General features: G+C 41.6%; 4 protein-coding genes, 2 long non-coding RNA genes, 2 other non-coding genes and 1 pseudogene across 10 annotated transcripts; 6 read left to right on the top strand and 3 right to left on the bottom strand.

Annotated features, from left to right (window-relative positions):
* Nucleotides 1-100007: 100007 nt before the first annotated feature.
* BOC (BOC cell adhesion associated, oncogene regulated) lies at nucleotides 100008-168867 on the top strand. The gene is given in 21 exon segments (XM_032479214.1): nucleotides 100008-100474; nucleotides 104872-104964; nucleotides 136711-136889; nucleotides 137700-137978; nucleotides 151119-151265; nucleotides 153020-153163; nucleotides 154668-154961; nucleotides 155301-155573; nucleotides 156583-156890; nucleotides 160138-160194; nucleotides 160196-160298; nucleotides 160659-160769; nucleotides 161269-161475; nucleotides 161809-161990; nucleotides 162430-162535; nucleotides 162870-162992; nucleotides 165098-165319; nucleotides 166024-166259; nucleotides 166441-166517; nucleotides 166957-167150; nucleotides 168175-168867. Coding segments are annotated over 19 exon segments (3348 nt in total). The 5' UTR covers nucleotides 100008-100474; nucleotides 104872-104964; nucleotides 136711-136792; the 3' UTR covers nucleotides 168363-168867.
* A 3469-nt stretch (nucleotides 168868-172336) lies between these two features.
* Nucleotides 172337-271623, bottom strand: CFAP44 (cilia and flagella associated protein 44). Its single transcript, XM_032479202.1, is given in 37 exon segments — nucleotides 172337-172593; nucleotides 172718-172885; nucleotides 175794-175928; nucleotides 177094-177254; nucleotides 181109-181310; nucleotides 182335-182451; nucleotides 183480-183610; nucleotides 185577-185687; nucleotides 190112-190307; nucleotides 191314-191517; nucleotides 196901-197401; nucleotides 200049-200226; nucleotides 209062-209236; nucleotides 211643-211839; nucleotides 215346-215476; nucleotides 216928-217090; nucleotides 217245-217300; nucleotides 220052-220322; nucleotides 220927-221072; nucleotides 224413-224643; nucleotides 225659-225820; nucleotides 236287-236397; nucleotides 237006-237215; nucleotides 240522-240616; nucleotides 241347-241446; nucleotides 242008-242055; nucleotides 242471-242626; nucleotides 244753-244917; nucleotides 247941-248055; nucleotides 249751-249967; nucleotides 253341-253398; nucleotides 253400-253444; nucleotides 258047-258209; nucleotides 261483-261642; nucleotides 262171-262326; nucleotides 264360-264461; nucleotides 269751-271623. Coding segments are annotated over 36 exon segments (5538 nt in total). The 5' UTR covers nucleotides 264457-264461; nucleotides 269751-271623; the 3' UTR covers nucleotides 172337-172587.
* LOC116663567 lies at nucleotides 179327-205042 on the top strand. The gene is made up of 3 exons (XR_004319758.1): nucleotides 179327-179338; nucleotides 192061-192067; nucleotides 204730-205042. It is a non-coding gene; the product is annotated as an uncharacterized LOC116663567 (long non-coding RNA).
* On the top strand, nucleotides 255235-255306 carry TRNAT-UGU. The gene has a single exon. It is a non-coding gene; the product is annotated as a tRNA-Thr (tRNA).
* Nucleotides 271624-274594: 2971 nt separating the features above from the next.
* Nucleotides 274595-324442, bottom strand: SPICE1 (spindle and centriole associated protein 1). 3 transcript variants are annotated; one of them, XM_006174471.2, is made up of 18 exons: nucleotides 324327-324442; nucleotides 317978-318076; nucleotides 315320-315367; nucleotides 311695-311838; nucleotides 307195-307297; nucleotides 306263-306369; nucleotides 303778-303893; nucleotides 296475-296617; nucleotides 296130-296267; nucleotides 295519-295772; nucleotides 293826-293957; nucleotides 290252-290396; nucleotides 288957-289181; nucleotides 282292-282779; nucleotides 279922-280105; nucleotides 277615-277717; nucleotides 276784-276871; nucleotides 274595-275565 (listed from the first exon to the last, which is right to left on the bottom strand). In XM_006174471.2, the coding sequence occupies exons 2-18, from the start codon at nucleotides 318074-318076 to the stop codon at nucleotides 275512-275514; spliced, it is 2571 nt and encodes an 856-aa protein (XP_006174533.2). In that variant the 5' UTR covers nucleotides 324327-324442; the 3' UTR covers nucleotides 274595-275511. The 3 variants fall into 3 exon arrangements, with proteins under 3 accessions (XP_006174533.2, XP_032335114.1, XP_014421719.2); XM_032479223.1 differs by having other exon boundaries at nucleotides 324323-324398; XM_014566233.2 differs by lacking the exon at nucleotides 324327-324442 and adding an exon at nucleotides 323980-324293.
* A 2610-nt stretch (nucleotides 324443-327052) lies between these two features.
* On the top strand, nucleotides 327053-327810 carry LOC102503945 (annotated as a pseudogene).
* A 10733-nt stretch (nucleotides 327811-338543) lies between these two features.
* SIDT1 (SID1 transmembrane family member 1) lies at nucleotides 338544-425667 on the top strand. The gene is given in 27 exon segments (XM_032479313.1): nucleotides 338544-338699; nucleotides 338701-338754; nucleotides 367377-367498; nucleotides 368502-368672; nucleotides 378401-378446; nucleotides 381609-381710; nucleotides 382329-382412; nucleotides 384238-384325; nucleotides 385567-385638; nucleotides 386052-386145; nucleotides 392884-392927; nucleotides 401780-401851; nucleotides 403203-403348; nucleotides 404173-404246; nucleotides 405237-405303; nucleotides 406878-406951; nucleotides 407918-408041; nucleotides 408244-408361; nucleotides 410578-410714; nucleotides 411432-411540; nucleotides 414333-414347; nucleotides 415384-415460; nucleotides 418045-418091; nucleotides 420840-420945; nucleotides 421030-421140; nucleotides 422284-422397; nucleotides 423747-425667. Coding segments are annotated over 27 exon segments (2487 nt in total). The 3' UTR covers nucleotides 423810-425667.
* Nucleotides 373528-384980, bottom strand: LOC116663573. The gene is made up of 3 exons (XR_004319766.1): nucleotides 384780-384980; nucleotides 373690-373695; nucleotides 373528-373540 (listed from the first exon to the last, which is right to left on the bottom strand). It is a non-coding gene; the product is annotated as an uncharacterized LOC116663573 (long non-coding RNA).
* TRNAV-AAC lies at nucleotides 415973-416043 on the top strand. The gene has a single exon. It is a non-coding gene; the product is annotated as a tRNA-Val (tRNA).
* Nucleotides 425668-435985: the final 10318 nt, after the last annotated feature.

Here is a 435985-nt window from a genome sequence, read left to right on the forward strand (position 1 = left end):
TAGTAGTTTCTGGTGCATAAGCCAACTCCAGTCTCCCCTCCCTTCCATGAGGTAAGGGTAAAGGAATCTGACAAACATAGATTTAATTTCCTGTGAAATGCACAGGGGTTTAGAAACTAAGAGAGGGGCAGGATTTGGACAAATACAGTTTGGGTTTTATCACATAAGACTCATAAAACCCTTTTGTTGTGTTTATCAGGCCCGAGGCCCCCGGGGTTTCACCCATCCTTGACTTGCACGTACATCCTCTGTCAGAACTCAGCTCTTCAGCTCCCCTCCCTTTGGACTGCCTCTCCTTGGGAAAGAAAAGTAAAGGCACCTCTGTTGGTGTGATGGCTAAGACTTAGGTCACATGCTTCCCAGGACATCTGTCCCAGTGGTCACTTTCCCAGCTCACTGTCCTTCTCTCACGCTTTCGCTAAATGTGAGCCAATCTGGGGCAAAAAGGAGCCTCTGAAAGGGGCCCCTTTGTTACTCTTCATACGTCAGCCCCCAGGTGCTCATGGAATCTGTTTTCTTGCTCCCTGAGGGAAAAAATGAGCTTTCCTTCCCTCTCAGGCCTCTGCTGATATTTCTTTCCCAGGTCAGTTCCAAACAGCCAAATGAATTTTTCAGAAAAACTACAGCTGGAGTGTCAGGGTCCAGGTGACATATTAAAAAATCGAGAGAGGAAAATCTCAGAATCCCTTGGGTGTCATTTCCACAGAGTTTTCTTCTGAGCATCCTTACAAGGCCAGGGTTATTCCTTGCTTCTGCTCTGTTGTCCTCCTTGGCCGTTTTCCTCTGCCACTTCTTTTTGCTCTAGATTGCTCACCAAAGCATAAACCATGTGTCTGTGATCATGAACAAAGTTGATACCAAAAGCTTTTTGGTTTTTTTTTTAAGAATGTTCTTTAGACAAAACACAACCCTGGCTGCAGCTGAAGGCTGCTGGGATTTCTCTGCTTTGTTTTAATGCCTGGCCCCTTTCATGAAACCCGGGGGAGTTCCTGGGGGTGGGTTGGAGGGAAAGGAGGGGGAGGGGGAAGAGAGGCGTGAACCTTTACTCCCAGAGTGGGACTTCAGAAGAATTTACAGCCGTCTTTTCTGGAGACTGTTAAGGTTTTATTGCCCTAGAACCAGCAGTTACAATGCTTCGTGGAGCTCTGAGCTGAGCCCGTGCCAAGGATCCGCTAGCTGGCTGCAGCTGGCAAGAGGCCAGCTCTAATGCACGTTCACTTCAGAAGGAGAGAGGAAGCTAGCTTAGGTGGGAGGTGAATCAGAAGAAAGAGAGAAACTGAGAAAGTAAGGCGTTGTAAACTCACAACTTCAGCTCCGCTGTCAAATAGAGCTGACTTTGGGTGACTTTCCACCATTTACAAGTGATTTAACCACTCCAAGGCCAGGGTTTCCAATCTGTAAACCAGAGATCGTAAGAGAACCTACTTCATTGGATTATTGGGAGGTTTAAATAAGATAAATCCTGTAAAGAGTTTAGTACAGTGTCTGGTCACAGTAAGAGCCTAATTATATTATTTTATACTGATATATTATAATTAATGGCATTGCAGGGAAGAGTACCAAGTTCACACTTTCTCTGAAGGTGAGTGTATCCAGGGAGGAGACATGCTTGCTTTCTTAGCTCTCAGCAGTCCCTTCTGTGGCCACTCTCCCACCCAAGCCTGCTGGGTACCTCGGGTGGGTGGGGAAAGACCAGTTAAAAAGAATAAAAGTGAAAGAAAGAAGAAGAGATGGTGAAGGCAAAGGAGATTTACAGGGAGAAATAATTGGAAAAAAGACATGCAAAAAAACTAGGTGAAAGAAAATAAAATGGAAATTGTCAGAGATGGAAGGAAGCTTTGCAGCTGGACATAGACTAAGCAGGAAATGTGGACGAGAGACGGAGGAGTGTGGAAAGGGACAGGGTTGGGTTTGCTGGCCAGTACATCCTTGCAGGGAGGTAATGACTCCTAAAAGCCATGAGCCTGTGGGTATTTCAAAGGAACCTAAGCCGCAGAGCAAACCTTCCGGCAGAACATATAAGCCCTCTGTATACTTTCCATCAATCACGATTCCTTCTTCACAGCCCTCCCTGAGCCACTGATGAATGACTCACCTCTAGCTGCCACAGTCTCACACCTGCAGACTTTACTGGAAGCCTAAAAGAGACTTGGCTTCTGAGGTAATAGTCCACTTTGTGCTGTGGGTGCCTCTGCTGCAAGGGTAGGTTTAAAGCATCCGATACCTGGAGCTTTCTAAGTGCTCCATAAGTGCTTGTTGAATGAGTGAGTGAGTGAATGAATGAGTAATGTTGAGGCAGGTCTACATGCCTGCCAAAGGTTATAGGGTTTCTTCCTGGTGGGGGTGGGGTTCTGGAATTAGATAATAGTGATGGTTGTACAACCTTGTGAAGGTACTAAAATTGCCAAACTGTACACTTTACAATGGTGAATGTTATGGTATGTGAATATTATCTCAATAATATAAATTAAAAAGCATAAACTATAGCCTTAGAGAAAGAGCCCAGACTAGCACTTGTCTTCCAATATACTCTCAACACTGGATCCTCTTCTCATCCCTTTGCTCCTCAGAACATAGGGACAAAATAATTACCTTAAAAAGTCTTTCTCAAGTTTGCCTTGGATTTTCAAGTTCCCATGAAACCAAAGTGAGACCAAGGATGGTTCGATCTTATAGAATTGAGGGGGTTTAATAGGAGGGGCTCAGCCTCCTCTTGAACATTTCTCTAGGACCTTGTAAGCTTTTCATGCTTGAACATCCTGAAAACAAAGATTCATTCTCTTAGCAAACTTCCTCATGTTGTCCCAGCCTCCCAGGCTCAGCCGCTAAGAAATTTGAGGAAATCAATGGCGATATTACCTAATCTCCGTGTGGGTTAGCCTTCAGTGCGTTAATGAAAGACCTTATCTTCCCTGACAGTCAAGGGCACTCGAGTGAGCAGAAACGATTTTACAGACGGGATGAGGAAGAACAAAGTCAGACTCGCCTGCCCTTTCAGCCTCGCCACACATAGGACCTATATACGCAGAGACGACTTCCTAGCATCGTAAGTTACTGTTCTCTACGGACACTTCAGTTTTGTGAGATTGTGTGGTTAACTTCTTCACAGTGCACTGCTTGCAGGATTTTGTGTGGACCTTATTTCAGTTGCTTGTTTAATACTGGCAAAGGAAACTCCTAAATCTTAAGCGCCATTTAATACATCAATAGCAGACTGCTTAGACAAACAGGATTTCAGGTTTAGGGACTGGAGTCTGTTCTATTCCTATAAATTAAAGAGAGAATGAGTCCATATATGTCTGTGCTCTACTGTAAGGTTTGGGCCAAGTACTGGGTCTCCAAGAAAAATTGAGAAAAGCAGGCTGTCTTCTGTTTCAAGTTCCTTCTCTAGCATCCAATTATGAACAGAAGAAAAATGTAAAAAAAAAAAAAAGGTGAAATGCTACTTATTCAAACCTGATCCTGAACTCAACAAACAAACATCAACATCTTCATTCATTCAGGGGTTTTACGTGAACTGAGTGGCCCTAGGAGCTTCTGGAAAGCCCACCCAGTCATTATACGTAATTTGTCATACCTCACTGAGAATCTCGGTTACCAACCCTACAAAGTGAGATTTGATCTTGATCTTGGGTTCCCAGTGTTGTCACTACCAAGGCCCCTGTTCCTTTATTTTTGCAATGATGTCATAAGCCAGCCAGAGCCTCAAAGCCCCATGAGTGCTCAGTGCTAACAGCTGAATTGCCTGGCATCATCATTTGGGGAGTTTGTTGAAAGTATGATTCCTTTGAAACTTAAAAGTTACCGAGGAAAGGTTTTTAAAGCTACTTTTTTGGTCTTTGAGGATCCCCCCACCTTTCAAGAACCCCAGATTGGAGCTTCTGACCAAATAATCTCCCTGGCTTCAGAATTCTCCAAGTCTAGAAATCTGAGGGTGAATGAGTAAGTCACAAGTGACCTGGATTTGCCCCTCCTTTCAGACTATCCTAAAGATTCTCCCTGAAAAGTAGACTTGTCCACTGGCTGGACTGCACACTCAGAACCAGCTGTTACTGTCCTCATAGTTAGGGGAAAACAATGCAAACCCAAGGAAATGGTCGTTATTTGGATTTAAATCCTGTTGGTTTGTTTCCTCCAAATCTCTGGTCTAGAAATTTAAGAGAAACGGCTCTTCCTTAGTCTTTTACAGCAAGACTTTGCGAATATAAGCAATGAGAAAGATTCTTATCCATTGTGCCCCAGGTGGTAAGTCATAAAACTCTTGAGCTCAGTGGGACCCTAGAGAATCTTTGCACAGAGGGAACCAGCCATTCAGCTGAAATTTAAGAGAAAGGCAAAGGAAGGGAAAGAAAGACATCCAGGAACCCAGAGATGCTATACCTTTTTTCCCCAGTGCCTGTCCTCTCTCTTTTTTCCCCAGTGCCTGTCTCTCCTCTCTCCTCTCTCCTCTCTCCTCTCTCCTTTCTCCTCCTACCTTCCTACCTACCTACCTACCTACCTACCTACCTACGTAGGAATCGAACCTACTACCTTCTGCTTCCAGGGGATACGTTCCAAGAACCCCTTGTGGGTACCTGAAACCACAGATAGTACTGAACCCTATATATACTGTTTTTTGTGTACATGCATACCTGTAAGATAAAGTTTAATTTACAAACTAGGCACAGTAAGAGATTAACAACAATAACTAATAATAAAACAGAACAATTACAACCATATACAGCAATAAGAGTTATGTGACCATGGTCTCGCTTGCTCTCTCTCAAAATATCTTACTGTAGTGTACTCAGCCTTCTTTTGATGATGGGAGATTTCAAAATGTCTCTGTGATGAGATGAAGTGAGGTGAATGACGTAGGCATTGTGACATAGTGTTAAGCTGCTGTCGACCTTCTGACGGTAGGTCAGGAGGACCCTCTGCTGTGGGGGAGCCTGGGTGATCACACCGTGATGACGCTGATGTCGGATGTCAGGAGCAGACAATGTTGATGGTCAGGAATCCCAGTAGGACGGCACAGATTTCATCATGCTTCCCAGAACAGCATGCAATTTAAAATATTAATTGTCTATTTCTGAAATTTCCCATTTGATATTTTCGGACCACGTTGATCATGGATAACTGAAACTGTGGAAAGTGAAACCACAGATAAGGGGGACTCATGCACTTTTCATTGTGTCTCGCTGGTCCTCACTCTTCCTTCCAGAGCACCTCAGGCGTTGTTGTTCCCTTTCCTTAACACTTCTTCAAGAAAATACTTCATGTTTTCAGGTTGAACATGTTATTAATTCAAGAATGTATGAGCTTCTTCCTAGGAAGTTAACCCATTTCCCAGCAGCCCCCAGTAGCATCTTTGTTTGTATATTATTTGTGTATTAGGTTGATTTTGTGTTGCTCCTCCAGAGACATTGGAAAATCATCCAAAGAACTTCAGGAAATTAAGCATTCCTGAAATACTGGTTTTTATTCAATATCATTGTCATCATCATCTTTATCGCCATGCTTTTAAATCTTTCTGTAAACAAATAATCAAATGAACTTCTGGTGCCAGAAAGCAGGAGATTGCTTGCTGTTTCCACATGTATTGATAGTGTATTGGAGCCTGAATGTGAAGCAAACTCAAGTTTACTGGTATTTTAAGGAGGTAAATGCCACTCAGGACACTGAACCTTTTTCTTCCACTCCTGTCCTGGGTAGCATCTTCAAATCCAAAGATGGTGGGAGAGTAGAAACAACTTGAGAATCCTTCATGCTGTGGACCGTGTCTGGGTTATTTCAGTAATTCTCACCACAAGCACATGAAGCTGATGTTACACCTCCTCACTTTTTATCCACAGCTGCTGAGAGTTAATCGCTTTGTCATCCCGGGTTTGTGCAAAGCTCTCACGTTTGTTTGTTACTCCGTCTATCCACACAGCTGCTCCCATTTCACCAACACACCCCATATGCAACATGCTTAATGTGTCTCTCAGGGTGCTCTTGCCATATGTATTACCCTGTATGTATTTTTATTTACATAAATGGATTCCAAAACCTTTTTTTCACAGTTTAATCTCTGATATCAGGATGCACCTTGCAATCAATGGTATGTCAGTTTTCTTGGCAGAATTTTTACTTTCTTAGTCAAAGCATAAAATAGTGGTGTATAATACAGTAAATGGTATTTAGATTCAATGAGATTTGTATATCACATGCTACTTCTTACTTTTTCCGGTTGGAGTACCAGTACCAGACCATGAATGTTGCCTTGTCCTCGTCTCTTGTGTTGCTTCTAACTGCTGCCCCATCCTCCAGGATGGGCCTCTTTTGTACATTGTCTATCCACTCCCAGAGGCTGCCGGGCTGGCTCCAACTCCCTGACACCACAGACAGTACTAGAGTAAGCATCCTTGTGTGTATCCCCTATGGCGTATTGTAAGCATTTCACTGGATAGTATGTCTAGCAGTAAAATTGCTGGGTCATTAGGTTTGTAAATATTTACTTGACTAAGTAGAACCAAATTGCTTTCCAGAATAGTTCCACCATCCATGTTTCATCAGCAGTTTCTGAGGGTCCTCTGAGCCCACATTTCTGCCAACAGTTGGCATTATCCAGCTTCCTCATTTTATATTTGAGAAAAGGAAGCTTGGCATGAATGGATTCTCTTCCCTTTTATCAGGAAGAAGCAGTTGTAGCTAGTGGTACCAGAGCCTAGACTATGCCAAGATGCTTCTGTGGCCACATCAAGGAACCATGCGGTTTCTTAATCAGCATTTCTTCAGTCATTTCAGAATGTCCTTTACCCTCTCTGGGCATCAGTGTTCTCATCTCTTAATTAAAGAAATAGTACTTGATGAGGGCTCTTTTCCAAATCTAAAATTCTCCAACTATGAATACTCTTCTGTCCATCATTAGCAATTACCTCTGATGGCATCCAAGCGAGTGTCTCTAGGGCTTCAAGATGTTCGAAATGATAAACTGTTCTTTGTACCTTTTTATCTAAGTGACAAAAGCACCTAAGAAATAAACAAGCACCCACACGCAATGCTACCCTCTTTCATTTGAACCTCCTCTCCCAATCTCCCTGCACCCTTGACTGAGACAACGCCCAAAAATAAAAGACAAGGTACACAGTGTACTTTTGCAAAGTCCAAGAGTATGTTAGGTTAGGCTTTGTTCCAGTCTGAAAAGTATCATTTCCCCTCTTACGGTGAGGAATGGATCACATTATTTCTAAGGCAAAGTCCAAATACAGAAATGACATCACCCAGACAGGGAGAAGCCAAAGGTCTTTCTTCAGCCGCTTCGTGAATAAGAATGGAGAACTGATATGAAGTTGGGGGTCATTCAGAGCGCTTTTATGGCTAAATGCTCACTCCCACTTATTTTTCTCTATACTGGATGAAGTTCTGCAGACTCTCCTGGCTTCCAGCCATTGCCTAAAAGGACCATTTAGTGCACATCTGTGTAGACCAACCTCACCAGGATTCACCTCTGACAGCTCCCTAAGAAAGACCAGCCCTTCTTGGGCCTCACAGATGATCGTTGGGCAGTCAGTTTCCACCAGCCATCTCCACCCCTTCCCATGTCACACTCCTATCAAGTTTCCAAGTCTCTAAGACCCAGAGAGGCTGCATCTTTGGCTGAATTTCAGCACCATCTTGTCAGGAAAAATGAGATGATGAACACCACTCGCCACCAAGGGAAACTCCAGGGTGAGAGGTATCAAGTCTGAGGCTCCCATCCTCTGAGCTGGTATCTCCTCTGTCTCTCCCTTTCTCTGGGCCCACTGAGTTCCATTTTGAATGCCCAGTACACCTCTGTCTACCCCAGGGTTGTAAAAGGCAGGGTAGGAATGGTTCCTGAGGGCAACTCAACTAGGTGCTCATGTATGTGCTGTCTCGTGTCATTCAAACATCTCCTTATCCTAAACAAAGGACACTCGGCTGTTGCTCTTCTCTGGTCCCAAGGGGCCCCTTTGTCAGCAGCAGGAGTCAATCTTCTCCCTTTGATCGCCAAGTTGGGAGATTTATTTTACTTTCCTGTGGCTCAAGATCTGCTTATTGGGAAGAGCTGCTTAGCCAGCTTGCCGCAGCTCTGCTGGGACCTGGATGGGAAATTCAGTATCAACCCACATGGAATATTGTTTTGGCTTAGCTGCAGGATTATGGTTCTGAGTTCCAACACGCTAGTCTTTGCTTACTCTACAGGGTCATTGCTAGGACACACGGGGCCCTGCACCACTTGGACTGGTGGGGGAGTACTGCTTCTTTTAAACTTTAAGTAAGAGCATGTGATAGCAGAGAAAGCACTGACCAGGGGAATCCAGACTGTATTCAACACACTAACTGACATAAGTGAACATTATAACCAGCCTCATCAGTTCATGCCAGGTTTTCGACCAGAGGAGTTTTGAGGGGAAAAAAAAGTCTTGTGATTTCTTTAGAGCTCTTTTGTGGAAACTGCAGGTAAAAGATTGTGGACCTAATTAATGGAAAAAGCATTCTAAGCTTTGGGCTCTGGAAAGATGGAGATTTAAATCCCTTGAGGCTGATTCTGGAGAAGTTACTTAACTGCTCTGAGGTTCAGTTTCCTGTATGTATGTAAAAATGAAGATTATCATAACTATCTTGTAGGATTGTCTGGAAGCTTAAATGAGACATGGAATGTGCAGAACCCGGCTGGCATAGGATAAGTAAAACAAAAACAAGAAAAAGATAACTATTGATTTTAGGACATGTGGAGGGATGCAGGGATGAACTAGAACAATGACAGGTTGGAAGGAAAAAGAAACTTGGATTTGAGGAGGGCAGTGAACCATATGGAAAACCTTCATTTAAGAGGGGGAAGGAACAAGGGTAAGAAGTCTGGAGAATGGAAACTTGACAGTGGGCGAGGTGGGTTCTGGGAAGGCTGGAGCATCTAGTGTAAGTGTCTTGAGCTGTATACAGCCAGAACCTGGCACATTGGAGCTAAGGGATGGTCATAAGGTTCAGTTGGAAAAGTTGAGACCCAGTGTGGGGACTTGATCTATAAAGAACTAGTCAACATGTCTCTCAGCCTCAAGCAAGTTTTTCCACTAGGAACGCCTGACTCTTACTCATCTGGATGCATGTCTACCCCATGATTTCATTGCACTTGGAGCCAGGTGGCTAGATTCATATTGCACAAAAGCCCCCAAACAGAGATAAGGAGTAAATTATAACAGCTGTCATGTAGCGCATGCTCACCCAAAATGCCAGAATCTGGGCTAAGGCATTTTACATCCATCACCTCCCAAAATTCTCACAACAGCATGAGGAATGTATGATTTTCCACATAGATTTTCCACTATGGATGAGGGAACTGAGGTTCAGAGAGGTTAAATGATTGCCCAAGGTCACAGAGCTAGTAAGTGGCAGAGCTGGAATTCACCTCCAAGTCTGATTGAACGGCAAGAACCACTACAGTGTGCTTACCTACTGCTGGTTAGCAAGAAACGTCATAGATTCTATATGAGAAACCCCTAGGCTCTCAGACATTGGAAATAGAAGGCCACGGTGGTGGGGCTTTTGTGGGAAGGACCTTGGCCGCCTTCACCACAGCCCTTCCTCTCAGGTCCTGGCTCCAGGCTAACACACACGAGCTACAGCAGGCACAGGGAGCCCACAATCCTTTAAGAAACCCACAATCCATTTAAGGACCCGCAAAAATGGTTTAATCTGTCATAAAATCAGAGGAGAATATAATGAATGTAATTTATTACATGCAAAGAAGTTATAAGGGATAATTTTTAATACTTTTATATGGAGGAAGGGGCACACGAGGTCAAAAGTACCTTGGGCCCATGAGTACCATCATGCACCCTGCCTGCTTTCTTAAATATTCTAGAAAGTGTTTGGTGTTTAATTGTAGTCCTGGCATAGCATCACCTCCTCTTTCATTCATTTGGGGAGTTATATCATTCTAGACATCCTTAAGTAGGAAACATGCCTTTTCTTGGCTTGTTCTTTTCGGCTAACATAAAAGTGGTACAAATTTATCCAAATAATCAGATATAGAAATGTGAACAGATAGGTAAAGCTTAATATTCACAAGCTATACCTAAGAATTGTGTACCTCAGCTTGTCCATGGACATAAATTCACAAGCACCACAGGGCAGCTGTAAACATAAGATCACCAACACACACACACACACACACACACACACAGACACACACAGACACACACACACACACTCTTCTCCAACAATAAAACAAATAGACAAGAGCCAAGAAGATCAAATTACTATCCCATGAACAAGTTATAAAGAGAAAAATCCCAGATTTGGAGTCCCGTCTGCGGTAGGTAAATAAAGGAGCAAGAGTGGGTGGGAAAAAGGATCAGACTGTAAATCGAGCCAATGCATTTATTTTTTTTTTTTTAAGGTCCAAGACCAAAGCACTTATTAATGATGGCCCTCAGTGTTTCCCCAGTAAGGCATCCCCCTCTTGTTAAGGGATTCCAGACCTCAACAAGCCTGCAATCACATCAGATTTGAGGATTGAGTTGGGGTCAAGACGAGGGGAGGAGAGGAGGAGGGTAAAAGCTTTGTGAGGGGTTCCATGCTTAAAAACAAGTTCAGACTCAGCTGAAAAGCCAGAGAAGAAGCTATCTCATTAACTGGACCCCTTTCACCTCTTTCCTTTCCCATTCCACCCACAGTTCTCCCTCCATAGAATGTACCCAGGCAAAACAGTTGAAAGGGATTATCTGCCCTGTTCTTCAAAGCCAAGTTATTTTTGGTTAATTAGGGGTGAAAATGGGAGTCAACCTCTGGGCAGAGATACCCTCAAGTCTGGCCTGTTTGAAATCAACAAATCCCAAACAAATAAGAAAATGTGTACCCATAGGGGGCTTCTAGCCTCAATATGATTCCTGTAATATTCATTTATCTAGAATGTTGGGAGATTTAGATGTTGGGTTCACGAATTCATTCCACAAAGATATAATGCCACCTATTGAAATAATAATAATAATAATAATAATAATAATAATAATAATAATAATAATAATAATAATAATAATAATAATAAGTGATAGCTGGGCCTGGCACTGTGCTGAGTGCTTTATCTGCAGGGATCTCAATCCTTGCAGCTCCAGGAATTAGACACTTTTATCACAAGAAGAAACTTTACAGACAAAAAAACTGAAGCTTGGAGACGTTGAATAATTTACCAAAGTTCTCCCAGCCAGTAAATAATAGTTCAGGTGCACTGATCCACTATAACTCAGATCTCTCGCTATGTGGTTTACATTGTGTTTTTTTCCTCATTGCTCCTCAGCATTTAGGGTTCTTTCCCAATCTTAACTACTAAAAATACTATGGCAATGTACTCTTTGTACATAAAGCTTTTCTCTTATTCTTGATGATTTTTTTAGAATAAATTCGCAAGAGTCAGGTATCTGGATCAAATGGTTTAAGTATTTGTTGGCTCACGTATGGCCAAATTACATTTTAAAAGGTTTTGCTCATTTACACCTGAAACATCATCATACTTTTAAAATTTGAGAATATCTGTTCTTCTCAAATCCTTTCCAGCACTTTCTGTTTGCTTATGAGATTTGACTGCTCTCTGGCCACCGTTCCTCATTCAATGGCAAAGGCTCTCAGAAATTCCATTTCAGTGACCAGCAGCATCCCAAGGTTGTGAATCTGCTGGATTTTAATAGGCTCCATGAAGGCCCGTTACCTCTTGCCCCATCTCCCACTTGTTGGCCAGTACCTGTAATTCTACCACCAGGGCCTCATCCTTTTGGCTTAGGGTTTAGAGCTTTTCTAAAATGCCTCCTGGAAGGTGTTACTTTTAAATGGCTATCAATTATTTATATTCTGTCGTGAAGGTAAAGAACCAGATGATTTTGAGAAGGAAAGGAGGCCAGGGGACAGTGATTGAAGTTCTAGGCGGTGGAGGGGTTCGAGGGGAGGCCCGAGGAAGGAGGGCTGGGGAGGGAATGAGCACCAAGAAGGAAGAAGGTGCAAGTTTTTCCCCTCCCCCCCTAGCCAGAGGTACGGTCTGTTTTTCCTCTCCAGCGCTGGGCGTACGAAGGTGGTTTTCATTTATTCCTTCCTTCAGGCCACAAAAATTGTTTTTGAGTACTCACTATGACGTAAACAGTATTCCGGGTGCCACGGAAATATCCGTGAACCAATGTCCTTGTCCTAAGGAGGCTTACATTTTAGTGACAGGAGACAGTCAAGCAAATAAACACATAATATGTCAGGAGTAATAAATATTGTAAAGTGTTGTCTTTAAAGAGGAAAACTGTCAGAATACAAAGTCTCTGACAAAGACACTGCGGGTAGTTAATCTGCAGACTCCAGGTTTGGGCATGTGTGTGAGACTCGGGATGTGGCAGGAAAATAAAATCACAGACAGATCACTAGCAAACATGGCAGCTTTCTGACCCTTCTTAGACAGTGCTCTCGACCCTCTTCACTTCTCCCAGTGAAGATCCATGATTTTAGTCACTGGGTCCCTCACTTGGCTGTGAGAATGTGAAAGATGTACGTGGCTAGGCTGTTCTTGTTCTGGGTCTACATCTGGTGTGTTGATCTATAGCCAGAGCAGCAGAGCTCTTGCAGGCAGCCCTCTGAGAAGCACCTGCAATGGGAAGGGTAGAAAACCTTGCGAGTCCAGGCTCTCACTAAGCCGCTACTGCAGGACCCGGGCCAGGCCCAGCTGCTCTGCCCTGGGCCTCAGTCAAGCCCAGTTAAGTAACATGAGGAGTTTGGACTCTAGAAAGAAGGCCTTCCTGGCCCCTTCCAACCCTCATCCTCTTCTTCTACCTCTGCTTGCATTTCTGCCTTGAGCCTTCCAAGTAAACAGCAGGATTAATCCATCAGCTCGGCCGGCCTGGGAGCGGAAGGGAGGCAGGCGGAGGAAGTTTCAATGGTATTGCACTCCAGTGAGCACTGAAGAGGCTCCATTCATGGACCAACAAAACCTGGGAGAAGCCTCTGACTTAATCAGCCCAGGAGGCTCCAGCAGTAGGAACAATGGAAATCACAGCCTTATTTGGAGATCCCGGCACAGCTTCTGTGTTCTCCCTGAGACCTGCGCCCGCCAGCTCCCCCAGTGCATGTGCGCGTGTGCACACACATGCATATGTGCGCGCACACACATACACAAGCATGCTGACACACTGTGGGATTGCAGGTTTCCAGAAGGAAAATGGAGGACAAAGAGGCAAAGACAAAGCATCTGAGGAATTAGGTGATAGCTGTTATGAGAGCTTCACTTAAACACTACCTTTTAGACCAGGCTCTAAGAACACTTTAAAGTTTGATGTTTTAAAATTAAGATCCTTTTTACACTATAACCGAAGAGCACTTTGATGAGGCTCAAAATGAAACTCTTGCGTGGTTTTTTGCATGAAACCTTTAAGGGTTCTGGAGTTATGTACATATCTTAACATATGGCTGTTGCAATAGTTTCCAATACCTCAGGCCTTTCCATAGAACTTCGAAGTAGGCATTTATTAAAATATTCTGACATCCTCCTAGTGAAGTCAGTTGGGATTATGCATAGTCCCATTTTACAAGTGAGAAAACTGAGGCTGTGTTTTTTTATGGCTGCTTATTGGGACTACAGCATGCTGCTGCAATCACCGGGGCCAGCATCATCCACAAGCGTGATCCTTGATCCTGAATGGATGGCGCTGAGAATGGGCCGACTGCCATCACCCTTCACAGGTGGGTGCCGGCAGGAGGATGGGCAATTAGGAGGCCACATAACAACCAGTAACTTTCCTGGGAACAGGGGCATGATGCTACCACCCCCTCCATGCTAATCTAAATGCCACAGTTCGTCTTTGTCAGATGCTGAAAGTATCTGGGAGATTATATCATTAGAATGACTCACGAAATTAAATAATTACTTGTTTTTGTTTTGTTTTATATGTATATGTCTTTCTTCATGTGACCTGCTGCTGCCCTATACTATCATAAATCGCAACTTTCTGAAGACAAGTTTCAGTCTGCATACTTGTGTGAATAGCACTGTATGTGTTAGTAGCATTTCAACCAGTGGGCATTGTCTTTAAAACGGAGCTGAGGCAACCTGTTGTGGGATCTTCAACTCAGATACTTGCTAAAAAGCTTTAGGGCAAACATTTTTGGCTGGAAAGTCTAGTATAAAATGAATATAATTCTGCAAATAAAAAAGTATAGCTTACTGTGTTCAGTTATTTCTCCTCAAGGAATGGGAAGAAATGTGAGGTTAAAAATTATTATTCATTATTGTTGAATTGTCGTGACTAGTAGGTGACAGACATGGTTTCTTCTTTTAAAATATGATACCTGTGGCCACAACTGATTGTAGGAAAGACTTGGAGAAGATGTTTCTCTTGGGTTCAGCTCTTTTCCTTTTCTGTGCTCCTCTCCCTACTACTAATTTATAATTACCTATGATTTAGGTGGCCCTTGTCATTCCACAGGATGTTCTTGACCTTTGCCTTACCCTTTGATATTTCTCCTGAGTAACATCTCTTACTCTGGACCAAACCCATTCTCTCCCTTTCATCAGTACTTTCCAGTCTGGGTATGACTTCCTGGTAATTGGAACATTTCAGGTGTATTCCCCAGGACAGAAAACTTTGGGGGCCAAAGAGCCTTCTTGCAGCACTCCTCTCCAGCTCCCCATGGAGGGTCTGTTCATGGGTTGAGTCTGGCCCCTTCAGACCTCTCTTCTGCACCATCACAGCGGGAACCTTAGCCAGCCTTGTGAGCAAAGCAAAGGAAGCTGTTGCAGTTGTAAAACTATTTTGAAGCTTTCCACGGAGAGAGACCTTCTAGTAGCCCTGGTGCTTCCTAAGAGTTCTCCTCCCACTCTCAGTGGTGTGAGTGTAAACTATCCAGAAACCCCAGGCCTCTTCATTATCACAGGTCTTGCCTTCCCACTCAAGTCTCCTGCCAGGTGAAACATAACCTCTATAGACATGCCAGCCCCCTATAATTGATCCCCCTACACCCATATACAAAGTTACTTACTGCTTTGGTGGCATCTATTATTAGAAGCGATTGGAGGTGATTTGCACAGCCAGCACATGGTGGGCACAGTATATATGTTGGCAAAGTTGAACAGAATGCCAATAAAAGGACATATCCTTCAGCCATAAAACTCCAGTAGAAGTTGGCTTGCTTCTGGGACAGTGATCCTCAAAGGGTGGTATAAGGCCCACAGCAGGGAAGAAGGTTCTGCCTTGTGAATCTTGAAAGGGTCAAAGTATGTCTTCTTTGGGGAGGGGTGGATCTTCATGCAGTAGATGATGGGGTAGGTGAGCCATGGGGCTTTTTGCCGTAGTCAAAAGAATTTGAGAGCATTGGATAAAAGTGTAGTCTTGCCAGGAAGCAAAGGGATGCCCATTGTCTATGTAGAGTGTCTTCTGTCACACCTGGAAATGGACAGCTTAGCCTGTGGCACGCAGGGATGCAGAGAAGGTCCACTGATGGCCTTGGCCTCAGAGACTCATCACTGAGGTTCTGAATCCTGACTCTCCTGACATCACTAGAATAGCAGTCCCCACCCCCAAGAGCTGAAACTCCAAACCTGTGTACATCCAGCTATCACACATGCACACGTGCGCGCGTGCATGCACACACACGCACACACACCAGTTTGTTAATTAACCGTGATGAATACAACTAATAAGAGTACTGATTGTTCACTTTGGCCTTATCAGCGCATTCCTTCAGAATGAAGGATGTGAGTTGAGTTTCAGAAGTGTCTCTCCTTGAAGAAGCTTTAGGCACTTTCACAGGGTCAGGGGCCCGGAAAACCTCTGTCCACAATAGTGCCTCTGCAAACCTTTTCCTTTATTCCTACAGTTGATCACTTTTCCCCTCCCCACCCTACTCCCCAGAGAGATACATTCTGTTCAGAGAGATTGTTAAAACAATATGCATTTAATTGGTGGAGCCCTGAGGACTGTCCTACTACCTGCTTCCCTGAATTTTCTCCTGGGTCACCTTGATTGATACCTCAGGTATGCCCAAGCTTTGGCTTACACATTTAGGGGTGGTTTCCTGGTTTACTTCCACAGGTGGCTAATCACATCCACTGTGTACAGATTTTAGTAGTTTAGCTCTTACAGTGAATTTAGAACACATCTTATTGTGGTCTCTAGACCCTACAATGTTTTCTAACCCTGTGATTTGTTGGTGGGAGCAAACTCTCCCAAAATCCCAGCTCCTGAGTCACAGAGCTAGACACTGGTATATTCCATCTACCATCCCTCCTCTGAAGTAGTCATAGCCTTAACCTCTTCAGTGAAGCTGGCGGTAGACATTCTTCCCACACTGCCTATGAGGAATTGGGATGAGAGTTCGTTAAGTCCCTTAACAGCAATTTTTTGAACAGTAGAGGAATCAAGTAAGAGATTAAAAAACAACTGCAAATGAGTTTATGTGAAATGAAAAGTTAGCAACCGGGGCCCTCAGGTAGGGCGGAAGTTTAATTCTCCTCTCTCTGGGTCAGAGTATCAGTTGTAGCTTTCAGGATGGCCCCAGCTTCTGAAGTGTCACTTGCTTAGTAAACATCTACTAGTAGCCTCCAACGTGCACGGTGGGGAGTGTGGGCGTGGGATGAATAACAGATGATGAACACGAGATGGTGCGTGCACTCCAGGAACTCACAGTCTAGTGAAGGCGGGAATACTAGCTTACTGGCAAGTGGTTCCTGGAATAAGTTATGGGATAATGACTGGCAAGAAGGAGCAGGAACATTTGGAATTACCTGGAGAGGCATTTAACCTTACAGTCCTTCCTGTAAGCACAAGGCTGTTTCTCTGCACTAGGAGCCCTGGTCCCCTTCTTCCTCTTTCTCCTCGCCCTCCCACTCTTTCCTCCTGGCCTGTGGAGTCTGGCTGTTCTCCCTGCCTGAGGGTTATGGAGCTGCTTTCCAGGATGAGTCATCTCCACCCACCCCCACACACAGTGGCACCCACTCCGGGAAAGGAACAAGGATCTGCAGTTTAAACTCAAGTTTGGGCTGATATATTTATTTCTTTTAAAGAAGTTAAAGAGTGAAAACTCTTCTCTGAATGTGCATGGGCTTCGACAGTCCTTTTTAAAGCACAAGGACAAGGATATTGTAAGTTTTTTAAAACGTGTCTGCCGTGGTATCCGGAGACCCTGGGGCTAAGTACTCTGGACCAGTGAGTGAGAAAAAGCAAAGAAGTCAACTAGCCTCATTTTAAAAGCTAACAAGGAGAGTTATATTAATTTTAGCTAGACTCCAAAACCAAGAGAAATGTTCCAAGAACAGGCATTCCCTACAGATTCTATTGTTCATAAAATGATAATCTATGATATTATGAATTTGACAAAGATTTAGTGTCAGTCACCTTAGTGAGCACTGGAAATACTGAGTAAGACATAGTCTCAGCCCTCATGGTTTCTTGACGATATGTCTTCAAAGTAACGTTTTTTTCAAAGTAAAAGGCATAGCTTCCTAAAAGTTCTGCCAGAACTAAAAGGTCTCTCTCCCTCTCTCTCTCCTCCATCCCCACCTTTCTTTCTCTTCTTCTCCACCTCTTCCCCTTTCTTTCTATTCCTTCTCTCTCTCTTCCTCTCTCTCCCCACACTGGTGATAGTCGTGGACAGAGTCTGTCTACCACACGGACATCCAGGTGCTGCTTTGGATCATCCACATTTTGCTACATGGTTGTACCAGTCAGGATAGACTAGGTTATGCTACAGTAACAAACAACCTGAAAATCTTAGTGGCTTAAAACTACAAAGATTTAGTGTTCACTCAAGCCACATATTCATCACTAGTCAGCAGGGATCTTTGCTTTTTGTGGTCACTTAGAGACCCAAGCTAATGGAGCAGCCACCATCTTGAATGTTGCTGGTGATTGTACCAAAGGGGAAAGAATGCTTGGGAAAGTTTCAAAAACAGGCTCCAGGCCCCAGGCCCCAGCCTCGAAGTGTCACATGGCACTTCCACATAGAATTCAAAGGCTATAACTAGTTACAAAGCCCCATTCAAAAATAAAGAAGCCAAGAAGTTTAATCTTACTCTGCCAGAACTGAGGAAAACAAAATATTTGGCAAATAGTACTAGTGAGTACCACAGTGTGTGTTGTGGATTTGACAGATGCTGATCCAAACTCTAAGATCCACTGGGCAATTTTAGCCTCAGCATAGTGAATTCTGCCTCCTCAGCCTCAAAGGAAAGTGGGAAATCACAGTTCCCGCCTGGTCTCTGGAATGGTTTGATCCCAGGGTGACCTTTCATGCCATTCTCCAGCCATATAGATACACACACAGAGAATGGAAATAAGGGAGGTGTAGGGGAGAGAGTGGTGAGATGATGAAATGTAGAGGTTTCAAAATCAACCAGAGTTGGATTTGTGTTCTGCTTTCACCGTTTACTACCCATGTGAACTTGGGCAAATTTCTCAATTCTTCTGTCTCAGTTTCCTCATCTGAAAAATGGGTCTGATGAAGCTTAAGTCATAAGCTGATTGTTGGGATACACTGAGAGAAATCAGTGAATCTCTTAGGCCAGGGCTTGGTAACTGATAAGTCCTCAGTAACTGGTAACTGTTATTGTTAGTGTTAGGATTGGAATAATACTCAAACATCAGCACAACATCTGAAAGAAATCAGAGATATTTTTTAATATTTTCCTTGAGACATGCTACTAAATGTCAAGAAAAGGAGTGTGGGAGAGATGTGCACAGATAACAACAAATAATGCACACAGAGAAGCCAGTGGTGTGATCCAGCTGGCACACGTTTCCCAATATACAGTCTTTGGGGATCCTATGCATATGACATTCCTAAGTAGTCCTAAGATTAGAGTACCCTCTCTAATCTTATATGTATTGACAGCTACCATGCATAGGACCTCACATACAGTATGCTATTTAATCGTAGTGATAAACCCATCAGCTCGTATTTAGATCCCCATTTTAGGAAAGGGAGCCTTTACAGCAGAGTGGGTAAGAACATAGGCTCTGGTGTCAGACTGCCTGGCTTAAAATTCCAGCTCGACCAATACCAGCTGAGTGTCCCCAGGCAGCTTCCTTTACCGCTCGCTCATCTGTAAAATGGGAATAATAATTATATGTCACCAGGATGTTGTGTTAATTAGATGAGATAATGTATGTAAAATTCTTAGCCCAGTGCTTGGCATGTAATGAAGGTTCAATGGATGTTAGTTAGAATTACCAAATATGAGGAAATCAAGACTCCAAAAACTCATCCGTTGCCTGAGATCACACAGTTAGTAATTAGGAAAATTTAAACTCTGGTCTTTCCAAATCCAAAGCACATGGGCCTGTGTTTTACCACATCATTCCATTATTTACACCCAACTAACTGCCCTTAAGACTGCATTAATCTTCTGATATTTGGGTTAGGCAATTATCAGGCATAGTTGAAGAAAAGCAAGAAATTGTGCAGTAGGCAGACTGACAGTGGCAAGAAGTAAATGGAGCCTTTCTATTTTCAGTACCGGTCCAAATCGTCTCCTAAAGACTCTTATACTGTAAGAAGGAAGAGATGTTACTTCAGAGGTTTAGAGTACTTACTATTCAGTACCTATATCCCTGTGCTAGGTAAGTTCTCTGTTTTCTCGTTTAATCTTCACACAGACCTTTGAAGGAAGTACATACTTATTTTCTCCATTTTACTGTAGAGGAGACTAAGGGTTAAGGTAATATACCCAAGGTCACGCAGGTGGAAAATGGCAAAGCATCAGAGGATAAATTAGGTTGAAAACAACCTTTACCAACTGAAAAAATGTAATCTCATTTAAAAAAAAATTTTTTAGTCAGCTTTTTTCCACATCATCAGAGTAATAAGTGCTCATTAGAGGAAGTTTGGAAAATAGTGCAAAGGGCACAGAAACAGGAAAAATTAACCATGACTCTATCACCCAGAGTCAATCACTGTTAAGTCTTTTAGTATAGTTCCTGCAGGTCTTTTTTTTCTGTGTTTGGTTTTTATTATATAGTTGAGATTACAAACTATAACAGTTTGTAATGCTGTTTTTTAAGAGGCCAAGAATGAACTCAGTCGTCATTTCTAGTTAATATAATAAAATCTTTGGTTAGAAGAATTCAGGAACCAATCATTCTAGCTGCCATTTATTGACTATTTCTGTATGCCTGGGACTGTGCAAAAATAGTTTAAAGTATCTCCTTTTATCCAAACCTATAAAGCAGGTATTAAATAATCAAAACAGAATATTTATGCAACCAGTATTTTAATGCACTCCACTTTTTAAGAGAAAGAGGTAAAGGACAACAAATAAGGTGATAGATCTTATTTATTTAAAAGAAACTCAAACAAGAACACTGCCAGGCTGTGGTCTGTGGTCACCATAAATTGTCTTCTGTTTTCCACCGCTCTTCTATCTGCAGCACGGTGAGGATTGGGGTCCACGATGATGACCACAGTGATGATTGACAAGCATCACGGAGTAGGAGTTTCTACCCTTTTCTCCCTTGGCTTGTGCCTAGATAGGCCAGCACTTGAACAGCCCAAGTTACAGGACCCCTCAGTGCACATCAGAAACGGGAAATGAACCACATCTCCCTAATATGGTCTGGATCATGTCCCAGTTTCCTCCTTTGGTAATGTTTGCTGGCTCTACAGTAGCCCTCTCGTCCCTAAGATCTGAACTTCAGGATTGCCTCCTCTATAACCCTCAGAAACTTCCTTAACTAGCCACAGACTGAATGGAAAATGGTAGCTGGATTACTTTTGGGGGCAGTCCTTGCCCTGTAGGATAGGAAGAAATTAAAGGTGAGAAATGACTCTTTCAGATTAAAGTGCTCTCAGCCAAGTAAAATCTAAAAATAATCACCACTTCGTAAGAACACATGACCCCTAAGGGTCCTAAAAGGAAATGCTAGGGGAGGCTCTGGCTGCAAAGATGCTAAAAGGTCAGGAGTGGACCTTCAGGGTTTGCTGTTTTACATGTTTAAAGAGTACGTCTGTGTTTTGATAACTGCACTTGCTAATAGCCACCACTTGAATTGCTGCTTCCTGCTTTCTGTTTGTTTTAAATAAGAAGATTCAGCCAGTAATATTGGGAGGGGCTACAAATGATTTCCCCAGTAGGGAGTGCCTGCTTGTTTTTCCTTCTCCCTGGGCATGTTGACGTGCAGGCCACACTCACAGACTCACACATCGGAGGAGGAAGCCCCAGGGAGCCCTCCATCTGTATATTTATACAGGAGGTATGTTTAAGGAGGCGCTCAAGTATCAAGATGCACAGGTAACCATGGTAAAAAGAGGAATTCTGTTACAAGAATTTAAATATGCCATTTCTCATATATTGGTTTCTTTCTTCATTCCCTTGACAAACCTTTAATGAGTACCTACTGTGAGAAACACTGTGTGATTTGCTATGAGACATATTAGTATTTCTAAAAGATGGGTCTTTATTCTCCCCCTTTCAGAAGCTTACCATCTTTTGGGGGTACTATCTGATCATCTACTAAAGCATACACCAGTCACGCACAGTGAGAGGTAATGTAGGATGACTGCTTTAGGAATGATAAGGAAGATAGGTGTTGTAGGCATATTGAGTAGTAATGTTCCCTTCTGACTCAGAAGACATCAAGGAAGATAGGTGGTGGGGGAAGAGGTGGGCTAGGTGAACAGCAAATATCCAGAGGCCAAAAAAAAAGGGGGGAGGGGTATAGCACACTGAGAGTTGTAAGCAGATTGGAGGTGGAGAGTGATCAATGGGAAGATACACTGAGATGAAATTGGAAGCTAGGGGTCAGATTGTATAGAGCCTTGAATGTCAAGTTCAGTTGACCTAGACATATATAGATAGGGAAGGGTCATAGAGGTACCTCCCCAGGTCTCAGAAACTCAGGAAATAAGGGTGATATTAGGGCAGAGAATAGCTCTTCACTTTTCAAACGTCTGCTAGGCCAGCAAGCTATCACTGTACATTAAGGAAATAAATGCATGTAGCATTTGTGAAAGTTGTGGAAAACATAACCTCAGAGTAAAATATAGCTCTTTAAATTGAACCAATTAAGAAAACTATTTAAACTATGCTTATTTTTTCACCATGGCCCAGTGGAAGTTCATCACAGCCATTGGTATGGCTAGTTTTTTTTTTTTACTCCAAATCCAAGCTCCTCAAGGAAACTTACAGGTACCACATAAGTCAATGGGAGGAGAAGGCTACTTTGGTGTGTTAGCTGCCACCCTGGCCTTGCACATTGGTCTCAATAGAGCTTTGCTAGCATGAATAAGTTTCTTCAAGTGGGATCTGCTCTTGGGGCATGGCCAAATCACATTACTGAATCTTCAAAGAGAGGACTAAACCCTAGACTTTGCTGAATTGATCAACATAAATGGCCCTTTCTTGAGTCCCATCCAGGCAGCTCACCATTTTCCCTCTAGGCCTCCTTAGAGAATACCTCATCATGCAAAATGCCCACTGTTGTGGTTAATGGAAAAGTTTATAGACTTGACTGTGTATGGCATATGTAAATCACCAAGAAGTGAATAGAATAAAATAGCCTTACACTGAAAGACCCTGTGTTTACATTTTTTTGATGATTCAAGAACTACTTAACCAAAGACATATCCAGAATGTATTAGAACTCTTAAAATACAATAGAAAACAACCCAATGGGGAAAAAAAATGAGTAAAATAATTGAACAGGCACTTCACCAAAGAGGATACCTGGATGACAAGTGATCATAGAGAAAGTTGTTGAAAAGCACTAATCATAAAGAAAATGCCAATTAAAACCATAATGAGTTACTACTGATGATAATGGCTAAAAGAAGAAACACTGACAATGCCAAGTGCTGACAAGGGTGCAGAGCAACTGAACTCTAGGCATTGCAAGGGAGAATACAAAAAGTTTTGCCAGTTTTTTAAAAAGTTAAACACGTACAAACCATGTGACCCCGCTCCTAGATATTTACCCTAGATAAATGAAAACTTATTTTCACATAAGTAAGTGTACATGCATGTATACAGTCACTCTAGTCATAAACATTCAAAACGTGAAACAACCCAAATGCCCTTCACTAGGTGAACAAGTAAACAAAAGCTACTTCTGAATTTTACAGAACTTTGGGGGGAACATTATGATCAATTAGTGTCATGAGGTGGTACCATGGGAGGGAAATGGTCATATGTTTTCTTCTGCTTATTCAGATTCTAGATAAAGTAAAGATTTCATGCTGCCACAAACATCAGAAAATGTGCAAATTGTTCACTGATGCTTGCGTCAGCCACACTGTGTATGTAGGTCTGCATTTTGTCAAAATACGTAAGTATTGAGTGTGAAGTGTAGGTTTTTAGGAGCAGAAGGGTGAAGTATGTGAGTGGGAGGAGCAAGAGAAAGTCTGGCTGGAGAGTCAGTGAAGGAGTCTGTCTGTCAATGTTGGCTCAGACCCCAGGACCAAAGTGAGGCAAGTGCCTGCCTATGTGCTTGATTTACAAGTTTTTTAAAGTACTGCTTAAAATCACTGAGTGTCTCTAAAAACTAGTCTTTCGTGGGGTGCAGGGAGGAAACCCCTGTATTTAGATGAACTCGAGAGAGCTGGCAAACTTAAAAGAACTGGCACTGCCAGAGGAAACTAACTCCCTGTATCAGTGCAGTCTTTGTCATCTGCTGTCCTGCGTACCCGGAGACTTGACTTTGTGTCATCCATCCTCCCCACTCTGAAGCAGCAAACGTTCTTTTGCTGCAAATCTATCCATATTCTAAAATGTGCTTAATCAGGGATGGGAAAGCCACTAACTGAATTAAATGAGACAGAAATTTACCAGCAGGTGGCAATAGAGGTAATTGTGTCTCCAGAAAGATTAAACTCGTAGTACTTTATAAGCTGGACATGGGAACCTTTAGAACTTGCTTGGGCCCCAGCTTCACTTCCTTCTGCCTTAACACCAGCATTCTATGAGACGGAATTGTTCAAGCCAAAATACTGTAGCCAGACACATAACCTTTTCCTCACTGAGTGGCTGCTCTGCTCCGATTTCTAAGAGTGGCTCCTTCTCTAAGAATTTGATGTTTTTAATTGAAAAACTGGAAATAATGGCAAAATCGTGTTACTCTCATAAATTAGATGTATTTGTGGTTAAGGGAAGCTCAAAAAGGTGAAGTAAAACACTGCTTTCAAATATAACCTCATGACATTATTAAATAAGCTACACCAAATGTTCAGAGCAAAGATGAAGCAATTAGACTGGACAAAGGGACACTAGGTTCCTAAGTGAATTTCTCTTACCTTTGTTAATTTCTTTTAGACAGGAGAAAACCCTTAGAATTCAATGGAAAAAATAATTTTTTTAAATTTATACACAATAATTTCAAAGAACAGTGGAACAGGGTAGTCTGCTGTGAAGCACACGTCCCCTGTGGACAGCAAAGTGTTGTAAAGATAGTCCTGACCTATCTTTACCCTAAAACTTACCAACTGTCTGCACTTTTTCCTGTTTTGCTAGCTTTCTCTGATTCTCTGGTTCTGTCTCCGTCTGGAGAGGTTCCTAAGTTCCCCTCTAACTCCTAGTCTCATTCTCCACAGTCTCTGTTCTGTGGTTCATCACTCCTTTCAATTTCTTTGCAATCTCTCTCTCTTAACTGAAAGGAAATTTGAAATACATGTTTTAGAAAAATAACGATTTTTGCTGTATTTCGGTCTTAAATGTAAAGGCTCATTCAGTTTCACAATATTTCTAAAATTCAGAAATAGTGAAGAGGGAAATAGCTCTATGGAGAGGGAAACAGTTCAAGGGGGAGGGTATAGCTCAGTGGTAGAGCACATGCTTACCATGCATAAGATCCTGGGTTCATCCCCAGTACCTCCAATAAAGAAGAAATTACTTTCTCAATTATTTAATTTTTTTGTATAAGCACATTCATGTGATTCAAAATTCCAGAGATCCAAAAAGGTAAAAATGTTCTCTCTTACCCCTTCTCCCAGCCACACAGTTTTCTTTGGAAACACCTAATCCTCCTATTTTCTGAAAAATATTTCCAGAGACATTATATGTATATACAAGCAGTTAAACATATATATTTATATATGTGTGTGTATACATATGTATGTATATAGTTGTGTTTATACATCTTATACTTTTCCTTGTTTTTATACAAATTATTAGCATACTTTATACAAAAGCCCTTGCTTTCTTTCTTTCTTTTTTTTTTTTTTTGCTTAGCTGAATATCTTTGGCAAACATTCCCTATCAATCCAGAAGGAACTTTTTCTTTTCCACAGCCTCAGACTATTACATTGTATAGATAGTCCATAATTTATTTATCCAGACCACTGCGAATAGGTAGGAAGGATTTTTCCAATTGTATGTTATTACAAACAATTGTTCAATGAATAACCTTATTCATATGTCATTTTGCATGTATGAGCATATGTCTGAAGGATAAATTCCTAGAAATAGAATTGCTGGACTAAAGGATATGTGCATTTGTAAGTTTAATAAATATTGCAAAACTGCCCTTCTTAGAATTTGTAGCCCCAGAGATTTGAGAGGGCCTGTCTTTCTGCATTTTTTCATCATCCAGCCCTCCTTATTGCTCTGTTTTTCACAATTCTTCTATTTTTACTTTTCTTTCTATATAAACTTTAGGACCAACTTTTATCCCCCCAAAAATCATACAGGAATTTTTATTAGAATCGCATTTAATGTACAGATTGACTTAGGGAGAATAGATATCTTTGTGATGTTGCATCTCTTTACAGATGCCTTAGATTTGATAAAGTGTTTATTTCCATCTTTAGTAGCAATTGGATATTTTCTTTATTAAGAATTCACACATTTCTTCTTAAGTTATCCCTTAATGTTTTTATTTATATCACTGCTGTTTTCAGTGGGACTTTTTCCTTCTGTCTCTGCTGAGTGGTTGCTGTTATATACATGAAACCCTTGATTTTTGTGCCCAGTTTGTGTCTCACCCCCTCAGTGAATTCTCACATTATTTGTAAAAGAGTCACTTAGGTTTTGGGGGTATAGAATCATATCATGACTCAATAATGATAATTTTATCTCCTTCTTTCCATTTTGTATGCCTCTGTTGTGAACTGACTGTGTCCTCCAAAAATTTGTATGTTGAAGCCCCAACCCCCATTGTGGCTATATTTGGACATGGAGCCTCTAAGGAAATAATTCAGAGGGTTGGGAGAGCCCAGATCCAATAAGATTAGTGTCTTATCAGAAGAGACACCAGAGAGCTCTCTCTCTCTCTCTTCACCATGTGAAGACACAGTGAGAAAGCAGTACTTCTTGCACTCCCTGCAAACCAGGAAGAGAGGCCTCACCAGAAACTGACCCTACTGGATCTTGATCTTGGACTTCTAGTCTCCAGAACTGTGAGAAAATAAATTTGTTATCTAAACCACCCAGTCCATGGTACATTGTTATGGCAGCCCCAGCAGACTAATGCAACCTCTATTTTCCTTATTTTGTTAAATATATTGGCCAGAACCAGAACAATGTTAAGTAATAGTGATCATTGCGGACATCTTTCTCTTATTTCAGAACTGAGAGGGAATATTTCTAGTGTTTACTCATTAATGCTGCTTTGGGTTGAAAAAAAATAGTCATATTAAGAAAGGAAAGCTATTTCTATTTCATTGAGTTTTCTTCACTTATTTGTGGTCTTTGCTGAAAATTAACAAATGCCTTTTTAGCATCTATGGTAACGGTCATATGTTTTTTCTCCTCAGATCTATTGATAGAGTAAATAATGTTAATATCTTCCTATTCTTGAACTATGTATGTATTTCTCATGGACATCATTCTTGGTTATAGTAAATTATTCTTTTCTTTGATACTGCATTTTTTGCTAATGTTTCCTTTAGTATTTGCATATTGATATTAATAAATGAGATTGACCTATACTGTATTTCTGTGGGTTTGGATATATTGACCTAAAACAAAGAAACTGCCAATTATTTCTCCAGGAAAAAGAAATGGGTTTATTCAGAATCAGCAGAGAATTGTAATTCAGGGTCTGTAACCATGCTGAACCACATACAAGTCCGCACACAGCAAGGGAAGGAAAATGATTTCACAGAGGGGAAAATGAAGTTGGGAGGACTATAGTAAACAGAGTCCATGGCTGTTCATTGTCTGAGTCCTTGCCAGAAAAGAAGAGTATTTCTTCTCTCTGTTGGGCTCCACTACTGTCACAGAGTATGAGAATTCCCCCTTCTGGTTTCTATTTAATTAAGGTTTTTTGTTTATTAATTTTTAAAATTTCCCCTTTGATTAACATTTTTCTCTAGAAGTATTGCTGATCAAGAGTCAGGTTTTCTAGTTTCAGTAGCTTTTTGTCCCCCAGTGCCAGGAAGGACCTTTTCAGAATGTACTGTCTCACATCAGAGAGAAAGTACACAGACTGGAAACCTATTGAGGTAACATTTAAGTAACAAGTAGGAGTAGAAGGGAGAACTCACGGGCACTTTTTATCTGAAGTCCGTATGTTATCAAGATCAAAGACACTAGAGATCATCTGAAGAGATATGTCATCATTAAAGGTTTGGTAACAAACTTCCAGCAGGCCTGGGCTAGATATCTTGGGAAAACCTTTCATCAGATGTTGTCCGCTTCATTTCTGGGAAATCTTTACTTTCAGGTCACCAGATGACATGCAGGTCCAGTCATAGTTCAGTGCTTTCTTTAGATGTGTCTCTTGAATCCAAGAGTCTGTTCCTTAGAATTTGTCAGCACAGTGGTTGGTTAGCAGTATTTGACAAGAGCCTTTCCAGTGAGGTTGAAGAGAGTTCTTCTGGAGCTGCTTTTCCAATAGACAAACTCCAGGTTGCAAGGTGTGATGCTTAAGGTTTCCTGATAGTACACTGTGAAAACATTGCCCTACCAAAGCATGGTTATTTTTAATAGGAGTAATTAGGCCTTTGAAATTTTGGAATGTCTTTCCTTTTAACAGTTGTGGGTCAAAAGAGGCAGGAGCCAAGAGCATCAGGCGTCCTGTGACTATCTCAGAGGATAAGAGTTTGTTCCAAAAGGGGTGGGTGTGAGATTCAGAAGCTTTACCAAGGCATTTGGAGCACCTCCACAAATTTTGCCAACTGAGTCTTAATAATGCCATTAGTGAGTTTGACTGAACCACAGGACTAAAGATGGTAGGTGCAGTGAAAGTGTTGTAAAACTGGCCAAACAGCATAGACTTGTCAAATTACCTGATCAGTAAAATGCATTCTCTGAGCATTATAAAGTTCAAGAGGAGTTCCCCTAGGTAGGAATAATCTTTTTCGAAAAGACTTTAGCCACAGAAAAAGCAGCGGCCTGTCTGCAAGGGACAACTTCAGAACAGTGTGGAAACTTACTGACCATGACCAAAATGTATTTACATCCATGAGATGAAGGAAGTTTTTTGAAGCCCATTTGACATACAAATGAACTCAAATGGTTCATTAGGCAGTTTTAAATGCCCAGGAGCAGCCTGAGCAGACTTCCCTGGGTTATACTTTGCACAAGTGGGACAAATGAGGTAGGCACCTTTTGCAGCCTTGTTAATGTTTACCCACCAATATGTACTCATGAAGGCTATCATTTTGTCAGTAGGCCAGTGGCTTAATGTATGTACAGTAGTGAGGAGTGGAGTAAGAATTTTAGAATCTCCAGTAAGACTGGGTTGTTATTTTGTCTGAACCAGAACTTTTTCTCTTTTTATCAAACCATCAATTGCTGAATTTTCTCTTTTTATCAAACCATCAATTGCTGAGTTATCAAACCATCAATTGCTTGATTTTCCTTTTCTGAGGCCAATTATTGGGCTTCTCCAGTCAGTTTTTGCAAGCACAGTATCTGCCATTGTCACCTTTTAAATAAGAACCATCAGGGAAGCATGGTCAGCGTTACCCAAGGGCATTTCCTATAGATCATCATGAGGAGTCAGGAGGTGGTCTGTGAGCATTAAGGAGTCTTAAGGGGCTTCATTGGTGACAGAGGGAGAAGAGAAGCAGAGTAAGGTTATTACAACATAAAAGAGTTATGTGAGGAGCAGTTAACAAAAGGTCTTAATAGGAGGTGAGGCAGCTGACTGAAAAATGTTGAGGTTGATGAGAATTTTGGGGAAGTTCTACTGTATGAGACAGAAAAATGGTTAAAGAGGCTCCCATAACGATTTTCTCAGTGGCTTTAACCAAAAAGGCAGTGGCCATAATGGTTCTAAGGGTGTATTCCCATGCTACAGGGTCCAGTTGCTGGCTCTAAAATCCTGTGGGTCAATGGTGGTTTCTGTATTTGGGGGTGGGTGCCTCAAGCGCATTCCCTTCTTTTTCATATGCAAAGAAGGAAAAGGGAACCTAATAATTGGGATGCCCAGGGGGAGATGGGTTCATCGAACTCTCCATTAAGGCCTTAAAAGCTATGTTGTCTGGTTCTTCCTATAAAATTGGGTTGCAGTTGTTATTGTGTAGTAAAACATACAGAGGTTTGGCCACAAGAGAGAAATTTGGAATCCAGTTTTGGCAATAACCAGCTAGCCCAAGAAAACTTTACAGTTGGTACTTAGTTTGGGGTTTGGAGTAACTTAGGACACCACAAAGCCTATCTGGATCTCGGTGTAGCCCTTGTTTTGATATCAGATTCCCTAAATATCAAACCTGGATTTTGGAAAACTGCAGTTTTTCTTTGGTAACCTTATGTCCTTCTAGGACTAAAAGCTTTAGTAAGTGGATGCTGCCTTCCTGTGAGGAGACTTGAGAAGGAATACTGCAACAAAGTAGAATATCTAGGGGACTTTTTATCATCTAGTTCAGCCTTCAGGGTTTGTAAGAAACAGGGAGGACTCTCAATACAACAGTGACGAGTTGCTGTCCAGGGGAATTGTTTTTCTCCCCAAGTAAAGGCGAAAAGGTATCGGCCAGCTTCATCAACTGGAATACCAAAGAATGCACTGCATAAATCAATTTCAGTAAAGGACTTGCTTCCAGTGGGAATGGACGGTAGTAGAGTATAAGGCTTAAAAACTACAGATGTGGATGGATAACAAAGTTGTTTATTGCCTGGATGTCCTGGACAACCTACACCCTCAGCCCTTACGTTTTTCTCACCAGTAAAATAACAGTATTAGAGGAACGAGTATAAGGGATAATGAGGCCTTGAGCTTTGTAACGTTCTATTATGCGCTTTCTGCCTTGAGTTGCTTCTTTACTTACAGCATATTGATTAATTCTGAGAAGAAGTTATGAGAAATCTGTTTGAATCATGACAGGAGGTGCACTATGAATTTTGCCAGTATCAGTTGGAGATTTTGCCTGTAATATCAGTTGGGGATAACTGATTCAAAAGGAACAAATGATCATGATCAGTATTCTAGAGTCAGCTCTAGTATCAAGAGACAGAACAAATAAAAGATGTCAAAGAGTCATTTAGTTCTTTACTGAATTGGTTACTTTAATGACTAGTGTCAAATTCTAGAATGATTTCTCCCTTTGTGGAGAAAGAAATTCCAGCATGACACTTCTCTAAGAAGTCTCAGCCTAATACATGGTTAGCAACAGAGAAATGAAGGAGAAAAGGATATGTAGCTCTCAGAGAGCCTGAACAAGAGGATAGGTTCAGAAACAGGAACCTCTTGGGGTTCATTAGAGATCCCCACTCTCTGAACTGCTTTAGTACTTTGAGTCAGGGGCTGCTTTATTAGTAGTGGGTTGAGCACCAAGAGTGTGGTTCCAGTGTCAGTCATGACTGGAAGAGATTCATCCCCAATCTGGAAGCATTTCTGTTTCTCCAAGCCAATTAAGAGGGAGGATTGGGAAGAGCCCCTGTGGTTCCTTGGAGCCCTGTCTTTGATAACTGGAAGGACACTGGAAAGGCTGATTAGAAGGCTGAAGGTGACTGAAACACTTAAGTTTGGAACGATCTCTTTTCCAGTGTCCTGGCTCTTTGCAATAATAGCAGAAACTAGAAGGCTTTTGGTTTCATTTAGGAGTTTCCATTTGCTGTAGTTGAAGATTAAGAATTTTTGCAGTCTTCCTTTTGGGTGACTCATCTAGAGCGTGAGAGAGCTGTTTGCCAGATTAACTAAAGGGAAATCTGGAGTAGATTTAGTTTCCCATTCCATCCTAGTGCTTTATACTAGAAAGGAAAGGTCTCAGTTCAGCCCATTAATGAACATAGAGTTAAAAGCTACCTGGGTAGAATCAACATCTGAAGGAAGACCAGAATTTTCCTTAAAAATAATCTGAAGTCAACTATAATAGTCATGAACAGGTTCATCAAATTTTTGTGTGCAAGGCTGAATTTTGTTCCAATCAACAGGCTTTGAAAAAGCCCTAGGAAATGCTTGACGCTGGCACCTAGCAATCGCCCAAGCCTGATATATAATAAGTTAGTGAGCTGGCCTCCTGGTTATCATTCTAGAAACCTTTCAGGATTTTCCCAGTTAGCAGTTTTCATCCAGTGCTGGGCCTGGCCTTCACTGACAAGCATATGAACTAGCTGCTGTAAATCAGAGAAGCCAGGTTGGTAAGTTTGAATCACTGTATTTAAATTGCTCAGCAAGTCTGTGAGCATCTTCAGTTATCTGGGGAGAATCTTTTTGACTATGGCTTTCAGTTCAGCTTTAGTCTAGCAAACATAAGAAGTTAAGGGTTTAGCCTCTAGATCCTCAGAAGGCTAAATTTTAGAGGGACGAAGCTCTGGTAAGTTCAGAGGATAAGGGAATGGGGAGAGTTTCAGATAGAAAGGGAAAGTGGGCAAGAGAATTGGTATGGGGAGCCTGAGAGTACAGAGGAGGTGCAGGTAGCACTGGAAGGGAGGAGGAAGGTGGCACCAGAGGTGGACCATGAGACAAAGAGCCAAGGAAGGGAGCATGAAGCCTCAGAAGCCATTTTATCTTTCTTTAACCGTTTGTTTGACTCAAAGTCTCAGTTTGTAGAGAGGCAATTTTAGGATCCTGATAATATTTGGAAGCTTCAAAATACCAATCAAAATAAGCATTTCATTCAGTTCTGGAAATTTTAGAGCTGTAGTGGTCCAGTTCAGCTTTAAGAAAATTAAGTTTGGGGATTTCAAAAGTTCCCCGTAATGGCCATTGATATAATTGCCTTTGGTCAGTTAGAAATGTGCATGAGGAAGGACCAGAGTTTTTAAACATTAAATCAGCTGGAATCCCTGGGTGAGGGGCACCCTCAAAATATTTACATAATTGAGACCCCATTTTTCAGAGGTTTTTCTCTAAGGTGAAAGAACAGTATTTAAACAGCTTACAGCTCAATTCAAACTGCTTGCAGCTCACACAGCCTGCAGGCCTGACACCTGCCACTACTAAGGAAACAGCTTGGTCCTGAAGGGACCAGGCTGAAGACTTCTCAGCCAGTTCCCATAGAACAGCCCCTTTTCCAAAGGAATGGGCCACTGGCTTCTCAGCTATTTTCTGTTGAAACAGTTAGGTCTCAAAATCAGACCAAAGTGTCAAAAGAGTACTTGCATACAGAACAAGGCCTTAAACAGAAAGGACAAAACTTTAAAATAGATCCCAAGTAAAGCCTACAAAGCTTCAAATGTAAAGAGGGCATAAGCTTGGATCCAGAAGAAAGGCATACCTTTAAACTCCAGAATTGGCAAGAAAAGCAGTGAACTCAATGGGCTCAATTGTGAGTACCATACCTGTTCACTCACCAGCTCCCAAGCCGTCAGGAGTCTACTACTTTGTACAGGCCACCAAATTGTTGACCTAAAACAAACAGACTGCCAGTTATTTCTCCAGCAAAAAAAAAAAAAAAAAAAATAGGTTTATTCAGAATCAGCAGAGAATTGCAACTCCATGTCTGCAACCATGGCAAGCCACATGCCAGTCCCTGCATAGCAAGGGAAGGAGAATGCGCTTATATAGAGGAAAAGGAAGCTGTACTAAACCAAGAGTCTGTAGCTTTTCATTGGCTAAGACCTTGCCAGGAAGTAAGAAGAGTTTTTCTTCTTCCTGTTAGGCTCTGCGGTAGTCACAGAGCATGAGAGCTCCCTCTTCTGGTCTCCCAACTCTATTTAATTGAGGTTTCTGTTTGTTAGTTTGTTTTTTTTTTTTTTTACAGGTATCAATGTTATCTTAGAGATTTTCTTCTTTTTTTAGTTCCCAGAAAAAAATTTAAGAGCACTGGGAAATGATCCATTCTTTAATGATGTAGTAGAATTTCCTAGGAATTGCTGGTCCTGGTGCTTTCTTATTGTCTGGTTGTTTGTAAGATGTTACTTCTTTAAAAACTCTATCTTTTTAAATGGGAATTTGTTTGTATAGCTATCCTATTGTCTTCTAGAGACATTTTAGGTAACTTTTATTTTTAGAAAATTATGTATTTACTAGGATTTCAGATTTATTTGAAAAATTTTGAGAAAGGTAATCTCTGTGCTTCTTCTAACTTCCCTTGTATTTGCAGTTATTGTCCCCCTTTTATAATTTTTATTTTCTTATTTTATGTATTTGTGTTTTCTTGATTAAGTACACTATTTTTTCCTTCAAGGAACAGCTCTTAGATGTAATGTACTCCTACTCTTTTTGTTTGTTTGTTTTTAGTTAAGTAATTTCATGCTTTTATTTTGATTAATTTCTACTTTCCAACTTCCATAGGTTTATTTTTTATCCCTGTTATATTCAGTTATTTTTATTAACTCCTTGAGTTGGATGTTACTTCGTTCATTTTTAGCCTTTTGGTTTATTATTCTACATATGTGAGATTATGAATTTTTCTCTGAACAGTGCTTTAATTGCACACCATAGGTTCTGGTATGTAGTTATTTCTAAATTTATTTTTGGCACCGAATTGAATTAGTTATTGTCTTGATTCATGGCACACTCTCATTGGTCAATGCATAGCCCTCTTTTGTTTACTTATTTGTCAGCCTGTTAGCTTTTTTAATGACCCACCATCCAACATAGTCTTGACAATAGCCTGTACTTACCTATATGGTTCTTCCCATCCCCCTTCTTCTGCCTCCTCCTCCCCCTGACTCAATCAGTGATAAGTATCATTCTGAATTCTTTGTTTTTCATTCCTTTGCTTTTCTTTTATATAAACTATATATATAGTTTTATAACATCTATCTATCCCATATCTATTCTTAAAATATGTTTTATTGTAGATTCATTTTTTAATTATATTCTGAATATCCTGTAATTTTGATATTGATTTCCTCTTTGACCCAAAAGTTGTTTCAAAAGAGATTTGTTTTCTCTTTATTTTTCAGATTTTAGAGTATTTTGTTTGTTTGATATCTTGATTTATTATTAAGTTCTAGTTTTATAGAATCATGAACAGATAATGTTTTCTGCACTATTTTTACATTTTAGAATTTATTGAAGTTTTTCTTTGGCTTAAAATATGGTCAATTGTGAATGCCACATAACTCATACAGAAACAGCATGCTATCTAGTATAGTGTTGATAGATATCAATCAGATCTACCTCATTAATTATGTTATTTAGGTCTTCCATACCATATTTTCTTGTTTCCACTTGATCTGTCATGGACTGAGGGGACAGAACTAAAATTTCCTGCTACTGATGTATTTTTTTTACCCTACCTTCCATGGTTTTTGCTTTATAATTGTTGATTCTCTGCTAGTTGGTATTCTAACTTTTTGAAAATCATACTGTTAAAACACTACAAAGTATCATTCCTTGACTTCCTTAAGCTTTTCTTTTCTTGATACTATGATTATGGCCCATTGCATTTGCCAGTTACTTTGCCCACACTTTTATTCTCAGCTGTTCTGATTCCTTTTTTTAGGTAGGTTTCTGTATAGCCTAAAGTTGAATTGCTTTGTGATCCAATTTGAATGTCTTTTCCTCATCTTTGACTTCTGTTACATGTTGAATCATGTTCCCCAAAGTGTGTATGTTGAGGTCTTAACCCCCAGTACCTCAGAATGTGATCTTATTTGGAAACTGGGTCACTGCAAATATAATTAGTTAAGATGAGATCATACTGGAATATGGGCCCCTAATCCAATATGAGTGGTGTCATTATGAAATGGGAAAATCTGGACACAGATACACGGGGATGCCACATGAAGTTTGGAGTTATCCTGCCACAAGCCAAGGAACTACCAAAAACTTAGAGGAAGGCCTGGAATAGATGCTTCCCTAGAGCCTTGAGAAGGAGCATGGCCCTGCCAACACTTATCTCAGAGCTCTAGCCTCCAGAATTATGAGACAATAAATTTCTGCTGCTTGAGCCACTCAAGTTTGTGGTACTTTGCAAATTAATACAATTTCTTTGTAAATATCAGTTGATTCTCATTATCAGCAACCCTTTATATTAATTTAAAATTTTTTCTTATGCCTTAATAGGTACAAATTCATGGCAAATTGCTGAAGACTTATGGACCAGATATTGCAAGTGTTAAAAGGGTCTATAGGTTACCCCTAAAATGTCCTAAATCCCTGCAGCCTAAGCAGAACTCAGCGTAGCTGACACCTATCCTACTACTAGCATCCCACAAAAATCTCAAGTAAACTAGCTAAAAGCCATCCAACTACACATAACACCTCTTTTCTTTTCAGGATCATGAGACTTACTGTGAATCAAAGAACTGAAACCAGTAAGAGTCTCTCCAGCAAAAGAAGAATAAGCCTAGATTCCCTGTTACCTGATCCAGACATACCTAACTGCGACTTGCCTGGCCATTTGTGAAAATGAAGAAGCTTCTGCTTCCTCCAGTGAGGGTAACTCTTTTGCAAAACTGTAAAAGGCTATTAAGAAAATGAAGGTCCCTAAGGGTCCTACCTGAGACAAGATCTAGATTGTTCTCATCTTGAGCATTAATTTGTAGTTTAACTGTCCATGCTCTTAACTGTCAACCAATGGGTTTTGGGTTTTGATTTTTACTTTGATTACCAATGTTTGCTGCAATTTATGAAGCAGAGCTAGAGGGCAGATGCAGCAGACTGCGTGGGCTCTCTAGTTAAGGGTGGCTTGGTGCTGCACCCCAGAGATGCCCTGGATGCTGGCCTCTGAGAGATGGCACAGGGATCTAAGGTGGCCTATATATCCTTTCCTTCCTTCACTCCTTCCCTTCATGCTTCTGCTTCTTCCCTCTCCAGCCCAGTTGCCATGGAGAAGAATACGCTTTTCATATGCTTATTTGCCAGATATATAATTTGAAGACTATGAACAATGGCAATACTTTCAATCCAAAAATATGGACACCTAGTCTGACACTAAGTATTAGGAATGTGGGTAGTTCTTAAACTCTGGCAGGAATGGCCAGCGTTGAAAGACAGGCAATGAGTGAACCGAAGCTCAGAATTTCTCTATGTAAACATACGTAGCACACATCTTACCTAAATATGCCTTCCAAGGGGGGAAAACAAAAACATTACCATACTAGTTATAAACTTTACCACTGGAAGGGATGAAATATAACTCAAAGGAAAAATAAGCAAAAAAAATTTTTACTTGATCCTATATAAGCACTTATGTTAAACTTTATTTTTAAAATAAACTTTGTTTTTTATTAAAACAATTTTAGGTTCACAACAAAATTGACTGGAAAGGACAGAGATTTCCTGTATACAACCTTTCCTCACACATGTGCAATCTCCCCCAGTATCAACATCCTGCACCCCAGGGGTACAGTTATTGAATCTACACTAACACAGTTCACCTAAAGTCGATAGTTAACATTAGAGTCTGTTCTTGATGTTGTACATTCTGTGGGCTTTGACAAGTGTAATAGACAAAATAGTTTCTCTGCCCTAAAAATCCTCTTGGTTTGCCTATGCATCCCTCTCTCCCCTAACCCCTGGCAGCCACTTACCTTTTTACTGTCTCCATAATTTTTCTTTTTCCAGAATGTCATGTGGTTGGAGTCACACAGTGTGTAGCCTTTTCAAATTTTTTCTTTCATTTAGAAATATTCATTTAAGATTCCTCTCTATCTTTACATGGCATAATAGCTCATTTGTTTTAGAGTTGAGTAATATTCCATTATCTAGGTTATCAGTTTACTTATCTCTTCACCTAATGAAAACCATCTTGGTTGCTATTACGAATAGAGCTGCTATAAACATCTGTGTTTTGTGTGGACATAAGTTTTCAGTTCCTTTGGGTAAATACCAAGGAGCACAATTTCTGGACCCTATGGTAAGAGTATGTTTAGTTTTGGAAAAAATAGCCAAACAGCCTTCTAAAATGGCTATAATTTTGCATTCCCACCAGCAATGTATGAGAGTTTCTTTTGCTCCACATCCTCACCAGCAATTTGATGCTGTCAGTGTTCCAGATTTTGGCCAGTCTAGTAGGTATATTGTTGTATCTTATTGTTACTTTAATTTGCAATCCCCTAATGACTTGTATGGAGCGTCTTTTCATATGCTTATTTGCCATCTGTGTATCTTCCTCAGTGAGGTGTCTTTGAGGTCTTTGGCCTATTTTTTAATGGAGTTGTTTGTTTTCTTATTGTTGAGTGTTGAGAGTTCTATGTTTATTTTGGGTAACAGTCCTTTTTCAGATGTTCTCCAAATATTTTCTCCCAGTCTATGCCTTGTCTTCACATTCTCTCCATGTTGTCTTTCTCAGAGCGGAAGTTTTTAATTTTAATGAGGTTCGGCTTTTCAAATATTTATTTTATGGGTCCAAGACCAAAGACATAACATATGAAGGATTGTTATGACTTCTTGGAGAATTGACCCCTACCTATATCATTAAGTAAAACCCCTCTTCATCACTGGAAACTTTTTTCTCAGTAGTCTATTGTATCTGAAATTAATATAACTACTTCTGCTTCCTCTTGATGACTGTGAGCATGTACTGTCTTTCTCTGTCTTTTTACCTGTAACCTATATACGTCTTTATATTTAAAGTAGGCTCCCTAGACAACAGTATAGTTGGGTCTCACTTTATATGCACTCTGAAAATCTGTCTTTTAGTATGTTTAGACTGTTGACATTTACAGTGATTTATGTAGTTGGATTAATGTCTAACATATTTATTATTTTCTATTTGCTTCCTTTTTTCTTTGTTCCTATTATATCTTCCACTGTTTTTTTGCCTTTTGTGGTTTTAATTAAGCATTTTTTATGACTTCATTTTAATCTCTTTTCTTGGTATATCAATTATATTTATTTTTAAAAATTTTTTCCTGGTTGCCCTTGAATTTTTGATATGCATTTACAGCTAAACCAAGTATGCTTTCAAATAACAGTGTAATATTTCATGGGTAGTACAAATATTTTATAATAATTCATTTCATTTATATATGCATACATAAGTATATGTATATATACATAAGTATTCATAATCAAATAACTGTATCTATTATTTTGACCAAACTGTTAACATTACATCAATTAAGAATAAGAAAAATAAAAGTTTTTATTTTACCTTCATTTTTCATTCTCTAATACTCTTTCTTTGTGTAGGCCCAAGTTCTGACTTGTATCATTTTCCTTCTCCCTGAAGAACTTCTTTTAACATTTCTTACAAGACAGATCTACTGGCAACAAATTCCTTTGATTTTTATTTCTTTGATAAAGCCTTTATTTCTCCTTCACTTTTGAAAGACAGTTTCAGAGTGGTGAGAAATAACTCACAGAATTCTGGTCTGTGAGTTATTTCTCTCAACACTTGAAATATTTCACTCCACTCTCTTCTTGATTACACTGTTTGTGAGAAATCAGATGTAATTCTTATTTTTGCTTCTATAGAGGTAATGTGTGTTTTTTCCCTCTGGCTTCTTTATCTTTATTTTTCTGCAGTTTGAATATGGTGTAGTGTTTTGTTATTTAATTTGCTTGGTGTTCTCTTAGCTTCCTGGGTCTGTCGTTTGGTGTCTGTCTTTCATCTGGGGAAATTCTTAGTCATTATTACTTCAAGTATTTCTTCTGTCCTTCGTCTCTTTCTTCTCCTTCTGGCATTCCCGTTAAGTGTGTGGTACACCTTCTGTAGTTAGCCCCCTATTTTTGGATACTCCATCCTTTGTTTTTGCAGCCTTTTTTCCTCTTTGCTTTTCAGTTTTGGAAGTTTCTATTGATGTACGCTCAAGCACAGAAGCTCTTTCCTTAGTCATGTCCAGTCTACTGATGAGACCATCAAAGGCAGTTTTTCATTCCTTTTATAGCATTTTCAATCTCTGGCATTGCTTTTTGATTCTTTCTTAGAATGTCCATCTCTGATTAGATTACCCAGCTGTTCTTGCATGTTGTCTACTTTATCCATTAGAGCCCTTAGCATATTAATCATAATTGTTTTAAATTCATGGTCTGACCATTCCAACATCCCTGCCAGTATCTGAGTCTGGTTCTGACACTTGCTCTGTCTCTTCAAATTGTGTTTTTTGCCTTTTAGTATGTCTTGTAATTTTTTGTTGAAAAATAGATACGATGTACTGGGTAAAAGAAACTGCAATAAGTAGGCCTTTAATAATGTAGTGGTTAGGTGAGAGAGGGAGGGAAGTGTTCTGTAGTCTTACAATTAGCTCTCAGTCTTCTGGTGAACCTGTGCCCCCAGAAATTCACTAGTGCTGCTTTTTTCCTCCCTTTGGTGGAACAGGATGGGTAGAGGGGGCTGGGCTTTTGTATTTCCCTTCCTTCATGTGGGAGTCTGGAGGGGTATATTTTCTTTCCTCCATGTATGTTAGGCTCTGATAATACCAGTAGGTTAGGCCCTGGCCAAAAAAAAAGGTTTCTCCTGAGGGCAGGCTTTAATAAAAAGAACAGAATGTGTGGATGTATTTCAAAATATGTCCCCCTGCCTAAAGCACAAAGAGATTATTCTCTGGTCCTTACTGTGAGCACCTGGTACAGCTTCTGGAGTTAAAAGTCACAAAAGACAAAAGTGTGAGGGTTACTTTCCTCCATGCCCACCCCCCACCATGACTGGCATCCCCCTGGAGTTTTTATCTCTCAGGCTCGTGCACCCTGAGCTTCCAGCATTCATCTGGTACAGCTCAGGTTTTCCTGCTCTGGTAATGGTTCCCTCAGAAGTTGCTGCTCCTGGGTTCCTATCCAGTAAGCTGTGATTCTCCATATCAGTTTGTCTGTGTCTCCAATTTGGGGGCAGCAGTTTGCTCTGTGATCTTACTTCTCTGATTGATCTAAGAAGAGTTGTTGATTTCTCAGTTTGTTTAGCTTTTCACTTGTTGTTCGGACCGAGCAATGGCTTCTGAGCGTCTTACATGCTGGACAGGAAACCAGAAGTCCTTGTGTCAGCCTTTTTACATCAGTATAGTGGTAATAATCAGTTCATCCTGGCAAAACACCTTTTAGACAAATCAGCATGACTCGGAGGTGATGGTTAAAACCCAGCTGGCACAGAGATGTTTAGCAGGTTACCAAGGCCACACAGCAGGCTAGAAGCTGAGCAGGGATTAGAGATCTGGAGAGCCTGACTCCCAGCCCTGTGTGCAGACTCCACCACCTGTAAACAAACTAGCTAAGAGCCAAACCAGATAAATGTGCCTGAAGTAAGTCACTTGTGGCTGCCAAACTTTGTCTGTTTGCACCATCAGTAAGCTGAGGATCCAAAAGTCAGGGCCTTTTGCGCACATATCACAAGAACCCATCTCTGAGGGGCTATGCTCCAAGGAAGCAGGGGACTGACCACCTTTGGGATCAACACAGTGATTATACATTGCATTTGTATGGTTCTCCTCAGCTTTTGAAACACCTTTTTAAGTGATTTATCTCCTATGTTCCTCCCAACCATACTAGAAGACTGTGAAATATATTATTATTATTTTTTTTTTAAAGTTGGTGAGCCAAGAAGGCTAACAATCCAGTGCTGGGAGCTGAAACTGCCCTAATGAGTATGAAGAAATGAGCAGAAGGCCTGGTCTCCAGGTGAACACAGGAGGTGATCCCTGAGGTCAGATCTGAGGAGGACAGACAGCGTTGCCCTGGCGGGGACAAGGAGGAGAAACAGGTGGGTGAGGGAACCGTGCACCTATTGATTATCAGTATTAGCGTCGCCATTTGGAAACTTCCTGGGAGACACGGAGTATTAGGGGTATGATGTGCTTGGCCATGACTGGGGCATTGAAAAGTCCTCCCGAACCTGAATGATCCATCTTCCCGTTTCTTCCTGTCTCAGTCTTCTGCCTCTTTCACTATTACAATTAACCTCCACACGGGGCCCCTGTCCTCACCCTCCCAGTCATCTCTGGCCTCCCGCCCTCAGTCTCTTCCAGTTCTCTTAAGTTCATCAGCGGCTAGGATGCTACCTCTTGGGTCTCTCTGCTCACTTACCCCCAAGTCCTTGCCCTGAGCTAGTACCACACACCTAACTAACCTTCACTGCAGTGGTCATCCAACAACATACCTCAGGAGTTACAGAAGTGTTATAGAAATTAAGCTAGGGCTATGGACAACAGTGGTAAAAATAGAAATAGAATTATGTCATTGTGTTAGTATACAAGTTACTGTCCCCTCCTTCCTGGGCACATGGCTAGACTACATTTCCCAGTCTTCCTTGCAGTTAAATAGAGACATGTAACTAAATTCTTTCCAATGCCATGGGTGGAAGTGTTGTATACCCTTTACAGGCCTGGCCCGTAAAAATTCTTCTCTGCTCTTCCACGCTCTTCCTGTGGGCTGGATGATGTAGCACTAAGGGCTGGCAGAGTCACAAGGTCTAAGAAGCCTGGGTTCCTTAACCACCTTATGGAAAAGAGCTGTGCTCCAGCCAGAAGCACCCGCCTTGAACAGTTATATGAGATACAAACTTCTATTGTGTTCGAGCCTTTATACATTCGGGGTGTATTTGTAGCAGTAGTTCAGCCTACTTTAACTAATAAATCCATCAAATGAATGAAAGCAGGGAGGACCATCATCACTCAGCTCTTACCTGACTCCAGAGAAGCCCATAATTGAAAAGGAAAAAATATCTGCCTAATAACAAGGGGGAAAAGCCATAGGTAAACATGAATTATGTTTGTATAAAATAGGATGGGGATACTTTGGGTGATGAAGGTTCTTGTAGCAAAGAACTTTTGGGGTTTTTAATAGCTAAACAGTCTCAGTGTGAGCTACTGTTACCCAGTGGATGAGAAAAGAATTCCTTGAAGACAGGTTCTTTGTTAATGGATGAGCCGGCCACATACCAGGTAAATAATAAATACTTAACTGCAGTCAAATCAAGATCAAGGGAGGGAAGAGCCTCAACACCAGCACATTTCTAGAACTGGAACATAGCCAGTCTTGAGGGCCAAACGTTAAAAGAGATATTGACAAAGTCAAACATTCAGATACATTTCAAGGGTAGTAATCACACGTAGTAAAGTCTAAAACCGTGTCAGATGAGAAGCATCAAGGGAATGTAAATGTCTAACCTAGAGGAGTGTATTTGCCTGTGTGGGGGGGGTGGGGGGGTGGGGAGGGAAGTAGAGGAGTGGTGAGAACCACAACTGCCTTTCAGTAATTTGAAGGGTTGTCATGGAGAAGAGGAACTCTATTCCACATCCCTTAAAATGTAAAACTGGGACTGAACTTCTGTTTTATATAAAAAGAGCTTTCCAACAAGTACAGCTGTTGGACAATGGAACAGGCTGCCTTGGAAAGAACTAAACTTCCCCTCAGAGGAAGTATTTCATCCAAAGCTGGCTGCTGCCAATTGAGGTTGTTGTAGAAGGTTATCCAGCACTGGATGGTAGACGAGAAAATGGAAGTCCCTTCCGAAGCTTTCGGGACCCTATGAGAGATAGTCCTTATTGAAGCTTGCATTAATAAGACATTCAGGAGATGCTCTGTTTGGGGATCACCTGTAGCTTCCAGTAGTCTCTGTGCCAACTCTGTCTTTCCCACGAGGGTGACTATTTGGCTGGTTGCAAGAGGAAGGGACAAGGAGGTCTGGGAGAAAGGAAGCCAAATGCTAAGTCATAGAATCCATAATCTTGGTGTTTTATTCAAAGTCTAGTTTTGGGAAACGGAGAGCAACAGATAGAGAGAGACAAAGTCTTTAGCCCCTCAATATGTCCACTACCAAATTACACCACTTTAGTGGAGCATTTAGTCCAGAATACCTCCTGGAGAGATGTAACCAATTATCACCCACATCTTACTGGTCTGAAGAGATCAGTACCCGGGGAGTAGGAGGAAAGGCTAACTTCCCCTTGTAGGTTTCTTATGGTGATCAGCACAGTTAGAGACAAAGGATGAAAGCCCAAAGAGGTTAGTATGAGGGCTGGGGGTGTCCAGGGTGTTGGGGAACTGCGGGGGTGGGAGGAGTTTTGCCTGCTCTGCAGTTTAGCCTGGGGCTTTGGTGTATCTCTGAGAACTTTCTCTGGGCTGATAACACTGTTTAACAACAGCCAAGTTGGAATGTCAGGACTTGTTTATAAACTGCAAACACCTTACTACTAGCTCAGCTCAGTCTTCCCCATCTCAGTCCATCAGCCTGGTCTTTTTGGGTTCAAGCCTGGATCTGCTCATTCCTCCCTCTGGGATAAAGAAGGGAGAAGGAAAAGAAGGATGCTGTCTGTGCTAAATATCTTTCCTATGAGGGAAGAGCACCTCGGTGATCCATTCTTGTAAAAGTCCCCCAGCCCCACAATTCTCTCTTCCATGTCCAGTATGATTACTTGACATCTTCTCTGTTGGGAGTATTACAGAACCCATTCACACTGGCTGGCTCTTAAACACTCAGAAACCTAGCGCAGAATACTAGATGGTACAGAAACCTCAGAAGGAGGACAAAATAGGCACTACAAGCTGTTGGAAGGGAAATTATGGCAAACTGCATAGGCAAGGAAAACTTCACAGAGGAACAGGAAATGAACTTGAGTCTTGAAGAATGAGCAGGACTCAGTTATGCAAAGAGAAGTGCAGGAATTTCAGGTTGGAGAGACTGCACAAGGAGAAGAGAATGTAAGAATATGTTAGGAGCCAGTGTGTGGAAGGGTCAGACCGGGAGGATCTATGGCGGGAACTCAGTGTTTGGTGCAACACTTCTCACAACCTTCAGCTTCCCCGCACCATTCCACCTCCATCCGTGATTGTTTGGGAGTCTCTAGATAGGAGTGAGCATTCTATGGTTCAGGCTGGTAGATCAGGGAATGTTTAGGAAAAGGTTTATCTGCAAATAATCTGGCAAAACCTCCATGAAATTTTCAAATCAAATGAAGAAATGTTGACTGGCTAGAGGTGTGGTTAAATACACTAAGAGCTGATTCAATCACTGAGCCAAATTATACTTGTCTCTTACCCCCAAATCTGCCACTGCTCATGTTTTCCTTATCACTATCATTGGCCGTTCACCCAGTGGAAATGGTAGTGGATCCTTAAAAAAGTCACCTCACACCCAGATCAGTGTACCCCTGGAGTTTCCCACAATCTGAGTTGTCACAGTGGAGGTACTTAATCGCTTTAAAGGCAGTCAGCTTTCTCTAGGACCTAAATGTAGGCCATGAAAAACCATGTCCCACATAGTATGTGGGACCCGTATGTTTTCCAGTTCTAGAGTAGTGAGGACCTCTTATTCAAATTGACATCTGGGTATGCTAGACTGCCTGAAGTAGTGTTTCCATTTAGACCAACGCTCGTGGTAAGAGTAAGTTCAAAGGCCAACGTCCCATATGTTATCACCATTGAAAAATATGAATTATGTTTTCCTACTAACACTCACTGACTAGCACAATCACAGAGATTCACTTACATCTAGCATTCTGTGCAAAACACATATAAATGACAAAACAAAAGGAGAAAGTTTAGAAAAGAGAGGACTGGTCATAGGATGGAAGGGATGGCAGGCGATGTCTCTGACAGCTCATCAAGACACAAATAGAGATGGCTCATTGTTTCTTAAAAAGGCAGTGGGTCTACTGAGAAATAAGTAAAAATTTAAAAGAATATATAAAGAATGACCTGGAAAAGATGGAACATAATGGATGAAAAAGTACCAAACCAACAGAGACCAGCACACAGAATTATAAAATGTCAAAGCATCTCGTCGAGCATTACTTTAAAAGGTTGAGAATCACTTTCCGGATGAGTCTTGAAGAAGGAGGACCCAACCAGCAGCAGTCTGACGTGGAAGTCAAACTAGGGAGACTTAAGTCCTTTCAAAAATGCCTTCTCCGCTCAGCATCAAGTGACTTCTGGTTGAATTAATGGGATAGACATTTTCCAAATCACAGGAGCGTATGAACTCTGGCCGACCAAGGACACCGTTTCTGGAAGACAGATGCATCCACAGGCAAGATGAGGCAGCCACAGAGCTGTAATCTGCCAGTGTGGGGAGGTTGCCTGCGACAGAACTTAGCTGACGATTTGATCAGGAATTTCTTCCCAAAGGGGACAACATCCCTGCCTTTTATTTGGAAGTCTGCCCTATTTTCCCCGTGAAATTCTTAAATAAGTAGTAATGATTCTTTCCTAAAGGAAAACTGCCATTCTTGCTAGCATGGGCTTTGAACTGACTGTCTCTCGAATCCTTCTGGCACAGAAGACCTGTTGCTGAGTTAGTGAAGAGGACCAACAAGTGAATGAGTTGGATGAACACAAGAGAAGACCCCCTTGAGATGGTGAGGCTTCTCTTTTTCAGTCAGATGCTGACAATGCACAGGATGGTACCATGTAGGATGGCACCGTAGGAGGACAAGGCAGCCACTCATTTCAAACTGAGGGACAGAAGCTGAGTGTACACGCAGCTGAGGGAGTGTGCCCTGGCCCCTCTTATACTCTGCCTGGGTTCAAAGGTCTTTGGAGCTTCCTCAATTTATTACATACCTGTGGACTTGCTGGATAATCAGGAGAGAGCAGTCTATGAACTAACTGTAAGTCCAGGTACTCTCAACATTTCCACACTCACCAACCCCAGTGGACAATGATGTCTAGAGGCAGCACTTTCAGGTGGGAGAAAAAAGTCTAATTAAAATGACTTTTGAAAAATCCCTTCAATTTCCTGTTATACCATCTTTCAACAAGCTGTTACACCATCTTTATACCATCTTTCATTGTTACACCATCCTTCAACTGGTGCAGCATAATTTTGTGGGTGTTTTCCTTCAGTTGAGTAGGATATAAAGTGGCTGACTTTCATTTAGAGGATCATGTTTTATAAAATGAGTTATTTCTTTAAACACAATCAGATCCTATTATGAGATACACCTGGGAACTGAGACCAAAATGGACCAAAGGAAGAATAGATTCACATCTCTTGTTTCAGCTCACCTAACACTCCTCATTGAGTTGACAGATGGGAAAAACATCCTCACTGGTTGAACAGCTCTCTCTCCTTTCTTCCTTTTTTTCCTTTTCTGAACATTACTGTTGGACTCATGTCAATTAAAAACACATGGTACTCGATTCCATGGTTCATGGATGTATCCTCTCCAAAGAATCTAAGTAAGAGCCAGAAATAAAAGGTAGGGTCCAACACTTGAGGAGCTAGTTTCAGGACAGATTGGCCCCTGGAAAGTGCCTTATTGTTGACTGACTGCTGTCTTTCTAAATGTGTGCCCCAGATTCCAGGCCCTTAGCTATGAGAGCTTCTCCCAATAATGATACCTCCTCCTGTCTTTAAGTGTTCTTTACACAATACTTGGATGACACTTGTGGTCCAGAAGACCTTGATTAAGAAGAAAACACAGATTTATGCGAAAAAGACCTGGGAAATCTCAAACAGACACATCTTTATTGCATCCCTCTGGATCTGTGGGAGAGAGAACAGGGCCCAGAAGGATCAGCTTTGGATTTGCTCCAACTCGAGGCTTTCAGTCACTCCTTCTCTTCCAGCCCCCACTCAGGCCAACATCTGAATCTTTCAGTCTCTCTCCCTCCTTCATCGTCCCCTGCTGATTCACCTTTTCCATTCCCTTGTCTCATTTTCCCATTCTTTCTGATGGGCCTGCTCTCTCACACTCATATCTCCTCACAGATCATCTTTCTGCTGGAGCCTGTACTGATGGCCTCTTTCCAAGAGCAGCAGGTTTGAATCAGCTCCAGTTTAAAATGAAGGCAGGGGGTGGGGGTGGAGCGAGGCCAGAAAGGGATATCAGCTCTCTCATGTCCAGTGTTCTGAGTGCACAGCCCTCCCCCAGGCCTCCCGCCTTTCTCTCTCTCTCCCTCTCTCTCTCTCTCCCCCCGCGCCGGCCTCCCGCCTCTCTGCCCAGACATCCCTCTTCACACCTAGGTGTATACCAGAGCAGTCCTAATAATCCCTTGCAGGCAAAACCAGAGACCCCACCCCCACCCCAGCCCCACCCCGTCAGGCAGCTGGTTTCCATTAGATGTTCCAAGCCCTATAAATATTCTCTTTTCTCACTTATCTCTTATTATTTTTCCTTTCCCTTTCTCATATTCCCCTCCCTGCCTCTGGATTCCCTCCTGGGAGGAGGCCTAAATCAAGAAGAGACGGCATGCCAAACTTTGCATTAAGCATCTTGTCATGCCCCAGGCCTCTGGCGGAGCAGAACCCAGAAATAATGGCGTCTTGATTGTCCAGTTCTCTGCTCCACACACCAAACGCTGAACTCCTCCCAGGACGGCAGAAGGGCTGAGCTCAACCTGAGCTGGAGGACGCTGCCAGGTCAGCCCGCCCTGCTGGCTGAGCCTTTGGAGTCCTCTGTCTTGTGCTTTGCACTGAGTGCCATATGGTGTCTTGGGCACAGAGGGGGACATTCTGGGGTTCAGATCCCAGCTCTTTGTACACAGGCAATGTGACCTCAGGCAAGTTACATAACCTCCCTCATTTGTAAAATTGCACTGATAACACCTATGTCAAAGGACAGCTAGGGGGATGAAAATGAGGTAACAAATGGGACTGCATGTAGCTCAAGCCTGCACTTAGACACTTGCCACTTCCTATAGGATTTCCTGTGGGAAACCCACCCTCCTCTCCTACCTCCTCCTCCACCTTCCAGGTCACTCACTGAGCAATTACAGAAGAAGTAACCCCTAAATACCCAAAATCTGTGTCGGGGAGTGTGAAATGTTTGCTCTTGATAAATGTTTGCTCTCTAAGATAAAGAAAGAGACAGAGAAAGAGTGAATGTAAAAGACTTAAACTAGAACAATGTTTACAATTGTTAGTACTTCTTATAAACCAGGCAGCAAGTACTTCTTATAAACCATTGTTGAGTCAGTGACCCCAGAGCTAAAGTTCCTGCAGGGTGGGTTGGGAGGAGGGGGAATCCAGGCACCTTGTCCTAAGCCATAGAGGTTAAGAATGTAGCCTCCGGAATCAGACTGTCTCTGGGTCTGGATTCGAGCTCCAGTGCCCTGTAGCTGTTGAGCTTGAACGAGTTATTGATCTTTCTGTGCTACGTTTCCTCTTCTGTGAATGAGTATAATAATGTAGCTGACTTAATAGGGTCATTCCAGAGATTGAATGAGCTAACATAGTTCACCGCCCTTCAGACAGTGCAGGGCAGAGTAAGTGTACAGTAAATGGTAGCCATCCTTCCCATCCAGTCCACGAGTCCTGGTGTCTTACAGCTTTGCTCTTCCATCCTGGTTGTTCCCAAACTGACCCATGCACGGGGCGTGGATCCAGCAGGGATCTGCTTCTCCCACCTCTGCACCCTCCTCAAAAGGAGTCCAACCACTTTGGTGGCTCTGGATAAATTCCAGCCCTCACAGTAAAATGAACTTTGGAAATTCTTTAACTGGCCTTCCCACAGAGGGATGACCTTTAGGGACATGCACAGAGAGCGCAGGGAGGCCTTTCCTGAGCCTCAACTGTCTGCATCCACCAACTCCGTGGCCTTCCTCAGACCAGAGCCTTTGGCTGGGAGTGCAGCCCACGGCAGGCAGCAGAGACCAGTTCAAACAGAGTCAAAGGTCTTCAGATAGCTTCAGGGGCACGGTGGTGCTGCGTCTGCCCTCTCTGTCTGTTGGGCTGAGGGTAAATGAAGAATTTGGACCTTCCAGCCCAGAGTCAGGTATAGCACAGAATCCCAAGGCCTTAAGTCCACAGAATTGAATCCACAGATCAATCTAGATGGGAACTTGATAAGGTGATTTTTATTTTTTGGGGTAGGGCTAACTTCTTTGCCCTGTCTCATTAAGTGGGGTCAGCTAGACCTGATCCTGTCATTTCCTCACTGTATGATCTTGGGAAAATTGCTTAACCTCTCTGAGCCTCTATTCATTAATCTGTAAAAGGGAATAACAACCATACAACCTTACAGATGTATCACATCTTTCTTGACAGACTTTAGCCATGGCTACTCACCTTTATGACTATTATCCTATCACTTTACTATAAGGTAATTCTACTCCTTTTTATTCCATCCTTAGTGTAGTCAGAAAGACAGCTGGTCACCATCATTCCTATATATAACTACCTTCCAGAGATCTGAGAACAGTTAATACAGCATTCTTCAGCCTCTGAACTTCAGGCTAAACAATGCCAGTTTCTTTCATCTTCCTCCCAAGGTCCTATCTGAAAATCTTGATGTAATTTCATTTTTGCCTTATGGTGTATCTCTAAATTATGAACAGCTCAGGTTATTAGTGCTCAAAGATGAATGCATAATTTTAATAAAAGTCTGACCAAAATGCTGACCCTAGTGAACATAAATTTTAATTCACCTAAATCATGCTTAGCTTGGGTGCCCACTAGTACCATATATATATATATATAATTTTTTGCATATAAATGTTAAACAATTCAAATTTGAAATAGAGAAGAAAGGCCAGTGTTTCTTCCTTTAAGAAGGTGATCCCACAGCTTATTTGTTAAACTTTTTTGTCCCATTCGCTGAAGGAGGAAAACAAGGAAAGAACTACCAAAAGGGACTCCAAAGGAAATCATTAAAGTGAGGGAAAAAGCTCTTAAGAAAAGAGACGTTTTCTGCCTCCTGAACCTTCCTTGCTCCATCCCGTCCTCCCATGGTGACCATGCAGCTAATGGAAGTCTGTGCTCCACTGGGCCCCTGCCGAGCAGGGCTAGGGCAGGACAGGAAATCGCCACTCAGAAAATAAATGACCTGTCCCAGAGTCTTTTGTTAATGAGTCCAGGGCATAATAAATCAAGGTGACCCAGTCTCAAGAAACACAAGCCTGTTTAAAAAAAAAAAAAAAAAAAAAACCTGAAACCCCCAAGCCCCAGAGGTGAAGGGGAGGTGAAGGGAGAGAGGGGACCGCAGGGAGTCCTTATAAATCACACCCAGACGAAACTAGTGCAGATGTTTTCCAGTTTCAGACCCACTCAAGAGGCAGAGAATAGACGCATGTGGACGTGAATGGAAGGGGCTATCTGTTTGGGAGAGGAGACAGGAGACGGCAGGCCTGGTGGACACGGCCCCTCCTCTTGCTCAGCATCCCCTGGGATTTTATCAGCACAGGTCTGCAAGCTCCTTTTTAGTGTCTCCTCATTGTCACCATCCACTTGGCTTTCTCATCTCGTCCCAGGTCTCCCTCTAATCAGCATGGCTGGGGTGTCGGGAGTAAGTGGACTGCCTAAGGCCCCTTGGAGAAGGGAACTAAGAGCTTCTTGTGTCCAGTGTGGGTCCCAGCCTCCTGGAGTGGCAGGTTCCCATATGAGAGGGGTGGTTAGCTAAACCATGGAACGGTCTTCACTTACTAAGTAAACTGCAAGTTCTCGGAGAGTAAAATTTAACAACGATGTAGAAAGGATGTCACATTGGAAATAACTGTTCCGGCATGTAGTCGAGAACTAGGAGCAGACAGATCTCAGGCGAGCTGTAATGTGAGACTCAGTTCTATGCAGAGGGCTTTCACATAGAGCTGTTAATAGCCTGGTAAGATAGATGTCATTGTCCCCATTTGACAGATGCAGAAACTGAGGCCAAAAGAAACTAAGGAATAACAACAAAAGGCATCTGTAATGCATGTTGCAGTTTGTAACAGGTGTTCACGTTCATTACTTCATTGGGGTACACCCTATATGGGAGGTTAGACAGGTTGTTCTTCCCTTGGCTACAGATGAGGAAACCTGGGATGAAAATGAAAAAAACCTTTCCAGGTCACGCAGCTTACGTGTGGAGGAACCCGGATCCACACCCAAGCTCTCAAATCTGTCTGTTGTCCTTTCTATTTAACCACAGCTATTTGCCGGGGTCGCATGATGAGCCCCCTGCTGTTAGGGAAAGGACAGTGAAAAGGGGAGGCTAAACTTTGGCCATGGTTCACTGACTGCTTAGTGTTTAGCGGCAGCTGGAAGGGAGATGGACAAGAGGAAAGTAACCAAAGACTTTTTCCCCTTCTCCTTGTTGTCTAAAACCTGCCATTCAGTCATTTCCCTCCCTGTTTATGAGCCTGGCCTCCTCTAATCACTCTCTCCTACCCACTGTCCTGTCAAAAGAAATGACATCACACCAACTGCTTTTTTTTTAAATTATTGTCCCTGCTGAATTCAGTTTCAGCCACCGCCATCACCACTACTAGTTTGTAGAGCACTTTATATTTTCCGAATTTTTTTCCTATCCGTTACTTCCTCTGGGCTTCTTAATCAGGATTGTCATTTACCCATGGAGAAACAGACCAGAGTGGCTTCCCCAGGATGGCTCCACACATTAGAATGGAGATCTTCCCCTCTAGCCTGGACTGCTTCCCAAACAAACACAAGTAGCCAGACGCCTTTTTTCAACTCAGTTTTTTTTACATTGCCCCAGTTCTGCAGTGAGAGATGTCACCGTCTCCCTCCAGGGTTCTCCCTAGACCTCCTATACCAGCCCTGCTTCCTTTCAAAATAAGAGAATGAGCATTCTGCTCTAATCCAAATAAGAGTCCAAGTGTTGGCCCCACCAGGCACCGTTGTCAACTTAAAACAGGAAGATGCCACAGCAGGCCGCCTAAAATAAACCAAAATAAACTCATAGCTTTTAATTGGTCCAGGACCTAGATCTGCCAGGACAGCAGGCACACCCATGAAAATTAGGACTGTTCCAAGTATTTTAGGTAGAATAGCAGCCTTCGACGAAGGCAGAGTACTGCTTTAGGTTTTCTTTTCTTGTTTTTTGTTTGGTTTTTGGTTTTTGGTTTTGTTGTTTTGTTGTTTTGTTCTGTTTTTTTGGTTCTGCTCTACGAGTTCTCAAATCTTTCACACTCAGATGTTGACTCAGCTGGCTACCCAGAGCCAAGAACCCCAGGATGTGGGCACTTTGGTCAATTCTGGCATATCAATTTTCTGTTATAAAAGCCAGTCAGTCATTCAACAGATTATGTTAGATTCTTAATCTGTACCGGGGACTGTCTTCAGTGGTGAAGAAGATTGAGACTTATGTTGTATACTATCCTGGCCACTAACTAGCTGAGAGAGCTTGGGCAAGACTCTTCCCTTTATGGATGGCAAATCCTGCCACTATGAACTGTAAGCGTGGACTGGTCAGCCTCTAGGTCGTTTCTAACCTTGCAGCACTACAGTTCCTGAGAATCTGTGCTGGCGAAGTTGGCCTGGGAGCAGCACCTGAGAATAATAGTGTCCTTTTAATTTACTTACATGAGAAACTGGAAGAGGAGGTAGAAGTAGAGATTATATTTTGCAAAGAAATCAGACTTTGCTGTGTAAGAGGGGGTGGGGGGTGGGGCAGGAGGAGCAGGGAAGAATGGCTACTGAGTTTTAAAAATCCATTATACATGTCACAAAAAAACTTCTCAAATACAAATACGTGTATCACTTTATGCTGTTTTCTGACACGTATTTTATATAGCTATAATCAGTTCTCATAATATTTTTCATTCTTTGTTTTATCTGTTACTTTGTATATACATTCTGTGTATCACAAAGTGTATGGTTTTCTCATTGTTTTTGGACAGTAGATAAGGGCATTCCATCCAATCATACCTTAGGTTTCTTATTTACTCATCAATGGTGGGATATTTGGAATATTTTTTTTTCCTTTTAATAATAGCACTGGTATAACTTTTCCCCTCAATTATTTCCTTAGGACATTCATGAAAAAAATTAAATTTCTAAATCAGTGATGTGATTCACTTCCAAAGACCCATTCAGTTTGTAATGGCATCAGCAGTTTATGAGCATTTTTTATTTTCTATAACACCATCTACATTGTATAAATAATTTTAATTTAATTTAATTTAATTAATAGATTTAATTTTGATTAATTAAAATTATATAATGTTTCCACTAACTTCTATGAAGTTGTTTATATTTTAATTTCTTTCATTATTACTGAGGCTGATCTGTTTTCTATGTGTTGAATAATATTCCATATTTCCTCCTATGTAAGTAATTTGTTCATCTCTTTTGACCTCGTGTCTAGTGAGTTTTGAAAAACTCATTTAGGCTTATATGGGCCAAATTCTTAAGCACTTCTGATATTGTGGATACCCAAATTTGGACACATTCATCATTAGGAAAGTAGAGACTTTTGTCTGTTTTGTTCACTGATGTATTCCAAGCACCTAAAATAACATACACAGCAGGTGCTCAATACATAAGTATTTGAATAAGTGATTAAATATTTATGAGGTTCCCACTATGTACTGGGACAAATATGAGCATTCAATTTGGCATGAAGAATGAGAAGAAAGTAAGGTCAAAACAGCTGGGAGTAGGAGAAGGGGTGTTTCTCACTTCAGAATTTTAAAAATCCACACAAGGTAAAGTGGCCAGGTAAGAAGTGACCAAGGGGTCCCTCCAGTTAATGAGCTGTCATTGCCAAAACATGGCACACGTATCACATTATCACAGCGTGAACTTCATTCCAGCAACAAACATTTTCTCAGCTGTTACTGTAATATGCAGGCACCAAACTAGCTGTGGGATACACACTAGTTCACAGAACAGTCTGTGTATGCATGCAGCGGAATGCTATACTTCAAGAGAAAGGAACAAGCTACTGATACAGACTACAATGCGTATAAAACTCAAAAACTTCATGCTAACTGAAATTGAGATGCCAAAAAAAAAAAAACCATAATGGTATATAATTCCACTTGTATAAAATGTCCAGAAAAGATAAGTCTATCAAGATAGAAAGTAGATTAGTGATTGCCTGGGGCTGGGGGACAGGGTGACCGTGGATGAGCACAAGGGATCTCTTTGGGGTGGTAGAGCTGTTCTAATACGAAATTGTGCTGATGATTGCACAACTCTGTCAAATGAAAAACCATTGAATTGTACATGGAAAATGAGTGGATTTTATGGTATTTAAATTATACCTCAATAAAGCTGTTTAAAAAAAAAGAGTGGCTACTATGACCTATACCCTGTCAAAACAAAGCAAAACAGTGCCCGGTGCAGGCAGGCGATGAGAACACTGTCGGTTAAGGGCTGCTGCAGAGGTGAGCCCGGGGGCTCTGGGGGCATTCGGACGCCTAACCCAATCCTGGTGCTCCAGAGAAGTTTCCCAGAGGAGATGATGTCTGGCCGGGAGAAACTGTTCCATGCAGAGTCAACAGAGGTGGGAGAGCAGGAGAGGCTCCACACCAAGTCAGTGACAACAGTCTTCATGTCTTGGAAGGTAGTGCTAGGGCCAGTGCCCACCCTGTTTTCAGTTTAGCAGGTTTCAGAGAAAGTTAAACCCTGGGAAAAGCTTTGTATATGAATTATAATTATCATCTACCGAGTACCTTGCCACGAGTCAAGAACTTTACATTCAGTAACAACATTCCTGCAAGGCAGGATTACAGATGAAGAAACAGGCAAACAGAAGCTACTCGCCAGGGGTAACTTCCCTAATGGAAGCAGCAGAGCTGGAATCCAAACATATACTTGGGTCTGAAACCATGCCTTTCCCATTCCACTCTCTCCTTTACCACTGCACAGACTCGTGACTACTACCAGTGTGGAATTAATGACCTTTGCTGAGAAGGATGTAAGTTTTGCTGATTTACTCTAAAGAATTCACGAAACTCATCTGCAAAGAGTTTTGCAAATGCAGTTTGACAGGGTCTCAGAGCCATGACCTTTGTAATTTATCGCTGTTGCTAGCACACTGCTCTGTATACAGCTAGCAGGCATTTGAAATGTGCTGTTCTCTAGCTTCAGATGTGTGAATAAAATCCAATAATTTTGGTTCAAGACAAGTTAAAGGATGTTGACTTCCTAAAGAGCTAGAAAATTCTGAAGTGCGGCAGAAATCTAATCTGTAACACAGCCCTAATCCAAAAATCCTCACTAAATGCCTTTCAGTAATTTTAGATGATCACACAAAGAGCTTAAGATGGTGAGACCAAAACAGAAACATGATTTCTTTTAAAAATGTGTTTAATTTCTCTTTTAGATTACTTGAGAATTAATCCTTCCTCTCACCTTTTGCCCAAGTGTATCTACCCCTTTTGGGAAATTGTGAGTTGACTTGGGTGAGGCAGACATGCATTCTTCTCTTGAAAGAGCAGACTTGCATTCCTATGAGTAAAATAAATTAGGCTCAGCTTCTCTATCCATTAATTATGTGGGATAAACAACCTTCCCCTGCTCAGATAGAAGCACAGGAGACCAGCACAAATTTCCTCTTCAGACTCAGGGGAAAGATCGCTTGACCATCCAGGAGAACGCCTGTGGTCTGAAGGGACTCAGAGCTTTGGAACAGGCAAGGCTTTGCCACCAGATGTTTGTAAGAAATCCACTAATGGAGGCAATCCCATGGTACAATCCACAGAGGACTGCTGAATTGAGGGGAGGGGCTGGAATTGCAGAAGAGCAACAGAGTGAGAAGGAATTTGCATCCAAATCTGCCCCTCAGGAATGAATATCCCACCCTCAACCCTGAAAACAGCCCAAGGAGTCTAGGGAATGTACGGCCCCCTGGTACATATGTTACTTTATTAGAGTCTTAGAAGATACCAGGAACATCACTCCTGGGAAAGGGGGGCGTTGGGAGGAAGGTAATGTAGGGCCTCGGATTTTCCATAGTCAAATTGAACCGGCTGGGATTAGCATGAGCGTGGAACGTCACCACCCCCCACCACCACCGCCACCCGCCCCCTCCTACCAGTCAGGAGAAATGCAGCGAAGGAGACAAGTTTCAGGCCTGGAGATGTGTTTGTATTTTTGGCCTTTACCACTTGTGACCGACACTCCTCTTTATTCCGTCCCCCCCCCCCCGCCCTGCGCCCCCGTACTAAAAGCACCTTGATTGTATTGAGGCGGGAAGCCCCATAAAAAGACCGGCAGGACCCCCAGGCAGGGCCACTATTCTCCTGCCAGCACCCTCGGGTTCCCTGGCCCAGAGGCTCTATCTCACTTTTTGCCTCTAAAAGCCGCTAACTTACACCTAAAATTCTATTAGTTCCCTGAGTTCATTTCTGATTGGTTATTTCCGTCACTCTTGATTGGTTATTTCTCTCACTCCTGATTGGTCTATTTCTACAGAGCTTGTTCCTGGTTGGTCAACTTCTGTTATACTTTATTTGCATATGATGTTGCAAAGTGTAAAACTGGCAGCCTATAAAAGGCCTGTGTAAACCTACAGACGGGGTTGGGAGCTTGGAGTGTTAACTCCTCTGGGTCTAGTGGCGTAATAAACCTGAGTTCTCCAACTCTCCGAGTGCTGCTTGGTCTCTCCCCTGGATCCAGGTTGCTGTCACACTGAACTGTAACACGGAGCTGTAACACATTTTTCCGCAACAGTATTACGAGCTGCAGCAGTGCTCTGGGTGAAAGCACTCAGCCTCCCAGAGGCCACTGCAGCCCAGGCGAGGCCACGTGATCCAGTTCTGGCCAATGAGACGTAAGCGGAGCTCCCCGGGTGGGACACTGAGCAGTTGCAGTACTTTGACCTCCAAACTTAGTCGCACTTGGGAGGAGAGTGAGGACACCAGGGAATGCCAGGGCCAGCACATTTCACTGTGAAAAGGACCGCTGAATGCCAGGCTGGAGCAGTAATACCAAAGCAGCCTAGATGCTTGATGATTCCCAGCGGAAACGGCACTAAGAGGGGCCTGCCACCTGTGTACTTTTTTATTATGTGAGTCATACCTTGTTTAACCCACTGTTTGTTGGGTCTCCGTTGCATGCAGCGAAACACATCCCCTAATTGCCAGCAATCTGAATTCAGTTCAGCTCAGCAGTACTCACCTGTGACGTGCTGGGTTTGGGAATACGAAGATGGTAACAGTAAAAACCCACTACCCTCAGAAAGTTCACAGACTAGTGCATGAGGGAAGATACGTAAGCAAACCATTCTAGTGTAGTCGAAACTTTCTAAAGTGGAGGTTTGTTTAAAGTGTCACGGGAGCAAAGTCATCATTATTAATAAGGAAGCAAAATATACTGGGGTAAATTATGTGGAATTATAAGTTGTTCTCACACCTTAACCATACATGTGCATATGTAGGTAAATCCCATAAACCCACTGAATACCCACAATTCATATTATTGATATAATCTGCTAAATCATGAAGTCACAGTTATTTTATCCTCCCATAAGTACCATGTTACACTTGTTTATTTTCTCTGGTGGGGTCAGAGGACCTCCATGTTTCCTGAGTAAATTTCTCAAACCTTTGTCAATTCCTTATACACAAGAGAAACCCCAAGAAGTCCATGGAAAAATAAACTCAGCCTCAAAGAGCGGTAGTAACAAAGGACAGTTTGGTCTGAAGCACACCCGGACGTGGATGTCAAAGAGCAGTAGCAGCATTTTCACCCAGGGCAGCACCTACTGCAGCAACTGCTATCTCTGCCTATCTGTCTAATTTGTGATTCTCTCTCTGTGCATTCATCTTTCCTTGTCCATCTCCTGCCTCATTCCCCATCACCCCTCTCTGGTCTCCTGGATGGCACCTATGCCTCCAACTTTCTCACACTCTCCATCTCTCTCTTCCTTACCCAACCGTGAATTAAGAATAATGAATTTTTAAAAGGCTATTTGCTGCATTCATTGAAGAGATTTTTATCTGAGATTTTAATTTTTGAAGCTGATGGTTAAATGAATTGATATTTCGCAAAAGCAGAAGTAAATTGCTTTAAACATTTTGAAGAGGTAATACATTCACCTGGTTTAAAATTTAGGAATTTTGAAAGGATATATTTAAAATATCTCCTACACATCTGCCACCTACTCCGCTTGCTCAGGACAACCATTATTACCAGTTTGGGGTGTATCTTTGCATAGCTATTTTATATACAGGAACGTATGTACACCCATTTCCCCACTTTGTTCAACAGAAAGATGGCATATACTACATACTGCTTTGTACCTCTTTTTTTCACTTAATACATCTTAAAAATCTTTCATATTGGCGCATAAAAACCCATACTCATTCTTTTTTAAGCTGAAAATGTTTCTTCTGTTATAATTTAGCCCCTGTTAATGGATGTTTGTTGTTTCCAAGCTTTTATTATTTAAAATAATGATGCAATAGATAGTATTATATATGCATCATTTCACAGGTGAGAGGATATTTTATGATAAATTCCAAGAAGGGAGTAAAATGGTATGAGCACTTGTGATTATGATAAATATTGCCAAATTTCTCTTTATAAAGCATATTATTTGACACTTCTGTTTATAGTGTATGGGGATACCTATTTCCCTAAACCGTCACCAACTCAGTTTATCAAACTTTTTGGACTTTGTCAATTTGATAGGTGAATAGTGATTTGTCAGTGTATTTTTAAGTGGTTTCTCTTATTATGAATGAGATTATTCATCTTTTGCACATTTCAGAGCTATTTGTATATTCTTTTCTGTTAAATATCTATTAATATCCTTTTACCTTTTCTTCTACTGGATTGGGAGTATTTATTTATTGATATTTTCCAAGTTGTTTATTTATGAGGAAAATTAACCATTTGTCTGAGATGTCAGATGCATGTTTTCCCCCAGTGTCATGTGGCTTTTGATTCTGCTTATCAAGGATTTTTTCCTTGCAGAGACATTTAGTTTATATGTAGTCAAATTTATTAATCCTTTAATTTCTTCTAATTTTTAGGTTTTGTTTCATACTTAGAAAAGCCTTCTGATAAAAGAGTTTTTTATTACCTTCTTGATCATACACTATATTGAATGTCAATCAGTTGTTTCTTATGTGACTGGTGCAAGTTGGAGAATGATCAGGAATCAAAGCAGATGGCGGAGGGGTCAGGTGAGAATCTGTGTTCAGATCCTCTCCACTTGCTGCTCCTGGTTGTTTTGCTAGGTAAGAGGGCTTGGACTTATTCTGACAGCCATTCCATCCGTTTGTCTGCTGTAGGTGAACACACAGGCCCAAAGCTCCACAGGCTAGGTGTGTGTGAAAGTGAAAGGACGATTCTAAAATGCTTTGATGACATGTGTGCATAATTGTTTGACTTTGTTGGTGGGCAGGGTATAGCTCAGTGGTAGAGTGCGTGCTTAGCATGCACGAGGTCCTGAGTTCAATCCCCAGTACCTCCGTTAATAAACAAACAAATATACAAACAAACAAATCTTATTACCCCCCTCCCAAAAAAAAGAAAAAAAGAGGTAATATTTGAGAATTAAAAAAAAACATGACTTTCTTCACCTCTGCATATCATAGTGGCATGTCTTCTGCTGGACATCCACATGCTTCCTGTTTACATCATGTTGTTGCTACTGTTTTTCCTCAAAGATAAAGATTCTGGCATTCTGGAGTTACAGCAAAACTCATTGCAGCTAAAAAAAGATCCCCCAATACACTGCATTTCTGGAAGCAGGGGTAGGGGGAGTGATTCAGTCACCATTCCTAGGTGAGCAGGGCTGGAGAGGGAGCCAAGCTTAGACATGTACAATCAGGCACCTATAATAAGCTAGAGCCATTCTGCCCCTTCTGTTTTCCCCAGTCACATCCTCCCAGCCTTATGGGTCACAGCTCCCTCCTTCAGATGGGGCCAAAATCCCAGAAAGGCACCTGAATAGGTAAAGCTGCCCTCCTGCAGGATTAGAAAGCCCTCCACCAGTTGCCAAGAGGGCAGCATCTGAGTTTCCAGAAGCAACAGCCCCCTTCCCAGTGTCCTTACAACCTTGGAAGAGCAGAGAAGCTGGCCACTTATGAACCCAAACTTGGCTACAGAGTGCCTTGACTTACTTCCAAGGAGCACCACTCAGGCTTTAAGGATTTCTCATTTTTTAGGGCATTTTGAGCTAATGTCCTGCCTACACAAGTTTCTAAACTGAGAGGAGTGGTCAGAGCTCTGCTGACGTTGGGTCCTACATCAGTCACTCTGAGGACACTAGCCTCAGTCATCAAGAGCTCGCAGGGCTTGGGCTATAGGGAGGTCAATGGTGGGGCTGCTTGGTGTCCAGCAGAACAGAGTGATGGGTGGGCAGCCACAGAAATCAGAATTAGGAGATCTGAGTGCCAGGAGGCCAGGTCATCTCGAGTCTGTCTCATGGACTACATCATGGACATAGAGTCTTGGGGTAGAGTTAGAAGTGGGGGCTGAAGGATAGAGAGGGTTCATTATAGTCATAGAAACAGCTCTGTGTGAGAGCCAGGATGGTCGGGCCTGGAGATACTCTTCTCCCTCTGCCCTGCACAGTCAGCAGCCGGACGTATCTGATAAGGTCATGTAACATTTGGGGCATTAGTTACCATGCATGTGAGACATGGCTAGCCTCACTGGTTGTAAGAGAGCCCCACCTATTTCTGATGGAGTAGAAAGAAAAGGGGATTCATTTTAGTTAGGGGACTCACGATCTATGAGGAAGAGGTGGTAGGGAATTCTACAGGCAGGTCCGTCTGTTGTCTCTTGAGTTGAAATTCAGGTGGTTTGAAGACATTTTCTATCTGAAACTATGGCAGTGACCATAGAAGTAGAGATCAAGAGACCTGAGAGAGATGGCTCTAAGTTGTGGACTGAAAGGTAAAGGTAATCAGCCGGCGGGAAAGGAAAGAGTGGCTGTTTATTCATTCCACCACTGTCCACTGAACCTTGTGTGCCGGATACTGTTTAAGGTGCCAGGGATACAGCAGGGAACAAAACCAAGTCCCTGCTCTCATGGTACCTGTATTCTAGTGGGGGTGACAGATGATAACCAAGATATCTACGTGTTATATATTTCTATAATTATGTATGTATATACACCCTCTGTCCATGCCAAGTCTGTCTGTTCCCTCCCACGGCTCTGTGAGCACTTATCCCTGCTGTGAATAGATAGTTAAGTGATGGAGGGAGAATGCTCTTCCTGACAGGGTGGACAGTGAATGCTTCGATGGTAATGATGTGACATTTGGGCAGAACTAGAATGAAGTGAGAGAGGGAGTCAGGCAAACACAGAGGGAGGAGCATCCCAGGCAAAGGGCAGTAAGCCCAGAGGCAGGCGGGAGTGAGCTGATGCCACAAGAAAGCCCCGATGGCTGGAAACAAGTGAGCGAGGGTGACGTCATAGGGGATAAGATCACAGAGGTTGGAGGGGAGGTCTTGATTCAGGCCACAAAGGGCTTGGCAGATCATCACAAGGATTGAGGAATTCAGTCTGAGTGTAGTAAGAGACCACTGGAGGATCACATAGTCGCCAGGTTACTGGGAGGCCTGGAAGACTCTGTGCCGACGCGTCAATGTGATTCTCTGGTGCTGCGCTTACCTCCTAGCCTGTGAAAGATTGTGCCCCTCGAGCCCCCAGTTACAGGAACAGCAGTTGTGTCCTTCAACTGCTGATTGTGTTGTCCTGGGCTGCAGAGGGGCCTGAAGTGGGGAGAAAGACATAAGGCTGCAAATCTCAGGCCAGTGATCAGTGTCTTCCTCATCTGGATGATGGCAGGTGCAGCCTTGCACGTGGGGGTTGCCTTGGCTTCCTGCTTGAGTTGCATCTTGTGCTAGTAAGTGGCTGTGGCTCCAGTATTCAGAAAACAGCGTTGGCTTCCTAGTCCCTGGATTCTTGCTGCCAGCCTCTTCATAGACCAGGCCTTTGCTTAACAGAGCCTAGGAGGACACCTGCTTCGTCCATCTTCCACCTGGGACAAGGGACCAGCAGGCCTTTGCAAGCTTTTTCCCTGCAGAGGAAGTGAGACATCTCTCCAAGTCCCCATCCAGCTAAAGAATGGGCTCTGTCTAGAGAGTTTATAGGCTCCATCTGGAAAACCCTACACTTCTCCTAAGATTCAAATGCATTAGCAGACATACACAAGGGAGGAACTCAGATTCCATAAGGTGATTTCTTCCACAGGTGCCCTTCCTTGAAGTCTTATAAAATGCAGTGGTCTTGTCACTTGTACATTTGGTTTGTGTGTGTGTGTGTGTGTGTGTGTGTGTGTTTGGCTTACAACACAAAGGTTTATTTCCTGCTCATGCTACATGCCCACCATGCCTGGCAATAGGTCCATTCTGTCTTCACTCCAGCACCGAAGCTGAAGTTACAGTCCCTACCATAACATGCACCTTATTGTCCTCAGGATCCTTCCCAAACACTGATGGTTTTTGCAAAACCGGGTGCAACTTCTGTGCTTTCTTTGGCAAAAATAAGCCATACTACCTGCCCAGAATCACCAGCTTGCTCCTGTCTCCCTGTTTTCTTTTTATCATGAAGTTTGTGAACACACTTGTGTGTGTGCACGTACGCACACAAGTCGTAATAATGGTGTCGACGACTGTTTAATGACCTAGAAGGATACTTACATGAAACAGTATGTTCAGTATAATTGTGTGTTCTAAGTATAGGTAATTATGCATAGCTATAGCTCCCAAAGTGGTGGCAATATAGGTGACTTTTATTTTCATCCTTATTATGTGTATTTTCGCATTTAAAATTTATTTTTAAAAATCCTTACGTCCCATCGACCTGGATGTAATGTCAGAAAGTTACAGCCTCAACCTCAGCACTTGCATCTGACAGCTCTCCACGGGACGAGGCCTTGTCAGTCCCTCCAGCAAATCCACTTTTAAATAGAGCACTTGTGTGAGGTAAACACTCACAGACTGATGTGACCCACTGACCAGCCTCCTTTTGTTAGGTGCCTGCACGTGGTGTAGAACCATTCACACACAAGATCACAGGATTGGGAGTGATTTCGGAAGTGATCTTGCCTGACTGCCTGCTGGGAGCACAGCTCTCCTTCCCGCGTGTCCGAGTGGGGCTTCTCTGGTCTCTGCTTAGTCATGTCCCGGGATGGGGCCTGCAGGGTAGGGAGGCCATACACTGTGGGATAGTGGCCTTAGTTAAGAAGGGTCACTTTATAGAGAGGAGGGAACTATCCCCACAGGACCCACACCCTCAGATCTTAGTGCCCCTTTTAGGGCTAAGAGCTCATCTCATGGGAAATAAAAGGGGACATGAGATGAATTGACATGTTCTGTTGTTTTGACTTAAGAATCTCTTTTAGTTCCTCCAAGTTCCTCTCTCCCTTTTATTTATTTATTTATTTTTTGGTTGAATTTACTTATTTATTTCCTTTTTGTTTGTTTGTTGGGGGCTAAGGTAATTAAGTTTATTATTTTTAGTGGAGGCACTGGGGATTGAACCCAGAACCCTGTGCATGCTAAGCACGCACTCTACCACTGAGCTATACCCACCCCCTGTCCTTGCTCTCCATTTCTTTCTTTTTAGGTCTGAGGTTTCTTTCACTCCCAGGTGAAACATCATAAAGTTATTTCTCCCCACTTCATTCTGGCCACCTTCTTTGGCAGTCATCCCTGCTCTTTTATTTCCTGCCCTCTAGGTAGCTGGCTTTCTTTGATTTTTCTCCTCTTTTTCCATCACCCTTTTCCTTCCCTCATTAGAACTTCTTATTCTCACTTTCCCTTTCAGGGTCACGTTAAAACAGAGACATTAGAATAACACCCTTCCAAATGCGAATCACAATAAAAGCAGTACCTAACTATGAAACAAGTTGATGGAAGAACACATTGGTGGTTTTTTCAGATTTTTACAAAGATGATTATTTCAATACTTTTTTTTTTGCATTTTTAGTTGTAAAATTCACACAACACAAAATTAGCCATTTTAAAGTGTGCAGTTCAGTGTCACTTAGTACATTCGCAATGTTGTGCAACCCTCACCACCATCTAGTTCCAGAACTTTTGCATCACCCCAAATGGAAACTCCATGCCCGTTAAATAGTCATTCCCCATTTCCGCCTCCCCCCACCCCAGCAACAACTAAACCATTCTGTCACTATGGATTGGCCGTTTCTAGCTGTTTCGTATAAAGGAAGTCATACAATATGTGGCCTTTTGTGTCTGGCTGCATTAACTTTGCATAATGTTTTCAAAGTTCAGCATTGTTGTAGCATGCATTAGTACTTCATTTCTTTTTATAGTTGGATAATATTCCATTATATGAATATACCACATTTTGTTTATCTTTTCATCAGTTGATGGATAATTGGGTGGTTTCCACCTTTCAGCTATTGTGAATAGCACTGCTGCGGACCTTTTGTGTGTGAACACAACTGCTTTTTTTGAAGTATTAATTTTTTACTCCAAAACACAGGCTTGTTTATTTGTTTCTTGCTGCGGGCAGGGGTGGGTGTGGCACTGCTGTGCTGGGGCCCAAAGCAGGGTTCAGCCTGTCTGCCACTCGTCTCCATCAGTGCCCTGTTCCTGTGCCCTTGATGATCTGCCCCCCTCCCCCCCGCCCCCCTGTTTCCCTCACTCCGTTGTCCCCACACACACTTTCATGTATGTGATGTGGGTTCTCCCCAACTCAGACAATGTGGAATTCCTATTGGCAAGTGGATTTCCTCCTCTTATGGAGGTGTTTTTGTTTTAAAATAAGTACAATGAGCATGTCCAATTCAGAAAGGCCTGAGGCCCCAGTTCTCAGCTTCCCCTAACCAGGCCCCTTTCCAACTGGATTCCAGGAAATCAGGCTCCAGGAGCTCAAGCCAGGAGAGGCCCTTCCTGGGGCCTCAGCTCATAAAGCCAAGGTGTGTCTGAGCCCCTCAACTCTGTCAGGCTTGGAACTTGAGCCTGGCTGCTGTCAGAGTTCAGAGCTCCCTGCCAAGCCCTCGGAAAGCTGGGGGGCCAGAGAGAACAGAGAGGCGTCACGTTACTGCTTGCAAAAAGGAGGGGCTGTCCTATTGGACACTCCCCATGAATGGTGTCGCTGGGTAGATAGCCACCACAGGCATCATCAGCGTTTGGACCGCATCACAAAGTGCAGTCCAGTTATGGTGCCTCCTCTCGGAGATACAGAGGCTGTTTCCCCTTTGCCCCCTCCCCGACCTTTTTCCTGGGTTTGCCGCTCTCCCCTCCTCCAACTTCCCCTGCTCTCCCAGATCTGTTCCCCCCAAAAGCTCTCTAGTTCCCTCCCGTCCCTTTGATTTCCCCCCACCCTCCTTTCATCCCCCAAACCTTTTCTATCCACTCCCTGTCTCCTTGCCTTTCTCGGTGTGCCTTTTGGATCTTGTTTCCTTTGACACTGGTCCCAGGCCCACTGCCAAGTTTCAGACCCATTAGTGAGGTGCCTTGCTGACTGAAACACAAATCAAGACTGATCCGGGTACAATTAGCAGCCGCTCGCACCTCATCTGGAAAGCATTAGCCAGCACTGAGAGTAGGTGAGGGGGAGCAGGAGGGAAATATTGATGCCAAACAGAACAGATCTCCTATTTTGGAACAAGAAAGGATCCTGACCCAGTAGACAAGTAAGATCCAAGTAGACAAAGAGGCCCCCAGGAGATGCAAAGATGAGTGGCCTGTTAACCGACCTTGGGTATCCTTCCACATCTACGCAAGAGACACAGACCCCTCCACATTTGATGCAGGTGTATAACTCTCATCCAGGAAAAGTGGTGTCTGTTCCAGGTATTTAATTAATCCAAGTATTTTAACACGCGTGTGACCCAGGAGTCCTCTGCTCTCTTGTTGCATCCTCTATTATCTTGACGCTGCTTCTAGAAATCTAATATGCATTAAGAATCACCTGGCATTGAGTTAAAAATGCAGATTCTGATTCACTAGGACTAGGGAGGGGCCTGAGATTCTGCATTTATAACAAACTGGTAGATGGGCCACACTTTAAGGATCTAGGACAGTTCAGCTCAGGTCAAATACCCCTGTTAGAGGCATCTCCCAGTACCCTGCCCTTCCTTTTTAGCACTCACAGTTACAATTAAGGATAAATGATGTAATTAGCTGTTCAGTGCTTATCTCCCTAACTCAATGCAGGTTGCCCAAGGCCAAGGACCAGGCTTATCTGGTTCAGTTCTGTATCCCCAGTACCAGCCCAGTGTATTGCATGTAGCAGGTGGTCAGTAAACAGTTCACAAGGGGATTTTCACAAGTGAATGAACCAGCTGAATCCTAAAGACCCATCAAAAGTCTCTCCTCTTTCAGAGAGCCTTCCGAGTCCAGCATTCCTTCTCTGTACCTGCCCGCTGACATTTGATAATTTCCCACATGTTTTAGCCCCTTAGCTAGATCATTAGCTACTTAAAATTGAGACTTTGTCTTCTGAGTTTCAGAACTTTTTTTATGTCCTTCCCCCTCCATGCCCCCCCACCAATCTTGGTACTGCCTTGCTCCAATAGGCATTTAATATTAGTTGATTGATTGAGAGACCCTAGGATGACGCCAAGTTGTATTTAGACCTCAGTTATAAGGCCCAAGGGTTGGCTGAATTTTGGCTTGGACCAAAGCCAAGGTTTCACATGCCCCAGTGGAAAAATCTTTAATACCACCTAACACGTTTGTGGGTGGGAAGGCTGAGACATTATGTGTGTACAAAATCAAGAGATGTAATATTGTGAGGCTCCCAAAGCAGTTATAAATCAGGCCACTCTAGGGGGTTAGCTGTGCGGCTGTGGCCATTACCTCACTCCAGTTTCTCCACTGAAAACGACGGCTCACATCGTAGGGCACACAGGTGGGGTGAGGGCTGCTCTTCTTTTCCAGGATCAGGCAGACCATTTATCTTGGAAATACAGAAAACTGGCTTCCCAATGTTCTCCCAGAGACAGGAGAACCTGGTTTTGTTTGGAAATCATCGATTGTCTATTTTTTGAACATTCAGGGCTTCAGGAAACCCAGGGTGACTTTTGTCAAGCACTTTCCCCCCGTAATCTTAAAACTCATCTATTTCAAGGGACATTTAATGCACATGCTTTTGATTTACTTACCCTTAAATCATCAAAATATTGTTATGCAAGACCTGTTTAGGCTCTAAGAAACTCTATGAGCATTACTGGGAGGTTTAAAAACCTTGCTTTCAGGATAAAAAACAAGAAGTTGTGTTTTTCCGAAAACACATTGCCTTTAACATAAGAAGACTTGAGGGCCTTTCCAAACACTGATTTCATAGGGCATCAGGGGTTCAGAGCCAGCACAGTCCAGGCTCCCATCCCTGTCTCTTCAGTGAAGTAAAGTGGAGCAGAACGTCCCCGGCTTGGCAGACTCACACTGTGACACTCGACTGGAACCTGTGACCCTTCAGTACCCAATGGTGACAAAGCTTGATCTGTCTGGAGACTCCCAAGCATATTTTACAACCAGTACCCCAGTTGCATGTTCAATGTATAAGCCTGCAAAATGCCTGGCTGTGGCCTGATTATCTTCTTAAGCAAATAAGACATAAATCCTAGGGTGTTAGAGACAACTTTTGAAGTTCGAAAGTACCTGGCAAAGAAAATCCACCAGAATACAGCTCAAAGATGTAGTTCTATGGGATGGCTTTTCAATGATCTGATTGAGCTCAGGGCAGGGCATGAGGCAGGGAACACAGGATGTCTTATGTTCGCTGTTAAGGCCTTACCCAAAATTGGCCCTGAAAACTGAGAGCCACCACTTTGGCCTCTGAGTTCTGATTCACTTACAGGTGAAACAGTGAAGTGGCTGAGGGAAGTGAGTCTCAGAGCAGTGCTGATACACACACACAATGTTTTCATATAAATGTTCTCTATAAACACAATGAATGAGTGAGCAATAGGGAATGTAAGAGGTTCTAGTGGAAGAAAAACTTCAGTGCACCCAACACAAAGAAGAATTGAATAGTTGTCGAATGAGGAGTGACTGCATGTCTCTGAGAATAGGTAATAGGAAAGCTGGACCCACAGCCATCAACTCTCAGATAACAGGCTCACCTGTGCCAGCATGAGGACATGGAAGTTTGGGGTAACCCAAGAATGGAAGGTGGCCATTGAGCAGGTAGCAGTGCCCTAAGCACGTGGTGAGAAGCAGAGGCAGAGGGGGGCCCACGTTCCCCAGGCCACCTGGCCTGCCTCCCCATTATTCTTTCTCCTCTGCAACCGTGGAGCCCAGCCTAAAATGAGCAGAGCCCGGCCTGGGAATGAGTCCTCCAGAAACGATACTCAGATTCTGAGCTGACCACTCAGTAGAGAGCACTGAGGGCCTGCTGACACAGAGCCACAGTGGTGGCTAAGATGCCATCCCCACCCTCAGAGAGTTTATCCTCTGGCAAAGGTGAGCAGCCAGCTTCCTTCCCACTTGCCCAAGATTCAAGGGAGTATGAATGGAAGCGATGGGACAGAAGGAGAGGTGAGCATGAGATGGAATGGACAGCACTGAGCCCTGAGCAGATGTGAGGGGCACAGGACAAGGCAGAATTAAGGATGCAATTAAACTCACAGACATAGCAAACTTATGGTTACTGGGGGAAGGGGGTGGGAAGGGATAAACTGGGAGTTTGAGATTTGCAGATACTGACTGGTATATATAAAATAGATAAAGAAGTTTATACCGTATAGCACAGGGAACTATATTCGGTATCTTGTAGTAGCTTACAGTGGAAAAGAATATGAAAACAAATATATGTATGTACATGTATGACTGAAGCATTGTGCTGTACACCAGAAACTGACACAACATTGTAAACTGTCTACATTTCAATTTTTTTAAAAAGTAAAAAAAAAAAGGATGCGATTAAAGTTTCAAGTCTCAGCATCTCAGAGGATGGTGATGATATTGGCAAAAATCAAGATTACAGAGGAGGAAAGCAGTTGAGAGTGAAGACGCCAGGGCCCATTTGGAACCCCCCTGCTAAACCTGGTGGGACGTCTCTGTAAGATAACACTAGGGAGGCCATTCTTCATTTGGGGAGGAAAAAAATGGCTGCCTAGAAAGTTCATACACACGTAGCAAAAAGGAGAGGAGAATGAGGTGAGAGAACATGAAAGCCCTTGTCGAAGGGGCTCCGTTCTTGCCTGATAACGAGACCAGCAGAAGCAGTCGGCTCTCCTGGTCTGAGCACGCCTAGATCAGAAATGGCGGACCACGCGTCTCACTTTTGATCATTCTAAGTGTTCTCAAAGTGAAAGAAAAGAGTAATCTCACACCTCCCTAGGCTAGGTCAGATGTGTGTGTTCCAGCGGGTAGTGGTGAATCTACATACGGAAAATTGTATTCAGAAATGCCTGAGTCCAGCACTTAAATTCCATGGCACACATGGAAGGAATTGAGGAGATCGCCAGACTTACAGATTTTCCGCCCACACTGTAATGTGGCGTCCTGATGCATTTTGGAAACTGAAGAGCACCGTGGTGGGAAAACCTCTGCACAGTTAAGTATGGACACCTTGAACATGGACTAAATTCTTTACAAGATTTCTATATCACTAAGGACTTAGCCAATTCCATCATATTCTGAAGACAAATCATAGACTATCACCTCTGGCTATCTAGAATGCTTTGGAAAATTTATTGTTTGAAAGAGCTAAATGTTCCAGAGAGCAAAGGGTTTACCCCTTTAAGTGCCAAAACTCTCTTTCAGTAATTTTGAATGCAGTCTTTTCCAAAGGCATGTACCTACCTTTTCTTAACTTCTTAAATATGAACTTGATTTCACTTGAGGAATGCCAGTTACAAGCTATGCTATAATAAACGAAACACTAGACTGTAAGTTCCTTGAGAAATGAATGCTGCAAAACGCTAGTGAAATCCAAATAAGGTCTGTAGTCCATTTAATGGCCTTGTACAGACATTAGTGTCTTTGCTTTGATAATGGACTGTACTTACGGAAAATGATATCATTGGAGGAAGCTGGGAGAAGGGTGCAGACTATTTTTGTAGCTTCTTGTGAGTCTAAAATCATTCAAAAAAAGCTTTTTTTTTTTAAGTACCCTGAGGTCAGGGACTGTTTCAGTTATCAAGTGGATGAGTAGAAGGAACAAAGGAAAGAAAGAAAGAGAGGGAGGGAGGAAGGATGGACAGACAGAATTGGGACCTTTAGAGATCTAAAAAAACCATATGGGAGAGAGTGTGGAGGATCAGAAATGTGGGAACTTTCAGTGCAGGCAGGCTCTGAGGTATGCCCCCTTCCTGGCTCTGTGACAAATTTCTTAAACTCTGTGAACCTCCATGTTTACCTTTGTAATATCAGAGATAAAAATACACACTGTGGAGGAGTGCTGTGAGGATGAAATTGAGCAGTATGCCCAATAACCCAAGAGAGAATCCATCACCCATTGGGTATTCAGTCATTCATCCAATTCTAAATGCCCCTGGATTCTGTGTGCTTATAATTCTTATGTCTTAATCCTATAGTTCTAGTTTCTAATCATCAGAATTCAGCTCTCACACTTTAATGCTCTCCACCTGCTTCCCTGTTTCATTTGCTGCTCCTCATCTGCTGTGAGCTTGATATAAATCTATATGCAATCTTAAATAGGCTCAAAATAAGAATCGCATCTGTGAATAAAGTATTTAGGTTCCAGCCCACAGACACTAATTTTAGTTGCTCAGAGATCTTTTTCTTTTGACTTACTTTCTAGTTTTGGGCTAAGTTCCAGATAGATGAGGCTCTTATATGAGTTCCAGTTAGATGAGACAATGATACTAATAATAATCACCAAAATTTATTGATTATTAAAATGCTAACTATATTAAGTGTTTTATATACATTATCTCATTTAATTCTCGTCACCACTCTATGAGGTAACCGTTTCGACCTCTACACTGTAGATTAAGAATTTCACCCCTTACTCCAAGTCCCAGAGCTAATTACCTGCAGAGCTGACATCACAAGACACAGATAACTCTGGAGCCCAGCTGCTATCTCAGAGGTCACTGTAACAGCTTTCTCTTCCTTCCTTGCAACCAAAAGTGCTTTTACATGGCCCCAATCCTTAGAGGGGGAGCTAGGTCCCTTTGATGAAGGCAGTAAAGACAGAGTGAGAATAAAAGGAAAGGAGAAAAAAGAAATTAGTAGTCAAGAATCAGTTCTTTAAAAATCTCAAAAGACAACAGTCCTGGAACAGCACAGTTTTGTACTATAGATCCTTAGTAAATGTTTATTGAGTATTTCAGGGAAAAAATGGGGCAGGGGGGGTTGGTTTCCCCAAGCTTCCTAAAAAAAGACGACTTTCCTATAGATGGCGTCTCCCTTCTATATCCTGAGACCCTTCATCTCCTAAGCTGCCTCTGCCTCCTGATGCCTGGCAGGGCCGGTTAGGAAACACCTCCTCTCATGGGACCTGAAGCTGTAGGGTTTGAATTACACAAATTCCCTTTACAGGCAATCTCTTAGGAATTGTCTACTTTTCATTTTGAAGAATTCCTGTGTTTGGTGACCAGACATCTGAAGAAAGGCTAATGATTTCTCCAGACAGTCTGTAGGTGTTCATTGTTCACTTGCTTAAACTCACCAGGGGAGCCATGTGGGTACACACAAAAGAAGGAAAAGAGGGCAGAGAACTGGAGCTAAGAGACCTGGAGAGAACACGCCTGTTCTCTAAGGGAGCAGGGGCCAGAATCCAGCAAGGTTGCAGAACTAACCAGCTGTGAAGTCAGAGGAGGCTTTAAACAGAAAAGGTTGCTGGGCCTTGGCATCTCTTTCGCAATGGGTTGTGGTGTGAGGGATGTTTGGAACAACTGTAAACAGGAACTGCTGTGCCCTTATTAGGAATACTCACTTCTCCAGGCAGAGAAGCGGCTGCTGAGGCTTGCAACCCCCTTCCTCCCTGCTGGCCCCAGCCTCCCTCCCCATTGCTGCTGTCGGAACCCACTGGGGCTGTTCTCTACGGTTGCTCTTGGAGACTGATGCTCAGCAGGGCCCAAAAAGAGAAAAAGCCAGGGATTCCATCTGGCAGAGTCCACCTTGATCCCAGCTGCTCACAAGAGCTGTTTATTCCCACCAACACTGAGCCTAGTGTAGCCTCCTCCCTACAGGGTGGCCTGAAGAGCCGTCCAACAGGCCTGGCAAATTCTGTCAAAGCCAGAACACTGGGCAGGACTTTAGGGGGTGGGTCTGGGTGCTCAGCAGCCTGGATTTGGAGAGGCCAGTGCTCAACAGAAGGTAGGAGCTGTGGTGAGAGCAGGTGGGTGCCTCGGCTTCCCTGCTGGGAAGGGCAGATGAATCCTCAGGCCTCAATGCTGGAGGTCATTGCCTAGGGGTCACTTTGAGCCAGTATCACAGAGGTGATTAAAAGTGTAGGCTGTGGCAACAAACAATGGAGGTCAAAATTCTGGCTCTGCCTCTTTCTAAATGCATTTTTTGAGGGGATGAAAGTCAGACTTGGCAAATAGCTAAATTAGGGGGAAACAGAGAGTCTTTTAGAAGTCCAGGTATAGACAAAACTGCCTTGGAGGAGATGAAGGCTATTTATAAAAATTTGGAATTAAGGAGGCTAAGCACATTTGAAGATGAATGGAAAGTCAGTTTTCCACATTTTGAGTTTCAAGAGCTAATGAAATAACCAATTGAAGATGCCAGTAAGCAAAGTGAAAGACAGGAATGGCACTTAGGAGAGAGGTTAGAACTCGATTTTCTTCACCGTTGATTCATGCACAACCCTATCTTGTGTAGTTTACCTTTAATAGTATGATGAACACTATGAACCTCTAGCCCGACACAAGAAGCAGCCATTACCAATAACCCACACCTACCCAAGTGTTCATCCGTATCCCATCCCACCACCTCAGGAAGCCATGATCCTGATTTCTGTGGCTAAAATTCCTTTGCTTTGTTTTCTGTTTCTATATATTCCTGTCTAAAAAGTTGCTTTCTTTTGAACTTTATAACTGGTTATACTCTAATGTCTGTTGGAACTTACTTTTGTCATTCAGCATTGTGTCACTGAGATTCAAACATGTTATGTGAAGCTGAACATAATTAATTTTCACTACTGTATAATATTCCACTGGGTGAAAATACACTACTTATCTGTTGTCGTTAAGCATATGAGTTGTTTCTAGTTTCCTTGCTATCCTGAACAGTGAGCTATGAACATTTTTTCACAAGTCTCCTGGTACATGCTTTGTAAGAATTACTCTTGGCCTTATCCCCAAGTATAAGTGGAATTGCTGGCTCATACAGCATACAGATGGTCAGCTCTTCAAGCTAACACCAAAGTATTTTTCAAAGTCGTGCCAATGAGATGAAGATTTGAAAAGTATCATCAGGGAGGTGACTTAAAGTCATGGAAGCAGATGAGTTTTCCTAGGAGACCATGTAAAGCAAGAAAAAAAAAAGATTGAGGTCTGATTCTTAGACATGCATGTTCAAGTATTTACAGAAGGAAGGGGAGCCAGAGAAGGAAACAAATTAGTAGTCAAAGAGGAGGGAGGAACAGCAGGAGAAACAGAGTCAAGCATGCCAAAAGAGGGGAGTTTCTTATAGACGGGGGTAACCAGCATCAGAGGATGCTGCACAGATAATTTGAGAAGGATGAAGGTTCGGAAAAGGTCGGTGATCCTGAAGAAAGCTAATGTGGGCTTTGTTGACTGCTGAGGGTAGAAGCCATATTTCAGAGTATTTATGCGTGAGCACTGGTGGAGAGGGTAGAGAGAAATATTGTAATTCTAAATACCATTTGGATAAGTGTGACCGTGATTTGAGGAACATATATAGAAAGTGGAGGAGATAGCCCAGCTGAGATGTACTTTTTTTTTAAGGATGGGGAAGACTTGACATGATTGTAGGTTCAGAAGTAGAAGACAGTGGAAAGGAAGAGTTTGAAGAAGAGACGTTTATTGTAGAGGAAGGTCTTCTAAGAACTGGGAGAGGACAGAATCTGAAGTGCAAGTCTGCTCTTGGCTGCTCTGTTTCTCTGAAACAGAGAAAATTAAAAAGCTTTAAAAGGCATCAAAAATTATCATCGCCATCATACCAACTAACATTTACAGAGTCCATTGTGTAAAAGATCCTGTCCTAAGCACTCAACACATATTATCTTATTTAATCTGCTGAACAGCCCTATGGCACTGGTACTTTTTATAATATCTATTATAATTTCCATTTTACAGAAGAGGAAACTGAGGCTTAGAGACATGACTAGACCAGGTTAGCTGATTGAGGCCATGTTCTCGTAATCACTACATGTATGCTGAGAATTAGGAAGTGGAACAAGATTGTGCCAGATGGCAAAAGCTTAGGCCTGGAGAAATCAGAGATGTGAGAGGAATGGAGAAGGTTTGGTTTCGGCACTGCTAGTAATGTGATAAGGAATCAGGTGAGGAGGAGAGGGAAGTGAACACGTTGGTCTTTTACTGTGTTTCAGGCTAAGTGCTAGGCCCTTTGCCTGCATTGACTTATTTCCATGGGAACAAATTTAAAAGAAGTAGCAAGGGCCCCATGTGATGGGCAAGCACCCAGTGTGATGGAGCTAAGCAGCCCGTGCTTTCTGCAGGCTGCACCGATGACAGGAGCAGGACCTGAAGAGCACAGCGTGGTTGAACAAGGGTAGGGGTACATACGGTGGGAGCCAAGAGGCAAGGGTGGTGATGATGAGGCCAGAGACGTCACTCATTTGCTGGGCGTGGCATCTCACATGGGGAAGAAGGCCAGCAAGGCCATGGGGCAGATGAACTGAGGTGGGGAATGTCAAGGGACTAAAGTTCACAAAGTGGGTACAGAGGCAGTCCAGCCCTGGCAGGAGTGGGAGAGAGCGGGGACGGTGACAGCTTGAGGCACAAGGACCTTCATGGTTTGAGATCTCAGAGGCTGAGCAGCTGAGTGCTGGGAGTTGGCACTGTGGTCACACGGGAGGGGGCTGAAGAAAGAAAGCCCAAGCCGCAGGCCACCGGGCCGGAGAAGCCAGAAGCTGGGCCTTCCACAGCACTTGGTGATTTATGTTGTTTTATAATCTTCATAACCTCCTGTGGGGTAGGTGTTACTGGTGATATCTCATCGATGACCAGACGTGGGCTCCCCCAAATCGGAGGAACCCAGTCTTCTTCTCCAAGCTGCCCTCTTCCTCTTTTGTGTATGCAGCCCCCACTCACCATTCAAGAGTCAGTTCAGATGTCATCTCCAAGAAGATTTCACGTCTCTTCAGACTGAGTTAGGTGCCCATCTTCCGGGATCTCACGATTTTATCACCGTGTATCCCAATTGCGCATTTCTTTGTCTCTCATGAGTCTAGAGGAAAGTGACTGTGTCTTTATTTCCAGTGCTTGGCATCATGTCTGGCCCCGAATGGGCTGAGTAAAAGTTTATGGAATGAATTAATGCATTTGAAAACAACAGACTGGGGCCAGAGACATACCAAGCCAAGAGTCTCTGTTTCCAGTATTCGGACTTTACAGTCCCCATAGGTTTGGTTTGAGGAAAAAAATGGTTCTCTATAAAAATAAGGGCAGCGTACCAGGGGCAAGGAGAAGGGCAGCCAGGAGAAGCTGGGGCGGAGGCCCAGGGAGGGCTGGGCTTGTCTGGATAGGTAAGAGTTCAGAAGAGAATAGTGTTACCGAGTCCAAACCTGTTCTGCTCACTGCACAACAGGCCAATAAATTGGGAGACGAGGTGCTGGGGCAAGGAATAACGACTTTATTCAGAAAGTTGGCAGACCAGGAAGATGGCAGACTAAAGTCCTGGCAAATCATCTTACCCAAGCCAAAATTCAGGCTCCTTTTATACTAAAAAGGAGAGGGAGTGTGGTTGGTTGTTGCAGACTTCTTGGTGTCAGAACCCTTTGTTCTTGCAGCTGACCACGTCATGGTGTCCCTGCAAACCTCCCATAAGACAAATGTTATTTTCTATTCTATAACTTTTTATCTTTACATGTATAGGAAGGTGTTAATATCCTTAAAGGTCAGAGCCTTGAGAATAGGCTGCCTCATGTATTTCAGGCTATAGGCAACATTCTTTTACAAAAAGTACAGAACCAGTATGACTGAGCACTGGAAATAGAGCACAGAGTTAGAGCTAAAGGAACAGAGCTAGTGTGGAGTCAGACTTGTTCTTCCCTACTACAATAGCAGATATACCTAAAGCAACACTGACTATGTATTTGTTGAATTACTTACGCCCCAGTTTCCTAAGACGCCACCAGCTAGAACCTTAGCTTATCCTACTTCCATCACTCCCCTCTCCCCCAACCCCAAAGAAAGTAGAAACCACCCACCACAGCTAGGCTTCATTCCTCATTCTTCACACCAACCTTCCCTCTCCTCAACTCCCCCATACCTCCCAACCCCTTCGAATGCCGTCTCTCGACACACACAGACCACGTCACTCCATCCCCAGATGCGCACTTGCTCTCTCCCTGGCTGCTGCTCCTCCCTACTTTCCCAGACCCAGAGAGGAGAAAGCCTGTTTTCAGTTAAGGCTTTGGTCACACACGGATGCCTTTTCCATTACTCTTGTTTTTCCTCTTGAAGTGTAACATTTCCAATTAATTCTCCACAGGGGAGGAGGCACTGCGTTAACCACCCACACGTGGGCGTGAAGGCAGGCAGGGTCCTTGGAGGCCTGCCCTGGACTGATGACCGCTGACCCCTGAGCAGCCTGCAACAGGAGTTTTCTTCCCTCCGGGGAAGGGAAAGGCAGCCTGTGGACACAGGTTGGGGGCATGTTGCAGGCTTGCCCACTTCTGTGGCTCAGGTCTATAAATGGGACACTCCTCTAAGCAACTTTACTGACCCTCTGACAGCCTGAAAACACTAAATTAATCTTGTCAGAGAGGACATGGAGTTTCTCTTGCTCTGTTTTTGAACCTAGGGGAGAGTTAGAAAATAAGGACCATAACAGACCCACAAAAATCAAGAGGGTCTCTACTTTTCTACCTGCCTCCATAGCATGTCAGTTCCCCCCAAAGTTATGGTAGGGTGTTAAGTGAAAATGTTAGGGGTCCCTTCTGTTCCCCTAAGGAAAGCTTGTATCCCTGCCCACGTGATATAAGAAATCTGGATGCTGAGCAGTCGACTCGACTCGACTCAATCACGAGTCCCCACGGATTAGCCTCACAAAGAGGAGACTCAAATTTGAGCCTCAAGAAAATGAAAGACTGGTGTTTCATGGGTCCTCAAGGTTGGGCAGAACTGTCAAAACTGCATGTCCTTGTGACTGTCAGATTTGGCTGTGACGAGTCCTTGGTGTGGTTTTTGAACTCCAGTGGGGCAGGCATTGTGCTGGGAGCTTGGTGATCACCGATCACTGCGAAGTTCACTGGGGTAGTGATCACCATGGTTTTGTGTTGCACTGGGGCTGCTGGGGGCCAACTCCATCCCTTTGCCCGCTTGGAGCTCCACCTCAGCAGTCCTTGGTACCAGGTTTCGTGGGCTGGAGAGACATCTGATTGATGCTGGGTTTGGGAAAGGGATTGAAGCAGTAGCCCTTCAGGAGTGGGAAGAACAAAAGCCATGGGAACTGGGTTGTGGGAAACAGCAGGAGGAGGCGAGGAAAGAGAAATTTAGTTTGAAGGGAGGAACTGGAGATTCCCATCAGAGTGGAGGCCCAGGGATCTCTGACAAGCAAAGGACACATGCTGTTTATAATCTTAAGTAGGCTTGATTACACCTTGAAAGCTTTGCGGCCTCTCTCCCAGGCACCTGGGTCCAATTATCCAGGGCCTCGTCTACTTAGAAGAGAAGCTGCATCTATCTGACTATGATTCCCAGCCTCACTTCACTCTCTCCAGACTCTCCTCCTCTTTCTGATGTGACTTGAAAGGCATACAGGTGGCAGAGGGCACCCTGCTGTTGACATACACCCTCCAGAATTACATCACTGTTTCATGTTTTACAGCTTGCCTTAAGTTTGATCATCAGCAACTTACTCCTCTGCACAGGTCGTCCTGATCACAGTGCCTGTACACTGAGATGCTTATTTTTTCCCCAGCTTTATTAAGATGCAATTAGCATATAACAACGTGTAACTTTCAGGTGTACAATGTGATGGTTTGATATACATATATATTGTGAAATGATTACCACAATAAGGTTAGTTAACATATTCGCCAACTCACACAGTTGAACTTTTTGTGTGTGGCAAGAACTTTTAAGATGTACTTTCTTAACAACTTTGAAGTATACAATATAGTATTGTTTAATTAACTATAGTCACCTGTGACTGTACATTAGATCCCCAGAACTTTCCTAATAACTGGAAGTTTGTACCCTTTGACCACCTTCACATTGTTCCTTCTCCACAACCACCAAACTACTCTTTCTATGAGTACAGGTTTTTTTTCTTAGATTCAACGTGAGTGAGATCATACAGTATGTCTCTCTCAGACTTATTTCATTTAACATAATGCCTCATCCATGTTGTCTCCAATGGCAAGATTTCCTTCCTAGAAATGGCTAAATAATATCACATTTTCTTTATTCATTCTTCTATCAATGGACACTTGGGTTATTTCCACTTTCCATGTCTTGGCTATTCTGAATAGTGCTGCTGCGAACATGGAGGTGCAGAGATGTATCTTGGAGAAAGTAATTTTATTTCCTTTGGGTACATACCCAGAAGTGGAGTCCCTGGATCATATGGTAGTTTATTTTTAACTTTTTGAGGAACCTCCATAGTATTTTCCACAGTGGTTGAACCAAGCTACATTCCCACCAACAGTGCACAAGGGTTCCCTTTTCTCTACATCCTCCACAGCATCTGTTAACTCTTGTCTTTTTGATAATAGCCATTCTAACAGGTGTGACGTGATAGCTCATTCATTGTGGTTTTGATTTCCATTTTTCTGATGATTAGTGATGTTGAGTACTGTTAGTCATCTGTATATCATTTTTGGAAAAATGTCTGTTCAGGTCTTTTGCCCGTTTGTAAGTCCCTTTTATTTGGGTTTTTTGCTATGGTGTTGTATGAATTCCTTATATATTTTGATTATTAATCCCTCATCAGACATATTATTTGCAAATATTTTCTCCCATTCTGTCGGTTGCCTTTTCATTTTGTTGATAGTTTTCTTTCCTGTGCAGAAGTGTTTCAGTTTGATGTGGTCTCACTTGTTTGTTTTTGCTTTTGTTGCTTGTGCTTTTGGTGTCATTCCAAAAAAAATCATTGCCAAGACCAATGTCAAGGGGCTTCTCCCTATGTTTTCTTCTAGGAGTTTTATGGTTTCAGGTCTTACATTTCAGTCTTTAATCCATTTCTAGGTAATTTTTGTGAGTCATGTAAAATAAGGTTTCAGTTTGATGCTTTTACATATGGATTATTTGAAGGATGTATCAGGTGATTTAAAACTTTTGGGAAATGGAAAACTAGGTTGGACAATATTCAGTGCCTATTCAATGTGCTCAGACCACAGGAATGGGTGCTTTGGAGAGAAAATAGAGAAAATGTGGTCTTAGATGTCTAGGAGCAACCCTTCCAAAAGGGAAGGCAGAATTCACCCCTGTGGAAAGGATAATTAGATACTTAAACATGGAGACTAATGGGGGAGGGAAGCTGGATCTCCTTTTAATACAGTAGTTAGGGAAAGCTTCTCCAAAAAGATACATTTATGCAAAGACTTAAAGAGTAAAAAACAGCCAGCCTTAGAATGAACAGGTGGAAAACTTTTCCAGGGAGAGGAACCAGAATATGCAAAGTCCCTGAGGCTGGAAAGAGTTTGTTCAAGAAAATGAAAGGAGACCACTGTGACTAAAGCTAATTTTAAAAAACATAATGAGATAATATTATACATAAAATTTTGTATACTGCATTTTCATTTAATATAAGATTGTATTTCCTGTGTTATTTTTTTCAGAAACATGAGTTTTAATAACCTACAATATTCCATTCTGTAAGTGTAATATAATACCTTTCAAAAAATACCATTTCCCACTTTTTGCTATTACAAGTAATGGCAGCACAGACAACTTTATACATAAATATATAAACATACATGTATACATAAATGTTTGTCCCGAATTTATATTTCATGAGGAAAAACTGCCAGTAGTGGAACAACTTTGGTGAATAAACATTTTCAAATCAAACTGCTCTCCAGAAAGTTGGTCTATGTTACTCTTTCAGCAGCAGAATATAGAGTCCATTCCAGAGGCAGTAATAATTTGAGCAGGATTTTAAATGTGAACTATTGAATAGAAATCCTTAATGTGGGAAACAGTTAACTTTAAATTATTGAGAAATGTTAGTGCAGAAGTTGCTTCAAAAATATATAGACCCAAATGCATGGAGGATCAGTATAAGAGGGAGGTATTATCTCAAATCATTACATGGCTTTGGGGAAAGTGTTTATTTGGGAAAAAAATTAAATTATCATCTCCTTACCTTATACCATACACATTCCTGATAGATTAAGGAGGTAAACATAAAAACAAAAAGGTAAGCCATAAAAGAACTCTAAGAAAATAGAGGTAGGGCAGGGGGTGGGAAGAGATAGACTGGGATTTTCAAAACTGTAGAATAGATAAACAAGACTATACTGTATAGCACAGGAAAATATACACAAGATCTTATGGTAGCTCACAGAGAAAAAAATGTGACAATGAATATATATATGTTCATGTATAACTGAAAAATTGTGCTCTACACTGGAATTTGACACAACATTGTAAAATGATTATAAATCAATAAAAAAATGTTTAAAAAAGGGAAAAAAAAGAAAATAGAGGTATATACTTACATCATAGGGGAGGAGAAACAAAAAAGAAAGGGAAAGATGGATGGATCTAACTATACATGGAGTCAAAGCTCTTTTGTTTCACAAGTTCTGTCAGCATAAATTCATCCTCGGAGACTAGGTACACTAGGTTCTTAATAAATAGCTGACTTGCATTCAGTGCTTGCCAGGCACTTGCTGAGTACTTAATCTGCTTGTTATTATTTACTCCCTGCGGGGTGGATACGATCTTGTACTCTCAACCTCAGGCTCAGAGATGCTGGACTCAAGCAGTTTACAGTAAGCTGAGCTGAGCAGGGGTGATCTTGGTCAAGCTCCCCACACCTTGCCCAGGACCTTCCTGGCCCCGAGACTCTGCTCCTCTGCTCCTCACTCTCCCTTTGCACAGCTTCTTCAGTCATCACCCTGGCCTGCTCAGTGGTCACCTGCCCATCGGTGGCAGCAGAAAAGCACATTGTGAGCCCATTCACGTTGAGGCCGAAGACTGCTGTTCTTGTGGACGCTGGCCACCGCTCTCTCCTCTACTGTCTAAGCCAACCCAGAAGAAGTCACCATAGAGAAAGAAAATATTATTAGAGCTTGTATCCAGGGATCGACTCCACTGAGCTAAGACAGAAAGTTAATGTGTTTATCAAGAAAGATTACGCTTGTCGGCAAAGAGTGCTTTTCAGGCTGTGAGGATAAACAGAGGGAGTCGCCGGCTGCCTCTGGGCGGGTCCGGGGCAGGGCGTCTGCACAGGGCGGACAGTACGCGCTCCGTCCACCTCCGCGGAAAACAGGCTGCTGACTTTGTCCAGCTTCCAGTCCCGCCCCAGACAGGCCTCAGCTTTCAGCCACAGGCATCTTCCTCCGTGTATTTTTATTACAGGAAGATACTCAAGGATAATTAAGGGAGTGGAAAGAAATGACTTCTCAGAAAAGATTTTAAAGGCTAAATATGTATAATACAGTTAAACAATGACTAACACTGGCCCCTTCCATCCTTGGGAACTCCGTTGGGCCAAGGCATTGTTTAGGCTGGCCTACAGGCCAAGGATCAGGAGATGGCTCACCCTCACGGGGCCTTCATCCATCAGTCACCTCTTCCCCATTTGTTTATGGAAAGAGCACAAACCCAGACGTGGGTTCAAATCCTGTGCTGTGTGGTCTTTAGCAAAATCCTTAACCTAAGACTTAATCCTAAGTCTCAGTGTCATGATTTGTAAAACGGGGACCTAAAGTAACACAGTGGTGCCAGGAACGGTCCAATACTAGGGGCAGTAATAGATTTCTGAGGCTGACTCCTTTGATGAACAGTGGGCCAGGAGGATACCATTATAAGTGACATTGTGTGGCACAGATGGTCACACGGTAGTGATCCTATCTCTGAAGATTTCATAGGAGGTGAAAATGTCTCCATGGAGGGCAATGCCATGGTAGGTACAATGAGCCAAGAATTTGAAAAACCATGAGGGAAACAGTGCCTACGAAGAGAGTGGAGTCTTATATAATGCTGAGATGTATTGATCCCCTGCAGAGGGATGATGAGAAACAAGGCCATTTGTAAGCAGCTAAGGACTAAATGTGAGAGCCAGAAGGCTTCTTTGGTAGCTTACAAAGATGCATCTAAGAGCAAAAAATAAATCTCATAGTTAAAGTTGCAGAGCTCCAGAGACATTTGAGTGCTCAGCAAGGCAGGTCTGCAATGCTAAAATCAAGGGCCTCGTTGGAAAATACTAGTACCTTGAATCAGCAAGGAATCAATAGGACAGACGCCCCTGAAGATTTTATTCTACAAGTACCGCTTCTTTAAACTTTCAGAGTTTGCAGAGGTGGCTTCCTCCTCGTTAGTCCCTGTGCTGGAAGATGCTGCAGAGGTCCCTCCCCCAGAGGCCACACCCCCCCAAGAACTGCCCCCAATTCCTCTCCTGAATTTAGGCTAATAACTAGGGTTAAACTAGCATAAGTGGATTGGGGAGTTGCTGGGATTAATAAAGGATGAACGAGACAAATAGATGGTCAGCCAACAAGGATGCTGTTTAACATCTGCAATCAAATAAAGTCAAGGATGGAGGAGCAGGAGGCTGAGGGCAGTCATCCTAATAAAAAATCATGATCTCTTGCTCAGTTCCCAGACCTGAGCCTATTTTCAGATCTAGAACACACTGAGTCATGAGATGTGTAACCCACTACTACTATTCTCAGTCCCTCTGTTTATTTCCATTATGAATTTAAATTACACTTCGATGCATAGCTCTGTCACCTGCAGACTATATTTGACTCCTGACTTTGAAAATAAGGGTATTAACACCCTTACCTTTTTCCATCTTCGAGCTTCTATCCTTTGTACTTTTAGGTTGCCAGGGTTGGTAATATTTACATTCTGTTCTTCAACGGCAATGAATTCTTCCATTCTTCATCTGTAGATTAACCCTAAAAGTTCGAAGTCAAGAAACCATGTTAACATTATTATGGCTATGTAATAATTATTCATTATAATACCAAGTGGCTCACAGTGATTATTTCTTTACTTTTTTTAGTGTTTGATTTTTCCTGGAGTTTCTAATAGCCTTTGTGGGATATTTCCCTGCTCCCTTTTTTATTTGCATTTAACAAAACTCCTTGTTTTGATACCACCCACTTGTTTTTCTGGAATAGTTTTCTTCTAGCCCCTTCAGCCTTCCTGCTCTGCTTCTTTAATCTGCTGCACGGCTGTTGTTCTGGGACTGTGCGGATGGCATTTGGATCCATTGTTTTCTGGTTACCATATATTTCTCTCTCTCCCTTCCTCCCTCCCTCACTCCCTTTTATCCTCCATTCTTCTCTCCCACTTCTCTCTCTCTCGTTCTGTATATCCTCAAATGAGATGGTTTGACAAGGTATAGAGTCAGGAAAATAATTTTTCTCACAATCTGAAGACATTGCTCAATTGTTCAATTATTTCTGTTGAGATATCTGATGCTGACTCTGGTCTCATTTGCAGTTTTTTTAAGTGTTCAGTTTTCGTTTCTTGGAAGCCTTTGGATCTTCTGTGCCACCTTGATATTCTAAATTTTCACAACTAGGTGTCTGGATGAGCATCTTTTCCTTCTCCAAGCTTGGTACTCAGTGGGACCTTTAAATATGAGAACTCATGTCCTTCAGTTCTGTGAAATTCTCTTGTTTCTTTTATTTCTCTGTTTCTTACCTTGATATTTCTATTCAGATATAAGAACAATTGGGGTGGTATTTTCTGTCTCTTATCTTTTATCTTTATATACGTTTGTGTTTTAAATTTTACTTTCTGGGAAAATGCCTTTACATTTTATTTCCCAAATCAGAAGGGAAAGTCACTAATGTTTTATTTTTTAGGCAGACAGGGTTTTAAGAGTTTTTAAGTAGCATCCTGTTCTTGTTTGCTTAAGCAATTACAAATCATTGTATTCTCAGAGATATTTGTGAAATCATTCATAAAACAAGACGTAGGTTCTCTCTACAGTTCTGTCTTGATTCTCTGAATTTTCTCCTACTTCTAGTCTTTTCATATTGGTTTCTTTTCATGTTTCTCCTTTATAAGATCTTTGGTTTCTCATTCATATTCAAATATAAGGCAACAGGCAGATAGAATTTAAGCTTTGTGTACACAGGTGAAGCAGATCAAAAGGAAGTATTTCCTCTGGGGGTGAGGGGACAGTAGACAGTCCATTTGCCTTGAGAGACCTAAAGGCCATAGGTGCCAACTTCCACTGTAGTTCCCTTAGCTTTCCACAAAAGTTTGTTCTGTTTCTTTAGAGTGGACCCCTTTCCTTCTCCCATTTGTAGGTACATACCTGGCTACCTGGCACTTTTGCACACAGTTGGGGGGTAGTTATTGAAAGCTGACTGTTACACATACAGAGTCTTGCCTTTTCTCCCTGTATTTAGGCCCCGGCTCTCTCTTGAGGTCTCGGGCTTCTCCAGGGCGCTGCAGGACTGACCGCTTCCTCCTGAGCTGCAGTGATCTCTGTAGGTACACCACCCACCGCCACCCTGTCTCCTCCACACTCTCCATCACTCTCTACTCTTTCATTTACTTGTATTCTTCCACTAGTATGTTGAAGCCTTTCATGCCCTTTTCCATCTTGGTTAAAGAGGGTTGGTAACTTTTTATTATTTTTTTAGTATTATTTAATATATTTTGGGGAAGGAACCCATAAATGTGTGTGCTCGATCAACCACCTTGACCCAGAGGTTTCTATCTTAATGTTATTATTCTCTAAAGCCCCAATTATGGCTTTACTACCACCTAGAACACACATCAGTTAGAAATTAGTATCTCTCATATTCAACTGTTCTCTTAATTCCCACCCACACTATTCAATTCTGACTCTCACTGCATCTCATCTACATTATTACAATTAACTGACTAGTCCTTTAGCTTCTCTACCTTTGCCCACAAACCATAACTCTAATCATATCAATTTCCTCCAAATCGCTAATGCTCCCTAATGACTGTAAAAGAAAACCTAAATTTGTCTACCATTGAAAATTCTCAATAGTCTGTCCTCTAAGCAACTTTATGTCATTTATCAGATTGCGTCTTCCTTCTGGAATATCCCTACTGCCCATCTCTCCAGCTCAAAGTCTTATTTTTCACCCTCTTTATTCACACCACAGCTAACATGCTACCTCCTTCTGGAAGACTTCATTGATTTGTCTCCTCCCTCCGCATGACTCTCCCTCAGGCTTCCAGTTCTGGGATCTCCCAGACCACTGGCTGACCCTCTCTCGGAGGATCCATCACCGAGGGCCTAGATGAGCTTCTGAGGGAAGAGACCTGCTTTGTTCACCCATGTCTCCATGACCAAGCAGAATGGCTGGCAGATGATAAGAATTCAGGGATTATTTGTTCAAACAAAATGACTGTATTTGCTTTTCTCTCTTTTTAAGAAGTAGTCCCCTTCAAAGGTTGCCATGCAGACCTCTACCCACTGCATTTAGAGTTTGGTACTTGATAGCATTCAAATATTATTTGGTGAATGATTGGATGTTAGTACTACCTTATTTTTCTCTAGGAAGGCTTTAAAGCCCTGCAACTTATCACCTTAGTATCAACCAGGTAAATCTAATTTATGCTAAAGTGCTAATTGGAAAAGGGCTAAAATTCAGGCTCTCTAGAAGTGAGAGCATTTGAACTGAGGTTGTGAAATCCAGCCTGTATTATTATCTCAAAAGACCCCAACAGTCAGCCATTAGCCTGGCTGGGGCCCCTGCCTACCTGGATATTGGAGCTGGAGAGATGAAAAATCAAGGGGTGAGAGGGAGAGCCAGAGACAGACAGTACCAGTGGGACAGTGTGTAAATAACCAGGCTGCAGCCCTATGAAACGAGGAAGGTGATCACTGTCCAGACAGGCTGGTGTGACTACTGTGGAAGTATTCAGGATGGCGGTGGGTCTAGGGGAAAAAAATAAATCCAAGGGGACAAAAGTGTAAACATGAGTAAATACGGAGAATTATTTTGATCTTTATATTTCCTCTACACGGAGTCTATCAATCATTATTTGTTTGGTTAATTAGGTCAATCTGGGTAAAAGATTGTGCTATAAGTAGACCAGATTCACTAGGTAATAAATCAAGTGCTGTTTCTTGTCCTACACACCCACAAACTCTCTGAGCTGGGCAGATCCTTTTTAATTGGATGTACCTAGAAGGGAACTAGAAGACAGATGCATTAGTATGTTTGTACATTCACGCACACATGTATGTGCACATACACACACACCTTGGATGTTGGACTAGACATGCTTTAAGGGGATCTTTTTTCCTGTCAGTCGTCTTTTTCTTTGCAAGCCAGAAAGAGGTACCCAGTCTTCTCTCCTAAGATGCCTTGTGGCATTCCTTCAACAACCCAGGGCTTAAATCAAAGTTCGTGGCCACTCACAGTTTTAAGTCAGGGGGCTTTTCAGGTAAAGAGCCAAAGAGTCTGGGCTCTGGGGAAAAGTCTGTTGTGCAGGGTGCCTGTGAGGGAAGGAGACTTTCTAGTCTCTCTGCTTTTCTCCCTTGGCTCTTCTAGGGGTGATCTGGCTGTAGGGCCTGAGGGCCTGGAGCCAGGAAAGGCGTTAGCAAATGTTTTCCCTCAGTGTTTCTGAGGGGTTCCTGACAGAGCCCATCAGAGCGGCCTTTTATCACCGCTGCACGCTTTAGTGTGTCTGTCATGGGTCTCAGACAGCGTGTTCCCTGCTGGACTAATCCTGCCTGCATTCATGCTCAGGATGTGGGCCACAGGGAGGGAGAGGGGGGAGTGGTGGGGAGAGAAAGGAAATAAGGTAAGAGAAGAAAAAGAAACTTTGAAAGCACCAAGGAAAAAACCTAGGAAGAAAAAAAAATTTAATTTGCAGGGGCAGGTATAGCTCAGTAGTAGAGTGCATGCTTAGCAAGCTCAAGGTCCTGGGTTCAATCTCCAGCACCTCCATTAAAAATGAGTTAAAAAGTAAACCTAATTACTCCCCCTCCCCCAAAAAAAGTCATTAAAGAAATTAATTTGCAAAATTAAGGGGACAATACAGTTGGGACAAATTAAAGCTAAAAATCTGAAAAGAGAACAAGGGACCGCCCCCTAAAATGGGTAAGCTCGAAGTCTCAGAATGTGAGGGACATTCAACAGAAGAGCAGAGACTCAGGCTCCAGGCTAGTTCTGTCAGAGGTGGTTTATTTTTGTAGAAGATTATAAAGCAGATGGAGCGTTCACTGATTCATCTCTCACTCGGAGCTCATTAAGGAAGGGCTGAGGACGTGCGGGGCACCCCTTCGAGCACAGCTCAGAGAAGTACTCAGTCCTGCCACAGCTTACTTACTCCAAGACCTAGAGGAGGAGATTCAGGGCACCGGAGCCTCAGTTTTACCCGCTGTAAAACCTGTGCCCAAATCACACCTACTAGGAAAGCACTCTGGCATTCCCCCAGTGAGAGAGGTTTTTGAAAGGAAAGGCCTGCTGGGATAACGGCGCCTGCATATCTTACTGCCCAGAGAGCCTCCCCATGCGGACTGGCCGGCCCCTCAGGCTCTCCCGGGAATGCGGTTCTGAGTCTAGTCCCTCAGCTGAGAGACTAGAAGGATGGAGGTATGAGAGCACAGTCACTGAGTGAGCATCTTGAGGACAGAGACTAAATCAATTCATTTCTATTTCCTCTTTGCATGTGAAACCCGATAGTTAAATGCTCAGTTATTTTTGGTCATTGTTTGAGAGGGATCAGGAAAGGCCCCGGAGAAGCCATAAATATGAGCTGGGCCTTGAAGCCTTCACCTACAGGCATCATTTGCCACGCAGAAGGTACTCAATAAAGGAAGCTTACCTCAGGAAGTTTGTGGAGAGAAGACGAGTAAGACAGAGGGACTGAGAAATAATATGTACACTGAGTCAAAGGAACAGAGTTTGCTGAGCATGGCTAGATCAGGGGCTCCCATCCTCATCTGTCTCTAAGAGTCGCTGGAGGAGCTAGTTTTGACTGGCAAAGTCCTGAGGTCTCTACACTCAGAAATTCAGATTCAGTAGCCCTGAGGGCCAGCGGGGATATCTGCATTTTACACAAACACTGCCAGTTTATTTGCTTACAGGTAGCCTGCCAAGCAGGCTTTGAGAAGCGCAGGCTGGGGATGTGGGTGGTGGGGGCAGTGGGAGTGGCTGAGTGTGTGGAAAGATGAGACCAGGGTTGGTTGAGAAGAGTTTGGACTCTGTCCAGGAGGGGAGCCCTCCAGGGTTTCTAAGCAGGGGAGTGACAGGGCCAGATCTGTGATGGAAATCAACTGTTCTTACTAAAGCTCAGGGCATTTTCTCTTTGCTTCTGCTCCATTAGATATCATTGCTTCAAGGGCCCTGAACAAATAACGTTCCATTAAAGCTGCCAGGTTTTGTAGGACCCAGAGTTCTAGTTACCAGTGAAATGCGAAGTTCACAGGCCGCGTTCAGGCTTGCAAGGAGAGGATTAATTAGGTAAAAAGGCAGTTGCACACATAAGTGGGTGTCCACACCCGAGCCTGGCCTGCCGTTTTGGTGCACTCATTCAGGCATACAATACTCTTTTCAGTTCTAAGCGCCACCTCTTGAAACAAGTTAAAAAGCGAGTTCCAAGTGAGATGCCCAAGTGCTGTGTTGTACACAGACTAATGATCAACAGCCTTCTGTTTGTATGGTCCTGGCAACCAGGCTGCGCTCACACTGCTAAGGATGCCATAGAAAAGAATTGCCGTGTCACACATCTGACTACACAGCTAAGTCCTGAAAAATATGTTTTCAGTTAAAAAATAAAAATGATTGCTTTACAGAAATTATTTGTTTCTAAAAATTTATGTCTATGGATTTTTTTAACATTAAAAAATGCCATATGTTTCATTGTGTTGGGACAGTGAAATTAAAATTAACATTTGTAAAGGGTTTTCCCCTTTGAAAAGTACTTTCACATATAACATCTCTACTGATTCTTGAAATAATCTTGTGAGATGGGTATTATTATTACCCCCATTTTACAGATGAGAAAATAAACTCTAAAGCTTCGTGATTTGTTTAAATCAATAAAGCTGGAAATTGTGGCATCGGGAGCCAGGCTCAGGTCTTCTTATGCCAAGAGTCGTGATCTCACAGGGGCTGCAGGGACCCCAGGAATCCAGTGGGAAGGTAGATATGTCAGTTATCCATCTCCTACCTCCACACTGTGCTGTAGCTCAGCTTCACAGCTCACTGCCTCAACATTTTGGTCATTTCAAATATTTTTCACAGAAAGAGTGGTGGGTGAGGTCATGGAAACCGGGTCTAAGTTGCTGGTCAACTAACAAGGTTGCCTATGAGAATGAAACTATAAAGTTAACTCTAATAGACAACCAGACCGAGCCCAGATCACCTTATAGGTAGAATGGCTTCTGAACGCATAAGATGTCTTGACGCGTCTAAGAAAGTGTGTGGCAAGCAGAAAGGGAAGTTGGCCATCATCCCAGAGACAAACGTGGCAAGACTCACTTGAGCTCAACTTAGGGGAAGGCATGGCTCAGGGACTTGGCCCAGGCCAGGTGGCATGGTCAGCTTCACTGTGGTAACAGATGCCCTTCAACATTTAGACCCAAACTCCTAGCCCCCTTGTGATGTATCCATGCTCAATGAAGCAAATCTGAGATTTGACTTCCCTATTTAAGATGTTTGTGGGCTACAAGTGCCCAGGGTCTCCAGGTGACCCCAACCTGGCTCCCGGCCCATGACCCCAACCTGGCTCCTGGCCCCTGACCCCTAGCCAAGCACTCACTGTTTTGAAACATCCAAAGCAAGTCCTGGAGGTGCTGTTCCCAGCTCCAGAACAGGCCTTAACACTTGTGAAGGCCAGCACTAGCCCATGGCTGCTCAAATGGCCCTCTGGTTTTTAAGTGAGTGACTTAAAATGAGAAACTGTGATTTTTTTCCATTATGTTAAAAAAAAAACCAAAACTACAAAAACATTTTCCACCTCCCAGCTCTGTTGAGCTATTCTGAACTCTCTTCCACCCCACAGTGAATTTTGTTCACTCTCAGAGAACTTCCAACATGCCTTTCCCTGTTTTCTCTCTCATTTCCCTCTCCCTTCTTACCTGTATGGTCCCCACTCATTTTTTCAACTTTGTATTTTACATAACTTTACAGAAAAGTTGCAAAGATAATACAGTGAGTTTTCTTATACCCTTACCCAGTTTCCCTATTGTTATCACCTAGATCTAACAACCAAGTTCAATAATCAAAACTAAGAAACCAACATCCTTACAGAACTGTAAACTATGGACTGTATTTCGATTGTATCAGTATTCCCATTAATGTCCTTTTTCTGCTCCTGAGGGAGGTAAATATCAGCATCTCTGTGTTTCAAATCAAAAGCCCCAAGCTGAGGAGCCAAGCTGTGTCTGTATGCAGCCATTGCTTCAGATCTGGTCAGATCATTATTTTCCATCACTTAAGCAACACAACTCTGTGCAGTCAGATTGGCGGTGCTGTCGATCTATAGGCTCTTAAGATGTTAAACAGCTAGTGAGGGTGGGGTGTGTGGGGCCAGGGTCGAGAGAGAAAGAAATATTACATGCTGGCAGCAGCAGCTCTTCCTCTCTCCTTTTTTTCTTTTCTTCCTTTCTTCAGCAAACAGCTACCCACTACCTACCTTATCCCAGAAGTTGTGCATGGTGATTAAGGCTGAGGACCTCACTTCAAGAGCTTCACATCAAGTGAGGAAAATTGAAAATACACCACAGTGTGAATGGCATCCCCTGTGGATGAGAAACATGACAGCCTGAAATAATTATTGAAGCAGTGCAGGAAGTGCTGTGATGAGGGGTAACACCAAGTGGTGTGGGTCCTTGGTTAACAGGCACCTCTCACATGCTGGGGAGGATAGGTGGGCAAGGAGGACCGGAGGAGCTAACAACTGAGCTAAGCTTTGCAGGTTTGCAGGACTAGTAGGAGTTTCGTGCAGAAATCAGTAAAGGCCCTCCGAGCAAGGGCACCACATACACAAAGGCACAGAGAAATGAACCATCTGGAACATTCTAAGGAAGTTCTATATGCTGAGGGAGTGCATAGGGTCAGGAGTGGGGAATGGTAGGCAGTCATATTGAGGAGATACTTGCTAGGGACTGTGTGAAAGGTTTTGTGTGCTTTGCTAAGGAGTTTAATTTCATCCTGAAAGTGGTGAGGTCACCAAACAATTTCAAGAGGAGGGAGGGAGCAATAGGGCATAATCAGGTTTGCCGTTTCTAAAGATGTCTCCATCGGTAATGTGGAAAACGGACCAGCAATGGAGGCAGATGGGAAGTAGGGACATTAATCAAGAGGCTTTTGTGATGTTCCACATGAGAAATGATGATGGTCTGGATTAGGTCAGTTGCAGAGGGGACTGAAGGCAGGTAATGAATTCTGGGCAGACTTTGGATGTGGCACTGGAGGAGTTAGTGACTATTGAATGAAAAGAGTGATGAAAAAGGAGGCACCAAAAATGATTCGCAGGTTTTTCAGACAGCTAGATTGATCATGCTGTTACTCGCTAAGGCAGTTTAAGATGAACTTTTTTTTGCTTTGCTTCAGACAAATGTAAAAAATAGAGAAAGAAGCAGATTTTTTTTCCTGTTAAATAAGTGGGGCTTTGCTAATATTACTCATATTCATCGAGGAGGGATCAAATATAAGAAAGTTTCACTGCTCCGTGCTATTATTCCTAGACCCTACTATAGAAGAGAGGAGAGGCTTCCAGTCCCAAGGGAGAGTAGAAAGTTGCAGTTTCAGGTAGGTTTGAGTTTGACATGTTCAGCAGTTTCACAGGCGTGTGGCCAGTGCAGTCACACAGAGTCTTGTGCACAGAAGGGCTTCTTGCTCGGCTTTAATCTCTGGAGCCACCATCTTGAAATTCTGTCTTTGAATTTGTGTTTTGTACATGAAGTTCGACTAGACAATGAAGCATACAGTGGAGGACTGGAGTCTCAGCTTACATGCAGCCCTGCCTCCCACTGCCTCCCTGGGATAAGTTCTCAGCCATCCAGTCCTTTGAACCCTGGTGCACCAGCCTGCCCCAGCTACCCACTCCCCATACCTGCTCCTCAGTTGCCCTCTGCCCCTGGTGGGGGCCTGGTCATAAGTGTGGGGAGGGTTGGGGTACAGTGTGTACCCCACTGCATCTCAGAGAAGGGCACGGCAGTGGCTGTCCCCACCCTAGGCCAGCAGGTCCACAGCACTTTCAGTAGACAATTGGACGTGGGCCTCTAGCCCGTCCCCTAGTGTGTCTTGGTGTGGAAGTTACAACTCCTTGGGGGTCACCTTTCTGCTGTGGATATGGTAAGGGGAGATTGACTTCCTGACTCCTGACTGGGACCCTCCATTTTTATTTTGCCCTGGACTCTGCAAATGTTATAGCCCACCCCTGAGTGTGTTGACCAATGGCAGAAAAGGGTAAGTGGAAATGTTCCAATTCATCATGCATCCTCCAGAATCTGGGTCCTTTCTTGACCTGTCAGAGGAGGAACAAGACATTCAAAGAGGATTCAAAAAGGGTGCAAAGCAGAGACTGGGTCAGGAATGAATCCTGTTGCCATAAACTTTTTGGAAAAGACCCAAGCCCTTTCTTTTTGGGACCAACTGGCCATGGTCCTGACTCTTACTGAGACTCTTACTTTCAGGGGCTGGGCTGCACAGGTACAATAACTTAGAAGTCATTTTTAAAATATACAGCTACTCACAAATGAGTGTGCAAGTAAAACTGGCAAACTCTGAATAAAGCCAATGATTATGTCAGAGTCAATTAAGATATTGTTAAGGTATCTTTGATTAATATGTTGTACTACAGTTAGGCTAGATACCATGCTGTAGTTAGGGGGAAATCTCTGTGTATTATATCTTACAACTCATGGATCTATAATTATCCCACAATAAAAAGTAAAAAAAAATACAGCTAAAAGTCAGTCATATGCTATCATTTCAAACTTGCCATTAGCATCTAAATGCAAAATACTAAATAATAACTATCCAACTTTAAACTTAAGACAAACCAGTCTTTACGTGCTTTAGGTAAGAGCCTGGTTTTGGGTTTCCTAACGTTGATGTCACCTCAGGTGCAGTACCAGTTATTGGTATCCTTTCAACATTCCAGACTACATAGATCCATTAGGCTTCAACTACTGTGACAGAGATCCTTGATTTTATTAATTCTTCATTCAGGTGTTTCTATAGTGGGCACTCACTTTGTGCCAGGTATCATGCTAAGCACTGGGAATGCAAAGATGAAGCAGGAATTGCCTTGGTGCTTGAAAATATTTCAGTCAAGAGAAGTCAGATGGACCCTCAGTTACAATTACAATGCTCAGAGTAGATGCTACAGTAAAGGGAAGAAGGGGGTTCCTTGGAAGGACAAGTGGAGGTAGGGAGGGGAGGTTCAGGCAAATTTTCCAAGAGGAAGTGATGCGAAAGGGAAATCTTAAAGAGGAAGTAGAAGTGAGTGCAAAGGAGAAGAAGGGGATTAAGTTAGAGAAGACAGAAATTGGGTAGGCTGGGAAGCATGAGAACGTGTGATGCTTTGAGGAAGGACCAAGAGATGCTGCAGCACAGGATACAGGTAGGTGGACCACTGGGCAGCCAGGCTGGAGAGGTGGGCTGGACCAGAGCAGGGAGCACTTGTCCCCTTATATCAAGGGACCTAGGAGCCACTCAGAAACTTTAAGGTAATGACAGGACTGATGGTGTCTTCACCTCTCCTGGATAAGTAAGGACAAGATTTATGGATTTTTTTTTTTAAGGGAATGAAGAAATCAGTGGTTGTATGATTCATTGTTTTACTCCTTCCTTATCCCAGGTAGAGGTTCATAAGAAAGGTTCTTCTCCGATGGGGCCCATCAAGCCTCAAATGATTCTATTTCCTAGTTGATGAATCCAATCACTAGAAGGCAAAGAAGATGAAACTGGGTTCGGATTCTGATTTGGAGAGGTAGTGGTGAGACTCCTGCAATGCCATCAGCCCATCATCTCTGTCTTCCTCTCAACTCTCCTTTCTTCCTCGGGGCCTCTGCCCTGCAGGCTGTTCCCCAGAACCCCAAAATTGGGGTGGAGTGGAATTAAAGTGGGGCATAGCTAATTTTCTCTTGCTGTGACTAAAGTCCTAGTAAATCCCCAGTAACTCACGAAGGAGAAAGAAAATAATATACTGGGAGCAAAAGAAGTCAGCACACTACCTGTTTCTAAGCTCACAATGGCAGCTTTGGCATTTGCTTCTGACCTGCTCAATCCCTGGGATGTTAATTCCCCTCCCTGGAAGCATCTCATGGCTAAACACCCTTACAGGATGTGTGAGAAACTCCTTCCCTCTTAAACGGCTGACTGAACAAATTTAACGGAGGCTGTTACCCACTGAGTTTGGAGTCAAAGCTCTGAGGTCTAGTTCTCTTTGAGATTTTGCTTTCATCTGGAGTCTCTCACCCCCTGCCCTCTGCTGCCATCAGCCACACAATATCAAACAGCTGGAGCCTGGCAGCTCCAGGATCCAAGTTTCTCAGCCCAACACGTGAGGGAGTTTGGGGCGGGGGGGAAGGATGGAGGGAGTTGGCGAAGGTAAGGGTTTCATGAGGGACTAAATGGGGTCTGTGCTTGCTTCAGAGACTCATATCTTGGAAAAGTGGAGTCTCAGGACTCAGTGTCAATAGACAGATTCCATTTGTCTGAGGCTTAAGGAGTGTGCAAAATCAAGCATGCTGCATGGGGCACAGAAATGGCCTTGGAATACCCTATTTCCTACTTCTCTGTCCTAGCTTCACCTCTGACTCACACTTTTACTACTATAGCTACCACTTATGGAGTGCCCACCAAGAGTTATATTAAATATATATGTGTGTGTGTGTGTGTGTATACATATATATGTATGTATATATGTATATATGTAAAGTGATGGTCAAAGCATTGGAACTGACCAATCAGAACAAGTGCTAGCCATAAACAACTGGTATAGTTTTACCAGATGACTCACTAAAAGTCATATACTGAGAGAGGTACTTCACACATACTATTTCGAATTTTCACAGATAAAGAAAGTGGGATTCAGAGAATCCAAGCTCTTACAGTTTAAGACTGAATCCAAACCCAGATTTGTCTGGATCCCACAATCTCACTTTTTTGTCTTCCTCCCTTTTGGGTACCCTTGTCTGTAGGCAGGCTCAAGGGGATCTGGAGACTGATTCCTTAAAGTCAAGGAACACATGGCCAGTAGGAACACCTGAGTTGGCAGCACTGGGTGAGACAAGTCAGTCCCAGCCAGCTCAACTTAAGTGGGGAGTAGATGGCATTGTACCGGGCTCGCCTGTAATTCTGCCTCAATCATGCAGTTTAGGGTTTAATTACATGCTGTCTTGCATTGTTTACTAATTGTTGCAGAGGTCAGTCTTATACTTGCATTCATCATTCTTCATTCAGTCATCAGATATTTTGGAACAACTGTGCACATTCCTTCTCTGGCAGCCCTTGTGACACCCAGCATGGAGAGCTAGGCCAACTCAGATAACTAGTTAATGGCCCACTAAAGAGCCAATGAGGGCTGGTTTTCCCAGTCATCAATTAATGAATTAAGTTTGTATTTGTTTTGAAAATGTTTTGAGATATTGCTTTAATAAATAAAAACTTCATAATTCAACAGCTAGAATTTGAAATTAGGAAGTTGAATGCACAAATATTTTATTTTTAGCACCTGTGATCAAGATAAAACGTCCTTACCCAAACATTAGCTTTTGGAATAGGCATGTATACAAAAGCCAATTTACTAATTACTGTTAGTGCTGCGAATTTTAATATCTAGCCTTTAATCTAAATATCTTAGCTCATACATCAGAACTGCATTCTCTTAAGGTGTACAATCCTTGGACTCTTCTATTAATTCCAATTAGTAACTTACTAGTAAGTTACCTTAACTCTTTGAATGCACTTAGATGCCCTTTGGGAAAAAAAACAAAACAGTCATTTGGAAGGCCACAAAAGATTCCTCAACAGTTTGCGAAAATTCAAGCATCTTCTAAATATTTTTTATTCAACTAAGTAACCTGTAACTCATGGAAAAGTTGCAGAGAAGCGATATGTTGCACTTGAAAAACTTTGGGTTTTGGAATTACTACCACCCCTTAGTTGTTAGTGCTCTTAGGCAAATTACTTAATTTTCTGTATCTGTAAAATGGAGATAATCAAACCTACAGGAAAGGGTTGCTATGGGGATTCCAGATCACATGTACACACAGAATCCACCACAGAGACTGTGGGAAGTAGATGCTCAATTAGTTAGCTTATTTCTCGGAGGGTTGTTGGAAAGGTTAAATAAGACCATACATAAAATTGAGCTCCCATAGCGAGCAATTACTGTTCCACTCTTCCCAAGAGCATTGTCTCCACTGTAGTGAATACTTGGCAGTTGTTTGTTTTATCTGGTCTGTACAGTCATCCAAACTGGATAATTCAATCAAGTCTCCATTTGGAAACTTGTGTATGATGATCTCGTTGTCGAGAGCTGAGAGATGAAAATTTAGATTGGAGTACCTAGGGGACAATTTTGCAAGATCAACTAAAAGCCTTTAAAATGTTCTATTCGTTGATCCAAAACTTCTACTCATAGGAATTTACCTTTAGAAAATAATCAGAATTGAAGATTTATAACAAGATGTTTAGTGAACTGTGATGCATGATCATAATAAAAATAGAAATAATTTGAATAGATGACAATAGGAGAGTGGTTGAATAAACAACAATCTTTCTTTGAATAGTACACAGCTGTTTAAGTCGAACTTTTGGAGAAGATTTAATGACATGGGGAAAATAATCATGTTCGAATGTTAAATGTAAAATGTAGGATAACAATTTGTACATACAATGAACAAAATTTTGCAAAATATGAAAGTACCAGATGAATCAGTGATGAAACTGATTCTTGCCTAAATTACCAAATGCATAAGAAAAAAAAGTACAAAATATTGAATAAAGGTATCCATTTATGTTGCACTTTTCAACATCTTTCAGTTCTGACCAATTAGAATCATATACTCAGTGAAGACCAAGTGTGTATTTGTATTGATGAGAAACAAAAACAAGAGAAGAATGACCAGAAAAAAACACTTCACTCTGTTCAAAGTGTCATCCCTGGGTAGTGGGATTAAAGTAATTTTCCCCTTCTTTGTGCTTTTCTTATTTTCTAAATTTTCTTCTGTGAACATATTTTATAATCAGGAAAACAGATTTATATTAAAACAGAGGGGAAATTATCAAGTCCCTATTTCTCTTTGTCTACAACTTAGTAATTTTCTCAGCACAATCCTTTCCAGAGATCCTTCACCACCAAGGAGCTCCCTGTTCATGTGGTCCAGACACAGCACACTGAGGAGGGAGCATCCTTTCTTCATGTCACTCACTGGCATTCCTTCCAGTTTACTCTGCACAGTCTTAGTAATGTGGCCACTTATATAGACCTACAGTCCCTGCCTGCCACCCCCAACATAATTAATATGCTAAATACTTCCATCTTGATGGAGGCCCAGAGAACCTCCAAGAAAGCAAGATGCCAGAGGGAAATTCACTATGAACAGAGTGGAGAGGAGCAGAAAGCACCCTACGGCAAGCCCAGACTCTGTTTCAAGATGGCTGGGGGGCTAGAATGGGGAGAGGGAGGCAAAGACAGGGAAACTAATAGAGAGGGGAGGGGGGAATTAGGCAAATAACTTGCTCCAGACAAAGGGGGAGAGTTCAGAGATATGATGTTCTTATGGGAGTCATAATAAACATAATTATGTTAATACAAAGTGCCATAAAAACAATAAACATACATGTGAGGTGCCAACAATGTGCTTTGTGCAGGGGCAGAGTTAAGCCCTCTCAGTTACGCTGTGATGTGCATTCTGTCTGAACGCTATGAGAAAGATGAGCAGCCACATGAACAGCCTAGGACAGAGGGAAGTACAAGGCCATGGGTCTTTCTCTTGGCTAAATAATGTTGGTAAGGACATCAAGCTTCTTTATTTTCTGTTGTGCTCTGACTGGTTTACTCAGAGTTCAGGGCATGATCCAAAGGCCAGACATGGAGGGAATCGAGAGTCCTAGGAAAAAGTCCTTAGAAAAAGACATTGCGAAGGGGTAAGAGACATTTTTGAGCTACTGATCAATGAATGGTATATAAAGGAATATAGAAGAACCAATGTGAGAATTTCACGTTCCTCGTTGGAATCCCACATTGCCAGAGAGAGTGCTATGTGGAGCCATCTTTGAAAAACAGCTCAATACACTACTCGGGGCTCTGGGGAGAGGGAGTGTTTTCACTGCAGTGGAAGGTGGCTGGCCCACTCTCTTGGGGAATTAAGAGTACTGTACCCTGGGTGGACACCAGGTACCACTAACCCAGGTAGTCCTGAGTTGTGCCTTAGAATGAAGACAATAGGAAGGTGGAAGCTAACATGGTCATTGAGTGGAGAAAAAATAGGTCTTGGAGAATGCTGAGGGAAGAATTTTGGAGATTAAGAGAAGGAAAGTGGGGAGGGAGGGATCTGGAGAAGCAAGGAGAGGAAAGAATACATGTGCATAATTCAAGGAGGGAGTTCCTTGTCTTTTCCACCTTGTTGAAAACGGATCATCCCCTTTATCCATTTTGCCATGACACATACCCAAGAATCCAGGCACGTGGAGCTGAGAGTACCAGATGAATCAATAAAGAAACCAGCTCATGCCAGAAGTACCAAATGCATGAGAAAAAAATAGTACAACATACTGATTAAAAGATGTTCATGCTTCCCTTCTAAGCATCTTTTGATTCAGGTTTAATTAAAATCATATAATAAGTGTAAAGTATGCATTTTTACTGAGGAGAAACCAAAGAAATCAAAATTGAGGCCCAGAAAGGTTAGGTGACTTTCTCACAGTCACAGAGTGGCTTCCTGACTCTTCGAGTGCAACTGTCCTGTCACGGGAGGTAGGGGGGGACACCTTCACTCACCCCCATCTTGTCCTACCTGAGCAGCTTCTGATTTTGGCACAAACTCGAGGTTCACTTTGCACAGACACCTGCCTTAACCCCTCTGGGTCTGGGTTCCCTCAGCTGCAATATAAGGGAAGGGACTGGATAACCCTTCACAATCTGTTTCGTCCCTACAGATTAAGAAGGGGACCCAACTTGCCACCAACCCAGCAAATGTCTGACTTAATACCCTGGATAGTGGTGTTTAAAATGTGACCCTGGACCCACAGCATCAGTATCACCTGAGAACTTATTAGGTATGTACATTCTTGGGCCCACCCAGACCCTCCTGAATCAGAAACTCTCAGGGTGGGGCCCAGCAACCTATGTTTTAATAAGCCTCCAGGGGATTCTGCTGCAGCTAAGTTTGAGAACCACTATTGGGAATGTTTTTCTGCCCGAAACCAAAGGGAGGGCTTAACACTCACACATGCACACGTTGGTAACTTTCTCTGTGGCCGATATCCCTCCCTCGCCCTCCCCTTCTCATCCTTTTCCTCGAGCTTCCATCCGGGGATGATGAATGGAGGTCAGGGCAGGGCCCTGTCAACGGAGGACGCGGCAAACCCTCCCTCCCCAACCAGCCTGGTGGGTCGGGGGAGGTAGCTTTGGGCTTCCCCTAGACTGGTTTCCTTATCATTTTCTCGCCAGCCGCTGCCCCATTTAGGGCGGGGGAGGGACATATTTAATAGCAAAGTTTACTTTTAGTGATTTATCCAATCGTTTGTTCGCAGAATAAAGGAGACTATTAAGATGGGAGTGGGGAGATCGTAAAAAGAATTGGGGAGAAGAGAGGGCAAAGGAGGGAAGGATAGCGTATGAGAGAGCCAGGGTCCGAGGTGAAGCTAAAGAGAAAATGAGGGTTCAGGGGAGCCCGTGGATGTGAGAGAAAGGCAGAGGACTTTGCTTTTGGTATAGGAAAGTGAAGTTGGGGGAGAACGCGGGACTAAGGCGCAACAGGAAGGAAATGGGTGTTAGAAGAAAAACTGAGTTTGGGGGGACTTTTTTCCAGCTTCCTTCCCAAGACTTGTTCTTTGCTCCACTTTGCTCCTCCCCCTCCTCCCCGCCTCCTCTGTTCCCCCTCCTCCGCCTCGCGCGGTAATGGGAGGCTCCTAGGCAGGAGAAGCAAAAGAAGGAATTGTTTGCGAGTTCAGTCATCCAAAAAAGCTTCTTCCATATGGAGGGACCGGGTGCGCAGGGCGCGGCGTCCCCTGCCTTGTCCTGCTGCTGCCGCCGCCACGGGCCCGGCTCCCTGCCGCTGGCACCCTGAGCCCCGGCCCGCGGGTGTCAGCCGCCGCCGCGCGCGCGCGCACGCACACTCACACTCACACACACACACACACACACACACACACACACAACACTCACGCCCGCTGCAGCCACAAGCGCCCGCACGCGCCTTCCCTCCCCGGCCGGCCACTTCTTGGTCCCGGGCTCCTTTGTTGCTCCCGCTGCGGCCACTCTCCCGTTTTGTGTGTCCCCGGGTGTCAGTGCGGGTTGTGTGTCCGTGCGGCGCGGGGCTGTGCGGTTCTCTCCGCGCCCACCGCGCTGGCCCCAGGGCCCCGGCTCGCCCGTCCCAGGAACCGGCTGCATCAGAGGTGAGTCACGTCGCTGAAGTTTGTTTTCTTTTCATAAAAAGTTGTGTTTATTTGTTGGTTTGGGGAGGGGAGGAGGTGGGAGGCGACAGCAGGCCGGGCGATGCCGAGGAAGTGCCGGCGAGTGGCTGATGGGGACATGCCGGCGGCGGGAGCGGGTCGGAGCGCTCCGCCCGCGGGGCTCGGACTGGGGGCTGCGACCGAGGCGGGCGCGCCGGGCGCGGGCACCGGGAAGCGGAGCGAGGAGGGCAGCGGAGTACTGGGTTGCCGCCGCCGGGCCCTGGGGCGCAGCATCTCGTTCCCTGCGGTCTGGCCGGTCGTTCCCGGAAGCTTCCCGGGTGGAAAGGGGGCCGGGACAGCCTCCCAAACTTCCCCCGAAGGTTGACACCAGTCTCCGGCTCTGGGCGCCGGGCGGTAGGGGAGAAGCCCACATGGGGCAGATATACAGAACCACCCCACACTTATCTGGCCTCTTCGGGGGTGTGGGTTTATCGTCTTGGCGTTAAAACAAACAAAACCCACTAAAATGAGGAACCGAAGCAGCCCCAGAAGAGCATACCCCGCTGGAGGGTGGAAGGCTGAAGTGGGGTGTCCAGAGTTGTCCGTGGGTTGGGGAAGCCGTGAGAGGAAGTGTGTGTGTGTGTGTGTGTGTGTGTGTGTGTGTGTGTGTGTTCGCGTTCGCGTGTTCGCGCGCCCAACGTCCTCCTGGGGTTGTGCTCCTAGGGGTTTTTGTTTGTGTAACTGTGAGAGGTGGGGAAGTGATCCTCTGGAACAAGTGGGGAGGGGCTGTAGGGAGGGGCGAGAAACCCAGGCAGAATTTTCTGCTGGAGTTTTGAAGGCCCTGCTTGCTTAACTTTCCAGGTGCCCAATGTTAGTTTGCTCTTCCGGATGATAGGAAAATTTTGAGGGGTGGGGGGCAGGCAGACATAGAGAAGAAGTTTAAGAAGTCCTGGGGATTTGTTTGCTTACTTTTGCTTGCTTTTGTTTTGGGGATGGGGTTCCCCTGCAGGGTTACTTGAAAGGTGGTTGTGTGTCTCCAGAGATGTGGCAGTAGAGCTAAGAATACCCAAACCGCATGCCAGCAGCCCTAAACAGGCACTTTCTGGGTGTGGTGGGGTGTTCTGCCCCTCCCCTATCCCTTCTCAGCAAGTTCATATGGGTTCGCCTAAGTTTTTGCCCCAGAGTTGCCACTTTGAGTGGACTGAGTGAAAAGTAGGTTTTGGTTTCCAGCCCTTGTGCCATCTCCAAGTACCCTGTACCCTGATCATGTTTGTTACAAAGATCTTTGTTACCCAGAAGTTTGCCAACATTGGCCAACGAATGAGTGTAATTTTCAAAATTCTTGAATGTGCAAACATTCCTGACTTATTCCACAATTGGGCCCCCAGCAGGCAGCCCAGCTCTGTGATGGTTTTTCATCCCTTTGGTTACAGCCAATAAATCAATCTCTGTTTTCTCAAGGGCAGCATGACAGTCTTAAAACTGTCTTAGACTGAGATGCGAGTGAGGTGTCCATACATCTGTGTGACCTGTTTTCTGAACCTTACCTCAAGTGAATATGAGGCAAGAGTTTGGCCATTTTGAGGTGTGTAACAGGTTTCCCAGGAACGTTTCTGAGGTCTTATAATTGGTACTTTTTAATGGTTTCATAATTGAAACCCAGAAGTTTCCCATGGTAATTTTGAAGCACCTTGGGTCAGTGGGACAGAGACAGGGTGGAAACAGCAATGGAGTTATGATTTTCTGCAGGATGAATTTTTGGAGCGAGTGTATGGAAAATGAAAGAGGTAAGAGTTGCTGCTTTGCTGATGGTGCCTGCCCCCAATTATTGCTCAGAGTTTGGCCCTTCAGGAGGCTGGATGCTGTGTACACCTATGAAATCTGAGGATTGAGATGTCAGACACTGTCCCTTTCATCCACTGTCAAGAGGTCTCAGGAGAGTAGCACTGCAAGAGATGTTCTGTCAGGAGAAAGTGCCCAAGCCACAGTGTTGGCTCTACTGGGGAGAGGGGTTGATAGAGGCCGGGATGGTTGGTTCCTTCACCACAGCTGGGAAGGGCGAGGGGATAGAGAGGACCCTGCTTAGCTGTTGATTGGCTGGCCAACTTCTGATAAGACGGTGATTTATGTTCCTTTCTATCCTCCAACTGGGTCTAGAGATTTAACTTTCTTTGAAATGTTCTTTCAATTGTTTGGGCTCCTAGCTCTCTTCTTGTCTGTAGTTTCCATACCCTAAGGAGGAATAGAAGATTTTACTCATGAAATAATTCAGTTGACTTCCCCAGGGATCACCAGGGTGTAACAGCATGGAGGGTGAGATGTGAGCCTACTGGTCACAGTGTTCCATGGGACTCTAGGGGTTTGGGTTCAGATTTCAGCCAAGTCACTGATGCAATTAATGAATAAGGATTTCTCTCTTCATGTCTTTTAAACAAGTAGGAAGAAACCAACGAAGACCCAAGTGCAGCAAATAATTGCTATCCAGTTCTTTCTGGCCTCTGAATAAGAAAGTATTAACCTGGCATCAAAAGATACCGTACATTCAGAGTTTGCTTTCATTCCTCCAAACTCCAAGCCTCCTTGTTATCTGGGAAAAGAAGTGGGGGGGAAGGGAATGGAAATTGGGAAGGGAGTGGAAAGAAAGTGATTTGTTACATTTTTAAAAATCTATTTACTTTAACATATGGAACTTCTTGTCATCTCCATACTTCAGTTCAGCAAACGTTTATAGTACATCAGACCCCAGACTGGGAGCTTTTTTTTTGTCCCAAGAGAATAAGCTTTCTTAGTCGAAGGATAGTTCTCCAAACTACCCCCCTCCCAATTTTTATTTATTGCACAAGCGTCTACTAATAGTAGTATGTTTTTAAATCACCCACATTCCTGTATTATAATACAGCTTGTTTTGTTCTTTAAATTTTTTATTTTTGTTATTGAAGTATAGTTGATTTACAATGTTTCAGGTGTACAGCACAGTGATTCAGTTAGACATATATGTGTATTCTTTTTCAGATTCTTTTCCATTATAGGTTATTACAAGATATTGAATATAGTTCCCTATGCTATACTGTAGTTCCTTATTATTTATCTATTTTGTATATAGTAGTATGTATCTTTTAATCCTCAATTCCAAATTCATCCCTCCCTCTCTTTCTAGCACAGCTGTGTTTTTGTCCATCTCTGTGCATATATACTTCTCACATAGTTGTGATATAGGTAGAGGCTCTGTAGCATCTCTACATTTTTGACCAAAGACTCACAGAGAACAGGTATGGCCAACCACTTTACTGTTGCTGGGGACAACCTAAGTCCACATAGAGCCTTCGCATGTAATATTTTCACCATTCATGGGGCTAAATCAAATGTTTGGGGCCAGAGAGTGGGATGGAAGAGGATGGGTGCTTTTAATCTAGAAATCCATGTTTACAAAAAGCCTTCCTAAATAGGGCTTTTGCCTCCCTTGTAGCCCTGAGGGTTGGAAATGGGTAGAGAAGGGGAGGTGGAATCAGGAAATAAGGCTCAAAGGATCCATCTCAAGTGGTATAGCCCTGAGGATTAGGAAACTTGGGTTGGAGCCCTGGCTCTGCCTGTGGACTCCATTTACACTGACTCCATCCACTGAACTCATCGATTTCTGCCTCCCTGTTCCTGCCGAATTAGACTCCTTCCCCAAGCTTGCCCAGGCTTTCCTGCCTTTCCTTTTATTATTCCTCCATTCATACCATCTTTCCCATTCCTGCCACCACCATGCTTCTTCGTGCCCTTGACAGTTGTGTGATGCATGGCTGGAATCCCCACTGTCTACCTGTAGCCACCCCCTGCCCCCATCCTCCATCTGTCCCAGAAACAAGTCATCAACCAGCTTAAAAATAATCTAAGTTTACAGTCTATATTTCTTAGCCCTCTCACACGTGGCTCTGTCTCACCTCATGATAATATCACCTGGCTAGGTGCCCTTCTGCTCCAGCCTGACCCGTCTGTTAGCTGAGCCTTGATTTTTCGGGGGGGTTCATTCCTTGCTTGCTGCCTTGTCCCACCAAACCCCTTTCCAGTTAACACACCTTACTTTGTATGAGGCCTGCTGATAATGTGTTCCTGACAGATACTTGGTGAATGAATATTGATGAAAACGGAAGGCTGGATGAAAGGCAATGGTTTTGTAAGATCAACAGACTGTTATCCATTGTCCTTAATCCATTGTTCATTTTGTGTCTAGCAAGGGGCCAGGTAACTGGAGGTTTAAGGAAGCCTGTGATTTAGAAAAACTGCTTTTTTCTGTTTTCTTATTTATGAAATGGATTAAATAAGGAATTACTATGGTTTAAGCAATGCACCTTATAAAAAGCAAATACTCGAGAAGTGTTTGTTTATTTTGTTTGAGACACTTTCTTTTTCCTCAGGCCCAGAACAAGCTTCCTGCATCCCATGACCCATGAAGTCTTGTCAACATCCACACAGCCTGAGGGTCTCAGGCGATGGAGTAGAAGAAGTAGGTGAGGCTTTCTGCCCACAGTCTACTGTCTCTGGTCTAGTGGGTCAGTTACGTTTTCCGGTTTTCTATTGCCACTTGAAGCTAGAGTGTTTCTCATCCTTCATTATTGGGAGAGTTTGGCTTTGAGTGGAATCTGGATGAAACAGATTGGTTCTGGTTCTGCTCAGATACTGTTTTAGTCAAAGCCTGGGGTGGCCTCTTTCCCCTGGGGTGGCCATTGAACCCCCCTTTCCCTGAGGCAAGTTCTGTTCGACAGGTTGGATACAAACCATCTACTGTGGATTCGGAGTCTAAGACAGCTGTGGAAAATCCTGCTTAGGTTTGGGTGAGGAAAGCCCTGTGTTTATGTGACTATCGATGGTATTACAGCAAATGCCTTCTGATCTGATGTACCGGGCAGTGTTTATCTCACAAAACCCAGAGGGATTCTGCGTCGCTCCATCTTCTGAAATTAAGTTAGGAAATAGTTTTTTCCTAATGGTGAATTTGGCCTTATCTTCAAAGACGCCCTTTGATGTTTGGGACAGGATTATTGGGCAGTAAGAGGAAATCAGAGGAGAAAGATCAGAGCCAATGATACACAGTCAACTTCATTTGGTTGCCAGAGAAAATGTTGAAGAAAGTCTCAACTACTTCTCCTGGTTAGTGACGGGAAAGTACACAATATGGGTTGAATAAAAAATCATACAGAAGGAGCTGAGCAGCAGAAAATATGGCAAAGGAATGTTTATTCTTCTCCAACATGAGTTTGGACAGCATTGGATAAGATGAGGGTGATGACTTGTGTGCAGGTTGGAGCCTTCATCCTTTCAACAAACTTTTTTTGCATGCTCGCTGTGTGCCTGGGAACCATACCAGAGCCCATGCCGCCCAGCATTCCCTGACAGAAGGAGGGGACACTGCAGAGCATAGCAGTGCAAACTCCAGTCTTAAAGTGCTCAGACAGGGTCACGAAGGAAGGCTTCTGGTGGGAGGGGAGCCCGTCTCCCAGGCCAAGTGCTAGAGGCAGAGACGGACTGGCAGGACTGAAGCGTTGACCTCTGCCCATGTGCATTGTTCATTATTTCCTCCCACAAAACTTACTTTTCCTCAGTGGATAATAGGCTAAAGTATTAAGACAAGAGATTGCAAGTACGGAGTATTTTTAAAAATTATTTTAAGAAAGTTAAAAACTGGAATCTCTGCATTGAATACAGAAACTCAGAAATGTGAATCTTCGGTTTCTAAAAGCAAGTACTGAGTAACTTTCAGGGGAAGAAGGAGAAATGTGTGATCTTTTCTTGCTCATCTATGTCAGATTTTAGCTGAGAATGTTAGAAACACATGCCTGAGTTCAGCTTTTTACTTTTCAGTTCCACTTGCCCTTTGTTCTACTGTCTAGGGTAGGTTTGCTTGGCCCTGAAGTCATCCCCAGAGTAGCAGATGAGGAGACATTTATTTTAGGGACAAATAAAAGTTGCCGGGAACCTCCTTGGCTGCTAAGAGGTAGCTGTCCCACAGGATGGGAGCGACAGGTAAGAGGAGGAGGGTGTGTGGGACCAGCTGGCCTTGGAGGCCCCTCACCCCCAGGCTGGACTTGAATTGGACCCTTGAAGAGAGCCCTCCCCCACCTTTCTGGCCCTGCCACTGTTTTTCCAGAATCGTCCCAGCCAAGTGCCTTTACTAGTCTGAACTTACCTAACATTACAATCCCAGCACGTTTATTAGGTATCGGTCACAGTTAATTGGAAAGGAAAATTGGGGGGTTCTGGGCTTATTACTTTTCTGTGAAAGTGGAGGGTGCTCTTAATTATTTTACCAGTCATCTCCCCCTCTTGGCTCTCCCTCTGCTTTCTGTCTAATGACTAGCATCCCACAGGCGTGTTACGGTAGCTCATCCTCTTTCACAGGCCTGTGCCCACGTGAGTGGGGTTTCATCACGTAGACAGTCAGCACAGCGCCCGCTTTTGCAAGTGAGACCACAGAAAGTGATGGAAATTCACGGCTGTTTACTTCGGTCATTATGAATGGATGTCTTGTAGTGAACGAGTTACATAAAAATCTGCTGTGTTATAGCCAAGAGTTAGGTTCTAATGGCTCTTCCAACGCCCAGGCCTTCCAAGCAATCACCTGCGACCCTTCCTGGACGCCGTTGGTGGTCCTGCTGTCGAGAAGGCCGCGTCAGCTCCAGGTGAAAGCCGCCAGTCGGGTGCCTGTCGCTCTGTGGCCTTCTGTCGCGGAGACGGAGGCTGGGCAGTCAGGCCCGGCTTGCGCCTGCCTGGCCGGTGGCAGCTTGCCAGCAAGTTTCGCTGGGTGGTCTTCAACAATGGGAGAGAGGAGGGGTGGGGAGCCCAGCTCTCCTGCCCAAAGGGGAACAAGAAGGTTGGCAGCCAATCCCCTGTCCCTGAAACACCACAAAGGTCCTGAGTGGGGGTGAAAAGAACGGAACAGGTTGCTGAAGGTGGTATTGTGATGGAGTTAATGCCTGTTCCTCTGATTTTACACACGAAGTCTTGCATTGATGGGGCGAGTCTCCCTCAGGAGGGTGAGCCTATACCAGCAGCAGGTACCCGTCAACATGGGAGAGGAGAATTATTATTCTCTCTCGGGGGACCAGCTGTGGACCCCGAGGGCAGGCTGAGATCTGGGAGTCCCAGTGCCAGAGAGGCAGAACTGCCTGCCTCTGTCGTCCTCCCGGTGATGTGGAGCATGAGAGCCGCCGTTTCCTGAGACCTGCTGTGTGCCAGGCCCTAAGCTCCGTGCTGTGAGCCTTGTTCCTGCAGTCCCCCAGCAGTCCTGTGGAGATGGACAGTCGGGTCCCATTCTGCAGACAAGGGAGCTGGAGCCTAAATAATTATAGAGACTTGCTCTGCTCTCACAGCTGGTAAATGACAGAGCCAAGATTTCACGGCAGGGCTGCCGACTCCAAAACTCAGGCTTTGGGGGAGAAGAAAAGTATCCAGACAGTCCCTCCCCCTAAGCAGAGCCCCCTTAGCTTGGGGGAACTTTCTTTTGCAACTAACAGAGTGGAAGGGGCAGGTGGCAGCCTTTATGAGACTTGCCTTAAGAGACATGAATTGAAAACTGGGACCACAACTGGAAGGTTTTGCCTGGCTCCACAGCCACAGCCGGAGGGAAGCCAGGTTCTGAGGCACAGCCAGTGTCCGGCTTTGCAAGCAGTGCTGAAAGCTGCCTCCATCCTGGGTCTCCTCTTGGAACATGTCTCCTGCCTTTTTCTCACCCAGGACAGCATCTGGATTGGCTGTCTGAATCTCTGCTTCCACCACAGTTGCCAGCTGAGTCCATTTGCTCCTCAGGTCTCTGCAAGTCTGATCAGGCCGGTCCTCTGGGCCCTTAGTGGGGTGAAGGTGTTTTGCCCAGCAGATACTTTTCCTGGTCAGGAGAAGTGGCAGCTTGTGCAGAAAAAATACCCTGGGGAAGGAAGAAGCAACTTTGACAGACAGGTAACTGACAGGAGATGGTACCTTCCAGGCAAATACTTGCCAGGCAGCCAGCAGAAAGAATTCTGCAGGCCATTACCTGCAGAGCGAAACCAGCCTCTCCCTGCTGCCTGCGGGGAACGTGGAGATTTGGCTGCAAAGAGCATGTAGTTGCCCTCAGTTCCTTGTTTTTCTTTAACAAACGTGGAAAGCTTGAAGCCAGGATGTTCTGGGCTTTGGTTGGGATGTGGGAGGTGGTGCGCAGGACACCTGGGTTTAAGATATAGTTAGGTGACCAACCAGTTGAGTCACCAAGAAGAAATCACGGAGACTCTGAGCATTTATCTCGCTGTTCTTGCAAGCTGACTTCTCTGGACACCATGTGGACGCAGACAGGTGGCCCAGGGGAACACTTTTGATTCATAATGTTCCTGCTCACCTCCAAAGCCCAAGGCCTCTGGCATCTGTGCTCTCCCAGGTGAGTGAGGAGTTACGACATTCTAGGGAACTGACCAGAGGTCAGAGTCTGGGCACAAGGGGTGCCTCTGCTTCTGTGGTTGTGTTTGTTTTCTAAAGGCAGGGGCCTGGACTGGAGGCAGTTCAGGTCCATGGCCAGAACCTTTCTGGATCTCTCCACATAAGCTGCTTTTCTCCCTCTCTTGTGGGAAAAGGCAGTGAGGGTGTCAGGTTCTGGCAGGAGTTGGGAGAAGAAAAGATCTCATGCTAAGAGGATCCTAGTTAACATTCTTCCAGAAAGAGGAAGGAACAAAGGAGTCTGGGGAGTGTCTGGGGGATCCCATCTGAGAGAACAGAAGTCTGGAGTGAACCTTACTAGAAAAGGGGGTGAAGTGTTAGAGGAAGATGGTTGCTGCAGGAGGGAGCAGTGTTTCTAGGGCCACTTCAGGCCTGAGATTGTAAAGCCTCCTGATTAAGAGCAGGCTTTGGAAACAGACAGGCCTGGGTTTGAACATAGGCTTGCCAGTTGCCAGGCGTATAACCCCAGGCTAGTCACCTAAATTCTGATACCCCTGTATCTTAGTGTTGTTGCAAAGAGGAAGCAGGATACTTCGTATAAAATACATGAAATGCGTTATGGACATTGAGTAGAAGGTGGCTGTTATTAGGCAAGGAAAGAAAGGGAAAAAGGAACAGACTGAGTAGGTAGAAGCTGTACCTGCACAAGGCTTTATAGAGATAAAGAAATGAGAAGATGGGGAGAGAGAGGAGCCCACAGCAGGGCAAGGCCCTGCCCCAGGTGCACCTTAGGTACCAGTCCTCAGGCCTGGTCACTGCGAAGGCAATTCTCACCCAGCCTTCTCCTCCGCTTCTTCCCTGATTCAACTTTCTACCAGTTACCAAACCAGGGAGTCATCTTTGACTCTGTTCTTTCTCCCCTATTCCATTTTAAATTGGCAAATGCTATAGGCTTTACTTTTTGGAGGAGGGGAGGCAGTTAAGTTTATGTTTGTTCATTTGTTTGTTTGTTTGTTTGTTTGTTTTAATGATACCGGGGATGGGACCCCAGACCTTGTGCATGCTAAGCACGCACTCCAACGCTAAGCTATACCCTCCCCTCTTAGGCTTTACTTTTAAGATGTATCCAGAATCCCTCTTCTTCCATCAGCATTTCTTACCTGGACTATGGCAGTAGCTTCTTACATGTTCTCCCAGCCCCACCCATCCCTGACCTCCCTGCCTTGTCTGTTTTTCGTAGACAAGTCAGTGTTAGCTTCCAAAAGAGAAACCAGAAGCGATCATTCCCCTGCTCAGAACTCCCCATGGCATCTGTTTCATTCAGAGAAAACTCCACACTCTGTCAGTGGCCTCCCCTCCCCTCACCCGCTTCCACCCCCACAGTGGCCTCCTGGCTGCTCCTCCAACAAGCAGAACAGCCCCTCTTCTCAGAGGCTTTGCCCTCTGCCTGGAAGGCTCTTCCCCACATCTGCACAGCCCGCTGCCCCACTTCATTCAGGTGTCTGCCTCGGTGGCCACCCTCCCCGGACTGTCCTTGATTACATCACACTCCCATCAACCTAATGTCTTTTTCCTCAACGTTATCACCTCCTGACACATCTCTATGTGTTCATCTGCTATTGTCTGCTTTCCCCTCAGAAGGAAAGATCCATAAGAACCGGGACCTCATTTTGGTCCTCACTGCCTTCCCGGTACCTAGAGTAGAATCTGGTGTGTAATTGGTGCTCAGTTTTGTTTTTTTTTTTTTTAACTAGTCTACAGGCCTCTCCTGAATCTCAGAAGGGCTATAAAAAGAGTTTCAAACAAAATGAAATAACTACCTATAGATTTATAGAAGAAAAATGCATTCTAAGTATATGTATACAGGGAGAGAAAGGTGTGGAGAATTCTAATACTAGTAGAGGGCCTATTTTAGAAAAGCCAGAAAGCAGTGTGCTAGGCCACAGCAGAAGGAAGCCCAGGTCTTCCATCTTCCTCAAGGTGACTGACCTCAGGAATGTCCCTAAGTGTGTCAGCTGTTCCCTCTGTAAGAGGAAGGTGAGAATAGACACCTCTCAGGCCCTTCCACATTACTCGAGAAGAATTTACTGTACATGGACTTTAGGCCTGGTGCCGTGCTAAGCCTGGCTTGGAGCTGCAGAGAAGCCCAGGGCATCCTCACTCCACCAAGGGATAATAGTCTAGTCATTCACCTACAATTTCCTAAGTGTGCCTGGACCAGTCCACGGTACTGCTCCCTTCCGTTTGCAGAGTTGAACTGGAGTTCTGTTGAATCTGGGACATGAGAAACATGGGATGAATCTGAGAATAGTTCAGTTCCCCACATGCATGGGGGCCGGGAGGGGTCAGGCCCCATGCTAGGCACACAGGCGACAGAAATGGTTTCTGCGTTTGGAGAGCTGACAGCCTTGGAAGTTCAAGGAATAGCGTTTGGATGCCTGCCCAGAGGGCGATAGATCTGACTTCAAATTGCATCTCAATCATCTCTGACTTGGTTCTAGACTTAGAAGCTAAGGAAGAATAAAAATAGGAACAAATATCCCAAGAGGTCTTGTGCTGACAACAAACATGCCTGAGAAATTACACTCCCAAGATCCCTAGACCCAACATCTGCAGCATCTCGGGGGGCTGGGGAACGGCCCAAGCTGCCTCCTCCGGGTGTTTTTTAACTTAAAAAAAAATTAATGGCCTTTTTTAAAAGCAATTGTAGGTTTATAGAGAAAAATTAAGTGAAAATTATAGGGAGTTGCCACATAGCCCTCAACCCCCCCCCCCCCGTTTCCCCTATTACTAACATCTTATGCTGGTGTAGTACATTTGCTACAGTTGGTGAGTCAGTGCTGACACATTGTTATTAATTAAAGTCCACAGTTTACATTAAGACTCACTTTTTGCATTATACAGTCTATGGTTTTGACAAATGCATAATGACACATATCCACCATTATTATTATATCAGAATTATAGCTTCACTGCCTAAAAATTCTTGGTACTCCACCTTTTTGGCCCTCCTTCCTTCCCTCGCCCAATCCCTGGCAACCTCAGCTCTTTTATTGTCTTTGTAGCTTTGTCTTTTCCGGAATGTCATATAGTTGGCATCACACAGTGTATGGTCTTTCCAGGTTGGCTTTTTTCACTTAGCAATCTCCTCCAATTTTAAACCTGGCCTTCTCCCCCTCCCCCTCCCATACACACATCCAGCTGGGGTGCAATGCGCTGGCAAAGGAGGAGCCCCCAGCCAGTGCTGAGACCCACCTGACCAGAGCCCACGGGTCTGCAGTGCTATTCCTTTGTCGCCATCCACTGAACATGCCCGGCCCTGGTGCTACTGGAGTTCAGCCCAGACTGGTAAACTGTCAGTTGCTGCCTGTGTTTTGGTTCCACATCTGGAAGTACCAGCTGTGCAGACCTTCCCATCCCATTCTTAAGTGGAGAGACAGGAGGAGCACTGGGCTGTTTGCCTTCCTCCTTGGTAGTTTGTTTTACTTGCTCTGGAGCTTCGGACTAGCGGTGGGGAAGTGAGCCTCCAGGGCAGGCAGCATCCTTCACACCACATCCGGCAGTGGCCACAGCTCCCTCAGCCTCTGAAGTCGCTGTCTCAGCTCCACCTGGGCTCCAGGGTGTCTGTGCTGAGCCCAGAGTGACTGAGCGCTGGGGCTTGTTTTGTGGTCATTGAGGAGGAAGAGTGATCGGGCGCAAAGAGCACGGGAAACGTTTTCCCTGTCAAGAGGTGCTTATTTCTCCCGGCAGCCTTGCAGATGAGGATTCCTTGGGAGTGTGGTGGCAGGAACTCCAATATTCAGGGCACTAACCAGTCACTAGACAGAGAGGCTCTCAGGGGCTGGGTGATGATTGTGGATTTTGTAACAGGAGCAGAAGGAGGAGCTCCTCCACCCTCACTCCAGCTCTGGACCACGGTTAGGGTAAAGTGCATGCGAGTGGGGGTCATGTGAACCATCTGGTTGAGTCAGGCTGAAGAGGAGAGGGGGTGTACTAGGTAGAAAGAGTGCCAACCCCAGGGGAAGGGACTGAGATTTAGACCCAGCTCCCCTTGCTTCCTGTGTGGGATAAACACAGAGCTGAGGCCAGCTGGTACCTTCTCACTCTGAAGGACACTCGGCAGGTGCATCAGTTAGTAAGAAGGAGGAAGAGGATTCTTTGGCCTCCTTGAAAAGCCAGCTTTCAGACTGTAGAAATTTGATTCCAATGATCCAAATCCTTCCCACCTCCTCCTCTGGTTTGCTCTCCTTGCCTCGCCCAGCCTCCGATCTGTAGCCTGACCAGGGACTCACTGAGAGCTCTGGGCTGCCGTTCAGTGCTTCTTCCTACTTGTACCTACGTGTGTAAGTGGAGACTAATAGTCCCTGCCCCAGGTTTGTCACCAAGACTGAGCACTAATGCAGTGGAGTGTTTAAAGCACCTTAAACTCTTCAGAGAAGTACTCTCTGCAGGCAAGCTATCCTTGCTTTTGTTGTTAGGAATTGGGGCTGAACCTTCCCGTCCCCCAAGACTGCAGGTCTAACTCCAGAGTCTGGAAGGCTGTGACTGATTACTGACCGTCACTGCATGGGAAGCCTTGGTCCTCGCCTCAGTTTGCTTGGGGAAGCCGAGGATAGCGAGCTGCTAAACACACGAGGGTGAGACCCATGTTCCCTGCCAAATCCATCCTTCACTCCTGAGTGCCCCTCCTCACATTCCTTCCCCCCCAGAGGCAGTGAGTCCTGAAGAAGACTCCCAGACCGGCTTCTGCAGGTGCACGCCTGCAGCGTGTGCCTAGGAGCAGGAGCCACATTTGTTAATCCAAAAGAAAATATGTGATCTGACAAACAATTTGGGATTTTTTTCCTCTCCTGATTTTTTTTGGGGGGGGGGGATCTTAGAAACACTGAGTTTATAAACATCTTGTAATGTACTAAAAAAACAAAAAAAAACTTTAGTGTAAGGAATGGTATTCTGTACAGTGGGGGCCATGCCAGGACCTCCCAATGGTGTGGTCGCCTGTTAGAGCGGAGTGGGCAGAGAGGCACGTTGTGAGCATCCCGGGGGATGGGGTGGAGCACCGGTAAGTGTTGGTGGAAGGAGGTCTCCAGTGCAGTCTGGGTCTTCTCTAGAACTTCCCCTCCAGAACAATCTGTAGAAACCGGAGCAGGGTCCCAGTTTTACCCACCACCCCTCTTCCCCACTCTCTAGAAAAACGCAGCCTCCATGGAAGTGGAACAGGGAGGCTCCTGAACAACTGTTAAGCTCTACAGCTTTCAAAGCCCACAAGTAACGAGGACCAGCTACCCAGTTGTGATGGAATGTTAGGCAGGCAAAGCTAATTTTCCCCACATAAGGAAACTAACCACAAGGCCAGCGCTAGCACCTGTGGTCTAGTTGGGGGAAAAGCAGTGAGACCTTGTTTCTTTTAATCTCAGCCAAGAAAAGGTGTGTTACCCTTTCCCAGGCCGGGGGGTTCTGACCTGTCTCCCACCCACTGAAACTCGCTGCAGCCTGCCTCTCTTGGGTCACTTGAGGTGTTTCTCGTTATCCATATGCACAGCAATAAACCTTGCCGAGAACGGTGCTGTTTGTGCCTCTGTAGGCATTTTTCACGTGGACCTAAAGATGTTCGTAACCATTCAGGGGTGGCCTTTCAGTTGATCAGCCGGCAGATCATTGAGCACTATGCCTGCTGCCCTCAGAACATGTGTAATCCAGATTCTGGATATTTCCCAGATCTAAGCCAAAGGTCATTTCACTTTGAACTACATTATCTACCTTCTCTCATTGGAAGAGCTCTTGGCTCAGAGGGGGTGCTTGGTGTCACCATTATCATCATGATGATTATCACTTTGGCTTGAGATAAGCTGCTGATTTATAATTCCTTCCCAAGAGCCCATATTCTTGGAGAACTTGGCTGTTTACATAGTTTTGTCAATTACGGTATGTTTGAGAATTTTATAGGTAGAGGAATGGAAGTCCAGAGAAAAGTGATGTATGGTCTTTTACTCGGACCTAGGGCTTGTGCCCTTGGTTGGTTCTGCCATCAGGGAAACAGCCAGCCAAAGGTGGGAACCTGCCATCTGTGAGATGTGCTCCAGGTTCTGGGGAAGGCCCACCCTGGGCAGGGAGGACCCAGGAAGGAGGCAGTGGGCATGGAGGGCTGCCAGTTGGCTCTGGGTTCCTGAGCCAGAGGACCAAGGAGATCTGCTCCTCAGGGCCTCCTCTGCTTATGACCAACAGAACCCTTTCAGGGGTGGGGCTGCCTCTTTGGCCTAACACTGAGGAGGCTTTGCAGGTTAAAGAGTGGGTGTACTGCTCTATGTTACCAGAACCTGAGCACTCGTGGCAATCTGCCCAACAGTGCTGTTTTTGGCTTAACTGAGATGATACGATGGCGGGGGGGTGGTGTCCTGGAACCTTGGTGCAGGATTGAGTAGGTTTGGAAGGATCTTGCTCTAGTGATCCTATTGAAAAAGTAAGTATTATTCATCTATCTAAAACCTCAAATACACAGAAGCAGAAAAAAGAGTATCCTGACCCTATGTGCCCATCACCCAGATTCAACAATGATCAAGACAAACGAGAGAGCTTTTAAACTACTACATCGTTTTCATTATTTTGTGTGCAGATGGGACAAGGATGGATGCCACAAGGTTACCCTTTCCAAAAGAGGTGTGTCATCCAGCCTTCCCATGCCCTCATCGCTGTGGCGTGGACAAGAGAGGACAGCCCAGGGCACTCAGGTTTGATCGTCAGTTGCTCTAGCAGTTCTCTGAGATGTTTCTGTGTGTCTTCTCTACCAGATGCAGAGCTCCCAGGGAAAGCTTGTGTTGCCAAAGAAAGAGGTTCTTGCCTCGCACAGGAATTCAAGAGCAAGGCATAGTAAAGTGAAGGCAAGTTTGTTTAGAGACACACACACTCCATAGACAGAGTGCCGTTTGTCTCACTCAGAAGGGGGAGCGGCTTAGGAGATACACACTCCGTAAGCAGGATGCGGGCCATCCCAGAAAGGTGAGAGGGAGAGAGGCCAAGAGGTCTAGGGATGTTTAGTTTAAAGGTAGATACACACTCCATAGACAGAGTGAGGGCTGTCTCAGAAGGCAAGAGAGAGAGCAACCACAAGGTGCAGGATTGTTAGTTTTTATGGGGTCGGTAATTTCATATGCTAATAAGTAGGAGGATTATTCCAACTATTTTGGGGAAGGGGTGGAGATTTCCAGAAATCAAGCACCTGCCCACTTTCTGACCTTTTACAGTCAGCAGCTGCCATGGTGCCTGTGTGTGTGCCATGAGGCTCCAGGTCTACAGGACGTTGAATCTTCCAGCATATTGGTTCTAACTAGTTTGTCCTGTCCTCAATTGCTCTGTCATTTCTCAGTGCTTGTTCCCTGCCCTCTTCCCTCCTGTCTCACTTGAACTCTATTTTTGGATCCACAGAGCCTAATATTAAATAGGTGCTCAATGAGTATTTACTGACTTGTATGGCAAGGGATTGTATGAGTCAGGATGTGTTCCATCTGGACAGGTGTAAGTAATGTGAGTACTTAGTTTATCATTTGGGGAGGAAAGGGGGCAGTAGATGTGGTTTAGAGTTGAGTAAGGGGCCATTTTCTGAACCTGGGGGATCCTGAATGAGTGAAGGGTTAGGTGTGATCATTCTGCTGTTCAGGGGCTCCTGGTTTTGCTGAGAAGGAAGAAGTCAGCAGCAAGACATGACGGGAGAGAGCTGGATCAGAACCGCTCTTTGCCTGGCCCCCGGATTGAGGCATCTGCGGACCCTGGTGTGGTAGAACAGGAGTGTTAATGGCAGCTCCAGCTCCAGACTCGTTTTTCTGGGTGGCCACAAGCAGCCTGCAAGCTGCCTGCACCACCAGGGCCCATGTGTCATTCCAAGCACTATTTTATTCATTCTGCAGTTGGCGAGGAACGGGCTCCTCCAAGCATGGGGAACAGAGCCTGCTTCCAGCCTTTGGAGTGCTGGGCAGTTCGGCTGCTCTGTGGCTCCAGGGCAGGGGTGGGATGGATGAAATGGGTATTGGAGGACCAGGAGGGGGAGATGCTGCAAAAGCTTCTCCTCAGGTCTGACCCTGAATGAAGCCAGCAGGGGCCTCAGGTGGGGTGTGCCCAGGCCCACACAGACCCCAAGGAAGTCTCCAGGCCCTGACTTTCATCAGCGACACGCCCCTCCCACTCTCTGCCTGGTCTTTTTCAGTTTAAACTTCCAGCCCGGCCCTCCCCTTCCATACACGCATGATGTGTGTGTGTGAGTGTTTTAATTTTTATTCTTGGCAGAAGTTAAGACACAAAATGGATTTGGAAGGAGATGAAACCAGTTTGGGCATATGCTGGGCAGTGGCAGCTTCATTCCTGGAGTGGGAGGGCTGCAGATGGGGAGGGGCTGGGTGGGACCCAAGTCTCCTCCCCAGCAGGGACCAAACTGAAAATCTACTCCATGGGGAGGGAAAGGCCAGGAGCTCTGCTGAGCTGTTAACCCTTTGGGATGTCAAAAAGCCAGCTCCAGGGGAGCCAAAGCCCTCAGGTGTGATGTGGTGTTAAGTGGATGGGGGACCCCTGGATGGCCAACACCTGTTCCATTTCCTGGTGGTCTGTCAGCCCCTGGAGGCTGTTCTGAATTTGTTCAGGGAATCACTGAGGGCATTTCCAGTTTTGATGTGCAAATGCTAAAATGTACATATGCTTGGAAAACTTCTGGTTTCCTTCTGACCTCCCAAGCCCTGCTCCCGCACCCCCCAGAAGTAGGAGGTGGTAGCCCTGTAGGGGTGACTGTGGCCCAGGGACCTATTTGAGTGTCTCCTTTGCTACAATGGAAGCTGTCTTGGCCCCCAAAGTAGGTGCTTTTTGCAATGGTGGCCTCCTCTTGGGTTTTCATTTCTATGTGAAGAGGAGAAAACTAGGAATCTGAAAGTCCAGAAAATATTTGGGGAAATCTGAGAGAAATTTTGAGACCATGTTTCATTCGTTAAAATGTATTAAAATATTCAAGTTGTGGGGTAAAAAAAAACTCAGCTTTAAAAATGGCAAGAATTTCTCTAAAAATAATATAGACATCTTTATGCAAAACTTGCAATTCCAACTATGGCGTCCAGTGCAGCTAGGGCGTTTCTGGCAGACCTTCAAAGGACTCCCAGATCCTTGGGGGAAACACCCATTGGTTCCTACCCCTGGCTGCACATGACAGTTTCCAGGAAAGAGTTTTGAAAATGCTGATGCCTTGGCCCCACCGCCAAAGGTTCTAACTGAATTTGCCTGAGGTACTGCCCAGGCGTTGACATGTTTGAATGTCCCCAGGAGATTCTTCTATGCAGCCAGAGTTGGGAACCTCCAATCTAATGCTTACGTGAGAACAGAAGGAAGATAAGAGAGGCCAGATTAAGAAACGGAGGAGTTTTTTTGTTTCTCACTACATGCTGGTGCGTATTACTTGGATCTAGACTCAAAGGGGTGCTGCCAACTTTTGGACAGGATCGAGGGGCTCAGACCTCAGGACTGACTCCGAGTAGGGTGGAGACAAAGCATCTTCAGGAGCTGGGTGCAGAGTGCACTGTGGGACATGCCCAACCAATCCCTCCCGAAACATGCTGGTTGGTGCATGTCTCCAACTCAGACTGATTTGGGTTTTGTCAGTCTTTCTCGGCTTCCTTTTTTGGTGTATCTGCTTGAATCTACTAAGAACACTAAGACCAGCAGGCAAGGGGAGCAGATAGCCCTGGCTTTGAAACCTTTACTTGAGCAAGATGCTTAACCTCACTGAGCCTCAATTGCTGCATCTGTAAAATGGGGATGACAATAGTATATACAGGAAAATGGGGCACCAGAGGATGGTCAGTGTGTTCCAGGTCTCTGGTGGGTCCCTGGGATGTGCCCCGCCAAGTGAGGATCCTTGGCTTTGGGCAGGAAAAAATCAAGAGCGAGCCATAGCTGAGTAAAAGTAGATTTATTCAGAGAGATACACACTCCACAGATAGAGCATGGGCCCTCTTAGAAGAAAAGAGAAAGTGACCATGCAGTGTGGGGTTGTTCATTTTTATGGGCTTAGTAACTTCATATGCTACCAAGTGGGAGGATTATTTCCACTACTTTGGGGAAGGGGCTGGGATTCCCAGGAACGGGGCCACCACCCACTTTTTTACCTTTTATGGTTAGCCTCAGAACTGTCATGGCGCCTGTGGGAGTGCCATTTACCATGCTAATATATTATAATGAGCATATAATGAAGCTCAAGGTCTACTGGAAGTGAAGTCTCCCGCCATCTTGGGCCTCAAGGTCTACTGTGAGTCAAATCTTCAGTTGCTATGTCATTCTTTTAATGGTTGTGCCCTGTCCCCTTACCTCGTCTCAATACTACCTCCTTCATGGACTGCTTTAGAGATTAGACAAGATAATAGATGTGTTGCCAGAGAACAGGTTCTTGCCTCGCACAGGAAAGAATTCAAGAGCAAGGCATGGTAAAGTGAAAGCAAGTTTATTTAGAGAGATACACACTCCACAGGCAGAATGTGGCCATCTCAAAAGGTGAGAGGGAGAGAGACCGAGAGTTGTGAGGGTGTCTAAAGTTAAGGTGAATACACACTCCAGAGACAAGAGTGCGGGTCGTTGCAGAAGGCGAGAGAGAGCAACCATGAGGTGCAGAGCTGTTAGTTTTTATGGGCTCCGTCATTTCATATATTAACAAGTGGGAGGATTATTCCAACTACTTTGGGGAAGGGGCAGGGATTTCCAGGAATCGGGCCCCTGTCCATTTTTTGACCTTTTATGGTCAGCCTAGGAACTGTCATGGCGCCCATGGGTGTGCCACAAGGCTCCAGGTCTACTGGAAATTGAATCTTCTGCCATCTTGGTTCTAACCAGTTTGTGTCGTATCCTCAATGGCTATGTCGTTCCTTCAGTGCTTGTGCCCTGCCCCCTTCCCTCTTGTCTCAGATGCACATCATCTCACAGAGTAACTCAACAAATGGTCCAATATACTGTTTTATGCCAAGATTGACTATTTCTTCGAATTCTAAATGTTAACTTTAATCTCATACTGTGACAAAACATGGTGTGTTACATTCACTAAATCTGAATGACTTTTAATTATATTTACAAATCAGTTAAAGTAGGAAATTAGTAATTTAGTAGGGAAAAAAAGGCAGTCTTTAAATGTTAATATGCCCAACATGGTAACGTCAGCAAACTAAGTATTTGATGGATATTTTATACAACTTACTAAACAAAGAATTTCAGATTTGTAAAGGTTGTTAAGTATTAAATGCATTTTTTTTTCCAAAAGGCTTGTCTACATTATGTGGAAGCAACAGAATCCTGGAATTAGGGGAGGGGTTCCTTACAAGCCAAAGATGTTGACTGTTGAAGGTAAATGCAGGAAACCCCTCAGATGTGATAATGGGGCAGAGACATTTTACAGCCCAAGAGGTTGTTGGGATGTGAGGCCCCCAGGCGTGTGGGAAGATAAAATTTCAGTGATATGATAATATTTGGGGTAGTGTTTTTTTCAAATTTACCTTTTTAATTATAGGAGTGATAATTACAAAACCCACTTTGAATATTTCTGAAGTAGTAAGTATAAAAAAATGCAATTGTTAACTGATGTTAACATTTAAATGTCTCGACCTTTTCCTGTGACAACCCAAATAACTATACATCATAGATTCACATGCAATTTTTTAAAAATTACAGACATGGGATGCTGTTTTACAAGTTGCTTTTGGGATATTCTCCAGGAACCTCTTATGCCAACATTTCCCAAAGTGTATTTGATGAAATTTTCCTCACTAATGGTACTCTGAGAAAAAGAGTACTGTGGTCAAGTCAGTCGAAGCCTGTGGTCAAATAAGGCCAGGCCTGTGGTTAAGCGAGTTCAGCCTTCAGTGCATACTCTATCCCCCTCTTGGTGCTTCACAATGCATAATAGCACATTAAAGGCTCTGAAAAGGCCTGCAGCAAAGAACCTAATTAGCTTTTCTTAGCAGAGCAGTTCCCTAAATTTTTTTTTGTAGTGAACATCCTATATAGGTTTTTAGAAGCACTATTTTAAACATTCCTCACTAACCTTCCCTCCACCTACTCTCCCTCCTCCATCTGCAACCTTGTAGGGTAGGCAGGAAGAAAAAATTTCATCTGTTCATTTAATCAACAAATACTTACTGCACTCCTATTACATGCCAAACACCGCGATAGGTGCTGGGGCTACAGCAATGAGGCTTCCGGCTTCCCTCCAGCACAGGGATGATGGTATTAGTCACACAGGATGGATTGCACCTGGGACAGCAGAACGTCGGCAGGGATCCTCGCTGCAGCTGTGGAACCAGGAGTAGCTGCTCACATTATCCCCACCCCCTCCGCTCCCCACCCTCCATCACGCCCACACTTTGCTCGGCTATAAATAGTGGTGCCTGACCCAGCTGGCGGGGCGCCATGTTTGTTTACTCCGGGGGTGGCAGCCTTGCACCAAGGCCCCGGGCTTCGCAAGTTGGGGAGAACCTACAGCAGTTTGGGTCGTGGGCTTCCAGCAGAGAAAGCAGGGACAGACAGACGGACTGGAGCATGCTTCACGTTTCCAAACTGGTATTTATTTTAAGTTTTAGGTGGTTTAAAAGAGCTTTCTAATTGAGGAAGATTGGGGGTGGGGGTGGGTGGGGGACTGAATGTGTACATTTGGGGGTCAGAGAGGTGAAGAAAGTGGGTTTGTGTGAGGTCAGGTGGGAAAGAAAGTAAACTCTCATGATTCGAAAGCACACTTACCCGCTGGAGCCGGAAAGCTGGAGCTGCTCACTGTGAGCATATGTGCACATGCACGTGTGTCTGTCGTCGGTCTGTCTGAGACATAGTGAGTATACATGCCCAGAGCAAGATGCCTGGAAAGCCTGGGTGAGGGGGTCTGGTGCCTGAGAAATTTACCTATTCTTAAACCTTTTGTATTAAAATACTAGGAATAATCTGCAACAAGGATCAGACTAATGAAAATACTCCTATGAGTAACCCTGAAGGGAGTTACTCAGATTTGAAAAGTTGCTGTCATTTATTGAACAAACTGCTTTGTACCAGTCATTCTAGATGATTCGCTAATGTGATCTATTTTTTTCCTTCAACATGACTCTGAGAGATTCTTCTGTCCTGCATCAAAGTGGTTCTTCCTCAGTGTCAGGGTAAGGGTTTCTTGCTTGCAGGAGAGTCTTGGAGAGAAACTGTCCGAGTCACAGTGCAGTCGGATGCCAGCTGAAGAGAGGTTTAATGGTGATACTGGGGGTTGAACCCAGGACCTGTGAAAAGGCCTGTGTTGGAGAACTGCTGTGCTGAGCAGAGCCTGAGTGTGTGTCTGTGCTCCAGTGTGTGCCGTGTTTCTTTTGTCCTGCTTCTGATGCTTTTGCTAGTGGTTCTGGTGCTTTGCCTGTGCTTTGTAAAATCAAGTTTATCTTTGACTCTGATCTTTTCTTGAGGCCACGCTGCATTTTAAGTTGGTGTAGTGGAAAGATACAGTCCAGGTGAACGTTGAGGAGCTTCCAAGCTCTTCAAGGGTGGGATACTGCCTGGTCTTCTCTGTGGCCCTGCCACTCCCCCATACACCACGTGGCACCTAGTGGGTGCTCAGTGTGGTTTTGCTGAACTGACCTGACTTCTGCCCTGAGCCAGCCCCAGGGACTTGTATCTCTCATCAGGAGTGACTTTGGGGTTGCCAGCTGCTTTATCTGCTCTGCTCACCATGAACACTAAGCAGAAAACCTTGTCTCTCCTACTCTCCCACTGAGCCAAATCCTGTTATTCTTCTGGATGGTTTGGGGAAAGTGCCTTTTCTGTGGTTCTGTGTGTATTGCAGACTGAGCGTTGGTTGCTCCCTGGTGTATTTCCTGGGGTAATACGTCCTATTCCTCTCAGGGCTCCATCGCTTTCAGCGGGCACCTTCCGGTGTTCCAGCCTTCTTCCCCTGAGCCTGCTTAGGACAGCAAAGTTTGTGTTCACACACGGCTCCACATGGCTCACTTGCAAAAGTCCTTCATCCTAGGAGAAGCGGACTTCAAGCTGTTAAGATCTACCTTAAGTGCTGTTCAGTTCCTGGGACTGGTGTGTTTATATACTTTGTGCTGTCTACCCGAGCTCTAATTAATTCCTTTTACCTTGGATCTTTTGTCAGCTATGAGCGCCAGAAGCCTTCGGAGTGGATGCTCCTCTTTCCTCTCCAGCCACTATGTTACCATTTTCCTTTATTGTTTACTTGTGTGGCTAGAGCCCTGGCCATAGGCTGTAATTAGAAACCAGTAGGTGCAAAAAGAGCAGGTGGTTTGTTGTGGCTTTGTGCATTCACTGATGAGGTCGAGGTGAACTCGATCTGGAGCTGCAAGTGGAGAGTCAGAAAGGGGTTGGGGCTGTGTTTTCCTTTCTGTAAACACATCTCCAGAACTTCTTGTCCCAAATGATCTACTATCTGACAGGGATCTTTCCCTTTTCTCTGCAAACAAGTAGAGACACTACAGAGAAATTATGATCATTATCATCATTATCATCATCAAGAGAGTGCAGAGAGGGGGCATAAACGGGGGCAGGGGGCGGTGGTGGGAGAGGTCATTAGCTTAAGTGATATAAATGTTGACTAGTGTTGGGTGGAGATTGAAAGGCTAGAAATTGGCTTGCCACAAACTTGGGAACGCTATAGCACTGTCTAGGCATCTTCTGTCCCACAGGGCTATTGTGAGATTCTGTAAAACACTGTGTAGAATGTAGGTGTTACTGCTTTTTTTTTCAGCCAAGAATATTTGTTGAACTCCTGATGCATGTGTTGTAGGGCAGCAAAATCGGGCCATTGCTTAATTTTGTACATCTTAATAAGGAACCGTGAGCAAAGAGATGATAGCGCATATGTCTGGAGTTGTTAAAATACAATGTGTCTTCAAGTCTTAAAGGACATTAATCTCAGAGCCCACCAGGTGGCAATGCCACAGTCTGAAATTAGACCTCCAGTGAATGGCTTTCAGTAGAGAAGTTCTGTGACACCTGTCGTCCTGGTTGCTATGTGCAGGCTTCTTTCACACATAATCTCCTTAACTCGTATTAGCAGCTCAGCAAGGGGGTATTATCATTCTCATTTTCACAGAGGGTAAACCGAAGGTCAGGGATTATGTAATTCACCCAAAGTCACCTTCTGCCGAGGGGACAGAGTGGCAGAGCTCATATCCAGACCCAGGGCTCATGGTTTTCCCGTACCTGACCCTACAGTTTCAGTGTTGTCCCTTGGTAGAGAAGCTATGTCTGTAAGAAAAATTTGAGTTGAGCCCTAAAATCTTTGTGTGGTAAAGGAGCAAGAAGGGTGTTAATAACCTCCCTCCCCATCTGTAAAGGGGACAGGGACACTCCCTGAGCTGTCAGGATGAAAAGTGACAGTGTTATATGTGCCCCCAGCACTGGGCTCAGCACAGAGTAGGAGCTCAGCGTGTTTGATGGCCTTTCCTGCATCTTTGCCCGCATCCCTCCCATGCTCTCGCTTCAGGCCTGAACCTGTGCTCTTTCTCACTCCACAGAGTTCTTCTTTCTCCTTCTCCCATCCCCCTCTGCCTGCTTCCTTCCACCCTGGCCTCAAACTCAGGGTCATGGGGTGCTGGTGAGATGACACCCAGTCACCATATCGTCCTCAATACGGTGGTTCCAGGCAGTTCAGTGGCTGCAGGAAGCCCAGAGGCACAGACTTAGTCGGGTATTGGTCTGGGGAGAAGAGAAGGAAAGCAAAGAAGGTTCTTGAATGAAACCCCAAGTAATAGGAGCAGCTGCAGGGACAGTGACTTCCCTCAGGCCGCTTGGTCCTCCCCTCAGGCCACCTACTCGTCTAAGGGCCATTTGGGTTTGAAAAATAAAGGCCAGGGTTACAGTCCTTCCCCCTAGAAAAACCCCTGGATTCCGAGTAAGCGTGTCTCTAGGCATTCCTCCTGAAGGTCTGTGGTTTGGATTAGCATTCCTTCTCAGTCCCAAATTTCTCATCTGAATAAACCCTTCCGCTCAGCAGACATTGACCAAGTGGTGTGCCAACACTTTTCCAGGTGCTAGGGTTACCGAGAGAAATTGGACACATCCTTGCCTTCAGGAAGTCTATAGTCTGGGAAAAGAGGCACATTACAGACAGACAAATCTGTAAGTCATTATGGAAATGCTGCAATAGGTAAGCAAAACCCTTTGGAAACTGGGATGAGGACTAGTCACTGGCGGCATCATACGGTGACGTTTGAGCTAAGTTTTGAAGGATAATGAAGGGAGAAGGACAAGATGGTTCTGGTAGAAGGAAAAGAGTGAGAAAGTAGTTTGCCCAGGGTTTAGGGCTTGTGGAGGAAGACAAAGGAAAGGCTGGCTGCAGCCCAGTTAGGAACCTGGGAGGTTATGTGAAGGAGTTTGAACTTCATTTAATCATAGTCGTTTGGGGAGCTATCAGAGGTGAGTCTATTAGCTCCTTTGTCTGTTTTTTTTTAACTGACCCCAAAAGGGGGAAAAAAATCACTCATAATTCCTTCACATTTTCAAATCAGCTGCTTTGATTTCATATTCCCTTCCAGGTCACACCCAACTGCTCACATGCTTTTTACAAAATAAGATCTGTGCTTTTCCTTAATATCTTTTTAACATTTTTCATGTTGCTACTTGATCTTTCTAATTATTGTGCTAAATGGCTGCGTAATAGTCCATCAATTATTAGGTCATGATTTACTTCAAGCAGTAGGCTAGAGTGCCAAGAGGCAGGGGTTTTAGAGTCAGGCAGACTCGTTCAAATCCTGACTCTGTGATTTACCATCTGTGTGACTGTGTGATCTTGGACAAAATATTTAATCACTCTGAGCTTTAGTTTCCTCATTTATAAAACGAGTTGATGGTACAGGGCCATTGTGAGAATTTTATCAAAGTAAGCAAATTATGGGTGATGGCCTATAGGAGGCATTGCTCCGTGAATGGTGGCAGCTCATTTGTCATTTTTACTGTTGGCTTGAGCTTGAAATTCTAGAAAGAAAGTAGGTGACAATGTGGGGGCTTATTAGTTGGGGAGAGGAAAATCAGGGAGCCAGTGTGAGGGCCCTAGACGTGTACTGTCCAGTACAGTAGCCACTGACACACATGGCAATAGGGCACCTGAAATATGGCTAGTTTGCACTGGGATGTGTAAGTAAATAGAAAATACACACCAGATTTGAAAGACTTAAAACAAAATATAAAACATCTCATTAATAACTTTTATATTGACTATATGTTGAAGTAGTAGTATTTTGGATATATTGTGTTAAAAAAAAAAGATACTCTTGGAGAGGTGGGGTATAGCTCAGTGGTAGAGCACATGCTTAGCGTGCTCGAGGTCTTGGGTTCAATCCCCAGTACCTGCACTGAAAAAGAAAAAAAAGAAAGAAAGAAAAGATACTATTAAAATTATTTCCACTTGATTTTTCAATGTGGCTCCTAGAAAAGTTTGAATGCTGTATGCCACTCGCATTGTATTTCTCTGGTTGCTCTTGCCATAGTTAGAATCCACACGACTGATCAGATCCTGGCGTGGAGAATCGGGGAGAGCCAGGAGACAAGGGTGAGTCCCGGGTTGGGCAGCGGAGCAGGTGGTGTGTAGGGAAGATAGGGGAAGAGCAGATGAGTTTGAGTTTGTTTGTAGAAGCAGGTCATTAGTGGGTGTCCTCTGAGCAGTGAAATGAAAAGCAAGCATTTGGTCTGGACCAGAGAAGCCGCCCCTGCTTTCCTTAAGAGCTGGCCATTCTGGCTCTCACCACATCACACACGTCGGTGCTAAGATTACTGACCAAAGCGCTCTCTGCGGGGAGGGCTGGGAGAGCTTGGCAGCCCTGCTGAGCTCCCAGGGTGCTTCAGGACTGGCTTGTCGTGGGGCTTCAGGTGTCCCCACAGGCTACTCTGTAACACATACAGTATGTGGGATCAGAATGACCAGGAATAGGGTGCCGTACAAACACAGAAGTTGGAGGGGAAGGCAGGCTGCTTCTGCAGGGAGGGTGAGTGCACTGAGTCCTAGAAGGCCCTGTGCAGTTGTGTGTCTGCAGCTACTCTGGTTTGGGGTCTTCAGGGAAGGGGGTACTGCCCTTATGGGCCCCTAATAGTTAAAAATTGATTTGATGCTGAGATTGGCCTCTGGGTAGAATTTCAGGTAACCAAATGCTATTTAGGTTTTAGAACTAGGAGTTGAAATTGGACCTGGCTCTCAAAATATCATTGCCCCATTTCCTGAAGGGTTGTTGGACATAGGGCCTTAAAATCAGGATAAAAGCAAAATAAAATAAGAACTTTCACATACTCTCCTGCAGTCTTGCCCAACCCCTTGGGAAACTGCAGATTCATGATGCATTTCAGTGGGATAAGAGCAAGGAAAGTAGAATAGGGTAAGCTTGGGGGACAAAAAACAAACCACAGTGAGCTCCGGAATCTGGGTTTGAGCAGTTTTCTCTGACAGCCTGCCTGCCTGGCGCTGGGTGAGGCAGGCAGTGAAAGGCCGGTGTGATAGATGCAGGCATCACTGTGGCAGGACCACTCCTAGCAAAAGTGCAGCAGCATTTTGCTTCTTCTGTTCAAGCCATTGTCACCCACCCAAGCCCTGACTGCAGTTGTCAGTTGGGTAAAGAGTTTCCAGTTCTTGGTGAGCAATGGAACAACCACAGCAGCATGTACACGGTTCACTCCTTCAGCAACCATTTACTGAGCTCGTCCAGAGTGCCAGGCCATGGGATTCAAGTTTCAGCTGTAGGAGAGTATGTGGAAGTTTTTATAGCTTTTCTTTGCTTTCATTTTCTATCTTGATTTTAAATTTGGAATTTTTTTTTTTACAGTCACAGAACCAATAACTTTGTTTCACAACCTACAAAACAGATTCTTTATTTTTTGAGGAATGCTGTCATAGTTCGGTTACCAGTTTTATTTTTTCTGAGAAGTTGGGAGAAATGTACTCTGTTCTCTCCCCACATCTGCTCCCCTCCTTCCCTTTTTGGCCCTGGGGAAAGTGCACCTTTGACCTCAGGGAGCCCCGAGGCTCACTCCTAGCAGATACACTTACGACACAGCTTCAACTGCTAGACAGCCCACTCCATCCATGCAGAGAGGCTCCATATGCCCTTGGTTTGGCTGTGGCGGACCACAACTGTCACCTCTTCCTTAGTGCCAGACCAGCCAGAGGAGAAAGTGGGCCCCAACTTGGCAGGCTGGTGGGTCTTCTGCCCCTACAGAGATTTATTTTGAAAGCAGTTTCATCCCATTGCAAAACTTGCGACTTTTTCAAGGCAACTGTGGAGAGGTGGGAATTGGCCACAGGCTTGACATCTCGGGGAAACAGGTGTTCCTGGCTTTAATGACCTTAAATTGACTGGGATGGGAGGGGGATTTGGGATACCTAGACACAGAAAGCTGAATAAATATGCAGGCTTCTGTGCTCCAAGGCCCGGAGGGACCATCCCCACCCGCCACACTCTCTCCACAAGTGCTCAGCCTCAAGGCCGCGCGCACACCGCACACCTGCAGTACCACGTGCCCCAGCCCCGCCCTCCTGCCCTGCTCTCGGCGCTCCCCGCCCTCCCCGCCCGGCTCTCGGCGCTCCCGCTCCTCGCCTCTCCCTGCCAGCTCCCGCCGCCACCTCAATATCACCTCACCTTCCTCCCTCTTAACTCCACAGTCCGGCCTTTCTGCCAGCCCAGACCTCTCCAGATTAGAGTCTCTGGGGACCCAGTCCTTTTAAAAGGAAGAAACAAAGAAAAAGGGAGGAAAAACAGAAAGAAAGAAGGAAACAGAAGAATGAAACTGGACCGAAGGGGCAGTGGTGCCTTGAGCCATCTCACTGCATTACAATGAATATGGACTCTATTAAGCTCCGTTCTGCCTGTTAGTGTTTCCCCGGGCAACACAGCTCCCATATGGCAAGCATGCAGCAGATTAGGGGAGGCCCCTGGGCCTCATTGAAGGCCGGGGGCTTGACTGGCAGTTGAACCCCCTCCCCACCTCCCCCTAACCCTCACACTTGACAGTGCCTGTGTTTATCTAAAGCAAGGAGGGGGGGCCATTTGGAAGGTTTTTGTCCTGCTCTGAGAGAAGGGAGAGGAGGCTGGGGGGTGGGGTGGGTTGAGGGAGGAAGGAGGTAGGGGTGGGGTGGAGGGGGTAGGCCTGAGGGAAGGCCTCATAAATATTCAGGAGGAGTGGTGAATGGAGAGAGAGAAATAAAGCAGATGGAATTCGTGTTAAAGAACAGCACAATCACCCTGTTTTGAGCCCTCCAAAAACAACAAAAAAGAAAAGGGAATGGCCTTCCAGGAGTGTAGGAGCTGCGTTTATCCAATTAGTAGGGTTGTCAAATTGAATTTATATGGAATAGGGGTGGGGGAGTTGAGAGGCGAGTGCAGAAGAAAGGAAGTGGTTTTCCTTTTCTCTTTTTTCAGTTTAGCAGTAAGGTTTGTGGGTTTTTTCCCCCTCTTTCCCTTTCTTTAAGGGTAGATTTTTTTTTTAATCTCTTTAAAGAAATTAGGCCATTTTGAGGGAGAAGTATGTGTGACAGAGAAATGAGACTCCCAAGTAACTTTTTCCTGAAGTGGTGAAGGTGAGAGAGGATTAGATGTGTCCAGTGGGCAAATCAAGAGACCAAACCTCCTCTTTACTCAGAAGGCAGAGGTGGCTTCTCTCTGGTGGGGGATTCCTCCCCAGAGCTAAGATGCTGTGACCAGACTCTTCCTTGCTCCTTGGCTGGATCGTAAAGGGTCCACCTACCTGAGTAGAATTAGCAGCTTGTTATAACTTTGGAGTTCAGAGTGAGTTAGGAGCCCAGGTTTTGCTAATCTCCCCCAAATGCCTCTTTGGTTATATATTTCCTTCTCAAAACCATCAGCATTCCCCCTCTGTCTATGGTGTTAACTTCAGGCTCTTTTTCCTAGTCTTTCACAACATGACTCAATCTCAGTTTTTCCCTTGCCTCTTTTTCATTCTTCTGGAATAGTCTCCAAAGCGGGGTGCAAGCCCCGAAGGGGAAATAGAACATATTCCACTGGGGCGCTGGGAGATAAGAGGGTCTCTTAAAGTTGATTTCTGTCCACAAAATGAATAGGAAAGAAATTCAGCTTCCTAATATTTAACATTAGGATTGCTATCGTTCCTTTAGTCCTGTGTCAGGCAGTGTGCGTGTCACCACAGCACGAAGGACCTGCACTGCTTGGAGGGCTTGGCAGGGTGGGGGTGGGCTAGAGGGGGCTGGGGTAGGGGCAACCTCACTCACTTGTTCATTCACTCCCCAGTGTTCCTGTTCTCTGTTAAGTGGATTTACAGATTATATTATTTAGTTTTAACTAAATTAACTCCCAAAAGGACAAGTGGCTTAAAGAGATTGCTACAAAGAAACTGGGTTGATGTGCTGATAATCTAAGCACTTGCAGACAGGATGGAAACAGCAGAGCTGACCCCTTTTCCAGTCACATTAGGAAGTAGAAACAAATATATCCCATAATAATGGGGTCTGATGAGAAGTCAACAACATAATTAGCATTCAAGCAGACCTTTTCAAAGAGATTACATCCATATCATTAGTGATGAATCTAACCCTAAGTAGGCTTGCTGCCTTCAGGTATTTGCTTAATGCTATTATAAGACAGTCGTGGATTAACAAGTCATTAAAATAGTGATTTCATCTCTGCCTACTCATAAATTTTAGTCTGGCAGCACATGCACTAAATTTATGAATAAATATGCATGCATTAGCGATATTTGCCCAGAATATGTTTCTCCTATGGAAGCAAAATCAGAAAGGTTAGGAGACCACTGTTCGAGATAGGCATCCTGTGACAGCCAGATTGCTTGATGCACCCCCTGCAAACAGACCCTTCCCACCAAGTTGGGGTCACCTCCCTGCAGGGCCTGTCTCTTTCCGTGTGCATATTCCAGAAGACCCATTTTCAAACCCACATATCCAGAAAACCGTTCCTGAAGACCTGAAATTAAAAATGCTCTCCTCCCTCTGCTCTCGTTTGCCACTTCCCGTTTGTAATGAAGCTGGTGATCAGGTGAAGTTTTAGGGTAAAGAATGTTAGAGTTGTTACATGAGCGTAATCCCAAAACTTCAGTGGTTTTATGCAACAAGGACTGAGTGCTTCTCCTGTCGTAGATTGTCTGCCTTCCATCCTGCAGCTGTGCCTCCTGGAACATGACGTGCTCACCAGGGCTGGGAGGAGGGACACACCGCCCCCCTAGTTCTCTAGCTCTTAACTGCCTTAGCCCGGAAGTGACACAGAACATGTTCACTTACAGGCCATTGGCCAGCACTGGTCACATGGTCCTAAGCCACCTGTGGAGGAGGTTAGGAAATAAAGAGCTTATGGGTATTTGCCGAGCACTGGCTGACTTATTCTAAGCTTTGTTTTAAGCTTCTCAGGACAGAATCCATCCTCTGATACAGTGCCTTGCATGCTGTCTGGTGTATGGTAGATCACAGTGATGTTTTTCCTTCCCAATATAATAATATCACAGTACACACAGTTTTTTAATAGAAAACACATACACAAACTTTGGATAAGGAATAAGTTAGAGATATATTTAGAGGCTGGCTGGAGCATGGCTCATACTTAAGACCATCAAACCATTGTCATTCTCCCCTGTGTGACATCAGAGCTGTCTGGGTGGATGTTCCAGTTAATAGTCTTGAACCGCATTCCCTAATTTGGTAACCACTAGCCCTATTGGCTAACTTAAAATTAAAAATTCAATTCCTACATTTTGAAATCCCAGTCTATCCCTTCCCGCCCAAATGTAGAAAAGATAAACAAAATTATACTGTATAGCACAGGGAAATATATGTAAGATCTTGTGGTAGCTTACAGAGGAAAAAATGTGACAATGAATATATATATGTTCATGTCTAACTGAAAAATTGTGCTCTACACTGGAATTTGACACAACATTGTAAAATGATTATAAATCAATAAAAAATGTTAAAAAATTCAATTCCTTAGTCATATTAGCTACACTTCAAGTATTTAACTGCCACAAGTAGTTAGTGGCTATCTTAACATTTGGGACAGTGCAAATACAGAACATTTTCATCGTTGCAGAAAATTCTATTGAAGAGGTTTGTGTGAAGAACAGTAGGATTCTTCCAGATTAGGATCTAAATGGTAAAGAATAAAAATGACCACACAGAAAGTTACTGTTACAGATAATGATCCAGGTGATATTTTTAGGCATGAGAAAGTAAATTCAAAAAACCTTCTAAATTTAGTTCTAAAAGCAGCTCTAAGCAGTTGGTTAATATGACCCAGAAACAATTTTCTGGGAGGCAGAGTCAAGGTAGTGGACAGAGCGCTGGACTAGGAGTCAGGAGTCCTGACCTGTAGCCCTAGATCTGTCTTAATTGGGCGACCTTCTGCAAATCACTTAGCCTCTCTGCACCTTGCTTTCCTCACTTGTAATACCAGATACCTGTTAGGTGTTATTCTAAGCGATTATTTTTTTTTTTCTGAGATCCCTCCTAATTTAAAATGTTTCCCTTTAATTACATCTGTGGGTAAAAACTTTTTAAGTAAAAAAATGCCCTTTCTTAAATCCTTCTTCTAGGTTTACATAAACTCACATATTCAGCCGTCTGAGAATTAAATTCACTTGTTTCCCCAAGTATTCCGCCAGTGTCACTCCTTGGTCCAGGAGCACCACCCTCTTTCTTGAGGCCAGAGGGCTGCCAGCCCACACCTGTCAGCCACTTGGCATCACCTTCTAGGGGCAGAACTTCTCTCTGCCTTTAAAGACAGTTGGGAATCTTACTCCATAGAATTGGAAACATACAAAAAAAATGTAACTTGTGGTCAGAAATACTTCTTTTTTTCATGTAGGTAGCCCCCTCTCAACCGATGGGAAAAAAAAAAGCTTTGTCAGATCTCATTCTTGCCACTGGAAGAATGTTTTTTAAGATAAACTCTGTGCTTTCTGCTAAATCACATGGGCTGCTGTGTAGCTCATCTTGGTTATTGGTCATAGGACATCCACAGGGTGTGTTTCGCATCTTAGACCATGCAGGCTTCTCTTTCTGAGAGAGCTGCAGGGGCCTGGGTGATCAGAGCATGCGACGTGGCCTCGAGTGCCCTGGTTTCACTCCGGCCGGCCAGCCAGCCCTCCTGGGAGAAGGTGGAGCTGGTCTCCTCCTGCTGATGATCGACTCTCCGTTGTTTGTAATTTTCTCGCAAAATAAATACTCCAAGGCTATAATTTCTCATGCTTGGTCTCAACCTTAGACGTGTATTCTGCTGTTGTTGTTTTTGGAAAGTTTCAAAACCGTCTGCCTGGAGATTATTTCAGTGGGAACACGTATGTCGCCAGTAAAACTCAGGCGCATTTTCTTTTATTTTTGAGTCCAAATAACCCTTAAAAAATAGCAAGTACCTAGGCCTCAAGGAGGAATTCATGTCAAGAATTCATTTTCCCTTCTCTCTGCTCTTGATTTTTTTCCCCCTTGATCTCTTTTTCTGAGAAAATGCAGAGAAAATAAGCCGGATCTAGACATACTTTGCATTGCCAAGAAAAATAACAGGCCTTACTGTTGCCTTCACCCAACTTTGAAATTGTTCCTTGTTTATTTCACAGTGGGACAAAGTGACACTGCAATTAGGTACTCCAGCTAAGCCTCATTTGCCCTTTTTTTTAATCATTAAAAAAAAATGTTCTCCGAAACCTGTATTTTTGGACCTATCTTTCTAGACCAAGCTCACTAGGTAACTTGGTCCAGAAGTAACTCAGTTTCCCCAGCTGCTAAATAAGATGCATCACAGCTACATCTATGATTCCTCCCTCCACATTTTTGGCGCAATTCTGCTTTTACGTGAGGGAGACCCCACGTGTCCTGCTCTGGGCTCATTGAGTGCTACCTGCTCACAACTCTGTCGTGGGGATCAACGAGTTAACTCCTTTCTCCCCCTTTGGACACCTGCTTCCTCTCCCTCCCTCTCCCTCTCCAGCTACATTCTTTTCTCCCTGCTGCATTTCAAAGCCGGATGGTGGCTGGCAGCAGCAGTGGGGTCTGTTTCCATTTTGAACCTTGTAAATTACCCAGGGTGCAGAAGTAACAGGAATTGTTTGGCTGGCCCTCGTTAAGCAGGAGGCGGTCTGGGCTGAATTTCCTCAGTAAAACCTTTGTCGACTTTACAACCACCAAACACCTCTGTAGCCACCCTGTGCCAGGATGAGAAACAGCCCTCCTGTCCCTCTTTGTCTGCATGTCTTCTTTCTGCCCTTTATTACTTTATATTCATTGTCTCCCCGCCGAGCCGCCTCCATCCTTACTTTCCTTCCTTCTCCCTTCCTTGGGGAGGGAGGAACAGGTGTCGGAGTTCTCTTTAAGGAGTTGGGGAAACTGGTGCATGTCGGGAGCAAGCAATTTCCCTAAAATCCTATAACTGGTAATTCATGCAGTGTTCTAGATAAATACTTCATTTCACTGGGAAAAAGCAGAGAACTAGAACTAGTATCTGGATGATTGAGAGGACACCAAAAGCTTGCGTGGTTTGTAAATATGTTCACGAACTTTTCCTTAATGAACAGCGATTCAGAAATCACTGTTAAAATTCCTCATTGTTTTGCCTCACTCTTATTCCAACTCCATTCATTAAGAACCCACTGGGTGCAGAGCACTGATAGAAAAAACATGAAAAAGCTACTATTGTGGTTAAAAAGCACAGAACTTTGGAATGAGCCCAACCTGGGTTTCATTCCAGGCCTACAGTTATGTGACCTTGGACAAGTTACCTACCCTCTGGAACTCACTTTCTTCACCTGTAAAATGGGTGAGTCCCCACGTTGTCGAGTTTTTCTGACGATGAAAAGAATACCTTGTGCAAAGAGCTTAGCGAGGTACCTGCGGTGATGACAGGCATCTGCCCCCCACCCCGCCCCCGCCTCCACCACCGCCCTTCCCCACCCTTCCCTTCCCGTCTGTACTCACATCCTTTGCAGCTTTCCTTAATGTCGCTTTATAATATGACCCTTTGATTTACTGCATTGTCTGAAAAAGAGCAAAAGCGCTCTCTACACCAAGAGGAAATTACATTGTCAGGAAAAGCTTAAAAATTTTCTTTCAAACCTCTTATGGAAAATGTCCCCTTGTCCTTTCCCAGAACAGTGGAGGAGTTTTGGAGGTGCTCTGATATCAAAGACACGAGGCAAAGGGAAGGATGAAAAACCAAGGGGAAAGAACTCTTTACTGGGAAACATTCTTAACAACAGTGTAGGGCTGGGTCCTAGATCTGGTTTGGAGAGGTGTTTGTTGGGCCTTGACACTCAGCAGCCGAGTGAAAAGACAGAAGGGCCAAAGGAGCGTGGAGAAGGGAAGTGTTTAAGCAGATCTCAGGCACTTCCTGACAGAGCAAGAGCCCCGCAGCCCAGCCTTCAGGCCCTTGTTGAAGGAGCAATTGGGGGTTGAGAGACTGAAGATCAGATCTTACAACAGACTGGGCGGGTGGCCAGAACTCCAGAGACCCAGGGGCCATAGCACATCTCTCAGTTGGGTGGCTTAACAGCCTCGTATGATTTTTCACTGGTGACTGTAAGTCTTTGAAAGAGTCACTAATTAGATAAACTGGTCCAAAAGAGAGAACATTTTGAGTATAAGTCACTCTCCTGGAAATATACTAAATATTGCCGTATGTGCACAATTCAGGAACGTGCATTCACCATCTAGACTGTTGTCATGTTGCCTTCAATGATCTGAACCTCACTCTAATGCGTACCAGCCTAATAAGGATGTTGACACAGCTTCCTTATTGGTCTGATGTTCTATAAGGGCAGCAGTGAAAAGCAGAGAAGATCTTGGTTGAGGCTGTGACAGAAGGGTGTCTACACTTGCCTGTATGTCATTTTGATGAATCTTTTATTAAAAACACCATAGATTAAATGAGGCATAAAGAAGTAATACTGTGGATGGAGAGGAGTTAAAGTTCTAGGCAGGCAGTAAGAGGGTGGCTGACAGCTGAGGTATGTCACCAAGCTGCTGGAGGTGCAGGGCAGCCTAGAGCTCCGAAGGAATGTTCTGGGTGGAGATGGAACACAGACGATTGTCAAGAGTACAGATTTTGTAGAGATGGAAGACACCAGAACTTTAGCACCAGGGCAGAGAGAAGAGGGGCCTTGGCTGATGTGTGACTTTTGTCTGTGTTTGTGTTTGGGGACACAGAGGTTACAGACAAGCTTAGGAGGGTTGGTTGATTCCAGGAATCGAAGAATGGTCACAGGGATGTCAGTGAAGAGCTGAGATGAATCAAAAACAGACCTTCTGTGAGCCTCTGAGACTTTAGGATTCATTAATTAGTAACATCCCCTAAACGAAGGACTCCGCATGCACTCATATGTATGACCGCATTGTGCGCGGTCCTTTGTGCTAGCGGTGAGCCACTAGTACAGGTGGCCCAGGACACCTGGCCTCCTGCAGGAAGGTGGTAAAGATGACTGCATCCTCTCCAGCATCTGTGCTACGTGCCCACCGCCCAGGGCCTGGCACCAAACCGCAGGTCTCGGCCTCCCCATGTCCTGGGCTTTCCTCTCCTCGTTACTGTCGGTGCCCAGGCAGGGCTCTAGCATTCTTACTGTAATAGCATCACTTTCTACCTCAAAGGGGCCACTTAGAAGTGGCTTATTTCAGATGAGAAATGGCATGAGAGTGTTTGGTCTTCCAGCAGCCCGGCCAGGCCAACACTTTGAATGATCCCACCTGTGTGGTGGACCAAGGGGCGCCAGGACACAGCCAGGCCCGGAGCACAAGGGTGTCCCGTCCCAGGCATCCTCACCATGGCCCTCCCAATCTCTCTCTCCCTCTCTCTCCCCCTCTCCCCCCCCCTCCCTCCCTCTCTCTCTCTCTCTCTTTCTCACAGCAGAGTGTGGCAGGAGATTGCAGTACCTCATTGAGTGACTCCAGTGGCTTATGGGTCTTTGGCTTTGGACCCTCTGTGACACACCATGCTGCGTGGGATGATGACGACGCAGAGAGGACAGAGGCCTGGAATCATACTTGCTTGCCTCCTCCTGGCCACAGCGGGCTGCTTCGCCGACCTGAGTGAGTGCCTTCCTTCCTTTCTCAGAGGCCCCTCTGGGAAGGACACTTTGCCCCTGCTGTCAGCCGGAAGTGTGACGCATTCCTCAGGGACCTTCTAACAAGGCCTTCCTCCTGGGTTTCGAAGAGCACTGCATTCCCACTGGCCTTCAGGGACATGCTCAATAATACAAGATGACAAGGTGTTGGGCTCAGTCCCCAGTTACCTCCATTATAAAGAAATGAGGGAATAAATGTGGTACAGCTCAGTGGTAGAGCGTGTGCTTAGCATGCACAAGGTACTGGGTTCAACCCCTAGTACCTCCACTAAAAAAATACAAGATGAGAAATGATGTCAATAACATCATATTGGCTGTGTTTTGGTATCTTAATCATTTCAAATACTAGAGGAGGAGTAATGATAGTAACTCAACTGCCTTGTACTGAGCCTGCTGGCGGTTTACATACATAGTTTGTAAGCGTCCCAGCAATGCGGTGAGAGAGATATTAGTCCCATTTTACAGATAAGAAACTGAGACCCAAAAAGGCTAAAGTCACCTGGCTCAGAAGCAGTGGCACTGGGATTCAGACCCAGGTCTAAGTCCAAAGCCTGAGCCCTTGCCTGCACCTGACACTGCCCCTCCAGGTTACCTTCTGGGGACAAGGCCAGGATCGGGAATGGACCCAAGGGCGGCAGTGTTCTTCAGAGAAAGATCAGCTCCTCTCTGGGTTGCTCAGCTCTGAAGGCTGTCTGGGTGCTGTGCTTATGAGGAGGTCTTATTGTCAGTTTCTTGGGGGTGTCAGCTCATCTCCACATCCCTGCTCTTCCTCCAGACGCAGTCCCTCAGGTCACTGTCCAGCCTTCTTCCACCGTCCAGAAGCTCGGGGGGACTGTGATCCTGGGCTGCGTGGTGGAACCGCCCTGGATGAACACCACCTGGCGCCTGAATGGGAGGGAGCTGAACAGCTCGGATGACGCCCTGGGCATCCTCATCACCCGTGGGACCCTCGTCATCACCACCCTCGACAACCACACCGTGGGACGGTACCAGTGTGTGGCCCGGATGCCTGCAGGGGCTGTGGCCAGCGTGCCAGCCAGCGTGACACTAGCCAGTGAGTACTGCTCCTCTGCCCCTTTCCGTGCCGCAGCCTCCTCCTCCTACCCATTCTCTCTGTCCCCCACCATTCAAACCCCCTGTCATTAGTCTTACCTTAAAAGGGGCCTTAAAAGCTGACATTTCCAATCAGAGAGCAGTGGCTGCCTAATATCCCCTGTGGCAGGGAACCTCTGTGCTCTCTGAGTAGAGGCAGAGTTGGAGTGAGTGTCTGGAAGGAAGGGAACTTGACATGGTTGAACTGCTCCTATGGGCTCTGGAGCTGGGCCATGCCGTGCCTTCCTACTTGGTCACCCTGTGGTCTTAGATGTGGTTGTGCCAACTGTTTGCCGCCCCCTCTGTCCCCCACACTCCGTCCTCACAGCAGCTGTAGACAGAGCATGTACAGGGCTACGCGTGGTCTGAACAGAACCTGCCCATTCACCCTTGGCCTCCTGCCTCTGAAGGACAAGCATATTCCAAATGCCTGGAGTATAAACAGTAGAACACAATGAAAAGGAAACTGTGACAAAGAGGTAAAGAGGAAGAGATCAGGTGACAGTTTGGTCCGAGGAGGATGCCAGGGGAAGACTTCCTACTACTCTTGTGTATAATTGCCACTTGGATATACTTCTGTGTCCAAGCTCAGCTCAGTACACACATTACCTGATTTTCTGCCCATTGTACACGGAGGAAGTGAGACTTGACGGACTGAAGTCCCACAGGCCACAGAGCAGCGGGACACCTGGTCTCATGTGCGGAGTCTACAGCCAGGAAGCGCAGCTGACCCCTGAACGACGTGGGGATTAGGGTCGCCGGCCCTCCCGGCAGTCAGGAATCCGCACACAACTCACACAGGGTCTTCGGATCCTCAGGTCCAGCCAGCTGTGGGCCCGGTAGTGCTGCAGCATTCACTGTGAAAGAAAAATTCGCATCCAAGTGGACCCGTGCAGTTCAAACCTATGTCGTTTAAGGGTCAACAGCATGAAGAATTACCTCCCCTTTCCTGGTGGCCAAAGTGTAGGGAACAGAGAAACTTGAGAGTTTAATGGTATTTGGATTTAAACTTTGAGAAGATCTCCAAGCTTGTTCCCTCGTGACTTAGCAGTGCCCCTTATCCCTGCTTCTGTGTCACCATCATCCTCCCCCTCCCAGATGATGTGTTTCCAGGAGGTCGATGGCCTTCATGTTATGGGTCATACCTAAGGCAGCAGACCTCTAAAATGCTCCTTAAAAGTCAGCTGGAGTCCCTGGGGTGTGAGGCACGAGTCCTGGGAGGAAAGTGGCGAGAGATGGGGAAGTAGAAAAGCAGGGGAGAAAAGACCCCTCCCTACTCCCTGATCCCAGGGCCCTGGAGGGACTTGACCGCATGGAAGAAGAGAGTAGAACGGAGGCCGCTACAGCATTCCTGTTTTCCTGGGGAACCGTCACATGGCCCTGCCCTCTTCTCAGAAGAGGGAGGAAGGCAGGGTGGGTCCCCAGTTACTTCCCTAGGGGCTAGGCCGAGCCTGGGCTGCATCTCAGAGCCCCCCTCACTCCCACAGGGGAGCCCCTTTCTTTTGCGGCAGCGGGAGCACTACTGAATCTGAGTGCCAGGACTCTGGGGAGTGGGCTGTGAGCACAGCTCAGCGAGGGTTGGCAGGCCCTGGGCCTCCCGCTGCGCCCTCCCCTCCCGCTGTGCCTGCTGGGGGTGGTGCCGGGAGACTTGGGTGAGGACATAGCAAGAAGGGCTGAGCTCAGAGCTATACTTGTTACCATACTACTTCTCTTACATGTCTCAAAATTATAATAAAATGACACCATAGAAGGTTTAGAATATATAGAAAATAATGTCTCCCCACCAGCCTCCCACCCTCGCACAACCACCGTTATTGTTTTGGAGTGTGCCCTTCCAGTCTATCCATACCTGTGTGTTTACACTACTGAGTATATTCTTTATATCCTTACTCTCTTCCCTTTGACACTGTATGATAAGCGTTTTCCATTGGCCATATGGCCATATTACCATATTTTTCTTGAGTATAAAATGCATCTGGTAAAGTACACAGAGTGCCCTCATCTTAAGTGAACAACCTGATGTGTTTTTCACACGTACATCCCATGTAACCATCCCTCCGGCAGACTCCTAGTTACCGTCCCCCCACCCCAGCCAGAGCAGGAGCACAGTTATCACAGCCCTAGAACATCCCCGAGTGGCTTTACCACAATGTGCTGAACCCTCTTCCTAGGGCTGGGCCATCAGGTCGCTGCCAGTTGTTCATTATTACAGATAAGATGTGCCTTTTTGCAACCTCTGTCCCTTTAAAGGATGACGTTGCTCATCTGGGAGGCTTGCTCACCTGCAGGTGGTCAGCCCTCGTCTGTGAAGACTTGGGAGACTCCAGCATTCTCTGCCTAATCAGGAGGCGGGCTGGACCTTTCATTGTTTGGAAGGAGAGCTGGAGAGGAGAAGGTTTGTTTTGGAGCCCTCCTTCTACTCCAAGGTGTATCCATGTGAGGAGAGACGATTTATAGCCTTTATTTTTAAAAAATTCCTGGCCATTCTTTCTCTGGTGTTTGAAGGGATCTGAAGTTAGCAGTGAGGACAAAGGGACGGGTTTGGTTGCAGCCCAAGAAGGCACGGTGAGAGAAGAGGGGGCTTGTGCAGGAGCCGAGGCGCGTCTTGTTTGAAAGCCAAGAACTATTGGCTTGTCATTGAGACATGAATCAGAAGGGAAATGTTTGGGCCTGACCAGAAGAAGGATGGAGGAGTGCTGGAAATGCAGAGAGCGGGCTTGGAGGGCACTGTGTCCTGGGGAAGGGGGAGCTGGTGGAGTGGAACCACCACCTCCCAGACTTGGAGGAGGCAGTGCCGGGGTGGCAGGAAGGCGGGAGAAAGGGGTGCTGTCTTTGGGTTAATGCCATGGGGGATTTGGCCCAGGCTCAGCAGCTAGATTAAGTTTCCGAAAGCACATTCCTGAGCAGAATGGGGGCTGTGTTTTGCTAGTTGGCTGGTGTGCGAGAGAGGCTGAGTGGTAGAAGGGATTACCGAAGGCACGGTCTGCATGGCGGGGTGAGGCCGGGCAGCGGCGTGCCGGCGCACACGCACGTACACACGCACCCACACCCACACTCAGCATTGCAGGCTTCCTTTCCCTCCTGCCTCTCCCGCGTGCGTTCAGATGTTCATCCTCAGACAAAGCACTTCTGTTTGGCCTCCCTGGCAGGACGCTGTTCCCTGTGTCTTAGTGAACTCTTAGAGATCACTGGGGGCTTTCAATGATGGGGGCAGGACCTGGCTTGAGGATTCAGGGGAGTGGAGGGGGCCTCTAGCAGAACTTTCCTGGTCCAGACCTCCTTCATCTGATGCTGGGGGTGCACTTGAACTTCACCCCTGCCTGGTGACGTCAGCTCTGTTCTTCAGGTAAAGGGGAACGACCTGAAGTCTCACCAGTGCGCTCCCGCCCTCTCCTCCTGGTGGTCCACCCGGGTGGTCCACGTGGAGAACTGCTGCCTTCGCTCTCTGGGAAGGTGTCCTTCCCACTCTCCTCTACCTGGAAATTGTTTTTCCGGTTTAACTTAAACTTTATTTGTGGTGAATCCCTCTTGCTGCTGCTGTGTCCCTTCAGACCGTCTTGTCTAATTCTGGCTTTTCGAAATGCTCCAGCTTTGGTCTCCTTTCTTCCTCTTACCTCTCTTTTCACAAGCTTCACACCTAAAGGCCAGCCACTCAACGTGACTCAAAGGTTGCCACTCTGTGCACCTGAGCCAACAGCAGACACTGCCCTCAGCACCATTTTCCTTGCCCCTGGACCCCGAGTCAGCCTTGGAATTGTTCTCCGTGCAGCAGAGCAAGAAGCCACCACCAGTTCATCAGAGCTGGCATGCAGCGTGAAAGCTGTTTTCCGTCCCTCACCGCTGGTCATCTGCCATTCAGATAAATTCCTAATAATCCTTCATTTTCACCCTTTTTTTTTTTAAATTAATTCTCCCAGTTATCCATTATCCCTAGGTCCTAGTCAGAGGTGAAATAAAATAGGCAGTAACTGGGCAGTAATTCTGCATCTGGGAATTTTAGTTCACAGACTAATGCGAAGTCTTAAGCTGATGCTGTTTAACTGAGAGTGGATCTAACCCCTCTGTAAGGTCTTTAAGCACGAGGACCAGTCACGTTCTCCTGGGTTATCCTCTCTCTGGCATCCAGGATCAGGGGCAAGGCAGCTGACAGGAAGGGAAGGAGTTCCCCTCAGGCAGCTGTCTCCATGACTCTGTGACTTTGAGGAAAGGTCAGAAGGTGACAGGGGCTCTTTGTTACCATAATTTAACCCATGAGAGAAATAGAGCCAAGCTGGTATGGTGGAAAGAACAAGAAACTTAAACCTAGCATCTTTTTTTCTTAAGTTTTAACTCTGCCGCTTACAAGTTAACATGAGGTTGGGCAAGTTACTTAATCTCAGATTCTCACAGCTGTGAAATGAGCACAGGAATGATTATACCATCAGTCGTACAGGTTTTTTTTTCCTTTGAGAATCAAATGAGAATCTAAGATAGTAATTTTTTGAAGGATTTTATAAAATCCAGGTTTTATTTATTGATGCATTTGGTCAACGCACGTGTGTAGTGTCCTTCTGTGGGAGGCTCTGGGGCCTGTGTCCAGCCCTGTGCTTCCCAGTCCATTCTGGGGGCAGCTCTTGGGAAGACAGTCCAGGGGCGGCACGGTTCCCAGTCCCCGCCACAGGAGAGAGGACTGGCTTATCAGGAAGAGACCAGACCCATTTCCTGTGAATTTCTTATCTCCCTCTGTACATGTGTTCTCCAACCCAGGTTCCCACCTGCCAGCTGCCTCTGAGAGCCGCCGTGGTGTCACTGCATTGTGTGTTGTCACTATAGCCACAGAGCTGCCCACTTATGCCTTTGTTGGTTCATGGTCGCTTGCTCTTGCAGTGTTGGTTTGTGCTGGCAGGCTGGGCTGACCCTGGCCCTCGGCGTGGTGAGTTCCACAAACAGGAGCCTCGTCTCTTCTGACTCAGCTCCCAGCTGTGGTTCCCATCACTCACTTCCTTAAGGTTTTCTGCACTAGGACCTTGAATTAGGACAGGCCCTGAAGGACTGCTGTCCACATTAAAATATTTCTAGCTTCCTTTATCCCTGTTTTAGTCAGGATTCTCCAGAGAAGCAGAACCAATTATTATATATATGTTGTGTGTGTGAAATGTACACATACATATACTTATATATAATTATATACATACATGTAATTTTATGGAGAACATACATATACAGTTTTGTGTGTGTATACACACACACACACACACACAGATATACATGTAGATGGTGAGAGGTAAGGAAAGGGGAATAGAGAAAGGGAAAAAGGGGGCAGAGAGAGAGATTTCTAGTAAAGAATTGGCTCGCCTGATTGTGGAGGCTGGTAAGTCCAGAATCCACAGGGAAAGCCAGCAAGCTGGAGATGCACGAGTCCCCCTGGGGAACCGGCGAACTGTCTGTTCTCTGGCCCTGAGTTCACTATCTGGATGTTCTGGAGACTGGCGTCCTGAGAAGTGGGGAGTGTTTAGAATTTCCAGCAGAGCACAGGAAGACCTGGTCCCTGCCATGGAGGCTCTCCCAGACTAATGGAGAGGATAGATGCAGTCACGTGTGAGCCATAAAGCAAGTCAATCAGAGCTGTGAGTTGCCTAACAGAGATGTAAACAGATTTTAATGGGAGCTCAGGCTAACAGTGATTCACTTCAATTTCAGGGCATTGAGGAAGACTCAGAGTTGAGCCTTGAAGAATGTGTGTGGAGCAACTTTTATTTCTAATTATTTGAGTCCTCATGTATCTTCCTCAGACTTTCAACAACTTGAGTTCAGCCCTCTACATTGTATACTTAGACCTAAGCCCAGTGCAGTTTCTGAGATGGTGCAGATACTTCCGTGGTGAGTTCAGTCAAATCAGAGAGGGTGGGACGGCTTTGGTGGTCACCACTGCTGTTAGGAATACGTAGTTCCCAGGTGTGTGGGCAGGAAAAGTGGGAACCACTATGGGCCCCACTGGCCCAAAGACAGTGCCCCTGCCTCTCCCACCTAGAATTCTGGTTTTAAGGGCCACACTGAAGTGCTCGCCTCCATCTTCTCCCCTCTCTCTTCTTGTGCAGGCAGCCAGCCTGCCAGAGACTGTGCCGGGATCCAGCTCTGGCTCTGATGAGTCCGGACCACCAGGATTCACATTAATTTTCCCATTGCTAAGTTTATAGTTTAGATTTGGTTGATCAGAGAAATATGTGTGATGTGGGTTGTTGGCAAGTAAATCTTTTTTTCCCTTCTTCTCTCTTTCCTCTGTGTATTTTTTTTAAACCATTTTATTCCTTCAGCTAGTCCAAAAGAAACTCCCCAGTTCTGCTAACCAGCCCTACCTCATAGCAGCACTGAAGTCAGATAAATGGGATGGGCTACAGACATCTTCTCTGTTCATCTGGCTGCCAGACTCAGTGGAGAAATGGCTCCCATCCTTGACTTGTTTTCAAGGATTAATAACATTTCTCAACCTCATATGTCTTTTTAAAAAAAAATTTTTTTTAATTGGTTCAAGCCAAGAAATTCCTGAAGCATTAGGCCAGTTTATTGCAAATCATTTAATGACATTGTAAACTAGGTTCTTTTTATTTTCCCCCTTTCTTCTATGCCCTGTCTCCTCTCCTGCCCACCTCCAGTTATGACTTTGATCTTCTGCCCTCCTCCCCCTAGCTCTTTCGTCTCTTCCCCATCCTCAGCTTTCTCCCATCACTCACATCTAGGTGCACACCCCACCTTAAAGGAAAAGAAACACAAGATTCAGGGATGAATGTGTTTGGCATCTGCAAAGGTTTTTTTTCTTTTCTCCATGGAAACTGTTTTTATTTAAATAGAGAGCCTGCCTTGCTTTCATCAGAAAGTGTGTTTGAGAAATTGCATGTCATGTTTCCATGGCTGTCAGGAGAGAGCTCTGGAGCCAAAATTATTTGTGCAATTGAACAGGCAGAAGAAAGTCCCAAAGAGAGCAAATGTATTTATCCACGCTTCCGGCCTTGCAAAGGATGGAGAACTCACTCTGCCAGGCCCCTTTCTGAGTTGCTCTGGAGCTGGAGGTAACCGAACGCTGATGCAAGTGGCAGGGACTATGCTTGGGGAAACCACTCTTGCCAGTTACTGTACCCTACCTTGTGTGTTGCTTTTAAGTGTTTTTTCTATTAGAGTGAAGCTCCCAGTGGTGAGGCACTATGTCTGTCTTCTTGATATCTCCTGCAGCTCCTGGCTGGCTGAGTGAATGAATCAGTGATGCCTGGAGTGATGGTATTGTGCCAAACGCCAACTCCAGAATCTGCTGATTTTGCCCAGCCTTGTGGGCTACAGTTGGATTTGACTTCAGTGGTCTGTGTGCCAGAGCTACAGACGGGTAATAGGCTTAGTCACTACCCAGGATGCGCGGCTTCTGAGATGCCTGCCCATCCCCCAGTAAACCCTGTCTGCTCACCGGGAGCCAGGCATTCCCACCTCTAACGGGAAGCACTGTCAGGCTCCAGCCTCCACTCCGCTCCTGCAGTCAATCAGATGGTTTTCCACTTGTAGAGCACTTTAGTTCAGGGGTTGATCTTGGGGCCATGCCAAGCCACGGCTGCTCAGGTGACTTGGAGATCAAGAGTTGTGCTGTGATTCTCTGCCCATCAGGGGGCAGTTCAGGGCACAGGAGCACCCCAGCATTGCCAGAGGCCACACGAGGAGGCAGTCCCTCGGCCCCTTCACTGGCTCAGATGCCACCTCCAAGCCCATCTGTAAAGCAGTGAGCTGCAGGCTAGTTTTACTGCCCTTGCACCTTTGCCATCTTTCAGAAAGGTGCAGCGAAGGGCCGCAGGGTCAGCACATCACTGAGGAGTCCTCCATTAGGGCGAAATATTTCTGTGCTTTGTAACTGTAGCCCTAAAGACGCAGCAAGCCAGCACGGGGACAATCTGAGGCCTGGAGGCCAGGAGAGTTAGGGAGCGGAATTGTCACTCAGCCCAGAAACTGGGCGATAGCCACAAGGCTGCTGAGCTGCCTGGGCCACTCTGCCAAGTGAGCCCAGTGCGGTGCTCTGCAGCCCGGGGGACCCCATCCAGGCTGCAGCAGATGAGCGCAGGCTTGTCTGGGAGCCCTGAGAATAGGCAGGAGGGTAGGGCAGGGCCGACTAGACACGAGAAGTGCCTGCCTGGGTTGAAAGCCAAAATGTTTTTAATCATTCAGCCACGTTCATGGAGATGAAGATGCTGGGAATGCCATTTTTTTAACATTTTTTTTTGATTTATAATCATTTTACAATGTTGTGTCAAATTCCAGTGTAGAGCACAATTTTTCAGTTATGCATGAACATATATATATTCATTGTCACATTTTTTTCTCTGTGAGCTACCGTAAGATCTTGTGTCTATTTCCCTATGCCTGACTTCCTTCTTGAATGGAATTGAACTTTAAGTTGCAGCCTAAGGTAAAACTCAGGGAGAAGAGGATCAAATGAGGAAACTCCTTGAAAGTAATTATTAGGTTTATTGATGACACTGGGAGCATTTTGCTGAGGCCTGTAAAGTCTAAAAACTGGGGGATGAGCCTGCAGTTAAGATGTGACCATGTTGTGTTATGAGAATGCACAAATGTACATGAAATACTGTCATTTAATTCATAGATCGGCTGAAGGAAGGACCAAGGCTAGAAGGTGGTGAGAGAGAAATTCAAAAGGGGGTTCAAGAAAAAGCTTGTCAATTTGTAGTTTCACATATGATCCTGGTGATGGCAGGCATACCCACACGCCTCTAAAAGTGTTTATTTTCTTCGTCTTTTCCCCCACGGCCAAGAAGGTAGGAGCCTGATGTATCCTAGGCGTGAAGAGGAATCTCAGAGCACATTGCATGGTTTGTGTCTGAACAGATCCCTGTAATCTGTGTATCCAGTGGTCCTACGGAAGAGATGTGTCAGAAGATACACATTCCAGGGGGGAGGGGGAGCTCAGTGGTAGAGCATGTGCTTAGTATGCACAAGGTCCTGGCCAGGACCTCTGTTAAAAAAAAAAAGAAGATACACATTCTGTTAAGAAATTGAGTGCTTAGAAGGAAAGGAACTGGGCAGGGTTTGGTATGGAGTCTGAGATGTTAGGGCTTTCTCAGAAAGCACAAAGTTCTGTGACTAATAAAGCAGGTCTGTAAACTGCGAGATGATGGCCCCAAAGACCAGGGCTTCTGACCTGGTGAGAGCTGAGAAACAAGAGTGGGCCTCCTGGCATTTGATTAGTGCAGGGAAGTTAGTAAAATCACTGGAAGAATGCACAAAGAGAGGATACAAAAGAGGGGTCTGAGGGAAGGTAAGAGGATTAAAGCTGCAAAAACATTCCTCTAATGGATTTCTCAAACACACCAGCCAACAGGCAAGGGCAGGTGTCCTGTCAAACCGTTTCCCCTGTGAAACCGGATACCACTCTGCATCGAGGCCTGCTAACCCCATTTGTAACCGAAGGGCCTGCCCCTTATTCCCAGCGAGGCACCCTGAGCAGCCCAGGGGATTCGCCAGGAAACCGGCTTTGCAGACAAAGGGGCCTGGGAACAGGCTGGTTTCCTTCATATGCAGCCAACTAGATCTCTGCATCTGCCTCTCATCTGGTGGCCGAAGGGGCTGTTATTGATCACGGAGTCTCTTCCCCTCCCTGGCCTCCTTCCTGCCCAAAAATACTAGGAAAGGGGGTGCTCTGATTTTCAGATCATTCATCACTTCATTACTCTGCCTTTGATCCCTTAGTGAAACTCAACTTTTGCTCCAGCAGCCAAATTGGGAGTATTTGTCTAGTGAAGCAACTGCTAAAGCTTGAGCTCGGGGTTGGGGGTTGGGGGGACAGGGCCAAGGACCAAACTGCTGCTTATTTGTTTTGAAGCCAGGAGCCTTTCCTGCTAGTCGGCCCCTGTGGGGAGCTGGAAGCTCAGCTGGGGTGTCCTGGGTCCTGCCCTCATGGGCTGTTGTGCACATGTTGGCATCAGAACAGAGGGGCCGTCTGGCTGCATGGCTGACCGGTGCCCAGCTTTGTGCCTCCCCCAGTGCATAGCCCGCTGTCTCCAACCAGGCAGTTAATTGTCAGTGCAGAGGGGCCAGGAGGAGCTGCAGGGGTGCGCAGTGTTCTCTAGCATTGGGTCAGTGAGGTGGGTACACGGAGGAGCACGTGCTCTGTTCCTGGGTAAGCCTTCAGTTACCACGGGGCAGGAGCCTAGGGGCGGCGATGGCATTCTGATGCCAGACTTCCTTTCAGTTGCTCACATCTTTCCGGCAAAATGATCTGTTAGGTTTAAGTATATTCTGGCTGGAGGCAGATTTTCTTGGAATGAGGTAAAGAAAAGGAGGAGGGTAAAACGAAAACTCAAAAACTCTTGGTGGAGTAGTTTTAGATTTATTAGACCGTGACAGAGAGTGCTTCTCAGCGACTGAGGAATTTTCCAGCTCACCATCGCTCACTGCTGGCTTCGTGGGGAGTCTCTGACTTGGCAGGTACTGCGTGCAGTGTGCTAAGGAGAATGAAGGCCTTTGCATGGTTGAAGCGCTTTGCTTTTGAAAAGCAGTTAGCGATACTCAGCTAGAACACACTGAGCCCAGGCAGGCCACCCTTGCCCAGAGTCCAGCTCTTCCTCCTCTCTGAGACAAAATGCACTCTCTCTCTTGGCTGAGGGGCTCTGCCAGGACTGGACTCCATATTTTGTGTGGCCCACTGCAAAATGAAAACATGAGGTCCCTTGGTCAGATATCATCTAGAATTTCAAGATGGTGACAGCAGAGTGTTAAACCAAGTGTTGGCCTCTTCCAAGCGCAGGGCCTGGTGCAGCTGCATCGGCTGCGTGCCCAGAAAGCTGGCCTTGGGCACAGAATTCCAAACTATCCATTCAACAAGGTCTTAATGAGCACTTGGTATGTCCTGAATACTGTGCAGTGGGACTTGGGGTTGGGGCATGGAGTGCAAAATTAATAGGCTGTCCACCAGGAATTTGCAATTTCATTGGGGTAAGACATCACAAACACCAAATTAAATAACAAAATAATTGTTTAAAAGCCCAGAAGGTCCCATACCCACTCAAAGGAAGAAGTGCGTGCAGACCGCGCCTTGACCCACAGGAATCACTTGTTCAGCCTGGAAAGTGAAATGGGGCCACAGAAATGAACCAGGTATTCTGTCATTGTTTTTGCCACACCACTCCGTGAACAGTGTGGATTTCGTATTCCACATTTATTAGGCCTATTTTATCCCTTTCCTGACCTCCTGAGTAACCTCTCAAAAAATATTCTATTTTCAAAATAGCCACACTTAGATAAAGGTTGACTATCCTTGGATAAAAAGTTCATAGAAAATCTGTTGTGCTAGGCCCTGGAGCTCATAATGTAGACCCAAACTCAAATATGAAATTTGAGTTCATAGACAGCATGGATGGGCATTTTGTACCTGACTTGAGGGGCCCAGCTCCAAGATAAATTATTCATCCAGTCATTCAACATTCACTGAGCATCCCCTAGGTTCAGAGGACACATGTATGAACAAGACTTGGTCACTGCCCCTAAAACATTCACAACTGAATATTGTTATCAAAGGACAACAAGCCTTTCAATAGAAACAAAAGGGCTTTCCTGCCCTGGCTGGCTTGACTGAGAACTTCAGAAACGTTCCATTAAGTGGGAAACCTCCTGACAGCACGGAGTGCCTGGATCACCAGGCTCTCCTGTGGTGACAAGAGTTTGTTCTTGGTGATTATGTCATGCCTCCTGGGAGAAACCTGATTCCCACCGGCTCCCGTTGCCTTCTCTGGGAACCAGCCACACAGGCAGGTGGAGTCTTGCGTGGAATTGCAGTTCGCTGTGATGGTATCATTCTCAGGAGCTGAGAATGTGGCGTGGTCAGCATTCAGACAGGGTGCCTCCAGGGCTTTCTAAGTACCTTTGTGGAGAGAGTGTCTGTGTAAATATTTTCATTTCTCTTATCTTATTCTCTATTAGTTTTATTTCCTCTCTTAAATTAAATTCAGCTCCAATCCTGAAAACCAAATTTGGAATGTGGTTTTGTTGCACAAATGGCCCATTTGGTTTAGCAGCATCAGTGATTTGGCTCAAACAAAGAGAATTTTGTTGTTTGGACTGTTGGATTGTTTGGGAAACATCCTGCTTTTGTTCCAGATGGCTCTCCATCGTCTCCCATTTAAATCCCGTCTTCCTGCAAAGAGTCAAGTCAGGAGAGACCATAGCCTGTGTCAGGACCCTTGGCTCCCCCATATCCCACTGCCATTAAGCCACACTGGGGGCATCCCTCTTTGCCTTAGAAAACACTTTGGGCATACACAGATCCCCACCCCCAGCCCCGAGAAGGAATCAGCCATGACAAGGCACAGGGCACAGTCGGCTCTCTGTATCTGCAGAGGGGAAGCCCGTGGACACGGAGGGCTGACTGAAATCACTGTACCCAATTTCATGTAAGGGGCTGGAGCATCCGTGGATTTTGTATCCACCGGGGTGCCTGGAAACAATCCCCAAGGATACAGGGGGAGGGCTGCACAGTTCCTGGGTGACAGGAATCAGCCTTCTCGTTGTAACTGTGGTTGGCAATTGAGTGGAATCTCTGGCCTTTCACTTTTCCCTGTGGATGTCTGAGAAGAACTAGGGAAGGCTGTTCTTGACTGAACTGGGGAAAAGACATGAGCATTCTCTTTCCTTGTTCCTTTCAGTCTCCATGAGCTGAGCCATGCCAGGACATTTGTGCCATGACAATAACCCATTTTCTGCCAGGTTCGGTAGGGCCAGTGGGCCTGGCCTACTTACACACAGCACCCCCACCCATGTCAGGTCACAGAAGAGAACTGGTCTGTGTCACAGGCACCACTTGATGGAATTCTCTGCACACCCCCACCCCCAGGCTTATGTGCACCAAGCTGAACTCCCATGCCATAATGTGGGCTCACGGTCCCTTCTGTAAACTCCTCGTGACAACAGAAGGCTGGAAGGAGGACTCTGAGCACCCCTAGAGGGCCCTTGGAGTGTGAGGTTCTTGCAGCTGCTGATGGTGACTAAAGACACCAGGGCACAAGCCCACCCCGAAATGTTGCATCACCTGCCTCTCTCTTCCGTCGAGACCCAGCTGGCCCCTGCCCTCTCTCTGCAGATCTCCAGGACTTTAAGTTAGACGTGCAGCACGTGATTGAAGTCGACGAGGGGAACACGGCGGTCATTGCCTGCCACCTTCCTGAGAGCCACCCGAAAGCCCAGGTCCGATACAGCGTCAAACAGGAGTGGCTGGAGGCCTCCAGAGGTGAGTGAACAAGCAGGAGCCACCTCCTCACTGCCTCCTAAACCCTCGTCGACATGCCAGCAGCCCTCTCCTTGGGCTGTCAGCTGTCTTCTACTTTGACATTTAGCCCTGTGGGATCCTAAAGGGACTGGCTTCCGTTACGGAGGTCCCCTGCCTGTCACAAGCAATCTGTTCATCCTCTGAGGGCCTGGCAGATGCTGAGCTGCTGCCCTTGGACCAGGGCACTCAGCACAGGGTTCCCGATTGTGCCGGTGCAAGCTCCCTGCCGCCGGGCCCGCACAGGAGGGGTCCCTGATGACCCGAGACCTTCGTGGAGCTGTGGGGTTCCCTGGTGGGAGGTAGGGCTCTTCCCCACACAGAAAAGCAGTCTTTCTAGGGGAACTCGAGACTTTCCCTCTCCCCATTTTCCTGGTAATTTTGCAGCCATCTCGACCATCACAGTTTCCTGCCCAGGCCCCCGTGGTCACAACAGCTGGTCCAGGGGAGACCAAGCTTTGGTCCACAGAGTGCCAGCGGGGAGAGGAGATACCTCTCAAGACCAAGTCAGCTTCTTCTCACAATGACCTGCACTCAAGGCCAAGTAGACCCCTGTGGCTTGACCCCACACCTCAAAGTGTATACCTTTTAAAATGTTCTAGAGATTTTTAAATGTTTCTGCTAACTTTCTGGTTATGAAAGGAATATATGTTTACTATAGAAAATACAAAAAAAACATTTTGTAAGAGGGTAAAACCTCTAATCCTGCCACTCAGAAATAACTGGAGACTGAGAAGAGTATGAATGTCTGCTGTCCCTGGCAGAAGCCTGGCATTAGCCCCTAGGGGAGGCTTGTCCATTTTTCCATTCCATCCAGCATTTGCCTAAGCAGCTCACACCTGGAGGCTGGGTTGCAGAGACATCCAGCCTGCCAAGCACAGGCCACCAGAAAGCTTGACGACCAGTGCTTTGCCTCTCAGGAAGCTGAACACCATCCCTGTTGTTGGGGTGTCCAGAAGCTGTGAATCTGTCTCCTGGGGAAAGAAGCTGAAATCAACCCTGGGACTCCACCCCCATGGCACCTCTGATCCAGAGTAGACAAAGCCTAGCAGACCAGTGATGCAGAGAGAAGGGCTTCAGTGCTGTGTTTATGGAGAGGGTAGGGGTTGGGGGCTAGAATACTCCTCCCTGGCTGCAGAAATTCAACAGTGAGGTGGCTCAGAGCTGTGACCAGACTGATGGGAAATTCTCAAGTCAGTTCCCTCCTTCCTGGTGGCTCGCAGGAAGGATCACCTCATCACCATGCATGCAGCACTGGCCCCTCAGTCCTTACAAATGGTTCTGAGGCAGGACATGTTATGCCTTCGACAAATGAGGAAGCAGAGTCTGAGAGGTTAACTGACTTGCCCAAGATCACACGGTTAATACAGGGTAGAACCAGAGCTTGGGTCCAGGTCTGGCAGACCCCCAGTCCTGCTTCCCTTCTATGCTACCTGGGCTCCCTTGAAAGTATAAAACAGACCCATGCAGAGCTTGGAGTGGCGAGGGTCAGCCACCCAGTTTATTACCTGGTTGGTTAGTTCCATTCCCTGCATTTTCGTCCCAGTTGGTGCAAAGTTTCGTGGGGAGAACAGCACTTTCAACTTGGGCTTGTTGGGACCCATGTGCACAGCTCCCGGCTCCTCCCCTACCTGCCCCCAACTTTGCGGGGGGCTGTTGAGTGCAGTATTCTGGGCCCAAACTCATCCCATGTTCCCCTGGCCCTGTCCTTTCCTCAGATAACTACCTGATCATGCCATCGGGGAACCTGCAGATTGTGAACGCCAGCCAGGAGGACGAGGGGATGTACAAGTGTGCCGCCTACAACCCAGTGACGCAGGAAGTGAAAACCTCGGGCTCCAGCGACAGGCTGCGCGTGCGCCGTAAGGGTCGGGTCTCGCCGATAGAGGGGGGCCTGGGGGTACAGCGGTCCAAGCTCCTGACCCGTGTTCTCCAAGGTGGGGGCCGGGGGGCTGGGGCCAGTGGGATGTCCAGGACTCAGGATTCAGCCAGAGTAGGGGTCCTCTGCCCTCTGCCGGCCTCTCACAGCACGTGGCCCTCAGACTTGGTTCAGGGGGCGGCAGAGCTTGCGGGTCACTTCAGAGCCCTGTGGGGGGACACCCGCTCACTCCAGCCTGTTGAGAGCTTTCCTTCTCTGTGCCACTTTCAGAGGATGGGCACGGGTTGGGATGCGTGTACTGGGGCAGGACAGGCTGGCCATAGCATACGCATAGAAAAGACGCTGGTGCATGCATTTGTGCCTGTGTGAGGCCACCAGATCTGCTTTGCGTGAGGCCAGGCTGTGTCTACTCAGTCCGCATGGTGGAAATGCCCAGCACCTCCCTCTGATGAAGGTCCCCAGAGGCCCACACTGCTCCCCCATTCATATGAAAACAGCAGCTCCCTTGGCTGAGCACGTCCTCCGGGACAGGTACTTTTCTAGGCTCCCGCGTATTCAGTGGAGTGACGTCTTATGTGGAATTAGGCTTTAGAGTTGGCACCAGAAGCAGATCTACCCTGAATCTAATGAAGCAAAACTTCATTGAGTCCTCACTCACCTAATTTTGTATCTGTAATTTTTTATATTCTTTTTCTTCAAGAGGGTCTCCTGAGCTAAATTTCAGGTCTTACATACGCTGGATCTGCCTGTGGTTGGCGCATAAAGCAGATGGTCAGCCTGCTCCTTAGTCAGCGGGCTCCTCCTGGGTTCCTGAGGAAGGGAACCTGCCTTCCAGTCAGTTCTGTGTAGTTTCTGCCCCAGCGTTGAAAAAAGATCACTGCTTCCTCAGCTGAGCACCTGCTGAAATACTTGATTTGCTTTGGACACAAGAAATGAGTGCCTCTTTAAACAGTAGGTTACCTCACCACCCCCCGACTTAGCACAGCAGGATGCCAACTGCCAGATGAGCGCAGGGGCTCCCGTGAGACACACTTGGGAACTGAGGTCCAGGGATGGGGTTTGTGGGACGCAGCAGATCCTTCTCCCCTCTTGTCCTGGGCCTCAGAGTGGACTTACTGAGTACAAGTGAGAAAAATCACCTGCACCATTCGAATTGTTTCTCTGCCCACCACCTCATCTTTCTTTGTCAAAACACATAGTTAACCATGCACATGTCGTGTCGATGATGCTGCTTCACCCCTGTCTCGTTCCTTCCCCGTGACAGCTCTCTGCAGGACGACCTTGTTACCCATAAGAAAACCAAGGCCCAAGGGAATTAGTAACTTGCCCACTTGACATAGGTCGTAAGCCCCTGGAGGCCTGTTTGAGTCCAAACGCAGGCTCTCTGGGCCGCCTCCTGGGGCTGGGCCGCCTGAAGCAGGCTGGAGGGGGTCCCTTGCACCCCGGCCTGGTCCCACACGCTGTGCTGCTTCTCCTTGCCCCTCCAGGCTCCACTGCTGAGGCTGCCCGCATCATCTACCCCCCCGAGGCCCAGACCATCGTTGTCACCAAAGGCCAGAGTCTCATCCTGGAGTGTGTGGCCAGTGGGATCCCACCCCCGAGGGTCACCTGGGCCAAGGATGGGTCCAGTGTCGCCAGCTACAACAAGACACGCTTCCTGCTGAGCAACCTCCTCATCGACACCACCAGCGAGGAGGACTCGGGGACCTATCGCTGCATGGCAGACAACGGGGTCGGGGAGCCTGGGGCTGCGGTCATCCTCTACAACGTCCAAGTGTTTGGTGAGTGTCTCCTGCAGACCTTCTTCTCTTCTGCCTTCTCTTATCTGCATGGCCTTTCTAGAGGCATTAAGCTGAAGCTCAGACAGGGTCACGCGCCGAGTGAGTGATGGAGGTGTTCTGAGAGGGTGGGAGGCCTTGGATCCCAGGGACTAGGGAGTACCTGCCTGGCAGCCCTTCCCTGTGAGGACTCTGATGGAGGAGACATGGGACCTTTCCTCTCCTCTACCAACAACCACAGAGAAGGAGAGAGAGTCTCTTGCCAGCAGTCCCCTCCCCAGCCTGTCTGGGCCTGGACAGAAGGACTCAGCCTTTCTCACCGTTGCTCTGATTTCCTGTCAGAACCCCCTGAGGTCACCATGGAGCTGTCCCAGCTGGTCATCCCGTGGGGCCAGAGCGCCAAGCTCACCTGTGAGGTGCGCGGGAACCCCCCTCCGACCGTGCTGTGGCTGAGGAACGCTGTGCCCCTCACCTCCAGCCAGCGCCTCCGACTGTCCCGTCGGGCCCTGCGGGTGGTCAGCATGGGGCCTGAGGACGAAGGCGTCTACCAGTGCATGGCTGAGAATGAGGTTGGGAGTGCCCACGCCGTGGTCCAGCTGAGGACCACCAGGCCAGGTGAGTGCAGCCCAAGGGTCTGAGATTCTGAGTGAACATTTACAGAACCCTTTTTTTCAAATGAAATCCAACTTATCTAGTGTATAAAGTGAATAAAAGTGACTCTTAGTTGTAAGTTCAAATCTACATTAACTAGTAAGTCAGAAGTGTTAACTTTCAGTAATGAAAATGACCCATTTCACTGTTGTAATTTTTTTAAACTTTTTAATTAGCTTGCAGAATCTGTAGGGTTCTAGGGTTCCATGGAACCCAGTTTGATAACCACTGGTCTAGCACCAGGAAAAGCAAGTCTGTCTTTCTCAGCTTGATTGATTTCAGTTGACGATTCAGTCAGGCAATTAAGCAGTTGCTGTTGGCTCAGCACAGGGCTAGGCAGTGTTGGGGGTGCAGAGAAACATAACCAAGACCCTACCCTCAAGGCCCTTCTTAGGCAGGATGTGGAAGAAGACAACAGGAGTAATAAAATGCTGAGTCAGCTACCAGGTGCCCACCTCCTGTGGTGCAGGAGCTCAGGTAGAAGCAGCTAGTGTTGGCAGAGTCTGTGGACGCTTCCTGAAGGAAGTGTTGCCCCTCCTGCCTCTCAGAGTCTCAAGATGCACTTTCATAGCTCAGGTCTCCAGGTCCCCACAGTTCCACAGGAAGCGGCCCACACTGTGCCAGGGTGTTGATCCCACAGTGAAGGGACATGTCCCCATCTCTGCATGGACGTGAGAAAGAGGGACGGGGTTCCTGCACCTCGGGAGCAAGTTGAGGTAGTTCACTCAAGACATACCAGGTGTGGACGCAGGAAGCCTGGGGTAGGGGTGGGGCGTCAGGCTGCCTTTCCCTCCTGGCTGGGCAGGGGCACAGCCCTCTCCTCCCACAGAGCCTGGCTGTGTGTCAGGCAGGCTGGTGGTCACCTCAGGCCCTGCGCTGAGAGCTCATCCCTCTGACATCTCAGTTTTCTCCGGTGGGGCAACAGCTCAGCAGGTGCTCTTCCTCACCTTCTCCTTCCTGCTCGGTCCTCCAGGCACCACCCTGAGGCCATGGCGGGATGCTCAGCCAGACACCACCACACCTCGCACGCCGCCCTCCAGACCTGGAAGCCCTGACCAGATGCTGAAGGGCCACCCGGGGCCCCTGAGGCCCCCGGTGTTGGTGCAGCCGGCTTCCACACAGTGCCCCGGAGAGCAGGGGCAGGTGGCTCCAGCCGAGGCGCCCGTCATCCTCAGCTCGCCCCGCACCTCCAAGACTGACTCATATGAGCTGGTGTGGCGGCCCCGGCATGAGGGCGGCAGCCGGGCGCCCATCCTCTACTATGTGGTGAAACACCGCAAGGTACGGAGCGTGCTGAGCTCTCGGTGAGGCCAGGGGCTCTCTGCCTGCTGGCCGTCTCCCCTACAGCTCCTGAAGCCTGGACAGTTGTCCCCACTGCTGACCATGACCTTCTCTGCCCTCCAGTGTACTTTTTTCCACCTTGCAGGAAGCTTTGGGTCTGAGCCCTGTGCACCAGCTTCCCATCCCGAGGAGCGTACAGGCTCCCTGTTAACCATCCCCCATCCTCCCCTCTTCCCTCTGCCATTTGCTGGGGCTGTTGTTTTGTTTCGTTTTTTAACCTAAGTAAGCTGTGCTGGGTACATACCTGCAGGAACTCTGGTGTGGCAAGCTAGCTCAGGAGCCAGGAAAACTAATATTTGTGAACAAGTGTTTTCGCTGAGGGCCACAAAATACCCACTCAGTTCTCAGGATTCCTCATGGCTCAGGTTTGACAAGCAGGCATTTGAGCTAAAAGCACATCATGTTGTTCAGACCTCAGCTATTTCTCGTTGACAGAAGGAAGTCTGTCCAGGTGGTTGTTTTGGGAGCTGTCAGGGAGGGAGTCTGGCTCTGACAGGATGCAGGGACAGAGCTGGGCCAGCCCATCTCTTGGACACTGCGCCCTGTGAGCAGAACGGGGCCCCCAGGCTGCCACCCTCATTCAAGGCCAGGCTCTCACCTGCTGTTACCCATTAAATTCCCTTTAAGAAAATATCCTTGAAAACATTTCTGTTCATCCCAGGTGCAGGCTGTTTTCTTTCTAAGGCATAAAACAGTAGAAAATTATTAAGTGGATTTTTAAAAATCGTATTTGATAAGTAATAATGTGTCATAAGTGCTAGGCTTTATTATGCATTTATTATTTGTGGTTTATGAAACTGCTATGTGCACTTGGTAGAAAACATGGAAAATATATGAATGTGGAACTAAAAGTATTTATCAGCTTTCCTCTCCCCTCCAAAAACACCACCACCAGCCCTGCCGGGTGGAAAGCGCTGGCTGTGCAGAAGCCATGCTCTGGCCCTGGGCCCGCCGGCCCCCACGGTCTCTTCCTGCCCGTTACGTGCTCTGCTCGGAGACCTCGGGTCGGGACAAGTCCTCGGGGGCACCTTTGGCAAAGTTGCCTCCTAGGTAGGGGTCGGGAGGGGCCGTTTCTCATTAACTCTCAGCCTGCTAGCCTGTTCACAGGCAGCCAGCAAAGTGGGTGGGTGAGTTTGTAACAGAAAGCAGCATTGTTCAGCCCAGGTTATGGGGCAGGGCTGGTCCTAACCCTCATTTCCCCGTGTAACTGGACCCCACCGTCACAGAGCTGTGGACAAAGATCAGGGCAGGCCAAATGCTCATGGTCCCCAGGAGACAAGAACCAGCGTGAGAGCAAGGAGAATATTTTTCGGGCCAGTAGGTGGACGTGAAACCAGCTCACTGAGAGGCCGGCTGGCAAAGGCCACGTGAGGCAATCCGGAAACACCGGGCTGAGGCCGCGTTCTCCCCCTCGGTGTGCGTGACAGTGACTAATTACCATTCCATTTCTTATTTTCATTTCTGAGCCCAGGGGAAGGGAGACCGGTGCTGGGAGGCCGAGACAGCAGGGGCCCAAGGGAAGTGAGAGGACAGCGCCCCCCGCTGGGCCTGGCTTCTGTTACGCTGTGGCCTGTGGGGCACTGGGAGCTGTTGGGTGGACTCGGCCTTGAAAGCAGTTTCTTTCTTGAAGAACTAAAGATCATCACACAAGAAAGGATTCTGAAAGAAAAATCAGGCTTGGGCTTGTATTTTTTCATCCCCCCTCTCCTGCTGGAGCCTGGGAGTCATTCAGCTCATTTTCACTTTTTCACATGCATGAAGCCAGTTTTCATTTCCTGGTGTATCTACAGATCCTGGGCTACTGTGTTTGGGTTTCCAGCACCGCTGGGGATTCTCAGTTTGTAAAAACTTTTTCCCTTTGGAACAAATCCTGGAAGCCTGACATTAATGAGTCCAGACCATCCCTGTCCCTTGAATAGTGGGTTTTGTTCTACTTTGGAATATTCGGCGTGGAGATAAGAGCTTTTCCTACAGCTGTTTAATTCCTTCAGCAAACCGCAGCTTCAGGCCCCAGCAGGCTCTCTGAGATGTGCACAGCTGGCAGTGGAGTCTCTGTCCTGAAAGGCGGGGTGGGTGAGGTGAAGCAGCCTCTCAGCAGCGCCTGTCCAGGAGCCTGGAGCTCCTTTGTTTTTTCTTTAAAAAGAGCTAAGAATTTGAAGCCTTAAAAAGATTAATCTGTGATAATTACGAATTAATCCATGGTTTTTAAGTTCTAAGTGAGGCCTGAGGGCAGGAACAGAAAAAGGAGAGTTGAAATCCTCACTGCGTAGAGGATGGGGGGTTAGGGGAGGGGCCAGGCGCTTGTTGGGAACCTACTGTGTGCAGGTTCAATGCTCAACACATCACGTAAATCATCAGATTTAATCTTCAGGATGACCTGAGAGATTTTCTTTGCTTCATTTTAGAAATAGAGAGCTTAAGGGATCAGAAGGATTAGGAACCTTGCTCAGGGTCACACAGCTGGTAACCTGTGTGTGGTAGGAGAGACAGCCCAGATTTGAACCCAGGATTTTTTGGCTCCCAGGCTCTCTTTCCAGGGTAGGTTATGATTACGAACTCGCTCTCTGGAGTCAAGTCAGGGTTTCTGTGCTCACTAGCAGTGTGGTCTTAGGCAAATCACTCATCTCTGTAAGCCTCAGTCTCCCCACTTACGAGGCAGGAACAATATTAACTCCCATCTCTTGGGCTATTGCCATGGTAGCACTTTATGGTGCATATAAAGTGCTTAGTGTGTGCCTGGCACATAATCAGCACTCAGCAGATGGGGCTGCTTCTCCTGGTGCTGCTACTTTCATCATTTTCACCATCATCTCATTAGAATGTTTGGTTTAAATAGATCAAGGAGAAAGAAAATTAAATAGGGAGGTTTTTAGAAAAACAGAGGGTCTTTGGAGAAACTCCCAGCAGTATCACTTGGGCCCTTTGACTCTCCCCACCGAGTTGTCTTTGATGAGATCATTAGATGAGGGATGAGGGAGCCTGAATGTACTGTCCCAGCGAGGATGGGTGTCCCAGGGCCAGCAGGACCAGTCTCCTTCTGTTGGGCCACCCCTGCCCCAACCCTGGCCCATTCTCCCTCCCTTTCTCCTGCCCTCTGAGGCTCAATTCTGCTTTTCTTGCAAACCACAACCCACTTCTAGCTCCAGGCCAAGATGCCAGTCCTTATACCAGCTGCCTTCACCAGCAGGTCACAAACTCCTCTGACGAATGGACCATCTCTGGCATCCCAGCCAGCCAGCACCAGCCTGACCCTCACCAGACTCGACCCTGGGAGCTTGTATGAGGTGGAGATGGCAGCTTACAACTGTGCAGGTGAAGGCCAGACGGCCATGGTCACCTTCCGAACTGGTAAGGGTCCCAGGTTGCCCCCAGCGTGGGGTTTCCGTGAACCCGAGCAGTCCTGTCAGGCCAGGTGGGAAGCCCTGCTCGCCTTACCCCAGCTATTCACCTTGAACTTTACCTTCCTTTCAGCTACTGCCTCCCTGTGGTCCCACCTCCCATCAGCAGAATCACCAGCTGGCCCCCTGACATCCCTTTGCCTCTCTTGCACTCAGGGGCCAGGTGCAATTCCATGACCACACTTCCAGTGTCCTCTATTATTGACATAGTCTTGTCAGATCTCTTGGCAGAGCCTCAGGCAGAAGGGACTCTGTGGAAAGGGAGACCTGATGCACACTCCTTGTGCTGACCCCAACCTATTTCACCCAGGACGGCGGCCCAAACCCGAAATCATAGCCAGCAAGGAGCAGCAGATCCAGAGAGATGACCCTGGAGCCGGCCCCCAGAGCAGCAGCCAGCTGGACCATGGCCGCCTGTCCCGTAAGCCCCCAGCAGACCCAAGGGCAGGGTGATGAGAGGTCAGAACTGGGTACAGGTCCACTGCCTCAGAAGGCTCATTGCTGCAGGTTGAATGGGATCTTGGTTCGTGGGTGCAGGAGTCCTTGTGTTGTCTGGCCTCTCCCCAGTTAGCCACAATGAGATGTGGATAGGAGCTTTTCAGAAAAGACACTGGAGTTTGACACTAGGGTTGCTGACCATCTGGGTCCAGAAAGCAGTAGAGGGGGGAAGAGCTGGCCCCTGGCCTCCACACTGATATTGCAGAAGCATAGCTTTTAGGCGTCTTAACTCCAAGGGCTCCTACCAGGGGAGAGTGACCCAGGGAGCCCCAGGGAGACCTGACGCAGCCACCGGGGGGCGGAGGGCACTGGGGGAAGCTGGCCCTGATCAGGAACAGGCCAGGTCCAGTCTCAGGACACCCACCTTCTCACCACATCCCTTCCTCCTGCTTCCTTCCTCTCTTGTGTATGGTCTCCTCCAGCCCCAGAAGCTCCAGACAGGCCCACGATCTCCATGGCCTCTGAGACTTCAGTGTATGTGACCTGGATTCCCCGTGGGAATGGTGGCTTCCCAATCCAGTCCTTCCGCGTGGAGTACAAGAAGCTAAAGAAAGTGGGGGACTGGATTCTGGCCACCAGCGCCATCCCGCCCTCCCGGCTCTCGGTGGAGATCACCGGCCTGGAGAAAGGTAGGGTCCTGGCCACTGTCCTACCTGGTCCCCAGCTGCCCCGGCCACCTGGAGGAGAATGGGAGCCTGGAGGTCCTTCTCTCCGCTTGTCCTCCACTCACCATCAGGCTCCCTGGCCGCTCTTGGTGGAGTTACCTCGGTCCCACAAGCCCTTCCTTCTCTCTCCCTAGCTCCATACTTGGTCTAGAGGCACCTCCTGTGTGGCTCCTCTCTGATGAGGGTGGGATTCTTGAGTCCTCTGGGGCTTGCTTTTGGGCAAGGGCTGCCCAGAAGATCCCTCCACGTCCTGAGCCTGGATGGGCCGTGGGGCAGTCAGGCCGTGTCTCTCCCCAGGCACGTCCTACAAGTTCCGAGTCCGCGCTCTGAACATGCTGGGGGAGAGCGAGCCCAGCGCCCCCTCCCGGCCCTACGTGGTGTCGGGCTACAGCAGCCGCGTGTACGAGCGGCCCGTGGCCGGCCCTTACATCACCTTCACTGACGCCGTCAACGAGACCACCATCATGCTCAAGTGGATGGTGAGTGGCCTGGCGCAGACCGCCGTGGGAGGACGGGGCCGGCAGCCGCAGCGCGGGCAGGAAGGAATCACCTTTCTTCCCTGACTCATTCCAAGCTGCTTCCCCTTAAGTGTTCCTCCACCTGCGTGCCTGGGAACCTGGGGCTCGGGCCAGAGAGACTCACCCTCACGATACCCAGGTTGAGGGGACTTCAGTCTTTGAAGAAATGGCAGTTTGTTTCTTGTCTCCAAAAGTTGGGGACTGCTACGCTAAATAAAATAAGGCGTGATCTCCTCAGCATTGACCAGGGGGCCTTGGGGATTGTCATCAGAAATGTTTGTCTGGGTCCCTAGTGAATTTTAAACTCTAGGCTGGGGTATGATTCCAGCCACCAGCGGATCTGCTCACATGATGATTTCCCTGCTCCACTGGCAACTTGTTTCTTCTTTCTTCCCTATAGTACATTCCAGCAAGTAACAACAACACCCCAATCCATGGCTTTTATATCTATTACCGGCCCACAGACAGCGACAATGACAGTGACTACAAGAAGGACATGGTGGAAGGTGAGAAACACTTGTGAGTTTCCTCTGTTGGCCCTGGTGTGTCTAGAAGTTGGTGAAAGTACAAAACGGGCTGGCGGGTCCCAGATCATTGGCTCCTTCATGACATACTCGGGGTCGTCCAGTTCATAAGCCCCCGTGCTTCCTTCCCATGGTGATGGGACAACAGGAAGTGGGTGGGCACTTGGACTATGTCCTTCAGTGCTCCTTCCCCACATGGCCCCCTGTGCTAGTCCATGGCACCAGCTCAGACACACAGCCCTGAGTGTGGCTGCAGATGGGGGCCAGGCAAACCCCGTGCATGATCCCCACACGTGCCTCTCTTGCTGTTTCCCAGGGGACAGATACTGGCACTCCATCAGCCACCTGCAGCCGGAGACCTCCTACGACATTAAGATGCAGTGCTTCAACGAAGGCGGGGAGAGCGAGTTCAGCAACGTGATGATCTGTGAAACCAAAGGTGATTCTCTTTGGGTTCTCTGCTCTCCTCTTGCTGTTCCCAGCAGACAAGGGCAGAGTCACTGCTCTGTGCGCCGAGCTGGGTATATCTCCTCCCCAGGATGACTCCATATTTTCCATGTATCCCCAAACTTCGTCATTTTAAACCCTTATGTTGATTTGCCCAAGTATGAATGGGTTGCCATCATGACGGCTTGGGAATTAACTCATACATGAAATCAGGGACTAGAACCCGTTCTTAAGTTGGGAACTTTCTATAAACACTTTATTCCTACACTGGGCACTTACCCTTTGGTACTTCCATTGGTTGGCTTACTTAATTTAACTACAACCCCATGAGAAAGGAAAGAAATTCAGCATCAGGAAATGATACACAGCAGTTAGCGGTGGAGCATGCTCAGGGCCCGGTGGTCTAACTACAAGCCCAGACCCTTTCCCCGCAGTAAAACACACTGAACATACTCATATGTGTGTTTATATATACTCATATAATGTTAATTTTTGCACAGTGATCAAGTAGATCGATATCATTTCTATTTTGCAAATACTGAAAGTACATTGCAAAGAATGTGATCAGGAGGAGAAGATCCCAAAGGAATAGGAATGGAGACAAGAAAACAATCCACGTTCCCATCACTGGCAACATTCTCCCTCCTGCATGCACTTCCCACACTCCTCTATCACGTGCAGTGAAGCCGGGGGCAGGTACGTGCACAGCCAGAAATCCTGTACCAGGTGACACAGAGTCCCCAGGGCAAAGAACAGAGACTTCACAAAGGCTCTGCCCTGGTCTTCCAGAAGGACTAAATCTTCAGCCTGGATGCAGGGGGAGGCCTAGAGGACAGGACAAACCTGCAGGTCGCTCACCTGGTTGGAGAGTATGGCCCTGGGAGGACAAGAGGGGGTGTTTAGGGAAGAGGCCAGGGATGTGAGGGCATCGGGTCATTGAAGACTGTGGGCTGAGAGGTGGAGAAAGGGTCACTGTTGGATTTGCTTGTCCGGAAGCTCACTGGACCATGCAGGAATGGGCTGAGGGGGGAGAATTAAAGCGAAGGTGTGGGTTTGAGTCTCTTCTGGGGAAGTGCAGAGAGGACCAGAACTGATAGCACTTTGAGGCCAAGAGAGTGAGAGGAGTTCAGAGTAAACCTTAAGTTTCCAGCTTGAAGCACCACAGAGGTGGTGTGGCCACTTATTGAAATGGGGAGGCCGGAGGAGAACCAGAGTCCATGAGAAAAGACAAGGTGAGACCTCAGGGAACAGTCCTGAGACTGAAATAGTGTGCCCCACAAGAGAAGGCAGGTCTCCTGTGGCCGGGGGCGGGGGCAGGAGGGCCTGGGTGGGGATATTTGGCAGTCATGGAGATGGAGGCTGAAATCACAGGAAGTGAATAGAGTGCAGACTGAGAAGGACCAGGAGGACTTCCCGGTGTCTGAGGTGAAGACAGAAAAGGGCAAGAAAGAGAAATGTAAGTGGCCATGGTCAGAGCGGTCGTGGGAAACCCAGAAGACCGTAGTAGCAAGTCAAGGAGTGAACGGTGTCAGGTCACCCTGATACAGCAGGACCCAGATGAGTTTGCCATCCCATCCCCTTTGGTTGGCATTTCACAACCACCGTCCGTCCACGTGAGCCCCACCCAGCACGCTGTCTCCCTGCTCGGCCACCCCAGCTCACACCTAGGACTCCACGCCTCTCAACACACCCAGGAATAGCAAACTCATGGGGAAATTCCATCTTTTGCTGGTTTCATGCCTTTTAAAATATCTTCTTCTAAAAGGTCGCCAGCTTTTCTTTTAGAAACCCTCTATACCACTTCCGCCCCGGAGACCCAGCGTGAGCCCTGGGTCTTGGCCCACAAGTCTCTCAGGTTGCCTTGTGAAATGTGAGATTCACATCTCTTCGGCAATGCCCAGTTTCACATGAGATGCCAATTTTATGCTGAGGTTGGACAACACACTCACCTAACAAATGCCCTGTATTATATAAGTTTGACCCAATTTCACACCCGTGGAATCAAATCAAGGTCTTTTGTTTGTTTGTTTTTTACTATTTCTTATGAAAGAAATGTTAAAGAAATAGATGCTGAAGTGAGTTTTGTCCCAATTGCAGCTCGGAAGTTTTCTGGTCAGCCTGGGCGACTCCCACCCCCAACTCTGGCCCCACCTCAGCCACTGCCCCCTGAAACCATGGAGCGGCCAGTGGGCACTGGGGCCATGGTGGCCCGCTCCAGCGACCTGCCCTACCTGATTGTCGGGGTCGTCCTGGGCTCCCTCGTCCTCATCATCGTCGCCTTCATCCCCTTCTGCTTGTGGAGGGCCTGGTCTAAGCAAAGTGAGTGAGTGACCTCAGTACCAAGGGGAAGGAGCCTGGGGTGGGGGGCAGCCCCCAGGGAGGCCTCTGCTCAGGGTGGGATACAGGTGCCCTGCTTCTCATACACCAGAGCTCAGGTTCCTGGTGGGCCCCCTGAGGACTTGGGGAGAGTCAGAACAGTCCCATACGGGCCCTTCCCTTTAGCTCACGGACCTTGGCAGATGGAAAGGGTCAAGGGGGACTTGGTCTGTCCCCTCTGCGTCCCTGGAACTCGGTACCCACCTGCCTCTGGCTTCTTTTACTGTCTGAAGCTATGCTCTGACCACTTGTTCATACTTTTAAATGACCCTGTCTCTTCCCACCTCTGGGGCTGCCTCGAACTTTCCCCTTATCCTGGGTTAATCTGATTTACCCACTAATTTCTGCTTCAGATGGCAACACATCTTATCAACTTGCCTCATTTAAATGTTGCGCCTACTGTTCACTTAACACTTAGTTCTCACAAACCCTGGTCCTGTATCTCCTCTCCCTACTGCAGAAAAAAGTCTAGATGTCAGGAAGCAGTGGGTGACAGGAGGAATTTCCTGAGACGACATCCTCATCCCTAGGGTAGTGTCCGCTCCCTGCCTACCTCACTTGACCTCACATCCTCAGGACTTTTCTGAGATTCAAGCTGCCCCAGGCCTCCTTGGCCTGAGCAGACCTCCATCCTTCTGTCCTTCCAGAACATACAACAGATCTGGGTTTTCCGCGAAGTGCCCTTCTGTCCCCCTCCTGCCAGTACACTATGGTACCACTGGGAGGGCTCCCCGGCCACCGAGCCAGTGGGCAGCCCTACCTCAGTGGCACCAGTGGGCGGGCCTTTGCCAGCGGCATCCGTGTGAACAGGGCCTGCCCTGCGGCTGCCGCGGGCTACGCGGGCCTGAAGTCTCAGCTGCACTGCCCAGGGGAGCTCCAGCAGGTAACGTGGCTGGGGTGGGTGGTGAGCAGGTCTGGGCCACCGTGGAGAGGGGCTGGGCTGCCTCTTGGGGCTTCCTCTCTTCCTGCCTCTAATTCAGGCAGCAGCATCCAGGCCTGCTGAGCAGTGAACAGGGAGGTCACCTGGACCCCCTGATGGGACCTTTTTGTTACTCTTTGAGCAGCAGGAGGACCCCGCCAGCGTGCTGCGGCAGACCGTTCTCGGCAGTGGACCTGACCCCCGCGGGCACCGGAGTCCCAGGTACCCGAGCCCAGCACCCACTGTCTTGCTAGCGGCCCCACCCCAGCCTCAGTCACCCAGAGGGGGCCACTTGTGCCTCACTCAGGGATCCCCACATCCGCAGGCTGCTCCCCCCGGACGCTTAGCCTGAGGGGTGGTTGTTGCATCTGAGTCACAGTGCCTTTTCTGCTCAAAAATCCTTCCCTCACTTGGTGGGCCAGACACCGCTGGGGTTGCTCACAGGCCCCCACACCTGACTCCACACCCTCATACATTCAGGACACACACGGAATCAAATGGAAACAGGCTAGAATTACCTGTGAGAGTGATGGTGTGAAGCCTCTTGACGTCCCTGCCCTGTCTGAGCTCTGCCGCCCTCAGACAGAGGAGCAGCCAGGGCTGGGGACACAGGCGCCCCCTTCCCCCTACCTCACCCCTCCATCTGGCCTCACGCACACAGGGGTCCCGCATCCAGCCTGGACGAGGGCACCTTCTTGTACACACTGCCCGATGACTCAACGCACCAGCTGCTCCCGCCCCACCAGGACTGCCACCACCTCCAGGAGCAGCCTGCAGCCGTGGGCCAGCCAGGCGTCAGGAGTGTCCCCCAGAGTCCTGGGCTAGAAGCGACATGGGACCCTCTTTTTCACCCAGGTCAGCGCCAAGGGCAGGGTGGGAAAGTGAGCAGGCTGGGAAGATGATAGGCCTTCAAGGTGGTGCTTGTAAGGAGCCATTCACAGCTTTTATCTCAGAGATGGGGGTGGGAAGGGAGCTGGCCACCTCCTTCCCTGCTAAAGGCCCAGCAGATCTGCAGGGACATGTCAGGTGGGTCCTATTCCACCATGGCAAGCTGTGTCCCCAAAGGCTGAGAGAAAGGGCACTCCTCCACTTCAGAGTAAGAAGCCCCTTTGGTCTCGGCATTTCAAGGGCCATTCGTGAATTCCCATTGCCCTCTCATCACCCCAAGAGGCATTCTCTAATCACTCCCAAATATCTTGCTTTGTTGGGTCTTGTCTCGTCATGAAGGAATGAGGTCGCACCCATCAGTGAGAAGCCAAGTTCTCACATCATCTTCAGAGCTCTGTGCTTCTACAGAACTTTCTCTCCAAGGGGCCCAGTACACGCCACCCCCAGCCCACTGTCTTGTGCCAACCTGTCAGAAGTCCGTGGATACTTGGCTGGGGCTCAGGCTGTGTCAGAATTAGCTGATGATCCTCCATGGCGTGGATGCCAGTTCACATGCAAGTCCTAGACTCTGTCTCTGGGAGATAAAATACCAAGACAAGCACCTTGTAGAGCCAGACCCCAGTGTCCTTTACATCGGACTCTCTCCACCTGGCGGAATGAGCTAAGTGGGATGATTATGACCAGAAGGCAGGAGGGTAGACTAGTGGGTGGACTTCCCACCTGGACAGAGCAGGACTTCTTTATGCAGTTCCTGGGCTCAGCTGACTTCATCTGCTCCCAGGTACAGGGTAAGGTCACAGTCCCACCGCTGAGATGAGCAGGCAGCACGTAGGTGGCCCGCGCCAGGTCGAATGTCCTTGTAGTTGTAGGTCTCTGTCCTCCTTCAAGGCCAGCGTCACTAGCTCCCGTCACAGGTAGAGGCAGGCCCAGCGGTGCTGAGCGCTGGCTCCTGGTCAGGCTGGACTCTGACGTTTCCCACTTCTCCCCCCAGGGCCGCCGTGCTGCTTGGGCCTCGTCCCGGTTGAAGAGGTGGACAGTCCTGACTCCTGCCCAGCGGGCAGAGGAGACTGGTGTCCCCAGCACCCCGCGGGGGCCTACGGAGGGCAGGAACGTGGGAGGCGGCTCTCCCCTAGCCCACCGGTGCCCGTGGCTTTTGAAACACCACCTCCTACAATTTAGGCAGAAGCCGCTATCCCAGAAAGACTATATATATAGTGTTATTTGTTTTGTTTTTTTTTCAAAGAAGAAAGTGGTATTTATTTTTCTATAATAGCCATATTTATATATTTATGCACTTGTAAATAAATGTATATGTGTTTGTATACTTCTGGAGCAACATAGGGAATCCTGCCCACTGGGGCAGGAGAGGGAAAACAAAGAAGCAACGACCAAACAGGTGTCACCTGGGAAAGAGCAACACCCACTGAGGCGGCAGCTGCCCGGGAGGCTGCGGGGGCTGCGGAGGCGCCCATGGAGGGAGGCTCCTCGGCACGCCGACCAGTGACCGGGAGGAAAAGGCCGGGGCTGCGAGAAGCCTTTTCAGACGATGCCCGTGAGTCTAAGATGTGTATAGTCCTATAAGCATTAACAGGTCTTCCAGAATCAGTAATCTGCAGCAACATATCTCTGTACAAATAAACACTGTAACGTCTAAATAAATGTCTAGTCTCCCTTGTAACCTTCAGCTGAGTCACAGGAGTCAGCATTATTTTTAGCTGTTAGGACTCAGTCTGCAGATTTAAAGAAACACCCACTGGTGACGTTTTCCACGATCCCTCGAGAGGAGAGCTGGAAAAGGCAGCAGATGTTTCTAATTTTTTGTCTTTTTAAATATTGAATGTCAGTTATTTTTATTAACGCGGATTCGTTGATAGCTGGTCCAGGAGGGAGACGGTGGACAGCAGGCGCGGAGCAGATTTGCGTTCTATTGATGGACTTGGAGGTAAAGCTTTGGTCAGACTGAGGGGATGAAACTAATCTTTTCTATAGAGGTGGGTATATTTTCTCCAGAATACCATTTAGTTAAGTGCTATGCGACACACGAGCATGCGGTGCCTAGTAAAATTCACTTCCCTTCTCTCCAGAGATACACCAGCATGGCCGGACGAGTTGACTCACTAGTTGTTTAAAGTCAACATTTATTTACTGCCATCCAACCACAGGCTTAAACTTTGTACGGGGACGTGCAACTAGATGGACGCTGACGCTTGCAGTGGAAGCCCTAACCCACTACCTGTTTTCCGGAGGGAAAGATATCTTCTAGACTTCTGTCCGGTTAAGTCACAGATGAAATGCCATTGAGACACTTAATCCCATTCAGAGTCGTCAGTGCCAGACCCTGGCTTCAGCCTCTAGTCACAACTTACACAAACAGGGTCCTACCTGGGACAGCCCCGGGAGTGACTCTGATAGGCTGGGACAAGTGCGCCCTCTGCTGGCCAGAAGGGAGTCTTGCATCCTTTTCCATCCAACAGCTAAATCGGAACATGATTTTCAGAAAAGCTGTATTTTAAAAATATTTTAAGAAATGAAGGACTGTAAGGAACATGGAAATGATAGGAAAGGTGAAGTGGAACAGGGAAGAGAAGAAACGAGTTACTGTGACTTCAATCTGGCATTGAGGGCCTTGAGGTCACTTCCAGGAGCACGACTGGGCTCATGGCCTCAGATCTGGGCTGTAACTCAACTTCCGGCCCTTTGGCTTTTTAAAAAAAATCTCCCTTTGACAACCACTGGGATCATCAAGCACTAAAAAATAAAGTAAATTTTGTTGAACTTTATGGAAGTGATATTTATGACACTTCCTTACATAACACTGAATGCTTTTGGCTCTCAAAAAAAAGTCTGGGAAAGAAAAAGCACTTCTAAGGCATGTTAAATGAGATAAATGTGAATATTTACCTTAGCCAATTGCAGGAAAGAAAAAATAGGTTAGGGCATAGGCCTTTAAATTTTAGCCTAGAAAATGAAACAGCTTAGATATTCAATTTCATTGTAGTTTTTACTTTTTACTTTAGATTCTTTTAAAAGTCTGAGTCAGTAACAGCTGTATAAGTTAATCAGAAGGAAGAGTAAGGCCTAGTTGGGCAGCAGTGGGTGGGGGTGCAGAGTTCAGCTCAGGGCTCGGAGACCACTCTAAGCGTGGCAGCCAGACAGGACAGGCGGACTCAGCAGGAATGAGTAACCTCTTGTCCTGTGAAGATCTGACAAAGGGGCTGTCAGTTTCTTTTTCTTTCAGAGTTGAGATTTGATAATGCTATGGATGAGGGTGCAAAATAGCCAAGGACCATTAACAATTAAGCCACAAGGAACTCAATTTAGACTGACTTTTGGCCTCTCTCAAAGGTGAGGCTGCCATCTCTAAGAGCACAGTTTGATCAGGGAAACAGGACAGCTTTCCACGCACCCCCAGCCAAGGCTGCACCCTGGCGTGCTCCAGTTTGAAGCTAAACCTTCCAAAGGTTCAGATGCTCATACTTATAGATTCAGGACTAAGGCTGGAGTCAAGTAGAAATGAAACTAAAGCTACCTATGCATCTTGTCTAACTCAAAATAAAAACAAGTTAACTATATTGTCAAATCCCAAACATGCTTGCACAGAGGCCTTAAGATGGTAAACTTCAGTGATTTAGGGTTATTATTTTTTTGCCAAATTGCACTAGGCTGATTGGTTTTACTCTTACATGGATAGACATGTGGACTCACTGACATGGCTCTCATAAATTCTAAGTTCATTCTGGCTGCGATTAGAATCGCAGGATTTTAGAATGGGAAGGTGCCTCAGAGCTTACCCAAATCCCTCATTTGATAATAATATGAGGCCCAGGACAGTAACTTAACTTCCCCCAGCTCTCACCACAACCAAGGGGACAGTTTCTCCTCAGCGACCACCCACTTCATCCAGGCAGTAGCCAGCCAGTGAGGAATGGAGCCTCCTGGCAGTCAGGTGAGTAGGTTTGGAAGTAGCCCTTCCAGCTCCAGCCAAGCCTCAGATGGCCGCGGCCCCAACTCACAGCTGGACCACAACCTCAGGAGAGACCTGAACTGGAAACACCCAGCCCATAAGCGGCTCCCAATTCCTGACCCTCAAATTGAGTGAGATAAGAAGTGCTTGTTATTTGGGGGTAATTTTTTATGCAGGAATAAATCAGTAAAGCACTCAGAGCTATGACTAGCACATTTTTTTTAAATGCTGGAAGGGCACACAGTCTTGGGCATACAGCAGAGAACGTGATGAAGGGTGCTCTCCAGTGGAGAAGCCACTCCTTCAGAGATCTGTGGTGATGAGCACAAACGATAAGCTGTTTAGACCTAAGTAGGAATACGAAAGGATCTTAGAGACACAATGGGCCAAGTGGCCCCATCTAACATACATATTCCAACCTACCAAGAACCCAAGTCCTGTCTATAATTTTGGGGGGCAGATGAGCAGACTAGCCACAGGTTAGGAAGACTGGACATTGCTGAGTCACCTTCTACACTGGTGCAATACTGCCTCCTTTACCTTTCCCTCTCAGTAACCAAGTCCTATTCTGGGACAGTCTCAGGACATCTCGGTTCAGTGGATCCACAGAGCACAGAATTGCCAGTGCTATGTTCTCTTACCAACGGGAATTCAAATATCAGTGAAATCATTTTTAAATGAATCCAATGACCACTTACCCCCAAGCCAAAAGAATGCTCTCAAATTAGTTTACAATGTTAGGTACAATCGAAAGTGACTGTTAGAGGCGGTCTCTCAGAGTGATGGAATCTAGTTCCTGATCTATATCAAAACCAGCAAATGACTCAAGTAGAACCTGAAAGAAAACAGCACAGGACGTGAGAAACTACAGGAAATACTTAGAATACTGGTAGAGCTGCAGACATCTTTGGAGAAAAGCCTCCTTCTTAACCATTTTGCAAAACACACTTCTCTGCTCCACCCGGAGCTGAGGAGATTGCTAAAACCATAGGTGATTCAGGAAGCTGATTTATTTTTTCTTTCTGCCAGTCTAAAGCAAACTGCTCTGCTCTATCGGTCTGCATTTCCTGAAGCCTGAGCCCTCGAATAACGGCTTTCTGAAGTTAACAATGTCAAAATTCTAATTTGCATTTCTTTTTCTCCCAGATATGGTTGGCAAAATATTTCGTCTCTTTCTCTTGAGAACACCTGGTAACCTCAAAGTTTATTTTCCAAGGATCCAATGATTGAGAAAAGGAGGTTTACTTTGAATGATAGATTTTCTTGTCAAAGACTGAAAATTCAGATAACTACAAAACAAGTTTCCTAAAGCAGGATATATTACAGGCGCTTTCTGGCGATTTGAGGTACAGCCTTCTGAGACTTCATATTCGATCCAGTTGGTTCCAAACACATGGAAAATGGTTCAGTTCAATAACAAGGAGGTGTTGGGCGCTACAGTCAGTTCTAAGACAACCAAGTGGGGAAAAATTATTAAAACGACATGACTGGATCTGGTTTTCAGCTTTTAAATAAGTTCACTTTAAAACAGTAGGATAAAAGCAAAATAAAAGGCCCCAGGGCTTCATACATTGTCTGGCGGAGGATGAATGGGTGGGAGGATAAGGCCACCTTTCTTACGCAAAACAGCGATCTCTTCCTTTAAGGCCAAAATCCTTTCTGCCTGGACTTGGATCAATTCAGTGACCTTCTCTTTTGCCACAATATCTGCTTTCCGAAGGCTCTGGAAGACATTGCCCTGTTGAGAGAAAACACCTCCCTGCTTTAAGCCTCGTTTGGAATATGGAGATTTCCCTGTCTTAGTAAGTCTGTTAGGTGTGTCTGCCTTACAGTCCATTTAAATAACCATCACTTCTTATTTTTAAGAAGCACTCAGTTCCTCCACTGAAATCCTACCATTGGAAATATATCCCTTTGGCTAATAAACAACTCTGAAAATGCAAGTCCCCAGTAAGAGGGTAATTCATTAACATAGCTCTCAGTCATTCAGACCCGACAGGATTCATCGCTAGAATTATAAAAGACAAGATACCTCCTTTTCCTATACAGCCCCATGTTGTTTTCCAGAATAGAAATTTATTTCCTCATCTGACGTCTTCCCCTGCCCAGCTAAGTCCTGCTCATGCTTCGGACATCACTTTAGGGAGGCCTGCTTTACCCCATGGACTAGGTTAGAATTTCCCACGCTCTGTTCTATCAAATCATCCATCCCACGTCACTAGTTATTAGACGGAATCATTTGAAATTTGTGATATTTGACTATTTTGTTGTAGTCTAAACTACAAATAGTCTAGACTATTTGACAAAAAAGTTGTAGTTTCATACAGTTCAAACTAAATGCTTGTTTGATGTGTCTGTCTGTCTTGCTGGATCCTGTGCCTGAGAGGTAGGGCCGGGTATGCCTGGACCTCACCACCCTGCCAGCACCTGCCCCAGAGCTTGTCACGGAAGTGGATGCTCGATAAATCTGAATGCACGTTAAAGGGAGGGACGTAAGACCTAGTTCCAGCTCTGTGCCAGGTGCTTACATGTGCTCTTAGAACCCTTACGGCTCTGAACAGGGCAGTGTTACTCCAGCTGTAAAGATACGGAAGCTGACAGATTCATGAGCTGGCCCAAGTCACTGTAATACGAAGGGCTGGAAGCAGCATTAGAACCAGGTTACCTGAAGCCAAAAGTCCATAATTCACCCATCACCCCCCTTACTGCGCAGCCCTTCCTAGGAAGCAGGGGTTCCCTGTGCCCAGTGCCTCTGCCTCTTCTCAGCGCACTTTCACTTGAGAGGCCACGAAAGCTAAACACTAGCCTTACCCAGCCTCTCTTCCAGCTTGGAGTGGCTAAGTAGACATAGTAGAAAGCACTGGCTTTCTTAATGAGGGACACGAGAGGCTGGCATTTGACCATGGAACAGAGCTGTGACTCCAGAGGAAACACCAAAGAATCAGGGAGAGAATCACAGAGGTCCTGGCCCTGACATCACAGGCCCACTGAGCCAAAGCCCGTCATCTCCTGCAGACTTCCTGTGAAGTGAGGAAAATAACCCCGATTTGTTTAAGCTACTCTCCGGGGGCTTTTGGTTACGTACAGCTACGTGTATGCCCCACTCACACCCCAGTTCATGCCCGTCCCTCTGAGGTCACCTTAGATTTTCCCTCATTCTTGTCACCGTATCCAAACAGACTTTGGCTATTCTTACTTATAAATGTCTTTGGCCCTTGGCCTTTCATCTTTGCCGTCTACACCCCCATTCGTGACTAGACTATGATAAGAATAATAGCAGTGGCGTAAGCTTTGGAGGCAGACAGACCTCAGTTTAAGAGTGAACTCCCCCAGCTCCAGCCCTGAGAGCATGGGCACGTGACTCACCTACTCTGAGCTGTGGAGAGTGGTTATTTTGAGGATTAAATGAGATAGCCAGTGGGAAGAGATGATACAGGTTAAAATATATATGTAAAGACATACTATGTAAAGAGATCCATACTATTAATTTCTTTTCCCATTCAATTGATCTGTTGCCTCCAAACTCTTTCCAGTGTATCTGGACTTAGCAAAGCACACCACGTCGACAGACTTTACTAAACACTCTGTGAAGACTTTTCAAGGCAGCAGCCTTCACGAGCAGCGCCTTGACTCTTCACTCGAAAATTCCTCAGTGGAGCAGGGGCTTCAGGGAGGCGGAGCGGAAGGACACGGAGCTCACCGTCTCCCACAGAAACGCTTCAGTGGACCAACCAAGGGCCCTTGCTATTCAGACTAGACTTCCTCTCCCATCTCATTCTAACTCTAAACCTCCCAAAGCCTCTTATTCATCGTTTCTTCTGAACTTGTGCTTAGACCGGGGATCTCAACTCCAGCACGCGGCAGAATCACCCAGAAGGCAGGTTCGGTGGACTGCCCGGCCCCTCCCGCAGAGCTGCCGATTCAGTTGGTCTGGGTGGGGCCCAAGCCTGCATCTCTGACAAGTGCCCCCGTGGTGCGGACGCTGTTCTTCAGGGGAGCACGTTTTGAGAACCCCTGACTTAAACCATTTCCAAGGCGCCTAAAGGAAACATAAAGAAAACTCGTAGCGTGAGAGGAGGGGGAAACCCAACATTTTTGCAGATACTACCATAAGATTATGGCATATAGTTCAGAAAATGCCACAAATGTGCTAGGTCCCTAGGGGGTGAAACTCTGTTAAGTAGGTATTATCCACCACATGTTATGTATTAAGTACCACTCTGCTAGGCTGGGTAAATACTGTATAAGAGCAAGTTGAAAGCCATAAAAAAAAGTAACAAGTGTCAATTCAGGACGCCCACTTTAGGGCAAATGAAGTAAATGATATTGGATGTTTTGACACCAAATTCAGGGAGCATGCTGGTCTCATTATTTATACCTAAATAACCTTACCTCTCTAGGGCCCAAGGCACTTCCCAAAATTGGTACGTATATAAATTCATGGCACCCAAGAGGGACAGTAAGGCTAGTCGCGCAGGCTCCTTGCAATGTACCAGTACTAGCTCAGTGTCCTCAGGGACCCCAGTGGGCCAGAAATGTTCCAAGATCAAGGCTTGTTTAAAAGCCAGCACTTGATATTCCTGAGAATAACTACCTTTACAGAATGTCCTTGATTCTGACAGAGCGTCTGCAGAAAAGGAACATACCTGCTGGTTCTGTAGTGTATTCAGCTGAGAATCAAGCTGCTTCTTTTCAATACATAAATCATTCATCTGATGAAGCTTTTTGGTGTGTTCTTTGGTCTTCATCATCAATTCCCATCGCATTTGAGCAATCTTTTCCTACCAGGGCAGGGAGATGCAAAATGGATTAAGTGAATGAGAGAGGAAATAGAGAAAAATGCATGTCTGGCTTTGATCCAAACCATCAAGCAAACGGAGTGATAGGCATATAGGGAAACATAATAAGCCAATAATACAATCAAAAGCAACTGCATTGGGTCTGGTTTGATTAGAGAAAAGAACATTAAGTAGGATGGAAGTAGATAAAAATAAGACAGACACAGATATCACTCCATTGTTGAGGCATGAAATTAGTACGTGTACAGAGTGCTGGTATTCGCTAATTAAAAGGGAGAAAGGTCCCTTAAGCAGGAAACTTTACTATATTGTTCTTTCCCTAGCCTTCCAGGATCCTCAAGGTGACCAGCTTGAATGGCCATACATCTGCCAGTGGCTTTCCTTTGTTCTCTTATTGCTCCAACAGATGATTTTAGATTGCACATGTTATCTCCAAAACTCCGATAGGGACCAAGTCCCATGGATGCGAACACTTAAACAATTTGCGTCTTCCTGGTATAGTGCAAATCTTGTATAAGAAAAGATAAGATAGCACTAGGAACCTCTCCTCCTTCCCTTCCTGCCAGTAAGACAGAAAACTGGAGAAGCCATAATGATGTGTGGGCTTATAAAATCAGGCTGTAACTGGGGCACTGCCTCATCTTATGGTTCCGAGAACAGCGTAGACATTTAACATTTTCTAAGACCCTGCCGGCTAAACAGTATATACCTTGTTATAAAATGTATTACTTAGAGATGTGTTGTACTTTCCAGATGGAAACAGCATGCAAAAGCTATGTGGAATAATACAATCAGAAGTGACCTGCTATACTCTGAGGATCCTGACACCATCAGAGCATTTGTACATTGCTGTAGACCTCCAAGTGGAGTCTTTCTGTAATCTTTCATGCCACTTTGCCATGATATTTACATGAATCCTGGCCCCCAAACCTCAGTGCTGATGCTTTCATCCCAAGATAGACAAGTCCTTCCAACTAAGTGAACGGTAAGGAAACAGACAGGCTTCAGATCACGGGGGAGCCACATGAGGCTCATGGACCCAACTCCAGCAGTACAGATGCCTCGTGGGAAACACTTACAGCTCACCAGGACTTCTTGCCTCCACCCATACTGACACAAAGTAGGTCACCTGCCCTCTCATCCTTACCTCCCACATCTTCATCTCCTTTGCGTTTGCTAGCTCCTTTCGGAGTTTTTTAATCTTCAGTTCTTCAAGTGTCATATTCACAGAAAGTGTCTGAAGGGCTTCTAGGTTTATCACACGGCCAAACTTGCTGATCATTAGTTGACTAACTGTTTCTTCCATTTCTAAAAGAAGACAGTCCCTGTCAGGTTGCTCAGCAGCTCCCACTGTTGTTCAATGAACAATCCCAACACCAATGCCATTCTAGGGAAGAGCTTTTGCAAGAAGATGGGAAAGATTTGTTACCAGCTGGTCTTTCCTCTGTTACTTTTCAGAGAAAACCTACTATTTTCTTACTTAAAATGCACATGACTTACTGTCTTCTCATCTGCTTCAGATTCCTATGAAATTCCTTCAAATTCCTGCGTGCAGTGGACTCATCCTTCCCCACTGGCTTAGACACTCTGATCTGCCTCTCCTCAGACTATCAATAGGCCCCAGCTGGGTTATGGACTCTTGAGTTCTTAATTTCTTTGGTTACTGATCTCTACGACATCTTGTGTTAAGAATAGAACAGCACTTAACAGAGGTTTCCATCTTACTGCAAGTGAAAATATTAAAATCTTTGCGGTGGTTCAGAAGGTCCTACCTGGTCTGGCCTGCTCTGCCCCTATTCTCTGCCACCTCCTTCCCACACCTTTCTCCTCACTTACACCTTTTTGCTTCTCAAGCATTCCAGGCTCACTCCAGTATTCTCATCTGGAATTCTCTGCAATTCCACTGTCTGGAATTCTCTTCCCCAGTTGGCCACATGGTTCACTCCACACAGCCCATTTTCTGAAAACAAATTGTGAGACTGATAAAAAGACTCATTTCCAAAACATTCATTTCTGATGGTGTAACCAAGAGCAGGTCCTTGTCCTTGAACCAGGGAGGACTACATCTTAGCAAGTCTGTCACTTTTCCAGGGAGCTCTTCCCTGGCCTCCTACAGACCTCAGCACTCTTTCCCAGTCCCCTTTAAATTTTCTCTTAACAATTATCTACAGCTAACATGCAATATATTGTACTTTTGTTTATTGTCTTTCCTCAATATGCCAACAGTGGGACACCTGGAGAAAATTCCATCTATGGAGTTTGAGCTCCCCAAGAAGATGTAATCTTGTTACAAGTTTCTCTCAGTCACCAGAGTCCCATAAGTGAAGTCTGAAGGTCCTAAGGTATAAAAAAGATGATGTAATTCTGTTATGGTACAGAAATTTGTATTCAGGTATAACCGTTATGGCTGAATAATAATGGTACAATTGGCATGGCTGCCATTCTGCACAATCCAGGGAGGGCTTTTCATTTCTGTTCTTTGTGTGTGGTGCCTCCATGCTTTTGTGGAATGTTGGTGGCCATGATAATCAGTGACACAAGTGAAACGGTGATTGGATTATCTGCACGTATGTGGCTAGCCTGTAGCTGCCTGCTTGGCCTCCCTCGGTAAGAACCTTGACTTCCCCCAGCTAGTCCCATATGAGGGGGTGCCCTCTACCTGACAGCCCCACGTACTAGGACAGGTACTCTGGTCCTTGCCCTTCCCACTTTGCAGCCAGCCTAATACGCTTCTCTTGACTTGACTGGGCTGGTTAGTGTTCACTGGGGACACACAGGCTTCTGGAACACTCACCATCCTACACTCCCATGGCTGCAAGCTGTGCCCTCCTTGACGGAGAGAACTTACCTTCCCACCCCTATGCTCTAGACTCTCTTCTTTCCCACTGGGTCTGGGGGTGGGGAACAACAAGTGACTGCAGGGTTTCTCATCACTGTTAAGCCTTTGTTCTCTGAGTTACAGGAAAGGAACCCTCTCCTAGGTTCACCTTCAGAATTAGGAAATGAGTCTCTAACCAGACTCACAACACACTTTCAGAAAATGAACTGGGGTTGGGAGAACTGAAAGTCATTGAATAAAGCTTGCACCACATAGAACTATTTTTAATTTCAACTAACATTCCAAAATTTGAACACTTCATTTCATCCTCTTCACACATTTTTCCAAACTGAGAGTTTACTCAAATGGAAATAAGCTTCTTTCTTCATTTTCATACGAGTTTGCTCCTTGGTTTGACGAGTAATATTTCCAAACATAAACAACAGTCAGGCTACAGAAGCCAAAGGAATGTGAAATACGTGAGAAAGACTGGAGCCTCAGGCTTGTACCTGAGATAACTCCGCCTCAAATAAGTGTTATTCAAACATAGAGTTGCAACATGTATTTTTAAATTGTATAATCCAGCCACCCATGAGGGCAGAACCATCAGCACTCATTGGAAACTGGCCTCTACAAATCTAAGCAACTTGGACTGACCAACCACTACAGTCTTCCCATTTTTTTCTTTCAAATTTTCTTTTAAAAATATTAGTTTTTAATTGTGGTAAAATATACATATGAAAATCTGCCATTTTAGTCTTTTTACAGTGTACAGTTCTATAGCATTAAGGTAGATGCTATACAGTACAGGTAATATTATTGTTATTAAAGCTAGAATACTTCATCACTTACACATATGTTCCATATATCAAATATTCAAAAGGTGTTTTAAAAGAACTGTCTTCATGCTATACATCTTACACTATAAACCTCAATTCCAGGTGAATTATGAACATAAATATGAGAAGCACTACTAATAGAGGAAACAATAAAAAAAATCTTTATGACCTCAAAATCAGAAAGGATTTCTTAGGACACACACACACAAAATGCACAAACTATAACCAGATTGAGAAAATAAACTATATTAAGGTTTAAAACGTCTGCATCCCAAAAAGATACACTAAATATAGAAGAAAGGGAAGACACATACTAGAAAAGATTTGAAATGCATTAATGGAAAGAGAAAGACAGATAATAGAAAAGAACTCTACAATCAATAAGAAAAATAAAAAAGCAGGAGTAAAAAATTGGGCAAAGTATATGACAGGGAATTTTCAGGAAAGGAAACATGAATAAATGACTAATGAATGTACATGAAGATGTTCAACCTCAAGGAATCAACGAAATGGAGAAAAATCACAGTGAAATACAATTTTAACACCTACCAGGTTGGCAGAAATACTAAAGCCTAGTGGTGCTGAGTGTTGTTGAGACTGTGGACCTCGGCATACCTGGTATCTATCGCATAAGGATGGAACAGACATTTCAGGGTTGGCATGTTAAGCAAACTGGCATGTAAAGCGAGCAGGGAGAGAAAACAGCACAGCCGCTCTGGAGGGCAACTTAACCTTGTTCCAGGAGAGGAAACGCATACAACCCGCTCTCACCCAGAGACCCCAGTGCTGGGGACTCACCCCCTCCCGCACACGCACAGGGAGACGTGCACAAGAAGGCCCACTGTGACACTGTCTACAATCCTGAAAAATTAGAATTACCCTAAACATCCATCAACAGGAGACCACAGAGATCAACTCTTTTATCGTCCTACAACGGAATACTGTGGTAGCAGTTAAAATGAATAAATTAATTATCTGTAGCAATATGGGTCACTCTCAAAAACTGGTTTAATAAAGTGAACTGCAAAATGATGTGAATAATATTACAGTTAAAAACATGCAAAGGCATTTCATATACTGTGTGTGGATGCGGCCATCCATACACAGACATGCGTGCTCGTAGTGGTGGACCCTGGGGAAGGAGACAGCGGAACAAGATTGGAAGGAGACGGGCCTTCAGTTGTATCTTCAATGTTTTATTTCTTAAGCCTGGTAGTAGGTACACAGGTGACTGTTATATGATTCTATATTTTATTATAAATAAAACCTTTAACAATTACTAGAAATTGTTTCTGTGACAAAAGACCTATATCCTTTTAAAATAGAAGAGCGGCCCTTTGATAGAATCAGGAGAGACAGTAAGTAGGAAGCTGAGACGGTGCATTTCCTCTCAGTGGTTCTGATTCTGTGATTACTTACTCTTTCCAAAGTTGGAGATGGTTGCTGGATCGTTCCCTCTCTAATCAATAAATATTACTAGGTAATCCAGGGGCTTGGTTACTCACTCTGAATAGTTTTTGCCATCTCTCTCTTTTCTCGGATGAGCTGTTTACGCCTCTCCCGGCATTCTCTGTTCAATTTTTGCTGCTTGGCATTCTCCTCCTGGAGGTGTACGATTCGCTCTTGCAGCCGTCCCAAGGAGCGGTTAGAAAAGACTAACGTTCCGGAAAGATCACTAGGGATTTCTCCAAACACCACGTGCTCTATCTGCAGAAACAAAACCAAGCCCAAACCCAAACAGACAAAGATCAAACTAAACGTTAAACTCACAGAAAGCATAAGGGAAGCACTTCTTACTCTGCCCCTTGTTTAGGTCACGACCTTTGGCCTTCTAACTCTCACCCGAGTAAGGTAAAAGCAGGAAGCTTCTTTCAAAAGAAGCCACATTATATTCCCCTGGGGACAGCAAATCTTCCCACGTAGACCATGCCTGGTATCTACCGCATAAGGATGGAACAGACATGTCAGGGTTGGCATGTTAAGCAAACTGCTAAAGATAGCTAATCCAGGTTGGGTCAGGTTCTACAAACTGATATGTAAGGCTGAACTTAGGTTTTTCTTCTAAAATACCGCTTTGTCTCTACCTGACCAAATACAATACAGTTGGCCTTCACTGGTACGTATCTCGGCATTTTAATGTAAGTTGTAGTTCATGTGAAACAGAGAAATGGACAAAGAGAAGAAAAAAAGAGAAAGAATATTTTCCTTTTATCTTAACTTCCCTCATTAACAAATAGAGATTAAGAGAAGGTAATGCTTGCATCTTTAGTTCATGTCTATTTAAAGATGGTGTGAAAGTGACATGTGACCAAGAGCCAAGATTTCAAACTCCAAGCCATTCCTTTAAGCCACAGGCTCGTTTCTTCAGACTTGAGGTGATTCAACTTTCAAAGTGATAATGGGCCCCAGGGAAATAGACATGCTTTGATATTACTCTTTCATAACAATCTCAGAAGGAAAAGTTGGGGTGTTGGGGGGAGGGTATAGCCCACTGGTAGAGTGCATGCTTAGCATGAACGAGGTCCCAGGTTCAATCCCCAATAGCTCCATTCAATGAATAATAATTGAAATAAATAAAATTTATTTTAAAAAAATGTTGGGGCATCACTCTACAGGTAGAATTCTCAGCACAGGACTGCACTTCTCCCCACTTGTGGCCCATGAATCTTTCCCTGGAAAGCCTGGGTATGGTGGCTTAGATGGGGCGGGGCAACCCGTGCAGACCCCTCACCTGGTGGAGCTTGAGTGGAATCACGACCAGTAGTTCATTCAGCCGCTGCTGCTTCTCGCGTTGATAAGCCTCCAGGGCCTCCTCTGCTGCGTTCAGATTAGTTGCCACGATTTTCACCTGTGGAAAAGCCCCGTGTGTGAGATGTCAACAAGATTCAGTGAATACATACCCAGGGTGGTAAATGAAGCCATTTGGGAGGAAGCCAGAGCATGACGGAGTCTGCCGTGTTGGGCTGTGATTAAATGGATGATCAGTTTGCAGCCCAGGAATGTGTGTTACTCCCTTCCAGCTAAGTCAGGATCCACAGCATTTTTTCAGTCGTTCCTGTGACCCCAGAGCTGTAGAGGTTTTTGTGAATGAAAGCTCAGAAGACATGTCCCACCCTGGAATGGTTCAGATCTCATTGGGTCATAATAAGCGCAATAAGTTAGAGGAGAAAGCCTTTTAAAGTGATGAAACTACTCACTATAGTATTTCTAAAGCACATGCTTCATCTCCTACGAAACTTGAAAATCTTCTAAATCATATCCTTTTTGCAAGAGGAGAAGCAATCTATCAAAAATATTTCTGAGTATGAGTCAAGTTAAGTGATGTTGCTCTAGGAAAGAGTGCCTAAGAGGAAAACTGAGCAGATATAGCAGAAATCAATCAATATAATTACACAGAAAGTTTAGCTTAGTGGTCTCTGACATGGCACACACGTGCCCCCAGCATGTCAAAGTGATCTGCTGGGGTCCAGAAAGAAAATAGAGTTTCGATTTTATTTATTTTTATCTTATTCTTTTTCATTTCCATTTTGGCAAATGTGTCATAATATACAAAATACATTAGAACAATCGTTTGCAAATATAATCTATAAATAAATGTACATTTATTGTAGGTATATGTGCTCCACAATTTTTTAACTTATAGAAGTATGTAATCAAAAAATTTTTGAGGGTCAATGATTTAGCTAAAGAAAGTTTCAACCATCAAAAAAGCAATGGCCCCCACCACAACTGTAAATGGATGTAACATTGGAGGAGTCTCTTCTCTTACGAGAAGTCCTAACTCATGTCACGGCTACGAAATAGCAATGTTAGAGCTAGAAGGAGGTGGCGCTGGGGGAGAGGATAAACAGAACTGAAGAAGGCAGACCAACATACTTTTTTGGACAATGTATCATATTCCTTTTTGAGGTTATCAATAATTTTCTTTTCTTCAACTAAGGCCTCTTCAATGTCCAGCCTTTTCTCTCGAAGTTGAATGGCCAGTTCAAAGAGACCCATGTCACAATCTGAAATGACAGTCAAAATAAAAAAGTAGCCCGTGGGGGAGGGGATAGCTCAGTGGAATTGTGCATGCTTAGCACACACGAGGTCCTGGGCTCAATCCCTACTACCTCCATTAAATAAACAAACAAACAAACTGACTTACCCCCCAAAAGAAAATCACATCTTCAGGAAAAAAATTAAATAAATAAAAATTTGGAAAAATTAAAAAAAATTAAAAAGCAGCCCCACTTGTTGGGGAATGTAGTAATATTGTAAGTGTGGACTTTGGAGCTTTAGAATTACTAATGACGATTTGTGGATCTTCTCTAGCAAGGTTCCATTACACTTAGGGCTCCAGGGAGAAATGACTCCAGGTAGAAATTAATGGTGTTAATAAGCATGGTAGTACTTATAATACTAGCATGGATGTTTTGAGCAGTCCTTGGTGCTAGCCCTTTTATGTACATTATCTCATTCAAGAGATCCAGCCCCTGTGATGTAGAAACTATTGTTTCCATTTTATAGGTGACAACTGTTAAGTCTCAGGTCACATGCTGATATGTGATAGAATGAGATTCAATACAGTATCTCTATATTAATTTCCACTATTATCACACTAACTGTAGGCCCCCAACTGTGGGAACAAAGTAACGAGCCTTGGGCCAGAATGGTAAACAAGTTATAAAAAGCTGCAGACTCAGAGGTGAGAAGGCTGGTTAGCCAAGGACGGGTAAGATCCCCAGAGGGTGGCAACCTAAGACAGGCAAAGCCGCCTGAGTCCAAGAAGAGTATTGTGAAGCAGCCGTTTCTCATACATTCCGCCCTGATAAGCTGTAAGGCTCGCTAGTGCCGACACGGACATGATTTACCAAAACATAAAGGGTCTTCAGACCTTGAGCCAGACACTGCCTGTTAACCATTTCCCTTGTCATTCTTCTTTTCTATATAAGACTGTGCAACGTAATAAAGCTTCAGAGTAGCCATCAGCTCTCTCCGCATACGGTGTGTATGTGTACATGGTATCATGACACTGACACTAATAGCCACATTTATCCACCAAGTAATTGATCAAGAATGTGAAAATATAACAGTATTACCACTGAACTTAGAACTTAGGTCTAGCCCCAGTTCTACCACTAAATTAACTGTGAGCCTTTGTTCAAGCCATTCAATCCTGCTATAAAATAACAAGTCGCATTACAAGATTTTTTAGCTCTCTTCTACTCATAAATATGATTTTAAGGAGACTCTTATTTTCCAAATCAAAACAAGATTTAAGTATTATTTGACATTAAGCTTTAAAATTTGATTTATAATTTATATAAAATATCTAGGAAGATCATTTGAGATCAAAAAGAAATAGTTTGGTTTTTTTTTTCCTACTGAATCATTCGTCTATTGAGACTGTAAGGATATTGGTCTGGACTGTAAGAATACTGGACCATAAGGATATTTCAGACTGGTATCACCAGTGAAAACAGTGAATATAAGCTGCCAAGCACCTCCAAGAAACTGGTAAAAATTGCCCTTACAAAACAGGTTTGAAATATGAAAACTGAATGATTTGGCAAAAAGGGAGTGCTTTATGTATATATGCACACAACATACACACATATATACATACACATACATATATACACACATATACATATAAACACACGTATTTTATACACACACACACATATATATATACATCTTCTGTTTCTCTAATAAAGTGAAACTTTGGTGCATAATTTATGACTCTGAACTGACTATAGCTTGTCTGCAGGTTATTTAATTTGGCACTCACAAATGGTTGCCTCAAGAAACAGGAAATAAATGGTCCAGAGAGGCTCCAAAAGTATTCATGAGACTGTACATCATTCCTATTAAACCGTCCTTTCCTTACATTTTATTATGAGACAAGTAAGAAACCAAGAAAATGACCTTTTAGGTATTGTCAGTCCATATTCACACTTCACAGAGAATGCCTGGTTTTATCCAACTTACGTGTTGGGCAGATAGAATCATCAAAAACCTCATCTTCAGATACAGACTCATCCTCGTCACTCTCCAAGCCGGATTCTTCTTCACTTGACTCATCACTTTCCTCATCTTCATCTAAGGAGAGAGGGAAATATTGTTAATAAGCAGAGGCATTCCTCTGCCAAGCTAAGTCCCAGATATTAAAAATAAATTATTTTTCAATGAGTTTGTCTCTAGGGAAGAAACAAAGATTAAGCAGGAAATTACTCAATATTTTTTAAAAGAATTTAAAATGGTTAGGAACTCAGAGACTATGAACTCAAATGCCTGCAGAAGGTCGTGCAATTAATTTCAAGGCTTTAAGTCAGAGGGTTGAGACCAAGCTGCCAAGCTGCCTATGCTGTGCCCCACCTAACACACACTTGGTTATGTTATGTAGTCCACAATTCCTACATCACAGGGATCTGAAAACAGATTTTCATGACTGGTAATGCTATTTATAATCTTTATTTAACCTACTTACTGTGAATATTCATGTCTTGCTGCAGAAGTATTAAGATGTTTGATTTACAGATTCTACACCAAACCCTGCTGGTGGTGTTAGTTTAGAAAGACTCTCTCCTTTGGCCAAACTTGAGTCAGGCTCTTTCTAACTGGAAAGTGTACTCTTTCTAACTAGGCCTTGACCTTGGGCTCTGTCCTTGGCCCATTCAGTCCAGTTTTAGCACGAATCCTGCTAAATCAGTTTAGTTAAAATCCCCACCTTTGATATCTGATCAAATCTCTTATTCTCTGCCTTCAGTGTCATATCACCCTGGCTTACCTTCAGCAAAGGGTGTTTCCTGTTAGGTCAGTTTAGCACAGAATTACACTACCTCTTAATAATTTTCCATCCACTGCCCCCCACCTTGCTCCTCAACTATAAATCTCCACTTATCCTTGTTGTATTCAGAGCTGAACTGATTGATCTCTCTCCCCTCCTACAAAATCCCATTAGAGTGGTCCCCTTGAATAAAGCCTGCCTTATTGTTCTTTAACAAGTATCATGAATTTTTTTTTCCTTAACAATGACATATGTAATATCTTTTATAAAATATAAAAAATTGTGAATGCTAAAATACATCTGCCCCCATTAGTTTTGGATAAGGAATTGCAGACCTCCCCCACTCAACTCTGCCCCACTTTTTTTCTATCGTAGTACAGTCAGTTTACAATGTTGTGTCAATTTCTGGTGTACAGCACAATGCTTCAGACATACATATACATATATATTCACTTTCATATTCTTTTTCATTATAGGTTACTACAAGATATTGAATATAGTTCCCTGTGCTATACAGAAGAAACTTCTTGTATATCTACTTTATATACAGTAGCTAGTCTCATTTTCTTTTAAAATAACTTGAGTCCATCTATGAACCATAGATTACCGATTGGCAATTTTCTATTTTATGGAACAGCAAATTAGAGATAAGAAGTGGACCTCATGCTCTCTAGAAGACTTTTTAAATTTAAGATGTCTCTTAAAATTACTTTAAGTGATCTGTACCACCTTATGAAATAAACTTGTGATTTCAGGGAGATGAAGTCGCTCTACCTTTCCCTATTTCTCCCACTAAATACAGCTAAAAACCCTGGATACTATATGTAAAGTAAACACAGGAAGATTCTGAAAACCAGAAAGAAGACAGTAGACCTACTATGCACCTTGGCCCCTGAAGAACAGCACTGTGGTGAGTTCCTTGGGTCTCCTTTTGTATCTCAGAGGTGGAGAAGGCTAAGTCAGCAACCTGAAACACTGACAGGTGCAGATACAGAAAAGCCAACAAGAACCTGCTCTCTCTAGGCAAACAACCAGGAAAGAGCAGCCAAGAAGGCAGAAAACTTGAAAAAACACCACAGGAAAAAAACAAACTGTAGTCTTACTTGCATCCCCATCAGCAAAGGCCAAGTGGGAGACTAGACATCCACCTTTGCCAAGCTGGAGTGAGGCACCCCACCACTGCCACTAGAATGGTGTCAGAAAAGGCCAAGTAAGCACCAACGACATTTATTCCTGTTGACTGGTAACCAGTCCCCTCCCCCCTCCCCCAACTCCCCACTCCAAGATCTCTGTGGAGACCACACAGGTAGCTCAGACTTCCACTCTCAGATGGCAGTGACAGGTTCTCTTCCCCCGCCCTGCAGAGGTGGTGTCAGAGGAGCCCTCGTAAAGAGTCAGGACGTTCACCATTGCCCCGAGGTGCCAAGGCCTTCTCCACCACATTGTCAGCAGAGACTATGTGGGGAGCTAGAACTCCCACCTGCACACAGCAGTAACAAGGAGAGCTCCCTTCCCTTGGGCGACAATTAGACTGAGTACCTCCACCTGGCAGTAGGAAGTAGGCACCCATTCCTCTCTCTGGCAGAACAGTGTTAGAGAAACCCAAGTATAAGCCAGAAGATCTAAATAAGAGACAGAGTCTCACACATAACATGAAAGTTTCCAGGTTTCAACTGAAAGTCACTCACCATACCAAGGACCAGGAAGACCCTCCAACTGAATGAGCAAAGACAACCAGTAAATGTCCAGTAAGAAGACAAATGTTAGAATTACCTGACAAAGTATTTTAAATAGTCATGATAAAAATGATTCAACAGGCAATTATAAACACACTTGAAGCAAATGAAAAAATACAATGCCTCAAAGAAATAAAGTCTCAGCCTATTTATTTTTTATATAAAGAAGAGCTAAATGGAAAATTTACAACTGAAAAATACAGTAATTAGGATAAAATCTAATGGATGGGCTCAATAGCAGATGGGAGAGGACAGAGAAATGAAGCAATGAACTTGAAGACAGGACAACAGGAATTAGCCAATTTGAACAATAGAAAGAAAACAGAGCCCAAACCCCAGAGCCTCAGGGAACTATGGGACTATAATGTAATATCTAACATTCATGATAAAAATTCATGAAAAGTAGGAACAAGAAAGAATTTCCTCAACTTGGTAAAGAATATCTATGAGACACCTACAGTTGTTTTTTAATGGTACAGGTAGCATACTTAATGAGTGAAAGATCAAATGCTCTCCTTTGCTAAGATGGAAATAAGGAAAGGATATTGGCTCTCAGCACTCTATTTCAACATAGTACTGGAAGTTTTAACAGTGCAATAAGCAAGGAAAGGTAATTGGCATACTGATCAGAAATTTAAAAATAAAACTGCCACTTTATACAGATAGAAATTCCCGAGAAATCTATCAAAAACTCCTAAAACTAATAAGTGAGGTCACAACATAAAAGATAAACACCTAAAAAGAAATTGTATTTCTATATACTAGTATGAATATGTGGACCCCAAGATTAAAAAGAAAATAGCATTTAAAATCACTCAAAAAAGAAGATATTCTGGTGTCAATCTAACAAACATGAACGTGAACTGGATGTTGAAAACGATACAAGCTGGTGACAGAAATCCAAGTTTCAGATAAACACTGTGTTCATGCCTGGAAGACTCTACATAGTAAAGATGCCAATTCTCCCTAAAATGATATAAAGGTTTAACATAATTTCTATCAAAATTCCAACAAGATTTTTTGTAGATATAAAAAATTCTAAAATATGAAAATATAAAGGAACTAGAATAGCTAAAACAATTTTGAAAAAAAAAAAGAATAAAATTGGAGGAATTAGTTTACATGATGTCAGAACTCAATAGCTGCTATAATCAAGACATTACTATTGGTGAAGAGATACACACATATTCTAGAACAGAATAGAAAACCCAGAAACAGATCCACACAAATAGGCCCAAATGATTTTTCTAAAGATCAAAAGCAATTCAATGGAAGAGATACAGCTGTTTCAACAAATGGTGTTAAAACAACTGGACATTCCTAGGAGGAGGAAAAAAAAATAACCTTGACCTAAGTCTCACACTTTATACAAAAAATTAACTCCAAATGGATCATGGACTTAAGTGTTAAATATAAAACTCTAAAACTTTTAGAAAAATAAATAGGAGAAAATCTTTAGGACCTAGGGCTAGTCAAAGAGCTCTTTGACTTGACAACAAAATAAGATCCAAAAAAGGAAAAACTGACATTGACAACATTCAAAACTACTGCTCTGCAAACGACTTTGTTAAGGGAATGAAAAGACAAGGTACAGACCAGGAGAAAATATTCGCAAACCACATATCTGACACAGGATTAGTATGTAGGATAAAGAACTCTTAAAACTCAACAATATAAAAGAAAACAATCCTATTCAAACATGAACAAAAGACACGAAGAGACATTTTACCAAAGAAGATATACAGTTGGCAAATAAACACATGAAAAGATGTGCTTATTAAACAAAACTACCCTTTGCTATCTCATACCAGATACGCACACATATAGCCCATATGGTTAGAGACCTAAAGGTTTATTTCCTCTCCTCTTTAACCCCATAGTGCCTCTACAATGTCTATGTTGTAGTGAGAAAAAAGGTGTGTAGTATGTCTCTTAGTTATCACTCTCCTTCATCCTAATGAGACAAAAAATAGGATCATATGTAAGAAAGAAATACAAACCAGCATCTCCTTCAACTTCCTTTTTCTTTACCCGCTTAATCCTCTTCTTTAATACCTTCATGAGGAAGTTAGCAAATTTATTGTTTTCTCCAAGAGCTGCTTGGAAACCAGCATAGAGGGCCTTTTCTTGCTCCTGGAGCTTGGCAACTTCATTCTTCTTCTCTTCCATCTCTTTAAGAGTTTCATTTATTTTCCACTAAATGAACAGAAACAAGAACAAATGATAAATGCAATATTTCTGATAAACTGGGTTCAGAGAACATTGCACGTTACAATGTAAGTCTACAGTTGACAAACATTTTTTAAAGCTTCTTAATAGAAGTTTACATTCCTGATGTTTGCAGAGTCATTCACTTATTTGGTTAAAATTTTGTAATTCTTTTGTAAAAGTCAGTAAGTTCAGAATCAGACAGGATCGATTTTCTGATGTTTAACTTCCTCAAAAAATCTAAATTAAATAAATTGAAAAGTTTACTGATATGAGGATGTCAGGTAGTATTTTTCCATAAGTGGTCTCAAAAAAAGTTTTTTCTTTCATTATCAAGATAACTAAAACAAAAAGGCACATCATCTCTTGATGAAGCTGATATATCTAAAATTTAATGTCACTATTGAGTATGTCTTATCTATTTAATAGAATCCTTCTTCCTTTAACATCAAGAAAGATGGTATAATTGACCTCTTTAAATTTAACATTATATATATAAAACAAAAAAGAAAATTTCCTATGCTATTCAATTATATATTATTCTGAAACTAGCTCTCATATTTAGGAAATTCACTAGCTTCTTTTCCAAGTATGTTCATAAGGATAATATATAATCAACAATAAACTTCATAAGACAGCTAGTGACAACAAAAATATACCGACTTCTGAATTTTGAAATCCATAGGTAAACCAAATATAAGGCTCACTTTGAAAAACTTTATTCTCCTACCTTACAAAATATCAAATCAAATTCATTAAAAAAAATATGATTCAAACAGGATTCAAAATCATAAAACATACAGATTCTCTGACCATGGACACCCAAAACAGAGAACAAGCAAGATTAACAGGGAAAAGGAGGCAGAAAAGAAGGCAGAAAGAGATGTGGACTCGAACAAGGAGGGAAATTAAGTTGAGAAGAGGAAGAAAGAAGGATCAAGTTCTTCCCCTAACTAAGGGTGTAGCCAGCTAGCGTTCTTCTGCCCATTCTTACCTGCATGTCCTGTTCCTCTTTGTCTAATGAATTAACACGCTCTTGAAGTATGTTCTCCTGTTTTTCAAAATTCTTGAGGAGAAGTATTTCCTGAAATAACGTGACATGGTGCAGGTCAGATAATTTCATCTGAGTATCTAGTTTCAGTTTCTGATGTCTCAGGAGACGGAGTTCTGCATCAAAAGTGACAATCAGTTCTTTGATCTGAGGTGGAAAAAGATTTGAGAATGTTAGAAGTTAAAAAGATGTAACTGCATTTTTTAAAATGATCCAACAACACTAATTTGTTTGGGTAAAAGACTTTTCTTATTACGCCCTTATCATGGATGGAAAATTATAAGGGTGGGCAGGTGGGCATATGTGCATGTATGGAGTCACTGCAATCAATTCATCAATGGTATTACATGTACATAAATTAATTTATTAAGTGGTAGGAATTCTGCAACTGCAGTCCTTCCAGCTATTTCTTCACCATTGATTAAGCCATTGATCAGGAATGTCCTTCTTGCTGGTTTAAACTGGAGACTATGAGCTCTTTGTGGGTAGTGTTTATATCTGTCTCCACCCTCCCCACAGTATCTCTACATTGCCCTTCATACAGTAAGCACTAAAAACACTTTTCCTCATCCTATTTTGAAAATTTTCAAACCTATAGAATAGTAAATGTTTTTAATAGATAAATATAATCATGGAGCCACAAGAAACACATTCAATCTTCTTAGTTTATTTACAGATGAAGAAATTGAGACTAAAAGTGATCTCCCTGAGATTACAACTAATTTGTTACAGAACTAAGATGAGAAGCTAAATATCCCAAGTCCTGGTCTAGACTTTATTCCACTGTCATCCCGAATAATTTTAAATCCTCAGTTTTGCTCTGATTTTGATATAGCTTCTCCTTCACTTCATCCCAAAGGAGATGAAGATCTCAAGGAGAGCCCCCACGGGCTGATTCTCCCAAGGGAACTAGTACAACAAGAAAAAGACAAATCACTCCATGTTTTTCATTAGGCTGTACATGATGGGGAGCCTCAATGAGCAAATGCATATGATGAGTGAGGGCTCAGCCTGGGACTGAGAAAGAGGATGATATCTGTGGGTATGGGATAGCGAAATTGCTGGAGAATTTCGGAGATCAAAAAAACCCCAACAAGCCAAGGAGACGAAAAATTAAACCTTTAATTATGAATGACTGTAGACTAAGTGGGTTCTCCCTTAATGCTTGTTCAACAAATTTGAATTATTTTTAAATTTCGTAGGAGGCAGGACTGTATTTTTTTTAGTGGAACATCATTCTGAAACTTTACCACATAGGTATCCAAGTTTGTAAGTGTTACACTTGTTTTATTCTCACTACCCTTCATAGCCTGTTAGCTTTATGAGGATAGAGAACCTGTCTGACTTGAGAATTGTTGCATCCCTAATTCCTAGCTAGCACTGTCCCTGTGCAATAAATATTTGTTAAATTAATAAAATAAATGAATTAGGTAAAATTAAATCAAAACTTTTTTACTATCTACTATATGTCTGGCATTGTCCCAGATAGTGCAGGGGAATCGTGTGGCCCTTCCCTCAAGAATTGTATAATCTAATGAAACAGAGACTAAAAAAAAAAAAAAAGAAAGAAATAGAAAAGATCAATGAAACTAAAAGCTGGTTCCTTGAAAATATCAACAAAATTGATAAAACTTTAGCCAGACTCATCAAGAAAAAAAGGGAGAGGACCCAAATCAATAAAATCAGGAATGAAAAAGAAGTTAAACCACAGAAATACAAAAGATCATAGGAGACTACTGCGAATAACTATGCAAATAAAATGGACAACCTAGAAGAAATGGACAAATTCTTAGAAAAGTACAGTCTCCCAAGACTGGACCAGGAAGAAATAGAAAATATGAACAGACCAATTACCAGTAATGAAATTGAATTAGTAATTAAAAACTCCCAACAAACAAAAGTCCAGGATGGATGGCTTCACAGGTGAATTCTACCAAACATTTAGAGAAGAGTTAATATCTATTCTTCTCAAACTATTTCAAAAAACTGCAGAGAAAAGAACACTTCTGAGCTCATTCTATGAGGCCACCATCACCCTGATACCAAAACCAGACAAAGATATCACACAAACAAGAACATTACAGGCCAATATCACTGATGAACATAGATGGAAAAATCCTCAACAAAATACTAGCAAATGAATCCAACAGTATATTTAAAGAGCCATAAACTAATCAAGTGGGATTTATTCCAAGGATGCAAGGATAATGCAATATTCATAAATCAATCAATGTGATAACACCACATTAACTGAAGGATAAAACCATATGATCATCTCAATTGATGCAGAAAAAGCTTTTGACAAAATTCAACATTCATCTATGATAAAAACTCTCCAGAAAGTGGGCATAGAGGGAACATATCTCAACATAATAAAGGCCATACATGACAAACCCACAGCTAATATCATACTCAATGGTGAAAAGCTAAAAGCATTTCCTCTAAGATGAAGGACAAGGATGCCCACTCTTAACCACTTTTATTCAACATAGTTTTGGAAGTCCTAGCCACAGCCATCAGAGAAGAAGAAGAAATAAAAGGAATCCAAATTGGAAAGAAAGAAGTAAAACTGTCACTGTTTGCAGATGACATGATACTATACATAGAAAATCCTAGAAATGCTACCAGAAAACCCCTAGAGCTCATCAATGGATTTGGTAAATTTGAAGAATACAAAATTACTATACAGAAATCAGTTGCATTTCTATACACTAACAATGAACTATCAGAAAGTTAAATTAAGGAAACAATCCCACTTACCATGGCATCAGAAAGAACAAAATACCTAGAAATAAACCTGCCTAAGGAGGTAAAAGACCAGTACTTGGAAAACTAAGAAACTGATGAAAGAAATGGAAGACGACCAAAACAGATGGAAAGATATACCACGTTCTTGAATTGGAAGAATCAGTATTTTTTAAATGACCATAATACTCAAGGCAATCTACAGATTCAATGCAATTCCTATCAAAATACCAATGGCATTTTTCACAGAACTAGAATAAATAACTTTAAAATTTGTATGAAAACACAAAAGACCCCGAATAGCCAAAACAATCTTGAGAAAGAAAGGAGCTGGAAGAATCATGTTCCCTGACTTCAGACTATACTACAAAGCTACAGTAATCAAAACAGTATGATACTGGCACAAAAACAGACACATAGATCATTGGAACAGAATAGAGAGCCGAGAAATAAACCTATACACTTATGGTCAATTAATCTATGACAAAGAAGGCAAGAATATGCCATGGAGAAAAGATATCCCTGTCAATAAATGGTGCTGGGGAAACTGGACAGCTATATGTGAAGAACGAAATCAGAACATTCTCTAACAACATATACAAAAATAAACTCAAAATGAATCAAAGCTCTAAATGTTAGCTGGAAACTATAAAACTCCCAGAAGAAAACAGGCAGAAAACTCTTTGACATAAATCGTAGCAATATTTTTTTTAAATCTGTCTTCTAAAGCAAAGGAAACAAAAGCAAAAATAGGGAAATGAGACCTAATTAAACTTGAAAGCTTTCACACAGCAAAGGAAACCATAAACAAAATGAAAAGACAACCTACTGAGTGGGAGGAAATATTTGCCAATAATATGACCCATAAGGGGTTAATATCTGAAATATATAAACAGCTCAGACAACTCAACATCAAAAAAAAACAACCTGATTGAAAAATGCGTAGAAGACCTGTATAGACATTTTTCCAAAGAAAACATACTGATGGCCAAAAGGCACATGAAAAGATGCTTAACATCACTAATCATCAGGGAACTATAAATTAAAACCACAATGAGGTATCACTCACACCTGTCAGAATGGTTATCATCAAAAAGAACACAAATAACAAATGCGAGCAAAAACATGAAGAAAAGGGAGCCCTTGTTCACTGCTGGTGGGAATATAAATTGGTACAGCCACTGTGGAAAACAGTATGGAGGTTTTTCAAAAAACTAAAAATAGAACTACTTTATGACCCAGCAATTCCTACTCCTGGGTATATATCCAAAATAAACAAAAACTCTAATTTGAAAAGATACATGCACCCCAATGTTCATCATAGCATTATCTACAATTGCCAAGATATGGAAGCAACCTAAGAGTCCATTGACAGATGAATGGATGAAGATGTGGTATGTGTATATATAATGGAATACTCTTCAGCCATAAAAAAGAATGAAATTTTGCTATTTGCAACAACACGAATGGATCTGGGGGTTATTATGGTTAGTGAAATAAGTCAGCCAGTTAAAGACAAATACTATATGTTAGCACTTATGTATGGATTCTATAAAAGAAATCTAGTGAATGTAACAAAAAAGAAACAGACATTTACAGAGAACAAACTAGTGGTCACCAATGGGGAGAATGAAGGAGGAAAGGGCATTATAGAGATAGGAGATTAAGAGGTACAAATTATTAGGTACAAAATAAGCTACAAGGATGTATTGTACAACACAGGGAATACAGCCCATATTTTATAGTAACTACAAATGGAGTATATAACCTTTAAAAATTGTGAATCACTATATTGTACACCTGTAACATATAATATTGTACTTCAACTAGATTTCAATTAAAAGAACTGTAAAATCTAATCTGTAAGACAAAACAGCAAGAAAAATATGTGTAAAACATGAGGTGCTTATTATAAGTGCAAATGGAATTTAGAAAAAAGGAGAGTATGTGATGTGGGCAGAAGATTCTGGAGAGGGTTTTGAATGATGACAACTTTGGAAGGAGGTCATTGCAGGTAGAAAGAAATAGCAAAGGAGAAAGTACAGCTATACACTCAGAATGGGGGTGAGTGGGGAGAAACAGGAAGAATGAGAAAACAGGGCTGGATGAAGTGTTGATAACAGGTGAAGAATAAGATTGGGAAGCAATAGGGCTGCCTTCAGAGTGGAGCTCGAAAGACACATTGACGAAGGAGACTCTGTACGACCGGCAGGAGGGAGCACTCCACCCAGGAGAGATCCTTTTCCTTCCATATTCACAGCACCTCCCGCACACAACTGGCCCCAGCGTGGTCCTGATTTTCCTAGAAGTAAAAATTTTTGCTATTCTAGCTCCAGAACAATTCCGAAACTAGTCATTACCAAGAACACTCCCACGAATAGAGCAAAGCACACATTAGAGAAAGAGCAGGGTGTAAAAAGCAGAGAGTGCCCCATTGTCACTGCAAGTTTCTTAATTGTGTTTTATCCATCTTCTGGATAAGGCTGCTCCATCACTTTCCCTTTACCATGATCTCAGTTAGATACCAATGAACATGGATTTGCCCTTAATTCTTAGCTTTCCAAAAAGAAAAAAAAGAAGTTAAAAAGTTCCAAAGTCCTGGGCAGAGCACAGTGATTTTCAGAAGACTAGGGATGGGGAGGCAGTGCAGCTATCAGTGAGTTGTGGGCTGGTCAGGGTTCAGGGGAAGGTTAATATAGAGACATTAAAACTAAACAAGAAACTAGATCTAGTTCATCCCTGCTCTTCTCTCTTTCAGCTTTAAGTAAGCAGTCTCCTCGCTTACCCTGTTGATCAAATACTGCTGCATGTACAAGTGTTTAATCTCATCCCTCCTCATAATCTCCAGCTCCACTTCGGTTGGATCTGCTTTTTCAAATTCCATGAACTTTGGAATATCTAGACTGAATGTTGATACTTTTAACAATCTAGACGAGGAATCACATGTCGTCAAATCCCCGTCCTTTCCAGAAGAGAGTTTGAGGAATCCTCCAGCTGAGCCTGCAGACCCTGCCTGTTCCCCCTGCGGGGACTTTTCATCCTGATTTTCCATCAGCTGTTGCTTAAAAGCTAGGAGGGTTTTCTCGTCATACTGAAATCTCTTCTCTGGAACTTCTTCCGGGTGTATCTCAGGGATTTGGGGAATCGGGACGTGCTTGGATATGTGAAGAGTCGACTGAATATTCTTCAGTTCTTGCACCAGGCACTGTATTTCCTCGATGACAGCCACCTTCAGATCTCGGAGAGAGACGATGCACTTGTTCATGTGCATTTTCTTTGAATAGGCCTGATAAAAAGAATGGGAAAGAAGCAAAATGACACTCCACTCACAAATGCTTTGCTTTGCTTTTGTCCCTTGACTGGTATACCTAGCAAAAAATTTAAGATAAAAATGTATCTGATCATTCTTGTGCAGTACACTGTTATTTCCTCTGGTTTTTAGGCTTTCCCCCATTTAGTATCTTGGAAAGGGGGAGACAGCCTGGATGTGACCCCTGATGTCCCTCAGCTGGCTTGGAGGGCTGAGCTCCCCTGTCCTCCTCCCACCAGTCAATGGAAGCCCACCCTGAGCTTTGTACTCAGCCAGATCCAGGGGAGGCGCGGGGGGGGGGGGTGGAGGGAAGGTCACTCATTGGTCAGAACACACAAGTAACCACCTTTCCTTGATGGAAACTCAAATCCCATTGGCATAGACTCACTTAGGGTTGCCTGCTTACCCACCTAGCCAGACTACGGTTTAGCCTGTTTTCATTCTGTATTTTGGCCACATTATTTCTGTTACTCCTTGTGCAGGCAAGGTCATGATCCTGAATTTCGGTATCATGTCACACCAAGAGATTCCAGTACTCTCCCTCGGTTCCTTCTCCATTTATCTAAGCCAAGCTATGCCGCTGCCTCCAGCCACAAGTGCCGTACAGGCCACTGCTCCCTCACTGCCAGCTCTCTCCCCAGTCTGTGTTTCCTAAGTGCCCTTTCCAGAGCCTATAGGCACATGCAGCCCTACTCTTGTGTGCCGTTAGGCACCTAGGTGGTCTAAAGGCTATTAAGAGTAACTTTGTGTAAATATACAGGTTAAGGAAAATAAAAGATCAAAAGGCACTTCTTCAAGTAGTCTTGCAAAACTTGCCTGCATATTTACTACCTCCTGTAACAAAATAGAGGGGATGTTTCACGTACTTAAGAACACATCTTTAAATGCTTAAGATTTAAACTCAAAAGCCAGCTCCTGGGTGAGTGGAGGACCGCTTCTGAAAGTACCTGGAGGACTGAGAAGTGAGCTTAGAAGAATAAACCCAAACCAGCCTCATGGCTGTAAGGCCTACCTCTTTGAGGAGCCCTATTTACACATCAAGCCTCTCTCTCTAGTTTTCTAAATACCACACACACCTAAACACTGACCACAGGAAGGGGATGTATAATATACTGTTTCTAAAATGCCTGATACTTTTCAATGATTTTGAATTTAACCATGATAATAATGACTGTTTACTGACTTTGACCATTACATTAACCCTGTCAAGTAGACTAGACATGTCTTGTCTAATTGTTGTTCCTTGGTATTAATATCTTTTTGACAGGCAATATAACTGAGGCTTAGGGAGATTTACATGACTAGCAAAGTTCACGTAACTACTGAGTGGCAGAGATGGAACAAAACTCTGGTCTTCCGACTTGTAGAGTGTGCTCTACATTGATTTATGTTGTTCTTTTAATAGATTCCAGTATCATACATTTCAAGACATCACACCTGTTCATCACCTCTAGCTGGATCATGAAATTTTGGGTTGGATGATTGGCAAATTGTGGTCAAAAGAATATTTCTCTATGACAATGGATGAAACAAGCATTGCCTTAGACAAACACCTAGAAGAACAACCCAAATGGTCACTAATAACATGTTCAAAATGTCCATTTGATCAGAAAGGTGTAGTTATGAGTTATGAAAATTTACTTGTGGCTATGAATTGTCATACTAGGATCTCTGGAGTACTGGCACATACAGCATCTTTGGTAAAATAGAAGAAGACACTCCTTCCTCAAGACACTTTTCTTCAATTTTTTTCAGAAAATTATAAAATATCCAAACATACTATGATCCGGCACTCTTTCCAATGTGATGCCCTGAGATGTGCAACTTGCACACGTTCTAGGTGACCAAAATTCTTCTCAAGGGGTGGGGAGGGTATAGCTGAGTGGTACAGTGCTTGTTTAGTATGCACGAGGTCCTGGGTTCAATCCCTAGTACCTCCACTAAGAAATAAGTAAAATAAATAAACCAAATTACTCCCCTCCCCCAAAAAACCCCAACTTCTCCTCAAAATGGTAGCTCAGATGCCTTCTGAGCCTCTAAGTATGAAAAGTCACCTGTCAATTCAAATTAAGGAATGACTATGACAAGGAGAGGAAACTTCAATAAGAAAACAGGTATGAGAAATCAGGATGATTAGAAGCACTTTGGAAGACGGCAGAGAGTGTCAAAAAGGAATATATTAATTGTTTAGTACTGAGTCACCTACAGAAGTTTGGAAGTCCTTCAAACAAACGCTAAACACAGTGGCCTCTTCTCCTAAGTCTTTGGTGGTCCACAGCAGCTAAAAACAATACCCAATAAGGATGTGTTTGAATTTCAGAAGTTCAAAGTCCATAAAACAGAATGCCTTCACCCATGAAACTGGTATTAAACCGAGTAATTAATTTGAAGGCTGGTTCTGCCATATTAACTAAATAATCATGGATAAATCTCTTTCCTCAGGACTCAGTTTCCTCAATTGTAAAAAGGGGCATTATTCTAGATAATCAGGAAGGCTTTTTCCAACTCTAAATTTCTATGACTATAATCTCTTATGGACCAGAGAGCAAAATGGGTGGTTTTAGCATAATTCAACAAAAACCCCAGGCTGTCTCTCACTGTCATGAAAGCTATGGGTAAGCACCACAGAGTCAAGGTATCCCAGGTCCTCTTCCTTCTTGGCAGCATTTATTCTCATGTGTTCAGGTATCTTATAGTCTGGGGCCGTCTTCAGGTTGAAGTCCCCCATATACAGCTGGGCCTCTTTGATGGCTTGGACATGTTTGGGATCTTCATAGTCATCATCAGGTTTACTCTTGTACCTATCAGAAAAATAGAAAACCCAGCCATAAATATAACAATAAACTCCAATTTGTCCAGTTTACTACAGGTAATCATATTCAATCATGAAGCAAAAGCAGAATTCTGAGTCTGTGATGCTACTTTTGTCTGTAGAGCCCAAGAATTTTAAGTTAATGACTATTTTTAAAGCAACTCAAGCAAAATAGTAAGTAATTAAATAAATAAAAAACAATCACTAGATGGTGCTTAAATAATCTGAATCATTCGTAGGCTTTGGTTAACCTCTAAGTAATTTAGGTCAACATCATTATTTATTCCCTCACTAGAAATGAAGCCTTAAGTACAGATTTTTTTAAATCACTAAAAATTTAATTGAAATTTTTTTTTAACAATATAAGTGACTGTCATAAAATTTGTCCTAATATTTTCAAAAAAGTCATGTAATTCAAAATAGCATGAGTGTTTGTGTGTATATATACATACATATACATATATACACACATACACACACATATATACATATATATGTATGTATATATATGTACATATGTGTGTGTGTGTGTGTGTGTGTGTGTGTATGCCTCCCTTCTTCTCTCCCTAAATTCCACGGAAATGACAGTGTGGAGGTATTAAAGGGGACAAATCATTAGGAAAGCTGAGAATGGGACAGAAAGCCATGAGCAAACTAGTGACAGTGATACATTTCTAGAAGACAGAAAGAAACAATCATATTAATGGATAAACTAGACCAATGAAAACTCTAGTCCAGAATACCCCTCAGGAGAAGGCTATAAAAAGAACTGGATATAGTCTTCTTGGTAGAGTTCCTGGGAAGCTCCAAGCAAAGAGGGGGCAGGTATGGAGCAAGGAATGGAATGCTAGACATTATTTGGCAAAATTAATTAGAGGATTGAAAAGGAATGCCTGAACCAGTTGAGCCCTCCCAACTTCCCCATCTCCACATGTGAAAGGTATCTAGGGTATGGGTTGGCACCCCATTGCAGGGATCTTCACTGGCAGACCCCCAACCTACCTAATTCTTTAAAGTGAAGCCTGTCAGTCAACATGAGCACATAGCTTCAGTCAGCCCTTTAGGAAAAAGCAAACACACGTATAGCAGAAAAAACACATACCATCTAATGTATTAATTGACAATTGTTCATTTGTGTATAACAGCACTAAAGGAAAGATCAATATTTTTAAAGAAAGGAAAGGGATGGAGAGGAAGGAAAGGAAAGAAAGAAAAGGAAGAAAGACAGTACTTCTGCTCTGGCCATGTGAGAGAAACAATTATCCTCATGCTCCAAATACCCAGAACTGAACAAAAATATAAGAAACAACTATGTTCTGACATTGAATAATAAGCAGACCAGGACTGTAATTCCTGAGAGCAGTGAGACAAAATAAGTAGTCCTTATTATCGCCTGGTTTCTGCATAGAGGAAATTATCAGAATCTGGAGTAGGGTTGGGATTGCAAATATTAGTCAAGTGACCTCACTGAGGAGACAGAAACTGGAGTTCAGAGAGGCCAAAATGGTCAGAATTTTGTGGAAAAGACTGTAAGAGTTACACAAGGAAATATACATGGGGCTTTCTTGAGTTTCTGGTTGAATATTAGTCTGTACACTTGTAATGTGAAATACTATGAAGCTGGACAAAGAAAAACATCTGGGGAAAGTCAAACACTGGGAAGCTGTAAGACAAACAATTCTCATAGGTACACATGGCTGGGACTCACTCATCATCCCATGAGTTAAAGAGACCTTATCAAATGTAAAGGACATTTAGTAGAGTACCCCCAAAGAGTCATCCCTTCAAAGTAGGAGAAACAGAAGACTTAGAAAATATTATCAATCCCCTTGTCCTCACTGATATGTATAGAACACTATACACTAACAAGTCTTTTTTTTCTTTTTTTTTTTTTGCTTGGGGAAGTAATTAGGTTTATTTATTTTAAGAGGAGGTACTGGGGAATGAACCCAGGACATCGGGCATGCAAAGCATACACTCTACCACTTGAGCTATACCCTTGCCCCCAGAACACTACACTCCAGAATGCAAGAATATATACTCTCTTTCAAGCATGCATTGAACTTTAACTAAAATGGACTGTATGCAGGCCTATATAATTTCCAATAAATTCAAAATAATTTAAATCACACAGACTATTTTCTGTGACCACAAAAATTAAATTAGAACTCAAACAGATATTTTTTAAAACCTCAAAATTTTGGAAACTAAACAGTGCACTTTAAAATAACCCACAAATCAAGGAAGAAATCACAAGGGGTATTAGAAAATATTTTGGACTATGTAATAACAAAAATATATCAAAACTAGTGGAATGCAGCTCAGTGCTTAAGGGAAATTTAAAATAAGTATTTATATTAGAAAAGAAGAAAAGTATAAAATCAAAGCTTACACCTAAACTTAAACTTTAAGAAGAAAGAAAAGAGTTAATTAAGCCCAAAAAACTAAAATGAAGGAAATGGTATAGAACAGAAATCAATGACACAGAAATCAGACAAACAAAATTTTTTTAAAAACTATAACCAAAAGGTAGTGTCTTAAAAAGAAATTAATAAAATTAATAAACCTCTTGTTGGAATGATCAAGAGAGAAGATACAAATTAATATCAAAAATAAAAGAGGACAACACAACAGATAGTACAGAAATTAAAATAAGAAGAGAATAATATCCTACCCAGCAAAAGTGTCCTTCAGAATTGAAGGAGAGATAGAGTCCTCCAGACAAACAAAAGCTGAAGGACTAGGACAGCCTTACAAGCAATGTTAAAGCACTTCTTCAAACTGAAGTAAAAGGATGCTAATTATTAACGAGAAAATATATGAGAAGTATAAATCTCACTGATAAAGACAAATATATATGTAAATCCAAAATACACCAATGTTGTAAAGGTGGTGGATAAATCACTTATAAATCTGGCATAAGCTTGAAAGATAAATGTATTAAAAATAAAAACTGTAAATGCAATAATTTGTTAACAGATACACAAAGTAAAATGATGCAAATTGTGACATCAAAAACAAAGGGGGGGAGTAAAAATGTAGTTTTATTGTGTGTTCAAAGTTAAGTTGCTATCAGCTCAAAATAGATTGTCAAAATGTATGTTTTATGTAAGTCTCATATAAACCACAAATAATCTATAATAGATACAAAAAATATAAAGAGAAGAAATTTAAGCATATCACTATAGAAAATCATCAATCACAAATGAAGAGAACAAGAAAGGAAGAAAGGAATTATAAAACAATCAGAAAACAAATAAAATGCAACAGTAAGTCTATACTAATCATTAACTACTTTCAATGTAAGTGGACTAAATTATTCAATCAAAAGACATAGAATGACTTAATAAAAATAAATAATTAAATGAATCAATGCATGAAAAGAAAGGAAGACCCAACTATATGTTGCCTACAAGAGACTCACTTCAGCTATAAGGACACACACACAGACTGAAAGTGAAAGGATGGGAAAAGATACTCTATGCAAATAGAAACCAAAGAATGCAGGGTAGCTGTACTGATATCAGACAAAATAGACTTTAAGCCTATTTTGAGACTATTTTAAGTCTGTAATAAAAGACAAAGAAGGTCATTATATAATGATAAAGGGGTCAAGCCAACAAGAGGATAACATTTGTAAATATTTATACACCCAATGTAGAAACACCTAAATATAGAAAACAAAATGAACAGACCTGAAGGGAGAAACAAAGCAGCACTACAATAACAGTACTGAATTTTAATAACCCACTTGCAACAATGGATATGTCGTCCAGACAGAAAATCAGTAAGGTAACATCAGACTTAAATGACTCATTAGATATTTACAGACATTCCATTCAACAGCAGCAGAATACACATTCTTCTCAAATGCATATGGAATGTTTTCCAGGAGAGGTCATATATTAGGCCACAAAACAAGTCAATAAATTTAAGAACACTGAAATCATATCAAACATGCTTCCCAGCTACAGCAATATAATATTAGAAATCAATTACAAGGAGAAAACTGGAAAATTCACCATTATGTGGAGATTAAATAACATGCTACTGAACAACCAACTGAAGAAATCAAAAGAGAAATTTAAAAATATCTTGAGACAAATGAAAATAGGAAAATAACATACCACAGACTTACGGGATGCAGCAAAAGCAGTCCTAAGAGAGACGTTCACAGCAATAAATGCCTAAATCAAGAAACAAGAAAAATCCTGAACAACCTAACTTTACACCTCAAAGAACTAGGAAAAGAACACACAAATGAAGCTCAAAGTTAGTAGAAGGAAGGAAATAAAGACCAGAGCAGAACTAAATGACATACAGACTAAAAAGACAATAGAAAAGATGAAAGTAAGAGCTATTCTTTTTTAAAGATTAAAAAAAAAAAAAAAAAGACAGACCTTTAGCTATACTCACCAAGAAAAGAACTCAAAATCAGAAATCAAAGAGGAGACTTCACAACTGATAGCACAGAAATATAAAGGATCATAAGAGACTATTAAGAACAATTTATACCAATAAATTGGACAACCTAGAAGAAATAGGTAAGTTCCTAAAAATATACAACCTACCCAGATTGAATCATGAAGAAACAGAAAGTATGAACAGACCAATTACTAGTAAGGACAGTAATCAAAAACTTCAAAACAAACAAAAGTCTAGGACAGATGGCTTCACTGGTGAATTCTATCAAAATTTAAAGAAGAATTAATACCAATCCTGCTCAAACTCCTCCAAAAAATAGAGTAAGAGAGAACACTTCCAAATTCATCAGCATCATCCTGATACCAAAACCAGACAAGGACACTACAAAAAGAGAAATTTTTAGCAAAAATTTAAAAAGGTAATACACCATGATCAAGTGAAATTTATCCTAGGAATACTGATTTAATATTTGAAATCAATCACCATGACCCACAATGTTAAAGAATAAAAGAAAACAAGCATATGATCATCTCAGTATACTTCTAAAAGTCATTTGAGAAAATTCAATACCCATCCTTGATAGAAAACACATTAAGAAAATCTTCTCCACAAACTAGGAATAAAAGGGAATTTCATCAGCCTGCTTAAGTGCTTCTAAAGGGCTGGTATCACATTGATAATAAAAGGCTGAATGTTTTCTCCTTAGACCGGGAATACAGAAAGAATGTTCACTCTCATCATTTTCATTCAACACTGTAGTGCATATCCTAGACAGCACAAGGAGTCAAGAAATAAAAGATATTGAGATTGGAATGGAAGAATCTGTCTTCACTCACATATAATCATTTTATAAACGACTGTAAAGAATCTGAAAAAAAAAAAAGCTAGTGTACCCAGTATCATTAAAGATAAAGATAAGAAAAATTAATTGAGAAGAGTTCCACTTCTAGGAAGATGGAATAGACCTACATTTTCCTATTTTTCCTGGCAAGTAGAAAATAAACAGCCTGGACACTAGCAAACATAAGAAGATTTTGAAAGGTGAAAAGAAGACGCAGACCACAAAGAACCTTGGGACCTAAAGAGTATATGATGGTAAGTTCTCTGGGTTTTATTTTTGCCTCATATAGCCCAGACTTGGAGCTAACGAGTAACTCCGAAACACCAACAGATTTAGACAACAAAAGCCCAACAAAATCCTGCTCTCTCTAGCTAAACTGTCAAGAAAACAACAGAATGGCAAGAGAGAAAACTTGTAGACAATAAACTCTCTACTCCAGCCAAACACTATAGAAAAAAATGTGGCCCCACTTCCACCCATGCTAGCAAAGGCCAAGTGGGGAGTCTAAACTTCCACCATCATCAGGCTTTCACAAGGTAACACAACCCTTACAGAGTGGTTTCAGAGGAGGCGGGTCCTGGGAACCAGGACTTTCATGTGTGCAACAAGCTTCCCTACCACAGTGTCAGTGGAGATCCCAAAGGGAACCTGGACTTCGGATCCTGCCTAGCAATAACAAGGTGATCTATGATCTACCCCTGCTGGGGTAGTGTTTAAGGAGGCCTAGTGGAGAGCGATGATTTTCACCAGCCTCCACAGTATCAGTGGAGGCCAACTGGAAAGCAAAGTTGTATTAGTGGGAGCCTAGTGGAATCTGGAACTCCAACTTCTGACCAGTAAGTAGCCCTTTCCTTCCTCAGATGTCAGCGGGAGTAGAATGGGTAACCTGGACTTCTGTACTCACAGTAAGATGTTACTCCTGCTTACCCTGCCGGAATCAGAGAACGCCAGCTAAAACAGAATGTATAAATAACATCCAGAGTCTCATAATACCCAAAATGTCCAGATTTCAATTAAAAATAATTTGAAATACCAAGAATCAGGATGACCTCAGCCTCAATGAGAAAAGACAATTACCAGACACCAAATCCAAGATGAGAGAGATGTTAGAATAATCTGACAAGGATTTTAAAGCAGCCATCATAAAGTTCTCATAGCTACTCTAACAGAATGGCTAGAGGAAGTTCTCTAAACAGAAATAAAACGATAGAAGAAGGAACCTTGAAACATCAAAAAAGGAAGAAATTAAGATGTTAAAGGTAAAAATATGGGCAAATACACTTTACTTCTACTATTGTCTAAGTTATGTTTGATGATTTAAAAAAACTAATACTGATGTGTGGTTGTAAAAGATATGTGGAGGAAATATTTATACAATTATATTATAAACAGGGGAAACAAAGAGGAGTGGGTAAAGGGACATAAAGGTAGGTGAAGTTTCTACAATTCACTCAAGCTGATAAAATGTCAACACAGTAAACTGATCAGTTGTGTATACATAATGTAATACTGAGAGCAAATACTAAGCTACACAAAGTGATACATTCAAAAACATTAAGATTAGTCATATTGAAACTCTAAAATATTCAAGTAACCACAAGAAAGCAGGAAAAAGAAAACAGAAAACTGAAAAATAGAGAACAGAAAACAAAATATAAAATAGCAGATATGAGGCCTGAACATCAATAATTACATTAAGTGTAAATGACCTGAATATACCCACTGAAGAGCTGAGATTGACAGAGTGGGTTAAAAAACATAACCCAACTATATGCTGTCAAAAACACAATAACTTCAAAGGCAGTGATATAAGTAGATTGAAATTAAAGAATGAAAAGTTATACCATCAATATTGGATGCTTTCCTCCTAAGATTAGGAACAAGTTGTGGATGCCAGCTCTCCCTATTCTATTTCAACACCACAGTACTGGGAGTCCTAGCTAGTGCAAAAGGAAAAGAAAAGGGAATTCGAGGCAAACAGATTGGGTAAGAAGAAATAAAACTGTCTCTATTTACAGATTACGTGATTGTCTACACAAAATCTCAAGGAATCTATCAAAATAATCTCAGAACTAATATGACAGTTCAGCAAGGTCACAAAACAGCAAATAAACATATAAAATACAATTTTATTTCTATGCCAGCATTGAACATGAACTTAAATACCAAAATTAAAAAACAATACATTTATGCTTGCCCCTAAAAGTGAAATATTTGTGTGTGATCTAACAAAATAGGTATAGGGCTTTTATATTGAAAAAAACAAAACACTGATGAAAGAAATCAAAGGAAATATAAATAAATGTAGAGTTATACTGTGTCCATGGATTAGAAGACAACATAATAAATTTGTCAATTCTCCCCCAAACTAACACATACATTTAACAGAACTTCTATCAGAATTTCAGCAAGTTTTCTTTTTTTTGGTAAATATATGATTTAACTGGAAAGGCAAAATAATTAGAATGGCTAAAACTATTTTGAAAAAGAAGAATGAGAGGATTTGAACTTAGAATTTGAACTTTGATTTGATTTGAACTTAGAATTATCTAAGTTCAAGACTTATTACCTAGCTACAGTAATCGAGAAGGATGGTATTGGCCAAGGAATCGACACATAGATTAATGGAACAAAAAGTAAACCTGGAAATAGACCCACACAAATATGCCTAAATAGTTTTGACAAAGGTCCAAAAGCAATTCAATGGAGGAAAGAGAGCCTTTTCAACAAATGATGCTAGAGCAATTAGACTTCTGTAGAGGAAAAAAAAAAAAAAACAACTAAATCTAAATCCCACATCTTATACAAAAGAACAGCAAAACAGGCCACAGACTTAAATGTAAAATGTAAAACTTTAAAACCTTTAGGAAAAAAATAGGAGAAAATCTTTGGAATCTAGGGCTAGGCAGAGTTCTTAGAACTGAAACCAAAACTAAGACTTATAGAAAGAAAAAAAATCAATAAATTGTCTTCAACATAATTAAAAACATTTGCTCCAAAAAAGATCTCGTTAAGGGAATAAAAACATACAAGCTATAGACTGCGAGGAAATATTTGCAAACAATATATTCAACACAGTACTAATATCTAAAATAATAAAGAACTCTCAAAAGTCAACAGCACTAAAGTAAACAATGAATGTGGGCAAAAGACAGGAAGAGATATTTAACCAAAGTTATATAAGGGGAAAATAAACAAATGAAAAGATACGCTTGTTAAATGAAAGTACTGACCTAAAGGTGAAGGCCCAAACTGTAAGATGTTAGAAGAACATACAGGAGTAATAGCTTCTTAATGCTGGGAGAGAAAAGAATTTCCTAATCCTTAAAAATCATCTGAGTTTATTAGTAAAATGAAATTCCTAGACTCAAAACTCAAAGGGTCATTGAAGTCCCACCACAGAATCACCACCCTGAAAAGATCCACCTAGCCGGTCTTTAACATCTCTATTTCTTTTAGTTCATTATTTAAATTACAATGTCAATAAATATAAAGATTTTAAAAGATACCATGAGACTCTTTAAAACAAAAGACTAGGTTTAAAAAAAAGAAACTTACAGTTCTTCCCATTCCTTTTTTCTCTGCTGAATCTTCAGTTGGGCCCTTTCAGCTTTTAGTATAAGTTTCCTCGTTTTCTCAATTTGATTTTCCACCATAATTTCACTTAGGGTTTTAGGCCGAAATTTCTTCCCTTTTTCTATAATTGACTCTTCTGGCACACTAGTACTCCCACCTGTACAGAAAGTCAACATTTGTTTTCAATCTTTTTGAAACATCAAAATAAAGCTCTCAAATATTGTTTTTAACCTGCCACATTTTAAAAATCTAAGAATACAATGAATCTATAAGTCACAGTATATATTAAGCAACTACTATGAATTAAATCCCATGATACATATTTTAGAATACCAAAACAAAGATATCTAAATCAATTTTTTCTCCTCAGGACCTTATTAAAAAGTTCACAAGATGAGATATATATTAAACAATTAGAGAACAAAGTAATGAATTAATGGACCACTGACAGATATTAGGAAGCTGGGAAAGAGTGTGACATGAAGGTGGGGGAAGAGAAAAGCAAGTGAGTCTTATTTGACATGTGTAATTTGAGGTGACATATACCAACTGTACTGTTCTGTGGCCAATTAAAAAACTGGTAAGAAACACACAAATCTAGAACTTAAAAATTATTGGCTTTATCACAGAAACATGAAAAGATGCTCAACATCACGAGTCAACAGAAAAATGCAAATCAAAACCACAATGAGCTATCACTTCACCTCCGTCAGAGCAGCTGCTATCAAAAAGATGACATGTATTAGTGAGGATGTGGAGAAAAGGGAACCTTTGTGCACTGTTCGTAGAAATGTAAACTGGTACAGCTACTACAGAAAACAGTATGGAGGTTCCTCAAAAAATTAAAAACAGAACTACCACATGATCCAGGAATTCCACTTCTGGGTATTTTTAAAACCAAAGGAAAAAACCTCACTAATTCAAAAAGATACATGTACCCCTATGTTCACTGCAGCATTATTTACAATAGCCAAGATATGGAAGCAACCTAAGTGTCCATCAATAAACGAATGGATAAAGAAGATATAGTATATAGACATATGTCTATACACACACAGACACACACACAATAGAATGTTACTCCACCATAAAAAAGAAGGAAAGCTTGCCATTTCTGACAACATGGATGCATCTAGAGTATTATGGTAAGATGAAATAAGTCAGACAGAGAAAGACAAATGGCGTATGATTTCACTTATGTATGGAATCTAAAAAACAAAACAAATGAACAAACATAACAAAACAGAAACAGACTCATAGGTACAGAGGACAAACAGATGGCTGCCAAAGGGGAAGCGTTTGGAGAGATGAAAAAGGTGAGGGAGATTAAGAGGTACAAACTGCCAGTTACAAAATAAAGGATTCAGAGGGATGAAATGTACAGCATGGGGAACAGTCAGTAGTGTTGTAATAATTCTGTATGGTGACAAATGATAACTAGACTTGTGATGATCATTTTGTAATGTATAGAAATATCAAATCACTATGTTGTGTATCTGGAACTAACAGTGCTGTAGGTGAATTATACATCAATAAAAATTAATTAATTAAAATAAAATAATTGGCTTTATCAATTAATAAGTATCTACTGGGAAATTATTCTTTTTTATGTTCAAGCTACTAGAACATATAGATATACTTTAGATATACATAAAAAATTAAATAATATAGATGATTATATAGTTATAAGCCACCATTTCCATTTATATTTCAACTATATGGTTCCACAGATAAGAAAGAATTTAATACGGGCCTGGGTGGCCACAGAAAGGCTTTATAATAAAAGTGTAATTAGATCTGGATCCCCAAGAACTGGTAGAATTCCGAGAGGAGAGGAGTGAATTGGTCACAGTTAGGAACATGGGTGTGGAAGTTTCAGGCATAATCAGGAAGCAGCAAGCAGGGCTGTAGGCTAACGTGCAGGTTGAGCAATATGAGAATACACTATTGGAAACAGAAGACAGATACACTGTGGACAGATTAAATATGGGGATAATGGTTTCAGAATTTATCCTAGAGGCAGAAAGGAACCATTAAAGGTTTCTCAATCAAGAGAATGAACCAGTGTTAATGTCAGTCCTGCATCATGGGCACTAGCCTGGGTCTGGGAAGGCTGCAGTGCCCTTTATCCTTGACTGGGCTCTCCAAGCCACTCCCAGAATTCTTTTGTCTTCTTCCTACTCATCCGCAGTCACCCTGTGGGCAGTTACAAGAGGCAGGGCTGTAGAGATTAGAGGTACTACTTTCACATCTGTATCCTCAGCTCATCATTCTGTTTAAAGCATACACTCTTAGAAAATAGAGTGGAATCCATGTGGTGTTCTAGCCCTGCACTTTAGGGTGAGGCCCAGGAATCTGGGAACAAACACTGCCTAGAAAAACAAGCATCCGCGGAAATCCTAGATTTTGTAAAGCTGGATGTGGGAAGTCAGTCAGCAGCATCGGGTCTTCTTAGCCACTCAGTCACGTGCCCGGGATTCAAAGGTTCTGCTCACAAAAAGATAATTCAGTTTTGAAATCTGACTAAATATGGATTTAAAAGCTTTCTTGTCATTTAGCTTACCGGTATCTTTCTGGCTTTCCTTTCTTCCAGTTCCCTCTTTTTCAAACCTCTCGAATTTGCTTGGTCTTCTCTCTGACTGACTTGCCCGTTTGGATTTGGTGTATTTAGAGGGTTTCACAAGCCTATAGGAGGATATCTTGTGATCACTTTGTATGGCATGAACCACAATAGTATCACTTTCCAATGAATCACGAAATCTGGGGGGAAAAAAGTATCTGAAATAGTCACCACTTTAATCATTCTGCATGATTATGAAGTAATAAAATAAGACCTCAATATACTATGCTGATAAATAATACCATTATATCATGCTGGATCCAAAATTTAACCATGCATATACCAATAAGGATGTGGCGGAAGTTGAATAGGACTTGGTTAAAGAGCAAGTAGAATTTTCTTTCTAATGAAAATACTGAACATCTCATTATTAACAGTATAATACCGTTATTTTGCTAATATGTAGAAGAGTCAAAATTTTTCAGGCAGACTGCAGTTTGATGGTAAATGGATCATATCAAACTCTGAGGAAATGTAATTCATCTTCCTATTATCTCATATATTTTACACATTTATAATATAATGTATATCTCATATTAGTATATGATAGATAATAGCTGGGGAGATTATATATCCATATATCATGTATCTCATATTATCATATTTGTCTCTGTAAAAACCATTAAGCTCAGGAACCCATACTACTTTCCAGTTCGTCTTTCTCTTATGGCCCATAGAGATTTATCTTTTCAAAGTTCTTCATCAATTAAATTGTTGCTATCTTTTGGCACTGGTTCACAATTATTTCCTCATTTTTTAATTTTAGAATTTAATTTATTTATGTAGATAGCAATTATTCCTTTAAAATGCCTGTTATATCTAAATTGATCTATAGACTCAATGTAATTCTAGTTAAAATCTTAACAGGATTTGTTGTGAAAATTGACAAATTGATCCTATGCAAAGGACCTAAGCAATATTGAAGATGAAGAACAAAGCCAGGGGATTTACATTTCAGATGACAAGAATATTCAAGGTAGTGTGACACTAGCACAAAAATAGATAGGCCACTGGAATAGAATGAAGGGTTCAGAAACAGACCTACATATATGTATATGTGGTTACCTGATTTTTGACAAACGCATCACTACAATCCAGTGAGGAAAGGATGGTATTTTCAGCGAATGATAGTAGGTCAACTGATTAACCTTATAGAAACAAAGGACACGATCTCTATCTTATGCCACCCACAAAAGTTATCCAAGATAGATAATGGCAAAACAATAGAGCTTCTAGAATAAAATGTAGGTGAATTATTTCATAAACTGGGAATAGGCCAAGATTCCTCAACTACAACTTAAGAGTATTAACCATAAAAGTTAGTGAAAATATTAATAAATTGAAAAGAAAAACATTGACAAATTGAACTTGATTAAAATTTAAAACTTCTGTTCAAAAAGACACTATAATGGGAATGAAAAGGCAAGCCACAGAGTAGAGCAAGCTATTTTACATGCATGCACCCATAGGTATGTCCATATACATATGCATCATGCATATGACAAAAGACTCATCCAGAATTTATAACTCCTAGAACCCAATTTTTTTAATGAAAAAAAAGACTTGAACACCTAACAAAAGAGAATAGACAAATAAACATTAAGTGTTAGGAAAAGGGACTGGAAGTCACCCACCAGGGAGATGTCAATTGAAATCATACCCAGACACTACTACAGAATAGCTGAAGTTTCAAGAGCTGACAATGCCAAGTGATGGCAAGCATGAGTGTTATATTTTCAGTTGTGTCCCCCCACAGAAGATATGCTGAAGTCTTAACCCTCCCCGCAGACCTCAGAATATGACCTTATCTGGAAATAAGGTCTTGACAGAGATAATCAAGTTAAAATGAGATCATTAAGGTGGGCCCTAATCCAACATGATTGGTATCCTTATAAAAAGAGGGAATTTGAACATGCACAAGAGGAAGATTATATGAGGAGACACAGGGAGAACACCCCGTGAAGACAGAAGATTTGGAGTGACGTATCTACAAGCCAAGATACACCAAAGATCCCGGGCAAAACCACCAGAAGCTCAGAGAAAGGCATAGAATGAATTCTCCCTCCCAGCTCTTAGAAGAAACCAATTTAGCCAGAACTTTGATTCTGGACTTCCAGCCTCCAGAATTATCAGACAATGAATGTCTATTATTGTAAGCCAGCTGGTCTGTGGGTATTTTGTACTAGGAAATGAATCCAATGGGAATCAGTTGGAACTCTCATACACTGATAATCAGAGTATCAATTGGTTGAGCCATTTTGGAAAACTCTTTGTCAGTGTCTAATAAAACTAAACATGTATAGAGCCAATGACCCGGCAGTTCCACTCCTGCTTATAAAGCAAACAGAAATAAGTGCTTACATCCACCTAAAAACATGCACAAGAATGTTCATACTGGGATTCTTCATGGTAGCCAAAAAATAGAAACAAATCAAATATCCATCAGCAGTTAAATGGATTAATAAATTGTGGTTTAAAAAAATCATTTAATAGAATATTACAAAGCAATGAAAAACTATGAACTACTGCTACCTGCATTAACATGGATAATCTTAGGCATGATACTAAGTAAAGAAGCCAGATACAAAAGAGCTCATACTGCAGCATTCCATTTATATGAAGTTTACAGAGAACACTAACCTATGGTGGTAAACATTCATCTTTGGAGAGTAAATATTTACTCAGAGAAACCCATGAGGGAACTTTCTAGTTGCTATAAATGTTCTTAATTTAGGTAGTGGGTATATGTGTTTATGCATCTGTAAAAAATGTTATCAAGGTATTCAATTAAGATTTATGCATTTTACTATATGTAAAGTATATCTCAAAAAGGCAAAAAGGAAAAGCAATTTCCTCTGGGAAGTCATGTTGATGGATGACAGGGATTGGACAAAAAATTGTTGTCTTTCATTACAAGTTCTTTGGTTCTATTTTATTTTTGGTTTTTTAATATGTACATGCTCGTGTGTTAACTAGATATAAAGTAATTAATTAGTCAGAAACAGAAGTAAATATGCATGCCACCATTTGGTTTGTAGAAAAAAAAAAATTAAACCAGGGGGGTGTGAGCTCAGGAAGTTATCACCAGCAATGACAAGAGGATTCCTGGGGAGTTTAGGAAGTAGAAGGTACTTCCAGAGACCTCTCATCTGACCACTTCAATTAAGCCACTGTAAACTACTTCATTCAGCTATATACTCTCAAAGCCAAAAAGAGACAGAAAAATACCATATGACATCACTCATACGTGGAATCTGAAAAAAAAAATAGAAAGAAAGAAAGGACACTATGAACTTATCTACAAAACAGAAACAGACTTGTAGACTTAGTAAACAATCTTATGGTTACCAGGGAAAGGAGGTGGGAGGGGATAAATCTGGGAGTTTACAAATGTTAGCCACTATATATAAAAATAGACTTTACAAAAGTTTTCTTTGTATAGCACAGGGAACTATGCTCAATATCTTTTAATAACCTTTAATGGAAAAAAAAATCATGAAAACGAATAAATGTATATATATATGCATGACTGGGACGTTGTGCTGTACACCAGAGATTGACGCATTGTAATTGACTGTTCTTGAATTTAAAAAAAAACAACTATATGCTCTCAAATATCTTAACTAGCAGGACATATGGATCCTACCTATTCTGTAGCTTCATTAGGCCAAGGTGATGTTTCTCTTTTTCCCAAGCTAATTCCTTCTCCACTTGATGAATTTTATTAGCAGTTTTTCTGTCAATCTCAGCACGAATTTTGGAATCTAGATCAAAATCCTGCAGATAAGTGGATTTGTTCATCAAAATGGGTACTTACAGCAATGTACCTTATCATATTTCATACATGAATACATACTTTTAAGATTTGTCTTCAATTTCATGCCACATAACTCTTAAATATCACAAACTCTCTCATTCTAGAAAGAAATAACATACTTTTGATTTTACTGCCACAAAGTATGGAGAAAAATTCCCAGAAATAATTAAGCCACTATATATAAAAATGGAAATAAAGTTACATATTAAAAAAGATTTTTCCCACAATAAAAACAATGAATGCCAACAGAATATTTGGAGAGTGTACAAAGTTAAAACAAAACTCTCTACCCCAAAGCAACTACTGTTATATAACCAGCTGTGCACAGGGTAGTTCATAGCAGTTGATCATTAGCTGAACATCCCCTCCCATGTGACCCCACCTAGGAAAGATGGCAGTGTCTTTGGCATCTTCCTGATAATAACCAAATGCTGATTGAATGTCCTTCACCAAAGGAGCCATTTTCCCCATAAGGATGCTTAGGTCTCATGTTTGTTTCCTTCATTCCTGGAAAGATGTCAGGGCCTTCATTCACACTAAGTGGTAAGTAATGATGTATGTATAAATCTGAGCCACAGAACTTACCTCAGTTGTTCTTAATTTTGAATTATGTCACCCATATTCTGCAAGTGTCAATCTTTTCTTGGGAAAATAACACGAACATCTTTTAACCATTACAAGTTAATATTTTAACCAATATAATGAGTTAATTATTACGATTTCACTGAAGTTTGTTTTTTGTATATATATACACAAAACTGGCTAAATGCTTCTGGAATTATAGGACTGGGTAATCTATAGATATAGTCAGGAGCATAAATTCTGGGCTTTTATTTGATTAGGTTCTTGATAGTAATTCCATTTAAGATAATGTAAAAAGTGGGAAAAAATTATTACTAGCAGATAGCTGGAGGCTTTGTGATACATCACAAAAGAAAAAAATTAGCACAAAATTAGCTTAAATAATTTGGTGTCCTCATACCTACAACTAAACCAAGTCATCTTTTAGAAACTTTTGTGGATAAACCAGGTACTATCTTTTCAATAGAGCTGATGAATTACAGAAATGGAACCACAGAAAATCAAATTATACAGTATGTGCCTATCCAACAGTTAGCTATCTTGGCTAGGTATGATAAGGACTGATAACCAGATTCAAACTTATATTTGTATCTTATTACCCAAAAAATGTGAAGTAGCTAAATCCTGAAGTAAACTTTGTTAAAGAGGCTTATCTATATTCAAACCAAGTTGTATGACAAGTTCTACAGTAGTTTAGTTGCTGTCAACACATTGGCCAGATAAAGGGAAATTTAAAGATGATTTTAAGCATTCCTGCTTGGCAAAACAGCAGTCTCAATTCAGAAATAGCCTAATGCTAAAATTAAAATCAAATTTATTTTAGGCTTACTGTCCGTTTGAACTGCATATGTTTTGGTAATTCTTCATTCATCTGTAGTAGTTTCCATAATTCATTCCTCAAAGCTTTGATTTGTTCTCTCTTTCCAGCCTTGATCTCTTCCACTTCTTTCATTAATTTGTCATGTTCTCTTTTTCTTCTGGCATTCTCAATACTGAAAACAGAAATTTAAAAGGATAACAGGTTAAAGATACAGAAACAAAGAGAAAATTAGTATTCAATAATTTGGAAATTCATTTAGCTTGGTCAACTTCAGTAAAACGTTGGTTTTGCAAAACCTAGAAGATATTTATCAAAAATTCCCATACCTGTAGGCTTTAGGATCATCAATATCTTCTGGAATTGGTTCTGATTCTATCCCAAACTGTAGGAAAAGGAAAAAAAAGGTTAGTTCCTTTAAACTGCGTATTTCCCTTAAAGTATGTAATAAGGAGTAAGTCGAGAGTTTTTTCCTGCTAATTTCTAACAGTCGTAGTCGTATTTTCACAAAAAATAAACCAGGGAAAAAATGTATTTGTTTCTATTTCACTTAAAGGGATAGGTGGAAAAAGTCTTGAAACTCAATCACATGTATGCAAAAATGTTAGTATCACCATATTCTCTTAAAAATGTGAATTATTAATATTCATGTGTTAGTGACAAAAAATACAAAAAGTCCTCCAAGTCACTTATTTTAAAATACTGTTTTTTAGCATATCCCTTTCATACATGGTTTGATGTCCCCCAAAATACCCCATGTGTACACTTTAAATATATGTATTTTTAAAATTTTAAGTGTTTCACTCAACCTCATCAAAGGCATTCAATGGGAAATACATAGGATAATATAATCCTTCTCCTTGAGAAAGATACGAAATATGAATCTCCCTTTAGAAATTAATTAAAATTAAGGAGTACTATGAAAGTAAATCACTTATTCAGATGCTGTGCTGAAAAATATCTTAAGCTGTTAAAGAGGAATTATAACACAGCCAACTAAACAAAAAGACTTAGTTTGCTAGCTAACCAGTTCTCAAGTAAAACTGAACTTGTTTATTTTCTGTTCTCTTTGTTCTATTTTGCTGTCATTTGTTGTAAAGAAATAAAGATTCTCTCTTGATCAAGTTGTTTAATTACAGTACTAGTCTTTATACACATAAAATATAAATCTACATTTATGTAACACAAGGTTTATGACTTTCACAAAGTGAAGTCATAAAATATGACCAAGGTAAGAGAAAGTGATGGCTAATACATTTTACTTACTTGATTGAATTTTTTTATTCTTTTATTGCTCAGAACTAAGCCCCTTGGTTTTCCAATATCAGTTGTGATTTCCAGGATTTGATACTGGAATCAGCCAACCAGCTCCTGACCTCAGCTGTCTACAATAAATTTCAGTTAAACAAAGGGGCTTCCAAACAGTTCCAAAATATGTACCAATTGCTCTCAATCCTGGCTGCACAGTAGAATCAGGGGGGCTGGGGTGGGGCGAAATTATATAAAATACGTATGGTCCCCAACTTACAATGGTCAACTTAACAACTTTTTGACTTTACAAAGGTGCAAAAGCAATATGTACTCTGTAGAGACCATACTTCAAGTTTTGAATTTCAAGCCTTTCCTGGCTAGGGATATCTGACAGATCCTCTCTCACCATGCTGGGCAGCTGCTGCAGCCACAGCTCCCAGGCAGCCACACGATCATGAGGGCAAACAACTGACAGACTTACAACCATTCTGTACCCATGCAGCCATTCTCTTTTTCACTTTCAGTACAGTAGGCAACAAATTACATGAGATAGTCAATATTTTTTGTTAAATAGGTTTTGTGGTAGTTGACTTTGCCCAACTGCAGGCTGATGTAAGTATGCTGAGCATGTTTAAGGTAGGTAGGCTAAGCTGTGATGTTCAGTAGGTTAGGTGTTTTCAGCTTATATTTTCAACTTATGATGGGTTTGTCAGGACACAACCCCACTTGTATGTTAAGTTGCAGAAGGTCTGTACTGGTGCCTCGGCCTCAACTTCAGAGATTCTGATTTAATTGCTCATGGGTGGGGCTCAGGTATCTATACTTTAAAGTGCTCCCCAGTAATTATAAAATACAGTAAGAACCTCAGACCTATGCAGAGCTTGGCTTTTTATTTTGTTTATTGAATTCTTTCTGATTTTGCCTTCTTAAAAGCAGAGTCTGCTTGAGTGACTTAAGAGATACTGACCGCAGTTGTACATAAAAGAACACCATTATGCAAACATGGAATGGGTTTTTTTCTCTCCAATATGGGTTTACATAGAGAGAGTTAGCACTAAGTAGAAAGATAAAGATTTTCATCTTGCTCGTACACTTTTCCTTTTTAATCCCTCTTCCTGAGCTGGATCTCTTTAGACAACAGTCCATTCTCCAAGTCTTGCTGCTATTAATAGAAATGGAAATTTACCTGGTCATATCTTCCCTACATTCTTTGTATGTTCTTTTGAAGTGGGCTACCTGTTAAATAGGAAGCCAATGTGCTCATAAGAATTTTTATTATGGTCTTTCTAATATAATTTCTTATTCTTTAGGAGCAGTTCTAATGGTTATTAGTAATTTTATCAAAGGATCCATTTTGATAATAGAAAATTCAGGTCCTACAATAGGGTAAAGAAATATAATTTGGGGATCCGAACCCTCAATCTTTATTACAAAGCCAATAATGTATTCTGCCTAAAAATAATTTAACTGAATCTTTGATGCTATTGTCATATTCTAATAGTAAAGACAATATTTTTACAACCCCTCTCAAAGGTACAAATTATGGTATACATCCTACATGCACCTCTTCAACAAGCGAACAAATAAACAAAAGGCAAAATTTATATCTGAAAAAAAATCCATCTTGAAAACAAAAATTTGATTGAGAAAGTGATTGAGATAGAAAAACAGATAGTCTTTTTAATTGGGGGACTTCTACACCTTTAGTAATGAGGTAAATTCAACATCTTTAATATTTGGTAACAGAGGCACCAGAAAAGCAAAAACATAATACTGCTAGGAAGGTAAATGTGTCTAAACAGTCTCATTTTTAAAGAATATGAGTGTTTTAACATCACTATATTAAAATAAAGTTTTCATTGTTGTTAGTCAGATAGTTACCTACCCTTGGGGATGGCACTTTGGCTTTCATGCCTTTCTTTAACTCAAATTCAGAAAGAATGCTAAAAACAAAGATATTACTATCTGCTCCAGCAGTCACCAAGAAACGATCATCAAAGCTAGTGGAGAGGGACTTAACACATCCATAGTCATTGTCATGCATATTGAAGTGCCAGTATTCCTCCATGTGGGTCAATGAAAGATCGTCGTGACTTAGGATATAGACTCGAATTGCTCCATTTTGCATTCCACAAAACATCATATCTTGGGTAATGCTATGAAACAAAAGGAAAATAAATTGTTTCTTCATATTGATCTGAAAATGTTTTACATTAATTGACAAACGGCTAAATTTTTAATAACAAAGGTGTTATGAACTAAACTGTCCCCATCAAATCCACATGTTGAAGCCCTGACAAACTATGGCAGCCCTAGCAAATTAAGACAAACAGGTAAGAGGAGGAAAAGCCAATTTGAAATCTGGAGCTATTTATCTTTGGTCTTCAAAAGAATGACTAGCATATATGCTTAATCCTCAGTTAGCAAAGGACTAATGATTCAATTTGTGATTTCTCCAGAATCACTGTAACCCTGAACCTTCATTATCTGACCATGCAGTAGCATCTTCCTAAGCAACAGAAAGAAAATCCGTACAATTCAATTGTGTGCTACATTCTGACAGAATATTTGATGAAAGGGATTGAAATAGTTTCAGGATTATCTTCGGTTCTACTTTATTCATTTGCTTTATTTAACTAAACATTGTTTGAGTGCCTTTTCATTTGGACAGTTCTTTAAAACTGACAATATTCATCATGAACAAAAACAGCCAATAATGGGGTAGTTTTTTTTTTTAAAGCTTTCTGAAATTCTGTTCACCTGAAAGTGATAGTTCTGATGGGATTATCCTCTGTATCCTCAACAAGACGGAAATCAAAAGGTTCATCTTTCTTCGCTGTGATATCACTGTTTCTGTCATATGGGGGGAACTCACAGTGATACAGAAAACCAGAATCATAGCCGCCCTGAAAAGGAGATAAACAACATAGAACATGGTACCTGAATGTAAGACACACATGAGCACATGAGGACTTTTTGATCATTTCAAATTTTAAAACATAAAACAAATGTCTTAAAACATCCATATTTATATGGTTTCTATTATTATAAGTTTTATAAAGCATTTCCATTTTTTCATTTACATGCAGTTATATAATTATAATAATACATCTTACAATGATTTGTTCCACTTAAAAGGCAATATAAGAGAGATTTCTTGTCTTCTTCCCACTTCTACCTACCTACTGAATTTCGTTGTATTTTCAGTATTACTCTGAATAAGTAGTGTTTAATAATAGAGTTTTACAGGTCATGGTTTTCAAAGATTTTCCATCTAGGACACTTTCTTTTTCTCCCGGAGGCTACTGCCAATTCTAAAAGTGGCAGCTGAGAGGCCAAGAAGCTAAGCAGAGCAAACTGTAGTGTCTTGGATTTAGGGAGAGAGAATTTCCAGGGTCCTCCAAGGAGCAGTCATTGTAAACACACCTTCCACTGGGCTTTCCATTACAACCCTGGTGCACTCTTCCCTACATGTATGAGTAAACTAGGTATAGACTGGCACTCACAGGAGGTAAAGCCTAATTTCAAGTCATCTCAGTCCCTGACTGGATGAAAGAGATCCAGGATTTCTAGCTGCTTTCCAGAACCAAAAATAAGTCTCCAGAAGAGAATGGCAACATACAGAGACTCAAGCTAATGCTACAGTTTTTCACATACAAAGGCTAGCATTTAATTTAAAAACAAAAACAAAAACTAGGCATAAGAGTAAAAACAGATCAAAGAGACAGAATTATAAGAGAGACTGATAGAGGTGTTTTCAAAAGGGAATTCAAAGTAACTATGATTAATGTATTTAAGGAATTTGAAGGAAATATAGAAAATTTTAGAAATCAACTAGAATTTATAAAAAACAGTACATAATGGAAAAATGAACATTCTAGAATTGAAAAATAAAATGACAGAAATTAGAAATTCAATAGATTGGTTTAAAGGCAACTTGATCAAGCTAAAGCTAGAGTTATGAAGCTGGAGCAGAATAACAAAACAAAACAAAACAAAACAACACAAAAAACAAAAGTAAAAAACAGACAAAGGCAGGAGGGAGAAAAGAAGGATGGAAAATACAGCCAAAAAGAGGAGTGTAAGACACATATGGGACATAGTGATGAGGGTTAACATACATAAAATTGGAATTCCACAAGGAGAGAGTAAAAAGATGGACTAGAAGCAATGTTGTAGTAGATAATGTCTGAGAATTTTCTAAAACGGAGTAAAAATATGTTGAGATTCAAGAAGTGTTGTGAACCACAAGCAAGATATATATGAAGAAATTAGACCTTTTATCACCAAATCTTAAAACCGACAAGAGAAAAAAGATACATGAGGTTTCAAAGAAACACCAATAAAAAGATGTAGCTGGCAGAATGGAAAAGAAAAAATAAAAAGATACCAAAGTTTTGAAAATATCTAGCAGAAACAGAATTTTTTAAAAAGACAAAATAGGCACTATAAAGCAAAAATCTCTCAAAATCCAAACCAGAGCATTTCCCACCAACAGACCAACACTAAAGAAAATATTAAATGCTATTTTTAGGCAGAAGATGCAATTACAAAGATATAGAAGGGAATTAACAGCAAGAAAAAGGATAAACCAAAATGATGCTGACAATATAAAACAATAGTAAAATGCCTTTTGGGGAGTTGGCAAATAGGTGGGTCAAGCAGGGTGAGTGTCTCTACCTCTGAACTATACCTTAACCTTGTGTGCCGGTGCAGTTTAATGGTTAAGAGCATGGACTCTAGACCCAGACTGCCCGAGTCCAGATCCTGGTTCCACTTCTCATTAATTATACAACCTCGGATAAGTTCCCTAACTTCTCCGTGCCTTGGTTTCTTCTTATGTAAAACGCGAAGTATAAGAGCATTTATTTTATAGGGTGGTCACTTAGACTGGTGCCTGGTATAGAATCAGCAAGTTTCCGTACTTAGCAAACAAAAATACAGAATGTATATTAACTTACTGTGGTAATTATTTTATGATATATGCAAGTCAAATCATTATGCTATATATCTTAAACTTACACAGTGCTACATGTCAATTGCACCTTAGTAAAACTAGGAAAAAAAATTTTAAATACAGGATGCACAGTTGAATTTGAATTTCAGATAAACAAATATATTTTTAATATATGTATGTCCCATGTAATATTTAAGTGGCAACCCAAAAGGTAAACAATATGTTTGTTATAAAATTAATAATTTTTGCATGTATGTTTCAAGGACAGTAGATCTCTCTTATATCACAGTTGCTTCTGTGCCCCTCTCCTTCATGGTATGAGGACACTTCCAGAGGGCAGGGCCATGTCTTACTTATCCCTTTACCCCTTGAACTCAACACAAGTAGCCATCAATAATTCTTTCATAAAACACATAAGACAGACAAAGGGTAGATGCACAAATAAATGGAATCTTAAGGTGTTTTCATCACTACTTTCTATCCTTCTTGCTGCTGGCCTTCGTACAAGTCGCTATGAAAGACATATTTCTAAGAAAAGCTGAAGAGGAGAGGAGTTAACTCTCACCACGCCTTATAGCAACAGTCCTTAGCTAGTCAGTTCCCTGGCCTGGCCAAAGGTCTGAGACCAGTTATGCATTAGTGATAATCTTTCAAATATACTTTTGTGTCAATTATTACCTTTTTTTGGTGAATGGAATTGAAATCTGTGACAAGTTTATAATGAAGGAAATCTCACTTTGCAATAGATTCAAAAATGTTTTGTAAGAGTAAAAAATATATAATTGTCACATCACTGTGACAGTCCCAGGTATTTGTCTCCCCATTATTTTTCTCTTCTTCCTTATTAGCCACATCCCAATTTCGTTCAGAGAGGCAATGTCACCATTTAAAAACAGTCATTTCCCCGGACTTCCATGTGGCCACAAAGCAGAGTTATAGATAATCAAAGGCAAGCAAAAGTCTACTGGGTAGTACTGTCATTAGAATCAATATCTTAAAGCAACAGATGCAGCTGGAAAAGCCTTTTGGCCTTTGCCCTTCTCCTTTGGTTCTTCCCCCCTTTGACCTCCTCAAACATGTATGATTGTCATAGATAACAGATATAACAAGTTGTCATATAAAAAGGATACTAAGATGATATAAAAACTCACATTTATTCATCAAAATTCATACTTTCGACAGTAATTAATAAATGAAGACTTAACATAGAGTAAGGAAGTAAGAATGTGCTGGAAATAATAACCATATTGGATTAGGGCTGAAATAAAATTTATTACATTATTACTCACCAAAGAAACCCAGAACTTCCCTGGTCCAGAGTAGAATCCACAGAGGATGTGACAGGGGGTTAAAGGAATAAAGATTTCGGGCAATGGCTCCTCTTCCTCCTCCTCCTCTTCCCTGTGGAGTTCCCTTTCTCCATCTTCTCCCATCTCTTCTGCTAGCTTCTTCCTTCTTTCTTCCTTTTCCTTCTCCTTCAACTCCTTTCGTTTCTTTCTCTTTTCAATTTCTATTAATCTCTTTTGCAAAAGGGATATTGAGGAGATATAAACACAGCCGTAATTCATTCATTCATTCACACTATTAGAGATGACAAAGAAAGTAAGAGGTAGACAGTCCTACAAAAACTCACATCTCTAATGTAAAAATGTCATTCAAAAATAATTATCAATTTGGGGGATGTATTTTTATTGTTAAAATTTTAAAATCATTGGAGTGACTTTCTGTCTTACTCCCACTGACCCTGGTTTTACAGGAAGTATTTTGACTTTGTTTTCCTAATAGAAAAGCTAACTACAGTTTCTCTTAGAGCCTATCACTGTCACTCCATGAATTAGGCATATTGAAATAGTCCACAAGGGAAGTTGTTTCTACATTTAGTGTTACAGTGATTCAGACCCTCTGCCTCTGCCAACTATTGCAAAAGCCTCCTAACACTGGCATCCCTACCTCCCATCTTTTACCTCTTTATTCCATTTTCCCCTTAGAATTAAATTCCAAATTTATATGATCGCATCACTTAATCCTCTCCTCAAAAACTCACAATGGATCCTAATGGCCTAAGAATTAAAACACCTTGGTTGGTGTTTAAGGAGCCCCACATGGTGGTCACAATTGCATCCCTCTGTCTCAGAGTCCATTCTTCATTTCCCCAAAACACCAAAAACTCTTGCAATTCTGCCTTCCTTCAGGATGTTCTCCCAGCTTTAACTGCCTTCTTCCCCATTTTCATCTTCTCAAAATCCTTCCCATTCTTTAAGTACTAAATGTCACCTCCATGAAGTCATCCTTGACCTCCTTTCACCCCTCCATCAGAATCATATATTCTTTCCTGTGCATGCCCCTAAAATTTTATTTGCACCATGATTTTCATATCTATTCATTACCGCCTCCTAATACAGTTAGCTACTTTCCACCAGATAAGCTCCTTGAACTCAATGTATTAATCATCTTTGTTTTTCCCTAGCACTTAACACAGAATAATTTATATTCTAAGAAAAAATTAGAAGATAATGCTTCAAGGATATTTCATACCAGAATCTTAGATTTGACACTTGAGAAATGGAAACATTTTATGCACATGTCTTTGATTTCATAGGAAACTACATCATGATCCTCTTCTTCCTCCTTTACAGTTGGAAATGGAGCTTCGAGAACATAGCCATTCTCACAGATTATCAGTAAAGTACTTTCAGGCTAAAAAAATATTAAACAGTTCATTTACATTTAGGCAAATATTTTAGGAGCACAGTTCAAAAAAGATTTTAAACCAAGGAAAATATAATTGCTATATATACTAGCCATTTTAAAAAGCACTTATTACTAATAATAACTACAGGATTAGGTAGGATTAAGTAAATCTTCTTAATCATTATACACAATTATTAATAAAAATTATTATATCATTATTCATGAATAAGCTAAGTGTTAAAATTAGGTTTAGATTTGTTTCCCTTACGATGCTAGTACATATTTGCTGAGCCAAAAATGTCTTTGTGAAATATGTTTGGCCAAATATTAAAATTAGGGCTGCCAAGGAAAATCTGCAGTGTGTGGATAGCATATACAGCCTCAGCCTCCTTTGACGGATCATCCTCTCTCTGCCTGAGTTTATTTCATGTGGATGTTCCCAGGGTTTATGTTCTCTTCCCTCTTCTCCTTTCTCTCCATAAACATTCCCTGGGAAATATTATAGCCAACCAAAGCTTCATTACCACTCACAGGCAATTAGACTCCAAATTAACCTTTCTAGTACAGACCTCTCTCTTGAGCTCCAAAATCATGTATTTAACTATGTATGGAAAATCCCCATGTTGACATTCCATAGATACATTATTCAAAATGTTGACCCATCCAGTTATTTTATTCTACATGTATTTATTATACACCTACTATGTACTCAGAATTTTATAAAGTGCTAGAGATACAATTATAATAAGAAAAACAGGTATAGTCACTGTCATTATGGAGCTTACTTTCAGTGGGAGAGCCTGTTATTTAGCAAGTCATAAATAAATGTAAACTATAACTGCAACAAGTGTTGCAGAGGTACTGCAAGAGAAAGATTATGCAAGGCTTCCTGAGAAGGTGGTACCTAAGACTCAAGGTAAAAGACGAGTAGAAGATAATTCCATAATGACTTAGTGGAGGGCTTGAGGGAGAAGACTGTGTAAAGAAAATAGTATGTGCAAATATCCTGTGGCACATTTGGGCTCATAAGGAAGATGTGGCCTTGTTGTATAACGTAGGTCAAGAGAACAGAGTGAGAAGAGAGATTGGGACAGAGTCTTGGGGAAACAACATTCAACGGCTGGGGGAGGGAGACTAAGAAGCGGTGGCAAGATGTAGAAGAAAGAACCAGGAGAGCATAATGTCCCAAAAGTTGAAGGGAGATGGTATTTCAAAGAGGAAGTGAGGGTCAACAAGGTCGACTGAGACTAAGGGGGCAAGAAGGATTAAGTACTAAAAATGTTAAATGGATACCACTGGTGTCTTTAGAAGAGCAGATCTGGTGGAATTATGAAACAAGAAAGTAATAAGAGTGTGTTAAGGAGGGAGTGGGAGGTAAGGAAATGGAGGGGAATTATCAATCCCCTTGAGAAAACTGGGAGAAGAAAAATAGGACAGTCACTGGAGGAGAACATAAGGTCACGGAATTTATAAGTGGGAGAGGCTCGAATATATTTAAATACTGATGGAAATGACTGAGTAAATAGGTAAGGTTAAATTTATATGACAGAAAACGAAAATGAATCGTGTGGAATCTTGGGACAGTGGGAGTAGAATCCAAGGGTCACAAGGGAGAGCTGGCCTCAAAAGGAAGGCTGACAGCACCTCTACTGTAAAACAAAAAGAAAAAAATGGGAAGAGGAGCAGGCAGATGCAGAGGTAACAGGATTTTATGATTGGTAGTGGGAAGGTGAAAGAGTTCCCGTCAGAGGGCTCCTAGTTCCTGTGAAGTAAGTGATGCTGAGAATGAGAGTGAGAGTGCCAGCCAGTGGGAGGCTTGAAGCTTTGAGGAGTGGAGGAGTTTACAGTGGTCACTGTGGGTGAAAGACAGCTGATAAGAGCCATGTCACAGGATTGCTAAGCCACACCACGAATTGTGTGGCGGCCATTTGAGTCACTAAGTTATGGAGAAGCTAATCTTTCCTGGTGTGTGATTATCTCCAGCTGCCCTTGGTAATCAATGTAGGCAAATATAAATTAGTTGGGGACATTCAGGGATGGATTTTTGCCAGATGTGCATTAAAAAAAAAAGAAAAAACCAGGAGATCAAGGCATTGGAATAGTGTTATTGACCCTTACTGAAATGAAGAATCATGAAATTTAAGCTGGATGTAAAAGGAAGTTAAGAGTGGACTAAATGGGTGAGAGAAAGCAAATGGTGAATGAACAAGAGGTGCCTGTGACTTCAGAACACAGGTGGAGCAGAAGTAGCCCAGTGAACAGGCTGGATGGGAGAGAGTTTGAGGCAGAATGTGAGATATCTGAATGGTTGACTTTTAAGACTGAGTTCTTACAAGTTGTTATGGTCTGAATTGTGTCCCATCAAATTCACATATAGAAGTCCTAACCCCCCATATATCCAGTATATGACTGTATTGGGAGATGGGGCCTTCATGCAGGTAACTGTTACAATAGGATCATTGGGGTGGGCTCTAAACAAAAATGACTGGTGTCCTTATAAGAAGAGGAGATTAGGACACAGAGGGACAACCACACAAGGACACAGTGAGAAGGTGGCCATCTGCAAGCCAAGGAGAGAGGCATCAGAAGACACCAAACCTCTCAGTACCTTGACCTTAAACTTCTAGCCTAAGGAATGGTGAGAAAGTAGATTTCTGTTGCTTAAGCCTCCCAGGCTGTGTATTCTGTCATATACACTCTAGCAAACTAATAAACAAGTGGTAATAGTGCCCAGTGGGTGGCTGTGAAAGTGTGGGAATGAGCTGGAAAGATCGTGGGAAATGAAGAGGTCAAGAAACTCAGAGGCTGATGTGGTTTGTTCAATTAGGCACATGGTGTTAATGTCATTCAGAATAATTGCTTGCACTTTGGGTAAAGATAGCTATATTCTCAAAATTTTAATAAAGGAGTGGGATTGACCAGGTGATAAGATTTAATAACAGTCTAAAGAGAGAGAAGGTGATGCAGTGGAATTATAAGAGCCTCAAAACATCTGTGCTTTTATCTTAATTTTATGAGTCTCAAGTCATAAAACTAATACATAAATATTGCTACAAATGAAATCAAAGTTAACTATTATATTTCTCTCTCTGATCTCAAGTAGATATATTGAATGCTAAGACACTGATGTGTATTCTTCCACACTTTTCTCTTCCAATAGAATTTTTTCAAGAGGTTAAAAGGGTATTCATTCACTCTTTCAGTGAAGATATAGTCAACCCACATCCATGAAGATAAGGTAGACAATCACGTTAGAAATAAGACATCAGGAGTAAGAGTCAACAAAACAAAGATAATACCCCCCCAAAAAAAGTCCCTAAAAACTTCAGATGTTGAAATTATCAAACATAGTCCGAAAAACAATTATGCTTAGTATGGTTAAAGAAATAAAAGGAAAATCTTGAAATAGCTACAGAAAAAAAGCCTAAAAACAAAACAGATATGAAAAATAACCAAATAAACTTTTAAGAACTAAAAAATACAAAAGCTGAAATTAAGATCACATAGGGTGGCTTTAACACCAGAGGAGATCATCGAGGAGATAACTATCTGCAGAAAATAGATCAGAAGAAATTTATAAAGTACAGCCTGGGAAGATTTTTTTAAGCTAGAAAATGCAGAAGATAGGACAAGATATTTAGAGAATAAGATGGAGAAATTCTAACATGTACTTTGATCAGGGTCTGAGACAGAAGGTGGGAGAACAAAAGCAGAAGACAAACAGGCTAAATTTTTTCCCAAAATTGATATGAGTTTTAAATCCATGGATTCAAGCACCTAGATACATTAGAATGAAATTGCAGGACACCAAAATCAGAAAATCCTAAACACTGCCAGAAAAGACAAATTACCTTCAAGGGACTGACAATCACACCAACAGGTGGCAAAAGCAATGGAAGTTCTACAGCAACTGAATGACATCTTGCATGGGTCAAAAGAAAATTATTACTATGTAGAATTCTATGCTAAAAAAAATCCTTTCACGTCAGAAAAATTTTCAAAACAGAGAAAATAGAATTTGCCAATAGCAGACCTGCAGTAAAAGAAGTTCTGAAGAATGTATTTTGGACAGAAGAAAAAATTCCCAGATGCAAGAAGGAATAACCAACAAAGAAAGTGGTCAATACATGGGTAATTCTTTGTGAACATCAATTGAATATATCTTGTGAGATTTTAAATGTGAATTGTGAAAGATATTGTTTTTTTAAAATACACAATGATGGAATATCATTCCAGAAGGAAGGTTGAAGGAAGACTGGAAGGTGCTTGCATTGTCTTGGGTAAAGAATTAACATTAAAATTTCATGTGTTAGGGCTTTTGCACAACAAAAGGAAACCAATAAACAAAACGAAAAGACAACCTACAGAATGAGAGAAGATATTTGCAAACGATGTGACTGACAAGGGCTTAACTTCCAGAATATACAAATAGCTCATACAACTCAGTAACAACAACAAAAAAAAAACAAACAACCCAATCCAAAAATGGGCAGAAGACCTAAACAGACATTTCTCCAATGAAGGCATACATATGGCCAATAGGCACAAGAAAGGATGCTCAGTATCTCTATTTATCAGAGAAATGCAAATCAAAACTACAATGAGGTATCACCTCACACCAGTCAGAATGGCCATCATTAAAAAGTCCACAAATGATAAATGCTGGAGAGGATGTGGAGAAAATGGAACTCTCCAACACTGTTGGTGGGAATATAATTTGGTGCAGCCACTATGGAAAACAGTATAGATATTCTTTAAAAAGCTAAAAATAGACTTACCATGTGATCCAGCAATTCCACTCCTGTGCTTATATCTCAAAAAAAAGACAATTCAAAAAGGTACATGCACCCCAATGTTCATAGCAGCACTATTTACAATAGCCAAGATATGGAAGCAATCTAAATGTCCATCATCAGATGATTGGATAAAGAAATTGTGGTATATATATACAACAGAATACTACTCAGCCATAAAGAAGAATGAAATAATGCTATTTGCAGCAACATGGATGGACAGATGGACCTAGAGATGATCATAAGTGAAGTAAGTCAGACATAGAAAGATAAATACCATATGATATGATTTATATGTGGAATCTAAACAATGACAAATGAACTTATTTACAAAACAGAAACAGACTCACAGGGTAGAAAACAAACTTATGGTTACCGAAGGGGACAAGGGAGGGAGGAGGGATGAATTCAGAGTTTGGGATTAGCGGATACAAACTACTGTATATAAAATAGATAAACAAGGAGGCCTACTGTATAGTACAGGGAACTATATTCAATAATTGTAATAACCTATAATGAAAAAGAATATGAAAAGGAATATATATGTATATAACTATGTTAGTTATATAGAAACTAACTCAACATTATAAATCAACTATACTTCAATTTAAAAAAATCAAAGTGTGAGAAAACTGAAGTCTCCATCAAAAAACTATTAGAATAAATAAATTCAGTAAAGTTACAGGATATAAGATTAATATACAGAAATTTGTTGCTTTTCTACATACTAATAATGAACTATCAAAAGGAAAAGGCAGGGAAACAGTCCTGTTTAAAATCACATTAAGAAGAATAAAATACCTAGGAATAAACTTAACCAAGGTGGTGGAAGATTTATACTCTGAAAACTATAAAACATTGATGAAGGGAATTTGAAGATGTTACAAAGAAATGGAAAGACACTCTGTGTTCATACACTGGAAGAATATTGTTAAAATGACCATACTACCCAAGGCAATCTATAGATTTATGCAATCCCTATCAAAATACCCATGACATTTTTTTACAGAACTAGAATAATTCTAAATTTTACATGGAACCATAAAAGACCCCAGAATAGCCAAAGCAATCGTGAGAAAAAACTGTAACAAAGTGGGGAGTAATCATGCGCTCCAACTTCAGACTATACTAACAAAGCTACAGTAATCAAAACAGCATGGTACTGGCACAAAAAACAGACACATAGATCAATGGAACAGAACAGAGAGCCCAGCAATAAACATACACACATATGGTCAATTAATCTACAACAAAAGAGCAAGATTATACTATGGGGAAAATAGTCTATTCAATAAATGCTGCTGGGAAAAGTGGATAGCTACATGTTAGAGAATAAAAGTAGAACATCTTTTCACACACAAACAAAAATAAACTCCAATTGGATTATAGATCTCAATGTAAGACTGAAAACCATGAAACTCCTAGAAAAACACATAGGGGAATACTCTTTTTTTTTTTTTTTTAATTTCAGCAGTATAGGGGAATACTCTTTGACTTAAATTATACCATTTTTATTCATCTCTTAAAGCAAAGGAAACAAAAGCAAAAATAAAACGGGATCTAATCAAACTTACAAGCTTTGCATAGCAAAGTAAATTATACATATAAATAATAACAAAACCCATACTCATAAAGAAAACAGACTGGTGGTTGCCAGAGGTAGGGGTTGGGGGATGGGCAAAGTGAAGGGTGTCAAAGGGTATAAGTTTCTAGTTATAAAATAAGTCATGGCGATGCAATGTACACCATGATAACTATAGTTAATAATACTGAATTGTGTGTTTGTTGTTCAGAGAGTAAGATCTCAAAAGTTTTTGTGTATGGTGATGGATTATTGCCTAGACATATTGCAGTTTCTAATGTATACAAATATCAAATCGTGTTGTACATCTGAAACTAATTTAATGTTATATGTCAATTATATTTAAATAAAATGTTTAAAAAGAACTATAATCACTGAAGACATTAATTTAAAAAGAAAAATCACCTCAGGGAGAGGATATAGCTCAATGTTAGAACACATGCTTAGCATGCACAAGGTCCTGGGTTCAATCTGCAGTACTTTTATTTTTAAAAAATTAAAATAAATGAATAAATAAACCTAATTACCTCCCTCGCCAAAAAAAGAAAAAAAAACTATGTAAAAGTAAAATAAAAAAATAAAAATCACCTCAAAAAAAACCCCAAAAAATAAAAAACGAACTCTGTTCTCAGATCTCAGATGGCTCCACTAACAAGTTTGCCGAATGTTCAGAATTGTAATGTAACACAGACTCTCCAAGAGAATAGAAAAAAGAAGGAATATTTTACAACTCATCCCAGGAGATAGAATAACCTTAACACACTTGATGATGAATTATGAGGACAGAAAATATTAGCCAAATCTTATTTATAAATATAGATACAAAATTCTAGTATCAGCAAACTGAATTCAATAACACATGAACAGTTTGCTGAAACAGCTAGTTCAAGACAGAGAACTACAGCCACAGCTCTAAGGGTCAAGATCCCAGGAGAAGGGAAGCTGAGTGAGGTAAGCTGGGCATTCTCTGCAACTCTTTCTCCTAAGCGCATTGGGAAACTTACTGCATGGGACCCAGAAGCGAAACAGATTGCAGTGTCTCAGAGTTTAGGCTTTCTCTCAGAGATGAAGAGACAAGCTGAAGGTCAAAGTGGCAAGAAAATTAGGACTTTGGGGGGCACATGACACCAGAGAAAAGGGAAATGCAGAAAAGTGAGACTGACATTCTGCTGGGCCTTTGCCTTAAAAAAAAGTATTTATATATATAAATACACATATATATACACACATACATAAACACACACACAACCCTAAGCTGCATGGGAACAGGATTTATTCATTTCATCCAAAAGTCACACTATTGTTTACTTTCATTTTTGAAAGATACTGCTACTGGGTATAAAATTGTGGTTTGGAAGTTATCTTCTTTTAGCAGTTTACAGTCCTATATCTATTGAAGAAATTATTAAAATTATTAAAAAATCCTCCAACAAGTAACAACTCAGGTCTTGAGAACAGAAAATATCTCTTTAAAAAATAATAATAATAAGGTCAAAAATACCTTGATTCCAAAGCTGGCAAGAACATTACAAAAGGGGGAAATTATCACTCTGTTATGAATGTAGACACAAACATCCTTAATAAAATATTAGCAAATTGTGTGTGTTAAAAAAAAAAAACAATCACTTGATGTGTGAGGATGACAAGAGGGAGGTCACTTTAGGCAGAGAAGATCATTGTTCAAAGATTAATGCATTAAACAGTGAGGAACAAAGAAGACATAGAAGAAGACAGATTTAACAGATGTTTAGGATGCATAACCAATGGGTGTCTTGGTGAACCACCAAAGTAGGGTGGTTAGAGGTAGGGAAGAGACACCTTTAAAGATTTTCTCATTTGGATGACAGGGATAATGGTGATCCCAGAAAAATGCAGGAGGAGAAAAAAACATGTTTTGGAGAAATTCTAATGAATTTGACTTGAACCCCTCAAAATTACCCCTAGTAATTCAAAAGATCACCAAGTTCTGTCAACTCTACTTTCTACCTATCTCTTGTCCACACAGTCTTTCAAACCTTAGTTTTATTCTTATCTGGAACACAGCTGCACAATAGATCCACCTGCCTCTCATCTGCCCCCTTGTAACTTCTCCATCTTGTTGACTAAGTGATCATGGTAGTGAACAGTGCAGGGAGAATGGTGTGTGTGATGCACCGTTATTGGAAATCAAAACAATGGGCAGAAGCTTAATACATTCAGGAAGGTAGGAGGTCTGACCATTGGGCTGGTGTGAACTAACAGCTATTGCTATTTGGACAATTAAAGTAGGTAGCATATCAGTTACACATGGTAATTTACTTTTTTCCCCAGCTTCATTGTAATATAATTGACGTAACATTACGTAAGTTTAAGGTGTACAATGTGATGATTTGATACATGTATATATTGTGAAATGAGAGTAATTTACTTTTACATTAGTAATTCCCAAATAACATTAGGAATACAAGTGCTAATTGGCACCACTGCCTGCTTGAGGGATTTGGGTTTTTCCTCCTACTTTTTTTTAAACTTATTTTGAAATAATTCTTAAGAAGTTGCAAAGATAGTACAAAGAGGTAACGCGTCCCCTTTGCCCAGTTTCTCCCACTGGTTACCTCTTCTGTAACAGTATCAAAACCAGGAAACCAACATTAATATAGAATTGTGTATAGTTCTATGTCATTTTATCACATGTGTAGATTTGTGTAACCATCCACAGCAATCAAAATGCAAACTATCCCATCACCACCAAGATCTCCCTCAAGTTGCCGCTTTATAGTCACACCCACCCCCATCCCACCCATCATCCCTAACCACTGAAAAATGTTGGTTTCTTTTTTAACTTCCTATCTAGGGAAATGATTGAAGGATCCACATTAATAATATATGTGGTGATACAATCGTTCATGTTTTAACACAGAGCATCCTTTGCAGCTCTCGTTCCCTTCACCTACACCCCTTGCACCCACCTTTTCTCTACCGACTCACATACTGCCAATTCCTCAAGATTCAGGTACAGTTATATAAAATAATAACACGTCGACTTCTCCCCTTCTTGATATTCCTGTTCTGTATTCACGGCACATGCCGTCTATACCACTGGTATCACTGATATTTTAATCACCTATTCCCTTGTAAAACCTTGTATTGTTCTGTGATAGAATTATTTAACTTCTAAATATGTACTTTTTTCTTCTTCAAAAGATACCGTTTTGTACCGCTTATTGAATCCATCACCAATGCCCAGCAAAGATGAAAACAATGAGCATTTGTTAATTTTTAAAACATTCTTTGAGATACTATGTTTTCTTTAGAAGAGCTCAATAGATTACAGATGTTACCCCAATAATCCTTGACAGTACTGCTATGCAGTTCATCAGTATTATCATGCTGGAATCTAGTACAGCACCTGGTTTAGACATTCAATAAATATTTAGATGAATCAATTATCCTACGTTCAAAATTAGGGAAATTAGAGGCATTAAATAAGATTAGTTATCAAGGGGGTAGGGTATAGCTCAGTGGTAGAGCGCATGCAGTCCTGGGTTCAATCCCCAGTACCTCCATTTAAAAAATTTAAATAAATAACTTAATTACCTCCCCTCACTAAAAAAAACAAAGTAAAGAAAAACATTTTAATATTTTTTAAAAGATTAGTAATGTATACTGAATTGCCAATTGTTGTTAGGAAAGAGGCAATGGAAGATTAGAAGAGAAAATGGAAGTGGAAATGGGGGCAGAAGAGAAGTAAAGCAATAAAGATGAGGACAAGTATATTCAGACCTTAGAACTGAACAACTTAATCAGAAGGACTGGCAGACTCAACACAATCTGACATGTGTATCTGGCTAAAGTCGCCATTGTTGAAATAATGTCTGACAGAATCCAGTGTTTGGAGAGCAGATTGTGAGCAAGTAATTAGTTATGGAAGAAAGAGGTGGTGGGACGGGCATGGAGCTCCTGAGTGATGCTCTACTGGTTACGCTGAGCAGCTTCCCTGGCCCCTCACTGCAGGACCCAGGAGTGGGGCTAATAATTCCACCTGCTATTCTCTATCTACCAGATCACTTCACTGTGTAGCAACTGAGAATTAGGCATGAAGACAAATAACTACTTACATGAGAAGTTGCAGACCCCATTAACTGGCAAACAGGTCCAGGGGTAGTAATATAACCGATTGGTTTATAATCCTTTTCCACTTCGAAGAAGAAGACAGTTTTATCTTTACTCTAAGAAAAATAGAAATACTGTCAAATATATATTATTATGAAATTTATTCCATAAAGGACAAAGAAACATTTAGTAACTATATTACATCCACTATATACTTATACCTACAATGATCATATATCCCAGATTTTCTGGGAACATGCTTATTTCAAATATTTGCTTCGTTTTCCCAATGAGAATATTTGACAAACCATGTTTTCTTGTATGTGGGTCTGAAAAAATGATCACCATACCTGTACATGAGATTAATTCACAAAAAAATTCTACAACGCATATGCTCACCTATTTATGCATGTTATTCTCTTAATTTACGACAATTCTATATAAGAACACAGCTATGTTATAAAATACTGATTATACATAAAAGACGCTGCATGATTCCCAGTTGAAAATTTGTATTCATTAAAAATAAGCATTACAACTCAATTTGTAAGAATATTTTTAAATGTCATGCATAGATGATACTGAATACGAATACAAAGAAAGCAAAATGTGGATATCTTCTTGAAGGAATATCAGCAGATAAGGCATCATTAAGTAAGCAGACTAATAAGGCAAGGTTAACGACAAACATTCAGTGGGAAACAAAAGGAAATCTACTACTTACCCCTGTGGCTAGAATTTCTCCATCACGGTCATAAGCTAAAGCAGTGACAGGAGCAGTGTGGGGTTTGAAAGCCTTTTTTAGTCGAATATCTGCATCCAAAATTCTCTTCCGTCCCACAAAAATTGTGAGCCCTTTTGGATCATAAAGGTCAAGAATTCGAACAACACCATCTTCAAATCCTACAATAATCTGTCCTCCAGTGTAGCTTACCTTAGACAAAAAGAAATGCAAAGGATCTGAAATTAGTTAATTACGAAAGTTGTATTACATAACAGATACTTCAGGATTTTATTTAGACTTAAGTAATTTAACTAATTGTTCATTGGTAATTCCACATACCACTTTCTGGTAACCTCCATCTATTCTAGGACAGTCCCTTATCACTGCTGACCATGAGACAAGTAAACAATGGCAATCCAAACACTCAACGAGTAGAGTGTCTATCTACCACGTGCCAGGCGCCCATCACCAGCAACCAAGTGTGAGCATAAACACTTTCAACTTGTTTTCACGAATTCACGGTCAAGTGGGAGGACAGACATTAACCAGCCACACAAACATTAATCAACTACACAAATGAATGTGGAATTATGAACTGAAATAAGCATTAAAGAAAAACATTCTCTGGGAGCAGATAGCAAAGAAAGCTGACCTAGGCTGAGGGAGGAAGAGATGGTGGAGCTGAGATCAGAGGGACACCCAGGAATTAACAAAGTACAGGAACACTTCTGAGAGAGGATATGGCTTGTGCAAAGGTCATATGGCAGGAAATAATGTAACTCAGGAAAAAGTTTGACCAGAGCAGACTGAGTGAGGGAGCAGTGTTTCCACAAGCAGGCACTAGGTCACAAAGTAGCTTACATGTCACATTAAGGATTGTCTTCGTCCTAAGAGCAGTGGGGAGACAAACAGTTTTTAGTTGGGGGTTTGGGGTGGGGAGGTGACATGATCAGATCTGCTATTTCAGAACAATCATCCTAGGTGCAGTGTAGGAAACAGATCTGAGATGGCATAGACAGGATGCATGGGAATCTGGAGGGAGACTAAGTGACAGCTGCTGTACTCCTGGAGACTGACTGTGGTCACCTGGTCTGAGGTGGTGTAATGGAGATGAGAAGTGTGGACACAATTTAGAGATAGGTATAATGGGTCCTATTTGGTGATGACTGGATATGAGGAATGAGGCAGAGGGAGGTGTCAAGGATGACTGAGACATTTACTAAGACAGGAAACACTGGAGAGGAGTCAGGTGTGTGTGTGTGTGTGGTTTGTTGCTGCCATTATTGTTTTTATAGGAGGGGTGGCTGGGGGCCAGCAGATCATGAATTTAGTTTTGGACATGATGAGTGTGAAGTCTCCTGGAAATCCCCAGATGAAGATGACATACAATCTGCGGCTTAGAGGAGAAGTCTGGGCTGGAGCTATAAATCTGGCCTTGTCTGAATACATTAAGTGTGCCATCTTGGAAGGCATTCACGAGAGGGGCAAGAGCCCTGGTATTCTTTAGAGCAGATTGATCATCCCTGAGGCCAGGCAGTTACATAATCTTAGGAATAAGAAAACTATGTTTCATTCAATTCCAGTTGCATGCTGTTTATTTAAACATTTACTAAGTATGTCAATGTACAAGTAACTCAAGAGGCACTGGAAGTACAAAGAAGAATAAGGTATGGTTGTCGCCACGAAGAACAATCTGGTGGGAAAGACAGTCAATAAAGCAAATCATCTCAGTACACTGTGGTAAGTGCTTTCGGAGAGGTATATGCACAGTCCTTAAACAAAAATCACAGAGGAAGGAGTACCGAGCTCTACTTGAAGGTGGGGTCCCGGAGGGCTATGCAGAGGAGATGATGTTTGACCTGAGATAAATTATAAAGACTATGTGCAGTTTTCCAGAAAGGCAAGAGTGTATGGAGAAGGGGCAACCCTAGCATAATATCCGTATGACCCTTACTTCAATATAAGGCTAAAAGAGAAAACATTCTCTGGACATTGTACAAGCATCTAAATAAATGGTTCAGTTGTGAGGGCTGTATTTTAAAGACTCTCGGTGAGAGCGTAAATATATGAGGATAAAGAGTGATTGAGTTTGGTTATCTAAATACTCTGAGGTTTCCACTCAATCAAGCCTCATCACGGTTCTGCTTCTATTCCCTGGCCTGAGTTCTCCTTCTGATCTTGGTCCCATCATGAAATTTCCTGCCAGTCAAACCATCTCCACATCTATTTTGGGCCTGGAATATTTTCTCTTTGATTTCAACCTAAAACAGTAAGGATAAAATATTCCCCAAATATTCCCATGACCTTTAAACACATGGCTGCAAACTCTTTGACATGCATCCCATGGAAAGATGGGGTGGAAGTCCCTCCCTCCTTGAATCTCGGTGCAGCTTGTGACGGCTACACCCACCCAACTGAGTATGGTACAAGTCATATTATGTGACTTCCAAGGCTAGGTCATAAAAAGACAGCAGCTCTGCCTTATTTGTTAGAACACTAGATCTTGGAGCCCTGAGCTGCCATCAAGAAGTGTGTGACTGCCCTGAGGCCACCATGCTGTGATAATGAGCTTTCCATGTGGCATGGGCTTCAGGTAAGCACTCCTGTTGACATCCTAGCTTAACCCAGCCTTCAACTGAGGTGCCAGACGTGAGACAAAGATCTTAGATTGCTCCATTCGCCACCTGGGGCCCCAGATACAATGAAGCAGAGATAACCTATGCCTGCAGTCAGGTGTATGCATTCCCAAACCAGAGCACGTGAGAAAAATAAGATGACTGCTGTTTTGCGCCACTACATTTGGGGTAGTCTATTACACAGCAATAGACAATTATAGTAACTCCCTATCTCTCATTCTTTTTTTTTTAATTTTTAATTTTTTATTGGGGGGGTAGTAATTAGGTTCATTTATTTATTAATTTTTAGAGGAGGTACTAGGGATTGAACCTAGGATCTTGTGCCTGTTAGGCACGTGCTCTATCACTTGAACTATATCATCCCCCCATCTCTCATTCTTTTCCCATAGCTCTTATCATTATCTAACCTGTCACATACTTATTTTGTTTCTTGTCTGTCTCTACACCCTCTCTCCCACTGGAGTGTTTAAGGTTCATGAGGGTAAGTATTTTTGTCTTTTTGTTCATTGCCATATTCCTAGAATCTAGAAAAAGGGCCAGCACATTGTAGACATGCTGGAAATACATAAAATGAATGAAATCAGAGTCAGACAGATAGAGGATAGATACACAAAGTTCTGTTGGGTAATTACTTGGTAACATGGAACTATTTCTACTCTATAGATGGCATAACAATAAAGGTTCATTAAAACAAGTCAGAACCACAATAGCAAAGTCAGGATATGATTTCTATCAAATTCTGAGTGAACAAACTAAGTTAAAATTTTTGTTCTTCTCTAAAATCCAGAGTCAGAAAATATCTTTATTTCCAAGAGCCAGCACTGATATACCATATTTACAAGTGGCTTCTAGCAGAAGTTCATAATAGTAACAAGCTTACCAGTCGTGGTACCCAAATAAGGGCAGTACCTCCTTGTTTGAATTTCGTCTGAAGCAAAGGAGTTTTGCTAGAAAAATCATAGAGTCTAACAGAACCTACAGTAAGACAGTTTTAAAAGAAAGAAGTTATATACATAAAAATATCCTTAATAACCTTGACTCACTTTATATAACAAGAAACTTAATTAAATCAACTGATAATCTAATAGCCTTTCTTTAGTCAAGTATTCATGTATACCCTCAATCAGGTACTTTATAAACATGAATATATACCATGCCATTTATATAAAGGACTTAAGCATTGGGGATTTTAGTATCAGAGGGAGTCCTGGAACCAATCCCCCATGGGTTAAAAAACAATAGCTGATTAACTAGTGGATCAATTTCACCTTGCACAGTCCACATAGATTCGCTACGTCAAGAAGGAAGAAAGGAGATGGAAAGAATCGTGGATAATAGTAAAACGAATGGTACTTTTGTGAGTAACTTACTGATGTGTCTTTATTTTAATCTCTCACAATAACCAGGACTGCTGTAATTGGAGCACTCCCCTCTCTGCAAAAACTCACCTCACTTGCATCAAGAGGCTTCTGTTTGGAAAAATTCTCAAATGCTTTAAGCAGGAGAGAAGCGTATAACTCAGTGGTAGAATGCATGCCTAGCATGCATGAGGTCTTGGCTTCAATCCCCAATGCCTCCATTAAAAAAATAAGTAAATCTAACTACCTCCCCCAAAACCACCTAAAAAAATTTTAAAAATGCTTTAAGCAAACACAGAAAAAAATGTATTGAAAACCAAAAAGGCCAAAGATGCATGTCTACTTACAGTCTAAGCCAGTAGTGGCCATGAGGTAAGTGAGAGGGGAGACGGCCAAGGCTTCAATGGCTCCAGAATGGAAAGAGAAGAGGCATTCTGGATCTTGGGTCTGATAATAAAAAGAGATCTAATTAGATCTCTAAGATAGAGTTAAGGTCAAGTTTAAAGAAATGCAAATAGAACCCTGTAACATGTGTGACTTTATCTGAGTAGAAATAAGAAAACATATTAAGACAGAGGGCTGAAGTTTGGAATTAGGAGAAACAGAGTACTGGCTTTGCACTCGATGGCTGTGGTCACTTCAAATGCCAGTTTCCATTTCTCCATCAATAAAATGAGATGATGGCAACTGCCTGCCTACAAAACGGAGTAGTTGTGAGTATTACGTGAGATAATATAAATTAAAACCCCATATGTTTATGAAAATGGTAAAGCTGTATAATGTTAGGCGTTGTCATTGCCACTTTTCTTGTAAGTTTTGTTATGAGATAGAGCCTTTTTATGTAAAATTATAAACAAGAGAAACAGAGACAATATGAACTCATTAGGATATGTTGAACGAGTTTTTGAAGGGAACAAAAATCAAATATGGAGAAAGATAAAGTATCTTTTAGAGAAGGATAAAGATTTTTATTATGAAAATTAGAAATAAGAAAAATAGGCAACTTACAATATTTGAAAAACTGAGGTCAAGCTTCCATATGCCTCCATTGGTATCCTGAAAAATTAAATTCCTAATAGTCTGTTTTATCATTTTGAACTTTTATCAAATTAAAGGAATTTTCTTTTTATCATTTAGTTAAAGGACAAACAACACTACCAGAAGTTTACATATATTTTAAAGTGTGGTTGAAATTTAACAGTAGCCACGTGCATATATCTTAGAACACAACCACACAATAAATGAAGGGATTACATAAAACTTATCATCCGTTTAACATAACAAAAATGCGAATCGGTTTTCTGTGTATAAAGCATCAGTCAATTAAATATCAAAATTCAGGAATTCTTCACTGAAGTATAAACAGTAGTCCTAATAGTACAGTGGACTTACAGGGACAATAAATTATGCTACTATTTTAATTTTACATCCAGATAACTTTAAAGAGCCAAGACAGAGAAGTGCATCTTACCTGAGCCAACCAAAAGTTATTTCCAGTTTCATTCATTTTTATCATAGAGAAGAGTCTGACACTCTTGTCTACTTGAAGTTCATTAATGGGCTCAATCTCTAACAATCCAGTCTCATCTGTGGTATCAGCAGTGTCTATTGTCTCCAAATCCCATATCTTATAAAATTAATAAGAAAATACTTTAATCAGTCAGAAGTTTCTGAATACACTTTTTTAAATTGAAGTACAGTCAATTACAATGTGTCCCACTATATATAAAAATAGATTTTTACAAAGTTCCTTTTCTATAGCACAGGGAACTATGTTCAATATCTTGAATAGATATTGTCTAAGCCAAAAAAGCTCCCATTTTTTTTTCATAAGTCATTTCTTCTTGTTTTGTGAAAATTAATAATGAGCAGGTGTAATTGAAACAGCAGACAAAACCTGACCCTTGGGATTTTGCTCTGAAATGAGAATAACTTATAATTTCCTTTGTATTTATGGAAATTAGTAAGAAAATACAGCCCTGAATAAAGCAAACTTTATTCCAAGGTTTCCCTCAGGTCTTTCTGCATATAAAGTGGCCTAAGGCATGAATAGTTCAGTCACTCACTGAGGCATATCGAGCCTTATTTTGTATAGGCCTGTGGGCCCCTGGAAAGGGGACACAGACCTTCTTGCATAGTGATTCAAGTACTATCTTTGTTATAAGCAGTGAAAACGGATGTAGATTTTGTCTTCTTGAGAAAACGTCTCTCTTCCTCACGTGTTTAGACTGTACTATTGGGATAAGGATTGCTGTTCTTGGCACAGGACTCCAGGAGCGTGCAAGGGAGGGATGAGCGAGGCCAGTCTCACTTCATGTGGTGACACACTCAGAGGGGCCTCCTCTGCGAAGTGACGAAGCCCAGCCTGGATGGTTCTGCAGACCACGGTGCCATATTATCCTACACTCAACAGCTCGGACTTTGGGAGGGTTGGTGTTGCCCCACAGAGGAGCCTTGTGGGGAAGGTCCCAGATCCTAGGCTCACACTAACTCCTGGGAGTTTGAGCAGGTTTTTCCTAAAGGGTGAGAGGTAGAGATTTACAATGTAAAGAACTGAAGAGATGAAGGCAGACTGTAAAAAGGGGAGCAAACTTAGAAAGCAGTGGTGTCCATGAAGGCATCCTCTGTGAGGCAATACCTTCTTGTCTGTTGAGGTTTTCTTCCACTTGGTATTTTGATATGTTATGTCTTGGAAGGATAGTGAATATACTGTATGACATGATAAAGGATATAAAAGATTCTCAGAACAATTAGTAAAATATAACAAAAACTTAACATGGTTCAAAAAGCTGATGGTAAGAGATGTGTTTCTAATGTATTATTTACACCATAAGTAAGCTCCATAGGAGTCAGTGTAACCAGAATGTTAAAAAAAAAAAAATTTTTTTTAAAATATGGTCTTACTTCTGATAATACTACTTCCTAAAGAATGTCCAGAGAATACAGCCTTATGAAAGGCCCCAGTAGAAATATGTACTGAGGGGACCACCAGGCAAATCAGAAGACCCCAGATTTGCCAGCAATAGCAGGGTACGTACATACGGGTGGGTGGGTGGGGGAAGAGGTGTGACAACAGCCAGAGGGACTGGAGCAATGTCGCTGCATAGCCCACACTATGGGCAGGACAGTGTCCACAGGCGAGGACAAGGGAGTTCACTAGCTTATGGAGCAATGGGAGGGGAACACCCATAGGCAAACCCCATCAGCTCACCTTTGCATTTCTTTTTTTGTTTTGTTTTTTAAACAGAGGTACTGGGAATTGAGCCCATAACCTCATGCATGTTAAGCATGCACCCTACCACTGAGCTGTACCCTCCTCCTCACCTTTGTATTTCTAATTGGCAAACTCAGTTAAAACAAACAAACAAAAACAGACGTTTGGCGTAATTGTCCCTAGAAAATGACCCATTCACACCATGCATTTTGGAAAGACATCTGTGTCCACCATTAATATCATGCTAAAGTGGGTATTCATTTTCTGAAGCTACTATTTCAAAAACAGAATGAAAGCTAAAAGGTCCCATTAGAAAATTTCAGTGCTAAGATGCTGCAAGTGAATTTTGACTAAAATTTAAATATTTACTACAAGAGAAGCATTATTTAAAGTGAGTTGGCCCTGGCCCTGGGAGTAAATGACCACTGATCTCTTTCATCGCAGTGAACTTTGAGAGAAATAAAAATCTGCTAAAACCCACAAGGTGATCTGCCAGGCTTTGATGTAGGTGCTACTGTCCAAGTGTAAAGAAAACTTACCCTAACACATCCATCTGACCCAATGGTGATGACTTCACCCTCGTCCAGCATTATCTGGTTAATGGGACCCTGGTGACAAGGCTTGCCTGCAGCTCGACACAGCTCGATTTTGATGTGGCCGCCTTCCCAAAGCAGCATGTTGCCCCATTCCGACCCTGAGAGCACCTGGCAGGTGTGCGGAAAGGAGGGAAAGTGCATTAAGACAGACAAATGTGTGCATGTATGCCTCAAAGAGCAGGTGAGAATTGTTTTTAAACATTATTTTTCTTAAAAAAAAAACTGAAGTAAATAGGATAGAGAATAAGTAAATAAATATAGAAGAACTGAAGTAAATATAGGAGACTATACAGCAATATATCCTCTGGAGGTATGAAAATCTAAGTATGCCACCATAGGCAGAAACCATGAAATTTAAGATGGAAAGATTTAGTACATAAAGAATAAAATGTTCTCTATGTCAGAAACACCATGAATGAAAGGCAGATGCATGAATGATATAAAAAATAAATTTTTACAACAAAAAAGATTATTTTTCTTGATTATGAGTAAAAAATCTTAAATATAGAAAAATAAGAAAACACAAGCAATGAAAATTCACTCCCCCCCAGAAACAACCACTTTATCACATTTTGATGTAGTCGCTCCTAATGTTCTGCGTAGTTTTACATCATCGTGATTAGGCTGTATGTTGCTGGTTAATTTTTCAAATATACCTACAATAGATTTCTTCATATATCTCTTAAGGATATGACCAGGAGCAGAATTACTGGGTCAAAACTTAGCGACATGTTTAAAATTCTTGATAGATGAGATTCTCCTTTTTAAGAGTGATAACATCAAATGTTATGTTTGATAAATTGTGAGGCCATTATTGAACTCAAAAATTATAGCATAATGGTACCCAGTTTTAAACAAGGATAACCATCTTGAACCACCTCGTACTAATCCATTCAATCCAGCACTTCCCAAAAGTACATACCACCAACCCCCAGTTCTTAAGATGTTTAACTCATATTACATAATACATATTACTGATTGAGTACTGACTCCATACCAAGCACTGCTTGAGCACTTTATATACAATAAATTATTTAATCTTGAAAACTATACTGAACTAGGTGCATTTATCAAGGATACCACGTGCAGTTGTTCAGGTTGGGCCCTTGATTTTTGCATAACAAACAGTTTTACTCATTAACACAAAGGAACCATATGGGCCAATGGAAGTCCTGACTTTTTATCCCCATTTTACAAAAAAAAAAAAAAAAAAAAAAATACTAAAGCACAGAACAGTTAAGTATCTTGCCCAAAACTACCCAGAAGTGTCAGGGTTCTAAGCCAGGCACTATGGCTCAAAAACTCCCATTCCAACTAACACTGCCTCAGAAGACATGCTAGGGAAAGAAAAGTCAAACAAGTTTCTTTTCTCTAGGACCCCTTGGAAGCTTTAATACAGAAGTGTCCACTGGGAATCACCAAGAGAAATTTCTAGATACACAGGAATTTGACCAGGAAAGTCTTATCTTCAGAGAAGAACATTCAGAGAAGAATGTTCCATGAAATGCCCTTTGGGGAACTCTGAGTTCTTGCCTCCCTGCTCTGCAGCCCCATTTCCCTCTCACCTAGAGTAACTTATGACCTCATTCAGTCTTTTCTACTTCTTCTGGCTACCTATTCTTATCTATTCTACTTGTTTTATGTATTAAGCCTCAGCCCACTTGTCTTTACTTAGGCTGGTTTTCTTCTGTCCAGTAACTAATGCCACCAAAACTCAAAGCCAACAAGGCATTCCTTTCTGAAATGTCACACTCATGTCTAGCTTTCATTTTCCATTTATCCTGAGAAAAGTCTTGGCCCTCATCACCTCTTCTTAGATAAAGCAACATCTTCCTTTCAAGCTCATCTCCTTGACTCCAGAGTTCCCTTCTTCTTTGTTTGGCATTTTGTGGAGATATATATATACACATACATACATACATACACACACATACACACATATATATATACACACATACATACATATATGTATACACACATACACACACATACATGTGTGTGTATGTGTATGTATATATATATATATATAACTTCTTTCATTTGCAACCCTGCTATTCCAATGCCTAATAGTTCTTCCTGGCTGCTCAAGTTCTTGTACACAAGGACCCCACCCTACTTCTCAATCTAATATCCCACACTTTCCCAACATGAATGCTTTATTCGAATTAATCCTCTGAGTATATGATATTCACTCCTAACTCTAAACATTTCCTTTTGTGGCTCTCTCATTTAAAATGGCTTATTTCCTCCCCTACATCTACACAAACTCTACTGAACCTTTTTAAGATAGATCTCCTACCATGTTTTTAATGGTCTATATCTTAGCTTACTTATTACAGAATTCAGAATTTGAAGCTAGAATGACTTATGATCATCTTATAGGTTTGGATATATAATTTAGTCAGCATCCAAGGTTCTTCATTTCCTCTCATACACCATGATTTCAAATTGAGAATATTCCACTAAGTAATGACTAGACCACTTGGTTCCTCAGAGTATGCTGGCATTTACTTATATCTGAGATGATCACAAGTAATACTATATAACTCATCCTAATAGGAAGCCAAATACAATATTAATGGAGAACTGACCCTATAGGCAATATGCCTATAAATTACATAAGAAGCAATTAACAATATTAAAGAATAAACTAACAGATTAAAATTGCAGTGTTGCAGATGTTATTATAAAATTGTTCGGTCTTTCTGAATAATAATCTGACAATAAAAACAAAAGCCACAAGACTGTATATAACCTTTGATGCAGTAAGTCCTCTTGGAGTATCATGGCAAAGGAGGAGAAGGAAAAGATAAACTTCACAAACATTGCAACTCCATGACATAATTAAAAGCGACAGGTACGTCACTATGTTAATATTTGAAAGTGCTTGCATACTTGATGTGTGCATAATACTTAGTAAAAACAGAATGAAATGTACATGTTGATTATGATAATTTCACAGAATTAAAATTGATCATCTAAAGAGGCAAAATTAAATGCTTATTATATTTACAATCATAGTATCTGTTACTGCCAATATTGGCAGTGCTTTTTAGACTGTGTGATGTGCTTTCATATATGTATATCACTTGAAAACAATTTTATTATTACAGAATAGTGGCTATATTCACCTTCCCATCTGGGAGCTCCATATAACCTTCTATATCAGTAGTGGCTGTTTTACCAAATCGACCCAAGAAACCCTGAAGCTTGAGGCCAGTGAATGTTAGAGCCATTTCCCAGAACCTGCAAACAAATAAGAGACTGAATGTACCTCAGAGAAGTTTTATTTACTTTAATTTTAGCGTCACTTGGACATTTACATATTTCAGAGTCACATATTATTTCATTTATTCATTCATCCAACTAACATGTATTATCAACTACCTGTCAGGCAAAGTTCTAGGCAATATGAATTCAGCATTGAGCAAAATAGACCAAAAAAAAAAAAAAAAAAAAAACCCCAAAATTCCCTGCCTTTGTAAATCTTATATTTTAAAGTTGTGTTGTCCTATGCAATAGCCACAAGTTTGATCATTTTAATTTAAAATAACATTAAGTAAAATTTAAAAATTGGTCTGTCATTCAGACCAGCCAGTTGAAAGTTTTCAATAGCTACATGTGGCTAGAGTCCAGTAGATGGGACAGCACAGAACATTCCCACCCTGGAAGAAGGTTCTACTGCACAGTACTGCTTTAGAGGATGTGAAGGTTTTCACAAAAATTCTAACTTACTCGCTGTGTAACTTTGAGTAATTTTTTTGATCACACTATGCCTTCACTCTCTCTTGTATAAAATGAGAATATTAGTAGCACCAACCTTGTAAAACTGTTGAAAAACTCTTAGAACAGTGCCTAGCACATAAAAGCAATCAATAAATGTTAGTATTGCTAACATTTTCTTATTCGTAGCCTCAACAAATGAATAGTTAGAATGAAGAAAATCATGTAAGAAAAAATAATCTGACCTATCAACTGGATGTAAAATAGATAATGGACAATATCAACAGCCAATAACATGAAGCCAAGAGCCTAAATGACCAATGCCCTTCTCCCAGGCTATGGCAGGTCCCCTGATCATCTGTTTCTATTTCCTCTATGTTTCTTTTATAGCACATCACACACATCACACATTGTTCAACATTTATCTTTCCCCCAAAATATAGAGTATATAGAAAATATGCACCTTAGTAAGCGATGGGAGAAGGTAAGTTAGAATTTAATCTATAGCTAGCAGAGTTAGTGACAATTCCAAGATTTTTTAAACAGATCTGTTCAATTATTCTATATTTCAAAAAGGCCAGGTTTAAATTGGAATAAAAAGGATTTAAGGATAGTTAAAAATGTCTTTCTCATAAAGACACTGGGAATCAAGTCATGGGCACCTGGAGAGTAGTGCTTGAAGGTTCTTAAATAAAGGACAAAATCACCCCGTCCTGAAAAAAGACCAGTGTATGATACGGTGAAAAAGACCCAAAGACCTGAAATCAAGAGTAAACTCTGCTGCCATTTAGTATTGAAGTTCCTGCATCAGAAATGATTCTCTTATAATTCTTGTTTTACAAATGAAGACTGAGTTCAGAGACAACAAGATGACTTACCCATCACACAACATTGCTACACCACATTTAATAGTGGATCTGAAAGTTCAATATGAACTTGGACACAGCACGCTAATGTTAATACATTATACAAACCTGTAGGAAGAGAAGCCTACAAGAAGGCAGCAAGTTAAATTTAAAAGCCTTTCTTTTATCTGCACTGTCTTCAGCAATAAAATCCCCATTTCCAATTACAAAAGCTGCACAACAGTTTTTTAAAGTAACACCATAAAAAATATCCTGTTAACAACACCAGCAAAAATGTCTCCAGCTGTTTAATCCTCTTAGCAAAGACCCTTACGATAAACTACTAGCACCTGTTCTCAGTCACACAACCTACTTGATGTGGCCTGATCCTGATGTAGTAAGCTGCTCGTCGTTTTCAGGATTGAAAGTAACCTTAAAAACTTCCTGGGAAAAAGCTTTTGTCCTCAGTAGGGGCTGCTCTTCTTTCCAGTTCCAGATGGTTAGTGTGTGATCGGGGTTGCCGCCAACAGAGGCCAGCAGGGTACCATCGTAGTTAAAGTCCACGTAAGCATAGGCCAGTTCAGTCCCATCTGAGAGGATGAAAGGATGAATGGGAGTCTAATGCACAGGGGCAGCATTTATTTAATTTTCAAAACCATATTATCAAAAAAAAAAAAAAAAGGGAAAAAGAGAGAGCACCCTCGGTGATGTGCACTGACGGAAGAAGACCAAGAATCCCCTAAAGAAACAATTCCAAAATCATTCACCACCATTGGCTTTAGAATGAATTACATGTATGAGTGGTGAGGATGAAGAATTTTTAATCACATTTTACATGAGGAAAACGCTTTGAGAACATACTCCACTTTATGAAGCCAGGACAGAAAAGCATGCTAGATAGCAGAAAGAAATCAGCATTTAAAATTTGCCACTGAAAACGTCACAAAACAAAAATTAACGACTTCAGGTTACTGGTTAGGCATGTTAAGAGCTTAGACGCCGCCATTCCAGCCTAACAAGACAACTTTTTAGCTAAATAGACTGAAAAATCAACAACTCTTCCTGGATCTACAAGAGAGGGAAGGACACAGGGCAAAACGCTGCCCCCCAGACTAGAGAGACCAAAGGGTGAATACAGGGATTTACAATTTACCAGAGCGGAGACTTACAAGCAGAAACAGCCAGAACAGCTCAAGGAACCCACTGCCCGGCAGTAAAGCCTCAACTAGATCTGACGATTTGCTGTAGCCTCAGCGTGGACAAGCCTGAGAGTTAAAAACTCCAGAGGGATGCAGTCATAAGGTGGCCCCAACAATATTGTGAGATTGTGAGCTCCTCCAGGAGCTTGACCAGATTCCTGCAGTAAAAAATCTCGAAAAATCCCCCCAGGCTTCCAGCAGAGGAAAAGGAAAAGGAGCCATTTTGAAATACACCCGAGCATTCTGTTCTCCTTAATAAGGTCTACGCTCAGGGGAAACTAATTAACCAGAGCCTGATTGACCTGGAGAGTAAGTATCCAACTTCAGCCCACTCTCACCGTCCTGTCCCACTTAAGGGGGAAGAAAAATGCTGGGAAATGTTTGTGAAATTCACAGTTCAGAGGCACCAGCTCACTAAAAAATTGAGACCTAATCACAGGACTAAAAAAATGCTTCCCCTCCCCCACACCACAAGGACACTAAAGGCCTATTTCCAGCAGTTCTTTTTACCCAGTACATCACATCTAGCTAGCTATCAAGAAAAAAGTACAAGGCATACCAAAAAGCAAAAAAAGGCAATTTGAAGAGACAGAGCATGCATCACAACCAGACACAGCATAGATATTGGAATTATCAGACTGGGAACTTAAAACCACTATAATTAATACACCAAGGGCACTAATGGAGAAAGTAGACAACATGCAAGAATAGATGGGCAATGTCAGCAGAGAGATGGAAATCCTAAGAAGAACCAAAAAGAAGAGCTAGAGCTAAAAACCACTCTCACAGATGAAGAATGCTTTTGATGGGATTACTAGATTGGACACAGCTGAGGAAAGAATCTCTTAGCTACAGGGTGTCTCAACAGAATCCTCAAAAACTGAAGAGCAAGGAGAACAAAGACTGATCAAAACAGAACGAAGAGCTAAGGACTGTGGGACAAACACAAAAAGTGGAACATATGTGTGATGGGAATACCAGAAGGAGAAGAAAGAGAGACAGGAACATAAGAAATATTTAAAATAATAATGACTGAGAATTTCTCCCAACTTAATGTCGGATACCAAACTGCAGATCTAGTAAGCTTAGATATCACCAACCAGGATAAATGCCAAAAAACAAACAAACAAACAAACAAACAAAAAACTACAGTAAATGAAAGACAAAGAAAAAATACTGGAAGAAAAAAAAACATCCAGAGGAGAAAAAAAACTCTTATCTATAGAAGAACAAAGATAAGAATTACATCTGACTTCTCCTCAGAAATCATGTAAGCAAGAAGAGTGGAGTGAAATTATTTAAAGTGTTAAAAGGAAAGGAAAAAAACCCCACCAACCTAGAATTCTGCACCCTGCAAAATTATCTTTCAAAAATGATGGATAAAGAGTTTTACAGACCACCAAACATTGAGGGAATTTGTTGCCAGGAGACCTCCCTTATGAGAAATGTTAAAAGAAGTTCTTTAGAAGAAAAATGTCAGAAATTTGGATTTAGATAAATAAAGGAAAAGCATTAAAGGAGTATATGAAGGTAAAATAAAAACTTTTTCTTATTCTTAATTGATGTAACAGATAAGAGTCTGTTCCAAACAAAAGCAACAATGTATTAGATTATGTATGCTTATGTATGTGTGTGTATATATACATATATATGCTTGTGTATAAGTAAAATGAGTGCTTACAGATAAGCTTATATATAAGTGAAATGAATGACAGCAACTAAGATGCCCCTTCGTAGGTGAATGGATACATAAAATGTAGTACATACAGACAATGGAATATTATTCAGCACTGAAAAGGAATGGCTATTGAGCCATCAAAGACATAGTGGAAACTGAAATGCACATTACTAAGTAAAAAAGGCCAACCTGAGAAGGCTATATACTGTATAATTCCAACTATATGACATTTTGGAAAAGGCAAAACTATACAGTCAATAAAAAGGTCAGTGGTTGCCAAGGGGGGACGGGGCAGTTATGAATGGACAGAGCACAGATGGTATTTAGGACAGTGAAAATACTCTGAATGATATTATAATGAGGGACAGATATCATTATACATTTGTCTAAATGAATATACAACACCAAAAGGAACCCTAAGGGAAATTAAGGACTTTGGGTGGTTATGGCATTACTGTTGGCTCATTCTTGGTGAAAACGCGCCATTCTGAGACGTGGTGTTGATGAGCAGGCTATGCATGTGTGAGGGGAGAGGTATATGGGAAATCTCTGACCCTTCCTCTCAATTTTATTGTAAACCTAAAACTGCTCTGAAAATAAAATCCTTCTTAAAAACCGACTGCTGAAATTAATTATGTGGAAAACAGAATTGTAAGATACTTGGGCTACAGTATCAACTATTCAATTAAACACCACTCTGGATGTTGCTATGAAGGTATTTTGTAGGTGTGGTCAACATCTCTAATCAGCTGACTTTAAAGATTATCCTTGATAACCAGGGTGGGCCTCATCCCATCAGCTGAAAGCACTTAAAAGCAGAACTGAGGTTTCCCTGAGGAAGAAGAAATTCTGCCTGAAGATGTAGAATCAATTCCTGCCCAAGAATTTCCAGACTGCTAGCCTGCCCTGTCAACTTCAGACCTGCCAGCCCCCAAAATTACATAAGCCAATTCCTTTGAATAAATCTCTCTTCTACCTCCTACTAGTTCTGTTTCTCTGGAGGAACCTGATGCTACAACAATGTTACATCTTCAGAATGTTGTTAACCTTGAACATGGGATATTTTAGAGATTCTACTGGACTCACCTTGAAGGATTCTGTAGGGCCTCAAAGAAGGATATTCATAAATGATAATCTTTGGGAAAAGCTCCTTTCTCTGCTACTGTGAAGCAAGTTTTATATGGGTGAACCTATAAAAAATAAAATCTCACTAAAGTATTAAAAGGGAAATTGTCATATAAACAGTTCTATTAATACAGTACTTAGTATCTGTTACTTTATAATTTATTAGGATCAACTCCAGTAGAAAACTCAAAACTAGGCATCTTTTTCCTACAACATGGATGGACCTGGAGATCATCATTCTAAGTGAAGGAAGCCAGAAAGAGAAAGAAAAATACCATATAATATCACTTATATGTGGAATCTTAAAAAAAGACACAAATAAACTTATCTACAAAACAGAAACAGAATCACAGACATAGAAAACAAACTTGTGGTTACCAGGGGTAAAGGGGGTTGGAAGAGGTAAATTGGAAGTTCAAGATTTGCAGATACTAATATATATATAATAGATAAACAACAAGTTTATACTGTATAGCACAGGAAACTATATTCAATATCTCATAGTAACTTATGGTGAAAAGAATATGAAAACGAATATATGTATGTTTATATATGACTGAAACATTATGCTATACACCAGAAATTGACAACATTGTAAATGACTATACTTTAATTAAAAAAAAGGTCATCTAACAAATTCTTGACAATGAATATAACTTAAACTGAAAACAAGAAGAATACTCATTTAAGTTTCACTTTCATTAATAGAGGCATATCTAACTCTACAATTTAAAAAATTGCCATCAGAAGAAGCTAGAACATTGAGCAGGCATCAGAATCACAGGGAGGGCTTATTAAAGCTCAGATTACAAGCCTTAACACCAGGTTTCTGATTAGTAAATCAGGGCTGGGACCTGAGAATTCAGTTACAATTCTAACAAGTTCCCAGGTGATGTTGATGCTGCTGGCTCGGGGTTGGGGGGGGGGCACTCTTGGAGAACAGCTGAGTTAGATGAATTGTTTACCCTGCATATAAATTAACTTACATATTTGAATTAAAAAATTCATGTTTCCAGAGTAGGTTACATCACAATTTCTAAAATTTCACCTTGGACAAACTTACCAGAAATGGATGTAAACTTAGTGGAAGTGTGAAAGATAACAATATTTCCAAGCCAGAAGTAGAGGAAAATATAGTAAATAAGCCCTTGACAAACTATTTGTGTCAGCATTTCAGTAATAGCCATATAAATTGGATGGAATCGTAGGTTCACTTCTGTTACTTTTGTTTATTCCTGCCAATGTGCAGGAAGAGTAAATGAGTAGTCAAAAAATAAAAATAAAAATAGGCTGTTATAAGAAAAGCTATTTAAAACACACATTTATAAAATTCCACTTTCAGTTACCATTTTGCAACTCCTGATTATATACCTTAGGGAGTATTCTCGGGCACAGAGGGCACTGGAAGTCCTTGTACCCAAGATTAGGTTCTTGCTCTTCTTCATCCCTCCGCATGTGGGAACCTAAGACCCATAACAGGCTGTCTTCCAACTGGTAAGTCGCCTTTTATTCTTCAATTCAAGTAAATACCCATCACTTCAGCTTGGAACAAGGCTTGTGTTTATAGGATGGATACTCAGTGAGATAATGATAATGTTGAAAACAGATAACATTTATTGAGTACTTACTATGTACCAGACACTAAGTTTGACATGAATTAATTTCCTTAAATTTCACATCAACCTTGTGAGGTTGTATATCATTTTTATTCCCACCTTATTGATGGGGAAACTGAGGAAAAGAGAGGTTAAGTAACTTGCTTGAAGTTATACAGCTGGTAAATGCAAGAGCGTGGATTCAAGCCAGGTGTTGGGGCTAAGAAGAAAATGGAACTAAAAAGTAGTAGATTCAAGGGGAGGGTATAGCTCAGGGGCAGGGTGTTTGCCTTGTAAGCATGAGGTCCTGAGTTCAATCCTCAGTACCTCCAGCGCTACCAACAACAAATAGCAGATTCTATGAATTTAGTGAGAAATGCATTGAGACATTTCTAGATTCCCCACTTACAAGGGAATATTCTGTAAGATATGGGGGTCACAGAAATCTGAATGGGCATTCAGGCAAATCTTTCACCTGTTTAGGTCTTGTCTATAGTAAGTAAAAATACTTCTGCTCTTCCAGATCAGAAGCTGCTGTGGGGTTGGGTTTGCTGTTTTGCTTTATTTTTAGTGGAGACCTGGAACAGTAAGTCACTATATACTCATAGTCATACTCAACATATAGATTCACCCTATCTTTTCTGGAAGATAGTTTATATGCCCCGGAACACATTTCTCACAGGTTTCTCATAGCCTCATGGAAGAATTGCTCATCCACAAATAGATAACTGTTTCAGAAAAAGTGAAGCAATGTGGGCAGTGGAGGAAGGCCCCTGTCACGATCCAGGCTCCAGAAGCCCCAGCACACATGGAGACGAGCCCCGTGGACACACGAGTGCTCGGAGTCCAGGGGGTACAGTTTAGGGTGAGCATTCTTGACCACATTCTTGACTTCACTACATCCCTAAGCACTGACCTCAAGCCAAATTATCATATAGCAAAGTAAAATGGGCATTCCAAAACTCCTGTTGGCCACAAAGTGATAGAAAAACAAGTGAGTTAGATATTGCTGAGTCCTCTGCAGATGGTGTGGACCCCAGGGCTCATGACACCCCAAGATGGCCCCAGTTGACTTCCCTCCAGAGAGCCCGTGACCCTCACCTTGGGCCCATGAACATTTGCAACAGCTGGTCCCACAGTACCAGGTACTTGTATACATCTAGCCTTGGGGTTTTTTGCTTTTTAATATGGATCCTGTCTCTTTAGATGGATTTTAAACTCTGAATTCACAGGAGTCATGAACCCTTCTTCCTCTGAATCCCTGCATGTTTTGAGCATTGGCTGCAGAGTTTTATACAATAAATTCTTGCTGAATTCATTAATTCGTCTTATAACAAACTCCCTGAAGACAAAGACTTAATTATATACACATGCTATATCCAGATAGATGATCAAGAAGGAAACAAACCTGAGATTATCTTTGACTCTTTCATCTCACCACATCCTTAGGCAATCTAAGTCCTGTTTTTGGGTCTCAGATTTCCTCATCTTCTCCATCCCATTGCCATGTCCCTGCTTCACTCCCCAGATCAAGAATCTTCAAAACCTCCTCACTCACCTCCACTTCACAACTAAATCTAACCCGATCAAACTGTTTCCCACTGCTTCCTGCAGGCTTGGCCCATTCTCTCTGCTGGAGCCACATCAGTCTTTCTGCCAGAAGCCCTGGCCTCAGCATTGTGCTGTGAAGAGGGCCCTGCACCTCCTAGTTCCTTCTGGTCTGCTCACACCCAGCAGGAAGGGCAGGAGTGGGGATTTGGTATTTGGATCCGATCCCTCTAGAAACCCTCTTGAGCATCTCATGTGGAACTGCTGCTTGTTTCAGCCCCCAATCCTGTATATTTCTCCTCCTTTCCCTCATTGTCTCTCTCAGCCTCATCTGAATGGATGGTCCTCTCATGACTCCAGTGACACCGAGAGGCATCCCTCAGGCCATTGGTTACTGGTGAGAGTAGATCTAGGGACACCTGCTTTAAGGAGCAGAGAGTAGAAAAACAGCCAAGAGTAAAGCTCAGTTGTGGGGCCATTGCTACAGGGAGGTCAGGTAATTAGAAAAGTATTCTTCAGATTTGGCTATTAAGAGGGCCTTTGGTCACCTTAGTGAGGTGATGGGGAAACAGACAGCAGATGTTTGGCTCTGGATGAAAGCTTAAAGGTCACTGGGTAAAGAGAATGTATGGTCAGAGAGGGGCCTTTTAAACTGAGAACAAGTTGATTTAGTTTGCTTTTGGGCTGAGGATGGAAAGCCCAAGGAAGTAGAGGCTGAAGATACAAGAAAGATGATGACTGATGGAGACAGACACCTGAGGATGAAGAGAGGCTCCAAATCACACACAGATCCTTTTGTCAACTGCTCGAAACTACTGAGTGTGCAATCTGTACTTCATCTCTAATGTTCAACTCTATGTTCACATCTTACCTGGCATTTAGCTCTAATTCATATGTGAATTATCATTTGTGTTATTCACCACAGTGTTTTTGCAGAATAGCAACATACCATTCAGTGTGAAAAACCTGCATGACTGTGGGAAGTCACTGAACCTCTATTAGCCCTGGTTTCCTTATCTGCAAAATGAGATGGTAGTATTATTAATATAATAGTGTACTATTGCATGGGATAATGTCAGTGAAAGCAGTGGCTGCAATCACGGAATTGAAATCCACACATTTACTACCACAGATTACTCACATAGAGGATGAAATTAACTCAAAGACTTCAAAGAGATTTTTAAACTCATTATACGCATACATATATTTAGAATTTATGGCACAAAATAAGTTCTCTGTAGAGTTTTATTTTTAACATCTAAGTTTTCTATGTCTACCTCTTTTAGACTCATACCATCTCCAGTTGACTTAAAGCTGTGTCCTTTTCAACCTAAGTTCTAAAGGTGACTGCTTTGGAACCTGGTAATAAACAAAAATAAAACGTATGTATATAGCCCAAGAAAATGCCTTAAAGACTGCTGTGCATTTCATGTAATCCCACAGTACTGCATGTGGCCCTGGCACCTCACAGTCCAGCTGGTCTACAGAACAAAGAATTTTTTTTCTAAGTTAGTAAAGACATACCCCAATGACACCAATTCCTCTGCCACTGCTACTTCGCAGGTAGGTCTGTTCCTTGGTTTTCAAATTTAGAAGGATCAGCTGGTTCCCAGCTATGTACATCACGGTATTGCTGTCCAGAAGTTGTAGGTTGGCCCGCTTTCTGCAGTCATAACCAAAGGAATGTCTGAGGGAAAGCTGCTAAGGAAAAGAGGTGAACCAAAGTAACCACCCTAGAGACAGGAAAAGCAATGAAATCAATATGTTAAAAAAAAAAAAAAAAAACCAAATCCTTAGATAAAGATTCAGTGTTGAAGTATGAATTTTACACCAAAACTCAGAGTTTTTAAAAAATGTATTACTAATGCAATCTTGTTTTTAAATTATGTAAAAATTCTCCTACTCTGATTTAGTCAATATTTTAATTTTCTTAGGAAAATCCTGAAAGCATACTAATTTTGTTTGCAGTAAAAAATCAAGTTAAACTTTCAATTTGGGTACTATAGAGAGTAAAGTTGTCCCCTAAATAACTTCATTTCCCTCTCTCCTGCTGAAACTAAATCACATCATAATGCGGGAGGAAGTCTGTCTTTGTCATCTTTGTTCTCCTAATGCCTGTTTAGTTTGTTGACTGAACACAGTAAAATGATCCTGTAGGTCTCTTCCTTGATGCTGAAAGATAAGCCGTTTAAAATTCTGACATGCTTGTGAAATTGACACACCAGTGATTATGTAATAAATTCACATAAATATAATTGAAATGTTATCACATGAAAAACCATGAAAACTGACTAAATAATATGTAGTATGTAAGAATATAAAATAAATACCCTAACATTTCCTTTCTGAGATTATTAGTGTGTATGGGTGTGTAGATGAGTGTATATGTGTGTGTGCATTTATGCTATAGAGTAAAACTGCATTAATTCAAAATAGAGGTTTTAAAAATCTGAGTTATAAAACATCTTTTAAATGTACTTTATCACTCCATTCAAATTCAAATTACTATAACCCAAGATATAAATGTAATAATAGATCAATCTATTAAAGAAATTATAGCTTGCCAAAGAAACATATTATAGCGTATCTTAAGGAAATAGATTCCTATTTTCGAAGAACTCACTGCTGAACACAAAAGTTGAAGAATCATTGGAGAAATCTTTATTTCTTGAGCCCTTATTTAAAAAAAATCTGATTTTAGAGAATTCACCTTATTTCTAAGTAAATATTTTCAGAGAAAGAAATTATGTGGAACTTTTAACAAGAAGGATATATAGAATGTAAAAAAAAAAGATTTTAATGAATGCGATTTGAATTGTAAAGTACATACAAATTATAATGAACTACAAGTTACTTTCCTTATCTCATTGTCTAACAGTTAAATTGAAAAAGAGAGAGAGAATATTTCAGAACATTTGATCTGTTCAAGAAAAAGGAATTTTATCAATTTAAAAGATATAAATGCCTAAAACTGAATCTTATAAAGGCATATGAGTAAATATGTGATCCAAGCTCTAGATGAAGCTGCTCTGGCCTCGTGGTTAATATCCGAGGACTCTTTACAAAGAAAAGAGTGGAATCGACAGTCCCTGGTCTTCCAGAGTCCGGTGCAGGGCAGAAGTTTTGCCTACCCTCTCCTTCCCTCTCCCCAGACTACGCTCTCACCTTTCCTTTTTCCTCCTCCCCTTTCCCTTTTCCCAGGCGCCAGTGTCATACTTCAGAGGGCTGAAAGTATGTCTGTAACTGTGAGAGTAGAAGTGGGCTGCCATCTCTTCACGACCTTGGATGACAGTGGGGAATCAGAGATAGGATCGGCTACCTAGTATTACCATGTCTAGTTTCAGGGAGATGACTCTTACTTGCTGCTGCTTCGATCTTAGTGGGTGAGACTGTAACTTCCCAAACTCTTTCCCTATAAATCACAACCTGCTTGAGGGCAGAGACTGATTCTCACTCCTCTCTGCTTCCTGGAATGCAGACCACAGTGTTTAGAGCCTATTAAGTTGAATGAGTGAGTGAGTGAGTTGAATGAATGAATGAATTCATAACTGGAGCCTGATCTTTCCCTTCTAACCCCAGAGGACAAGGCAGCCCCTAAGCAGAGCTCTGAAAGTGTTTTCACCTCTTCAGGTGTTCTGATATACATTCAACTCCCTTCTGTTTTGTCTTACCCTCCCTTCTGGCTCTTCTTCCTAACTTCCTATCAGAGGCCCCGGGCCCTCACTGTTCATTCGTGGCCATTGAGGACCTCTGCGTTAAAACGGGGTTTAAATACCCTGTTAAGTTCTGTTTGGCGTCTTTTATGACTTATGCTGTGGTTTAGGTGATATGTTATAAATTACACATTTCTTGATTGATTTAGAAGACAGAAATGTTAAAACTGAAGTAGATAAAGAATTGAAAGAGTACATGGGGGATATATGACAGCTGACTTCTTTGAGCTTCTCACAAGAAATAGAGATTACATTTGTTCCATCTCTAGGGAGTAGGACTAAGTCTAATGCAGGACATTCCAGAGAGGCAGGTTTTGATTCAAGGCCTGGAAGAGCTCTCTAATAATGCAAGCTGTTCAAAAATGAGATAACTTTGTGTGATTGCTCTGGTTGTGAAAGTGTTTAAAAAAAAAAATCTACAGCTTATGCAGCCACTCATCCAGCGTGTGTGGAAAGGATTCACGCATTGTGCCAAAAGTCAAGGCCTCTCTGACTCCATTATTTACAAACTAGGCTTCTCTCTCTAACACAGAGATCCTTGCAGCCTGGAGCAGCAAGTCCCCCGAGGTGGGGGCCAGGAGAAGGCAGCACAAGCACAAGTTACCGAGAGGAGACGTGATGAGGAGACCAGGAGGCCTCTGATTCTGTTCCTCAAGGCTGTCTTCTCTGTACCTCATGTGATGAATACTGTGAAAGCACTAATGCCTGGCAGTGGCCCCATCAGTGTTTCAAGAAGGGAGATCAAAGATTTTAACTGACAGTCATTGAAAAGAGGCTGCCAGGCTGGTAGAGGAGGTGAATGGGGATCAGAGGCCTCCTGGTCTCCTCATCACGTCTCCTGAAAGGACAGCCAGAAAAATCATCATTTCTCATTACGGTTGTTTGGCATCAAACAAAATCTTAGTCTAAATTAAGAGCAAGCTTTTCTGTCTCAGCTTCTCTAAAGGCCAAGCTTTTTAGAATGACCCAAGACAGGGGTTGGCAAACTTTTTCAGTAAAGGGCCAGGTAGTAAATATTTTAGGCTTTGTGGGTCAGATTGTCTCTGTTGTAACTGCTTAAATCTGCCCTTGCAGTGTGATGGCAGCCATACACAAAAGGTAAATGAATGAGCAGTGCTGTGTTCCAATAAAACTTTATTTAGGAAAAAAGGCCAGGGGCCAGATTTGGTGCATGGGCTCTAGTTTGCCAACCCCTGACCTAAGAAGCTGAAATTCCAAGACTATATGTATGTAACTGGAGTGGATACACAAGTGTGAGAAGATCCAGTGGTATGTTTGAATCCGGAGTCACAAAAGGCATCGAAACAAGTTCCATATAATTGTAGAAGAAGCTCTCTGATATTTTCTTCTTAACTTCCTCCTCTGCCTCTTCTGCAGCTGGGACAGGAGTTTCCATATACTGAGATTCTAAAAAGTTAAAATGTTTTAACTAAGAAGAGTGTCTGCTCAATCCTAAAATCATGTTTCATGAAGACGGGAGCAATGTACCCAGTCTGTCTTACTCCAGCAGTAACTACGACTACTGGCCCGAACATAGGATGCCACCCACTAATGAGCATGGGCACCGAGGCACACGCCTGTGTGCATCAGGGTGAACGCTGAGCCCTGCTCATGATCCCAGCAGTCCCAAAGAACAGTTCCCAGTCAGTTCCAAGAGAGAGTTGTTCTCACTAATCTGGGGTAGATCACTCTTTAGACCATCCCCACTCCCCAGGAAAACCCAGTATGAGAGTATGTGATCCTCAGAAATAGACTAGCCAACCCCAGAGCTGCTAAACCACCCTATCAGCATAAGATTGATGCTCTTTCTTTTATCACCCCCACATATCTTGCAATTTTTTTTAATGGATTTACAACTGTTCAGTTTGGGCAATTTGTCTTTAAAACAGTGACAACTACTGAACTGATTTAAAAAAAAAACCTAATAATACTTACCACCAGTGCTTTCTGCATAATCATCTTGAAGTGAACTTGAACTTCTTTCCAAATGTTCCATATATGAGTCATTGTCCCCTGAATATGATTCTTCCCCTTCAGTAAATGTTTCGTCTGTGGTATCTTCCAAAGATTTGTAATCCTCTTTCATAGCAGCTATTAAAAATCCTTTGTTTTAATAATTTCTAAATTTTAATGAAATATTTTCTTATTTCCAAAGTAGCTAGTACTTCCAATTCATTTGTGTTCTAAGTTGAATGAATTTTAAGCTCAAAAATCCCTACAAAAATCATTTTATTTGGTCACTCATAACTTTACAAAAATTTTTAAAAGCTTTTCCTGTGAGTTAATCTCTGTTTTCACTTCATTTCCAGTCCACTTCCACTTACAAGAAAATAAAATAGAAAGAAAAGAAGATTGGTCAAGTATGCTGCTATTACTTTTTTAATTCAATTTGATTTGACCAAAACTTATTATTTATAAGGACCTTTTATGTCAAAGATAAATAATGCACATTCAAGAACAAACTTGTCTGGGTATGACTACCTCTGAGTGATATCACAGGAATAAGTTAGACTGTTTGCTTCAGGATAAGCTAGAAGAGAAAGAGAGTTGGAATGGGAGTAGAACAGACCTAGGTATAAGCCAACATTCAGATCAAGTCCAAACATGGGTATGGTTCAAATATACCATGTCAAGCAGGCGAAAGGGCGGGGTGAACTTTCAGGAGAACAAGGCAGAAATGGTAAGTATGCCAGAAACAGTAGAACCACCGACTAGATCTATTTGAGATGAGGCTAAAAGATGAGGAATAAGGCCCAAGACTAACATAGATGAGGTGGGAAAGCTAAGCCAAGCCAATTAGCAAGACAACAGGACACGGTTCTGTAGGATTCGTGTATTTGTATAGAAAAAAAAAATTATCTTGGGCACCTAAATGGGCCCCACTGCTTGAATTCCCCCAAGGGAGAGCCTTGGGTAACTACCCTCCAATAACACCATTTAACAGGTATCTTAGATCTTTCTTGTGACCATCCCAAGCAAAGATTATTTCCCCATCTCAACACTAAAAACTTGACGTGTCGTCCTGCGACTTACCCCTGGGAACAGAGTTCAAGTTGCCATTAGATGAGTTAAGACTGCCAGTGAGAATGAGAGAATCATTGATAAAGGAATTGGCAGTGAACACAGATAAAGGAGAATAAATCATTTGTTTTTAAATTGAAGTATAGTTGATTTACAGTGTTGTGTTAGTTTCTGCTATACAGCATAGTGATTCAGTTCTACATATAAATTTTATTTTTCATATTCATTTTCATTACAGGTTATTACAAGCTATTGAATATAGTTCCCTGTGTTATACAGTAGGACCTTGTTGTTTAGCTATTCTGTGCATAGTAGTTTGTATCTGCTAATCCTAAACTCCCGATTTATCCTCCCCCCCGATTTATCCTACCTTTCCCCTTTGGTAACCATACAGAATTTAATGTAAATTTTGTAAATGAATTGATTTCCCCAGGACCTGATCTCCTGTAACTGGATAGTAAAAACTGTATTTCTGAAACTATATTTAGGATTAGAACTAAAAAAAGTCAAGATTCCACCAGGCTACCTAACACCATGATGTTCAGTCAGAAAAAGGCAGCCATCTTTTAAAACTCTTATTAATTATTAAAAATTATTAATCTTAAAAATCCTTCACTTCCCCTTCCATCTGCACTCTGTGATATCCTTCCATGCATGTCATCCAATTTAATCTTCAAACAGCTCACAATCATCATTTTAATAGGTGAGAAAATTGAGGCTTAGAAAGGTGAAATAATTTATCCAAGATCAAACATCTCAAAGTGGTAGACCCAGGACTTAAAACTGAAATCCAGCTCTTCTTTTCCACTACAGTGGTGTAAGAGAAGTCCATTAAAGACTTTGTAGACCCTACAGGAGAAAGCCAGCAGATGTGAAGATAGGTCATTATCAACACAGAGATGACAGTACCTTCTGTGTTCCAGGAGCTAGAGATGAAATGATTAAAACACAGACTCTGCTCTTAAAGAACTTAAGGTTTAATAAGGGAATTAAATGAATAAATATCATTCTGTCATATAAACTTAGATATGTATTCTTTAAAATATTATTCTACCTGAATTTAATAATAAAGACCCTAAGTGTAAATTATAATCTTTACTTACATCTTGTTGCAGATTTAAAGGACCGAGACTGCCTTTCATCACTCTTTGATCTATCTGATTTTCCCCCATCAGTATCCTGATCATCTGGTTCCTTCATTTCCTCTGTAAGCACAAAATTGAGAGAGAGAAATAGAGAGAGCTGTAAAATAGAAATCACTGACAGATTTTTTTGCCCCAAATTCCATGAGAACCAAACACCATGTGTGTTGATAATCCTATGTTTGCATGGTATCCGAAATGACTTTACCATCAGGTGGGTACAGCCACCATCAGAGACCTCTGCAGAATGGCAAAATATAATCAGATATTCCCTTCCTCCAGGCAAACTTTTCACCGTGGTGCCCTCTGGTTTTCCAGAAAGCCACAGTGAAAATAAAAATTAACCCTCTGCCAGCCTTCCTTTGGTTTACCTCCTTCTCTTCCTCCTCCCATCATCAAATTCCCCTGGTGTTACTAACCAATTTCAATTTTTAAATATTGTTGAGGACACCTTCTATGTATCAAATCTTATGTTAGCTAAATTATGGTACTGAACTAGAGAGGTATGATCCCTAACTTCGTGGAGCTTGTTTAGAAAGATAGGTGTTATACAAGCAATTAAAATATAATGAGTGTTACCAAAAATAGGGTGCTGTGCGTGCATCTAGCAAGAAGATTAAATCATGTCTGGGGTTAAGGAAGAGGCATTTGAAGACACAGGGTGATGGGAGATCTTTAAAATCCAAATTCTATCATCTAGTACATTTTATATTCCTTTCAGTTTGGATACACAGGCTTGCTTTCTGTGCTCATACAAGTGACTCACTTTAGAATGAATAATTAAGTAATATCTGCTATTACAAGGCAGCGTCAGTTATGGCAGGTTGATTGCAGATGATCACATACTGTGGGTAAACATGTTCAGATAGCCACAAACATATCTCAATGCCATTTCCTCCCTTGATTTCAAGGTTCTCCACAGTTTAAAGCAGTTCAATTCTTAAAACTATTGGTCATCTTTATATACAGATGATACTATGTCAGGCCCTGCAGATGATACAAAGATGAGCACTATACAGCCCTTGGCTCTAAACAGTTTACAGTCTAAGAAAAAGAAATTGACAATTCTCTTTTCATATCATCTCAGAATAAACTTCTCTTCTAAATCACTGATTCAGACCCATCTGAGGTTGACCAGGATGGTCTGATCATCATGATTGAAGCAGCACTCTAAATGAAGATTTCCTTGATAAAAATCAACATTTAAGGTACTGGAAGGAAACGAAACTACTCTCTAAAGTGCCATGATGCAGGCCCCAAATAGGTGGAGGTAAGGCAGTCCCTCAACAAAACTGAACTGATATTCTATTGTTGCTATTCAATTAAGAACTAAATGAAAAATTTTAGTCTGCAAATTTCAATAACACTTCAGTCTGTAAACAGGTATTGTTTCACTTTCCTATTGTTGTCATACAAATTTAGCAGCTTAAAATGGCACCCATTTATTATCTTCCCAGTTCTATGGGTCAGAAATCCAAGCACAGTTGTGACTCAGCTGGTTCTCTGCTTAGAGTCTCACAAGGTTGAAATCAAAGTGTGGGCCAAACCCTCTTCATTTCTGAAGGCTCTGGGGAGGAATCTATTTCCAGGCTCACTTAGGTTGTTGGCAGAATCCAGTTCCCTGTGGTTGTAGGACTGAGGTCTCTGTTTTCCTGCTGGCTGTAGGTCAGTTTTTCTAAGCTTCCAGAGGCTGCCTGCATTCCCTGGGTCACGGCTCCCTTCAAAGCCGGCAACAGTAGGTCAAGTACCTCTCAGTGAGTTACATCTCAGTTTTCTTTCCTGCTTCCCACCAATAAAAGCTTCATGAGATCATTTCCTACCCTTTAGTCTTTCCTTGTCTGCATACACTCATTTTTAACATCCTATAACTGAACATTAACTGGGTATAGATTCTAATCAAGAGCCTGTAAGACCTAATAAATTTACTCATAAATTGATCATAAAATGGGTAAGAAACAATTATGCTAACTGAACCACTCTGCAAACAAAGGATCTGAACCACAACAAAAGGTTAAATGGTGTCAAGACAAAAGTACCACACTTTTTGTTATCATAGACAATATAATCCTCAGGTGGCTAATACCACCATGCAATAGACATTAACATCACCAACCTAGGTATACCAGGTTGTGTATAGTATGAAAGAAAATACTGGGGCTAAATGAATTTGCCCTGTCTTCTGAACTAGCGACACAGGACAAAAAATACTGAGATTTTTAGATTTGGGGGTCATAAAGGGTGACTGATGAACCTGTGAAAAGCAGGTGAGCAGGTCAGGTAGGAGGGGCTCCTGGAGTGCCAGAGATTAGCAGTGTAACTGGTGAGATGGAATAAGGTAGACTTTATTTGTTTGTTTTGTTTGTTTGTTTAATTGTTTGTTTTTAGAATGAAGGGGTTGGGAAGGTGTATTGTAACCTGATGAGGCTTTGATGCCACAGACACTTGGGTTCACATCCCAGTTTCTCCAAGGAAAAAAGGTTAAGTTGGCCAAGGGCCAAGCCCCAGCATCCCTTAATGTGTTAGTCCTTTTATATGTAAAATCAGAATAATAAGTCATCTGGCAGAGTTATTGTAAGTACTAAATGAGATCTTATATCCATAGTTCTCAACTGTGGCTGCACTTTAGAATCAGTTGGAAAACTTTTTACAACATACCATTCTCAGGGTCTCACTCTCTACATAATTCTTTTGTGCAGCCAAGGATAAGAATCAGAGTTAAGGACCACGGGTTTATATAAAACTCCTGTAGGTACTGGAAAATGGTAGTTGTTTTTACTATAGTTACTACACATTCTCTTTAATACAGTTAGGGCTCAATAAACATCATAGGATCTTCAGAGTTGAAAGAGGTTTAATCCATCCAACCTCCCACCCAACATAAGTCACACACCTATACTCAGCCCAGCACCGCTAGAAAAGCAGTCTAGTGTGTTGGTCAGGCTGAGAGTATTGGCTAGAACTGCACTGACCGGGCTCAAAGCCCAGCTCTTCCTCTTACTAGTTGTAAGGTGTAAACAAGTATTTAACCTCTCTGTGCCTTCTCACCTGTAAAGTGCAGTACCTACTTCATAAGGTTGTTCTCAGATCCCAATAAGTTAATACAGTAAAGCTTTGAAATAACAGTGACTGTCACTCAGTATGTAAAATAGTTGAAGGGATGAATGTATTAATCCCTGAATAAATGAACAAATGAAGGAACACTTCTAAAGATGATCAACTTCAATTTTAACATTTCAGGTAAGAGGATGAGCACATTTCTGTTAATGTTCTCAGCTCTAGTTTTTAGTAAGTTCATTTTATGTTATATGAAATCTCCCTCCCTGCAACTTGGGTCTATCTGGCCCTTATTCTTCTGAGAACACATAGAACAAGTTTTTCCATTTACTACAGCCATTCAAATAATTGTAGCTGGTTTACTTTCCTCCCCAGATCTTCTCTTTTCCCAGCTAAAGCATCTCAGTTCTTTCAACTATTCCTTGCTAATATGTTTTCAAATCTTTTCAGCATCCTGATAGCTCAAGAAATTAAATTCCAATCCACCATATATCCCTCCCAATTTTGTATGTTCTTCGAAGGATCCGGATACTTTCCAGAAGATATAAACTATCACTTTACCTGCTGGGGACACTGTATTCCTTCAAGGCAGCCTAATATTACATTATCTTTTGGGTAGGAAGGCTGGTTTATCATACCCTGACTCACATAATCCATTTGTAACCAACTAGAATAACTAAACCTTATCTGCATGTTCCTAACCATGTCCTATCTTATACAACTGAACTAGCTAGATTTGGAAGTCTATCTACAGAACTATCTTAAATCTGTTTCCTGGACTCAGGCTTATTGGTCCAGCCTGTGGCTAATTCTGTTAACCAGCTCTTTAGGCAGACTGTCAAGTTTCGTGTCAACCCTGAGGAAGTGTAAACAGAAAAGAAAATCATAGTATGCAGTGGTGCAGCGGGTGTGTTGCTAGAAGGAGGTTGGCTGGAGGCCAGACAGGGTGCTCCCCAAAGTGACAGTACTCAGATTCATCCCCTACATTCCAGGGTCGGTCCCCGGTCCCCACTCTCACAAACTCCAACACTCCATCTCAACAGTGTGCCAGAGCTGTTCAGGTTGAGATTCACAAAGATGACTGCATATAAACAGATACTTTGTTTTTACTTTATAGTGTGAAATACAAATGTGAAGAGAATAGTAGCTCCTGGTTTGTTAATGTTTACTGTGTGTCAAGCACAGTTCTGAGGATTCTACACATATTATTTCATATATTTCTCAAATCTCTGAGTTAGGTGCATCTTACAGATGAGAAAGCAGAGCAGGTACTCTTTGAATCCTTCCCTCTCACTCAGTTCAGGCAGTTGGCTCCAAGTCCTGTTGCCAAGTGTCCAGTTATCCAGCCTTTTGTATCTATCCCCTCCCTTCTACTCTCCTGTCACCATCCTAGTTGTGGCCCTCATCTCGTCACACTTCCATCATTTCCACAGCTCATTCTCTCCCTTCTCTGGTCCGTTTCTGCACTGCCACTTATATTTCTAAGACACAGCTTGCAGTGCACCATTCTTCTTGTTTAAAGCCATTAATGGTTCCTTGTTGCCATAGAATAAGAACTCAGATTCCTTGGCATGGCCCAAAGGTCCTTCATCTTAGAGTCTGTAATTCACCTCCTGCCACCTCCCCACTTCCTGGACCCTCCTCAGCCTCTCCTCCTCCTCAAAGGTTTCTCATCAATATTGTAAATTGACTGTACTTCAATTTTTAAAAATTGTATCTTAGAAAGTTTACATTAGTAGCCATCTGGGTCAACTCATAATTGGCTGGACTGACACACTGAGCTACTATATCCACCTGTGTGCAACAAAGATTTACTGTGCACCTACCATGTCATGCATAGGCCACACATCTTACCTGAATTCTCCTATTTAATGGTAACAAGAACCCTATGAGGTAAGCACTATCACCTTCCCTTTTAGAGATGAAGACTAAAGCATAGAAGGTCAACTTGCCGAGTGTCATACAGCTTAACGTGAGAGGGGTGGCTTGCTTGACCCCAGAACCAGGCAATTTCCCACCGACTCCCTACTTCTGGCTCGGCTGGGTCTAATTCGTACTCCTGGATTACGAACTCCTTGCAGGCAGGAACAGTGTCCGCTTTGTATCTAGTGTGTAGCTCCATGCCTGTGAATGTTGTCACTTCAAACGTATGTCTGATCCACAGAAAGGAGAAGGAATGTGTCCCAGCCAAGCCCGGAGAACACTTGTTGGCCTTAAGAGAAGTCCAAGTGAGGTTCACTGCTCTCTAACAGATTGGGAAGTTGTGGGAACTGCCAGGCTGCTGAGGTCCAAACTTACCGAAGGCGCCGATCTCCGCAGCGAGTTCCTAGTCACAGCATCTGCCCAAGGTCTCCGTTTACCGCGGTTGCCAACGGCAACACCACCCCGCCTCCGGGAGGGCGGAGACAGGCGTCCGTGAAGCTCATGCGCCGCCTAGAAGCAGCTTTTTAGAGAAATACCGCAGCGTGCCCGGAGGACATTCAATCTTATTTGCCTTTCTGGTCCCGGCTATTTCGTGGTCCATGACTCAAGATCAAAGCCAAACAGAAAGCCCAGCATTTTATCAGCTTTTTATCCCAGTTTAATTTTTATGTCCAGCTATATTATTATCATCATCCTAAGGATGCTTCATTGATAATTAAATGAAATGATCTGAACAATTTTGAAAATATGCCCAATGATACAAAATGGCTCAAAGGGGCCCTGATCGCACACAATCATCAACAAAGATACGTCGCAGGGCGAATTTCCTTTTACTTCTTTGTTTTACACTATGTTATCTTGTTGTCCTTTAAAAGTAAATATTTTATGTTGTGGGCTCCTTGGTCACGGGACTCTAGGCGCACAAAATACAGGCCTAGCTTCGCAGATTTCTCGGTTCAGCAATCTGCTCTTCAACTGCTCTGTGGCACAGTCAGCGATTATACTTATTTTTAAGTACCTAACTAATCTGACTGCTTACAAAACGTTTTGAAATGGCTACAACTTCGCAATGTGACAAAAGACTTTGTGCCCAGAGTAGGTAAAGGATTCTTGTAATTCAACAAGAAAAAAACTAATCACCTAATTTTTAAATGGGCATAGGACTTTGAATACTTCACCACATCGGATGTACGAGCCGTCAATAAACACATGCAAAGATGCGTAACAGTAGGCCCCAGGGAGATGCACGCTACAATGTTTACACTCCGCACCCACTGGAATGGGTAAACATTTTAAAACTGTCTGCACCAAATGTGGAAGGATGTGGAGCAAATGGAATTCTCACTATACTGCTGTTGGGAATGCACAGTAGCACAACCACTTTGAAAAAACATTTGGCAGCTTATTTAAAAGTTAGATACATAACAAGCCATTCCATGTCCAAGATATTACCCAAGAAAATCAAAAACATCTGTCCAAAGCTTGAACATGAACGTTCACAGCAGCCATATTCATAAATAGCAGAAACTGGAAACAACCCAAATGGCCATTGACAGGTGAATGGATAAGTATCTATAAAATGGAATACTACTCAGAAGTAAAAAGGAAGAAACTGATACACACAGCATGGATGAATTTCAATTAGGATGAGTGAAAGAAGCCAGGCACAAACAATAATACAGGTGTGTGATCCCACTTATATAAAATGCAAACCAATCTATCGTGACAAAAAGCAGATCAGTGGCTGCCTAGGGCTGGAGCCAAGGGATAGACGCACTGCAGAGACAGGAGGAATCTTTTAGAGATGGCAGAAATAGTCTTAATTGTGGTGGTGGTTTGTGTATATATATGACTGCCAAAAGTCAATGAATTGTTCTCTTTAAATGTATGTATGGATGTCGTTTAATGTCTATAAATTATTTCTCAATAAAGTTGATAAGAAAAAGATGTCTGTATTATATTTTATTAGTTCCATAATGTTCCACAATGATCTTCCAAAAATGTTGTACCATGCATTTGTTGGGAACATTAAAATGTTCTCCTTAGTCAAGTATTCTGCAGGATTAAAAAACAAGAGCATTATCCTTGCTGTTAATTATTAAATAGTACATCCAGGGTGTCAAAAAGTCAGAAGACATAGGATAAACTAATTTTTTATTGAAGTATAGTCAGTTTACAGTGTGTCAATTTCTGGTGTACAGCATAATGTTTCAGTCATAAATATATATGCATATATTCCTTTTCATATTTTTTTCATTATAGGTTACTACAAGATCTTGAATATCTTATGCTATACAGTATACTGTATAAACTCGTTTATCTACTTTATATATAGTAGTTAGTATCTGCGAATCTTGCACTCCCAATTTAACCCTTCCCACCTCCCTTCCCCTCTGGTAACCATAAGTTTGTTTTCTGTGTCTGAGTCTTTCTGCTTTGTAAATAAGTTCACTTGTGTCTTTTTTTAAGATTCCACATATAAATGATGCCATGTGGTATTTTTTTTCTTTCTGGCTTACTTCACTTAGAATGATGATCTCCAGGTCCATCCATGTTGCTGCATATGGCATTATTTTATTCTTTTTTATGGTTGAGTAGTATTCCATTATATATAAATACCGTATCTTCTTTATCCAGTCATCTGTTGATGGATATTTAGGTTGTTTTCCATGTCTTGGCTATTGTAAATAGTGCTGCTATGAACACTGGGGTACATGTATCTTTTCGAATCAGAGTTTCCCCCCTGGATATACATCCAGGACTGGGATTGTTGGATCATATGGTAAGTCTATTTTTAGTTTTTTAAGTAATCTCTATATTGTTTTCCATAGTGGCTGCACCAACTGCATTCCCATCAGCAGTGTAGGAGCATCCCTTTTCTCCACACCTTCAGTATTGGATAAACTTATTTTTAAACAGCATGTTGGTTACATTTTTCAAATACTATGCTCAACATGTTTTATTTCAATCTCCAAACATCTTTTCAGGTGAAACAGCTCTAAATTTAAAGCACTGGGTCCAGTTATTAGTTTGAGAAAAACACAAATTCACTACAGAATGTCTGAAAAAATCCAGAAACACAGAAGGAACAGTGTATTTATTTGTACACCAAAAACTTGGCAGTCATCATTACTGAATGCTTGTGAGTCAGGTCCTTGTTCTTAACATATTTACATATATGTACCTCACTTAATCCTCACAACCCTATAAGAAAGGTATTCTCCCTGACTTTCAAGTGGGAAAAATGAGATTAATTTGCCCATGGGACACAGCCCAAGTAACAGAGATGGCACGAGAACCCAAGTTTTCTGATGACAACCCTTGCGCCCTTGGCCACTATGCTATATTAGTTATTTCTTTCCAGTTAGTACAAGTCCAATAGTTGTTTTAGAAAAGAGCTTCAAGTCCTAGCTTCCTTTCTTATAAGCACGCTGACATTGGGTCACTTCCTCCGCCTCTAGAGCTCAGCTTCCTCATCTGTAAAGGGCGGTGGGTGGCATTTAAACATGACCAACTCATAGGCTTACTGTGTGATTTAAACAGATAAGGGGCTAGTGCAGCTCAGCACCATGCCTGCCACAGCACAAGCTCAATAAGGCACACCTACTACCTCACGGGGCTTCCACAGCACACGCCGGGAGAGGGCAGCGCAGCACAGGCCCTGGAGAAAGATGGCCTACCTCCCCAGTCTAGTGCCGCCACTCCCTGCTTACGTGACCTTAAGAGACTGCTCACCTCCTCGTACCTCATTTCTTCATCGGCAGAGTAAGGATACAGTACTTACCTCATAACAGTGTCAAGAAGTCTGTGGCTAAAACAGTACCTTCGCAAAAAGTAAACAGTTACTAAATTCTGCCAATCCAAATGATTTTGCTATACAGTATAGGAATGATTATACCCTCAACTGTGGATTGAACTATCAATCTAGCTTCTCTTTCAAGCTGCAAATTGGAGAACTGTAAATTTTATTAAAGTTTAGCAAGTGATCAGCAGCTTTCTGGGGCTGGAAATTGGAGGACCTATATGTTATAAAAAAAACTTGCTTCTAAACACAGGTAATGAGTTTGGACTGTTAAAGTAAATACAAATGCAGTACATCACAGTCAAATATAGCAGAGTTCCCCTGTCTGCAATGCTACAGATCAATGGTTCTCAAATTTGAACACGCACCAACTCACATGAAAGGCGTATTAAAAGAGCTTCTGATCAGTAGATCTGGGGTAGAGCCCAAGAACTCTCATTTCTAACGTAGCGAGGTGATGCTGACACTGCTGGTTGGGGCTCAAGACCCACTGATGCAGCTGGCTCTGAAAGCTGATAAAGAGGGGCTGATGAAGGTAATTAAAACCAAATATGCACTAATTATGACTTGGGGATAAGAAATGTCTTTATAATGATGATTCCCAAGCTTGGCTGTGCACTGGAATCATCTCAGGAGGTTTTTAAAACACGAATGTTTCTGTCCTTCCCCCAGAGATTCTAATTTAACTAGTCTGGGGTGAGGATTAGGCACCGGGAATTTTAGAAGGTCCGCAATGACTCTAACGGCAGCTAAAGTTGAGAAGCACTACTTCAGACAGCCTAAGAAAGAAAGGCCCTTTTCTCTGCATCTATTATTGTTGGAGTTTTGTCAATCTACTTTTGTATTTTATCAGCAAAAACAAATATGAACAGGATGAATACTTAAATGTCAGCCCCACAGGTTGCCAGTGAGCTAGTGGCAAAAGATTTTTTTGTTTTGGTTCTCAACTCTGGCTGCACGTTAAATCAACCTTGAGCAGCTTTTAAAGATGTCATACCAAACATTTTAGAGGTTTAAAGAAATACACAGGAAAAACAAAGAGCCAACCAGCTGGAGAATATTAAGGAAAATACATGTCAAAAGAATGCATTCACAAACAATGTGGACACCTTGACATCTCAATAATATATGGAGTAACACTAAAATTTTTTAATATCCCAGACAAGAATAGTATTTATTAAATACCAAGTTTCAAAAAGTGCAATGCAGATGGAAGACTGCAATAATGCAAATATATACAGATGACTTCACGTAAATAAAATCAGTGATACCAGAAGAAAATGTTTTTGCCACAACGAAGAGGCCCAGATGAAAAATGAATAGGATGCTTCCTAGAACAGTGACTTTTAACTTCAGGAGGAGGGAAGGTGTTGTCTGAGGAAGTTCCCCAAAAAGTTTCAGGGTGTTTCGCCCACCCCATGCCCATCACACTTAGACTGAGAATTCCTATAGAGCCAAGGAGCAGAGACCATTCAAAAGGCAAGTTTAAAACAGGAACTAATAACTGAGACCAAACAGGTGCCTAGAAGAAAAATCTACCCTGAAAGTACAGTAGATTCAGGGCTGGGAAAACTGATAGCCATGTTTTGTACGCCACTCTGTTTCAAACATTAAAGAAACCAATAAATCAATGTTACTGCATTTAGATAATTGAGCTCAATGATCGTTATTTATTTGATATACATTGCCAATACTGATGACATTTTCAGATTTAAAGGCTACGTAAGAAGTTTATAATATTGTATATATTATATACAACCACCCTTACCTGCTGAAGTAAATATAAACAAATATTCTCACACTTACTTTTTAAAAGTATACACTCACTTAATGGAAAAAAGTGATGGACTACAGTGACTTCCCCTAAAAGGAGGTGTTAAATTTTTCTGAAAGCCAGATTTTAATCACACAGAGGCATTTTATTGTAAGTTATATGCAAAGAGCAACTTAGTTCTTCAGAAAAAGATAAAAATAAAATATATCAATATTTAAGATATACTAGACCCCCCAAAAAAACCTGAATAAAGATGGTAAAGATAAAAAGATATTAATCCAAAAAACCCTTGAATGTATTAAGATATAAAACTTTAATTTCCCTCTAGTCAAAATTTTATTCACAAGAGGTTGTAGATTGGTTGATTGCTAGAAATCTATTTGAAAGGTCAAAAAATCACAATAATTGCTTTATTTCTTTGTTCCATTAGTACTAAGTCACGAGATCTTTGTAAGTTTTATCTGAAAGAAGAACACAAAAACTTGAAAGCAGGAGCAGGGAAAGGGGAGTAGGAAGTCAAGAATATATTACTGAGAGCAAACTGTGAAACTCAACCTCGCTTACGACACGTGGGTAGAAAGAGCAAACCAGCCTTCCTCATTTTGTTTCTCGGTCTGTTGAACAAAGATGCAAAAAGGATTTAAAGTAATCAGGAACATGAGACCATTCAAGATTTACAATTATTTATCAAGTACACAGAACCAAAGTTATCCTACACTGCTGAAAGGTACTGAAAATTAAATTGCTACTGGCAATTTTTATTCTCTAACAGAGACACTCCCCAAAATTCCCTGGTCGGCATATCCCCTCATTGATTTGGGAGGCCTAATTTTTAAAAAAAGAATAAATCCAGTATTTTATGTAAATCATAGAAACAGCTTTTTAAAATAACAAAAAGTTATTTGATCTTAGTAAATTAAATGTGTTACTAATGATATAAAACAGTTTACATTAAAGCTGTTTCAGAATATAAGAAACAGCAAAGGACAAATCTTCCAGGGCTGGGCAACTGCGACATCTGAGCCTACTGATTGATTTGGTCGATAAGTACTCAATGATTATTGATGCATTCACTATTTGGTCTGATTACTGAAGTTAGTACTAAGAATAACAAGGAAGGCACCCCCCCTTATCAAATAGCTGCCAGCTCACGTTCGCAAATGTAATGTTTGTGATTTTAAAGATATCCTGAATATATGCTATGACCAAACAGTCAAAAGAACTATATTTTGCTGTATTATCAGCACAGAAAAATGACTTTTGCAAAAATTTTGGATATATTGTAAGATGCTTAGTTTCTATATATTCCTCTTGCAAATCAGAACACATAAAGAATATGTAAGACATTTATTTTCCCTTTGTGCTATAACCTAAGTGTGGCATGTCACCTCTCTGTGCACACTCAGATACAGCACCTGGGGCAGAGTGACAAGGAAAGTGACTAGCCCCAGGGCTCGGGCTATCCCAAGCCTCACACAGCCACAGCAAGGACTGAGGAAACTCGTATCTCAGTACACCTATAGCCCATTCAAGGCTCCCCTGTGTATCTTGCCACACTATTTGGAAAGCTTTGCTTGAAATAGTAATGTCCAGTCTCTGCCTGTTGAAATCTTATTGAACTTTATCTTATTCCTTAGCTACCCTAGGAAACAAAAGAAGTGTATGCTTATTTGTTTTTCTCTAATGAAGGTGAATTTGTATTTCTTTTCGTCTCGGAATTCTGCATCATCTTTAAGATAACAGGAATAATAATTAAGCATGGAAACTGCCAAATCAGCCCGCTTCCTCCCTCACCCTCTACACACATTTCACAATCACATTTTCTCATATACCTTTGCTCTCGGATTAAGCGGTGTCAAGTGCCCGCTTCCTGAGCTGGCATTTAATGGAGAAGAAGAATTACTAGTAGCCCCTGAAGATCTATTTATGAGAAATGAAAGACAGAAAGAGAGTAATCTGTTATTATTATTAACTTTCAAAAATTATGTAAGACACAATTCTCAATACTGGCAAGAACCTAAAAGGGAATGGATGACTTAAGTCCAAAGGAGGTAAATTATTAGCAAGGTATTTTCACCAGCCTAAGTCTTCTTTTTTTAATTAATAGACTTTCTTTTTAGACTATGTTTAGGTTTACAGAAGGACTGAATGGAAAGTACAGAGACCACTATAGTATCATGGATGTGCAGGGGTAGGGGAGAAGCCAAGGCCGTGGAAGAGTGCTGAGACTCAGAGCGGTGCAGTGGCAGCATGGAGAGTGGAGGCAGAGCCAGGGACATGCTCAGTGTCACCATTTAGCAACCGTGTGACCCATCGAGACAATTCAGCCAATTAGCTCCATGAGCTTCGGTTTCACTTATTAAAGGAAGAAAATACCGCTGGTCAATTTGCCCACCCTGTCATATATTATCTGCTAATTCTGTAACCCATAAAGCACTCTACATATGTGCTATTATCCCATTTTTCAATAGCCAACCCAGTGCTTTTCTACTTAATTAAGGCTTGTTCCTCACTACTTTTTTTCCTCCCAAAATTCTCCTCCCCAATTATTCTATTTTCTCTACATGAGTGAATCTGTCTGGATCTATGTCAGACACTATGCACTTCCTTTCTTCACAGAAGGAATAGAATACAAACCACCATGTTCTTGATTTTAACCCTACCTTCTTGTATTTAGCCCACTGGTAGGAGAGACAGTACTGCATTTTGAGCTTTCTGGGGCTTCTGCTCCTGGAATAGACACCTCAATTGTCCTCCTTCCTCCTTCTAAAAATATAAGAATAAACATTAGTTTCATTAAAATTTAACTTGATATCTGTCTTACTGTAAATTTCACATTATAAATTTGAGGGTTCTTTCTACATTTTTATCATTATGGCCCATAAATGCACTTCAAGGATTTTTTTTTTAAATGAGCTGTGAGACAAGAAACTTCAGTTGCTAGTGTCAATTCAGTAGCATGCCAGTTCATAGAGAGCCAGAATGTTCAGACAAGTGGTACCATGTCAGATCTGCAGCAAGAAACAGAAATGAAGAGCTGGCCCTAAAGGACATGAGAGCTTGGTCAGAATAGCTTATCTAAAGCTTTCCAAAAAAAAAAAAAGGAGAGGAAATTTCTGAAGTTATTCAGTAAAACTTTAAATCCTCTAAATCTATTACATTACTACCATTACTGCAGACATTAAATTAGGATGGGAAAGTTGGCTGAGGAGATCATGTAGCCAATTATAAGTATAATTATGTACATTTTCAAGATTTCAGAAGTATCTGATTTCAGAATCAATCAAATATTTACTATATCTACTAATGACAGGCTTTATGTCCATCTCAGTGAGTTTCACAGAGGCTCCTAAGAACCACTGCTTAAAACCAGTGATTTCTAGGCTTTAAGAGGTAATGAAGCCCTATTCAATTTTGTAGCACATTCCTTGTTTACCCTAGAAAACAAAAAAGGTTTTGCGTGGCATATGATTTATTTTTATCTCTATCATTACAGCCCACCGAGGCTCCTGTGAAACCAAGAATTTTACTAAGAAAAGAATATCTCAGACATAAGCACTGGAAGGGAAACTACACAGTTGCAAAGAGTTGCAAGGATGCCAGGTACAAGGATGCCAGTTTGCTTCAGAACTTCAGACAAATCACTCAACTTCTTTGTGCCTCAGTTTACTTATTTACCGAATAGGTCTATCAGCTTTGTCTACTCCGAGGGTGTGCTGAAAACTAAATGAGATGACAGAAGTGCAAGTATTATTAATCTCAAAGAACTAGTGAAATAAATGTCTCATTTAATCATAAAATTATTCTTAAGAGTGACCTGCTTTATTCTTCTTCATTGCACTTATCACCAACTGATATTTTCTCATATATTTATTTGCTTATTTGTTTACTGCCTGCTCCCCAACTTGAATACTGGAGTAGTCAGCTGGGCAGGGACTTGTCCTGTTCGACACAGTACTCCCGGTACCCAGAACATGGCAGGCACACAGTTGGTATTCAGATACATTTAGTGATTTAATTTATTCATGTCAATCAGAAGTTCCCTCTAGACTTTCTTACTATGAATAACAGGAGACAAAGCTATAATGTGAAGGGGCCCAGAATAAACCAAGTAGAAGGGTCTTAGGGAAATAAATTATCCAACATTTTCCAATAATTTCCAAATCATTCTGCTTTCTGGCTCTATAGTTTCAAAAAGGAAGTAACTCCTGTGAGAAAAAGTCTTATTGGCAGACACCTTAAAGGTAACCTACCTCAGCCAGCCACAGGACACAGGAGTCCCTTTAACACACCACTTACTGATGCAGAGCTTCTATTCCTGACACTTAGAACCTCCCCTCACACCAGGCCTAACTTAGTCTCTCTACAACATTCATGCAGCTCTACCCCCAAGGGTCTTAATAATTCAAAAATTTTTGGCTAAACAGCAATTTGAGATCTACTGCATTTCATCAGTACTTTTTTTAATGTGAATACAATGACAACTAATTTTTCAGTTACTTTTCTATTATTTAGAACCCCTTCCAGCTTTCCACATTCCTAAATGAAACAACAGAACAGAAAGTTTAATTTACAAGTGAAAATGACTTAATGGTTTTAACAGAATAGTAACTTGTAATTTGTAATTGCTAATGCAATTCTAAATGATCATTTTGCTGCTATATAATTAGCTGCAGCATATGTCCTAAGTGAATCATACACTGTGATCAATCCCATGTACATGTAGGGCAATGTAGGAACTCAGACACCAAAGATTAACTGCATGGGATAGCTTTTTATCAGAAGACCCGCCTCCTAGTCCCATTTCTGTCACTTATTCTGTGACTTAGGTCTGTTTCTTTCTATATAAAATTGAAGACATTGAAATATCTGCTCTCTGAGATTTCTTTTGACTAAATATTTACTCACAAAATCAAGAAAGTGAAAATGTTCATATGTCTAAGCTTTTAAGTCATAAATTTGTGACTAACCAGTCCATGCTCTGAGAGGTGACTGAATAGGTGACATTGCTGGCGGGGAAGGATTCAGACCGATGAGTTTCTGCTGCTCTAGTAACTGCAGGAGTTTTTCACGAGCCTCCATACTCTGCCGATTCAATTCTGCAATTCGTTCTTCCATGCTACTTGGTGTTAGAGGTTGTACTGCTGGAAAAGTCTTTAAAAAAAAGGGCACAGATTCCATGTTAGAAATAATCCAAACAATTATGACTTTTTGTAAAAATAAACTCTTCCACTAAGAGCCATCAAAGTATTCATAGCCCTTGCTACATGCAAACTTGTCTAGTAAGCGAGTAGTAGTAAGATTAACAAATCACCTAACATTTAAGGCTAAAGTAAAGGGATACTAATTTTCTACTATTGGTGCCACATAAGTTCTCTAGTCCCTTTGTCCATGGAGAGTGTCTGTGGGACAGAGCAAAACCTCCCTGCACCTCTTAGTGTTTGTTGAGCTGCACAAAGATCATATGAGCAAAGACACTGCTTGTAGTGACTGGCTTCTAATTAACATCCCTATTAACACGCTGATTGCCACGTCACCCAAATCTAGGTGACAGCTGTGTCTCCTCAGGGGCACCAGATCCACAGTGGGTGATCAACAACAGTGTTACAGACAGGTCTGGGGTTTGAATCACAATATACAAAAGAGGATCTGCTGTAGTTGAAACAGATGCTTCTATAATTATAATCTTTATACCTGCATCATGAGCTATTTGGCAAAGATTTGTAGGAATCTTATACTCCTTCTGACCGTGTGTCAGCCTCCCCGGGCTACTCTAGCCTAAGACATCTGATTCAAGAAAATGTGTGACTGGAAAGGAATATGAACTGAAAAGGAGCCACCCAAGGAGTATAACGTAAGTTTGATTTGAAAATTGTTGAAAGGAATGTATATGTCACTCTTAACTATTCACTTAGTCTAATATGTCCCTTTGGGAGAAAAACAATCCCTAATAGAAATCACTAATTTGTAGCTTATGCTCACTAGTTAAAAAAAGAGACAAGTAAAACAGTATGAATTAAAAATCATTTTGTAATTCCGATGAGAACAAAAAGGGCAGTGAGGGCGATAATATTAGATTATCCTCTCTAGCCTGATTGCTATACTAAGAAAAGGGGGCGAGCTCAATTTTTAATTCAGTGGCCTTTTTTAAACCAAGAGTTGCCTGTTTCAAATAACCTTCAAAACTCTGCAAACATAGAAGTGCCTCCATGGACTAAAACCGAGGCAGTCTGTACTCACACACAACCGTATGGATGACTGCTGCCCTGCTAATACTCTTTCGTGGCCCCTCTGCCAGTGCGTGACTGCTCCTCCTGTGACTCCATACCCATATTGCCCGTAATCCCCATGAGCCAGTGCTACCAGGGATGCCCTCACCCCCACCCTCCCCTGTAACCTTCCTCATGGAAGCCCTCAATCCCCCTCTGGTAGAGTCCTTATGGAAGCAATCACCTCTGGAACCCCTAGTCCAAGAAGCTGGCCAGCTCCTTCCTGCTACTAAAATGAAGCCCCATCCCCTATCAGAACCCTGACAGGTGCCACCTTAGCTCATGAAGGGGTAATAAGAAGTCTCTCCCATTACTGGGACCAGCATGAGGATGTGTGTTATAAATACTCCACACCTGGAACTTAGAATCCCTTTTCTCCTCACAAACAAGGAAACAAAGGTTGATGTTACCAGGTCAGCTCACAGTTTACTTAACTTACAGAATTCCAGCACTACAATGTGCAGACATTTGCTCCTCAAAATGTAATCCTCGGACCAACGTCACCTGGAAACTTATTAGAAATGCACAGGCCCTACCTCAGACAAACTCAATCAGAAACTGCATTTTAGCAAGATGATTTCATATGTACATGAACGTTTGACTTTAGTAATTCTGTAAAACATCATTTCTATAGAAAAATGCACTCTGTGTCCTAAAAAATCATCTACTCATAAGCTGAGAGACAACTACATATAATTCTATTTAATGAGCACCTTTAAGAGTAAAAATGATTTCAATTAAAACATAGTTGTGTGGCAAACTTTCAAGACATGTTAACTCTACATTTTATATTTAAAACTTCATCCCTAGCTTAACTTTAGCTTTCCTACACTTTTTTTACCTTTGTCCTATTTTCCTCATTCATTTTGCCATTTTTAATGTTATGCTATCCTCTTTTAATGTCTGTGCAATGTAAACAGATAAATAACCTCTACTTATTTTGTGACGAGGACATGACAAAGCATAAGCTATCTAGGGGCAGGGTCACTTCTGGAAGGAAGTCCCTTAAGATGTTCCAGCAATATACTTAAATTCCTATATGTCCACAGTCAATCCTTAACTGGTACTCACAGCGGTCATGTCACTGGCATGACTTGTCTCCTGTTTGTTAAACTCCCGAAGTCCATCCCCTTGCTCTCCTCCTGGCCCAATAATATTATTCAGATGTGCCTTGATAGCTGAATTCTGCAGTGTCAACTCAGCAATTCGTGCCATGATGTCCTTTCTTTGTATTAACGTCTCATTTGTTCTAAGCTGTTGTCCATCTCCCAGTACTGGGGGTTCTTCTGAGAATGCAGGGTTTCTCGATTGCTGACCACTTGAATGGGAGCTGCAGAGGGGCTGAGAGAGGTTAACAAAAGGGGCTTGGGTTTTGTTCCCCAAATCTTCTCCCATGTGAGAGGCCCTCCACCTCTGAGTAAAGAGGTGACTCTCTTCACTTGAATTCTGAACGTCTGTGCCAGTAGGTAAGGTCTTCTCCCAATTTTGTTCCTTTTCAATTATTTCCACAGTTGGAGGAATTCGTGGAGCAGGCCGAGTTTGAACAGTCCTCCTCAACACTGTAGATTAAAATTAAACCATAATAAGCATCTGTCATTTATCCATAGTTGGCACTATAATCATCTCATTACCCATCATGAGAGTTAGACAAGTATTTCAACAGGCGGGCTTGGCTTCTGAATGCCTCAAGAACAGACCAGCAAGGCCACCTCTAACAGTTAAGTACAGGGACTTTTATATCCTTAAACCTTATTAGCATCCATGTGAAGAACCAGCTACCAAGTTCACATTTTAACACATATATTAAAACTCACATCTGGGAATCTTGAGGTGGGGGGAGTATAGATACATAATATAAACTGAGGATGGGCAGGGAAAGCATCTTTGAAAAAGTACAAATCTTAGATAATTACATACGTGGCAAAAAGTAAAGCAAAGAACATTACAGTCAGAGAGAACAACAGATGTGAAGGCCAGTCTAGCTACAGCATGGCAACAAGGGAGAACTGGGAACATGCGAGCCTGGAGAGGCCTGCAGGGGCCATTTCTTGAAGAGCTTTTTAAACCATGTTAGGAATTTTATAATTTAATCCAAGAGCAATGAAGCTTGGAGAAGCCTTGGCAATGACTCAATTTATATATTTAACACTTCTTAAATACTGTGATAACTAGAAGGTCCAGGAACAGAAGTAGGGAGACCAGTAAGCAACTGTAGCGGGCAAGAAGATAGATGATGGTAGCTTTGACTAAGATATGTTGGCTATAGAAATGGAGAGTAGGAGATACACTGTGAAGTATTTTAGCAACAGAACTGAGAGTGATAAGCCAAAAGTGGGGAGTGAGGGCAACACATAAATCAGGACAGCATGCACAAGTGCATGGATGGAGAAGATAGGGAGAACAGATTTGGGGGAAGAGAGATTATCAAGAATTGTATTCAATATGCTAAGTTTAAGGTGCCTAACAAGTCATCCATATATCTATCCAAGAAGATGAAACAGGGGTCAGAAACTCAGGAGGTCATCTGGGCTAAGATCCAAAACTGGAAGTCACTGGCTTATAGAAGGTATTGGAAGCCACGAGAACAAGTGAGGTTACAGAGAAAAAACAGACTGAGAGAAGAAACCAGTAGCAAGACATGAAGGACTCAACATTTAGAGTTGGGTGAAGCAGGGGAAGCTGGCAAAGTAGAGTGAAATGGAGCAGCAAAAAGATAAGAGAAATAATACAAGAATGTGGTATCAAGGAAACAAAGAGGCAGTGGTTAACTGTGGGTTACACTGCTGTAAGACCTAGAAACGTAAGGTCAGAAAAGTGTACCCTGGGCTTAGCAACATGGTGCCACTGGAGCCCTACACAGGAGTGAGTGGTCTAGGTAGATTGACCTAATTGGGAGTGAACTGGGAAAAGAGATGGTTCTGGTTCAAGACTACAGACTGAGCACACATTTATCTCACCCTCTTTCACTGACAGTAAGGAAATACAAAAGAAAATAAACCCACAACAGTAAAGATAATGGTCTGGGGAGAAGCACTAGCAAATCAGATATTTCAACACATTTCTGAAAGACTGAGAGTGTATGAGAAGTGTGTGAAAGAATGAAATTGAGCGGAAGCCACAGTTCAGAATATGTCTATATTAGAAGAAAGCTACAGGCAAAGCCAGTCTCTTCTGGGGGCACTAAAAAGGCTGCAGGCTCAACGCTGACAGGTACAGAGAAAGAGAAAAGGAGGACTAAACTGGTGAATTACTGGAAAGTTTCTTTCATACATTTATATCCGTTAAGCTGTTGCTCATCACTTCCCCCACCCATCCTTGAAAGCAAAAAAAAAAAAAAAAGAAAGAAAGAAAGGGAGGGAGGGAAGGAGGGAGAGAGAGAAGGGGAGGGGGAGAGAGAGAGAGAGAGAGAGAGAAAGAAAGAAAGAAAGAAAGAAAGAAAGAAAGAAAGAAAGAAAGAAAGAAAGAAAGAAAGAACGAAAGCAAGCCAGCCAGCCAGCCAGCCAGCCAGCCAGCCAGCCAGGGAGAGCAAATGTGGTAGGCCCAACTGAATAGCTGGATCCTGCTTGCCGACTCTAAAGGAAGCCTGCAGTTAACACCTCATGCCCATATATACAAAGCAGCTGCTTTAGCCAAAATCTGTTGGGAAAACAGATCTAGATGTAACTACATCACAGGGAAGAAAACTTTTGCCAATCACCTATACTATTTAATCTAGTCATTTATTCTGAAATATGAATGGACAATAAAGACATATGAGGAAAGCCAGCAGTACAAAGGTAAATAGACAAGAGACTGAGAAGAAAAAAAAAAAATCAGGTACAGAAGAAAATGTAACAAAATTTTAACTGGTATCCTCAGAAGATATTGCATTCATAATGAAAAAAGGACAATCAGACAATAAGAAAGGAACCTTGCTTGAAATTTTAAAATATGATTGCTAAAATATAAAAATGTAAAAGACAGATTTGAGTATAAAGTGAAAAAAAATTCCAGAATGTAAGAAGGAAGATATAAGACCAAATACATGAGGAAATAATCCAGAAGGTCAACATGTAATTCCCCCAAACTGCTGCAGAAAGTCATGTCTTCAGACTCAAAGGCACCACTGGTGCCTGACAGCATAATGAGAAAAAAAAAACCCACATTTAAACACACCTTGTGCAATTTCAGAATAAAAATAAAGGATCCTAAAAGCTTCTACAGAGAAAAAGAAGGTCAAAAGTACAAAGAAATAAAAGTTAGATACGGCACCAGACATCTCAATTCCAACACTGGAAACTAAAAATCAATGGAATAATACCTTTATTTCTCAGTAAAGGGGACTACAGAACTAGAATTCTACTTCTAGCCAAATTATCAGTTAAGTGTAAGAGAAAAACTAAAATATTTTCAGATTTTCAAAAACTGAAAGTTCACCTTCTATATACCCTTTCTGATGACTTCTTTCAGAAAACTGAGGGAGAAAATCAAAGAAGAGGAAGAAATGGAATCTAGGACACAACAGGCTCAACCCAGGAGTATGATAACCACAAGTCCCAGTACGAGAGCTGCACAGCAGGCCCCGAAAGCAGTCAGTCAAGACTGGAGCAGGGGCTGGGGGGCTTTGGGAAGGGATCTGTGGGATGAAAGTGGATTCCGTGCCAAAGACAGCATGACTAAAGGACTTGCAGATATGATGAATGTGCATTATTCTTTTGTCAACAAGATGGTAAAAGCAGTCTGAACTTTCAGGCAAAATAAAAACTGAACAAGAAAGTCCCAGTATGTAGAGCCAACTAAGATTCTGAGCAAATGATGAAGTGAAATAAAGAGAATTCACCTTGATCTTCATACTACAAACTTTTTCCTTTTGTATGGAACAAGGATTGATAGTAACAATGGACACCAAAAGAAAATGTAATTGTTATTTGCTTGCAATGTTCAGTATCCAACCATAGATGAGACACAGAAGACATGATTGTAATAGAACAATGTAAATGTTATCAAACTTGATACTATTAAAGGGAAGGCAAACTTGACTGATGGTGGGATGTGGAAACGAAGGAGAGGGGGAAGGAAGGGAAGGGAGCTAGTGTCCTCACCTTATATAGCAGAAAGCCAAGAGATATTACTTAAAGTCAATGAAGGAGAAATTGAAAGTATTTTAAGTCACAAAGTTATGCAATCGAAAAATTAAAAATAAAAATATAATTACCCAAATTAGAGAAGAGAGGTAGGTGTTAATATGAATTAAACCCTCTTCTTTTATAAGGGAGAGTCTGACACAACATTGTAAAATGACTATAACTCAATAAAAAAATGTTAAAAAAAAAAAAAGGGAGAGTCTGCAATGATTGTGTGAAGTTGATATTTCAAGAAAAGAGATATAAAATATTTTATGTTAATTATGAAGACAACCAGCAGAAAAACAGAAATCAAATTGGGATAAAAATAATTGCTTCTTTTTTTTTTAATTGAAGTACAGTCAATTATGATAAATTTGGGAGTTTGAGATTTACAAATGTTAGCCACTATATATAAAAATAATTGCTTTTGAGGTAGGCCTAGAGGTAGGGGAGGAGGAGACCCTTATATGTGGTTTTTTTTAAAACCACCTGCAAACATGAATTAAATTAATACTTTAAAACAAAAAGTGAATGGGAGAAAGTAAAAGTGAAACTAGCACATTATATATATATATATATATATATATATATATATATATATATATATATATACCACTCTTTCAAGAAGCATGGCTATAAAAGAAAGCAGAAATTAATTAGTAGCTAAAGGAAAATATTTATGATGGGAAATTCTAGGGCAACATTGTCCAACATAGTAGCTGCTGGTCATATGTGGCTATTCATACTCAAACTTAAATTAATTACAATTAAACAAAATATAAAATTCAGTTCCATCATTCACAGTATCCACATTTCAAGTTCTCAGCAGCCCCATAAGGCAAATAGTGGCTACCATATTGAATGGAGTAGACATTGAACACTTTTATCATCAACAGAAAGCTCCATTGAACAGAGTTGTTCTAGAGCCTAACTGAACACTGATGAAGGGCCCTATCTCTCATCTCTGTCTGCATGTTCAGTTCAACAGAACAAGTCTTTACATGTGAGTATTCCAAACTGCTGAAAAATATAACAAAACTTCACCAATTCAGAATACATATTCAAAGATAGTTTTAGCTGCTGTAAAAGACATGTGCAGTATTATTTTCAGTGCAGTACCTGATGCTAACAAAATGATGTCTACAGCAGTCCCAGAATAACTTGCTTTAATGAACATTAAGTTTATTTGCAATCAGAGTAAACATATTTATTGTAATTATTTCTTTAAAAGAACTTCAAGCTATCTTACTATCACCAGTGGAAAATAATTTCCAGTATCTCATAAGAGATCATTAGACAAGCTCATTAATATCATGCAAATATTTGAAAAATTACTTTAAGGAATGAAAATCTAACCTGAATAGAAATCAGAATTCAAATCATATTTTCTAAGTCTAATCAGGGATTAAAATACTCTCTAGATCTCTAAAGAAGAAATATCAAATCATAGAACTGTTGTGCTGAAGGAACAGTAAAGAAAAAGGAAAAGCCTCTCATCTGAGAGACAAGAAAGTCCAGGAAGGGTAAGTATCTCAGCCCCGCGCTGCACAGCTAGTCACTGGATGGGCACGCCAAGACTCCCGCACTCCCGACCCTCAGCCTAGCACGGTCTCCCTGCACCACGCAGATCTGACAGACTCTACATGCGCGTTGTAAATGCCAAGACAAATTTTATGTAACAAAGATTTGTCATTTTCTTTAACCTCTTAAGGTCTCTCCATGTCCTCCTAGGGAAACAAAGTGCAGAAAATCTGACAAAATATTTATGTCCCAATGACAATAAAAATTATTCTCCTGTTCCCCTATATAGGAATATAAACACTCTTCTCTAAGAAATAAAAAATTAGGCAAATAAAGAATAAATCACATTTTTCTGAAAATGTGAAAGTCTAAGGTAGTTTTTTGATTAAAGAGCTCTTTTGAAAGTGAAATGAAAGCTACAGCTCCAGAATAATGCGCATGTGGACAAATAAATACAATTTTCCAAGCAATGAAGCAGTCTGTGGAGCATCTGAAGACCATCCATGAGCTCCAAGTTAAGAATCTCTGAGCTCAGGATTAACAATAAATTGTTTAAATTTGATTTAAAGCTATATATGTGTTGCACAAGGGACTCTAAAGCTAATTTTAATTGTCCATTGACACTTCATTATAAAATTCCCTCAACTGACTAGGCTAAAAACTTTGATGAAAAAGAGGTTAATAACCAGATCTGACTTTCAAAATCCTCAAAGTTCCAGTTCCTACCTCTCCTTGGTTAAACTTTCTTTACTTTCTGGAGTAAAATCTCCTCTTGTTTCTTCCCACTTCCTATGTCCCTGGACCATAGGGACAGAGGGCATTCCCCTTACTCCACATTTTAATGCTGAGGACTTTGGTCCTTTGACCTGAGTTTACTTAATATTTACCATGTCTGATGGGACAGACACATACTAAAATTCATTGTCACATTTCACCATAGCTGTAACACCCATGAGATAAACAACCTAAAAAATCCTCCTTCAGCTTAAAGGTTATGTGTAATAATCAGTACCTTTTGGAATTCTGCTTTTCAGGTAACAATGAACACAATTATTACATTTATGAAGCATAAAAACAACTGCCGTATAACTTGAGAAGAAGGCGGCTCACCATCCTGCAAAGGAGAGAATTCTGAGGTGCTCTTCTGTCGGGGCGGTGTTAGCAACACAGCCGGCTCAAATACACGTGCTGGAAAACTGCTGGCCAGATTCCCACTTCCTGGAGGGTTGGGCACCTGAGACAGTTTAACAGGCAAATCTTCCTGAGGGAATTCAGCCACTTCATCCCCTCTGAACATCAACGGCATGGAGACATCAGCATTCACAACTGGACCCTCTGAAGAAGATGAAAGGCTGTTAGTACTTAAAGGAATTACGAGCACATGTCAGGTATTGGTACTTACGTGCATTTCCACGAAGGGCAAAATCACGTGGTCTCCAGAGCCTTCCTTTTCTAGTCCATATCCTCATTTAGCAGGAACCCACAGGAAAAGCTCCTGTGGGGCCAGCACTGGGAAGAAGTAGCCGGGTTTTGGTTTTCTGCTTTGTTTTTTTTTAATGGAGGGACTGGGGATTGAACCCAGGACCTCGTTCATCGCTAAGCACGTGCTCTACCCGTGAGCTATCCTCCCACCCCCAGAAGCAGTTGTTTTTGAGAGAAGCGCAAGGGTCCCCTGCCCTTGAAGACCTACCCTAGCCATTGAGTTTATGTCAGGCAAGTGAAATTTTAGAGGCAGCCACTTCTTAGAGTCCGTAAGAAAACACTCCTAAACATATAAAACTCTTTCCACACAAAGACACTCATCAAAGTATTACTTAGAAGTAAAAAACATGAAAAATCCTATATGTCCTATTCAGCCTGTGGAATATGATGATGGCCCATGAGATGAAGAAAGGCTTTCAAAGCATTACCACAAATGAAGTAAAGTTATGAATTTCTGAAACTCTATTTTTCTCTTCCCAAGACCACCTCTTCTCCTCCTGAACCTGGGGCACCATAACGAAAGGTGCTGCACTAAATTCCGACATGTCTGGGAAGCTAGTTCTGCTACTTTCTATTTGTGTGACTTCAGTAAGTTATTAACCTTCTCTCCTGCCTTAGTTTTCTCATCTAAAAAATGGGGATAACAAGGACACCTACCTCATAAGATTGAGTGCAGAACTTTTTGCAAATTAAGTGAAAGCTGCATTATAAGGATTAAACAAGATAATACATACAAAACACTGTAAAAGTACTTGGCATAGAGAAAGCGTCTGATAAATATTAGCTGAAATAGTAGTGGCCAATGTAACAGTGACAATGCTGTTTATGCATAAACAGCCAACGGCTACATATAAGTTTACAGTTTTGTTTACTCTGTAAGTTATTTTAATGCTAATCTGAGATAATAAGATTATTCCACTCACCTGGACTGTCCATATTTCTTCTACTTGTGGCTCCCCTTTCTAATGCCTGACTTCCTTTGTTATTTATCACAGGACAGTTCTTAATGGCATGGGTGAGTGATATAAGTTGCTCATCTGTTGTGATCATGTACTGCTGAAGTCTCGCCTCAAGAAAAGAGAACAAAATAGTATTACTGGCATATCAGACCCCAAATCATCACATAGATATGTATAATTATGTCATTGCTTCAAATACTCTTAGGAATTCAGACTTTCATTCAAATACTAAAATAATGCTTTCATAAAAATACATAATTATAAATATTTATTAAATTCCATGATAGAGGAATGGTTAAATAAATGATGGAACATCATTAATTAATAAGTGCACTGCTACAATAAGAATTAACCCTTTCACAGGGCTTTCAATTTACAAAATCCCTTCACATAGATGATACCTACTGACTCTCGAGCTACCCCAAGAGTCAGATACATTAGAGGGAGGAGACTCAATACAATATTATACAGGCATTTAAACTGATAAACATGAGCATTATAAAAATTTATGGTAATGCATATAAAATAGTATTAAGAGAAAATATATACATATATATATATACATATATATATATATTAGTCGACACTTGAACAACGTGGAAGTTAGCAGTACCAACTCTCTGCTGTCAAAAATTCGTGCCTAACTTTATAGTTGGCCCTCTGCATCCAAGGTTCCACATCCACGGATTCACCCAACTGCAGACCGTGTAGTACCGTGGTACGTATTTATTGAAAAAAATCCACATGTAAGTGAACCAGCACAGTTCAAACTAGGTGCTGTTCAAGGGACAACTGTATATACATAAACAGACATATTTATCTCCAAGATGTACACACATTTGATAAAAATCAGATGTGGTCAGAAATCAGAAATATTATTAGTATGACAGCTAAAGAAAGGCCATGAAACAGTTTTATATCAGCCAAATTTTCCCCAAATTCCACACTCATATACCCAATGGCCTACTTAACAACTCCATCTAGAACTCACACAGGCTTCTCAAACTCAAAATATACAAAAGCAAACCCCTCTGCAACAGCCCCTCATCAACGACACTTGTCCCTCTAACTGCTCAGTCCAAAACTCTGATTCTTCTCTCTGGTCTTCTCCTTCACTTCACATCCAACCCATCAGCAAATCCTACTGGTTGACTTCAAAACATGTTCAGAATTTGGTCCCTTTTCACCACCTATTCCACTTCCAACCTAGAACCAAGCTGCCATAGTCTCACCTGAATTATTCCAGTAACTCCTGTCTGTAATACTCTGCTTCTGTGTTTGACCACCTAAACTCTAGTCCTCCACTGCTCCCAGACTGCACCTGGGGGCACCAGAATGGATCACAGGGGCACCACAGGACATTTTAAATCCTCAAGGGAAACACTGATGTTCAGGTACCAGTGAACTACTACTAGCTTGAAGCAGTTCACAGACTCCACATTAGATCGAGATACATTCCTTTTGATGGTGTCCTATCTTTGTGAAGCTGAGTTTTTAGTAGCTGCTGTGCCCAAAAGCATTAAAATGATTGTGGAGTAGGAAATAAGAGTGATGGTGTCCAATATGATTCCAAGTTTTGAGAAGCTGTACAATGCCCAACAGGTATCTGTGATCTCATTAGTGAACAATTATGGTTATTTAATCATGAATAAAAATATGGCTTTTTCAATCACTTTACATGTATTATTTTTTTCACACAGCATCCAAGTTGTTAAGACGTAAGTACTTATTGAGTTGTTTGAACCTCACTACTTAATCAGTGAGACTGCTGGGTATTTCTTTGGCCCGGGGTGTTCTGAGACACTAAGGGCACCCTGAGCGGAGAAAGGGTGGTGATCTCTGATCTAATCTCAACATAGCAGTCCACTGTTGTCCTCTTAAAACCTAAGTCAGATCACTCTCTTCTCTACCCAGAGCCCTTCAGGGGTTTCCCTTCTCACTGGGAACAAAAGCCCCAGTCCTTATCCAGCCTGCAGGGTCCCACATGGTCTGGCTTCCGGGCTCTTACCTCCTCCTACTCTCTGTCTCCCACAGTCCACTCTGGCCGCACTGGTCTCTTCCATGGCTCTGAGCTCAACAGCCACATTCCCACCTAAAGACCTTCACCCTTGCTGTTCCTCTGTCTCAAGTGCCCTTACCCCAGCCATCAGCAGGCCGGCTCCCTCACCTCCTTCAAGCCTTTGCTCAAACGTCTCCTCCTCAGACAGATGTGGCCCATCTCACTTACACCTCCCCACCCCAGACACTTCCTATACCTCCTACCTTTTTCTTTATAGTACACATAACCATCTAACTTACAATATACTTCACTTCTTTTTTTTAAGGATTTATTTAAAGTATAAGCTCCATGAGGGCCAGATTTCTTTTTCATTCATTACTGTACTTCTTGTACCTAGGACAGTGCCAGGCCCACAGTAAGTGCTCAGTAAAGATTTGTTGAACAAATTGATACACTTGAAAAGTGCCCACCTTCCCAAGAGAATTGAAAACATATGTTCACAAATACTTGCACATGAATGCTCACAGCAGCATTGTCCATTCATCGCACACAAAAAGAGGAAACAACTCAAATCTCCTTCAACTGATGCACAGATAAGCAAAGTGTGATAGAGCCAGATAAGGGAATATTACTGGGCAATAAAGAGGAATGCCATACTGACACTCACTACAGCACGGATGAACCCTGCAAACATGCTGAGTGAAAGAAGTCAGACACTAAAGACCACACACTGCATGATTCTATTTACATAAAACATCCAGATTAGGCAAATCTATAAAAACATAAAGCAGATTTGTGGTTGCCAGGGGCTGAGGCAAGGAGAGAATGGAAAGTGAATACTAATGAGTATAGGGTTTCTCTTTGGAGTGATGAAAATATTCTGGAGTTAGATAATGGTGCTGGTACCAAATTCTGTGAGTATACTAAAAAAAGCCACTGAATTGCACCCTTTAAAAGGGTGAGTTAAATGGTATGTGAACTATACATCAATAAAAAAATGCATATTTTATATCTAATGTCCACTGACACAAACACAACTTGTCTTCTAACTATTGATTTTCTAGTCTCTTTTGGCTGATAAATAAAAGTAATAATAACCACTATTTGACAAAAAGATGACTAAAGATACTAAAGATACTATAAACATCTTTAAATGGTGTATGTTACAGGAGGGTTCCTCAAAGGGTATCCTCTGCTGTCCTGAAACTAAAAGTAACTATCATAACACTCATTTCACACTTTCAATAAACTCCTGTAATATTGGTAGTTATCATTTAAATGTAGACTCTGTCCTCCCCAATAAATATCAAGTTTCTTAAAGACAGTAGATTTATTCTGTACAGTATTTGTAGTGCACATTTCTACTATAGGACCTCCAATGTAATAAATGTTCAATAAAAGTTACTGTTGATGACAATAAAGAAGTGATAATCACACCGGCACAACTAAACCAAAAGCCAACTGGAAGAGAATCTCATATATTCTTAAAGATGGTTTACACTACTAAACACAGAAAAATCTGGGATCTCATCTGAGTACCTGGGTAGCAGTATTTTCTTCTCTCAGGAGAAGAATTTCAGCTGTCAGAGCATCAATGAGCTCTCGATGATCACCTAACACCTGTTCCAGTTGCTTCCTTGTCTCGACTTCTTTACGCAGCTGGAGCTCACTCTACAAAAAGAAAATCAAATAAACTCCCATCAACAGCATTGAATGTCAAAAACTAAAAGTTCCTACTCAAGCTGTCAAACAAGGTAATACTTGCAAAGGATATATTACGTGACTGTAATGACTTAATATTTTTATTAAAAGGTTTATATTTCATTAAAATGTGCTGCTTTATCTCTTCCCTTCTTTAGATAGAACACAATGAACAGAATGGTATATAGAATTAAATGACTACAATTTCTGTAGAAGAGCATGGAGAGAAGTACATATGCGTACTGCTTACGTATATGTAGGCCATCTCTAGGACACGCTGGTATCTGGTAATGTTAGTTGGTGACGAGGAAGCAAACAAGTTAAATGGAGGTTTGGGTGGGAATTAGATGTTTCATCATATACCCTTCTGTATCTTTGAATTTCATACCATGTAAGTGTATCACTAATTCAAAAACTAAGTTTGTTAAAAAATAATTAAAAATTAAAAAAGCAAATTTAAATTATTTAGCTTTGTAAACCAAGTGATTAACTAAACAGTACCTGCTTTTTAAGCCTGTAATACCTTCCAAAAGCCAGAAGTACATTCCTAGAGATTCCTGACTTACAGGTGGAGGAGTGTTAAGACTTCCACAAGTCTGACAGTATAATAAATCTTTAAAAAGCAATTTTAGGAAGACAGCGCCAGAGAAGTTGATACATGTGAATCAGGGTGGCGAATCAACTTTTTTTTAAATAATAAAATTTCCTTTCACATTTTTTGGTCATATTTGCTTAACAAATTTAAATACATAAAAAATAAATAACAGTTTAAATAGATTTCTCAAAAAGATGTAATACATAACCAATTCTAATTCCATAGCATTCTGAGGACTGATTATTATTCACAAATGAATTAATGAAATTATTCCTTTAACGACAATAAAATGTCTCCTACTTCCGACACTGCAGCAAAGCCCAAGTTACCAGTGATGCAGATAACATGAAGAATTTTCCTAATCTATGTCTACAGACTACAGGCATGCCACTCTCCACACTGAACTGACGTGGGAGTAGCAAGGAGAGAAGAGCAGTAGAACGAGGACATGGTTAGTACTTCTAATTAATCTGTCACTGTCAAACTGCAATATTGAGTATTAGCACAAGATATAATTTTATTTATAGCAGGCTTACCTTATTAATTATATTTTACTAAAGCTCATATTAAAAGCAGCATCAGAGGGGAGGGTATAGCTCAGTGGCAGAGTGTATGCCTAGCATGCATGCGGACCTGGGTTCAATCCCCAGTACCTCCACTAAAAAGATAAACCTAATTACCTCCCACCAAAAAAATTTTTTAAATAAATAATAAAATAAAATAAAATCAACATCACTTATCTGATGTATCTGTATCAAGATGTTGAGGGGAATTAACAGGATAAACCTTTACTACAGATAATTCAGAGCTGAGGTCTTTTAAACAAAGCTATTCAAATACTTGGAGATTCCAATAACTCGAGTGTTGAGAGGAAAACCCCACCCATTTCTGCTAGCAGTCTGACAGAAGGGGAGACTGACAACCCCACGCCCTTACCTCTTTAAGGTACCGAACCAGGCGACAGAGGGAGCTCACGAGTGACAGGGTGAAGCCGGTGAGACCCTGACTGTTCTGGAGCCCCTGGACCTCGCGTCCTGTCCACCGCTCGTATTCTTCCATTTCGTGTTCCACTTCGTGTATCATGTGTTTGAGGACATCCAGGCTGGAGTTACTGCTAGTTGGTAAATCCGTGGAGGCTGTGCTGGCTGATAACGTGCTACTCTTCTGCTTGGAAGGAGGTCTTTTTTTCACTGATAATGACAGAAGTCATTCTATGTTAAGACCAGGAAAAATTATACTAGAAAAACATTTGACTGTTGTTCACAATTTATAGAAAGCTTTTTAACAATAAAAATTATCATCATTTTCTCATTTAAAAAAACTATACTGTTCAAACCAGACTTATGCTATCCATAATGAATGTATGAGAACCATCTTTCTAGAATTAAATGGAATAAAAGTAGACATTATTTGGCTACCATTCAACAAACTTACTTAGTAGAATCCAACAGGATGAGCTTAAGGGAAAAAACACGTACTAAGAAACTAAGACAGCTGTATCTAGTTACATGTTTAATAACTCATCTTTGTGAATGAAGGGGTGGAACCTTTATTTAACAGCTGTTTTTGCTTCCTGGAGTTCAGCACTTGCCCCACAGCATAGCTGGCATCTAGAGTCGTGGTAGACGCCTCAGGTGGAAGTCTGCTATGGATTCTCTTGACAGCATCGGGAGCATTCAGAGCAGCTAAAAGGAAGAGTATTTCCAAACGTATCTCAGGTGAACGACAACAAAAAGTCTTTTATGCATTTCAACTGACAGATCAATCAGTATTTTAATCAGGCTAAGACAATCAAAACTCAAGTAATGTTCCTTTAAAAATTACTGTGCTTCAGGAAGAACATAATAAAGCCAGCTACTCTCTAGGGAAAACAACACAAATGGGGACCAAACCTTTTCGGTCTCCTGGTGGAGAAGCAGATGATGGAGTTCCTGAAGATGTTGTTATTTGTGACTGTGTTGCTATTTTTTGCTGAATATCAGTCCATAGTTTATTAATCAACTCAGAATTATCTTCCTTTATTTGCTGGAGAAATCTATAAATTATGCGACAACAAGCTACATTAGAATTCACAAGTGCTATCATTTAAACTGTTCAACTGCTTACATGTTTGGTCTGAAGAAACTTTAAATAATTCACAATCAAAGAAAAATGTTTTGCTTTAACTTATAAGACAAAAAACTAAAACGCCAGTCTTCTCAGTGTTAGAAAGAACCATTTCATCTCCCTCTCAGTTTCTTATCTATGTTGGCTCCTAAAGCAGGAGTGATTTGCCCTTTCTGAAGTTTTGCACTACAGGCTCCATCTTCTCCTCGCCTTGTCTAGAGGAATTACATGGCTTGGCCCCTTCTGGTTTATACAAAGGAGCTTGTCCTCAGAGCACAGGCTCTGCCTATCACTGAAGTAAAGTGACTGGAGCAGACTCTGCTCCTGTGCGTCGGGAGGCGGGGAGAGGGAATGAGAAGGAGAGCTGCAGTCTAGAGGGTTAGAGAGCTAAGCCTTTTGCTATAATCACCTTTATTATTGATAAAGCTGATATTTCAATCTGCAATTGTCTGATTTCTTTGTCTATTTCCCAACTGGACTGATAATTTAAAGGAGGTAGGGGGCCAAAAAGTGGAAACAACCCAAATGTCCACCAGCTGATGACTGGGTAAGTAAAATGTGCAATATCCATACAAAAGAATATTATTCAGCCATAAAAAGGAATAAAGTTCTAACAAGCTACAACATGGACGAATCTTGAAAACATGTGAAAGACACCAGACACAAAAGACCACACATTGCATGATTCTATATATAGGAAATGTCCAGAATAGGCAAATCCATAGAGAGAAAAAAATAGATTCATCTAATAGATTAGACAGGGCCGACAGGTTTGGGAAGAAATAGGGTTTGGCTGTTAAAGAGTATGGGGCTTCTTCTGGGGGTAATGAAAAAGTTCTGAAATTGACTACATTGCACACTCTGTGAATATACTAAAAATCTTTGAATATTATACTTCAGATGGGTAGATTGTATGACATGTGAACTATATATCAATAAAACTGTTACAGGAAAAAAACAACAAAGACAACAAAGGAAAGGTGAAATCTTACTTAGGGGCTCCACAAACCTCAACCTAGAGGAGCTGCTTTCAAGCAGCCTGTGGACAGCACATCAAACATTAGCTGCTACAAAGTTTAGTTAGCAAAAGGTCTATAATGTGGTCCGTTCACATTATGGCCAGGTATCAAAACATCAGACAGACACCTCTGTTAAGATAGTGTTAATTAACACTAAATCCAACCTTCAGGATAAATCCTAAGAAACATGTTGTAATGAGATTTCTATAGAAGCTGGGAAAATCCAAACCAGTTTAAGCTCACATTACTGTCTCTAATGTTTGTACTTTTAAGAGTCAGGTCAGGTGAAATAGCAAGAACAACAAAATAATACACATCATCTATGGTAGGCTTAAGAATGGCCCTCCAAAAGATACCCATAACCTAATCCCTGGAACCTACGACTGTTACCTTAGCTGACTAAAAGGGGACTGAGCAGCTGTAATTAAGTTAAGGATCTTGAGTTAGGGAGAGGATCCTGGAGTATCCAGGTGGACCCTAAATGCAGCCACATGCATCCTTATAAAGGGGAGGGAAATTCTGACAAATACAAGAGGAGAAGGTGATCTGAAAGTGGAGGCAGAAATTGGAGTGATGTTGACACAAGCCACCATCAGCCACCAGAAGCCAGAAGAAGTAAGGAATGGGTTTTACCTTAGAGTATCCAGAGGGAATGTGGCCCTACCAACACCTTCATTTCAGTCTAGTGAAACCAATTTAGGATTTCTGGCCTCCAGAACTGTGAGAGAATAAATTTCTGTTCTTTGAAGCTGCCAAGTTTGTGGCAATCTGTTACAAAGTCCCCCAAAATTAGTACAGTTTTTGGTACCTGGATATGGGGTGCTGATGTAACAAACACCTAAAAATGTGAAGATAGCTTTGGAATTGGATAACGGGTAAAGCTGGAATAATTTTTAGGTGAATTTATGACAGAAAAAGCCTGAATGTCTTAAAATGACTATTGATATAAATACAAATGTTAAAGACTCTTCCAGTGAGGGCTCCAGAGGAAGTGAGCAGCATGGTAGAGAAAGCCAGTATCATCTCAGAAAATAACATATCACTATAAAGAGAATGTTGGTAGAAATGTGCATTTATCAAGAGATAAATTAAGAGAACTGTTAAGCAAAAAGGAACCAGGACTTAGTTTGAGAAATTCTCATACACTCTAGATTACAAAAGATACTCAAAGCAGGAGTCACTGTTAGGAAAATATGCTCTGTAGAGAAGTGTATGGCTGGATAACCTTTTGCTACTTCTAAAAAGATTAGGCATATGACTCATGGACCCTCTCAATGATCTCAGCAGAAGCCAACAACAAAGATGGAACTATCCACAAAAGCTCTATCGGGGACTTCTTATCTAATGACATGCTTTTCCATGACATACACAGGAGACCCATACGATCTTTTGAGAATGTTATACCAGCAGAAATACTATTAGCTTGTACTGAAAGGGACAGAGATAGGATAAAATAAAGGAAGGGTGTCAAACTCCTAAAATTCTCCAGATAGAAAACAAGTCTATAAAATTACTCAGGGGCAAACATGGGCTTCAAGGAAAAGGAATAATGATTTCAAAGCCAGGGCTGCAGGTATAGAGACCAGATCCACAGGCACAGAGGTCAAAGTCAGAGCCACAGGCATAGAAGACAAAGCCATAGACCCAAAGGATGAAGTCTCAGAACAAAGAAGATTATTACCAGGCCTTGAAATATAATAGAAGTTGCCCTGCTGAGTTGGGACTGGTGACCCATTTCTTCCTTTGATTTTCTCTCTTTTAGGATAGAGATGTCTGTAATTATCCTATGTAATTATCCATCATTGTATTTTGAAAGCAGATAACTTGTTTTCCAGTTTTTTAGGATCATAATGGAGAGGAATATTGGCTCAGGGTGTATCACATCCAGAGTTTGACCTGTATCTCACTTAGATGATCAGACTTGGTTTGAACTGATGTTTCGATGAGATTTTGAACTGGAGCTAATGCTGAGACTTCAGGGGATACTGGAATGGGGTGAATGTAAATTTTGCATGTGGGCCAGTGGGTGGACTGTGGTAGCCTAAATTATAGTCCTTGAAGATATGCCCATGCTCTAATCCCTGGAACCTGAAAATGGCCAAAAAGGGTCTTTGCAGATGTGATTAAGTTAAGGGACTTGAGATGGTGAGATTATATTGGGTGAGCCCTAAGTGCAATCATGTATATACTTATAAAAGAGAGGCAGATGTAGATTTTGATACACGTAGACACACACACAGAGGAGGTGATGTGAAGACAGAGGCACTGGGGTGATGCAGCCATTGATTCATAGCCAAGCTCCTTCCATTTTCACTGTTGACCACTTATGAGCACCAGATCTATTTTATGGCAGCATCAACTACAACAGTACTTTAATGACTTTATTTCATAGACAGCTTAGGAATATCAGCCCCTCTAATCCTTAGCATATAAACCCAAGCCTACTTGAAAGAGCAATTTTCCTTGTCCTTCAGTTTTTGCCAGGTGGGATTTCCTCCTCACATTCTTCCCGCCTTTTTCCCATAACAGACTCTAACACCACCCTTCCTCCTCCCTAGCCTGCACACAAAGGTCTACGGAGGGAGTAAGGCAGTGGTAAAGGTTACAGTAAGAGAAATGCTTGCAGTCACTGCTTCCTCACCTGGAATGTGCTGACCCCCCAGAAATACCAACGACCTAGTAGAGGTTTTTGAGGATTGGGGTAAGAATTTATTTATCACATATAACATTATTTCTATGAGAAATCAGTTCAGTGCTCACAGGAACTCACAGAATTCACAGAAATTTTCAAACCAGAAGGTACCTTAGAAATCATATATTCTACACCCCTCATATTTTACAACTGAGGAAACAAACACCCACAGATTATCTGATCAGTAAGTAACCTTAGTTGCCAGATAAGTCTAATGCCTCTTCTAATACCTCATGCCCAGTATGTAACAAGTAGCACTGGAGACATAAAGTATTCAAAAGTTGGAAACTGGGCGGGGGGTGGGAAGAGATAGACTGGGATTTCAAAATTGTAGAATAGATAAACAAGATTATACTGTATAGCACAGGGAAATATCTACAAGATCTTATGGTAGCTCACAGAGAAAAAAATGCGACAATGAACATATATATATGTTCATGTATAACTGAAAAATTGTGCTGTACACTGGAATTTGACACAACATTGTAAAATGATTATAAATCAATAAAAAAAGTTAAAAAAAAGAAAAAAAAAGTTGGAAATCGCCTATTTACCCAACTAATGAGATAAAATTAACCTTAACTAACCAAATAAAAAAATTACTTGATTCAAGTGTGAAGAATAGAAGCGATTCTGTACAAGATTAATTATATTTATGTTGGGAAAGAAAAAGATGACACATATTTCCAGATATCCCTAAGAAAATGGTGACCAGCTAAATCTGAATCATGCTATATGTCTCCTAAAACACTATAGAGTGAAACAAGAAAAGCAAACAAAACAGTAGATAACCCATAGCTCCTATGTTATTGAAAGACAGAGAGCACTACTAACTTCAAACCACCTGTAAGTAGAAAAATAAGCACCAAATTCCAGCAAACAGATTACCTGTGCTCCTGCTGGAAGCCTCTGCAAAGAATGGGGGCAGTTCAAAGTGACTGCGCAGAGAAAAGGAAAGCTGAGAGCCTAATGGTGGCAAAAATCACCTCTAGAAATAAAAGGTCCACTCTGAGAATGCAAATACTTTAAAAACAACAGTAACAATCTGGGCAATCATAACACCACCAAGAAGTGTACAGAACCCAAGGTGGTAGTCTTGGAAAGGTATCACTTCTTAAGGAGAACAGAGTGAACAGGAAAGGAGAGGCGCACTTTGAAGGGTGAGTCCTGAAGGGGAAAAGAAGTACAAGTCCTTCAAGACAAAAGGGAACCACAAAATTGGAGTATAAACAACTTTAACCCACCCATACTTTTAAAAAAAGAACAAATACACCCATTAAATAAACTGTGCTTCACTATAACTGAGAAGTCACTCAAACTCCAAACCCTCTCCACAAAATGTAAAGTATAACAAAGGCAGTATATCAAAACAGAAAATTTAAATTGAAATATTGCAGCTGATGAAAATTCCTGCTCCCCACCTGTGAAAAAAAAGTAAAAAAAACTATAACATAATACTTCAAATGGAATAAAATATACTTAAAGAAGCACTTCTTCAATCAGAAATTCTGAAACTAAGACTAGAAATGGACAAAAAACAGGAAGAAATAAAACAAGAATTAATTAAGCTGAGGAAAGAAATTGAAGAAAAATTATGTCAGAAATAAAAATTAAACAACATGTCCACTGAAGAAGTGTTAAACAAACATTACTAAGCAATATTGAAGAATTACAGAAAAACAACAAAAAGAATAATAAGGAGAATAAAAAGGGTTAGAGAGAAAGTGCTTGAAGTGAAAAACAGAAATCTTTTACTTATATAAAAGGAGTCTCTGAAAAAGTAAAACAAAAACAGTATTTTAGAACTAAATATATATATGTATATTTAAATAGTTTGTATGTATATAAAAAAGGGCAACCTGGGTTGGGAAAGGAAAAACTGACCTGGAAAGGTAAACTCCAAGACATAGCTTAGCAATATTTAAATTTTAAAGACAAAATAAATTTTAAAGATAATGGAAATCAAGTCACTGGACAAAAATGCCAAATCATAAGGGCAAGAAAATTATCCTAGCATCAGACTTCTAAAAAACAACATTCAAGGCAAACCAAGAGTGGAGTAGCATTTTCAGGAAAGTTAAGGAAACAAAAAGGAATCAAAGACACCAAAAGCACAAGCAAAAAACCAAAAATAAATTAAGTGGAACTACATGAAACTAAAAGCTTCGGCACAGCAAGAGAATCAATCAACAAAATGAAAAGGCAACCTGTGGGATGGGAGAAAATATCTGCATATCATATATTTAATAAGGGGCTAATATCAAAAATCTATAAAGAAGTCATACAACTTGATGGTAAAAAAACCAAACAATCCAATTTTTAAAATGGGTAGAGGAACTTAATAGACATTTTTCCAAAGATGACATACAAATCCAACAGGTATATGAAAAGGTACTTAATATCACTAATCATCAGGGAAAAATGCAAATCAAAACCACAATGAGATATATCCTTACACCTGCCTAAATGGCCATCATCAAAAAGTCAAGAGATAACAAGTGTTGACAAGGATGTGGAAAAAGGGAACACTTGTGCACTATTGGTGGGAAATTTAATTGGTACAGGCACGATGGAAAACAGTGTGGAGGTCCCTCAAAAAATTAAAAATGTAACTAACCTATGATCCAGGATTCCCACTTCTGGGTATATCTTCTGGGTATATATCCAAAGGAAATGAAAATAGGACATCAAAGAGATATCTGCACACCCTTGTTTACTCCAGCATTATTCACAATAACTAAGATATATCCACAACCTAAGTGTGTGCCAATAGATGAATGGATAAAGAAGATGTGATATATACATAAGTATATATACACAATGCAATATTATTCAGCAATGAGAAAGAAGGAAATCCTGCCATTTGTGACAATTGTGGATAAACCTGGAGGGCATTATGCTGAGAAAAAGAAGTCAGAGAAAGACAAATACTGTATGGTATCACTTATAGGAGGAATCTTAAAAAAAAAAGAAAAAAAAAGCTGAACTCATAGAAACAGAGTTGAGTAGTGGTTGCCAGGGGCTGGGAGGTGGGAGAAATGCGAAGATGGTAAAAGGGTACAAATTTCCAGCTACAAGATGATTAATTTATGTACAGCATAGTGATTGTAGCTAATAATATTGTATTATATATTTGGAAGTTGCTAAGTGAGAAGATCTTAAATGTTTCACCACAAAAAAGGTAACTATACGATGTGATGGAGGTATAACTGCTGTGATGGCAACCATGTTGCAATATGTAAGTGTATTAAACCAAAATGTTGTACACCTTAAACTTATACAATATTATATGTCAATTATATCTCAATAAAACTGCAGGGGGAAAAAGAAATGGCCTTGGAAAAAAGCATTGTAGGTCTTTATGCCATATATACATACGTGTCTGCATTTGTGTTTGACTGAGAGTTTAGAGAATTATCCAACTCATTCTCACTTTCTTCTGACTGGCTGGTAACAGTTCCTTCTTCTTTGTCATCATCAACTTCATTAAGAGCCTTTCTCAACACAACAATAAAGTAACATCATAAGTTGGTTATATATACACTCATCCTTTCCTTTTGTCATAACAAGAGAGATCCTTCCTTCTAGGGCTAATTCCTCCCCATGTGTTCTAGAACCCAAACGCTCTTACCTCCTTCTAGTTCACCAATTGCCTCTTTCCTCTCCTGGACCTTTAACCTCTCCTTACTGGCTTCAGCTCATCCACATTTAAATGTAAGTCTCTCCCATCTTATCCTGACCCTAAATTTGTCTGAAGCTACCATCTATCTTCTCTCTTTGCATCATAAACTTCTTGAAAGAGCTGTCCCCTACTTCTCATCCACCATCTATGCCCTGAAACTCTGCTTCTGCCCTGCCATTAAATTTAAACTGACAAGGTCAACATCAACACACTTGTTCCCAAATCAAATGGGTATTTCTGACTTTGCCTTCCCTTACCTCTGACTCATTAGACACCAGTGACCACTCATTTCTTTCCTTCAAAATCTTCTTTATAAACTTTTCTTTTTCATTTCTATCATATTGCATTTTCTTGGTTTTTCCTCTTCTTTTGACCATTCCTTCCCAATCTCCTTTATTGGTTCTTTCTCTACCCTCCCCTTATAGTTGATATCACTCAAGGTTTTCCCTTTGGATCTTTTCTCCTCTCATCTGACTCATTTTCTGTATGATTGTATCTTATTCCAAAGCTTCAACTACACGCCAAATGCTGTTGATTTCCAAATCTCTATCTTCATCCAGATCTCTCCTGAGCCCTCAACATTCATATCCATCTGCCTAAAAGATATCCGTAGAACATCTTACTCCACATGTCTGAAATTTATCATTTTCCTAAGCCTCTCCTATCATTCTTCCACAAACCTCATTCTTGCCATATTACCAAGATGATGAACAGCATCACCCTCTACTCAAGATTCTCAAGCCAGCAAACTGGAAATTATCCTTCTCTTTCATCCATCACATCCCATCAGTCACCTAATCCTGTCAATTCTACCCCTTTTTAAAATCTCTCAAATCTATCCCTCTTCCCCTTTACCTACTTCCTGTCAGTCCTCACCACTTCTCACTAAGATTCCAACCTGAGTCTTCTGTAACCAGATTCTCTAACCAGTCTTGTCCCTCCCCAGTTCGTCTCCCACACTACTGCCAATTTCACTATGACTGCTTTAGTGGCTCTACTTTTACTTTCTGATTCCTTAGCCCTTCATGACCCAGCTCTTCCCTGTCTCTCCAACCCTGGCTCTTGCCACTTCCCCACCCTCATCATAGAGACCATGATCATCCGAAACCTAATTTTTTAATAAGTATCAAAACATAAATGGTTTCTGGCTAGGGATACAGCTAATGGGTTTTGGCTATTTAAAATATGTGTAACATTCTACTTAATTGCCCTTATAAGTAGAAAACAATATACTAATACAATTCTGGACCTTGTGATTCCCTAGGATCATCTAACTGATGTCTCCTTTTCTTCAGAGAAGATACAAATAACTTAAGAAATTATATTAAATAGGTCCTAAGTCCTAGTCATTTATAAAAAGTTGATTTATTTTAATATTAAATTCTTCATAGACTTTTAAAAAATGTTTCCTATCTCAAAATTCTAAACATTTTGATTAAGAGTTCCAATTAGGTTAAAATATAGGTAATTAATGTTTTACTACTGTACTTTTCCCATGTAATTAGTCAATAAATTCCAAGTTTCTTGGGTAGCTGCTTTTTAAACACACTAATACATTAGAAGGGACTAAGATTTAATAAAGAACTAGTATCTGGTATTATGCTAGGCATTTTACATAACCTACCTTGGTGGATCCTCACAATGACCGTAGCCTGTATATTCTATTCCCATTTAATAAAAAACAGTTTAAGCCGACTCAGATACCTTGAAAAATCAACTCAATATCAAACTGCTAGTATGTAACACAGATTCATTCACCTGACTCAAAGTGGAAGTGGATAGACTCTCTTTTCCATATTTGTAGATGGTGCCACAGTATTATGGAACCAGACAGCCTCAATTTGAATGCCGTCTCTGACACTAACTAGCTTTGTGATCTTGCACAAGTCATTTAATTTTTCTAAGCCTCAGTTTTTTCATCTACTAAATGGGGATAATAATAGTAACTATCTCCTAGGTAAGTACTCAATAAATGTTAGTTATTATTATCCAGTCCTATCTTGTTTAGTACAAGCATTATTCACAGAAAGTACAACATGCTTGAGTAAGAACAATTCTAGCAACCACAACTTGGTATTTATTGATACTAAAGCTTTTCGAATGTTTACCACAATGCCCATCTACATCAACTTAAACTTAATTTCAGCATGAGCACTTATGGCTGTGTGCAAAGCACATTACCTGAGGCTCTACGACAGATTCGCTAAGGATAGCCTGGGTGACTGGATCTTGATTTACCACAATGGGACCTTGAGAGGAATCAGGAGCCATCGTTACATTTGGAAACCCTGCAGAAGGAAAATAAGTCATGATGATTTTGTTTCATTTAATTCAATTGACTTCACACGCACTAAACACTGCCATAGGTTTGAATCATCATGAAAATCTTAATCATAATCATAATCATAATAATAGCAAGTCACACTTACATAGTGCTTACTATATGTAAGGCACTGTTCTAAACACGTTCACACAAATTAAATTGTTTCACCCTCACAAAATCCTACGAGGTTGTTACTATAAGTGTTTTACATATGGGAAAACTGAAACTCAGAGACATGAAGTAACTGGCTGGCACAGAGTCAAACTAGTGAGTGGCCAAGCCAGGATTCAAACCTTAAACTGAAAACTAATGATCTGTTTTCAGGGATTAAGATAAACAATAGATTATATACACATTAAAGTGAATAATGTGTATCTCACAAAAGGAAAAGTTCCCCTGAGAGAGAGACTGAGGTTGCTTTAAGTTTCAGACTAAGCTTTACTCAAATTATATACAAAACAGATACTTTAATTATATGGTAATTTAATATTAATAATCTGAAATTAAGTCTTATTTTAAATTATGATCTTATATATTTCACCATAAAATATCTTAGTAAATAAAGTTACCTTTCCTTAGCTGAGTAATTTGTAATAGTTAATATTCTTAGTGAAAAGCAAATAAATTATAATAAATCTATGCCTAACAACTCTTGCATGCTATCCGCTCTAGAATACACATAATATAAATAATACGATGCCTGAAAAAAGATTTTAAATTCTTCCAAATAGCCAGGTATGGACTATGGTTTATAAGATAAAGAAGCTTTTGTTTGATTTGAATACTTCACCTGTGCGCCTACGAGGAAAATCAACAAATAGATCTTTTGCTGTAGCCATCAAACGATCAGTTTTTTCCAATACATCCTGCATCTGGTATTGATCAGAAAGAATCTAGACATATGTTAATGATAAATATTGTTCAGAAATATATATATATACACACACACACACACATAAATACTTAACAAATCACAAAGGAAAAGTCTCTATAAAGGCGGGAGCATAAAAATAACCTAAAGTCCTTCCGTGGCAATATCTTTAAGTACCAGTAGATGGGGCTATTACAATAATAAGTGGATTCCAAATGCTTGCCTTAGATCCAAAGAATTATTAAATTATGACCCAGTCCACACACAAACATAAAGATAGATACACACCAAAATAAAAGTTTTGCTTAATCTTACTCTTTGAGAACCACTCTGATATTTTCTTTTTAGTTTCTGTCCTATTTTTTCAAATGATGGTTGCAACCCATTAACTTGATTTTACAATCCACTAACAAGTTGTGATCCACAGTTTGAAAAACATTGATTAAAGATATGAATCTCGGAGCCATAAACTCAGAGATGTGAATCTTTGGTATTACAACCATTAACTGATTTCATAGTTCACCAGTGGATCATGACCCACAACTTAAAAAACATGTGGTGAGGTTTGAGTTTGAAGACATTAAACAAAAAAAAATGATGCTTCTGCATTTATAAACAAGCTCAGTTTTTATCCTGGAGAGATGAGAACTCAAAAAATACCATTACAGTGGTGCCTCTGACTATGCACTTTCAACTTAGAACTTGCTTAATTACAGTAAGGACAGACACATAGGCTGGAGTAAAAGCAAGTTAACTCCATCCACCACCACTAGAAGGCACTCTTAGGATGGAAAGAATCTCAGAATTGGAAACTGCCCAGTTTGCAACACTGACTGAAATCAAAACATCTAGTAACAAATGCTCTTACTGGAATTTCTCTAGACCATGGAAACAAATATATAGTATGACCTCAGTTATTGTTTTAGGATGTGAAGAAAAATAACGAGAGTCACATTTGACTTTTTCTCCTTCTCCCCTGCTAAAGCCAAGCAGGTTAGCTGGCTCAGTAAGTGAGAAGTCCTGAATTTGTTCCTTCCACAAAGAGTAAACTTTGGAATGGCGTATGGCAAAGAGCACATCTGAAACCAGAAGACTGGCATCCTAGGTCTGGTCAAGACACGCTAAGCAAAATCCAACCTCTTTAAATTTAGTTTCCCAATCTCCCGATATGTAAATGAAGATACAACTACCTCCCAGCCCACAGGGGTGTTATAAGGTTGTGGACTGAAAATCTGCATACAACTCTATAAATATTTGAGAATGTACAACTTAAATTTCCATCCCTGGTTAGAAGCCATCATGCAGTACACCAATTAGAGCTTAGGAAAGAAAGTAAATGAGCATTATAATCTATTATTTATACTAGAAAAATTACACAAAATATATTTCCTGATGGCAGGTTTAAGAGTTCACCATTTTTTTTTTTAAAAAAAAGGCTTGACCTCCTATCAAAATAAAGAGATACAAATTGACAGAAGCAGATTGTGGAGGAATAATTTTATCATATGAAGACTGGGTATTAATTATAATGAGGTCTCCAGTAAAGCCACTGCCCTGCAGCCCTCTGCTAGCCTCTGTCCAGGCTCTTTGGAGCAGATGGTTTGAGTGGCCAGAGGTCAGTGCATTGGCTTTCCCTCGTTCTTTGTAGATTTCTTTACTACTCCTCTGTGCGAGAACTCATCGTCATGACAGGTAAATCAATCTGTGTACATATTGTTTCTCCAGATGGGTTTGTAGAGCACAAAGCCAAACTTATGAATAGTAGAACACATCTTGGATTTTCAAAAGATCAGTCAAGGTCCCTTCAAAAACACTATTGGAAACTTCTCATGCTAGCAGTTTTGCTCTCTGGTAATAAAAACCAGACAGAATTGGGAAAGTACAGAGACTAGGTTAGTAATTATACTTTAAGAATTTATAAAATCTTATCAAAGCCCCCCTTTCTCTGATTTGGATGTGAACTATTATTTGCTTGATTCCCATGGCATGAGTGTATCATACTAGCAAATGAAATACAAGACTTTGCGGGTCAAAGAGCCTTTCTCTTAATTTACGTTAATTGAGGAGCCCAGCTTCTGGGGGATGGGTCCTGATAGCTCTAGCCCATATTGATAAGGACCGAGGTGGATATGCCCAAAGAGGCCTCTTCCGTTGGTCCCCACACTCCCTTATCAGAGACATTACAGATTTAGCAATATTGACACAATAGATGTATGCATCCTTTGACTCAGCAATTCCACTTTTAAGTGTTTATCCTACAAATATATTAATACATGTACTCAAAAACATTTCAAGGATATTCATGACATTATTTATAATGACAAGGCAGGAAATAATCTGTGGGTGGCAGACACTGCTACTTACCCACCAATATCCTTTCCATTTTCCCTGTAACAGTAGAATTCCCAAGTTAGTCAAGTACATAGCTAATTTGCCAAATACCCTTGCAGGTAAGAATGGTCATGTTCTGAACTTCTGGACAAAGGGACAGCAGCAGAGCTTCTGGGTGGTGTGTAAAAGGAGTAGCACGCATTCTCCTTCCCATTCATGCTGCCTGGAATACAGCTGAAGGAAGCTGGAACAGCCATTTGTACTCAGACACGGAAGTCCTGTAATAAAGGACCAGAGAGCCCCCTACCAACTACCATGGACCTCCAAGCTGTACCATAAGAGAGGAATCCATTTCTATTTTGTTTCAACCACTATGTTTGGGGGTCTTTTTGTCCAGGTGCTTATACTATACTCTAATACACATCCTAAATGTCCACCAGTAAAGCACTGAATAAATAAACTGTGCTACATTCGTATACTATATGGCTACTAAAAAGAAAAGTAGATTTCTAAATACTGACATGGCATAACCTTCAAGAAATGTTGTTAAATGGAAATGCCTGAATCCCGCTAACAGCAGAGGTTCTCAGCTCCAACAAAATACTAAAATTACATAGCAACTGTCTAAAAAAATACCTAAGTGGAGTCACATCCCAGGTCCACTGAATCAGATATCTAAGTATAAATACGGCTGAGTCCAGAGACTGGTTTTTTAATGGAAATTAGTCAGTCAGGGTTGAGAAACACTACACTAGAGCAGGAGGAAGCGGCATTACCAAAGGAAGGCAGAGAAATTTCACTCTCTCCCCCTCACTACTCTTCTTCAACCCCTAATTCTACAACATCTACTACATACAAGGTATAAGAAATTCAAGACATGAGCAGGGACCACTAGGGAGGGGAAACAAAAGCCCAGAGTCACCTCAAAGGGGCCTCCTCTTTCCCTGACCAGATCTGTGTTCTTAGGTCTTTCCCTGAGAATTACTACATAACATTTAAATGTACGTGACTTGTCTAAGATCACCAAAAGATATACACCTCTAAGGAACATCCTCTCTCAACCCACTGTTCTTTCTATAAACTCATGTAAACATTTATTTCACAGATATAATTCTTCCTAGTGATACATAAGGTCAAGATTTTCATATTTCACTAAGAAGCCTGATGAATTCCTCAAAAGACAGAGTGTCACTTAAAGCTACAGTAGAAGGTCACCCAGACAGCCAAGTGCAATAACCTTCAACACCGAATAGGAAGCAGCACTGAGCAAGAAAAAAAAAGGACATTTCTTTTATATTGATTTCAGCCCAAATAAAAGGTTTTTTTTGCTGTAGTTTCCTCTTATTTCCCATATTGTTTATTCTGATTACTTATTCAAACACCTCCATCCAGCAAGAGATTAAGCCAAAGACAAGTGGCTTACTAACTTCTTAGACAAGCACACAACATTATTTTTTTTTTTTTGGTAAAGTAGTCTAACAGCATGGCTATTAGAACTGAGAAAAATATTTATAGCAACTTATATATATATATATATATAAATATTATATATATGCCATATATATATGTGGCACTAATTATGTGCCAAAGACTATGTTCATCACTATATTAGTATTTTATCACTGAATTCTCAAAACAATACAATCAGGCAAATAGTATTATTCCAGTTTTAAAGATCAGAAAATTCAGGCTGAGAGGGGAGGGTATAGCTCAGTGGTAGAGCACATGCTTAGCATGCATGAGGTCCTGGGTTCAATCTCCAGTACCTCCATTAAATAATAAATAAACAAACAAATAAACCTAATTACCCCGCTCAAAAAAAAAAAAAAAAAAAAAGGAAAAAGAAAACTCAGGCTGAGAAGTTAATTTAAGGTCATGTGGCTAATAAGCTGTAGGGCAGGAATTCAAAGCACCAGACTAGACTCTAATTGTCACTCTTCCTTTCTTCGAAAGTCCATATGTGGATAGTTGAATGAGGACACAATAATAACTAGAGTCTCTCCAATGTGAATCAAATATGGAGGGAAAGAGAGAAACCTACTTATCCCTTCTTTTCCTAACTCTACAGATAATGCAGTTTAGCATTACCTCCTTCATGATAGACAATCTCCTTTTCTCAAGATTAGAAATTTCTGGTTTCTGCTTCTTCCATTTTCTCTTCAAAGCTTTTTCTTGGAGCTCCCAGTGTACTAATGCTCTATTCTTCGATTTGTGTATTTCATGACGACGTATCTATATAGAAGAAAAAAATTTACAAGAATATTTCAGAGACAAAGAACTTGCCTATTCAGATGATAGGACCATCTAATGTAGTCTATCTTTGAAAATTTTTTCTAGTCCAACATATGTATATTTATATATATTCACAGCCATTTTCACAATCTTCTAAATTTTCAAAAATGATTTACAAAAAGAAGTATCTAAAACTAGTAGACCTAGCTAAAAGACAAAATGAAAAGAATGTTAATTTCTACTTCTTTTGTACAAGCCTATCCAATAAAGCAGTCTTTTTCAAACTGCAGTTGGAGACTTAGTTAATGAGTGGTAAAATAAACTAGTGGATCAAATATTTATAAAATAAAACAAAATATAAAACAGCAAATATTAAGAATACATTGCACAGAAGAATATGAAAAGTAATATACGTATGTTCATGTATGACTGAAACATTGTGCTATACACCAGAAATTGATATAACATTGTAAATTGGCTATATTTCAATTTAAGGAAAGGACACACTGCACATAATGAAAGTTGAAAATTGTTTTGTTAAACTTTTCAGTTACATATGTGTGTACATGTACAATTACACACATACAACTGACTTGAGTATAACATAAAAGGCACAAAACCCACTGAGTCATCTTTGGCAAAGCCACACCCATTCCATGATATTCACATCACCACCAAGAACTAACAGTGCAGTGTTTCTATAGCCCTGCAATGGCTGCACGTGGAAGTGGGTCACTGGAGACACAGGACTCCAAGGAAGTGGAATTCCTGAAGCAGAAGCTGAGATATGAGCCACAGCTTAAGAGTTAGAGGGGAGAAATTTGCTAAGGTTGTTAAGGAATAAAAGCAGATATTGGTTTTACAAGCACTCCGGCATTCAGAACTATAAATATGAACAAAACCTGTATGTCACCTGATAAAATGTATTGCTGAGTTTGCATCATGTAAATAAGAAATCAGTCCATTAAGAGACTAACAACCAAATACTATGTAAGGATTCTAATTCACAAAAACAAATGAAGATGACATTTTTGAGACTATCAGGGATATATGAATATGGACTGGAAATTAGGTAATACCAAAAATTAATGTTACTTTTGTCAGGTATGATAATGGCATTGTGATTATATATAAGAAAATGTCTATTTTTTATAATGCAAACTGAATATGTAGGCACAAAATGACATGTTCTCTGGGCTTTGCTTTAAAATGCTACAGTGAAAAAGGTATGATAAATGAAACAATTATGGCAATATTTTCATAACTTTTACATCCAAGTGAACAGTACATAGGAGTTCTTTACACTTTTAGTCTCTACTTTCATGTGAGTTTGAAATTTTTCATAATAAAAAAAATTTTAAGTCAGTTGGACATCATTATTATCCTCAATAAACATTTAATGAGTACCTACTAGGATTACTATTCCTAGATCCACAAAGACATATAAGATATGGCCTCTATCCCTCCAAAGCATTAATAATCTGCCCAGGGAGATTGGACATATGCATATAAAGATAAATGACATGCATTAGAGGGCATATGCTCAATGCCTTATGTTAGTAGTTAAGTATAAGGACAGTTCAGAGGAGATAGCAACTGTTGGGCAGCTTCAAAAAATAGGACTTCAAACTTACTGTAATACTCAAGAGAGTATGGTACTGGCAGAAGGACAGACATATAGATCAGAAGAATAGAAATGTAAGTCCAAATTAGCCCTCATATTTACAGACAACTGATCTTCAACAAGGGTGCCAAGATAATTCAATGGGGAAAGAACAGTCTTTTTAATAAAAGGTGCTTAGACAACTGGATATTCATTTGTAAAAGAATGAAGTTGGACCCCTTCCTCACACCATACACAAAAATAACTCAAACTGGATGAAAGACCTAAACATAAGAGCTAAAGTTTTAAAACTCCTAGAAGAAAACATAGAAGTAATTTTTGAACCTTGCTTAGACAATGGTTTCTTACATATGACACTAAAACCACAAGTAAGAAAAGAAAAATTACATAAATTAGACTTCACCAAAATTTAAAACTTTTATGTTTCAAAGGATACCACCAAGAAAGCAAAAAGACAACCAACAGAATGGAAGATAATATTTGCAAATCACGTATCTGATAAGAAACTTGTATCCAGAGTATATAAAGAACTCCTACTACTCAACAATAAAAACATAAATAATCCAATTTTTAAAAAAGTTTTTTGCATTTCTCTTTTCATCAAGTCCAGTTCATTGTAGTCACATCTTTCCTCTGGTAATTTTTAAATAACTAAGGGATTCGAACAAACATTTCTCCAAAGAAGATACAACAAATGGCCAAAAAGCATACGAAAAGATACTCAACATCATTAGTCATTAGGGAAATGCAAATCAAAACCACAATGAAATTCTACTTTATACCCTCTAGGAGAACTAAAACCAAAAAGATGACAATGATAAATGTTCACAAGGGGTATGGAAAAACGAATCCTCATACATGCTGGTGAGAATGTAAATGGTGCAGCCGCATTAGAAAACCCTTTGGCAGTTCCTTAGAAAGTTAAATATAGAGATAGCATATGACTCAGCGGTCATACTTTCATGTATATACCCAAGAGAACTGAGCGTATGTTCACACAAAAACCTGTACACAAATATTCAGAGCAGCATTATTCATAACAGTCAAAAATTAGAAACAACCCAAATATCCAACAACTGATGAATGGATAAATAAAATATAGTATATCCATACAATGGAATAATATTTGGCAATAATAAGGATGAAGTATTGATACATGCAGGGAGGCATAAAGAGTGACTGTTAATGGGAAAAGGATTACTTCTGGGAGGGTGATAAAAATGTTATAAAATTACAAAGTGATGATGGTTGCATAACTGTGAATATACTAAAAGGCAATAAACTGTACACTTTAAAAGTGTAGATTTTATGGTATGTAAATTATATCCTAATAAAGCTGTTTAAAAATAAACTTATAGTAGAAACTTAAAAAAAAAAAAGTAAGACTTGAACTAGTATAAGGAAGCAAAGTTAAGACTCGGACAGGTGGAGAAGAAGGTAGGGAAACTTCCAAGTAAAGAGAATAGCATGAACTGGGGCACAAATGTGGAAATATACATGGCACAGTTTGAGAAAAAAATTACTATGTATATTTGTGTAGAGAAATAATAGTAAATAATGCCAGTGATATCTACAGCTAGAAAAAGACCATAGATGTGTAGAGGACAATACAAGACTAGAGAGATTTGAACAGTAAACAGATCCTATCTAATAAAATTCTAATACATGCCAATTGATATCCCTAGGTAAAATAAGGAAGTCCAGGACACATGCTTTTTGATTTTATATAGACATAAACAAGATTAAAATTAACTGAATAACTTCCAAGAAGTGCTTCTGGTTTTTATTCTGAAGGTCAGAAACCAAGTATCAAATAAAACATGTAACAAATCCCGCAACTTTCCATAGTAAACATACCAGATCTTCAGGAGTTGCCCGATGAACTGTAAGATCAGTCATAGTATTCTGCAAAAAAAGATGAACTTTCTTTAAAAAGTAAAAAAGGTTTCTTATAAAATATTAGTATGTGCTGGATTTTAATGGCTGAAAATGGATTCAAAATCCTGAGACCAAAACATCTTTCTTTCGAGGAAGCAATCAATATTCTCAATTTAAATATTAAAATGGATTGATTACTTTTAGCTGTCTTGTAGAAAATAACAGACTATTTTTAGGTGTCTTACAGAAATTAAGCACTAAACTCACCAAGCAGGCACACATTATACTAAAACAGTGAATAAAACAGGATAGTATATAATTCAAAATGAGTTAGTTTAATTGAAGTTATAGTTTTCAAATGATAGTCCATGGAATGAGGCAACTTTAAAGATTCCTAAAAGATAAACTGTGATCACTTTAGAGAGGTTCAGTTTGTGTCCATGCAAACACCTTAAGCACAGAACCTATCATAATAAGAGATGAATTTTGAGGGTATTGTGTAATTTCATAAAATGTGAAAATAGTTACTCAAGTAAAAAGGCACTAAACCAACATGGCAGGGCTTCCACACTGCACAACTCCAGAAGGTACCATTAATATCCTCGGTCATGTAAATAGTCCCCCCTTGGAGTCGTGCAGGCTGTGCACTGCACGACTCCAAGTAGCAGCCCCACAATTTGGTCCTTCCCAAAATGACTCCAGCCACTTTGTTATACAGATTTGGTAAGGCAGGGAACAAAAGAATGTAGAGTTTTAATTCTAAGAGAAATATAGAGACCTGAGTCTAGTGAAATCATTTCTGATGTGTTCAAAGACTTAACTTTTTGGCCACAGCTTAAATTTAGCTCAAGGATTTTATATACTAAAATCATATTCCTTTCATATTGATTTAGAAAAGTACAAGATACAACTATAAGATCACAAGAATTGTTTTTAATAATCATAATAAGAATTCAGGCATATAAGTGATATGCTTGGAATTAGTTCTCATGGAAGAAAATATGATTTCATTAATACCACTATTGCTTAAAACTACAGTTGACTCTTGAATAACATAGGTTTGAACTACACAGGTCCATTTATGTGTAGATTATTAGATAAATACATACTACAGTGCTACACAATCCACAGTTGGTTGAATCCACAGATGCAGAACTAGAGATATGGAGGACTGACCGTAAAGTTATCAGTGGATTTTTTCTGTTTGGTTGGTTTTTGGGTTTTTTTTTTTCTTCGGGGGGACGGGAATAATTAGGTTTATTTATTTATTTATTTATTTATTATTGTTATTTTTTATTTAACTAATGTATTGGGGATTGAATCCATGACCTCATGCAGGCTAGGCATGTGCTCTACCACTGAGCTATACCCTACCCCCCATAAGTGGATTTTTGACTGTGTGGAGGATCGGCACCTCTAATCGCCGTGTTGTTCAAGAGTCAACTGTATTTCCTTCTGAAATTGCCTTTAAATCTAATTTATAAGCCATTTCAGTAAATATCTCGGTATCAAAGAAGTATTATTCAGTTGATCTCTCCTCCCTCATTTACCATTCACTCCAAATGACTTATAACTACTTTCACGTTCAGTCTACCTTCAAAAAACAAAGTTTTTTCCAGCACTGGAAATACAAAAAGTAAGGGAGGAAGGTTCTGAATGAAATTTCAAGTGATGGCTTTCAATTACACTTTGAGCAACAGCAGCACATCAAAATAAATACTGAACTTCCCAAAGTAACCACTCTGAAGGAGACAACTTATGTTATCATGTGCATTCTTTCCCCTTTTAATCAGTTTCATTACCTAAGAATCACATCTTTATACTATTTTATAGCCAATCAAATGATAACAATGCAATCTAAACACAGAGAAATCCCCCTGTTCTACTTTCGAAAGCTGTAAGTTTGCCCAGGATATCTTGGCCACAACCCAGAAGGTTCCAAGTCCAAAAGGATCCCTAAGATCGAAACTGGTCCCTGACCCATTACTCTGCACAAGAGAAAGGAAAGTTACTAAAGGTCTCATGGTCCAAACCAAAGGACCAGGCTGCAAAAGATAAAAATCCCCTTGGTAATACCAAGTGGTATTCAGGGTAGGAGCCAGGGATCATGTCTCAGGTACTTGAGACTTGTCTTCTATCTGATGAGAACCTTTGTACTGAAACTGACCACCCTCACTCTGGGGGTGAGCAACAAATACTTCAAGAGGTAAGAGAGCAAGGATCATCCACTTTTTCAGTCAAACATGCCACTCACATGATTATGGTATCACAGGTTGCTATGGGCAAATCTAAAAAATGTACCCAAAAATTTCAGACTGGGTTAGCTAGAGTTGCCTTAAAGCAGTGAGTTCTCAAAGTGGAAATAGGGGGACTTTTTAAAAACATGCTCTCCACCCCCTTAAGATCTCAGTTCTTCAAAGGAGACAGAGGCTATAGCCTCAATATGTATATTCTAAAAAACTCCCCAGAGTCTACTCTTCCCTCCAAGACCTTGGATATGCCATGCCCAGAAACCCATCCCACCCTACCGCACGTGGGAGCCCCATTCAGAGCACCATCCTGAGTGACTAGGGTCACGTCATCACATCTGTTCCTTCCGTGTAAGGTTACACTGTTCATCATCCCACCTAGACTTACATCCCATTCTTGCTTCACTGACGTTTTCTTCTTCTTTACTTTCAGTGTTTTCCTTCCTCCTCCCCGCGGACCATAACGGTTCACTCTGACAAATGACATCTAGGAATAATAATCATATCAAATTTTTAAAATAAGTTAAAAACTAATAATTAGTCATCACCCCAGGGGGGGAAAAGATACCTAGGAAAATAAAATTTAAAACATCGGAAGAAAAACTGACTCACAATGAAAGAAACAGGCTACCAAAAGACTTGGTTCTTTAATGTCGTAGTTATTAGAAAATTGATACTGATAACTTTGATAAAAGAGGTTTCAAGTCAACAAATTAAATATATGTAATTAAAAAAGAACTCTAGGAATGTAGCAGTTATGACCTAAAGCAGAGATCTAGGACAGTAGTCATAAGCCTTGTCACCCGTTCACAAATTCACAACAGAGGAAATGTCAGTCCCATGTGAAAATACGAACTTCTCTTAAGTTCAGAGATAGCTGGTGTTCTTTTTTAAGCACTCCAGCACTCAAAATCACTACCAGATACATATGTACTCACCTTAAAATAAAGGTGGCTAAATTTTAGAGAATGAATGAGTTATGATACCATTTCTAGTATATTTTTCACATAATACTAAATGGGGGTGATTATCAATATTAAGCTAGAATTTGAAAATTGCCAACATTTGCTTGGTACTCTTAAAATAGCAATGCTAAGGACACTGGACTAAACATACAAAATGAGAAAAAGACTCATAGTCTCTGAACACTAGGATTTTAGAATGCATATATGATTTTTAAAAAGCAACACATGGACATGACTCCTATTCCAGACCTTCTTTACACACCTAAATAATTACAGGACTTTCCAACTGAACCCCTTATTCCAAATTATCCTAGAACATTCTAGTAGTTTCCTTAAGTACATCTAAAAAAAAAAATTAACTAGTGTACTGTGATAAAGATGACTAAAGGCAAGTATTTTTCTCGATAGTTTTTAAACATGGTATCTAATTTTAAAGTGTACAATCCAGCAAAGAAGATAAATCACATACAAGTTAGAGAATAACATTTAAGTTTTAGTGATGGTGGTAGTAATGATGGAACGAGCAAACATACAAGCCAGCTACTGTTCTAAGCTCTTCCCATATACTACCTCCTTTAATCCTCACAATAATCCACTGAAGTTTTATACTTGTTATTCTTTTTACAGGTGAGAAAACTAAGGGACAAAGAGTTAACTAACCGTGAAAGCCACACAGTTAAGTGTCAGAGCCATAAATACCATTTTAAAAGACATGGAACGGAACAGAACTAAGAGTTCAAAACAAACCTTTACGTTTATGGTCAGTTTATATTCAACAAGGGTGACAAAAAACAATTCAATGGGGAAAGAACAGTCTTTTCAATGAATGGTGCTGGGACAAATGGATATCCATATGAAAAAGAATGAAGTAAGACCTCCTACCTCACAATATACATAAAAATCAACTTCAAATGAATCCACAGACTTACATGTAAGGGCTAAAAATAAAAACTCCTAGAAAACAAGCATGAATCTTGGATTAAGCAATGGTTTCTTAGAAATGACACTAAAAATGTAAGCAACCAAAGAAAAACTAATCTGGACTCCATCAAAATTAAAAAATTTTGTGCTCCAAAGGACATCATCAGAAAGTGAAGAAAACAAAAAGAATGACAGAAAACATTTGCAAATCATACATCTAAGAGGTAACTTGTATCCAGGATACATAAAGAACTCTTACAACTCAACAACAAAAGAATCCAATTTTAAAATGGCTAAGGGATTTGAATTGACATAGCTCCAAAGAAGATATGACAAATGGCCAATAAATATGTGAAAAGACATTCAAGATCATTAGTCATTAAATGCAAATCAAAACCATAATGAGATGCTACCTCACACCCACCAGGATGGTTATAATCAAAAAGATGGAAATAAAAAGCTTTGGAGGGAATGTAGAGAAACTGGAGTCCCCAGATACCACTAGTGGGAATGTAAAACAGCATAGCCACTTTGGAAAACAGTTTGGCAGTTCCTAAAAAAGTTAAGCACAGCATTACCATACGACCTAGCAATTCTAGTCCTAGATATATACCCAAAAGAATTGAAAACATATGTCCACACAAAAACTTAGACATGAATATTCATTGCAACATTATTCTTAATAGACAAAAAAGCAGAAACATCCCAAATATGCATTAACTGAAAAAGGGATAAATAAAATAGTGTGTATCCATACTATGTAATATTATTTGGCAATGATAAGGAATGAAGTACTGGCACATGCTACAACATGGATGAACCTTGAAAACATTATGCTGAGAGAAAGAAGCCAGACACCAATGGCCACATATTGTATGAATCCATGTATATGAGATGTCCAGGACAGGCAAGGCTGTAGAGACACAGAGTAGATTAGTGGTTGGGAGGACCTGGGGGAGGAGGAAATGGAGAGTGACTGATAATGGGCAGGGGTTTCTTTTGGGGATGATGAAAATGTTCTGGAATTAGATAGTGGTGATGGTTATAAAACTCTGTGAACAAACTAAAAACCTCTGAATTGTACACTTTAAAGGGCTAAATGTTATGGTATGTGAGTTATATCTCAATAATGCTGTTATTAAAAAAAGATACGGAAAAATATAATAGTTGTGCAAAAAAGGTTTCTAATGTGTTTTACTCTTTAACCACTCAGATCTTGAATTTACTTGGCAGAAACAAAGGGGAATCATAAAATGTCGGTAATCTGTATGATGAATTATGCATTCTTTAAAATTATATCAAAAAGAATATTTAATGACACAAGAAAATACATAAAAAGTTCACTGTAAAAAGTAGAATATAGAACTGCATATACAGTATATTTTCAATGATGTTAATATACCTCATTATTAATAAAGCTTTTATCTGTGCTGTCTGTGTGAGGACACAGCAAGAAGGTGCAGGCTGAGAACATGAAGAGGACCCTCACCAAAACATGACTGTTCTGGTGCCTTGATCTTGCACTTCCCAGATACAGAACTTTGAGAAATAAATTTCTGTGACTTATAAGCTCCTCGGGCTCTAGTATTTTATTACAGCAGCCTAAATGGACTAAGACAATATATAACTTGCTTTTTTTTTTTCCTTCTTCAATTTAGCCTAGCAAAGCTGGCTGTGATCACCCTAAGATAACCCCAATGAGCTGTGCCATTGTATAACCCTTTCCCCTTGAGTTTGGGCAGGACCCGTGACTGGCTTTTTGAGTCTTGTTTTGTTTTGTTTTGTTTTTCCCCTGTGACTTGTTTTATCCAACAAAACACAGCAAATGTGAGGACATGTCATTCCTGTGATTACATTATGTTATACAAGTCTCTCTCTGAGGACAACAGAGCAAGAGATTCTCTCCTGCTGGCCTTGAAAAAGCAAACTGCCATGCTGTGACTCCCTATGAAAAGGACCACGTAGCAGGGAACTCAGAGAACTGTGGGCAGTCTCCAGCAGAAGTCAGTAAGAAGCCAAGATTGCTCAACCAGACAGCCCCAGAGAAATGAGTCTGCCAACCTGAGTGAGGTAAGCCTAGCAGATTTTTCCCAGGTTGAGCCGCCAACTTGGGAAAAATGCAGACTGCAGACCACCAACACCTTAATCATAACTTTGTGAGGCCTGAAGCACAGTACCCAGCTAAGCCACAGGTACTGTGAGATAATACATGTGCACTGTTTTAAGCCACTAAGTCTGTGGTAATTTGCTACACAGCATAGGAAAATAATGCACTGGTCAACCCTAAATTCCAGTCCGTGTATGGTATAATGAAGCTGCTATCCCACCTCTGACCTTCCCTTCACCGACAAACATCATGAAGGAGAGGCCTATTTCAGCACTTCTATTTACTAAGCCCCAGTTACACTTCAAACTTTTATAACACAGGAACCACCTCTGCACTGAAAAGTGATCTCCTGAACAACACCTGTAACAGTGACAATATCTTGCTTGACCAAGGATCAGACTTTGTGGCCTAACAAAGGGATTTTGTGCCACTTAAAGAAACCAGGGATCACAAGGGAGCTATAGTTTACATGCTGAAATGTGAGACTATAGAGATATTTTGATGGTTTACGGGGCTGGGAAGTCAAATAATAAAAGTAGCATAGCCCAGAAAATCTAGGCTTGCTTGGAGAAAATCTAAAATACTAATAACTTCCAAATTGCTAAAATTATTGGTCCCTTATTTCTCAGGCCCCTTCCATCTCTAGAGACTCCACTCCTAGAGGCTCTCCACTCCCTTGGCTTCCATGACACTATTTCTCCTGGTTTCTCTCCTATTCTTTTCCCCTTCTCTTTGCAGGCTCTGTTGGTCCCTCCTCACATACTATACAATCAAGATCTTCACTCGGTTCTATCCCAGTCCACTTTTCTTTCTATTGGACACCCTCTCTCTTCATCCAATAATTGTTTTTGAGAGACTGCCACATGCCAGGCACTGGCCAGGCACTGGCCAGGCACTGGAGATTCAATAGTAAACAAGTCTAATATGGTGTCAGCTCTCATGGAACTTACTTTCTAGATCACCAAGGGGGAGTTTACATCTTCCCTTAGTGAACTCACCTACTCCCTTGAGCAAAGCTATCAATGCACTGGGCACACAAACACACTGTGAAAATGAGTCCCAAATCAAGGATTCACACCTTTCCTCAAAACACCTAATGCTCATTTCCAACTGGCTTCTGTGCACATCCCCCAAATATCTCAAATACAGTATGACCAATATATAGCTTAGTACCCACACCCCCTCTCCACCAATCTCTAGTTCTTAATGTATAATCTGCTTGCTCAGTAGATGTCTGCTGAATGACACTGAACTACAGAGTTACCATCCTTCTAGTTGCTCCAGTTTAAAATCTTAGCATCACCTTTTCTTCTTTCCTGTGAATCTATTCATTCTTTCCCTGAAATATCTCTCTCATGTCTCTTCTTCATCTCTACCGAGAATGTTTTTGTCCAAGTTCTCTTTATTTCTCCTAATTGATCTTCCTTTCACTCATTTCCTCACCCACTTCATCATCGGTCTATTATTTCAACAGGTATTTTGAAAGCACCTGCCAAGAGCCAGGCACCAGATACAGCAAGAAAGTAGAATACTCTGCACCCTCACAGAGCTTAGAGTCTGTCCCACCACAGTTAAATGAGTAATTGCAATAAAAGGCTAATGTAGGAAGTAAATTCAGGGTCACAGAAATACCTAACTTACTCTACACAGTGAGAAAATGCCACCTCCTCCCTCTAATTCCCCTAAAAATGTTTAAGCTGAACTATGAATAAAAGAATTTGGGGAAAGCAGCTCCAGGTAGGGGGAAAGGTATTTACAAAGGGTTTGAGAGGTTCAGTTTGACTAACAAAGATTTGAGAGGATAAGAGGCTAGAAAGAGGATAAAAAAGAAAGGCAGAGGCCAGATCATGGCCTTGTGAGCCACAGCAATTTGAACACTATCCTAAAGACCTATAGCAAGCCACTGAGGGACTTTACCCAAGGTCAGTTAGGATGTGATTTAGCAAATCCACTCTGGCTAATGAAAAGTTGATCACAGGGAAACAAGACATCTTTCCAAACACTGTCCCGTCAGTCAATCCTACCCAGACATATGGATAGAGTATAACTCTCAACACTTTCCTTCATTCCTCAAAAGATTTTAATGGCTCTCCCCTGCAGAGAGGAATGCAACTCGGCTAGGCACTCAGGCCCTCTCCTCCCTCCTTGTAACCCAGCTGCCCTTTCTTTCTAGCCTTTTCTCCTCTTATATCTCCCACACATCCTAAAACACAGCTCTCGCCCTCACATACAGTTCCAGCCATTCCTTACGCTCTGCTTGGAACACCTCTCAAATTTCCACTCCCTTCACGGAGTTAACTCCCACTCACTCCTCAAAATTCACTCAAGCGGCCCCTCCTGATAAATCCTTTCCTAACCATCAAACCGACTCAAATGACCCTCCCTGTCCCCAAGTACCTGGGTAGTTTGTCTCTCCTGCTGGACTGGAAATTCCTTGAAAGCTACACGAGGATACCCCCATTTCTAGCTCTGTGCAGAAGCTCCCAAAAGCGCTGCGCACGATGCTCCTAGAGGAAGCGAGCTAGGCACAAACACACGCGCAGACACGCATCCTGACACGCACAGACACTCGCAAAGCGGAGTCGCGAGTGCACTTTCTGTAGTGAGGCTCCTCAACCCAGGCGCCTGGATCCCTAGGAAACAGAAAGGAAGACGCCACCACCGTTCTCCCCGCCCTGTAGCCTCGGTCCCTTAGACTCGGCGGGTCTGCGGGTGCAGGCCTCCGTCCCGTAACCACAACCTGCCTTGCTGCTTCCCGGCTGCTGCGTCCACCACGACTAAAACCTCCGGCTTCAGAACCGCCCGGCCCGCCACAAGTCAAGGCAGCCTCCGCTTCCGGGATGTTGCCTAGGTTACCGGAGCCCCGCCCCATTCCCGCGCGTATATCCGCTGAGGCCAGTGCGCAGGCGCCTCCCAAAGTCTGGTTTGGCCTGTGGCCTAAGGGATTAAAAGGCTTTGATGTATCCGGCTTTGATATGTAATGCTTTGGCCTGTCTGTGCCGTCGGCAGGGCTCCGGGCAAAACTGTGGAGGATAAGTGTGTAGCATTAGGCAGCATCTTGTGAATTCTCGAAAAGATGTGGTTCTCCACAGCAAGTTTCACATAGCACACTTACTTGCTTTCACCTCTGCTTATTCAAAAATGTTTACCACCTACCAAAGTGCCAGAGATTGTTAAATTCAGTGGGATCTAAAAATAGGCAAAGTCCGTCCTCAGGAAGCTTATTCTATAGTAGCAAACAGCTATTAAAGATATAAATGTAAAATTAAGACTGACAGGTGCTGAGGAGTAGGCGTACTGACCAGACACTAAGCTTATAGGAATATTTGAATTACCAGAAAAGCTGAAAAGCAAGGATGAGTAAGCTACTAAGGAAGAGTAGAGCATTCCTGCAGAGGGAGTCACATATGCAAAGGTGTGTGGCAAGTGCAAGGACATTGAAGAAATCCATTTTGTCTGGAGTTGAGAGAGCAGTGGGAGCTTGGTATAAGGAAGGCTGCCCTAGCTGGGTGGAGCCAAGACAGGCAAAGCTGTGTAGCCCATATTAAGAATTTTAAAAAGCACTTCATTGGAAAACAGTTAATTTGCTCCAGTAACACAACCTCCTTTAGCTCTTAGTTTTGTACTGTTAAGACACACTCATCCACGGATCAGCAAATACAATATTCAACATCTTCTAGATGCAAAGAACTGCCTTCTAATATTTTCCACTCTGGTTGAGGAGGTTAGATGTAGTTATATTTAATGATCTATCAATATAATCAATATAATCCTGCATACATCCTCAACTCCCTGCCCTTCTCTGAGTTACGGTAAACTTGGCAAAAACCACAATCCTGGCTATTTCAACACTGTATTTACTAAGTGCCTGCACCCTTACAGCTGAAACTGGAAGGAGAAAAACACTTAACCATGCTGACTTTAAATTCATGATCACCAATTTTAAGTGGGCCTTTAAAGATGACTGAAGACCGTATTACAATTCTCTGATCCATTAATTCTCCTACCCTCCTATGTGACAACTTTATACCTTCTCTCATGCTCAGTATCTCTTCCTCTGTCCTCAGCCTCAACCAGTGACCTTGCTTCCTACTTTATTGACAACACTGAAGCAATCTGAATAGAACTTTCATAAGCTTCCATCACTAATTCAATCCTCCGTCAGCATTTTTACCCACAAACCTGACTTCCAGAAGCTCAACAAAATCCAAACACAAAAAACATGAAGAATATTACATCAAGATACATAATTAATTGCTCAGAACCAGTAATAAAAAAAAAAAATCTTTAAAGCAGCCAGAAAGAAGGCATTACAGAGTAGCAATCATATTTCTCATTAGAAACACAGAAAAAAAAAAACAGTAGAAAATCTTAAATGCATTAAAAGAAAAAAAAATCTGCCAACCTACAATTCTATATCTGTCAAAAACATCTTTCAAAAATGAGGATGAAATAAAGATGCTTCCACACGTAACTGACAGAACTTATGACCAGCAGACCCCCAACTAAGAGAAATGTTAAAGTAGTCACTTGAAGCAGAAGGAAAATGATACCTGATGGAAATCTGGGTCTACATGATGAAAAGCACTGGAAAAGCTACAGGAGTAAATATATGAAAGTATGTTTCTAGTTCTTTAAATCTCTATAAAAGATAATTGAATACTTAAATATAATAAAATGTACTATAAGGCTTATATTACATGTAAAAGTAAAATGCATGGCAACAGTAACATAAAGGCCAGAGGAAGCATATTACTGTAAGGCTCTTATACTATTCCTGATGTGTTATAAAATTACTTGAAGGTAGAAGAAAATTATTTGAAGGTAGACTGTGGTAAGTTAAAGATGTATACGATAAACCCTAAAGCTGTCACTAAAGTAATGAGTTAGAGCTAAAAGAGATGATATCTATAAAAAGAGATACTAGGATCCACTTGGTGACCTGAGAGTGAAGCTACAAGAGTGGACTTCTCTTCAGACAACCAAGCCTACCTCAAGACACCAGGCTGGAGAGAGGCATTTCTGTGGTGTTCTGATCACACATTTATGGAGTTTCTGAAGGGCAGTGGAGAGTACTGCCATTCACAGCAGACCTCTGTGCAGACAGGTGAACAGTAGAAATTCGTTACTACTCCACCAAGAAGCCCCCAGAAGAGTGGCTAACCTGGACATAGAAGTGTTGAATTGAAATCCACAGAGCATTTTTTACAAGAGTTCTTACCTGGGTGGGGTAATCCTCAGTGCACTTTCTTTCTATTGCCTCAGTATTACTGGATTAAAGAATAGCTGCTTCTTATTAGAAGATTCATTTCATTTTCCATTACTTCCAACTTTATACTCAGAAGCACTGAGAATTTCAAATGGAGTATATTGAAGTAGGCTCAGTTTCTTTGCATCATTTCTGTATTCAATCTTTTTAATTCTTTCATAATCCTACTGAGTGTTTTTTAACTAAATTAACATAGCTCAAATGAACTGCCCAGCTCCTGTGGAAGTCACATACAAGAACATGAGATTTCCTATTACACACAACTAATGTGACCTTAAACAAATGTATGGAGGAACCTAAGTATGGAGTTACACAATAATAAGGGTATGTGAAGCAACTTATGACACTACTCTTGTGGAGAAAGAAGGCAGCCAGTTCTCAACTGGGCTTTTGGTGATGGTGCACCACCATCTAACCAGATTGTTGATGATTATTAAGTCTTGTGAAAATTCAGTTTCATGAAGACCCTTGTTATATTGCTGTTCATTGAGTTGCAGGCCTTGGGAGAGCTCCAGTGCTTGTCGCCCTAGCATTAATTGAAGGTGGAATGAAATATGAAGATGCAGTATAGTTCGTAAGACAAAAATAGTGTGGCACTTTTAACAGCAAGCAGCTTTTGTATTTGGAGAAGTATCGTCCTAAAAATGTGGCTGCACTTTAAAGACTCCAATGGTCATAGAAACAATTGTTGCATTCAGTAAAACTGGGGTGCCTGATGCCATTGCCTTGAAGTGGAACTTGAGATGGGACTGAATTTGTCATACATATTAGCCAACACGTTGGCTTGATGAAAAGTCTACTGAAGCTTCCATAGGAGTGTTGAAAAGCAGTTTTACCAGACCACAAGCCTGGCAGAATTACAGCCTCTATGTTTGGGTTATGATCAATCTATTTGGACACTTAGCAAAAGATTCTTGCTGTTCAGCATTTTAAGTGTGCTTATCATTTGTATCAACTGACCGTTCCTGAAATCACACAGTATTAAGTTGTCTTTAAATCTGTTCCCATGCCAGAGTCTTATCAACATGTAAGAAATTTAGAAAGATTAGGTGCCAAAATACCCAGCACAATACTTGTATATTGTTAGTATCATGTAGAACTAAAATCCCAGGAACTCTGGACACTCTGGACCTTCTGTGGTTTCTTCCTTCCATCATTTCACACATAAAAAGTATGGCCTGTATGGTTATTTGCTCACAGTATGTTTACATCTCCCACATTCATACCAGTGTACATCAGATTTGCTCCTTTTTTCTTTTTATTAACCAAGTCTTACTACGATTATTTAATGTCTTTCTATAAATCTCCTTTGCACTGTTATGAAAAACATTCATTTGAAAAATCTACATTGTATAGAAGCACATGTCTCCAGATAAAAAATCCTTACAGTTAATTTTATTGTTTGCACTTCAGGGTGCAACTTACAGGAAGGGCCTGAAAAAAGAGTGGGAGGAGGCTATTAAGTATTTTTAGTAAAATGTTGCCTTTGTCTTGTGCAGAACATGTAGAACATGCACTTTAATTTAGTAAATATTTTTAAAAGGTAGAAATATTTTGTTATTGTAGCTAAAACAATTCTTAATCATAAAATTTCTGAAACTCTTGTAATCCTTTTTCATACTTATCTGAAGTTGTTTACCAACATATTTTTGTTTGAAGTGTGATTACCAACCTCTCTTGCAAAAAAAAAAAAAGTGAATTTCTGCTAATGAATTAAGCAGACATTAATATTCTATATGCATTTTGGGCTATGTAACTTAATATTTGGATACTTGACAATTTGTTTTATTATGTAATTGATAAAATGGTGATGTGTGTTAACAAGACTGCAACCATATAATTTATACTGTCTGGGAACATACAGTTATAGTTTTGTGGGAGAAATAGTTTATCAGTGTTCACCAGCTTGTAAAAATCTAGTGCAAGAGCTTAAATATCAAATAAATAATGAAATGCAAAAAAAAAAGAGATATTGTAAAAGAGATAAAAAATACTTGATTGATCTAAAAGTAGGCAGAAAAATGCAAAACAGGAAACAAGGAACAAATGAGAGAAGTAGAAAACAAATAACAAGATGATAGACACATATCAATTATTGCATTAAGTGTAAATGGTCTAAACACTTCAATTAAAAAGTAGAGTTTGTCAGATTGGATTTTTTTAATTGCTGCCTATAAGAAGAAATACACACTTAATATAAAAACGCAAGTAAGTGTACAAAGATGGAGAAAGATATATCATTCTAACACTAATCAAAAGAAAGCTGGAGTGACTTAATTAATATTAGACGAAATAGATTTCAGAGCAAAGAATATTACCAAGGGTAAATACAATCATTTTATGATAGTAAAGGAGCCATTAAATTAAAAAATATATAACAATTCTAAACATTTATGCCCCTAATAAGAGAGCTTCAAAATAAATGAAGCAAAAATTGATAGAACTGCAACGTGAAATAAAGTCAGAAATTTCAGTGGCCTTCCCTGAACAACTACAATACAAGTAGGTAGAGAATCAGCAAGGCTATAACAGGCTTGAACAACATTATCAACCATCTTGACCTGATTCACATTTATAGACTACTACTACAACAACCAGCAGAATACACGTGCTTCTCAAATAGATATAGAATTTTTAGCAATAATCTAAACCATAAAGCAAGTGTCAATAAATCTAAAAGGATAAAGTCATACTAGGTATGTTCTCTGACCATAGTATAATTAAATTAGAAATCAATAACATAATGATCCTTGGCAAATTCCTCAAAATTTGGGGGAGGAAATACAGTTTTAAATAAGCCATCAAATAAGAAATCAGAACAGAAAATAGAATATATTTTGAACTGAATAGAAATGAAAATACAGAATATCAAAATTTATGGAATATAATTGAGATAGTACTTTAAGAGACTTGTAGCAACACCTATATTAGAAAAGAAAGTCTCAAATCAGTGAGCTTAGCTTCTGCCTTCAGAAATTAGACAGAGTAAGTTAAATCCAAAGTAAGAAGAAAGGAAAGAATAAAGATTAAAGCCGAATCAATAAAATAGAAAAGCAAAAACCAATGAAACTAACGGCTGAATCTTTGAGTAGATTAATTAAAACTGATGAACTTATAAACAAATTGATTAGGGGAAAAATTACATATAAATTACCAGTATCAGAAATGACAGAGGTGACAGATTCTACAAATACTTAAAGAATAATATAATACTTTGACCCTTAGTGCAGTAATTTTAACATTGTAGAAAAAATGGACAAATTCCTTGCAAGACATAGATTACCAAAGCTTTCTCAAGAAAAAAAAATGTGGATAATTTGAATAGCCCTATATCTATTAAGGAAATTAAAACTGCAATTTAAAAACACCTTACCACAAAGAAAACTACAGGCCTAGATGGCTTCACTGATGAATTCTATCAAACATTTGGGGAAGAAATATTAACAATCCTATATACACTCTTTCAAAATATTGAAGAGAAGGGAACACTTCCCAACTCACTCTGTGAGGCCGGCATTACCCTGATAGCTAAAGCAGAGAGAGGCATTACAAGAAAAGAAAATTACAGACCAACATCCCTCATGATTTCAGATGCAAAAATTCTAAGCAAAATTTTCATAAAACTCATTTAACAAAATAACTATGCTGAATGAAAGAAGCCAAACAAACAAACAAAAAAGGGCACTTACTGCATGAGTCCATTCATAAAAGTCTCTAGAAAATGAAAGTTAATGTAGTAACAGAAAACAGACCACTGGTTGCCTGGGAATGCAAAAGAAGCAGGGAAGTAGGAGAGAGGTTTAAAGGAGGAAGAAAACTTCAGAGGATGCTGGATATACAGAGGATGGTTTCACAGGTATGTGTGTCTATAACACAGGTGAAATACATGCTTTAAATATGTGAAGTTTGTTGTGTGTCAGTTACACCTCAAAAAAGCTGTTTATTTAGCTTTCTCTGGGTGGTCCAGATATGAGCCAGATAAGCTCCCCAAGCCATAAGACCCCCCATTTCTGCTTAGCCCACCTCCAATTTCCCCATTCCAAATTCTAATCCGAGTATTTCTGAAGTCTTCCCTTCACTATAAAGCTTTTCTACTCCCCTCTTTTCTTTGAGTCTCTGCCAAATGCAAGTGATGGAGGATGATCCTTCCTGTATCATGCTCTGAATAAGTAGCCTCTGTTTATTCTCAAGTCGATAGTCTTTGTTTCCACAACTGCTTATATTTTTCATGACATTGATTGTTTTTAATATGGGGAAGATTTGTCTCGAGTATTACTATGAAAAGAATCATACTTTTCGTAAATTTTGATTTTTGAGATGTAAAAATACCTTAACTGGGATATAAATCTTATGGATCTCTTGTTGGTTGTGGGGAGCAAAATATAGGGAAGCTGGCCATCATAACCGAATCATGACTATTCTGGGCTGATTGTTGCAGAGGTCACGGTTTGGCTTCCTGGACTGATTACTACAGAGATTGTGGGTCAAGTTCTGTTGTTATATATCATCTGCCATTGTCTGTTTGAATATTCAGTCCCAGACCCCACCATAACTAGCAAACAAGAAACCAAGAGCGATGCAATTGTCTACCACTGCTCATGCCAATGAGTTGAGACTGGTATTCCTTCTAGATCTTATGTGGTATCATTCATAACTTCTGCCAGAGTTAATGATAAATTTGTCTTACAGTCTTTTCTATTTGTATAATTCTCACCATTGAGAAAACTGCTTTGATTGTTAGGATAAACAATGAGTCAGCAACTCCTCCACGTAGAGTACCTAAACAATCAAGGGTGGTCTTCAGAATTTCCATCCTTGGTGGTTTATAGAACTAGAGTATCAATGTATAAACAAGTCTTTGGATAGTATTACTAATATGCATAAAGTCTTAGTCTGAGGCAAACAAGACTACGTGTTCTGGCTGCAAAAGAAGTAGTAGCCTTTAGGGGCCCTTGGAGATCAAGCAAAAAGATTTTATAATATGAAGTCTGAACCAAGAACTTATATGGTTGGATCTCTCTTAGTCTCTTCAAGATGGCAAGTATTTGGCCCGCCACCCTACAAAGGTTGTTGAATTCAAATTTAGAATTACCAGGGGGTCTGATCAATAGATTGTAATAACTGATTCTTTTTCTGGGAGAAGGGAAATTAGCAAAGTCATGAGTTAATGCGTTTAAGGTAATTTGTCCATGGAGGTGCAAGTGGAATGCCCATGGCTATAATTCTCTATGATCTCATTTGATGAGACTAGGATAGACTATAGGTTTTCATCGTGGGGATTCAATGATAGATAGAATATCAAATAGTAAGACTGAGGGCAGAGGGTACTATCTGGAACAATCTAAGAATAGTGTTACAATGAGTATGTTCTGATCGAACAATTATAAGAAACAGCGGGGGAAAGGAGAGAAGGGACCATTATGGATAGAAAACATCAGTGATCTATATAGCAAATGAAAAGGGGAATGACTGTAAGCAGGTCAAAAATAAAATAGGAATTAGATAGGGGTCCTGGTGCAATGTCTTAGTTGGAAGCTGTCCATTTTCTAAGCCTGTGTCCTTGTTCCAAAGGTCTTGGGTCAACTGTTTCCAAAGATCAGCTACTTCTAGAGAATCTGTGACAATCCTCAGCTTGAAGTCCCCTATTGGAGTAGCTGTCCAGTTATATGAAACTCAGTTGTTTCTTTAGCTGTGTTAAGTCAAAAGTTGACTTGCTGAAGTTTCACTAATAAATTTGTTGTGTTAAAAATGATTAAAGAAGACAATTCAGGTGACAAGCTTTATTTAACATTTCATGAAGTAGTCTCCTTTTGGAGAACTGCAAAGTGAAGTAGAAGGAAGGAAGCTTTTATAGGATAAAGAATAAAGAACAAAAAAGAGAAAAATAGAAAATATCTGATTGGCTGGGGCAACATAGTCAACCATGTTTGGATAAGAAGGCCGAGAGTTGGCTTGCATTTGAGGATTGATTGAATGACTAAGATATTTCTGGTCAAGTAGAGCATTTGCAGGGACGCAAAATTATCCAAGCTTTGGTTCATGATTGTGGCACCCTAGACAGAAGTGACTCCAACTTGGGCCTAGAAAGGTATTACAACAGTTGTTAACAGTACATAAGAAGGTCCCTTCCAGTGCAGTTCAAGAGGGTTTTTTATTCAATGTCTCTTCCATTAGATGAAGTTTCCTAGATGATGATCATGAAAACTCAATTTAAGAAGTGTCGTGGGAAGCTGGCCTTAACTTGTTCATTAGAGGACTGGGTACAATATTGCAAGTACTCCCTTGCGATATTTTGCTATATCTGCATGCAGCAGCAAAGAGTCTAATATCAGGGGTGAAATTTCTAGAAGTATGGGCCTTCCTGTCAACGATTCATAAGGATATAACCGATGGGTCCCTGAGAAAATGGATCATATGACCAAAAGAACTAGTGAGAGTATCTTTAGCCAGGAGAGCTCAAGGATTTCCAAAAGTTTTGCTAATTTTAATTTTAAAATTCCACTGGTTCATTTGATCTTTCCAGAAGTTTGTGGGTGGTAAGGACAGTCTAGTGTTTGAGAAAGACTAATGCCTTACAAAGTTCTTTTATAGAGGTTCACGTAAACCATGTGCCTTGATCACTTGATATAAAAGTTGACATACCCCAGGTTGGAAACACAAAATCAAGCAACTTTTTAGAGGCTGAAAAGAATTCTCAGCAAAGATTTTCAGTAAGGAAATGCTGTAACTTATCCTAAAAATAAACCCCATGGAGAGTGGGAGCTGGATAAAATCCACCTGAAGGTGCTCAATGGTCCTGGAGGCTTTGGTTCCTCGCTGGGCCTCATCTGTACAGTTTTTCTAGGATTATGTTGTTCACAAGTAAAGCATGTCCCCAAAATAATCTCAGCTGTCTTTTTAAAGTTTTCCCACCAATGTTGATTTAAGACAGTAATCAATTTGTCTTTACCATGATGAGTAGTTCCATGGAAAAATGCAGGTAACATCAACTTGAAGTCATCTAGTGCCACCAAATGGCTATCTCGAGGGTCCCAAGGATTATCTGAGTGAAGGAAACACCACATTTCTTCCATTCTTCCTTTTCCAAATCATGAAATTTTGAGGTGGATATTTGACAATGGCTTCTTTGACTCAGTCCAGAGATTCTTCTTTTAGGGGTTTGGCTAGTATTATAACCTTGGTTAAGGATGCTAGTTTGGCAAAATGATCTACTAGAGCATCTTCTATCTCTGTTACCACAGGCCTCCATCTTTATAATAACCATCTCACTGGGAAGCAGAAGTGCATCTAAAACTTCCTTAACTCGTACACTTTTGATGGGGATTCCAGCAGAAGTGAGAAAACCTTTTTGTTTCTAAAGCATTATGTCCTACTCCAGAAGCTCATCTACTATCTGCATATATGTTTACTCTCTGGTCTTCAGCTAGTTGACAAGCTCTAATAAGTGTTATAAATTCTGCCATCTGGACTAACTGCCCCTCAGGGAGAGGGCTATCCTGTAACAGAGAGTTCAGATCAGTGATAGCATTAGTGATAGCGTGAGCATCTCCAGCTTCAATTTTGAAGTATGACTCATCAACAAATATCAAGTCAGGATTCTCAAGGGGAGTCTCTAATAAAGCGGAGCGAGGTACAGAAAGCTCCCTAAGATGATTGTGAAGTACCCCTTCTTCTTGTAAGGGCAGGGGAGTGGCAGAATTCAGGGTGTTGTAGCAGTTGATAGTAATGTAAGAGCGAGAGGGCAACACAAGTTCCTAAGAGGTTAACTGACTGACTTAAAAATGTTGTGTGTCCACAGTGAAGTCTTTACTCCATGTGGAACCATAAGGTCAAGCAGGGAGCCTAGAACTAATTCAGGAGAAGCGTCAACAAGTTTTGCAGTGGTAGCGTTACCCCAGGACAAGGGGTATCAATCAACCCTGCAACTGGAGTGAGGGTGAGGCTACATTAAGTGGTTTCTTTTTAACTTAAATTTTTTATTCTGAGATAATTATAGGTCTCATGCAGTAGTAGGAAATAATACAGAGAAATCCCATGTGCCCTTGACTCCCTGTCTCCCAAAGGCAACATCTTGCAAAACTATACTGGTAATAAAGTTCACACTTTAAAAAGTGATGAGTTTTTGATGGTTCTCATGAAGTCTGTTTAAAACCAAGGTGTGTCTAGAACACTCATGTATAAATTGACAAAAGGGTTTGTTGTTGTTATTGTTGTTAGGGATATCTAGGGAGGCGGGCTGTTGAAGAGCTTTCTTCAGATTATAGAAGGCTTGTTTGATACTTGGGCTCCCAGAACAGAGTGGCTCTTAATGAAGACTTAGCCATTTCATAAAGTGATGTCACAATCTCAGAAAAATTGGCACCCACAGTGTGAAATATCCAGGTAGACCTAGGTGTCAACTTAAGTGAAATGTTGTGAGAAGTCTAGGACAAATTTGGATAGTCTTCATCCTGTCATGAGAGAATGTTTTTCCCTCCTTAAATAGGTCATGCCCTAAATAACGGACTGTGTTTTGGCAAAATTGCAATCTACCTTTTTTTGAAAGTTTATGCCCCTGTTCTGCTAAGGCTGAGAGCAAGGAAGTGGAATCTTTTTTTATCTGAATAAAATCAGATATCATCTACATATTATATCAGAACTGAATCACAAGGGAAATTTGGATCTTTTACTTCCTGATTAAGGCCTTAAAAAGAAAGGAGGGGGCTTCAGTGAACTCTTAGGGCCTAGCTGTCCATGTAGAGTGTTATCCCATCAGTTGAAGGCAAAAAGGTATTGACTGTCCTGGTGTAGAGACACACACCAGGAAAGGCAGTCAAAGACCCAAGGGTTGTACTTAAGGGCCGGAAGATTAGGAAAAACCTGTGAGTTATTTTGAATACCTACCACTTGTGTGCTATGTCTACACCAACGAAGAAGTTGAGCAAAGATGGCAGACCTTAGTGTAGAAAGATTAGTGTTGTTGGAAAATATTTTCTAGTTTATCCCAAAATCTCCTATAGTTTCATCTTTTTGCTTGTTGCATGATTGAATTATGCAATCAACTCTTATTGGAAATGTTTCAGGTGTGGCTTTTAGGAGATTTTGACCTACTTTTATGGCTTTTTTTTTTCACTCTAGAGTTTATTGAGTTTTGAGCCCTCTGATTGATCCTGCATTGGAAGCAGGGGCAAAAATTGGGGAAGTAGGCAGTCATTGACCAAGTCCTGACTTTTCTGGGTTATTTGCTGCATTTGTGGTCTAACTTCTCGAACTGGTTGCTGCAAAGGTTGTGGGTCCAGGGGCTATTGTCATATATGGTCTGGCCATTGTCTGCTTGTATGTTCAGTCTCTCACAGTGCAAGCTTGTCATTGATACTTTTAAGGCCTGGCTGGTAGACCATGTTTTACATGTGAGCTATTGAACTATATAGGTATATATATAATAACAATATTTGGACATACAGCATTTTATACTTTCTAATACAACTTCAAATACATTCTTCCCCTCTTTTATCCTTACAGAAATCTTGTGATCTGGGAGGTTAATTACCTAAGGTCACTCATAGGATTTGGGCTAGAAGTAGAGGAGTCAGTCATCATATAGGCTGATTTGTAATCTAACACTCAAATTGTCTGGTATAGCTATCACCTATAATGGCTTTAAAATAAATATCTTGGGCTCTGTGCGCTGATAAAATGTCTGTTCCAATTGCTTCTAAATTCATTATTTAAAGTTAGGATAAAGCCTTGAAGGGTTATAGCTCCCTTCAAATACCTACAAGGCTGTCATGTGGAAGAAGGATTAGGTTTATTCCTATGGCTCCAGAGGGCAGAATTCACAGCAGTGAGTGGAAGAGAGGCAGATTTCAATTGAAATTATGAAATATCTTTCTAATAATGAGACACCTGCACCCAAAAGAAGGGGCTGCCTTGTGAAAGGGCCAGTTCTTATCTCTCTTAGTGTCTTGAGTAGAACTCCATGATTCCATACCTCTAGAGAGTGCTTGAACTGGCCAGGTCAGCTAATCTCAAGGGACATCACAAATTTCAAGTTTATTAAATGTTTTTAAATCATAAAAAGAGGCATAGACATTTTAAATCCAGCCATTTAACATCATTTAAATTCTGGATGAAATTATTATGTTTCTCAAAAACAGCTCTATTTTAAACTTTACCCCTAGACTCTTCCTTGAATTATTAATTTTGTCCTTATGCCCATATATTTTCCAAAAACATTGTTTAAAAAGTGGGGGGGGAAAAGTTAAGTCTTAATAAAAGTCCTAATAGGAAGTCATCTGATTCAATCTTCCATCTGCATCATTTTCTGATGGCACAGTTATAAAACTTTATACCAAATGCATTGCTCTTACTTTTGGGTGTTTTAATAAATTGTAAGAATTCAATGAGGTTTCAAAAAGAGAGAGAGAAATCCCTTCCTTTGAATGGTAAATGCTATGATTTTAATCTGTAATCGTAACTCTTTGAACGTGATCTTTTTCTTCTTTGTGGCTTCTTTTTTAATGCTCCCTCAGGTTAAACGCAGTTATATTCTTTTCTAGTTTACAAATAACTTGAAGCTGAAATACAACAGTGAGTCCCCTTCTACATCTGAATTGTGATTGTTTGATTTTGTTTTGCAAGGACTTCCGAGGAATCCTCTTCTCAATCTATCCTTTACCTGCCCCTTTTAACTGTTTACATTGAACCCCCTAATTTTTGCCTGGAGGTACTTCTTTTTGATTTTGGGTTCCTCTCTTTTGAAAGACAATATAGAATCCCGGGGATTCTGCCAAATCTAAGAAGTCATTGCAGAAGTCAAGAGGACAAGAAGCTGGGGCAGAAAGAAATGCCCTCTGCACAAATCCAGTTGCTCTGAGTCGTCTTTGACAACTTCCGGGACCAGACTTAAGGTGGCATTCGAACTGTTTTCATTACTATGTCTATATAGTTTTACATGACTGTAATATTTACATATGTATACGTATGGCAAGTGGACAGAGAAAGCAATGACGTGAGGCTCCTTGAGAATAGGTGGTGATAAGGAAATAAAACAGGTGTTTGGAGAGGGGTTCTGTAAGAGAAGGGAGAACTGAGAGTTAATACCCATCATTCAGACAGGCAGTTCTCTACAGGTAGCTGACTGGAAATGTGAACTCGTGCACCCTCTTTGGGGACAGGCTGTGTTGCTTTCTATTTCTTTGCTTGCAGCCAGGTGCACATTTATTTGAAACGGAATGAATTTTCTGCTCAATGGCCGGTCAGGTTAACGCTTCAAGACTAGTGGATATTTCTTTTTAATGTCTTCAATGCTATTTTTTCCTTTTTTTTTTTCTTTCTTTCTTTCTTTTTGAGATTGAGGAGGAAGAGCTCGGTTTAAATTCTGGTTGGGTAAGTGGGGGATTCTCAGAAATGAGAAAGGGGGAAGGAAACGGACTTAAAAGCCAGAGAGCAAAGCACCAGCCCTCGGCCCCCACATCCTGCGCACCCCCTACCTCCGCCCCGTGACCTCCCGAGGAGACCCCAGGCGGCTGCATCAATATTTGATCAGCTTTTCACCAGCGCGTTGCCAGCACTCGTCGGCGGGGCTTGCCAGGCATCGCCCGCGCTACGCTGAAGCCCGCGCCGGCGCCCGAAGGGGCTTCGGAAGGACCGGCTCTGCGCTCGCCCTCTCCGCAGGACGGCTCGGCTTCGCGGCCGGGGCGCGGCGCCCACCATGCGGGGCTGCACGCGGCTCGCGCTGCTCTGCGCGCTGCCCTGGCTCCTGCGGGCGGCCGCGCCGGGGCGCACGGCACAACCCCTAGCGCAGCGCCGCGACCCCCGCGACCCCGCCAGGGGCGCCGACTTCGATCGCATCTACAGCGGGGTGGTGAAGCCTCAGCACCGAGAACATCTACTCCTTCAACTACACCAGCCAGCCCGGCCAGGTAAGGCACTCGCTCCCCTCGCTCGACTCCCAAGAACTTGCCAGATGTCAGATCCTGTTGCTGCTCTAGGTCCCCTGGGAATCGACCGCGGGAGACCTCAGGGGCAGGGGACCCTCGTTCCCTTTCTCCTTCAAGGCAATCACTGCCTTGCTCGAGCTGCTGCATCCTCTGCCACCGGCCTCAGGGACAACTCCGCCTCCTCTCGCGCCTCCCCTGGCCTGGTCGCTGGCGTTTCTGGGCTTTGCAAAGGAGCTGGTTTCCCCGCACTGTCTGCGGGTCCTGGCCCCCTGCTGGCCTTTCTCTAGGAAGGTCACGATTTCTAGGGCTGCGGAGGGAAAGGACCGCACCTCTGTTCCTAATCCCCTGCGAGGAAGGAAGCTCATCCCATTTGGATGAGTCTGCCAGACCCTTCTATTTCATAGAGCATGGGGAGGGAGAGCTGCTCAGAATCTAAAATGGGAACGTGTGAGAATGGACGCAAGCTGCAGAACCTATGTGCATGCGAGTCACTTCCTGCGTTTCTGTACCCTTGTCACACGTATGTGCTTCAGAGAAGCTAGAGGACCCGGCCAAAGATATCGGGACTGCAGCCATCAGCCGATCTATCCAGGTTTTGATTTCATGTCAGAAGGGATAGTTGTCTTAAAGTTCTAGACCCATTTATGATGAAAAATTGAGGTTAGATAAGGGGAGGAAATGACTGTTCTAGCAACTATTCCTTTGACACATATACTGATTGTATAAGGTAAGAAAACGCATAGTTAGCTTTTCCCTTCTAATACGGTGTCCTCTGAGGCACAGAGAAAACTCCTCCGTGTACTTGCCTCTAGACCTTCTTCCCAAATAAATGTATGTAAATGTATATGTATACATATGAATGAATGTATATGCATCCCTTTCTATGCCAGTATTCCCTACTCCCTCAGGAAATTCCAGAACCAGATGATTAGGATACCAAGATATGCTTCTCTCTGTGACTCTTACTTAGGAGCAGAACTCAGAAACCTGGGCGCTTGGGTAGTACTGAGCCAGAGCGACCAATGTGCCCATCACCACTCCCAGACATTTACCGAGTGTGTGTACTGAGCAAGTGCCCCATCTCCAGTGTGGCACCAAATCCTAAGCTTGGTCCTCACCCAGTCCTGTCCCCTGCTGACCTTCAGCGCACGTCCTGAAGTGAGCAGAGTGGCTGTGTGCGGAGTCATTCCATTGAGGATAAGTGGGAGGGGCAGTTTTTACTCCCCAGGTTCCTTGTAACCCACCTCTTCCAGTCCAGTGTGCAGAAATTGGACCAGCTGCCATTGTACATGAGGTGTGTTCCCAGCCTTCTGACTGGCTCAGAACAAATGAAACCTCATGGTCTCTGGGTGTCTGTCACTTTTTCCCTAAACCACTGGTAAGGAAACTCAAATGATGTGTGCAAACTAAAACCTGGCATCAGGCTTCAGTGTTTCTTGCACTTCTACTCGGAGATAGAGTGACCACTTTTTAACTTTTGCTTGAGCCTTTCCGCTGGTAGTATTGGGTGAGCTCCTCTTCCACAGCACAGGTTGCACTGTTTGCAGTTGGGGTCACCTGATTGACCTTCCTAGAAAACCAGGAGATACTGAGGACGGGGCAGAGTCCTGTTCATCTCTGTACCTTAGTACCTAGCACAGTGCTAGGCACATAACAAGTTTACTGATGTTTTTGAAAAAAATGAATAAATAGGGGAAGAAAGATTTAAGGAATCTTTAAGCTAAAACTAAATAAAATATATACTTTTTAGTAGGTTAAACGTGAGATCATTTCATATAAAAACAAATTTTTAAAATTGTTCTGAGATTATACCCTTTCCATTTTGCCTGTATGTATGTATAAATGTTCTTTATTTTATGAAACAGTGGTGATAATTCATTTTTTAAATATCTTTGCATAATACAGGAGAAAGCTACCAGCCCCTAAAATTTTACTAGTCTGAGAAATACAGTTGGGAACCATGGGACTGGCAGATAACTCGAGTTTTTTAATTATTTTAATGCCAGTATGCAATAATATGAACCAGATGTCCTCAAATCTTACAGCTTTCGGAGACCTCTCTTTAATACGCAAGTAAGACAGTGGAACCCTCAGTCCACTTATTCTGGAATATTGTCCTCCTCTCCCTCCAGCCCTGTATTCCTGTCCTTTCTCCAGAGACAGCATTTTCTGAGCTAGCCATCCAAACCATTACTCTGTTTCTCTTGATGGCCTCCTCTCTTCTTGGTCTCTTTTGCTTGTGTTGGATACCAGCACTCCTTCCAATACCATGAACACAATGCTGTTGGATACAGCAGAATTTTACTGAAGGTGTGCAATACCATAAGGGAATTGCAGAACAGCACAGGACAGTAACAGATTTAATCAGAAGCCTAAGCAACACTGTCCTAACAGTTTCCAGCTATTCCCCCACCAGGAGGAATTTCAAAATGGCAGCACATCTTCTTGGCCACCCCTCACCCCATATACTAGCCTCTCAGTCTCTAAATTTTTGTTACTCTCTCACATCAAGCAGTTTTGCCTCCATTACCAACCCCAAACTCACTAAAGGGCTCTGCTAAATAAAGATCTATGACCCCAAGAGCAGAAGCTTGGCGATGACCTTTTTCCTTCAACCTGAACAAAGTCTTGGCCCGGGCTCCCTCCCCTGAACGGGTCATTTCTCATCTACCTTTCTTCAGTGCAACAAAGAATTTGGCTTAGAAAAAAAAAGGCTAATTTTTTTTAGTCTTAATCATTTTTTTCTTTCCTCTTCAAGCCATTAATATGTTTGCCGTTATTTTTCCTTCAGCTGGGAGGAGAAAGGCTATACTAAGTTTAGTTTCAGGGAAGAGAGGAAACTGCTGTGGGAGAATTTGCTCCTAATCTTTCCTGTCAGCCACTGCGTTACCCAAGCGTGTCATGCTAATTAACCAAGCTCGGCACCAGGAAAAGTCTCACATGCCTTCTAGGCAGAGAATAATGTAAATATGAAGTTGCCATTAAAAAAAATATATCACTGAAAGAATGGAGTGACTGGTTTAAAGAAGGATAATGAAAATAATGGTGGAAGGTGCAGGTTAGGCAAGATCGTGGTTCATTTCAGTACCCTGAAGGGGTAGTGTCTGGAGACTCCTTTTAAGGGGTGCAGGGTTCATTATATCAAACAGGATGTTCCATAACTGCAGGGCTAGGGCCAAACTAGAAGGAAATCACCTTGTTGAGAAAGTCACCAGGGATATGTTTGACTGGGACAGAGGGCACAAAAGCAGGTTTATTGGGAAATGAGAATAAACTTGTAGAGACAGGTGGTGACAATAATCAGATGTTTCATATGAGCTAGATGGTGATAAGCCCTTAAATAAAAATCTAACCATCCCCCAACAAGATGTCTTCTCTGAGGCTTGCAGTAACAGAACTCATTGTTCGCCACAGATTTTTGCATTTGAAATGTTTACCTGGAAATATTTCTTTTATTTTGCTTAGTAAACTGAGGCATTTATTTTAATGACATATACTTTTCTATGCCCAAGGAACAAGCTTTGGCCTTATGAATGTCAACCAGTAGTTGTATATCTAGAACCAGTTATAACAGCATCTCAGATCTAGATTCAAAAAGCCTATCCAGTTCTCATGAACAATGAAATATATGTCAGGTCATTCCAGCGGTAACTTCTAGCCTCATGCATTACTACTTACGTAGAAGAATTAAAAACTTAGATGTGACAGCCTCAGTTCTCCCAGTCTGGTAGGTGCTCTCCCTGTATTCTTTATAAACTAAGGCAGAGAAGCCTCCTCTACTGTCCTCCCACATCTTCTTACTGAACTGGACTGTGTTTGTGATGAGAGAATCATCTCATTAGCGCATTATCTGGGTGATTGGTTACAATCTCCGTCAGTTTGGGCTGTTAAGAGTACCATACACTGGGTGCCTTAGAAAACAATCATTTACTTCTCACAGTTCTGGAGGCTGGAAAGTCCGAGATCAAAGTGTCAGCAGATTTGTGTCTGGTGAGAGCTGGCTTCCGGGCTTGTAAACAACACTTACCACTGTGTGTTCACATGGCCCGGAGGAGAGCTGAGAGAGAAGTAAGCTCTCTCCTGCCTCTCCTTATAGGGGCACCAATCTCATCATGAGGGCTCCAACCTCATGATCTAATTACCTTCCAAAGTCCCTACCTCCAAATACTATCACCCTGGGGATTGGGCTTCAGCATAAGAATCTGGGGGGTGGGGGGACCACAAAGATTCAGTCTGTAGCAGTCACCTCTCACATTTTCCCCTGCAGCTCTGAACATGTCATAAGGGTGTTTAGGGGATGACATTCCTCCAGTTATGAGTCTGATTTTATGGGGAACCCATATTCTGTCTGCCTTGACCTGATCATCATATGCTAAATTGTATAATGAATTCTGTAAGCGTTTGCTGTCCAATGTGGTAGCCACTATCTACAAGTGACTGTCAAGCAACTGAAATGTGACTAGTCACAGAATGAGATGTACTGTGTAGAACACACACCAGATTTTGAAGACAGTATGAAATAAATAACATAAAATGTGTCATTAGTGTTTTTAGTGATTATATGATTAAATGCTAATATTTTGGATATATTAGGTTAAATAAAATGTATTAATACAAGTAACTTCGCCTGTTTCTTTTTACTTTCTTAATGTAGCTACTGGAAAATTTTAAAACACATACGTGGCTCATATTATATTTTTATTGGACAGCACTGCTTCAAGTACTGCAAGACTTTAGAAAAGTCATAATGTCCCACAGATATCTTTGTTGGAGGAAACAAGGCATGAAAAGGTCACGACAGATAAGCAGAACTTGGGTAGGCAGAGAGAAAGGGGAAAGACCTTTCAGATACGGAAAAATATACCCTATTTCTTTTTTGGCAAGACTACATCAGAGGTGGTGGTGTGTATATTCCTACCAGGAAGCACATAATGTCTGGTTGTTTCTTTTTTGTGGTGATAGACATCACTGATCATGACTGCCTAGTTTCATGAATTCATTAGGAACAGTAAAATAATATTTAACTGTGTCCTTTATTTTTTTCATTTATAAACTGGAATACGTCTATAATGAGAAACCTCTCGTCATCAGCTATTTGGTTGCCTTAAGCTACTGTTTGTAACAAACATGGAATAAAATCTTCATTTTTCACCTTTATTTACCAATTTTCAAAATAATGAGTTGGTCTCCTAGCATCCTATGACTAGTGATCAATGAGATTTTATTTAGTGTTGTCAGGAGCTCATGAGTTTAAACATATTTGATATATTTCAATCCATGGTAGTTACTATCCTTATTCAAGTTCCAAGTGTTCATGTCTGGCCAGTGAAAGCCAACCTGCTTTGATAAAATCTAAGTGCTCTCTGCCATCTTCTGGGCTTTCTGGCATGAAAAGTTATTCCAAGCTCAACAGGCTCAGTGCCTGTCTCTGAACTGGAATCAGCCATTTCTCCAGGAAGGTCAGGTTCATTTTAAGTGAGCAGTAGTTTTTAGAGACCATAGTTTGAGAACTAGAGGCCATTACTGCTAGCTGACTTATAATTTTTTTCTAAGCCTTTTCAGTGGACAGAACTAAGGAATACATAATGGGAGTTCATACCAGTACTTCTAATTTAGATTCAGAAATGCAGGTGTTTTATTTAACCTCAATTGATTTTACATCTATATTTCATTTCCTTTCTCCTGTGCCAGAAATCTTAGTTCTCAACTAAGTTACTCATTTGCTTTTCACCCACAATATACACAGAACAGTTTTAGATAACAGTACCAACATCACCACCAACAGTAAGATTACTGGCAACACTTTAAGCTTTATTTTCACAGTTCCTTTTACCTTAGGGTATGTTTCATTATGAATGTTGAGTCAAATTACTGTATTTTTAAGTAATGTAGCATAGTTTCTTTCAGTGCAGCTATGTTATCAGCTTATTAGGGTCATTTGTTTCATTTTACTTTTGAATTTTAGGGATACTTCTTAATTTTGTTTGAAAATTAAGAAAATTCTACAAAACATGGTGTATTCAAAGATTTGGGGGTTTGTCATTTTTAAAAATTTTTGTTAATTTTAAATTTTGATATATTAGTCTAAAGTGTCCATTTTTTTAATATTATAATAATGCTTCTATTTAATCTACAGACCTTATTCAAATTTCATCAATTTCCCAATATTGCCTTTTAGAACAGTAACAAAAAAGTATTTTTTTTTTTCCTTTTTGATCCAGGATCCAATTCAAGAATACACACTGCATTTGGTTGTCATGAATCTTTAATCTCTTTGATCAGAAACAGTTCTTCATTCTTTCTTTGTCTTTCAGGACCTCAACACTTTTGAAGAGTACAGCCAGTTACTTTATAGATTGCCCCTCAATTTGGATTTGTCTGATATTTCCTCAGGATTAGATTCAGGGTATGCTTTTGGCAGAATACCACAGGAGTGATGTATCCTTAGTGCATCATAGCAGAGGCACCTGATGGTAGATTTTCCTATTACTAGTGAGGGTAACATTGATTGTTTGGTTAAGAGTCTCTCCCAGGTTTTTCCACACTGTAAAGTTACTATTTTCCTTTTGTGATTGAAAAGTAGTTTGTGGAGCAATACCTTGAGATTCTGTAAATATCCTATGCCTCATCAAAGCTTCATCCATGAGTTCTAGCATTTATTGATTATTCTTGCCTGAATCAGATATTACTACGATGGTTTCCAGCTTGTGATTTTCCTTAATTTCTTATTCCTTCTATATTTACCGGTTGACATTCTACTGTAAGAAAAAGCTTTTCTTCTTCCCTATGTATTTATTTATTCTTTATTTATATCTGTGTGGGCTCAGATTCTTTTTCCTGTTTAAAAATTTTTTAATTGAAGTATAGTTGATGTACAATATTAGGACTCATAGATTGTTCTTTGATCCAAATACTCATTGCTTTAATTTACATTAAAGTTTTGTTATAAATAACCTATAACCTATAATTCTAAGGATTATGTGATTTTTTTTCCTCTTCAGATTAGTCATACTCTACTATTATGGGCATATTAAGAATCTCTTTGGGGGGAAGGGAAATAGCTCAGTGATGGAGCATATACTTAGCATGTATGAGGTCCTGGGTTCAATCCCCAGCACCTCCATTAAAAAAAAAATCTCTTTCACTCTAACCTAGGAAGCAGATTTCTCCTCTTTCCTTCTTTCCTGTGATGTTGTGATTTATAATAAGAAATATACATTTGGTCTTTCACCCCATTTCTATCACAGCATTCCTAAAACACTTGGAATTTCCTGAGTTAAGAGTGATAAAGGCATCTTGTTATTCAAACATTGAGTGTATGTTAATGATGTGACTTTGGGAAAGCCTCTAAGGGGTATGGTTCTAGTTGCCAGGGGAACCAAGCAGGTGATTGGAAGGTTGGAACTTTCAGACCCACCACCTTAACCTTTGGAAAGGGGTGGAGGGGAGAGGGGCTGAAAGTTGAATCACTTGTCAATGGCCAATGATTTACTCAATTATGCTTAAGTAATGAAGCCTCCATAAAAACCCAGCAGGACAAGGTTCAGAGAGCTTCTGGGTTGGTGAGCACGTGGAGACTGAGGGAGAGTGGTGTCTCCAAGAGCATGGAAGCTCTGTGTCCTCTACCCCTCCCAATACATACCTTGCTTCATGCATCTCTAATATCTGGCTGTTCCTCAGTCGTATCCATTGTAACAAATGGGTTATCTAGTTAAGTAAAATGTTTCTCTGAGTTCTCTAAGCTGCTCTAACAAATTAATCCAACCAAAGGAGTGGGTTGTTGGAGACTGATCTATAGTTGGTCAATCAGAAGCACAGGTGACAACCTGTACTTCCAACTGGCATCTGAAGGTGAGGGAGGGCAATCTTGTAGAACCCTTAACCTTTGGGATCAGATGCTATTGAGGTAGATAGTGTCAGAATTGGGCTGACCTGTAGAACATTCAGCTAGTGTCTGAGAATTGCTTGGTGGTGTGGGGGAATAAAACTTCACATTGTAATTGGGGGTGCAGAATTATACCTCCTATCACTAGCAAAATATTTCAATGACTTTTAAGGAATCAGAAGGGAAAATGACATCATTGATTATCTTCTAAGTCATCTATGGGGACCTATTATCTAGATCATCTGGGTCTCCCGAGCAGATCTGCCTTTAGACCACTTAATAAGTACAGTAATTCTCAGTTTTGAATTTGCAGTTAAAAGGATAGTCATATAATTCTTTTTTTATTCATGAGAAATTGAAAGCCAGAATAGTAAAACAAGTTATATGAGTGATAGCTGAGGCTAGAATCCCTGAGTATCTTATTTCAGGTCCATAATTTTATCCATAGTAAATCCTGGACTATAGAGTTCTTGGGATTTTTTTTAAATGTAGGTTTTCATCACTGGTTTCTGAAATATGATAAACTTTGCATGAATATGATAAACTCTCTGGGTGGTGAGATTATGAAGTATTTTAATGTTCTTTTCTGTATTTTCTAAATATTTCACAATAAAAGTTAAAAAAAAAGGAAAATTTTACTTTTACCCAAGGCAAGGATAATAAACAACCAAGGGGCCGAGCAGGACTGGGGAAGAGCACTGGGTGTGGCACAAGGAGATGTTTGTTTTTATCCTTTTAACTATCTGCGTACCTCCAGCAACTTCTCTTCCCTCCCTCTGTTTTATTTTCCCCACTGAGAAGAGAAGATTGCATTTTTGATCCTTTTTCAAGCACTAAGATTCAGTGAGTGCTCTGACTTTTTTCTACCATGTATGAAACTGTAATTTTTTTCTTAACTATAGATAAGAAGTTTTTTTCTTGCCAAAAAGATCATTTCTCTTTGTCATATAAAAATAAGTAAGTGAAAACTTTAAATTACTGTTTCCAAAAAACTACTCTTTTTTTTTTGTATTTTTTTTGAGAAGTTTCCCATAAGGCTCTTCACTGCCTGGAAGTGGTTTTGTTTTGTTTTGTTTTGTTTTTTTCCTCCAACTTTGCTACATGTGCTGAACTTGGATTCCAATTCCTTTTTGTTTCTTGCTGAATGTGCTATGTCAATAGGCTTACTGTAGTATTGGATTTGGTATTTCAGTTGTTTCGTGTAGATTTTACTGCTGTGATGGTTCCTTCTGGGGGGTATTTGAGGTTCTTATACAATATGTTGCGATCTTCAGCCATTCTGCCTTTGCTGAGCTGGTGTTACCTGAAGTATCTCCTAAGTCATTTCTCACTGTTGACTTGAATCTAAAAAACCAAGGGACTTGGAGATACTAGTGATACTGTGAAACCTCTTTGCTGCTAGAAGTGCCAGCACTTCTTTCTTTTTTGCAAATAGAAGTAACCACACCTTGTTGATAATTACACGTTGCCATGAAGCACCCCAGAGTACGTTAGCCAGCTCTTCCCACATTGTTTAATGCTGGAGATAACTCAAGTTCCGTGTCAACACACCAAGATGGAGCGTTAATGATTTAAAGGCACATCTAATGAGCTATTTGAACTGGGGCCTCACCATCCTTCCTGCTTATTTGCTAAGAAAAGTATCAAATATATCATGGGCCACCAGACAATACAGTCATAGTGTTTTCTATTTTGCTAAAAAAAAAAAAGATAAACGTTGATTTTTTTTTCTTTTCTTGATTATTTAAAAAATGGAAAACTCTGAGGGGGCAAGTATAGCTCAGTTGTAGAGTGCATGCTTAGTTTGCATGAGGTCCTGAGGGGTTCAATCCCCAGTACTTCAGTTAAAAAAGTAAAATAAATATTAACAAGTAAGCCTAATTACCCCCCCAACCAAAAAAACAAAAACAAAAAGGAAACTTGGAAACTTTGAGGTTTTTCCAGTACATTAATTGGCCATGCAAACCAAAACAAAACCTAAGGACCATGTTATACTTAAAACCTAAAGTCAGCAGTAAGAACAACACTGTATTTCATTAAGTCCTCAGTCTAGGATCCTTCAGTTTTTCTATAGAATAATAAGTTTCTAAGAGTGTATGTAAGTTGATTTACATATTAGCAGGTAGTGCTCCATTCCTGGAGAAGGAAGACCAAAGCTGAGTGTTACATAGCAAATGTAAATGATACATTAAATGTTATTAGTAATAAAATTAATTAAAATTAAATTGCTCTAGTAATTAATTACTTCAAATTCTTATTACCCTATCTCCTCAGTTTATTTGAAGTGACAGTAATAGCCAAAGACATTGATTTTACTATTGGGAAGAAGTTTTACGCAGATGTTAATTTTGTTACCAGATTGAACAAGGGAGTTTTCAATGGGTTAAACAAGAAGAATGAAGCTGGTTTGAAGGTGTCTGATACTGAAAAATGTGTCCAGAGGAAGCTGAATTATAAGCCTTCTTTCCTGATAAGAAAGATATAGGAATCTTCTTTGTCACAGCTCTCAAGAACTGGGAAATCTCTCTGTTTAGACCACTGAAAAGCTTTTTAGGGGCTAGTTCTCAACCCATGACTTTAAGGAACTTTATTTTGGACCCAGCCTTCTACAGTTGATCCCAAGAATGGCCAGAGGGTGTCAATATGGAATTATGAAAGTATTGGCTAATTAAAAGTGAATATCACCTATGTTTTGGTTAGACGCAAGTGTTTGAATAAAATACTTCATTTCTGAAAGCGGTGGCAAAATTAAAGTTTCTCTAACATCATCAAGTAACATGTTGTTCTAAGTAAAAGCATCCTCTGGCCACTTAGGGTACTTACAGTTGACACTATGGGCCTTTAAGTGTACAGATAAAAGTTCTCTTCTCCCTCTGCCTAATCTGGAATGCAAAAGATTTTTGACTTTGTTAGCTTCCTCACTGCTCCCCCACATGTATATATTTTTAACTAGGCTTTATTTTTCACAGCAGTTATAGGTTTACAGAAAAATTAAGCAGAAAGTTCAGAGTGTTCCCATATATCCTCTCCCCACTGTCACACAGTTTCCCCTATTATTAATATTTTGCATTAGGATGCTACATGAACTGATATTGATGTTATACTGGCCTAAATTATTACTAAAGTCCACAGTTTACATTAGGTCCACTCCTGATGTTGTACAGTTCTGTGGGTTTGAGAAATGCATAGTGTCATGAATCCATCATTATGGTGGATTGTACAGAATAATTTCACTCCCATAAAAATCCCCTGTGCTCCACCCTTTCATCCCTCCTTCCTTTCCCTCAAACTCTAGCAACCAATGATTTTTTTAAACTGCCTTCATAGTTATGCCTCTTCCAGAACATCATACAGTTGAAACCATACAGCATGTGGCCTTTTCAGACTTGCTTCTTTCACTTAGAAATACGCTTTTGAGTTTCCTCCATGTCTTTTCATGGCTTGATCGCTTATTTCCTTTTAATGCTAAGGAATAATATTCTATTGTTTAAATGTGCCGTAGTTTGTTTATCCATTCATCTATGAAAGACATCATGGTTGCTTCCAATTTTTGGTGGTTATGAATAAAGCTACAGGAAACATTTGGGTGCAGATTTTTGTGTGGACATAAGTTTTCAACTCATTTGGGTAAACACCAAAGAACTTAATTCCTAGATCATATGGTAAGAGTATGTTTAGTTTTTAAGAAACTGTCAAACTTGTCTTCCAAAGTGGTGTACCATTTTGTACTCCCACCAGCAATGAATGAGAGTTCCCATTGTTCCACATCCTCACCTGCATCTGGTGTTGCCAGGGCTTTAGATTTTAGCCATTTTATAGATGTATAGTGATACCTCATTGTTTTAATTTGCAATTTCTAATGGCATATGCTACTGAGTATCTTTTCATATGCTTATTTGCCATCAGTATATCTTCTTTGGTGTCTTTTCAGATCTTTCGCCCACTTTTAAATTGTTTTGTTTCTTTACTATTGAATTTTAACTATTCTTTGTAGATTTTGGGTACCAGTCCTTTATCAGATACAAGTTTTGCAAATAGTTTCTCCTTGTCTGTGGGCTTGCCTTTTCATTCTCTTAGTAGAGAATTCACAGAGCAGACGCTTAATTTTTTTTTAATTTGAGGAATTAAAATTAAATGATCAATTTTCCCCCCGTGGATCATATCTTTGGTGTTGCATCTAAAAAGTTGTCATAAAATCTAAAATCACTTAGATTTTCTCCTATGTTATCTTCTGGAAGTGTTACAGTTTTGAATTTTAAATTTAAGTTTATAATCCATTTGGGATTAATTTCTGTGAAAGGTATAAGGTCTCTGTCTAGAGTTTTTGTTTGTTGGTGTTTTGTTTTTGCATATGATGTCCAACTGTTCCTGCATCATTTGTTGAAAAGATCACCCTATATTTTTAGTATTACAGTACTGTGCATGTGTATATACATTTATAGCCCGCCTTGGACCAAAGAGTTTGAAGCATCTCCTTACTTGGGGCTCATTGTTCTTACCACTGTTCCCAACCTTCTCCTCTGTTACCACCACCCCTGATCTCTACTGTTCTCTTGTTGCTCCTTTTTTCTGTGTATCTTGTGTCTCTCTGCATCTTCCATCCTTTTAGTCTTTCAAATGTTCTGTGAACACTGTGGGCTCATCAAAGGTCTTCCTCTTCTCTGGTCATTTGAGGCTTTGCTATTGGCAAAGATATTCCTTCTTCTGCATCTCAGGACATATGTTTGGTTCCTTCCTTCCTGATTCAGAGCCATGATGAATACTCTCAGTCACTGGAGATCTGGTCTCCCAATTTTTAAGGTTTTGCTATAGACTATTAATAATACCAATGGTGTAGGATGAAGAACATACATTATTTGGCCAGTCAGTATTTATTTCTGTTGGCTTCATGTGCCATTATTTCCTTTATTCAGATCAACAAGATTTTCTTTGTCAAGTCTGCTTAGCTAGAGAAGTGTGTAACTGGTTTTGCATTTGAGACTTTTTTTCTGTTTCTTTTTAATCACTAAAAGAAACATAAAATATCCCTCAAAACCATAAGAAAGGGATAATTGTATTTTAAACTTAAGAGCTAAAAGGACCTCTTAAATCACCCAATCTCTTCTCACTTAACAGAGAAAACTGAGTTGGTAAAATTAATTGCTTGTCCAAGTCCTGTAACTAGTTTGAAACAAAGCCAGGAACAAAGATCAGGTTCGTGAGGACATTTCCTCAGGATATTCCTACTAAACCACTTTCCCTCCCACAAGAGAATATCTGTCATGCTTTTCAACGGCAATAAAAATAATTTTTAAACACCATAGTTATACTGTCACAGTCAGGTCATTTGATCATACAATTTAAGGGCTTCATGTCTGACTCTCTTACAATACTGAAAATTGAAAAGATGATTCTCACTTTTGTTTTTCCCCATGAGTTGTCCACGCATCCATTTGCCTGTGTAAGTCAGGCAAGCAATGCTGACACTAAGTAAAACTGCAAGTGTGACAGGTTTTCTTCATTGTTTCCCAGAGCCACAGCCACCCACCAACCATGATCTTACCCTGACACCCTGTGGACCAGTCTTCATCTTTTCTGGGCTTTACTGTCATTGATGCTGGGTTCCTTCTTTGTGCCAGACACAGGGCAGCTTGGAGACCTAAGCAGTTAACCTGTTACTCTAGGGCAGTTGATTAATCCTGAGAACTGGTATTTCTGGATCCCCACCGAATAGCCATGAAGATAAGCCATAGCAAACAGGAATAACTGACTACTTCTGTCCATCCAGACCCAACTGCCCTTGTGTGGACAAAGTGACTCACAACTATTTTAATTTATCTAACTGAGAGTGTACGTTATGCTCCTCCCCAAATTAACATGTAAATGCTCATGGTTCTATTTTATCCTCTCCAAGAAAAGGGATCCTATATTTGTCCCCGCTCTCTCCCCACTTCATCTTCACTGAAAGGGGGTAATTATAGGTTTTTGGGAGAAAGACAATGTTCATCTGGGTAATAAAGGGATAAAAAGTGGAGGCTAAGGAGAGAGGCAAACAGGGTGAAGTCTGAGTGTGCAGACGTGGATTGGAGAGATCTGCGGACAGTAAGGCTCAAATTAGTTGTCGGGTATGAGTGAAGTAGAGAAGGAAGGAGGATGTGGGGTCAGGCAAGGTTACTGACTGCAAGCAACAGAAATCAACTGGCTACCATAAACAGAAAAAGAATTTACTAGGAGGCTATTGGGTAGCACCCAAACCTGAGTGACCAAGCTCATGCTCTGGGGACTCAGAGAGACTACACTGCAGGAAACCATAGTCACGCAGCAGGAATGGTTTGGTCAGGATGCTCATCCAGGTACCACCACCTCCTCTGTCATTGGATGTGGTCACCCTTCGATGCTGCCATGGTCCCTACTGGTGTCATCATTGCCAGTGAATGTTAAACTCTCCCTTCATCTTTGTATCATTTAATCACCATTGAAAGTACCAAGTGGGAGCATCCAGCTATCTGAGTGTGGGCCTCATATCTGCCCCTATGGCGTCCAAAGGCAGCCTCGCCTCCCGCAAAACTCATCCAGGGAGGTGGAGGGGAGGAAGTTCCTCTAAAGGATGCAGGTCATTTGGATGCTGGGTAGCCCCCAAATCAACCCTACCAAAAGTCTTCACGGGGTGTTCCCAAGCTCGGGCATTGTGGGAAGGCAGCTCTACGGACCCAAACATAAGTAATCAGAACCAAGATATGACAAGGAATATGAAAGAAATCTGGGCTGCTGCAGGCTTCTTTGCCGGTTTAAAGAAGAACATCTCATCTGAGTGTCAGAGAAGAATTCAAATCGTATATATCATCCCTGCCACAGCGTTTACTCCATGATTAGGAATAGTTTTGTCTCTTAAATGTGGCCTTCCCTGAGGCCTCTGCTGCTTGTCTCAGGACATTTTCTTTGAAGATTTTGAAGAGGAAGAAGTTTGCAGCTGATAGGTTTTGTCTTGTTTAGAAAGCAGTTTCCTTTAGGTAATATTTATATCCTGACAAAGCTTATTTAAAATTGTAAGTGGCGCCAGTCCGGCAATAAACACCACTACAGAAATAAGCAGCTGATAAGCATCAGCTCCTAACTCTGACAATCATAACAGTTTTGTGGTGCGTTTCCATCTTTAGAGCATGAATTAATTAGGGCTCAGAATAACGCTGGAAGAAACGAGCCTGCAGAGCAATCACTCAGCAAGTGGATAAAATCCTGGGAGTAGATCCTTGCATTCTGCCTTGAACCATAAAATAATTCTTTCTTCCTGTTCGATCCCCTCACAGGATAAGGAGTATAAGCAGGAAATAGAGAGGAAAAGACAGAAAAGAGGAAAAGGAGTCACACACAGAGATGCGCAGACTCGGGGACCTGAGAGTTGGTGAACTAGCAGAGGCCCCGGCTCTTTCCCAGGAGCCAAGCCCGGAGAAGCCTCATGCCAGAGGGAGGGCAGCGGGAGGGAGGAACCAGTGCAAAGTGTGTGAGAAGCCCTCGAGAGACAGAAGATGGTCGGCTCCTGGCGTGAGAGGCCCTGGGTAAGGAGTGGGTTGGGGGACAGCTTTCTCCTGGTGCTGTTCTGCCCTCCTCATGTTGGCCCACATGGACTGCCGCCTGGCCTGCCTCCTCATCCTTGTGAGGGAGGAAACTGGCAGCACCAGCCCAGGGCTGGCTGGGCTCACGGGATAATGTCTGTGGAGGCTGGAGTGGAGAAGAATAACCACTGTGCCCTTGACCACCTGACTCTGAGTGATCCCTGCTTCCCCACTGCCCTCTTCGCAGGGCAGAGGACAGCAGATAATGATGGGAGCAGGAACAGTGGGGACAGAGAAGTAGAAGTCAAATTACCAGCAGGGGGTAGAGGGGTGGGCAGACTGGATCCCTGAGGGCAGGTAAAAGGGGCTCTCCAGCCTCCCAGTTCCTGCTTCTACTCTGAACTCTCCTCACATTTAGCTCCTGCCCTTTGGGGTTCTCAGTACTACCTCAGGTAGCTGATACCCCACAGAATCAGAACTCACAGGAGAAAATAACAATAGATCTGCAGAAAGAAGTCACGTGAGAAACGTCAGCCTTTACCAAATGTAGCAGAATTAATGAGCAGAAAGAATAAGATCTCAAAATAAGCAAGTATCTTCGAAGAGATACTGATAGGGGAACACCATTAAGATGAAACAGGTTATAGTTATAAAGATGAAGCAACTGGAGCTCCCAGATTTAAAAAAAAAAATCATCCTGCCCACATAAAGACCTCAGCAGTGGGTTGGACATTAGAATGAATAACAGATTAGAGAACTGAAGGGTCCAGAACACAAACAGATGAGGAAATCGGGAGGGCAGACCCAATTATGATGTCAGCAGGGGCCCCACAAGAAGAAAACAAATGGAGAGAAAAGAAAATCTGTAGAAAGAATGCTGAAGAATTAAGAACAGCCACTTCCCTGATGTCCTGGGGTGTTTTTCAGGACTTGTCGGAAGCTACAACCTTAGCTGGGCTACCTCACTCATATAAAAACAGTAATGATGTGTAGTGTGTGTCCTAAGAGTCAAAAGCATGCTTGACTCCAAATAAGTCACAGATAAAATCCTCAAAGGGGACAAAAGAAACACATGGAACAGTTAGCAAATATTTAAAAAAACATGAAGATATGATGTAATTGAGTGCTAAATTGGGTAGTACGGGCCATAAGTTTTATGCAATTAAACGGCGAGATTAGGGTCTGTTAGGGTCTTCACTCGACTTGACACCAGTTCTTGTGAAAAAAAAAACATCTAGGCCAGCATTTCCCAAAGTGTGTTCTTGTGAACCCTTGTTCTGTAGGACAGTCTTGGCATTGGATGTGAAAGGGTTTCCAAGTGTAGTAGAATTTGGTCGTGTTTTAGACTGCCCGACATTGAGCCCTATTCCTGTAGTTCTGGGGGGAATTCCTCATTCATGAGTCTGCACTGGAGGCAGAACTCCTTCCACTATAGAAGTGGAACAGCAGGCATCTGCTTTCTCGCCACCCCCCCCCAACTCCCACCAAGCTCAGGCTTGGGCACGCAGCTCCCATGCTGCCAATCAGATCTGCCTTCCCCAAACTTTGCCTTGGGAGACAGTGATGCAGGGAAGCAGCTGCTCAGCAGCAACAGAGGCAGCGCTGGTGTCCAGGAATGGCCATGGCATTGGGGTGGTAGCACTTAAAACCTTCCAGAGGCTTTCTATTGTCCTAAAAGTAAATCCCCCATCTCCCTGACATGACTTTAAGACTCTTCAGTACTGTCATGGCCCTTCACGCACATCATGGTTCAGCCAAACTGATTTTCCCTTAATTCTTCAAACTTGCTTCTTGCCTTTCTCTCCCTCTGTCTCTCTCTCTCTCTCCCCGCCCCCCTCTCCCCTACTCTCTCTACCCCCCTCTTCCCTCCTCCCCTCTCCTTCCTTCTGTCTGCTACACTGCTCCCTTTGTTTGGGCATTTCTCTTGCTCTGTCCTGCATTTTCTGGTTAATTCCTACTCATCCTTTGGGAAAATATTCCCCCTGAAAGTCTCCGTCATGCCCTTCCACAGGAACCCGAATGTTAATGCACTCGTCCATTGAACTGGTATTCTATGTGCATACCTGGGATCTCAGTGAGGGCAGAGGCTATGTCCACACTGCTTAGTAATGTCTCCTGGGCCCAGAACAATGCCTGGCACAGGAGGGAAAGTCAAATGTTTACTGAATGAACAAAGTTCATTCTAAAGTAGCTGGCAGAATCCAGACTGTGTAGGGTTCTATATTCCTGGCCTGCCAACTATTATGCCTCTCTTCAGTGACCACCCATGCTTTTATTGGAATTGAAATGTTTAAAATAAAATTTAAATCATAAACCAAAAGAGGAAAGCCTCTTTGAATTTATTTTTGTCCAGATTATTGTTGGCATAATGAAATTGGTGAGATGGGGTCTGTAAAGGAAAGTGCCCTGAATACAAAATGCTAAGAATCTAAAAGTATAGGGAATAAATAGCTCCCAAGGGATAAACTGCTCTTTTCAATGAGATGAATGAGCTGGTCCAGGAAAGCCAGAGGCCAAGTGTGAAAGAAAATTAATATCCTACGTCAGGTGGACCACATAACCTTCTCCACTGCCAGGGGCAGTTGTGCTTATAAGTGTGTCTCCACACATGGAAAACAGTCAGTAACCGATTGATTGGTGAGTGTGTGGGACTGGAAAAGCACTGCCCCAGCCCGGAGCCTGGGTGGGACGGCTCTGCCTTCTGGTCTGCCTGGTGCCCAGTAGGTCACAAAACAATGGTCACCCATAGTCTAGGGAGGTGGGTAGCCTGGGTGTTACTGTTCCCATTCTACAGGTGAGGAAACTGAGACCCAGAGAATTTAAGTGATTTGTTCAAGGTCACCCAGATAATAGAGGTTAGTGCCAGAAATAAAACCCATATCTTTCTTCACTAAAGCATAAGTTTATAGAAGATGGCTTTTCAAAGCTGAATCAGGCAAGGGAGGTTTTAAACAGTCACATCAATAACTACAGGAATTATTTTAATGCTTTTCTTTAAAAAAAAAAAAAGTATAACCTGTGATTAAAGCAGCTCAGTTCCCTGCAGTAGTTATAAAAATTGTGGGATGAAATGTTTCATTTACTAGGACTTTCTAGCCTTTAGTAAAAAAAAAAAAAAAAAAAAGATTCAGAACTGCAAGGCCACTTTGCTCTGGGGCAGCTGTTTTGATGCAACAGTCACACAGTGGACTCTCCCAGCAGGCCTGCCATCATTCAGCACAAAGGCGCTCGGCAGGTGGGCACAAGTCAGCAGTAAGCTGCTGGTCAGGGAGAAGTACTGAGTCTTGGAGAATGACTTCATTTCTTAAAAATCCTACAAGTCTAATGCTATGGGTTGACTTCTGTCCCCCCATAATATATGTTGAAGTCCTAACCCCTGGGACCTGTGAATGGGACCTTGTTTGGAAATAGGGTGTTTGCAGATGAAATCAAGTTAAGATGAGGTCATTAAGGTGGGCCCTAATCCAGTGTGACTGAAGTCTTCAGGAGAGGGAAATCTGGACACAGGCAGGCACAGAGAGGAGAACGGAACGTGGATCAGACACACAGAGAGAGAACGCCATGGGGACAGAGGCAAAGGGCACAGTGATGCAGCTACAAGCCAAGGAACATCAAGGATTGATGGTCACCACCAGAAGCTAGGAAGGGCAGGGAAGGATTCCACCCAGGGTCTCAGAGGGAGCATAGCCTGACTGATCTTGATTCCAGACTTCTAGCCTCCAGAACTGTGAAAGAACACATTTCTGTTATTTTAAGCCACCCAGTTTGTGGTACTTTGCTATGGCAGCCCTAGGAAAGCCACACACCCAATAACATGGAATCTCGGGGGCACATTTCTGTCCAGTGCAGCACTAGCTCCATCTTCATGTTTCTTTTCCAGGGAGAACAGTGGAGAAATGAGCCCTGTTAATTAGATCAAAGACAGTGCAAAGTTCTGCAGCTGGCTGGGGGGGGGGGGGGAGAGACACGCACACTGTAATCAATGAAGTCAGCATAAGCAGGTCAAGCATTAGTAAAGATGGACTATGGCAAAATGAGCCAGGAAAGCCATGAGAGTATGTTTTGAGGACTGAGTGCCATATTTCTAAATAACAAAGAACCTGTATAAAGTGAGAGTTGTTGCTCAGAAGTGGGCAAACACAAACACCAGCACATCGTGACTTATTTATGATGGTGAGGATGATGACGATGGTGATGGTGATGAAATTTTCAGACATATAAACAAGGACAGAAAACGAAACGAACACCTATGTACCCACAAGTCAGCTTAGGAAACAAACAAACAAACAAAATTTAAATTCCTGCCTTACCCCCACTCATCCTCTTCTTTCATCCCCCAAAGTAACCATTTTGGGGAGGCGGTTTTTCATAGGTCTCCTGATTTCTGCATATCTTACAGAAAGATACTGACTGAAAATTTTCTATTCTGTTCTTTCAAGGACATTTGTATAGAGAACAGGCTCGGAAGATAGAGACAGTGTCCCTCTCTGAAGCAAAAGTCAGGCAGGTTTACTGCCCGTTATAAAAGATGCAGTTTCCCTAAGCTCACAGCTCCTCTCCTGTAGTTCAACCCACTGCACGTATGTAGGCATCCAACTGGGCCCATTTACATCCCCTTCATGGCACTCAGGGGCAAGAGGAACCGATGCAAATGTGAGTGTGGGTGCTCTTGATGCATGCTGTGACAAGACCAATAAAGTCTTGCCTCTAACCCAGGGGTCTGGGTCTTCTATCAGTTATCGATGGAACTGGAAAGTGGGGTAAAGTCTCAGATCCTTCAAAGCTTTTGAAAACAACTACCTTAATTTCGATGTTTATTACTTCCATGTATGTATATTTTACTAAAGATAGATAGATAGATAGATAGATAGATAGATAGATAGATAGATAGATAATCATTTTACTTCTTTACAGACTTTATGTAAATGGGATCATGCAGTGTATCCTTCAGCAACCTGGTCTTTCTTTTTTGGGGGGGGTAGATAATTAGTCTTTCTCTTAATTTATCTTCTTCAGGGTTATCCATGCTGATCCATATTCTAGTTCATTCATTTCATTCTTGTTCATGACTCCTTGTGCGTATGTAAGAGTTTTTCTGGTGTGTAAACTTAGGAGTGGAGATGCTGGAATGTATTGTGAACTCCTCTTCAGCTTTAATAGATATTGCCAACTTGCTCTCTGAAATGGTTGTACCAAGTAATGTTTTCGTAAGCAGTATGCTAGAGTCCCTAGTTCTCAGCATCCTTGCCAATGCGGTGTTGTCACACTTTGGAGGCTTTACCTTTCTGGTGAGTGTGAACTGTTAACATCTTTTCGCTTGTTCTTTGGTCATTCTTCTCTTCAGTTGCCGTTTATATCCTTTACTTGATTTTCTATTGTGGTGTTGTGTTTTTCTACGAGTTTTAAGGATTCTTTCTATATTAAAGATACTGATATTTTGTCTGTTAGATATGTACAAATAACATCTCCTGTTCTGTCGCTTGTCTCTCCCTTTGCTCATGTTGTTTACATAGCTTCTTGATTTCACAGTAGAATAGCAGGAGAAGCCTATATCCCCAGTGGTGTTCAGTGGAGTCGGGAATTCAAATAGTGATAATAACATGATCTGACCAAGCACTGTGCGGAGACTGGGATGTAAGAAGCTTGGGGTGTAGTCATGGTTCTTCAATAGCTGAGCATCCTTGAGGAAGTCACGTCACCTCTATGTCTCGGCTCCTCTTCTATAAATGGAACCTTTGGACTAGATGATCTCCGAGTCCCTTTCCAGATGTACGGTCCTCTAATACTGTGAGTCAGGGTCATGTGCACCAGGCAGGCAACAGCAGGACCTACATGAACAAGCCCAGCTTCACTATAACTTGGGAAGTAACTGACCAGCCTATGTGGTTTTTCCCGTCCTCTGGGTGCCCACAGCACCTGCTCACATTGCTACTATATCATCACATTATGCTTTTGGGGATAACATCATCTGTTATCCAGATCATGAGCTCCTGAAGGACAGGGTTGCCTTTAAGATACCCTTAGTGCCTCCCCAAACTCCTGACTCAGTGAATGTTTGATGAATGATGGAGGGAGAATGGGAGGGTAAGAAGAAAGAATGGAAAGAGGGAAGGAAGGGAAGAAGGAAAGAAGGAAGGAAGGAAGGAGGGAAGAAAGGAAGGAAGGAAGGAGGGAAGAAAGGAAGGAAGGAAGAGAGAGGGAGAGAGGAAGAAGGGAAGGAGGGAGGAAAAAGGGAAGGACAGAAGGACCAAAGAACCTAAACACCTCCAAGATGTACACCCAGTGAACATAACACAGTTACTGAAACAGTTACCAAGTTATATTTGTGTTTGTAACAAATTTGTTTTACAATGTTTGTTGGATGAAGGAAGAGAACCATTAGCAAATACTATTGTAGCTATTTCACAAATGGAGTCAGTTTTTCAAGATCACACTGGAAAACAATGGTATGGCTAATAATGGAAACCAATAATCTCTGATTCTTAATCTGATGTTCCAACTAACAAAGCCTACAGTCTCATTATTTTAGCAAAACCAAACTCAATTTTGAAGCAAACTCATTTTCATCCTCTTTATGCAACAGAACTATATTACTTATAATTTTGAACTTTTCCCTACTGACATGTTCTAAAAGATTAAAAAGGGACTGTCTAAGCTTTAAGACCTTTCATAATTCTGTTCTATATAATATTAGAGATGGGAGCACTTCAATAATTCTTCTGTCTTAGTTATAATGCAATTCCCTGCTTGTAGTAAACATAGGGAAAAAACAACATATATATATAATAAAATTGCTCTTATTGTCATGACAACAGGAAAAAGCAACAGGAGGGGAAAAATCTTGGCTCTTAAGAATGGTCTGTTACAAGGTGTCAGAGTCCATTATGCATTGTCAATACCTTCATTTAGTTTTGCCTTCATATGGTTTACTTCAGGGCTGTAAATGTAATCCAACTTTCTCAGTGGCATTTAGCCTCTGGAAAAGCAAAGCAAAATTTGAACAGGACTTTTTATCCTTTCCTGGGGTGGTGCATTATCTGCTCATTTTGAAAAACTGCCCAGTGTTTTCTATCTCCTACTCTAATGTATTTTTTTAAATTATTATGTGAGTATCTCTGAGTTTTAAAATTATAATTAGTAAGATCATCATTAAATAATAAAAAAGTAAGTGGATTACAAGAGCCAGACCAGGAATAATAGGGTGTGGAGATAAAGAGCAGACTGCAGTAACCATGACAGTGACACATCTGCTCTGCTCTTCTCCCAGAACACCTACCTCCTGCTGGCCCAGTTTCAGCCCCACCAGCCCCACCAGCCTCTAGACGTGCTAGTGATGTTGGTGATCTCATGGTTGTGCATCTCGGAATAATGGGCCCTTGGTGAGTTGCTGACAAATGGGGCCATCCGCTCGATGGTTTCTTGGAACAGTACTTCCAAGGTGTGGGCTGCAATCCATGTGCATCAGAATCCCCTAGCAAGCTTATGAGAAACACATTGTTTTTAAGTTTTATTCCTGATCTGCCAAATCAGAAATGCTGGGGGTGGGCTTGAGGAATTTGAATGCTAAAAGGCACACTAAAATTTGAGAATCACTGCCTTAGGGTAAAGTGTGAAAAAGAAAAAATGGAGGGGAATCCCTTCTGGCACTAAGTACCTACGAAGGGAGGAGGAGGCTGCAGCCTAGGTAACGAAAAGGGAAGCAGACAAGCTAAAGATGAAGCTGGCCTAGTTCACAGCTTTCCTGATGTTTTTACCTCGGTTCTGACTGCCATAGATTTAAGCTGGAGAAAGTGTGCTCTAAACACATGTGATGTGTACAATGCTGGCGTGTGTTTGTGTTATGCACCTCAAAAGTGAGCCTGCTTCTAAGCTAATTAATTTTGCCAGCACCAAGGATGCCAAAGGTGATGTTTTTCAGCTTCCCAGAAGAGCCAGGCAGGTAAATAGTTAGAACATGGTATGGTCCACAATGAGACAACACTTCACACCCACTAAGATGATTATAATCTAGAAGACAGACAGTACTAAGTGCTGACAAGGATGTGGAGAAATTGGAACCTTTCACATTGCTGGTAATGCAAATTGCTAGAATATAAAATGATGCACCTTTTTGGAAGACATTTTGGCAGTCCCTCAGAAAGTTAAATGTAAGAGTTACAGCATCGTCCAGCAATTCTACTCCTAGGTAAACACTCAAAAGAATTTAAAACATATGTTCACACAAAAACTCGTTAACAAATGTTCATAGCAGCATTGCTTGTAACAGTCGAAAGGAGACACAACCAAAATTTCCATCAACTGAAGAATAAACAAATGTGGTGTATTTATACAATTGGAATATTATTACTAATAATATTTCAAAACTTGACCTAGATGAAACCTGGGTGTGGCAGGTTGAGACCTTTCCAAGAAGGGTCTAGTGGTCTAACATCCATTTTCTGAAACCCACTGTTCCAAACTGACCTTTGTATTCTCACTATTGTATCTTACACAAAGTCATTTGTGAAAGGAGTCTGTACCAGAGAAGAAGTCCCTTTCAGGAAAGTCAGGTGCTAGCAGACTTTCCTCTAAGGCTACTGGACTGAAGGTGGCGTTGGTGGTTTCCGATGCACGTGTGAGTGAATGGAAGAGTGTTTTAAAAAGGTTTATTTAATGTGGATTGATATTGTAATGGAAGGCTTAACTCGGGATCCTGGACTGTCACTTGCTCCTTTGTTCTCCACCCCCTGAAATGTACATGTGCTTCAATAAATTTTTCTCACTTGTCAAAAACAAACAAAAAAACCCCCATGAAAACCAGCAATAAACAGAAATGAAGCATTAGCACATGCTACAACATGGAAGAACCTTGAAAACATTATGCTAAGTGAAATAAGCCAGATACAAGAGAGCATATATTATATTATTCCATGTATATGAAATAGGCAAATCCATAGAGACAGAAATTAAATTAGTGCTTATTAGGCTTTGGGGAAGGAGGGAATGAGGTGTGAGTGCTAATGGGTACTGAGCTTCTTTTTGGGGTGATGAAAATATTCTGGAATTAGGTAGTGGTGATAATTGCACAGTTCTGTGAATATACTAAAAACTTCTGCATTCTACACTTTAAGAATGGGTTGTGTGGTGTGTTAACTATGTCTCAGTTTTAAAAAGTCATGGAAGAAAAGTCTAAGAAAAAAGGAATAAATTTGACTACATTAAAAAAAAATGCTTTGTAGTTGTCTAGAGGAAAAGCTATCTTCTGTTCTCTTCTACTCACACTCACGATACTTCCAACACCAGATGTGTGGGTCTTCCACACATCAAGCAGTTTTGTGACACCGGCTGGATGTCCTACAATTGAATTCAGTTCTGACACTGTCTACCTGGTATTCACATAAGAGCTCATAGGTTAAGGGGTCAGTCCTACAAGACTGCCCACCTGCTACCTCAGATGCCCATTACAAGTCCAGATTGTCACCTATGCTCTGACCAACCATCTATAAATTGGAGGTTCTTGTGACCCACCCCCCAGGTTTGTTTAATTTGCTAGAGCATCTCAGAGAATTCAGGAAAACATTCACTTATTAGATTACTGGTCTATTATTAAAGGATATAACTCAGGATGTGCAATGTGGAAGAGATGCACAGGGTAAGGTCCAGAGGTGTCCCGAGCACAGGAGCTTCTGTCCCCATGGACATGAGGTGCTCCATACTCCTGGCATGTGGATGCATTCACCAACCCAGACGTTCTGCAAACTTTGTATCTGGGGAATTTTTATGGAGGTTTCATCACATAGGCAAGACCAATCATTAACTCAATCTCCAGCCCTCTCTCCTTCCTGGAGGATGGGAGGTAGAGCTGAAAGCTCCATGCTTCTAATCATGGCTTGGTCTTTCTGGTGACCAGTTCTCATGGTGAAGTTCTCCAGGAGCCCACAAGTTTCTTCATTAGAATGAGAGAGACTCCTATCACCCAGGAAATTACAAGGGATTTAGGAGCTCTGTCAGGAGCCAGGGGAAAGACCAAGTATTAGAACCAAAGATGCTCCTAGTGTTCTTATCACTTAGGAAATTACAAGGATTTTAGGAGTTCTGTGCCAGGAATTGGGTGCAAAGACCCTATTTTTTTCTATTATTTCACAGTGGTAGTAACATAGAATATAGAGGTAATCAGAGGCCACATGGGGCTCCCCGCAAGGGAGGGACACCTACTTATTTGGTAGGATGGGGCAGTATTAGGGAAGACTTCCCCAAAAAGGAAGAAGGGATGAAGAGGAGAGTAGAAGGCCAGTTACTGGGGATGGTGCCCTTGTGAGAAATAGCAAGTAACTGGGCTTTGGGGGCTTGGCAGACAAAGAAACTAGAGGAAGAGGCAGTGACGGAGAAGAGCCTGGAGGGATTCAGATCAGTGGAGAAAAGATTGACTTGTTAATAGGTGGTGTTGGGACAACTGGAGAGCCATGTGGAAAAAAAAAATCATTCCTCATAACCTATGTTAGTATTAACTACAAAGGAATAGAGATTTAAATATTAAAAATGTGATGCCATAAATGACTAGAAGAAAAATAGGCCTCAGTAACCTGGAGTGGTGAAAACTTTGACTCTAATTCGAAATCTAAGCAGAAGTTTGAGAACTGTGGTTACTTGAATCTAGTCAAGCCTCTAGCTCTAACTGCCTGTCTACAGGAAATACAGGAGATAAAAGATCCTGTTCAATGACACCACAGAGTGCAATCAGCAAAATGTGGAGCCTGGGTACCTCAGGTTTGTACTGCTCCTTTGTGAACTGCTTTCTTTAACAAATAAATGCAAAAACAGAAAAAAAGGAAGGAGGGTTACTTTTAGATTAAAAGATGCTCAAAATACATATCAACCAAATGCAATCTGTGGATCTTGTTTGCTCCCCCCAATTAAAAAAAACTGAAAAAAAGCACAACTTTTGAAACAAATGAAGAAATTCAAACCCTATGTGGATATTGGATAATTTTAAAGAATTGTTATTAACTTTATTAAGTATGATCATGGTAATGTGCTATGTTAAAAAGAGGAGGCCTTATCTCTTAGAGATATAGACTGATTTACAGATGAAATGGTATGATCTTTGGTATTTACTTTAAAATAATCCAAAAAGGATATGTGTGGGAAATGGGAGGTAGAAATGAAGTAAAGTGGTATGTTTGTTAATAATCATTAAAGCTGGATGGTAAGTACATGTAGATTCATTATTCTATTTTATATTCTTATAAAAATCCTGTTCTCATTCTTTTGGGAATAAATCTGAAAATTCCCAGAGCCCCTGAAGGCCTTTTCAGCAGGAAAATGCCAAGATGAAACTGGCATCTGAGGGGTATAGCCCTGGGGCTAAGAAGACTAGATAAGGTGCTGTCAGGAGGTGATGGTGATAAGGGACTGGATGAGGAGAATGTCGAGGTCAGGGAGGGGAGAGTCAGGGTACGGACAGTATGAAGGAGGCAGAAGAGGCAGAACCTGATGACCATGGACTGAGAAAGCTAAAGAAGTAGGAAGCAAGGGTGACTCTCAGGTCTCAGGCTCAGATGAACGACTGTGTGCTGAGACCATTCAACAAGCAAGGAAATCCAGAAGAAATTAAAGTTGAGGGTGAAGGAAGTGATAGGTTCCATTTCAGACAGGCTGAGTTTGAGGTGCACATGGAACATCCAGAGCTTAGGAAAGAGATCTGCACCAGAGATGGGGTGTTGGCAATGATCAGCTGCCGCAAAATTTCCATGGTAGCATGTAGAGTGTAGGCACAAGTAAGCGCTCCTGTCAAGAGTGAGCACTTCTTATCAAATTAATAAATTACTCCTGGACCGTTGTTACATTAAAAAAGCAAAGTGGCTTAATCAAGAATGATAGCAGAGACCCACACAGTAATAATCTGTGACATCCATGCTGCTCTGTTGCCTCTCAGTTTTCACCTTGAACATGTCATAGATCTCCAGGGTTTAACTGCAAGCTTTTCTTGTTTCATTTCTTTCCCCTGATAAAGGTGTTTTCAAGAGAACACTAAGGCTTGAGTGGGAAGGGATAAATTGGGAGTTCACGATTTGCAAATACTAATTACTATATAGAAAATAGATAAACAAGTTTATACTATATAGCACAGGGAACTATAATTAATATCTTGTGGTAACCTATAATGAAAAAGAATGTGAAAACATTCTTGTATATGTATGACTGAAACATTATGCTGTATTCCAGAAATTGACACATTATAAACTGACTATATTTCAATTAAAAAGAATGCAAATTTTAAAAGAGAGAGAACACTAAGGCTTTAGTATATTGGGGGAAAAGAAACATCATGAGAAAGATCAATTTTTTCTTTTACACTTCACCTTTTTCCTATTGTTCTTTCCGTGTTGCCCATGGTATTATAAAAACTGAAGGAAAACACCAAAACCATCTAGATCCAGGGGCACAGTTCAATGTCCTGTCTTTTAAACAGCCGTGGTAGCGTTCAGTCCTTGGGATGACATATGTATTCAGAAGGAGCCATGCGGCTGCTGGTGTAAAACAGCATTTTGTTTCAGGGACTGATTTATGCCTTGGAATAGGGCAAAGAGAAGACGACTCATCCCCTCTGGTATCTGTTGTTGGGGGAGCATCAGGCCATCTGCTGGGCTTTAATAAAACGTGACACTAACATTTTGGTTTGAAGCACAGAATAATTTTCCAAACCAGAATTAAAGTTTGTCAGCAGTTGAGGCACTTGCAGGTCTTTTTTTGTTTTGGGGTTTGTTTTTTTTTAATAAAGATATTTGCATCTTTAGTATTTACATTCAAATAAGAAGAGAAGCACATTACTCTCCTTTTTCTGTCCTGGGCTTATTCTTGTAATCTTGTGTTGACTGCCCAGTCCAAGCTTCTTGGCCCAGCATTTAAGGCCTCCATAATTTGGCTTCACCCAAGACCACTTAAATCAGAATTTTGGTGGGTTGGACCAACATCAGTTTTAAGTCTCCCCTGATGATTTCGTTGTGCGATCACTGTTGAAACCATCAGTGGTTACAACGTGAATGTGGAGAAGACAGCGAGGGCATTTGGATTATTTATCTTATTGATCAGAAGCAAATGTGAGAAATTAAAGTTTTTCAGAGCTTCAGATGGCAGCCACGATGTTTGATGTATATGCATGTGCATGGGTGTGTGACTGGTGTTACCGCTCTCTGTCCCGGCTGCAGGTGAACGCTGTGCGGGTGTATGTGAACAGCTCCTCGGAGAACCTCGACTACCCGGTCCTGGTCGTGGTTCGCCAGCAGAAAGGGGTGCTGTCCTGGCAGGTTCCTCTGCTTTTCCAAGGACTGTAAGTGGATCTTTCCCCAACAACTTCATTACACTTGTTTTCTTTCAACATCCTAGACCTTAATTGGTTTTTTCCTTAATGAGGAGAAACCAGACATTCGGAATGCGGACATATTATGCATGCTAAGTGCAAACAGTGGTCATGGTGCATGCCCCCAACCTGCTCAGCTCTGTTTTGTTTCTGTCTTCTTTGAGGTGCCCATAAGCACTCTGCCTAGATTTGTAGCATCTGGAAGAACACTTAGCATTTTAATACTATCCAGAATGTTCTGTTGTTCTTGGTTGGTTAGTGGGTCATCCACTGAGTATTTAAGTCATACTCAACTTAAAGGAGTAACACCTCCCCCATTCTTTACAATGTTTACCACGTGTGCTTTCTTTATCTTGTAATATTTATTGAGCACTACCAAGTGCCAGATGCTGGGGACACAGTAGTGGAAAACAACAACAAAGTCCCTGCCTACTGGAGTTTATATTTTTGCAGGGAAAACTCTCCAAGTCACTAGAGCACTAGTAAGAGCAAACCCAGAAGGCATGCAGACATGGGCACATAGTACAGTGTTTAATCATTTTTGGAGGTTGAGGAGTTTGAAGATTGAAATACTCTGATAGCCTTGACTTGGACTCTGGGGCTTACTTTACATTCATTTAGAAAAACCTTGAAGAGTGGGAAAAGGAAATCAACTGGTTGTTTTATCGGAAGAGTTTCCCCTTCAAAATCCGGTATTTTTTCCTGATTTAATTAGAAGGATGGTTTGGCGTGTTCACAGCCTAAGTGAACTGGCCAGCACTCAACAGTCCTCTCATCCCTGTTACCACGCCACACAACCCTGTGCCAAACACACTAGCTCTGCAATTACTATCAGTAAGTCCAGTATGAAATTTTAAATGTAAGGACTTGAAATGAAATTTAGGGAGAAGTGAAGTGAGGTGTTTCTTTCCCTGCTTGTTCATGGAGTCTCTTTCTACTTCTGGCTGGTTTTACCCTCGTTTGGCTGCTGCAGATACCAGAGGAGCTACAGCTACCAGGAAGTGAGCCGCACCTTGTGTCCCTCGGAAGCAACCAACGAGACAGGACCTCTGGAGCAACTGATCTTTGTGGATGTAGCATCCATGGCGCCCCTGGGTGCCCACTACAAACTGCTGGTTACCAGGATCAAGCACTTCCAGCTGCAGTAAGCGGGACTCCTTGCAGCTTTTCTCTGTTCGCTTGTCAGCACGTCCTGCGCTTGCGCATGCGCACTTCAGCTGCCTTGCTTCCTACCTTCTTTCCAGATCAACTCTCAAGAAGGAATTCATCCGCGTAGCATATTGTCTTAGCACGTTCTGAATGCTGCTGCTCCCAGCTGGGCGGCAGGGCCTTACTCCGTGCAGTGGGGAGGCAGCAGGGGGCTGGAGGAGAGGGGAAGGGTGTCTGACCTCAGAGGTGTATCTGTTTCCCAGGGTCTGTGAGGGCCCTGTCCTCTCTGTCAGGGCCCTGTCTTCTCCGTCGTCCAAGCAAGAGGCATTGGTGACGGGTGCTTTTGTGTTACTCACCAGTGCCACTCTTCTGAAGGAAGATCTTAAGCTATTTTTTATTTTTTATCATTAATACTAAGGAACTGGAAGTTTTCTCCTTCCGGTTAGGAATGTTCATAGGTTGAAAGTAATATCGTTATACGGCTTTGTCCTTTGTGCAAAAACTAATGACTATTCCCTCCTCCTTGCACTTCCATCCTTGAAATCAAATCAGTTGGGATACAGCATCTCAAATTGTTTATATTAGACATGGAGTATAATAAAGTTCAGTTGAGGGCATGGTCTCTAAAGAATCTACGTTATTCCTATAAAATATTGCATAAATCTGTGTGAAAATGTGAACAGAGAGGCTAAGGTTATTCCTTCATAAGGGCCAGAAAATTCAGGGAGTTTCCAGTCCTGTCCTACTCTAAGCCTTCTCAAGAGTTCAAACCATTTCCTCCCCTCTCTGTATTTTAAATAAATTTTTAAAAGATGTATTGTTAAATGGTTATATGAAAATTGGGATTTTTACTCATCAAAAGGTATCATTAAGAGAACAAAAAGACAAGCCATGGACAAGAGAATATATTTCCAACACACATAACTGACAAAGGGCTCATATGCAGAATATATACAGAGCCCCTAGAAATCAATAAGAAAAAACAGGCAAGCTCTTGGCTCCTGTCCCCAGTATCACCTATTCTTCTGTAGCTCTGGCTTCTTATGGGCAAGAATTTTGGAGAATATGAGTCTGGACCCTGCTCAGAGTTGAGGCTGGCACCCAGTTGGGTGCAAGGCCAGACTCAGCTTCAGTGGAACAAATAGGTTTTCTGAGGCAAAATTGTGGCGATCTTAGGAGCAGAAAATATACTTGAGAAAACAATCTTGTGACCTGGACCTCTCACTAGAACTCTGGGACAGAGACAGAAGAATCTCAGATGGGGAATCAATGTTTATATTTACCCATTAAATATATATATTTATATATATATTTATACACACACACACACACACACACATATGTGTGTGTGTGTAATACAAATGGACTCAAATATGCCAAGTAAAAGACAAAGAATGTCAAATGAGATTCAGAAAAAAAATACTAAATATATGTTGCTTACAAGAGTACAATCTTTTAAAAAGAATGTATAAATGTAAATAAAAGGATAGTAAAAGAAATACCACACTCTAATACTAACCAAAAGAAAGTTGGTGCAGTATGTCATATTATACAAGATATTTCTTAATTCAAGGTGCATTACTGGATATAGAGAGGTATTTCATATCTTTAAAAGAATCATTTACCAAGAGGACAAATTTAAATTCCAAATTTGTATGTACCCCATAATGTCACTTAAAATATATAAAGCAAAATTGCAGAATAAAAAGAACTAGACAAATCCATCGTCTCTGTTAAAGACTTCGTAGCTAATAGAATAGTGGGCCAAATTTTAAAATATACATACAAGATTCCCCCACTATGTGAAAGTAGAGCATTTCTATCAAACCTTTTACAAGCTGACTGGCATAAAGCAAAGAAGCAATTCCCTTAGGATACATCTTTCTAATGGATGCATAAAATAAATTGAGAAAAAGCACAGATGCTCACAGACACAGTTCAAAGGTATGGCAGCTTTGGTGCGTAGATGCTGAGTATAGTTCCACTATCACTGCTCAGAGTGCACACTGCAAAACAAACGCTGAGTACTGTTTTTACTTTTCACCTTTTTTCGTAAAAGCAAAACTCTCCAGATTTCTTTTGGTTAGTGAAAGCAGGTACTAACTAGAGAAGTGGCATAGAGCAAATTTTTGAAAAATGAGGAATAACAGTATACAGTAATTAGAACAGACATTGGCAAACTATGGTCCACAGACTGGCCACTGGTTTTTATAAATAAAGTTTTATTGGAAAACAGCTCTACCCATTCATTTACATATTGTCTCTGGCTGCTTTCACACTACAATGCCAAAACTGAGTAGTTGGGATGGAGACATTCTGGCCCTCTAAGAAACATAATTAATGAACTTGAGCTAATTAATGTATTTTGAAAACTGTATCTCAATATGATAGAATGCCTAAACATTTTAAGTGTAGATGCAACCTTTACCAAAATTGCCAAGCTCTCGTGCATGTCTTGATATATTTCAAAGGACTGAAATCCTTGTATATGGAATTCAGATAGAAATCAACTACAAATTGGTATCTAGAAAATCCCCAAGGGTTTGGAAGTTAAGTAGTCTACTTCTAAATAACTTATGAGTCAAAGAAATCAAAATTAAAATTAGAAAATGTTTTAAACAAATGATAATGAAAATATCCAAGCTTCTGAGATGCAAATAAAGCACAGCTTAGAGAAAAACCTGTAGCTTTCAAATGTATATGTAAGGAAAGAAGAATGACTCAAAATCAAGGTGTTAAGTAACCATTTCAAGAAGTTGGAGAACTGAAAATAAAATTCAAAGAAGGTAGAAGGAAGTACTAAAATAAAAGCACAAAACAATGAAACATAGAACAGATTGACAATGGACAAAATCAACTAAACCGCAAATCAGTTATTTGAAATATCTAGTATTATTTTTGTACCTGTGTAAAAAAAAAATTAAAATGGCTTGCCCATGGAAAAGAGACTTGAACAGACACTTCACAAAAGAAGTTATCCAAATGGTCCAAAAACACAACTTCATTAGCTATCAGAAATGCAAATTAAACCTATAATGAGATCCCACTGCGCTTCCCAAATTGCTACACTTTGAAAGAACCAACAATGTAGTTCCACTCTAGTTATATACCCAACTCCTAGATATAAAATTGTGCTATTCATTCAATGGAATACCACACAATAATATAAATGAACAAACTACTGCAGTCCCTAACAACAATAAATCTCACAAATACAATGCTGAGCAAAAGAAGCCAGACAAAAGAAATACATACTGTTTGATTGCATTTACATAAAGTTTAAAAACAAGTGAAACTATTTTGTAATGTTAGAAGTTAGGACAGTGATACTTTTCAGCAAGAAAGAAGAGGTGCATGATTATGCTGACTTGGTGAGAATTCATTTAGATATATACTTACGATTTTTGCATTTTTTTTTGGTTGGAAAGAAAGGTGCTTTATTCAGGAGGCTGGCAACTGGGGAGAAGGTGGACTTGTGTCCAAGAACCAACTCCCTAACTTTTCTAGATGTTTGTTACACTTCAGTAAAAAAGTTACTTTTTGAAGAATCAGAATATTTAAAAATATTTATATGCTACTTTTTTGCAGCTTGTTTTCCATATCAGAATTTTCTGTTCTGGTACAAAGCATTCCTCAAATTTTATAAAGCAATTTATTCTGAAGTCTGTAGCCAGTGGAGTTGCTAATAGGAATCAAATATCTGTCTTGGTCTTCTCTACAGCCCTTGACAGTATATACCCTTAGATGGACAGGTGGATTAATGAAAGATCAGAAAGATGGAGAAGTAGTTACAGCATTTTTTCCAAGTCACTCCATTAATTTTGGTGTAGAAAAAAGTGACATGATAACTTCAAGAGCAAAGAATCCCCCCACCCACCAGAAGAAAAAGACAGAAAAAGATCAATTAAATCGAAGTCTCTAGGAGGGAGGTTTGAGCATTATAGAATATATATTTTTTAAGTTCCCAGGTGATTTTAATCTGCAGCCAGAGTTAAGAACAAGTACATTTGAACAGTTTCTACATATGGTGCTTATGTTTGTTTTAATAGTAAATTTGTTTATGATATTAAATAATGTGGGAATTTGTGCTTGTAACTTGAAGGAGGTAGCAGCACATTACTGCTCTGAAGTGCAGACTGAACTTCAGAGAAGCCTTAGCTTTACTAATTGGTCTCTGTATCTGACCTGTCACTGTCACCTGGGAGCAGTGTACTTGAATTCTAGGGCTGGTATCTGTGAGGCTAATTAGACCCTTTGGAGAACTGAATTCTGTGACACTGAAGTCATAAGGTCACAACTCTGTGCGAGTGTTAGTGAATGAGATGCGTGTGGTGAAACTGCAAATCTATTCCCTCATGTTGTCTTCTGTTTCCATCTCTCACAATGTGACTTGACCTCAGCAACCAGACATTTAGAGAATTTCAAAATGCACAGTTACCAGGGCTTTTATGAGACTAAGATAAGCCTGAGAAGAGATGGTAACTGAGATCTTTGTGTCTCTTCCTCCCTGGCTCTGGATTGTCCTATACAAGCCTTGCTGGAAACCCAGAAATCCAGAGGATGATGGTAAACAGACCAGAACTGAGGGCTGTGGTGAGATCTGGCCTCACGTTGCAGTCCTTGCTGTATGTTTTTCAGCAGCAGAGTAGAAGGTATATGAAACACATTCTGGGATTTTTTTTCTCTAGAATCATAAATCTTAAGAACAGAAGGATCTTTGGAAATCAAATCCACTCATTTCATTTTTACACGTGAGCAAACTCATGCCCTGAGAGGTTAAATGATTTGTCCAAACACACAACTATGAAACGGCAAAATTAAGACTAGATTTGCCTTCTGACTTCCAGTTCTGTGCTCTTCCCACTGTAACATGCTATTTCTATTTTCTGTTGAAAATTGTCCTCCTAATTTTTGTTGCCCTAAATATGTTTCTCAATTCCATGAAGTATTTATTTAAATCCTGCTTAAAAAATAAAACTCTGCCTTAAAGCATTACTCCTTGCCATCTTAACTCTCCCCTACCTGCCTCCACATACACATACACCAGCTCTGCCACCGCTCCTTTTCCCAGACCCCACTGCCCTGGTGTTCAGTGCTGCAGAGTGTGACGTTGCAGACAGGGAAGGGCAGGAGGCTGTAGGGACTGGCAGGCACCTGATCCTGGGGTGAGAGGAGCTTGGAAGGGCTGTTAAGAAATGCAGATAGTTGTCTAAATTGTGACAATTGTGTGGAGGATGGATTCGAAGGGGACAAGACCAGACGCAGAGAAATTAGAAGGTGATGCAGTGGTCAAGATAAATAATGAGATGAGTCGAAGAATTTGGAGGTGAAATTGACAAAACTTGATTGGATACGAGGAGCAAGAGAAACGGGAGAGTCAAAGATGACCTTCTAATTTGTCGATGGCGGTGCCACTAAAAGATGAGAATTTTGAGGAGGGGAGGAAGAGATCAGTTCACTTTGGGACATGTTGAACTTGTGCAGATGCCCAGCAGAGTATTGAACATATACCAGCATGACGATCAGGAGAGAGAGCTGAGTTACAGAGAGCCGGCTGAGTAGAAATGCTTTAAGAAGGCTGGGCCACGCGATGCCTGAGGCGGAGTTACCCGAGATAAGGGGAGAGACAGGCAGTACTCAGCCCTTGATCTCTGAGATCTTGTATGCTGCACCAGGGAGTTTAGACTTCACCTTTTAGATCATGGGAGCCACTAAAGGATTTTAAGCAACAGAATATCATGAACAGATTTGATTTTTAGAGATGACTTTAGTGACCATGTGGAAGATGAACTGGAGAGAGAAGAGGCAAATACACACATGGGGATAATTTAGTAATTCAAAAAATATATGCAGCAGAATCAAAAATACAGTCCCACAAGAGTACTTGCAGCCTTCAACCCTCCTCTAGCCTACTAAGTGAAGATCTTGACACTTTGTTTTGAGAGAGTTTTGAGTGCGATAGCTCAGCTACTATGCTGTGAAAAGTAGAGATTTTTTAGAAAATGGATGAGTGAAAAGGCTTTTATAACATTTTGCTATGTGTCATATTATGTAATCACTCTTTAGTATTTGGGGGGTAGACTACAGTAATGATTTACATTACTTTTCAATTTTTTTTTCTTATTGGATGCTCTATTGAGCAAAGAGGTGCTTCAGGTGGAAGCACGTGTATCCAGGTTACTATTATACTAATAGAATCTTTAAGACTTGGTAAGCAATCAAATGTGGAAGTTGATTAAAAAAACAGGGAGTCCAAGATGACTCTAACAATGATGTCATTAGTCATCTAATGACTTACTAAGAGACGTAGCAGGTCAGGGTTAGGGAGAAGATAATACATTCCACTTTGATCATATGGAGTTTGAGGTTCTTGAGGGACAGTCAAGTGCAGAAGCCCAGCAGATAATCACTCTTCTGTGACTGGAGCTCAGGAGACAGCCCTGGGCTGAACATGGAGGCTTGAGGTTCACTGGAATTGGTGTGGTTTTCTTGACAACTGAAGTGTGTGTGTGTGTGTGTATGTGTGTGTGTATGACTTTAATGGCAACTTAATATATATAACTATACATATAGGAATGAAAATGTATGTGGTGATGGAAAATGAGATCAAGAATATCACTGCAGGTCACATTCTCAGTTAAGGGATGGTCTGAGAAGCAGGAATTCTTGGAAGAAATTGAGTCAGCATAGCCAGATGTGTAGGAGAAACCCAGGAAATCAGGTGTCTCAGAGCCCACGGGAAGAAAGAGTTCCAAGACGAGGGAGTGGTTGTCAGTGTCAAATGTCACTGTCACAGAGAGGTAAAGAGAGATAAGGATTAAGTCACTGGATTTAGCCATTAGAAGGTGACTGGCAGCCTCAGGAGGATGGCAGGGAAAGAATGAATGAGAGATGAGAGCAGAGTACTCTTTTACCAGGCTGGTCTGTGAAGGAGAGGGAGGCTATAGAACATCAAAGGAGGGAAATTAGGGAAAAGAGGGGAATTTTTGTTGGGCTATTTTTGTTGGTTATTTACTTTGAAAATGGTTGAGACTAGAGTATATTTCTAAACCAAGGGGTAGAAAGGCAGATAAAATTTATAGGAGAGTTGGGTTTTTGTAGAATCAAAGTCCCAGAGAAGGGAAGAAAGGTCAGTATTTAGCACATGCAGAGTTCATACTTGGACCAGAGCAATGAGGTGGAGGGGTACAGGTGATGGAGGGTTGGTGGAAGATTTGGGATAAGCAAAGGCAGTTCATGACAGATGGCAGGCAGTAAGGAGATAACAGGAAATGATACCCTGAAGTCCACAGTCCAAGTGCACAATCTGGTGTAATTTCCCTCAACAAACAAAGGGTTTTGAACGGCCACTGTGCTCAGTGGGGGGGGGGGCTTTGCTATTGTAAGATGAATACGATGCTCTGAATCTCACAGTCCTCTCTGGTCCTCACCTCAAAAATGACTTAGCTTTGGTCTCTGCCTGTGTTTCCACTTACTACTGCTTCCCATCCCCCTTTCCTTTTTCTTGGGCTTTATTACCCGCCTGTATATATTTCTGCGCTGCCTCCCTATGGGCCCCTCTCCTTCTTCTCCTCCTGCATCCCTTACTTGCACACCCATCTCTCTTGCCCTCTGTTCCTTTCCTCTTTCCCTCTCCCTCCAGCTAGCCAGCAGGAGGACACAAAGTCAGCTTTTAGGCTTTCTTATTTATTAAATAAACATTTGTTTCCTGTGCTTAATTTTTTTTAAACAAGTTGAATTTTTTTCTACTTCTTTCTCTAAAACTAAAGGTATACATGTGTCTCAGTTAGATTTGCTCTGTTGGCTAATGACCCCTGATAAAATAAACCTCCCCCACCTCTGTCAAGGCCCAGAGGGAAGGAAGCAGAGCCTTTCATCTGCAACAGACACTGTGTTGATTTTACACACTGTTGACTCCATGAGAAAGAGAAGACTTCAGTGTGATAGTCTTAAAAGAATGTGTTTTCAAAGTCTGCATGTGTTGTACTAGTGAATAAAACATAAAGAATAAGGGGAAAAAAAACAGAAAATTCATATTGATGTCCATACATTCAATGTTACAACAGGAATTCAAATGACAGGGGAGAATTTAAAAACAAATGTTTGGCCAAAGAAAACTCTTTGCTTCTGGAAATCTCATGCTGTCTGTTGCTAGCCAAGAAAATCAGCATCCCCTTCTTTCCCCTGACCTGGCAACGAACAGAATTGAGGGCCCCGTGTCGCCCTGGTAACAGGAGATGACACTCCCCACACTGCTGAGAGCCACACACAGCACCTCAGGGCCTGACTTTGGCTGCGGAATCTCGGGAGCACACACACAACTGGATTGGACGTCGACTTTGGCTTCTTTAGGTGACTTTAGGCCAAGTGTTAATAACCGTGCTTCAGCAGAACCAATCCTTGACTCTGATGATGATTTCTGCTGAGAGTGGATATATAAACATTGCACCCATTGCTAAATTCTAAGCCTAGTCTGCTGACAGCCTAAATTGTCATTACCTTTAGAAATAGTGCTCAAATTTTATGACTTCTAAACAGCACCTCCAATTACAAACTTCCTACTTAAATATCTTGGCACGCCATTTCTAAAGGAATCTTTAATAAAAATTTGTTAAACTGTTTAATTTCTATAAAAGGAAAATTAGGAATGGAAAGAAAGACTCTTTAGAGTGAATCAAGGGGTGAAGCTGCGGAGGGGGCCCAGGAGAAGTTCAAGTTCAGGTTCCCAGAAATGCAGGCCACCCTGGAGGGCTGGGGTCATGCCATTCCCCAGATGCAGGCATTGAGAGGGCAGTGGGCATGTAAGAGTGATCTTCGTAACTAAAGGTGAGGCAAGAACCAGAGAGAACAAAAGCCTAAAAGCAGCCCTCATGTGACTATAGAGGAGACCAAATCTGTCACTGTGTTTTCCGGCCTCTTGAACTGCTTCACATACGTTCCTTCCAACCGCACCCTAGGCTACAGATGTCTGCGTCCCACACGCTCCTCACACTCTCCTTTTCCCAGTGCTGGCTCACTGCTGTCTTTCCCAGAAGAATGGAAATATCTAATAAAATAATTCACAGCAAATTAATAATTGGAGAGAAAGTAACTTCATTATATTCTTTTGGTGGCATGTGCATTTTAAGAAGGGTCTTAGAAGGTAATGCCTAGCCCCAAGAGACACAATCTTGGATGGAAATGGAGACAATTTGGGGGTGACCAGGGGCAGGAAGAGCTTGCTCCTATTCCTAGGGACCCTTCCGTGGTGATTATCTAGACACCACATTTTTTTAAAAAACGATCTTTTGCCATGAAGGCATCAGAATTATTTTGAAGTGCTATCTGAATTATGTAAAAGGACCTCAAGCCCTCTTTTCCTCTCTCATTCAACCCACTTCTGACACCTAAACTCTGTGCTTGATTGTAAAATCTTAAGAGAATCCAAAGACAAAAGTGTCTACAAAAGCAAACAAGTACTTACTTGTATAGGTATAACTTCATGGGTATATAAAGACATAAAATTGATCCCTTCCCCAGTTTGATCATTCTTGAGAATTGAAACCACCAAGTTCCAATGCAGTGTACTTGTCACTTTTATGGACCCAGAATTCCCTTCACAAATGGTAGGGCTGTACTTGCATCTAGTTTAAGATAGCATCCTTTTAAATAAATAATTTTTGCTCGCTAACTTCTGCTTTTCTCTCACTTTCCCTCTTTCCCTCTCCCCCTTGCACTTCTCAGGACAAATGTTGCCTTTCACTTCACTGCCAGCCCCTCTCAACCTCAGGTAAGTGAAGGGTTTCAAAGTTATCATAATTCCACCTGTTGGTGTTACCCAAAGAAACCATGGTAACAGAATCAGCATGTGGTGTTGCCCTTAATCTTTCACAACTTGAGCTATATTTGTAATTTTGGAATGTTGTTCATGTAACTGGGATGTTAGACACAGTATTTAACCTTATCACCTGAATTGGTGTGAAATAGGAGGCATGACATTTGTCTGCAGATGTTCCTGGGCTCAACCTTCATTCATCAAATTGTGAGCCTACTATGTACCAAGCACTAGGTGCCAGGGATGGAAGGTGAAGAAGAGAGAGATGCAACTGCTGCCTTCACGGACCTTATAATCTGGATGGGGGTAGGGGACAGGGAGTGGAAGGTCACCACTAAACAGATACACAAATAGTCAGTTGATCTGGAAATACAATAAAAGTAAGACAGATTTTCATTTCTACAGTGTTATGGGTAAAATAAATTAGTTTTTTATGTAATAAAGAAAGAATAGGAATGTCTAATAATAAAAATTATTAGAAGAATTGATATTTGTGTTGTGTTCTCCATTAGACTATAATCATAAATAGAATAAATAGATGAAAATTTTGATTGATTCAGGCTGCTTTTCTAATGACACTTCTAGTTACCTTCCTTTTTCCTTTCATAGCTTCTGAAAGAGTAAAGTCTATGCAAAAGCAAGCTTAAAACACATTTATTTAATGTCTTGATATTTATTGTAAATTCTGTAGGCTGCAGCTTTGGCTACTTATTTTTTGCTTTGGATATGCTAAAACTGGGATTAACATATTATATGGACACTGTTATAAATCTATTACAACCACTTGTGAGCTGGTAAATATTTAACAACGGGTTCTCAGAGAGAAAGCCCTGATTTGTAGCGTTTGCCCATTTCTGCAGTGTAAATACCTCCACCATGGCCGATATCAGGCTGCCAGCGCCAAGTCACTGAACACTGAGTTGGGGACTGATGTGCACGATCAGCTCCCCAAACCTGCATGAGCCGACTCCCACACACCCTTTCAGAGTTAAATTTCCCACCAGCGAAAGCCTCCACAGTGCATAAATACTGCCACCCAGTGACAGAAGAGGACTCCAGGTCCACAGTCCGTTGCCTTCAAAGTTACTGGCCACTTAAAATATGAAATATTTGAAAGCACTCATTGCTAAGTGCAATGGGAGATATCTAGAAGCCGGGCGGGAGCGACCTGCACCCCAACTGCAGAAACAGTACAGTATAATAGTCCTGCACAGACCTATAGACAATATGATGTACTGAATGTTGTAACGTACTTTCAGTTTGTAGACTGAAAATCAGTGATGACTATGTATCATAGCTTCTTTGTATTAAAAAAGTATTAAATATTAAAGCCTAAATAACTTATATATAAACCCCAAACTGGAGTAAAATATACTTAGAACAAATTAATGAAACAAAATAGAAGTTCTTTGACATCTATGAAGGTCTTACTTTACTTGTAACTGTTCCCATTTTGGCCTATATTTTTATACCCTCTTCAATTGTAGGAAAAATTTTCTGTTCCTATAAACTCACCCAAACTCTTGCACATACTCAGACAATCTGCATCACCACTGTCTGCCTCTATTCCCTGTAGAGAGAAGCAGGTCACAGAAACTGGGTAGGTAATCAGGGTTTAAGATGGTGATTTTCAGCCTAAATTCCAGACATTGCTTTGCATCTTTGTCATTTGCTTCTTTCTGGTAATTATCAAGGCAAGGGGTTTATTTGGTGGGGAGGGTTATGGTAATTTAGAGATAAAGAAGATTGATAATACTTTGGCATATAGATAAAGTTTCAGTAGATGTCTACTCTTTGCACAAAACCATATCTGAATATATATGATGTTCATTATTGCTAATAGTAACCATAATAATGCTTTTGAGTCACAAAGTATGGCTTCCCTAAGAACCAAGAATACCTGTGGGGAATTACAGAGTATTCACCTTCAGAAGAGCCCTGTATTATATGTATTTGAATCAAGCTCCAAACTGAAAGCACAAAATGCAGCGGGTTCTTGCGAGTGTCGCTGCCATCTGCTACGAGGCATGAACAGACTTCCAGACAGCAGCGTTGATGACACTCTTTAATCTTGAGATTATTTTTTCCCTATCAGAAGGCTTTGGGTTATTGAAAAAGTTCTATTTTTATTGCTCTGGTTCTCAGAATAAGATTAATAAAGAGGATGTTGGAAAGCAAAATTAAGTTTACCATGTTTTGCCTCTCCTTTAATGTGGTAAATTTATTAAAGTCCTAGGATAGGGGCTTGTTTCATCTGGTTTCCTCAAAATCTTCATCACGTATTTCATGTCGAGCTTGTCAGCCTGTTACCATATTTGTAATTATTGGGCAGAAGTCCCCTTCCTTCATTGTTAGTAACATCTTTAAAACTCAGAGTTAATAAATTTTTTCAGTGGATTTATAATATAAGTATATAATTAGTATAATCCCTATTATAAATGTTTCCTTATTCTGGTGATACATGAGAAATACTTTTCAATACTTTTCTCAGCCTGCCCAAAATTGTGAACATATTTCAGGGGCATAGATGTAAGGGCTGGTCTCTTGAGTCTAAATGTCATCTCATTATATTCCAGCCAGAAAATAGATTCTTTGGCAAAAAAAAGAAGTCTAGAGGAAGGGTAGGACCAGTGCTAATTTTTGCCTATGGGAAGGTGGTTAAGATTGTTGAAGAACAGGCTTATCTGCTTTTCAAGGTGGAGCTTCATATTTCAAACTGACCACACAGAGGCAAACCTTGTCTCCTGTTACATTTCACATATCTCTAATTCAAAAGGTTGCCCAGAGGGAGGGGGAAATCTTCTTAAATCTAAATTGGAATGAAATGTAGCAAAGTTCAGTTGAGAAAAAAAGACCATAAAAATGGTAAGGCAAGACTGTATGAACTGGCTACTTTGCCTTGTTCACTGCTATACTCCTAGTGTCTGAGCTCTGCACAGAGCTTTTTCTCAACATGCAAGAGATGAATGGCTGACAGAAACACTGGAGGCTTACTGAGATTCACAGCTGAACTTCGTGCCCAATATTACTCTTACTCGTGTGAAAACAGTTTTGAGTTCGTGATTGTAAACATTTCTTAACATTAACAAGTCTTGTCTTTCTTTTCCTCATTCTCAGTATTTTCTATACAAATTTCCTGAAGATGTGGATTCAGTTATCATTAAAGTCATGTCTGAAGTGGCTTATCCATGTTCCGTTGTCTCAGTCCAGAATATCATGGTGAGTCTTAGTAACTCGTCCCCCTTCCAATTTGGAGCATTATATCGTCAAGGATAAAGGATAAAGGAGAGCAAAGGGTGAGCGCCATGTCATCCTCCTAGTATGTATCTCTGACAAAACTGCTAAGTGATAAAAACATCTTGTGCACACAAGTGGGCAGTCTATGTTTGTGGCCATTGATCTGGGGAGATAGAGAATAGCTGACGCTTCACCAAAATAGATAAAGGAAGGAAGGGAGGGAGGGAGGGAAGAAGCATCATGACGAAGAACAAGGAAGACCAAGTGGGCGGCACAAGAAAAACAGAAGCCTACTGTAGTTCTATGTTTTAAAATTTTTATTGTGTCATTAAGCCCTTTCTGCCTTGTAAGGTGTTAGTAAAAAGTGGAGAAAGTATGATATACTTTAAGACAATCTCTTAAGTTCTCTTTGATATAAAGTGACCTTGATTTTAGAGAACATGGCATCAAGTTTTAGGAAGACTCTTTTATGACTGTTCTGGGAGAAAACTCTTGATGGTTTCTGGCTCAGTAAGGACCCCTCCTCTGTGATCCAGATAGTATGTTTAGTATGTATAGTATGACATCAATGATGCTTTTTATGCCTTATGCACGTTACAGTGCCCGGTGTACGATCTCGACCACAATGTGGAATTTAATGGTATCTATCAGTCCATGACCAAGAAAGCTGCCATCACACTACAGGTAAGACAACACTTCTGTGGTCATTATTGTCAATGATAATGCACATTTTATAATCAGGTTACCTACTGGACTTAGAGAAACCTAAGGGATTACCATTCACTGTGTGCCTTGAATCTCTTTCCTTTCTGATCAATTTTAAAACAAAGATTGCTACACCTGGGTGTTGGTGGACAATGCTGCTCTGCCAGGTGCCCCACCCCCCTTGGGGAATCTTGGGAACCTATGATGCAGCAGGACATGTATATGACGGATTGCTTAGGGAGATGAGGGCAGAAGATTCCAATCTACTCAACAGGGGATGCCAATTTAGGGTAAAGTTTATCAGATCCATTTAAAGCAATTAAGCACATTCTACTGACACAATAATGTAAATCAACTATATTTCAATGAAAAAAAACACATATTCTAATAATTTATACTACTAACAGTGACCAAAAGAGAACTTCAACTCTGGGCAGAATGGACAGGTTCAAGGAAATATGAACCACATTTATGTAGCAGTTTGCCCTTTTGGTATTATAATTAAATTATTGTTTCAATGGTAATTTTATAGCAAAAATGTACACACGCATCATGTCAGTATATTTTCAAAGAGATTCCATCCCTGCCTTTAGAATGGTACTTACTTGAAGTATCTGCAATTTGATCTGTTCTCTAGGTAAGGAGATACTGTCTATTGAATAATAAGCTATAAATGAGAAAAGATTAATTATAATTTAGGGATCAGACCTAAAAGCTTCTATTAGTCAGGCTTTAATTTTCTTTTTTTTTTATCAATTGAAGTCTAGTTGATTTACAATGTTGTGTTAGTTTCAGGTGTACAGCAAGGTGATTCAGATATATATATGTATATATTCTTTTTCAGATTATTTTCCATTATAGGTTATTACAAGATATTGAATATAAGTCCCTGTGCTACACAGTAGGTCCTTGTTAAGCTTTAATTTTCTAATGTCTCAGATTTGATATCTCAAATATCTGCTCTTGTTTTAGTATTTATTTTTCCCTTAGCACCTTAGCATTAAGTGGTTCCAAATTAAAAAGGACAAAATAAAAAACCATAGTAGGAAACTCAGATTTTACATCATCCAGACACTAAATTAACAAAGTACAAAGCTTTTCAGTACATTCCTACTTTGAATGTGTTTGGCAATAAATTATTCTCTTTTGAGCCCATGATTCAGTCTTGGGCCATTTTCTCAGTAGGTTAAAGATAATATAGAAATTTTGAAATAATTAAAAAGTCAGAATTGTAGAAATACACTGGACCTTAAAGATCATCTTCATTCACAGATAAGAAACTGGGACACAGAGAAGCCCATATAGAGAAAGTCAAAGCCAGGACTATGACTCAGGCCTCCTGATTGGAGCCTTTGCTTCCCTAACCTAAATTATGTATTTAACTGTTGACTACGTGACTTCTGAGAAAGTCGTATTTCATTAGATTTTAAACCAATAGAAACTTAATAAAGTCAAGCTAAAACTGCTCTAAAAAGATAAAGTTTATTAATTTAAAGAACTTAATATACAATTACTACATAGGTTGTGGACATATTTTTTATATGGGATCTATGATAGTTCCAAGCACACGAGTGGGTACAAGACAGATTGAAATGAGAACAGTGTATGTACCTAATTTCTTAGCTGTAACAATTGTTTTATTGTGGATAATCTGGAGCAGATCATGGGCATGTGAAAATCCTTTCTAACGAGTTAAGGAGCAGGGGTGAGCTTTACTTTTCTTCTCTTTCCTCTTTCTTTTTGCCCCCACCTGCACCATTTTGGACTTCCTCCCTTCTTCTCACTGTCTTTCTTTCTCATGCAGAAGAAGGATTTTCCAGGCGGGCAGTTCTTTGTGGTGTTTGTGATAAAGCCTGAAGATTATGCTTGTGGAGGATCTTTCTTCACCCAGGGTAAGCAATAGTGAGGAATAGTAATGCTAGTATATTATTTACATAATAAATGTTAATATATTCTCTTCTAATATGGCTACTTAGAAAAGCCGAATAGAACAGCATGGAAAGGAGCCAGTAACTGATTTTGGCGCCTTCCAATCCCTCTTGACCTTCTCTAGTTCCCACTAAGTGAGATTCGGCAGCAGTGGCTTGGCCAAGCAGTCTGAGCATATTTGAGGAAAAAAATAAAGGGAAGAAAATAATAGATCTCAAGACAGTATGGATACTACAAAATGCCATTCAGTGCGTTGAATCTGTTTAAAGTCTTGTACTCCCTCCAACCATGTGAGGTACGTTCACTCTGCTGGCCGTTCACTCAACAAATATTTATGACTATGAAGTGATGACCTTGTATGGCAGGTCAAGGATCACCTTCTAACGTCATTTTGGTAGCTAGCAGTAACGGGCCCACTTACATTTATCAGCAGTCATCATTTCCACAAGGAAAATTCAGGGGTTTCAATTCCTGTTGCCAAAATTGCCCCTTTCAAGACAGTAAGTAAGTAAAGTGGTAAGACTAATCCCAATGACAGAGACTGTGTGAGCTCTTAGGGACAGCACAAATGGTCATGGGTAACTACCCAGTAAGTATCTTGGGAATGGAATAGGCTACTGATTGAAAACACAGACCCCCAGCAGCTGATGGGGATATGTGATCAGCACGGAGAGTACTGCTGAGTGTAACATCATTCCCTCGGTAGCTAGGTGAATTTTCTTCTTGTATGTTCTTTAATCTCTTAATTACATAGCTCCAGAGTTTTGCCAATGTCTGATGTCCCCAGTAAACTAGAAGTTCTTTAATATAAGAAAAAACAAATTGTCACTGGCTAGAAAAATGCAAACCGGAAGATAAAGTAGCTATCTATTTTTTTGCTGCTGTTTTCTTCAGATGTCTGTGGCAGACTGAGTTGTATGATATCGGGAGAAGGGTCACGCCTTCTTCATTCAAGGAGGGAGGCTGCAGTCTCATTTACGTCCCTTAGTGCTACCAAAATGCACCCAAGCAAAGGCTAAATTGAAAGTTTTAACCAAAAGGAGTATTAGATGGTTTGAAGGTTGGGGGGTTGGGTTTTCCTGCAGTTTTTGCTAAAAGAAAATTCAGCAACCAGGGTTAATTCTGGACAGTTTTGAAACAACTGTTCAGAGGAGAGGTCAGGAACCTAGAATCTGATCCATTGTGCTTTGTTCTTTTTTACCAGAAAAGGAGAACCAGACCTGGAATCTACAACGTGCAAAGAACCTTAAAGTGACCATTGTTCCTTCCATTAAAAGTCAGTATTGGCACTAAGATTCAGTGAAGGGATTCCTATGGCAGGAAGTCGATCATGTAACTCAATGCTAATGTCATCCTTCCAGAGAAACATAATAAAATTAATGTTTATTTTAGAGATAGAAGAGAGAATCAAACCACTCTGTTAAATCCCTTGCAGAAGGGAAGGGAACTCAATTATGAAGTATGTATGGGAAGCCCCTTCCCGGCTTCCCTGGGAAGTCACTGCCATGAAAGGCAGCCATTTATGGATCATGTCTGGGGGACCTCCAGTAGCTTTGCTGCTTTGAATGCAGATATCTTAGGAATTAAGAATGGGTGTGATGCAGATGGGCCCTTGACGCTGTCCTGTCCCAAACACGGTGCTCTTTTCTCCTGAGGAAATCCTGACCAAAGTTGTTTCTCTCCCCTCAGAATCCGTTTATGTGAAATCCATTCTTCTCAGTTTCCTCATCTTCCTCTCCTTCTACTTGGGATGCCTGTGTGTTGCGTTGGTTCATTTTATCAGGTATGTCAAGGATTTCAAGAAATGTCAATCCCTTCAACTGTCTCTGCTTTTAGTGATTAGCACATTAGACTTTAGAGCCATATTGACTGGATTCAGATCTACCTTAGTCACTAACCGTGTGATCTTGGGGAAGTTACTTAACATTTCTGTGCTTTGGTTTCCTCATCTGTAAAATGAGATAATAATTTACCTCATAGACTAGCATAATTGCAGTGTTTATGTCAATATTCTGCACTGAGCAAGTGCTGATAGTTATTTTCATAGTTAATGAAACTTCAATAGAAAGACAGCTTGGGTATTTTTTTAACACCAGAAAATACTCAATATAAATATGGAATGTAGGAAATGAGTTCTACCTAATATGGAGATTTAGAAACAGCTTTAAACATTCCATCAAAAAGTAAAATTAATGCCTAAGGTAAATCTTGAGGTATAATAAATAGCAAGAGTGACAGATACATCTTGATACTATATTACCAGGTGCTTTCTCATTGTGGTAGCATCAATTTTACAGTAAAATGTTCCCTGAGAGAAAAAAAAAAAAAAAAAGAGAGAGAATCATGCTGTAGTTTGACCAAGGAACTTTCTCTCCCCAAGAGTTTGGAGCCCCAGTGAAAAGAGCTCCAGTCTTCCCTCACATGTCTGAGCAGGCCTGAACTTCGAGAATTCCATCGTTTGTTTTGGTCTCTGTGAAACAACTACAGAGGACTGGCAGGAGGTACAATAACAAATGTTCTCTCTCCTCTTGAGCATGGAAAGAACACAAAGCCAGCGCAGTGTTTTCAGACTGTTGGGCAAGATTAGCCTTATCTGTAGAAAAACCTCACGGCTGCCACAGTGATACAGCTATCCCAGTGATACAGGCCTACCTCTGACTTAAAAAATAACCCCCTTCTGTGATCTTTATGAAGCTTTTCTGTTGAGAAACTGACTTCAAAACCCCCAGGACTACTGTTGGTCATATCTGGGACAATTTGAGCACCAAAATAATTAAGAAGAATAGTAAGTTATAAACCACTGAGAAAAACAGAAATTCATGAATCCGTATCAATCAGAGAAGGAAGGAAGGCAGGCAGGGAATGTGAGACAGAGGGAGGGAGGGATGATGGACCTAAATGCTTGCAGATATACATCCAATGAATTCAATGAAGTTACTCAGACAGATACACATTAGGGAAAGGAGCTGTTAGCAAATACTGACATAGAAGGGAGGACTCTTGCCCACAGCAGAACACCAAACACTGGTAAATAAGGAGAGTGCTGGCCCTGGAAAATCACCATTCTGCAGAGGTCAGGTTAAGAATCATCAATGAACACTAAAACTAGGAGGAACTTCTGATGAGGATCAAGGTATCTGCATGGTCTTACAGTGGATCCCCACAAATTGCTTAGGAGTTGAAAGGGAAAAAACAGAAACTACCCAATAGAGAAACGAGATGATTGACAGGGTGATCAAAATTAATATGACCAAGGGGAAGATGGACACTGTGTGCCTCCAGATGTGACACTCTGAGAAGGACACAGTATCACTTCGGCAGTATTCTAGCCAGAAATACACATTTGGAATATAATCACGAGGGAAAATTTAGATGAACTCCAAATGATGACCATTCCATTGAAATGTGTCACAAAAGACCAAAAAAAAAATGGCTGTGGAAATGTTCCATATTGAAGGAGACTAAAGACATATGGCAGCTGAAGCCAATACCTGACCTCAGATTGGATCCTTTATTAGAAGAAAAATATGCTATAAAGGACATTATTGGGTCAATTGACAAAACTGTAATAAAGACAGTAGATTCGATAAGAGTATCATATCAATGTTAAATGTGCTGAATTTGACAACTACACTGTGGTTATATAAGAGAATATTTATTCTTTGGAAATATTCCAAAAAGTATAGAACATATATGGGTGTTCTATATTCTGTTCTTCTTCGTACAGCTTTTCTGTAGATTTGAAATTATTTTCAAATAAAAAGTTAGAAACAAAAACTCTAGCCTACAGGCCAATATTATACCTGGAAAGTATATACATTAACTGATTATCAGCTCAATTAACTTTTCAGGTCACAATCATTAACACTGAATAAGTGTTCTACATCAGGTACTGTGGGGGGCCCTCTAAGCAGATTATCTCATTTAAAGCCCCCCTACAGTAAGTACTAGCATTATCATCATTTGACAGTTGAGGAGATTCAGGCATTGAGAGGTCAAGCAATTTGACCATGAATTCACATCCAGTAAATGAAGGAGATGGGATTTGAACCCAGGCAGCCTGGCTCCAGAGCCTTAGCTCTTAAGCAAGCTGGTCAAGATAGGTCTGGAGTGGTCAGGGCATGTGAGGGAGGGCAGTCCTGATCAAGGAGACCAGATCAAAAGCCTGGCACCCCAACTTGGATTTGGTTCGAAAGGGGTGCAAAAAGCTGCCAATTTTAACTCCAATGTACTTAAACATAATGGAAAAAGAAGTTCATCTCTTCTGCCTGTCTTAGGAAGATGGTCTCTCCTGCTGATGTTTTAGATTTTAGAAAGTAAGATCTCATCTCTTTAGATAGCTAGCAGTTATAATCAACATACAAACAGACAAAAAATGAAGCTAATAGCTGGATATCAATCTCCCTAGTGTTGTTATTCGGCCTGCCTAAGCAAGCAGAGTTTTTGGAAGTTGTGGTCCAAGGCTCTGTTGAAACCTCTAGCGGCCAGACTGTTTTGCTACAGTCAACTGCATAAGCATGGATTCTTTCCAAATATAGAGAAACTGAAAATAGAAATCTGGAGACATAAGGCATAAGAACTACTTGGCATTCTAAACAGACTGAGGGAAATGCTAACAGAACTCTTCCTTCATTGAACTAAGCAGAAATAACAAAGTTTTCTTCAAAACCAAGTCGAGCCAGTCCTGGAGCAGAATGCCATTTGCTTGTTGAGCGCCCCATATGTTATTCCTAATATATATGGGCTTTGCAGTACATGCTATGAGATCAGGATGAAAACACTGATAAGTGACATGGTGCCTGCCCTCAGGGAGCTAAGAATCCAAAGTGTTTTTATGCTATATTTGCTCAACCCTAAACTCCATTCCCTTCCCTTCCCACCCTCCAGCCCCAATTCATTCAACAAGTATTTATGGAGTCCCCACAGTGAATGGCAGGCCCTGGGCCAAGCACTGCCTACATTAATCCTGCCTCTTGGTCACCCTGCCAGACATTGAGTTCAAACTGCATGATCCTGATTACTCGTCATTCCCTTGATTCCTGTATTAGTTATCTATTGCCATAATAGTGCTGCATAAAAATTGGCCATAAAACTCCACTGGCATGCAACCATATACATATATATATATGTAGTTGCATTTGTTCCCAAGTCTATGCGTCAGCTGGAAGATTCTGCTGATCTGGATGAGGCTCAGAGATCTCAGCTGGGTGTGGTCATGGAGTGAAATCTACTAGCCGGTCAGTGAGGAGCCGGCTCTTCTAGACTGGCCTGCTGCCCTTTGTCTCTCATCCTCCAGCAGCCTAGCCCTGGGTTATTGTATCTCCGACAGGTAGAAGAAGAACGCAAGGCCTCCTTAAGATGTAGATTCAAAAGTGGCATGATATCACTTCCCCCTCCTTCTATTTATTAGCCAAAACAAGTGATGAGGCCAGTCCAGATTCAAGAGGTGAAGATATAGACTCCACTTTTGATGGAATAGCTGGATACAAGATGAGGTGTAGCCATTTTTCAACCAGTCTAGCATGGTTCTCATTTACTCTTTTCCCCTTTGTTCACTGGATACTGCCTGCCTCATCCTAGCTTCACAAATCATTTAAATCCTCTAATAAAGAATTTTATCAACTCCAAAACCTAAGACAAATGTGCATAAAGCCTGTAATAATACAAACATAATCCAAACACATCATCTCTTATGAGTTCGTGTAATTGCTTGCTAGTTAACATCACTAAAATTGTTTTTTTAAAGGGACTTCACTAGACCTTCATTTGCCAGCTAGAACATTCGGACCCAATTGTAACTGCTCTCCTTAATAACATGTCTTGTTTACTCAACAAATATTAAGTTATTTCCTGTGTGCTGGGCCCTGGCCTAAAGGTAGGAGATACAGTGGTGAACCAGACAGTCTAGATCCCAGCACTAATAGAGCTTACACTGTACAAAGGAAAAAATGTATAAGCAAGCAAGCAACTAATAAGAAAATAATTTCAGCTAGTGACAGGAGGAGAACAAACAAGTGGTGTGACAGATGATTGGTTTGGGGAAGCTACTTTAGAGTTGATTTGTTCAGCAGGAAAGACTTCTCAGAACCAAGATCTGAATGGCAAGAAGGAGCCAGCCATGGAAGGATACAAGATGAGGTGTAGGAACAGAAGAGGTATGAAAAGAAGTTCTTCCCCCAAACATACCAGGATCAGGAGTGCACAACTTCTAGAGCCCCCAACAGAAAGTAAATAAGACCATGTACCAAAGCACAGGCATGTCTAACCCCCAACTTTTCTCCCCTCTCCCCCTACTCCAACCTGACATCCAAAAGGGAGACTCATTTGGGGGAAGAAGGTAATTCACATTTTAATTTTTGATAGACATTTCCATTTAATATACCTGGTTTTAAAAATAATAGCTTTATTAAGGCATTAATTCATAGACCATAAAATTCACCCTTTTTAAAATTTAGTGGCTGTAGTATATTCACAGTTGCACAACCATCACCGCTATCTAATTTTCATCACCTCCAAAAAGAAACCGAGTTCACCAAGATTACAAGATCAATATGCATAAATCAACTGTATTTCTATACACTAGCAATGCACAATTCAAACATGAAATTAAGAAAACAATTTAATTTACAATAGCATTCAAAAATAATAAAATACTTAAGAGATTTAACAAATTAAATTTAAGATTGTATATTGAAAACTACAGAACATTCTTGAAAAAAATTAAAGAGGACATAAATAGATGAAGAGGCATTCTGTGTTCATGGATTGGAAGACTTAATATTGTTAGGATGGTATAGTAGACAGAATAACGGCCCCCAAAAGATGTCCATGTTCTAATATTCAGAACCTGTGAATACGTTACTTTATGTGGCAAAAGAGATTTTGCAGATATGATAGTTATGGAGATTATCCTGGATTATCCATGTGGGTATCATGTAATCACAAGGGTCCTTATAAGAGGGAGGCAAGAGAGTCAAAGGAAGTTGTACCCCTACTTCTCACCATATACAAAAATTAACTCAAAATACAACAAAGATCTAAATAAAAGAGCCAAATCTATAAAACTCTTAGAAGAAAACATAGGTGTAAATCTTTGTGACCTTGAATTAGGTGATAGTTTCTTAGACACAACACCAAAAGCACAAGTAACAAAAGAAAAAAAATAGGTAAATTGGGCTTCATCAAAATTAAAACTTTTGTGTTTTTAAAGGATATTGTCAAGGAAGTGAAAATATAACACACAAAATTGGATAAAATGCTTGCAAATCATATATCCCATAAGAGTCTAGTATCCCAACTAAAGAATTCTTACAACCCAGACAGAAAGAAAAATATCTCCATTTAAAAATGGCACTTTTTGAATTGAATAGACATTTCTCCAAAGGAAACACACAAATGGCCAATAAGCATGTGAAGAGATGCCCAACGTCATGAGCCATCGGCGCAATGCAAAGCAAAACTACAATGAGCTATCATTTTAAGCCACTAGGATGGTTATGATAAAATTGTTTAAATGGAAAATAACAAGAGTTGGTAAGGATTTATAGAAATTGGAACTTCCCACATTGCTTAGTGGGAATGTAAAATAGTTCCTGCTATAAAGCTGCTGTGGAAAACAGTTTAGGAAAAAAAGTTAAACATACTTGACACCCAGCACTTCCATTCCTAGGAATACACCCAAGAGAATTTAACACATATATCCACACAAATACTTGTACACAAATGTTCATAGCAGGGTTGTTCATGATAGCTAAAAAGTGGAAACAGCCAAAATGTACATCAAATGTAAACAAATAAATGAAACATGGTACACCCATACAATGCAATATTACACAGCCATAAAATGACTGAAGTGTTGATTCATGTACCACACAGATGAATCTTGAAAGCATTATGCTAAGTGAGAGAAGCCAAACAAAAAGACCACCTAAACTACTATTCCATTTATATGAAATGTCCAGAATAGGCAAATGTATAGAGACAGGAAGTGCATTAGTGGTTGCCAGGGGCTGGGAGGAAGGGAGGACGGGGAGTAATTGGTATGAGTTGAGATTTCTTTGGGAGATGATGAAAATGTTCTGGAACTAGGTAACAGTGATGGTTGCACAGCTTTGTGAACACACTAAAGTTCACTGAATTGTGCACATTTTAGGGTGCAAAATTTATCTTTAGGGTGAACTTTATGGCATGTGAACTACCTGAAAATAAATGAAGATGAAAATAAAATTAATGAATGCATATATGTATGTATGCATGTGTGTGCCTAGGCGTGGAATTGCTGGGTCATGTTGTATCTCTGTGTTTAACTTTTAAGGAATTGCCAAATGGTTTTTCAAAGTCCCTGCTCCATTTTACAGTCCCACAAGCAATGTATCAGAGTTCCAGTTTCTGCACATCCAAAGGCCCATTTTTAGGGCCCATTTGTCCTCACAGAGAAATCTGCAACAAAGTCTATAGGGAACGAGTGTAAAATGCTGGGGTTTTTGCTGTCTTAGGAGCATGTGTATGTGCTTGTTTGCAGGTTTCAGAGAAAATCCATTGATGGAAGCTTTGGTTCCAATGATGGTAAGAAAAATCCCTGATTTCGATTCAAAATGATGTCAAGAATGTGGCAACATCCCATTTGGTACTTCTGTCTCTCTGCCTTCTGTGATTTCCAAACCCCCCCCCCCTTGGTTTCTATCCCCCAGAGTGGTCTAATCTGCAGTGTTTAGAAAACAGAGCTAGTGAGAGCCAATTTTTATAGTTGATAATTACTGAGATATGGAGCTCACACTAAGGACCTTCGCTTGGAGTGTTCCTTGTACTTCTCCACAGCCCATCTGTCAGCCATTCATCTTTTTTAAAAGTTTAATCTTTTCTGGGATATAAGTTGTTCATACCTATCTTATCCCAAAGCTCATTTGTGAACAACAGTAAGGATTTATTGTGTCAACACGAATGCAGAGTGTACTTTTCCCAAATTGGGATAGAGGGTTTTTTGTTTGAGGATCTAGAAAACTGAAATATTTTAATCTAGCAAGTGTAATAGAGTATAATTACTTCAGAAAATCCAGAGTAACTGATTATCCAACCATTCGTAATATGCCTTTTCCTCCACTCTGATATTTTGAACAGAGAAATTCAGTTGCTTGATCTTTCAATAAAACATTTTTAAATTAAATGTCCTAATTTAAAAATTGAGATATAATTGATATATAATGTATAAATTTTGGGTGTACAACATGATTCTGTATTTGTATATATTGTAAAATGATCACCACAAGAAGTCTGATTACCATTCATCACCACACATAGTGACAATTTTTTTCTTGTGATGAGAACTCTTAAGATCTATTCTTTTAGCAAGTTTCAAATATACACACAGTATTATTAACGATAGTCATCATGTGGTCCATTACATCCCCAGGACTTATCTTTTATAACTGGAAGTTTGTGCCTTTTGCAAGTGTCTTGTTTTTGAAAAGCCTAAATCAGCATGAGTTACTCTCTGTCCACAAACTAGCTGGCATGTGGAAAAGGACTGATGAGGTGAGACCTGATTTTTAAGTCACATGCAGCAGATGTTGAGTTGTGTGTTTTCTATGCTTAAATGAGCCCACAGGATCTCAGAAAGACATAAAAGGACCCCAGGCCCCACCCAGCAGGAGCATCTCTCCCTCTGCCTTCCTTTGACTTTTGTCTTCCTTAATGTCAGTGTGTTTGTTTTTCCAGCCACCCAGGCAGTCTGTTTCAATAACATTCAACAGTCAATATAAAAGGACACATGCTCTAGTGTCTTTAAAATGCCAAGCACTACTTCCCGTTTTATTCATAAAATGTTAAGATGAAATGTCGTCTCTCTAGGTCTCATCCTTTTTCCTCCAGAGCTTTCCAGGTTTTGCTCTTCTTTCAGGCCTAGTTAAACTTAGACAGCCTGATCAGGTGGGTCCCCCTGGTGTGCTGTGAATGGATGGGCTGTTATTTTTATTGTATGAGTGAAGTCATTTTATTACTGCAATGATAATGAAAGGAATTCCATGTTCGGAAGGGTCTCCTGCACAGTGAAGCATTGGTGGACAGAGCTGGGACTTGAGCCAGATCATTGTCTAAAATCAAGAAGGCTCTGAAAGTGAGCTGAGAGCTAGAGGCACCCTTCAGACGGCAAGCAGGAATGCATGAGGGACCCCTCCCCACTGCCAAAAGAAAGAATAAAGATGCATCAGTTGAATTCACGTGGCTGCAAGTGACAACAAAGTACATCATAAATATACCTAAACAATAAGGAATGTCTCATCTCCTGGAAGTTGAGCAGAAGAGTGGGCTTCAGGCATGACTGACTCCAGTTGTACTGGTCCTTTTTCCTGTCATTCCATTGGCTCTGCTTTGCCCCTAGGGCTGCTGGTGAGATGGCCAGGTTTATGCCCTCACCTGAGAAGGTCCAGAGGCAAGGACTTTTTCAGAAGCACCTACCAACCTCTCTCATGTTTCATTGGCCTAGAGTGGACCATATACTTATTGCTAAACCAGTCACTGCAAAGGAATAGATTTACCTACAGATTAGTCAAGCCTGCTTATAGAATTCGGGTGAGGTCTTCTTTTTTTAGACCAGGGTTCCTCAGACTTAACATTATTGACATTACAGCCAGATAGATGATTCTTTGCTGCTGGGAGCTGCCCTGTACACTGTAGGATGTTTAAATGCATCCTTCACCTCTACCTACTAGAATTCAGTAGTACACTCCCTCCCTGTGACAACTAAAAATATCTCCAGACATTATCAAGTGTCCTCTTCGGGGCAAAACGTTCCCCCCACCCCCAGTTGAGAATCACTGACTTAAAAATGTGGGCTGCCAGGCTCAGGTAGGGATGCCTGAAGAAAATCCCAGTTTAGTTAGGAAGTAGGGAATAGGAGTGCTCAGCACAAAGAGCTTTGCAATAGGGAGGAAGTAAGGAACCTTTGTAGTGCAGAGAAGCTACTGAGAAAGGTGGCGCCTGACCACTGGTGAGGCAAGACTTTGGTGCTTCAAACAAGAGCAAAGAAGACAAGCTCTACCATAGGTAAGAACCAGTTAGTGATTCTTAATCATCTCAAGCAGAGCACTGAGAAACCAGCCTGGAGGAAGAGACAGAGAATGTGTGGGACCTTATTGAAAGCTAATCTGAGACATTCAGGGGAGGAATATCTTTGGAGAAGAGCAAGGATTCAGAAATGTCTTTATCTCCTAAGGGCCAGTATCGGTGTGACCTAGGGGGCTTCAGGAAACTTAATAGAGCTCAGAGCTACAGGAAATGCCCCAGGGGCTGATGCCCAGAAGAAATGCTAGGAGCTGTGCCTGAAAAAGGAAGGGGATCCCACTAGATTTGGCATGTTGTCTGCCCGAATCAGTGTGGAACTAGACATGTGAGGAACTGGGCCTAATGCTTGCACCTTTGATATGCCTGAGGTGGATGAAGCAGAGCCAGGTCCCTATCATGTGCCAAGTTGGTGGCAGCTCTGTGATAGTTATGTAATGATAGGAAGCAGCATTTGGAAAATCTGTCAGCTCTCCTGCATTTGTTTTTCTTTGATTTGCCTGCAGTTTTTAAAGTTGTATTTGAAAGAAGCATGCTGACAGTGGCTCCAACTGTACTAAAAAGCAAAAAAAAAAAAAGGAATTTCTTTCATACTTCCTGGAGTAAAGAAGGAAATAAGACCCTGGAGCCCAGGTGAAGTAGAAATAGTGCTAATAAACAGCAGCTTCAGGCCACAGAGGGACTTTCTTTCTGATGTGAATGGACAAACACCGTGCTCTCCGTTCATCACTTAGAGCTTAAGACAGGGGCCTCTGGTAATCTGAGGGCCTCTGTACAAGGCTCTATGCTCTAAAAACATTTCCTCCAGTGGCTCTATTAGTGGAGAAACCCTGCGTTTCACGTCCTTGTTACAGAGCCTGTGCAGAAATTCAGTTACCAACTGGAAAGAGAGATGGACAAAGCCTGCCTCCCAGGCCTCGGGGACCACGTAGGCTGTTACCACGACCTTGGGTGCAGCCCGAGAGGAGGTTCCTTTCTCAAGTGGGAGAGCTTGACAAACCTGACATGTTTGTAGATTTCAAAACCAAAGGACCAATCAGACCCTTCCCTGGATGGAGCTGTTACTGAACCAGCCTTTCAGCAAACAGCAGGGTCCAGGAGGGATGAGACAAGCCGTGCTGAGTGTAGGGCAGCTGGGAGCACAGGCTGTCTCAGTCTCTCTGGCAACCGGTCTCAGATGCCAGTCCTAACTCTCCCCTCGGCTCTACCCAATTTTACATGACTTTCCTTGCCCAGTTTTTAATTCGAGAGGATTTTTCCTTTTACATCCTTCTGCAAAGCCTAGTGGTTTCCTTCATTTTCTCCTCAACTTTTGAAGCAAAACATGAAACTAGTCGGAATAGGTAGCCAACTGGTGTAAAAATGAAATCTCCTGGCAGCCTGTTCACGTCATTTCTGACTCCCTCCTCGGCTTCCAGCCTCCTGAGTCCAGAGATAGAGGAGAGCAGGACAATTATAAATAGAAATTCTGTCCCTGAAAGAGCCAAGCATGCTCAAAATGAAACGAAGTTTCCCTCCTCACATAGAGCATTTAACACAGAAGGCAAGCAAGCAAACATACCCTCTTCTAAGTTAGTAAAGTAGGCAGATGGCAGAGAGCTCAGAGAAAAACATTCCAGAACAAGTTTCCTCATTAAGATGAGCTCATTCACAACCTTACACATTTGCTTATTCCCAGCCAGAACGTCTTGGTCTGTCCTATAAACTGATACTTTGTGCTTCATTCTGCTTTCTAAATACCCTAGAGTTAACTAGAAATACGGCTTGCGTTCCTGGAGCATCGATCACACTTGAAGTTTGGGAGACTGTGCTTTGGGTTTTGCATTCTAAGAAGGCCTTAGACATTAGAAAAGTTAACAGTGTACCGTTATCCTGTGTCGGCCAATCTCCTAGTTAACTGTACATATGAAAGTGCGCAGATGTAAAACACTTTTATGTGCTGGCAGTTGTACTGCACGTGAACATCTTGACGCTCTTGTCCACCGCAGAACCACTGGTGCTGCGGCTGCCTCAGGGGGAAAGGGACTAGCGACTACATCAAAACCAGGTCAGGCTGGATCGCGAGCCAGAGCAGAGTGCAGAAATCAGCAGTCCATCCAAGTCTGAGCAACAGCTGGCTTTTCCCTTTTAGTGAAGTTGTCGCCTAACAAAACAATGATTGTTTTTGTTTGCTCGCTTGCTTTGATTTTATTTTTTGTAGGTTTTTTTTTTCCCTCTTTTGATTACACACACAAAAAAACTGCCTCCCACAAGCCGTTTCAACCCCCTGCTACTGCGTAACACAGGCATTCTCCTTGCTTGCTTCTATGCCCTGTACCAGAGGGCTTCCCTGGAACACCAAAATGGCAAAAAGTCTGGATTTTATGCTTTTGTATCCTTCTTCACTTACTCTTTACATATTTAATATTTTTAAAAATTACATCTTAAACAAAGGATGTAAGCTTGTGGTTTAAAGTAGGGAACTTAGGCTGGAAAAGAGAAAAATGTGAAAGATACTGAGGGAAATAGGAAAGCTATGTCACCTGGGGCTGAGATGCTAGCATGACCCAATAAGGAGTCATAAACAAGCAGCAGCAGCAGCCAATCTAAAAAGCAAACGTCGCACTTAGATACTTCTTTAAAATATGAGTTTACTCTGGTGGAGATACAAATGAGCCTCTATCTCCTTGTGTCTTGCAAAACGAGCACTTCATGAAAGTAACACTCTTACTGCGAGTCATTCCGATGTTGAAGGAAAATCCTTTTAAATTTTTTTTCAATTAAGAAAAGTTTTTTTATCATCCTATAATTGTTTATTAATGATTCCATAATTAATGCAGTTTTTAATACATATATATTTTTTCAGATTCTTTTCCATTACAGCTCATTATAAGAAATTGGATCTAGTTCCCTGTGCTATACAGTAGGTCCTTCTTGTTTATCTGTTTTATATATAGTAATGTGTATCTGCTAATCCCAAACTCCTAATCCATCCACACCCCTTCTATTCCCCCCCACAGTTTGTTTTCTATGTCCAGGAGTCTATTTATGGTTTTTAAATAATGGGTTTTTTTTGGTTCCACATATAAGCAACATCATATGATATTTGTATTTCTCTTTCTGGCTTACTTCATTCAGAATGACAATTTCCGAGTCCATCTATATTGCTGCAAATGGCATTATTTTGTTCTTTTTTATGGCTGAGTGGTATTCCATTGTATAAAGAAATAACTTCTTTATCCAGTCATCTGTCGATGGACATTTAGGTTGTTTCTATGTAAGACAGTAAGTTTTAACTGCGACCTATACAATGACCACTACCATCCACCCACTATCGAGGAACTCTGGGCAAATTACTTGACCTATCAGTGCCTCCCTTTTGTTATCTTTAAAATGGTGATAATAAGAGTACCCACCTCAGAGGGTTGTTGAAAAATAAAAAGAATAAATTCTTGTGAGGAACTTAAAAGAGAGTCTGACACACAGTAAGTTTTCCATAAACATTAGCCAGCAGTACCGACAGTAGTAGTGATAGTAGTAGTGACGGCAGCAGTGACAGTGGCAGTGTCGGTAGTAGTGACGGTAGCAGTGACGGTAGCAGTGACGGTAGCAGTGATAGTAGTAGTGACAGCAGTAGTGATAGCAGTAGTGATAGTAGTAGTGACAGTAGCAGTGATAGTAGTAATGACAGCAGTAGTGACAGTAGTAGTGACAGCAGTAGTGACAGTAGTGACAGCAGTACTGACAGTAGTAGTGACAGCAGTAGTGACAGCAGTAGTGATAGTAGTGACAGCAGTAGTGACAGTAGTAGTGATAGTAGCAGCAGCAGCAGCAGCCCCTGCGGCAGTGGCGATAGTAACAGAGGCATTAGTCGTAGCAGCAGTACTAGTGGTGGTGGTAATACTAGTAGTACTAGTTATAGTCAATAGTGGCAGCAGCAAAACTCTATGCTGTAACTATGGCCAAATCTGTCCTAGGCCAAAAAAAAGCCAGTCAGACTGTACCTGGTATCTTCCTGTCACTCTGTTACTGTGCTCAAAAGACTGAAACTCTCATACTTAAGAGTCTGAAAGTAACCTGTCTCTGTGTCTTGAAGTTGGATGAAAAGCGCAGATGGTGTTGGTACCATGCCGCATATTTATGGGTGAGCCCAGGAAAGCCAAGGAACATCTACTTTCTCTAAATAATAAGAATGGTATCAAGGAGTTTCCAAGCCTAGGAACCATGCCAGGGAGTCTGCATTGTGAGAGCCCTGGGAACAGCTTTGCCTGCCAGGAACGCTGCATTAGCCAAAGGCCTTGCTGTCCAGCTGAGCCAACACCTGGCTAAGCAACCAAGAGAGGGAAGGAAATTGAGTCTCCGAGGCCAGTGATGTGTCTCTCATCACCTGGCTAAATGTTTTGAACTTAGGATTTAATTATTTTCCTTCGAGGAGGAAATGAATAGGCACACAGAGTAAAAAACATGATAAAGCCTACAGACTCGCTCACAAAACTGGGAATGTGTTTTTTACTGCCCACCGGTGGAAGTGAAGTTTGAAATCTGGATGAAGAGAGATGACTGACAAACAACAAATTGTTTGAGGCTCTTGGTTCTTTCACAAGCTTTGCACACTGTGGCATTAATGTAAACTATAGCAAACTATGTTTTCAATGAAGAAATGGAAATATATTTACAGTGAGGATATTATAGAATATCTTCAGTTATGCGTCTTCACTGAAAATGGTTTTCTCTGCAACAGTATGTGAAGCTGACCAGTTAACTCACAGATGTCTTTGCCGGAGGTGTGATACAAGCAATCTGACCTCCCAGAAAGAAGATACTTTACTGAAATTCCCAGCAGCCTGACAATATCCCAGATCCTTGACAAAGCTCAGGAGGCAGCATCCTAGAGATTATCACACTAAGTGAAGTAAGTCAGACAGATAAAGACAAATGTTATGGTATCGCTTATATGTGGAATCTAAAAAAATAATACAAATTGATCTATATACAAAACAGAAACAGATTCACAGATGTAGAAAACAGACTTATGGTTACCAAAGGGGAAAGGGGAGGAAGAGGGATAAATTAGGAGTTTGGGATTAACAGATACAAACTACTATACTTAAAATAGATAAGCAACAAGGACCTACTGTATAGCACAGGGAACTATATTCACTATCTTGTAATAACCTATAATGGAAAATAATCAGAAAATATCATATAACTGAATCAGTTTGCTATACACCTGAAACTAACACAATATTGTAAATCAACTATATTTCAATTAAAAAAAAAATTGGTGGCAGCAGAGAAACGTTCTCAGGCATGTTCACAGATGACTGTGGCCCCTGGAGATGAGTCAGAGAAACTGCCTTGATGCCTGCTTCCTTGTGGTTTCTGCTCTTTGTCCAGCCCTGCCTAATTCTCAGAAATGGATATGCTCGGTGGGATAGCATCTTTCCAAATAACCAGTGAGGTTGGGAGGTGTTTTTCTCAGCTGCTTGTGGTGGGGCGGCCCCAGATGACACCCCCAGCCTCTCAGAGGAATGAGTTCACTCTCCCTGCTACGAGGAGTACTTTATTGGAAAACTCTGAGGAGCATCATCTTAGGGACTGTTTTTCTCTCACTGCCAGCAACCATTTGGCAACAGATACGTCTATTCTACCTCTGAAATATCCCGAAATAACCCATATTCCTGTACATCCCTAGTTCATGTTGTCATTATATTTTGCTCCAAGGAGTGCAGATTTCCTTCCTATCGGGACTTACCCTGCCTATAGTTAGGGTACTGCTAATGGCTGTGACAAGTAAACTTCTGATTACAGTGCCTTAACAGCAGAACATCACAGGTGTTTCTGTTCAGTGGTGGCCTTCCTCCAGCAATTCCGGGACCCATGCTCCTTCGTTCTTGTGATTCTGCAGTAGTGTCAGGAGGGAATCAGCAATTTTTTTTTTTTTTTGTAAAGTGCCAAATAGTGAACATTTTAGGTTCTGTGGGCCCTACAGTCTCTGTTGCAATGGATCAATGCCGCCATTGTAGCCAAAAGCAGCTACAGACATATTCAAATGAGCGTGGCTGTGTTTCAGTAGAACTTTCTATATGAATACAGAAATTTCCATTTTTACCTCTCATGAAATATTATTTTTCTTTTGATTTTTCCTCCAACTGTTCAAAAAAATTTTAAATCGTTTTTAGTTCAAGGGCCATACCAAGACAGGTGGAAAGAAAGATTTGGCCTGCAGACCTTAGAATTGGCCTGTGGACTCCTATATTAGAGTGAAAAGAAAATCAAATTTAAAATCATATGGCCTGATGATTCAAACTACTTAGAATGGTGTTCTTTCATTTTAGCAGCTGGACATAAAGTGTTCGCCTCTCTGCTTTTCTTCTCAACAGGCTCTGGAAATATGTCGGCGTCACATCCCATTGCTGCCAGCACCCCTGAAGGAAGCAATTATGGGGCAATAGGTATTTCTGACAAGAGTCCATTCAGGGAAGTGTTTCCTGGTTCTCCAGAGAACAGGATACAAAGGGCCCTCCAGCCACTGATAAACTGGGAGAGTGGGCAAGGCATTCATTGTATGAGATTGTGTTTTATTTATGAGATGAATTGGCTGGATGATCTGGAAGGTTCCTTCCAGCTCTTAACTTTCTCCAGTCCTACTGTTCTGTTTCTCCAGTCTGCTTAGCCCCACTTGAGCAGAATTTTCTCCACTAGTTGCCATCAACTCCTGTGGGGACTTTTTTCATGCCCAGCCTGAGTTTAGGGCATGAGAGATGTGTCAGAGTCTGACATCAGGGAGCCCAACACCAATTGACCAGCTGTTTCATTCTCAGGTTGCAGTGGAGTAAGGGCGATCAGAAGACTGAGGCTGTGTGTGCTGCAGGTGAACCTGGCTGAAGCCTAGCAATCTTGCATTTTGGCTAACTCCATAACTAAACCTGCTCAGTGCCACCCAGTCATTCACATGGCAGCCCCTGGACTCATTCAGTGGCCTGGAAGGGACAGAATTCTGATCCCTGTCTCCTTAGCGTTGGAGTGCATTGATGCTTCCATGCACTTCCATGACGTTTGGGGGCTGATGAATGGTGTGCCTTAAACTGTCAGTGTAGAGGGGCTGGGAATCCTGTATTCCTGCCCTGTCATTCTGTAACTTCAAGAAGCATGTGGGCTCAGTGCTGGAGACTTATTTCTGGCTCTGCGAGCACAGGGTTTTTTTTTTTAATCACTGAGCAGAAGGAATAAAGTGGAAGGTAGGCTCGGCTCATGTGCTCATTAAGCTGCACAAATTCCCATCTGCTCCGGGAAACATTCACAGGAACACAAGGATTCTTCTTCCTGAGAATGTTGTTTTCATTATATAATTATAGATACAGCATGTGGGGGAATTTCTGTGTATAAATACTTGAGCCACGAGACATGTATAGCTGCTGGATATGTGCGTGCTTACACATATATATGATAGATGCTATACATAAGGATGTGCATGTGTCTGTTTATATATTTATGCTCATATTTTAAAATATGAAACATGATATATAAGCATATTTTTGCATCTAGATAGTTAACAGAGCAGATGCCTTTATATTATGTATTCAGCCCTAGAAATAGACCATTTAAATGTAAAAATAGGAGAAGGGGAAGATTAGAAGTCCATTGAGGAGGAATGGAGAGAAAGAACAGGTGTTGTGGGTAAGGAATCGGTTTGACCGACACGACATTTTCAAGAATGAGCTAGTCCTGTGCTTTTTGCCAAGAGAAGTGAGCTCCATGGGTTCTTCTGGGCTGGGGAAAGCAGATGAGGCTTCTCCGTTTCAGATGAGTCCAGCTCCAGTCCGGGCAGGCAGGCATCCTCCTCCGACGGCGGGCAGCCGTGCCAGTCGGACTCCGACAGCTCCGTGGAGGAGAGTGACTTCGACACCATGCCAGACATTGAGAGTGACAAGAACATCATCCGGACCAAGGTACCTCTGCCTGGCCAGGCGCCGAGACAACAGGAACTTCGGGAATCGATACAACCTCAGCAATGCCCCAGTTTCCTTTAGTAGCTTTTTTAATTCGGGAAGTCAGATTTCCCAGGGGGCTTTTAATTTTTTTTATTTTAAATTTAATTTAATTTTACTTTTTTTTTTTTTAACAAGAAATTGAATACAGTTCCCTGTGCTATAGGTCCTGGTTGTTTTACCCAGGGGGCATTTTAGGTGAAACTTAACCACATACTAAAAGCACTGCTCAGTTAATGAACTCTTCTTCTGGAGGGAGGGAGTGAGAGAAGTAAAAAGAACAGCATTAAAATGCTCTCAGGGTCTGAAGTGGCTGATTGTGGACAAAAAAAAGGAGGAAGGGATCCAACCAGATGGAAAAAAAGGTTCATTTGCAGACTACACCTTGAAAAACTTCCCAGTTCTGTACATAAAATCTTTTAGGAGTAAAGCTCATTTTTTTCCAGCTTGTATTTATGATAGTGTTGTATCCAGTAAGGGCTATGAAGGTGAACTGCACAGTTTCAACCCTGTAATTCCAGGACCACACAGTCGATATCACTGAAAACTGGGAAATAAATTCTTGAGATTTAAGAAACATTAGGTTTCCCACATCAGCCAATCCTTAATATTCTAAGGAAATCTTAGGATTTTTAAAGGTATCGTGGGAAAAGCACAATTAAACGTCTTGTTAAAGAACTTAATCCCTAAGGAGGTGCTGAATTGAAATGTGTAAAGTTCTCCTTTGTATTTTATGCAAGAAATCCAAGTACAGTTTTGCATTCTCTTTTTATTTGGCATCCCAGACGTTTCTTTACCTGTCAGATCTGTCCAGGAAGGACCGGAGAATTATCAGCAAGAAATATAAGATTTATTTTTGGTGAGTAGATGACCAGGAGAGCTATGGCTCTCTTTAGTAAAATTAAAGTTTTCTTTGTAAAAGCCACACTCACTTATGTGTTTAATGAGGTACAGGTATAGGCATTTAAAGGATTCATGACACATTCCATAGGAAAATGGAGATAAACCACCAAAGGCAACAGCCCTAAATTAAATAAATACAAAGCATAAAGAAGAGTGGTAGTGGAACCCCATATGTTCAGGGAGCACACTAAATCGTCTTCCAGAAAGATGTCCTGAAGATAACATTAATGTCACCATGTTCGATGAGGCATGTTAAACTGGAGCTATTCCCTCATCTCCTCACCAGGACTTGCTTTGGGGAGAGCCAGTGATTTCAGGGACAAGATGCCTCGAGCACCTCAGGGTAGCTGGACGCTACCCTGGGAGAGATGATGCCACCAGCCAATGATAAATGGACCTTTGGTAGTCACACACACACAGATGCAGCCTCCCTCCAAGAGGAGAGTCTGAAGTGCCTGATAGGGTCCCCTCCTTCCCCTCAGAAACCCCAGGCTGACACTTGTGATAGCCCTTCCCATTCTTTTCTCTGGGAGGAGGCCCTTTCTTGTGGATACAGAGAAGAGGGAAACAAGAGGCAGTAGGGGCGACACGAATTCCATAGTGGGACCATCATTTAGGAACTAAGAGATGTATCTTAAGAGAGCCACATCCCCTTGGTGTGATCCATCACCCATCCCCTACTCTCTGATCATTTTAAACTAATAATATCCTAGAGAGATAGGACCTCATTAATAATTTGGTTAAACCAGAAGCAAGTATTATTTACATTGTTTTGAAAATGATTGTATGAGAGGAAGACTGGAGAAGGAGGAACTGCATAACCAGTTTCTAACTATTTTTGTGAGTTAACGAGGGAGTTATGGGGTAGGAGAAATTGTCTTTTGAAAAAGCAAAGATTCCGTTGTTAACTGAAAATAACCATTTCTGGTTCTCTCTGCCTGCCTAGGAACATCATTACCATCGCTGTGTTTTATGCACTGCCCGTGATCCAGCTAGTCATCACCTACCAGACAGTAAGTGCTGCCCAAACCAGGAGCCCCAGCTTTCATACTGCAGGGAGAGATCTTTGCTGTGACTTACACAGGAAGGTATAACCTGAGCCCTGTCCGAGAATGAATTCCCCACTTGGGTTCCCGTTGGATTTCCCCATAGCTTTGTCTTTGACTGACCTTTAAATCTAGCTCCCGACTGTTTAATCACAGAGGAACCTGGGGCCTCTTGCATTATTCTGTCTACCAATCTGAAATGATTACCTTGCACTCATTTACTCTTGGTATCTATCAACTATGTCTATTTTTTACCAGTCTGAACTTTTGGTCAACATGGGATGATGAGTAAATAAAGTTCCAGACAAAAGCAAAGAAACCTGATGTCTCATGTAGCCTGTGCTCTGTCATTGAGGGTAAATATTTTTTTGTAAAAGTAAAAACAGCTTCACAGAACTAATAAAATATTAAAAGAAAATATACAATAAACACTAAAATAGAGAAAAAAACCAAATAAACACAAATAATAGTTCAAACAGCTCTAGAATCCCACTGCACCTTCATAGAACCCTAGGGTCCAGGTTGCTTAAGTAGCCTTCAGTGGGATCTGTTATACATGAAAAAGCCCACTTAGAATAACACAAGGCTAAAGGTGTTTCTAATGCAATGGCTCTCAAACTTTGCTGTGCGTTAAAATCATCTGAGGAACTTTTTAAAAGCCCAGTGTCCAAGCTGTACCCCACACAGATGAGATCAGTCTCTGACAGGGGAGTCAGGCATCAGTACTGATTAAGCTCCCAGTGATTCCAGTGGACAGCCAAGTCTGAGAGCCAACAGTCTCACAATATTTCCCCAATTCCTTAACACCTGATGAGGACAAGGACTTTATGAAGTTTGAGCACCACAGTTTATAATCCAAATATTCCCTCAATACTTTGGGGCTCTATCAGAAGATACAGCTGTGATGTGGTCTGAGAGGGTTCTTTTTTATTTTTAAAATTTAAATTTTATTTATTTACTTTTTTTTAGTGGAGGTACTAAGGATTGAACCGAGGACTTTGTGCATGCTACGTACGCACTCTACCACTGAGCTATTCCCCTCTCACCTCCCACCCCCGGAAGGTTCTCAATGATAGAGATAGTGATAAATATGGAAAACTGACCACACCCCTCCTCGTGTCTACCCGCCCTGTGGTTATCATTTCCATGCAGAGGATGGGATACTCCTTACCCTCCCAGGATTCGACAAGAAAATAGGATGTACCCTGACAGTCCTAATAAGCAGGTCCCAATGTTAGCATCCTTTCAAAGTCCTTTTATAATGACAATAAAGGAATCATACTCAGCTGAATTCTACCCTGAAGCCACATAATGAGGGACATAGACTATTTCAATTCAAAGCAAGATGGTAGCATTTAAAGGAAATGTGTCTGTTCCACGTAGAGGTGGAAGGTAACAGCCCATCTCCTGCTGAGAAGGAGCACTGGTTACACTGTAAATCACTGACAGGTTATCACGGTGAGCACTGTCTGCTTTTTGTGATTTCAGGCTCAGGGGACGGACAAACACTGCATTGCCTCTTCTCACTCTTGGTTTTACAGGTGGTAAATATCACTGGCAACCAGGACATCTGCTACTACAACTTCCTCTGTGCTCACCCCTTGGGCGTCCTGAGGTGAGCCCAGTCCTCTGGTTGCCGTGAGGCAGTGAGAGATGCCTTTCTGTGTAAAGTGGTGGCTTCTGTTTTTAAAAACACTAGAAGCCCTTGTGGAAAACCCCCAATCAAGAGACTAGAGGAACGAAACCAGGAAGTTGAGACCAGGTTTCGGGGCCTCAGGAAACATTCCTAAGAATGATCTGCTGAGGAGAAGGCAGGGATGTTTTTGAAAATATATCGGGTCCGTAGATGTGATAATCCATGTCCATGGGCATGAGCTGCCAGTCCCTTCAATCCATTAAACAACCTTATGAGGCAGATAGGATGATTATTACCCCCATTTTAGGTGAAGATGTTAAGGCTTAATTAGAAAGGTAGGGACTTGCTGAAGGTCCCTCAACTGTTAGTGGCATTAGGACTCACCCCTGGGCTGCTGCTTCCAAGGCCAGAGCCAATGGAACACGGTTAAGTAGGAAAGGCATTTGCCCGGGAGTTGGGAGCCTGGCTTCTTGTTCCAGACCTGAACTAGCCTTGGTTTCCTGAAATAAATCTGCTGGTTGTGACCACCAGATGTTCATCCTGAAATTCACAATTACAGAGCTCAGCACTGACACATCACATGCATCCTTCGATGTGAATTCACTCTCACAGTGCAGCTGAAACACTCAGCCAAACTGCTGGTCTTTGGGGCGACTCTCTTTCCAAGGAGTCGTTCCATGCCAGGGCCACCAGGACACGAGAGGACTGGGTGGGTGTTAGGGAAGCCCAGAGGGTGTTATTGGACTCATTATCACAGGCGAAGCCTCCCAACATGAAGGAGTTAGGTTAAAGATGATCTCTGATGATTTTCAGTCCTGAAATCTTATGAAAAGATTATCAGTGGAAAACACAGAATGCTGAGTTCACTCTCTCGTTCATGCCTCCGTTCAGTCTCTGAGTCTCTCTGATGCCTTGACTCTCTCGTGTTCTCTCTCATCACTTTAGTGCCTTCAACAACATCCTCAGCAACCTGGGCCACGTGCTCCTGGGCTTGCTCTTCCTGCTGATAGTCTTGCGCCAGGACATTCTCCATCGAAGAGCCTTGGAAGCCAAGGACATCTTCGCCATGGTGAGGAGAGGGTCGGTGGAGGTGGCAGCCAGGGAGGGTTATGGTTCCAAACAGGATCTGTGGAGGGCAGGGACATCTGGCCAGATGGTGTGACGATGGATCATGTGTAACGAACCACACAAGGCCAGAGCACGGGCTTCCTGGTTCTGTGGCCAGGTCGCTAATGAGTATCTTTCCACTGACCATGCTTCCCCTTTTTCAGGAGTATGGGATTCCCAAACACTTTGGTCTCTTCTATGCTATGGGGATCGCACTGATGACGGAAGGAGTGCTCAGTGCTTGTTACCACGTCTGCCCTAATTACTCCAACTTCCAATTCGGTAATTAGAATTTATATCAACTACACAGACTTGAGTAAGTGTCGTATCCTGGAACTGTCTCAAAAATGCCAAGGTTGTGCTTGCAAGAATTAAATGACATTTTACATGACCTGAGGGTACCTCGCCACGGGGCATGGTTTTCCCACACTGGACCATTTTGTCCACCTTTCAGGCTAGAAAATGCTCAACACTACGTGTTGATCCCGCAGCTAGATATGCAGGTGGGCAATGGGCTAAGCGTCAGGCAGTAGGTCTGGTAGAATCCACCAACAGACATCTATGGAGAGTTCCCTCAGTGTAACTTGGCTTAATTTAGCAGTTTGCTTTGGGTTGAAAGTGTAGAAAACCCAATTTAATCCAAACTGGATTAAATAGTAAGTATATTTATCAGCGCACCATCTGAATGCCCAGAGGTGGAAGGGCTTGTTGTGGGTGCTTTACCTGGTGGCTCTGGCCCCATTTCTCTGAGATCCCTTGGTTGTGCCCAGCCTGCATGCTGATTTTATCCTCAGGCTGTCTTCCCTCATGGTGGCAAAAATGGCTACATCAGGTCTTGGCTTCCTACCTCCCCGACTACGATGTGTAGAGGAAGGAGCCAGCTGATTTCCAACAGGCTTCACTGGAGAGCAAGGAAACTTCTTCTCCAAAAACCCCCAGATAACAGCCCCTCACACCTTACACAGTTATAAGCCCCTCCAAAACCATTCTCTGTGTGCTGGTTAGCTCAGGACTGGGCAGCTATACCAATCACTGCAGCAAAGGAGGTGGGGTTACCTTTAGACCAATAAGACCCATCTCTGGAACCAGGGGTGCGGTTACCGATGCAAGTGGGCTGAGAGGGTGTGCATTTCTGAGCAGAAAATGGACTAAGATATTTGAGTTCGTAATGAGATGCTATTAGGAGGGAGGAAGGGAACAGCTAACGCTGGTAGAAGGCAATTAACAATGTCCTCCACACTCGAGGAAGAGGATTTTAAAAAGTCATTTTGTGTTTGTCCTCTAGCCCCTCGCTGTTAACTCAGAACACCACTGAAATTCTGTCACATTTTAATTTTTTTAAATGAGAAAACAATTGTAATAGAGAAAACCATAGAGAACAGCATCATTCACCACTCAGAATGAACAAATGCCAACGCTTTAAAATATCTGCCTTAAATCTAATTTTTTAAGGAATAAAATGTTGTGTAAAGTTGAGGTCCTGTTCTGAACTGCCTTCTAAACTTAATCCTCTCTCTCTCTCTCTCCCAGAGGCAACGACTATGATTAATTTGATATCTATCCTTCCAGTTTGCTTTTGTAGTTTTTCTACATTTGTAACAACTTAATAATTTATCACAGTGTTCTGCATCCTTTTTTATTCAACAATATGTCCTAAGATTTATTAATATTGAATCATGGATATCCAGTTCATTCATATTTAAAGATTGTCATTCTGTGATAAAAATATACCGCATTTATCATTTCCTCTGTTGAGCAATACTTAGATGTTGCAATATTTTGCTGGTACAGACAGTGCTGCAGTGAGTATCTTCATCTATGTCTCTGTACACATGTGAGAGGAGGTTCCCTGGGACACCCAGAGGTAGAATTTGGGGATCACCTGGCTTATGCATCTTCCGTTTTACCAAAAACTGCCAAGTTTCTCTCCAGAATATTAATTCCCACTCCAAGTGAAAGTTTCCAATTCCCCCACATCATCACTAAGGTGTTATTGTTAGACTTTTAAGTGTTCTGCTACATTTTTGAGTAACACGGGACATTGCATTGTTGTTTTAGTTCGCATTTCCCTAACCCTCATGCAGCTAAGCCACATTTAACTTGCAGCTGTTTTCCATTCCTAGGCTAGAAAACTGTATGTACTAGCAGTAACCCGTGTGGTTCTATTTCAGGATGCTGAGAAGGACCTCCGACGCCCACCTAGGCGTCACATTGCCCTGTCATCATTAGGGGTCCTTTTGTTGTGCTGCCTGAACAGCAGCACTTGTACACAAACCCCCTGCAAGTAGGGATAGTCTATTATCCATCAAATCACCTGACACTCTTCTGCGAACCAGGAACACCCCTTGGAGGCGGGTAGCAGCGGAGTGTGTGGGGTTTGCCTAGAGAGGCTGGCGTGTGGAGGTCCCCACGCTGTCTGAGGGCAGCACGTACTCCAAGGCCTGAAGGGAGAGGGTTCTCTGAGGCTGAAGGGAAATGACCCTCTGGCTTCTCCTCAGACACCTCCTTCATGTACATGATCGCCGGCCTGTGCATGCTGAAGCTCTACCAGACGCGCCACCCGGATATCAACGCCAGCGCCTACGCCGCCTATGCCTCCTTCGCGGCGGTCATTACGCTCACCGTCCTCGGAGTGGTGCGTCCCTCCCCAGCCCGGCTTTCAGAAAGTACCCTCCTGAGAGGTTGTTGGTTGTTTTTTTGGCCCTCAGGCGGACAGGTTTGCATTAGTCATAATCCTTGACTCGTGACAGACTCTCATCACTGGTCCGTTCGCGGCACTGCGTTGTTTAGCTAGCATTTTTTTTAATGGAGGTAGTGGGACTTGAACCCAGGAGCTTGTGCATACTAAGCATGCACTCTACCACTGAGCTATACCCACCAACCACCTTTAGCTACTATTTTTAATAATGTAACAGGCACCTGGAATACTGCCCCCGGACAGTGCTAATATAAAGCTGGGACCTAACTCAGTGAGGCTGGAATAGAGATGTACAGGGTCTTGGAACAGAGTTTGACTTGAAAGAACAGAAAACACTTCCCAAACGTGTGTGGACAACTTTTAGTTGTCTTCTGTTACTTGAAGAGCATCAGGCCCCAACTTTAGACCTGTCGCCTCTTCACCTACTGTTCAGCTGCCTCGCCTATTTCTTCTCTTTCCCATTTTCTTTGGTCAGGTAGCCATTATTCTGACCCAGGTGCAATAAGATCTCCATGAGCTAAGAGCAAGGGGAAAACCCAAAATGCACACACAGCTTGGATTTTGACTCCTTCTGCATACACAAGAGACGGAACAATTTCAGCGGGCTCTCTGGAGACAAACGCAGATGAAAGTAACTTCCATCTTTACTCCTAGGTGTTTGGGAAAAATGACATCTGGTTCTGGATCATCTTCTCCGCAATCCATATTCTGGCTTCTCTGGCCCTCAGCACCCAGATCTACTACATGGGGCGTTTCAAGATAGGTGAGTCACCTGTTACTTTACATGAAACACGGGGATCAACTTACCCTGAGAAAGAATTGTCTTCATTTATCCTAAACCAAAGTGTTACTGGTCACTGTGAGCACGTGCTTCGAATTCCGTGTGTGTTTAATAGCATGAATTCTCTTCAAGAGCTTCCCGTCCTGCGTAGGATTGCAATAAGCTGTTATCACTAGTTGTAACTTCAGCCGAGAAACTGAGCTTGGTATACCTCAGAGTGGGGGCATGCCTCCAGCCCCAAGTCCCAAAGGCTTTACAATTCATCAAACCTTGAAAGTGTGTTTGCAGAATGGTATATCATCACACCACTCATTCTATCTGGAAGAATATTTTTCATTTTTAGCATTTAAAAGGAGGATTTCTCTAACCAGGCTAAATGGTTATCAAGACTGAATTATATATCACTTTCAAACTTGGGAACTGGAACTTTTTGAGGCCAATTTGTCAGTCTTAGAGGCTGGACACCTGCAGAATGCTGACAATGTGGACGTATCACATTAGAACACCAAGTATTCTACAGAAACCAGCTTCTTATCTGCTGTTGGTCAGCCATCATACATAGGAGCAGGTTCAAGTCTTTTTAGAGCATTTAAATTTCACCAGTCATTTTAAGGTCCAGGAAGTCAGACTGAAAATTCATTTGTGTATTTCAAGAAAAACCATTATAATATAAACATAGGCCCATCCCTAATATTTCAGAGCCCAGAGCAAGACTGTAAAAAGAAGTACACACACTATGTATATATACTTTTAAGCTCTAAAGCAGACTGGAAAACCAACAAACTGATAAATATACTTTCATTACAACCTAGAAGGTACAGGTTCAAATTTTAAATTCTTAGGTCCGTGGAAGAACAGTCCAGAACATAGCTGTACAGGAGAGCTGGTCCCCAGCCCCTGCCCCTCTTTCCTTCCTGCCTCTGGCTCTGTCCTGCATCTAAGGGGTCTCCTTGCCCCTAGTGGTGCATACTCAAGTCGTGCCACCTGCCCTCAGGAAGATAAACCAGGGAACGGGGCTGTGCAGGCTTTGAGAGTAGGCTCAGACCATCAGAGCAGGGAATTCTGGGGTCCAAGAACTCAGAATGTGGCCTGGGAGGAGAAGGAGCAGTCCCTTTGCCCCACAGACTCGTCATTCATTGGGGAATGGAGGCCTTTAAAATATGGCACCCCTCTTGCCCAGATCTAAGAGTGACTAACTCTACTTAAACAAGTGGCTTTAAGAGTAGGACCAAATAAAATAATCTCTCATGTTGGCAGTTTGGTTTTCCCCTTTGGCATGGTCAGTAGATTTACTCTTGGCATTACAAAGCCAGTCCACCTCCAAATGCCCCAGTGGAAGCATCAACAGACAGTTGTGTAGAACATTTGGTACAGCACCCAGCGCATGCCCAATCCTCCCCACTGAAGAGTTTGTCTCCATACTGAGAGTTTAGTTTGTATGACTTCCCTCAGTCATACAAACTAAACTCTCATAAGGAAAATTATATGAGCACTGTTTTTCTAGGTTCTCTGATTTGGAAAAATAAACTTGAAAACAGATATATGTAGTGATTGTGACCATTAATACATAGAGAAGCTTTTAATACATTTATACCACCTTTGCCCCATGCAATTTTACAACACTGAATTCATTTACCTTTTTAAAAAGGAGAAATTTATTGTAGTCTATTATAACCATGTGACAGTTTGTCAGGGTCCTCACCAGAAAAAGATGTCACACGAAGACTGAGCAGAAGGACTCTTCATGAAGACAGGGGTGGGGCAGAGAAGAGTGGGAGGAAGAGCACAGTAAGTAAGCTGGGGCCAGGAGCAGAGCAGCTTTACTGTTCACAAGCCCGAAAGGTCATGGAGAAAGTAGCTACCAAAACGTGGAAGGAGGGCATCGTGGAGAGGAAGTCTCTAGGAAAGGAGCAGCGGTTTGGTTGACAGACAGGCAACCTCACAGGGAGGGCAGTGGGCGGATAATACTTTCAGCTCATTCGCCTTCCTCTGTCCCTCCAGTCTCCTGCTGGGGTTTCTCATTGTCCAAATCTATGGGCAGTGGGAGACCCACTGAATGGTCCCTACAATCAGCCTCCCCGGGCGTGGTGAGGACAGAGAGACATGGCAGTGGGTCTGTAGGGGTAAAGGGAAAATAGCCCTTGCACAACTTAACTGTTTTAAATTTCTGCACTTAGGGAATCTTCCCCAAGTGGTTACAGATTTACCAGAGTCAAAAGGAAAACCTGCTATTTCATCTTGACGATTGCACCTACATTTAGTCCAAAGGCAGGAAGCTGAGTTAGTGGACAGTTGTTCAGGCAACACCAACCTCTCCGCCCATTTCATAAGCTGCCTTTGCTTTCTTAAATCACAGACTCCTTTCTCTGTGGCCCTTGGGTCACACTTGAAAGTAAGGGTGGACACAGAAAAGGCAGCAGCAATGAGGCGGAGCATTTCTTAAGTACGACAGAAAACTGTAGAGCCACTTGCCCTGATCACTATCGTGTCCCTTGCTTCCAGAAAAGGACCACAGGGAGAGGATGGATTGTAAGTCGCCAGTGGTGCACAGAAGTATCAGGAAGAGAGAAAAGTCTGATTTGCACTTTGAAGAATAGTGAACTTCTGAATGTTTGAGACAGGCAGAAAGAGTCTATGTTCTTTATGATGAGCAAACAAGATTAAAGTCATCTGTTTTGAGAGAAAAATAAAATGACCAGTAGTTTACCTGTTTGGCTTCTTACAAATCTTTTTTTCTTTTTTTCCCCTTATTTCTCTGCTTACCACTGATTCAGATGGGTCTGACACAGGTAACGTTCAGCCATCCCTCCCCAGGGTTTTCTAGATTTTTCTCTTAAAGAAGCAACCTGCCCGGCTGACCCGCCAACTCTGCTCCCTAAATACCCCCTTCCAGATTGGGCAGGACTTGGTGGGAAGGGGGTGCAGAGAGAGGCTCAGAGGCAGGGAAGCACTCCAATCCAGCCTGCAGTGCACCTCTTCTGGGCTGTTGCATGGATACAGCCCTCCCTCCTTCCTCCCTCACCGTATCTATCTGGGTTAAACTGACCCCAGGGGTAGCCTTGAAGAATAGCAGCATTCACAACAGAGCTGGGGTCCACGCTCACTGAAATCCTTGCTTTGGCAGCCCCCAGCCTTGCCTGTGACATCCACATGTGGATGGCTCACAAAATGACAGCCCCACCTGGCCCCTGACCCTGTCCATGTAACAGTTATAACCTGCACCCTCACTGTTTTTTATTCCATCCTTTTGAAGGATTGCATTAAAAAATCTTTTCCTGTCTTTTTCTCTCCCATCTTAACTTATGTTCCTTTAATTATTGTTTCAATACACATTCAGGCTTTCTAAGAACATACTTAGTAGATCCCAGTATCCCCTGGTTCAATCCTGACTTATAACCACACTGAGAAATATGTTAGAATTTTTGCAAGCTAAGATTTCCCATGGTCTAGAGTCAGCAGATGTTTTAAGGTGACTTTTGAGAGGCCCCATAACATCTCTGCTGTGAACAAAGCACCACCAGAGTAAACTATAAACAGAGGAGAACTGGAAGCCGTAGGAGAGCTGGCCAGCTGCCCAGGCGCCTTGTGATTGCCTGTTACTCGTGTGGACCTTGCCTGCCTTTCTGTGCAGACACGGCACGCAGCCAGTGGAAGCACAGGTGGTTGTGGGCGCCATTGTTTAAAACAAACATTTATTGCCAACCTCTCAGATGCAAAGCACTGTTTTTCTGAGGTGAAGACAGTATCGTCCTGCTTGGGCCATAGGGGAGTGTTTTGTATTCTCTCTGATTAATCCTTCTTACCATGCGACTGTGTCATCGGCAGATTTGGGGATCTTTCGGCGCGCCGCTATGGTGTTCTACACGGACTGCCTCCAGCAGTGCAGCCGGCCTCTGTACACGGTACGTGCGTGTCCCCGTGCTCCCTGCAGGAGGGGCAGGCTCGGGGCAGTTACTCAAGGCTCCCTAAACCAAGAGGGGCAGGTGGCCTAGGGTGGCTGAGGTCCAGTTAGCGAGGGAAGAGGCTGTCTTGCTTACCCTTCTCACTCTAGGCAAGCTGGGATGGTTCCCTTTTTATACATGAAAAATTGCTAGTATATAAAGAATACACATATACACACTAACTATTAGACAGTGATGACTGCTGGGGGGGGAGGATCAAGATAGGGTGTCCCCAGAATCACTCCCAAAGAGGCAGATTTCATTTGTCAAAGTGAAAAAGAGGGCACAATTAGTAATGACACTTGGACTGTCCCAAGCAAACTGGGGACAAACTATCCCTCCAATCACTCTCATCAGAACTTACACTTTCCACATTAGACGTGTTTGCTTTTTATACATTGTTTGATTTTTACAGTAAGCAAGAATTTTTTCACCAATAAAAATGAAAAAAAAAGAAAAAATTTATAGAGGTTGGGGTATAGCTCAGTGGTAGAGCGCATGCTTAACGTGCATGAGGTCCTGGGTTCAATTCCCAGTACTTACAATTAAAAAAAGAATGCTTTTTCAAAATTGTAGTTATTGCTTGATGGTGGAAATACACTTTTAAAAAGTCTATCTTGTGGTTTTCAGTATACTACACATTTCTACCCTAAGCAGAGGGATCAGGGCTCTGGTCCCAGCTGCCCTGGCGTGCTGGCCATCGGCCTTGGGAAGGCTACATACCTCCTCTGAGCCACTGCTCCAACCCCTACACAGCGCTGTGGTCAGAACTAGTGATGCCATTTGGGCCTGGCATATAATGTTTATAGTCAGAAGGATTTTTACAGAAAGGTATGTGGGGATGTTTCAGCCCTCGAGAGCCTAGGCAGGAGCTGTGGGCACTAAACCTTGAGAGAATTGAGGCTGGCAGGTTTTACTCAGGTGAGAATTTAAAAGCCCATTAGGACCCGTATTCTTAGAGATAAGTGTGCCTTAGCTGTGAACCACGAGGGGCAACTAGTGGTTTGGGATTTTTACATGAATTGATGCAGGCTGTCTTTATTTTTTTTTAATAGACTATTATTAGAGCATTTTTAAAGTTTTTAGTGTTTTGGAGAATGCAGAGATTTCCCATATACCCCCTCCCCCACACAGGCACAGCCTCTCCAATTATCAACATCGCCCACCAGAGAGACACATTTGTTGCAGTCAATGAACCTATGGTAACATGTCATAATCAAAGTTCATAGTTTACATTACAGTTCACTCTTGATTTTGTACAGTCTCTGAGTTGTGACGAGTTTGTAATGACCTGTATCCATCATTAGAGCATCAAAGTCGTTTCCTGCCCTGAAACTCCTCAGTGCTCCACCTGCTCTTCCACACTCCTCGCCCCACCAACCCCTGGCAACCACTGATCTTTTTACTTTCTCTTTTGTCTTACCTTTTCCAGAATAATATAGTATGTAGCCTTTTCAGATTGGCTTCTTTCACTTAATATGCACTTACTTTTTCTCCATGTCTTTTCATGGCTGGACAGCTCATTTCTTTTTGGTACTAATATTCTATTGTCTGAATGTCCCACAGTTTATTTATTCATTCGCCTACTGAAGGATATTTTGGTTGCTTCCAAGTTTTGGCAATTATGAGTAAACCCGCTATAAAAAAAAATATGCTCAGGTTTTTGTGTAGGCATATGTTTTCAACTCCTTTCAGCAAATACCAAGGAACATGACTGCTGGATCCTATGGTCAAAGTATGTTTAGTTTTCTAGGAAACTGCCATACTGTCTTCCAGAATGGTTGGACTATTTCACATCCCCATAAGCCATGAATAAGAATTCCTGTTGCTCGCCACCAATTGGTGTTATTAGTATTTTGGATTTTAGCCTTTCTAAGAGGTGAATTTTTTTTTAAATGAAGTTATTTCCTCCAAATTTAATGGATCGCCCATAAAGAGAATCCCTACTTTTAAATAGATGAGTGGCCATGCAAATTAAAGCATAATCAGGTAGCTCCTAAAAGCTGTAAGTAGTAGATGAAGGAGCAGGAACAGATTGTGAGTAAAGCACACCAGAGGAACTGTTCTTAGAGACAGACCTTTCCTCTCTATTTTCTCCCCTACCAACAACTTTAATCTTAAGGCCATGTGTTTAGAATCCAGGAGCCCGGGAGCTGCAGGGCCTCCTTGGAGAGTAAGGGGTGGGAAACTAATTAATTACAGGTCAGTCCCAAGAGCTGCCTTAGAGCCCACCAGCTAACACAACGCAGGGGAAGAGTCCTTGGTTACGCAATACTAGTGGTAGAATTCTCTTAACTCCTGAGTACTCAGCACACACCGAGAGGTGGGCCCTGGTGACGTCCCATCTGTTTGCAGTCAGAGGCTTTGCCATTTAGTCCTCGCAGAGGATGAGTGTCCCACCATAGGTGCAGCCCTCTTCAAACCACAGAAAAGATTTTTTTCACTAAGGCGATTGTTTTCCCATATTTGATGCTTCCCCTACAGCAAGTTTTAAGAAAGCAGAGTTTGCAGCTTCTCATTTGATGCCTTCTTTCCTCCTTTCCAGGACAGAATGGTGTTGCTCGTCGTGGGCAATCTGGTTAACTGGTCCTTGTAAGTAGTCTTAGGAAAACATGTTTCTCTGTAACATTGTGGTTTAGCTCTCCTTGGCTGCCATTTTTATAAAGAAATCTGAAATTCAGGAGAGCATAGGACTGTGCTTGTTCTAGAGACTTGAAAGAAAGCTATTTTCCTCCCACAAAGAATGTACTAGGAAACTGTTGTGCACCAGAAGGGCCTCTCTTAACCCACTGAGTTCAACTCATTGATGCCTTGAGTTCAATTGTTCAATAAGACAAATGTCAAATTTGTTCTATGTGGATAAATTAGATTGAATATATATGCACATAGACACACACATATATATAGAGAGAGAGATGAATTATGCCAGCAGTTGCAAAATTGCAACAGTTTTAAAGTCTTTTTTGGAACTTTCCATAAAGGCTACCTAATAGGCATTTCTCTTCCTTACTAGGTGTGCGCATAAGTCTTTCCTATTTCTTTCTTTCCCTCTGGTTCTGTCTTCCTAATCCACCTATATCATTCTTCTTCCTTTTTTCCCCTCATTATCACCTTGGCCTTGTTTCCTCAAATGACCTCAAAAGTAGAACAGTGCAACAGAAGTATATTTTTGCCAGCTGTATTTCCTGTATCTACTTTTTGCAACTTATTCACAACTTTAAAATGTGAATGAGTGATATTTTACTGATCCCTCAAAAAATAAGTTTAGCTGCTTTTCTTAGTGGTTCTTAGCTGATAGGCTCCTCTGGGTCAGTGGCCTTTGCTAGAAAGATGACTCCCTGCTCCTCCCCCCTTTGAGACATCAGATAAGAAGAAGGAGGCACACCATCAGGGAAGCCAGAATCAAGTTATGAGAATTCAAATCTTATTCGGGGGTCATATGCTTGTGGAAGAAACCTCCCACAATGTTGTCACCTCAGGGATTCCCTTGGGGAAGGTCCATACCTGTGAAGGATTGTCCTTTACTCGGGGACAAGTCGAGATGGGTGATGCCTGGCCGTGGTCACCTGCGATGCTCTCCTGATCACCCTTTCAGGGCAGACCCGACAGTCCTGGTGACTCTGTAAGACAGGGTGCAGGTAGGAGATACAGTAACCGGGTCAGAATCACCTGTCTTGCCCCTGCTTCTTACAGCCCTAAAATCAAACCCACAGTCTGTTCAAAAGACAAGGTGGACAGCCTCTTTCTTCTTAGACAGGAGCTCTGTGGGACACCAAAACCTGTGGGAGTGAATGAGGCACAACAGTCACTAGTACTGTGATTGCCCGGTGGGCGGTTACCTCCCTCAGTTTCTCCATCCTCAGTTTCCCATGAACATTACAAGAGATGGAGTGATCTAATATGAACCTTGGATGTTATTTTAAAACTCACTCTCACACAGTCCTGAAGAACAGTGGTGTGTGTATGTATTCATATATAGAGATGTATGAATAGATATGTGTATTTATGTATGTATACACAGAGACAGAATGAGAGAGAGAATACAGATGTGGCCAAATGCTAATAACTGATAAATCTGAGTGAAGGGTATACAAGAATTTTTGGTATACTGAAGATTTCAAATTCTGAGAGGGTAAAATTTCCCATATTATATAGAATAAAGTCAGCTGGAATAAAAAATTAAGAGTCCATTAATAACAGCTTTACATTAAAAATACTTAGGAATAAGCTTTGAGAGATGTGCAGAATCTTTCTGCAGAAAATTTAATTTCCTCATTCGGAGACACAGAGGAAAACTTAGCTAAATGAAGAGATAGTATGCCCTGGGTGAGATGATTATTGTAAAGATATCAATTCTCAGGCTAATGTGGAAATTTAGATTTAGAAATGGAATTAATAGGATTTTATTTTGAAATTATTTGCCTAGTAAAACAAAATTTCCAATGGTCTCTGCAAAAGAAGATTAACAGAAGAAAGGAGGGGCAGAGGTAGATAATGATGGCCCAGAATTAGCCAGTAGAACTTTCTGGAATGATGTGTCCTATACTGTACTGCCCGATACAGCAGCTATTAGCCACTTGTGGCTATTGAGCACTTGAAATGTGATGTGACTGAAGAATTGAGTTTATTTTTAATTTTTATTTAAATAGCCACACGTGACTACCATATTGGATCGTGCAAGCTAGCCTAACCAGATAATCTAACGTATTATAAAACAATAACTCCACAGAAAGGCACTGATCTGAAATTAGAAATATAAATTAGTGAATCAGAATGAAGAGGACAGAAATTCAACTATCTATGCGTGCATGGTGTATGCGTGTATTTATTAAAAACAAGCTTTTCAAAACCAGGAGATAAAGAAGGGCTACCGAATAAAGTCTTCTGTTACAACTGAATAGAAATTTGGAACAAATTAAGGCCAAACCCCAGCCAAAATGAACTTCAGAATTAGACAGCAAACATTTGATATTGCATGTCAAGCTGATTTTTAACATAATTCTACTTCTAGTAGTCTATTCTAATAAATTAATCTTAAATGCAAAAAGAAAAAAAAACACAGTATGTCTGAAGGTACTCATTTATTGTTGCAGTGTTTTTTATGAGAAATTCAACTGAAGGACAGAGAGAAAACCAGACAGGAAGGGTGATAGTACATCCACATACAGTAACTTTATAATTCATTAAAAATGAATGTTCTGGAGATGTAATAAATTGAAAGTTACTTATAAGTTTTTTTTTCATTCCCCTCCCACCAAAAATGGGGTTGGGGGAGTGAAAAAGCCAATAATGTTACAAATCCACCTTCATGGCCACAATATAACTCCTCTGTGTGCTCAGTGCCCTCTTCGGACTGATCTATCGACCCAGGGACTTTGCTTCCTACATGCTGGGCATCTTCATCTGTAACCTGCTGCTCTACCTGGCCTTCTACATCATCATGAAGGTAAGAGTGGCGGCTGGGAGCCGGGTGCCGCAGGCCCCCCAAGGGTGGTGGGTGCAGTTTGGCGGCATCTGCTCTCACCCGCAGCTTCGCAGCTCTGAGAAGGTCCTCCCGATCCCACTCTTCTGCATCGTGGCCACTGCCGTGGTGTGGGCTGCCGCCCTGTATTTTTTCTTCCAGAATCTCAGCAGCTGGGAGGTAAGAACAGTTTTCTTTTCCAAGATGATGTCCTCTCTCCATTTTGCCTTTTTGACCTTCCTCCCTCCTTCTCCTCGTGTGCTTGTTGCTGTCTACTTTTTTATATTCTCTAATCTGAAAGCTTTCTCTAAAAGGGATGGTTTTAGGAGGGAGAGTATAGCTCAGTGGTGGAGTGCCTGCTTACCATGACAAGGTCCTGGGTTCAATCCCCAGTACCTCCATCAAAAAATTAATTAAACAAACATAATTCCCCCCGCCAAAGGGGATGGTTTTAAATATCCAAACATAAATGTTCAATAAATGGCACGTTGTCATCATTATCAGGGTGGTGGTTCATAACTGTGGAAGCCCTACCAACACTGCAAATGTGATCGTTATGTGTCGTACTTTGAGTACGACCCTGTTCCCAATGGATGTGTAATATGTACAAAGACCTTGATTAGTGTATCTTCTCCAACTTTTGCATCATAATCACCAACTGTATGCCCAGGCACAGGTTTTTATTAATCCATTTCACAGGTTTTTATTAATCCATTTCACCTAGGAAACTGGTGATATCATCTGAGGCACCGAACAGGGAGGAAGTCTTAGGTCTCCATCATCATCATCACCACAGTCAACTTTAAAATATTTTAATCACCCCAGAAAAAAACCTGCACCCATTAGCAGTGACACCCTATTTCTCCCAAACCCCTTAGCCTTGGGCAACCCCAAATCTACCCTTTGTCTCTACAGATCTACCTGTTATGGAAATTTCATATAAATGGACTCACATAACGTGTGGTCTCTGAGTCTGGCTTGCATCACTCAGCATAATGTTTTGCAGGCCCACCCATGTGTAGATGTATCAGCACTTCATGTCTTTACTGCTGAATATTCCATGGTGTGAATATCCTGCATTTTATCTGTCTGTTCATCAGCTGATGGACATTTGGGTCATTTCCACTTTTGGACTTTTATGAATGCTGGAATGCTGCTGCTGGGAACATTTGTGGACAAATTTTTGTGTGGACGTATGTTTTATTGGAAGCTAACGTTTTGACACAGGCATCTAGTAGCAATTTGTAGATTTCCGGATACTCAGCCTTCTAAAGAGTTGAACTGTGGGCCTGCTGCCCCACATCCTGTCTCACCTTCTTCCAGGGAACCCCAGCCGAATCCCGGGAGAAGAACCGCGAGTGTATCCTGCTGGATTTCTTTGATGACCATGACATCTGGCACTTCCTCTCTGCGACTGCCCTGTTTTTCTCATTCTTGGTGAGTATATAAAACCTTTTCATTTCCTCTCTTTACATCCTGTGCTCTTTTTTCTCTTCCCTTCTTCCTTACATCCCTTTTGAATTTTTAATTTCCCTTTCCAACTCTTTATTGTAATTCATGCAGAGATTTTTTTTTTACATTGTATCCTTTGGTTAGATCTTTATTTTCCTCTTACTCTTCAATACTTTAAAGACACAGAGCGATAATGTTCCTTCAGTTGCATAGTATTTGGACTGATCTGGTGATTAGAACTCACATGCCCAGGTCCCCCAGAACCGCTTTTGGCACTGGCTACAGTTTCAACAACATTAGGTTATTCCTCCTTGTGCTGTACTCACGTTCCTCCCTGTCTTCCAGTCTCACTGAATTTCTTACAAATAGTTTACGCATTCCTGGAGCGGCTCAGGAGAGCAGCCAGGCCTCTGTTGCCTTCTAACCAGACTCATCCAATTCTCTCCTGTAGTCCCTCCATTTTTTTGCCCGAACACCTTCGCAGAAGCCATGCACACTATAACAACCCAGGACGATCATTGTTGGCATCCTTTCATCTTAATTTTGACTTTTCCAAAATAAGAGTCCGTGGTGCCTGTACACAAGGTCAGTTAACAAATAACATCCTTGCTAGGCCTTCTGGGTTCACACTGCCCACTTAGCTTTAGTCTCCACCATGTAACCTCAAGAGTGGAGCAGGGCTTCCCCCTAGTGGCCAGTTTGGGAAGTTTAACCAATCTCTACGAGAATCATTCCTTTCTGCTTTTTTGATAGGCACTTTCTCTCAGGTCGAGCTTAGAGTTCCATGGGGAGAGAGTGGTGATACAGGGAATAAAATGGAGGATGAGGGTACTGTTCTTACTCAGTAATATTCTATGCAACAAGATTTCATTCTCTTTAGGCTCTGACCCAAATGTCCCCTTCTAAATGACAGATGTCCCTGGCCACCCCCCAAAATTTTTTTTTTTACCTCTCTCCATCCCATACTTCCTATAGTCCCTCCAGTTTAATTTTTATCCTTAGTACATATTACTATCTAACGTACTAGATTTTGCTCATGCATTTGCTTCATGTCTGAAGGCCTCCATCAAATTTAAGCCCCATCAGGGTAAAAGATTTTTGTCTCTTTTGTTCCAAACATAGTTGATCTAGAATATCACATAATAGACCCTTGATTAATATTTGAATTAACTAATAAATGAGCTATATAATTATAGCAAGTGCCTGTTAAGAGCACGGCACTGCAGGAAGCTGCAGCAAACACAAAATCAAGTGAGAGCACTTGTGAGTCTGAGAGAGAAAGCAGGGACTTACTGCGACTGTGTTCCTCTGTCTCTCTGCCCCTCTCCTCTCAGGTTTTGTTAACCCTGGATGATGACCTGGATGTGGTTCGGAGAGACCAGATCCCTGTCTTTTAAGCATCCAGCATTAAGAGCGGGGAGTGGGAGTGATCGATCTTGGTGCTGTTTCATGAAAAATACAGGGACTGCAGCAAAGTAACCACTGCCAAATGCTCCACGGGTCCTCTGTCGGTCAGCTCTGTACACATTCACACAGGGAGGAGAGATGCTGCAGGGCGACTCAAACCAGCAAGAAGGGAGGCAGAAGGGAAGCCATGGCTGTGGATAGACGCAAGCCCTGCAGAGCCAAGACATTCACCACCCCTTCCATCACGACTCAGACATGGACAAAAGCTGCATCAAAGTCAGCGCTCTGTCCTGGGACTCCTCCCACCCTCACCTGAGACTTGCAGCCATAGGGGAACCATGCTGCTCTCTTGTCTCCAGCTGCCTCCCTGCCCAGAAAGGCCAGTACCTCCAATTTCCTGCCCAGAAACTCAGGGCCGGCCCCCTGTGCACCTCTGTAACATCTGCTGCTCTAGACGTCCCAGAACACAAGCCCGCTTCTCCAAGGTCCTGGGATGATGGGACTCCTTGCAGTCTGGTAGAGGACAGACCCAAGGCCCTACCCACCTGGGACAGACGTTTTATAGCACAGCTCGTCACCTCTTCAGCAGGAGTCAGGAGTGCTGTATGCATCCCTCTGGTTCCCAACCACATGAGGACTGACTCCAGGGCCATGCTGCACACTCCTGGCGGGTAACTGTCTCCGGGACCAAGGCGTGGGCACTTCCCTGTTCCTTGGTGTCTTCATGTCACCGTTGTGTGTTGACCCCATGACTCAGGCTCTGCCTTCTTGAGAAGGCCCTGTTAGTCCACCAACGAGCTCTACAGGGAAGGAGAAACCAGAAACCCCTTCCAGCAACAGGAGGAACAAGAGAAATGACCAACAGCACTAAGAGACTGGTGACATTAGCAGCAAGCAAACAAGCCTCACCCTAAGGCCGGGGCTTCTGGAGCAGATGCAGCGAAGGCAGAAGCACTTCCTCGTGCCTCCAATCCAAACAGCTCATTCTGTGCCCGCATCACCCTTGGGGAAGGAATAAGTGTTCTAACCAGGGGCACCGCACTAGGGCTCCTGTACCACCGGCCAAGCCCCCCTCTCTGCTGCTTTATGCAGATGGGGGGCTCCAGACTGGCTCCTGAAGTTCTCTCTGGAAGTCACTCTCAGGGGGAATGCATTCCACCCTCCTCTCCATTTGCAAAGAGCACGGCTGATTTAGGGTTGTCTCTTTGTTGCACCTGATTCACATCCTCTCCCCAGTACATGTGAAAAGCTCAGCGTCCCACTCCACTCTGTCTGGTAGCTCTGCCCCCAGGAAGTCCTGTTTTGACCAGATTCCCTTGTTACCTACAGGGTGATGTCATCAGAAAATTGACGTACAAATGTGCACACATGATGTATTTGCCTGTGAAATTGAAGTCCCCTGTCACTTCTCCTTTCCTGACCCTGCACTAGAGAAACCTATCAGCCACTCTTTTAAAATATATTAGTCTTTCCCTAAAATATTTGCATAATGTTCAAAAACACTTTTTGGAAGGTTGAATAGCAAACTTGCCCTGATTTTTAAAAACAAAGATATTTTCAATGAAACATCGTGTGATTTTTTTCCCAGAATGCCCCCAAATTTGTAATTGGTCTTCTGTTACTCTTCATTCCTTAAAAATTGCTGGCTTCCATAGGCCATATAAAGGCCACCTATTAAATGGTTCCATTAGTCTAACATCTAACACAAATTTCGAACCTGTTTAACTTTCGCTGATTTGACCTAATTCATTTATTTTTAGATAATAATAAATTTTAAATTTAAATAAAAGTTTCAAATCAAAAAAAAAAAAAAAAAAAGGAAGAGGAAATCTGAACAACAAAATCTGTGCAAATAGCCCTGTGCCTGAAGTAAACACATTGTAGGACATGTTACCTGTTTGGTAACTTGTTTGGGAAATATGTCCATAGAAATGGGGAGGGGACCCTGTAGAAATGGATGGATTGTGCTGTTGTATTTTTTTTTTCTGGATGCTTTTCGACAATGTCTTGTGCTATAAACTCACACATTGTGGTCAGCTTTGTTCTCAGCAGCAGGACTAAAAACCCAACCCTGCTCTTATAAACATCAGTTCTAAATGTACGTGTTGCAAGTTCTTTCTGCAATGCCGACTCCAGGTTGGAGGACACAAGGAAGCCGTTCAGCTGCACCTGTGGGGCTGACAGGACCACGGGTGGAGGGGCAGCCAGAGTTACTCCTGGTCCCTCATCCACATGCAGTGCAGGCCACATGCAGTGCGAATTCTGTCTGTGCTCATGGCTTCACTCTCCAAAAGAGAAGGGAACTGAAAGCCAAGTGCAGCAGGAGGGTAACCGGAGAAAGATAGCCACTGTGAAGAGGCTCTTGGCAGAGAGGCACCGAGTAACAAGAGCATTCCAGCTGGCGGACAGAGACGTGGTGGCCAGAGGGGCAAAATGGTGCACATTAAAAAAAAAAAAAAAGGCCTCTTCGCACCTCTGATGAATGCGGGAGAGGCAGCCCCACCTGTTAACGCTGGAGGGTTGAGGGATTAGCTCGGTTTTATTTTAGCAGCAGCAAAAGCCAGTGGAAAACCAGAGTCTATCTGGGGAAGGGACTTTCCATGACCGAAGGCAATCACCAAGTCAGCACCTGGGGCAAAGAAAGTGGCAGCTGCTGCTTTGTAGCTCCAAGCAGCCACCAGAATGTTCTGTGGGGTAGCAAAATGCATGTCAGTAAAACAAATACTCAATTGTTTCTCCTCCTGGGAGATTGTCTCTCTGAAACTTGGGGGAGGGAGGGAGGAAAAACAAAGATAAACATTCTTCGTAGAAGGAATAGTTGAGTCCGAGAAAAATTCTTAAGTCAGACTTTAGTCACCTGCTTGCTGTGTGACCTTGGGCAAGTTGCTGGAACTCTCTGATCTTCACCTACCACATCTACATGACACTACTTGAGGGTGATAAAGGTGGAGATGTGCAAAGTACCAGGAGCAGTGCCTGCACAGAGATGATCCTCACATGCACCTCTTGAATCCCGCAGAGCTGCTGGGCAAGGGCAGGTCTCCCTGCTCAGCTGGCAGCTCATGCCTCTAGGCGCCCTTCATTGAAACCAGCTGTGCAATTTCCTGTCCTCAGTTACAGGAGGCCCTGAAGAGGCTGGGAGGCCTCTTCACCTTCAGACAAACTGCCCAGAGTTATCAAACCTCCCCGCCCGCCCCAGCATCCCCTACCCACCTTTATTGCTGCATTTCACTACTCTTACTCCAACACAGATGAAAAATCACTACCAAAGCTGGGGCCACGTGGAAAGTCTGGCTATGTACAGTTACACCTCATTACTGCCAGCTCTACCCTGGGAATCTCAAAGAAAACCTAGATTTTTCTCCTCTCTCTCGAGTAGCTATTACTACCTCGGTCCAGGGGATGCCATTTATAAACATTCCTGCCTCCCCTGCCCACCCCCTACCCCTCGCCGCCACCACCACCCTTATCACCAGCTGTTCTATAGGGAAAGCCTAGATGAAGGGGGACTTCAACCTGTGGGACAAAAACAGGTCCCAGGAAGAGAAGGTCTGGGAGGGTCACTCCGGTTTTGAAGTAATTCTAACGTCTTCTGGTGAAACTAAAGAAAAGCGTTATGAGTAAAGAAACAACAGGCCTCTGCCTGAGGCAGTGTAAAGCCTTTGCTTACCATTATTCTGCCCAGATTACAGCCGCTTTTGTTTTCTTCGGCCGTATTACGGAACCAGGTTCGTTTCGCCTGATTTACAGCAACCAAAACGCTGAGACGCAGCGGTTTGCAGCATGGAGTTAATTCCGCCAAGGAAACCCCGCAAGAAGAGGGGGGAAACAAATCTCAAATCTTCCTCTCAGAAGGCAATGGACCAGGGTATACAGGGGCTAGGGGATGAAGAAGCAGGCTGGTCTGAGGTGTGGGGAGTGTAAGGACAGCGATCAGGAAAAGGTGCGGGATTGTGGTTCTGCGCAGGCGTACTTAGGCTACAGGCCTCTGCTCGCGGAAAGGTCACCGAGGGCGCCGACCCTCGCGCATGCCCAGTTGAGGGATCGTGGTCCCATCTAGTCTTAACCAGCTCAGCTCCAACTGGAAGCGGCTTATGCTTGGCTCAGCTGAGCTAGACTCCACCGGTTCACAACAACTTGGGCAAACATCTTATTGTTTAAGCTAACTGCCCTTCGAAGGACAGGCAAGTTTTAAAACAACCTTGATTAGTGAAGGCAGGTGAAATGGATTTGACTAATTACCCACAGTTTCAGTGGGGACAAGATATATTTGCGTGACTACGTTTTACTGTATTCTCGATATTAAGGCAACATCGTCAACAAGTTTAAGTGGCTGCTAAATCTCAGGCCTTAGCACACATGAATTCAAATGAATGTGGCGAGGGTTATGAATCAGCTTTCGTCAGTGAGTTTCCTAAAGGCCATAGTGGTGGAGTTTTCCCTTGGACTGGATTCCTCTGCAAAAAGACACACACACACACACACACACACACACACACACCTCTTTTTTTTTTTTTTTTACTTTTTTGACCCCAATGAACTCCAAGGGTAAGGGGGCTGCATTTCTTCCTGAGGTTTCCTGAAGGGTGGTCTTGCTATTCTTGGTGAAGCACGGAGAGTACTAATTGGTGACCATCCTTCACGTGGAATTACCTTCTGCTCCCCAGTCTTAGGGAAACAGAGCTCTGCTCTCTTTCTGAATAGGTCTAGATTGGAAGTTTTCGTAATTTTCCCTGAACAATAAATTTTTTAAAATTCCCTGGCTCTGTCCTACATCTTTTTCATTGCCTTGAAGTTCCTGTCACCTAAGACTTACTGTTTCATCGGAGATGAAAAATAGCTAACCACCACGAAATAGCCTTGAAGTCATATCACATTTTAGTCGTGCTAGATAAAGTCTGGGTTTCCCATCTCGTGTCCCAGGATTAGAGTTATGATTTAGTAAACAAGAGATTTGAACAGAGAGATTTTCAAGTCTGGACATACAACCCCACCGTGGCTGGCTCCTGGACCCCTAATTTCCTCTAACTCTTGACGTTCTTTGTGAATTAGGACACTACGGCCTTTAAACGGAGGATTATCCAAAATAATTCAAAAGCACCTCTCTTTTAGGGTGCTGTAATGCTGCCATCACACAAAAAAAAGTTGATTTGCATTTTATGATTTTTATTACACTGCTTATCTGAGCCTTTCGCAAGCCTGCACACCCAGATCTAGGCAGGCCCCCTTAGAGGAAGAGGACAAATTCAGGCCTGAGGTTTATTCTGCTTCTCTCTCCACGTGGGACACTTTATAAAGTAACTTGCTTTTCGGGGGCCCATTTCCCCTCTATCCTCTCCTTCACCACTTCTCTTTTCACTTGCACAGAATCAGAAATACTGCTTCAGTCAGTAGTAAATCAAGAAGTATTTGGTGGGGAGGGTATAGCTCAGTGGTAGAGTGTGTGCTTAGCCTGCATGAAGTCCTCGGTTCGATCCCCAGTATTTCCATTTAAAAAAAAAAGAAAGAAAGAAAAGAAATATTTGGGCCAAACACTGTGAGGAACTGGGCACAGCAATGGGCAAAACACACAGGGTGTTTTCTGTCATGGGGTCTGTGGTCCAAAAGGGAAGATACACATAAAACAAATAATTTGTTAATTATAAGTAGGCAAAGAGCTCCAAGGAGAGAATGGCCTTAGGAGAATTTTATCGTTAGGTGTAGAACAAAAAAAGTCCAAATAATTATCAGCAAATTTTATCCCCAGACATGAAGCCCTACATTACTGATACAACATAGCATCTCTCTCAAAACCAAATTCCTAGAAAGGATATTTAGAAGGTCTCCAGAAGAGACCTCTGCAGGGAGGTGCAGGCTTTTTCCACTTGTGGTCTCCATATCTACTACACAATGAAACAAAGAAACAAAATAATCAGAGGGGACTCTGCTCAGTATCAGAGAGAGGGTACCAGTTCTCAGGGATGTACAACTTTGAAATTTGTACATTTGAAAATTGACTGTTGCTAAGATTGCTCCAACCACGTCAGAGGATTTCAAATTGACTTTCAAGTGCTAGAACAATGTAATAACTAGGTGGCTGGAGCATTCAGAAGAAGGAAAACTGAGATGAGGCAAGAAATCTAAATCTAAATCTGAAAGACTGAATTGAGATTCAGTTGAAGGTCAGGTTCAAGCGGAAGGGCTTTATGAAAGCCTTGGGGGAAGAGAACTATGAGATTTCAGCCTGAACCATCCCTAGAAACTACAAATTTGGAAGAGGGCATTAAACAAGAAGGTAAACTGAGGCTTAATTGGGACATGGAGGGGAAAATAGCTACTTCTTTGAGTAATGGAAGTTAAAGAGTAAACTGGAAGGAAAAGAAAGTTGTTTAACTTCCCGAGAAGCACCAGATGGTGGAGTTGGTGGCACACAGGATGGAAAGAGCCTAGAGCATGTTGTTTTAGTGAGAACTCTGTAAAAAGGGTGGGGGAAGAGGACTGGGCCAGAGGGGGATGGATAAACTTTTGATGTGATGCATTTATGGGTTTGATTTTGTTTGTTTTCAGGATGGCTAAAAGCAAAATGAAAGGGACACTTGGGCTCCACTGAGCTGAGGCTGCTGAGCTGGGCAGTATTTGAAAATATGGTATTTGAACTAGCAGGAAGCTTAAACCTATTGGGCTCTCACAACATGCTGTGTCATGCCCAGAGGAGGAGAATATTGTGTCCTCTCCAGGTAAAAGGGGAGAAATCAGAAAAATAAGAGAGATAATTTGAACTGACAACCTCAAAGTTTTCATAAGAAAAATGAAAGTCCCGGTTTTAATCCCAGCAGAGAACAGAGATCTGGGGACCGAGATGGTTGGGGTGGGGATCCTTTTAATCCATCCTTGAAGAAACAACAGCTACAAACAACAGCTACATCCCCCTAATTGTTAGGAATTCTTAGGAATTGCAACAACCCCTTCCTGCTGTCCTTTTACTGGGATTTTACTGTTGAAAACTATTGCCCTCAATTCCCATCTCCCAACCTCTACCAGAGTAAAGTTGGCAGAACTGATCATTAAAACAGCAAACATCTGTCATCAGGCATTCTGCCAAAGGTTTTATATACACTCCATGTTTAATCCTGAGATACTTACCACCACCAGCCCCGTGAAGTCAGTATTATTACTATTATCCCCATTTCCCAGATGGAGAAACTGAAACTTAGAGAAGTCAGTGTTCACCAGGTGAAGTGAAAGGTTCAGAAACTTAGATGAACAGCCAGAAATGAGTAACAAATTAGGTAACAAAACCTGAAACAGGGAAGACAGTGTTGCAATGAAGATTCAACTTTTATTGGCGCTTGTATCTGTACATGCAAAACACACAGCTTAGAATTATATAACCATTGACCATGTTAACAAAAAGAGATTTTTCAAAACTTCGGAAGGTATGTGTCTGTTATATAAACCTGAGTAACAATGAAACCTATTGTGCTTTAGGAAAGCCAACCAGTAAAATTGCAACTTTGGATCATTTGGGCTCTCTAAACTGGAATAGCAGCGTTCATATGAGGACTCTTCCTTAAATTTCTAAGTTTATAAGGTTAAGGACCAAAGTCCTTTTTATACATTCAGTGATTGCATCTGGCAAAGGTGTCAGGTTTCAATTGGGAGCCCGTTAGTTCAGAAACAACAGTGGAGAGAAAGCCCAGGAATACAGTGGTTTTTTAAATTTCCTAAAACACATTCAGAGACTCAAAAAAACTGTCAAGAGTCAAAAAGTCCTCCAAAGCTGCTCTCAAAGTGATCTTTGCTGGTCCAGTAGATCAGGCAGAGTCTACAACTCCCATGCATGGCTGAACCATCTTTGTTCCTGGTGGCTGGGAGTGGTTTCATTCCACCACGCTGAGACAGATACTATACCAACAGTCAACAAATGGTACTTTCCCAACGATTATTTAAAACTATATCAGTGAATTTCTCATGTTTTGTAATGTTAAAATCCATTGGTCTGTCTTTCATTTTGAATGGATCTTTTCACCCCTGCATGGTTTTGTAGCAGCATGCCTTGGTCACTTGGAAAATATTGGTTCACTAAATTGTGCAAATCTTTCAAACATTCACACATGTAATTATATAATCACTAACTTTAAATATATATCTACACATATTATTCATTTATATCACTACTTATCTCATCAGAGAGGTCTTAATGGGAACCTGTCAAGCTCACTATAGTGGATACAGTGAAGGGCTCATTCCACTTACTTTGTGAGAAAATGTCCGCCAGATACCAAGTCTGAATAACCACAGGTTGTGGTCATTTTCTCAGCTAATAATAGTAGCCCATAAAGGAAGCCACGATTTCATTCTGCAATTCAGCGCTAGTGCTTTTCCTTATGAAAACCACCATCCTCCAGTTTGCAGTGGAAGTGCTTTACGTTTGCTTTCCATATGCTCATGCAATACTAATTTGATGTTTCAAAAGAATATTAAAAGGAAGTGTACTCAAGAGTGAAGATTTAATGAAATTATTAACTTGTGCTTCATCAAGGAGATTCTAAAGCAAAACTGCCTTTTTTTTTTACTGTGAGTTTATGATTATTAAAAATACAGTGATTGTTAGCACAGTTGTCATGCCACTGCCTAAAGTCCGAGCAGTTTTACCCACCGTTCCTTTTGCGCCATCAGTGCACATGTCAACACAGTATACAGGCATGCCATATCTTAGTATATTTCGATGTCACAGGTCCCCTAAATGGGTCTCGGAGCGCTCCAGGGCTACACTTTAAGAACCACTGCTCTAGAAGTGTTAGTGTTTTACCTTTTACATTTAGGTCTATGATCCAACTCAAATTAATTTCTGTATGTGGTGTGAGGCAGGGGGGTCTAGGGCTTTTTTCTCTTACTATACTGATATCCAATTGCTCCAGCCCTAATAATTGAAAAGACCGTCAAAAGATACTCACTGAAATGGCACTGGCACCTTTGTCATCAGTCAGGTTTACTATATGTGTATAATCTATTTCTGAAATTTCTGTTCCCTTCCATGGGTCTATTGTCTATGCTTGTGCCAGTAATACACTGTTTTAATTATTAGAGCTTTATGGTAGTTTAAAAAAATATGAGGTATAATTGACATATGACATTATATTAGTTTCAGGTGCACAACATAATGGTTTGATATTTGTGTGTGTTGTGAAGTGATTACCACAGTAAGTCTAGTCAACATCTGTCACCATACATAGTTACAAAATATTTTTTTCTTGTGATGAGGACTTTTAAGATCTACCCTACTAGAGCAATTTTTGAAATCTGGTCCTTTTAGGTCTTTTAACTTTGTCTTCTTAAGATAGGCTAGACTATAGGACTTTTACATGTATATAATATAAATGTATATTTTAAATATTATATTTATATTAAATATTATATAAATTTTAGGATCAGGTTGTCCATTTCTATCCAAAAAAAAAAAAATCCCTGCAGTGATTGCAGTGGCAATTGCATGAATCTGCAAAAAAAAAAAACTTGAGGAGAATTGTCATCTTAATGACATAGTATCATTTCTGCATTTTGGGGGGGTCTCCCTTAATTTCTCCAAGCAATATTTTAAATTTTGGTAAGTAGTTTTATTCCTTGGTAATGCACTGGCTGAGAACACCAATAAAATGTTGAGTAGATGGGTGATAATGATTATCTTTGTCTTGATCCCAACTTCAGGGGGAAATTATTAAGTATGATGTTAGCTATAGTTTGTTTCTTGGTTTTTTTTCTGGAGATATGCTTTATCACATTGCAGATGGTCCCTTCTCTTTCTCTTTTGTTTAGAGTTTTGACCATAAATAGATGCTGAATTTTAGCAACTGTCTGAGTTATATTTTTTTGCCTTTATTCTCTTAATACAATGAATTGCATAAATTGATTTTAAAATGTTGAAACAATTTTGCACTCGTGAAATAAACCCCATTTGGTCATGATGTACTATTCTTTTCCTATATCACTAAATTCAATTTGCTGACATTTTGTTTAGAATTTTAACATGCATGTTTATTAGGGATATTGGGCTATAATTTTCTTTTAGTATAATGTTGTGACAGATTTAGTATCAAGGTTATGTTAACTTCCTAAAACATGGAAATGACCCCTGTTTCTCATGAGTTTGGGCAGATTGGTATTACTTTTTCCTTTAATATTTAGAGGAATTTCCCACTAAAACCTTGAGGGTTTTTTTTTTTTATGGGAAGGTCTTTAAAAAACAAAACAGCTTTATTGAGATATAATTCACATACCATGAAATTCACCCATTTAAAGTGTACAATTCAACAGTCTTTAGTGTATTCACAGAGATGTTCAACCATCATCACAATCAATTTTAGAACATTTCATCACTCCTCAAAAAACCCCATAAACATTCACAGTCACTCCTCACTTTCTCTGAAACTCCCCAACCCTAGGCAACTGCAAATCCACTTTCTGTCTCTTTAGGTTTGCCTATTCTGAACATTTCATAGAAATGGAATTATACAATACGTGGTAAGAAGGTTTTTAATTGTAGATTCAACTTGGCTAACAGGTATAGGAGTATAAAGATTTTCTGTTTTTTCTTGTGTTCATTTTGGTAAATTGTATTTTTCAAGAATTTTGTCCATTTCATTTAAATTGTCAGTAATATTGGCATAAAGTTGTAAGTAATCTTTTATGATTTTAATTTTTGATAATCTTTTGTGATGTCCCCTTTTCCATTCATTTTATTGATAATTTATATTTTCTTCTTTTGTCCTGATCAGTCTTTCTAGGAGCTCTTTTGTTTCCTTTTTAATCTTTTTCAAAAATCAACTTTTGGATTTGTTTATTTTCTCTGTCCTATGTTTGCTTTTTCCTCTGCTTATTTGTCACATTTTCCTGGACATTGTATATATTTCCTGGATATTGTACATAAATGAGCTGCAAAGACAGAAGTTGTGTCCTTTGCCACGAGGGAGGGGTCACACTTTTCCTCTGTTAGAAGGTGGTTGGGCTGGGAGCTGGATGCAGCGGTAGTTAGAATCGGTTCTCTTCTGATTTTCAACGTCTTGAAGGTGAGACAGCTTCATCCAGCAATTTAACTCCTAAGCTTCATAAACCTGTGGGAGCGTTCACTCTGCCTTTTCAACCCATACTCATCCAACGTCCCCAGAGGGCAAAAAGTAAGGCCAGAGATCTCACCAGCACCTATGGAGGGCTTTTCTCCCTCTGAAATTTTGTTCAGATATATTCATATAATCAGAGGAATTTTGTCTTCTTATATTGATGGGTTTTAGTATCTTTTAAAACATGATTTTTCTAATTTATCTCTTTGTTCTAGTTGGTGCAGTGGGATTGATAACCTGCCAGGATCTACTACATTCTATCTAAAAGTGAAAAGTCCCTGGATACCTTTTTAAAGAGATGTTATTAAAATCACTTTCCTTTAAACATCGAACTGAACTGGAAAGCTAACAAAACGTTAAAGTATATACAGCTGTTATAACTTTGCACATTCACTTTAGGGAGGTTGAATTTATGCATAGTGGTTGCATTTTTATGGGTTGTATATCCTTTGGGGCATAGTGGGGCTCCTTGTCTAATCAAAATATATCCTACATCTGTGTCCTCTGAATGAGAGGCAGTGTGCGCTGGTGGAAAGAACACTAAACCCTTGATAGTCAGAATATTGAGTTTTATTCTGAACTCGAAAGAAGCTAGACAAGGAAAATATTATGAGCATTAATTTCCTGGAGTACATGTGGGAGTAGACGATCCCTAAGGTCATCATTTTACCTGTTTTAATACTAGGATATGTTTTATACATTCATAAGACAAACATTTCAGGTGTAAGTGAGATGACCACCCAAGTGTCTGCTATCCAATTCAGCAGAACATACCGATAGTTTTGAAGTACCTCTCTTGATACCATCCCCTTCTCCTTTCCAAGTATCCATTATCCTGAACTTTGGGCCTATCATTTCTTTAACTGATCATTTTTACTATATCTGTAGGCTAACACTAAAAAATAAATTTTTTGATCTATAGGCATTTAAATTTTTTATAGCTTTACACTGTGCAAGTTCCTCTACAACTTTTTTCCCCTCAAACTTCATGCCTGTGAGATGTGACCAAGCTGATGTGGGTAGTTGTAATCAAAGACCTAATTCTTGTCCCAAAGTTCTGTGCTTCTGGT

Source organism: Camelus ferus, chromosome 1, assembly GCF_009834535.1.
Source record: "Camelus ferus isolate YT-003-E chromosome 1, BCGSAC_Cfer_1.0, whole genome shotgun sequence".
Lineage (NCBI taxonomy): Eukaryota > Metazoa > Chordata > Mammalia > Artiodactyla > Camelidae > Camelus > Camelus ferus.

Excerpts from the sequence above, each read along its gene's own strand:
- SPICE1 (XM_006174471.2), bottom strand. The coding sequence starts at position 318,076 with ATGTCATTTGTCAGAGTGAACCGTTATGGTCCGCGGGGAGGAGGAAGG. Across the intron at positions 315,368-317,977 it reads CAGTGAAGCAAGAATGGGAT|AATACTATGACTGATCTTAC; the intron begins GTAAGTCTAGGT and ends CTTTTTTTGCAG. Across the intron at positions 277,718-279,921 it reads ACCTCTCAGAGCATGGACTG|AAGGAGGAAGGAGGACAATT; the intron begins GTTAGTCACAAA and ends TTATATTTTTAG.